This window comes from Leptopilina heterotoma, unplaced genomic scaffold (genome assembly GCF_015476425.1).
Source record: "Leptopilina heterotoma isolate Lh14 unplaced genomic scaffold, ASM1547642v1 Lhet_166, whole genome shotgun sequence".
Taxonomy (NCBI): domain Eukaryota; kingdom Metazoa; phylum Arthropoda; class Insecta; order Hymenoptera; family Figitidae; genus Leptopilina; species Leptopilina heterotoma.
Window position 1 is genome coordinate 1,499,730 of NW_025110882.1, and position 415,664 is coordinate 1,915,393.

The 415,664-nt window shown below is 29.7% G+C and overlaps 48 protein-coding genes, 2 long non-coding RNA genes, 1 other non-coding gene and 1 pseudogene across 99 annotated transcripts; 28 read left to right on the forward strand and 24 right to left on the reverse strand.

The window, feature by feature from the left end:
• The first annotated feature begins 11,162 nt into the window (after positions 1 to 11,162).
• Positions 11,163 to 12,110, forward strand: LOC122499205 (histidine-rich glycoprotein-like). Its single transcript, XM_043607384.1, has 2 exons — positions 11,163 to 11,304; positions 11,679 to 12,110. The coding sequence occupies exons 1-2, from the start codon at positions 11,251 to 11,253 to the stop codon at positions 11,991 to 11,993; spliced, it is 369 nt and encodes a 122-aa protein (XP_043463319.1). The 5' UTR covers positions 11,163 to 11,250; the 3' UTR covers positions 11,994 to 12,110.
• A 5,754-nt stretch (positions 12,111 to 17,864) lies between these two features.
• Positions 17,865 to 21,759, reverse strand: LOC122499206 (fork head domain-containing protein crocodile). Its single transcript, XM_043607385.1, has 2 exons — positions 19,807 to 21,759; positions 17,865 to 18,767 (listed from the first exon to the last, which is right to left on the reverse strand). Exons 1-2 carry the CDS (start codon positions 21,117 to 21,119, stop codon positions 18,641 to 18,643), a joined length of 1,440 nt encoding a protein of 479 aa, XP_043463320.1. The 5' UTR covers positions 21,120 to 21,759; the 3' UTR covers positions 17,865 to 18,640.
• Positions 21,760 to 40,045: 18,286 nt separating this feature from the next.
• Positions 40,046 to 43,368, forward strand: LOC122499174 (paraplegin). Its single transcript, XM_043607333.1, has 9 exons — positions 40,046 to 40,424; positions 40,526 to 40,870; positions 40,963 to 41,194; positions 41,268 to 41,579; positions 41,643 to 41,811; positions 41,884 to 42,239; positions 42,316 to 42,809; positions 42,893 to 43,015; positions 43,082 to 43,368. Exons 1-9 carry the CDS (start codon positions 40,257 to 40,259, stop codon positions 43,265 to 43,267), a joined length of 2,385 nt encoding a protein of 794 aa, XP_043463268.1. The 5' UTR covers positions 40,046 to 40,256; the 3' UTR covers positions 43,268 to 43,368.
• Positions 43,369 to 43,417: 49 nt separating this feature from the next.
• LOC122499173 (exonuclease mut-7 homolog) lies at positions 43,418 to 48,280 on the reverse strand. The gene is made up of 13 exons (XM_043607331.1): positions 47,965 to 48,280; positions 47,652 to 47,808; positions 47,445 to 47,585; positions 47,170 to 47,354; positions 46,870 to 47,108; positions 46,619 to 46,800; positions 46,372 to 46,557; positions 46,101 to 46,292; positions 45,597 to 46,025; positions 45,369 to 45,520; positions 44,992 to 45,300; positions 44,719 to 44,909; positions 43,418 to 44,636 (listed from the first exon to the last, which is right to left on the reverse strand). The coding sequence occupies exons 2-13, from the start codon at positions 47,797 to 47,799 to the stop codon at positions 44,270 to 44,272; spliced, it is 2,721 nt and encodes a 906-aa protein (XP_043463266.1). The 5' UTR covers positions 47,800 to 47,808; positions 47,965 to 48,280; the 3' UTR covers positions 43,418 to 44,269.
• A 294-nt stretch (positions 48,281 to 48,574) lies between these two features.
• Positions 48,575 to 53,278, forward strand: LOC122499229 (transcriptional protein SWT1-like). Its single transcript, XM_043607428.1, has 11 exons — positions 48,575 to 48,952; positions 49,042 to 50,008; positions 50,091 to 50,300; positions 50,372 to 50,610; positions 50,685 to 50,909; positions 50,976 to 51,206; positions 51,279 to 51,720; positions 51,800 to 51,918; positions 52,001 to 52,158; positions 52,324 to 52,464; positions 52,536 to 53,278. Exons 1-11 carry the CDS (start codon positions 48,821 to 48,823, stop codon positions 52,765 to 52,767), a joined length of 3,096 nt encoding a protein of 1,031 aa, XP_043463363.1. The 5' UTR covers positions 48,575 to 48,820; the 3' UTR covers positions 52,768 to 53,278.
• An 89-nt stretch (positions 53,279 to 53,367) lies between these two features.
• On the reverse strand, positions 53,368 to 109,045 carry LOC122499232 (phytanoyl-CoA dioxygenase domain-containing protein 1 homolog). 2 transcript variants are annotated; one of them, XM_043607433.1, is made up of 6 exons: positions 109,014 to 109,045; positions 108,863 to 108,944; positions 54,490 to 54,633; positions 54,272 to 54,385; positions 53,981 to 54,131; positions 53,368 to 53,906 (listed from the first exon to the last, which is right to left on the reverse strand). In XM_043607433.1, the coding sequence occupies exons 3-6, from the start codon at positions 54,607 to 54,609 to the stop codon at positions 53,488 to 53,490; spliced, it is 804 nt and encodes a 267-aa protein (XP_043463368.1). In that variant the 5' UTR covers positions 54,610 to 54,633; positions 108,863 to 108,944; positions 109,014 to 109,045; the 3' UTR covers positions 53,368 to 53,487. The 2 variants fall into 2 exon arrangements, with proteins under 2 accessions (XP_043463368.1, XP_043463367.1); XM_043607432.1 differs by lacking the exons at positions 108,863 to 108,944; positions 109,014 to 109,045 and adding an exon at positions 57,009 to 57,336.
• Positions 58,916 to 71,254, forward strand: LOC122499231. Its single transcript, XM_043607431.1, has 6 exons — positions 58,916 to 59,929; positions 65,806 to 66,082; positions 66,155 to 66,274; positions 66,338 to 66,542; positions 66,667 to 70,442; positions 70,523 to 71,254. Exons 2-5 carry the CDS (start codon positions 65,853 to 65,855, stop codon positions 67,720 to 67,722), a joined length of 1,611 nt encoding a protein of 536 aa, XP_043463366.1. The 5' UTR covers positions 58,916 to 59,929; positions 65,806 to 65,852; the 3' UTR covers positions 67,723 to 70,442; positions 70,523 to 71,254.
• LOC122499230 (myb-like protein X) lies at positions 71,748 to 79,532 on the forward strand. 2 transcript variants are annotated; one of them, XM_043607429.1, is made up of 10 exons: positions 71,748 to 72,215; positions 73,110 to 73,283; positions 75,007 to 75,068; positions 76,069 to 76,181; positions 76,273 to 76,517; positions 76,739 to 77,137; positions 77,228 to 77,320; positions 77,394 to 77,590; positions 77,696 to 77,835; positions 77,948 to 79,532. In XM_043607429.1, exons 2-10 carry the CDS (start codon positions 73,200 to 73,202, stop codon positions 78,898 to 78,900), a joined length of 2,286 nt encoding a protein of 761 aa, XP_043463364.1. In that variant the 5' UTR covers positions 71,748 to 72,215; positions 73,110 to 73,199; the 3' UTR covers positions 78,901 to 79,532. The 2 variants fall into 2 exon arrangements, with proteins under 2 accessions (XP_043463364.1, XP_043463365.1); XM_043607430.1 differs by having other exon boundaries at positions 76,742 to 77,137.
• On the reverse strand, positions 107,718 to 109,364 carry LOC122499233 (ubiquitin-related modifier 1). The gene is made up of 5 exons (XM_043607434.1): positions 109,184 to 109,364; positions 109,014 to 109,075; positions 108,863 to 108,944; positions 108,237 to 108,285; positions 107,718 to 108,123 (listed from the first exon to the last, which is right to left on the reverse strand). Exons 1-5 carry the CDS (start codon positions 109,225 to 109,227, stop codon positions 108,055 to 108,057), a joined length of 306 nt encoding a protein of 101 aa, XP_043463369.1. The 5' UTR covers positions 109,228 to 109,364; the 3' UTR covers positions 107,718 to 108,054.
• A 785-nt stretch (positions 109,365 to 110,149) lies between these two features.
• On the forward strand, positions 110,150 to 116,196 carry LOC122499104 (probable serine/threonine-protein kinase kinX). The gene is made up of 7 exons (XM_043607191.1): positions 110,150 to 110,398; positions 110,475 to 110,890; positions 111,068 to 111,517; positions 111,600 to 113,341; positions 113,414 to 114,208; positions 115,590 to 115,789; positions 115,869 to 116,196. Exons 2-7 carry the CDS (start codon positions 110,515 to 110,517, stop codon positions 116,023 to 116,025), a joined length of 3,720 nt encoding a protein of 1,239 aa, XP_043463126.1. The 5' UTR covers positions 110,150 to 110,398; positions 110,475 to 110,514; the 3' UTR covers positions 116,026 to 116,196.
• A 161-nt stretch (positions 116,197 to 116,357) lies between these two features.
• LOC122499217 (thyroid receptor-interacting protein 11) lies at positions 116,358 to 121,633 on the reverse strand. The gene is made up of 19 exons (XM_043607402.1): positions 121,579 to 121,633; positions 121,020 to 121,385; positions 120,793 to 120,923; positions 120,508 to 120,725; positions 120,243 to 120,403; positions 119,997 to 120,179; positions 119,838 to 119,914; positions 119,587 to 119,766; positions 118,831 to 119,141; positions 118,569 to 118,747; positions 118,218 to 118,496; positions 118,120 to 118,170; positions 117,812 to 118,043; positions 117,584 to 117,732; positions 117,410 to 117,511; positions 117,135 to 117,344; positions 116,879 to 117,061; positions 116,647 to 116,796; positions 116,358 to 116,585 (listed from the first exon to the last, which is right to left on the reverse strand). Exons 1-19 carry the CDS (start codon positions 121,582 to 121,584, stop codon positions 116,364 to 116,366), a joined length of 3,390 nt encoding a protein of 1,129 aa, XP_043463337.1. The 5' UTR covers positions 121,585 to 121,633; the 3' UTR covers positions 116,358 to 116,363.
• Positions 121,634 to 125,499: 3,866 nt separating this feature from the next.
• Positions 125,500 to 157,907, reverse strand: LOC122499105 (Kruppel-like factor 18). The gene is made up of 4 exons (XM_043607192.1): positions 156,118 to 157,907; positions 134,605 to 135,472; positions 134,330 to 134,389; positions 125,500 to 129,461 (listed from the first exon to the last, which is right to left on the reverse strand). Exons 1-4 carry the CDS (start codon positions 156,541 to 156,543, stop codon positions 129,268 to 129,270), a joined length of 1,548 nt encoding a protein of 515 aa, XP_043463127.1. The 5' UTR covers positions 156,544 to 157,907; the 3' UTR covers positions 125,500 to 129,267.
• A 1,821-nt stretch (positions 157,908 to 159,728) lies between these two features.
• LOC122499106 (H(+)/Cl(-) exchange transporter 5) lies at positions 159,729 to 165,115 on the reverse strand. 6 transcript variants are annotated; one of them, XM_043607197.1, is made up of 12 exons: positions 164,985 to 165,115; positions 164,532 to 164,826; positions 163,223 to 163,285; positions 162,672 to 162,858; positions 162,261 to 162,610; positions 162,024 to 162,185; positions 161,659 to 161,946; positions 161,383 to 161,565; positions 161,096 to 161,310; positions 160,461 to 161,021; positions 159,984 to 160,364; positions 159,730 to 159,901 (listed from the first exon to the last, which is right to left on the reverse strand). In XM_043607197.1, exons 2-12 carry the CDS (start codon positions 164,532 to 164,534, stop codon positions 159,811 to 159,813), a joined length of 2,484 nt encoding a protein of 827 aa, XP_043463132.1. In that variant the 5' UTR covers positions 164,535 to 164,826; positions 164,985 to 165,115; the 3' UTR covers positions 159,730 to 159,810. The 6 variants fall into 6 exon arrangements, with proteins under 6 accessions (XP_043463128.1, XP_043463132.1, XP_043463129.1 ...); XM_043607194.1 differs by having other exon boundaries at positions 163,223 to 163,320; XM_043607195.1 differs by having other exon boundaries at positions 163,223 to 163,323.
• Positions 165,116 to 165,407: 292 nt separating this feature from the next.
• LOC122499108 (ATP synthase subunit e, mitochondrial-like) lies at positions 165,408 to 166,384 on the forward strand. The gene is made up of 3 exons (XM_043607199.1): positions 165,408 to 165,568; positions 165,889 to 166,045; positions 166,275 to 166,384. The coding sequence occupies exons 1-3, from the start codon at positions 165,515 to 165,517 to the stop codon at positions 166,319 to 166,321; spliced, it is 258 nt and encodes an 85-aa protein (XP_043463134.1). The 5' UTR covers positions 165,408 to 165,514; the 3' UTR covers positions 166,322 to 166,384.
• A 530-nt stretch (positions 166,385 to 166,914) lies between these two features.
• On the reverse strand, positions 166,915 to 166,987 carry Trnak-uuu. Its single transcript has one exon. It is a non-coding gene; the product is annotated as a tRNA-Lys (tRNA).
• Positions 166,988 to 168,762: 1,775 nt separating this feature from the next.
• On the forward strand, positions 168,763 to 172,526 carry LOC122499109 (actin-interacting protein 1). Of its 2 annotated transcripts, XM_043607200.1 has the most exons (12): positions 168,763 to 169,097; positions 169,614 to 169,735; positions 169,844 to 169,934; positions 170,040 to 170,187; positions 170,321 to 170,488; positions 170,585 to 170,753; positions 170,819 to 170,947; positions 171,032 to 171,457; positions 171,524 to 171,802; positions 171,902 to 171,904; positions 172,000 to 172,150; positions 172,238 to 172,526. In XM_043607200.1, the coding sequence occupies exons 1-12, from the start codon at positions 169,082 to 169,084 to the stop codon at positions 172,345 to 172,347; spliced, it is 1,812 nt and encodes a 603-aa protein (XP_043463135.1). In that variant the 5' UTR covers positions 168,763 to 169,081; the 3' UTR covers positions 172,348 to 172,526. The 2 variants fall into 2 exon arrangements, with proteins under 2 accessions (XP_043463135.1, XP_043463136.1); XM_043607201.1 differs by lacking the exon at positions 171,902 to 171,904 and having other exon boundaries at positions 168,769 to 169,097.
• Positions 172,527 to 172,845: 319 nt separating this feature from the next.
• Positions 172,846 to 176,510, reverse strand: LOC122499110 (modifier of mdg4). 2 transcript variants are annotated; one of them, XM_043607204.1, is made up of 4 exons: positions 176,067 to 176,510; positions 175,611 to 175,807; positions 175,259 to 175,435; positions 172,846 to 173,723 (listed from the first exon to the last, which is right to left on the reverse strand). In XM_043607204.1, exons 2-4 carry the CDS (start codon positions 175,791 to 175,793, stop codon positions 173,076 to 173,078), a joined length of 1,008 nt encoding a protein of 335 aa, XP_043463139.1. In that variant the 5' UTR covers positions 175,794 to 175,807; positions 176,067 to 176,510; the 3' UTR covers positions 172,846 to 173,075. The 2 variants fall into 2 exon arrangements, with proteins under 2 accessions (XP_043463139.1, XP_043463138.1); XM_043607203.1 differs by having other exon boundaries at positions 175,611 to 175,802; positions 176,067 to 176,504.
• Positions 176,511 to 176,913: 403 nt separating this feature from the next.
• Positions 176,914 to 181,503, forward strand: LOC122499112 (eukaryotic translation initiation factor 2-alpha kinase-like). 2 transcript variants are annotated; one of them, XM_043607209.1, is made up of 13 exons: positions 176,914 to 177,323; positions 177,508 to 177,634; positions 177,710 to 177,881; positions 177,958 to 178,114; positions 178,202 to 178,370; positions 178,462 to 178,726; positions 178,812 to 178,913; positions 178,983 to 179,166; positions 179,250 to 179,355; positions 179,436 to 179,641; positions 179,725 to 180,439; positions 180,525 to 180,869; positions 180,962 to 181,503. In XM_043607209.1, the coding sequence occupies exons 1-13, from the start codon at positions 177,184 to 177,186 to the stop codon at positions 181,190 to 181,192; spliced, it is 2,919 nt and encodes a 972-aa protein (XP_043463144.1). In that variant the 5' UTR covers positions 176,914 to 177,183; the 3' UTR covers positions 181,193 to 181,503. The 2 variants fall into 2 exon arrangements, with proteins under 2 accessions (XP_043463144.1, XP_043463143.1); XM_043607208.1 differs by having other exon boundaries at positions 176,915 to 177,323; positions 178,803 to 178,913.
• Positions 181,504 to 182,055: 552 nt separating this feature from the next.
• LOC122499111 (nuclear pore complex protein Nup154) lies at positions 182,056 to 188,931 on the reverse strand. 2 transcript variants are annotated; one of them, XM_043607206.1, is made up of 26 exons: positions 188,776 to 188,931; positions 188,203 to 188,328; positions 187,965 to 188,096; positions 187,764 to 187,860; positions 187,535 to 187,698; positions 187,302 to 187,447; positions 186,964 to 187,229; positions 186,638 to 186,888; positions 186,313 to 186,566; positions 185,996 to 186,169; positions 185,607 to 185,906; positions 185,423 to 185,520; positions 185,135 to 185,324; positions 184,952 to 185,046; positions 184,711 to 184,807; positions 184,563 to 184,640; positions 184,226 to 184,422; positions 184,007 to 184,151; positions 183,692 to 183,927; positions 183,455 to 183,602; positions 183,246 to 183,344; positions 183,014 to 183,134; positions 182,821 to 182,931; positions 182,630 to 182,750; positions 182,419 to 182,541; positions 182,056 to 182,345 (listed from the first exon to the last, which is right to left on the reverse strand). In XM_043607206.1, the coding sequence occupies exons 2-26, from the start codon at positions 188,321 to 188,323 to the stop codon at positions 182,219 to 182,221; spliced, it is 3,891 nt and encodes a 1,296-aa protein (XP_043463141.1). In that variant the 5' UTR covers positions 188,324 to 188,328; positions 188,776 to 188,931; the 3' UTR covers positions 182,056 to 182,218. The 2 variants fall into 2 exon arrangements, with proteins under 2 accessions (XP_043463141.1, XP_043463140.1); XM_043607205.1 differs by lacking the exon at positions 188,776 to 188,931 and having other exon boundaries at positions 188,203 to 188,341.
• Positions 188,932 to 189,524: 593 nt separating this feature from the next.
• LOC122499113 (cold shock domain-containing protein E1) lies at positions 189,525 to 196,831 on the forward strand. Of its 2 annotated transcripts, XM_043607211.1 has the most exons (12): positions 189,525 to 189,653; positions 190,575 to 191,246; positions 191,458 to 191,881; positions 192,892 to 193,071; positions 193,151 to 193,341; positions 193,426 to 193,636; positions 193,719 to 193,948; positions 194,023 to 194,284; positions 194,371 to 194,607; positions 194,708 to 194,916; positions 194,989 to 195,573; positions 195,701 to 196,831. In XM_043607211.1, exons 3-12 carry the CDS (start codon positions 191,498 to 191,500, stop codon positions 195,867 to 195,869), a joined length of 2,658 nt encoding a protein of 885 aa, XP_043463146.1. In that variant the 5' UTR covers positions 189,525 to 189,653; positions 190,575 to 191,246; positions 191,458 to 191,497; the 3' UTR covers positions 195,870 to 196,831. The 2 variants fall into 2 exon arrangements, with proteins under 2 accessions (XP_043463146.1, XP_043463145.1); XM_043607210.1 differs by having other exon boundaries at positions 190,575 to 191,881.
• An 882-nt stretch (positions 196,832 to 197,713) lies between these two features.
• On the reverse strand, positions 197,714 to 200,417 carry LOC122499123 (delta-like protein 4). Its single transcript, XM_043607240.1, has 5 exons — positions 200,154 to 200,417; positions 199,402 to 199,502; positions 198,364 to 198,501; positions 198,089 to 198,214; positions 197,714 to 197,936 (listed from the first exon to the last, which is right to left on the reverse strand). Exons 2-5 carry the CDS (start codon positions 199,439 to 199,441, stop codon positions 197,872 to 197,874), a joined length of 369 nt encoding a protein of 122 aa, XP_043463175.1. The 5' UTR covers positions 199,442 to 199,502; positions 200,154 to 200,417; the 3' UTR covers positions 197,714 to 197,871.
• Positions 200,418 to 200,560: 143 nt separating this feature from the next.
• LOC122499119 (suppressor APC domain-containing protein 2) lies at positions 200,561 to 203,341 on the reverse strand. Of its 3 annotated transcripts, none has more exons than XM_043607233.1 (6): positions 203,030 to 203,341; positions 202,063 to 202,758; positions 201,804 to 201,950; positions 201,529 to 201,726; positions 201,306 to 201,442; positions 200,561 to 201,201 (listed from the first exon to the last, which is right to left on the reverse strand). In XM_043607233.1, exons 1-6 carry the CDS (start codon positions 203,168 to 203,170, stop codon positions 201,195 to 201,197), a joined length of 1,326 nt encoding a protein of 441 aa, XP_043463168.1. In that variant the 5' UTR covers positions 203,171 to 203,341; the 3' UTR covers positions 200,561 to 201,194. The 3 variants fall into 3 exon arrangements, with proteins under 3 accessions (XP_043463168.1, XP_043463167.1, XP_043463169.1); XM_043607232.1 differs by having other exon boundaries at positions 200,561 to 201,233; positions 203,030 to 203,339; XM_043607234.1 differs by lacking the exon at positions 200,561 to 201,201 and having other exon boundaries at positions 201,302 to 201,442.
• A 253-nt stretch (positions 203,342 to 203,594) lies between these two features.
• Positions 203,595 to 208,717, forward strand: LOC122499115 (serine/threonine-protein kinase PRP4 homolog). Of its 2 annotated transcripts, none has more exons than XM_043607216.1 (12): positions 203,595 to 203,752; positions 204,177 to 204,347; positions 204,411 to 204,654; positions 204,738 to 205,180; positions 205,254 to 205,854; positions 205,928 to 206,251; positions 206,323 to 206,408; positions 206,667 to 206,813; positions 206,893 to 207,046; positions 207,131 to 207,383; positions 207,463 to 207,701; positions 207,849 to 208,717. In XM_043607216.1, the coding sequence occupies exons 1-12, from the start codon at positions 203,748 to 203,750 to the stop codon at positions 208,047 to 208,049; spliced, it is 2,868 nt and encodes a 955-aa protein (XP_043463151.1). In that variant the 5' UTR covers positions 203,595 to 203,747; the 3' UTR covers positions 208,050 to 208,717. The 2 variants fall into 2 exon arrangements, with proteins under 2 accessions (XP_043463151.1, XP_043463152.1); XM_043607217.1 differs by having other exon boundaries at positions 203,610 to 203,985.
• A 1,471-nt stretch (positions 208,718 to 210,188) lies between these two features.
• On the reverse strand, positions 210,189 to 212,312 carry LOC122499120 (inositol monophosphatase 1-like). Its single transcript, XM_043607235.1, has 6 exons — positions 212,111 to 212,312; positions 211,642 to 211,775; positions 211,173 to 211,435; positions 210,846 to 210,951; positions 210,621 to 210,772; positions 210,189 to 210,530 (listed from the first exon to the last, which is right to left on the reverse strand). The coding sequence occupies exons 1-6, from the start codon at positions 212,168 to 212,170 to the stop codon at positions 210,424 to 210,426; spliced, it is 822 nt and encodes a 273-aa protein (XP_043463170.1). The 5' UTR covers positions 212,171 to 212,312; the 3' UTR covers positions 210,189 to 210,423.
• A 103-nt stretch (positions 212,313 to 212,415) lies between these two features.
• On the forward strand, positions 212,416 to 255,804 carry LOC122499122 (endothelial differentiation-related factor 1 homolog). 2 transcript variants are annotated; one of them, XM_043607239.1, is made up of 4 exons: positions 212,416 to 212,596; positions 254,882 to 254,933; positions 255,125 to 255,285; positions 255,368 to 255,804. In XM_043607239.1, the coding sequence occupies exons 1-4, from the start codon at positions 212,588 to 212,590 to the stop codon at positions 255,521 to 255,523; spliced, it is 378 nt and encodes a 125-aa protein (XP_043463174.1). In that variant the 5' UTR covers positions 212,416 to 212,587; the 3' UTR covers positions 255,524 to 255,804. The 2 variants fall into 2 exon arrangements, with proteins under 2 accessions (XP_043463174.1, XP_043463173.1); XM_043607238.1 differs by lacking the exon at positions 212,416 to 212,596 and adding an exon at positions 254,549 to 254,794.
• Positions 212,669 to 223,601, reverse strand: LOC122499117 (acetyl-coenzyme A synthetase). 6 transcript variants are annotated; one of them, XM_043607227.1, is made up of 12 exons: positions 223,170 to 223,601; positions 222,617 to 222,776; positions 221,424 to 221,639; positions 220,088 to 220,283; positions 219,598 to 219,826; positions 219,340 to 219,511; positions 218,939 to 219,131; positions 218,705 to 218,860; positions 218,399 to 218,566; positions 218,136 to 218,325; positions 217,812 to 218,057; positions 212,669 to 217,398 (listed from the first exon to the last, which is right to left on the reverse strand). In XM_043607227.1, the coding sequence occupies exons 2-12, from the start codon at positions 222,703 to 222,705 to the stop codon at positions 217,208 to 217,210; spliced, it is 2,046 nt and encodes a 681-aa protein (XP_043463162.1). In that variant the 5' UTR covers positions 222,706 to 222,776; positions 223,170 to 223,601; the 3' UTR covers positions 212,669 to 217,207. The 6 variants fall into 6 exon arrangements, with proteins under 6 accessions (XP_043463162.1, XP_043463165.1, XP_043463163.1 ...); XM_043607230.1 differs by having other exon boundaries at positions 222,613 to 222,776; positions 223,170 to 223,593; XM_043607228.1 differs by lacking the exon at positions 223,170 to 223,601 and adding an exon at positions 222,963 to 223,139 and having other exon boundaries at positions 222,617 to 222,730.
• LOC122499116 (SCY1-like protein 2) lies at positions 235,073 to 252,180 on the reverse strand. Of its 8 annotated transcripts, none has more exons than XR_006301305.1 (18): positions 250,862 to 252,151; positions 248,080 to 248,279; positions 247,356 to 247,490; positions 246,803 to 247,030; positions 246,525 to 246,645; positions 246,274 to 246,372; positions 245,930 to 246,075; positions 245,707 to 245,837; positions 245,503 to 245,617; positions 245,256 to 245,401; positions 244,711 to 244,864; positions 244,110 to 244,350; positions 243,838 to 244,006; positions 243,242 to 243,405; positions 243,037 to 243,093; positions 242,509 to 242,756; positions 241,640 to 241,918; positions 235,073 to 236,719 (listed from the first exon to the last, which is right to left on the reverse strand). XR_006301305.1 is itself a non-coding variant. In XM_043607225.1 (18 exons), exons 2-18 carry the CDS (start codon positions 248,245 to 248,247, stop codon positions 236,693 to 236,695), a joined length of 2,487 nt encoding a protein of 828 aa, XP_043463160.1. In that variant the 5' UTR covers positions 248,248 to 248,279; positions 250,862 to 252,152; the 3' UTR covers positions 235,073 to 236,692. The 8 variants fall into 8 exon arrangements, 7 of the variants coding, with proteins under 7 accessions (XP_043463160.1, XP_043463159.1, XP_043463158.1 ...); XM_043607225.1 differs by having other exon boundaries at positions 241,781 to 241,918; positions 250,862 to 252,152; XM_043607224.1 differs by having other exon boundaries at positions 241,692 to 241,918.
• LOC122499124 lies at positions 241,746 to 242,650 on the forward strand. The gene is made up of 3 exons (XR_006301306.1): positions 241,746 to 241,882; positions 242,326 to 242,435; positions 242,514 to 242,650. It is a non-coding gene; the product is annotated as an uncharacterized LOC122499124 (long non-coding RNA).
• Positions 255,805 to 256,286: 482 nt separating the features above from the next.
• Positions 256,287 to 257,397, reverse strand: LOC122499121 (proteasome subunit beta type-1). The gene is made up of 4 exons (XM_043607237.1): positions 257,220 to 257,397; positions 256,888 to 257,077; positions 256,593 to 256,829; positions 256,287 to 256,529 (listed from the first exon to the last, which is right to left on the reverse strand). The coding sequence occupies exons 1-4, from the start codon at positions 257,312 to 257,314 to the stop codon at positions 256,344 to 256,346; spliced, it is 708 nt and encodes a 235-aa protein (XP_043463172.1). The 5' UTR covers positions 257,315 to 257,397; the 3' UTR covers positions 256,287 to 256,343.
• Positions 257,398 to 257,846: 449 nt separating this feature from the next.
• Positions 257,847 to 277,064, forward strand: LOC122499114 (F-actin-monooxygenase Mical). Of its 3 annotated transcripts, none has more exons than XM_043607213.1 (26): positions 257,847 to 258,102; positions 259,795 to 260,113; positions 260,316 to 260,640; positions 260,880 to 261,496; positions 261,627 to 261,829; positions 261,905 to 262,038; positions 262,120 to 262,343; positions 262,624 to 262,746; positions 262,831 to 263,037; positions 263,343 to 263,582; positions 263,941 to 264,082; positions 264,921 to 265,045; positions 265,088 to 265,312; positions 265,814 to 265,973; positions 266,049 to 266,206; positions 266,289 to 266,494; positions 266,641 to 266,822; positions 267,330 to 267,454; positions 269,548 to 272,817; positions 272,992 to 273,021; positions 273,711 to 273,864; positions 273,940 to 274,087; positions 274,303 to 274,412; positions 274,531 to 274,704; positions 274,778 to 274,892; positions 276,397 to 277,064. In XM_043607213.1, exons 2-26 carry the CDS (start codon positions 259,832 to 259,834, stop codon positions 276,467 to 276,469), a joined length of 7,752 nt encoding a protein of 2,583 aa, XP_043463148.1. In that variant the 5' UTR covers positions 257,847 to 258,102; positions 259,795 to 259,831; the 3' UTR covers positions 276,470 to 277,064. The 3 variants fall into 3 exon arrangements, with proteins under 3 accessions (XP_043463148.1, XP_043463150.1, XP_043463149.1); XM_043607215.1 differs by having other exon boundaries at positions 265,109 to 265,312; XM_043607214.1 differs by lacking the exon at positions 272,992 to 273,021 and having other exon boundaries at positions 257,848 to 258,102.
• Positions 277,065 to 279,367: 2,303 nt separating this feature from the next.
• Positions 279,368 to 282,420, forward strand: LOC122499125 (rho GTPase-activating protein 1). The gene is made up of 10 exons (XM_043607241.1): positions 279,368 to 279,619; positions 279,967 to 280,074; positions 280,428 to 280,571; positions 280,699 to 280,879; positions 280,959 to 281,177; positions 281,250 to 281,348; positions 281,413 to 281,600; positions 281,690 to 281,890; positions 281,963 to 282,069; positions 282,146 to 282,420. The coding sequence occupies exons 1-10, from the start codon at positions 279,574 to 279,576 to the stop codon at positions 282,317 to 282,319; spliced, it is 1,467 nt and encodes a 488-aa protein (XP_043463176.1). The 5' UTR covers positions 279,368 to 279,573; the 3' UTR covers positions 282,320 to 282,420.
• Positions 282,421 to 283,072: 652 nt separating this feature from the next.
• LOC122499134 (ras-related protein Rab-21-like) lies at positions 283,073 to 285,321 on the reverse strand. 2 transcript variants are annotated; one of them, XM_043607256.1, is made up of 5 exons: positions 285,038 to 285,321; positions 284,773 to 284,940; positions 284,513 to 284,631; positions 284,212 to 284,437; positions 283,073 to 283,143 (listed from the first exon to the last, which is right to left on the reverse strand). In XM_043607256.1, the coding sequence occupies exons 1-4, from the start codon at positions 285,179 to 285,181 to the stop codon at positions 284,218 to 284,220; spliced, it is 651 nt and encodes a 216-aa protein (XP_043463191.1). In that variant the 5' UTR covers positions 285,182 to 285,321; the 3' UTR covers positions 283,073 to 283,143; positions 284,212 to 284,217. The 2 variants fall into 2 exon arrangements, with proteins under 2 accessions (XP_043463191.1, XP_043463189.1); XM_043607254.1 differs by lacking the exon at positions 283,073 to 283,143 and having other exon boundaries at positions 283,964 to 284,437.
• Positions 285,322 to 285,625: 304 nt separating this feature from the next.
• On the forward strand, positions 285,626 to 290,444 carry LOC122499129 (SIN3-HDAC complex-associated factor-like). 3 transcript variants are annotated; one of them, XM_043607248.1, is made up of 6 exons: positions 285,626 to 285,765; positions 288,539 to 288,628; positions 288,696 to 288,849; positions 288,925 to 289,093; positions 289,190 to 289,286; positions 289,359 to 290,444. In XM_043607248.1, exons 2-6 carry the CDS (start codon positions 288,555 to 288,557, stop codon positions 289,960 to 289,962), a joined length of 1,098 nt encoding a protein of 365 aa, XP_043463183.1. In that variant the 5' UTR covers positions 285,626 to 285,765; positions 288,539 to 288,554; the 3' UTR covers positions 289,963 to 290,444. The 3 variants fall into 3 exon arrangements, with proteins under 3 accessions (XP_043463183.1, XP_043463181.1, XP_043463182.1); XM_043607246.1 differs by having other exon boundaries at positions 285,627 to 285,765; positions 289,187 to 289,286; XM_043607247.1 differs by lacking the exon at positions 285,626 to 285,765 and adding an exon at positions 285,900 to 286,052 and having other exon boundaries at positions 289,187 to 289,286.
• Positions 290,445 to 293,514: 3,070 nt separating this feature from the next.
• Positions 293,515 to 294,730, forward strand: LOC122499133 (rhythmically expressed gene 2 protein-like). Its single transcript, XM_043607253.1, has 2 exons — positions 293,515 to 293,941; positions 294,017 to 294,730. Exons 1-2 carry the CDS (start codon positions 293,651 to 293,653, stop codon positions 294,488 to 294,490), a joined length of 765 nt encoding a protein of 254 aa, XP_043463188.1. The 5' UTR covers positions 293,515 to 293,650; the 3' UTR covers positions 294,491 to 294,730.
• A 170-nt stretch (positions 294,731 to 294,900) lies between these two features.
• LOC122499126 (laminin subunit gamma-1) lies at positions 294,901 to 303,867 on the forward strand. Its single transcript, XM_043607242.1, has 26 exons — positions 294,901 to 295,056; positions 295,348 to 295,537; positions 296,201 to 296,471; positions 297,146 to 297,447; positions 297,523 to 297,728; positions 297,852 to 297,955; positions 298,108 to 298,296; positions 298,376 to 298,601; positions 298,693 to 298,952; positions 299,035 to 299,207; positions 299,300 to 299,432; positions 299,501 to 299,725; positions 299,806 to 299,994; positions 300,089 to 300,274; positions 300,451 to 300,653; positions 300,734 to 300,949; positions 301,127 to 301,397; positions 301,488 to 301,666; positions 301,742 to 301,872; positions 301,956 to 302,066; positions 302,144 to 302,342; positions 302,435 to 302,672; positions 302,760 to 302,935; positions 303,004 to 303,186; positions 303,260 to 303,377; positions 303,460 to 303,867. Exons 2-26 carry the CDS (start codon positions 295,397 to 295,399, stop codon positions 303,693 to 303,695), a joined length of 4,866 nt encoding a protein of 1,621 aa, XP_043463177.1. The 5' UTR covers positions 294,901 to 295,056; positions 295,348 to 295,396; the 3' UTR covers positions 303,696 to 303,867.
• Positions 303,868 to 303,936: 69 nt separating this feature from the next.
• On the reverse strand, positions 303,937 to 307,835 carry LOC122499131 (syntaxin-6). 3 transcript variants are annotated; one of them, XM_043607252.1, is made up of 7 exons: positions 307,379 to 307,834; positions 307,062 to 307,258; positions 305,918 to 306,012; positions 305,773 to 305,832; positions 305,386 to 305,618; positions 305,209 to 305,303; positions 303,937 to 304,137 (listed from the first exon to the last, which is right to left on the reverse strand). In XM_043607252.1, the coding sequence occupies exons 1-7, from the start codon at positions 307,411 to 307,413 to the stop codon at positions 304,061 to 304,063; spliced, it is 792 nt and encodes a 263-aa protein (XP_043463187.1). In that variant the 5' UTR covers positions 307,414 to 307,834; the 3' UTR covers positions 303,937 to 304,060. The 3 variants fall into 3 exon arrangements, with proteins under 3 accessions (XP_043463187.1, XP_043463186.1, XP_043463185.1); XM_043607251.1 differs by lacking the exon at positions 303,937 to 304,137 and having other exon boundaries at positions 304,482 to 305,303; positions 307,379 to 307,437; positions 307,530 to 307,835; XM_043607250.1 differs by lacking the exon at positions 303,937 to 304,137 and having other exon boundaries at positions 304,893 to 305,303; positions 307,379 to 307,835.
• A 368-nt stretch (positions 307,836 to 308,203) lies between these two features.
• LOC122499127 lies at positions 308,204 to 311,584 on the forward strand (annotated as a pseudogene).
• A 289-nt stretch (positions 311,585 to 311,873) lies between these two features.
• On the reverse strand, positions 311,874 to 314,189 carry LOC122499130 (S-methyl-5'-thioadenosine phosphorylase). The gene is made up of 5 exons (XM_043607249.1): positions 314,014 to 314,189; positions 313,515 to 313,675; positions 312,926 to 313,349; positions 312,619 to 312,828; positions 311,874 to 312,191 (listed from the first exon to the last, which is right to left on the reverse strand). Exons 1-5 carry the CDS (start codon positions 314,035 to 314,037, stop codon positions 312,162 to 312,164), a joined length of 849 nt encoding a protein of 282 aa, XP_043463184.1. The 5' UTR covers positions 314,038 to 314,189; the 3' UTR covers positions 311,874 to 312,161.
• LOC122499135 lies at positions 314,003 to 314,405 on the forward strand. Its single transcript, XR_006301307.1, has 2 exons — positions 314,003 to 314,144; positions 314,218 to 314,405. It is a non-coding gene; the product is annotated as an uncharacterized LOC122499135 (long non-coding RNA).
• A 947-nt stretch (positions 314,406 to 315,352) lies between these two features.
• Positions 315,353 to 317,910, forward strand: LOC122499128 (zinc carboxypeptidase-like). Of its 2 annotated transcripts, none has more exons than XM_043607245.1 (7): positions 315,353 to 315,470; positions 315,787 to 315,952; positions 316,041 to 316,556; positions 316,620 to 316,707; positions 317,007 to 317,209; positions 317,347 to 317,431; positions 317,684 to 317,910. In XM_043607245.1, the coding sequence occupies exons 2-7, from the start codon at positions 315,803 to 315,805 to the stop codon at positions 317,884 to 317,886; spliced, it is 1,245 nt and encodes a 414-aa protein (XP_043463180.1). In that variant the 5' UTR covers positions 315,353 to 315,470; positions 315,787 to 315,802; the 3' UTR covers positions 317,887 to 317,910. The 2 variants fall into 2 exon arrangements, with proteins under 2 accessions (XP_043463180.1, XP_043463179.1); XM_043607244.1 differs by having other exon boundaries at positions 315,373 to 315,410.
• Positions 317,911 to 319,931: 2,021 nt separating this feature from the next.
• On the forward strand, positions 319,932 to 322,428 carry LOC122499137 (aquaporin AQPAe.a-like). The gene is made up of 4 exons (XM_043607261.1): positions 319,932 to 320,148; positions 321,055 to 321,233; positions 321,338 to 321,481; positions 321,558 to 322,428. The coding sequence occupies exons 1-4, from the start codon at positions 320,124 to 320,126 to the stop codon at positions 321,999 to 322,001; spliced, it is 792 nt and encodes a 263-aa protein (XP_043463196.1). The 5' UTR covers positions 319,932 to 320,123; the 3' UTR covers positions 322,002 to 322,428.
• Positions 322,429 to 322,510: 82 nt separating this feature from the next.
• LOC122499136 (alpha-mannosidase 2) lies at positions 322,511 to 330,556 on the forward strand. Of its 4 annotated transcripts, XM_043607260.1 has the most exons (8): positions 322,512 to 322,820; positions 325,241 to 325,383; positions 325,522 to 325,640; positions 326,059 to 326,151; positions 326,777 to 326,949; positions 327,028 to 327,179; positions 327,255 to 327,723; positions 327,841 to 330,556. In XM_043607260.1, exons 2-8 carry the CDS (start codon positions 325,365 to 325,367, stop codon positions 329,978 to 329,980), a joined length of 3,165 nt encoding a protein of 1,054 aa, XP_043463195.1. In that variant the 5' UTR covers positions 322,512 to 322,820; positions 325,241 to 325,364; the 3' UTR covers positions 329,981 to 330,556. The 4 variants fall into 4 exon arrangements, with proteins under 4 accessions (XP_043463192.1, XP_043463195.1, XP_043463194.1 ...); XM_043607257.1 differs by having other exon boundaries at positions 322,511 to 322,820; positions 325,241 to 325,640; XM_043607259.1 differs by having other exon boundaries at positions 322,515 to 322,820; positions 325,241 to 325,640; positions 327,046 to 327,179.
• A 685-nt stretch (positions 330,557 to 331,241) lies between these two features.
• Positions 331,242 to 334,053, forward strand: LOC122499139 (integrin-linked protein kinase homolog pat-4). Of its 2 annotated transcripts, none has more exons than XM_043607266.1 (8): positions 331,242 to 331,343; positions 332,074 to 332,179; positions 332,283 to 332,448; positions 332,582 to 332,774; positions 332,842 to 332,922; positions 333,023 to 333,465; positions 333,559 to 333,789; positions 333,852 to 334,053. In XM_043607266.1, the coding sequence occupies exons 2-8, from the start codon at positions 332,091 to 332,093 to the stop codon at positions 333,996 to 333,998; spliced, it is 1,350 nt and encodes a 449-aa protein (XP_043463201.1). In that variant the 5' UTR covers positions 331,242 to 331,343; positions 332,074 to 332,090; the 3' UTR covers positions 333,999 to 334,053. The 2 variants fall into 2 exon arrangements, with proteins under 2 accessions (XP_043463201.1, XP_043463200.1); XM_043607265.1 differs by having other exon boundaries at positions 331,249 to 331,399.
• Positions 334,054 to 334,702: 649 nt separating this feature from the next.
• Positions 334,703 to 337,449, reverse strand: LOC122499138 (locomotion-related protein Hikaru genki-like). Of its 2 annotated transcripts, none has more exons than XM_043607264.1 (9): positions 337,116 to 337,449; positions 336,710 to 336,798; positions 336,410 to 336,572; positions 336,118 to 336,291; positions 335,906 to 336,040; positions 335,673 to 335,816; positions 335,396 to 335,605; positions 335,134 to 335,313; positions 334,703 to 335,057 (listed from the first exon to the last, which is right to left on the reverse strand). In XM_043607264.1, the coding sequence occupies exons 1-9, from the start codon at positions 337,195 to 337,197 to the stop codon at positions 334,852 to 334,854; spliced, it is 1,383 nt and encodes a 460-aa protein (XP_043463199.1). In that variant the 5' UTR covers positions 337,198 to 337,449; the 3' UTR covers positions 334,703 to 334,851. The 2 variants fall into 2 exon arrangements, with proteins under 2 accessions (XP_043463199.1, XP_043463197.1); XM_043607262.1 differs by having other exon boundaries at positions 336,710 to 336,804.
• Positions 337,450 to 337,736: 287 nt separating this feature from the next.
• On the forward strand, positions 337,737 to 340,304 carry LOC122499141. Of its 4 annotated transcripts, none has more exons than XR_006301309.1 (4): positions 338,089 to 338,275; positions 338,348 to 338,500; positions 338,574 to 339,004; positions 339,085 to 339,487. XR_006301309.1 is itself a non-coding variant. In XM_043607269.1 (3 exons), the coding sequence occupies exons 1-3, from the start codon at positions 337,833 to 337,835 to the stop codon at positions 338,871 to 338,873; spliced, it is 456 nt and encodes a 151-aa protein (XP_043463204.1). In that variant the 5' UTR covers positions 337,737 to 337,832; the 3' UTR covers positions 338,874 to 339,487. The 4 variants fall into 4 exon arrangements, 2 of the variants coding, with proteins under 2 accessions (XP_043463204.1, XP_043463203.1); XR_006301308.1 differs by adding an exon at positions 339,494 to 340,304 and having other exon boundaries at positions 338,090 to 338,275; positions 338,574 to 339,231; XM_043607269.1 differs by lacking the exon at positions 338,089 to 338,275 and adding an exon at positions 337,737 to 337,835 and having other exon boundaries at positions 338,574 to 339,487.
• Positions 340,042 to 342,214, reverse strand: LOC122499140 (39S ribosomal protein L38, mitochondrial). The gene is made up of 6 exons (XM_043607267.1): positions 341,977 to 342,214; positions 341,533 to 341,661; positions 341,129 to 341,447; positions 340,875 to 341,045; positions 340,672 to 340,802; positions 340,042 to 340,598 (listed from the first exon to the last, which is right to left on the reverse strand). Exons 1-6 carry the CDS (start codon positions 342,092 to 342,094, stop codon positions 340,297 to 340,299), a joined length of 1,170 nt encoding a protein of 389 aa, XP_043463202.1. The 5' UTR covers positions 342,095 to 342,214; the 3' UTR covers positions 340,042 to 340,296.
• A 590-nt stretch (positions 342,215 to 342,804) lies between these two features.
• LOC122499142 (DDB1- and CUL4-associated factor 11) lies at positions 342,805 to 349,107 on the forward strand. The gene is made up of 10 exons (XM_043607270.1): positions 342,805 to 343,167; positions 344,774 to 344,876; positions 344,957 to 345,215; positions 345,295 to 345,441; positions 345,684 to 345,865; positions 345,937 to 346,029; positions 346,585 to 346,831; positions 346,899 to 347,051; positions 347,153 to 347,259; positions 348,277 to 349,107. Exons 1-10 carry the CDS (start codon positions 343,088 to 343,090, stop codon positions 348,439 to 348,441), a joined length of 1,536 nt encoding a protein of 511 aa, XP_043463205.1. The 5' UTR covers positions 342,805 to 343,087; the 3' UTR covers positions 348,442 to 349,107.
• Positions 349,108 to 352,156: 3,049 nt separating this feature from the next.
• On the forward strand, positions 352,157 to 357,774 carry LOC122499143. Of its 5 annotated transcripts, none has more exons than XM_043607275.1 (8): positions 352,157 to 352,175; positions 352,664 to 352,812; positions 355,454 to 355,651; positions 355,810 to 355,917; positions 356,280 to 356,496; positions 356,572 to 356,818; positions 357,039 to 357,235; positions 357,327 to 357,774. In XM_043607275.1, exons 2-8 carry the CDS (start codon positions 352,699 to 352,701, stop codon positions 357,446 to 357,448), a joined length of 1,203 nt encoding a protein of 400 aa, XP_043463210.1. In that variant the 5' UTR covers positions 352,157 to 352,175; positions 352,664 to 352,698; the 3' UTR covers positions 357,449 to 357,774. The 5 variants fall into 5 exon arrangements, with proteins under 5 accessions (XP_043463210.1, XP_043463209.1, XP_043463207.1 ...); XM_043607274.1 differs by having other exon boundaries at positions 352,161 to 352,249; XM_043607272.1 differs by having other exon boundaries at positions 352,165 to 352,175; positions 352,629 to 352,812.
• Positions 357,775 to 357,862: 88 nt separating this feature from the next.
• LOC122499144 (putative E3 ubiquitin-protein ligase UBR7) lies at positions 357,863 to 360,101 on the reverse strand. Its single transcript, XM_043607277.1, has 7 exons — positions 359,784 to 360,101; positions 359,238 to 359,429; positions 358,996 to 359,145; positions 358,796 to 358,901; positions 358,528 to 358,718; positions 358,286 to 358,445; positions 357,863 to 358,198 (listed from the first exon to the last, which is right to left on the reverse strand). The coding sequence occupies exons 1-7, from the start codon at positions 359,946 to 359,948 to the stop codon at positions 358,044 to 358,046; spliced, it is 1,119 nt and encodes a 372-aa protein (XP_043463212.1). The 5' UTR covers positions 359,949 to 360,101; the 3' UTR covers positions 357,863 to 358,043.
• A 4,547-nt stretch (positions 360,102 to 364,648) lies between these two features.
• Positions 364,649 to 367,099, reverse strand: LOC122499209. The gene is made up of 3 exons (XM_043607393.1): positions 366,436 to 367,099; positions 365,398 to 365,836; positions 364,649 to 365,209 (listed from the first exon to the last, which is right to left on the reverse strand). The coding sequence occupies exons 1-3, from the start codon at positions 367,060 to 367,062 to the stop codon at positions 364,872 to 364,874; spliced, it is 1,404 nt and encodes a 467-aa protein (XP_043463328.1). The 5' UTR covers positions 367,063 to 367,099; the 3' UTR covers positions 364,649 to 364,871.
• Positions 367,100 to 368,773: 1,674 nt separating this feature from the next.
• On the forward strand, positions 368,774 to 374,390 carry LOC122499187 (putative nuclease HARBI1). Its single transcript, XM_043607366.1, has 3 exons — positions 368,774 to 369,444; positions 370,322 to 370,481; positions 372,959 to 374,390. The coding sequence occupies exons 1-3, from the start codon at positions 369,273 to 369,275 to the stop codon at positions 373,767 to 373,769; spliced, it is 1,143 nt and encodes a 380-aa protein (XP_043463301.1). The 5' UTR covers positions 368,774 to 369,272; the 3' UTR covers positions 373,770 to 374,390.
• Positions 374,391 to 381,286: 6,896 nt separating this feature from the next.
• LOC122499188 lies at positions 381,287 to 391,668 on the reverse strand. Its single transcript, XM_043607367.1, has 4 exons — positions 391,449 to 391,668; positions 390,196 to 390,441; positions 383,891 to 383,929; positions 381,287 to 382,813 (listed from the first exon to the last, which is right to left on the reverse strand). The coding sequence occupies exons 1-4, from the start codon at positions 391,558 to 391,560 to the stop codon at positions 382,260 to 382,262; spliced, it is 951 nt and encodes a 316-aa protein (XP_043463302.1). The 5' UTR covers positions 391,561 to 391,668; the 3' UTR covers positions 381,287 to 382,259.
• Between the last annotated feature and the right edge of the window lie 23,996 nt (positions 391,669 to 415,664).

The following is a 415,664-nucleotide window of genomic DNA, read 5'->3' on the forward strand; positions in this document are numbered from 1 at the left end:
GAAGTCGAGAGAGAAAAAGGCAAGAAACAAGGAAGAGTCGAGGTAGAAAAAGAAAGATAAAACAGCAGAGCGGAATCGAAGAGGGGGAAAAAACGTCAAAGTTAGGGATTGACACAGAAAAATGTGTTGGCTTCGAAAATTCTCTCTCTGGTTCTCCCCATACGTGCTGTGGCCCGAGTAACCCGGATATTCCCAAAAATTCACTGAAAGGTTAAAAACTCACTGCTCTCAAAGTTAGGAAAAATTTTCAGTTTCTGGTACAAAAGTGAAAACTGAAAAGGTGCTGAAGACTAGATTAACGTCAGATTATTATTCTGTTCAAATGGCGCCACCAGTTAATCCGATAGGAAGGCAAGAAATCGCTGTTGGAGTCCATCGGAACTTGCTTCAAATTGTTCTTATTGGTTCTTATGCAGTTATGTCGAGAGCAAATCTTGTTTTTTCTCTTCCGCTCTACTCTTTCTGACGCATGACGGTCCTTTTCACTAATTTTCCCTCAATTCCAATAAATGGCAGATTTTCAATTTCCTAAACGAATAAAATTTTAAATAAATTATTATTATCCAAACAACGCGGAATATTTCATTTTAAGACTTAATGTATTTAAGAATATAATTATTATGTACTAAAAACAATTTTTGTTCTACTTAAATAACCAATTAGAATAGACAAGTGTCTATTCTCAAATATTTCTTTGAATCAAAAATATTATACCTATTTGGACAAAAATTTCAGTTTTTGAAGTAAAAACTTATTTTAATTGAATTAACTAAAAACTATAATAAATATTTGAGCAGGGTGTCTATACTATTTTCGTTCAACAAAATTCCCGGTTTTTTTTCTCATCAAATTTAAATTTATCTGATTTCGAACATAAATAAATCTACAAATGGCTTCCAAATTTTTTATTAGAGTTTTTATGAATTATTAAATTCTTTTGACAAGTTTCTTTAAATTTTTTGAAAATAATGTTTTTTTTTAATAATTTTAATTTAAAATTTGGAAAATAATCTTGTCTTTTTATAATCATAATTGAAAATTTGATTAATTCAATTTTATTAAAATGTATTGATACTAATAATTATTATTGAATTTCTGTAAAGAATTTTATTACTTTTGAAAATAATTGAATTGTTTTTTTGGAATTGTATGGAAATTTATGAAAATAATTGAATTCTTGTAAAGAATATTTTTTAAAAATAATGTTCAAAAGAATTTAGTAAATCTGAAGAATGTTGCTATTTATGGAAATAATTGAATTCTTGAGAAGATTTTTTTTCACTTTCTAGAAATAATTAAAGTCTTTCGATGAATTTTAATAAAATAAAATAAAATCATTTATGAAAATAATTGAATACATTGCGAAGAAATTTTTAAAAAGAAAATTATAATTACGGTGACTAACTTCCCTTGATTATTTTCGAAAAATTTAAATAAAATTCTTTAATAAATTTTATTATTTAAAGTTGAATTTCACAAAATTTCTATGAATTCGATAATTTTTAAAAATATATTTACTTACTATATTTGAATCAGTGACTGATTTTTTACTATCAAATTAATTATTGTTAACTAATTCAAATTTAGAGAACAATATATATAATAAGAAATAAACATTTATGTTTATCTCGATTTTTTGAAATAATGAATTTATCAGCTTTTGAAAACTTGCTCCTCATTTATTTAATAATATAGACACACAGTTTTTCTAAGGATGTCAAATTGAGGCAAAAAACGTTTTGATTAGTTTTTCGTCTCAATTTGACATCCTTAGAAAAACTGTCCCAGTAATTGACCGTTTATTTCAATCAAATGAATTTCTTTCTTCGTGAAATGAAAAAGGAACATTTTTCATAAAATTCAATTTTGACAATAATAATCAAATTCATATATACAAAGTATAAAAGTTTAAACAAATTTGTAGCAATGAATTTTAAATAATGAAGATATGTATACGTTAGAATGACATCATACCCGCACGTACATTTAAATTTTGTAACTTTTATCAAAAATACAAGCGCACTGACGTTAAATGCATATTACATTTGAAAATAAATGTATAATCTGGTCTTGTATATAAAGAAAATCGAGGAACGAAGATTTGTAATCTCATTCGTGGAAGAGGAAGAGGAACTCTCGAGGCTTTTTGCGCGATGTTTTCGCTAGAATGAAAACGGATATGAGGAACAGGATGGTGCGTGTTCGGAAGCTAGGGCGGAGAAGAAATCACATATAGAAAACTCGAGGACGAAGGGGAATGAGAAATCGCGAGCAGAATATATGCCGTCGATAGTGAGTGGAAGATCAAAGCTACGCGACAACGGATATGCGTAAACGTCAGGGCCCAATGCTAAACTCAAGTTCTCGCGAAAATTCATCAAAGACCTGCGGATGGATAAATGTAAGCGACCGTTTAGCGCGAAGTCGTCGCTAATTTTAATTACCGCTTGATTTACATTTCAATGCCTCAACATATTTATTATGTCCCACGTCATTCAAATTCGGAATGAAAACTAGATTTTTCTCATATTTTTCACTATAATTTATATAAAATAATTGAATGGTTTCTCTCTCTACTTAATTGACAAATTGAGCGTCGAACGTATGTCTCTTATCTCGTGAAATTGATGTACATAATTAGTAACTGAACAAGGAACTAAGTTTAACATATATTTACATTAGTTCAACATGTCATTAAAGTATAAATATATGTAACTTCTTATGCGCTCTGGAATATATTTAAAGTGCACGCTTATTAAGCTTCGAGATTTTTCTTTGAAAATGTTTGCTTTCGTTTTACTGGTGTGAAAACTTAATTTATTGAGTAGACATGTAAGCGAGGGTTTGTTTCTAGTGAAAACGGGAATATATGGAAATAGTTATAGGACACCAAAATATAGTCTCGGCAGACAGCGTGGCACCAAGGATATACTGTCCGGACACGGCAATAAGGAAGTGGGTCCACAGCTTAAAAAAACACCGACCCGCTAATATCCGACAGAACGAGCCTGAGAAAACACTGTCGTTTTAAGACCGCCCTGTTAAGATATTTATGCCTCTATGCAGCGCAACAAAAAATAGAGAAAATATATCTATATTACAAAAAATCTTACCAATCATGAAAAACGAATGTATCTTTAGTTGATACTTCCAAATAATGTAAGTATAAGCCATATGTTATAATAATTTTAGCCTTATGTAAGAAACTATTCCTATTGGATAGGACATAGGAATAGTTTAAAAATCATAGTTTACATAAGGAAAATTACAATTAGTTACATAATAACTGAAATTTGATTACGAGTTTGCGTATAATTACAGTTGAAACCGCGCTTGTTGGTAGGTATAAGGACGGACAGACAGCGTGGCACTTCTCGAGCATTCTCGAGTCTTTAGGGGGCGGTGTCCAAGACTAATTAACTGCTCGACGATAGCAAGGGCAATTTATAGTTGCCCTATGATGACTTTTACTTTAGTTTCTTCATCTTCCCTGCGAAGACTCAAAAGCGTTCATTTCGGGGGAAAAATCACGTTCCATCTGAATTATTTCGAAACTCCTACTTTCATCGCTTTCACGTTTCTAAAACTTTTTCTTCTTTACAAAAATAGAAGAGAATTCTTTATTTAACAAAAGTACTCGAAAATATCTCCAACTCATGTATTTAATTAACAATAATTTAATAAACAATCGAAATTTGACATTGTATATAACATTTTTTAAGGTTTTCGGTAAATATTGTAATATTGTAAAATAATAAATCAGTAGAATTTTTTTTTAAGGAAAGTTGTGGACAATGAAAGGCGCTTAATTATTAAGCTCTCAAGCGCGCAACCTCCTGTCAGTTAGTACCTGTCTCTTTGAAGGCTTTTCGCTTTACTCGGTAGCCATGTTGCTGTCAGCTGCTGACATGACGTGCGAGTTGACAGTGTGTATACAATGTCCATTAATGAATACTAACGCAATGAGTGTATATAGAAAAAGTAAGGTTCCTCCATTTTCCGTGCGATATTTGCGGTAAAACAGTTGTAAATGTGACAATGCTGAAAAGGTGATTTTCCCACCACAGGATCCATTCTATTCTGCCCGCGTGTAAAAGGGCATTAAGGTATTAGCAAAGTATAATACAATGTTGAAAGTGACTGGTATGGTGTGGTTTTCCCTATTAATCGAAAATTGGCACTGTGGGTCGATTCACGGTCAGTAGGTTTCGAAGTCAAGCCATTTTGTAAGGTTGGTGTTTTGACACGAGGGCACCTTTGAGGATAATCCTTTAAACGAGCCCAACGGGCGGTCGTCGCGAGTCATAGATTCATTGAACTGACCTAGTGCAAGCACCCAACGTTTCTTCCTGTAATCCTTTCATGCAGCCAATTCGCCATGCGACTGATGCGACCACTTCCTGTCCTCTATATAAAAGTCCACCAATAATCTTGTAAAAGGACCAACTTCTCTCATAAGTTCTCCTCCCCATAATCTAGATTATAAACTCGAATAATATTGATTTTTAAATTTATAACAAACTGCTTTCACCGCACTTTTTACTTGAGATTGAGACATGTGGAAGAAAACCCACAATAAATATGAATAGCTAAAAAAGCGGTCTGATTTTTTCATGACTTATGAATTTATAAACACAATGAAATCATTATAAGCCACACGTGCACGAATGTAAACGTGGACACGATGCCAAGTGTAACTTTAACTCGATAGGATAGAGATCTGTCTGTCAGACTAAAGAATTACTCCGACCGAGAAAGAGATGTCTCGCTCGGTGCCGATGGACCGTACGCGGCCGCCGATGGGAATAGAGTCAATACTTATCCGATGATGGTCGTGCGATCTTCAGATCTCAAGATCTTCTGGAGATGTCGAATGACAGAAGCTGCCATTACCAAGGAACGAGGCATATTTATTCAGAGGTCCTTTCACTCATAGCGTCGAGTGCATCGTGAGCAATCCAGAATAAATTTCATTTTACATAATTAAATCTCTATACAAGTGCGGAAAAATTTTAATTATTTAATGAAAATAAATATAGATCGTTGCATTGGGTATGCATAGACATTCCCAAGAAAAACTCGCCTCTACACATTGGGCCCAAGCGTCCATTTCCGGTTTCCATTCTCCTCAACATGTGGATTCTCGAAATGTGCCACATTTGGGGTCTGTGTTTATTGCCCACCCTAGACTATACACACACAAGTATTGAGTTTGGAAACACGATATCGTGTGCGTAACATAAACAGAAAATTAAATTTCTCAAATCTGTTAATATTATGAAAAATATTATAAATAAAATGTGGAAAAAAGATAAACTCGGGTAATTGAGAGACGATTAAACTAATTATTTTTTATGCCGTCACAGCTACCGTGGAGCACGACTTTTAATAAATGAGTAAATAATTTCGGTCACGTTCCTTCGCGGAACACAATAGCATCACCTTCTTAAACAGGATTATATTAAGCTGTTTCACTGACGATGAATAGAGTTAAATGGAGAACGTCCAAGATGTTTTGGTAGGCTTGACGAGTCGTGAAGATGACTATGACTATGACTATGACTATAGTCATACGAAGAGGATGCCGGGGAAAAAGAGTCAGTTGAACTTGAAGAAAAAGAGAAGAGAAAAAAGTCCAAGGTGACAGGTGAATATTGTATTGTATCTCCCTTCTCGCGCAAGCACAATTTCCCACGTTTCATCACACTACTTCTACACATATACCTTTGTCACATTTTCTTCTTGTGTGATCCATCTTCACTTTAATTTTGAGTCAGCCAAATTTTATTGACCGCATCCGTGAAAAGTGACTCATCTATAGGGAATGAATTTCTGTTCAATTATGACTATTAATCAGTAATTATTTTCCCCTTTATCAGTACAACCCTATATTCAAGGTTTGAATCCTTTAGAAAAATTAACAAAAAGTTGTGATTTTTTCAAGCACGATGGACATAAGATAATAAACTGTAGTCTATAGATAATATTCCAAAAATTATTATTAGAGAAAGGATTAATAATAACCTTTTAGCATAAACTAAATTAAGAAGGATATTTTTAAAAACTATTCATATAATTATATTGAATAGTTTTGGGGTTTCGGAAATTTAGGTTCACCCCTTATACACATGCCACGTGAACGTCGACGAGATGCATACGGTTCCTGCTTAAAATACACATCACCTATAGCTGACTCTCAAAGTCTCAACTCATATTAGTTGTACCATTTTGTTAAGTCCGTTGTGTACGGTACGTACAATAGTTTATTATTAACTTTGAAACAACTTGCAACTTCGATACAGAATTCTTCAGAATTCCTCTTCAATATGTTTAACAGAAAATTTACTCTTTTTAAAATTATAGATTCAACAGCAATTTTTTATAAAATTTATAATAAAACTTTCTATATCGTTGGAGAATAAATCATATTCCAACAAGGCGGACACTAAATCTGTCGTCAGTATTGTAAATTTGAAATATTTTCATCAACGATATTATTCAGAGGGATATCAAAGCTTCGTTTAAAATGTACACCAATCGTGGCATCTTGTGGTTGCAATCTTAAATTATTTTAGCAGCCGATATTTCCATCCGTTCTGCCACCTAAACGTCAACCTGAAGCCAAAATCAACAGAGGCACGAGTAGGCTCTTCCTTTCTTTATTTTCGTCTCTCTTATTTCCCCTCGACTTATCTCTTTATACATTTTATTAAGGAACTTTTAAATTATCTACAGTGTCAGTACATTAAAAAATGGCAATAATTTTATTATTTTCAATAATGTTGACAATAGTTGTTGAAATAATTTCATCAATTTCTCTCATCGAACAGTTTTTTTCATTGTGGTGCCATGCTGTCTAGCCCTATGCGAGAAGATAAATAAATTTTATATTCAGGTTAGACCTTTTCGTGTGATGGTTGAATGTAGGAATTTTCAAGTGTTAGGGGAGAGAAAAGACAAATATTTATTGAAGGTGCACAAATCTTAAATAAATTCCATCGTCAGGTGGAATCAAAAGAATCTATGGAATTTCGACCCAGTGTATATGCTAATAAGAAACAGTTTCTAAAAATGTGTCATCTAAGCTTGCAGAAACATTGAATTGATTTAATAATTTTTCATAAACAATATAAAATTACTCTGCAAAAATTTAAAAGTATATAAACATGTTTCATGAATTTATAGTATATTGGACACACAGAAAGAGATATTTCAATTTGAAATTTAGTATATATTTTTTATTCTTTGTACTTCCGTTATATCACTCTGATGGCAGAAGAATATTTTGCGTTTCAATGGTTAACTAAAAGAAGCAGTGACGTGTGTCAAAAATGAAATTCCATCCGATCCACTTCGTTCAGAGGATCCCACTCAAGACGAGGCGAGAAACTTACGTATGTAAGAATGAATGAACGACCGACCCAAGAAATGAAGCATAGATGAAGAGACTCCAGCCTACTTCTTCTTCTTCTTCTTCTTCTTCTCCTCTCAATGGAATCGAAAGAGATATCTGTGTGGTCATTTTTCAACAAGAGTCCTAATGCCTTCAACACACGTGGCATCTTGCAACGTCATTTTCAAGAGACATTCTACCCTACACTAGAATGTTTTTTTATTTTTTCAAGCATATGATGCATACATTTATATCGGTAAACAAAAAAGATATGGCTTCTTAAATTTTCAATGACCACCAAGTACCTATCATCATATCATTTTAATACGAAACTATTTTTTTACATCTCTCTGCATACTAAAGCCCACGATAATATTCATTTCGAAATCCACACATTCAACAAATATATACCAGGCTCAATACACTCAAAAATGAAAAAATCAAGTTTTTATTATAAATTATTATGAATAAAGTATGCATTTTATTAGCAACATGTAGGTGTTACAATGAAATGTAGATATTCTACATACTGGAAATAAAAAAACACAAGATTAGATATGAAAATAAGCGATCGGGAAGTGTATATTTTTTCTGTTAAAAGAGCGTTAAAAATATGGGCGGGTAGTGGATGACAAGAAATTTCTCAGCTAATCGTTAACATATACTACAATGAGTAAAACAGGCGTAGGAAACATCAATATCCATTCTATGGCTTGACGATCCGTCGGGACCGTCGGGACACGACCTTTCGGGTGTTTGTGGTCGACCGTCGACGTGAAAAGAGGATCCGGCGAGGGAACTGCTAAACTGCGCCTGTCGTCAGAATAATTGGAAGAAATGTATATGCGTAAAGCAGGTTCGGAAGACGAAATGTTTTTTTACGTGACACATATTTCTTAAATTGGATACAATTAAATGTGTCATCGTCTCCAGATGTAATGGAAACGTAAAAGACAAATTTCTTAGACGGATCACGATCTCTGTTATGATCGATCGGAAATGTTCGTGTCTTTTAAAATATGTCAAGTTCCCATAAAGAGAAAGCAATGCACTAGGTGTGAATATTAAGTTTTTTATCTACTTTATAGATGAGGTTGGCATTATTTTTGGAATCGTGGGCTTATAAAAATAGCACGAAGCTTCACGCAGGCAGGCATTGTCAGTGTGTAAATGTCAACTGAGCGTTTTTGAAATGTGTAGATAAAAAAGTTGGCTAATTGTATAATTTACAATAGTTGATAAAAAAAAAAAGAAAAAATGTACTGCCCTCTCTCTCTCTCTCTCTGTGCGACAAGTTGTTTTTAATCATATAGATAATTCTAGGTATGAAGCTGTAAAAGGTCGAAATTCAAGCCTGTACATTACACTTGGTTTCGGCCAATTTGCTGCTTCCTCCCTCGTCTCCTATGGAGTCAGGACGATGGGGTGTGACATTGCCAAGCAACAGTCGGTCTCCCATTTGCGATCAAACGGTTGAACGCCTCTGCGACAAATGACTCGCGTGCTCTCTCGCTTCTCTTGATTTCCTTCTCACATCTGTGATACTTGGCTTTGTTTTTAGCTTCTTTTTTCCGTCTTTCCATTCGGATATGCATCATTACATTTATATACCGCAAAGGATTCTCACAATTTCTAAACCTTATCTTTTTTCCTCTTCATCTTCTCAGAATTCTGCCTTCAAAGATCTCTTCTTGAATCTTTTGAATAATATTTCCTTCATTCTTAACAATAGAATAATTTTACTCATATAACATTATTATTCAAGTAATTTAATATTGTGCTGATAAAAAAATTAACAAGTGGATCCAATTGATTTGGTTCGAATGTTTCACATCTGTTTTCAAAATTTGTAGGTTTGTTGTCTTAAATTTTCTGTTTGATTATTTACGCTGTGTTTTCAATTGGTCTACCAAAAAAAAACAGTTTGGTAGGCTGATATACATATAATGACTATGGTTTTTAAATATATGTAGGTAAGTATAAACGGCAGTCATGACAACTCGACACAATCCTTTACGTACTTATCTCTATTGTTCAGGATAAAACCGCCTATAGGGCATATTCAGTGGAGGATTTTATTGAATCGAAATAATCAAATATTGTGTAATCTTTAAAAATTTGTATATGGAATTCTTAACAAGTAAATTCACCTGGCATGAAACATTTCAAATTTATTTAAAATTTTTCTATTTTTTTGTTAATTTGTATACCCGAACAAAAGATAACAATTGTCATTTTTAAATTAAAATGATCGCCGGTTCTTGGGAAAGATTAATGTGTAATGACAGGTCAACTTAACTGAAAGAATCTGATTGATTGAATTTGCCTTAGATCAGTAACCAATCAAGTTAGTGACTACTATAAGTGTGAGTTTAATAGTCAAAGCAACGGCCAACATGATGGGAGTTTAAATCAACAAAGAACATTGCCAGTATCAACAGGATATACCGTTACATCTTATATAGGTGCATATCAATAAGATCCAACATTTTTCTCTCAAATTAAGTTTTTTATAATTATACATATTTACAAATGTATTAGATATACTATTTTACAAAAATGTAAATGATGTGTTTTACTTTATGTGCTTTTTATATTTAATATCAAAGCAGTGCTTTTGAATAAATTCACGTAGTACTTTAAATAGAAACCTTTTTTTTAATAATAATAATAATAATAATAAAAAAAGAATTAGTAATTGTAATCAAACATTTAGTTATGAGTATCGCATATTGAAGAATAATTTTTTCTAGTATAAGGTATGTATTTTTAATGTTATATATATATGTACTAATTTAATGTCACGTACTGAGAATATTTTGTCAATCGTCAAGTGCGCTCGTTAACGGCATCCGTCAAAAAACGTGAACGCGTCGCGACGCCTTGACGTCTCGAAATAATCATATGCATTTAGTCATCTATAGAATGCAATGACTTTGTTACGTGAATCATGTGCATATTTTCATGACATTTCAATTAGACAAAAAATTCCCATTTTATCTCAGAAATAATTACATTTACAAAAAGAAATCTGATTTAATGATCTCCTCACGTTTCAATTTAACTTTTCGTCTATTAACTTATAAATTTGGCCAGATGAATAGTTATTGAACACCACTGTGGTCACCTATTCGATTGCTAACTACACTCAACAATGCTTAACCTCCGTGATTGCAATAAATTTTTTACAAATTGTATAGTTTACATAAAATTTCATGGTCGAAATTTAAAATAAACATTATGTATATATATACATAGAACAAGTATAAGGAGTAATGTAAAAACATTTTTTTTTAATAATGAAACTATTAGAGCATATAAGTTCTATATACAATATACTTTTAATTATTAATGTAAATACAGCTTAATTAATGAACAACAAAGAGTAAAAAGTGAGTAATATTCCTACTATAGTTCTCTCCTAAATATGCTATGTAAAATAAACACACATGTGCTTAAAAATTGGAAAAAACAATTGAAATTAGAGAAGAAAATTAAACCAACATTTTCTCTTTACAAGTTCCTCATTATTATACTCATAATAATAGAGAAGTCTCATACATAGCATATTCACTTTGTTAAAAACGTGAACGCTAATTAAGACAATAAATGGTACAAGGAAATGTGCACTAAATATTTCGCAAGAAAATGAACTAAATATCATTAATAACAAATGCATTATTAATTCAATAAATACAATGAAATTTCTACCGCGTATAATACATGCACATATTTATACACATCACTTATATTATTCTTATTTCTTTACTTTTGTTATATTGTATTTGGAATCTTTCGTATAAAAGCAGAGTTTGCGGTCTCAGTAGAAACAGTTGAGAAGCAACTTTTAAAGAAACATGAAGTTTTTATTAGTTACTTATTGCCTCGGTTTGACCATTTTGGGCGCTACTGTAAGTTTGTAATTTGTATTCTATATTCTTATTTATACTTAAAAAATTGAGGTGTAATCGATATTACACTAGGCGCAAAATGTTTTAATGTTTTAAGCTTATTTTATTATTTATACCTAGCAATACTTTTTAATTTGTTGACCTAACGATCAGAACGTACAATGATACAATGTACAATATTTGCAATAGGAAAATACATGTAAACTTATATGCATAAGCATATAGAGAAAAAGCTTTGACAAACAAATTGACAAAGAAACAAAGAAACAATATAACTTTTATTCGACAAAGCGATCAATATCCTCATAAATCACCTATTTTTCTATGTCGTTATAATTTGACGAATATTCATGTTTAAAATTATTTATGCTTAGTACACTTGTGTAAGTGGACAATCTGAATTACCCGGAAATACAACGTTACAACCTTCGGAGGATAACAGCACTTCTGCCACTCCTGCGAACTCTACGGAAATTACGCCAACATTGCTACCTTCGCCAACGCCAACGCCAACTCACAGACCATCGCACAGACCTCCTCATCATTGTCATCCTCATCATGGACACCATCATCATGGGCATCATAGACGCGAGCATGAACACCACCACCATCATCACGGACACCACCATCATGGGTTTCCAGGAGGAATCCCAATTCCCATTCCTGGAGGAATTGACATTCAATTCTAAACTATCCATTCAAATCTAAAATAATACTTGCACCTAAACTCAGAAAATGTTTCAAATCTTATGTATTTCTTATTTTCTTAATTTACTAACTTATTAAATCTCTTCAATTTGCAAAAACAAAACAGATTTTTTAAAATATTGCACAAAGTCAACATATAAATTTAAAAACATCATAAATATTTGTTAGAAATTACAAGTTGACTTGAATTTTCATTGAAATCTCAGTGTTTCTTTGATATTTTGGTTCATGTTGTTGTATGTTTAAGCCACAATTTCTATAATAATAATAATTATTAGTTTTCTCCAAGGATGGAGAGATATATATCACTTGTGAACTTTAGAATAATGAGATCGGATAAGTCAGTAGAAGAAATTGAATCTCAAGACTGTACAGCAAAGTACAAGCAAGATTCAGAATATCGAGTATAATAGGTCGGGTCGTACTCTTGCAGGTGGTTGTGAGAGCCAGGATATGAACTCTGCTCATCCGTCGCTGTTTTCAGAACAAACTAGAGAGCTTACACTCATAACAAGAAAAATATTAAATCACCGACACTGTCGTCGCCTATACTTCTCGCGCTTTCAAAAACTCTCAACACTTTTATTTTGTCGTTGAAATTAGCCGTTTTATTGATTCTCTTCTTATGGGTAAAATAAATTTTAAAAATGGAAAAGAATCTTTTCGCTAATTATGTATATGTATTACTCACAGATAGAAAATACATAAGAAGGTTATGCGAATCTAGGTATAATAATGCTTTTTTCTGTTGTTGTTGTTGTTGTATCGTTTTAAAAGAAGGCATTTGTTAGTCTGCTTTCTTTATTCTCTTTTTACATGCACTGTTCCGCTTTTTTACTTAGTCCGCATACGAGGGTTAAGCCGCATCAGACTCGGACCAATTGAGCTATTATTTGGAAATAAAGGGAAAAAGTATATCGGACAACCTACACTAGCCATTCTACCGTGACACCGCAGGAGGCATTTAAGCAACAATAGTTTTGCGTAAGTTTCACAAGACAAGCCAATAGACTCGGTTTATAGTAAACTGTCTTTTTATGCCCATATTCTATACTCATTGAGATCCATTGACCCCTTCATTTTATCCAATAAGGTACAATACAATCTTCTACAATACAATTTCATTGGTTTCACCAAAAATACACTATTTGTATAGCCAATAAAACTCTAAATAATATGTTTAAAACAAAAAACTCATATAATGTGTTAAATAGAAACTTGTTTTTTTGCATGTAAGAAAAAAAGGGTTTGAAAAGCGACAGACAGTCCGTCGCCTGCTTAGTAGAGTGTAATAGGTACGTGGCTTTAGAGAGCATTGGAAAGTGAAACAATGATGCATTGTGTGTATTTGATCCCAAAGAGTACCCCCCAGCAATGAGGCCCTAATTTTGAGAATGGCCTGCGGCCAACCTATTATTCTGTACCGAACCAATAACACCGTTTTATATTGATGCACAATGACCCGTGCGACGGGAGAATAAGTATCACGTGCACGACTGGGCACGAGCAATCACTTAATGTATTTCGTATATCTTTTTGGGACCAAGTAGCAATTTTTTCTCTTTTTTATGCAAAAACTCGTTTAGACTTTTTTATGTTTTTTTATAAAAATAAAATATGTTTAAATGTATCTCCTGTTTTTCTTTAAAAAATTTCTAAATGAAAGCTGAAATAGTATATGTGTACATATATATGAATGTTTCAACGTTCGTTTTTGAAGTATAGTATGTTTTTTTCTTTTCCACAGCGATAATCGAGTTTACTTTGAAAGTATATAAGATAAAAAATATATTCTAAATAGCCGCGAATGATTTGGTGTGCGCACTGTAACAGCTTAAATTTGGTGTCAAGATCATGGGAAGTAAAGTTTGCGTGTAAACGGTGTCGGTCAACATTTGTATGGGGGGTGAACAGTGTGAACACCCTAAAATTAGCCCCGCAGCGACCCTGGTATAGGGCTCGATGATGGTATTCCGCATTCCCACACGCGGCGGGAGCGTGAAAAAATGCTTACATTATCATTCGTAATTTTATAAACACAATGTACTCTACATCATTGGATTCCCCTTTTTTTCATACACGCTTCATGTAAACGTTGCGGGTGGCCCTGAATTAGAAGAACCACACAAATCTTTCTAAAGCTTCCTGTAAACATTGCGCGCACGTTATAATAACTGCTAAATGAGTGGTACCATTTTAAGCCATAAAATACAAATATGAAGAGACCTCTCGAGAAACTTGGTGAGTCTAATAAGCTTTTCATTATCAAAAATAAAGTTGTCAATAATTCGCATTTATATAATTGCAGTGCACGCATCAACCACCACACATACATACATCGCATATGAATGCGATACCTTCCAATTAAACTGAAAATTGTGGTAAAATGCCAATCGAATCGTACATACTCTATTTCCAAGCGCGACATTACTGCATGTTTGCATAACCAATTTAGCATTTAATGTCATAATGACGCTCGCACTTTCTGTTTACTTTATTTTGGATTAAACGCATATCAGTCTCGCAGTTGTGTTGCGTTTTCTGAAGGTCATCGCGATTACGGGGAAGAATAAATATATTTTTTTTGTCTCTGCTACGCCGTATTTTGCAATGCGCTGAAAAACACCTGTCTTCGATTCAAGTGCAAGGTTTCTTCCTTCAATTTTCAAGATGAATTCAAAAATCTCTTTTGTACGCGAATATATTAATAACAACGTCCCTATAAAGTACGTTTCTCCTAACTAAGAAGGAGGAGGATCGAGCATAAGGAGAAATTAGGTTCTTCTCTTTCTTTCTTATCCCCACCTCTTTGATTCACGTACAAGTCCCTCTTGTTCGTTTCTATATTAAATTATGCCGAAAATACAAATTACATATTTATTCCAATAGAGGAAAGACGCAACTTTCGAGAAAATGAACAGATCTTTATTGTAATTTGAAATGAGATATGATGAGCCGAAGTGAATCTTCTTTAATTATATATGTACATATTTCTCTGGGTTAATTCATAACGAAAGTTAGTATCGATTTCTCAGCATGGCGACTGAATTTCGTCGTTCTTGCCACCCCATTGGTAGACAACCCTATTCCGTGGATATTTCCCTCCCTCATTTCAGAAACGGGAGGAGGAGTAAAAGGACGGACAGACGGACGGATGGTTGGAGCAATTCTAGTTTCGCGTTTTGCCAGGGGGTGTCCCTGGGAAAATATGCACCTGCTGCCTTTCTCTGGACGAGTAGACGACGACGAGGAACCGTTAGCAGAGCACAATGTAACGACGGAAAGCGGAAACTGTCGGAAATTAGCGACCGAGTAAGTTCTACTATACTCCATGTCAAAATATTTTTTAAAAAACTATGGCAAATTAGTTTATACATATTATGAGGGTAAAAAGGAAAAGTGTTTCTTTAAGGGGTACACAAAAGTCAAGTATATCAGTCATCCCTTTTTCAATATATTAAAAATCTACTGAAAAAAAATTGGCTCTTGCTCTTTCAATATAAACTTTCTTGTACAATTATGATTAACAAGTACGAATGCAAATATTGTTCGAAAAAGGCATTAGCTCCTTGTGCGAATACAAACGAAACTTGATGATGCGTGCGACCCTATTTATTTGCTGCTCGCATTAGATGCGGGATAAGCTCGAGTGTTTGAAGAATTTTAGGAAGAAATATTTAACTTTCAGGTACATAATATGTTGATCAATATTTATTTTCAATATTAAATAAGAGAAACATTTATATAACTATATTTTATTTAAACAGAATGTTAATTTTGTTCAGTTACTAATTTACATCATATGAAAGTAGAAAAATTGTCTTTCGCAAATTTTATATATAGATGAGTAACGAAATGCTTATCGTTAAAAGTGTTAATTGTAGCACAAGATTTTAAAATTTCTTCTAGAGCAATATGCAAACTAAAATTAAAAATAATATCGAGATAAAAACTGTATAAAGTAACATGTCTTCACGGAATTTGTAAACTATTATTTTATATACCTATATATAGACCTTAAAGGAATGTTTTCTTTACTTTTTACAATTTATATAGAAGAAAGATTAATCCTGGAACACAAATGTTAAAATCCCGCTGCTTTTTAAAAAACAAATGAATGGGCCAGCAAAGAGGACTTATAAGGATACTATTCGGAGCACGTGTTATAGATATAGCAGATGCGGTTAAATCTCTCCCTCAGGTCAAAACAACTATACTGATAGAACTGGTTAAATGAAGAAGTGCGTGTGAAACTTTATTTGGGTTTACCTATTAGGCATTGTAGAAAGTTATTATTCATGCGTATAGAAGGAAGATTATCTTGATGTTTTATTTTTCTACATTGTATGAGTATGTCAATTTAAAAAACTCATATTACTCTATTGAATTTTAGTTTTAATTTATCAAAATAATTTTTGAGTGCAAATCTTGAAGTCGTTCTGCAGAGTTTGCCAAAAACTTTGACAATAATAAACTCTCTAATTCGCTTTAAAACTGAAAATCTCCAGAAGTATATAATCAATGTATCTTTCGTTGTTTGGCCATAAATTCCTAACAGAAAGCGATGCTGTTTAAAACCGCTAACCAACTAATCACTCTGACTTTCAAATATCTAAGCACTTGCAAATACGTGTTTAACTGTCTTCAAATGTTAAAACATTTACCAGGGATGCAAATTCTGTGCATTAAAAAAATATATTTTTAATATAATATGCATTATTCACTCTAAAAACCACATTGCCCAATTTTCTTATTATAATAAATATATATGTAATTTTAACCGTCAAATTTTCTATATGTATAAATTAAAAGAAGAAAGTTTTATTTCATAAGAAAAAATATTAATACATATAAAAAATAAAAATCATAGAAAAATGAGATGGGAAAATTGTTAAAGGTTTTAATAATGCAGAAAAAGAGTTGTTTTAATTGTGTAATATATTTATATTTCGGAACAGTTTATCAAGTTTTGCGACTACTATGTATTACATAATATTAAATAATTATTTAATACATAGTGTCTCACAAGTTCCATATATATTTAAGTTTCTATTTATATATAATATATCTTTCATATTCTATACAATCTACACTTATCTATATATATATATATATATACTTATATAATTCTTTTCAATATACACGCAGAGATCTACTCTGAAAAAGTGGAAAAATCGGAGAAAAATCTTTGCTAGGCAAATAAAAAATGATTTTTCCCTGATTCCTATAACCTTTTGGAGTCTAAAACAATTTCGCTACTCAAAGTTTTATTTAATTTTAATGTGCCTAACTAATGTCTTATCTATTCACATTATTTTTTATAATTTATTATAGCATATCAATAAATATATCTCAGCTCTCATTCGAAAATGACATCACAATTCATTGAAATAACGTGAATTTGCCATTTCGATAAATGCACATAACCGACTGGATTGTTAGACTATCCTAAATCTTCCTTACGGTATTTATTTTTAAACAAATTTCTACCGTGCGTAAAAATGAATTTTAATAACTCATCTACTTTTAACAATAAAATTTAACTTTTTACAAAGGACATGGCTTTCGTATATAAACATTAAAATTTTTATCATTCTTTGAGAAAAATGATTTATACTATACAATTTGACTATATATAAAAACAAAGAAGAAATATAATTAAAGAAAGGAACTAAAAAATAAAAAAAACAAAGTTATACCTATACCTATATATATATATATATATAAAAAAAATTGTTTGAAATTTTTAAATATTTTCTAAATTTCTATTCGTATAATTTCATTGTAATCGAAATTTAAATTATTTTTTTAAAATTAAAGTTATCTTTTTCCTTTATACTTATTGTTATAATTTTAAGGATTGAAACTAAAAATATTTGCAGAAAGCCAGACCATTAAATTTTTACGAATTCAATATATAATATAATTTTACTGCTAAATTTGAATACCGATTGGGTAAGGTCAGGAAAGACATTTGCTCAGGTGATGAATATTTTTACACATGAGTAATATGTTATACTTGCAAGAGAATTCTCATCACTTTTTAAAAGTTTTCATAAAGAATGTATAGTATATGTATAAAAGTATGCTTCAGTGTCAACATAGTAATTCATTATTGTAAGCCATAGAAAATTTATGCGATTTTTAAAGGATTTCAAATAACTTTTTTCTTTTATAAGCTTTTGGAAAGAAGTATTAATTTCATTGTTTTCCATATAAGCAAGAATAGGTAAAAATAAGTTTTACCCGTGTAGAAATTGCCATATTTAGGCCACAACATGGCATGAATCACCTTCCCAGATCGGGCCCAAGTCTGGCCAGACTTGGGCCCGATCTGGGAAGGTGATTCATGCCATGTTATGGCCTACACAATGATCAAAAGATCTGGCCCCTATTTGGGCCATGGTTAAATTTCTACACGGGTATTTGCGATAAATAAATTTTCTAGTTTGAAACTTTGATAAATTGAGGGGAAAATATTTTTAACTAATAAATTTTAGTTCCATTCTTTTGATAGTTCTTCGGACGTATGAACTGGGATCCATTCTTGTTTCACGTATACAAGGTTGGGATCATAGTGATTGATAGGGCCTTCAAGGTCTCGATGAGACCTTGAATTTCGGTATTCTCAGTATTTATGCAACGTGATTGGTAAGTTTCCACTTGCATTAACGGCGTTACAGTCTTGATAATATCTATGATACAATGGTGGTGATGGTGCTGCGCCTGATGAAAGAGATGTTGGAGGGCTAGATCTGAAATAAATAATTAATAACTGTTTATTATCTGGTCAAAATAGAACAATTTGTTTATAAAATTCTCCGCGAAAAATACATATGTGGGACTTATTATTAACTAACTTTCTCAAAATGAAAATTATATAAAAAGATTCAAGATAAATGACATTTGTACTGCTTAAGGAAAATGGTGTAAATAAAAACCAGAAGGAAATTAAGCAAGTAGATGTATAAAAACATTTGTAACATAAATACATAAGGAAATTTTTAAGTTAGATTAAGGGAGACAATGCTCAGATAAATTTTATTTTTCTCCAAGAAAACTTGGTTTGACTTTAATAATTTAATAGAAAATAGCTGATTTCTTATGAGTTTGGAATTTTTGCATTTTAAATTTCAACAACTTTCCTTAACAGCTACTTTCAAAAGCAAGATTCAAATTGTTGATCAATATTTCAAAATTTATTGTAATGTCGGCTTATTAATTTAGAATGTGATTCTGTTAATTACGATCAATTATATAATTTTTAATTTAATTTTAGATTTCTAAATGAACTTGTAATTTTCAGTACACTTTAAATTAAGTAGAAAAAGTAGACGCACATGCGGATTCGATAAGTTCATTTCAGCAAGAAATATCGTCAGATATCAAAACAATTTCTGCCACGTTTGCATTAAAATAATTACATATTTTTTACAGCTGTCATATAAAAATATCTATATTTTTCATAAAAATATTATTAAAAATGTCTCATAACTGGTGAATATATATTGAACTCTATATATAAATTACGTAACATGTAGGATGTTTTGTCATTAAAAACAATTGAAATCACATAAATTTAATAAGCAGTACACTCGCAATTGTGAATATGTTTTCAAGTATAAATGTGAATTTAAATAAAGTGATACTTGTTAAGAGAACTGTTAATTATTTGTCTCTACACATATTTCTTGTGCAGTTTGAATGTTTAATAAGATTCTGCAATTTATCTGATAAAAAACTCGTGATCAAGGGGCTGGAATTGATTGATGACTAAGTAGTATAGGTCAATACCTGTATAGTTGGCAGCTGGGAGACTGAGTCTCTTGGTAGATGGTGGCAGCATCAGGACTCGCAGCCTCTTGGTACCACTGGGTGTGCCCCGTGTTGTTGGGATTCCTGGACGAGGAGTTGTACTCGGTGTGGTCCATGATGTACCCAGAGGGACAGTAGGGAGCGTACATGGAAGTGGGTGGCGAGGGGTTTCCCCTGGTGGTCGTGACGTGCCCGTATCCCGAGGAGGCCATCATCGCGGCAACGGCCGCCGTCGTGGTGGTGGTCGTCGTGGCTGCTATGGAAAGGTCCCTGGTGCCGAGGCTTCCCATGGAGTCCCTCGATGCGGCCATTAAGGAATGTGGGTGTCCGTGCGAATGCTGAAGTCCATGCGAATGATGATGAGCGTGATGCTGATGGTCTCTCGTCGAATTGTTCATCATGGTTCCATTTTCCCGGTTCGTCATCAAGGCATCGACACTGAAACTCGTTGGATCCAATCCCATCGCGACATCTTGAATGGGCTCCTGGTGCACTTGGTGCACCGAATGGGGTCCGAGAGCGCTTTGAATGACACTTTGAGTTGTACTGGAATTTTTGTTCTCCTGAATTGGAGCATGAGCGTACTTACTGATCATACAGTGAGATCCGCTGGGATCGTTAATTGGCTCTCTTTTCGGCTTACAAAGTCCGGATTCTAAGATTTTCTTCGTGGAATTGTCGGAGGTGGATAAGACACCTATACTCGCAGGCTTGTTATCTTCGGATCGCTTCTCCTGGACCAACCCTTGCCGCTTCATTGCCTCCTCCTTCTCTTTGAGAGCGTCCTTTTTCTTGAAACGTCTTCGCCTTCGGAGATAAGAGCCGTTATCAAACATGTTGTAGCTGTCTGGGTCCAGAGACCAGTAGCTGCCCTTCCCGGGTTTCTTGTCGTCCCTGGGAACTTTGACGAAGCACTCATTAAGACTGAGATTGTGCCTGATCGAGTTTTGCCAGCCTTGTTTGTTCTCTCTGTAGTAGGGAAATCTCTCCATTATGTACTGATAGATACCGTTGAGGGTAATTTTCTTGTCTGGGGCGTGTTGAATTGCCATGGCAATTAAGGCGATGTAGGAGAAAGGTGGCTTCACCATGTCCTTCCCCGGATGGTGAAACTGTTGCTGGGAAATCCCCGTAACTGGGTAGCCAGCGGCCGTCGCATAACTCCCGTAGCGGTATTGTTCGTAATATCCGGGAGTGGCGCCGACGCTCGGGTACGAAGGTGTCCCCATACCTACAGGCACGGCTGTCGCGTGCCGGTAGTAGGCATTCTGCTCTCCGAAGAGGGTGTGCATTTTGGATTTAAAAGGACAGAAAGCTCTTTATATCTCTCTCAGGGAATTCCAATAAATTTAGACCTTAGGCCTCAACCATTTTTCGAGCGGTCGATATTTACTGATCAGATTATGATATCGCACGTCCTATTGTCGCGCACACTTTCCGGGGGTTGGCTCACGCTAACCTGACCAAGGACAACAATCCGGTGACGAAATGAGCTCCAAAACTCATTATCATGGCAATGATAGCGGCTCGATGAAATTTCCTAACTCACAATTTTCCTTATCACAAGAAAGCACTTGATTAGTCAAACTATAAAACAGCACATCACTCACTCACTTTTGAAAGTCATTACTTTAATATCTTGGATATTAGGAAAATATAAAAAAACACATGAGAGAAATTTCAATAGTTGAATAGTTGATTGTAAAAAATGATCTCTCTTTTACTTTGTCGATTCTATTTAAATTTTATAGGTCAAGTGAGTAAAATGTGAATGATGCATTCAGCATCAGTTCATCCATAAGCCGCATGCACACGATATTATGATACACAACAGAACCGCGTTTACTCAATCCCGAGTGAAAACACACTGGGACCCACGTTCTGAGTCTCTTGCTGAGAGCGGAGTGCGTTCTAGGGATGCGCAGGGGCCACGCATTCAGCTCCGAAAAATCAGAGAAAAAGTTCTAACGAGTTAACGAACGGTGGGAGAATGTGACTGAAAATGATTGGTTCTGGTGGATGAAACCACTCCTCCATTCTGCAGGAAACCAATGGAGGGTGTTCTATCCTAGGGGATTAATGAGAAGGTTGCACGCCCCTCGGGAACTGTTGCCTTAGTGAAATATATGCATTGCACTTTGTCACGCCTTCTATTCAATGTAAAAGCCACTGGAAAGCATGCATGTACGAGAGAGTGAGATAAAGAAAATTTTGCTACCAGTGCTCCATAAGTATATGTACAGATCCAGAGTGTGAGTACAAAGGAATTATTTGGCTTTTCATTTCTTTTCGGATTCATTGGAGTCTTCTTTGGAATCTCTAAAATAATATTCTTTAAAAAGAAGGATTTTCTTTCAATTTTTTATTCCAATTTTCAAAAAAATTTTCTTTCATGCATATCCATGAACTGTAGTCAAAAAATTCAATTCTTTAATTCAATTCTAGGAATTGAATGCAAAAAATTGCTACTATATCTCTAGGATTGTAAATTAATATCTACTACAAAAATATGGTAACAAAAAATTTGTAAACCCAACTCTCGTTAATGGGTTTTTAAAACATTCTTGACATGTCACATGTCAAACAGTTACAGAATTATAATGCCACGCAAGATTCAATTTGAAAAAAAATATTAAACTAAGTAAAACTGTAAAAGTAACTTCATTTTGATTTTGGCTCTATTATAACTCTTAAATTTTCTGTCAAACGGCAGAAATCATATTTGTTCTTAAACGAGATTAGTAAAAGATGGTCTGTGGCTCGTTAAGATTTTTTAACTCGAATATAAGCATTGGGTTTTTCCCGCACCAAAAAAACAGGCTTATTATATCTGAAATGGGGAGAGTTGATCCAAATTTTAGTTTTGTAAATTCAGCATTAAGTATATAAAATTTGTCAGGTAATAGGTTTATTAATTTATTTATTATTTATTATTAACATTTTTACACATCGCTCGTGAGCTTTTTTTAGAAAATGTTGCAATTTAAAGTAAAAATTAAAAGAAAAAATCCGTTTTTTTTGAGTTTTTTTTAAAACAAATATTCACATTTGAGAAATGTTAATAAATTTCCCATCGAAATAAAAGAATACTTTTTGAAAACAAAGCTTATTATTCAGAGGAGATGATGAAGCACTAAATAATAAGAGATTTTTAACACTAAATAACAGAGATTATAAATAATAAATACATATTTATTATACGTAAAACATATTTTAATAATTACATCAATTTACGGATCTAGGAGCCACGCTACAAACATTAGGAATTTTAAAAAATTATCAAAATAAGAATTTGTTTACAACAAAGCTAAAATCCTTTATTTGTTTTAAGAAAATTTACTAACACACACTATTATATAAAATAGTCTCGAGAGTTTAGAATGTAGGATATAGATTGAGGAGCGCGTTCTTATACCGCAAAGGGAGATTCAATTTGGTGTCTGTTTTTCCAAGAGTTCGACTCTCGCCTTGCAAAAACACTCAAAACACCTCTACTATCTCAGGAAGTTGGCGGATCTTTGGTAAACGCACATTAAAAGCCCAAGTTTGAATACATACTTACTTTAATTCATTGAACTGCTTTTTATACGTATATATACTCAACATGACATTGCACTTTAAATAAAAAAATATATAATATAGGACATTTCACTTTACTATTAATGTTTAATATAAATAATAAAATCATTAGAAGCTTCTAAAAATGGATGGCTCATGAATTAAGTAACAACAATTGTGTTTTATACCAAACACCTAAAACTACAATGCATATATATATATGTATGTAAAATAAATTTATTAGAGTTATATAGTTGCTATAATATACTGTATACATTGCACGGTCCAAAAAAAATTATTCTCTTGTTCAAAATTATCGATCAGCATAAATATTTACAACTGGTGCGCAGACTTTTTTGCAGCTGTAGAATAAAAAAATATATGTTTTAAATTTACGTTGACAATATAATTTTCATTTTTCTTTAATTTTAAAATTGAAAATAATATGCACATATCCAGAGGGTAATAAAATGAGTTTGGTTTAGATTCAATAGTCTGTGCATTATCAATGCAAAATAATAACTGACTTTTTTTAGATATACTATATAAACCAGGCGAGAATGTGTATATTTCAATTGACAATACACAATTATTTATTTATAATATTAAGTTAGGGAAATTCATAGAAAAGTTTTTAGACTGTTCTATGAAATATTGAATCTAAAATAATAGGTATATACGTGTTTATGAAAGAGTATGATAAGGGAATGGAGAAAAGTATGAGAAACTTATAAAGACCAAAATGAATATAATATTTCGTTGCTATAACATATAGAATTCAGAGGTAAAGCGCAGCAGACCTGCAATCGTGTTTGTTATCTTTATGTTGAGATTTAGCGTGCATGCTCGTCATATCCTCGTCCTGGTACCACAGGGGAAAATACGTAAACCAACGAATTACATTGCCATGAGACATGATGCAGATTGCCGACTGCTGCGCCGCACTGGAAAAAAGCAAGAGTCTACCCTCTTTCTCTACTTTTACACATTGCAAAATCAATTAAAATCTTGATTACTTTCATCCAAACTGAGAGGTTGTTTATTAAAGTCATATAATTATTAGTTTATATTATGATTATCAACTATAAATAAGCCGAATCATTTAAACTTTTTATATTAAAAGGCTGCGAGGTAACGATAGGATTGAACGGGGAAGAGAAAGAGCTAAAAAGGGCCAGCAGAATCGAATCGAATAATGTATACCGGGTGGCAATTTCACGCGACAAGTCCTTCCATCAGCATATCAATGGGCCAGGAGGATTATCTGGATATGCTGTCTGATATTCTGTGGTTGGCTCGAGTAGATAGGGTTGTGCACATTCGCCTCGTGTACCGACAGGAAATATTCAATTCAAGTGATAGTGTTCGTGCACATATACACATACGTATTATAACTATTGGACAAATGTATATCTCTATTTCATGACATATATTCTTTATATCTTTTTCTATCCTAATACATCCACACGTATCGCAAAATAATTAAAAAAAATTATTCTCAATTTTTTTTAAAACTATACAATATAATAAGCTCTTATCGATATAAAGATCAATAAGTTTGAAATTGACAAGTATTTTGAAAATATTTTCGAAATAAAATATATTTTTACAAATCCTAAATTAATATATTATTGAGTCTTTAACTCTGGCTTTTCGTGTATAAATGATCAGGGTTGGGGATAAAAAATAATGAACGGAAAGAAGAAATATGAGAGATACTTGCTGTCAAGGAATCATCCAACCTTGCAGTTGTAGACACACTTTTTTCAATTTGCTTTCTCGGCGCCTCGTTTGTCATGACAAATGCAGTGACACAATTTTACTTTTTGATATTTCTGACAGTTCCTAAAATACCACATTCAATCTAATTCTGATCGAGAAAGGTTTGATTTCAATGAAATGCATATAATATATATACATTATGTGCATCTATACTAAAATTAATTTTGGAAGCCTATTTATATAACCTCATTTTGTCACCAGAAATAAAAATCTGAAGCATATAATACTTTAAATTTAAATCGAAATTACTTATATGAAAGAATCAATGGAAGAATATATTAAATTTATTTGACGAAAGCAAAAAAAATATTGACATTGAACTTGTGATATTCAAAGTTTAAGTCAATATGTAATATCTTATAATTTGCGTGCAAAATAACAAAAAGCTACAAAGAAAAGTTTTTTATTTTGCAAATTAATCTTGATTTTTAGAAAAAATATACACAAATATACAGCGTGTTGCTTGTTTACATTAGGCACCTTAAGTTTTTGAACAAATTTCTCTATCAAAATACACAATGTATATATAAATGTAAAATAAATTTCTCCTAGTTTTTAATTAATTGATGAAATACAAGTATATATATGAAAAAAGAAAAAATTGCCTTCTGGAGAAAAAGAGAATACTACACGTATAAGTAAATAGCTCATCAATTAATGGAAACAGATATGGGAATATATGTATACAAGCTGTAGTGAAAGTTTTGAATCTCTTGGGAGAGTAAGACACAGCTAATTCCCGCTGTTTAGTCAGCAAGCATTTAAGGTTTGTCTTGGCCGTTACTTTGTGTCTTTTAGACAGTCGATCTGTGTTTCAACCAAATGAAATTGTGGCTAAATGATTCTGACGAGTTGATGAGCTATAGCTATATAATGAAACTCGTGAATGTGAAGAGTTTGTCAGGTGTCCAGAGAAGTATTTGAGACTTTGTGGTGAGTATATGGACATTATATTGTTTTTAAGATTTTCCTTCTAACTGTGTATATATCTATATAAGTTATTTAACATGATTTTATTTAAAATGTCTCGTTTTTTTAAGTTGATTAGCACAATACGAATGCGAATGCGCTATATCTCATACGCGATTAGATACTTGGCCACATATGTAACCGCGTACGAGACTATAACCCTCCTCGGCACAAAAGATTTAGAGAAGTTGCGGCTGAACAAACATCGCTGCTGTATATGTACGCGGGCACGTTCCTTTTCCCTTCAAGCAAGAATCCCTTGGAACACATATATCCAGAAGATATGTGTATAATATACGTACGGCATATGACTGCCAGGTAATAAAGCCATTATTATTTAATTTTCGTTAGATACATGCACTTACAGAATGTTCCTCTTAATTTGTATTTATTATAAATAACATCTCGGTTTCAGGGATGTGTATTTATACCGCATTTTAATTTCTTATAGTTATGTTTACATATATGTTAAAAACTATCACAAGATAATTATTATTTAAAATTTTATACTTGTGGGATGGAACGTATGTTGTACACATTGAAAGAAAGTGACCTATTTCCAAGAAACTACGCGGCGGTAGGTTTTATGACATATGATGTTCATGTCATGAAACTAAATATTTTTTTCATGTTGTTAAAGGGAAGCCACTGACAATTTTACTTCAAGTGAGTAACTTAATAGCATTCGACAGATATTTTTTCAGAGCTTTTTAAAAATGTACACTTTTTTCAAATTCTATGCATAAATTACGATAACTGATGACCAAAACAGGAAAGAGGAAAGTTCTTCGTATGTCATTTGTTCAAGTAAAGTTTAAAATAAAAAATATGCAAGTCCCGCAAACGTTCTCATTTTTTGATTTTCGTTTTTAAAAACGACATTTGATGTAGAAAAAAGAAGTCATACATGTCAGCAAATTCTACATTTATAGAATTATTATAGTTTAACACCTGCATGCATAGCCACGAACATATACTACACAGGTCTATTGATATAGAAAAAGAAAAAGGATAAAGGGAGTTATAAATGTTGCTTTAGGCCCGCAATGTCAACAATATTTTAAATTTAGGAAGACATAGAAACCTTCACCTTTATACCTATATATATTTGTATTGTTGATCACTATTTAACAAAATTGTCACATTTTTACTAAGAAGGTGTCAGAACTACGGATATCGAAAATTTCCGTTCACATTATTCTTTGAGCATTTTATACAATATTAATTGCTTCAAGATCCGAACGTTCAATGCACGGAAAAGCTCGCATAAAAAGTAAAAATAAAAAATAGTCTGATAAAAATTGTGTATTAACGAATTGTTTATTTAGTAATGCAGATGAAGAGTAATAAAATAATTAAAATCTTCATACCACCCTCAAAATTTTTATCTTTTACGAGAAACAGGCAAAAAATATAAAATATTTTTGGCAGAATTCAAAGCCAAAAAACTTCACAAAGACTCTAAAATATAAAAAAATGTATAAATGAATCGCTTATTTACTGATACAGACCAGGAAAAAAATGTTCGGTTCGTCGGAAACGCCTACAATTTACATCTTTTTCCAAAAAACTGTCAAAAATTCAAAATTGTGAAAAAATCTATATATTTTTCTCAGACTTCAAAGTCTTTTGACTTAATGAAGACAACGCTAAATTTCAAAATAATGTATCAATGAATAATTGTATATTTAAGGATACGTACATAATAGGAAAATAATAGTTTGATTCGTCGGAAATCTCCACAATTTTCTTCCTTTCAAAAAAAAGGAGCCAAAACTATATATGACGCACGCTAAATTTCAAACTAAGAATGTTTTAATAAATTCGGGCATATACATAATAACTAATTTACTTCGAAAACTGTTGATAAATAAAAAATATCGAAAGTGGATAATAATATTATATTGTATTATATATTATACATATATTTTTTTGAACTGTTTCTGGTCGTTTTTCCTTTGGCGTTGAAAAGTAATATTTTACATATCGCGCAAGCACTCTAACGATTTTAATAAATTTGGCGCAAACTAAGCTGGAACAACAGAGCTGTATGAATTAATGGGGACTGACGCAGTGCTTGGGTAAACATCTTGAATTAGGCTCCAAATTCTTTCCATCTATCTCTTTCTCGATACGACATCTTTACGATGTCTGTTGCTCGCAGCCTGGCACCAAACTCAAATTAGTACCAAACTTATACTTTCTTTATCCTGCACGTACGATATAAAACTTACTTCCTTTCAAATAGATATTTATATACATACATAACAAACTTTATTAAACAATTAACCATAGGATTTATTTATGGAAATTGTTAGTTGATGTGCACTGGAGAATCAATAAAATTTCACTGATTTAAATCAAGTATATTACATTTTGATGAGATATTTTTATCATAAATATTTTCTCATGGTGTAGACATATAGTTAATCCCTTTAAATCACACGTTTACAGTTCGAAAATAAATCTTATTAAAAAACCTGTCACTAAAAAATAAATGTACCATTTTCTTGTTCGATTAAGAAGACTGCTCTTCTGATACACTTTCTATTCGAATGAATCACAAAATAATGTGATAGAATTCTTGCTCTATAATACGATGTTTTCATCGACCGTGATGAACGCCTACGCGTAGGTAGACCAATTCGAATGAACTTAATGTAATCCTCGATTATCCCTGAGTCGAGCTTCGTATTCAGGTGCATCCGATTTTTATAAACGACAAGAAAACACAAGAGGGACTGATAGAGACAGGTAGAATTTTTTAGAATGTCGCAAATCTTTTCTCTTGTAAAAAAACTGACAAGTGCGCATCGCGTCTTTATTCATCTCTTTTCTTTTGTATTTGTATATTCATATAACCCATTGTTAAAAGTAGATATCAAAATATACATTATTGTTGTTAAAAGTCTGATTGGTCGCTGATACGAAACCGTGAACATTATTTTTATCTTTGAGTATGTGGTTTGCAGAAAAAAACAATTTTTTATACTTTTAGATAGTTTTTTTAGCTGATACATAAAATCAACTAAAGTTAACTAATGTCTTAACTAATGTTACGATATTAAACATTAATTTTTTTGATAATAGGTGTTTGATCTTTCAACCTGCAGACTGTTATGATTGTCAACCTATATATCTTTCCATCTTTTGAAACCGAATAGTGTTAGTTTTAATTACCACAGTCAACAGAAAGCAATCTCTGTTACATAAAACAACAGTAGGAAAAAAATTGTATATTAATATATATAAAAGTAGTTAATAATTAATTTTTCTAATTCATAATAGGACGCCCATCATTCTTTAAATATATATTTTATATCACTTGGACAATTCAGTTTGCTTTATGTCGATTGACTGTTGTATATATTTAAAAGAATAATTAAAGTTCTTAATATAATATTAAATTATGAAACACTTAATCAAATTGTGAAATTCTAAAAGTATCACAGAAAATTGTGCGGGGTATTATTCTAACACCGAAATGGATTAAAATGATCTCTAACGCTTTAATTCATCCGGGATTAAAATAATCTATCGAAGGATTATTTTTTCAAAATGTTTGAAAAATGATTTGGTTTCGATTTAGACAAATTGTTTCATGGAGAAAATTAATTCAAAAATTGATTATAATTTAATCTTGTTTGGTGTTAATTTAAGCTGTAATTATTTTTAATATACCTCTCAGTTTATCGTGGTAAAGATGATTTTCAAGAAGGAAAAAATATATAATTATTTAAAATCTAACTTTATATCTCATGTCTAAGTAGTATATATCACTACAACGTGAGACAGTGCGCACGTCCCACTTGACTATTCCACTACTACTTGCAAGTACATGTAGCGCAAAGCAAGCACTACTAAAACCGCGTGTTTTTATACGACGAGAAATTAGATTGAAAATTTCACCAGAATTATCAGAAATATTAATATAAAAATTGGAAATATAACTAAACGTCAAAACAAGAGATTCCATATACCAGAACTTAAAAGACATTTGCTTACATATTCAGAGCTTACTTAACCGAGAACTTAATCCTTAATGAGTTATGTAGATGTGATTTTTTTATGAAGCTACGGATTGGTGGCAGAAGAGCCGGGAAAGCATTAACTTAGGGAAAAGGATGCGGGAGTGTGAAAAATAATTTCCTGCTGTCGATATATGTGGGACGAGGGGATTCAGTGTTGGGCTATCAAAATATTATTCGAAGGATTCAGGGGGTGGATCCGTATTCTCACATCATTCTCAAGAATCTCTATATACCACTGAGTCTGTTAGATTCGAGTCGGAATATTTCAATTATACGCAGTAACTTTCCTCCTTCCATGTGAATTAATATATAGTAATTTTATTGGGAAATTTCAATTGCTCATTACACCTTGAAAATATTATTTCTGCCAAAAGTTATGGGTTTGATAATACCTCTATTTCTAACGAACAATATATCTAAACCATTAGATGGAAAATAATCCATTTAAAAAATATATTCATACTGTTGGGAAGCTGCTGTGATGGTAAAACGTAAAACCGCCAAGTGCGCTTAGAATTATGAATGAATATTAAAACATTAATAAGGAAATGTACACTTTTCGATTTTGACACCTACGTAAAAAAGTATTAACACTTCAAGTCTACGAATGGGAAGCATAGCCTTAAGCTGTATGACTCGGTCGATATGGTCACAATGGAGGGTGTGGCATTCGAGGACCAGAACCTCTCACTCTCGTTCCCTCTTGCCTACCATTGGCTGCTACCAGGTGTCTAGCATGGCGGATTCTCTCTCCTTTCTCTCTTACCTCCCCTCTTACCGACTCACTCTTCCTCTCTCTCTTTCTCTCTCTCACTCTCTCTCTCCCTAACTCGTTCACCCTCAAAATTACTAAGTGGATTTGACCATAAACAAAACTGAAAACGACAGACAAAACACTTCAACCCTTAATAAGAAATTATCCTCAAGGCATTTATCAAAAATCAATAATTATTTCAAAGCTATCAATATCATTTTATTTCAATACCGACTGCGTTTACGTTAATAATGTGCTGAATTTAAAGCAATGTTTATATTTTGTAAGTTATACAAAAGGGGTTTGTATTTTAATTATATTTATACCTGGCGTGTAAAAATTTTGACCATAATTCAATCAGAATTGTGGCCTCTTTAATAATATCTGAACTTATGTTATGTATTATGTAGTATTTTTTGTAAGAAAACATAATTCAGTGATTAAAATTACTAATTTGCGGTCATCAAGCAATATACCTGTTTATATTTATATAGTAATATACAGAGTATAATATATATTTTTTTCTATATAAGATTAATGGGCTTTAACATTAGGGATTATCACGATGACGTTATATGAAGATTGATCTTATATAAGTGACATTTTTTTATTTAATTTTAACATTAGTTGCCTTCTAATTAATATACCTAACAATAATAAGTAAATCATTTTTATTATCGCACTTTTTAAACTTTTCCATGTTTTTTATTCAAAAGTATTAAAAATCTCAATTTCATTTCAAAATTTATGGCAACTGTAAATTAAATGCAAGAATTATTAATAACTAAGTTCGAATAACCTTTAAGTTTATATATTATAGTTAAATTCACTCATAGAAAAATTTGTTTGAAACAATCTATATATATATATATATATAGGTACAAAGTTGTATTTTATATTTTTAAAGCATCTGAGCATTAATGATTTACATTTTTTCACATTGTACTATTTGATAAAGCACAGATATCTTTAAATTATCAAATTGACACTGAAATGTATATCAAATTGATACCAAAATTTGGATCAATTTTTTATTTGATCTATATTTTTTGCATCAATCCGTTGAAATTTGATACTTTTAAGTTAACAGTGAAAAAATATGTAAATTTAAATGTTTTGCATCATCACTTTCATAAAATTAGTGTTTTTTTGTTTGCACGGAGAGACCCACATTCGTAAAAATTACTAAAAATGGTTGCAATGACCGGAAATAAGGGGACTTTTAGCATAATGTGCTACAGAATTAGATAAATTTACAAAAGAAATAGATAAATTTGCTACATTGAAATAGCAAGTTTTAATATTTTGTGTAAGAGTTGTAAATGTAGCAAAAATTGATTATAGTTTTCTCTAATTTAATTAGACAAAATCTGACAAATGAAAACATTTTCCACTAAAACCTACGATCCACTGTAGTAATTTTTGGTGAGCAAGTGTGGCTAGCGAGTGCAGTCATATGGCGCCTGCATTTCTATTGGTTGCTAACTTCGTCAATCTCCGTAAATCAGCCGATGCCATCCGATCATTGACAGTGACTATGTTTCGCGTATGTAAAATAAATTTGGATATTATCTACAATAATTAAATATAAAGTGAAACGTAGGTCGTTCGGTATCTCAGAAATTGACCATTATAAATTAATAAACTTTGCATTTATTCCTGTCCCAAGAACTATGTCTTATAATAAGTTGTTAAAAGTAAATTGCTTTCTCGTAAGTGCTGTAAATTTTCATCATTCAATATATAAGGAAACAAAGATGTATACTTTCAGTGAAATTCGTTGTCGTGCGTGCAGTTGTGTATTTGTGTATTAATTAACCGCGTCTATACATATAAGTGAAATAAACATGTGTGTGTCTTCAAATATTTATACAACAAATATATAAGTGTGTGTGTGTCTGTGTATGTAAAAATCCTTCCAGTTTGTCTCCATTAGTCAAGAATTGACGGGAAACCGGCGACAAAAATCCGTATTTTTTCTTTCACTCTTTCTTTCTGCATTTACAAACGACTGTAGTAATTTTACGTACACAATGCTTCTGAGTTTACTACAGTTATTTGGAACTATTGGACGAAATAGTAAGAAACTTTGCTAATTTGGTGAACATTTGTCGGGATTAGTGACTTAGTGTAGAAAATAGTAAAAAATACAAAAAGTCCCCTTATTTCCGGTGGTTGCAATGTGAAAATAGTAAATTCTAGTGTGATTTTATACAAAAATTAGTAATCTCGGTCTCTCCGTGTGGGTCAATTTGTTGCTCTCAAAATTTTCCCTGATGGACATTGATTGACGAGCTTTTAAAATATCTTATATTGTATATATATATATACTATATAGCTCTCTAAATCTGAATAAGTGCATATATATATATACACATTATTTATATTTCAAAAGTCTTTCATGTAAAAAATATGTGCACATACACTTAAAATAAGTAAAATTTCACTTATAAATTAGTTAAATTTCAATTATTTTAAGTGTACATGCACTTTTTTTTAGAAAAACTTTCTATATAAAATATCAATTTTGGTCAAAACACAAAAAAACTAACATCGAAAAAAATAAAGTACAATATCATATACTCTGTAAATAATCTGTATAAGTGACAAATGTATATTGCGTATATACAAGGTTACCCATCAGCACAATAATTATGCAATCGCTCTTCAAAGCAAAATCGCTATCTGTTTCAAATTGTTTCAAACATGCGTTTAGCGCAATAGAATAAGTTGTCCATGTAAAAGAATTTTGTAAATTTCTGAATTTCTGCTATTGTACATCAATTAAATATAGTTTCAATCGGACCCTATAATAATATATGACTTATATAATAATGAAAAAATTGAATATATAAAGGTGGCAATAGAAACATATAATATTTTATTGTAAAAATGAGGGAATAATATATACGAAGCATCGATTGAAGCGTGGAGTTTGCGTCAAGCCGCAAAACCATCCTCCTCGAGCTTGGTCCGATGAAGAAACGAAGGTTATTCCTGGTTGAACAAACACTGGAATGAGTCGCGTGCGCCACCCACATATTTATAGATTTTATCTCTCTTTAACTTGGTCTTCCAAGAGCTTTGAAAAGTTCTCGCTCTGGTTTTAAACGAATTGCGTGTGTCAGACGAATATTGGAGAAAAAGAGTAAGAAAAAAGAAAAGGATTCAAGAATGAATCAAGTGTGAAAGAAGCAGGGTGAGAGAAATGATATAGATTCAAACCACAAAAGTCTAAATTTTTCCTTCTATTTCAATAAATCATATTGTTTCGCACCTGTATACCGACTTTTAATATTTTGCGCATATTTTAATAAAAAAGAAAAAATTTCGAAACTAAGACATATCCTATATCTCTTTATATGCATTTGGATTCTTTAAAACTTTTGTCCTCTCATCAACCGCTATATAGAGAGAGATTTAAGGCATCAGGAGGAAAAAACTGCGATTGGATATGTTGCGGTTGAAGCAAATTTCTGTTGGCGCGACAATCGACAATGACTCCTCCATCAGAAGGGCTAGACAGGAATTGAATCGGCCAATTGTTCGATCGGTTCGGTCTGTTATTTTTTTAATTCTTCCTCAAGGTTTTTCTCTATCTGGCCTCTCTGTCACTCACTCATTCATCTGCCATTCTGCCATTCTGCCACAGTACATATATACATATATACTATACTCGTAGAAGTGTTGTTTTTATTGGCCGTGTTTAGGGAGCGAGTCAGTGGGAACGGGGTGTTGTTTCACCCCTCCCTCGATCCAACCACCCCGCGTCTTCATGGTCCAGAACTAAGCCGCAATTCTAGGATAGGTTATAGCCTAGATGAGGAGAGACTCAAACGAGGGGTTGACAATACTACTATAGAGTCACCCAATGTTATTCCAGCACGAGTTCGCTCTCTCGATTCCCCTCTTTTATCTCCTCTCCTTCTCTGTCACATACCTTTCGTTCATTTGCTCTCATCGTCATCGCTGAAATGTCCCATTTCCCATTTCACATTTCAGTCTCCGTTCTCCGTGTTTGAGAGGATTCGTGAGTTTTGTCGCCCGCAAAAGAAAACATCCCATTCTCTTTCATTTCATTCTTACCTTATTCTCTTCTGCGAAATCATTATTGCTTTTCCGGATTTCGCTTTGCACGCTACGTATTGTTATCGACATTATCTCGCTTTCCAAATTCGAACATTGTTGCGAGAAGGTGTGAATTCAATTTCCTTCATTTTAAGCAGGAAATGACTCAAATGACAATTGCCGCGCCGGCACAATAATATATATATATACACATCTCAATCAAGAATATACGAATCATATAATAAATTTAAGAGATTCATTTGTCATGCAACACTCGAACAAATTATTTCACTCAAATAAGGTTTTATTGAAATCAATTAAATATGATATTTGCTTCAAATACTATTGGTACAAATACAATTTATTTCATTTAAATAAAATATTTATTTGATAATATAAGTAATGGGTTATTTGAATCAAATAGATTTTTCTTCAGTAAAAATGGTAAAAATACTCGATTGGTGCGAACAATGACAATTTTTATTTGACAAATTCTCTTTTGGGGTTAAACATATTGGAGAATTAAAACATTTACTGGTACTATATATAAATGTCAGTTGTCAAATGTGACTATGGATAAATGTCTTTCACTATGGAATTGCTCCTCGTGCATCAACTTCCGGATTCTGAGCCATTGGCTTCCCTTCTTGTGCCTGAAATACAACCTCGAATACCGAACGAAAAGCATCTGTAATAACAAATTTGTTCTTGCATCGTTCCCCTCCCTTCCCTCGCGCCATTCACTAAGATTTTAGTTTAAGATGTGTTGGAATTTGTTTATGTGACGACGATTACCTGCAAAGAAGTTGTAGCTCACATAAAAAAGTATATATATAACAGAGCAAGTCTCGGAAATTAATCCAAGACCTTCCTCTCTCGTCCCTCTCATTTCGCATCAGGTTTACTAAATTTAAAAAATTAAGATTTTGTTTCTACCCCTAGGCATTTCCTTGCTATCGATGAGATTATCGTCTTTTAATTTCATCGATAACATCGTAATTGAATACAAAATTCCTTATCATTTACTTAAATTCCTATTATGTTAAATATAAGTGTTTTAATTTTCTCAAATGTTTGGATAAAATTATTCCTTATTTTCTTTGGAAAATATATAAATTTAATTATTTGCTTAATTGCGCATTTGCGCGGAATAATTAAAGGATCGACGCTTGGAACTATAATTATTCGCCAGTTGTAAAGTTGTAAAATTGTGAATGAAATGAAAATGTCCTCTCGCGTATGAATGAGAGGTGCACACATATAAACGCATCGTTGACGATACGACTCAGTATTGTATTGTTTTGGTATTTTGGCAAACCTAACACAACATGGCTTGTTGTTTAACAAAATAAATGTTTTTGTCGCTCTGTCTTACGCAACGTCTCGTGCGCGTCTTTTTGTGTATTCGTGTATTCATATGTGCAAGCATATAATACATGTTTGTAAGACTGTTTAAATCGTGATGTGTTAGTTGGCTACTTAGACGGCGTACAAAAACAAATTATTCGAATTGGTTTGTTTGTTCCCGTTGAACACTTCACTTCACTTAAAAGAAGATATCTCAATACACTGACTTTGATGTCAATTTTTTCAACTTCATTTTTCACGTTACTTCAAGATTATATACTTATATAAATATACATTTCAAAAATTGCAGGTGAAAACTTTAATTCTAATTTCCAACATGGGTTGGAAATCTGCTTTTAAACAAAAATAAATAAATACTGTATAATTGGTATTAATAAAAATTTTACATAAATAGTTGATGCATCACTCTCTAAATTTAAATAAGTGAAGTCTTCTATAAAAAAAAATTAGATTAGCAATAGGAAAATTTCACTTATTTTTTATGCGAAAGACTTTTGAAACCTAAATAAGTATACATATGCACTTATGAAAATTTAGAGAGCAATTTCAAAGTTACTTTTTATTTTTTCAGTGTATATATATAGTTTTCAAATGAAATTATTTGAAGATACTCGAGTCTAATTGAGTATTTACAGAGAAAGTATATAATAATGAAATGAGATGAAGATGTCTTTGATAAACGTATATAATGTTGACAACGGACAACTATACGTCTATAAACATGACCCCTGTGCGTTGAGATGAACAGTGAGAAAGTGAGCCCGCTTTTTAATGCCAGCATAAATATTGTTCTTTGTAAATGTACCTCTGAGAATGATCTTCTTTTTAATAGGATAACCGAATAGAGATCATAGATGAAGAAATCGACACCACAAGCGGTTTTCGAGGCAAATATAATTTAGTAATAAATTAATTAATAAATTTTTATGAGATAAGCACAAATAGAAATAGCGAATGGAAAATGTTTGTGAAATATGCCAATGTTTGCGTATGATATACAGACAAACATTTTCAGCCATAGTTGGAACCACAGAAAAGGCAGAAAGCAATGATTAGTGCTTATTGAAAACGCGATCTTGAAGGTATCATGCTATCATAACTCGTGCACTTCACAAAGTGCGGACCGACGAACGAAGAAGCGATCCATTAGATAGGAAGCCCCTGGCTGACACGCCCTGACGCTATGTAAACACGCCTTAAAACTTATATTCCAAAGAACTGTAACTGTATTAGTGGAAAAGCCGCGTTCGTGAGATAAAACAACAGAGTGTAGTTAACAGCGCTTGGGTAAAAATATTCACGCTGGCTTCCATATCTTTTCTCTCTCGTTCCCCTTCTATATCCTGGTTCTGTTTTGTAAGAGAAATGTGCATTTTTCACTATTTCTGTATAGTGTAAAATTCATTTTCAAGGTTTTTCCTCTAATTAAAAATACTTTGATATAAAACTTAAGTTTTATATCAAAGTCCCAACACTGTCGATGTTCCGAATATAAAAGCAGGTTGACTGACGATGATATTACAAACTGTGCGAAAAATATCGCTACTGGAAAAATGTATAAAACCTTTCCTTTACACTCTAATCAAAATTGCAGAATATTTCCATTTTCCTAGTTTCCTACATATAATCAGAAATTAAACATTTTTTAAAAAACTGCGATATATATTTGTTTGCAGAGAAATACTTGACGCAATTAATTAAGAACACTAAAATATAATATATTTTTTGCAAGGAAGACATTCGAAACAAATAAGTAAATACCTTATTTACATACTCCATCCTGTCCACAATCAATCTGAAACATTTCAAGAAAAATAATTACCTTTATTATTATAATTTTAGTCAAGTTAATTGAAACATTTATTAAGGAAGAATCCGACAAACAATCGGAACAAAAGTTAGTCCAATGTCATAATTTGGTAGAATTTAAAGTTATATTCGAATACAAATTATTCTTTTCTTGTCAATAATAAATGATTTAAGTAACATAACCTAAAATATAACAAATGTTTTTTATTGACAGAAAATTGTAATTTTTATTCAAATGCAACTTTCAATCGTTTTAAATGTTCAAAATTAAATTCTTCTCCTTTCCACCAAAACGAATTTAAAATCTAATTTGTCTTTTTCTTTTAAATTATACGAAATTATATGACATATTGGACTAAAACTTTTGTTTTGATTCTACATCAGATTCTTCCTTAATTTAAAAATATTTGATCTTTAATTTCAAATTTGAACACGAATTAAATTTCCAAGAAATGATAAATTCTTTGTGATATTCCTCTAATATAAAGCGATAATTAATCTGAATTTGGAAACTTACAACAATAATTAATCTCAGCCGATACCGGATTTCAAATCTGGAGTTGATGCGGTGCAATAAATTGTCATCTTTTTGAGGCACAGAAAAAATCTCACTCGCGTTTTAATAATTTCGAGCACTCCCGAACCGCACGTGTTATAAACTTATAACTTGGCTAGAAAATAACAACTTTTTTTAATACAGACGATCGCGTATATAATTATAAGAGCAATTCTGAATTTATTTTTAATATTGATTCAATTAACAAAAAACTGATAAAAAATTAATAACTTAGTATTGGTATTTTGATCACGGTTTAATGAAATAGCACTCTCGAAGTAACCGCACTCAGAAAAGAAATTAAAATTTATGATTAAAAAGCGATTTTTAAAACACATGATTTAAAGAGACACGGAAATAGTTTCCTAAATTAGCACCGATATTTTTTATTCACACTAGTTATAAGCAATGAAATTAATAGTTAACGGAATAACAATTTTTAACTGTAAACGTAAACTTTTGATTGTTCTGAAATTTAGGTTATGTTCACCTTTTCTTTTGTTGATTCTGACATGCGCATTACTAAAGTACCATCCGTGTGGCTTGAACAACCGAATAATTCGGCTCTAACATACCTTACAGTAATATATATTAGTCACAATTATGGCAGTAATGAAAATAATTACTTTTGAGATCAAAACAATGTAATTGTGATACACTATTCACTAACCTGACGGCGAGCGCGCGACAAACTGATGCCAGTCAAGTAGCAATGGGTACAATCACTGCCAGCCGACTGGTATAAATGTGGGCGTTCACACCGTTCACACGCTCGTCGAGTTGTTGCATGATTAAGCTCTTTCTGCAATAGCATCTAAATGCATATTTCACAATCGCAATGCGATTGCGTTGTTTGTTCTGTTATATTCCATCTATTCCTATAAATTACATAGAAAGACAAGACAAATGTACTTTAAATTTAATTTTTCTTTAATTTTTAGTAAACTCAAATTTTTTACCAAAGAGATTTTAGAAACACGTGGTCATTTGAAATTAGGCGCGCAAAAATAATTTTTTTAATTTTTGCATCAATAGTTTTTATTTTTTTATTATTCAAATGTTATTGGTATATTTATTTAATAAAAATATACTTATACTTTTATATTAAATATAAGAAAATAAATTATAATAGTCATACAAAATTCTTTTACAATTAAAAACTTCAGTACAATGGTTTTGCTAAATTTATGTTATGAATTTAAAAATTCATAAGATTTAAAAATACGGAAATTATTTATTTTGCGCATGCGTGTTGTGAGATTGATACCAGAACCTTTTACCAGATAGCAGCACCTGTCGAGCAGTCCTAACCTTACCTATGAACATAAACGGAAAAACATATTTTTATATGTGTAAAAAATGCATTTATATATAAAGAAATGTTATTTCATAAAAACCACGACAGAAAAATAATTGAAATAGTTTGAAATATAATTCATTAATAAAGAGTGTTTTATTTTTAATCTACGAAATTGTTAAAACTAACTAAATGGAATCATTACATTGAAGTATATAGCATATAGGTTATAACAATATGCAAACTTTAGCAAAATTCTCAAGCCGGCTCTTTGTACAACAAAAAAATGTTGTTGGCAATTCCTTTAAACACTCTGTACAAGAAAATACCTTCAATAAAGATCGAATTTTTATTAAATCATGGAACAATTTGCAAATATGTCGATGTTTACATGTTACAAAGCAAGTAAGTTTAATAGCGTTAATTGTTACAAATTTTATTAACATGTTTATGATTATGTTGTAAAAAAGAAATTTTGTAATTTTAATAATTATTTAATTTTTCAGTCATTGAAACATTTGAAAAAAGAATACCAGGCGGTATGTTGTTTATTACGACGAAGTGGAATAGATGAAATATTTTTACAGAAAGTAATTAAAGTGTCAAGAAATTTTAGTGTAGTAACTGTAAAATGTAATAGACAACAATCTTCGAAAGGTGAACCATCTGAAAGTACTTCATCTGATTCTAGCAAAGAAAACACTGGAAGTTCCAATAACGAAAAGTCGGATAAAGAGCCTGATAAAGATAAATTAATACAGCTGATATTGAAATTTTCATTTGTAATATTTGTTCAGTTGTTAGTGGTGTCCGTTTTTTTAAATTCTAAGTCAGGAGCTGATGAAACTACAGTAGGTTTAATTAATATTTTTATTAACACGTATCTCACTTTTAATGTTTTCTTTTTTTTCTTTCTTTCTTTCTTTCTTTCTTTCTTTTCTAGGTTCAAACGCAAGTCTCCTGGAACGATTTTGTTTATCATATGCTTGCAAAAGGAGAAGTACAACGAATTATTGTCGATCCAGAATTAGAGTTGGCTATTATAATTCTTCATCCTCAAGCTATATATAAAGGCACAGTATCACCAATTCAAGCTTACCAAATGATTATTGTAAATCCAGATCGATTTGAAGAGAAAGTAAGAGCTGTGGAAGATTCTCTTGGAATAAAAGCAGGTACGTTTTTCAGAACTTGAAAAATCAATTTTAAATCTTAATTTTGTATTTGATAGTAAATAATTGTTTGCAGGTGATGGAGTACCAATTTCCTACCATCGCAGATTTGGTATTGCTTATCAATTAATCAGCGTAGCTATACTGACCGGTATTATGTACATGTTGTTCAGAGGACGGAAAGGTCGATCCCCCTTTTCTTTTGATGTATTCGATCAATTAAAGCGAGCTAAATTCACATTAGTTGATCCTCTTACTGGAAGTGGAAAAGGCGTGCGTTTCGCAGATGTTGCTGGTTTGAAAGAGGCGAAAATTGAAATTATGGAACTTGTTGATTATTTAAAAAATCCAGATCATTACAAGTCACTTGGTGCTAAAGTGCCAAAAGGTAATATTTTTAATTGATTAAATAAATATTTTATGGTTTTTAAAAAATTTATTTTAATTTTAGGTGCCTTACTTTTGGGTCCACCAGGTTGTGGTAAAACAATGTTGGCAAAAGCTGTAGCGACAGAAGCTAATGTTCCCTTTTTATCTATAAATGGAACTGAATTTATTGAAATGGTTGGTGGAGTTGGTGCTGCTCGAGTTCGAAGTTTATTTCTTGATGGCAAAAAACGGTACGTTTAAACATTATTAGAAATTAAATTTTACCTAATGTATTATAATGTACATTTGTATAATTGCATTAGAGCACCTTGCATCATTTATATCGATGAAATTGATTCAATTGGCGGAAGACGTCTGGAAGGAGCAGCTGCAGGACAAGGGAATAGAGAAAGTGAACAAACTTTAAATCAGCTTTTAGTAGAAATGGACGGAATTGGTTCAAGAAGTGACGTAATTGTCATAGCTTCCACTAACAGAGCAGAAGTTCTTGATAAAGCTTTGATGCGCCCGGGCAGGTTTGACCGACATATTTTAATTGATCTTCCAACTCTCTCAGAGAGGCGGGAGATTTTCGAGCAACATCTTAAAGGCATCAAGTTAGTCAAGGAGCCGAGTGCTTATTCTTTGCAACTGGCTCACATGACTCCTGGATTCAGTGGTACTTGAATCTTTTGAAAATATATTTTTTCTTTTTTCACAGCATCACTTTACAATATTGTTTGAATTAATTTCAGGCGCTGATATAGCAAACATTTGCAATGAAGGTGCCATATTCGCAGCTAGGAATAAAAAGAAGAAAGTAGATTCAAATGATTTATTACGTGCTATTGATAGAGTACTCGGAGGTGCTGAATTAAAAAGCAATTCGATGGTTAAGGCAGAAAAACGAATGATAGCATACCGTGAAACGGGTCGTGCTCTTACGGCGTGGCTTTTAGAACACACGGACGCTCTACTAAAAGTATCAATTATCCCAAGATCCAAGTCAATTGGATTCACTCAACAGGCTCGTGGGGAGCAATATCTCCACTCTAAAGAAAAACTCTTGGATCGAATGTGTGTAATGCTTGGAGGGTCCGTTGCTGAGAATCTAATTTTTGAAAAATGCACAACTGGAAACAAAGATGACTTTAAGGCAATAACTAAACTTGCATATTCCCTTGTTCGTGAGTACGGAATGAGCTCTAACATTGGACTAGTTTCTTTTCACCCTGACAGTCTAAGTGGTGTACGCATTTTATCTTTTTATTTCTTTTTAAATTCTTATCCTACATGTTTAAAAAACTGTGTATAAAATTTTGTATTTTACAGCCAAAGAAGCCCTACAGTAAATCTCTGGGAAATCTAATAGATGTCGAAGTATCGCGCTTAATTGCCGATTCTTCCAAACGTACTAACGAACTGCTATCGGAAAATAAGGAAAAATTGCAAAAAGTAATACGCACAAGTTTTACCTCTATTTTTATGACTGAATGTTTACTCATGTATATTCTGTTCTAGGTTGCCGAAGAACTCTTAAAACGGGAGGTGCTAACCTACAAAGATATTGAAAAGTTAATTGGACCTCCTCCTTTTGGAAAGAAGCAGTTGGTTGATGCTGCGGATCTAGACACTCCAATTGATTTAGAAAACTCTGAAGACCCACAAGAACCAGAAGCTCCATCTCCACAACCATCGCCTGTTTAGTTTGTAAAAATTTATTTATTTTTTAAAGCAGTAAATAATTATTGTATTGATATACATTTGTTGTTGAGCTTTTTTTTAAAAATAAAAAAATTACATAAATATATATGTATATAAATATATTATGTATGTACAAAGTTAATATGAATGAAATTTTTTAAATGCAAAGTAATTGTTTTATTTAGAGTAGAGTGTACATTTGATATTTTTTTTCGCAAATTGTTCTTTGTCTTGACATAAATTCATATAATTATATCACTTAGCTTTTTGTAGCTTTCAATTATCACTTTATCATTTAAAAGCAACATTGTATACGCATTTTATGTACATTATGTGTATAGGTGTTACATTTTTTTATATGACGTGTAATTAAAATATATCTTATGTAAATTAAAATAATTTTACATCTTACTATAGAGACAGATCTTTACTTCCCAAAATAATATTGGAAAAAAAGCTTGTATAAAAAAATGATCAAGTATTGACAAGCAACCCTGTTACCAATCTTATGCTCAACTCTTTAGCGCTGAATACACGAGTTATATAGAAGAAGTAATATTTTGAGCACTTTACATACTATAAAAGATAAATTCAAATTCTATAACTTGAGTGAATAAAAATCTGTCTACTCATTTCAAAATACTTTATCCTTAAGTGTATTAAAGCTTCTAATTGAAAATTTTTTATATTTCATTACACTGATATTTAATTTTTGACTACGATAAATTGAAAAAGAAGAATTCAATTAATCTTACAAATAGGAATGGACTTTTTTGTATTTTTCAAATAGAAACGAATTTACTAATAGAATAAGTATTTAATAGTTTTTATGAAGTAAGTATAACAAAAGAAAAATAAAATTTATATCACCTTTCTTCATTGATGAAAAAATAAACAAAACTTAGTTACGCATTAAGTTTATACATACCTAGAAATCACCATTTCATTGAACACAATTTTGTATTTTATATCTTTTAACAAAATACTATAGACATAAAACTATGATCACTTATGAACAATGACATCTTTCAATACTCCATTGAGAGCTCGTTCCATATGCGATCCGTCCCAGTAAACTTTGCCACAACTTTCGCAAATGTAAAAGCTTTTCACATTTTTGACAACTTTCGATGGAACCTTGTCGATTTTAATTAAAACTCCATACTTAGTTCGACACTGTGCAAGATCCAAAGTATTTTCGCTGAGTCGCCAAGTACGATCGTGCTTACTTTGACGTAATCTTCCTCTACTCGGATCAAGTTCGCAATTTTCCGGGATAGAAACTTCCTCACATTCTGCTTCGAACTGGTCACTGGCAATGGAAGGACCTGGCAGCACTCGGTAATTACGACCTCGCATCATCTTCATATAACTAGAAGGAAATGGAGATAAATAAAAGAAGGATGCGAATAAATTAAAAACGAAATTGAAATTGAGCTTTGAGCAAAATTTACCTGTCAAAAAGAATATTCATTGTGGCTTCAGTCACACGGACAAACTCATCTTGATTGCAAACTTGACAACGGCTAAATATGTCCCTCTCTGTTACTGTAATGTTAAAATGATTTAATACTTCTTTGAGCTGTTCTTCGACTTTGTTAGTTACAACTCTGTAGCAAGAACCAGCTGGTACATTTTGAGCAAACTGTAATTGAAAAAAGGTTTGGGGTTTTATTAAAATAGTTTGCAATTCGAGTAGAATGGAATTAAATAAGAATTGCTCTTACTTTTTCATAACAACTGTTTCGTGTAAGTAGAACTCGATTTTCGCTTAAAGCCACTTTGATCGATTGATCGCCACCGCGATCGTGTTCTATGTAAACGCAATTGCAGCCACACATTCGAAGCTGTCTGGCTAGTGCTCCCAGCATTGAATCACAAACAGCACGCCACTGATGAGCAACTGTCGGCAGAGTCCTAGATTCAGGGTGAATGTCATTGACTCCTTCAACCTTAACCAAGGCGCTTTTCATTTGCTGCATTCGAGACGCTTGCACCGGAAGACTTACGGCTTCAGTTTGATCACTAACTTCATTCTAAAAATAATTGATAATATCAAGGTATCTGCAACACAATATAAAAAATAAATCATTAAATGACATACTCGGCTCGGTGTGGCTTTTTTAAAAGCTTTTTTTGGAGACTTGTGCGGAATGTGTTGAACTTGTGCCGATATTTCATGAAAGTCAATCTCCATTTGCGCACATTGCTTTGCAAGTGCATCATAAACTTCTAATAAGCAATATGCATCCAAAGCTATAAAATGAAAAAGTGTATTCTTTAATAAACAACATTGTAACTACATTCGAAATTTTCTTCACTTTTTACTAACCTGCATAAATAATTTGACTCTCTCGCAGAGGTCTTCTCTCCCAGTTGGAGAATTGGTCCGATTTATTCAATCGATGACCTAAAGAAAGCTCCACCAATTTGCTTAAACTTTCGTTTGAAAAATTCGGATCGCCCGCGTAGGGAAATTCAAAGTCGTACTCATTGACAAGTTTTCTCCAAACATGGAGTAGATCCATGTAACCTTGCCCACAAGCTCTCACATTTGAAAGCGCTGGTAAACTCTCACGCATCATTGCAATGTCATTCGCCAATCCGAAACCTAATTTTAGTATATGTTTATTTTCAAACAAAACTAATCCTAATTCAGACCAAAGGTCTTTGAAGTCATTTCCCAAATTTATTGTGTCTATTATGTAGACATTTGTCTCCGTTGCAATTTGAATTAACGCTAATTCCGACTTTTTAGTTCCTGTAAATAATTGTAAACATTATGGACTTTTATATATTATTTCAATTGGAAATTATTAGAAATGAAAATATCTACCGAAACTTGGCTTCCATTCGGAATCAATGCCAACAAGATTTGTCCCTTTCATTATTCTGTCAAGAAACTCTTCAAAAGTTCTTCTGTCACTAACTAGTTTAATATTATCTCTTGGCAACTTTAAATTGTAATAAGTGGTACAGGCATCTACGTCCCAGTTTTCTTGCGCACCACTGCTTGCACCCTGATCAACTTTAAACGAAAATAATTATATTCGTATTCGTAATATCTGAAATCACTTATAAATAAGCAAAATTATTAAATAAGTTACCATTTGGATTTTCCTTTTCCATTTGTTGAACGGACCAGGGCCACTCACTTTCAGGAACGTTCAGCAATTTAGCAAAGTAAAGAGCTTCTTTAACATTCGTGAATGATAACGTCTTGACTACTTCTATGTGCAATCGCTCATCATTGCCGACAGCTTCTTTAACCATTTCTCTCCAACTCTCTGCACCTGCACAAGTAAAATTGCAGTTAATTTAATTAATAAGTGTTTATTAAAAATAATTACTTACTGAGACTGCCTTCAACAAATCGTTTGTAAATTAAAAATTGAAGAGCTCCTTCGCCCCGCTTTTGATTCAAGTATGGACAAATTTCAGGAGGAAGTTTATAAAGTTTAGCAAGTCGAGCAACTAACTTCGACATTGGTCTCAATTGTGCAGTTGACATTTTTACGTCTGGAATATTATTCTTCCTGAAATATTAATAATTATTGTATGGATAATACTTGGATTTCTATTCTACGTATTAATTATACACTTACGTTATGAAGCGATCTAATGTAACTTGTATGTTTTTCCCCGGAGCCAAAAGACTGTCCAAATATTGAACCAAGTTTCTTTGAATTTCGGTTTGGTTCGCTAGAAAATCTTCCACAACTGTAACTTTATTTTGCAAAATAAGTGGAAGCAACAAGACTTCCGGGTCTGCGAAGAGAGACTGTAAATTTAACATTTCGGCATATTGCGCAGCCTCCTTGTATTTTTTATCACATATCATGGCCTGTAAATTATATAAAATTTAAAATCGTTGAATTTCAATCTTCGAAATAGCATATTCATACCTCTATTATTTCGTAAAATAATCCATTGCAAGAAGTAAATTCATAAGTTTCAGCAACTATTTTTACAAGCTGCAAATTCTTTTGTTTAGAAACTAATTTAAAAGCAGCTATTTTTAAATCCACTTCCAAACATTCTTTAAAATTATCCTTCTGAGGAGCAATCCACTTTGAAAAATCCTCCATAACTGTAATAAACAAATGAGAGTAAATACCAATAATATAATTTTAAAAAAAAGTATGTATATTTATATTGTAAAGTATTGATTTAATTTTACTTGTAAAAGAAAGTGAAGATTTCGTTTTTGAGTGTGAGAAATCATTAGTATTGACTAATATTCGTAAAGTACTGAGGTAGGGATTCGGTGCAGTTTCAAAGTAATCGGTTAATGTTTTCGTGACTCCTTGACTTTTTTTCCCTGAAAAATGAATAAGAATATAACTTTAGTTTACTAAAACTAAAAATATTTTACAAATTAACTTACATAAATTCCATATATAGTGTAAGGAATTTAGCCAGGATCTTGTTGCCTCATCAATTGAGGTAAAGATGATGAGTTCATCATCTTCTCGACGAATAATGGAGATACCATTACTTCCAGCAAGAAATTCATTTGTCAAAGTTTGATCCATTTTGAAAATCTAGTAAAAATAACTACTTTATTAAATATAATAATAAGAAATATTGAATTTGAGTTACATTTCTGCCTAACCTTAAAAAAAATCTCTCTTTGAGGGTCTTGTGATTCTTATAAAAATTGTTTATATTATCAATAATTGAAAAGGACTAAAACTTACTGTCTTAAAATAAAACTTGTTAATTAATCCAATGTGCAATGTATACACTAATTTTTTATTTGAAAATAAATTGAAGATGTGTTATATTATCATGGAAGCGGACATATTTCCACTGAAATGTAATTTATCAAAGCACTTGAAAACTTTTCATTTTCTTCTGCTTGAATTGAAAAGTTTCGATTTCTTAATTGTTCTTAATAATATCCAATATTTTGCAAAACTAAAACACTATGTGAAAATTGTGAAAATAGATTAGATGAAAGTAAAAACATGTAATATTATATTTATACCAAGAAAATCTTGACATGCAAAAAGCGAAAAGAATGTGCAAGTATTTAGTTTAGGTAATTCACTCGTGGTGCGCTGCAGTCAATTTGTTATATTTTGAAATAAAATTTTCGTTTTAACAAAAATATTTGATTTTTATTAAAAAATTAAACGTTTTGGATTTCGAATTCTCTCAAATAAAACAAATAGGTATGTGATTTATTAGTAAAGAATTGTTAAATTTATAATTATAAAAAGAACTATATAGCTAGCATTTTACGTTCCCAACCCTGTTTGACTCCATTGCATTTTTTAGGTATGAACAGACCTTTACATTCAACTACGTTCAACTTTATTCTGATCTTTTCACGTTCTTTCAAGTTGTTCGTAAATCTCTAAATAATTATATTGTTACGTCAATTGACGACAATAATAAAATAATATTTCAATAAAAATGTGGTTTTAAGTGATCTTTTGGCATGTGAAGAATTGTTTTTTGTATTATTTTGGTTAGAATTTTCGTATTGACAAATTTTTGTTTTCTGTGCACGAAAATTAAAATTTATGAAATTTATTAATCAGAGAAATCATGAATAAGTCTAATTTGCCAAAAAATTGGATCGTTTGCTCCTCTAAAAGTTATCCTGATAAAGTCTATTATTTTAATACGGTGACAAATAAGACATCGTGGGAATTACCATTTGCTGAAAATCAAAATGAGGTTAGTATAAATCATATTCATTTACAAATCTTTTTTACTGTGTTTCTAATATTCAATGAAATTTTTAATTTTATATCTCTTTAATAAAGGCGACGTCGAAAGAAAATACCAAAAAAAGAAAATTTGAAAAGGATCCCGTACAGTCAAGGCCAGTAACTCCAGATATGATGCAAGAAAAAGAGAGACCTGTAATTCAAGCAAAACGCAGAATATCGTTAATTTCACAGAAAACAACAAACGAAACTCCACAAATGCGAGAAATTCGAGCGAGAATGCTCCAGAAACAAGCAACTTTAAACAAGGGATTGAAGTCTGTTTTAACTAAAGAAGATAGTTCGAATAAGAAATTACCTGATAAAAAAACATTAAGAAAAGAAAATGTTGGTGAAATCAAAGATTCTAAAGGTTGTGAAATGACAGAAAAAACGTCATCGCCAGTAAAGCAAAAAAGGAGATTTTCTGAAATGCCAAAAATTATTCCTAAAAAGCCAGAACGAAGACTGTCGACAGTTAATTCAAACACTGAAACAAAGGAAAAAAGTGTTTCCCTTAATGCTTCTCTACCCGCAGAGGAAACTTTAACTCCACAAATGCGTTTAATGTATGAAAAATTGAAAGAAAGAAAAGCAACAAAAAAAAGTGTATCTTCCAAGAAATCTGCAACAAGTACAACTCAATCATCAAGTTCAAATTCATCGTCTTCAAGTTCAAGCTCAAATTCAGAGTCCTCTTCTACTTCTTCGTCATCAACTTCTGATTCAACTGTTTCTTCAACTAAGAGTTCACTTAAAAAAACTGAAACAGAAAAACCTTTGAATTCACCTAAAAAATTAGAATCAAGTAAAGTTATTACAAGACGTAAATCTAGACTTTCAAGTTCAAGTCAAACTAATTCTGTATCAGAAGCCAATGTTTCAAATCTTCCAACGTTGGGTGAAGAAGTGGAACTCGATGAACCAAAATCTGGAGGAAAAGTTTCTAAAAAGGAACTAAATGAAACTCTAAGCACTGCTCGTAAATCCGGTCGAACAATATTTATCCCGTCGAAAGAGCCAGGTATTGTATACTTACTTAAAAAATCAATCAAATTGTGTTAACAGTTTAATAATTCTTAATTTTTATAACTTTTTAATCATAGATCTAAAATTTAAAATTGCAAGTCAAAGTCCCAATGCTACGTATCCAAAAAATATTGCTAAACAGAGACTGGACGATATTCGAGAAAGTTTAAATTTGAAAAATAAGTTGAATGAATCGTTGACACCTGAAAGAAATGTTTGTTTAGAAGTGAGCCAAAATTACCACCCGAATGTCTCTTCAGTCAAAAACTTGCAAACATTTTTAAAAGGTATTATACACTTTGTTTGATCTATTTTTAATAAAAATATATAATTATTATTTCTCTTTTGAAAATTTCAGAACCAGGACCAGAAATAACACTTTATACGAATGCTACACGTAGAGCTAAAAATGTAAGAGATAAAGTTTCAAATTATCAAAGTTCGAATGCTAATGTAAGTAAGAATCAAATGGACGATCTGAATGTCGAAGAAATTGAGCGTCAGTCTATTTTCGAAAAGCTTAAGAATCACAATAATGATCCATATTATGAAGAAATGGAATGGGAACCTATTGAAGATGAAAAGATTATGAATGAGGTATGTAATTATTTTTGACTTGTTTCTCTTTATAGCATTTGATGTATTGTAATTTAAAAAGAATTCAATTTCAGGTACAAGAAGTTCGATCTCAATTGTTCACTAAATCAATAAATAATGATAATTTAATGCAAGAAAATGTGCTTGAATTATCTAATAAAAAAAGTGATAAAGTATTATACATCGTCGTTGATACTAATGTATTTCTCTCAAATTTACCCGTCATTGAGGAAGCCAGAGATGCGATATTTAAAACATTTGGCAGGCCATTTATAGTCGTTCCTTGGACAGTTATACAAGTAAGTCTTTATAATATTATTCAATTTCTTTTCATGTTAAGGTTTTGCTAAAATTGTCATTTACAGGAATTAGATTATATCAAGGATGATAAATCGGCAACGAGATCTGAAAATTTGAGAATAAAAGCGAGGAGAGCAGTACGATTTTTACATCAACATTTCTCTGCCAAACATCCTCGTATTTTGGGCCAGACGCCACAAGATGTTATGAAAAATAAAGAAATATTTCAAACAGTTTCCCCGGATGATGAAATTTTACAGAGTTGTTTGCAAATACGCAATTCAGGACGTGCAGTGGTATTTTTACTTTTCTTCCGTAAAATTTGTCACTACAAGAGGGAGAATATTATATGAAATTTATATTTTCAGGTGCTACTTTCTTATGACAAAAATCTTTGTACTAAAGCCATGATTAATGATATCGTGTCTCTTGGGCGGGATGACCACTTTGAAAAAATCGAATTTATGAGAATTGATAATCCGTGTAACAGTTCTTTTTCGGCATCATTTCATACAGACGACAATGATAATACCACGACAGCTCTTGAGGAGGAATTATTGATCGCGGAGGATATTTTCGAGAAAGTAAAGGATCAACTGCGAATATTTCTTTCTCCAATAGTTGTTTCAGAGATGCGGAATTTATTTGGAGATGGCTGGGAACGGTACACAATTATAAGACCTCCCTGGTCAACGGTAGACGTTCTTAAATGTGCGATTAAACATTGGATGGCAGCTGTCAGTGAATCATTCATGAGAATAGCCGATTTAATTCTTAAAGAGTTACTTGAGAATATTAACAATCCACCTGGTTAGTTGAGCAAAGAATTTATTTCTAAAACAATTAGTTATTTAATAATAATATAATAATTTAATATGTGAAATTTCAGCAGGGGGTAGAAAACTAAAAAACGTGAATTATTTCATGGGAAGATGTAGTGATTTGATGCAAACACTCAATCAGCATAAATATCCAAATCTTCTCAACAAAACAACAGCGGAAATGGATGTAAATAGACAATTTTCCAACTTTTTTAATATTAAAATTTAAGGTAATATAGTAAACTTAATTTTAAACCATTTTTTATCAGGTTTTAAGAAAAAGATGCTTGGAAGAAACTAAAAGAATTTCCGAGAAGAGAATAAGAGATGAAATTGGTTGTGAAGGCAATGTTGCGAGACAAAATGACAGAGCTCAACTTGCGTTGGATTATTTCAATAATGTGTATGCATTCACTCGCGATTTTTGGTAAGAAATATAATATTAAGAGTATGTAGATAAATGTTCAAGTTTAAAAAAATTCTATTCTCTACAAAAGTTAGTATGGATTTTGTCCATGTAAAAATTCCAATTTTTGAACAACTCTGAAATAAATATGCATGAATGAGTGTACTTATAATTTTTTCTTTTCAGTGGCGTAGCTGCAGAAGCCGTTGATATGCCTTGTTCATTTATTTTCGAGAAGACTGAGAAACTTACTGATCCAAATTTTGTGAAGCACTATCAACCAATACTGGCGGCAAATTTAAATCAATTGCTGCAACTTTTAAGCTTGTATGTAGCTTCACTATTTTATCTACATTATGTTAAATCAAAATTTTAAAATACTTTTGTCTTACTTTTAGAGCGATGGAAGATTTAAATGGACTAAGACCCGATGAGAAGGCTATAAATGCTTTGACGGAAGCTTTAATAACATTTTTACCTGACAAATTCAACAAATCAAACACGGAAATAACATCTCTTGATGTTTATTACTTGATAAAAACTAAACAAGATATAATGAAAAGAGGCTTAATGCAGTTACAAGACCTGAGTCAGCAATTTTGCCGAATGGCGAGTTTCAGGTGTAAATAATAAGTTTAGTGAGTTTTGTTAGTATTTTATTAAAACCGAAAACCTTGCAGTCTCAAAGAGTCAAGAAAGTCAGGTATTCTTGGACTGGATACGATTATCTATCATTTTGCTTTTTAAAGCAGTATTATCATTACATACGTTCAAATTTAAGTTACTAAAAAGTTTTATTTTTCCATTAAATTTCTAACATTCAAAGCATAATACAAAATTAAAAGTAAGTCAAAGAAAAGGAAAAAATTGGCCTAAAATTTACTCTCAGTTGTGTATTTTCTTCAATATTATAAACATTTTTGAAAATTAATATTTTATTTAATTATTTCATCTCCATGCATTTAATGCAATTACATGTTACAAGTTAGATGCCATTAAAAAGATAAAAAAAAGTAGTTGGTATGTTATTGAAACAGTATGTTTATTTAAACTTGTAAAAAATGTAAATTTTATTTCTAATAATGCAAAATGCATTAGTTTTGTACGAAATTGTTATAAAATAAAAAATTTATCATTGAAAGTGTCTTGAAAATTTTTCGTAAGCCTAAAAACTTGAAATGTAATTAATAATTAGAAATTATAAGTATTAAAAAAACGAGAATAGTAATGTAGTGATTGCAAGTAGATTTATTATTACTGGAGATTATAAAAGTATAACACAGCCGTACCTTTAACAGTCGATTTTCGTTTTAATCAACATCGAGACTGAAATTTACTCTCGATGCAATTCTAATTTTTGTATAAAAAGGGGAATCCTTCTTTAGGCGGTGATAGCCAGTTGTCTTTGATATAATGCACATGTTTAGTTTCAATGACATGAAAAGTGTACGCATGTCTGGAAGTTTCACTTCGATTTTGATTTGATAAATGGACCGCAAGACCGTGAATTAAAATGCAAGTTCCTTTGCGGACTGGCACTGGTCGAAAAGTACTCAGAGAATAACATGGAGACGGGGAGTCGTATATCAACAATTCCTCTGACTTTGGATCCTTATTTCGGACATAACGTCTGTGTACTCCGCTGAGATGAGAGCCTGGAGCAATCCAGAGACATCCGTTTTCCTGGGTTGCGTCATCCAGGGCAATCCAGAAGCCGACGACTTTTACAGGATCAGTGAGAAGATAGGACGCATCCTGATGCGCAATTACTAAACCAAATAAATAAATATTTACATTATAAAATTTTAATTTTATATTATTTATACTTTGAACTGATGCGAACCTTTGGAGCCCACTCCAGGATTTTTGTAAATGTACATGGACTGACAAACTGCAGGCTCCTGCAGATCCAATTGAAATGCTACTTCTTTCACTCTTTCGTCAAAAGTGTATTTTCTGAATTTTGGATGCAGCCAATGAAGAGCATGACCAACCTGCAAAAATAAACTTTTCTTAGAAATGTAAATTAAAATTTAATTTCTCTTTTTAAGAGAAAGTGAAAAACTTTTATTTTTTGTTTAGATTTCCCAAAGTTGAACTTTGGGAAATACATATAAATACGAAACATAAATACCTTGTTAAGAGACACTCGCGGATGAACTTTCAGTTTTCCATCGCTCTCTAGAGCTTCATTTTCAAAAAAGTAGCTGATTTTATTGGCGCTATCCAAAAAATATCGATCCTTGTTCTGTAAATTATTAAGTTTGTATATTCTTTTTATTATAAATGAACATTCGCAATTTTCATCATTTATCAAATAAAAGTTTTTAAAGTCGATGAATAGGTAGGTACCTGTTGCATTTCTTCGGTATTAAAGATTTTTCGTTCATTTTCCGAAGGAAGGTTGGTTGTAAACTCTTCACCACACGACTTCAATTCTTCTACTTCCTCAGGTTTCAAAAAATCTTCCATAACTACGAAGCCATTTTTTTCAAACTGCAATTTAAATATTTTTTTCTTATAAATATGGAGAATTTAATATTAAAATTAGCATAAAAAGGAGTAAATTAGATTTGCTCTCCATTTCGTGTTAACTTAAGGAGCAAGCACAAATAAACGAATTGAAGTCATAGGTCGCTCTATTTCAACACATCAAGATCAGAACAGATCTTTTCCGTGTGGCAAAATAGTGGAACGAATTCAAGTAGAACGAACGGCATGCAGTCATACAAATAAAATGCAACCAAAGACTACTTTTGCATTTCAATAATTAGTATTCCCGTGACAATAAAAAGTTTATATTTTTTGCACTATTTCTACTTAGATTAGAATTCTGCAAGAAATGAATAAGTGGCTCAGCAAAATATGCAAAAAATGACTGAGGAATGAGTGATGATAACAGTGATATATGTAGGTATAATGGATCAATGACTTGTGATCTCATTATAATTCAACATCTAGATTTACAGCATAAATTATAATTAACATCCGGGATGTCATGAATAGTTTGTTTTCAGTTGCACTCGTAGGTTAATAATAGAGCGACTCCGATAAGGGTAACTAAAAATAGCGTTGCGAATGCTTGGCGAAAAGGTCTTCATATTTTTTTCGTTTGCACTATGCAGTAGGTCCGGAAACTGATTTCATACTTTTAGCAATAAAGTAAAACACAAGTGCCTTATTGTAAACAAATTAAAGATTATTATAAATATACCAAATCTTTATTTATTGAACTCTGTTTATTTCAACAGGTGAAATTGGTTTCGTGTCAGTGTCCATTGATATTTTCGCTATTGCCTTACATTTTAAAAAGACGATATCAAATGAAAATTTATAAACATATCTCTACACCTTTGCTTCACTTTCAAGTTCTCGAGTACCTATTTCGGGACATGGAATGAAGATGTGTATATACCTTGGAATTCGCAAGTAATGAAAGAGACAAAAATAACATGAAAAAAGGAAGAAATGTAATTTACGTGTACAAGATATTTTTATCATATTCTTTTAAAATCCGGTTCGCATTCTCGAATCATATATATATATATATATATATACAACAACACAAGTCGACATACATATATTGTATGCACCTACATACAGTGTACATCTTCATTGATTCGGAACAATATATTGTGTTTATAAATTTACCCCCATCTGCCGAACTCGAGCTCGAGAGAATTTTAAAGAAATTTATTTTCCTCTTCTATGTTTAAATAAAATCAGGCAATTAATCTAGTTGATGAATAAATAAATATCTGCGAGCTATTTATATCTGAAACAAGTTTTAAAGCTGAAAATAAAACAGAATACTCTTGATAATCAGGAATTTGAGGCCTTGCTCTTGAGAAGGTTGAAGATTTCTTCTCTTTGTACCAATCAAAGCAGGAGTACGCCAACGCAGTCACACTCGGAGATGACGCAGATGTCGCTGACTCTCCACCTCAAATTCCTTTATAGAAACGAAATTGTCGGAATGCTTTCTCGATCACGCAAGCTGATTAAAAATAATCTTTTATTATGACGACAACTTTCCAGGGGAGATTTTCCTCGACTAAAGTGACAAATTTTCTATTACATATAATATACCATTTTGCATAATGGTACATGAATGCGTACATGAATATAATAAAGTAATTCTTATGTGCACGCATGCATGAGATTCAAGTTTAAATAACGAGTGAATCACATGAGGGCGAAAATAGTTCTCTCGTATATAGCGTGCGGCTCTTTTCTGAATGGACTAAACAGTTTCCTCATTCCATGTGGGTCGTGAGTCACGAGGTTGACAATTCTCATAGATTTCCACCAGTTCTTATGGTCACTGCCAATTCTTTACTCCAAAATCATATCTTGTTCATTCACTTCATTTTTTCATCCTTTTAATACTCTATCGTCTATCCGTTAGAAGATTCAGAAAAATTTATACTATTTTTATACCTATATTAATTTCTGCTTAAAAGTAAATAACATTCTTTATTACATTTTTAATTTTTTTACTGACACAAAAAGAGAAAATAAACAGTTGCTTAAAAAGTATAAAAATTTATACACATTCGTTAAAAAAATCTTGCTTTTGTAAACTGCGCAAATGCATAAAGTGTGAGAATAAAAATACACGAGCGATAACCACATTTTGTATGTAAATAAGTATAAGTGAAATGATTTATTAAAATAACTAATTAGAAAATGTCATGTTCAGAATATCACAGTGCTATATCAAGATAATTACCAAAATTACATGTTTAAATTACTCTGTAGGTATTTTTTTTGTTGCTAATAAAATAAACAAAATAAAGAAAATAAACAAAATGTAATAGTAATATTATTTATTGACAGTTGTTAAAATGAAGTGATAAATAAAATAGTACCTGTTCGTAGATGTCCTTCATGTCAGGAATATAGTGGAGGATTTTCGAAGAAAAACAAGTGCACGATAATGTTGTTTGAAATAAATGAAGACAATATTTGTTAAGAATTAATGACTGTGTGAGTTGATGATGAAGATGAAGACTAGTGGTCTAGACTACAAGAACACTTGGTCTAACGAAGCAAGCCAGCCAGAGCGATCAAAAGAGGAAAGTGCTCCACAGTAACTTGGCAGTCAATCGGTTCCCTTATCTGCTTGGACAAAACTTAATTTATCTCGTCATTATCTGCTTAAGTGAATGTTTGTTACAAGATTTAATAATAAAGCCCCTCTTTTACAATAACTCTGCACATCATAGAATTACAATTTTGTAAAATTGAATAATTGGATGACGATTCATTGTTTTTTTTATATAGACTATTGTAGATTTCGCAGTTTACTCTCAACCAGTAATGATCAATATTTACAAAACAAATTGTAAAATTCTCTTGTTATGATTCTGAATAGAATTTTATTGTTATAATATGCCATCTTTATGTGAAAAATTAATTTTTCACTTAAACAATTTTTGATTTTTAGTTTGGAGTACAATAGTTTTGTATTCCACATGCATCTATATACTTCATTCAATAAAATCCTGACTAAAAAAATGATAAAATGTTTGGTTTAATGAGAGGAAACCGATAGATCGCATGCCATATGTACTGAAAAATGTATCAAAGTTATCCATTTATTAATTATTATAATGCTATATGAAATTTGAATTCTCAAAATCAAAAAGTCATTATTTTAAAATAATTTTAAGAAAAAATTGCATGTTTAAGAATTTATGTGAGTATTCGATTTTTAATCCACATTAAATTTATTTAAACAATTTTATACATTTATTTATTGCCGATCATGATGCACCTAATATGGGACTTTTCTTATTTCAATTTTTTTCCTTTCTCGTCGTTGTTTGCAATTTGCAATTGCGAAACAACTTTTTCATTGATTTTAAATTGACGACGATCCCGGTTTGACTTCTCTCTCTTTTCCAAATCCATTTATTTTTCCGAAATCTTTGAGTTCTCCCATCTAATGAACATTATATAGGCAACTTTATGCGACACCTCAATCGCACTGCCAGCCCCGAGTTCGGCTTGAGGCACGGCCCACGGGTGTGAAGCCATTCCTGGTGGTGGAGGGGAAGGTCACTTCCCCTCGCGGGAGGGAATCGATGATCGCCCGATCACAATAATAGGTCTCTGGGTTAATCAATCTGTTTGTGTTATTTTCCGCTCTTCTCGGTCTCTTTTACTCTCTTCTTCCTGCGTTCATTAAGCTATCTTTTTATATTTACAATTCTCGCATCTATTTCAAATTTTTATAAAATGTCATTCTTTTTTTATTCACTTACGTTTAAATCGCTAATGGGTAATAATGTAGATTCTCAAACTTGTCAATTTTTCAAAGTATCGCGAAAACTGCTCTACTTAATGAAGAGTATTTATAAAAAATTCTAAACAAATGAGTGTTCTTTTTTAAATTAATTTTATAACCAGAAGCGAATAGTGCGCTAGAAATATCATTTTAAAGCTAGTGGCAACGAGATGTTAATGACCCTCTTCAAAAATAAATTACACACGCAAACGATATAGAGAGATAATAATCATCGTGATATGAGTTGAAAAAAATTCTATTAATTTTTTTTCTGTATTAATGTGCTATGTGTAAATTTAAACTTCCTCATTCTTCATCTTCATACTAATGCTATAAATAAATCATTATTATTTCCTTTTTCACACTATAAATTTTCTGATTAAAAATTACTCAAATTATAGATGAAAAAAGTAGTTTGTTATCATATTTTTTCTAAATTGAAATATTTTTGATAATTGCAATAAATTCAGAAAGTGGTTACTCGGATAAATATTGTTAAAGTGAATGATTTTAGTTGCACCGGGTTGTCCTTTGTATTTAAGTACACCGGACTGGACCGACTGGGCGAGAAGTCGTGGTAGGGAAGACTGACAATCGACAGCCGTTAGTAGTTGTCTGCTCGGTGTCACGGTGGACACTTCTCCCTTTTACACTATATACTATCCCAACAACCCTTTATTTTCTTTTCCCTCCAGTGTTCTTTGATACTTTTTTTATTTTCACGTAAATAATAAGTAAGTAAGCAAGCAATATAGTTAGGAAGAAGTACTCGCCAACAAAGTTAATATTCCTTTAATCAATAAACTAATAACTATCGCTCAAAAGGGAAATAAAAGCGAGGATATTTCAGAGAGAAATTTGAAAAAAAGAAAAAATCATCTTCAATCATGAAAAAAAGATTTGAGACAATAACTAACTGCAAGTAGAAAGTAATAATAAAGAGAACGAGAGAGAGAGAGAGAGAGAGAGAAAGAGTGTGTAAATGCAAAAGAGAGAGGAAGATAGAGAAACAAGATAAGAATTGTTCTCCGAGACACCTGGCGCCAAGGCACCCTCTTATCGGCCCCACTGCCGTTCACCCTCGACTCGCTGGTCAGAGGGTCAATCATCCCTTCTACCTGTCCACAACTCGCACTCTCTTGCAGTTTTGCCGGCGATCGATTTCGCAGACTACAAGCAAAACAGCCTTTGAACGCTTTCGAGAGTATAGGCTCAGAAGAAAGCCAAGAAAAATTAAAGAAATTTTTAAAAAAGTTGCACTTTCTGCGCCAAGTTTTCTTTTCAATTCATTTTGGAAAACAAGTTCAAAACAGTTCTTTTTGGAATTCATCGTGCCGATGAGGAACACTTGGCGAAAAAGGTACTATTATCTGGAAAAATTAAACGGTAGAAAAATCTGCCGTAAAGGAAAACAATTAGTCAGGTGGCCAAGGATCGATTAAAGATCATTCATTGCAACCTTCTGGAGACAAGACAGGAACCACACGCACTTTTCCAAAGGTAAAATTATCTCTTGTGTTTCTTTAGTTTTATTTGAAATTTTACTTGAAACTACTTCTCTACTACTTTCTCTACAATCATTTTTTCATTTACAATTCAGAGAAATTCAACATTTTCACAATTGCATTTAATAATTTCCAATAATATTTCGAAAGCAAATTAAAGTCCATTTTATGACAATCTACGTTCAGTGACCTTTGTTTTGATAATAATTTTTACTTGTTTTGAAGTTGTTTCCTAGCAGTTTTTTAATAGATAATGATGGTTTTTCTTGAATTTATTATTGAGATTTTGAACGTGGACGATACGTATACCCATCACAGGCGATTAGATATATTTTAATCAAAGTCCTGTAAACAAACAAAATTTCAATTGTAAAAAAACCAGTAAATTGTGTGAATTTAAAGAAACTTAAAGAAATTCAAAGAAATTCTGTTGGTTACAATAATAATAAATTTTCATATAACAAAGTGCTGAGAATGAAGATATTTTCTTATTTTTTTATTAAAAGTTCTATGCCAATAACTCTGAAACGTATAGTATATCAACATTAAGAATATAAAGTCAAAGATTTCAGTTCTTATATTACTTTTTTTTAAAAATACCATTATTTTTTATAAGACATTTTAGATCTATAGTTCCCCTTCTTTTTTGTAAATATCTTTCGAAATCATTAAAGATAACATAATATTTAATATGTAGATGTACAACCATTTGACCTCTTCTATCTTTTAGAGAATTACTCTATATTATCTATTTATTTGGTCCATGTATGTAACGTGTTTCACAGTGGAAGATATCAGTCTTAATACAAAATTTTATAAAAACTCCATAAAATCTCCACACTTGAAATTAATTCAAATCACTATATCGATTAACATTTTAGTACTGATTTATTGTTATAAAAGGTCATACACTTGTCAACATCTTGACATTGAATTTTAGATAAATATTACAATCTCTAAAATATATATACTCAATAATCGAATCCTTTGAGTATAAATATTTATTAGACTCCTAATGAATCGTAATCATGCAGAAATAATAATTGAGGGAATGATTGAGGGAATAAACAATACTCAAACTAAAATTTTTCATTTGCTTTGATATTTTCTTCTTTGACTTTAGAAACATTTGCGCGATGGAAGCAAAACAAGTAAATGAGAACATATATAAGAGCGAGCGACTAGAAAACACCTACTTGTTGATTCGAAATATTTTCTAACCCAATTTGTTTTTAACTTTCGTCATGTTTTGAACGAGATAAAAGATGTGGAAGGAGTGAAATAAAATTTTTAATGAAAATATACTCTTCTATCCACGTGGTCATTTGCCCCTAAAAACTGCGTTCATGCAGTATGCAGGTATCAGGACGATCGAAAGATATAATTTCCCGCTGCATCGCATATTTAAGTTGCACGGCTAAAAATAACACATGTTAAAAAACTTTTTACCTAATTCCGATGTCTCATAAACATCAGAGAAATTGAATCAAACTTGTTTTCGGCAAACTTATGTTCGATATTTGTAATTGAGAAAGGTAGGAGGAGAACATGGAAAATTAAGAGGGAGAACGGTAGAGAAGGAAACAGCATATATAAAACTGAACAACACTTTTGTATGTGTTTTAAAAGTAGCCAGACTCGTTTATGGTTATTTTTAGACGTCCTTATCAGGAATGCACTATTATTAACCTCCGAGTGTATCTCAAAACAAACTGCTATACATATAGTGAAAAGTTAATATATACATACGTGTATTACTATACATTTTTTCTTCCTTAAATTACTATTTATTTGAAAAATTGTCTTTTATGACTCAGAATAACTATAAGACAACTATAAGATATTCTGCGCCTAGACACCTATGTGCGATAATTATTTTGGGAAACGTCTTCAATATTTAGAGTAAAGCATTAATTCACGGACGCAACATATTATTATTTATGTGAAAATTTCAGAAAGTAATAAACACTTTCGGACTTCAGTCTCAATTAACTTAAAACTGATAAAATGGCTCTTTTCTATATCAAATTTACATGGCTCTTGACTCTTTAATGAGATAACTAATTGAAAATTATGTTTCATCATGATGTGGATACTAGTATTTTTTGCGTTTAGTGTATTTTATTATACTTATTTCTATGAAATTCACAATATATATGTATAGTTGATGTATATATGCAACTCTATGGACTGACATTACTGACATTACATTCAAAATTCAACAATCCCTGACACAGTTTTGTAATCTTAATATTTTCTATTGCCAATAAAGTATATTATTAAAAGTTGTGGAACAAGTAGAAATAAGATTAAAAATCTGCAAAGTTTCAAAGAAACTAGCTTATTAAAATTAAACTTTCTCCCTCTGAGGACTCAGCATTCTTAAAAATAATGTGCATATTTATAGCTTTTTTACTTTCTTAGAAAAAAATGTGATTTTTTAGTCCTAATAATAATAAGAAGCCTTAAAAAACGTGGAGATAAAAGAAATTTATTTGGATATTTTTGGTGTAGCAATAACTAATTCATAAACTGATTATATGTGTAAAAAATATATTGTATCATTGGACGTTTCGGTCTTATTCCATAAATTCCTGATCTATAAATAAAAATTTATCGACAAGTTAGATAGTAGACATTCTCAGTATAGTAGTCAACAGAATCAAGTATTTCAAGGATATGCTTCCATCCATCTATATAGTATGTTATTAACAATAATACACATTATTTTTGAAAGGTAAATCAAACATTTTCTATAAAAAGTCACAAAGTTATTATTTCAAAATTAAATATTATCTATATATTATACATTGTAATAAATGATTTAGAGAAAATAGGTAAAACGTTGAAATTTCTCAATTTGAATCGGTGAGTAATGTGTCACTAATATTTGCAATTAATGAAACACTCTATACTACTCCGAATCAGTGAATACACTTGACACCTCAATGAATCATTGATGAATTTGAACTATAGTCAACTTTTTATTGACTAGTAAATCAGTGACACCTTTGCGTTGCCAAGAAAATTTGTTTCCTTTGAAATTATTAAAATGAAAGTTATTTCTCCATAGTAATGTTGTTACACAAGAAGTAGACTATACGACCTTATTTCAGGATATAAATATATTATATACATATATGTATATGCATGTATTGCGTTCCAGACGTTGTCTGGTTTATTGTTGTACGCTAATAATACAAGTCATCTTATAAGTAGCACGTTCAAAAATATCGATCTTGCGGTTTTTCCTCAAAAATAGCAATAAAGAATATTAAATAACATTTTCATTATGCTCTTCAAACTACTGAAAATTATCTTATATTCCTATGCAATTTTCCCCTCATATAATCTGAATCAGTAGGTATACTTAATATTTAAAGTGAAAATTTCATTGATTAAGATTAATATAATAAGAGGGTATAACTATAAGAGCAATAGTTACTTACTTTTTATCTGATAAAGCTGATTTTACATTAGAGGCATATGTTGCTAAATTGGAAATTCTGTTATAATATATTTTTCTCAAAATTAATATAAAATATATTGTAATTCTACATAGAAATATGAAAATTCTAAGCAGAAATCTTTCTCCTTTTCTATTCATGGAGATATGAAAAAAGTAAAACGATAGAAACGTCGATGGCAATGCACTCGAGGATTTGCTCCATCATCGTTTATGAACGATAAATATACATATATACAATATGTTCGAATGCTCAGATGAATGCAAACAGCTTGTTCTTATATTCAAGCTACCGACATGCTTGTTTGTATATTAAGAAAAGCACAAAAGAAAAGAAGACAACAAAATAATATTGTAATTTGCACGAGATGACTACATTGTTGTCATCGTCGTCTAAAACCACGCTTTGTGCTTTATTGATACTCTTACTCGGGCGATCATCAATTCCGTCCTGTGAGGGGAAGTGACCTTCCCCTCCCCAACCAGGAAAAGAATCAACGCCCGTACTTCAAGCCCAATGATCCAGTTGTCGCATAAAACTGCCTACAATTTTCGTTTCAAGAAAAGAAAACATAATTAAATTTTCCTTGCAATTGAGACTGTATTCCTCAGACGCATGATACTCGCTTTGCAGTATTCAAACAATCAAACATTGTTAGAAATCGCACTCCAACTTTACATAGGAATTAAACAAATTATATAGACGTTCATTAATCTACGCACCAAAAGAAGGAGAGAAAGTAAATTATATAAAATCCCTCCAACTGAAAAATATGTCATTAATAATTGCAGACATGCCTCTGAAGCCCTTGAGTGATAATGTGTGTTTAGACGCATCTCAAAAGAAAACGCATGATTAACAATATACTCATCTTTATTTAATCAGTAGCTTTTTATTAATTCAAATCCTGTGTAGTAGTCACTGTAAATCATTAGTTCAGTGATTACTTTAAAACTTGTTCTAAAAATTTAACAAGCGAGGTAATTAGTAAATAAAAAAGTATTTAAATTTAATAACTTAGAAGCTAAAAAATATAGTTAAAGTACTTTAAGTAATTACTGCGGACTAATTATTTGCAGTAACTTTCTAAATTAGAATCAGTGAAAACATTTTTAAAAGAAGCAATACATATGCCTGAAATCGTAGGAAAATAAGAAATTCGAATTTAATAAAAAAAAGGTAAAAATATTGCCAGTGGGCAAAAATCCACTCTCTAAATCTGAATTAGCGAAATTCCACTAATTTCCCAGCGATAAGTATATCACTGATTCAATCAGTGAAATTAATCAGTGAAATTTCACTAATTCACAGCGTATATACGCTAATTGAATCAGTGATATACTTATCGCTGGGGAATTAGTGAAATTTCGCTAATTCAGATTTAGAGAGCATCATTGTTTTAAAAACGTTTTAGAAACATATAACGTTTTTGGGACGTTATTTGGCAGTCATGAAACGTTCTAAAAACGTTTTTGGAACGTTTTTCAAACAATGATGGTTTTTTGCCCACTAGGTTAATATTTAAAAAATTTGTATTTTGATGAAAAAAGTGATTTAGCAAAAGGAGCAAACGAGTCCCGAACTCTGGACAGTTGTGGTGGGGGGAAAGCCACTTCCCCTCACGGGACGCAATCGATGACTGCCCTCTTACTCGACATGACACCGGGAATATCCAATCTCATAGTAAACACGATTGTTATTCGAGGAATATCCCCAACGCACATACATGCATACACACTTGTAGCAACATACTTTGCATATACTTTTTGGCGAAACTCACTGTTTGTCAAACAATGCGTAACAACAAAAGATATGCCATGTCTTTAGAAGAATTTCGTTAATTAAATTTTTCTCCTCAAGTTTTAAATTGTCGCAGAATTAACTGAGAAATTATAAATTAACTTGAAACGATATATATATATATATGTATAATTTAGAGATATCGTAGTTACTATTTCATTGCTCTGGCTTATTATGTTACACCAGAGACTACTAGATCAGTAGATGACATAATCATTCTGTTTACGAGTCATAACTGTGTGGAGAAGGCCTTGTTTCCGATTGCAACAACTAAAAGCAAGGGTGATTTGTTTTAGTATACCTAATGGGTCGGACCGATAGTCCAACTCAAGACCATAATCGCACCACGTGTAATAGAATGTAGATAGACAGTAGACCCGGCAATTGCAATTACAATATAAATGTACAAATCAAACATATTAGAAACAACAAATATAATAATAAATAATCTTCTTTCGTTTTGACATGTATATAAATAGTACTATATTAAAGTCATCAAGAAGTTTGAGGTCAAGAATTCCAGCCTTGCTTTCGAGATAAATGATTTCATTAAGCGGATTTTTATAATTATCACAAATTAATAAAAACATTTGTCTTGTTGCAGAGTTCAGTGGAAGCTCAAGTTTCAGTTAATCAAGGGCAACGAGAGCCATGAACGAGTCTGTTGTGGCTTTTTTGATGATGTTGTTATTAGGGTCAGGTCAAACGTTCCTGACCCTTAGATCCATAAGACAAGTTGAGTTCAATTTATCCAAAAATCAAACTTCCTCCAATCTCGCACCAAAATCAGCAATGTCACCTTCGAGTCCTGCAAAGACAACCAGCACCGAATACATTTGTATAGAGGTCTCTCCAAATCTCCCGCCTTGCAATTTTAACAAGTAATTAGAAATCAAATCAAATTTATTATTTTCCCGAGTTAGTCAATAGTAAAGCTTCAATTCTTTTTATAGATTCGTCAATTCAATGGGCGAGGAAGAATCTCTGACACAAATCCACGCGAAGAGAAAAAGAGAAGTTGACATTCCGAAATCATTAATCGTTTACAAAATTGAAGGATGTATTCCATCAAGGTATGTATTCATTGATAACAACATAAATTTTCTTTGAATTTCATTTTTACTTTGATATTTCAGATTGCCCTTTCGGTTACCATTTTGCAAGCCCGAGGAATCTAGAAGTCCGTTAGCAAAAATACAAAATCTACGTCCATTCAAGACAAAAGAAATCTTTAAAACTGCTCCTGAGGTTTTTCCAAAAGTCAACCATACCCATTGGTTAGAACAAATGAAGCACATACAATTAGAACATCAAATTAAATCTCAATTAGAAGTCAAGCATGTAAATATGTGATTTATATATAAGTTTTAATTTTCACTCAAAGAACCATATAGAATAATAATTTTACATATAGATTTATTTTTATATATTTCCAAATAGCAATTAATAAACAACTTGTTTTTAGAATCTTTCTCACCCATTAGAAAATGCTGGTGAGAACAGGATTAAGCAAAGGCAAATATCCAACAAGATTCTTCTTGAGAAAAATTGGTTCAAGACTAAAGATGAAGAGTCTTACAAGGAAAAAAAGAGAATTTTCAATATGAAAAAAACCATACACAAAACACAGAAGAGGATCGAACAAGATATTCAAGAGGCCAGGGGTCTTGATCAGGAGCTGGATAAACTTGTCGCCAAGTTGGAGTTTCCGTATTCGAGAGCGATTCCCTTCGATCCTGAAAAGCTACAAGTTGCTCGAATAGGAAGCGAATTCCCCTATTCGAAAGCAATTCCTTTCGACGCCGAGAAATTACAAGTTGCCAGGGAAAGAAGTGTCTATCCATTTTGGAAGCAAGTTCTCTACAGACCTGAAAATAATCATCAGCTTCGAGATATTGACTATTCCGATGATGAATCGTCACATGAAAATAATTTCCTCTATCCGAAAAAAAGTCACCATTCAAGAAAACTTCTAAGTGCACCATCAACATCGCGAGGAGATAAACTCGTTAGTGACAATTGGGAGAGAGAAGAGAAGACTAGCGTTCTTCAAAAAGAATTCAACTATCATAAACCATCAAAACTTGGAAGGAAAAGAGAAAATTCCAAACATCATATTCGATCTTCAAAGGATATTAAAAAATTTAAAGAATTTCGTTCTACAAACACGATTCCCAGCAAGAAGAACCAAGAAATTGATTCTTCAAGTTTTGGCGAAGAGAAACATCCCAAACCTCATTATTTGTCTCGAAAATTGAAATTCATCAAGGAAGGTAGTGAGTTCCCGTACACCAAGGCCATTCCATTCGATGCTGAAAAACTCGCCGTTGCTGCCGCAAGGAAAAGTGATTTATCAAAACAAGCGTTTCATTCGAAATTATCGACAAATTCGAAAGAATACATCTCTAGAAAGCCTCTGGCTTTTAACGCAGGAAACAATTTGTCTTCATTACTTTTTGTCCCATACAACAGAAGAGCTTCAATTCATCATTCGAAAAATCAGAGAGGAAAATCTTGTTGAAAATAATGTATAATTATTGATGAATACAAAGAGTCGGAAAAATTACATTACATTCGAAATTAAACAATTAGAGTCCTCTTTTTATTATATTATAAATAATATTATAATCCAATGTTGAATATATCAACTCTCTTCTCAACTTTTGGACTCTGCAATTTTTAAAACTAATTAATGTTTTGAATTTTTGAGAATTATTGTCTTCAGCATCCGACTCTAAGTTTCTCAAGTTTATTAGATTATATCAAGATTTTGCTATTTATCTCCAGTAACATTTCACAAACATTCCTTTTTGTATTTTGACTCAACGTATTCCATCCGAAAGACTACCGCACATGTGCAAGAAAAACCCGGGAAAATTCATGAGAGAAGAATAAAAGAGATTCTTATACTTTAGGTGTAAGATGTAATTTATTTTAAATAGGTCTGCTTTGTTTTTAATCCGATCTCGCAAATGAAATGTGCTGTGGCCTTTGACATTAAAGCTCGTTCTAATTTTCATGTACCTTTTCATCAACATTAATTTATTGTTTGTCTCGATTATAAAAAGGGGCTGTGCAAGTGACTCATGTTTATGTTTGTAAAAGGGCTGATTTTCTGAAAGCGTTTCGTCGTCCTTTCGTTCTTTCGTTCTCTCGTCGTTTTTATCTATTTCGATGCAATTTATGCCGATCTCAATGAGTTTGCACGGAAAAAAATATCGGCTGAAGTATAATTATAAAAAATATAAAATGCAAGTTGCAACACACAAAAATCTCTATTTAACAGAAGAGAAAAATGTTTTTCTTATTTCGAAATTGAGAAACTTGATAAATGAAATAAAATGTCTTCTGTTAAATGACAAGTTGAAACTTGCTTTAAAATTCAAGTCAAGTTATATAATTAGTTGTAATGAATATTATTTACAGTAGAATAGTAATCGCTTATCGAACGCATAAAAAGTTTGACTCAACCCTGTATTTTATAACTTATTTATAGCTTATTACTATAATAGACTAGTGGTCAATATCTCAAAAATGCTAATATTTTTTTCTGTGTGCGATCCGCATGGAATATGTGATATTATGTGAACTACTATTATAGTCAATTTGTGATCGACCTGTAAGTCTTAAAATTAAATTGTGTCTGCAGGTGATGACTCAATATTCGCCAGCAAAAATCTATAGTGAATTCTAGAGTAGATTGTTATTTACGTGCCTGGGAACATTATTGTTCCTGGAACTTTTTTTTTATTTCTAAGTACATATTTGTATAGGATTCACTCGTCAAATTTCATCTCTCTTATTCTCCATTTCAATGTCATGTTTATACATATGCATATAGTTAAGCATTTAACAAACGTAACATTTCTATGTAATTTCTTTTTAATTTATTGTCAAGTGCGCATATATAATCATTTCTCTCGATATATTAGCCCTTTCATTTTGTTTATATTGCGATTTTAATATAATATGATATGTTACAAAAATTTATGAGTGAGGGTATTAGATAATTTTTTGTAATAATGAAATACGAATAAATAAATAAATAAATAAATAAATAAATTATATATATAAATTACGAGATTTTCATTTTTAACTACATAATATGAATTGATTTTGAAGGATTGTAAATATTCATTTCATTCATTTAGATAGTCATAATAAAAGGCTCTATGCGGGGAACATGTTATAAAGGGGCTTGAAAGGAATGCCATTGAAGAAGAAGGCAAAGGCAATGGTCCAGGTCATTTCATTCTCTGCAGCTCCAACAGTTACACCTTCCAGGTCAAAAAGAAAATGGAAATGGAAATGGAAATGACCTGAACCCTGTACCTTCAAAATATTCCCAGACACAAATACAATTTTAGTCTTCATTCAGAACTGGTAAGGAAAAGTTGTTGACTTTTCAGCCCGCGAATTAATATTTTCCTCACTATGTTAAAGTTAATATTACTATCATTCGTCCTTTACGAATTAAAAAGTGCTCAGTGCGATTATGAGACTTTACCGGAAATTGAAATTATACCAACGGGAGTAGTTCCTCATATTTGCGTAAAGGTGGATCGAGATCTTCCGCCTTGCATTGGTAAATTTAAGGAACATCAGCGCAAATATAAACATCAAATTAATAAAATTTTACAAAGTTACGCCGACATGATCATCGACTACAAGGATCCTAAAAATGCAAGTTTTGAAAATTACGGACCTGGCAAAATTTATTTAAAAAGTTTTGAGTCATTAAATCGTGAACTGGAGGAGGAAGAGGCGAGGAAAAAGTTATCCAAGAATGGTGGTAATTCATCAAATATTCAAGACGATACAGTTGTTAATATGCCGGAAGAATTTGAAAATCAGACGGAAGAAGAAACAATCAAGGATTTAAATGCTGATGAACCATCGATTATACAAGTTACTAGAGTTGTTAGATCACTGGAAATGACTGTCTTGGTTGCTGATCAATGTATTCCGCTTGGAATCGAATTCTGTGATTTTACCAGACCCATTGTTCAGGACAAAAAGACAGAAGAGAGAATACAAAAAAGGAGCATTCAGTCGTTTACCCTTTTTAAAACTCTCGCTCCTCATCGAATCAACTATTTTTCGAAAAATTATTCCAAACTTCGGAAAAATGTTAAGAGGAAACAACTGGATAAGACAAGTTTTTCTAATAATAATGATGATAAATATAGGAAACAAAAAATAACGGAATTATTTAATAAATTGAAGAAAAGGAAATGAGAGGTAAATATTACAATATTAAAAAAAGACATTAGAAGCTAAAATAGACAATACTGACGTATTTTTAAATTTTCTTTTTTCAGTTGGATTCATCTCTCTATTATACATGATATCGAAGAAAAATTTTAATTTGTGCAATTTTCTGTTCAAAGAGATTTTTTCAAGTAAATCAAGTTTCTTGTAATTGAAACAATGACTAGTTCAACTATTGTGAAAATTTTTGTGAAGTTGTTACAAAACATTCTCTATGCTGAGAGAGGACGAACGTGTAAAACTTTTTTGTGACAATTTCTCCTGTGACCACAATCAAAATTCAAATTAACTAAAATTTACATGTTAACATTTTTCAATTTATTATTAAAAAAAAAAAAAAAATAATCATATATATGTTTTGTGTTTCTTAATGTTATATTGTTATGTGAGGGTGAAAAAGGGACGTAATTTTAAAGGCGGGAAGTCGTTTTAAAAACAGGTGACAATGGGAAGAGTGATGTTGAAAAAAGCGAACAATCTCTGACGCAATTCATGGAAGACCCCATAAACATATTTCCAAGTATGCAACAAAGGCCGACGGGACCATTGTTATACACGTCACACACGGCACAAGAAATTTCCTGAATATTTTCTTAAAGTTGGTAGCAGCAATCTTAGAGAAATTTATTTGGAACCACATAACATATTGTATGTTTATTGCAAGAGTGCCATGCGATATTCGCATGTAGTTTATGTTCTCACAAGAGGATTTATTTTATAAATTACATACTTTTAGTTTCCAATGGGGTCTTTAAATGTGAAAAACATTTCATTATATTAAATAAATACAACATTTTTTTACCTCAATTAAAGCATTTTATTTACCTTTCAATTAAAGAAAAAATTTAATATCTTGTAAATATTTTTTTAATTTTTGAAAAATTTAAACTTTTTATTAATACAATGTTATTAAAAAACAGTCAAATGTAATAATATTCAAATTAAATAAACTTTATTTAAAGGAAAATTAAACTTTTAGTCAACTGTCATAGTATTGAAACACATGACTACTAAATAAACAATTAAAAAACAATTAATGCAATTAATAAATTTATAACATTTATTTTGTTAATTAATAAAAATTAATCTTCTTTATCAACTGAGCCTCCTGACAAGTTTCTTTTATTCATAACAGATGGCAGCACAATATTTAATTTTCTAATAATTGTTGATTTTAAAATTGAATTTGAAATGAAGTTTAAAAAAGTAATTTTTAAATAAATAAATTTATTTTAATTAATAACAAACCTTTTTATTATCTTGCTTCAACATTGCAAAAACTTTTTTCCTGCATTAGCATGTCATACATATGTACCATATATACGAACGTATACTTACTATAGGTAAAATATTTATTAAATCAAAACTAAAAAGTACTTTCGTTGCTATAATACGATTGTCACGATTTTTTGTGTGCTTAAATAAGCAAATAAATATTTGCGCAGTTTTCGTAATATTTTGTTTTTAACTTTGGACTGAACAAATAGTGTTTTGAGAGTACAAAGTTGTGCTGTTTAAAGATTCTCTGAGGGTCAGAATCAGAAGAATTGTTGCACCTTCTGACTCACCTGGTCGACTACTATAGCGTTACATTATTACATGGAGGCTGTGGATAGAAAGCCTGCGCCTTTTAGTTTAGTGTGATCGTCGCTTGTGATAATCGATCTTCGTGTCGGATGTGTCTTGGATCCAGGTCATTTGACCCGATGGATCGTTATAAACATCATGGATCATTATAAACAGGTGCAAACTAACTAAACTTCAAAAATCCAACTAATCCATAACGCAAATAATGCTTGCATTGATAAATGCATATTAACATTTGAAACAATAAGTTTTTTTAACACTTCAAAACAAACAGTTCATTTGACACAGTAACACATTTTAAATGAAAAATACAATCTGCTGTTTCTGCATTATACAATTTTTAATAACGAAAGAAACTGTATATGTAAATAAATGTGTGCTTTAACACCACGTGTGCAATATAGCAATATATCTGCATTGTATAAATAACGAGGCAAATTAAAAAAATAAATAAATAAATTCACTTATGAAGACACTTATGTGCACTTTATTCAAAATTTATACGATGGGACTGAAGATCGTTTCTTTTTATGTTCATTATATTTACCTGAATTTTTTGTACACACTAGTTTAATCACAGCTTGAATGCACCAGTGAACCCACATAATGAAAGGACATTATGACGTAAACGTAAAACACAAGTTTTAGTAACAGTAGTTAGGTATTCTCTTATATGGTCTTAACACTCAATACTTTTAAAACCTACATTTTTTCACTGCAGTCTGCAATAAGTGCATTTTATTCCAACTGAAATTAAAAGTTATTAAAAGTTATTTTCAAGTTGTTCATTGTCTCTGCAAACATTATATTTAATCAAGAGCAAATAAAAACGATAATATTGTTTTGGTTCTATATGCAACTATAGATTTAATAATTTATTCTCATGATATTAACATAGTGAAGGCAAAGTGAGAACATGAGTTATGTTTAATAATTCTATTCATTCTTGAGATATTGTGATTATGTTAATCAGACTTTAATAAAAGGCACTTTAGAAGTTAATTAAATTATAAAATAATAATGTTAATGATATCCTTTTTCTGTCATCAGACGTTTGTTTAGTTGTAAGAATATTGGACTTGAAAAGAGTGAAGAAAAATAAGAATTGCGAAAAATAAGAAACTGATATTCACATAAACAATGGGACAAGCATGGTGTAAAGCAAAAGCTGCGCAAGATTCCAAATCACCTTTCGACCGGGTGTTGGTTCGATGTGCTCACCGGGTAAGTAATTATAATTTTATTAAAAAATGCTTTTCATATTTTAACATATTTCTTCAAAGTCTCTTGATCTGCATCAAGTAACATAATACCGATCACATAAAAATAATATAAATTATTTCATATTATTTATTTGTATATGAAGTGCATTTATTAATAATTTTAATCATATTTAAATTTAAACATAAAATTTTTCCTCCCAAGATTTTAATCTTTATTCACATTATGAGTTGGAATAAAAAGAGGATGCATTTTCAAAAATTTTGTGCACATAGTGTAAGTTTTAATTACATAATATGAAAAAGAGAATTATCCTCTAAGCAGTCAATCACTATATTGTTTTTCTTACAACTGTAATACTTTGCGAGACGATTTCGTAACATTTTTCATGACGCGAATATAGTAAGTGCAAAACATGACAGGAAATACACACGTCAACATTTTGCAAATCAGTTGCAAAAAATAAAAATATATTCATTATAGATTGTCGATGATCCCTATTTAGAATCTTGAACCATTTTTCAAATATATATATTTTTCGGGTTTAAAAATTGTTACCTCAATTTCTTTCGAAATAATGGGGGCAGAGACAACCTTTGTTATCTTAATTATTCGTCCTAAATAAAGCGGATTCTTTCGGTGCCAAAAGAGGCTTAGTCCAAAAAACTTTTTCCATACTGTTTTGCACTTTATTTTACTGAGATAAAGGGGTGATATTTTAAAAGACCAGCAATTACATATTACAATGATAGTATTTTTACAATATAGTATTTTTTATACTATATTTATTCAGGCATATATACAACGAAAGTATATTCATACATGCAAACACATATTAAAGTGACCTTATTGAAATATTAGCGCAACTTTGCTAATTTTCAAATGTATATATTATACAACTTTTTATGTACACTTTTTTAAGCACTCACAAATCTTAGGAAATGAAATTTATTCACCAACTCTTCAAGTTGTGCTTTTTATACTCAAGTGTTTTCCTCACTTGCGAACTTACAGAAAATAATAAAAACTTTTTTATCCTTAATAATAAAACTGAATTTCATACTCTATAGGTATTGACAGAAAATAATTGTCAGTTATATAAACAAGATAAATTTTCATTTGTTGAAACTTGATTAGTTTCTCTCTTAAAATCTGCTGTATACATCATATATTATGCCTCAACATATAATCCTTAATTTTTGAATCCCGGGAGCACGGGCTGATATATTCTCTAATTTAACCGACAAATAACTTCTGAGGCTCTTGTAGAGCAACATGTCAACGAAGTAGAATTTCGAGTTGAATTTGCAATGTAAACCACCTCGAATTACACTTGTGCTTAATTTAGTTTTAACCTAGTTAAAATTTGACAAGCTATTTATACTCGGACATTATAATATTTTCAAAATACTGTGAACTGCATGATTAATGACTGATTGCTAACTAAATTGATTGAATTTTTCTCTACAATGACTATCAAAATAAAATTATATGAATAGCATTATTCTATTCTATTAGTAAATATGCAGATACACTTTTTTATATACGTATATTTAAACTTAAAGCATAAAGCAAAAAGTGTACATAATTTATCGTTATATATATTTTCTCAGCTTATATAGGTTTGACATTAAAGAAAAACAAAATAATATAATCGAATATAAGAAAGACTTTATTCGCACGACTAACTTGACATCCGATTTATTCTTTGATTTATTCTTTTCAGATATATCCAGGCCTGAAGGAAGAGTGTTCAGTATTGGGTGGTGCTACCCAAAGGGTCACAAGGTATATATTCGATACATATTCGTATTTTTCTCACATTCAGATATTAAATTTAGTCAATTATCTCACACGTAACATTTTTTTGTTTACACATATATGTACAGAAATTTGTGTAGCCAAATAGCAGTCATTGCAATACAACTATATATATTTAAAAAAAAGAGTTTCGTAACATAAAAACATATTTAATAAACGGGGTCAAGAATAATAATGAATATAACAATAGAAATATACCTCTTATTTGTGCTCCTAATTATTACTTGACAATTATATAGCTGAGCATTTATCACTTTATTCAAATTGTTTCTAATTGTTAAATTTTAAACTTTAAATATTTCAATAAATGAATTTTTTTTATTCCAAGATGCTATTTTAAAAATATTATTTTTATTAGTTTTCTTTTTCGTTTAGTTTTATGCGTGAAATCTGTGGGAGATAAATTAAACCGACAATAAGTTGCAAAGCGGCAACAGACTCGACCTTAAATGGACACATTCTCATGACCGCGATCCGTGACTTGATCTGCGTCACGCAAATCATGTAATTCCTATTCTTTTTTTTTTGTTAAATTTCTATAAAAAGAATAACTTTTTTTCAATTTTTTTCACATATGTAATAGCAATGTTTTAATTATATTTCGGATTTATTTTACCTATTGATTTATATAGTTTTGTTTTGCAACATATATATATTGCTCAGTGATGTAACTATATAGAAACTAATAACTAAATTATGCTTCTCAACGCTTGAATTCAGAAAATTCAGATAAAAACATAAACTATTTATTTAATTATATTTTAATTGTTTATCCCGATTTATTTTTACTCCCTTGCCATGGAGGCGAAAGGGTCTATATAATATTAGTCACAACTCACATTTTAATAAAATAAAAGAAGGATGATTCTTAGTATTTTGAATAATAATTTCATGATTCTTGATACTTTTTAAATTGGGATTTAATTTATTCAATGTATTAAAAACATTGCATTTGGTTTACTTGCAGTTCAGAAATAGGTTATGCAAGAGGGTGCAGTATAGATTCAACGGATAAACCGTTTCACCCAAGCGAGTGGGTGGATGTTAATCTTGAAGTATCCAACGCTATTCTCTACCCCTGTAAGTTACAATGAACATAAAGCTTCTCGCACTTGCAAGCTTGACAATATTTCAATTCAAATGCTTTTACTTTCTCATTGCTTGACGATAGATCCAAAATTGACGAAAAATGTAACACCGATTCCTCCACCAAGGAAAAGGAAAAAAATTACAAGCCGACCCCTGCCTCCTAAACCAGATGACGTTATTGAGAATCATAATCATTGTCCGTTAAAATCTCTCTCGAAAAATGCAGAACCTTTATACTCTTCAGTGAAAACGTCAAACTTGACAAGTTCCTGTTTATATCCCGAACACTCGGAAATCGATATAAAGTCCTTTCAAAATTCTGATAAGGTTAGTGAAAAATACAATCTACTTTTAGGATATTTTCGCTTTATTTTATTTAAACAAATATTGCCTCTAATTGATAAGTTTTACTTATCATCTTGAGCATTATAGAAGAAAAATATTTTTTTAATAATATAGTGTAAACAGTATTGATAGGAAAGTTGGAAATTTTGAATTTTTAAGTAGTTTCATAGGAGAAAAGTTAAGAAATCTTCTTGTTTGAAAAGCAGGTGAATGGGACAAAGGAGATAATTCCAATTCCAAGCGACGTAGTGTCAGAAGAAAGAAGCTTTATCGATAATCAAAATGTCAGAAGGAGAAGCAAACTTGAGATGGAGGAGGAGGAGGAATATGAGAGACGATTCTCAAGTAGTCAATCGATTCAGAACTTTTCAACTATAAATCATTTCAACAAGGATGTAGTACATAATCTGGACGTATACAAAAGATCAAAGAATGAGAGTACAATCAGTTTACCGAATTATAACCAACTCCAAGTCGCCGGGGACAGAAATGATAAAAACTCGGAAAATGAGAAAGTTAAAGTATCATCTGAAAGACTTTTGAGAAAAGCGATTGCAGGCTCATTACCACTTGAAACATTCACTTCTACTCCCCACTCTAAGGTTCTATTTCTCTTTTTTTATTTTAAACATTTTTTTTTAGTGAGTCAGAGTTTGGAAAAACTCTAAAAATTTTTATGTTAATAATTGTAGGTTTCTAACGAAAGATTTGAAGACATTGTGTGGCAAGCAGACTTTCAAGATATCCAAGTGAATAAACTTGAAAACAACCAAGATAAATCAATGGTATTTTTTATTATCGTGAAAGTTTCTATTTTTACCAACTAAACTATTAATTTGGAAAAAATATGTTTTTCAGAATAGAACTCAGTCTGAAGACAGGGACTTTGATGAAAATAATGAACAAGTAGTAGACACGAATATTTCTTCTAATTCTGATAGCTTAGATTTCTCAGATACTTTGAAAGATTCTTTGATATCTCAAGATATAAAAGCCTCAACTCCGATTAAAACCGTGGATGATGCGAAGATGTGTTTGTCAAAAGAATTGAAAAGGTGAGTTTCTATAAATAGATGTTTGATATACCTAAAATTATTAAGTGGAACAATATTAAATTAAGCACAAAAATTTAACTTTAAATACCTGATGTAATACTGTAGTTCCAGTTTGCTCGATTCAACGGCAGGTAGTCACGAAGAGAAAAACGAGAAAATGGGAGATGACACGAGAAACTGTTTCTCCTCTGACACATCTAATTTGTTCAGTCAAGTTTTTTACGAGGTCAAAGCAATTTTACCAGGTGATAACATAAAATGTGTATGAATATTTTCCAGCTTCCTACTTCTTTTAATAACATGCAGGTGTATTCGTGAAAACAACTTGTACCTAACTATAAAATGTTTATTTTACAGATAAATGTTCTCAAGAAAAAGAATCGAATTCTGACATTGAAAGTTGTGAGAAGAAAGAGTCACGGATTCACAGAACCATTTCCCAGGAATCCTTGCCCAGAGAAATGCTGGAAGCTGTGGACAGTGATTTAGACAAAGCAGATGACGATCAAGAAGATGACTTTGAAAAAAAATTAGCCAAGGATGTTCAAAACCGAATAACAAAAAATGTTGTTGGTACTAAAGAAAGTGACCGGGAAATTTTAAGTACACCTCCATCAACTCCAGAGCCAAAAATTAAGGCTGACGTTCTTGAGAATGATCATTCTACTTTATTAAAAGTTCTCCAGGAAGAAGCTGCTTCTAGTCCACCTAGTCTTTTAGAACTTGAAATTGCTCTTTCAGATATGCTGGAAAAAGAAGAAGATCACGACGATTCTCTAGAAATAAGGGAAGATGATTCAACATACATGGAGACGAAACCGATTGAAAACTTAATAGAACCTTGCATTGTTCCTCTAGAGAAAGAGAGAACATTTACAGATAAAAAAAGTGACATTGCTATCCAAGAAGATGAGAAAAAATGTCAAAACCCAGAATCAAATAATAGTGCTAAAGATAAAGTCAAAATTGTTGCAGTGGAGTTAAAAAATACCGACAACGGCAGACCGTTTGAAAAAAAGAAGCAAGTTCTACACGACTTGTCAGAAAACAGTGGCAACAGTTACAATATTTTGAGTTATTCCAAAGAGTTTCAAACCGAAAAGATTCGTGGGGAGGAAGCACCTGAGAAACCGAGTAGAATGCATCGCATCAACTTTGCGAATTTCGTTGAGAATGTTGATAATGTGCCTACACCTCCTCGAAGAAGACATCGAAGTGGATCTAGCATTCTTAAGGAAAATGTTTGTCGAGCAAAAAATAACAGGTACAGTCAGAACGAAGAATCTTATGTAAATGACCGACTTATATAACATCTTAATCATTCAATTCTGCATATTATGCTTTTTCAAGTTTCACCTTTTCAATTACAAATGTGTGTAAACATTTTTTAAAAGTCAAAATCTTTTTTGTTTTCTAATTTATAAGGAATATTTAAAGCTATATATTTCATTGAAAAAGTCTTCTTTATTAAAGAAGTATATAATAATCAAGATTTATAATGTTTACAGTAAACACCTTTTTTTATAAAAAAAGGACCCATACGTATGTAGTAAAGGTTGTTTTGTGTATTTTAAAGTTTATCGAACGTTTTAAAAGATTATTGAAAATTTTTTCAGTCGGTGTTTCAGTCACTGATGTCAAATTAATATCTGAATTCCAATAGTTTGAATAAGTAAATTTTTACTTGTTTTTAACTGATTCGACATTAGTGACTTGTTTACAGATTTCGAGAGAATATAATAAAGTGTAATATACAACTGATGAAATTGTTATTTAATTAATATTCAACGCGCGATGAAAGAAATAATTAAATTTTTTTTCATAACGCGGTGCAAAAAGGGGCACTTTTTTGCACCTTGTTATGAAAAATATCGTTCGTAACTAGTGCGAGCAGTTGCCAATGTTTGAACGAGCGAAGCGAAGCTTCGCCTACAGTTTGTTCCAAAAAAAGTGCTCATTCAAAAATTGACAACTGCTCGCACTCGTTACGAAATATACTATTTTGCAAATAAAAGTGTTCGTTTAAATTATATTAATTTCAACTATTATTTCGGAAAACATGTTACTAAAAAATAACTAAAATATCTTAATAAGAAATTAAAAGTAAATTGTGACTAATTTATGAATTTGGATGTTGGATCAAAGCTGATACTTGGCTTACATGTCGGGCAATAAAATTAATCTCTCCTCTCGAGTCAAAAAAAGAAAAAAAAGGAGAAGGAGAAGGAGAAAAAAGCTCCAACTTCGGAGTTGAGGCAGAAAGGGACTGTAATGGCGCAGTGGCGGAGGCTAAGCAACAACAATAATAATAACAGCAAGCAGCAAATGACGCCAGACACGAGTGTCTCGTTTAAATATCACAGTTAATCTCAAAACCCTATTTAAGAGCCAACTCAGCCGCAAGAAAATCCGAAACTTAGCTACAAGCATCGGTAGGGATTAACTAGTGACGAAAAACTAATTAGGTATTTGGCCAAATAATTATCTGCATTGAGCTTAAGTAGATACGGTCCTATCTAAATTGTTACTTGTCTCTATAAATTCGAAAACTAAATGCCCTACCCTCTTTGAGCTTTCTAAAATATTATCCAACTTTGCACACCCAGAGAAAAATTTTCTTTAAATCGAATAATTTGATTTAAATAAAAATTCTTCTCAAAGCCTACTAAATTATTTGTTTTAATTAAAGATTTATATAATTTACCTCAATGTATATAATTATAAATAAAACAGGGGATTTTTAAGATTTATTTATTAAAAATAATAATTTCGGAGGGTGCTTATAATTGAATTCAATGCCTATGTAAGCAGACATTTGTTGTTGTTGTTGTTCAATTTATTTTGCTATTTACAGGTATCATAAAGAAAATGTAACAGTTTCTTCTCAGTGCAAGCGTTCTGCTAAACGTACCAAAACGTATAAGATAATTCTTAAATTCGAGGGTGCAATTTGGCTCTTATGGCTGGCAAGGGTTCTGATAAGGCTGTTTATTAAGGTCGTTTCGCATTTAATAAGCTGAAACAAGCACTTTTTCGTCCTCTTTTACATCATCCCGCACGTAAAAAGAGAGATGGATTTTCGTCAATTATATTCATTATGTGTCGAATTTAATTTAAATTTACATGAAAAATTAATAATTAATACACAATCAGATATAGTATTCAAGTTTTCGAGTGATTTTCTAAAGTTATTTTACATTGATTATAGAAATAAATTCTTTTATCAAACAAGATGAAAAGCTATAGCTTTTTGTATTATTAATGTGATGTGAATGTTTCGGTCCACAGTTGTGATTGGGGAGAGGGATTTTTTCTTTTCATGTTTTATATTTTGAAATTTTGTAATTTTCATTTCTTTCCTTTTTTTTAAAGTTTTGAAAAAGCTAGGCTTTACTTGGAAAATACCTTGTTTTTTATAGTAATCGAATTGCTCGTGATATAATTTATTTTAGATTTTCAAATATACGATTTGGCAAGAGTCTGGAAATGGAATAAAGAGACTATTTGATAATATTCAAAAGGAGAATGTATGGGATATTAGCTGAAATTTATTGAACATTTTAACAGAACCTCTTAGGGCAATCTGCCGTTAAGTAGCGCTGCCTAGCAAATCAATAAAGTAGGCATAATTTCACTAGCTCCCGCATGTGAAAATGCAATATATGTACATGCACGGTCGGCCTGAGTTAACAGGGTTGAACGTATTATTTGTAAATGAAGTTACGAGGATGTATTTTAACAGCTTACCAACTCGCATAACGACAATGGCTTTTGCACAGACTTTGTCGAATTATAAACACTTCTCACATGTTGCATCTTACTCTTCTTTAAACTCGTCGTGCTTTTAAATACTTTTATCTTGTTCAAAATCTTTTTCAAAATTCAATTCATTTTTAAAGAGCAAACTATTGCAAAATGAAGAAATTTTGAAATAATGGTCGAGCTTGAAACTATCGCATAAACCTGATCGTTCCGGAACGATATTTTTTCTGGCCATGTTCCACAGAAGAGAGTGGAAGAGAGTGGAAGAGAGTCTCACGTGATAGTTGGCTCAGAAATGTTAAGAGGAACGAAAGTCGAAAAGCACTGAAAGTTGGTAGGTAAGCAGGCCTTACGAGGCCCATTACATCAGGCGGACAATGAAACTTTACCTTATGCTACATTCGTGTTAATATGCCAGGCCTAAAGACCAATTCACGAAACCTCGGTTTGGCTTCATAATATGAGAAAGGGCTGAAAAGCACGACAGAAGAAACTGCTATCCACTGCTATCGCAGTTACCGTTTGGCAGGAGTGCCAACGACGTGTATGACACTCACGCTCACTGTCGAGTTTTAATGCCTGTCGCGTAAACGACACGTTTTGCAATTCCCCCTCCAAGCGTTGCTCTTATTATATTTCTCTTCATTAATGTCCTATCTCCTAACCACCGCAACCCTTTTCAACCTTTTCAGCCTTTTCAAGATTCTCGTCTTTGCCTCCGTAACTCTCATTGCAAACTGCATTTGCATAATTTGCAATTTCAAGAAATCGCATCATGATTGATGACATGCGTGCAAATTAAACGACATCATTTTTATATGGCAATTCAACTATATATATATGTATATAAATATGCGAGTTCCTTTTCTATAAATTAATATTATACAATTTCAAGAAATGCCGAGAGATCAATTCTTTTTGTGATTTCGAGAGCAGAAAAGCCTCGAGCATGCCATTTTTGATAAGGCAAAGGGCACTCCTATAAATTGCAGAAAACGTTGAGAAGAAGAGAAAGTAGAATGAAAAGAGGAGGATTTAGTTCTAAGAGTCATGTGATAAGAATGAGCAGAGAAAAAAGCTTTATACCTAAAAAGTCCTTTGTACTAAACTTGCTAACTATTTTCAGTATATACCCAAAGTAAATACCTTAAATTTCATTTCTTTTTATTGAGCCCATCATCAGAAATGAAGTTGCGTAAAACGAGATATTTTAAATTTCAAGATTCTAAACTGACAGTGCAGTGAAATCTTTTAACGACTGAAGAAAAGGGAATTGTTCTGTTGGCTCAACAATTGAGGTTGTTGTCACAGGAAACACCTTAAGTGGTTTTGTTACCACAATTTAAATGCACAGGTAACATTTAAACAAAAAATGAAAATTGTTAACAATTTCTCTGTTTTCGTGTATTTTAATGAACTTTTTGCGTTTATTCCTATTTTGAAAGTTTGCAAATTGCAAATTTTTAATTGTTGGTGAGAAGAGCTCTTTTCGTGTATACAAATCTGCAAAGAAAAATGAGAGCCTCTGAGGGGTAGCAAGAAGAGAGAGAAAGAGAGAGAGAGAGAATGAAAGGAGGTAGGATAGAGTGAGAAAGTTTGGGATGAGTAGATTTTCAAGAGCATGCGCGAAAGAATGAAGAGAAAGAGTGAATGAAATGCAGAGTGTTCGAGTGAGAAAAAGATAGAAGAGTGGTCGAGGTGGAAATCGGTCCAAGGGTTGAAGCGAGGGTGACACCCTGCCTGCAGTCTGACGGTTGAATCCTCCGTGCGCGTTTCCATGAGTACTGAAAGCTCGATCGTTTCTTCCTAAGGGCACTGCACCCGCTACTTCATTGCTACTCGAGTCGGTCAGAGAGTTTAACACGCTCAAAATTCTATCTTCTCTTTCACAATGAGACTTTGTATCTTCATTCATTCTAAGCGTACCAAAGCAATTTACAAATCTCCGATCATTAAATCCCCGAATTCTGCCAGTGGGCTTTTTCATATTAATTGTCAATTTAGAAGAATACTAAAAATTTACAAAAAAATCCATCTATTATCAAAAATAGTATCTTGAATCCTACAAAAGTGCATTTTTACCAACTAATCGAATTTTCTCGAGTCTAATTTAAAAATTGTATTTAAAAATAATTTTTTTTAGTCCTAACTTCACTGGTTTTTGTTATAAACTTGAAAATAAACTAAAAATAAACTAACTTTTGTTTATTATAGTAAAGAAATCATTTCCAAGAAACAAACTAAAATAAATTCAGTAATCAGTACCAATTTAATTATTCGTGTTTGTTTTCACAATGTAAATTGGATCAGTAAGAATAAGAAATCGGGCTGTGATGGAAACTGGAATTGAACAGCAAGTGATTGAAAATGTCAGAAAGAGAAGAAAATTGTACAAAAGCCAAGATAGAAAGTGCAGATCAATCGGTGAGAATATTTATTATCATTTATATCAATAGTAATCCAATTTATTTATTTTTGCAATATGTAATTTAAATTTAAGACAATAATTTAAATATACAAAGGGAATGGCCAATGTAAAGATTGCGGCATGAAATGCGTATCATCCAGTAATTAATGACTATTCTTCTATTTTGTGTTTTTGTAAAGCAATTAAAATAAGCAAGAGAGGGCGTGAGAGTAAAAAAGAATAAGTCTACGTTGATTGTAGAAACAGCAGGAGTTTGTTTTGTTAAATCTTGTTAAAATGTAGGGTAAAAAGGGAAGGTGAATAGATTTCTAATATTAATGATCCTTCTGTTTAGAAGAACTGTAAATAATTTGCAAGTGAAAACATTCATATCTGATAGATTGATATAACAAATTTGGAATTTTAATTTTTTAAGAAATTGGAAAGAAAAACGATTTAAACTTGTAAATGGAATCTTTTAAACTATTTATATAAATACAGTCTATAAAATACGTTGAATAAAAAAAAGTTAATGTTATTTTTATCTGACATAATATTTATTTTTTTAGTTTTATACTTAATATTCAATACGCTTCGCAGTTCTCTGCAATAATTTGCTTTTGCATAAATGTAGAACTAAAGTAAACAGGAAAAGAGAAAGTTGTTTAACCAAACAATTTAATACATTTCCATGAAGTAGAGGAAGGGAAAGTTTGCAGATTAATTTTAAGAAATTCATATTATATTTGTTTATATAGGTCTACTGGAAATTTATGCACTATACCATCAAGTTTTGAAACTTGATTTAATTTTTTAATTCAAACTTTAAAAATGAGAAATGATAGTTGCTGCATATGAAAAGTTTTCCCGAATTGTATATACAATATTGCCGTTCGTGTTCGCAGACAAACTGAGTTAGACCCCGAGCGTATACATATGAGCGCATATACGTTAAAAGAGGGAAAATATGTAGAATGGAAAAGTGTATACCTATTATGTTCCGCACAGTAGTATGATTCAGGGTTGGAATTAAAATGTAATTCTCCTCACCTCGTACCGGGTGTCCGAAAATGAATGGACCTGCTGAATAATCGGTTTAATATGCGGATGCGCGAATGAGAATCATATGTCATGAGGAAGCGGCACAGTTTGAGAATATCTTGGAAAATTCAAGTTGTGCGATACGAAGTTGGCACTTGCTTTTCTTCGTCTCGGGGAAATTAATTGTAATGGGTTTATGAAGGGTGCAACGCAATTAGGGGTTAAAAGTGGTGCATAATTCACAACAACTTTCGAACACCCTGTATGCATGTATACATACGCACATGGAAGGGCTGCTCCAAAGATACGCTGGCTGGTGTGCGGCTCTGCGCGGCATATTTGCATATTTTAATCTTCTGGCAAAAAGTCGCTCGACGCTAGTTTTCCCATTAGCTACCACTTGCTTCGCACACGTAAACACTTGGCAGTCGAATGAGACTTTTTAAGCTTCATGCAGCAAAAGTTGAGTAACACCGATTCTACATTTTTCTTGCAGAGTCCTCGAAACAGATACAATTAAACTGCATTCGACCGCAAAATTTTTGGCCAGATACTTTTGTGGTAATTCAATCCGTTCCGGTTGTATTATTCCACCAAAAATGATTAATAATTCACTGTGACACATATCGGTGCAAGTTATTGGGACTGCAATTCTTCTTAGAGAGAAAGAGAGCAGGGCAAGCGGTGAGCGTTTTCAATATAAGAGGTAAAGTTTAATTGAATTATTCAATCGGGTCAGAACCAACATTTTACTGTTAAGTTTTAACCCTCGGGGATGTGGGGGTGGAGAGGCTGAAAATCCTGTCACCCTCGAATTTCACTCGTGTTGCAGTCTCGAGGGTAGTCGAATCAACGGGCGAACAGAACGCTCTCTGGTCATTCGTATTTTCTGTCTCGCTCGCTCATTTCCCGGTTGGCTGCCACTACCGGGTTTCCACCCCTTCACTCATTAAATCATTTGTTCTCCTCAACCAACTTCCCTTCCCCCTCCAATGTTACGATCAGCGGAACCGCTCGCTGCAACCACTACAGCCCAAAATATCTCGCGAATTTCGCGCCAGATCAGTACCGGAAGTCCGCTTCTGTCCCCCTCTTCACACCTCCTTTTTAGCTGCACAAATTTTTCAGATTTCACTTTTTTACTTCCCAACCGACAATTTTCGTCAATTTTCGTCAATTTTCTCACTCTCTAGAAGCAAGCTGTCATAGTGATTATGATCATTGTATATTCTTTCGTATAACTGATGAAACGTACAAATTGTCAAATATTTGCATAAAACAGTTGATTATGGTTTAGATATTTTCTAATAATGTAGACTTGAGAAGCATTCAGCACAGGAAATCTATTAAGATAATGGGAGATTTGGCAATCGCAAAATCGAGGGGAGACGGGTCAAAGTCGTAAATAGTAGATGATCCCCTTCGACGTTAGTGCGACTGTAGAAGCACAGTGCTAGATAATGAAAGGAATATATCATGCTGCTGCTAGTTTATACATGTCTGATGTAACGGAGAATGTAATTTGACAATTTTCGAGGCTTGTTACAATAATTATTATAAAACAGCTTTGACATCGCGGAGGGTTTGAAGAAAAACGGAAGTCAAATAATGCGAAGTAAGACACAGAAAAAAAATGTAAAAGTGAGACGGTGTAACATTAGGGAAATTGAAATGGCTTTCTTTATCTGCGAGCTTGAGACTTTTCTCCAACTGGGCACCAAGCTTCCGCTGAGGATTTCCACACGTAAATCTTCCCCCATCTATATATTTTAACAAGAGTCTTAAATAAAAAATACCTTCTTCTGATTAATATTGCATTCTGTCGAATAATAATTATTGGCAATGACATTGTCAGACGTATATCACATTATGAGTGTCAATAATAAACCAATAAGGTTATTCAACTTAATTAAAATGCCACTGGTAAGTAAAGCTAATTTTCATAAAATTAAAACCAAAAGAAATGTTAAATGTTAATTTCAAAACTTAATCTTTAAATTGGAAGCAATTCAATAATTTTTTTGAAACTAATTTTTTTGCGTGTCTAAAAAGTATTGATGTAAAAATTCTTGAAGAAATCTCTGCGGAAATGAAAAAGATTTTCGTTGTCAGCTAAAGTGGAGTTCTCGTGCAAAACTGTCTCAGCGAATGGAAAGGCGATAAAAATGGGATTGCCGAGAAATCTTCACAAGGAATTCCTCTTGTATGTGAAAAACCGTCATCTTATTGTAAGCATTTTCACAAATGGAAAGTTGACAAAAAAAGTCGCTTTACCCATGTATTCATTATCACAACCTTCAATGATTGCAGTGACAAATCGTCTCCCAGTTTGCGAAAGTGAAATTTATCATCAATTATCATTTATCATACAGTCAAAGTATAAATACATAAAGCGAAAAACACATGTTTATAGGAGGATCATTGTACAGTTAACATTCGAGTGTTTAATTAAAGACAAAGACGGTCTGTACTCTAATAACTTATTCAGAGACACATTGAGTCGCCAAAGGCTGAAACAAGAGATGAGGAAACGTTTCAGAGGGAAAATGTAGGAAGTGAGAAAGTGAGAATTTCCCTTAGGGCATTGGACCTTTCTAACCTATGAAGAGGTATATGTCACTTTATGGTTTCCTAAAGCCTTTGATGTTTCTTCAAAGTTTCATTAAGTCTTAAATCTCTCTAGATTAGCTCATCTCTTTTTTAAAAACAATTTTTCTTTTGCCCTGATTAAACTCTTAATTCAAGTTTTGTGCCAAATAAGAAAGCAACTCGTTTATTTATAATATGCCATACTACTTTTACAATTCCCATCGAATCTTTTGTCATAAAAATACACTTCCAGAAAGTCATAATAAATATTGCTCAATAAAAGATAGCCTTATTGTTTCTTCTTTCAACTTTATTCTTCCTTGCTAAAACATTTTTCTTTATAGTCAAGATAAATGGAGTAGGAAAATGGTAAAAATGCTAGACTCCTAATGGAAAGCCACTACTAGAACGTGACGTTGTCATGGCATTAAGTACTCGAATAGAATCAAGAAAATAAACAGACAACACACTCTTTGAATGGAAAAAAGAAAAAAGAAAAAAGAAAAAAGAAGGAACGAAGAATGTATGTTTCTTACACGCGCCTTTCAATTAAACTACCACAACACTCACCACACTCAACTTTCACTATATTTTCACTATATTTTCATGCACCTTAACTCTGCTCATTTCTCATCCTTTTGCACCCTCACCTTCAACTTGACTGCTTCATCCCTTCAATGACGTTTAATCTCATCCCTCTCTCTAAATTCAAGCCCTTCCTTAGCCACACGCCACAAACAAACCCCTAATGGTGGTAACTCATCTCTTCTATAAGCACCTTCTTTTAACTCTACATCTTGTTCTTTTTTCTCTTCATTCATAGGGGTCAAAATTGCAAACATTTTTTAAGCTTTCGATGGGAAATGTATTATTCAACTTTGTATGTTTCTCAATGCCTTTATTGGCATTGCTGGCAAATGTTGCATAAAATTACACTTGTACTTTATAGTAAGCATTAATATTTCTATCAATGTTGAGCAATTATACAAGTTTCTTATTCTTTTACAAAGAAACCAGAAATACTTTAAAGTTAACTGAAAGAGAAGAGAGCTTAAAACGAAAACATAATCAAATCACTGCGCCTGTGGTTCAAAGTTACTAATTGCTTAATTTTCCTCGACCCCATCCACATACCCAGTTCTACCTCCTTCAATTTTCCTGCAGTGTTTCTTGTTTTCTCCCCCCCCCCTTATACTGGAAACCCGATGAGTTAAGCGTAATATTATTTGTTCGTTTTAAAAATGCAAAATTACCTTGTCAAGTTGGAAAACGTATCCGCAGATACGTATCGATACATTTGGAAAAATAGTAAAAAATAGAAATCCGATTGAAACGAAGAGAATATTTATGGGCTTTTTATTTTTCACTTTAACTCGCTAATGATAAGTAGATAGGAAAATTGCATCGCTTTACTTAATTTTTGTGACCAACCAATCGGAAAACGATGGTAATAAACGTCGCCCTAGTTCACTTAAATACTCATCTTCAGAGTGAGAGCAGTGCTCTCATAGAAATTACAAAATGGCTTTATTCACACCCCTGTTTCAACAACTCACCTTATTTTTTCGCTCCAATCAAATGAGGTACAAGCTGAAAGTTAATTAGTGTGAATGGTATTAGAGGCATTTTCATTTATCACAATATTTTGATGCCAAATTAGCCACACGAAAACAATAAGCTTCTCTTGTTGGAAAATATCAATGAAATGTGTAATATTGCATTTAAAAATAAAATTGAATTGCACTTTATTTTTATACACAAGAGTGTTATTTTAGTTAAGAGAAAAGAAAAATGAGCATATATAGCGATACGTTTATGGTTGTAGGGTGATTGCTGGAGCAAAAAGCGAGGAAGCGAGGGTTGTAGGAAAGGAAGTGTAGAATATTTGAGGCAGACGGCGCGCGTAATGTTAATGCCTTTTTCTTACTCTTCACAATTCAAGTGTAATTTGTTTTGAATAGGATTCTTGTAAAATATTGTTAATTGGATTTGTTTTCTAGAAAAATAAATGTTTCTTGTTTCGTCTTATTTCAAAGATATTACTCTAGTTGGAATATTTAAAGCAATAAGATGATGGTGAATATAGAGATTTTTTCAAATAAAATATTTAGAGTTGGAATTCTTTTAGATTGTTGTTTGGTACATTGGAATTTCGAGATGGAGAGATCCCATTAATTGTGACAGCAGACTGATGAAACTCTTCGCTTCCGCAAGTAGACTAGATGCGACTATACTTTTCAAGTCTGCGGTTCCTTTCTTTCAAACATATATCCTCCCGATATCCTTTTTCTCAGAATGAAGTCCATCCTTTTCCGAACAATCGTCCCATTCCCCTTTCATCGATTCCATCTGACAACATACGTTTTCTTCTACACTTTCGATGAAGATTTCAAATTTCGATGTCTGATAGCATGCTTGCTTCCGTTGTTTTCACGACTCATCTTACGGCTTTTGCTCCCTACTGACATGATATTACTATTTCATTTCTCGAGAGACCCAAATATTTTCCTTTTAAAAACCTTTTAATAAAAAGCTGGCGGTTTATATTTTGGTACAATAATTTCATTCACTGACTTAAATGATTTTCATAAATTTGAATTAATTAAACAAAAGTACGAAAATCAATATTTTTATAAGAAATTAATTTAGACTTGGAATAAAAGCAACTTATTTCTGAAAACAAAAACAAGATATAGATACCTTTGACGAAATGCTCAAGTTGAAAAGATTATATTCAATTATTTTAATTCTTCTTTTAACGAGATTCTCGACTTTGACAAGACTTTTGTTAATCAGTAATCGCTCAAAAGAGGATCGCACTACTTGCCAGGCACTGTATAATACCTATACATATACATATTTTTGCTTGCAGCTCATTTATTATATTTAGAGATAAATAAAATAAATATACCTACATGCCTATGCAATGCACGTAGTGCAATGTCCCAAACTCGTTTCAAGCGTTAACGAAAGTCGATTCACGGGTAACGAGCGGGCGATCCAATTATAGAGTTTTCATCTGAATTCGTTTTAATGTGAAGCGTCGAGTTCGATTCGCTTTGTAACGTCCTTTCAAGTTAGAAATTAGCTAATCGTCATGATCACCAGATATTCTTTTATTTTACTTTTGCACTTTGTTTCTCTAAATTCAAGTTAATTGAACAAATTTTTAAATCGCATAAATTTAAAATGTTGGTCATAGTTTTAAATGTTACCTAGTAAACAATGAATTCGGTTCAGATGTAAAGTGAAAATAAAATGCCAGCGTAATTTAAATAAATTGAATTTTCATTTATCAAAACTAAACAATGAATACACGTCCAAAGTGCTTTTGAAAGTGACCCATCTATTTTATTCATTAATAATATATTTATCAGATAAATTTCAATACTACCATTATTGAATAATTACACAGTTGAAACAACATAAACATAATCTCCAATTGTAATACATATTAGGTACTCGTTAAAATGATATTGATGATATTCTGTTAACATACGAAAATAGAATTCTAATATAAATTAATATATGCATATCAGCTATAAGGTTCTGATGAATACTTTTAAAAAATTACGTATACATAATTATAATTAATGTACAGAACATAAATAAATATTTAAAAACCTATTTCAGAATACAATGGACGTTTTGTCGATAAGAGAATGTTAGTGTATCGTACATAATTCTCAACTTTTATGGAGCTCTTTATGTGCACCTTCAATTTGCATTTAAATATCGGGCAGCTTAGATTTTATTCACAATCCAATATACATGCGCAATTGCAGATTTAAACGGGATGAAACTTGGTAGAAAGTTTTTGGAGGGTATTCGATTTCGACTGGTGAGCCTCAAAATTGAATGCCTTTAATTCCCAATGCGGAACGAAACAGACGATTCGCCTCGACTTTCTGCCAAGTCTATTCTAACTCAGGAAACTTCCCATGGGAGCCGGCTGAACAATGTTGAAGAAATCCGGGTACCTACATGAGATGCCAGAAATAAGATAAATCAAGTTGAACATTCGCGTAAATATTGCAACTGAAAGATGGAAAAAATGAAAAGTGTTTAAAGTCGGTAATTTGGTCGCAAAAGAAGAGAATCAGTTTGTTTTTAGCTACAACTGTGAACGAATTTGCAATTTTATTGCTAAAGCAGCAGCAGTAGCAGCAGCAGCAGCAGCAGCGGCGGTGGCGGTGGCGGCACCCTTATCGGACATAATCGCGACACCAACTACCATATACATATAAAACCATGGGTAACAGGATTCAGGATCGGACGGTAATTTCACGGTTCGACGCTCACACATATGCGTATGTCCATGCTGTATGTGAAAATATATATATTCGCCAATATGAACCAACACCACGGCACCTTGAGTGGTGTGCGGCTGCAACGATACCACATAGAATCGCGAAGCCGTAAAGCCATAAAGCTGTGACGTAAATCGAGCGAACCTGCCTGAGCGAGAGGATAACGCAAAACTGGTCCCGTGAGAATTCATTTTTCCAAATAAAAATACGATCTTAATAAGAGATAACTGCGAAATTACACAGTAATCCACTGTAATGGCTGTCAGAAATGAAGCCGCTATATTAAGAAAATTAACCCCATTAAACGGCAACATTTCTTACAAACCTTTTTAATCTCTCCACCATGTTACGAGTTTCATTTTGCCTTCAATTAAACAGTAATTACTTTTTAAAACAATTCAATCAATGACACTTTGCAATGCTAGTAAAGGCACAATTCAAATTTCCATCCTAATAATTATTTTCATGTTAGATCCTTTTGGAAAGTGTTTGCACTGTTCGAACTTGCATTTATTCTTCTACTTTGCCATCATAAGTTATTCAATTGATTACTTTCAACCTGCTTTCAACACACGAATCTTAAAATTATTGTCGAAAAAAACAACAAATTTGAAATAAATCGATATTGGGACGTATTGGGATTTTATTCTACAGAAAGTCGTGAATAGAAGAATACGACATGGATAGTTCTAGAGTGTGATTTGCTTTGTGTAGCAAAGCAATTAATTTTCATTAATATTGCATTTGAAATGAAGGGCTATCTGAATGTAAATTATGGTTGTGTAATTAATGTTACCGTACAGGAAGAGTGTTTTCCGATATAAGCGGAAAGAGATCCTTTCCCGATACACAGCACTGGTCTAGGAAACCTAAAGTATGCATTGATTGATAATTTTAGCCAAATTTGTACGCATGAATCGATCCTTATAATCAAGTTTCGAAACGCGTCGAACATCATTCAATGATCCTAGCCACCAGACCGCTATTTCCAATTGGCTATTAATTGTGTTTATCTACTCGATACGGACAACCGCACAAAACACATGCTTTGCAAAAACTTTTTCCCTCTTTTTAAATACTCCTGAATATAATCGGATAATATATTGGAACCGTTATTTTCGAAAGGGACACAATAACTTTCAACAGAAAGTGCGAAAGGTCCAAAGAATAAAAACAGTAACACAAGCTCAGAAAGGGAATGTCAATTATGAAGTGAACTTATGGTTTCACATTCCCTAAGGGAAGATATTTCGATTTCATTTTACGAGGCCTTTGAGAAGGGTTGAATCGATAGAATTCTGCTTGGTATTGATAAGTATTTACTGCCTCTTCACCTTTTACCCTTATACATGCACTCGATATATCTTTCTTCCTTCAATTTTGAGAAAATGGATGTACACCTTCTCTTTCTCTCCGAACTTTAAACCTCCTATAACTTTCCAAGACTTTCATCGTATCTTGAAAAACATTCGAGTTATTTTCTTCAGAGAGTTTGTTTGTAAATTTCGATTAGATTTAATAATACAAAAAGGGAACTTGGATTTCTCTCGGAAAAGACTTTTAATAAATTTACACATAATAATTGGGAAACTTTTAAGGTAATTCTAAATTTTGCTGAAACGTTTCAGTAACTTGAAACTTTTTCGAAATATTTTTTTGAAACAACTTTTTAATTTTTTAGGGTAAAATTAAATTTTCAAAATGATTTCGACTTGAAATGATATAAGGGATCTTTTAGAAGAATCTATTCCATACAAGATAGAGATTTGGTCGTATGTGATGTAGATGCAATTTAAAAAGAATGATCTACTGAGAGTGATTCGGAAACATTCTGGGTAATTTGCTTCTGGCACCTCTCTTTAGTTTCTTTTATATCATATATACACATCCCTTCGTAGAGTCGGATTTCCGGTCTCTCTCACTCACTTTTCAAGCATCGGAGAGAGTTGCTTATCGATCCAGTGAATGTCCAAGGGTGTGGTGTGTTGCTCTGCGTGGTGCGACGCCGTGCGTCGCGACGCCATTTCTCTATCTTTCTCAGTCTCCAACACATTCTCCAACTCTCTCTCTCTCTCTCTCTCACTCTTTCATTCTCTTTTCATCGCAACACGTTCAGCACGTGGCCTGAACTCGTGTGTTAGACTAGTCCTCTTCATCTCACCCCTCTACCCATTCCAATCATTTTCTAGCGTTTTTACTGATTCTGACGCACATGACATTAACCTCAATATTGCAAAATGCATGACTCAAACACGTGACATTGTCATTTACTTGTGTTTACTTGCATTTGCTAAACCGTCAACCTCTAAATTTCTTTAATTTACTTTCAATTGTTTGATAAAAATTCGATTTCCACTATTGTGTACTGTGAATTATTTCAGTAGGCACTCATAAAACAATCGCTCGACTGAAAATGAAATCCTTGCTTCAATTGCAAATAGACTTTTCTTTCTATGTTTCCAAGGGGCATTCTTTATCGTTTTTAAAAATAAGTTATCCGAGGGTTTCACTCTATGCAGAACCCGTGGCGAAAATATAGGGTATACATGTAATTATAGTCTCTCCTGCTCTCACACAAGAAATTTTAAGAGAACATTTTATTAATGGATGGCCGAAACGAAGGCTTCTCAAAATCCTAGTTTGATGGATTCACTACAAAGATTAAGAAATTTAATAAAATAAGAATACTTTACTGAAATTTTTCTCCACTTTTTAGATTATACTAAAACGTTGTCTGTTAAAAATATGTCATTTTTGCACGTTTTTTTTTTTTTGTCAACTTAAAAAACAAATCAAGTTTTCTGGAAAGATTAATGTCACCTGCCTGAAAATCGATTTGACAAAGGACATTTGATTTTTCTTACTCGGACACACAGAAGATGAAGCCCAAGGGAATGATTGAAGGAGCGGAGTCTTTAGCTGTCCACTGGGGATAATATTGTTGTGAGCATTTAATGATGAAGAAAGAATTTCGTTTTGTCAGTTGCTTATAGTTGTAAATGAGAAATCGAAATCGGTATAAAAGGACAGTTTGAAATGATGTCTAGTTTAAATAAATCGTTAATTGAAGTAATTAAAAAGCCATCAGGTTGAAGGATAACCTTCTAAACGTGGTGATAGTTTAATAAGTAAATTTTCATCGAGTTTACACCACAAGGTCTTTTGTAAATGGATTGTACAAGCTGGAGACTCTTGATAGATTGAGACAGCGGACTCTAGGGGTAAATACAAGTATCCCAGTGCAATCAGAGTTCCTCTAGAGTTACACTGCAGTAGCGCAGCGACGAGGATCTCGTTTCCCGTGGCGGAGCACTAACGTGGAGTTTGTCGAGTGACGAGTTTATAGGATGCCCCAACCCACAACCCCCGATCTCGTCCTCCTCTTCTTCTCTCTCATATCTTCGGTTCTCAATACGGAGCATCCTCTTCATCCCATAGGATGTTGTTCGTCTCTGAATTTGCGACGTTATTCGTGTACCAAAGTACTTGGATGCTGTGTATAAGCCGCCAACTTCTCGTCTAATGTCGTCGTTTGAAGGCGACAAGACGACAAGACAAGACAAGACTCGCTATTGTTGCGCGCTTGTTTTAAAACGTTCGCTTGTTTTATGTGCAGTAGCACATCGAACTTATTATTCCTATTATTCTCTTGTTCTTTAAACTCTTGTCACCAGCCTAAGTCTGCAATTTTTACGGACATTTTTATTCCCTTATCTCTCCTTCTGTCTCGCTATCCTCCAATCTCCACTCCATCCCTGTCCTTTCGAGCCGCACTCCGAAATACTGCAATTTCAGCCGTCGCTGCTACGGCACTCGAAGCTACGAAATGATAAATTCCTGGCCCTGGCCCGTCTACTTGACTATCTACTCCCCCTTACTTTCATACTTTTGCGGTACTTGAATGTCAAGATAGAACTTTAGTTCAGGAATATTATATTGACGCCCAAGTCAGGAATTTCAAGATTTCGAGTCAAGTTTAAATTTAATAAATGAGACGTCCAAGAACTGAATTCGCATGTCAACTATTTATTGTTATTTTCAATTAATAAAGGTACTAAAAAAAGGCCACTAAATTTTAATTAGCTACATATTTAAAAACAGCTACTATCATTTTTTGCATTCAAATAAATTAATTAACTAAGCTCAATAACAATTGGTAGTTTTTAAACTAATAATTTAGGTTTAGAGAATTTTGCAATGTGTTGAGAATAGACAGGAGAGACGCAGCCAACGGCCTCCTTGTGTTACTGAGACTGTCTGACTAAAGCTCTGCCTATACTACTGCACTGCGACAATTTGATATCTATCTCTTTCATTCTTATAGATCTACCATGTGTATATTGTGAATTCAATTAAAATTTATTGCGGTCATCTAATCTCAGAATACTATTGGCAACACTTTAAACAATATTTTTTTAAAACATTTTTATTTATTAATTCTTCTATTGCAATTCATATCCAAACCTAAAAAGCACTTTTTTACTGTGGCGTACGTGTTCAAAAAAATCACAACCAACATTTAATTGTTGGTTGTGATTGAAATTTCAAGATATCCAATTCTGGTTTCACATGATTGAACCAACTGTGTAAATTTATTTTAAACGCTGTTTCTGGCGATGGTCATAAGTTGGTGGGTTTTTTACTTTTTTGTACCAAAAGAGAGAGGGAGCTATTTCAGAATGATGAAATGGGATGTTCCATCAATCTTCGGCAACAAATGACGTTCTCAGTCCCTTATTTGTGAAATGAGCCATGTCGTATACATTAGGCAACCATCTCTTATAAAATAGACGAATTTATGTATAAAATTTCTTTTTAACTCTCTCGTGTATTGAATGAAAATAGATTCTATTTGCAGATTAATAATGCATGATCAATCAATTCTGAGTCGTAAATCATGGAAAAATAATTCAAAATTTAACACAGCGGCTTGTAATATACATAGGAAAGAATCAATTTTGATAAAATTTAAAAAGATCGAAATTTAAATTGCACGGAAATTAAACTGTTGCGACAGTGGTTGTTGGAGCTCGCGCTGCCACAATATCCTTGTTAAAACAAGTTTTTGATAAGCTATCAAGAGAGGAAAAATTATGCAATGTTTTAGAACAAATTATGTGATCGCAAGGGTTGCAATTAGTCATTTTATTCTGCTAGAAAGTTAAAGAAGGACCATTGTCCAGAAACGCGAAAATGGATTTTTTATACATTCATATACTGGATTGATGGAGTAAAAATGGTCCCAATTATTTCAATCTTTTTATAAGGCTCGAGGAAAAAGTGAATACAACTGTCAATTATTCAAAAGGAAGCGTGAAAAATAAATCAGAATTTTAAAACTAATTTCTTGTCTCACTTCGAAAAAAGACTTTTCAAATTTTTATTGTCAAAAGATAATGGCGCTTGTCAAACTATGAGGACGGTGAGAAACTTGAAACTAATAGTGATAAAAACATGGAAAGAGGGGAAAATGTGAAAAATATAGATTGCAATGTTGACAAGAAAGAAAAGAATTTAGTTTTCAGTTATGAAAAGTCATTAAGGAATCCAGGACTCTAACCAGTGAAAGTATTTAAAAATACGGACTTTACGGACCAAAAATTAAAAATTACAGACCATTTACGGACCAATTACTGACAGAAATATAACTAGTCCGAGTCAAATATGAGAATTTTAAAATTCAATTATAATTAAAAATTTTAAATCCATTTTTAAATCAATGTTTATGAGAAAATTCTATTCAATTATTTAAACACAAAAATAACGAATTTTGATCTAATTACGGACCTTATGAACCTTTTTTTTAAAAAAAATGGACTTTTACGGACTTTAAGCAAAGTTACGGACTTTTACGGGATTTACGGACCTAGTACGAGCCCTGGAAACTTTTTTTCATTTACAATTTACTTGAAATGTGTGTAATTTGTAAGTAATGTGTAGTTTTTAAATCTTTTTTTACGAAATTCGTAGCCTGATTCGTTGAAACCAGCAGTATTTTTTCATTCACACACAGACGAAAGACGAAACAAACACTACTCTTGAGTTGGCAATATGGTCACAGTCAAACCAGTTGACAAAGTCGTGCGGAAATATTACGATTGCTGGCGTCAAGTCATGGAAAAATTGTTTTTTGATTAGAACGAAATAATGCGCGTGAAAGAATTGGAAAGAATTGCATTGGAAAGAATAACGTTTAATGTGTGAATTAATAAATGCTTGAAATTCGCTCGCACTGGCACGGCGCTGATGTTGGACAACTTTTGAAAAATGTGCCGTCACATTTCGGATATGCTCGCCATATCCATTCATGATTGTATGTACGTCATGAGAAAAAGTGCTTCGCGCGATTTATCAATTTCAAGGGAGAGAGACTGGAACTTTTTAAATTACATCAACTTGGTGATCAAGTTTGCCCCTTTTTTTCTTAGCCACGTCAGAGAAAAGCTCTATCTTCATCATGTTTAATAAAAAAAATTTCGAAATGAATTTATAAGCTGTGAATAAAGTCTCATTTAATTTTGCAGGGGCAAATTAAAGAGAATATTAAATATTTCGTTTTGTAACCTGCATTTACTGCACTTGAAAAGATTTGACATTTCAATTTTCTCAGATAAATCATAATCAAGAAAATATTACGCATATTAACTCTGTAGTTTCTTCTGCCAGAGTCATCACAACGGACATAGGGAACATTAATTTGGCGTCAAAGCCTGCAACGAACCGCAAACTTACAGGGTCGATAACTAATCCAGTTTAGTTGCACAGACTGCGTGGTAGTGTAAGTGTCTATAATAACTTTTACAAACTTGCCCGCGCGCTTCAGCATTACCTTTCACGTTAAATCCACTTAAATACATATAGCTAGTAGTTTTGCCATCTATAAGGAAACTTGCACAATAATATAGCAGAAACCCGAATGTGTTGACAGCGAGGTTTGGATTAAATAATTCCCCAATTAAGAACTCTATTAAAAGTAAATTTTCTTCATTTTCTTGTCATTTGTCACACTCGCGTCAATATACGTACTCAGAGATGTGCGAATCTGTTATTTGTTTCGCGGATAGTCCATTGTGTGTTCTGAATGCAAAACGTGACTAGTCCATGTTTCATAGGATCACTCTTGATTACTTTGCCAAATTCATGAACCACGACTACCAATCTTTGTTCGTTCGACTTGAAACACTATCTGCTGTTCAATCACCATTAATCTTTGTGAGGAGAATACAAGAAAACTTTGCCAAGGAAAATTGTTCTGTCTTTGGAGATGTCTATTGTTATTAATTATGTTATACATTAAAAATGTGTAGAATGGGTGTAACTAAGACAATCGTTCGCGGAATAGGATGCATCAAGAGGAGGGGTAAAGTGATAGAGTTTATGTGACCCAGCTTCGATACTCGAGAAAAGGGATCTGTCGGGAAAAGAGGAAAAGAAGGAGCAAGAAACCTTCAACGGCTAGAGAGGATAAAGAGGGCAAGATGAGAAAAATTGGCTGCAGGTATAACAGGATTAAGCTCTGCAACGCCCGTTACCAGGATGATCCCAGAAGAAACTTTGCACTTGCTAACTTTTGCCTTGCCACAAAATCCCAGCTCCCTTTGCTCTGCATAGATAAAGAACTTGAACATTTTTTATCGCATTTTCTAGCATCAAAATGGGAAGCTTAAAACATAACATTACAATAAGGGGAAATTGTTTAATACTTTCCTCTACATTTTTTATACTCACTTTCATCTCTTTTCATCATTAGGATTTTAGGATTTTCTAAATACGATGGGAATAAAGTTGGTTGTTGGCAACTTTTATGAATAAACGAAAAAACAATGGAACAATGCCTCTTTAAAAACATTGCAGACTTTAGCCTCATTGAATAATAATAATCGATAGAATCGAGTATATAAATTAAAAATGAATTATTTATACATCAAATGTTTGCCCTTTTAAATACAGATACAATCTGTGAAATAAGGATTCTGCAGCAAGTGTTGATTACAAATTGTCTAGCATTTCTTAAAATTACTTTGGCAAATTGGTAAATACTCCCTATTGCCTTATGCACGTTTTTCAATCCTCTTGTTTTTCCTTCTTTTCCCTCTTTTTCTCACGTTTACCCGTTTACCCGTTTACCCGTTTACCCAACTTGAAGAGGACTCTTTTCAGAGACCTATTTCAAGTCTTACTTGCTCTCAGTGGTCTCTATAAAGTGTTTTGTTTTCTTTTATTTTATTATAATTTTTCTACTTCCTCATCTCGCTACAAAAGATCCAGAGAAATGGAGCGCGCGCGGGCCATTGGGGAATACTAAATAGAAATGCAGAGAAAAACGGTTAAAAACTGAAATGGTTAAGAGACTTTGAACCCCTAGGCGGCTTTTCATTCATATTCTTTACAGAGAATGTTGCTGCCAACCTCAAGATTGTAGACAATTATTAAAAATTTCATTTTCCTTGTCGACTTTCTTTTCTCCGCATTACTCTTAGTATTAAAAACATGCATTTTATTTTGGGTGCATGAATGCGTATGTAATAACGCATTGGTCAATACTTTTGTACTTGTAACGCGATTGAATTTAACATTTGAGCAAAATATTTTGGATAAAACTATTCCGTTATTTGATGAAAACAATGAGGCAGGGGGAGGCTAGCGTTTATGGGGCAGTAAAACGTGCGATTTGATGGGAACCAATACATTTGAGCTTATCACCTTATCGCGAATGGGTACCCAACTAGATGTCTCCCACCTCGGCCTTAAACTGCCATAAAATACAGTATGAACCCCCAACCTCCTCTACCTCACCAATCGACCAATTCACCAGCAAAACCCACTCCATATTCATCCCCATTCTAACCACTCTGCGTGACATACATAATTCTCACTCCAATATTTATTTTAAAATTCAAATTTCACCTTTCTTCTCGCGCATTTAAGTTCTTTACAAAAACTTTTATTGATTGGTTGCGCACAACTGCGATATCTTAAAATGACTGTTAAAGTGATAATAAAGCAATTCAATTGCATGGCTGATTGCCATTCTAGATTCTACTTAAATTGTAAGTGACTTCATGACTTGATCTTAAATTTTATTGGTGCACTGATTAAAATTACTGTAGTAACTGCTTTAATTGAAAAAAATTAAAAAACTTTTCCGTGTTGGCACATAAATATTTGACGAATAAACATTCTGTATGTATACATGCATATGTATAAATTTAGTATGCATTTGCATATGTATACGCAAATGCAATGTACACTCTTGAAAAAGAAAAAAACATGAGTAGCTTATTAAAAAAAACCATCATGACATGTACGCATATGAATATCAAATGTTGCCAGCAATTAAAATCAATCGTAAATGTGGAATAGAGAACTGATCATTTTTTTTCTATTAATTAATTAGTAGAGAATGAAACTTTTTGAGAATTAAAAAGTTAAAAACACACATATATTAAAGAGTTGATGAAGGTAAATAGAAAACTTTTCAAGATTTACAATTTATATAGCTGTACATATAAATGACGCAAGAGTTGAAAAACTAGTGCAACGGTCTTGACCAAAATGGAAACGGCTTGGGTTTCTCAAGAGTATTGTTAGCGATATCCCCGTTGAATTTGAATTAGAGCATGGTGCATTTTACTGGTGTGGCTTTTCCTAGAAATGGCGACCTCTCTAGCGTCTTTCGCCTTATCGACGACCACGGTCCTCTATGTACACGCGCGCTTACAGTATTTTTGAAAACCTAAGGGAAATCTCTCTCGCGTCGCAGGACACGAGAGTGCCATTTATCCTTCCGCTTCGCAACTCTCGACTCTCAACTATTCTCAGGCCAATCGACCCTTTTCGCGACGCGGAAAATAGCATAAAGAGCTTGATTGTGGTTCACGTTTCTGAAAAGTGTCCATCTCACTGTATGTGACGTGCCATATTATTTATTTGCAAAAGCCGTTATTTGTTGAATTGCGGTGCTCGGGGGGAAATTTTAAGCGCATAAGAGGAAACTAAAAGCAGATGCATAAAAAAGGATAAACAGAGATAAAACACGGACTGAAAAATGTAGAGAGAAGAAAGAAGGCAGTTGTTTTGTGAGCTTTTTTAATGGCCGCGCGCACCGAAAAGTCTCGTTGAAAGTCGTGACTCTGCATCTTCACTTTATCCTCCGTCTTCATCATCATCCTCCTTCCACTTCCGTTTTTCTCAGCTTCCTCACCATGATACGACGAGTTCACATTATTTTCCATTTTCTTGCGCGCATCTCCTTGCCGCCAAGAAGAAAATTCCGGACATGATCCTCCCTCATTAACGTGTAAAACCACGGAATTTTCTTGTCTTATAAGAATATTGCTTTTACTTTTCCAAGTACAGACTCATGACATTACTCAAGTTATAATAGTTTTATCGACTCACAACTCTAATGATAAACATAGGTATATATATATACAAGATGGAAAATGCGGAAAATGCGGAAAACACTATTTCCAGTTGCGATAAGAAACAAAATGCGTAAATCAAGCAGTTTCATATTACAACTCTCTTTAAGCTTTTTGCAATCGAACGGAACTAATATTTTTTCTCGAGTATATCCTTTTTTAAGGGTCATTAGAGCGGTGAGTAACTCGCCAGAGTAAATCGTGAGAAAAGGTATGTAGACATTTTTCGGTTCGTTTCGCTTCTTTCAGATTCACTCGAAACTCTCCTGCAAACTCTTGCAAGTTTCTCAACTCAAACTCACTCAGCTCCAGTCGGACGTCGTCGTCAGAAGTCATCACGAGTTTTATACTATACATATGTATGAGCTTTCATACGTTTTCATATGTGTGCAACCTACATTTTGTCCCCATAAAACTCAGAGTGAGCGTAATTTATTGTTTCATACATTGTCGAGTGTCACCTTTCTTGAGCACTGTTTTTAAATCTCACAAATTCAAAAGCACATTATTTTATTTTCACACATAGCAGTTGAATTTCTCCAACATATTCAGTTTTTCTAATTTTTTTCCTTTTTTTCCTTTTTTAATTATGCATTCTGCACTGCAACTATTGAAGTTAATTTGTTATTTCTTTGGAATGCCACACATACTTTAAGAGCATATTTATTATCTTCCTTTTTAAACCAAGATATTTCAATACACAAAAGCCGTTGTTTTATTTAAATCACCACCGGCAGTGCTATTTCTCTCGCTCGACTTGATTTGCTTCACCGCGACAAGGGTTGTTCTAACATTTAAATACCAAAGTGTACGAAGCGGTGCCTTGTCACCAAACTGCGAGTTCTCGAGTAGTAAATTTATGTACTTGACATTAGTCGTTTCCATTCTAATTGTCTTTCTCACTCTTGTACACTTGCTCATTGGCTCTCCCTCTCTTTCGATCTGTTCTTTGCCATACCTATATTTCGCTGCTATTTCGCTGCAAGTTTTGAATTTAAGGATAGATATCACTGCATGCAGAGGACAGAAAATGCCCCATTACTTTGCAATAGACGACCGTTCATCAGCGCATTTCCCTCTATTCCCTCTATTTCATATCTGATTAGAATCTAAGACATTTTATTGAGAAGAGGACGATTTACATTGCATGTAAATCATTTGACACAATCATTCAATAAAATAAAAACTTAAATCCTCAACTTTTTATTGAAAATCTTGGGAGAGGAAAAAGTTTCTTTTCATTTCTTTATCGTTCAGTTCAGCTGACGTAGTTGACCATTTGCAAGAATTTTTTTAAGACTTTTCGCATCCAATAATTCATAGCAGTATGACACTGTACTAACTGAAGCAGACGGTGGAAACGTAAATCGATGTGATTCCAGAAGAGGGCTGCTTTATGACCAACCGAGATGAGTATACGTGATCAGACTCGATTTGGCCCCTGGCGATGCCTGGCGAGGCGGTTTCTCTTAAAACTTTTTCATTCTCCTATTTCTCTTTGTAAAGCAGTCACATTTTAGTGTTTGCCTCCACAGTGTGTGCGCTGAGAAAAATAGTTGCAAGTTTTGATTCTTCAATCACACTTCTGTGCGAGAAACTGAACCGCGAATTGTGGCGCGTACGGCGATCGATCTACCAGAGATAACCTGTCTCTGCCGCTCTGCGTATTTTCAGGCATTGTCGGCAAACAATGAAACGGTTACGGGACGCGTTAACAGCGACCATTGTCTCGTTGTACGTTGTAGTGACGCGGAGCAAAACTTACTACCGGTTCTGCTCAGTTGCAACTATTAAGCGGACTGCACCTGCTTCATCTTCAATATCTTGAATATCTTCGCGAGTCGAAATTTGAACAAAAGGGTTATTCATCAATATTGCGTGCGATAGTAATGAACGAGATTGATTGCAGGGCCTGAGCGGATGGTGGATGGCGGGAAAAGTGGGATAAACTGTTCAAGATTTGTAGACCGATTTTGAAACGGTTTGAAACTGTGCACCACTAACGCTATAGGTATGTATATGAATGGATAGCCGTTATTGGGAAACAGTTGGCAACTGGATGGGGTAGGAAGCGAAATATATTGGCGTCGCTGTAATGTGAGTCTCCTGGCCCCGATCTGTCACACAAATCACTCGCTCCAGGTCTCCGCCATGACACCCGCTCCCTTCGGTGTTCGGTACAACCACGGCGTTGTCGTGCATCACAACTGCCTGTATATACTGGCTTTTAAATGCCCGTAACATATTGTCGTTGCAATGAACGACATGTTGTCACTTACAAAATTGCTCGCATAAACTTTCAAAACTCAGTGTCTGCTCTTTAATTAAAACCATGTCTTCATACATAATACAGCTACCTACTTTTGTCTCTGTCGGCTATTTTTTTTAAATGTTGCTTAGCGATCACGATCACATGCATAGAGTCGCGTTCATCTTAAAGAAGGAGAAACTACAGATATCTGATTCAGTTTTGCAGCAGCTCAAAATGTACCAATTCCGAACGACACCTGCTACTCTTTTTGCTATGCTGTCATTTAGCTCGTTCGAGTTGGTCTTAGCAAGAAAAAAAATTATGAAATAAACTATTCTGTTTAAAATTTGTCCTTATTTTTATAACACATAATTATTACATACCAACTTACTAAGAGAAACTCTTATTTTGTTTCAGATACTCAGAGAGAATAGCTGAGTTCTTAAGCCAAGAATTCGATATCTCGTTGTCCTAGGCTATGATTGTCCAAACGCAATTCTTGTCTAAAATGTAAAATATCAAGAATTGTGTGGGGACATCAGCGCTCAAGGCATAAATCTCCAAAATTACTGACAACAACATTCCGCCAACTACTTTTGAAATGAAGAAACAAAAGAAATTTATTTGCATTGTTCCTCGTGTATCACTAAATTTAATAAAGTTATTAGTACCTTCTACAATTAGTCCCCTAAAATATAATTCTTCTTCACTGATGGGTTAAAGATTTATCGAAATTTATTTTCTTGTCAAGCTTACACGATTCTATGAGAGGATAAAAGGTAAGAATATCCACAGAGATACGGAAACGGATATGATACGAGGAGAACTGGTATGGCATAGTTTACACAACGATAAAAATTCACATAAAAGAGCTATAAACTTGAGACTCGTCGCACTGAGAGGTTATATATGACTTTATAGTTAACGGAAAAGAGAATAAGATAGAAAGATCAGTTAACTTATAAAAATTTTAGGTGAAAAGTCACAACTTTTAGTTTGCTTTTAAATTAAATGAGATAAAACTTGAGTATTTATTTAGAACAAAACTGTGCATCATTTACCTTGTCATCATATAGTGATCTAAATTGATGATCGAAATCACTCATTTGTATACCTAAACTATTAAATCTAGTAATAGTAATAGATATTCCTCAGATTTACAATGAAAGCAATTAAAACTGGTAGGCGATAATTACTTTTTTGTTTTTATTATTTTTTATTTCTAAGAGTTTTATTTTAAACTTTTTATTGCAACACTATAAAAGTCTCAGAATCTATAATAAGACTATATAGGTTTTCATTTCATTTTCATCGAATATACTCAAAATAAGCATTAAGCACAAGAGAAATTTTGTTTGACAAATTCATTTTTTTGCTCCATATTTATTAAGGTAATTATTTTTACATCATCAGTAGAAAAACAACCAAAATCTAATAAAGGAACTTGAAGATAACTTTTGGTGTCATTTTTCTCTCGTTTTCAATACTCTGAGAAATTGTAAAAAAGGTTAAACAATTTGTGACATGGAAACAGCTCGGCATCTTATGTAGGGAAAATGAAAAAAGTTTTTCCTATTCCAGAAAAATAAGCGTGAAACGCTAAAATGATCGATACTGCATCAGAAGGGAGTATAAAGGTTTTTCCTACGACTCGAAATCAATTAGATAAATTTTACAGAAACTAAAAAAGTTTAAACAAATAATTTTTAAAGACTATTTTCTTGTCACTTTATGTAAAGAATAAGTTTAAATTTTGTCAGTAAAAATTAAAAACAGTTCGCATTTTTAATACAAAGTAAATTTTCATTCAAGAAACTGTTAAATATTATTCTATATAGAGATAAAATCCTTGTAGCATCTCTTAACTGACATTATTTAATCAATAAATTTGAAATAATTGAAAAAACAAAAAAGCGAAATAATTGATAATTGTAAAATGCAGAAGCTAAAGATATTTTTAGTCGTGCCAAATAGGTTATTTTAAATAAAAAGTTATACATTTTATTTATATGTAAATACAAGAGATTCTTGTAAAGTAAACCTACAATGGACCAAAAAACATGATGTTGCCTAACTCAACTATATGCTATGGCTCATAAAACTTGACGTTTTATGCTGATGGCCAGCGTCTTCAATTATTGTGAAAAACTAATAAAAAAAGATAAAAAAAGAATGAAAATAAGGTTGTAATCTTAAAGACAAAAATGAAGAAGGAAACAAAGTAAAATTAATAATAGGTTTGCCGTTAAAAGTTGAAAAGACGCATTAGCGTAAAACAGTTTTTGCATAATAGGTAAAACTTTTGGCCAATGCACCTAGCCCCATGATTTCCTGGTCTTTATTATTTTATATTTCGTGTCTCGCGGGCCGCGAGATAACAAAAATTATACCCACGTTTCAAAGTGAAACAACCGTTAGTGCGACGGAAAACTTTAATTCGGTGGGAAAGGAAGAGGCGATTTCATCTCAATGTAAAATTTTGTCTTTCCTCTACTTTAGTAGAGAATATTATGAATATTACGCAAGAAAAAAAGTTAATTGTTATTATTTTCAATTCTTTACGTTATTTTATAGTATGCAATAGATTTTAAAGATATAATATTATAATATTTTATAATAATTTATTCCAACAACTAACATTTTAAACCTTTAAAGTATCAATTGTGTGTACATGTATAATACACACTAAAAAAAAAGTTTTACTTTCAGCCTCTTTTTGAGGCTGAATTTATGATGTAAACGGAGTCAGCCCCGTTAAACAAGGACAGACTTATGTGAAATACATGGGCTGAATTTAAGGTGTAAACGGAGTCAGACTTTTTTTTCCTGTGTAGTTATAAAATTATATATGAATTTAAACGAAATAAAAATTTTGTCAATAAAAAATTGTTAAATGTCAAAAATATGATCTTTGTGAAATTTATATCCTCTTTTCAAGGAGGGCTGTAGTTCAAATATCCGATAGGATTATATTTGTTGAGCTTAATATATAAAAATATTTCAATCGATTGTAGAGAAAACTATATATATATGTACAACATTATCAAAACATTGACAAAAATAACTTTTATAAATTTTCCAAAATTAAGCAACAGTTTGAATTCTCTTTTTCGCTAATATTTTATATATGTCGTAAAGAAAATTTATAGATATTTTATACTATCAAAATTTTTAAATTGCGTCAAGTTTTGAATACGCCATTAATTGACTTTCTTATACGAAATAGTTGCATCAATTGCAAAAAAAAAAACAGTAGACACTTATGAGAGTAAGGTTTTTTGTAATTAATTATTTTTAACTCTTAAGAGTTCAATTCTCATTCAAGTGCTTTTATTATTTTATAAAAATATTAAAATATTAGATTCAACTTGATCAGTGGAAAATAATAAATCTTAAACCAATAAACTTTTACATACATAAAATAATATATCATCGAAAATTTAGTTGTACTATTTCTTGAAAAAATAATAATTGTTCATTTTCTATTTTACCTAAACTAAACTATATTAATATTTTGACTTCTATATTTCACTAAACGATAAAATTTGAAATGTCGATAAATGAAAGTTTTTGAAAATGATGGAAACCTATATACTATGGATCAGTTTATCCTGATACAAGTTTTGTTTTTAAGCGTAGAAGATTCATTTGCCAAGATTTATTTAATTATAAAATAAGTGTTAACCTCCATGCAGCGTCGATATGAAAAGAATAGTGTCATTCTGTTGAAGCTTATATTCAGCTTGGCCCTGAAAAATAATATAACATCTCAACTACATCTAGGGTGTGCCTAACAACCACTTTAAAATTAATAGATAGATTGATAATGTTTTACATTTTAACAATTGATAATTTATCTTACCAATAATTCCCAATCAGCATCATTTACTAGAACTAAAATTCCTGGCCTTCTGTAAGTTAATTATTTACATAGACTATTAATCTGATGCTGTTAAATGTGAGCATTTCAACTATGTAAATTTCTTTATTATACTGATATTCACTTATTATTTAAAAAAAAAACCCTACATTTTTAAAGGAATTGAGATTAAGTATTTATTGTCACTATTGGTGAATCGTTAATTAATCGACGAAAAATGCGTGAAATTTGTGGTAACTGGCTGTAAGAATAAGCCGCGCTTTTTATCACAAAATCTGTGACACGCGCACTACATCTAACAATAATAAAGCAGCCATCAAAGCAACACCCTCTTTTCCAATCGACAAACTCGACTCTTTTATGCATACATATAGCAAGATTGTAATATCTGCTCAAATTTCTTTAAATCCATGATTTTGTGTCAGTACTAAATTAAAAATAATTTTTCATTTGGTTCCAATTATATGCTATTTTTTTAAACTTTAAATTCAAATATTTTCATCTATAATGTTTGTCGGTAAATATCGGTAATGTTTCTTTTACTCCAACTTATTGTATTATATGTATAATATAAATAGATTAAATAATAAACTTTTTGTCAAACTTACACTGTATCGTCTTGCATAAATAATTCTGTTCTTTCCTTCAAGAGGTTATCTCTGATCCATGTTAGCAAAAGTTTTAAAGTCCCTTTACATGTCAAACAATTAGAATGTCATACAATTTTTAATTAAAATGTAGAAGAATAATGATACTTACATTCAGAACCAGGTAAGTCTATTACATATTTCTTTTTATCAAATAAGAATTCAGCACCGCCTCTGAAATATTTTCAACAAATCAATTTTTTATTATCAACAAGGAATTTCATTTATAAATGAATAAATGAATATAATTGTTCGATGAATTATTATTACTAATGTTTTTACCCAAACTCAAGATTCAGTCGAAGATTTTCATTATTTGAACACATATCTTTTAAATATTTTATTTTATTGAATAAATGTGAATCCAGTGACTGACAAAATCAGAAAAACATGTCATTCGTTATTTATTTCTACACACCACCTGCACACTTACTTGTTGTAGTTGACATTGTTGATATTGTTGTACAGGTTAAACCATGGTTAAACAATTAATGAAGATTTAACCATAAAGGTTCCTTCGTTTCGTGCTACGTGTTGCGCCTGAACTAATGGTGCGATCACAGCTCGACTGCTTGCGCAGGCAGCCGCGTTGTGAACGCTCCATAAGGGCTAATGCAAAATGAAATAATGAATACGAATACGTGAATGAGCACAAGAAAGAATAGGACATAGACAGTTTCTGTCTATATTACTATATTATGTAAAGAACCGCTTCAGACACCATGTGAGTGAGAAAGATGAAAACATATCTCTATCTTTATCAGTTTCATGATTCCTGCTTCCACCAACGCTTTCAGGCTGTGTTTATATGCTTGCGTTTTAACGGTTTTAACGAACGTTTTTGCGTTTTCATATACTTCTGTCCTTGTTGTTATACTTATTGCTCAAGCGTAAAGGTGCAGTCACATGGCATCGTGAAACGGAAAATATTTAGCCAATTAGAATGATTTCCATTGAATCGGAAGTTCCTAGTGGCATGAAACGTCACCTTTAAGGTGATTCCAGAATAATACACCCAAAACATGAAACTTTCAAGTGAAATTATTGTTTTATAATACATATGACAAAACTATCATTAAAACATGATTTAAATAAAGATTGTTTCCACTACCGTTTTATTCTAGAATGTATGCAGACCACAGCTTCAAAAAATCGATGAAACTACACGTCGCGTCCATTGTAGAAACAACCTAATGCCGGCCGCTATACGTATACTTATAACTTATGCACATGTAATAAAAGTTGACAAAAAATAAATTATTTCTATGATAATATTGAAAGTAATTAATTGAAATTATTTTAAAATTATATAATTTAATACCAAAAATGCTTCTTGCTTAAAGTTTAAGCAATAAAATATGTAGAATTTCTAAAACGGCAAATGAAATTGATTGTGCTCATCGTGCTCATAATTCCGCTTAAGCGGAACACCGGAATTGGAATTGCACAATGGCTGAAATGGTTTATATGTCGAGTGCGGAGAATAGCGCGCGATCGGTATTTTCAGTAATTTAATATTTTTATTCATTGTGTTTTTTTTCACGAATTTATATGTTTTTCATCATTCTCGTAGATTCTTTAATAAGTGATCTAAAATAATTAAGGAAATCATTATGTCTGAAACAAATGAAATAGTGGAGAAGCCTCCATCAGAGATACCACTGCCAAAGCCATTAGGTGAGGAAAATGATGTTACTGATGTCTCTGTAAATGAAGCAAAAAGAGACTCTGACATTTCAATGTTGGAAGATGAGGAAATGCCAACTTACAGTACCATTTCTAATTCCACAAAGCCTAATAATTCAACTACAAATTACAATCAAAGAATGAATGATGTTCCTATGGAAAAAAGTCGCTCTCAAAGTCCAGAACCAAGTGAAGACCAGGACAACGACGATAACGAAAGTATATACGTCGTTTCATCTACAGCAGATACCGAGCGCAATTTCGATGATATTGATGAAGAAGAAGGAGATTATGATTCAGAAGGTATAGAAACTTTAAGTAAATTATAATTTATATTTAAACATAATAATTTTATTGTAAAAGTGTGCTCAATAGTCTCTTTCATTTTTATAACCTTTATTCAGCAGTTTCTTTAAACAAACTTTTTTTCTTTTTTTAATTAGTAAAGTTAAATTTTATGTAATAACGAATGATTTACAGAAATTAATGACGACGATGATGATGATGAGGAAGATGAGGATGATGATGAAGACGATGAGGACGAGGATGACCGTGGAGGGTATAATAGAGAGTGTTTCGATAGAGATTCAGATGATTTTGAACAAGACCGATTCGAAAGAGCTTCTGATGATTTTGTACTTCGCCATAAAAACAATTTGAAACAATATTACAAAGAGAGGAGTTTATCTTTGCAAGATTTAACAGCAACAGATGCTCGTTATAGTCGAAGGCAAAATTTTTCCCGTCATCCTTACTATGAAGATCAGCCTATATTCAAACCAAATGTCTACAGTTCTTATGCATTAAATTCTAAACCGTACCAAGTAATTGATAAGTACGAAAACAGTGAGAGCAAAGTCAAGCGCTACATTCAAAATATGAAAGAGCAGGGAAGAGTTTATAATGTTCAAAGTCAAGCTAAAGTTAAAGGTAAATATAATTAATTACTTTTACTAATTTTTAATATTTTTTAAACATTATTACTTTAATGTTGAGTTTTTAATTTTTTTAGATTTCAAGGAAGATAATTGCAAACAAGCTGCAGGTGGAAAACAAATTAAAGAATATGCTAAAAACGTTATACAAAAATTAGAACAGGATGAACTGGACGAAAACAAAGTTCCAAAGTATGCTACATTAAAGGCTGTGGAAAATGTTGAGAAACGTGAATCTCTAAAATTACCCTCAAAGGGAATCTCCACTGATATGCATATTCCTATGGAAGTAGAACATTCTCACATCAAGAAGCAAAGTAATAATTATAAGAAAATTAATGGAATTATTGATTTCGATGAAGAATCGGAAATTACTTGTACTCCAATCATAAAAGAAGATGAAGTATCCGCACGTCAAACAAATGAGCAACTTAATGGCAATGAACTTTCGAAAAATGTTATAAATCTCAGAACATTGAGTTATGAAGAGTACATGCGAGGAACTTCTCAAGTAGACGAAGAAAATGATGTTTACGTTGAAGATTGTGGCAGAGGTCGTGAGGAACGTGATGATGAAGAAGATAGTGGTAACAATGATGAAGAAGAGGATGATGATGACGCAGAAGTAAAATCAAATGAAATTTGTCTGATATCACCCGAGAAAACTTCATGTGATACAATTGTTTCAAAGCAGAGTTGTGTTAATACCTCCGATTCAATAAAAATAAAAAGTATTAAATCTAATTTCCACGATGAAATTAGCGTGTACAAAGATAAAAATCACATTAAAATGATTAATCAAGCAACTGAAACAATTAAAGTAGATAATTCTGAGTTTAAAAAATTACAAGTAACCCTCACTGAAAGAAACACACAATTTGAGAGTTTAAAAGTTGCGTATCAGAAAACATTACAGGAAAATCTTGCTATGAGACAAGAACTCGATAGTTTAAAGAAAATGTTAAAAAAGTACGAAGAATACCAGAATCGCGAAACAAAATCTGCATCCATTCAAACAGAAAGATTTGAAAATTTAGATTCACAAAATCTTAATGAGATGGAAAAAAAGGATAAAAATCTTTCGTCAACTGCTACCTCTGCAGCCAGTTCGATTCAACAGTGGACAGAAAGTGGATTCAGTCCTTCAATTTCTATTGCACCGCCCGATGTAAGAAAAGCTGTGAATTCTGATGACAGCACTGTTTTTGAAAAAACCTCCAAGCAACCACCACACACTCTTTCGCAAGCTTTTATTACTTCGTCTCGAATTCTTCGAACGCTTTCAAATATAACTCAGAAGAAATGGAATGCCGATAGTTCATTCACACAAGATCAAGCAGCAGCAGCATTTTCCGAAGGTCCATCGTCTTCTGGCACTCCACTAAATTCCAAGAAACGTAAAGCTGCTGAAATGCTTGGAGCTCCCACTATTGAACAGCCGTTTAAAATACCTCACACTTCCATATCCGCACGAAAGAAAATAAACCAAGATTCCAGTAACGAAACGTCTCAAATGAACGGATTATCTTCTCAAAATGAAAATTATTCAGAGAATAGAAAGAACGGCGACGGAGCAGAGAAGGAGGAGGAAGTTGAAGGGGAAGAAGATCCGGCGAAAAAAGATTTAGGAGATAATTTAAAGTACTACGTTTATCAGGACGAGGAAAACAGTAAGGAGCGTAGTTTTCTCATTCAAGCAGAAGAGACTGGAAAAATTCCGAGCAAAGGAATTGTACGAGAATGCGGACCGTACCTTTTAGGGAATTTAGAAGTTAGAATGACTGAAGTAAATGGAACGATCAACATCTGGGGCAAAGAGGTACACATTCAATTTATAATTAACACTACTTGAAAGTAATTCAATTTCTTAAATATATTTTACTGTTTTCAGATTAATGTAGATTCTACGGAAGAGGAATTCAATTCGTCTGGAAAATCAGCAGATCTAAAGTCAAGCTTTTGCTGGCAAAAGACTCCGCAAACAAATTCATTAAATAACAGTTACATCACATCTACTTCTTTTAACAAGAAGTTAAAACCGCAATCGCATTTCAATGATTCAAACGTTTCCAAGTATTCTTATTTCTCTGATAATAGCACTCCAAAGTACTCTGCAGAAATGAACAATCAATCATATTGTAGAAGAAGTTCGCTGATCGCCGATGACAACTGTGGTTCTCGCCCTCATCGATTATCCTGGTCAGGATGTAAGCATTTAATGGAGGAACAAAAACATGCCTACCATTCTGGCCACTCTGATCTGGATTGTGGACGATGTAATTGCATCAACAGTGTAAAGAGATGCGACTGCCATTCCTACAACAGAGTGCAAGGGTGCTCTGAGAATTATCGGAGACATTCCTTCTCTGGTGACTCGAATAAGTTTCCAATGGAGAATCAGTGCTTAAATCATTCAAGTCACTGTTCGAAAACTGAAAGCGAAGATGCTTTCAAACATAAAACGGGTCACTGTCAATCCTCTTATGACAAAGGGGAGGATTTCCATCATCTTTCAAGACAGTGTCATTCATCTAAAGAATTGTCACATTCCTGTAATGCTAAAAATATTGCCTTGCATTCCGAATGCAGAGATCATCCCTCAAGTGGCTGCTGTCAGGATCGAAATTTCACCAATCAAAATGAAGATCATTTTAATTCTACGCGACAGTCGCTTGAACAAATGGAGGTAATTGCTTTTTTTTTGTAATTACATTTTACTTAAAACTATAAATTAAATTTTTCATAACTATAAAACGTGAAGATAACGATAACGATAATGATCGATTTCTTCATGTTTTATAATAATTAAAGATGACCGAGTGATAAAATCATTTATAATTCAATTATTATTTACAAAAATAATTAACTAAAATTCTTCTTTAAATTGATTATTTTTAATAATTTTCGAAAAAGTTCTTTGACAGTTTTCAAATCCATTTGTTTACAATATTCCATTTTACGAAATTTCAATTATTCGTAAATTCTTCAATTAACTAAATATTAGAAAATAAAAACTTAAAATAATATTTAAAAAATTCAATTATACTTTTTCAAAAACATTAACTTCAAAATTCAATTGTGCCTAAAAATTCATATTGCTTTTAATATTCAATTATTATTATCTGAAATTTTAACTGAAATTAATTTTTAAATCAATTCTTATTAGAAAATTCAATTCCCATAAAGAATCGTTATCAACAAATTTTCAAATAATTGAATTCTATCAACGAATTTTAATAAAATTTTTAAGAATAATTACATTTTTCGAGAAATTTGATTAAAATTGTATTAATAATTGAAATTTTGCGATCAGTTTTATTATTTGTGAAAATAATTGTTGAATTATTAAGAAGAATTTTATTACATACTTTTAAAGAATATTTAATTTACTCTTGAAAATAATTAAATTTTTGCAATAATTTGTAACTTTTACAAAATTAAATTTTTTTTCGACTTTTTAACTAAACATCTTCTATAAATGCATTATTATTAATAATTTTTGAAAAAGTTCTTTAAGAATTTTCAAATTCATTTGTTTACAATTCAATTTTACAAAATTTCAATTATTCGTAATTCTTCAATTAAATTTATATTAGAAATTAAAAACTTTAAATAATTTCAAAAAAAGGTTCTCAAAAAAAAAATTAATTCGACAGAATTGTTAGTTAAAAATATGAAAAATAAATTTTCAAAGATTTTAATCCGAAATCTTTTCAGAATTCAATTATTTCCAAAAATTTACGCTCTAATGCTTTTAAAATTCCATTATAATCTAAAATTTTAACTGAATAAATAACTGAATTCTTTTGACGAATTTGAATAAAATTTTTAAGAATTTTTTCGAGAATTTTATTAAATTTGATGATGAAAATAGTAGATATTGAAAATTATTGAATTGTGGAAAATTTTTGAAAATAATTAAATTTCTGCGATTATTTGTAATTTCTCTAAAATTATCCAAACTATATCGTACAATTTACGACCTTTTCATCCAGACATTGTAGAAATTGGAATTTGAATCCAATAAACTGTTATTTACCTTTATTTAATGTTGAATTATTTTTTAGGCTCAAAAAAGAAGACTCAGTGGTAAAAAAGTGCGAACTCTTTTAATGGATTTATTGAAGGGATGTGGAGACTGTCGAACTCCAAATCCTGCGAATATCAGTAAACCAAACATTGCTGGTCGAGATTGTAAACCAGAGATTATCGTGACTCCCTGTTCACCACGAGCTTCCTACTCAAGCCAGAATCAGTCGATGGAAAAGTAAGTTCCTAAATATTCAAGACTGCCTAAAAGACATTTCCGTTAATTTCGAGTAATTTCGGGGTCTATCTTTTTTAAGAAACAGGTGTTGCGACACTTGCTCTCGACGAACTGAAGTGACTGCCGAAATTGAAGCCCAATTAGAATTTTTTCGTATTGAAATGGAAAGAGTTCGCTCGCGTTCCGATGCCCTACTGGATAAGCTCAACATGCTGAAGTCCGCAGATAATAATTAAATTCAATTTTTTGTTGCGCGCATTTTTTTATGTATATAAAAGGCTTTCATTTTTTTATGCAAATTATTATAAAAGTAAATTTAATTTCTTTTAGTTCTATTCGTTTATCGCAATTATATGTAGTAAGTAATGGTGAATTTATTAATAAAGCGTACACATGTATGTATTCTACTTTGAAGAGTACTTTGTTATGTGTGTATTTAAAAAAATAATTCGTACAAATTTGCTAAAGACACTGGAATTTGAAAATTTCATAGTGAACTAAAATTTTATAACTCTTTGTTATAATGTGCAACTAGAGTGACTTTTTCTTTGAAAATAAATTAATTTTGAAAATATTAATAATTGCAATCGCAGGAATCGAACCCTTGACCAGTAGTTTGTGGTTCGCCAGGCGAGAATGTGACTGGAGCCGCCTCTCCTTGGCCTTGTGCACTAAAGATATTACTATAAGAAGTTTTCAAGTAATTTACGTGGCCCTGCAACGACGTAATGCGTCCCTGAGCATGTTTAAAGGCTTCATTCAAGTTATTGATTTGACCCTGCATCTTCTGTCTGATCTGTTTACAGGAGAATATTAGAAAACTAATTAATATAATTACAGAATCAACAACTGTGTACCTCGTCTCTGTCCTTCTGTGCAGCTCTTGCTGTTGCTCGACATTGGGCAAGTTGTCTTTCCATTTCCGATATTTGGTTTTGCATCGTTTTTCTCATCATTTCACTTCTTTCTTTAGTTCTCGACACTTGCCTTGCTGAATCTTCTCTTACCTAATTGAATATTAAATAAAAACATACAATTTTGTTAGTTTTTGCAAGTAAAACTATTATGTATTTTAGAAAAATTAATTACCTGTTCCAGTAAAGATGTTAATTGAGCGACTTCGTGTAATTTTTCATCAATACACTTTTTAAGTTGAGTTTCCTGTTCTTCAAATCTAACTAAAGAATTTTTGAGACGATCATTTTCTGTTCTTAATTCGCTATTTTTCTTTTCCAATTCGTCACATTTTCCTGACCCTTCACCACAATCTCCCTAGAAAAAAAAAATAGTTGACAAATATTAATTTAAAGAATTTTTATTTTAATCTTGTATTTTTTATTCTTACTTGTAGAGTAATATTTTCACTGCGAAGTATGTCCATCTCCTTCTGAATGCTTTCTATTTTATCTTTGTAATCAAAAATTTCTCTAGACAAATCATCACAATGTCTCTCGGATATTTGACGCAATTGCTGAGATTCTTGCAGTTTCAATTGAGTTTGCTTTAGAATGTCAGGCAAGGGCGCTAATTCAGCAAGTTTGTCTTGAAACTGATTCTAGAAATATATTATTTCATGGCATATGTATTTTTTTAAAATATTTGATTTTTTAATGTCAATACCTTAACGCGTCCGATTTCTAAAGTTACATTTTCATTCATTCTAACGTTATCCAATTCCATAAGGTCAAGTTGATGTCTCTGCTCTTCAACTTTTTGCTGAGCCTAAAGATTATTTAATATGTAATCGCATACTGCAATCGCATTGACTCAAAAGTATGAAATTGTCAAACAAACCATTAGATATTTATTTCGATAATCTTCAAGTTGAGCAGATTGATCTTGCGTTAAAGATCGTAATTCGTCAAGTTCATCTTGAGCATCTCTGAATCTCTGTTTCGCCACTATGAGCGCCTGTTCTTGTTCAATCATTTGCTCTTTATTACCTGCATTCAAAAACTTGTATTATTTTTAATAATGCAAAAATTTACGAGAAAATTAACGCTATTTTCATGTCGTGCATACCGCTCAGTTTGTTTTTTTCAATTTCTAGAACCTTTAACCTTTCTTGCAAGTCAATCAATTTATTTTCTGTTTTAGCTTTTTCTTCTTTTATGTCTCGGGTCTCTTGTTTCATTTTTTCTGCATCCGAACGAAGACAAGAGACTTCACAAAGTTTACTTTTGTAATCGTCTTGGAGACGAGCGTATTGTTCCTTTAAGTCGCGTAACTGCTGTTGATTGCATTGACTCACACTCTTTGTCGACAATAAATAATCTCATTATTAATTATTATAAACATGTGCTCTAACTTTGAAAATGGAAAAAACTTACTGGGACACTATTAAGACTGCAACCTTGGTTTACATCTTGTGAAAGATTCATCTACAGGGAAAAAGTGATCGATAGCAAAGTAGAAAAAAATATAATTATGTCTTGTTGAATTTAATAGTTACTTTAGTAGGCAAAAGTGTATTTGCACCATTTTGAAGGCTCGGCGCACAGGGCGCACAGGGAGCACAAGTATTTAGTGATTGGAAAGCTTTAGAAATTGGTTCGGCAGCAGTTGGATTGCAAGAACATGGGACACAAGGACCTGCACATTTGAAGAGTTTTCGTTGCTGATCCAATTGATTTCTTTCACGCTGGACATTTATTAGCTCCATTTGCATTGTACGAACTTCACTTTCTATATTGCCCAGTTGCTCTTCCTGAAACAAAAGTTTCATCCGATTTCAAGTTTTATTTTTTCATTAAACATTTTAAAAAGCAGCAAAACCTACTAAATTCTTTGTGTTTTGTCCATAAATGTTACTCAATTCAGCAGGACACGTTCCTCTGGACAAAGGCCTTGGTGAGGCAGAAGCCTTTGTATCGCAGGGAGAGAGACAAGACATGTTTCCTCTTAATATGTTGTTTTCCAAATGTTCATCTACACCGCCTCCAGAAAGTCTTGATGCACCTTTGACACAAAGCATAGTATTCTTTACGAATAGCACTTCAAGTGATAGTGATAAATATTAATAAAAAAAAGATTTTTCTCACCAGTCAAGCAGTCTCCAACATGATCTTCGAGACAAAATCTGCAGTAACAGGCTCTGTCATTCAGTTGGGTTATACTATTGTAAGGGTTTTCTGGTAAACCTGCTGTCAACAAGGGCGACGACACACTACCTCCAGGACAAGAGTAGCAGCAGGATGGTGTAGCAATTTTGTCATTCAGACAGATCAGTTGACGACTCAGTTCACTATTCTCTTTGACGATTATTCGCATTTCAGCTTGCAGACCACATACTTTGCGTTGCAGAATGTCTACAGCATTGTCTTTCTCCAAAATAGCCTCCTCCAATTTATACCTTCAAACAAATTTTCCACTATCTTCTAATTATTCTTTAAAATTTCATTTACAAATTACACATTAATTTCATTTAACCAAATTTTTTAAAAATGAATATTTCAATTTCAATATTTTAATATTTTCGAAAATACTATTTGAGATTTGCACACTTGAGAAATTACGTGATAAAGTACAAGAAATTATTTTTTCCTCTTAATTATATTGATATTTTAAAAAAACAAAGTACCTAAATAAATACAAAAAAATGTCAAAAGTCTTATCATAACAACATATTTGAGTGATTTACAATCTTCAAATGTTTTTTACGATACTCGATTGTCATATTTTAGTACTTATTAAATTATATTGGAATAATAAAAAAAAGTACTGGTAACAAAGTATTTTCAAGTTAAAAATTTATGATTGATAATAAATACTTTCTCTAATGTGAAAAAGCAACATACTTTCCACCTTCGAGCTTGGCATTTTCTTTGACCAATTTTTCTTGCATAATTAAGGATTCGCTTAACTTCCCAGTGAGATTCTCCAAATGTGTTGTCCCCGGTCTTTTGCACTGACTATCTGCGACTACTATCTTTGGAATACAGTCCTCGGTATTGCCACAAATAATAACCCTCGGTAATCTAATTAAAATCATATCGTTTAATTATTTTTTTACAGGCAAAACTATTTATCACTCTGAATTAAAATATACTTGTCTTCCGGATACTCTGTTTTCGGTACATCGAATTCATTAACTTCTAACATATCTACGAATTTCTCTTCTTCAGGCTAAATAATTTCATAATTTATGTTCATTATGTATCATTTTTTATTTTCTGGTTAAAAATTAATGAAATTTGATTGAATTTACTTCTTTGTTATGGGGATAAGGTAGCATTTCGAACATTTTTGCAAATGTGTAACTGGATGGATCACTGAGGCCTATTATTCTTTGGACTTTCCTTGTCATTTCGTCAAGTTGAGCTAATTTCGTATTAATATTGTCCTGCTTCTCCGATAACAAGAGTGTATCTTCTTGAGACAAGTCAGATTTCTGTCGAAAACAATGTAGCAATGTAATATGTTTCTTTAAATGTTCGATGAATTTGAAACTTACATTGATAAGCTCAAGCATTTCTTTTTTTAATTGTTCTATTTCTTCTTCGATAGTAACGCAATTCTCGTATGCACCATTCATCTCGTTCAGGACTGCTGAGTCAGTAAATGGAATAGCACTCATAATTGAATCTCGATTCTGCCCGGGTTTTATAGGAATCCCTTTTACAATAATAGAAAAGAATATTTTTTATTTCTAAAAGTGGAGTAATAGTTTTTAATACTTGAAAATAGCCAATTTTCAAACTAGAATATTTTAACAGTACCTTCACCCAAGTTTTGAGGCATAGCATGTTCTGGTGCTAGTATCTTGAGCTCTATTAAATCTTCATTCTCATTTTTTTCCAACTCCATTGCCTCTGACAATTTCTCCACAGAGTTTTCATTCATTGTTTTCGGAGCTTCTTCTATTCCTTCAAAATTTTCAACATTTTCTGTCAATTCTTCAGGTATGTCAACAGATTGTTCTTTACTTTCCATTTTTCTGAAAATTCTCAATTTTTATATTCATTCTTAGTTCTTACACAAAAACATAACATTTTTTTACTTACTTCAACGAGTTTGAGGTGAATACGAAAGAATTTTCACTGGATTTTAAAGAGTAACTTGCATCATTCTCTAGTACTTCTGCATAGACTTTTATTTTTCTCACACTCTCATTTAAAGCATCCAAGTGATTCGACTGTTTAATTCAAATGATTGATAATTTAAATTTTAGATTACGTTTGTCCTAAAAATTCAGAGCATGTTTATTATAATTTTTGAATGATAGTTATACCTCAGGAATAATATTTGGTTCGAATTCAGAAGTTATGCAATTATTCAAAAATAAAGGACGTAAACTTGAACAGTCAAATGACAAGTTAATAAATTTCTCTGTCGTTGGATAATTGTTTAATAGAGATGATTGTATTTCTGGTAAAGTTAATGGCTTTCTCAAGTCGAAGAGAGATTCTAAAGAATCAAAATCATCATTTTTTAAAGTAATATTTTTTTTCTGCTTTGAAATTTTTCCTTCTCCCTGTAAACGATGCCGCTTCAATTCACATTGACTTTTACTTTTTGTAAATAAAGATTGATTGCGTAGAGATCTCTGGGAATTCTCTAATAAATAAGAGTGAATCTTAGCAAAAGGTCTTCGTTTCTGCAATCCAAATTTTATTATTACTAAATTATTAAACGTAAAATCTTTATTTATTTGTTTTTAATATTAATCATAATTTTAAATAAGAAATAAAACAAAAATTTTAATAAAACGTCACTATTTCTTTGAATTAAGACGAATAAATATTAGGGATCTTTATTAAAATTGTCATTACTTCCATAAAGAATTTTACCTTCATATTTTACCTTCTAAAGAAGTCTGTGTTTAATATTATTTTTACAAATTTTATTCAAATTTGTTCCTTAGCCAGAATTCCAAGTTATAAATTATGTTGAAAATTTGTGTATAATTGTTATTTTTTATTATATTTTTATATAAATTGTCGAAAGCATATATTCAAACTTAAAAATATGGTAAAAATTATTTGGATTTACGGAAGATTAAATACAAACATGAATTGAGAGTGACATTAACAAGTGACTGTGTGAGAAAAACGAAAATTTACCATTTTTTAAAATAGGTATTTATTAATTATTTACCTAATTTGAAAATATATTTTTGCATAGTAAGTTATAGTTAGAATTTGTATAATAATATAAGAAACAGCAATTTTATAATTTATACTTATTTATTATTTATATGTTCATAATTATTATATTTATTAACGTAATTTATTATAGTTTTCATAAATATTCTCATAAAGGTATAATCACACCTTTGCATCTGTACACTTGTGTGTAAAAGGTGTAAAAGCACCTTTAAGAAGAATAGTTGACAAATGCAAAAGAAAATGACAGAAATTATGTCCTTTTCTTTCCCGTATCCGTATTCATTCTGCTTTGGCCTTTAGGTTGAGTCAGGATATATTTGTCTATTGTGTACTCAACTTTAGCATCAATCAGATGTTACATTTACTTGCTCATTGTGGACACAACCTTAGCCCTGTGTTTACGTTGAGCAATGAGCGTAACAAGGATAGAAATACGTCTGTATTTCTCTATCTCATTATTCAACACAAACGCAACTATCGAAGAATATAAACACCGCCTGAAGGTAAAAAATAAATTCGCCAACTTTTTAAACCTCAAAAGAAAGAAAGAACGATACATTTATTATTTATAAAATAATAAAAATAAATACAAATTTTAATATTATATAGTTTAGCATTATGTGTATGTACATAGAGCAGGAAGTTCTAACAAACTTTATTATTCTTCAATCTGGAGATATTATATCCGCAGCAACTCATTCACATGTTCCGTTTGGACAATACAAAACTTTTCAGCAACAACAAATTGGTAAGTTTACTTAATTTCAAATAGTTAAGAATAATTGTCAGCTGAAAAATTAATGTTAACAACTGCATAAGTTATCTTTAAAAGTACTTTATTTTTATTTAATGGCCCAGAACTGAATTTCGTTTGCATAATATTTACTTTAATTAAATATTGTCGACACTTATAATTATTTAAATTAAATATTTGTTGATTTTCATTTTAGACGCAACTATTTTATTTTACATTTAATAATCACTAAAACTTGTCTTCGTCTCTATCAAATTTTTTTCAAGAAAATGATAACTGTTATAATATAGTTTAATACAAAATTTTTAGGATTTTCATTAAAAGAAAAGTAATTGTATATTTTTTTAATGAATGTTTTATTATTTTCTTGTATAACTTCTAAGTAAATTATAATTTTTGATCATTTTCTTTGGACCAACATTAACGAGTGTCACCTTTTTGGAAAACATTATCGCAGTTATGTAATAAATACCTTTAAACATACCTAAAAATATTTAGATATATTCATTATTTCAGAAATAATGTTAATTCGATTATTTTCTTTTTTTTAAGGCTTATTTTATTAAACTTTAGAGCCTTAAAGAGAAAAATTTTAATGAATATATTTTTGAAAAAATAAACAATTTTTTGTTGTTACAAAAAAATATTGTTCACGCAACTTGTATTAGTAGTGTATAAATTTACACATAAATGAAAAGAAATTAAATGGGCAGAGTACTTGTACAACCTGTTAAATAAGAGATAACTTGAATAGTCAAGTTTTAAAACATAATTCAATAAAATTATATTTACACATTTTTCTGAATCCCAAAAATAAAGCAATAAAAATAATAAAATATATTATGGGAAAATAATTAGTTTTGTAAATTGCACTGACGCATATCCGAGAATAGAATAAAATTTCATGACACTGGCCCTGAATGGTTCAACGTTCTTATAGTTTTACCTGAAAAATAACTTAATTCCTAAATTAACCTCTTGCTCATAAGAGTTGATTTCTCTGCCATTTCGGAATCCCTCATTAAAAATGAAAAATGTTTAATAGAGTCTCAGCATGTATTGGCGAATATAGTTATAGTAAGTATGTGTATGTAAACTTTTTTACTAAATATTTTTCTTTAAAACTTACTTGAAAAAATATTGTTTTAACTTTGGAATGCAAAAACATTACTGCAATTTTATTCTTTTTTAAAATTTTTTCCCTAATTCAATTCAAATCAAGTTTTTTTTATTTAAAAAGAAAATATAATTTTAGAGGGTGATTTTTATTAAATAAAATAAGATTCATATGACGTATTTAAATTGGTATTTTTATTTCAACTTTTTTCAAGTATATACATAAATAGACTAGTTTTACGATTTCCGACAAATAACATTTTCGATTCGCTGAAAGTGCTAATTGATAAATTATATAATATTACAACACAATAATTAAACTAGTTGAAATTAATTCCAATACTTAATTATTATTTATTTATTTATTTATTATAAGTGTGTGCGCAATTTTTTTTTGACAATTAATAATGAAGAAATGAGTCGATAATAGATTTTTGTCTATACGAATATTTCCTAATTTCATTTATTTAATATATTATTTATATTTAAATATAGTAGTAAAATATAAAGTCTTGAAGAAGAACGAAAAATGATATGTGTACATTGAACGCATTTTGAATTGACACTTTCACCGATTTTACATATAAACCTAGTCAGTTCTAATTCAGAATAATATAATAAGGTTATTATACATATAAGCTTAATTTAATTTAACTTACATTCATATCGTTTTAGTATCGCTTGTTTTTTTAATTTAGCTTCTTATTTATAAATAAGAAAAAATAGATACAACAGATTTCAATAAAACCATATACGCATACTTGTATTTTGAAATTTAAGTTTAATATTTTTTTTAAACGAAGTTCTCATTATAAAGAGATAAATTGTAATCAATTAAATAGGTATATGACTTTGATTTAAAAGAACAATATCGTAATAAAAAAGCGATTGTTTTAGAGACATTCATTTCTATTGCTTATACATCCCATTGATGAACATTTACATTTATGTTCAAAATAGTTATTTTCGTAACAAGGGCGCAAAATAGGTGATTGCGACGATGGCGAAATGAAGGGACCGAGGGGACACAATTTCGCGCCCGAGGCGAAGCCGAGGGAGCGAAAGTGTCCCCGAGGTCCCGAAATTTCGCCAAAGTCGTAATCACCTTTGCGCCCATGATGCGAACATAATTTTTTGTCCTAACTGCATGGAAAGTATGGCATTGAGGGCACGCACGATTAAACTCTCATATTAGTTAAAAATTAAGCTCTATATAAATATTATATCGAATGAAGTCTCTAATGATAGAAGTTTTAAAATAGAAATAAAAAACAATGTATTCTGGAAACATAGTATTTATTTAGAACGTAGTAATTAATAATTGAACAAAACTGAAACAGGAACTTTTAAAATTGACAATATTTTGATAAACGAAATGGAAACAAAACCAAATATCTCATTATTTTTTTTAGAGAAAAAAAAAATTGCAAATTTTTATAGACAAAATAAAACAAGTTGAAAATGTTTGCAGTTTTATAGTCAACATAAAAAGAAAGTCGAAAATGTCGCATTTTAATGAAGAAAATCAAATAATTAACAAGCGGGCGGTAAAGTATTTTCCGCCCGCTCGGAGGTAGGGGAAGCGGGCGGAAAATACTTTACCGCCCGCTGACGTCATACAAGCGGGCGCAAAATACTTTTCCGCCCGCTTCCTCCACTCCCGGGCGTAATGTGTTATTTTGCGCCCGCCTTAAGTGCCCGAAATGACATACTTTTCGTGCAGGTAGGACAAAAATTACTTTTAATTTGTTTTATTCTATTGTACATTTAATATTTCTTTTCAATTTAACTAAAGTAAACAATGTCAACATTGACGATTAAAAATTTTACCTAGTAATTAATTGCCAATCAAGTACTTGTTACACAAAGTATTTTCTTAGATAAAAAAATGATTAAAATACATTTTTTTAATAGTAATTTTCCTATTATTATTACCTATAGATATTATTTTCATGTAATGTATAAATTGAAATTAAATTGACACACTCAGTTGATTAGAATTAAATTTTCTCAATTGCATCGTAGATAGCAATTGTACAGTCGAACCTGACGTTAAGCAAATTCAATAGGTAACAAGGCCGTTTTCTCGCTTTTATGATCTTATTTATAAGTAGTAACTAAAAGTTGCTTCGCTTACTGAATTTAATTGTTTCATTTATTAAAAACAACTGTGTATGAAGCAGAATCTCATTTAGAAGTTATAGAGCTAAATATTTTTATGTATGTAAAAATGACGAGATTACACTTTTCCTTATATATTAGTTGTCATGCAGCTTATACAGATTCGACTGCGATTAATCAAATCTTATTATCACCCTATGCAAATAAACTTTTTAATAATTACATTATTTTATGTCCTTCCTCGTTTTAAAACCCTAAAAAGTAAATTAGCGAACACTACGCACTCTATACTACACACAGTAAAACCACAAGTCTTGTGCATTTCTATAATGAAAATTTTTCTATTTCACATATTCACATATTCTGATGTGTAGAGTTCAATATCAAAATCAACCAATTTGCCTGATTTTCATTAACAAGCAACTCATTTATATTGTATACTTATATGTATAATATGCAGTCGGGGTCCATACTTTAATAATAAAATATTCAAACATGAATTTGTATTTCTATAAATTTGTTTCTTATTGATAATCAGAAAATATATGTGAATGAATTTATAAATCAATGTTTTCATTTCGGAATAATTTAATAGAAAATAAAATGTTCTTTCATTGAAAACACGTTTAGCGACTTGAATAAAAAATTGATAAATTTCAGTTGAAATATACATATTATATGCGATCATGGAAATTTACAGCAGTTAATACCGGTGAAAGTGCAAAGCAAATATTACATCGATGTGCCATTTATCCATAGGCATACGTATAGTCTTTGGGATAAAACTAATTCACAATGTGACGTTCTCTACTTGCTATAATATAGTAACAATAATCATTATGTATATCGCTACTCGAGAATGCAAGTGTTTCATCTCCAAAAATGGACACTAAAAAAATGCAATGTGCAGGTCATTTTTAAAAAGATACAACTCATACAATACGCATATATTTGCTGTGTATGTAAGCATATATAAGATTTTGTTTTACCCGCTAAAATTTATCAATAATATAATACTTTAAAAAGTCGAATAATTGCATTATTGCATAATTTTTGTACAAGATGATTTTAAAAAACACATTTCTTACTTTAAATGGGAAGCATTTAAGAATTATTGGTACTTGCAAATTCGTAAAACGATACCTACAGCAACATCTACGTATTTTTAAAGTTATCTTTATCAATAGATATGTATAAGGGTAACCTCTGCAATACGTGACACAACTCGTATGTATAACATTATTTGGACGTTTTCATGTAAGGCTTATAAAAAACAATTTTCTTTTAAGTGACGAATCATTAATATTTTAATTCAATCGAATTACATACAACTTAATCTAGAAGAATTTAGAGTTTTCATTTCAAACATGCTATAAATAATAATATTTGCTTTTAAATTTTTTTAAAACAATTCAAAATTCCAGCTAAACATATTTAAAATGTTCAATGACATCGCTCAGGAAAATCTTATTTCATTAAATAAAAAGTTATCTATATTAGTCAAATCAAAGAATATTTTCCACATCAAATTTTAAAACAACTAAATAAATCTTTCAAGTTTTTTCTGAAGAAATTATCTTTTGAAATATAACTTTGCCCTGAGTAATGATACACACTTTACTTAACAACTTTTTTAAGCATAAAAAAAAATTGAGGAAATTTTACTAAAGAAGACTATACGTAATTAATAGTTAAACTATAGACAAAAATTTATATATATTGCACACACAGAACAACTAATAAGTACAATAAACAAAAGTTAATAAAATTAATCCAAGTAAAAAATTCATCATCTTCATGCTAATATCACAGTTGGAAGACAGATCAGGTGCGTACAATCAATAAAATAATATTATTGATATGTAATGAAATTTCAAATTCAATTCATGAAAAAGCAAGCCTAAACAACAATTTCTTGATTTTTACTTTCACTTGACAAATTTTTCAACAAAAAGTTGAAGTTTTTAAGGATATGGGAAGCTAGAAATATCTACATTTTTTCAAAAACTAAATTACTGTCTGGTTTACCCTAGCTATTTACTTTTCAAAATAAAAGTATGAATTTCAAGTTTTCCTTTTTCATTGAAATTACTCCCACACATATTTTTTTTAAGAGAAAGTAACTTGAAAAAATTAAGTAAAATTTGAATTAGTATAATTTTTACTAATTCAATCAGTACAACTAATGATTTAGTTATTTATTGCAACTTATTGGTCCAAACAGTGAAGAAAAACCGCAACATTGCCCCTCAAAATTAATTGATAAATTAATAGATTTAACTATGAATGTCATATTCTTATACAACTGATTGAATTAGTAATCTTTATTTTACTAACTATCAATTACTATCCAATTCTGCTTATAGTAATTAATTAGTAAAATTTTACTAATTAAAATTTAGAGAGCATGAATTGATTTTTACTTTCAATATAAACATAATAACGTGTTTGTGTTTTACTGATGGTTTGCTTGAAATATTAAGACGGCTTAACAGCTCTAAAATATCACGTATAGCATTCGGTTTTTAGAGTACTCTGCAAAGTTCACCCTTCTTGTAAGTATAATGTGCAATGTATATATCCAGAAAAATACTCCTACATGAAAATTAATGTATACTAAGTTTTGTATATGTATACAATAATATATAATTGTATTGTACATGCGCTAAATTATAGTTGTGTTTCTATTATGTAGTGGACCAGCCACCATGGATGTGAACAATGTATAGTACAACAGTTTTTGTCAACTTGAAATCATCTTTCATGTTCATTATTGCGAATAATGATAACTAAATCATCAAAACTATAAGTAGTTAAATTGCATGAGTATTGTTTGCATATAATATTAAAATAGAAGAATAGCAAAAATAACTAATCTTTCAAGAGTTTGAATAAAGAGCTTGAGTGATTTTTAAAAGATTCTTGATATAGATGTGTGTATTGCCAATGTATGTAGAAGTAAAACTAATTTAAGAAATCTATTGGACAAATACAAGTACCTATATCATGATGAGTTATGCTGTAAATTATTTTTGAATAATTGACTAAAAAAGAGAATAGCAATTTTGAGTGAAACATGACGCGCAATAAGTTAATTCAATGTTGTAAAGACATTTCGTTGAACTGCAGTACCTATAACATCACACATCTACACTAGCAATAACGTTTCATACAAATCATACTTTATTCTAACGACAAGAACAATGGGCAGCACATAGCGATTGACACCAACGCGATTCGACCGCGATCTCCTTAAGATCACTGATTGTGAGTCAGTCGAAAATGCTGCGTTGGTGTGTAAGTACAGCATATACACACTTACATGTTACCTATAAAAATATGCGAATCAAATTTAGGCAATTTTTAAATATTTCACTTAATTACTTCGCATGTTGTTTGGGTAAGTGTCGTTTCATGTGGAGCGCGAGGTGATCACTTCGTGCAAACGATCGTTCGCACACAGCACATTTAAAAGGTTTTGCTCCGGTATGTTTTCGATAATGGCGCGTTAATTCGTCACTTCGTGCAAAACGCCACTCGCACTCGGGCCACTGACACTGGTATGGCTTCTCTCCTGAAAGTAGAAAATTATTTATTTATTACATTTTCAGACTTGATTCTAATGTACCTAAGAATGGAGTGATTTTTATGCCTATCGTTATTTTATTTGAGAGAAAAGAAAAAAGTTACCACTATTAAGATATAGTTTTAAACTAAAAAATGTATAGAATTAGTAATTCAAATAGAAGATATTTCAATTCATGGTTCACATGGTTTCCAACTCCAACACGTATATGTATTTTGAATAGACGCCACAGTGGATACGAATAGAACTTGCGCGATTATGTAATGCCCCTTAAAAGCCAATAAAAAAAGAATCGTGATCCTTTCCAGTCGCTAACCTTCTAGTAGCGAATGCATAGTGATCTTTCACGAATATAAGTATACGCGGAGCACAGGCGTGCGACTCTAACCGAACGTTGCACTTTAAGGTCAAGACATATTAGAGAAGAGAGGAAAAGCGAAAAATAATTTTACCATATGTATTATATCTGTTGTATAAAAGAAAAGCCAACAATTTCTTTTACATCGCCATCGCTGCAATGAAAAGGAAATTTATACTTGACGGTGGAAGCAATACATTGTTTTAGTTATATAACAATTTTGTTTATAAACAAGAGTTTAGGATTGATACTTGGAAAAAATATAGTTAAGGTCTCGTTTATGAATCGATTTTTAACAAATGCAAAAAAATTGTAATATTCGAAACTTATTTGTGTTGGGTGCTTTCGGTAAAGATGTCCTTTATTCAATAGTATATTTTTCTCAGTAATCCAGTTTGTAAATGTTACTCCCTTTCAGTGAACGTTCTTACTTTCATCTTCTGATTTACACCGCGCTATACATTCATATCGGATTTTCTGGCATACGTTAACCCGCGGCGCGAAATGTCACTTGCGACCTGGGGATATAGAAACTCAACTCAACTCAACATCTATTATGGGTAAGCGAGAGAAAAACCAAACGCTCTATGATTTTTGAAGTAGCTATCGCGATATCGACTTCAAAAGGAAGTCATTAGAGAACAAAGCATTGCTCTTTGCAATCCCACTTCAAGATGCCGCGGTAACCTTTAACTGTAACCGCATATGCCGCAACATTCACCTGTAGAATAGGGAATGTCTACATGATTTTCAACGTCTTTGTACTAAATGATAATCAAATGAAAAATATCATTTCTTTCGCGATAAGACATTTTTCCGCATCGATAACGCGCAGTAGGAAGCGATGTATTTATCGCCGAGAGCTTCATGAGAAAACCCTGTTTAGAAAAATGGAGAAATAGATGCATTTTTCTGCGATTACTTCCAACGGTTAATTGGATTACATAATTGGAAATAAGCCATCGCGACCTTTTCAAAACAAAAATGTGTATACATATAAAGAAAACTATGAATGGAATCATGTTGTTTCTATACAGGTCGTAGAGTCAAACCGCAAATAAATGCTTTTTTAATATGGACAAAACATGAAGATATTATTAGACAGAAATATAGTTTAGTCTTAAATAAACGTAGTTACTAGGTTTTAATTAATTTCAATAAGTGTATTAAGAAAATAACGATCAGACATTGCAACTTGCAGAGACTAAATTGAAATGATGCAGCGTTTAAATCTCTCAACCTCTCTCAAATAGAGTTGAATGCTTAGAAAGAAGGGTGGTAAATTCTTTGCCTCGAATACGACACACACACACACATACACACATAAATATATACTACGCATTCTTGTGAGAGTTGTAGATGATAATTCAGTTTAACTGGATATTAATTAATACAAACGAAAATGAGACAGCAATTTCTATTCTTGCTCTCTCATATTATATGCTTTCAATTAAATTTCATGCGTGTTTTTTATTTTCACAATATCAATATTTTATATATTGAAATCACTTCCAAAGAGTATCTAGACCTGATTAGACAATTAATGCAATTTGCTTGTAGTACACAATGAAGGTTACGGATTCATAATTAGAACATGCATGTGTTTGTCCCAGGTAAAATAATTTCTTTGAAATAGTAACATATTTACTTGTATATGGAATTCCTATATTTCCCCTGAGTACTAACAATAGTTACTTTGGAGAAGAAAATAAATTTCTTTCAATAAAAAAAAGATATGGTTTTGTTTCAAGAAAGGTATTCCAAGTAAGAGCATTTATTTGATTTAATGAACCCTTTTTTCAATGTATATGATGAAGATCGATCAAGTTAGAAAACAAAGGCTAGAAAGAAGAAGAAGAAGAAGAAGAAGAAGAAGTTACCAAAGTTGGAAGTGCGGATCGGATTGGAATGTTGCTTGCCTCATGCCCGCCCTCGCTATACCTAGCACACTTATGCCGCGCATTCACATTTTGTGCAGACGATTTGCGCTCGCATGTGTGCGTGGAAATGAATGCTATACGTCGATCGCAAAGAGGTGAGAGGGACGAAGTATTCATTCAAGACGACCGCCGCGCCACGCCAGACCGCCACGTGCCCGAGGCTCTCAACCCGTTAACTACCAGTATTTTCATTTCATGACCAAGTCCCAATCTATCCCTTATTACTGTGTGTCATTCAACAACATTCCTCAAATTACCATCAATAATAATTGATAATCATTGTTGCTTGGCAGCAGTCAAAACTGCGCGGCAAAAACAGTATTTATTGGAGTTTTAATTATTCCCAATGTCACTTCAACATGATGGTGAATTAAATATTTATTTCTACATTTAAAAATATTTCATGAGACGGAATCGTTATTATTCATCCTTATGGAAGGAAAGTTGAGATACTTTTCTCTACACATTAATAACAAAAGCCAAAAGTAGTTATAATTAGGCATATTAAAAAACTTATCTCCTAAATCTTTAGGCACCCGCAATTCTATCGAGTGTACGATACATCAACTATAATTATCTGCTGCATAAAAGCAGAGGGGAGGTGATAATATCTTCTAATATATTGTGATGACTCTAGGAAATGAAATTTTAGATTGAACTGAAAACAAACTGATACCTTAATGAATACAATCCCTCTTCCACATTTGTTTTCATTTTCTATATCTCTATCAAGATTACATCAAACTAAGTATTTATCTAATAAAAAGATACTTTTTTATTAGTTATTCAATTTCACGTTCAAATGATATATACTAAAACTTTCTTTTGTTATCTCAAGTTATTACCTAAATTAAAAAGATGAGAGCAGTTAAATATCTTTAAATGACACTATACTATTTAACAATTCTTGCTCAACCTTTTTCTAATATACTGAGCACACAAATTTTTATTACACATATTATACTTGAGTGTGAAAAAGAGTGTTTTTTGTAATATAGGTCTTTTGATGTAAAGAAGAAATGCGATGCAAAAACGCCTATTGACAAAATTGTGTATATACATTCACTGATAAGTAATCGAGTACAAGCCATTTTAACACATCCTGTTTAATTTATAAAACATATATCTATATGTATCTTTACATTTTTAAGATAAGAGAAAACGTTTTTTAAAATATAGTATTTTCAAAGAAATGTCTGTTTTTTGAAAAGACGAAATCTGTTATTTTCTAAGAATTGTGAGTAAAAATCAATAATTATTTATTTATTTTCAATATAATGACTTTCTTCTACGATAAATAACAAAAATTTCCGTAAATTTCAAAGCAAAAACTTTCTACAAACTGCTGCGTTCTCTCCGAATTGATTTGCGAAAATATTCCAACACAGCTTTTAATTTCAATTGGCTATTTATACAAATGAAAATTATACTTGTATCTAGGTTTTTGTGAATTTAACTTTATCTTCTGTTTACATCCTCTTTCAAGGAGGATATGTGCGCGAATGTACTCAACTAAATGATCTCTACATATATGTTATACCTCTTTTATTTGAAAAGAAATTTACCTTGTTCAAATGGAATGGTACATTCGTATGTGTGTATGTATAGGTATATAATCCACTGAACCGCTAGAATTTGCATTTATCTCAACTGAAAGCGCAGATTGTTTCTTCTCGATTTATTCTTTAAAATAATGTGTGCCCTAGCAAAAATCAATTTGTAGAGTATAATATATTTTTGTCTTACTATTGTGTTTCAAATAAATTTTCTTTTCCGCGTTAGATCTTTGAAATTTTTTAAATTCAGAAAAAAGTCCCATTAAAATTTAAAAACACATATACCTTTGACTTTCAATATTTTATTGATTTTATGTATACGTTTAGAGTTAGTAAACATATAGTTATTAATTACAGTGAGTTTATTTTAAATTTATTGAATTAAAAGTTTTAAAGGTATTTTTGAGAAAACTATTATTATTATTATTTTCTCATACATCAGAATAGGAGAGTGTTAAGAATGTTCGTTTCTATACTTGGCATTTACACAGCGTTCCGAGTAAATGTATATTCCGCTCTCACAGCAGAGGTAACCACGCCCAACTTACACTTTGAAAGAACGAGAAGTTCTGATATATTCTTCGCGATTCGATGACTTTACTTTTTTTCTTTTCATCAACATATCTGGACTAAATACACCTGATTATTATAGAGCTTTGCAAATTTTGGTTTTTTTTTAAATCTCTTGGTTTAAAAACTTATATAACGGATTACAAATAAACTTTTCATCATGTTAAAAGACTTTTTAAAATATAAAATTGATATATGATAAGATGGCACACACTATCGATTCAAACTCAAGTTATATTTCGACTTCTTCTTTAACCTATAGATGAAAGTGGGCTTTATTTATCGCTAACAATTTTGTGCATATGATTCTTATTACTCCGCGGAATTTATCGACAATTATTATTATTATTATTATTATTATTACCTCATAATATTTAACGTCTTTAGAGAAATTGAGCAGAATAATATAATTGATTTGTTATTAAAACTTACCAGTATGTATTCTCTGGTGGGCCTTGAGATGCGAGCTTTTTGTGTAGACTTTTGTACAACCTGGAAGAAAGCAATGTTTTTCAAATTTTAGTTTGCTTTCATCCGTGTCATCAATCACGCATATTGAAAATCTCAGTTATATTTTAATTGGCCAATCAGTAAAAAATGAAATTTCAATAATTTTCAACTGATGTTCAGTGGAATTTCACTGATTCAGTTTTAGAGAGTAATGAGGAGACTTGATGAGTCTTGATGAGAAATGAAGTTACACTTACCAATAAAGTCGCAGTGATGTACTCGTCTCTTCTCCAATTCAGGATTATTTCTTCTGTTAAATTTAGTGATAGATTGCGACTGGATTCTGTGAGGTGCGTTAATGATGGGAGGCTGAGGGTACGGGGGAGGAGGTGTTCGCCTAGGTGGCCCCCCAAGAGGTGATCCTGGGTCGGAAATTGGCGGCGTCAGAGGAGACACGTACATTAACCTTGTCATTGAGCCATACAACGCCGACGACGTAGTGTTTGTGTTGGCTTGATGATTTGGTTGTTGTTGTTGTTGTTGTTGATGTTGCTGATGATGATTTGTTGATGAGTCATTATTGTTATTATTATTGTTGTTGTTATTATTATTGTTATTATTACTATTATTATTATTTGTGCTATTACTCGTTGGAAATATTTTAAATGCCGTCGTTCTATGATTTAAAACTACCGATTGACCACTTGCTGAATGCCTGTTGATAAAAGTGGAATTACTCGCAGGACCTTCGAGCAAATGTAATGTGGGTTCAGTTTTTATTTCCACCGGTGACAAGACGGGAGAAGTTACGTCTTCCGTTTCCAACTTGACATGCGATTGAGAAGCTAGCATGTCAGCGTTTTCAGGATCCAATTTTTGGATACTAGAGGTAATATCCTCCCAAAGAGGTGGCCTGAGGAAAACGTCGTCATCTCCGCCACCATTCGCCGTTGATTGACTACTTCTGGGAGATACGAAACTTGCTTGTGGTCGACATGCAGAGTTGCCGACTTGAAAAAAATCATCCATGTGGACAGAAGGCTCTCTCGTGTCCTTTTCCTCATCTTCAAGCTTTTGCAACCTATCGAGATCCTGTCGACACAATAGCGTATCCAAGTCCGATGTCTGAAACAAAAAGAAAACAAACAAATTAGTGTTAGTAGGTATAACTCACTCTTAACAGTTATTTCATTAATTTAATTCAAATTTACTACATATAGTTCTCCATCTGAACTAAATATGGACCTTAAATTTCTGTCTTACATTATAAATAAAACCCCAGGTACATAATCGTGATAATCTGCAGTGAGTTTTGCATAAGACATAAATTTTCTCAATACCATTGAATAATACATCAGTCAAGAACAAGTTCTACACTGAATTACTGAATTGTGGGTTCTGTTTTAAAAGTCGACATCACGCACAATTTTCAGGTCCAGGAAACTTGAGTATTTAGGGTTTTCAACTAAACAAAAGCAACTGCGCGCGAGTACTTTGAAATTTGTCAGAAAATATGCTATGAAACAATTATTTTCTTTAAATTTTGAAAAATGGAAAATTATAAATTTACGACTGTCTTTTTTCTTCTATTTATAAATTATCTTTCTATTGAAAAGAATTTGTAGGACAACAAAAGCCAACAAGTAACGCTGCATCATTTCATCTCATTTGATTTGTATATATGCGTACAACTCCGCCCTCATATTCTTTCTCTTCTTTATTTCCTTTTCTTCGTCATCCTGTTCCATTCTGGACCACAAACGACGTATACACATAACTTTTTGAATATTTTAATACACACTTGCAAACATCAAATAAAACGCCCCTTCAACATTTGACTACATGCATAGGTAAACGATGCTTATTTGCTGGAACATCCCTCGCGAATAAGGCATTATTCATGTAACCCGTAATGCATTTATTAAGCTGTCAAATATCATTTATTTATATCTAGCACGCACCAAAAACACCAAGTTTTTAAACTCGAGTTGTACCTACATACACTTTAAGTTCAATTTCTATTTTTAACATCCGAGTTGGTCCGAATTTCGAACCAACTTGATCTACGCGATATATAGCAAACTTTCATATCTTCAAATCAGATGCTGGATATTAGAGGATTTATTCTTTTTTTTAATGTAACTATAATGTTATATACATTGCAAAGTTTGAAACTTTTTATAGTAGAATAATTGTTTAAGTTCATTTCATTTTTTTACAATTTAACTTTATAAAACAGAAATTTACAAATATATTCCTATATATAGTCGTTTTTTTATTTTTGACTACAGAATTGTTTAAGTCGATTATTGCTTCATGACAATTGTCTTATTTTCGTTGCATCAATATAATAATATAGTAGAGTGCGAAACCTGATCTGTCCGACCATTATTGCAGGTAATCATAGATGCTGCTGGGTCAATCGGGTTAATAACGCGTTCTCAAATCCGTCGGGACACCCACGCCGACGCGATAGCGTGTGATGTGCCGTATATGTGAATAAAATACACCAACTTTGAAATAATATTATTTTGAGTAATATAGATAAATCACTCGGTCCGTCATTAATTTTTTTAATAATAAAAATATCAAGTTAACCTGATTCGGAGTGATCGCTAACGTCAAAGTTTTATTATTAATTTTGAGAAACGTTCTCTCTAAATTTGAATCAGCGATAAGTATACTGATTTTAATTAGCGTATTATTAACTAATAAATTATTTAAAAGTTAAAAGTAATAACTGCTTTTGACGCAAAAAATCAGTCAAGATTTTAATTATTTGTAACTGTTTCAAATTTAGATTATATTATTATTGTCAACATTTCATTTTCTGGATTTAAATAAACTTACTCAGGTAATTTATTAGTTTGAAATAAGTGTAGAGAAATATACTAGTAGTATCAAAATATCATAGTCAGACTCTGAATGATTGTGAGACTAAAACTGACTGGTATCCCTTCCGTCTGACAAAGCATAGCTACTACTACTACTATTGCTAATAAAGTAGATTTCAGAAATTTTAACCCCTGACAATACTTTTGACTCTTAAAATAAAAAATGAACAAATACAAGTTTTTCAAAGGGTGACATATTTTTTAATTCAACGATATTATAAATGTATAATTGACATGTCAAAAATATTTCTGTACACTTTTTACTCTAATTAATTGTTTCAAAAGAAATTTATATTCCACAATACATCCTATATTGTAGCTAGAGCATAATGCTTTTTCTATTGAATAGAGATGGACGTTACCGCAACCAGCGTTGAGCGTTAATGTAACTTCTATTTAATGAAAAATGTTATATTTGTAAAATTATTAAAAATGATTATAAAACTCAACCCCAGATGGTTATAATGGTGGAAATAAGAAAACTCACTTAAAACTGATTAAAATAATGATGTTAAAGTAATAATAATATTGAATAATTCAATGAGATTCTTGATGGCTAGAAACTAAGGGAATGAATCAGGCGTAAATGTTTCTATAGAGTAGAGTATTTTCCTTACTTTATGGGATCTAAGACAATATGATAAATGCAAATGTACGTCATTTGTAGCAAATAAAAGAAAGAAAAGAATTATAATGGAGACGGAAGCAGCCATTTTGTAGTCGGTAACGAAGCGTGGCGCGCAGAAGCAAGCACACTGAATCAATCTAGAGAAGCCACACCCTTTGACCTAAAGCCGCATTATCCTGATAAATATGGAGGAAATGTCGAGTGAACAATAAGCTACCGTTATCATCATTATTATATCGTTTCGATCGTTAACCAGCTTGAATCTTTATGCTTTACCGATACACGTTGGTTGAGCACAATTATAAAGCGAACCTGCCGTCCCAATACATATACTTTTATGCGAATGTAGATCTATACTTATTAAAAACGATAAATTTAACGATTAAATTTCTTTAATACTTTCCATTGATGCCCTGCCAAATGGAGAAGGAGGAAGAAAACCCGCTGTATTCATTTTCCTGAAAGTTCCAAACCAACTTGACTGTAACCTTCGGAATTTTTAGTTGCATAACAGTTTCTAATTTTTTAAACGTTAATGCAATATTCAGTCAACTTTAGCGTAAAACATTGAAAAACATTGGATGCTTAAAGAATTTCTTCAAGCTTTCATGAGCTTATTAACTTTTGATGTTGTACAGGATTCAAACTAGGTCCGTAAATCCTGTAAAAGTCCGTAAAAGTCAGTTTTTTAAAAAAAAAAAAAAAAGGCCCGTAAAGTCCGCAATTTCATTGAAAAAGCAAATTAAGATAATGAAAAATTTTAATAAAATTCTTCCCCAATTCAATTATTTTCACAAATAATAAAATTCTTCGAAGAAATTTAATTATTATCAAATTTTTTGATAAAATTCTTTGCAAGAATTCAATGATTTGCAAATTTTTTATCAATTTTTTCGCAATAATTCAATTATTTTTTTTATAAATAATATAAATTTTTTACAGAAATTCAATTATTTTCGTAAATAATAAAATTCTTTTTATGAATTCAATTAGGTTTTTTTATAAATAATAAAATTTTCGCAGAAATTTAATTATTTGCAAACACAATTTTCATAACATTTTTCGAAAAAAATCAATTATTTAAAATGATTTTTCGAAAATTCTTCGCTAAAATTCAATTATTTAACAAAATTAATAATGTTTTTCGTAAGAATTGAATTATTTTTGAAAATTTTAATAAAATTCGTTGCAAGAATACAATTTTTAAAAAAAAAAATTTATAAAATTCTTCGAATTAATTCAATTGTTTAAAAAAATTTTGATTTCAAATGGAAATTTTTGAAAATTGAAATTTTAATGAACAATTCTGCGAAATTAATTTTTTTCAAAAGGTTCAATTGAATTTTTTAAAAAGTTTTTGAAGTTGTTTATATATTTAATTGAAGAATTTTCGAATAATTGAAATTTCGTAAAATTGAATTGTAAACAAATGGATTTGAAAATTGACAAAGAACTTTTTCGAAAATCATTAAAAATAATTGTTTAAAGAAGAATTTTTGTCAAAAATTCTAGAAAATAATAATTAAATTGAAATGTTGAAAATAATTTTGAAGAAGTTGCAGTAACAAAGTTCTTATAATGTGAAATAATGATTTTTTCAATTTGCCATCTTTAATTATTATAAAACACATGATATGAAGAAAGCGAGTCGAATACTTGGAGTGATCGATATCTTTATGTTTTGTAGTTATGAAAAATTGAATTTATAGTTTTAAGTAAAATATTCTCTTATTTGACTCGGTCCGTAATTTTTTATTTTTGGTCCTTAAAGTCCGTATTTTTAAATAATTTCACGGGTTCTAGCCTTGTGTTGTATGGGTTTGTGATAAATAAAAATGAAATCTAAATTATTCATTTTCAATCACTCAATTATAATTTGACTGCAACCTACAAAATATTTATAGTTAAATGAAACTTAACAGTAAAAACAAAGTCTGAAGCCATATTTACATCAAAGCTGTAATTCAATCAAAAATGGATTTAATGTAAACGGTTTTAGTCAAAAGTGCGGACTGAAAGTAAGATTTATTTTTTACAGTATTGAAATAATTTTTTCAATGTTTCATGCAAAAGTTGACTATTCAACCAGATATGAACAAGATCTTTGAGATATATAATATATAGAAAAATTTATAAATTCTTCACATTCTAATGTATAATATAATAATTTTTGATGGGGAAAACATTCAAAATTCAATTCATATGCCTTGAAAGAGATAATCTAAAGAATGAACACTTGATCATAGTTTAGTGTTAGGATGAAACCGAAAGTTATTTTTGGCTTCCCGCTTTTAAAGGACGAATTGTTATACTAAGCATAAAATGACTTAATGAATATAAACATGCAACGCAACATGCAAATAATATAGCATTACATTGATAAACATATTAGCGTTGTATGGCACACAACGAAGACGAAGGGGTGATAGCGCTCGTGTTACCGTATAAAACACGTGCCTGCCACACGACCGCACTTACGATCTGCCGGTTGACGGACTTGTTCTGAACATCACCCTCATCCTTCCTTGTGTCTTAGTCTCAAAGCACGTGCTGTGGTTAACCCAGTGCCTTTTTCACAAGGTTTATTAAGTCACCGGGGCAAGTTCTCCCTTATTTATTATATTCCATAATGCATTCTTGTGTCCACAAAACATCATCCAACCTCGCATTTTCATTTTATAGTTTTGTCCTATATTTATAAATAGGTAGGATATCATATTTGTGGACAAAATTAATTACTTCATCCACTTAGGTCCAATGAATAAATAACTTGTCCCGAAGTAATTGATTACAGTTATTGCATTTATTTATGTCGAATAATCATTGTGTTGTAAATGAGTCACTGCAAGAAAAGCCAGGAAACAATCCCATCCCATGTATGTTTCTAGAAAAGGTGAGGTAAGCTAATAAAGCACACGGTGAATTGAGTAAAAATGCATTATCAAGATTGTGGAGTTTCTAAATTTCCAAAGAGAAAATCAGATAGTCATCAGTTGGTCGAAAATTTAACTCACGCATCTCATAATTGACACCTGGTGCTTTGATTAGATTATGCAATTATAGGTATCACTCAGCAACACTTAAATCATTCTTCACTGAAGGCACATCTGTTCTTTGCATGATTCACACATTATTAAAGGTGAATGGAGAGAAAAAGTTAACTTTAGCACCTAATTCTGAACGCCAAGCTAACCTTAATTACATATTTGCATATTTATAGGTATACTCTAAACCATTTCACATTAACTATTGTTGATAAATTGAATGATAAAAAAATTCAATTAGATGCTTTTATATTTAATTAATTTGCTTTTCAAATAATAGATTTTCGTCTTATATTAATTAATTTTATTTAGATTCCATCTAAAACAACATAATTAATTTATATTCAAGAATAGATAAGAGAAACATGTATGACAACAATACGGACACACTCTTTTTGAATTAAAAATTTAAACATCAATAATATATTTGAACACATGGATAAAGTATGGATGGTAATATTCGATCGGCGATCGGTTTGTGAATAATCCTTGAATATATATTCACTACTCCTACAATATGATATTGCAATTAAAATCAAGTCATGTTTATTTTTATTCAATGACACTTGAGCAACATTCTACGTAGCTTAAATTTTAATGAGCACATGATTTATTTCTAATCTATTGACGTATACATAAACACACGTATTTGACGACTGAGGTACGTTTGTCCTTTGCTTTTGTTCATAAATTGACACCTTTCACTTCCGACAAGTTTATTTCTTGTTGAGAGAATATATAACGCCACGCTGCGCAGCAGTCTTGAAATTGATACACAAAAATTGAAGAATATACTTTTACGATCAGGGCCACTGGAATAATCTCAATCAGTCGAATCTAAAGTTTCCCGACTCAATAAATGCATAAACTGTAGGTTATTGTCAGTTAATCAGTTTTTTCGAAAAAGTAATTTAACATCTTGAATTATTTTTGAACAGAGTTATAATATGTATTGTGATTTATAACCTAGATCTCGTAATATAGGTTAAATTCTTATAAATTGGCTACAAGCGAATGTAGAGTCCATAAAAATGTTTTTTCTCCTTTTTTAATCATTTTCGACAGCCGAGAAATTATTACGGTTGCGTGCTAAATAACGGCTCGCGTGTGGTTTAAAAGCTGTGGAAAGGTCGAGCTTTACGAGTTACTTCGTGTTCTAAAAGGTTTATACATACATATGTATAAAAATAATTGCGCGGTATACACGTAACCACTGTTGTCGCTTCGGTCAGAGGGATGTTACATGTCTAATATCTCAAACTTCCATAAACTGCGGACCCCAACTAATGCACTTTTAATTAATTAAATGGGTTGATAGCTACCTTTCACCCTAACCTCTGTCATCCTATTTCGTCCTGCTTTAACCTCGCGTGCCAGCTGTCTGCTTCGTACACACTGCAGACTCATTCTAACTGCTTGGGTGTTATATTCTATCCTTGTTTTTACCTTTTCCCCTCATTGACTCCTCATTGACCCCTCATTGACCCCTCATTGACTTCTTATCATTAAAATAATAATAAAAAATACTTACAAGACGTTTTTATGAAACCCAAGCTTGCTCGTCCTTCTTTGTATTCTTTTAAATTCTGAATCTGCGTGAGCAATTTGTCGTGATGAACAAATCTGACTAACACACAACAATAAGGTGCAGCAACGAGCAGAATGAAAAAAGCGAGACCACCCGAAGAAAAGGCCCAGCAGGCCACCATCTCAAGCTATTTCACCGTAATTAAACTCTCTGATGACATTGATTTAGTTACTCCTCCATTCTACATGTTTGTGCGACTGGCTACTCCTTAGCCATACACATATATTTCGCTTAGATAGATGTAACGACCTTAGCGAGTAGACATGTGTATTTTACTGCTAATGTGCTCATTTGAAATGATATTTTTATTTCAAATGCTCACGGCAGTAATGCTATCAAAAGTTTATTTCAGCTATTCTAATAAGATAAGACTATGCCTGATTGGCGATTTAATAACTTACAATTGAATGCAACAATCTTCCTTTCTGGACTAAAATAAAAATTTCCCTTTGACGAAAACAAACAGTAGTTTCTTCATTGTTATGTATCAACTAAAAAATAAATTTTGTACTGAAGAGTGTTGATTCGCAGACGTTCTGTGTTTTTACACCGTACGCGGGTCCAGAGACTTAAATTCCAGAGAGTGCATCTGTATACGAACTCCTTTCACTCTTACGATCTATACTGTTCATTATGCTTCAGACTCAAATATATGACACGGTATCTGTGCGATATCCTTTAATCGTTGTTGCATCAAAGCTTGCGAAATCAAGTTTAAATTAATTATTTCTTTTCCCAACTCTAAATCAGATGCACCCACCTGCAGTACTGTGTGCATCGTTTGAAACATTTCATGAGGATATCTTCAATTTCATCCCGAATTGTTTACTTTTTGTATTCTCATCACTAATGAGAAGATATTGTAAATCAATTTTATGTAATTTGACTTTTGAGAATATTTCATATGCGACGTCGACCCAGCAAATTTCATATAAAAAGTACAATGAAATGTTGCCAGTTTTTAAATTGAATTAGTTAAAGTCTTAGTTTACCTTTGCCATGCTAAAAAGTGTGCAGTCGCAGTATGGGTGTAGGTAGCGTGGAAAAGGTGCAGGACGATTAGAATGAATGACCGTTATAAATCAGGTCCCTCATTGCTTGCATACAGGGTGTCTCTCACTACACGCTTTTTCGTGAAGCATATCTCTTCGCTCGTTAGAAATAGAGAAGAATTTATTGAGAAGCAAAAGAAGGATGTTTTTTTCATGCCAGTGAAAAGATATATCCTTTAGACAACATTTTGCTGAATACAGGAACAAGCGTACGACTTCTACCAAATAACTAATGAAAATTATAAATTTTAATCTTGTAACCTTTTCGTCAGGAAGAATTTTCTTCACGCCACTTTTATGTGTTAATAACAATGACATTATTTTTCATTACTTAAAAAACTCTGATGATTCAATTTATCAGAAAAATTTTTAAATAATATGTAACAAATTTCTTTCAATTATTCATATTTTTGAATTAGTTAAATCCAATTGAGTTAAATAAAAATTTTACACTTTCTTTATGTAAAACAGACAAATCATCTACAAGCTCAGCATTAACAGAGTTTTTCTAAGTTTCTCAAATTGAGAATTGAGACAATTGTAGCATCGCAACAATTTTAATACGTTTTTTGGTTCAATCTGATAACCTTAGAAAAAGTGTGAAATAAATAATATGTAGCAAAAGCGAGTTAGTTGCGAGGTCAATATAATTATACGTCTTGGAACTAATAAGACTTACATATATTGCGGTCAGTGCAAAGTATTGATACACATACACATGTGAATGAAAAAAAAAATTTATACATTTTCACCCAAATTCAAGGATTTCGTGTCTAGTTTAATAGTTTTCATCATATTTCAAGACTTTTCAATAATACTGTCTTCATAACGAATATAATTAAAGAGGCAAATAAAGAATTTTTCTTTTTGTAAATTGTAAATTACCAAGTGTAGTGTAAAAGAGAAGGAGAAAAAAGTAAAACTAAATGAAATTATAGAATGGAATAAGGGGTTTAGTGAAAATGTAGAGAAAGAAATAGAATGTTATTGTATCTCGGGAGACGCAAAAGAAGGAATGATGTTATGGAAGGGGAAAGGACCGGTACCGGTTGGAACAAGTAACCTTCGTTGAAAGTAATGGTGACATTCCGCAAACCCTTTTGCACGATTCCTATACTCTCGTCTTCATCTTGCTCATTCTTCGCTCCTTTGGATTTGATTAAATAAAGCTTGATATGCTTATGCAAGGTTCGGTTGCAATACAAATGCGGTTACAATTATGTAGCTATAAACTCTCATCGCTTCGTTTCAAAGAAGCCTAGTTTTTTCTATGCAGAAACCTTAAGTTAAGTTTTATGAACTTTATATGTATAACGAATATAGAAAATCAAATAGTGACGTGAAGAATATTACGTACACTATAATATGCCATGCGCGCATAGGAGAAACATGAAGAACACCAATACTGTATGTTTAGTTAAAGTCCTAACCAAATTCGCATCTCAGAATTATAACATCAATATCATTTTTTTCAGTCAGTGAATAGTGCAAGCCTAATCTTTACGACTGAAAGATTCTGCAATATGAATAATTGTGTCTCGCTACGAGTAGAGAGAATCCTCTGATTGATTCCCTGTTGCGATCGGTTTCAAAAAAAGGACTTGTTGCTCCGGATGTGGCATAGATCAAGAGTGATATCTGCAGTGTCAGCTCGGATAAGATTAAACTCACAAAGAGACTTTAATAGCAGTGGCATAACTAAAAACCTTTATATCGAACCATCAACTGTGAAAGTCATCTCAAGGGAATGACGAATATGAATATGATTATTGAATATTTAAGAGAAATTTGTTTTTTCACATCTAATATTATTTTTGTTGAAAACATTATTCTAGGAAATCTAGAAGCAACTGTAGAACTCGGGAAATGTAAACATTACTACTTTATTGAAAAAATGTTAAATGTATCCCAGCTCACTTCTTTTCTATATGATAAGCAATTTTTAGGTAAAGTTCTCGATTTTGGTTTTTGCTGTACTTATAGTGCAAATGTACAAAGTGTAGATGGTAGTCAGTCGCGTCAAAATAAAGCTTCAAGGAGATCAGCTTAAAATATACAGAGAGACAATCATGAAAGCGGATAAACGTAAGAATATAGATGAAGAGATTAATTTGTAGGTGTAGCCAAAGGTATCATAATAGTTATCCATCGTGCCACGACAATACATTAATCACGGGTCAACTTCATCTATGAGTCCAAATGCCAAATAGTGTCCTCCGTTATTTCTCTATTTACTTATACATTCATAAGTATCTTAAAGTCAGATAATATTACCTCTTCTTCCGAATCCCCTCGCCTAATAGTGATTCAACCAGATATATTTTTGTGTATGGTTTAGTCACCGCGGGATACTAATAATCTTATAAGTTCTTGCCTCGAACGCATCTAGTTAAGATTGTAGATAATGAATGTTGAGTGGTTTTTAAAATATAAATCTTGTACTGTATTACAAATATATACATATAATTTTTACTGTATGTCTTGTACGGAGAAAAAAATCATGTTTATTTTTTTCTATCTCAAGACAAGTTTCAAAACTTGTATTTAATTTTGAAATTGTTTCGATGCAGCACGTGATTCTTGACAGAAATTTCTTTTTTTTGTTCATTCAAAATTGTTCATTCTTGAATAAAATTATTTTGACAATCAATGTTATTTTGTCCAGACAGTGCTATATATAATCTAACACACGTGTGAAAAAAATGAAAAAGACCTTCCTCTGGACTATTGTAACTGATGCTCGAACTGATGCGCAATCGCAAGCACAAATATAACAAAGGGCTAAAAAACGGAGACCAAAATGTTGCTGATTTGTGGCCACTAATTTTGTGGCATGACAGGACCTTCCCTCCTCGTCATTAGCCGCCCATTCTTAACCACAAATGTTTCTTATATAGGTGTATGTATACTGTCTGAATTCATCGAAATCACCGACTTACCCTTATCATAGTAAGTATTATTCAGGCTGATGCAAAACCAAAAACCTACTCCAATTCGAGTTTGATGAATTAACTAAACAATGCTAATATACCGAATTAGCTTTGAATTATGTTTAAAAAAATGTTACTTGTAAACAGTATAGTTTACTTTCTGATAATTAATTGAATAAAATGAAATCTACCTTGAGCATCGTCCGTGTATGTTGTTTGAATAAATAACAGTGCAAAGTCTCTGTTGTCTAGTGTACATAGTGTATACTATTATCAACAAATTATTTCTATTGGTAATAAGAACCTACTATATACTGCAAGTTGTGGGTATGTGTATATAAAATGTGCGATTCAAATATGGTTTGCAGGTCTAAAGATTAATATAATATGGATAACGATTTATACTAGAAATAGTGAATTGCTAAAGACTACTTACTAATTTTAACAACGAATAATGTTCAAGCCGATGCCATATAACCGTGAGAAAGTCCATTCACTGTAGGTGGATACAACTTCAAGACTTAGATACGCCTACCCGTGAAAGTGTACATATAGTATAAAACTAAACACTACGCCGATAGCACAAACAATTACATAAACAGAACTTATTCATTTTTCCAACATTGCTTGTCATACCCATGAGTTTTAATGTGCACAGTAAAACTTTGATTATCCCAATCCGATCATCCTATTATTCTACCTTTTCTCGAATCTCAAAACATTTATTCCATATTTAGTTATAGAATAATTGTAATCCTATTGGTGAAGAGGAATCTTTTTACCCTAAACATTTCAATTTTGTCATTTATAGGTGAAATGTTTACTTCCATTTTAAGTATAAATTAACGTGAAAAATTCAACACTTTGAAGCACTTTGAAGCCAACATAGCGCAATGAAACTGAATGGGCTGTTTGGTTCTTGCATCATAAGGCGCTCAATTAATACAATTCAGGTACGTATAAAAAAAAGAGTTTACCCCATCTTACTCAAAACAATAATACTTGGATTTTTTAATGTCAAACTTAATTCAAACATTTTTTAATAAATAAATCTTTAATTAATATTAGTATAGTTACTTTTTGTTTAAAGAAAATTTTTTGTCAAAATAAAATAAGAAGATAAGAATAAATATTAAAAATGAAATATGAAAGTAATTTCAAAAAGAAATATTTCCATACATGTATGTATAATTTTGACTCATTTTATTTCAGTAATACATTTACTGTTATATATATATATAAGAAGACAGTCAAACTGTTTGGATGTTTCAGCCGCATGGATAAAACAGCAAATTTCTATTTATCATATATTGACATTTCTATTTTAGAAGAGAAGCAGCTCCTCTGTATAGTATTTAGTATTCAAAGTGCAAACTGACTCACTATAGTTGACGGGAAACAATGTTTACCTGGAACAGCTACAAATTTCACTAAATCAACTAAATTTTTGATTATTTTAATTAAGATTTTATCTATTATAGAACAGCTTTTTGTCGTGTTTATTTAATTATTACTTTATAAGACTTTCATAACCACAAAAATAAACTTTATCAATATTTAATTAAAATTTGGTATTTTGAAGATAATTACTATACAATAGTATATAGTATAATATTATATTTATCATACGTCCGCTAAAACTAAAATTTATTCCATCTGAGACAGCCAATATATTGTATTGGGAAGAGGCAATGAAGATGACAGGACCATGGGACATAAAGAGACCGATTTGATAGCACACGTATAAATGTGTTGGATCCTATAAAAACCTACGTGTGGAGAACACTCACATCACATTCTAGGCTATTCCGCATTCTGTTCCCCCTCCTTTATCTCATTTCTCTATGACCACTGGCTTACCTATACGCGAGAGGAAAGGCTGCTATAGAAGTCTTACAGACGTTTTAGAGTTTTAGACTTTACTTTAAGTGTAGGCTCTTAAAACTGTAGCGCACAAACGAGCGCCTTCACGTTTGTACGATTGATCAAGTGTACCCGTGTGTACCATACATACTTACTAGGCACATCGGCTGTGCATTCTGCAAAAAATTCCATCCACACCGATAATCTATTCATTTTAAGCTCGTTTCAAAGAAGAATTCAAATTTATTCCTCACATTTTCGCACAGAAATATCAATATTTTTCTTCTTGCCACCACAGACTATATATATTTGGTGGATCAATTCCATTATTTCGATGGTACTAATCGAAATAATGTTTAGCTCAAAAGAGTAGGCGACTTTTTGCTCAAACCCCTACAAAAACTCAAAGTCCTTACTCTTACTTCTCCGCATGTGTAAGTAGCAGTACCGTTATATATGCGTGTGTACCTATAAGAGAAAATTCAAAGGCTGTAGAATGAAAAGATATAAGTTCACATCGCAGTTCTATTCTTTTTTTTAAACGCAATTACTGATTTTGACTTTATATTATTCCTAAAGATAAAAATTTCTCTTATATTTTTTCTCCAGTAAAATTCTTCTCTTTGTCTTCACATGCTTCATATATACCATGTCAAAACTAATGAAACTATTTTTAAATTTCAAAACAAATTGGAAGAATCTTCTTCACAAAAAATGTTTTCTAAACTGTATCAATACCGCAGCTTATGGCAAAACATCAACCCAAGCAAAAATTTCTGTCAAATGCCAGTATTCACAACTGGCGCAGTATTGCACCAGTACTGGCATGCCAGCAGTTGGCTTGCCAGTACTGGTTCAGTACTGGTTTCATTAAAATTTCTGTACTACGCCAGTACTGCCCTTTAAGACTGGTATGCAGTACTGCGCCAGTTGTCAATTTTTGCTTGGGAACTAGTGAAACTTTTTGCACTGAAAGTTTTATTAAATACGTCAGTGCTCAATGTCACATTGGAGATTAGATTATTTACGTTGGGTACATATCACACATATTACATGCCAAGTTTTCGGTGTTTACTCGGATTATCCTCGAGAAGCTATGAGACACGTCATCAATTCTTATCATAAACTGCCGCGACGCGCTTCAATTTCGAAAACTCTTTTTTCAAACAAAAATTCAATAACTATTAAAACAACTTGCAGATTTCAATAAATTTAATTTTCTGATTCTGAGGTTCTAAAGTAAATCAAGTTGTGAACGGCTGTACAAATTCAAACGCTTCACTAATAATAATGAAATAATGAAATGATAAATCAAATCACTATGGAGATTGGAGCGCCCAAATTCACCGTTTCCAGTTATAAGTAAACCATCTCGCTGATTTCTCAGTGAATTTCAACTGACAATAAGTTAATAGTCAGTCAGTCAGTCAGTCAGTCAGTCAGATTTTATACATAACTGAAAAGTTGGTGAACTTGACTGATTCAAATTAAGAGAATACATGAGTTTATACATGAATTGTCACACTTTGTTTCATAAGTTAGTATATAGTAGAAAATCTATAAGTGATTGTTGGATCGAGTCTATTAGCAATATATGCCAAAATTAAGCAGAATGTCAATGAAGCAGCTACCTTTTTTGTAAGAGTAATCTTTGCTGAACAGACTCGATTGGTACTTCGCATCTCGTTCACTTCTCAACTTAACTCTAGTACTTTCTGGGTTCGGTTGCACGAAGCACAGATACCAATCTTGTTTCTTGACCCATATCCGTGTTTGCATCCTTGCGCAACGCTTCGAAAGGCGTCTTCGAAAATTCTCTGGGTATACCTTCATTTAGTCTGTGTACATATATGTTGATGCACAAATTGAAATGAATAATTAGCATCCACTAAAAGATATTAAACAATGCTTATGCAGAGGCGTTTTCAATTATACCCACACACAATCATTGTTTCCTTCTCTTCAAACAATACTATATATATATTTATTTATTTACTTAGTTTTAGCGGAAAATTATTTACTTCATTATTTTTATTTATCAAAAATCCACATATATTCATATTGCATTTATTTATTAGAGTTGAACTCATCAACTTACAGAGAAAAAGACCTTTGGAAATTATTTGTAAACTGGTAGTTTTGATGTTTTATGAAAATATTTGCTATCCATATATATTTTTGCTTTTTGTATTTTGCAATGGTAATCAATTCACAAGATATATTATAATTTTAATATATATATTTTAATATGTAATATATGAATAGAATATATTGAGACAGTATAAAAAGTGAATTACTTCAACTGATCAACAAATACTAATTTAATACCATATATACAAATAAATTGGAATACAATCTACTTATAGACGAATTATTTTCGTATGATGGCACTAATCTATAACTCAAATGTTATTTTTGCAAACAGCGATATCGTTCTTGTTTTTCTGATTTCTACTGAAATTTTCTGTTTTCTATATCCATATAAATAAACTTGGCAGTGAGTAAAACTTTCAAGCATTTCAGTTAAAACCACTCGACTCTTTTTTATCTACAGAAACATTTTAAGCACGACATTGAAAAATTTACAATTTCGTCAAAGGTTTTACAAGATAAATACGTAACTTACGCACGCGTCTAACGATTTTGCACATTTCTTTTCTCTTTATTACCGAGGATTTTACCGTTACGATGACCTAATCGTAGGTTATCGAATCCAGACGAAGAATTCCTTGCCCGACTCACTTGGGTCTCGCTTTTTTTTCACCTGAAGAAATAAATAACGTACTTTCATAGTTGGTGCAAGGTTTGTATATTAGTAGCATATAGTTACTGCTATTCGTATATCATAATGAGAGAAACGACGTATACTGTACGGTTCGGACAAGAGGTCTTCAGAAACATCTATGCAGTCAATAATAGATGTTAATTAAAAGTGTCAATTAAATATTCGTAATATTCGTAATGCAAGATACTTTTCAAATTCTGCAATTTCATGTGGAATTCCAGGGTCTGTCTGTTTCAAGTTATACTTGGATGACCTGCAGTTCACTTATATGAAAAATATTAATTTTTATAACATCAGTTTCCGAAAATTAAATAATTTTAATACTTTTATCAAATAAGTATTTACTTGAATCAAATGACTTTTATTTGATTCAATTGTATTTGAACCAATAATTTCAATGTTTGAAGCAAATGTCATTTATTTACAGTTAGGTTGAGTCCACAATCAAATAAATCGTCTCGATTTCGATGCGCAGTAAGCAAAAATGTATGTACGCGCATCGAATCGTCTTGAAAGTCGAGACGATTTTTAGCTATTCTGGACTCAGCCTTAAAGTGTTTGCTAATACAAGTTTTGGTGTGACGGTTAATGAGCAATTATAGCAAAATCGATGTAACTATCGCGGCTTTTGCTGTACTGCACAGTAAGGGGTCGTCCATAAACTACGTTACCAATTTTTCAGACTTTTTAGACCCCCTCCACCCTCGTTACCATTGCGTTTAATGCAATTTTGCATATTCTTTGACCCCCCCCCCCTCCCCCTAAATTGGTAACGTAGTTTATGGATGGCCCCTAAAAAGAAAGTCTTATTTTTTGAGACAAATCCTAAATTCACTATTGATAATCATCACTTTTTCAAATTTAATAGAGAACATAATCTGTACTATCCAATTCTGTAATTGGTAAATTCATGCGCTTAGTTGACAGAAGCGTTTTATAGGGGAAAAGAGGAATGAATGACACAACTTGAAAACATATCTTGGTGGTATATTTTTGAACGGTGTGGCGTGATTAAACCGCATAGACTCGATTGACACATCAATATGTAAATTTTTCCACCAAGTATAAATATAAAATAATACAATTATAATAATGTTAATTTCAAAGATTGAAATAAAAAAGAAAAATAGCCAATAAAAGAGAAGAGGATAAGGAGAAATAGAGATAAAGGCGTTTATTGCTATAGCTGGGCGGAGGCTGGTTAAGTTACTTGGTTATTCCGCTGCCGCGCAGCGACCTCGCTGTACTTTCTTGCGTTTTGTACCGTTATCCTGCGCTTGCATTATGCTCAATCTGGTCAGCGATAACCTTATATTTCGTACCTACGTATCATACTACCATTTAGTGATGTGTAAAGGACAATTAGGTTTTACTTTTCGTCTTCCTTGTAAAAGTTTAGTATTATATCAAGCTCTTCTATACATTTCTATCTATGCACATCTTTTGAAGATCAAATTATGGGGAATTTAGCTAATTTTTGAGAACCAAAATATTTGACTACATAAATTGCAATATATAATTGCAATATATAATGCAATGTTGAATGATTAAAATGAAGGCGATTATAATAAAATAGGTTGATGCTTTACAAACAAACACATGGAGGTCGTGGATGCAATAACACACAATTAGAGTGCCAAGTAATTTCCTGTCAAACCGATAGCCTCATTATCCTGAACAATTGTGCGTCCTTTATGTTTTTAATACACTATTTACACCAATACAGTTGTAAAAGATTGTATGGTATACATGTTGTAGAAATAAAAACTATACTTTGTTCAATGAATGGTATTAATCCTGTGTCATTGGCTATTCACAAACTTCTGCGAACTGAAATTAGAAAAAACGTTTTCTCTAAAGTGCGATTATAAGGGTGACAAGCAGTGACAAGGGTGACAGTTGGAGCAAATGGAATGCTTAATGTACAATCATAGAAATTTGTACGCGAGCTTTATCATTTTTTCATTTAAATAGGAAGCGTAAAAGAAAAATCAAGTAAACTGATTTTTTTTCTTGACATTTACTCGTCACACTAAATATATATTCGTTTTTTAAATTATGTTCATTTAAATAAATGCAGGTAATGTGAACATGTGTAAGTAATAATTACTGGGTATTCGTTAGGACTTTCATGCTTGGCGGTGCACATCACGCATATTTCCTGGCCGCTCACAAAATCTTAATCAAATCAGCCTATGGTGTTTACATCAGATTATTATTCGTGCATGTTTAAACTTTGATTTTCATAAACAGACAGATTTTTACATTTAATTAGTCAGTTAAAACTTGAGCAAAGCCTCAAAATAATATAAAACCCTAAATTTTGCCTGTACTAGTACTTTGCTCAAGATGACAAGCACTAATCGTCTTTATCTTTATGTGAAATAGACAAGAGGGCACATTGCGTATTAAGTTCTGACGCATCTCATCATCTTTATAAACGATTATTGTGACTTGTGTGAAGGACCAATCAGAGGCTAAATGAGTACAAATCCATTATGGTAGTCTGTGAACAATAACTCTTCTCCACTCTCGGTATTTAATGGTCATCCGTCTATTTAACGTAGAGGAAGAGGAAGTGCCTGATGGGTAGATAGTTTGAGAGCGTTTTGTAACTAATTTTTAGAGTAAATTGTCCGTAACATTGGTTTGGCTGGCTTACATTCTTGTATATGTATATATTAAACCGTTGCAGTGATGGTTTCACAAGACAGCTCGGCCGATGCGACCGACGTGCCAACAAGAGTGTAGGTGCAGGACAATGCTTGTTCATATGTAGACGAATTATTTATTATTGCGCTGATATATAAGTTCTGCCAATCAAATTCTCAATCACAAACTCATTTTTATTTTAATCTGATGGAATATACATTATTGATACGTACGTACTATTATGCGTGTGTACATACATACAGTCTTTTATAGACTATCAATTAAGATCTCTATTAATTATGCGATTTTCAAATTCTACTAATCTAATTGAAATAATCAAGTATGTTCATGGTCATGGATCCGGTTCGACCGCCTTATTACAGATTATTACTTCGTTTTCCTGCAGCAATCTACGTATAAGTAAACAATCTGTTTACAATAAAAACAATAAAAATTGTAGTCCTTTTAAAACGGTCCACTTAATGTTTCAAATAATTCTCATAATTCTAAGATATATTGCCCTAGTTTCTTTCATAAAAGGTATAATTTTCAATGTTAAATAATAATAAGATAATAATAATTTTCCCACTCCCTATTAAATATGAATTAATACCTATTACCAATAAATAAATAGTGACATTTTACTAATTCATTAGTGAAATATGACTTATTGTTAGTGACCTAATTTTACAGTAAATATAATTTATTTAATTACATATTGTAATAATAAAAATGAGAAACATCTACTTTCTTAATTTGAATCAGGTAAACGAATGTATAATTCTAATCTGTGGTGATTGTTATACTAAGTGAAAGATGCTATATAGGAAACAGAATATGATGTAGGAAAGAGTGAGATTTTGAGAAGAAACACGTTTTCTGATGAGCTACAATAAGATTTGCCAAAAACACGCATATAAGAGGTTAGCTGTAAATTTCTTTATTAAAATAGGGACAGACAATTTTAAATTTTCAACTTTAAACTGATTTTTGTTATCACAGCAAAATCAGTTTTAAATTGACAGTTCTTTTTTGTCAAGTAGAATTGTGCACAAAGAGTGAAGAGAAGTTTTTCTCAGACTTTTGCATCATAAAATTAAAGTGATTCAGTGGGATATAAAATTATACTAATAAAAAAATTTTTCTATAAACCTTTTTATAGTGAATTTATATTCAGAGCAAATAAACAATGTGTTATAATTCAGTGTAAACTATAAAAGTGAAATGGTTTATATTTTGGAGAAGATTTGTTATAAATTAAAACTTGTTGTTGTGTTTAATGGAATTCCTTTATAAAATAATATCAATAAATATGTGTGTATGAGAAAATAAAGAAAAGCAAAGGGCTGTAACCCTCGAAAATAGCTGAACCATGGAAACGATTCATCCGGTCACCATAGGTCGCCTTTAATTTTTACCGGATACAATAATCGTCAACTTCCTTTCCCTTATTTTAATGTGTTACTTTTTATGTATAAGATAAATATGTAATTACATCAAAATGCTCGTTTAATGCGATTTTCTTGTCGATTAATTATACTAAACTGCTTGCTTATACTTATCATTTAAAAATTTAGGATAAGTAGTGAAAATTATAACTATATTGTTTGGATTAATATTTGGCAAGCTTTTTTAAAATTCCAGTTAATTTTCACAAACCTCATAATTATAATATAGCTCATATAAGTATTTTGACAGAAAATGTTCTTTTCAAAGGTTTTTTCTTCTGAAATTCTATAGATTGAATAAAACCGACCGAAGCATGCCATTGTGATTTTAAAATGGAATGATTCGTTTGTTAACCTGTATATTTAAATAAATAATATAATTATACCCACAAAAAGCAGTAAAAGCTTCCTGAAAGTTGAAATTAACTGGACTGTAACCCGCCTTCGAAATCTTTAGTTATAATAGCGAAGCTCATGAAATTCATGAAAAGTAATTTTTCAAAAGCCTGTCTCAACAACCCCGATTAAAAGTTAATCTAAAGTCAATTTAACCGCTCACGATTGGACGGTTAAGGATTTAATCAATGTTGGTGGAACCAATAACTTTTTTTAAACGTTAACATGCAAGTATAGGTACAAATTTCACTATTGTTTCAGTTAAGATGACTTTCGCCATTCTAGAGAAACTTATCGTTGCGTTCCACGTAAAACCTTGAAAGCAGTGTATATTTAAGGGATTTCTTCAAGTTTCAAGAGTCTAGTTAATTATTTTCAACTTTGAGGAAACTGTGGATACTATTAATAGGTATAGGTATCGTTTCCACATTTTCTTTAGAGCAAAAGGTTTATGCTTTATGCTTAAAACATGAGGTTTGAGAAATGTTACCTGCATCTGCAGCCATGAATAGTCAATGTAAGCAGTGGTGTTGGTGGTTGTGGTTGTTGTTGTTGACGTAGCATTAGGAACTGTTGACGTTGAGGATACGTGCTGCCAGTTATCCTGACCGGTACTGGTAGTAAGGATAGTGAGATCGTCAGCATGGCCCCTTTCAGGAACTATTTGATCGGTATATTGATAAGATGTTTGTATGGTAGGTTGACCTGCGGAGGACAAAGTGACTGGATGTTGAGGGTGTTGGGCCCCCGAGCCGGCAATGGGCAAACAGCACACGCTTACGTCCATCCGGCGGGGGCAGGGAGGCGGTGGCGAATCGTACAATTTTCCTGTCTCTTCGGGATAATTCAATTGCTCAAATCCCTCTTTGCACTCCCAAAATGATTCTCTTTCGGTTCTAAAGCTTTCTCGAATCATTCAAGTACCTTCGAAAATCAACCTTTCTCTCTTCTCCTTCGATTTCTTGCCTTCTTTTACATACTTGACACTTCTCGTTAATGGACAACTCTCATCTTTAAATCTCTTTGGCTTTTCTGATGCTCCTTATTTATGGGAATAAATAAACAAATTGACATTGACTTATTCATTTTAAGTCAGTTCCTTATATGAAAATATTATCCAAATCTTGTAAACACTGTCATTGATATTCAATAACAACCGTAGCAAGCACTGATCACCAAGAATCACAAAACTGTTCAATATTCTGCACAAAAATAAGTCTTTATTATTTAAAACACCAGACTTGAAAGCCCTGAAAAGCCTTCTTTTTGCATTCATTTAATCCTGAGAAAACACGTTTGTCGGTCAAATTAATATAGACTGTATTTTGATATCAACAAGTATAACTTGTATTTATAATAAGCTAGCACTCGAATAAAATTTTCAAAACTTGTTCTTTAAAACTCACGCAGTTGTTTTCAACATTACACGAAAAATAACTCCACTCGTATCCGAAAACTCCATTATCAGGACAGTCAGTAATATTTACAATTGGCAAAAACTACGTTTTTTGTAATAATCACCACGTGCCGAGTTAATTAATCATTTCTAACATATTTGACTGACGACATATTTGACAGGCATGTATCAACTAATACGAAATTTGTTCTCCATTTAAATCGAAAGGGTTTTCTCACCAACATGAACAATAACTGCGGTTAATATGTGGCGGGTGGCGCGCGACACTACGAGCCGAAGGATATTTGAAGGAGGACTTGGTGGTGGGGAGGAATTTTAGGATCTGAAGACGGTGATAGTTTAATTTGCAGAGAGAATTTAAGGTGGTTTAGTGATTTCAATATCGAGGGAAGAATGTCAGGGCAGGAGATGCGAAAAAGTAACTCAGTTGCAATAGAGGAAGAAGAGGTGTGTGACAGCACATAAAAGGAAAAAGTGAGTCCTTAGATGCCGATCAAGTATATGAAATATAATAAACAAAAAAGAGGTGTTTGATTAAATAACTGAGGAAGGGTGGCGAACAGATTTAAATGGCGCGCGTGCGCGTAATTTGTGGAAGAGAAGAACTAAAAAATCGTGAACAACACGTGCGCATGCGTACATGCATGTCGTCAAGGCAACGGTTCCTCGGTAACTGCCTGTCTCGGGCACGAGTCCAGGCGGCCATTGAGATGCCTTCCTCCACCTTTACCAACCTATCCTGACCCTCTCTACTGGGGAATCCCCTTCTCCTTTAAATTTCAAACACACAACGACAACACGATGCCGATAATCCGCCAATTTCGCTAATTAGTCATTTTTTAAAATCAAATTAAGCCTTTAAGCTTCATAACTGTTTGACTCAGTATTCAGTAAAAGATGGAAAATTTACCCAATTTTTTCATATGTTTATATAATTATTTTAAAACTCTCATGTAATAGCGCATTTTAATTTAAAAAAGATTCAATTCTTACACTATTAATTATAATAATTTATTATACTAATTTTATTGCAACAAATTTTAAAATAAATAAAATTTGGTTCGCATTCTACGGAAGATGTTTAGCATGTTAAACATGCAGATAGAAGAGTATGACAACGACAACGACAACGATTTAAAAATTCCATTTTTTCCTTTTTTAAATAGGGGAGTCGATAATTTTTCCTTAACATATGTTAAGTATAGAGTAGATTCGATGGGCTGGTGGAACATTATAACAGAGCGGCAAAGTCTTGCAGAATACATTAAGGTACAAATGAGGTAAGAGTATTTCATATTTTGTCAGCCTCTGACTGAGTGACTAGTGTGACAGCAAGCATTCTACATTACATATAATCAGAGGAATGACAATTTGCTTCAGCACAACATTTTCAAGATTCAAAAATAGGTGCATTGAGGGAGAAAATAAAGAAGACAATTTACAAAGTGTGACTGCAATCTTCATATTTGACACACTTAGAAGACATGTAAATTATTATGCCATATGATATTTACAAATTTGTATCATATAATTATGCAATAGTTTTTAAAATTATACCAGTAGACGCAATATCAACGGAGAGAGAAGTAGATATTCAAAATTAATATCTAAATAAAATGTATATATTTGCAACCATAATTAATAATATTTATTGTATGTATATTATCTAGAAATTTGAAATTAAATATCCACATTTCTCACTGTATAATACACAATTGTTTGTTTACAACAACAAGAATAAATTACTTTTTGAAAAAGTAAACTTATAAACTATATATCTGTTCAAGAGATTATTATACCTAATACCTGTCCTTTCTTTCAGCATTACTCTTTTACACTTTTGAAAAAAGCTTCGGTGCGAGTATTTATAACAATTTTATTCCACTTTTCAAATATTGTGTTTTAAATACATACTTTTACATCAAGTAGGTATATATGCTTTTCTTACAAAATAAACATAATTAGCTAATTTGTCTTTTAAAACAGTTTCGATCTAAAAAAATAATATTTCATGCTAAAAATAATTCTTCATTTTATACTAAAAATTAAATGATTATTTTGATAAAAAAATTCTCTTTAAATTAGGCACAAGGTAAAAATTAGTTGTGTACCAAAGTTTTATTGGCATATTACTTTCTGAGACATGTAGATGGACCTAGAATATTTTTATGTCGAAATCTGTTATTTTTTTTTAAACATTAAAGGGGTCTTTATTAACACGCGACGATATTATCAATAAATAAATTTGTTTAAATAATTTTACAGTTTATCTAGATTAAAAATTAAGTTTTAAAAAAATCATTCACCTTATTTTATATAGATTTAAATTCAGTGAATTAAGAAAAGTCATATTCGAATTTTTCATTTGATTTACACATACATATTTCAGATTAATCAATATCGACGATAAACATTTCATCTTTAAATTATTAGTTCTTCGGTATGACATGGTTCAAGTCAAAATCTTAAAAATTGAACAGTTTTTAACGAATTATTTTTTACCATTTTAATAAAACTGAATTAAAATTAAATAACGTAAATAATAATAATAATAATAATAATAATAATAATAATAATAATAATAATAATAATAATTAATAATAATATTATTATTATTATTATTATTATTATTATTATTATTATTATTATTATTATTATTATTATTATTATTATTATTATTATTATTATTATTATTATTATTATTATTACTAATTTTACTATTGTTTAATGATGTTCCTTTCGAATTTAAAATGAAATATGATGTAATTAATTAAATAATACAGAATTGGGATCTTCATTATCCAATTGCTTTACATGCCTTAAGACATCTTTTTTAGTAATAACTCCTAGTAATCGGCTGAAAAAAATAAAATTGATAACTAATTATTTACGAGGAAGGATAGGAAATAAATGATTTAAAAATATTGTATAATTCTTACCCATTATGAGTAACAAGTGTTTGTCGCAGTCCCAATTTTCTAAACATATCCACGACAGCCTCCATTGGAGTTTGATCCGTAATAGTTATGGGAGCCATGTCGAGAATCTTTTTTAGTTTCAAAGGCGGTGGCATACCATGAGATTGAATGTTGCTTCCACTCGTAAAAAGAATGAGAGACTGTCGTGTTATACCTTCCATCATTCGCTTTGCATTTGCGATAGCCAAGTTCAGATCTCTTCTTAAAACAAACCCGACTAAATATTGTGACTCTTTAGAAACAATAACTGGGAATCCATTATGTTCTGTTTCTTTCAGCAAAGTTTCCACATCTTCAACTGTCATTGAATCCTGTGTAAGTACGTGTAATGCTTCGTTGCGCCTGAAAGAAAAGTGACATTTTTTTAGTTATAAATAACATATAGTAAAAAAATTAAGAAACTTGTTTACTAAGAGTTGACTAAAAATTGTCACTAACTTGGGTTGCATGACATCAGCAGCTAAAGTAGTGTGTTGAAATTCATCTTTGCTGTCTAAAAATGGATAACCATTGAGTCCAATATGAGCGTCGTAGATTCCCTGTTTGCCAAGCGCATCTCCGACCCACTTACTTGCCATGGCAGCTGCCATCAGGGGAACAATGTACCTGACACCGCCAGTCAATTCAAACATGACCACAACCAGCGAAACGGTCATTCTTGTCACACCTCCTAGAACCGCAGCAGCTCCGACCATGGCATACAATCCTGGCGTGATGCAGTTCACACCAGTAGAGCATTCCTCGCTGAACATCCAAATGTGAGGATAGTTGTGCGCGAGTTGTTCCATGCCAATGCCCACAATGCGTCCAATTATTGCTCCGAAACACAGCGATGGAATGAATAGACCACAAGGAACTTTCATACCGAAGGTGAATATCGTCAGGATGAACTTGAGAATTAGCGCTATTACCAAAAGCCATACAGCATCAAATACTCCCGCGTCGGCCGTTGCTACGTCAAGGCCCGAATCGACACTCGTAAAATTTCGATTGTAATCGCTATTGCACAAAGGAAAAAGGTATTTCTTCAATGTCTCTACTGTAAGCTTGTGTAACCTTGGGAAAAGACTTACCATATTAAATCGGCATTTGACACACCACACTGCCTAAAGAGTAAGTAAATCAGCTGACTGGTACTCATCCTTGTGTATCGGTTCGGATAAGCAATGATTGCCGTTATAACAGTAACAGCCAGTACTTCAGTGACTGGATATTGACCAAGCTTTGAGGTTTTGCGATAGCGACACCAATAAAGGTTTGCTCTAATAAATAGCGAACCAATGACTCCCTGCAAAATATTAAATAAAAAACATAAACAAACATCCACATAATATATAAGCTTACTCCAATAATTACTTACTCCAATAATTCCAAGCATCACAAAGGGAATTAATTCAAAGAATATCCAAGGTTTATTGTACTCGACATAAAATAAAACAGAGTGCTCGTTTCCAAAAGGATTAATTGATCGTAACACGAAAGCAGCAATTAACGCACAAAAAAATGAGCGCCACAGTGTTTTTAAAGGAAAATAATAACTGACCTAAAATGTATATTTCATTAATTTCAATAACAATAATTTAAAAACTTTTGTGAAAATAAATGAAAATAAATGAAAATAAATGAAAATAAATACCTCCTCCAAGCTAAACAATACACCTCCAATCGGAGCTCCAAAAGCTACAGAAACACCAGCAGCTGCAGCAGCCGATAAAATTTCCCTCTTCTTCGCTTCATTTCTTCCGTACTTGGGGAATAAATATGAAAAAATATTGCCTATGCAACAGGCTATGTGAACCATCGGACCTTCTTTTCCCAAGTTTAAACCTGCTGACACGGACAGAATAAGACCAACAGATTTTATAATAAGAGTCCATTTCCCTAAATATCCTCGTATTATGAAACCACTTAAAATAGTTTTTATCTGGAAAAAATTAAACTTTTAATGACAGATTTCTGAAATTTGGACCACTATTTTTAGAATGTAAAATCTATAATCACCTCCGGTATACCAGAACCACAAGCATACGGGGCGAACATTCTCACTAACGAGGCAGATAATGACGCAAACAAAAGAGCCCATGCTACATAAAACAAATATGAAATAAAGTCTGAACCAGTTCCTTCTTTAGATTGCTTGAAAACTTCAGGCCATGTTAACCACTGAAAAAGACATGTTTCTTTAAAGCTCATAATGGATTTTTAAAAGAATTTAACTTCATTTTTACAAGTCGGTACCTGTGAGCAATTTTCTCCATCGAAATTTGTTTCATTGTAACTCCAACAACATTGCTCCTTATTGAGCCAAAAGGCTTCGGGACATATTCCAAATTTTAAATCTGTCATCCATGAAGCGCCAATGTCTATAACACCAGCTGCCACTCCGGTGAAAAGACCGACAAACAAGACACACAGCCATCCAGACCAGGCATCATGGGCCCCCTTAATTAAATCCCAAATAGAGTCATGTTTCTTCTTCAAGATGTACCGATGTCGCATCCGATCTCTCGCAATATCTCTTTGCCAATCAATTGTATGAAAATCGTCATACTGACCGATCCCAGGAATGTCATCCGAATCGGCTGAAACTATTTTTAAACAATGAGCTGTCAATGTAAACACAAAATAAATTATTATTACTATACTTACAATGCGACGAAGCATCGTCAAGACGAAGACTTCGCTCTAGATAAGCATTATTTCCTGATTTGTGAGAAACTGATTGTTGATTTGCCACGAGCATATCTTCATCGCTACTTTGACTTCCGACTCGACTTGTTGCTCCACTTCTCAAACGTGCATTATCCGAGTTACCATTTTTCACTCCATTACCATTCTGAAACAAACTTCTGTTACTCAATTTTAATATTTATACTTAAAAAAAATTATGTTTTCTTATGAACAGGATCTCATCTGTAATGTCAAATTAGTTTACAGTTAATTGTAGTTATGCAATATCATGGACTGAGCCGATCGGGAGATATTAAACGTCAGTTGTTTTAAGTAATTTTAAGTAACTAATAGTAACTTATAACCAATTTAAAAGAAAATTCAATAATACTTGTCAGTTAGCCTATTGATATAAATAAAGAAATAATTGATGATGAATAAACAAAATAAAAAGTGAATCAAACAACTTTTTAAATACAAGAAAAGCATAAAAATTAAATTAAGAATGAATGAGGGAGTATGATGCCTACCTGGGCATCGACCGAGTGATAGGTGGCTAGTGCGTTATTGCTGAATGATGTTGATGATGTACCCTTCAGTGGAAATTTCTCCATTACATCGAGCTGATCTGCTTTGAAAATTATACTCAAATATGTACCTATATTGTTAGGTTCATAGCTCTACTTCGGTGGTGCAGTAATATAGGACTGGGAGAAATGATTTATATATGTATTCCCAATGAAAAATTAATAATTTAATGAAACAACAATAAATAGTCAGAAATAACTCTTAAAACTAATTCGTGTTTGACGATGTCAAATATCTGCCGAGCGGCTTAAAAAAAACTTTATAACTGCAAACTGTATAATTAGCAATTAATAAATAATAAAAACATAAAAAAGTACTTAGTTTGAAAAATTGTTTGAATAGTCAACTAATCTGTATATACGCATCTTTTTCTCTACCATCTGAAATATGCTAACAAAAGAGAAGCTTGTGAGTTTTATATTACATATTTAAATATTATATTATATTACTCTTAATTGTTGCAAAAAAATTAAAATTTTAATAAATAAGTATATGATTAAATAAGAATTGTACATGATTGTACAAAACGTAAGACGAAGGCAAAATTTTCATTTACACTTATTATATAACAAAATGCATTTATCAAAAGTTTTCAAAATTTTGTCACTATATTTTACTTTGAAACAGAAAACTATTCATAATTTTATGTAAAAATGTCAGTACAAGGCATTTAAAATATCAATTTCATTTCATATTGACAATTTTTTTAATTAAATTGAAAAACCAACCTGAAAAATTAACTCTTTTTATCCACATTTCTGCAAATTGATAATATTATATTGTTTACTTATCTGGATGACTCGGTATATTTAGCTCATTATCTCTTATTTGCTTTTGGTTAAATTTAAATTACTCATTAAAAAAAATACGTTTTTTTGCAAGTGAATTAATTAAAACATTTAATAAAAATATATAATATCTTACATTTTTTTTACTAAAAAGTAAATTACGGCTGTATATAATACCTTATGTGATCAAGTAATATTATACTATATTTTTATAAAAAAAATTTTTTAAATTCAGCAAGAAATAAAACTTGTTTTGAATAAAGGAAAAATGATACGTTCCTTCAACTGACTTTACAGATGCACTACTCTACAGCATTAACATATGTAAAATTAATAACTTGTTATAATTAACTGGATATTTAAATTAACAGATGTTTATTCATCAATAAAAGAAGACTTAAATATTTTAGAGTGAAAAACAATTGTCCTTATAACATCATATATGTAGACGATGTAGACTTACCATTTTTTATGATTCGTCACTGCCAAACTATTCACTGTAGATATTTTTCATTTGTAGTGTCAATACGGATGTTAAAACATAGTGACAATCTACATTGATCACTGGAACAATAATTCTCTTAACAAATACAATGCATGTATTTTCTTTTAAGATTACTTCTTAACTTTCAGTTTATAAATCCACTGCTTGCATAGTTCGCACAACATAATTATCATATATTTCTCATTACGTTCACTAATAATTGTTGCATCAGTTTGTTATTAGAAATATAGAATTTATCATCTTTTTAGCTGACCTGAAAAAATGTATACCTTTAGAGACAACTAAAAGTAAACTAAAATTAAATTTTTTTTAATATTCAATTAGTTTAAAATGCATATAACATTTATCTGCGATACACAAAATATTAATTAAATTATTGTTTTATAATAAAATAAGAAAAACAAAGCAAACCATTCGACTGGGTCTGCAACACAAAATGTATATTGTTTAGTAGAAACGACTGCTGGTGCAGTAGAAAAACGTAATTAAAAATACGTCACGCTTGTCATTGTCTCATATACGAGTTGTGAACAATGCTTAACCTCTGTAGAGGTTTAAGGTACACTCTCACCTCTACTGCCTGCCTGCCTGCGCAGGCAGGCGCCATAAGAGTGAGAGAGAAAAAACATTTAATTTGAATTTTCTGACTCTCTTACTCTTATGTGTTACCATGTCAACCTGCAGGCAGGCAGGCAGGCAGTAGGAGCTGTGCTAGCGCCTTAATGGAGCTGCCACAACTCGGCTGCCTGTGCAGACAGCAATTGGAGTGAATGAGAAAGCAAATATATTTCATTGTTGCCTAGTTGTGAGCGCACCATTACTATTGTAAACTCAACCTGAATACACAACCCTAATGTGACTGCACCTGCAACCTTCTTTTTTCAACAATTGCTCTACTGTACAGTGATCACTGTGATCAAAATCAGCTAAAGTCAGCAAATATGTCGTCTGTAGAATTGAATCCTAGACCTGTACGAGTTTCTCCTTTAATAAAGGTAACTAAACTTTGTTCTTATTGTTTTAATTATTATTTCTAATAATTAAGTGCTGCAGATACTTTTCCAATGAATAAGTAAATATTTCAATCCTTAAACTGTAAAGTAAATAATAATGGTTCTAACTATTAAATATATTAATTATGTAAGTTTTTGATAATTTAAAAAAAAGCAAAGTTTTATTTAATCAACATTATTTTCCTAATGGCTTGAGTTGTAGATTTTCTATTAAAAAATTGTGTAAAATAAAAAATAGTCTAAGCTTTCAGAATGTATAATATTGATCAACATAATAAATTTTTATTGGTTTATTTCTTAAGGCTTGTCGATGGACCTTTCTTGTAACCGGGATAGTCTACGGGATTTATAATCATAACAAATTCAGTAAGAGGGAAGCAATGCTTCGAGAAATAGAGGAACGAGAGAGGCCTGCAAGAGAAGCAAAACTTGCTGCTGAGAAGAAAATCCAGCTTGCAGGTAATTGATTAGTAGAAAAGTTTAATATCGTCAAAGCGACTGCAATACCGCGTATCTCGCAAGTTCCTTTTAAGGATACTTTTTGTGCAACTTGATTTTGATTTAAACAATTGATTGATTGTCCCTAAAGAACTTGCAGCTATGTTGTACTACAGTAGCTCCGACAATGTAAAGTTTTAATATAATGATATATTATTAATGTTCTTTTATGTATTTTTCAAAATTTCAGAGGAAATGAAGATGTTTGATGAATTGTTACAACCTGCAAAAAAGTAAAGTAATCATATTATTAAGACTAGTGTAAAAATACAGTTAATAAAGTAATTCTAATGTTCTCGACATTTTTTAAAATCTTTATTTGCATAGTTTTTAATTCCCGGAATGGTAAAAATAATTTAATTTTAATAATCTCATTAGGAGTCGTCCATAAAGCATGTGATACATATTTTTGGTAATATAGACCCCCTCCCCCCTCATGATGCTTTTTCCATTAACAGTTAACATGGAGTGTGATATTTTGCTGACCTCCCCCCACCCCCTAAAGTATCACATGCTTTATGGATGACCCCTTATTTAAAACGTTTCTGAACCAAAAGGTTTCAGTTGCAATTGAGCCTGGGAGGTGGAAAGAAGAACTCGCCGAGCGCGCGGTTGTCCGCTCTGATACCAGGCGAGGAGCAGTGATTTTTCAGTTCTACCCGAGTGGTATTAATGCGTGCGTCCACGCGCTTAGCGAGTTCTTCTTTCCGGCTCTTTTATTAGATATTAAAAATTGAGGAAGATATTTTACGGTAAATATATTTAATTCCAAAAAAGACAAATTTAAAAATTTGATTTTAATGACGCAATTTAATAAGAGTAAAAAAGAGCGCCCGAACAGGGACTCGAACCCTGGACCCTCAGATTAAAAGTCTGATGCTCTACCGACTGAGCTATCCGGGCGACTGAGTTATCCGGGCTCCAATATAATTATTATTAAGTGTCCGATTTTTTTTATCAAAACTAACAAAAAACTGTTATTTATTTCTAACAATTAATAAGATACTCTTGTATTTATAGAAAATTTATATTTTCAACTATACTATGAAGAATATTTGTTGTTTTGAGTAGTGAATAGTGCGAGGTTAAAAAAAATAGATGGCGTTAGTTATCCTTTGTTGTGACGTATGTGCATGATACGATACGCTCCTCTCTCGATAGAGGCAGCAATAAATTCGCGGTTTAATTCAAATAATCTTAAGTGGAAAAAATAGTAAACTCAAATACAAAAGCCTCCGCCAAAATGAGTTCTTCGAAGATGAGGAAGGATTGCTGTATGGACCAGGAATAGCTGATTAACATTTAATTAATGTAAGTATCCAAAAACTTATATTTTTTGGACCGAAAACTTTAAAGCGCGTTTTCTCGAATTTTCATTTTCACACGTCATAGAAAACGGTGCCGGCAATAGCAAAAACAATATTTGTCCGATCGACAAAAATCAAAGTGATCTAGCTTCAGTATTAAATTACCTTCTATTTGAACTAAAATAGTTGGACAAAAGTATTATTAAAACTACTTCTTTTGCAACTTAAAGTGGATTTTTTTTTAAACTTGGAAAAAATTTGGAATTTTATAACTTCTTCGGTATTTTTTTAGTTCAAATAGAAAAGAAACTTATAAAAATTAAATAAAAATTTGGTTTGACTGTTTCAGATGAATTGCACGACATCCATCACCGGCACCGATTTGCAAGTGCAGACTGAAGGCGCTCCACAAAAATTATTATAACTTAGAAGAATTTCAATATTTTTTAATAATAAAAATTGTTTTTTTTAGCTAAAATATAATAGAATATCACCGAAAAATTTCGTTTACCGCAATCATTTCCTTCCCTTTCAAAAAAATTGCTGAAAAAACGCTTTTTTCGGCTTCTAAAGGAGACTACTGCCTTAATCCTTCCTGCAATAAATATTTCGGGATTATTTTTGAGTATTACACTAAAAATAAGCACATGTTTTACTTATTTGTCACGTTTTAGAAATTCACATTTATGGTTATATTGCTTCTTAAAGAAACTTGAGAAATCGCTCATCTGGTTACCATAAAACCCCAAGACCCTTTTTTTGTCTGTGTAATAAAAAAAGGGATGCTTTTGTTTCGTCATCCCTACTACATGGACTAGTTAGAAAAAATCTGAAACACCTTCTTTTTCCGCCTTTTTGGGTTTTTCCTCTTTTTAACGAATTAGAGTAAAAGAGGCGTACTTTCGCCTTACTTTCTGGCACTCGGGGGTGGGGGCGGAGGCCCCCAGGATGGGACCGTAGGGTCTTGGAGGAAAACGAGAAGTCAGAAATTGTTCTACTTCCGAAGTATTAACTCTTGTTCGAGGAATAAAAAATAAAGTTAAAATAAAACGAATTCAGAAGTCTTTAATTTAATCGAAATTTATCAATAATAATCCAACAATTATAAATCAAGAAATGAACAGTTCTTTCACCACCGCGGGAGTTGAGCTTCTAAGCTCTTTGTTGCGGAAACGAGCCATCATCGTCGAGGATTCCGCTTCGAAAATAAATCCTAAATTTAAATTAAAAAGACAATATAAAAATTCTTAAAAAGTTTGAATTTTGAGAGCTTTACCGCGCAAATCTGACTCGGCGCGTTACATTGCAATATAGTAAAAAAAATAAAAATTTAATTAATGTTGACAATAAAAAAAATTGAGAGACAGTTTAAATAAATTTTAATTAAAAAATGTTTATAATGAAAGTAACTTAAATAATGATCGAGTATTGTAAATTTGACTAAAATCACTAAAATCAATGAAAAGTTTGATGTATGTACAGTACAGTCAATCACACTGCAACCAAATAAGGAGTTGGCGTTGGGTGGGACAAAAGTAGACAGACTTTATGTTCATTGAGAGTACAGTGTGCATGTGCATCAGACGTAGATAACAGCGAGTTAGTGAAAGTGGTTGATTGTGTTATTTTAGAAGAAATTTTGAGAATTATTTTATTAAAAGTTCATTGAACGAATAGACTGCAATTAAACATGTCTTATGAAACCAGTAAGTTTTTTCATCCAATTTTATTTTTTAAATTTCACAAACATATTAATACCGTATAAGAAAACAGTCATGTATCATATCAGTCACAGCATACAAGTGTGAAAGAGAGAAACTTATATGAAACGCCTGTTTTGCCTGTCGTCCTATGACTGATAGGAAAGTTTCTTTATCTTGATCGCCACGTAAACTCATTATATTAACTATATTAAATTATATTGATATTAATAATTACTATTTAAAAATATAATAATAAATTGTACAACTTGCAAATTTTTTATAACAATTAAAATTTACTTGTAAATGATTTTTATGTCTATAAAAAAATGTTTAAATTATGTATATGTATCTGAAGGGGATGTCAAAGTAGATGCTTCAATGAAAAGATGACATCTACTTTGATATCCTCTTAATAATTGGCATTTTTTATAACTACTGTTGAAAACAATATAGTTCATTCTACTTTTAATTTTTTCTAAAATTAATTAAAAGCAATAATGTGACTTAAAACTATTGCAGAATTCATTTTTGCTACCTTACCTCGCACGCAAAGAGGTCAACCCTTAGTTTTGGGTAGTGATCCAAAGGGTAAAAATATTTTATACACCAATGGGAATAGTGTTATTATTAGAAATATTGATGTGAGTATGTTTAAAAATATTTTTGAAAACAATATTTTAAGATTTGTAGTGTTCAAGAACTAAAATTAATATTTAAGTTATTATATTTGATAAGTAACATTTTCGTAGAATCCAGCTGTTGCTGATATTTATACAGAACATTCTTGCCCTGTAAACGTTGCCAAATATTCTCCCAGTGGATTTTATATAGCTTCTGGAGGTAGGTACAATATTATAATGTGTTTCTTACAAGTTTAAACATTCATGTATATTAATAAAATTGATAAATAATAATAATAATTGAAATTGTTTTTAATAAAATTAGATCAGTCAGGAAAAATTCGCATCTGGGATACTGTTAACAAAGAGCACATTTTAAAAAATGAATTTCAACCCATTAGTGGACCTATAAAAGATATTGCTTGGTCACCAGACAGCCAACGTTTAATTGTTGTTGGTGAGGGTAGAGAAAGGTGATTAATTTACTTTTTAAATATTTAGAAAAATCAGAACAACAAGAGAGATTGCATTATGAATAATTCATCTTGTCTTAACACATTTTTATATTAATACTGTGTTTGAAAAATATTATTCTACATATTTTAGATTTGGTCATGTATTTATGGCAGAAACTGGAACATCTGTGGGTGAAATTTCAGGACAAAGCAAATCGATTAATTCTTGTGATTTTCGACCCACGAGACCTTTTAGACTTATAACTGGAAGCGAAGATAATACAATTGCCATTTTCGAGGGTCCACCGTTTAAATTCAAGTAAGATTAATTTTGGTTTCAGAAACATTTGTAATTATTTACATTGTAATTAATTGACACAACAGTTTTATAATCATAATTCTTTTTTAAATTCAGGATGACAAAACAAGATCACACTCGCTTCGTACAAGCAGTACGTTATTCACCATCTGGGAACCTTTTTGCTTCCGCGGGATTTGATGGAAAAGTGTTTATTTATGATGGAGTATCTTCAGAAATTGTTGGTGAAATAGGTTCTCCAGCCCACCAAGGCGGAGTTTATGGGGTAAGAAAAAAATGCAATTTCCCATTTTATATTTCATAGACTTGCAATAAAGAATTATTTAACAGGTTGCGTGGAAACCAGATGGTACACAGTTATTGACAGCTTCAGGTGATAAAACTTGTAAATTATGGGATGTTGAAACACGATCAATGATTTGTGAATTTAACATGGGATCAGCGGTTGATGATCAACAAGTAAGTTTGAAAGCACAATAATTGGAAGAGAGCATACATAAATATAAGATTTGATAAAAACTAAAGAGTCACTGTTTTTCGTAGGTCAGTTGTTTATGGCAAGGAACAAATTTGATAACGGTATCACTCAGTGGATTCATAAACTACCTTAACGTCGACGATCCCACTAAACCTTTGAAAATAGTAAAAGGACACAACAAACCAATTACGGTGTTGGCTCTAAGTCCTGAAAGGGATTCAATCTTTACTGGATCTCACGATGGCTACATTACAAAATGGAACGCCATTAGTGGAGAAAATGATCGAATTGACGGTCAAGGACATGGAAATCAAATCAATGGAATGAAGGCAGTTGATAATTATTTATACACTGCTGGAATAGACGACACCTTGCGAATCGTCGATATTCAGACCAATTCCTACATTGAATCTGCAGCTTTAAAACTTGATTCCCAACCTCGAGGTCTTGATATTCGTGGCAATATTGTTGTCGTTGCATCTGTTAAACAGGTACTTTTCACATCAACAATAATATCAAACATTTATTTTGTTAATATTTCAAGTATTTTCTTACAGTTGACTGTTATTCAAGATAAAAAGAAAGTAGCAACTTGTTCTGTAAATTATGAGCCGTCATGTATTTCAATTAATCAAGAAAACGGAGAAGTGGCCGTTGGGTCGGCTTCTGATAATAAGGTTTATATTTACACCTTGGAAGATTCAAAACTTTCTCCTAAACAAGAATTGGAGCATTTAGGTGCAGTAACAGATGTTGCGTATAGTCCTGATAATAAATACTTGGTAGCTTGCGATGCAAACAGGAAGGTGATTTTGTATTCGCTTCCGGACTATAAGGTAATTTCAGATTATTATTTATTTTTACTTATGTACTTTGTTTACTTTTTCATACTAACTATTTTATATATTTTTAACTTTTACCTTGTGGATTATTAGAAGGTAAGTGTCAAACATGCTGATAAGTCTATTAGTGAAACTAAAACTGATTTTCCCAGAGAAAAAACAAAGTTTAAATAATAATTTTATCTGTTTAGTTTGCACATAATCGGGAGTGGGGTTTCCATAACGCGAGAGTCAATTCTGTCGCTTGGTCACCGGATTCAATCATGGTAGCAAGTGGTAGTCTCGATACAACTATCATAATTTGGAGCTTAACCAATCCAGCAAAACACACAATTATTAAAAGTATGTTATTGCTTTATTTTTATTAAAGTAAAATTTAAACTTGGAAAAATTAATATTCTAAACAAAATAATATTTAATAATTTTCAGATGCACATCCACAGAGTCAAATTACTCGTCTTGTTTGGTTAGATGAAGAAACATTGATTTCTGTTGGTCAAGACTGCAATACAAAAATATGGCGCATAGAGAAGATATAAATCTTCTGTAAAACCAAAAAGGTTTTTCTTATTATTATTGTGGCATAACTAACTACAAATGCATTTTATTTATTTATAATATAACATACATTTAGATTTATTAAGTATATTTTTTGTAACGCAAGTGAGATAATTATTGTTTAACTTTAACAATAATAAACAACTTTTTAAATTTTGTATTCCTTTTCTTTAATTTCAAATTAAGAAAACTGAAAAAATATTCAACTTTTAAATTACTGAATTTTTATCATTTTTTATTACACATAATGTCTAGGTATTTTATTGTTTTTTTGACTTTAGTCAAAAAGAAAACTTTTTCAATTTAATTAATAAAATTAAGGAATAGGTACAATTTAAGAAATTATTTAAATATAATAAGAAAGTTATTTTGTGCAATAAAGAAAAATCTACAAACGCTCAATGCGGTCTTTTTTTCGTTTCTAATAATTTAAAAAAAATTCAATAACAGTACTGAAAATAATAAATTAAAATTTAAAGTTTAAATTCTAAAATGTCTTTATTAAAACAATTTAACGATAACAAGAAAACAGTAATCATTTAAACATTGAAAGTTTTGACACATTCGCATACTCTCTCTCTCTCTTTTTCTCTTTCTCTCTTCTTATTTAATTCTATTCTTCAAAACTAAATTATTTCTGTGTATAATGTTTAATATACAGCTTATTATTGTACATAAATAATAATTAAAATTTTCAGTGAAATTCAACTCATGATTTTGAAGAATATCTTGAACGTTTCTGCGGTGATGTTACTGGATGTCTGTATGAAACATGTTTTCTAAGAGCATCGCGAGAGCGTGATACATGAGAGCAAGCTGCACAACTGTAAGAACTATTACTATGCGTTTCCATGTGGACTCTTAGATTATACTGATTGCTCAATTGTTTTCCACAAACTAGGCAAGTTACACTAGTTTTGTTGCAAGTTTGTGAGGTTCTGTTAGATAGTGATCCAGAGATGAATTTTAAATTTGTATCTAAAGTTGGAAGCAGCTTTGAATTATCTTCAATTGCATTTGAATCATCAACAAGTAGAGACGATTCTTCAATTACATTTGTCTTATAATTAGTCTCAATAGATTTAATAGGAGTAATACTTCCAATCACAGGCTTCTTTTCCCTTTGGTTCAGTTTTGCATTTATAGAATAATAAGGCTTCGTTTTTACACTATATGACATACTATCCAAATCGTTTGACAACTCTCCTTCTATGCTGTCCACAGCATAATTGCTAGATACAGATTCCATTTCTGAATTTAGATTACTGTCTTTTACTTCTGTTTTTATTGTCGTATTAGTCGCATCTTTATCTTGAGATGGATCGACGATCATTCCATTGTCGTAAGTTGAATTTATCTAAAGTAAAATATTGTTTTGAATTAGGTTGATAGGAAAAAAAAAAAAAAATTAATATTTATTAACAATAAAATATTAGGTAAAAGTAGCATGAACATGTAAATTTCTTTTTTACAATTGGCATTCTCATTTTTAATTGACAATCATTTACTAATCTCTCAAGCTGGTAAAAATAATCAACATTACATTATAAAATAAAGATATTACAAAAATCAGTTTATGTGAGGCACAACCAATCCACCATGAGGAGAAAGAAGGATCAGTACATTGTCAAACCAGCTTGAGGGATTTGAGTGGAAAAATTAATATCATTGGTTATGTTAGAGCTGGCATGAATGAATACGAGATAATAATACTTATATTTGAAAGAAATCTCCATGGGTACATTTAATTGAAATTTTAATTTAAATTTTCAAGTCTTATTTCTAGTCCCTAAGTGCTTGCTATCCATTAAAAATGTAAAATAAAAATCATGAATAATCTATTTTAAATATACCTGTAAATTCATTCTATGGGATAAAGTTCCATGGGATGCATCCACTTGCATTTAGTTGCAACACACACAACGATTCTTGATCTCATGGATATCGTTTTTATTCATTATCGTTCCCTTGATGCACATATGAATATAAAATGTACTGGCTAAATCCTGTGTGAAGTACTTCTTGAGGAACGACAGTGAATGTATTTAAGTGACCTGAACAAAACAACACGATCATAGGGTGATATAGAGATTAGAAAGGGAACAAGCAATGTTTATTTGCAATTTGTTTTTTGTTAAGGACAACTGGATTGACTATGTAAATACATGGGACCCATTAATTCTGCTAATGAGGTGGTGGTGCTACTACATTCTATATATACTTATTATTATTATTATTATTATTCAGGTCCTAAATAAATTAGGGTTTAGAAAAAAGAAATTCATTTTACACGCTTTGTGCGTTAGCGAAATTTATAATTACAAATTCATCAAATTTTAGCGTCTTTATAATCATATAATATTAAATATTCATTTTACATAATGATTTTTTTTAATATCAATGTAAATTATTATTATTAGTGCACTAAACACCTCAATAAAAGAAAACTACTTTGTTAGCATACTTTTAGTTTAAGGATATAGAAAATACTCTGAACAAACAAAGCAAAAATAAAATTTATTCTTTCAGAGAATTTGCTTTAATTAAAAATGTTCCAATGTAGAATCTTATTTCTGTTCCTCCATGCATTATTGTTTTTCTTAGTTAATAATAAAAAAAATCGTTTACAGTAACAACAGTTTTTCATTTATTAAAAAGAATTAATAAAGAATTATTCATATAAAAGAAAAAAGTTAAAACTAAATTGTTATAATTGGATTTTATTAATGATCTGTAATAGCTTCTAATAAAATTTAAAAAATTTAACTGAAAGAAGTATGTGAATTTATATTTGCTATTATAAACGCAATGGTGTGATGACAAAAGTGATATTGGAAATTTCATTAAAGTTAGAATTTGAAATAATTAAATTTTCATGCTAAAAGGACGTACCCCTGTAATATCTGCCAATCCACGAATGTGCAAAGTGTCTGCCATTGCCAAAAGTGCAGGTAACTGTTCCTGATATATGTTTACTTCTCCATTATACATAAATGTGACTAATGCACATAAATTTGAATATTCCATGCCTGGTAAAACAATAACGGGATGCTGAGAAGCATTCAAGTCCTGAAATTTATGCAAAAAACATTAAAACAAAATCATTTTCATATAAATATAATTATCCATTTTCGCTTCTTATCAATTTATGAAAAATTCTAGCTCGCTCTATTTATAATAGAGAATACAAATTTAAAAAAGTTTAAATTTCTTAAAATGTTGATAGTTTAAATAAATACATTACTTTAAACAATTCTTTGAAGTAAAAACTACAAGCTGAAAGAATTATCCTGTGAGCATGAATGTGTCTGCCACCAGCACTTAAGGTGACGTCAGTAAGAAGACCTCCGTCCAATAACTTTGGTAAAGAACTCAATAGTGTGTTTTGGAAGTTATGCCAGCGTAAGCAATACTTTTGACCTTCCATACTTCCTGACTTTTCTCGAAGAAAACAAAATTTACAAATTAAAGATATTATTTAAAAATTATACAATTACATGTGCATTGCATGAATTGTATCTCATAATCTAACATTTTTTAATTATAAAAATCTAATCGTCAAATATAAAATTTCACAGAGAGAAATAAAATTATAAGAATTATTAAATACTTGATTCGTAAACTTTATGAAACAATATTTCTCAATGTGATAAATTTAAAAGAAAATTATAAATTTCAAGGTTTAATGAAAACAACTTACTTTTAACGAAAAAGATCACTTATTAAGAACCAATGGGTCAACTGTTTGCGATCCAGCCAAATCTATAATTGTCCTGAGCCACGGCTGGAGGAACTTGGCATGCTATGTTTATCCCTTTCAAATTAGTTGATGAATTTCAAATCAAGTACTAATTCATAAATATTTCTTCTAAAATATAAAAACAACTTTTTCTCTACTTTGGTAGCACGTAAAACTAATAAATTGTTGCACTTAAAAAGTGGACATTTAAATTTTGACCTTGTGGAACACAAAACTATAGCTCTTTTTCAATTTAAATGTCATTGTCACAGTCAACACTACAATATCATTAGGCCCAAGCAGAATGGAACTTCTAATCATCAAGCCTCAAGAATAGATTCTCGAACGTGATGCATGAAATAGGAAAGGACACAAATATACTTATATCTATCTTTTTCTATCCCATGTATTATGTTTGCGATTCTTTATAAAGCTTAAACGCTTAAACCGTAAACTTCATATGATCAGAGACTATGAGAGAGAAAAGGATAGAAATATATTTTGTTTCTTTCTAAAAAAAGGAAAAAGTTTAAACGTGCAGTCTCATGTTGGCAGAAAGAATTTCATGAGAGTGAAAAGGATATATATCTGATTGTTTTTTCCACTCAAGGTCAATGTAAAATAGATTCCTGACGGGAACGGGAACGTTAACACAATCGCATTATCGCAATCGTAATAATGAGTAAGAAAAGACCAAACATATATTGTTGTCCTTCTCTTACTCATTCTTACGATTGTGCATTCCCTTTTAAGAATGTTGGTCTTCACACATGGGACCCTTAAAGTCACGTGACGTAATTTTTTAAGATGGCGGAAAATGTATTACAGTTTATATGAAAGTTATTAAAACTTACTTTATTTTCGAACTGTATATATTTTTATGTACATACATTGTTTGAGTATTTATACTTATTATATATTTATAAAAATTTATAAGCAGTGATAATATTCAGTTATTGCTTTTTATGTTTTATTAAAGACAAATTTGTCAAAATCTCATTATGTGACTATAAAAAATTAAAATATTTATTAAACAACTTTTAAAAAAATGATATTTTAATTTTAATAAGCGTAAAAAATGTACAATTTGATTAAATGGACAAAAGCATTCAACTGTCTATTAATTATTTTGGGTTGTTACGTTTTCGTCAACACTGCTGAAATTCGTCAACTACCATTCTGTGATCATGCCACATCAGATGATATTTCACTACACAGGTAGTTTATTTTAAAAACTTGTAAATATTTTCAAAATGTACATAATTTATAAATAACTTTTTTTTAACAATAAAATAAACAAAATATTTAAGAAAATCAATTATTATTACGTATATTGTACATTTTGCAGATTGTTTTACCTAGATTGATGTATTGAAATTTATATTTAAAAAAATTTTTTCAGTTTCTTGTTCGTTAGTACTTTGGATGGGAAAGTATCTGCTCTGAATGCTGCAGATCAAGGAAGAAAAGCATGGACTTTAGATTTAGGAAAAGATCCAATGTTATCATCGAATATTCATCAAAGAGAAGTAAATTAAGAAAATGATATAAATATTTTATTTTCTTTCTAATTATTTAAATTGTATTGAATTTTTTTTATCTAGTTGAACAATCATGGGCAATGGGTTCGACTAATACCATCATTGAATGGAGGACTATATAAGTTTGATGGCGAAAATTTGGAAGCAGTTCCTTTATCTGCAGATCAGTTATTAAAATCTTCATTTCGATATTCTGATTTGGTATTTTCTGGAGGAAAAGAAACTCGTTCATATGGTTAGTAATGAAGAAGAATAATTTGAAATAATGTTAATTAATTTTTCGTATTAAATCATTAAAAATGTTCTAATAGGTGTTGCTTTTTCAACTGGTGAAATATTATATACATGTGATGTTCACGGTTGTAAAAATACGACAGACGGTGAATCTTATATGAATAAACAAGTACTTATTATTCAAAGGCATCAACAAACTATTCGAGCTGTTGAATCTCAATCTGGTCATGAAAGGTTATTAGTTTTCAAGTTATAACCGTTATTAGTTTTCATAGCCATATTTGAAGAATAAAATTTATAATATTCATTTTATTTCAACAGATGGAATTTTAGTGTTGGACAACACGGATTTTCACTACCGCCAAAGACACATTCCAATTGTCATAAAAGAAAAATTCCTCTTGATATTGAAATAAAAGTAATTATTCCTGAAGGACTTGTATGGGCCGTTGACAAAAATAATCCTACATTAAAACTATGGGAACATAAGGTTAATATAATTTAATCATATTTATAGTAAATACTATTTATTAAAAATTTTTAAAAATATAGACTCTTTTAAAATAAAAATATTTCCATAGTTCAGTTCTCCAATTGTTACAATATGGCAAGAAGATGACAATAATGAGAGTGAAGATAATTCTGGTTTAAAGGAAATTAATTTATTTGAGAATAATAAAAAATTATCTGATCCTGAATTTTCAATGAATCCTGGACTTTATTTAGGCATGCATAACATGCAGTTATATGTTCAAGAAAATCCAAAACTGAAATCAATACTGGATCCCCCTGTTACAGTTAAAGAAATAGCTCCAATGTTCCCATGGAAACCTTATCCTGCAATTGGTATTAATTTATATTTTATTTTTCGAATGTATTGTTGATAATTAAAATTGCTAAAAATTTATTAAATTTATTTTAGCTTTTTCAGAAGAAGATAAGGAGAGGATAGAAAATAATATTTTAATTGAGTCAAATGATGATGTTCAGTCTACTGCTTTGTCTGTTTTGTACAGTTCAAATTATATAAATGGTATGTATGTATATATATGAAGAAATTGTATAATTAAATATAGAAATTGTTTTTTTTTTTCATATTTAGGTAATGGATTTTTTTTGTATTCCAAGCAACAGTTATTCATTAATAGTAAAAATCAATGTAATAATACAACTATAGTAAACAAAATGAACCCTACCGAAACACAAAAGTCTTCACTAGATGAGTTTGAAGAAAATGAAGAGGACACCTCTGTACCTGTAATTATAATTTCCCTTTGGTATTGGTGGTAAGTGTGCAATTTTTAATTTATTTCAATAGGTATTGTTTGTCAAAATTAATATTTTATTGATAAAATTTATTTACATTTAGGAAAGAGGTACTACTGATTTCAATCACAACAGCGATTATTTTAAATTTTATGCTTACACAAAGTCTTTTTAATGCCACTGCAGTTATTAAAGACGCTCTCCTTCCAGTAAGATTGATTAATTAATTTAATTGGTTTTTAATAATTGTAAAATTTGTTTCCAATTGAAAATTTGTTTCTAATTGCAGCCTTGTATTATTGAGACTCATATAGAAAAAAATGAAGAGAGTCAAAAAGCAGTTGTTGATAATGGTGGCGAATTCATTTCTCGTTTTCTCTCAGACTATGAACCTGTAGATTGCCTAGGCAAAGGTGGATATGGAATTGTTTTTGAAGCAAAAAATAAAGTAGATGAATGCAATTACGCAATTAAAAGAATAACTCTACCCAATAGGTAAACATATTAATTCCTTGCATAATTGACTTACATATTATTTACTCATCAATCTCTAATAAGTATGATTTTTATTTATGTAGTCGCACCTCTAGAGAACGAGTTATGAGAGAAGTTCGAGCTCTTGCGAAACTGGATCATCAAAATGTCGTACGCTATTTTAATGCATGGATAGAGTGCCCTCCTGTTGGTTGGCAAGAAGAGCTTGATCAATTTTGGATAAATAAGAACAAATTTCCTGGCAGTGATTTTATTTCAAGTTCATATCTTGATGATGTAAAATCTTCAACTTCTATTCACATTAATGTTGCACCTAGTGACCAATCTTCTGTGGATAGTGCTTTTGAAGCCTTGAAATTAAACGATAAGGATAATGATTCATTTATAGTTTTTCAAGCTCATGAAAGTGACCAACTACAAGAAAGTGAAATATCTCGAGAATTCACTAATAATTACGCGAGTGAATTACAACAAGAAGAATCAGAATTATCCAAAAATGTTGAAGAATTAATTGTCAGTAAAGTTCACTACGATAGTACAGAATCTATCGTATTTCAAACGAGCGAAAAAAGAAAAGCTTCGGAAAGCTTAAATATTCAGGATAAAAAATTTGATAAAAAATCTGCCAAAATGTTTCTATATATACAAATGCAATTATGTAAAAAAATGAGTTTGAGAGAATGGTTGAAGGAACAAAATAAATCCAGAGATACTACTCGAGTATTAAATATTTTTCAACAGATTGTCAATGCAGTGGAATATGTTCATTTGCAAGGTCTTATTCATCGTGACTTAAAGGTAACTTTAATTAACTTTAACTTTTATCAACTACAAAACGATTTTCACAAATAACAAAAGGCAATTAAAACTTAATAAATTTTAGCCATCAAATATTTTTCTGTCGTTTGATAAAAAAGTGAAAATTGGAGACTTTGGATTAGTTGCAATGACAGAAAGTTCAGATGAAATTCATACGCCGTGTGATTCTCCAGAAGTAACATCACAAGAGGGAGTTCAGCATACAGCAATGGTCGGGACTCGCTTATATATGTCTCCAGAACAAATGGATGGAAAAAGATATAATTATAAAGTAGATATCTATTCATTAGGTATTATTCTTTTTGAGCTATTAACTCCATTTTCAACTGAAATGGAAAGAGTTGTAGCTTTGACCAATTTGAGAAACTTGATCTTTCCAGAAACTTTTCAAATTCAATGTCCAACAGAAGTAAGCAATTATTACATGTCTTTCTTTTTTTTTATTAATGTTTATTTATTAATTTTGAAAAGAATCAAATATTGAACTTATTTCATTTACAGTTTTCTTTGTTGAAAATGATGCTGGATTGTGATCCATCAAAAAGGCCAACTACTTTAGGAATTAGATCTAGGCTAACTACTTCTAATAAAGAAACGAAAACGAATAATGAATTAAATGCAGATAACAATGAAAAATTTCATTTCGATTGGCCACAAATGAGTAGAAATTCTTCGGGAGCGGCAAGCAGTAATACTAGTAGTAATACTGTTTCATGGGAATTTATATCGTAGACATGCTGATGTTATTATTTTTAATATTATTTTTAAGAGTACCTAATTTATTGAATAGATTATACTTGGTCAAAAGATACTTTTTCTTTACGTCTATATCTCGCATTGACTATTTCTTCATATCTTAATAGAAATGAATATTGCCTTTCTTCTACGCGTACACTATTCTTGTACTGCAAACTCAACATTTGTGGAAATTTTTCTATTCTCATTGATGAAAATTGTTCTGCACATATTAATTTTTATTCTAAAATTCAAGTTTTTATTTCAAGTATATATAAAAGACATCAATTTTAAAAATATGTAAATAATAATTTCTTCAATTATTTTGACTAAGTATGACCCTTCAATAAATATAATAAAATAAGACTGTAGGCAATTGATAAAAGTGATAAAAATAATGTATATTTACAATTTTAAAGAATGAATGAATGATTAAATTTTAAGTATATATGAATGAGTATGAATACGAGTAATGTTAAATAATATTTTTTAGTAAACTATTGTATGAATGTTAAGTATGAGTGAAAAATATGGATTTTATAATTAAAAATAAAATTTAATTTATTTACCGTATTAGAGACCTGTATCAATTTTTTGAATAATTTATTGACACTCTTGTTACTTTCATATTACCCAATTATATATTACAGTATTGTAGATTTTATCTTTTAATTTCACCTACTTTTTCTCAATTAATTAGATTTCTGATGAATTTAAGTTTTGATTAATACTTGACAGAGCAAGATTAATAGGTATTGTAAATGAATGAATATATTTAAAAGAAGATGGGGTGATTCCGATCACGTTATATTGTTATATTCATGTCGGAATAACCCCAGTTTCTCCAAATTTGTAAATAATTTCTATCGGAATGTGTTTATTAAAAATAACAATTGCAAAATATCAGAGTATTTAAAAAAAGTACCTACTGTATATTATATAATAAAAATATCGAATGATTTTTTACATAAGAGTGTATTGGTTTTCTTTCTTTATCTTTTACTTCAAGTTCAATACGAATGTTTACAAACGATTAAGCACACTTTGTATCGATCGCAGTTTTTCAATTAATTGTCCTCCATTTGGTTTACTAAACAGTGTAGTCAGACATTTCGAAATAACGTCTTGGCACTTTGTAATTATTTTGATCCTAAAAAATTGCATTGGTTATTAAACATTAAGAAAGTGAAAAACTTATTTTACAAGTTTATAATGATTTTTACCTGTTAAAGTTATTAGTTATAGTTGAATTGGATATGAAGTAATTAACTAGATTCATAGTTGATTCAATTAGATGGAATTCATTGCCTTCGTTTAGCCACGTGCGGTTATTTCCTCCAATCATTCTAATAAAATAAATTGTAACATTGTATTGAATTATAACGTAAAAAGTATTTAAATACTATAGGTTTTTTTTTTAAAATATTTTCTTACTTATCATAGTAATCTAGGAGATCTTCGATTGGGATTCCTAATTGCAAAAGTCCTTTAATTATATGATCATTCGAGATTTTCAATCGACAAGCTCGAATTTCCAATTGTTTTAATAAAAAGTCTAGAAAAAGATAAATAAAACTTTAATAATAATTAACTATGTTGTTTATTATCAAAATAACAACTCATACCTATGGGAAAGCAATGTGGACTTCCAAAGTAATCTTGTCCAAGTTGTTTAACTTTAGTCAAGAGAATTACTAACTTATCTTCAGATGATGGAGACGTGGCGTTTCTTAATTCTGTACCGAAAGAATAATAAATAACACTAAATCATGTATAAACAATAATAATAATATGAATACATATGAAAAAAAATATTACCATTATCAATTATGTTGGTCCAAATTCCTTGAATTAACATTGAATCCTGATGTCCTGAGCAATGTATGATTGCCAATTTACACTCCCAAAGTTGAAGTGGTTCCGCATAATCTTCATATAACTGAAAAACATATTTTTCATTTTAATTTTCCACTACAAAATTTTATTAACAATACATTTTTGTATGTAATTCTATTAAAAATTAATATGTAGTTAGATTAAATTAAAATACCTGTGTAATATCTAATAAGGAAGAATTCAATCTTATCTTTGCATCTCGAACAGTGGCAGGATCAAGAATATTCTCTTCATTTGCAATGGTTTCCAGTATCTGAAATTGAATTAAAATAAATTGAATTCTTTTACAAGAAAGAAAAATATACTAAAAATATTTACACTCGAATAGCGGTAGCAAAAGATTTTATTTATAGAAATAAATACCTGTTGCTGAATTCTTGCTATTTCAACTTTGTCTTCCAGTTCTCGCAGAAAAACTCCAAGATAAGGAGCATACCCTGCTCTGTCACTTCGCATACAAATTACTGCACGAGCTAAATATTCGACACGTTGAGTCAAAGGAACGCCAGTTCTTTAAACAAAAACCACACGGTAATAGATAGTAATCCCCTTGAAAGGTGCAGCTAATAATAATAATTGTTGATGTTGATAAATGCATACCCAGGTTTTGTAGCCAGTGAATCCAAGATTTTGGCAGCTCCCGCGTGATTTTTGTTTCGTTCATAATACTGCCATAATAATTCTGGTGCTCCAACTCGTATAAGATATGCTTCCAAGGAAGGAGCAGCGAGTGCGATTAGTTCTCCATGAAGACCTTTTTCAATCATCCACAAATAAATTGAAGCATGTAAAGTTTCACACGAGGAATGCAATGCCTCGTCGATAATCTCGTGTAACTGTAATTAAACATTATTTCAATAAAAAATAATTGATTACCTACTTTATTTCGATAGTAATCTATAATATGACTGTTACCACATCCTTTGCTGGTGCATTAATCCCTGTAATACTTCGAATAGGAGGACCTGGTTTGCTTGGAATTGTTGGATTCAAAGGATTAGAAATACTTTGATTGTACAGATGATCCAACATTGCAGTGAATTCTTTATAAATCTCTAACCTGTTGGAAAATCTGAGTTTAATCATCCAACTCCACAGAATATTATTTCTTCTAAAATCAAATAAAAATCATACCGTTTCGAATAAGCAGCATTGCCTTCATAATCTTCAATTGGCTCGTTATTTTTATAATAATGCAATGCAGCATTGTTTGGATCAATTCTTTCTGAGCAACAAAGACAAAGTTCCAAAACACCGGAATAAAATTGACAAGCTACAAACTGTTGACAAACAGCTGCCAAATTTAATCTTGGAGCAACTTCTTTACACAACTAAAACATATTTTTAGAAATAATCATTTTTTAATGCTTTCTTGTTAAATATTTTTTTTATCATTGACACCTTGACACTAATTTCATATTCATAAGCAAAGAATTGATATTTTATTTATTAAAAAGTTAGTAATACGCACCTTAAGAGCAGACTGCAAATACGTTTCTTTTTCCTCGGAATTTGTACAACTTTTTGCTTTTAGAATAATTTCATTAGCCTGTTAAATACATGACTAAAATTATTACAAAAATAAAACAAAATAGAGTGTCTAATTTAAAACTCCATACCTTTGAACAAATAGCATCCTCGCTTCTATACAAGTTGGGACAGATTTCGCGTAATTTTGTACTTACTGCATCAACTGAAGCATTATCACCTAAGTAACTAAAAAATAATTGTTTCTTCATAATATAAAATTAAGTTTGCAGTACAATAAATAAATCTTAATAAATCTATATATCTTAATCTTAATAAATTTAAAAAATTTCAAAACTACATTGCTACAAAAAGAAAATAATAATTTCTCACCTATCAATCAAGTGAATAATAAGCAAAGATGATATTTCATGGCCGATTAAAATTAAATCTCTAAATGTCGCAGTCGAGAACTGATTAATTTGTTCCTAAAATATTTTTTAAAAAAACCATATAAATAATCTACTTAATTTTAAAAAAATAACAGTAGAAATTATTGAGATAAGCGTTAGTTACCTTTGAAAGGCAATTAACTATATTCTGAAGTTGATTTTCACAAAGAATTTTCCAAAGACCAAGAATCTCACAAGCATGAGTAATAAAAATTTTCAAAGCGTCTAAAGAATTTCTTTCCTCAACAATTGGTTCATTGAATTGACTTATTTCAAAGCCGTTCGTCATATTTCGAGTTGAATTATCTCTAAAACTAAATTACTTCAAATTAACATCTACAATTTAATATACAATTTTTTAAAATTAATTGAAAAATAAATGTTCGGTCTTTAATTATTATTAAAAACATACTGTTTAGAAATGTAAGTGTTTTTGTTCAAGAATGATCTTAAAGCCTGCAAATGTCCCAAAATCCATCCAACTTGGTTAGATGACACTGTACTAAGAATCTAAAAGCATTTCATAGTAAATGACAATAATAATAACAATAATATTTTTTGTTGTATAACAAATTTAAAAAAAAAAATTTTTTCACCTGGCATTTGTTATTAACAGTTTCTTGTTTAATGCATCTTAAATTCCAAAATGGTCTGAGCAATCTGCCAACATAAAGATATAGGCCTCCGTGTTTTCCAGAAAATTGCTGCAATGTCAAATCTGTGGAAATACCCATTTGTTGAGATCTAAATATAGAACGAGATTCTAAGCCTTGCATTCTGGGTGTTGATGTCCGAAGATCTGCATTTGGAAATCCACTGTGAATCTCCATGTTTGATACATTGGAAATCCTTTGTCCTCCATATAAGAAAAATGCTCTTGTTGCCCATTCGGATAACTAGAAAGATTTAACAAAATTCAAAAACAAATCAAATTGGATAAAAAATGTAAGAATAAAATATTATAAATATATGAATAAAAACACACTTGAACATTTTGAGAACTTTCAAGAGTAGCTAAAATCAAACACGTAGCACATGCTTGTTCTGGTGATTGTGATTGGAAATAAGCTCTGACTGGTTCTGAATCAGGTCCACGCTGTTTTAAAAGAAGCTGCCGAAGAATATCCACTGGCCGTTCTTGAATCAATATTATTGCTCCCTAAAATATTAAAAACTAATTATACTAATCATAATAAAAATAATATTCTTAAAAGCACTTATTTTTTCCACATTTATTTGCTTACAATTTGAATTATCTAGATATAAATTTCATGACGGTGAATAAAATTAATGTCCACTTACTTGTGCAGTTAAAAAAATAAATTTCCTAGGTGGTTCCATATGTTGCCTCACTAAAAGAGGAGGATCTCCTTGTAACCCATTAAACGTCTCTATTTGTATTGCAGGTTCGCCAAGAATTTCTGCCATTGACCAAACTGGGCTGTCGAGTGGAAGAATGCTTTGTGTTTCAGCAAGATAAGTGGTGAAGGGAAAAACATCATTTGTTAAGCACCATACAGTTTCAGAATCTCCGCCACAGGTCAATATTAATGTTCCTAATAAATTATAAAAATATTAAATTACATTTGCTCAAATTAAAATATTTCTTGAATAAAATAAATTTAACCTTTTCTATAATGGGCCATTTGAACTTTCCTCGGTCGGAGAACTGGAGCATTTGCTGCATAGCCAGGCGGTAATCTAACATGAATTAATTGAAGACCCTGTGGTCTACTGCAAGGATTTGAAACTGAACTACAGCTAAAATAAAATCTAGTTCCTGTTGCTGCTACTGCAACTAAATTCAAATGTTGCGATTCTGATTCTGTAATAACTGATATACTGACCAAGGGCCGAAAATTATTACTATCAAGGGTTCTATAACAAAAAAAGTGAAAAAGTGAAAGTTGTTAAATTATTAAAATAATTAAGAAATAAAAACAAAATACCCACTTAACAGCATGAACTGAATTTTGTACAAGAGTACTTTGTGTCATAGTTGTAATTTTGGATGCTCCTCCATTGTCAATGTCCCAAACAGTTATACTTCCTTTATCTCCAAGAGTAAACAAAATATGCCTCGTGTCATCTACCGATATTTGAATAATTGATTCTTCTTCACTTAATGCAATTGAAACGAATGAAGGAACTAGAAACGATAGTGGACCTTCCGAGTGATTTAATTTTTTACAACGTTTTCCAAACCAACTGCTTTCCGCCTAAAAATAGTAATATAAAATATTTTTTTTTATTTTATGACAAATATTATTATAAAATTAATTTTTTTTTACTTGATAGTATATTTCATAAAGAGATCCATTTCTGCCGCCAAGAAAAATTCTTCCACTATTTGTATTAGCAATTGTCGTAATAGCGACTCCATCAGTGGCAACTGTAAAAATTGGCTCTGGAACTAACTGTATTTCTCCTTGAGAACCTTGAATGACAAGATATATTTTTTTTAAAAAACTGTACATAATATTTAAACAATTAACTTTAATATTAGAATTTACTGAAATTTTACCATTCTTCGTTTCAGTTAAAGTAACACCAAGGACAGTTATTTCGACAGTAGTTGTTAAAATGAGTAAATATTTCACGTAACTTTGAAATATTCCAGGTTTTGGTTTCACCAAACCAACACTAATAATTGTTTCGTTCAATCCGTCAAAGTACGCCACATCAGATCTGTAGATAATTAAATATTCAGTTATTATAGTTTCAATTCTATTTATTTTTAATGTAAAACATACTCATTTTCATAAGACCAAACGTAAATGTCACTGTCAATAGTAAGCCACGCTTTCGAAATATCCGTAAAAATCCCCATCATGCAGTGGCATTGCATATCTAAATATATATTATGGAAAATTCATTCAAATTTTAAAATAACTGTTATTATTTCATAATTATATTTTTTATATTAATAAATAAACATAATTTTCAAAGGATACGTCCAAAATGTTCCATAACTTCCGACGGTAAAGGAATTTTACTGTGAATTTTCATGTGATTTACATTTAATAAATTAGATCCATTTAAATTTGGATAATCATATACATCTAGACCGCTTACTGTTGAACCACCTGCAAATATATATTAAATAAAATAATCACATTTAAACAATTTTATGTTTGCTTAATTGTATAAAAATAAAGTTATATTAATGTAACATTTTTTTGTCTACTGTACCTTGTGCAGTATATCTCATAAGATTAATTAAAGACGGAAAATTACTGTCTGCATTAATATGTTTGTCTACCATTTTTCCTGCCATTTCCAAGGAATCCAGGTGAATTTTCAGTGGCTCCATTTTTTCTGTAAGAAACATAATTTAATTTTTATATTTTTTTTCAATTATAGATTGATTTTTCCTAACATTTGAAATAATGATTTAAGAAACCAATTATTGCATCAACTGTATTTCTAAAAGATAAACTTTCTAATGAATCAAAACTTGTTCTACCTAAAATGAAAAATTACAAATAGAATTTGTAAATAATTAAGAAACTAAGTAGAAACACATGAGAAAAATTATTGTTTTTAAACCGAGTGCATTTAATTGTCCAATTAAAAAAAATAAATATAATATCATTTGAAAATATCTACAAAACTTTTTTTAAAAGTTTATCATCAGTATATTATCAAAGAAATGCAAAAATTCAAAATGTGAGGTTATGTGAAAAATAACAAGTATATCAGTTTCAACAAATACTTTTCTAGAAAATTGTATATAAATTAAAATATTTGAAAATAATTACTTACTCGGAAAAATTAAGCATAAACTTAATTTTTAATATTAATAATCAGGTAATAAAAATCTACCGGGCGGTAAGCGCCGATTTCGATTGATTCTAACTGTTGGGTTTTCGTTTTTTTCATAGAAAGGTTTTTTTAAATGCTTGAGGCTGTGTTTACATGCTTGCGTTTAAAGGAACATTCAGACCTCTGTTGTAACTTGTCTGCCTGCAGGTTGCCATGGAAACGTACAAGTGTAAGAGAGTTAGTGAATTTAAATTTAGTCTGAATGCTTCTTTAAGGGTCAACGCAGAATGAATACGGATACGGGAACAGGACTTGCGAAAGATAATGACAGAAGCTGTCTGCGTCCTTTTCTTTCCAATGCCCTGTTTCCGTATGCGTATCCGTATTCATTCTGCGTTGGCCTTAACGCACATTTTAGCGTTTTCAGGCCAAGTCCACAATTGACAAACTTGATCAATGCATAGCCTTTGCAATCTTGATTTTGCATCTTTTCATTGATCACACAAGGTTGAGTCTATTGTGAACTCAACCTTACGTTTTCTGCTGCGACTACATCTTAAAGGTTAATACACATATTGCGATTGAGGAACAAAAAAATAATTATTAAAAAATAAAAATTATTTTCAATTGCATAAAGTAATTTCAAAATTTATAATTATTCAAATATGTATATATAAGCTTTTTCATTAATTAACATAAGTATTATTGTCTTAAAAAATCATTATAAAATTATAGATAGAATTGTTAAAATTTTTGAAATATTAGACAAAATTCGTCGGTAAAGAAGGATGAACAATTGAAATTGCTCTTGTTTTGTATGCGAGTGTGAATGTTGACATTCAACATGGCGGCTGTCGTCAGTGCTGTGCTGTTTCGTGGTGAGTTTTCTAATAATTTCTATCTTATACAATTTTTGTACACTGATAAATGATAACAATTAATTTGTTATCTTAATTACTGATGACTATAAAATTACGACATTTTGGCGGTTATTGTGAGTTTTAAATATCTTAAAGCCTTCCGTAAAAAAGTTAGAATTTTAACCGACGACAATGTATTGGACATCTCCATTCTGCGAGCATTATTTTACCATTATAATTAATTATTTTCTACTGTTTACCATATTTTAAACATTTTTATTGCCCTTTTCAAATTATTCAAAAATTCATGTTTATTTTTGTTTTATTTAGTCTTATATTTACAATTTCTGACCCCAAAAGGCTCATTCTTAATGGAGTGTGTTACTCCATTCGATATTATGATTCAACTCACTGTATGCACATCAAAATTAATGATTTAATTAATATTACTTTTATTCACTTTAATATTTTAGATGCTCATTTTTTAAAATATTTTATAAATATGTCTAATTCATAAATTTTACTTTTATGAAAAACTTATTTTTATCCAATTGCATTATTATTGAATGACATTCTTTAATTTTATTCGCTTTTCATTTTATTTTCAAATAGGTATTTAATTTATTAATAGATGAAATTAATGAAGTAGTGATTATACATTTTTTTAAGAGAGTTATCAATTTATTTGAAATGTTTCGTTATATGTCAAAAATGTTTATATGTTCTTAAATTTGAAAATTGTCAGTTGCGAAAATAGAACTTTCGTAATAGATTTTTGTGTTTTTTTTGAAAAAGGAGAAAATTATATAGTTTGATATTAGAAAAATTGAATTATTTAGAAATAAGATTGAAATTGAAATTGAAATTGAATTTTGTAATATTATTTGTATTTCATTTAAAGCAATGAATTGTGACGTGCATATTTATTTCTGTTTTCAGTTTGTGTAACTGTTAGTTTAGGACATTTTTGAAACAAACGCTCAGTATAAATTCAAGATAAAAAAGCTGAAGAAAAACGAAAAACAATTTTTGAAACGACACAACCACATTCAGCACGCATTGAAGACATCTGAGGATTTTTAAGCCAACCATTTATTCTTTAAATTACCAATGTTTTTAATCGTCTTCTTTTATAAAGGATGACTGATCTTTAAGAAGAAAAATTTTGGTTATTCTTGAATATACTAAATTTAAAAATTATCAAATACAGTTGTTATAAATAGAAAGTATCAACGGTATAAGATGTGCTGAGAATTTTGTACACATGATAACACTGGTATTAATTGTATCGTTCGTTTATATATTTGTGTCGCGATACGCTTTATGAGAAGGACCTATATACACAGTACAGTGACCGTGATTTGCGTTCGAAGAATTGCTACTCTCCTGTCAATGCTACTTATACAACACCCAAATTGAGAGTAACAATTTCGCTCATTCTGGTGCTTTTTGATCGGCTATCGATGATACGTATTGAAATACAACAAATACCTTCCTTCCCACTTCCTGGTCACAAAAGAGCATTTGCAGCAATTTCTGCAGCATTTCAAAGAGCCTTTCTTCCTCATTATTAAGTTCTCGTAAAGTCGTAATAGCAAACGAAGATATAAGGTACCAAGAACCATTCTGTGATATCTATGTTAACACTTAAATAATTGAAAAGACTAAAATTTCTAAATATAAGTAAATAAATAAATAAATAAATAAATATATATATATATACCTATCTATCTATATATATATATATGTAGATATATATATATTGAGTGAGAAACAGACGCAAACTTATAAAAGAAATTACCTAATTGTTTCGACAAACAAGTAATTAGCAAATCTAAAGAGACCAGCATCGACTTTAAACAATGTCAAGTAATCCTCAATGGAAAACGTTCCAGCCGCCGATCATGAATTCAGATCCAGCAATCCTTGAATACAAGTCTATGGCCATAACGAGTCCCAAAGCTTTACCTCTGCCTCATCAATCCACCAATACTTATCGAAATGGAACTAACTTTAGCGGTGATCATTATATGAATTCACCCCCCGATTGTGGAAAAAACTCTTCAGTTTATGGAACTTTCCCTAATTCACAGTCACCACGAAATGGGTCCGCTAGGTTTCCCATAAGCACATTCACAGGTATGGAAAGTAACTTCACTGCTGAACCAGCTACTAATAATTCTTCTTATCAAGATCAATCTGGAAATCAAGGAACACGCGAAACGGGAATTATTGAAAAATTATTGGTAAGCATTATTATTCATTTTTTTCATCAGGGTTGCCACAGGTCAGGAAAAATTCAATTTTTAAAATTCATAAGAAAACTCTCAATTTTTAAGGAATTTAATTAGAAATTTTAAAAACTTTAATAATTCGAATTTTCTTCTGAAATTAGTTACATTTTTAATACATATTTCATTAATTATTAAAAATTATGCATTTATAGAAGAATTTTAGTTAAAAAACCTTTTAAAAGAATTGAATTTTGAACAAGTTACAAATATACCTAATTGCAGAAATTTAATTATTTTCAAAAGTAATAAAATTCTTCACAAAAATTCAATTATGTTCAAAAATTATTAAAAATTCTCGTCAAAATTTCAAGTATCTTTATAAATAATAGAATTCTTCTCCGAAATTTAATTATTTTCAAAAATTTTCATTAAATTCTCGTTATGATTTCAATTATCTTTATAAATAACAAAAATCTTCGCTGAAATTCAATTATTTTAAAAAAATTTAATAAAATTTTACGCAAACAAATTTTTTTTATAAATAATAAAAACTTCCCATGATTTCAATCATTTACAAATTTTTTATACATTTTTTCGCAATAATTCAATTATTTTTATAAATAATAAAACTGTTCTCAGTAATTTAATTATTTTCATAAATAATAAAACTCATTGCAGGATTTTAATTATTTTTGATACAATTTTAGTCGAATTCCTTAAAAAAAATGTGATTATTCTTAAAAATTTTATTAAAATTGGTCAAAAGAATTCAATTATTTAAAATATTGTTGATAAAATTCTTTATTTTGAAAAATTTTATGATAATCTAAATTATTATAAGTTGTTTAATTATTTCAAAAAGGTTTGAATTTAAAATTTTTGGAAATCTTCGTTTCATATTTTTTTAGAGTCAAAATCAGTCAGGAAAAAGTCTGGAAATCAGGGAAAAACAAAATTAAATATTTGTTGCAATCCTGTTTATTCTCTTAAAAATGAACGTTTTTTTTTCTTTTTTATCGCAGCATTCTTATGGATTTATTCAATGCTGTGAAAGACAAGCGAGATTATTCTTTCACTTTAGCCAATTTAGTGGTAATATTGAACATTTAAAAATTGGAGATCCAGTTGAATTTGAAATGACATACGACCGTCGAACTGGTAAACCGATTGCTAGTTTTGTCAGTAAAATTGCTCCGGAAGTGGTGAGTTTGTATATGTATATGTGGAAAATTTGCAAAATTTCCAATTTTTTACACTCTTTTCATCGACTAATTTTTACAGGTCTTAAGTGAAGAACGAGTTACAGGAAACGTTACAACAGAACTTCAAGCAAGTGGTGACTCACAAGGGCGAATTAGTTATGAGAATAGAGGAGAGTGTTTTTTTTTACCTTATACCAAAGATGATGTCGAAGGAAACGTCACTTTGCGTGCAGGTGATAAGGTTTCATTTCAAATTGCCACAAACCAACGGTGCGTAAATAATAAAATAAATGTCAAAATGTTAAACATTGAAATTTGTTTGAAATTTTACTAAAAAGGTAATTTTGCTTACAGAGGGAATTTAGGAGCCTGTCATGTTCGACTTGAGAATCCTGTTCATCCAGTACGTTATCGTGGAGTGGTGTGCTCGATGAAGGAAAGTTTTGGTTTTATCGAACGCGCTGATGTTGTAAAGGAAATATTTTTCCACTTTAGCGAAGCTAAATCTATGAAAGATGAATTAAGATTGGGAGATGACGTAGAATTTATTATTCAGAGTCGTAATGTAAGATCAAAGCAAATACTAGAAATTACTAGAAATTACCAGAATTTATTTTCCTTATCTTTCATTTGAAATTTAATTTTAGGGGAAAGAAGTGGCTTGTAATATAACAAAATTGCCACCTGGATCTATTGTTTTTGAAGAAATAAGCACCGATGTAGTTAAGGGACAAGTTATCAAGCCTTTGGAACGAGGTAACTCAGCTAGACATCAAAGTGATCCGTTGCCGGGTAGGATACGTTATCGAGCGCCAGATCATTCGGAGGTAGAAGTACCATTTGGTGATAAAGACCAGAAGGGAGATTTCACTCTCAGGTTTGTTAAAATTTACCAGGCAATTAAAAAAGTTGCTTAATTTTTGAAACGAAATAACATTTTTTGATTTGCAGACATGGTGATTGGGTTCAATTTAGAATTGCAACGGATACTAGAGATCAGTTGAAAAGAGCAACGGAAATATCACTTTTGCCTGAATCTTTTACTGTCTCTGGTGAAAGAAGGGAACAGGGTATGATTGCTGCTCTTAAAGACGGATTTGGTTTTATTCGTTGTGTAGAACGGGATCCCAGACTCTTCTTTCATTTCAATGAAGTGCTAGATGTTGATAGGGAAATCAGTGTTGGTGATGAAGTGGAATTTACTGTTATTCAAGTAAAAACTTTATTACATTATAACTATTTTCAGTACTAGTGGAAATAATAATTTTTATTAAAACTTTTTTCTCTTTTTCTTTGCAGGACCCTTCTTCTTCATTTTCTAATAGCAGACAAAGTGCGATTAGGTTGAAACATCTGCCACCAGGTAGTGTTCAATTTGAAACAGTCATTGAAGCAGATGTGTTAGGTAATGTTATTCAGGATACCAATGGCAACGAACCAGGATTAATTGGGTACCTGAAGGATGGTCAACAAAAGAGCATTATTTTCTTTATCAAGGACTGCGACCCAAAAAGTATTCCAAACCTTGGAGATAAAGTAATTGAAATATTTACTGAGTATATTAAAAAAATGTTGTCCACTATAATTTTACACTTGTTTTTACACTTTATTATTCAATTTATTTCTTCTCTGGCAGGTTAAATTTAGCATCTGTCAAGTGAAACGAAATAAGGAACTTGTTGCCGTAGACATATCGCAACTGAATTCCACATCTAATGAAAAAACTACAAATGGAACCAAAAAACCAAGTGGACAAACTTACCAAGGATTTATAGCTGCTCTGAAGGACGGATTTGGCTTCATTGAAACAGTCAATCACGAAAAAGAAATATTTTTTCACTTCAGGTGCGGCATTCTTGAGATTCAGGTGCTCTTTTGAGATTCAACAATTTTAATAACAAGTTAATTTTCTTTTAGTAATTTTGAAGGCGATGCTGCTACACTGGAATTAGGTGCTGACATCGAATGTACAATTAATTCAGCTAATGGAAGATCAACAGGTGGATGCGTTGCTGCTGATCATGTGAAAATTTTATCCAAAGGAAGCATTCCGAGACCGTCAATAGTCAGCGAAGTATTGGACGGAACAGTTCTCAGACCATTGAGAAGTGCTAATCCTGAACAGCATGAGTATGCAGGTTTAATCAAAATAAATCCATCAACAGAAGATGAGGAAACACCGGAATATGAATTTGGTATAATGGGCTTGGTAAATAAGCGGGAACTTTTACAAGCTGGTGATCCAGTGCAGCTGCAGGTCGACTCAGAGGGTCACGCTTGTAATATTGTTGCTGTGCGCAAAAAACGAAGAGCAACAGTGGATGCTGTTAAAGGACCCTTTGGATTTCTAACGTATGAAGTAGATGAGGGTAGAAAACTGTTCTTCCATATGAGTGAGGTTCGAGATCACGCAACTCTTCAACCAGGAGATCAGGTGGAATTCGTTTTGGTAACAAATCAACGAACTGGAAAATCTTCAGCCTGCAATGTTACGCGTTTAAGGTAATGTTTTTCACCATGTTTCTCACCATGTTTCTCACCAAATAATAAATTAAGTACTAGACTATTTTTTATAGAAATACTTGTCAATCAAGAGTATAAAGTGTTGACGAAAGTGCAATTTTTTCAGTGATGCGATTCAACAAAGACCTGAACGTCTAATAAGTCGGTTGAGAACAATATCATTGGATGATGCTGGTCCTAAATTAACTGTAGTTAGACAACCACGAGGTCCTGATGGAACTCGTGGATTTGTGCAAGAAAGAACGCTGCATATTCCTGGTGCCATTGAAGAATAAAATTGATCATACCTCCAAACGGTCACTTTACCAGCTTGTATGTATATTATTTACTTTTAGTCCGCGCATATTGGCGTCGAGATTATTACGATTATATAATTATTATTATTATTATTATTATTATTATTATTTTTAAAAAATACAAACGTAAGAATGTTTGCCAAATTGAGACTAATGTGACAACAATAATAATGGTGGTAGTCTGAAAAGCAGATGATACATTTTCCAACAGTTAGATATATCTCATTTTTAAAAAAGTACCTACTTCGAAGAAGGAAATGTTTATTAATTTCAATTTAGTGTGTTAAATCATTATATGAATATTGAAACACTGAGAGATGAATTTAAGTTGCACAAACATTATCAAAATATTTTTTTTTTAATGGAAAAATTTTAAAGCAGTTTCGATAGAAAGTGAAAAACGCATTAGTTTTGTTCCAGTATTAATTCATCAGAGAGACATTACAAAATCGATTAGAATTGATGGAAAAAGCATTACTAAAAAAAAAAGATTAATAAGTGTCACGACAGTCTTTATAAAAAATATACTTAAATGTTAAAACAATATTTATTTATATGAATTTTCTTTTACATTGTAGAAACTAATAATAAAATGTCAGTTGTATCTCATTGACAGTTGCTTCACGCACTAATTTGAGAAAAAATTTTTTATACAGCTTCATCTATATGCATTTTTACTGGTCTACATTTGTTTCACGCACGTGTTACCAAATTAAAACTTGTACATAACGTACAAATGTGGACAAGTGAAATAACATATGATCAAACCTGTATCAATGAAATTTGTCAACTTTATACAAAAAAAAAACAAAAAAAAAAAAAATGTTATTGACATACCTAGTTGCTGCTTGATTTATTACAAGTTCTTCAATTCATAAAACATAATATGTATAGAAAAAAAATGAAAGACTAGACTTTTTAAATACATTTTTAAAACATTTCTTCTGTTAAAATTTCTTACAAAAATGTATTTATTATTTCAATAGTAATTTTTTTTCCTAAACATGAATCACATTAAGATATTAAAAAAATATTTTTCATTAATTTTACAAGAAATTTTCATTAAAATCAATTTCTTAGAAAAAGATTGTAATTCAATTATTTGAACTTATTGGATTTGTCAGTTGTTGAAATTTATATTTTTTATAATTAAAAACATATTTTCCCAGTCTCTTGTTTGTCAACAATGTCAAATTAATAATCAAAATTTTTATTTACAAAAAAGAATATTTTTTGTATATTAAAAATATTGTTATACATTTAATTGTATAATAATCTTAAAATTGAAACCAGCGAAAAGTCGTTGATTTGATTTGCTACTTATTTATAAATGCAACTGATCCGAACAGCGTATACTTATATGCTAGTAATAAATCCATTATATGATATTTCATCAGCGTGTATAAGCCGTTTGATTCAGCTATACAATAATAATTGCAAATTGGCGATTTTTCACTGGTTCAAAGTTTCACGATAAAAACGGCTATTGGCAAAATAACCTTTACTTGGAAAAAACTTGCCATTAGGGAATGTGTCATTATTTAAAAGTATAATGAAAAAAAAGGAGTAACATAATCACAAATAATAAATAAAAAAAAACAAGCACGTACAAACTAAACGCTTGTCTTGTGACCCATAGATACAATCATCGTATGACGACATACTGTAAAAAAATTGTTGGTAAATAAACAATGAAAGCATCAGATATTTCAAAAACTTTACTAATTTTTTACCATTCTTTTTTATATTCTCATTTTTCTAAAGGAACCTATTTTTTTTTTTTATCTGTTTTGAAAAACATAAAAGTAAGGAGGATTAAATCATAATTTTTAATTAAACTTTTAATTAAATGACAAAAATATAAAGTGGTGAATATTACAAAGTGAAATTTGTAAATATTTTGAATACTTATTTGTTATGTACAAAAAACGAAAATCGACTAAAATAATTATATTATTTTAAAACATTTGTATTATTGAACCTAAATTACAATGCACTCGAGTGGCGGAAAGACTCTTTGACGATGATCGAATGGAACATGGCAATCTAAAAAAAAACTTTTTGTTAGCTTACTAGTAGAAAATTCAAAAAATTTATAAAATAAAAATTCTCTTCTAGTTATTTAAACTTTGAGGAATTTCAAATGAATAGAAATTTCCGTGCATTTGAATTTATAGAAATTTATAGTAAATATTTACCTTTTTCACAATGCAAGCCATAAAATCCAGTACCCTGACAGCTACATTTATATTTAGGTGGTACAGAGATTTGTAAACATACACCATTTTTGCATGGGTTTTTACCAGAGCAGTAGTTTACTTCACCTATCAAATAAAATGGTCATTTCATTAAATACTATTCATGTAAAATCCACAACGTGCAATTTTTTAAAAGTATTTTATAATTCTTATATTTTAGAAATAAAAAAAATACATTAAACATAGCATTGAAAACTTGAAAAATTTCTAATTACCCCTTAAAGCTATTTTACAATCTTCTTTGGTTAAATATCTGTACTCCGATTTGCATCCATAACCGCAATTACACTGGTTTTTGATAATCCGACATGCATTATGCATTTGATCATCTTCACACCCTTCAGAAAAAGTTACTGAAAATTTAAAAAAAACATTATAGAATCAATGAGAACTATCTTTTATTATTACTTGCATATAATGTTTTTATTCTATTCCTCTTACATTAGATAAACGGAATATTTTTTCGTTGATAATATACAGGAACTGCATTTCCTGTATCTACAGCATTTTCAACACTATGTTCTAATTATTTAAATAGAAATAAAAAGAATCAAATCTAAAATTGTTCTTGGAAAATTTATTACTTAAAGTATTATCTACTGAACAGAGTAAAGAATAGAATAATGACATTATTATTATTCTTGCAATAGAATATGTATATTTTTTATAACAATAATATAGATCTATGAGTTGATCTTGATCTTGATCTTGATAACGTCCTTATTTATTAAATATTTAGAATGTTGGAAAACGATCTCCAAAAGAGCATGTTAATTAAAAATTTCTCAATTTTGACGTTTCGGAACTGGATCCAGTTCCCTCTTCAGAATTTATTATATTTTACTATGTACATACTGAAAAAAAGATATACATGGGTTTTTTGTTCACAAAGAAAAACAATAAATTATAATATTAATCGAAATTAATTCAAATTACAGTTTAGCTTAAAAGAAAAAATGTTAAAGTTATATATACTCACTAGTTTTATAACATAAAAATTTTTGTTTTTGTTTTAAACTAAACTGTAATTTGAATTAATTTCGATTAGTATTATAATTTATTGTTTTTCTTTGTGAACAAAAAACCCATGTATATCTTTTTTTCAGTATGTACAAAGTAAAATATAATAAATTCTGAAGAGGGAACTGGATCCAGTTCCGAAACGTCAAATTGAGAAATTTTTAATTGACATGCTCTTTTGGAGATCGTTTTCCAACATTCTGTATATTTTTTAATTTTATAAATGTACTTACCAAATAATAAAATGAGCAAAGTAGGTAATTTTAAAAACATTTTTATAATCCAAACAATATATCAAGCATTTATATGATATATCTCCAATATTAATTAATTTCTGAAATACATATAATTTAAATTTAGACAATATATTTTTTAATAAGAATATTTAATAAAAAAAAAATAGGTTACATTCTATAAAATGTACATTTATTTCAATTGAAATTTTAGTTGAAAAGATTAATTAGGCATTAGTTATAAATAGAAAAAATAAAGAACAAATTTCAGAAACTTTGAAAGTATATGTCAAACTATAGAAATATTTTTATTCACAGTTTAAAAAAATATTATATATGTAAATGTTTATCAGGATGGCCACATGTCAGTAAAGTCAGGGAAATGCCAGAAAAAGAAATTTTTTGTTAGGAAAATTAAGGAAATTGAGACGTATTTATGAAGAAGCACTCAAGTCCAAGTAAGATACTCTTGATATTATCAACTTTATCCTCTTCTATTTATAAATGTAAAAAGAATTTTGTCAGGGACAATCATTTTAATGTCAGTAAATTGTCAGGGAAATTGATGAACTGAATCTTGTGACCACCCTGGTTTATAATACTTGATTTAAATTTAATTTCAGTATATTCTTTGATTTATAATATATTTTAGTAATACACATTTCTTATATAAATAAAAATTATATCAATAAACAGAAAATTATTGAATTTCACTAAATAAATAAATAAATAAATAAATAAATACAACTTACAAATCACGGTTAATGAAATAGATCGAAGCTGAAGGATATATAAAAGAGAACACGACAAGTCTCCCGAGACATCTGAACTGTTAGTAAACCACGCGTGGGGTGACGGCTGTGTGAATTGCTGATAAAAATGACCTACAGGCATACATATCCATAGGAAGGCATTGCACTTTCTTCTCCTCTTTCACGTTCTTTCTATATTTTTATTTTTTCTTACAATTTTTTCTTCACTCTTCTTTGAACACATGTGATAAAAATTATTTTTTTTTAATTCAATTTTTAACCATTATTATCCTTATAAAGACCCAAAAAATATTCTACAATAAATTAATTAAACTTATTATTAAACAAATTTTCATAATTATATTTTTTTCATTATAAAGAACAATGTTTCTTTAAAAAGTTGGATATTTATTTTGAAAATATTTATTTGACTAAAAATAAAATATATTACATTCTAGATAAAATAATTAATTTTGATTCGTTATCGAAATCCCGTTATCAATGACGAATAGATGATAACATTTGACTTTACATTGAATGGAATGTTGAAAGAAAAATACTTTTTCGAAGCACCCTCACCAATTTAAATGAAACTTGGTAGTAATATATATTTATTTGTATATTTTAGAAAATTAACTTGTTGATTCAAAACAATTGTTTAATCACAAGATATACCAAGTTTAAAATTGTTTGTTTTAAACAAGTTTTGTTTTTTTATGCCAAACCTTCATTTAAATATTGAGAGATTATATTTGCTGGAAAAGTATTTTTTTTTTTTTTCGTTAAAAAACAAATAAATGGTAATGGACGGAATTTGCAATCAATGAGTGCATAAAGATTTCCCCTCTTTTAAAGAAGGTGACAATATGTAGAAACAGTTTATAATAATTTGATAACATGATTATAAAATATGCACCTAATTGTTTACAATAAAGTCGTAATAAACTTTATATATATTTTTTTAGCACTAATTATTAGTTTCAGTTTCGAGTAATAGTTGGGAATTTTCCAAGATGCTTTTGGTTGGGAAATTTTTCTGCATCAATTGCTGCAAAATTAATTCTGCAATGTAGTCATATTCTAAAAAAAAATTTTTCATGTGGAAACTGACATCAAGTGTATGAATAAAAAAAATGTCAATAAGTATCTTACATGAACGTTTGATTATGTTGCTCATGTATTACCGTTGATCTTCGAGATTGAACAAGACCGGATTGTCTAATTTCTCGTAAAAGACTGTCTTTCTCTTGTTCCAAAAGTGCAATTCGCTGGGCTTTCTTGTTTACTTCCTGGAAAAAAATAATATAAACATCACTCAGTCATCAAACAATAAAATTGTTTATTGTTTTACTAGAATATTTAATTTGAGGCTTACCTCAGTTAATTTTTGATTTTGTTGCTTTAATCTAGAAACAATATTTTGATTCATCTGAGAATTGCTACTCAAAAAAATATGAAATGATAGACCACCACGTTCCCAACTGCTTATCAGAGCTGCCAAATGTCGGTTAACTTCAAGGACTCTTGCCCTTTGCAATTCCAAGCGCTCTTGTTGAGCTTCCGTCCACTGCTCCTGTATATTTTATTGATTTAAATTGATTTAAAAAACCATATACAGTACCTATATATTTAATGATAAATGAAGCATACCACATGAGAACCCATCTGACCAAGATGTTTAATTTTCTCCTGGCTCACAGATATCTGTTTCAAATACCATTCCCTAGTTTTTTCAACTGCAGCAAGACCTTGGAGCAAAACATCTTTCTCTTGTTCAATTTGTTTCATTCTCTTCATCTAAGATATTTTTAAAAAATTGCAAATAACAAACATTAGGTTATTGAAGGTTAATTTATTTCAAGATAATGAGAATATTTGATGTATTAAAAATCTAAAGAATAAACTCTACCATATTATAGTCGATTCCATTTTGCAATGTATGCCGCCTTGGTTCCCTACGTCGACTTAATGCCTTTTTGGCATTGATATCAATATTGACATGATTATTTTGTAATTCCACTACTTTTTCATCTCCCAGATTTGAAACTTGCCTTAAAAGAGATCTGGATTCTGCGGGATATCTATCAGGCAACGGACGTTTATCTAAACATTTGTCATCATTCATTAAAAGATTCATTTGCCAATTTTGAAGAGCTGTACGAATTTCAGATTTGTCGAAATTCCTATCAGCATTTAGAATTCTTCCATCAAGAATAGGATTTGGACGGGATTTTGATAAACCATAAGTTTTTGGTGGTTTTTGATCGTGACAATTTCTAGAGTCTACAACATTCTCGAATTGTAAGTTTCTTTCTTTCTGTCCAGATAATAATTGAGGCATGCTTAGAGTACGCTGCTGTGAGATAACGTTATTAGGTCTAATTGTTGCTGTATTTGGAGAAGACCAAGTTGATTTTGTGTCTGCCTCAACAAGTGTCGGTGCAGAAGGAGGCCTATTAGGTTGGGAATCGTGCTTCTTGACATCACTTTCAACTTTTACATGCAAAAGAGATATTTTTAAACCTGCACAAAACCTCTCAAAAGATAACATTCCATTCGATGGGGCAACTTTTTTCAAACTTTCTAGTACACCTTTAGGAAGACCCTAAGTACCATTTTCAAGTTAACAAATCAAAACAAAAATTACTCTATTGAGTCTGTATTATAATATTATAAATAATAACAAATTGAAAAAGAACTTAAATATACAATTAGACTATAATATAAACAGATAGTCTCATTTTCAAATTTTAAACTGCAAGGAAATTGAAATAATAAAATAATATATTATGTATTTTTATTCAGATTTGAAATATTTAATTTTTCTAATGTAATACTTGTCAATTTAGAAATTTTAGGAATTTGAAATTCATTACCTGAGCACCATCATCCTGCCAACGTTCTTTAATATCAGAAAATTTTATAAAACCAGTATTTTGATCATCCATAATATCAAATAAAGTTTTCATTGCAGAAATAAAACTTTTTGGTAAACCATCAGAATTAGACGTTGCCATCGTTTCGTTTTATTTTTTATTTTAATTTAAAAAATATATATTTTATTGTTTACGTGTGTATTTAATAAACTAATGTACTACAGTACACAAATATTTACAATAAGTTTCAAGTTTTTTCAACTTTAATTCTGCTGCACTGACTGGACTATAAAGGCCTTTCTCCAATAATTGGATTTAAAAGAACATGCGTTGCTTTTCGGGAGATCGGTTGGTTGAGCAATGCGTCGTGTAACAATGAAAACGCAAAAACGACGTTGTGGAAGCTTACGCATTCCGTTCCGTTCCGACTCAGTTGTGTTGTGTTTAGACCTTTAAAGGCGATGCATTGCACAAGATATACTCATCTATTGTGGATTATACCTAAAGAAGGGAAACTTGGAAATAAAAGAGGTTTTACATTTCGAATGTTTTAAATTAATTTTTTTTCTGTATATGGTTGTTTTTTTTGTTGTTGATCGTTGCTTATACAAAATGGCGTCCCGTTAACGAGTGAGGTTTTCTTACTCACACAAAGTGTATTATATTTAATTTGTGGAATTTATGACATTATAAATATATCTGCAGCATTTTACTCAATATGGGGTAAATAAAAATAACAGAGTACTAATTATATCAATTACTTTGTTTTATAGATGTTGAGTTGAAAGTCGTAAAAAATATCGTACAATTCGTTTTATTAGTATGCATTTTATCAAAGTCAAAAAATTTTAATTACAAGGGAATTCATTTGAAAAAGAGATATATTTTATAAACAAATTTTTGCAAATTATTTTGCGTTACATTCTTTACATTAAGGAACTGAAAAATTAAACTAGGTATATTTCATATATATATTATGGTCGTTAAATTGTAAGGATTTTGTTTACGAATTAAATTATACTTTTTAAGATTATCATTTCAATGTAAACAATATGTTTCTTAATATACATAAATCTTTATGTTTTAATTTTTATGCCTAATTTATAAACAATATTTATTAATTTTCAATATATAATTTATTTTATAGTTCCTCGGATATGGAAAATACAGAAATAAAGAAGGAAGTCATGGATGTCAATTCTGATTTGGAGATATTTAATGACCAAAAGAAAAAAAAGAAAAGAAAACATAAACATCACAAGCATAAAAGGGACAAGGTTTTAGAAAAAGAAGATGTAAAGATTGATAAACAAGATAGGTAAGATTTACATTTAAATAATGGGACGACTTGTGGAATTTAAATTGACTTTTCCCTTATCAGGAAGAAACACAGAAAACACAGGCGTTCTAGAAAGATAAAAGAAGTGGAAAATGGCATTACTGAGGTGAAAATATCACAAGTAGGAACCACATTTTCAGATGTCAATGGAAAAGAAGAGACTTATTTGGAAGTATTAACCACAGAAGAAAGTGATGAGGAAAAACTCGTTGATTTAGATTCAGATGAAGTTGATTGCACCATCATTGAAGATGATATTGATTTAGAAGAATTAATGAAGCAAAAGGTTAAAGATATTTCATATAACTAATAATGTTAGTTTACTTGTTTATTTATATAATTGGAATTAAATTCTATTGATTTTTTAAGGAGCGGCTTCAGGCTTGTTTAGTGCAGTATCTTTCCGATGAATCAGACAAAGGGAAAATTGTAGACACACCGGATGTAATACTCGTAGAGGATGATAGCGGCGATGAAAGTATATCTAAAAGACGTCGTAGAAGCAGATCAGACAGCAGAGAACGTAAGAAAATGTTGAAGAATGAAAGGCGAGTTATAGTTGATATGACGAGGAGAAATAGAGAGGATTTCAAGGATAAAAGGCGAGACATTGACAGAAAAAGAGATGAGAAACCTCGAATAAAAGAAGACGTTAAAAAAGAAATTTTACGTAAAGATGATAAAATAACGCGTAAAGTAGGTAATAAATCTAAAGAAGATAGAAAAGATGATTTAAGGAAGCGCATTGACGATGATAGGCGTAAAGAAACCTTGAAGAAGGAGGAACTACGTAAAAGAGAATTTGAGAGGAGGTATTTATTTAACTTGGTTGTTGAAATTAATAATTGGTTGTTGAAGAAGAATTAATCGCAACTTTTTTTACAGGGAAGATGACAAAAAAAGAGAAAGCGATCATCATAATTTTAAGTCTAGACTCGATTTGAAATCTAGAGATTCCAGAGCAGACTCCAGGCATCGGAATCGAGATGATCGTCCAAGTCGGGATCGACCTACAAATAAAGATTGTGATAAAAGAGACAGTAGGGATAAATTTGTTGGTCGAGATCGACATATTAGTAGAGACTGCGAACGATACGTTGGACGAGATCGGGGAGGTAGTCGTGACAGAACCGAAAATCGAGATCGAAGAGAAGACTTCAGAAGTCACGATCGAATTAGAGATCGCTCTAGAAGTACGAGGAGATCTCGTAGTCCAATAAGAGGTCGATCGGACCGAGATCGATACAGAAGATCAAGATCTACATCCAGAGGACGTAAAGATCGCTACGGCAAAGACCATGACAGAGACAGGAATGGAAAAAAGGAACGCAGCGACAAGTATAAAGATTCCTTGTCAGAGGGGCTTAAAATCGAGCGATCAGAGAGTTCAAGTGAAGAGGAAATTAAAGATATTGACATTGAGGAAGAAGAAGATGAGGAGGTTATTATTGAGCGAAGGAGAAAGCAAAGGGAAGAATTGTTAAAGGTGAATACAAAATTTAAGATACTAAATAACTTGTCAAAGATTTTGTCATTTAAAAGCTGTTTCTTTTTTGTAGAGACTAGGCGGACCAAATGAAGATTCTAACCTTTCCACTGATATGAACACAACGACAGTGACACCCAGATCAGAAGTTCAGTCTAATATATCACCAAAATCGGTAGACGTTACTTCCAATAATAACGGCTCTACCTCAGAAAGCCATACACCACCACTACCCCAGAAAGTGAAGTCTCCTGAAAATATAAAGAAACGGAAGTCTAAATTTGATAACGTAGAATCTAGACAAGAGGAAAGTGCAAAGATTGACGATAAACAAAATTCAAAAAAATCTAACGAATGGGATATGTTTGCCGAAGTGGATAATATTGGTGACTTTAATGTAGGTTTTTTGCTTTTTCCGATTTTAAGTTTTCAAAGTCTTACCAATTTCGTGTATTTCGTATGTTATAGAGTCCGACGGTTGAAGGGAAGCGCCATGGAGGTCCAGACAATCCGAGTCTTACCGATAACTGGGATGATGCTGAAGGCTATTATCGGTCAGTAAACAAAATTAAAGTAAACGCTTAAGTTTGCAGTTTCTGTTATAACGATAACAGCATCTTTGTTCCATTTATCGACAAAATTGAGCACTTTTCTGTCGACAATTTGCAGTTGTCCTATACGCCTATACCCGAATCAAGGCACATGCGGATATGTACTTTCAATTATTCAATTATCGTGGGAAGATCGAAAGAACATATTAGTGGGAAATAAATGGTCATTTTAATTAATGAAATTATTATTTTCCTTTTTAGAGTTCGTGTCGGTGAATCTTTAGACTCTCGTTACGTTGTTTACGGATACACTGGTCAAGGCGTATTCAGTAATGTTGTAAGGGCAAGAGACAACGCTAGAGGAGGTCTCGACGTTGCAGTTAAAATAATTAGAAACAATGAAATAATGTAAGGTTTTACTGACATTATTTTCTTTCATTTTCATTACTGAAAAAGAAATAATTATTTCTATTTTTAATTACTACAGGCATAGAACAGGCTTGAAAGAATTAGAAATTCTGAGGAAACTTAATGACGCTGATCCAGAAGATCGATTCCATTGTTTACGCTTATTCAGACATTTCTTCCACAAAAACCACTTGTGTATGGTTTTTGAACCATTAGCTATGAATTTAAGAGAGGTATATTATTTGTTATTAATATTGTGAGTTTTGAATTGAATTGAATTTTACTAAATTATTAAAAACGGAATTAACTTTGTTTAGGTGTTAAAGAAATATGGTAAGGATGTGGGTCTACATGTTAAAGCGGTAAGGTCTTACACTCAGCAGTTGTTTTTAGCACTGAAATTGTTAAAACGAGCAAATATATTGCATGCGGATATCAAACCAGATAATATTCTAGTCAGTGAAAGCAAATTAGTGTTGAAACTATGTGACTTTGGCTCAGCGTCGCACGCACACGAAAACGAAATAACTCCATACCTTGTGTCAAGATTTTATCGTGCTCCTGAAATTAGTGAGTATTTCTCTTTGTCTCTAACAGAAAATTTTCCTTCTTCTTTTCCATTTGTAAAAGTGAATTTTCTCATTCTTAGTTCTCGGCATACCATACGATTTTGGTATTGACATGTGGTCCGTAGGATGTACTATTTACGAATTGTACACTGGAAAAATCATGTTTTCGGGAAAAACGAATAACCAGATGTTGAAATTTTTTATGGACCTCAAAGGAAAAATGCCGAATAAAGTAATTAGGAAAGGTTCTTTCAAGGATCAGCATTTTGACACCAACTGCAATTTCCTCTATCATGAAGTTGATAAAGTTACTGAGCGGGTAAGTTATTTTCTCTAATATTATCATCTCTGCTCTCAATTATTGGTAAGTGGCATTTTATTTTAAAAAGTTAAATCCAATAAAGCATTGAAAATGAATTATCAAATAAATAATTTGAGATTTATGTTAATGCTGTACTTTTTATAGGAGAAGATTGTAATAATGTCTACATTACCAGCGTCGCGTGATCTCAATACAGAATTAGGCGGAAATTCACTGCCATCAGAACAGAGTCGGAAGGTGTCTCAGCTTAAAGATCTACTGGAACGAACTCTGATGCTAGATGCTGGGAAAAGAATTACTGTGAATCATGCTTTGGCTCATCCTTTTATACAAGAAAAGATCTAGGTAACCAGACCCAGGCACCTTCCGCGATGGAGTTTTATTAATTTAAATAATTTGCATAATTTTAACAAGTGCTGTTGTTAACGTCACCGAATGAGCACAATATTTATGCAATTCACGAGAATATCTGCATAATTTGGCGAAAATAAGCGAAAATAAGCGAAATAAGTGCAGTGGGCTTAAGAGACATATAAAAAAGGATCAAATTTTTAACAGTCCATTGAATTACATTGAATTACATTGAATTACTCTTTCCCTCACAGCCAGTGCTACATATTGGTTACTAGAAAAACCAATCACAAGTATTTTTGCCTCATTATCGCAGTTTCTAATGGAGTAAATAATGTTTTCAAACGCCTGGTATGGCGTTTCATGAATGTTTTTTTGTAAATCTCTGTACTACGATAAAATATTAGCGATTATACATTTGGTATTTTATTAATTGAGAGTATCTCTTGGAAATTGTAAATTATTACGTTTTAATTGGAAATTAAAAGACTTATTAGTCTTGCATTTGTTTTTGTTTGTTTTTTTCGTTCTACAGTGAGTCAATTAAGTATATTACATATGAATTTATCTTGAAATTTAGCGACAATTTATTTGGTGTATTAAGGAGTCAAATTTGTATAGATAATAGGACTGCAGTTGAAATAAAATAACACATACTTGAATGATTATGAAGTATTCTCGTCGAATTTTAACAAGACAAACACCTTCGATCATATTTATTTGACAGCGGTTCAAAACATTTACTTTTCAGGGCTTACACGATATTGATATTAATAGATTTTATTTTTTTATTTTTTTGTCGCAATTAACACCAAGCTCTCATTAAAATTAAAATTAAAATTAAATTTAAATTTATATAAATTTCTTGGTGATATTTGCGTTATTGATGTTTAGCGATAGCGAGGGAAAGAATAATTTTGAGAAAAGATTATACGAGGTTGCTTATGTTTCAGGTGTGTCATCATTTCGAATCAGTGAGGGTGGACTGAACAAGGGCCTTTAGAGCACTGTTCCGGTTGCAAGGTATTCATGATGACTGCCGTATGGGATGTTTAGTATACCTATTTTAACGAATCGTTAGTTCTTGTTCTTTTACACTCTCGTCGCTATGCTTTTTTTATTTTTACCAATGTTCCCTTACCAATATTCATTTTCTACTTAGTATTTTACAATAACTTAATAGGATAATGAAATCAAATTTTTTGCATCAACTACAACAATGTTTTTTGAACGTTGAGAAAAAATAATTTAGTACAAAAACACCAAATTTCAAATTGAAAATAAATGAAAATTTCAAGTCATAATTTCAATTATATATGTACAGAAATAAACAACAAATACCGTTAAAAATTAATGTCATTGTTCTAATTGCCAATTTGGTAATGTTTCACTTATAGTCCTCTTTGAGAGGAGGTGAGGCCGTGGAATTATTCTCAAGTCTACAACATGAAGGCATCCTCTAATTCATCTGCAAAATAATCTACAATGATGATGGATCTAAGATTCATGATGAAAGTTTGATGACATTTTAAATAGTAAGTAAGTTTATCACCATGCAAAGATGGTATAATTCTTTTTTTAATAACACAATAATTTAATACAGACTTTTATTACATTATTTAAAATTCGTTAAAATTTAATGAAAAGCAAATCAATATTTTCTTGTTTAGATATTATACATATTTAAAAAGAATAAATTGCATTAATTTCAGATGTGGAAGAACTAGAAAATGGAGAAGAAGACAGGTGTTTTATATAATATATATATACATATATTTAGAATACAGTAGTAATATTTTTTCAATAAACATTTCAACAATTGAATGCTCAGATACATGAGAAATAATTTCTCTGATGATCCTGTCCTTAATTTCTATCAAAACACAAACTGCTTCAAATAAATAAACGATTCAATGTTTTGTAAAATTTTCAATTTTAAACCAATTAATTTGAAAGTAACTATTAAATATGCGAAAACTAAATTATCTCGCAAAACTTTTTACACCCATCGGTGTTGAAACAAATTTATTTTTTTTATAATTGTAAATATAATTAAGTTATTGAAAATAAAATTAAAACAAAAGACTAGTTTAAATTTACATTATAGAGAAAGCAATAAATTGTTCACAAAAGTTATTATAAACTTTATTTTATTTATTATCATTTATTACCTTTAATTCTGGTTGGATTATGAAATCCTATATTTAAATACATGTTTTAATTTTGCAACAGATTTTTCTTTATGATAAAATTTAAGGTAGAATATATAGGTATATTAATATATAAATTAATCAAATCCATTTTCACATTTCTAAAGTCTCTCTAACATATCCTGAATAAATTATACCTTTTTGAAAATATTAATTAACTAGTCCCGTTCAGGATAATACTGAATTAAGATCTTGGCAATTTTCTGTGCAAGTGACATAGTTGATGCGCAGAGTACTCTTCTGCTCATAATATCAAATGTTCCACCTGAAAATAGTAAATAGTAAATAGTAAATTGTACATTGTATTGTAATTATTAAATTATCTAATATATTATAATTCTCTTGAATAAAATACCAGCAGGATCAATGCAGACTCCGCCAGCTTCTCTAACTATGAGGTCGCCAGCAGCAATATCCCAAGCATGAATTCCAAACTCGTAATTAATATCAGCACCTCCCATTGCAACCATGCACATATTTAGTGCTGCCGAACCTAAAGCCCGAGTTCTTCAAAGCATTCATAGAATCAGTCATTGTTTATATAATGATACTTGAATTAATAAAATAAATTTCAAATTACCCATGAATGAGAGGTGTTAATGTAGTAATATTTTCTACAAGAACTTTCGTCTTTTCAGGATCTCTGCTAGTTCCCATTTCCATCATTATTAGTGCACTTTGTAGTTCTAAAAAATCCAGACACACTTTTACAAAATTTGCTTCTGTATAATTTTTCCTATGGTTCCATTAGCTATTCCGTGTAATTTTAGCAAATGAACATAAAATAATTTCTACACAGTACACACACATCTTCATTTTTATGGTTTCATAAAATAATAAGCTCTCAAAGGAAAATGGATTTAGATATTTATTATATATAATAATAATAATAATAATAATTAGGTACCTGTTTCTTGAGAAACATTAATAGTTTTTCCATTCAAAAAAGCTCCTCTTCCCTTTCTGGCTGTGAACATTTGATCCAAAATGGGATTGTAAATGATTCCTATCTCTGTTGTTTTCTCAATCAAAAGTGCAATTGAAATACAAACGTGAGGAAACTTGTGTACAAAATTCATAGTACCATCCACAGGGTCTATAATCCAAGTGGGGTCGACTGTCAGTTCTATTTTTTGGTTTGTTTCTGCCATAGTTTCCTCTCCAATAAATCTATGTTACAAAATTCATTAAATTAACTTACAGAAAGAAAAATGTGCATATACAGTAATTGTAAGGTAAAACAAGTTATTACAAATAAATGCTACGCATACCTATTTTTTAAAAATTCATATTTTATATTTTCTTTACTTAAAAAAATGTTTAAAAAAATAAAAAAGTTATAGAGATGTAAACAATAATACTATTTATTCGCATACTTATGATCCGGAAATTTTGCACTTATACCGTCCATTAGAAGTCTTTCAACTTGACGATCAGTTTCTGTTACTAAGTCAACATCGCAAGATTTAGTTAAAACATTTTTCTGTCTATTGATATTATTTTTGATAAGCTGAAAATAATATAGCAACACAAATAAAATCGATTTAGCTTTCAAAAGTCTCACATGTCGAGGCATATTATACTAATCCGAAAATAATTTTAAACTCATTAATATACATTGAATTATCGTACATATTATTATATGAAATAATCGTCATATAATAATAATGTACCTACATCTGCATTTTAAAAACGATATGTATATTCTTCAAATAATTTAATTATAAATAATAATTGTATAAAATATCAACATCATTTTTATTGGGCCTTCCATCAAAATAAGTTTACCTTAGAGAGAGAGAATTTGTATTATATTATTGTGTGAAATAAAAAGCAGAAACTTACCATTCCAGCTTCATTTACAAGTTGAATAACTGTTTCGTAATATTCATCTGTATTTGACATTTTTTCTTATATTATAATTCACTTCTTTTCGATAAAAAACAATAAGAAACCTTCACCCATATATTATCTTCTATTCTGTGGCTTCAAATTATTAATACCGTACTTCAGACCAGTGGTTTAGGGTGTATCGATCGACCCTGTGGATAAATGCTTTAGTGCAGCATCTGTCCAACAGACGCGCAGAAGCGACCACGTGAAACCAATGTTGTTCTTTATTCAAAAGGTTATGTACTATCCGTACTGTGCGTGGCTTGTTTTGGTCGCCTACACTCATATACTTTCGGTGCTTTCGATCTAATATAAATTAGATTTTTATCATCCTTGCATTTTCAAGAAGTGACCTGAAATAATTTCGAAGCCACAAATTAAAGAAGAAGAAGGAGAAGAAGAAGAAGAATCATCATCTTTGCATTTAAAATGAATAAGGTAAATCGGGTAAATCTTTTCACTTGAAATCTTTCTTACAGTAGTGTGTGTCAATATAGATGAGAACTCAAATTTTTTACAACAATAAAATGTATTTATTTCTCAACGTATATAATATACATACATTTTAATTATATTCGCGTGATTCAAATTAAATTCGCATTATTTCTTGTATATATTATATCACACCTACTTAATATTAATGATATGTATGGTTTCTTATCACACTTTTCATGGCAATTACATGCATATATATATATTTTATAAAATATACACTGATTTATTCCACATCTTTCATTCAAGTATTGCAAAATTGCAGATTGAATAATAATGTGCAGCTATACTTGCGCTAAAAGTTGTGGAATATAAATGTCTACGTGAAAAGGAATTTTCCTTGTTGCGTTCACGCAATAAATAAGTAAATAATAACTAACCGATATAAAGGATAGTGCGTTCAGATTTTGTTTTGAGATTTTGCTTCCTTTTCACGTGGGCATATAATAATTATCATCTATGTAAAATTATTATTCTTAAATAATCAAACAACCTAGAATAAAATACTCATGAGTACACGGAGAAAAACTCTTTCACATATTTACTATTATGTGGATATTTAATTTATGGCAACTAATAGTTTGCTGTCACATTAAATAGGTTAATTGTGGTAACTAATTATATTGATATAGGAAAAATTTTTATTAATTAAGAATTTAAGGAGTATTATATATTCTAACTAGCAACAAAATACATTGAAAATATTCTCAAATAATAGCAATACTAGACTATATTATTCTTAAATTTAGAATTTCGTTGTTTTCTCTGCGTAAATAATCACTATATCCACATACAAGCAAAATATTGAGTTTAATTATAGGTTAGCTGAATATTAGCTAAATTTTTCTCTGTGCATTGAAGATTCAGAAATTTTTCTCGTTTCATGTGTTTAACAAAATTTTTAATTAAATTCAATATGTTCTTGAATTATTTCATCACAGTAAAAAGAAATAAGTTTTATTTTGAGGAAAAACAAAAGTCTTGTTTGAAGATGCAACATTTTCAAGACAGCAGTGCTGAATTTAAGACTAATTTTAAAATTAGAATTTCTTTTTACTGAGATGTTTGAATATTATATAAGAATATAGTTTTTACATAGAATATTATTTTCTCAGTATATACAGTGGTAATGTACATCTATACATAAATATGCCATTTACAACTGTAAGCATAATGTATAATATTATGCATGTACCTATATATGTCTGCGCAGTCAATCTAGGAAAATGCGCGTATATAATATATATGTATAAGTGCGTAACAATTAACTCTTTTTCAGCGTTGATTCTTTTTTGCGCATAGACGCGCATACGGAAAAGTTTTCAAACAATAATTTTCGATATGAAAAGTAAATGATTTTTTCATCTATTTCCAGAAACCATAAAAAATTCAACTGTTATAGTTGTTATATTGCGTTTTGATTTGCGACAAATAATTTAGTTTAAAATTAAAAGTATTAAAACATAATTTTAGATCCTCAAAAAAGTGTGACATTTAACGAAGAAGTTTGATCCAAACTTTCTATTGGGGCATGAAAAATATATTTTCACTTCCGTTTATTTTTAAAAGAAGCTCGTCCGAAAACTTTTCCGTGAAGAGTAGCGAAATTCGCTCGTTATCATCACATGACATCTTTGTGATGTTGAGTCGTTGTGCTTTTTTAAATTATTTAATTTATTCACTTCAGTATACAGCTCAGTAACTTTCATTTGTATTATTATGTGTTATAGCCAGGCCTGGTTATAGCACACATTACAATTATATATTTATGTCTGGTAAGCGAAAATGTATCAAAAAAATATTTTATCTATATATAAAAAGTCAGTTATTTTTCAAATTGTTTGAATTTATAAAGTTCACCCTCTCGAAATCTGAATTGATGAAAACAAAATGTCTCTTTAGCTAGATGAAGAAAAAAGTTGGCCATGTTAGCTAATTATTAGCTGTGTTGTTAGCTAACTGGTATATAGATAGTAATTATTTTTAGTTAATAATTATCCCACAGCTAATTATCAACTGCTACAGCTAAAATTTAGATGCATGCAGCAGCAAACTTATTTTTCTCCGTACATATATTTTTGCAATAAAAGTGTCTGCGCAATTCTTAACTCTTAAAGCGTTTGTCTTCATGCAAGATTCAGGTGTCTGCACAGCTTGCAATAAATTGTTTCGATTAAAATTAAAGCCTCTTTGCACAACTTTTCTAACTTAATATAAATAATTTTATCTATCCATAATAACTATATATTTATATATTTCGGTACTAATAAATTGGTGTAATATATATATATATATATATATAAATAAAATTTATTATATTTTGGCTCTAAATTAATTAATGGCTCAACATTTAACTAATTCAGACTTAGGGAGTCGTGTTCACAATAATCAATTTTACACGTCAAATCTTTACGATTTTTATAGCCCTCAATTTTAATATAGGTATTTGTATGTTGTGCGGATGTATTATATATTTTAGAAATTGTGCTTTACATGGGAAACATACAACTTTGGGCAGTAGGACGACTCTTTATTCCAATATATCTTCTCTAAATCTTACTTGCAAATTATTTTAAAAACAAATATTTCATTTACAATTATAAATAATTAGAATAAACAACACATTGAAAAGAATGTCTCGTTTTAAGATGCAATATTTTTAATACATCCTATGCTGAATTAGGCAATGGATTTAACATTACACAAAACGAAAAATTAAGTAATTTTTACTACAATTTACAAAGTAAAACCTTAACTGACTGGAGTTATTTTTTTTATATCGATCTAGCAATTTCCACTAATTTCAGAGTAAACTTTATTCTTTCATTTCAGCAAAAACTAGTAAAATGTGTTTAAACCATACACAATAAAAAAAAGTTGTAAACTGTTTATACTTTACATTCAGCCAATGACATTATTTATTTTGTGATGTAATGGAACACATAATACAAGTATAAGCTATTATAATTTAGTAAAACCTAAACTGATTGGGATTTTCGACAATTTTTACTATTTCTATAGTAAATTTGATTTCTTTTTGCTAAAATTGATACCCAAAAAAGTAAAAGTTGATTGAAATGTGTAGAAATTCCAGAAAATTTAGATTTCATTTATGAAAGTATAGTAAAAATTATAGTTTATTCATTTTTTTCCGTGTAAAAATAACTTAAATTTAAAAACTGCAAATCTTATCAAAATGAAATTTTCTATATTTTTGGTAATACATCACAGTGTTCAAAGTGTCTATATATAATAGCGATACACTAAGGGACAACATTTTTTGCTTTTCAACAACAAAATTACTCTGCCATGGAAGACGGAGTATAAAAATAAAAAATTTTTGTTTCTTAGTGTAATAGCAAAATAAACATTTTTTACAACTACTTAGCCCCAAGCTTTTATAAAATAATAAGCGCTTATAACATTGTTCCAGAGTGATAGATCAAGTAATTTTATTCTTTTTCAAAATTCGTTTTCATTGTCTACACTATTTACACTTTCATATACTAAAATCTAAACTACGCTTTACTCGTTGGTGTATATTGATATATGTACAGGGTGTGGTAAAAGTATGGAACCCCTTCAACTTTTCCTAAAATATGCATTAAAAAAATTACCTTTTTATTCATAGACACCATACGAGTCTCTGGGCCCGTTCAATCATTTCCCCAATTATAATACATTTTCTTGAGTCCAACAACTTTTTTTCGTTTCAAACATTTTGCACCAAAAAGCATATTTTAAGAAATATTTAAGGGGTTCCATACTTTTGCCACATCCTGTATGCATATTGATGTAGGCAACGAAAATAAACTTGTAATTAGGTAAATTAAGTTGGCTGAAGGAAGTTTAAGATCGATGCAAACTGTTGGTCAACTCCCACATATAGCACACAATTTCTTTTTTTAGCAAGTTTGCAGCAAGTTAATCTTGCAAATTTACAATGTAAACTTGTTGCTAATTGAAATTACAGTTGCATCAAGTTTGCTACAAACTTCCAACGTATGCCACAAACATATTCCAATATATGTAGCAGTCATCACAAAATCAATAAGACCAGATGTCTTGAATTGTCCAAAGATTCATTTTCGTACAAGTTGTATAAAATGTATATTCCTTCATATTTAGAAAGATAACAGTACGATTAAAGAAACGTCTAATATGTATAAGCATTTTAGTTTACGTAAATACAAAAGTTTCGTATTCGAAAAGTACGGCGGTACTTGTGAATAAACTTGAATTTCTTGTGTGCAAATTAAATTGCAAAGAAACAAAACTTTAAGACACTCTGGAACCCCGTTTAATATAAAATAATCTTTCAAACAAATTAATATTATTCATATTGAATAATATTCATAATATATACCTACTTACAAATGACCAGAATTAAACGCTATTTTTGGACTTATGCTGGTCTGTAATATCTAAATTAATTAATTAATAATTAATCTAAATTAATAAAAAATAATATAATTAAAATATATGTGCATCACTAAAAGTAGGCATAACTGAAAATAACTAAATAATTTTGGAGGACTAGAAGAAGACATTTTAAGCTTAAGGTCTTAACTGGAATAAAAGATCTACGATACTCTCATCTGCTAGTGTTGAAATATCTCCAACATTCCGGTCGCCAATAGCGATTTTTCTTAAGACTCGACGCATAATTTTTCCAGACCTTGTCTTTGGAAGACCCGGTGCGTGTTGAATGACGTCCGGCTGAGCGAAAGGACCAATTCTTTCACGAACTAAAAAAAAATATTATTAATTATGGTATATTTCAATAAAAATAGTAGCATCTAGATGAATAATGATTGTGTATCAATTTTTTCGGCGAGATTTCAAAATAGTTATCATCCGGTAATGCTCTGTTACTTTCTGTTTCTGTGTTAGTGTTGATCAAATAGCAGTTACATAAGATAGTAATTAGTCAAAGGTCATAAAGGAGGAAATGTTTTAATATAATCTGATATAGTCAGCAATTAAGTTAAATTTAGAACAATGCATGCAACCAACAGAAATGTCGCCAAAAATAATTGTTAGGCTATAACAAGTTGAAAGAATTTGCAGTATGTTATATTATGGTATTTCTTATTCTTATTAAAATGTGAAAGAATATCTCTATGAAGTCTATTAGGAAGAATATATATGGTTAAATTACCTTTCTTTTTTAATTCATCTTGCAGTTTTTGATCAAAAGTGACATTCTCATTTGGAGTAATGAAACAATAAAGGCATTGCCCTTTAACTGTATGCGGTTTGCTGACAACAGCTGCTTCAGCTACTGAAGTATGTTCCGCTAAAACATTTTCTACTTCTGCGGTTGACATCAAGTGCCCCGAAACATTTAACATGTCATCGATTCGACCCGTCACCCATAAATAACCATCAGAATCGCGTCTTGCACCTAATTATTTATTATTAATTATAAATTATATTATAAATTTAAGAAACAAAGTGCATAAAGTTGGTGATTATATTTTACCATCTCCTGTACAGTAAAATCCATGAAATTTATCAAAATAGGTACTCTGAAAGCGTTCATGATTTCCGTAGAGTGTTCTCATCATTCCCGGCCAAGGCATTCTGAACACAAGGTAACCCTCACCCTCGCCTTCTATTATATGACCATCCTCATCCAATAGTTCTGGCAAAACTCCAAAGAAGGGAAACGTCTAATGTTTAAATTAATTATTCAAACAATAAGCTTTTCTTTGCTTGTTTAAAAGTAAATAATAAACTACTCACAGCCGAACCGGGTTTCATTGGAGTCGCACCTGGAAGAGGTGTTATTACATGACCGCCTGTTTCGGTTTGCCAGAAAGTATCTGCTATACTGCATTTTCCATGACCAACCAAGTTATAGAACCAGAGCCATGCTTCTGAGTTAATTGGTTCTCCCACAGATCCAAGTACCTATTTATGTAAAATAAATTTGTAGCTGCAAGAGTTTTAAAATACTTGACACGTTTCTACGTCAAGTGATAAAATTAACGAATTTTTAACACAGTTTTTTTTTTAACATATTATAAATGAATCTAAATAAAATCTTACTCTCAGAGAGCGCAGATTGTGTTTTCTGACAAGATCATCACCAAACTTCATAAGAGATCTAATCGCTGTTGGAGCTGTATAAAATTGCGTAACCTTGTACTTGTCGATTATGGACCAGTATCTGTCGTTCATCGGATAGAAAGGGGTGCCTTCAAACTGTTGAGAAATGAAATGCTCATTTAAGTAATTTCAGCACTGAACCTTAATGAAGGCTTATAATAGTGAAACACTTACTAAGATTGAAGTCGCTCCGTTAGCTAAAGGACCATAAACGACGTATGTATGACCTGTGATCCAACCAATATCAGCTGTACACCAATAGACATCACCAGGATGATAGTCAAAGACATATTTGAATGTTGTTGCTGCATAAATTAAATAACCGGCAGTTGTGTGTAGTACACCTTTAGGCTTTCCTGTTGAACCACTGAAATTATTGCATATTATGTGGCAAGTACGAAAAGTACAAAAAGTTTGCATATGTGAGAATCAAACATTAAAGCTATCAACAATGCAAGCGCTTCAAAAACATTTGGCATATTGAATGGCAAAGATATACATATTGATATACCAACATCTCGTTACTTACAAGGTGAATAAGCTTGCTATGTATGAATAAAGAAAAAAATAGAAACCTTGTATACAAAATGAAGAGTGGATCTTCCGCACCCATCCAAACTGGATAACAACTTGGTTCAACATCCTCCATTTCTTCGTGCCACCAAACGTCCTTATCTTCATTCCAAGGAATGTCATTTTCATTAAGATTACTGCCATTGTTTTCTTTTCCAACACCATTTTTTTTACCTAAAAATAATTATTTTCAATAATTTTATTTTAAGTTACATATAATAAATCTAGTAATGATATACTAGGTTTTTTTTTAATCTTACCACTGTTTTCAATCTTATTATGAGAGCTAGTTATCCTTCTTAAATGTGAAACAACTATACATTTTTCAACTTCATGACCATTCATCTTCACTTTACAAAGAGCTTCATCACATATACTTTTTAATGATAAAAGTTTTTCTCCCCTCCATACACCGTCTGCGGTAATTACAACTTTGGCCTTTGAGTCTAAAATTCGTTCTGCTAATGAATCAGACGAATATCCTGCAAACTAACAATTGTAAACATTTCATTAATCACTGTAAAGAGATAAAAAGTATCAATTTAAGAACGATTTTGGGTATCAAATCGTCATTTGGTTCCATTGTAATTCCTGAAATCAGCTCTAATTTAACATTTTCTTTTTGTCACTGTACCAATTTCTGAAGGTTACACCCGAAGGACTATTCACTCAAGAGTAGTAGAGTACCTTAAGATTGATCATGTTGTAATAGCAAATATGTAATGAAAATAAAATAAAAATATATCTCACCACTATGCTGTGAACAGCACCAATTCTAGTGCAAGCTAACATTGCAATAGGAAGTTCCATAATCATAGGCATATAAATGGCTACACGATCACCTTTAGTTACGTCATTCGATTTAAGGACATTAGCAAATTTACAGACTTCCTGTAAAAGTTTTTTATATGTCAGACGAGTATAATCTTCCAGATTGTTTCCTTCCCTAAAAAGCAATAAAGTAACATTATTCTTACTAATAATTTCATCATGAAAATATTCTTTATTATTTAAAAATGCTTCATCACTGTTTTCTCAAACTGAGAAAAAGAATAAAGAAACACGACTGAGTGTAGTGTGTCAAAAATAATATTTCATTTACTCTCTGTTTTTTGGCCATGAAGACTTCCTGTTTATATTAGAATAGAATCAGCAAACATAAAATGGACACTACATACTTTTTCTTTCATTAAATGACTTCAAGCAATACGAGCAATACCTCTAATTATACTTATGTGATGCTCTTTAATTGAAATACACATAATGAGTAAAATGTGTAGTAAATCTATAGGAATACAATTAGTAACTTATCCGTTTTTGTCAAAATGTTTATCATTTTTCAGTTTCATGTTTCAATTATTTCTTATACCTATATGTGGTATACAAATTATGCGGTTTTACTATTCAGCAATTCGAATGACTTGCGTCTACGTGTGAACATCTTAATTTACATTGTAATGAATGATCTCAGTGGTTCTTCACTTACTTTTACTTGAAAAAGATTTCTCTCTAAATCTGAATTAGTTAAAAATAGTAACTAATTATTAGTAAAATCGAAACTGCCTTCTTTTGGCTGAAGCCAAAAAAAGCAAATTAGTCAAAATAGCTAATTATTAATATATACATAATTTCAAAAATAATCAAATTGCACTAATTGAATTAGTTACCAAACATTTCAGTTATTTTCACCTAATCTATAAAAGTAAATTTAACTATAATAAATAATTAGTTATTATATACGCTATTTCACCCAATTTATTTATTAAAGTTTTAAAGATTTCAGCGCCAACATGCCTCAGATCAAAATAAAAAGTGCACCCTTTTACAATGAGTCAACTATAGTAAATTTATTATATTAGTGAAGGTGCCAGCTAGGGACAGTCAGTTAAAATGACTGATTTAGTTACGTAGTCAGCTTGATTATTTTTAACCTAATTCACCTAGCCTGATTTTTTTCATTCAATTTCTATTTCAAGTCTTCAGGTAACTTTGATTAAAGTTATATATTCGGCGGTGTTTGTTGAAATTCATTCTTACACAATTAAAAGTAATATGGTAAATATACATATATATATATATATATTACCAATAAAAAGACACTTTGTCTCCATTGCCATTTTTAACGTTCTTATCCAACAGATTGAAACTCAGATTTGTTGAAGCACCTTCCATCCATTTGATAGAAATATCACCTTCATTTAAGTCAAAATTATAATTAAAAAACTTTCCATCTGTTGTTGGCGTTTCCCAGTAAAATTCTTTTGCAATTTCTCCCCAAAACTTTTCAGGATCTTTGATTGACCTACAAAAATATATGCCACGCTTTCTATTAAATAAGTAAATTTAAATCTTAAAAACAATTTTTCTCGGAAAATTTAATTTAAATTAAGGCCTATCTTAAATATGATATTCTTTTGACTATGAAATTTTGAATATTACTGGAACCCTTCGTACTGAAAATTATTTATAAACGGCGATTTAAAAAGAAGATCTATAATATTGAATGAATAAATTAAGTTCATTTACATATTTTTCATTCTTAAACAACTAATACAAGTTTCAGTACATGACATAATATAACTTAAACTAATTTTCTCAATATTAATAATAATGTATAAATTTCATTAAGCTGATCACCAAAGATTGAATTTTATGTCAAATATGGATTTTATTTGTGAATTTTATTAAGCAAGCGAATAAGATTTCTAAATTTAACTCTGAGTATTTTCTATTTATATTAATTAAAAAATAGGTATATTTTTGATATTTATTTATATACCTACGCATTGATATTGCTATATTAAGAGACAACAATGTAGGTTACAAAAAGAATATAAATATTGATTTTTAAATGAAAATTGAAACAAGATTTCTTCGGCAGTTCATTTTTTACTCTCTAAATTTAAATAAAGAAAAACTAGCTGTTTTGCAGTTGATTCCCAAAGCGTATACACAAATTTCTGTTTTATTCATTTGCTAATAATAATTAACTATGAAACAAAGTAGCACAGTATGTGCATGCATACCCAACAGTTTAGTGTCACACGGTCAAGGGTTGTCAGAAGATCAATATTCATATACATGTACGTTTTCAATTTCTACCGATTTTTATGTATGTATACTAATAATAAATAAGAAAATCACTAATAATCAATATTTTTTCTACATTTTAAATTAGATTCCCTTCAGAATAAGAGAATTTATCAAAATATCTAAAGCAATAACTGTTAAAAAAGTAGAAAATACATTTTACATTCACATTATTAAAAACTTACTTACTTTTCGTGCATTTCTTTATAATGTTCCATGCTCTTACAATGAGCTTTCCTTGCACATTCTGCATTGGGATAATATACCTTATCTGCCATGTTGTGGGGTAACTCCAATTGTTTGCTGTTTATTAATACGCAATTTTACTTGGAAAGCGATTAATAAGAAGCTGTAGTGGTTAGTGAAATACAAATGAATTAATATTAAAAAAGGAAGAATGTGAAGAAAATTATATTTAAATATAATTCCCTGTTGTAGATAGATAAATATAAAAGAGGTTATGAGTCAATTGTAAAGTTACACAGATAACAATTGTGCGCTGTCTTGTTAATTATATATATATTATTCTACTCACGAAGTATTTAATGAACAACGACAAAGTTGGATAAAATGTAAAAACACGGACAATAACGAACGCGAACTGCGAGTCGCGGATGACTGGGACGACGAGGTCGATTACGCACGAATTCTTCTACTACTGTGACCTGCGACCTGCAAGCTGTAACCTAACCTGCACGCTTTACAATTGACGATACTGCAAGTGTACTTAAGTTGCACTTACAACACAATTCAGATGCTTATGCTGCTGATGCAATTGATGCTGGCATCCAAAAATGTACTTCATTCATAAACTGTCATGTGCATTACTGTACGAGTAATATTCTACTGCCCTACATCAATCTTTGCTTGAACAATTAAGGTGAAATCTTTACAAAATACTGCAATCTAAATCAAAAATTTCAAAAAATCAACACGTTCCTCTTGTTGTAGCTTCTACGCAAGTACGCGATCGATAAGCGCGGGCGCAGCTACCAAGCACTCGATTTTATTTACAAAATCAGACATTTATAAACCGAAAAGTAATGTCCAAGAACATTTAAAATTTAAAATGATTATTGTTAAAATATTTAAAATTTTCATTAAAAATTGCTTATTGCGATTACACACTAAATGGAAAGAAATTATGACAAATAGAGTAGAACCCTTATTAAATAAACAAAGTCAGACAAGTTAAAAATAATTTATTCAATAAGATTTTTCAATAAGATTTTTTTATTGTTTTATATTAAAAAATTAATTTAAAGAACATAAAAGATAAAGTAAATACTCTCTATAACTCGCTCTATAATATATATGAATCAGGGTGGCCACATGTCAGTAAAGTCAGTAAAGTCAGGGAAATGTCAGGAAAAAATCTTTTAGTAGGGAAATTAAGAAAATTGAGACTTTTTTATATAAAAAGAATTTTGTCAGGGAAAGTAATTTTTATGTCAGTAAATTGTCAGGGAAATTGATAAACTGAAACTTGTGACCACCCTGATGAATGAATAATTTCAAAATATAAACCTCACAAATTTTTTGAATACATTTTATAAATGATAAGAAATTATTATTTGTTTCACAAAAGCACAAAAGTTTCCGACTCATTTACTCTAAATAATATTAAAATTCTCATATGCACTAGTCCAATGACTTCAAGTAACGCGTTTAACTTGGATGAAACTGAAAAAAGAACTTTATTGAAATTCAGATTGTCTCTAATTGGAATAGAGTTTCTTTTTTTGGATTGAACTTTGTGATAGAATTTTGTTAAACCAACAAAAGTAAAAAGCCGTATAAAAAAAGATTAAAAAACCTGAAATTTCTCTGGGGTGAGACCACGTGTTGCCCTTGTTCTTTTAATACGTGACTCGTCAATAGAATGTTTTGTTCGAAATTTCTAAAACCGCGCGAGTGTGCCCAAAAGATGACATTATTGTATATATATATGAGTGTTGCTCCGAGATAGAACTACTGTGAGCTTAAACTTTTGTTTAAAATAAAATTGTACTCAATTATTACAAATTATAATTTTTTTAATAAAAATTTTATCAATCCAAAATTCACGTCGTTAGTCGTTTGACAAGATATGTATTACAATACATACATATCATTTTTAATAGAAGATAAGCTTTTACTTCTTTGAAATTCAAGTCAAAAACTATAAACAAATATATTTAACTTAAAATAATGTTGACTTTTTTAAGTCGATATGTATTTCTGTAAAAATTTCTCTTGTGAAAAACAATTTATTTGCATTTAAAAAAAAATATACATATTGTTGCGAAATAACTTTTTTCCTGCAAGTAAATCTTTTAATATTTTATTTGTTTGATGTTTGATATAGTTCTAATTATACAAATATTATAAAATTAATTTGAAAACTTGCAAGGAAGCTTGCAGGTGACCGCACTCAACTACTTAAAAAAATTTAATAATATTGCACTACCAAAAATTATGAGAAAAAAATATTTATAATATGTTTATTATATTTATTATAATATACATATATATTACAATAATGTTATAACTTTCAGTTATAAAACATATTGTTTAAACAATTTTAGGAAAATGCATACTTGAGAGTGAAACATATTACTCACAATTTAACATTATTGGTGCAGAACACATTTATTAATAAACAATACCATACATTCACTGCATTATCTACAATGTTTTTTCAAGATCATTATTAACGTAATCGGCATTTTATATTTTTTCATCTTTGGTTCATTTGCAGAAGTTTCAGTTTTCTAGTGTTTATAAAATGTTTACGCAAATCTATCTGTCTAAATATCGTGTATACACACATGTGTACAGCAGATATCTATATTTTTATGTATATATATAAGTGTGTATGTGTGTTTTTGTAGATAGATATACATGATTTATTTACCATTTATCATTCTAAATTTTTAAGGCTTTAGGTTCTTGGAGCAATTATCCTGATTGTAAACTGCATTATATATAATTTTCCGAAAGTTAAACATTATACATATATGACGTTTGTTTTTTAGTGCTTTTTTCTTTATTGTTTCAAGTAGCAATAATTAGAATAATAATAATAATAATAATGTTATAATAACATGGTCAAATTTTGTTATCGCATAAATAAATAGAATAATTATATTTTTTAATTAAACTTTAGAACTTCGATGACATCAGAAATAGATCTCAGTACTTTTTCATTAGTTTTAAAGCGATTATTTAAAATTTAAATTAAACGCGTTACTTTAATTAAGTGTACACTTTATATTATAATAGAAAATACACTGATCACTCTACCTCGCCAACATAGTCAACAATATTTAATTACAGATTCTTATAAATATTGGAATGTTATATGTATATAATATATAATAGGCAAAATGAATTTTACAAATTTTTTGTAAAATGATAATCTTGTTCCACCGCACCGCACCTCCCATTTCTTATATATACGCGTAAAAAGCATACAATTAAATTTCATATTTTACCGCATGAAATTATATATAATATAATAATAATAATTAAAATATTATAATCTTATAGATTCTGTTTTTCAAAAGTATATACTTTAAAATTAATGTTAAAACCAATGTACATATTTATCTCTTCTGCTTAAAAGAATAAGTAAATTTGCACACACACGGAAACAATTTAGGGATTGACCCATTGCAAGACCGATTTCAATTGATATTCAGCAATCCCAATAATGAATTATATAAAATATATACTACAACGAATAGGTTTAAAAATATGCTTAAAACTTAGGTTTATAATTTTGATAATTTGATAGAAAGTTTTTTATTCAACAAACTAGAAAATATAAAAAAATTGAATTTTTTTCAAATTGGTTTAATAAAAATTCAATTTGAATGATACAAAACAGAATTAAAACACCTCTAATTTCAAAGTTGTATGTATGAGCAATTAAACATCAATTTTACCCTACTTTAATGACATAGGAAAAATAAAAAAGATTTAGCTCCAATTCCAAAGTTTACGGTCATCGATAATAAAATAGTATATTTCGTAACGAGTGCGAGCAGTTGCTAATTTTTGAATGAGTGCTTTTTTTGGAACAAACTGTAGGCGAAGCGAAGCTTCGCCTACAGTTTGTTACAAAAAAAGTGCTCGTTCAAACATTGGCAACCGCTCGCACAAGTTACGAACGATATTTTTCATAACAAGGTGCAAAAAAGTGCCTTTTTTAGAACCGCGTTATGAAAATAATATTTTTTAATCGACTGTTAATAAATTGAAGAAAAATAGAAACGAATTTAAAGGATTAATGCTTATAATATGTAATTCAATCAGAAGCGTGAGAAATAATTTTTAATTTATTTAAAAACATATATATGTTTATTCAAAGTTAATTTTTAATGTACTGCTGCATGCTTCAAGTCTTTCAAGAAATTTGAAATTAGAAGTGTTCTATACGGTATATGTAATTATATGGATACCAACGTCACAGAAAAAAGTTCACTTTGAAAATTGGATTTGCAAAATGAAAACTTTGTAAATGTATCTATGCATAATTGTTTAATGATATGAATGATTTTTTTACTAATTCATTTTAAAAAATAAAGAACTTAAAAACCTTTTCTTATGAAGAAAATACTGGAATAAGTATTTATTTATTACTTTTTAAGACTAAGAATTGCATTAAATGTGTATAATAATTATCATCTAATAAAAATGAGGTTTATATATTATATCACTCAAATATAATTAATGAATAATAATTATATAGTCTTTAATTCAAATTTTAAAAACCTTACTAACAATATACTTTTAGTTTCATTAAATTAATTTTTATAAATGTAATTAAATACTGCTAAATTTCTACTTTAAATATTATGACAAAATAACGAAAGAAGAGATTTTTTTAGATTCATCTTTAATAAATAAGCTACATTAATAAAAGTTGGATTGTCCGATTATTTGGATTTACTGTAAAACATTTGTTTTAAATTTGTATTTTTATTTTATTCATTTGCAATATATTTTTATTACGATTGTCATGATGGATAAAAGCCTTTCAGACGATTTTCCAAACGCATCAGTCGTTCTTAATATTAAGGACACTTAACTTTTTAATTGCCTTTTTAAAAAATATAATCACATTTACCACATATAGGATAATAGTCGTAAGAGTACAATCGATAAAAGATGAAAATATATTGTATATGTTATGATATATATATATATATATACTCGCATTTAAGGAAATGTATATAGATATGTTGATAAGTATAAATACGGGTATACGTATAGAATTATTATTGATAATGGATACACCTTTAGTTTATGCGTATATAACTTATATTATGTTTTATACCATTTCAATTCTTAAAGATTTAGTTCGAAAAACTAAAAATAAATAAATCCTTACTGACTCCATTTCTTTTTTCGGTGATCAATTTTTGGTATTAATTTAATACCTTTAAGTTAACTGTGTATAACTAATTGAGCCCCTGGATTCTATAACTGCCGCTGCGCGCGATTTGGAAGGGATAGTATCAGTCAGGTAGCAGTGAGTGTCTCTGGGCCGTTCATTGCTATCTGACAGGTATTATCCCTTCCAGACCGCGCGCAGCGGCTGTTGTAGAATCCAGGGGCTCAATTATAGACAGGGGAGACCAAGAAAGAAAGTCTGACAGAGAATAAAATAATGACGCTAATAAGATTCTCAAGCGAAAAACCAAAAAAGCCGCATAAATTTGCGAAAATAGTATAAGCTGTTAGATTATTATTATTATTATTATTATTATTATTATTATTATTTACTAATTTCACTATAAAAAAAGGTTCTAAATTAGAGCTGATTTCGGTACTAAAATAGAACTAAATTACGATTTAGTACCAATTTTGGTACTAAATTAGTACCTTTCTTTTTACAGTGTTAACTTGAACATTTTGTTAAAAATTGAAAGTTCAAACTTTCGAGAAGTGTATGTAGGTAATATTAGAAACAATGATAAAATTTAAAGACTATCTTTGACTTTTACTATAATTTTTCTCTTAGGTTTCCCCTAATATTATATACTCGCGATCATATGAAACATGACCGATGCTATGTCGGCTCAATGTTTCTGAATTTCAATCTTTGATTTCGCTTTCCTTCAAATGAGCACAGTTTTCTTAAAAAAAGTATCAAATTGATACCAAATTGGATCAAATTGATAGCAAAAATTTGAATCAAATTAGGATTTGATCTATAGTTTTAGTATCAATTCGTAGCAATTATTGATACTTTCTAGTTAACAGTGAGTTTTTCTGCATTCTTAATTTCGAAATTTTGCAACACAGCTTCAAGTATGTAAATCCTTAAAAAGACGTTAAGCATCCCAAAATGTTACATATTTATTAAAAGGGATACTACCATATAGTTAAGTCAAATATAAATTAATACTAAAATGATTCCATTTTGATGTCGACGTCCACATACCTATACATATAATATATTGCTCAAGAATAATATATGGTAGAACCTATACTGCATCATATTAGTATAATATAAGAATTTGGAATTGTTGATTTAAATAAAAATTTTATTTGTCTTTTATACTTACACTCAAATTAAATTATCGAAATTTTATTATCATCAATGAATAAGTATACATTAGAAAATTTGCATGGTGAATGCTTTGCGCGCAACTATTCATTTTACTTTTGAAAATTTATATACATTTCTTACAAAATTAAAAATTAATTACTTTTGAGTTTTTAGTAGGTACAACACAGATTCTCTCAATTTTAAAAAAATTTTCTCAGTATACTACTCATATGTACATACACATATATATATATATATATATATATATTATATAAACAAGTTGAATATTTATGCAAAGTTTAAAATAAGAAAACTTATAGTATTGTATATTCCCTTTTTGTAATAATAAATATAAAATAACGAGAAATAAACTTAAAATTTAGAAATATTATTTTAATTATTATACTGCACTGTTATTGCAATATTTTTTTCACTTTTTGCTTATTAGAAAAAATAAAATAAAAAAATAAATATGTATACGTATATATTATCAGCTGATATATTGCTCATAAAAGTAGTGTTTAACTATTCTGTTTGATATGATTTAATTGACGTATATTTTATTCATTGCATCGACAGAAATTGTTCTAATCTGTCTTAAATGTTTATTTAAATTTAAATTTTTTCCAACAATAATGATAACATTTGCTGAATTATTTCTTTATCTCTTTCGTAACAATGTAATTTGTTAGTTTTTTAGCTACATTATATATTTATAATGTTTCTGGAATATTTTTACAACTTATTATGAAATAATAATGAGCATAATGATTCTGGGAACAGAAAATTGTGAGGTATTATTGTAACACCAAAATGGATTAAAATAACCTCCAACACCTTAATCCATTAAGAATGATGATTTTTTTCAAAATGGTTTAGAAACAATTTGGTTTTGATTTTAACACACATTTTTTTCACAGAAAAAATTAATCCAAAAATAGATTATTTTAATCTTTCTTGGAGTTTACATACGATTTTTTATGCAACAAAGGCGTTTTGTGGTCACTTTACTCTATCTGTATCAGCGTGTGATAATTTCCTCCACCAGGCCAAAAAAGAGATTGTTGTTACCTTATATAGGGTAAGAATAAGGTACTTTTATTGACCTGCAATAACTTTCTTTATATCATTCTCCAAAACTTGTATTGCATGTTTGAAAATAATAAACTGTCAAAATTTCTCCAAAAAAATGTATGTTTATTATGTTTATGGTCAACATGTACCTATATTGACTGATGCAGTAGAAACACTCCAGCCAAAAGTTAATACGGTATATCATAAAAATGCTGGACTTGAAGGTGAAAAATGTTTAGTAATCATTGTTAGAATTCTTGGGATATCAATTAGTTCTGGGAAAATGCAGCATTAGAAAAATACTTTGACTTTAACAAAGTGATAAATTGACTTATCGAATAAAAAAATGTTAGGTTAATGACAGTTAATTATTTTCAGATTGTAACTCAAGTTTCAGTCTATTTAAAAATATATATGTATACTGTGTAACTTTAACATTTTTTTATGTAAATATATTTCACCATAATTTATTGGTTCATTATTTCTTTGGAAATAGTAGGTACTTTCTAAATCTGAATATGTGCAAATTCACTTTTATTCATCAGATTTAAAAAGTAACTAATTACTTTTATATATTTATTGATTGTCAAAATATCTTTTCCCTTGTATCAGGAAACTATTATTTGGCAGGGAATTTATTGGGTCTTGTTGCATTGTTACAGTAAAGTCGAATGAATTATACCCATTTTTTTAGTACAATAAATATGTCATTTAAAAATATATAGATATTTTCGTATATTATCATTATACCTAATAAAGTCAAAAACTAATCTATATTTTTTGGGGAATTTTATGTGGGTAACACTTTTACTAATTCACCAAAATATATTTATTGTATTGCAAAGAATTCACCATGTCAATATTAAATTCGTGAGAACTCGTCATATATGTAATAAAATTCATATGTAAAAATGAGAATTCTGCCTATACTCGCTATTTTGATAGACGACGCGGTTTCGTGCCCTTTGCTAAACATGATAAATACACTGACAAAACAGTCTAATTCAGTTTAAGATGAATCCATTAACTTTAATTATAATTTAAATAATGATTTTCCTATTATCTATAGTCTAATACCTATAGATTTACTTCTTGATGTTAAAGGAATAATTTCTCTATTAAGAATAACAAAAACTTTCAAAACAAATGATATACTACTATAAACAGAGTTTACTTGAAACACACATCTTTTAACAATATTGTAAGATAAATGTTCAGAACTTGATAATTAAAAATACTTATAACTTAATAAATCAACAGATATGTGATTCAAAAATTACTTACGTACTTCCTGATGAAAGAAGCAGAACAAAAAATAAATGTGATCACAACTGAAGACTGCACATTCTAAATTTTAACAAAAGTGTTTTAGAATCGTTTCACAATTTTTCTTATTTTAAATAATGATGTAATAAGTTATGTGGTTAAACTGGGTACTCTCAAAATTAAAGCATCGAAAATTCGTTAATTAATCAGCTCGTCTGAGACAAACAGCAATACAGCATGTACCTACCGCTGGCAAATAAATAATGCTATATATCAACGGTGTGGTAGTAACTTTTCGCTGCTTAAAATTTAGAGAGCATTTACATGCACATTAATGCGTGTATGTATGCAAAATCTGCATACACTACTCGATAACTTTAAATATATCTCTGGTAGATAAATAAATCTCTATTTTGCAGGTACAAAAGCTGTTTGAACTCGTGATAATACTCGTAAGGTTTTCGAGGCCAGACTTTGTGTTTGCGCGCGTGTATATGTGCGTGTGCACGAAGAATAATTTTAGAGAGAGTTTCCTTGAAAAGTGTAGACTTTTGCTTAATTTCTATTCAATTCTACATGAAATTGGCGCAACTCTCCCAATAATAATTTCTTGATCTGCCGTTGCACCAAAATCAAGTGAGCTACTATTCTGATTCTCTCTAAAATTTCTGTCCGCACATATGATGTGAGTCTGTTTTTTAAGTTTGGAATACTTTTATTGTATAATATGTGTATACAACACACCATATATATAATATTAGAGCCGAGAGAACAATAAAACAGTCATTGACAGAATACTTGATAGAATATCACAGAAGAGGAGTAGATTGGATATACTATGATTAAGACAACGTCAGAATATATTCTGACACATGCATGCATACTTACATACTCTCTCTCTCTCTCTCTCTCTCTCTCTCTTTTTCTCTACTTATTTATTCTATTTTTTTTAAACCGAATTCAGTGTCCGGCACTGGTTTTATTTGACATAAATCGCTTTGTGTATACACAAGTATATAGATATTTCCTCTTGGAGACTTATCATCCATATATGTATATATAAGATTTTATACAATTATTATTTTCTTACTTTAAACTGTTATATTTCTTTTAAATATATATCTTCTGAAATTAATAAGACTTTCTAAAATTTAAAGTCAAAAAGAAAATTAAGAGGCCCAGCATAAACTATTATTAGGTGACTTTTTCAATTATCAAAGTTAGGGTTAAACGGGACAACTTTCTTACGAAAGTAAGAAATTAATTTAAATATTGAATAACACGACATTTGGAAGGGCACTTTACACACAATGTTATGCTTTTTCGGTATTAGACTCTTATTGCATCTGACTGTTAGGGCACACTCAGAACCTGCATTAATAACATTCCTGTTTTTTCTCTCCGTGTGTATATACACTAAAAATAACACTAACTTAGAAGCGATAAGCCTATCAGTGTAACGAAGACACTATTTTGCGCTATTCCATTACCATCCCACTCGCATTCACGTTTTTTTGCATTTTTTACTGTATATTTATACTGCCGTACAGCGGAAAAAGATAATAAATGCGAATCAGTAATCAAATTACTCTAGTTTTATAAATTATAAATTTCTAGTTAGTTTAACTAGACATTTTTTAACCAGATGCATCTGAGCTGTAACTTGAACTATAGACTGTTTGTTTGAACTTTTAAAGTTCTTAGATTAGGCAAAGTGCCTCTTTTTATTTTCCATTTTAAACTATTTATGTCAGTTTTTCCGTTATAAGGCATTATTATATTCATACTTTCTCAATGGGAAATCATCAGAGACTCATAATTTATATCATATTGAAACAATATTAGTCCGATATGTGAAGCATTATCAGCTCCAAATACATATCAGACTAATATTGTTCGCATAGAAAATTACTCTTCGGTCCATCTTGTTCTCTTATTCTTACTTTATGAATATGAATCTGTTAATTCCAATTAAACACATTAGGTACGAAAACTATTTAAAGAAATAATGACTGTGATATAAGTACAAGTACAAACCACAAGTATTATTATCAACTTTCTTTACACCTTAGCTTTACACTGGACGAGTGGACGATAAGAAATTTTATATTTAAACTCACTTTAAGGGGCCATTACGTCATACATTTTACACAATTTTTTACTCTCCAAATGTCACATTATTACATAATTTTACGCCGTTTTTTCTACATGTTGTATCCCATTTTGGGGGCGGTATCGATTGCCCAAAATTCAACTGTATACAGGAAAACTGCACTCGTTCAAGTATACAAGCAAAAAAACTGTATACAAGCAAATTTAAAAAATAAAATCATTAAATTAAATTTAAAAACTGTACAAATTTAAACTGCATACCGGTCAACTGACCTCAGGAAAACTGCACAAAAGCTTATTTTCTAATAAATTTATTAAAAATAAGCTTTTGTGCAGTTTTCCTGAGGTCAGTTTAACTGTATACAGTTTAAATTAATTTCATTTTTTTATTAAAATTTGCAATTTTTAATATTGTGCAGTTTTCCTGTGGTCAGTTGACCGGTATGCAGTTTAAATTTGTACAGTTTTTAAATTTAATTTAATGATTTTATTTTTTAAATTTGCTTGTATATACAGTTTTCCCGTGTGCAATCGATACCGTCCCCCATTTTGAATAATTACCACATGTGGTGATTATAGTAAAGATTTGGGTTATGCATTTTTTTAAAAATAAATTTTGAATAAAAACATTTTTTTAATTAAGCTTTTTAGATCGGAACTCGTAATGAAAACTTGTTATTCGTGAGAGCAAATAGGAATTTTATTACTCTTCATAGTTACTTATAAAAGTGGATTAAAAATGTTGTAAGAACCAGCAGAAATTCAACTTATTCGAGTTGTCAATTTAAGCTTTTTCATTTTTTCTCAGCGTTAATTTGTATTCTAAAAACACAAATGTGTTTGTTTCAGTTATTTTTTGAGGCAGTGAGAACCATTCGTTTCTACAACCGTATTAAACTTTTTTTCCTATCCCGTGTAAAAATTGTCATAAAAATTTTTAATCTCTATAACGTAATCCTAGATAATTTAATCTATATACTTATTTCTAATCAACTAGTTACTAGATAACCAAATTATACATTTTTTATATGTATAAGAGAATTAAAAGAGTAACAGTAGAACCAGGGCCGGATTTAGGGTGTCAGAGGCCCTAGGGCACTAGGGCCCTGGGGCCCTCTTACCCGGGAGCAAAATCAATCAAATTTAACACAATATATATTTGAAAACGTAAAAACAAAAATAGATATATTTATTTTGAGACTATTACAAATTATTCAATTAAATAATTTGTTATGGTTATCAACAATGTTGTGCAAACATTTTTCACATATTAACGACACTTTCTTGATTTTTTAGAAAGAAACTCTTCAATTATTTTGTTGGTATCCACTGTTTTTAATAATTCGCTTTCAATTGATAAAATAGCCAACGATAGCTGCGCAAACCGTCATTATTCGCATGCAGCTTGAATTGTAATTGTTTGAAATCGGACAATTTTCAAAAATTGTCGAACTGCAAATCAATTACAATTTATATTACATATAGAAACTGATTTACTATTATAGACAGGGTGTCTAACAAGGATTGAGAAAAAAATTCCCTGACTTTTCCCTGACTTTTTCCCTGACCTTTTACTAATTTTATTTTTGCTTTCTTGAGAAAAAATATAGTAACTGACATATTTAACAATAAATTAATATCTAATGATAGAAAAAAACGGTGATAAAAATCTTCTAAGTTTTGTTAGGTTAAAAAAATTTTTTATTCACAAAATTTTTTTAGAAATTTCCCTGACTTTCAATGAAATTCTCTGACATTCCCTGACTTTTCCATGACTTTTCTCTGACCGTTAGACACCCTGATAGAGCATTTACACATATACACTTCTTGTGACAAGAAGACCTCTTAAAAATTGGGGGCCCCTGACGACCGGGGGCCCCAGGGCACTTGCCCTTTTTGCCCTACAGCAAATCCGGCCCTGAGTAGAACCAAAATATTACCCAAATTTAGACCCGGGATGAAAGAAAAATTATTATTTAGAAATATAGGGTTCCCGTATGGACTTTTTATACATCCATGTCAATTGACATTTCTTTTCATACCAAGAAAATGTTATCTAGAATTAATAATAATAGAATGATTAAAGTTTCTTGGTACCAATATGTGTGTATGTATACGTCCGCATCGACCACTTTGTCCATTTTATTTTAGGAGACAATCGCAATTTTCTAAAAGTGGTTCAGAATTTTTATTTTTCTTTATTGTTGAAACCCAAACTTCAAAGTGTCCCACGTTAAATTATGCATTTTCGCTGACTTTATCTCAATTAAAACAACTAATAATCTTATTTTTAATTTCCAATTAACATGGAAACTATAATAATGGTTCGAAATTGAGTCAAGAATGTGCTCAGGTATTTAATTCCAATAGTGCCAAAGTGTGGTCCCTTTTCATGCGGACGTACACATGTAGCTTTGTTAGCTTTTGACCATGTTTAGTTTTCTATGACAAATTTCCACACGGAAGAAATAAATGAAGACAATGAGCCACCTTAAAGACATTCTTGGAATAAACATGGAATATAAAAAAGGTCTTTAAACCAACCCATGTCTTCGAGCTCACTGAGCTATATGATCGAACAAAATAAGTGACATTAGACCTGCTTATTATTAACAGAAATCTAAAAAAAGTTAATCGTTTTCGTGAGTGTAATGTGTTCTCTATTTGCTTCCACAAAAGTTTCCATTCAGTTTGTATTGATCCAAAAGTAAAATTAAGTTACCATACATTCACATAATCTTAATATTATTAACAAACATTGCTAATTAGACATTTATCACTTAAACTTCTTGATTTAGTTTGGCCAGAAATTTTTCTTTAATTTTAAACTTTTAATTTAATAATCCTCTTACTATTCTAAGAATCTGTTTATGTTTACAAAAAATTTAAGAAAAATGCAAGTTTTTATATTAGAGAATAGACGTGATTTTAAATGTTTAATTAAAATAATTCCTTTGTTTTACGAGAAACTTATTTTAAAATACTTTCACTTATAATAACTCTTTCTGCATTAAATGAATTTCTGCTTGTTTATAGTTGATTCTTCTTTCTTGAACATTTTATCATTAGTTCAAGGAGCCTAGTCTTCAGTTTATATTATTACGTAACTTGCGTATTTTGCAATTGCAAAAGCAAAAACACGTGTCAAACATTCCTCAAAAACACTTCTTGAGTAGTTGACAAAAGTGTAAGGATAGTTTCACTTACAGTTCTTAGCAAATCCTCATGTCATTAACGAAGGACTGACTCGACTTCTTTCTAAGTCCGAAGGCTTAAGACCGTCCAGAGAACAATTGGTACTGTAACAAAAAGTTGAAAATATTAATAAGTCAAAAAATGTATACATGCAGGTATACTATTTTTTAGAAACCAATATTTAATAAATTTTTATGAATGCTTTCCTTTTAAGGGTATGTGATTGTTATAGATGACGTGATTCCACATGTAGCTCTACAGTTAAAGATTTGATAAATTACACAAATTGAAAGCAAGAATACCTTCCTCTGATGAATGTGTCTCGCTCATATCATATATGTATATGAATGCAACAGATGTATTCATGGATGGCGTTACATATGACATTCTTGAAAAGAAAGCTGACAAAAAAATTTTTTTTAAACTAATAAAGACAAATTTCTTTAATTACAATTATATTTTTTCTAATAGTTATTTCTACGTAATTTATATTTGTTTCCTCATAATTATCATGTATAACTTTTTTCCAATTAATTTCACCTCAGATGTCCACTCTCTAAAGTCTGAATATGTGAAATTTCACTTACTATAAGTTATAAGTCGTCTTCTCGATCATATAAATAAGTGAATTTTCCACATATTCTGAGTGAAATGTCACTTACTTCAAGTGCATATATGCACTTATTGAACGAAAGAGCGACTTACAACTTACAAATATGCGAAGAGTCACATATTCAGATTTACAGAGCAAAAATCGTGTTTTTAAAAAATATTCGTGTGATGACTGATTTCCATTCAAAATTAACAGAAGTTACAAAGTTATAGACTTGAAGTATTCTCGTTTTATGCTAATGTATAATGTAATCAAAAACACGAACATTCTTTAAAAACATGTTTTCTGGACTACTGAGTTTAAATTATTATACGATCGAAAGTATTCACCAAAACAATAATATTTCCTCTATGAGGAAGCAATATAAATTATTCTTCCAAATTTTGTATGTCACCAATTAAACAATATCTAAGTACTAATTTAGATTCATTACTGAACAGGCAAATGCAAGTACCTTAAATCAGCTACAACTGCAATACTTGTATTCAGAGGATTATGTAGAGTTCAATTTAAAGATAACTAACAATTTTCCGTGCGGAGATTTTCAAACCGAGTCCAAGCTCTGAATTGAAAGACCGTTTTGATTTATGCCAGGATTTTGGTTCGATCCAAACTAAATCTTTTCAGATTCTTCATTTAGAGTTTGGAGTGCCCCAGCTTGGGCCTGCCTGGCGCCAGGACAAAATCCCCACACGGGTAAAGGTTATAAAATAAACATTTATCATTTGCATGGAATGAAAAAGATTGTGACATTCAGCATCAAAAATGTGAGTTGATGAATCAGCTAGTAAAATTTTCCTTACTTGGGAAAACTGTTATGTGTTAATTAATGTTGTCACGCATATATTGTAATCTTTCTCCCCCTCTTGTTTTTCTCTCGTAATAAACAACATTTTTGTGTATAAATATGCGAATTTCGAAAATGAAACTTTTTTAATAAAATGTCAAAACATCCGCAAGTCACAGAAAATCCTTCTATGGCTTCAGACATTTCTACAAAAGTTCAACTCAATTCAACAATAGTCCCTTATGAGAAAACTTGTGAAATATATTACATGTGGAATCATGCGACTTAAAAGTCACATGCCCTTAATTACATTTATTAAAGTCAGCTAAGCAAAAGCGTAGCTGTTGCACCGCCACAAGCTTACATGCATATAGATTAATTCAATAATTAAACTCGAGGATTATATATATATTTATGTATATTCTAACAAAAGCGTGCATATTAAAATTCCATTATTTCAAAATTACGGAGAAAAGACATCATTTGGATTTTTTGAAAACTTCATATTCCTTTCATTTTTCCAAAAATAACGTTTTAATAAGCACACTTTCACCAGAAATCCCCTTGAATACACTAAATGAATATGATTCATATTAAAACAAAGAATAAAGCTGCAATTGATTTTGAATTTAGCCCATAGAAATGGAAAACTATAAACCATACATAGTGAGATGAATTCAATAATTCAATAATTCAATATTAAGGACGGCGAAAGCGTGCATATATATTAAATTGTCAAAAATGGATATTAAGTCAGCATTTATCTGCATAAATTGGAAGAGACTTCTCATCGTACGAAAGTAAGCGCTGGCCTACGCAAAATAGACTCAATGCTTTTTTACACTTTCTATACTTGCTCTTGGAGTGATGAAAATAGTGGTAAATACAGAAATCTAATCACAATTGAAAAGATGGAAAAAATTTATGTAATCTAAATTATTGAAAGTTTTATTTAATACCGTAATTGGAATTCCACTATGATTTATTGCACTGAAAATGATTGCAAATTAGTGAAATTTGAATGATGATCCTTCGAGCCTATACATACCATATTATTAAAAATTGAATAACTTGTTAATGATCGATGTACTGTTTTTAAAATTTTCAGTAAATTTCTATAATTCTTTCAATTACTTGTTTTGATGATCCATTATATTATAGTCAAATCCATAAGATTTATAATTATTTACTACCATTGCTTATATGCCAATGGTCATACAAAAAGACGAATAATCAAGTAGTCCACATAAAATGTGATATTGCAGGAACCGTTCCCTAACGTAGTTACTTCTTATCAAAAAGTATCTTTAAATTTATTCCATAATTACATATTTATACCCTTTCGATTAAAAAGTCGAAATCTTTTAACAACTAACTAGAGAATATTTAATCAATAATGTATATGGGCAATTCCACGTGAGATTTTAGTCGACCTCTTAAAATCGACCAAAAATATTTTTTTTCTATTCTGTATAAAAAAAACATATACGTATTTTTTTATTTTTGTTTAATTGTCCAAATTTTCGAGTTATGAATTTTCGAAATTTTGGACTTTTAATTGTAGACCTATATTCAGTAGCTTATAAGTCCGAAAATATTAAGTTTAGGAAAAAGTTGTCAAAGAATGAAAGTTTTAGTTTTCTTTCGACTTTTAAGAAATGTAAACAAAAAAAAAATTTTTTTAATTTTTTTTTGTAAACAAATTTTTTTTTTTTAACTTTGGGCCGGATTTTTAAAAATTTTTTTTATACCTTATAATGTAGAGAAGATTTTACAAAATGTCCCGAAATGGGCCTGATGTGTTAAATGAGTTTTAAAACATTTTCAAAAATCACTTGCAAGCATCACAGTGGGATTTTTTAACAATTAACTTTTTAAAACTGTCTACAGCGTAGACCCTTTAATTTAAAATAAAGAACACTCAAATAGACTAAAAATTATACGCTGTAGACAGTTTTTAAAAGTAATTTGTAAAAAAAAATCCCACTGTGATGCTTGCAAGTGATTTTTGAAAATGTTTTAAAACTCATTTAACACATCAGGCCCATTTCGGGACATTTTGGAAAATCTTCTCTATATTATACGGTATAAATAAATTTAAAAAAATAAAAAAAAATCCGGCCCAAAGTTAAAAAAAATTAATTTGTTTATAAAAATTTTTTTTTTTGTTTACATTATTTCTTAAAAGTCGAAAGAAAACTAAAACTTTTATTCTTTGACAACTTTTTCCTAAACTCAATATTTTCGGACTTATAAGCTACTGAATATAGATCTATAACTAAAAGTCCAAAATTTCGAAAATTCATAACTCGAAAATTTGGAAAATTAAACAAAAAATAAAAAATACGTATATGTTTTTTTTATACAGAATAGAAAAAAATATTTTTGGCCGGTTTTAAGAGGTCGACTAAAATCTCACGTGGAATTGCCCATATCGATAATAGCAAGTTCCCATAAAACGGATATTTGAATATTATTTTTGAGGAAACTTTCCACAATATCTTATTATATGTTATGTGAGAGGAGCAGCCAATTATATATAGCATAAACTTTTTAAAGTTCAAGTCGAATATAGCGAATTGAAAGTTGCGACAACTTTTAACATATACGCGTGTTTGGGATGATTAAAAATAACGAATTTTTATTGTTAATTAATAAATGAAAACATTTGAACTACAATTGACACGTTTCAATATGCACGCTCTCACCAGGGCAGTCTATGAATATTATTTGAATAATTGAAAATTTCATAAATGAATAAAAATACCAGTTCAGACTAAAGAGATTATGTCTCTTTTAAATAAAAAACAAAACAACTTATCTAATTTGGATTCATAAAGGTTACAAGACATATAAAGGCTGCTGCGATAGTCTCTTTTTAGTCTTTTAAATGATTTTATCTTTCTTTGAATTATATAATATTTGAAATAACTCCAGTTATACTTTCAGTAAATTAAAAAATAAAGTCAGATTAATTTTCTTGACAGTGCGACTAATATTTTCAATTTACTAAATTTTACTGAAATCAGTAAAATCAAGTTATTTATGTTGAATTATGTTGACTTTTCTTTAACTCGAGGAGGAAAGTTCTTTTTCTGCTTTTTGTTAACAATAATTTTTTTTATCTCCAACAGTTATGTCTTTTACTTTTGCAGTAGATTGACCGCACGAAGCCGACATTCATCTAAATGAACAGTACATTGTTGTGAATGTAGTCAAAGTCTGAATAAATTGACCAAGTTAAAAATTTTAAGGAATTTGCAAAAAAAAATTTGATAGACAACTTTCGCTTTATACGTATATATAACTGCAATTTATGTAAAAGTATTTTTTGTATGCGTGTTGATGAATTTACTCAATTTTAATTATACAAATATTTTGTTGGATTATCTTTGGGACAATTTAAGATTTAGTGCACCTATTTGAAAAATATTTAGCCTCCTCGTGCATCCGTCTTTCCGGTCATTACTGAGCATAATTTTATAATTATAGTGGCGTGCTAAACCATGAGCAGATGCAAACTGCGAGAAGGTTAGAAAGCTATACAGAATACGTAGGCAAAGATAGAGCAGTTTTTATCGCAGAGTACGAAACAGACATAGAGGGTCAAGGAACTCATCGTACTCATATAAAGTCTCGAGAGAATTGGTTGGCAAAGGAACAGAGAGATCCTTACACTGTAACCAAGGGTCAGTGGGAAGGCTGTCCCGGTGATGGAGAGAGTGTTGGTGGTCCATTGAGGCAGATGGGGGGTAGTTGTCTTACCATGCCGCTAATAGATTGCTGAAGTATTCCCTGTTGCGATGTATTTGATGAGACGGAGGGTCGCCTTGAACCTCGAATACTGTTCATACTTGAGCTTAGAAGGTATGGAACACTGCTACTTGTAATAGGCATTCCCCCCTGAAACAAAGCGTTCATTTCTTGGAAAACATTTTCAAATCCTTTCTCATTTTTTTTTAACTCGGTTAAATAAACAAAGTTTAACATCATCTTCAATGTGGACCGGGATTACGAATAGCAAAGTTACCAAGTTAGGAGGCTGCTTACTTAGCATTGTTAGCTATATGCTCACGCATTGCACTGGAAACTTTTCCCGAACGATCCCGGTCCTGACAATTCTTACAAAGAAACTTACTATTATAACAAATTGTTGTTTATTTCAAAATTAAAAGTAACCTTTAATCAACATTTCTACTTATGCATTAAAAAAACTTGCATCCATATAAAACATTAAGGAAAATAAGGAATCTCAAATTTAGCACAGTTAAAAATATCGTCTAACTTTATAAAATTATAAATTTCAACAGTTTCTGTCAGCAGTTTCCTGTAAAATAAAAGACAGTTTTAAAGCTTCCTGTCCTTGAAGGAAAGTTGAGGAAATCTCTCCTAAAACTTGCAGTGGAAAATTCTTGTTGAAGTAGGTACATTTTTTGAATATTTAGTGTCTTGAAAACTTGGTTAAATATAATTTTAATGGAATAGTTTTTTACCGTAGGCGGAGAGAGATTTATGTTTGAACCTCTTCGTTCTTGGGGACCGGTGCTAGAATGTCGTCGTATTGGTAAACCACCTCCTGGTGTACCACCTGGAGAACTCGCGCAAGATGGAGCTATACGAATCTTTGGAGTCATTAATGTGTTGTCAGAAAGACGTCGGCATGTAAAAGTATTGGCTACTCTGAGAAAATTGTTGTCATTTGTAGACGATGATGAACCGAACCACCAACTTCCAAACATTCCTAGAACATTATTATTATGGAAATTATCCACATTCATTACAGAACTCTCGTAGAAAGATTCTACTGAATCATTGTAAAGAAATATCATGCAATTGTTTCATAGAAAATTTTTAAATTTTTTAAATTTTTTTTCTTTTTACCAACTATGCGACACCAGTTATGAGGCAATGTAAGATTATGGACAAAGGGGGGTTTAGAGAGTCAAAAAAAAAAAAAAATTGGTAACGTAATTTGTAGACGACTTCTTACAGAAAATATTAATTTCAACGTTTTATCTTACCAGCCATTGAATTTTTTCTCGTCATATTTTCAGCTGATGCAGTCATTGACATTGAACCTACAAACATTTTAAAGAATTACTTTTTGTCAACGATGCTTTTAGATGGTAAAATGTACAAATAAGTTTATTACATTCCTCATCACAAGAAAATGGGGACGAAAACTTTTGCCACAACATCTTTTTTGAATTTCTGTTTCAAACATACCAATGGAATTTTTTCTCGCCATGTCTTCGGCTGAAGATGTTTTTCTTTGCTCTATACGAAGGTTAGGAATGTTGAAAGGTGGAACATGCATGTTATCTGTACTGCATTGATGCCTAAGTGGTCGGCGCATATCTGCATCCAATTGTAATTTATTCCTTTGGTTCCTGTTATTAAAATGATGGGTATATTAACAAATTGGCTGTCCTTAGTATACACTGTAAAAAATTTAGGGAGTTAACGGACTCGGGAGTTGGGAGTTAAATTTTTCGAGTTAAAAATCAACTCCAAAAGAGAGTTAATTTCTAACTCCCTTCATTCAACAGCCGCGCGAGTTATTTTTTCCATGGGGAGTTAGCATTTGGGTGTTAAATTTTAACTCTCTTTATTTAACTCCCCTGGCATTAACTCTCCAGTGGGTGCGACTTTTATAGAATCCCCTGGGGAGTTAAAATTTACCTCCCTTTTTTTACAGTGTATGAATAGCAGGAGCTGTTCGTGTTAAAATTTTGTAGCTTTTTAAAATTTTAATTTTCTAAAAACTTGACAATGTTCTCTCGAAATGCGGAACAACTTTGAGCAATATTTACTTTCTTTACCTTTCTATTTGATTGAGCATTTCTTGTAAAACATCCAACAGTAGATTGAAATTTTCTAATTTGAGTGCCGGGTTTACTGTTTGAGGCAGCAATGATGGCATTACCCGTGTTGCCATGAGGTTAACTGATAGGCCGTATTTTTTGTCACTTAACATTAATCTGTAGATGCCTAAGTATATTATTATAGAATTATTTAATAAAATATATTTTTACAGCTTTTTTGTAGTTTTAAATATTAAAAATTTTCATAAATTCCTGAAAAAAGCACTTACTTACTACTCGTACAACTATTTCCGGTTCTTGAAGCTTCACATTCCACAAAAGTGGCATCACATCATCAATAATTTGTTGTTTTTCTAGGCGGTCGAGAATACTTGCCAGAGCTTTCATTAATATTCTCATATCAGTTGAATTTTTTTCAAAAGCCATTTTTATTTTGGGTAAAACAGTTCTCCTTATCACCATATCATCCAGAAAATGTGTCACATTTGCGATTGCGACGAAAGCTGCGCTCTAAAAATTAAACATTCACAATAAAATATCATCTGGTCACAATATAGCTTTTACTTATGTTCCCCATTTTCAATATTGCCTGACAATATTCAGGTGAACTTGTAATATTGTTATAGAGTAAATTTTGCAATATTGTGGCTAAATGTTGTAAGCTATTAAGAGGAAGAATTTGAAAAAAAAATTTAAACTCTTTTTTAATTTAAAAATATTCAGAATTCTTGTTACTGTAAACCAAAAAAAAATGAGAAAAAAATGCTAATAATACATTTGCTTTCGAACAATAGCATTTTTTCAGTATACTTTCTTAAAAAACAAGACACTTTTTAAATAGATATATTGTAAAATATAAACAATACAAACCTCAACTTGGATTGTTGGACTGTCAAAGGAAGCGAAAAGCATGGGCAATACTTCGTCTCTTATTACATCTAATGGTGTTTTTTCTAAAATAATATGTAAATTCTCCAAAAGTACAACAGAACCTTGAGTTGATTTTGGTATGGAGAACAGTGATCTATAATGTAAATTTAAATTATTTATTATGTCTTACATACTTAATTTACAATCATAATAGATAAACTATAAAATATACGACACAAGAAACAATTAATTTCTATTAAAGCTTTAAAAAAATTTTGTTTCTGTACAAGTTTATACGAATAAAAATCAAACTTGAGTCATAATTTCTAAGCTAATAATAATTACATTAAATAACTTGAACTGGAGTTCCATGTGGGTAGATTATAGTGGAGCAGATTTGACCAATCTAATGATTATAGTTATTTAAAACTTTTTCTGATTGGTTAATTAATTCTATTACACTATTTCACTATTCTACCCAACTGGCACTGCACTCTCACTCACAATACTTTCTTGATAATTAAAATAAAATAAAGTTGTTTTACCTGAAAGTGGGCAAGATAATTTTCTCATACTCTTCTGAAGTACTATTTTGAATAATATAAAGCATAGGTTGCAAAACAGCCGCAAAGACTTCCTGTGATCTAGACTCTTCTTGCAAATAAGGCCAAATATGTTGGTACCAAAGTTTCTGTCATAATTCAAATATACGTATATGAAGAAGTGACTTGACTTGTAAATAGTCGTGCGATTTATTGCCGTTTTTTCTTCTATACTTAATATTTTACTTACTCGAGGTATATAAGGAAGCGCTTCTTTAAGAGTTGTTCTGTAGAAATGAGCTTTTTGTGTTGGGTCTTTCATATTAATTACATCCAAAAATTGCAAGGCATATACAGATGGGTCACTGAATAGAGATATTAAACATTTTAGAATTGAAAAAGTCTTGTTGAATACAATTTTCATTTCTTTTTTAAACCACTTAATTATAATTACCTAAAATATTTAATAAGGGTGAGAAGTTGAGCCGTAGGTCGTTGCCTAGATTCTTTTTGCAAAAGCCTGGAAACAGCTTCTTGTAACGGCACAGGTACTCGAGGCAAAATATTATGCACTTGCTCTTCTAACTAAAATATCGATATAAAAATTTACTTTATTGATCTAACAGCATACAGGTCAGTGTTATAAAATTTTACAAAAAAAATTCAATTATGCTTACTGTATCCAGTTGTCTACTATATTCCGAACAATTATGATTCGCTTGTATTAAAGGACGACCGTAATTAAATATCGCGCAAATGACCATTCCAAAACTATACATATCACTGAGAATACTTCCTCTTTTAGACAGCTGCACTTCTGGCGCTAAATGAATAATTATAAAAATGATTACTAATAATGAAAGTTGTGGAAAGAAATTTCATTCAATTTTTAAATAAAATTTAAACAAAGTCTTATTCAACATGTAAATATCCCTGAGAAGATCCTGCTTTAGGAAATATATATATATAGTAGAAAATATTTAATAAATGCATTTCAATTCTAATTTACAGAATAATGTACCCAAGTAATCCAAGTTTGGTTGAGCCATTTTTGAAATTCTGTTGGTCCATTGTGGAAGTGGGATAGGCTCTGCAGCATCTTTATCGTTTAATCCACTCTCTGATAGTAGCATGTAAAAATTAAACAAACACTGATAAAATCTGTCTCAAAATTTGCAGTCAAGTTAACTGCCAATAACATCTTTTTGTCATGTATGTTCGTTAAGACACAATACTGTGCGAGTCTATGAAGCAATTAATTAACTTGATTACCTATAAATTCAAATCCAAACAATTTCCAAGTTCCTTTTTTTGTAATCATTATACTACTTGGACAAACGTTTCTATGAAGTATTTGGCGACTATAATGAAGAAACGATAATGCTTCTGTTATCTGAAATGAATTTTAACAAAATTTTCCAAGTTTTATTAGTACATATTGTAGAACAACTTTTGCAAATGCGTCTTTTACTATTAAAACTATAATTGATTCAATTGAACCAATTTTTCAGTTCATTCAACAAGTTATGCTCTTGGCATAACTCTCTTACCTGTAGGAGGCCGTATTTTATTTCCATGTCCAACAATTCATATTCCTTCATGTACATTTGACGATTGTGTTGTTGTTGTTGCTGAGTTTGCTGCCCTACAGTCGTGGACGATTGTGCTATAGATAATGCTTTTTGTTCCTCGTAAGCTAAAACATTGGCTAAACTTGCGAGAACAGGTTCAGAAGCAAATGCTAATGTTTCTTGGCACTGTTCCGCTGAGTGTATAACCTGGAAAATTTTTTAAAATTACTTTCTTAATCCATATTTAATACTGCGCTATAATAGAGAAAGGAACGAAATTCATAAGCTTACAGGCTGATTGGGGTAGTTTTAAAAACTGTTTAAGTAGGCATTGGATAAAACTGGAGTGTTAATCTTAGATTTGAAGCTTTTTAATTTTTTATTGCTTCGAATTGCTTATAATCTTAATTAATTAATATAAATTTAATAATGAAGATGTTTTGACATCTTTTTTTCAACACTCCATTTTTCTCTGTGCACAATTATTCATATACAAAAAAAAACTATAAATTCATTTGTGTCATACACCTACTTGCAAAATTTTTGGATGTCTAAATCGTTCCAAGTTTTGAACTCCCGCTCGTAAAGTTTCCGTAATAGTCTCTTTTCGTTTTGGTTTTGTTATTTTTTCAACTGAACGCTTTTCAAATAGAAATATTGAAACTTCCTACAATAAAATGAATATTTTATTTATTGCACTTATAAAATTAATAATTTAGGTATGTAACTTCAAAATTGACTAAAACAATTCAGCAATTCTCACATTACCAAGAATTTTCTCAATATTTTCTGAAACTACAAACTTGGAGTTATTGACTTGATAAACTCTAAAACTTTGTCTTACAAAATTCGCTTATATTGCAAACTAACAATGAAAGCTCACTATGAATTTAGTGCAAGCTTACCATAAGCACATGAGAAAAAGTTAATTATATTTGACATTAAATATTAGTGAAAGCTGTCCATAAAATTCAAGAGGAAGCTTGGAAATTCCTCTTTCAGAAATTTCATAAAAATTGAAAGCGGTTTAATGATAACATATGATTTAATAATGTAAACTCTCCCCTATATTATTAAGTGTTTCTCAATATAAATTCACAAAATCTCAGAATTTGTTAGTTTAAATTAGCACAGAAAATATTTTTAAAATTTCTGCACTAGCACTGTTGGCAACATTTCCTCAACATATTGCCCTGCCAGAACCCTGTCAAACTTTCTACACGGGTTATTGTAGTTGTATATTTTCTATTATTCACCTTGCCATCACTTTTTCGATATCCTTCAAGGATTTTCCAAACATTTTCTGGTCCAGCAGTTGCAGATTGTTTTCCTATTTCAAAATGGTTCAATATTGGATTTGATTCCAAAATATTTGGTGCAGCGCCACTACTTTTAAATTTGGAAAACATCGTTCGAGCGCCCATTCACGTTATTTCTTGATTACGACAATTGTTTTCTGTTATCGACAAACAAATATAAAATTATTTATATTTTTCAAAAATTATTATTATATCATAGTTTTAAATAAAATAATATTAATTAATTATTAACGGAATCAAGATGGCAATTTTTGCATTCATTTCGCACCAACACTTGCTTCCTCGTATTAAGTTTCATTTTATAATTTATGAATATAAAAATTTACATTTTTGTCTCACATATTATTAAAATTCAATTATTAAAATTCAATACCAAAAAACCATAAAAAGTCACTTAAAAAATGTTTTCATTTTTCACTAATTTTTAAAATATTAATAACTTAATTCTGTCCTTTTATAAAGTTCAAAAATAGACCATTTAATGCGCGTTATTGAAGCATGTATCAATGCACACTAAAAAAAGTCTTATTTTTAGCCTATTTTTGAGGCTCAATTTAAGGTGTAAACGGAGTCAGCCCCGTTAAACAAGGACAGACTTATGTGAAATACATGGGCTGAATTTAAGGTGTAAACGGAGTCAGACTTTTTTTTCCTGTGTGGAAATAAAATATTTAAAATTAAATGTCAATTTAATTCCAAAAACCAGTAAAAATTAAGTTTCTTAAAATTTTAATTTTTTCGACTCTTTATAATTTTGGCTAACATGGCTAACATGAAAAATGTTCAATAAGGAATCAAAAGATGCGTCTCAGAAACATTTTTTAAATAAAATATTTACAAAATATGTTCTTTGAAGAAATTTTAAAACGCGAAAAGATATAATTAAACTTGTTGAGTGAGGTTTAAAGATTATAGATTTTGTGTTCACCCTCCCCTTTGAGATCTACAATTTAAAAAGACATTTATCCCTTTAGCTGTTACAGAATTTCGGTAAAATGCTTTCATGAGGAAGCAAAAGTATTTTCGAAAGAATACAAATCATGCACAGATGTTGAGAATAATGTTTCATCTATACATAATAAAATTAAAGTTTTGTATTATTGATTAAATTATTGGTCTCTCCAACTTTGTCAGAGTTAATAAGATATCGATGTTGCGAAAATATGAGGGTTCGAATAAAATAACTTGATGGACATTCAAACGAACTTGCTAATTCCAGTCAAGTAGCATATAATGAGCGTCTCTGCCTTTCACGAATTTATTGCACTTTTAGGGCTTATCCGACTGGTATTAGAGCGTGAGACCAAGCGTCGCGTCGGTCAAGTTATGTGATTCGGACCCTGATGGAGATGTAAAAATATGTTTCAACTACTGGTTAAGCAAGCAGTAATAAGCATAACATTTTTACAAAAGAAAAATTTTTTTTATAAACGTTATTTTCGTCTCTTGGTATATTTCAATCGTTATCATTTGTACAATGCATGAAATAATGAATAAACCATCAGATAACACTGTTTTTCAACACTTGAAACAAAGTTGGCCAAAGTTTCAATCTGCTCACCACATAATTTTGTAAATATAATGCGACTGCAAACTTTCAAAAAAAAAATTTGTTGTCTACTATATAAATCACAGCATTTACATGAATATTGCTTGAGATGTAGTATATAATATATTTAAACGGAAAGTTCATGCAAGAATGCACTTAAATAAACTATATAAGTGTATTTAAATAAAAATGTCTTTTTTTGTCTCATATTACACGCATAGTGTATTTTGGAAAATTATTTGCAATCATTTCTTAAATTCTTCCCACATACACACGAATATCAAAACTTAAATTTAATTGGAATACCTAGAATTTTGTAAAGATAAGCTCAAATTTTAAGACATTAACGAAAAGCTCCGGAAATGTTTGTTGAAAATGACTATGTGAGAAAATATTCATTAAGTAGGTATTGGTGAATATTACAAAGTTAAAGTATGCCTTTGTCAGGTTCATAATATGTTTCCATGGAGACGTACGTGTATTTAACAAATTCGAATTAGAAAAGTACTAGATTTTGAAAAGAATTTTTACTTCAGTAGACTATTTTAATTTTAATAATCATTTTATTACTGTATATATGTAACTTTGAACAAATATTGTTCAGAAATATTGAAGTAATATATGCGCTTGCATTGATTTTTCATCTAGATAAGTTTATAATGTCAAATATTTCTAATGAACAAATAATTCCCTTTTTCATTGAAAACTTCTACAGACTGCCATTATACTCATGCAAGAAGTTGTGTTAAAAAACATTCAACATTTTTATTTTAAACTAAAACAAAATGAAATAAACCCACTTTTGGTACTTTAAATATGATGATTGTTATTTTATTGAAAATTTATTATTTCACATTATCTAGGTTTGCAGTCTTTCTAGTCCAAGAAAATGAATTTAAAATAAATAACGAGCAGTTGAATAAAAAGATTACCCAACAGTTATTTTTCTAATAGAGTATTTTAGCGAATTATATAACAGTGTAAGGTTTGCCAATAAACATCCAAACCATGTAACGAATTCGGTAATTCGGTAATTCGGTAATTTGAGTTGGTGATTATTGAAAAGAATAATTATTCTACTGGAAAAACGTTATAAATTTCATAGCTAAGTGGTTATATAAAATAAATGATCATCATGCCACAGTTAGTATAATGCAAATCATCTCTCACGTTTTTATAAATACCATACGTTTTTAATTACAGCAATTTCTGATCTTTTGAAACGTGCCTAGTTCGCCGGTCACACACACGCACACTCACACACATACACACACAACTAGAAACGCATATTACACGAAAAAAAGGAACGCGGTGCAAAAATGAAACGCGACTGGCAGGGTCCTTTATCCTGTAAACAGGACTATGCTTCCATCCCTGTGACGCATGCGTCAATTTTGGCCAGGGTAATACGCCTAGCCTGCAGCCTGGTTGCCTGGGAAGAGACCGTCAACTAGCGTAGCTCCCCGATTTCCCTAATTCCCTGTTTAGGTCAAGGTCGAGATTCCTGTCATAATACTCTTCTTGTTATCATCAATGCTTTCACCATAGCTCTCAATATACATATGAATACTTCTAGCAATTCAATTCTTCTTAATTAATCCAAATTATGTATATATTCTCACAATAACTACAAGGAAAAATAGTCACTTCAAAATAGTAAAACATAATTAATAATTAATATGTTCAAAATCATTTTCAAAAATAATAATTGAGATGAGTTGAAAAATTATATCTTGGCCTATGTAGATCATCAATTTAGTTTGGAGTCTATAACTGCTTGTCTAATATATTTTATTGGTAATTCAATATAATTATTAATTGAGCAAAATTTTGTCTAACAAAAAAATAATGCTCTGAGAACTAAATTTTATTAGCTGCGATAGAAAATAATTGGCTATCACAACAAAACACACATTATATAATCTTTCAGCATCGAATATCTATAATTTCCTGCAAAAATGTTTTAATTCCTTGAAATACTTAATAATACATAGGAACATAAATTTTGCAATTATATTTTAAGCCTATAGTAAATACCCCCTCGCGAAAGTTAGACACTCTTTCAACCCTCTTTTTATCCTCACAACCATACGGATTTTTCCAAATTTAAATTTTTCATGAATATTCAAAACAAATTTCAATTCCTATTTATCGCAATGGATTTAAAATTAAAATCAATCAAAAAATAATGTTTCTAGTTTTCAAAACATAACGCCTCTTAGCAAAACCTATTATATTTGCACTAAGGGAAAAAAGTGTGTCTTTTTCAAACGAGTACGAATTAAATTACTTATAATCAAATTACTCCAAGTTAATTTGAAATATATTGTCACACTCTAGCCACACTACGTGTATTATTATTATTATTACCTCTCTCTGAGTGTAGAAACCACTGAAGGATAGACGGAGAGGGGATGAAGTAGTGCAAAAGCTATAGGATCTCTCTCCTTCTCTTATTATTAACAAAATGTAAAGTTTTTAGTTTGTACCCTTCAGCGTATCTTGGTTGAGTATAAAAGGAAAAAAAGTCTAATATAAAAAATCGTCTCTTTCTTTCTCCTCTAATTGAAACAATCATTGGAAATTGTATCAATCTTTATACTTACACCTCGTTAAGTTTTAAAGGAACTGAGAGAAGTATCTCTTTCTCTCTCATTCGAAGATAAGACAATAATTTTCAGCAAGTTTGCAATGCAAAGCTCGAATGCTTGCACGGCAAATTCACAGCAAATTTGTGTCAAATTTAACAAAGAATGTCGTCCGGTAAAAATTTTGATTAAGAACTTGATATAAAATAGTTTCATAAATTCATTTTATTAGTGAATTAGATGACTAGCAATTAGTAAAATTCTACTACTCTCTAAATCTTTCTATACTAATGAAAGAGTGAGGATTCGATTATCCAATTGAATAATAATTAACAGTTTTAACTAATTTTTAGTAAAAAAAAAAAAAAATACTATCTGCTAATAGAAAAATCATGTAGTAAGCCGGATTACTAATGTGAAATAGTAAAAAATATACGACTTACTCGTGAATTTGTAGTTTTCTACTATATCAAATAGTAGAAAACTACTAAAAATTAGTAAAAACTGTTTCCAATTTAGAGAGTAAAAATTAGTAAAATTTTACTAACAATTTGTAATATTCTACTAATTGAAAAGGGGAGATAAGTAATAGTCCATAAAAACTACTAATAATAATTAGTAAAACGAATAAAAAAACACGCACACTACATATTTTATTTTATTTATTTTCAGTGACTCTATATATTCTAACGACTTCAATGAGTCACGTTTCACTAAAAATCAGTTAAAAATGATTAAAATAGCAGTCATTTTTCTCCCAAGTAGCACGTGACATTACAATAATTACTGTCTGACATTACTTGTTGTAATAAAAAATTACATTACTTACTTTGGGGCGAAAATTTTAATATTACTAACATATTACGTGCTCCTTGGGCTCTGATTGGACAATTAAAAAGCAACTCAACTTTTCAGTCATTTTTTAATTGGCCAATCAGGGAAAATTGAATGATATTTCTGTCATATTTAACTGATTGTCAGTGAAATTTCACTTATTGAAATGACGAGAATAAAGTCATTTACTAAAAATTATTGAAATCTCTTTAAATTGAGAATTGACTGAACCAAAATTTTAGACGATGATTATTTTTTATTTAAATATTTGTGGACAGGAAAGAGGATGCAGAAAAACCATGACCTCTAAGCAATCACTTGCTAATATCCCCGCATAGAAGAGGGTCCCACTGAGGGGTGGTATGGATACCTCTATCACTCCCGTCATGGGACATAGGGACGAAACTTTTGAATTATGTTTTTTTTTTTGTCTTAGGTATTTATAGTTTCAAATTAAAAGGTTTCTTTAAGTTTTGTGTTAGAAATATTTTTTTTGTTTCAGTTTAGTCCTTTTTGTTTATTACGTATTGTTGTTGTTGGTTTGAATTATGTGCTGGATTTGTCACCAATAACCCCAATAACGGAATGTTTGTAGGCGGCTTCCACGTTGAGCTTTTTCGGAAAGTTTTGACCCCCTTTACCATGGCTTAAAAAATAGATTTGTCTGTTGCAATAAGACAAATGCATCGTAAACGAAATCGTAATAGCCAATTGAAGAATTATAGTTAAAAAAGGATAAATATACATATATGCATATCCATCTTTAACTTATGCTTCCGTTTACAAGTCGTTCGCGAACGAGACGCATGAGATAGACAAGGACACAAATATATCTCTGTCCTTTTCTAACTCATGCTTTGCGTTCGCAAACGACTTTCGCGATCCTATTGTGTGCTTAGGCCTTTACTCTTGTACGTTACCATGACAACCTGCAGGCAGACAGGCTGCCTGCAGAGCAGGGATGGGTACGTAACATACTTCATGTATGTTACATGGGTTTGTTACTGTATGTTACCTAGTACGTTACGTCCTTACATTGTTACATCCATGTATTTTTCGAGAGTGGGGGGTAACATACGTATGTTACTTCATGTAACATACATGTAACATACGTAGAAAACCTCGAGTTACGCGTAACTGCGCAACCCTGCTGCAGAGGTGTAACCGCAGCCTTAGGCCGCAGTCCCATGGCAGCGTTTTGCGTTGCGTTGTAATAAGAGAGAATGCAGCAAACGTATATTTGCGTCTTTTTCTCTCCCATTACGACGCAACGCAAAACGCTGTCATGGGACTCCACCCTTAGGCCATAATTTTCTAATGTCGGAACGTGAAACGCATGAAACCCGTGAAACGGATCGGGAATGGGCCACCTAACCTCAAAATAAATGACTCAGTTGTGCATAGGCCTTAATGCATTAATACCATTATAATACATATTCAACCCTGCGCACAATATTTACCAACCAACCAATTGGTGTGATTGCAACCGCAATTTGTAATAAAAATTCTTTGATTCCTCTATTATTAATTAAAAAATATTTAAAATTAGTACATGTGAATTTTTTTTTAATACAATATCTTTCATTCGTATAATAAAATATATAAAATGTCAGACTGGGATACTGTTCCGATTACTCTTAGAAAACGTGTCCCAAAAGGTTCTGCAATGAAATCAGAACAGGTAAAAATATTTGGTAAAAGCTTTAAAATTACTTGAACAGGTACTATAATTCGATAAAATTAATTAATTTAAATATTTTTATTTCAGGCTGTAAATGCAGCTCGCAGACAAGGCGTTGCTGTCGAGACACAGGTTAAATGTGAGTCGTTTAATCGCATTTTAAAATTTGAAGGATAAAATGTTTCTGTGATTTAAATTTATAATTGTAATAATTGTAACTCATTTTTATAAAATATTTCTTTCATTAAAAGTTAAACTGTGAGAGTAATTATGTAGCAGTCACAGATCTGATAAAGAAATTTATACAATAAACCGAAAATATATTAATAGGGGGCGGGGGAGCAAATAAACAACACGTCACTACAAAAAATACAGCAAAATTGGATCGCGAGACGGAGGAATTGAAGCACGATAAAGTCTCTCTGGATCTTGGGAAACTTATACAGCAAGGTCGTCAAAACAAAGGATTATCCCAGAAAGACTTGGCAACGGTAAACGAATATTAATGAATATTAATATATTATAAAATGAAAATTACAAATCATATCATTGAAATAATATTTATTGTTGTAGAAAGTAAATGAAAAAGCACAAGTGATAAATGATTACGAAGCAGGTCGTGGAATTCCAAATCAATTGGTTATCGGAAAAATAGAGAAAGTTCTCGGAATCAAATTACGAGGAAAGGATCGAGGATCTGCTTTGGTTTCCCCCGGGACAAAGAAGTGAATCTCGGGGGAACAATACTTAATTTTTTTGTCATTTCAGAAACCCGTATGGACATGACAACGTGTCTTTGGTCTCGATTTGTTATTTTTTGATATTCTGCATAATAAAGTACTGCGATATTGTGTTTATATATAGTAAAAATAAATAAAACGATAAAAATAATTACTTAAGAAGAATGTAATCATTGCGAAACTGGGCTTTTACGCACCCTGCTCAAACTCAATGATAGGTATATAATTTATATTAAATTTTTATAATAAAAACTATTAATTTATATCAAATTTAGAGGATATGCTTGTATTTTATGTTTGATTATAGGATTTTCTTGATACACTTATTTTACATTGGAATTGGTGTTTGCAAAAATCTTGTTTTATTTCAAGTTTAGTTAATATAAATATTTTGTTACTTCTATGTCAAAAAAGTTTATACCAGAAATTGTGTTGTAGGCAATAAATAATTTATTCAGAAAAACAATATTTAGAAACTTTTCATAAAGAAAATCTCCGACTTATTTTGCGAATTCAATTAATATGTTTAATACTGCTTTTTAATATATAGGAGTTTGATATTTTTATTATAATATACGATTGTCAGTAATTATTTAAATATTAAGCAGAAATTTTTTAATCTAATAAATATTCTTAATTGTCATTTTTTTATTCATTTAACTTGCGATTGTGGTGTAGAATATTATAATATTTTTAAATAAAATAAAATAAAAAAGTCTACAAGTAGAAACTATACTGTGAACAAATAGTAAAAACTTTTTTTATAAAGTTATTTATTAAAGGCTGCTTTTGTACAGTGTAAAACGTAATTAATCTTTTCTTAATTCAAATGTTTCAGATTTGACTCCCTGCTTTGTAATGATTTTAATAAGAATGCTATCACCAGTGTAAATATCTCTCTCTGCTGCAGCTGTAAAAACATCCTTTAGTATTTTTAAAGCCTTTTCAACAGTTAGAGGGATTTTCTCAACATTTTCTTGATTTTCATACCCGACCTAGAATTATAATATACAAATTTATTTTTAATACTTGATAAGAAAGAAAGTACAAACATTTACCTGATTATCCAAAAGTGGTTGTAATAATGCTCCTGAAGAACCGGCAGCCGAGAAATTAACTCTCTCTACATTGCCAACTACATCATATTTATAGACACAACCTTTTCCTTCTTCATCTAAACCGGCTAGCAAATTGCTGATGTAATAAGGGAAAAATCTTTTATAATATAACATAATAGAAAGCATTTGGGCTGCTGCTGGCGTAGAGATTTCTTTTTGGTGTTCATGCTTGTACATCTGAAAAGAATGGAATATTACTTTCCAAAAGTTAAAACATTAATCTTTTGTCCATTACCTGCATACGTGCAGCTAAAATTCGCGTAAGACTCAAGGTATCACACCAACATCCAGCACAACCCAAAATTGTATTGTTTGACAGTTGAAAAAGTTTTTCCTGATTCCGTGTATTAATCTGATATCCAGTACTTAAACGTGTGTCAGCTCCGATTATACAAAAATCATTACCTCCAATTGCTAAGATACTCCTAAATAAACAACACATACAATGTTTCAACAATTCACTACATATATTAAAATGTAAATAAATATTGCATCCCATACAACAACATCAATGTAATAGGTATTCTCATTTCTACTATAAAGATAAAATAAACTACGAATATTTACCCTCCATTGTCAGAATATGGGTTGAAACTTGCTTGTTTTCCACCCTGTAGGTAATCAGGAAGATTTCTAACTTTACTTGAATCAAAAAGCGTCATTTTGAAAGAGTTTTAAAAAATCTGAAGAGTAAACTGCAATGTTAATGTAGATGACGGTTCAATTTAAAGCTCGGGTGAGTCTTCAATGCAGACGATACAGACTAAAGGCGTTTCTTCAATAACTTTCGGTTTCAAGTCCAATGCACAATGGTTCGCGAACGAGGTGTTTGTGTTTCAGATAGAAAAAGACACAAATATATCTTTGTCCTTTTCTAACTCATGCTTTACGTCAGATGTCACTATCGTTAGGTGCGTTCACACCTTACTGTAAAGGTGTTTCTACAATAGCTTGCAAATGGATTTTTTTCCAGACAAATCAAATACATCTGAAAGTTGTTGTAAAAACACCTTTACAGTTGAGTGTAAATACCGTTTTCACATTTTTTTTTTTTTTTTTTTTTTATAAATAGTGGAACAAATTTAACCAATCAAATGATTATAATTTTTAAAAACTTTTTCTTATTGGTCAATTCTATAACACTATTCCAACATGGGGCTTCGGCCTAACAACCCACCATACCATCTCAGCTCTATGCATGACCCATCACTGCGCAGCATTGAACAAAAGGACTAATTTTATAGTCGACATTTTTTTAATATATATATATATAATAATAATAAAATTGTGGAAGAGCATTGTTAATAATTAGATGTTTGTAGAATTATTTTTGCTTTCTACCTTTAAATCAAATAATTAAAACAATGAGTTTTATGGTAAATCGAGTGATGAACATAATAAATCATAATTGCCTAATGAGATAGGTGCTTTTGGTAACTACCGTCTAAATGTAAGTTAATGAAATTTAACATTATACTCATTTTCAATTGTGATGAAGGTTGCTCTTTAAATGAATTATTTACAACTTTTAAGAAACATTGTTACTTGTTCTAATTACACTTTGATATGCTTTTGTTACATAGTACATAATACTATATTTTTCATTATTTTTTTTTAATTGTATTCTTTCATGAGGTATTAAAAAGTTGATTTTACTTAGTACAACAAACTCAGCTTAGTAAAATAAAACTATTAGACAACTTATCGCTTTGAAAATAATTATTATATTTATTATTTTTGTAGATAGTAGTGGGAAAATTTAAAGATTGAAATTATTCAATTATTTTTCTCTTTGATGAGATAGATTAAATTTTAAGTTTTAGTATCTATTAAAATTTACAGTTGTAATAGAAATGTATATTTCAAAGTTCAGTACAATTGCCCGAAATTTCCAATCATTTTATTAAAAGTTATATTTAATAACTTTACTTATATTAAAAATATAATGTCCAATATAAATTGAATTTCTTCTGTATTAAATATATTGTGAATTAGAAATAATTTTTAAAGTCATTAATATTAAAAAAACCAGAGAAATTTTATATTTGAGTATTTCAAAAATGTTGTTTAATAGTATAAATTTTTTTTCAAAAACAACATATTGCAAACATATAAACATTTAAATTCAAAACAGTATTAATTCCATTTGAGCTGCGCAACGCAATGCATAATATGTTAATTATTTGTATATTATTCTATTGTAATAATTGTCTTAATACTTTTTTTAAGAATTATTCCTTTAAAAAAAAACTTGAATTTTTCAAGTATAAACCTGAAATATTAGTATACGAAAAGATTGTCAATTACATTATTTTTAAAAATTTTGTTTCTTTTCTGTATTCAAAAATAAAATGTTAGTTTTTAAATGCATCTAATTCTTTTATGATACAATGTGATGAAATCGTATTTAAAAATCAACGCCTACGCTTAGTAAAATTGGTGCAGGGCGTTCTAGTTTTGCAGGATCTTTGCTTTGTATTTATAGAGTCTATACTCATTCCTTGTTTCTATATGTTGAAAACACCACACACCAGTGCTACTATTAATTGACTGACACAAATGAAGATTATTCACATAGTATTCTATTTGTAATTTTTATATACGTATATATATATATGTATAAATATTCATAATTAGTTGTACTCTCAGTACAAATAAGTAAAAGTAACTATATATAGAAAAGAGTGAGTGTGTGAGTGAGATGTACAGCGCTTAAGAGCGCATTCAAAGACTGATTAGAAGTTACTTATTATTTTACTTGGTTCGACGTATTTATTTCAAAATGGCGAATTCAATATGGTGAACGGAATTTTTAAGAATTGATTGTTTTTTCTGAAAGTATCTAGTTTTCTAAAAGTTTTACAATTATGACATCGGATATTGTAACAATAAAACAATTAAAAAGCTTATACTGACGAATAAATATTTTCGCTTAATGCTTCTTTTCAGTGTCCCTTTTATTTATTTTAATTATTAATACATTGAAAAAGATAAAAAAAAAAAAAATTGTATTGAGTTGTTTTTCTTTTATTGGGAAAAAGGTTGAAGATGCAACTGTTTAATTACATTTCACAAGTAATTACCTATATATTGAGAATATCATTTTACTATTTATTTCATATATATGTTTTTATGATTTCAGATAACAATGAATTTGTAAAACTGAAAATTACGGCCAAATGGAACACCTGCAAGGAAGGAAGCAAGTTGCTTCTCCTGAAGTGGCAATTGCCAATGAAGTTTTCGATCAATTTTGCAATGCCTCAACTCTTAAATCCATTCTTAGTTGTTATCGACATCTATTGGACCTTTTAAAGTTACGGCCTACTAGTATTAATCAGTTTTATCCAAAACTGAAATCTAAATTAAGATCTTGGAAGGCACAGGCATTATGGAAAAAATTCGATCAAAGGGCAAATCACAAATGCTACAATAGAGGAAAAGCATGCCCTTATACGAGGGTATTTTTCTCTTTCTTACTGTTATAGTATTAATCCTGAATTAATTAATTTATTTATTCATTCATTCGTTATAAATGGCGTTATTGTTTGTTTTGATTAAAAATTGAAAGAATTCTGGTTTGGTGCTAAGAAAGGTTAATTCTTTTTTTTGAAAGTAGAGTATTTTAAAATCTTTAATGATTTTATGTATTTAAAATTTTAGGTATTAATAATTGGAGGTGGTCCTTGTGGATTACGATCAGCAATTGAGGCTCAATTACTTGGGGCGAAGGTGGTTGTAATTGAGAAGCGCGATAGAATGTCTAGAAATAACGTTCTTCATTTATGGCCTTTTGTAATTCAAGATCTTCGAAGTTTAGGAGCAAAAAAATTTTTTGGAAAATTTTGCGCTGGTGCAATCGATCATATCAGTATTCGCCAACTGCAATGCATTCTCTTAAAAGTCGCTTTAATTCTTGGTGTAGAGTTTCATGAAAACGTTAGTTTCGATGTTCTATTGTCACCTCCAGAAAACCAGGAAAATGAAAGTAAGTAAAACTTTTGTGTACCTACCTACATAGAATTGAGCTCCCGCGGGCAATAACTCGATCTGCGCTCGGACGCACTCTCTAATACCAGTCGGGTGGCAGTGAGTGGCGCAGAGGCGCTCACTGCTCCCCGACTGGTACTAGCGCTTGCGTCCGAGCGCAGATCGAGTTATTGCCCGCGGGAGCTCAATTGTACCTATTGTTATTATTATTATTATTATTATTATTGTTCATTTTAGAAATTGGCTGGAGAGCAAAATTCACGCCGGCTGATCATCCAGTTTCTCAATATGAATTTGATGTGCTAATTGGTGCTGATGGGAAAAGAAATACTTTAGATGGTTTTAGGCGTAAGGAATTCAGAGGAAAATTAGCTATTGCCATTACAGCTAATTTCATTAATAAAAGAACTGAAGCTGAAGCGCGTGTTGAAGAAATAAGCGGAGTAGCATTTATTTTTAATCAAAAATTTTTTAAGGAATTGTATCAAGAAACGGGAATTGATTTAGAGAATATTGTTTATTACAAGGACGACACTCATTACTTTGTGATGACTGCAAAAAAACATAGTTTAATCGATAAAGGCGTTATTCTTCAGGATCATGCAGATACTGCAAAATTACTTGATAAAGAAAATGTCGATCGAGAGGCGTTAATGCTTTATGCTAGAGAGGCAGCCGAATTCTCTACAGAATATCAAATGATGGATTTAGAATTCGCAGTTAATCATTACGGACAACCGGATGTTGCAATGTTTGATTTTACATCAATGTACGCTGCAGAAAATGCTAGTCGAATTATTGAACGACGAGGACATAAACTTTTTATGACCTTGGTTGGTGATAGTCTTTTAGAGGTTTGTAATAATAATAATAATAATAATAATGGATTATGTTCTTTCACTTTTCTTCTTTTTTATCAAGAAGGAAAATTAAAAATATGTTGTTTAATTTTAATTATAAAAGAATATTTTATTGTTCTCTTAGCCTTTCTGGCCAACTGGTTCTGGTTGCGCAAGGGGCTTTCTAAGTTCTCTTGATGCTTGTTGGGCTATAAAAGGATGGGGCGCCTCTTTTAATCCATTGGAAGTTCTTGCTGAGCGAGAATCCATTTACAGATTATTAGGTCAAACAACACCAGAAAATTTAAATAGAGATTATGCTGCTTACACTTTGGACCCCCACACTAGGTATATATTGTCTTTTTAAATACATTTATTATTCACATTAATTATTCCATTATTTATAAAATCTTTTTTTTAAAGGTACCCAAATTTAAACATTCACTCAGTTACTCCAATTCAAGTGCGAAATCTTTTGGATACTGATGATCCTGAAAATATTAAACAATCTCCATTTCTTTCAACAATTGATGTTCCCAAAAAGCGACGAAGAAGAGGTTATTATCAACTTTTTTATTATATCTTTTCGTCTTAATCAATAATCAATAATCAATCTATTTCAATCTTTTTTTTAACAGACATACATCCAGATTCACTGCTCCGTTGGTTACAAAAGCAAGTGGACGATTCACTTAAGATTAACGATATGGGTACTTGTTTCAAAAATGGTTTAGCACTTTGTGCAATTATCCATAGATACAGACCAGATTTAATAGACTTTCAGTCTTTAAGTTCGTCAGAATCAGCAAAAAATAATCAACTTGCTTTCGATATATTGCAAAAGGAATTCAACATATCTCCTGTAATTTGTCCTATTTCCAACATAAGAACAATGATTTAAAGGGTTATGTACCTGGTTTAAAAAAATCAAATTTATTATCATAATATGTTTCTATTAATTACTACTTGCAAATTTTTTTCAACAATTTTATTGAAAAAATTTCATAAAATTATTATGTTTTCTCCTTAAAAAAGGCTATATAACTCGTTAAATCTAAATGCCTCAAAGTTTCTTTATTTTAAAATCCTTTTAACAACGAAGAAGCTGCAATTGTTTAACAATTAATTTTTATTAAATTTAGATAATGACGGGAGAGGAAATGGCAGTCTGTGAAGTTCCTGACAAGTTGTCCATGTTTTCATATTTGTCTCATTTATATGAAGCTTTTAGAGGAGAAATCCCTCACATCAAACATCTGAAATTGGTAAATTCAATTATCAATTTTACAATACTAATTAATTATTTTCTAAACAATAATATTAAACAAAATTTTTCTTTTTTTTTTAAGGAATTTGAAGAAAGAAATGAAGAAAAGCCAACTTTCTCAAAGCATTTGAGCCGAGAAGCAGGTAAAGAAGAAACAATTAATCTTAAGAAGGAAACAACTCGGTTGAGGCACTCTCGTGTTTTTTGTGAAAATTTTATTACGGAAAAGGATGCTGTAAATCGGAGGTCAAGAAAGCGCCGTAGCACAGAAAAAATGGGTGCCACTGTGGTAAGAATATTCTAAATTTTTAAAACTAATAATAGGTAATCATTAAATTTTACAATTTTCATTAAATATCTTCTGAAGATTGCATTAAAAGTTACGGAAGACAAGATTGATGTTATACATAAAAATGTCCGCTCATCTCATTCTAGATTAATACAATATACAAATTAAATTTCTTTTTGACCTTTTCTTCATTGATATACCTAATTAAAATTACTTAATAACAAAATACATTTCTTGAAAATAACGTAAAATTGGTAAACAACGCGCAATTGGTATATTTTAATAATTAACGTTCTAAATAAAAGGCGGAAAGACAGAAGAGACTCGAAGACATAGAAATGAATCGAATAGAGCGTATGAGGAAGCGTCAATATCTACGAAAAATGGCAACACAACAATTTTACAAAAGTATACAAATGCTATCAGCTAATGCTAAACGCGAAAAGGAAGAACCTTTTGAAGATTATTCTATATTTTTGTATCGACAAACTGCTCCCGATTTCAAGGACAGGGTGAAAGATCTCGAACAGAAAATACTTTATCCAGTAAGCCAAGTGTTTGGCGATAAATTCCCAATTTTTAACATGCTTTGATTGGTTTTTTAAATAAGTGTGTTTTCGGCATGCAAAATTATTTACACAATTTTACACAATTTTACACAAGTGGAACACCAAGAAATAAGATTATTTCAAAAATAACATCATTCCTAACATAATATCTTACAGATTTTAATATGCTCGACATTATCCGCGTTTACCGCGTATATGCATAACCTTTAAAGAACAATTATTTTTCAGTTACTAATGATACTAATTCTCTTTACAAAAAGAAAATGAGTGATGATGATAATAATAATTCATAATGTTTAGAATGTGCACATATTAATTATTTTTTTTTCTAAAGGATCGAGAACCTAAAATGCATATGGGTCATTACAAAAAGAATGCAGATAACGAATTTTCTGGTAGGATAAAAAATATCGAGGACAAATTGAAAGGAACAATTTCTTTAGAAAAGAAACCTAAAGACCTTTTAAGAGCAATAGGTATGTAATATTCAATTCTATTTATAATAATATTAGATAATGATAAATGTAGGGGAGAGTCTCCAGTTGTGAGACGGGTTTTATTTTTGACCCGTAAATTGTAAACGGCCAAACGAAATTGTAAATAAAATACACCGTTCGAAAGGTAACAGAAATACGCAACTTTTATTAAAAGAAAGCATAGTGTTTCGATGAACTCATTAAAAATTGCTAAAATTTAATAAGTTTGACATAAAACGTTATGTTTAGTAGAAATAATTAAATATATTAATAATATATATTATTATATACTAAATAATAATATTTATTCGCCAAAATATGACTATCAAATAAACACAATTTAATAGCTTCAACAAGAGCATTAAAATTGATTTCTTCTGAATCAATTGACTTTTTTCCACTTGACATGCTTGCAAAGTCGTATTTTTTATGCTGCCCAGATGGGTGTTGACACCGTCTCACAACTGGTGATATGCTGTGTCTCACACCCAGAAATTGGCGCTATTTTGAAAAAGGAAAATTAAATTATTTTCAACCGTAGATGAATGCATTACATTTACCTTTTCCAATTAATTAACTTGGAAAAAAAGTACTTTGCATTTATTGAAAAAACGCTTTTTAGTCGATTATCACACACAGTGTTGGTATTTAACAAAAACAGTTTATATATCCGCTTCGGCGTACACGAAAAAGTTGGCTCATATAAAAAGAAATTTTTTTATATAAACCAATCGGCTTTTTAATAAATTGCATGTTAAAAAAAATTGACTGTCTCACAACTGGAGACTCTCCCCTACTTAATATAAATGTATTTAATTTATTATTAATAAAATACAAGGTAAAATTGAGAAAACCGATTGGAATGTAAAGGAGATTGAAAAAAAAATTCAAGAGAATAAAATGGGCCGAGGTGTCCGAAGTCATGACAAAGTGGAGCGGGTACCAAAATGGAGTCGTGAACAGGTAAATATTTACGAATTCAAGATAGATGCACGTATTTTTCAGACGTCTATATTTTTCATTCAGTTTTTAGCACGTCAAATTAAAATGGAAAAGAAAGGTCATAATCCATATGAAATAGAAAGTAAGTACGCCGATATTGACAATACACTTAAGACAATTGACCGGAAAATTAAAGAAGGCAATGTTCTTGGACACAACAAAGTTTCAGCAATGGCTGAGCAATTTGCTACAAAAAATAAAGATTCTGAACCCAAGATGCAGAGATTGGTAAATATTAAAACAGTAATAAAAAATTCAGAAGTCAGCAAACAAACCCATATGAACGATATTATAAATTATTTATTTTTATCAAGCGTTTCAAAATTACTTTATCAGTTACCTATAATAATAGTAAATTCAATGGATTTTCAGTCGGTGGAGAAAAAAATTATTTACTTAAATACCTATCTACTTTTTTTTTAATTTAGAAATAAAATAATAGGATATGAGTGTAAAGTCAAATGCTTGTAAAACTGTTAAACATAAGAATGGCTTTTGTCTTTTATTTATTCCAACACACAAACCGAATGCAATTTACTAAATTTTATCAAAAAGCAAAATAAAGAAAACAGAGAAGCCTTGCAAAATCTTTTGTCATCATCATTTCCAAATATGAAGAATAAATTTTTTATTATTATTGCAAAGAATTAAAGTGATACATTCCCTACGCTGACTTTATTCATTTATAATACACATTTGTAGATATTGTATTGAATTTGAATTATTTAGAATTCAAAAGTGACCGTTGCACTACCAACTCAGGGTGGTTCTGAAATGTGCCACTTTTGCAATAAGAGAGTTTATCTTATGGAGAGACTCAGTGCTGAAGGAAAATTTTTCCATCGCGGATGTTTTCGCTGTGAATATTGCTCAACCTCACTTCGAATAGGTAAATTAATTAACATTATTTTAGTCCTTCGAAAAGTTGAAATTATTACTCACTTTTGATTTTGATTTATTTTAGGAAATCATACATTTGACAGGGGAAAGAATGGTGGACGCTTTTATTGTACGCAACATTTAGGTCTGTCAGGAACAATGAGAACAAAAATGGAGAAAAAAACCCCGCCAATGATGAACAAAGAAAATATACCAAATGTATCAATTAATACGCCCGATAAAGTATGGACATAATTATAGTTGTGACACTTTTCTGAGTAATCAATAAAAAGTATTTAAAAAACTAATTTGCGCTTGATTGCAGCCTAAAGTGTCTTTAGAAGGAGTTACCGGCCTTGACTTGCTCGATCGAGGTCAAACACCAGAGAGAATAGAATTTGAAAATTTAGCCAGAGTATCTGACGCTGAAGATGCTCACAGTCAAATGGATGAAGATGAGTGGACGGATAGAAATTTTGGCGCTTCTGCTGCGGAAATGGGTTCGAGTGATGATGATATTTCTGATTTGAGGTAATTTAATAACATTCATTCTAAAATTTATTGTCTTGTCAAATTGAATTTTTATTTAAATTTAAACTTTTTAAACTTTATTCAATCCAAGATCCTGAGGATTTTACGCAATTTCAAAACAATAATTTAATTTATCACTTTTACAGTGATTCAGAGGAGGACAATGAAGTGTTTGAAGAGGCGATTGATCAACCTTTGACAACAGAAGGAACTCTTGAACTGGCAAAAAATTGGACTCTTCGTTATTCTCAGTATCATCCTTCAGAAGAACATTCGGATACTGGAAGTAATGAATATGAAGATTCCACTGATGAATGTACAAGTGAAGGTAAATAAATCAACTAATTATGCATTTTAAGTATTCACAGAAATTCCTTCCTTCAGTAATCACACACACACACACACACACACACTGAATGGCAAAAGAATTCTTTGAAAAATGATAAATAATGTAAAAATGTAGGTATTGAATTAAAACCGGTTTGAAATGGAAGCTGGATTGTCTTGGATCGAAAGGATCTTGCCCCCTTTAAAACTGATATTGGATTCAAGAATTCCAGATATTGGTACTTGATTATTATTTACAAAATAAATAAAATGTTACTAACTTTTTATTCTTTATATTTATGTGGAATATTGTTTCCTCTTTATACAAATTTTATACTAATTCAAAGTTTTCTTTTAAACACCCAATTTCAATACCTAAGGTTTTTTACTAAATGTTATTTTTCTTATAAAAAAAAATTTTAGAATGAATTTGTTTAAAATTTTTTTTTTTTTAATTCCATCTTATCTATTTTTTGATTGATACATAGATAATTTTTTTTTCCTATAGACGATGATAGTGCTACGGCAACTGAGAATGAAGATGAAGTTCGTGCAAGAGAATTGAGAAAACAAGAAGTATGGCTAAAAGTACCTCCTCAAAGTTCTGACACGGAAACTGGCTCGGAAACTGAGGTGAAAAATAATATAATTCATGAACCGTTTATCAATCCCATGACAGAAACAAAGTTAATTTTATCCCCGATTGAACCTTATCAGTTGTTATCAAATAATGCTTTGAAACCAATTATTGAAGTAAATTCATCAGACATATTAGATACCGCTGAAATAAATGTTGACGAAAGAAATTTAGCATTTAGTAAACAACTTGAAACAGAGGATAAGAATATTTTTTTAAAATTGAAAACAGTAGCAAGTGATGAAGAACAGAATGTACTTCCAAATATTAATAATCGAATAGAAGAGTTTAAAAATGTTAATTTGCCTGATTTGCTTAATACTTCTCAAACAAGTCCAAAAAATGTTGAATCACTTTCAAGTATAAATCAAAAATTAAAAACTGATTCCGTTACATCATCAGATGAAACTCACGATAGCACTTGTCTTTTTGACTCCCAAACACTACTCAAGAGCAAAAAACATACTCCAATTGTAACATCCCCTTCTCCGATTTTTCAAACTTTAATTGAAGGTCATGTTTGTCAGTCGATAACTTCTCCGCATAAATTTGAAATTATAAATAATGAGGAAGTTGGAAAACTTTGTCCTCTTTCGAAAGAAATTGCTCGAGAGCAAATTAATAATTCTGAAAATGAAACACTTCGAGTTGATGCGAGAGAGCTGTTACAGATGAAATCAAAATTTTCAGATAATCAAAAGGATTTATCAAAATATTTTAATAATTCTCCACCAACTAGTTGTTGTAATAAACTTGAGAAATGTAGAAAAAAAGCGAAAGTTAATTTTGATTTTAAGACTTTGATTGTTGAAGATTTTAGTCTTATTGACGAAATTGATTCTGACACTCTTAATATGCAACTTGATAAAATAGAACAGGAAAAGGAGGCGGAGGAGGAGGAGGACAACAGTGGTGGTGGTGGTGGTGGTTGTCTTAAAGAGTTAACAATAAAAGAAAATGTTGAATCAGCGAGTAATTTGTTCGATGTAAATAAACAAATGTTTAAACCTTCAAATGTTGCGGAAGTTGAAATTCATAAAGTCAAAGTAGTCGAGAGGGAAATTCCTTTCGAGAGATTAACTGTTTTACAAAATAATTCAAACGATCGGTTAAATGAACTGAGAGTACCTAATATTCAAGATTTGGAAAATACAAAAAACATTAAGAAATCAAATTCATTAAATACGTTAGATTCGAAAATGGATTCTCGTTTGTCATTAAAGTATGAAAAGAAAAAGTGCACGGTATCTTAATTTATTTTTTTCTTCAAACATGTATAATAATTATTTTAATATAGATTGTGTGAGATATATTTAATAAAGTAAATAAGCAAGTAAACAATGGCTGATGATGATATAAAATATTTCTCAAACACCCACAAAGAGAATATAAAACACTATAAGGTAACAAAAATTTTTCTATGTAAATCGAGTGTCATTTCACTAATAACGAATTAACAACAATTGAAAACGTTTATTTGTGTTTGTTTCGTGCTTTCACTCACACCAGCAATTGAGTTTACTATATTATATTTGCTAATCGAAACTTTATTAATATCTCACAGTTTTTTTAAATTTTTAGTTGCTGTATTTTTTAAATATAAATATACTTTTTGTTTCTCTACGGATGAATTGCGTTACAACTTTAAAGCAGTTTAATTGTCCCAAGCACTCTCTTGACAACAATCCATTACAAGAGATGTCTATTTATCTCTTTTTTTTTATTTCTTCTTCTCTGTAAAAAAAGGAAATTCTTGTAAAGAGTATTTTTGCAATTTGCATTATATAATAAACACCCATAAAAATTGGTTGGTGAAAATAAAAGTGTGATTTAAATCAACGCTTTTATTATAATGTATAAGAAAATAGAGATGAAAATCTTTGTATCAGTCCAATAATCCAGCTCATTACCTCAAAGACGTCTTCCTACTATTGAATTTCCTTCCATTTCTATATAATTCAAAGTTCTGTTCTTCATTAAAATTTTTTTTGCTCATGCTGTAAAAAAATTAATTGGTTTTCTACTATTTTGCAATGCTGTCAACTAATAAAATACCAAGAAAATAATACTAGTATAATTTCGTTTTCAGGTTGCGTCAGATGAATCAACTGAAGATAGTGAAGAAAATTCCGCAACAGAAATATCGACTGACTCTGAATTCGAGCACGATGGGACAACGCCAACACAACACGAAATACCGAAAATAACAATAAATGATGCTTTTGTACGAAAAACCAGAGGCGATTATGTCGAACCAAAAATTGTACAAGTCAAAAGTCACATGCTGCTAAATTCCACGAACGGAAATCAAAAAAGTAATCTCTCAAAAGCAACAGTTGACAAATCATCACCACAAATTAATGCAAGCAATTTAAAACAAAAGTCCACTGCACTCCCGTCTAGTCCTCTCATTAATCCTCGGACAGGTGATTATTCTTTGAATCGTACGCACTCCACGGAGGGGATAGCGTCGAAATTGTCACTGGAACTTAAGAAGCGCTATTTATTAGGGGGCATAAGCATTGTTGGTGGATCCATCATCAAGTCTGGCTCGGCCTCAAATGTCAATACAAAATTGACTAGTTTCACGGATTCGATTTCACAACACCAAAAACTTTTGAATCCTGCTCCTGAACCAAGTCCGACGATGCAAGCTTTCTTGCAAAGAAGCGCAAATAAAATTGCCGAAAATAAACCTCTTTCTTCAGCAAATAATATCCTCAAATCTTCGTCTAAAACATTTTTCATCAAATCGTCCAATGCTGACGAAACAACAACAAGTCTCACGTGTTTTCAATCGACCCCAGAAACTCTACTTCCAGATTTGATTCAAGATTCAAGTACTAATCAACAACAACAACAACAACAATTCAAATCTGACTCAAACATTACTTTTAATATGAATTTTAATGAAGAAAGTGATAAAATTAAAAGCAAGGCCATAGAAAATCATATTAATAAAGTAGAAAAAGGGATACATGAAGAAACAACTTGCGAAAAGGACAACAACAAGAAACTTGTTGATCATGATGATCAACAACAAATCCACTCTAGACCAAGAAGTCCTTTGCACGAAACATGTATTATTGTTCCACAAGTGAATTGGAATAAGAAAACTAATAGGAAAAAGAACAGAAAAAATCAAAGTTCCGAGGATTCAGAAGAAATGGACAGCGACTCATTACATCAAGATGCTAAGATCAAGAAGAAGAAGAAGAAGGAAACAAAAGAAAAGCCATTATCAAAGCTGATTAATTTATCCGGACCTCATAGCACAAATTTGTTGCTAGATGAGATGAAAAATATGGACGACATTGACAAATTTGAACCTGATTCAATAGAATGTATTACTTTAGAGGATAAAGAACATAGGAGGACACCTAATGATAATAATTTAATGAAAAATATCGAAATTGTTATTAATGATATAAAACAACTTGAGTTACAACAACAACAACAACAACAAGAGGAAGAAGAAGAGGAAGAAGAAAAGAGCATTTGCAATAGTGCCTCAAACAGTAATCACAACCAGAACAAACTGGACGATTCTGATGAAAATGACGTTACTACTGCTGCTTACACTGAAACAGAGTATTCGGAATGGGCAAGAGATGGTTTCATTGAAGCTATCGGTTCTGAAGATATCAGAGATGTGGATCTAGATCATCCGGAATTGAAACGAAAAAGTAAAAATATACTGACAAATACTAAATTTGATAATAATAAAGTTGATGATGATGATGATGATGATGATGATGATGATGATGATATTTGTAATAAACAATTTCCTAGTAACGATGCATTAAAATTTCTTGCAAATGGAGAGGATTTAGATTTTATGGATACCGATAATGAGGAGCAGGAGTCCTTGTTGGATGACAGTTTGCAAGAAGCATCAAATAATGCTCTATTAAAAAATCGTGGATACATCGAATTTGTTAATTTTAAAACACCTACTAAATTTCATAGATTAAATGCTCCAATTGCCAAAATTGAAGTGGAGAATGATGACGAGATGGACGCTTGTGATAATGTGATTAAAATTAATCCTATTACGATAGACGATGTTATAGATAAACTAAATGGTGCTGTTAACAAATTTGTCAAAGTGCCGCCGTCGCAGTCGCCGTCGCCGTCGCCGAGAGATGAAAGAACAATAACTGTCAGCAATAAAGAAACGTTGCAGTCCATGGATGAAGACAGTCTGTTGATAATCGAACCTGCCGAAGACACAACAACCACTAGTGAACTGATAACTGTTGTTGCAACTCAACTGCCTCCACAGAAAATAATGCTTAAAGACGAATTAGTTCAAGACGATTCAAGCAATGCTGATTATTTGGAATATGTCAAACGACTTCAATCCAGAATAGCTGAATTTAGTAACGCTAAAGATTCTATAGACGTAAGAAAGTCGAAGAGAAAAAGTTCGAAATCATTAATTCACATGAATGATGCAATATCGGAAGAGGTGAAGAAGGATTCTTTGAATTCCATGGATACTTTTCGAAAATTGGAGGAAATTACAAAAGAGCGTTCGAAGCAAAAAAGTGTCATTCAAAATTTGTTGATGGATAAACTAGAAGCTCATAAACAAAAATCTGCTGAGAAAAAAGCAAAAAGAGCCGCAAGAGCATCTTCATTCTCAAATAAAAATCCAATAAAACTTGGCATTTCTCCTCCTCCCCCTCCACTAGAAGTTCCTCCTTTGTCCTCGTCTTCTTCTTCACTCTTTTCAGAAAATAGCGTCGAACAAACATCATCAAGAGAGAACAAAACATTATCAGTTTTTAAACCACTGGAATTCTCCACTCCTCAAAAATCTTCCATTAATGAATATCCCATCGCTCCTCCTAGAACAAAGCATGAAGAAATGACGAGAAAAACCACCGAAAAAGCAAAACAGGACGCAAGAGAACGAGCAAGACTGAAAACTGATGAAGATCTCGGATTGAGCCCTGAAGATAAAATTAAAGAGTTACGAATGAAAGTGATTGCTCGTAGGCAACTTTGTTTAGAAGAAAGGAATGAATCAAAGAATAAAGTGAGACAACGTTTCTTAATGAATTCTCCACACGGGTTAAAATCAAGTAAAAGTACTGATAATTTTAAGACAGTAACAACAAAAAACATGAGTGCTGAATTGAAATCTCCAACAAATACAAAATCAATGGATGAATTGTTACAAACAATTAGAAAAGATGAAATCTCTGATGTCAAACGAGATAAAAGAAGGTTAAAAGATTCTGAACGAAGGAAAAGTATTATTCAAGCTGTATCTGATTTCTTCAAAAAAAAAGACTCTCCAACAAAAGAAAAATTATTTACATTTAGACTGAAATCCAAGGAAAAAGCAAAGGTAATCCCATCTATTTTTTATTATTAACATTATTATCATTATTATTATTATTATTATTATTATTATTATTATTATTATTATTATTATTATTATTATTATTATTATTATTTAGTTGGTAATTTTTCTTATAATATTAAATATATTTTTACAACTTGATTGTTTAACGTGTTTCAGTTGTTTAAATCGTATTCTGATGCGTCGAATGTAAGCAATTCACTATGTGTATTTTTTGATTTTTTGTTTTCTTTATTCTTCAAACAATTATTGATACTTTCCAAGTACTATTTTATTATTTAGACAAGACCTATTTTTTCATTTATTTTCCTCAATTACAATAGAGAATAAAATTGTTGAAACTTTTTACTAGAAACTTTTAGTTTATTAGTTTTTTTGATTGTTATTTAAGTATATTTAAAAATTTTTTACAATTTCATGTACATGCTTTTTTACGAAAGTAAAGGCTTAAAAATAGTCTTTGAATGATTTACAATATAAATAAAATACAATACGTTTTAATTAAAAACTTTTACATAACTTAATTAATCATGTTCCAGATTATAAAAGACAATAAAAAATACTTGATTAATTAGCTTTTAGCAGTAAGCTTATAGCGCTATTGTTTTTTATAGCATGAAATTTTTCACCTCAAAAACTGACTCTTATTTTTCTTTATTACAATAATTATTTATTACACTTTATGGAAGAATATTTTATTTTGCTTTTAATTATTTTAATAAAATATAAACTTGATTATCCCTGTTTTGTTTGCTGTTTTATGTATTTTTCTTATTTTTAACAAATAAGAAAATGACCAAATATTTTTGGTAGTTGTGTGTGCTTTGGTTGGAAATGACCTTGTTTCCTGCTTTTTAACAAAATTTCTTTCTTTTTAGATGGACAAAACAACAATGTTTCCAAAATTCGATGCCAGACCAAAAAGTGTAACAGAGGGAATGTTGTTGGTAGATCATTTTCTTTCCGAAGTTCCACCACCACCTCTTCCACCTCTGCCTGTGAATTATACTGCATTAACTACTCACATATTAGGTATTAAAGATATTATTTAATAAATTTTCCTTTTCTTTAAATTCATTTCTTCTTTTAAACTTGTATATTTTGAAGATGGAAGTTTGTCTGATGAAGATTCAAAAACAGCTGCCTTATCGACTTCACAAGCAAATAAAACAGCCAGCGTTGATGATTTTTGCAACAGCATTTCACGGAAAACTAAAGCCACTAAAAGAATAGCGAGACAGGCACAATTAAAAAGGTATCAAACGCAAATTCCAAATTTTTTGAAAAATCAAAATATCAAACTCGAAAAATTTTCTTAAACATCCATTCAGTAGAAATTTTGTTTGAAATTTCTGGTATAGAGATGGACATTTTTTATGAAGAAAATGAAATAATGAATTTGATAGGTACCTATATAATTATGTACTTTTTCGTTTCAACTATTGTACACATTTTTTTTTAAATTGACAGATTACGGATTGCACAAGAAATCCAGAGAAAATTGGAAGAAACAGAAGTTAAACAGAGAGAATTAGAGTGCAGAGGAGTAAGTGTAGAGAAAGCTTTAAGAGGAGAAGGGGGTAAGTATTCATTTTCTTTAATAAATTCAACTGTTAAATTTTCTTTAGAGATTTTCATAGCTCAAAATGAATGCTTTATTGCTTTTTACATTAACAAACATTCATGTTGAAAATTTAGATTGTTCGAATCGTGAAGAAGCTGATTTATTGAGAGAGTGGTTCGACCTGATGAGAGAACGTACAGATTTAAGAAGATATGAAAAAGAACTTTTGGTAAGAGCTCAGGAAGTACAGCTTGAGGATAGACATGAGAGATTACAGCAGGAACTTCGAGAGAGATTGGCTGATGATGGTTCGTAAATGTGAACATTTAGAATTTCATATTTTCTAAATAAGAATTTATTATTTTTTTTATTATTTTACAGATCAAAACAAGACTAGCGCAGACGTAAAAAAAGAAGGAGAAATTTTAACGGAAATGTTGGAAATAGTAGCAAAGCGCGATTCCCTGATTGCTCTTCTAGAAGAGGAGCGACAAAGGTGGCGTAGACCCTCATGCCCAATGCAAACAATGTTTACTAATTTTTCTACTTATTCTTCCTCTACTTCTTCTATCTCTTATACATACGCTTTCATCATAATTTTACTTACATACGGCATATATTTTCTCCTAATAGAATTTTTCATTAGTTATCTCAACGAATCGCCGCTTCACTAATATACTAATGTCTTCATTCTGAACCACCACCACCACTTTTCTCTTCGTTTGGCATTTTCATTTTCTAATGCTGCATGACTTGATTTATTGATTAAAAAAATTAATATTCATAGATTTTTAAACAAAAAAAATTTTTAATTAATTTCTCTAACACACGAACCTAAAGTACACCCACATAGTACAATGTGAATATTGCAGGAACCTTCCCCTGGGCTTTTCAAAATTCCACTTGTAAATTTAAGGGAATTATTTAAATCTCTAAATAGTTAGAAAAATGGGTTTCCTCGATTTTCAAATCATTTACAATGAAAGGTTTAGGTCCGCTTTCCCATAAAGCGGACATTTAAATATTTCTAGAAGCTTAGGGCAAGATAAGTTTATGCATGATATTGTGATATTATTTAAATTAAGAGATGCATTAAGCGTTACTTCTTATCTGTCTACAAAAAATGTTATCAGTGTGGGCTTATTTGCCCTCAATCAGTCTTTTTCAATAATTTCCACCTTATTCTGATAATAAAATATAATCACAAAAGATAGACATCCGAATAGCTCTCCGAGTAGCAACTTTTAGCACAAACAAACCACTCAGAGCTTCATGCTATTCTGTATAATTAATTAAATATTTGTACTGTTAGTATATGCGTGTGTTAGAAAAAACGACAGTATGTGCTATTATTTATTTATTTTTCTACTTAAATTATTTCGAGGGAAAAAATGTCATTTGCATTTCAAGGTGCAATGCGTCTATTAATGACATTTTCAGTGGGCAACTAATAATAATTAACAATACGCTTAATTTTGAAAATATTATTTATTATAATTAAAATATTTTTAAATTTCTGTAAGAAAGAGATAGGTTCATTACCTTTCGCAGACATTAATTCATTATCAAAATATTCCATATATTTATATATATATATCTAAGAATTGGGCAGAGGGTAAATAGGAAAGAGCTTCACATTTTTTTGCCTTGGTAAGCCTGTGCCTTAATTTTAAACTATAAAATAATCAAGTAAATGTAAGCATTTAACATTAAAAATTATAAATACAAAATATAATTACATAGTCAACAATTATAGTTTATTATCAGAATCTGTTGAAAAATATCACATTTGCACAAATTATTTACTAATAATTTCTATTCAAGATACAGACAGATAAGGATATTTAAGATAGAAATATTATCCTCTATAAATTTTTTGTAAACAGATAAAAATAATGGTTTTAAATGAAATAGAATTTGCATGTTACATTCATTTACTACAAAACAAATTTAATCATCACCATATAAGTATCTATATTAACAATTTCATTTCATTTTAGATATCAAGATGAAGATCGTGACCTTGAAGTTCAGATGTTAGCAAAAGGATTAACTCCAGTTAAAAGTCTATAATTCTCAAATAAATGGTATAATTTTGTAAATAATTCAAGTTTAAATGTTTACTGCGATGGAATTTTTAAAAACATACAATACATACATACAGCTCAAATAGTTTGTAAATGCAACTGTATTTCCAAATAATTTATGTATATCCAAGAAGCCTCAGTCGCGTGTTATATATTTCCATGCATTATAGAAAATATTTGTTATATGAACTATTTATTATTTATATACGTATATTGTAACCATATAAAAAATATTCACATTCATAAGGACGTCGATATGCATACACATATAGCGTTGCCTGGTTAAAACAAGAGATATATTTTTTATGAATTGTAAACGTATATTATATTCTATCGTCGAACACATACCTATATAGTATAAAAGTTTTAAAAAAATTAGAAACTTTTGTAAATAATCAAAGTTTATTTTGCTTTTATCTATATATATAATTCCAATGGAAGAAAACAAAGATTTCAAAAAAAGGTCCGTTTTATAAGCGGGTTACAATTTAAAATCAAATAGACCACACTGCTTCATTTTTCTAAAAAAATCATTTCGACTCCATTATACTGAAAATTAAGTAAATTATCAAATACTTGAACCGAATGATTTTTATTTTTCTAAAATTAACCCTAGATAAAGTGCTCCACTATTTAAGTTTTCCCAAATGACATTTAACAACATATTGTTATAAGTTAGAACGACATTTCATGGAATGAATATGAAAAGTGAATAAATAATCAAACTATTATGTTGAATATCATTTGGAAAAATGATGATTCTCCAAAAAATATGAATTTCATGAGATTTCTGAGATTTGAAATAATAGTGCTATTTGAGTATCTCTCGAGACGCATGATTTTCCCCTAAACGCCAAGTGGTCGAATGTTCAAATGGTCGAATACCAAGTAGTCGAATCGTTAACTGGTCGAATGCTAGAAACATCGAATAGTCAAAACGTCGAATGTTCAAAACATCGACTCATCAATTGATCGAATGTTCAAAACGTCGAATCGTCATTTGGTCGAATGCTAAAAACGTCGAATCGTCAAATGGTCGAATGCTCAATACGTCGAATGCTCAAATGGTCGAATGCTCAAAAGGTCGAATGCTCAAATGGTCGAATGCTAAAAACATCGAATTCTCAAATAGTCGAATGTTCAAAACGTCGAATCGTCAAATGGTCGAATGCTAAAAACATCGAATTCTCAAATGGTCGAATGTTCAAAACGTCGAATCGTCATTTGGTCGAATGCTAAAAACGTCGAATCTTCAAATGGTCGAATGCTAAAAACATCGAATCGTCAAATGGTCGAATGCTCAAAAGGTCGAATGCTCAAATGGTCGAATGCTAAAAACGTCGAATCGTCAAATGGTCGAATGCTCAAAACGTCGAATCGTCAAAAATTCGAAAAATTTGCTTGGTTTAAGTTAATGTTGACTTAAACCAAGCAAATTTTTCGAATTTTTGATGATTCGACGTTTTGAGCATTCGACCATTTGAGAATTCGACGTTTTGAGCATTCGACCATTTGAGGATTCGACGTTTTGAGCATTCGACCATTTGAGAATTCGACGTTTTGAACATTCGACCATTTGAGAATTCGACGCTTTTAGCATTCGACTATTTGACGATTCGACCTTTTGAGTATTCGACCATTTGACGATTCGACCTTTTGAACATTCGACTATTTGACGATTCGACGTTTTTAGCATTCGACTAAATGACGATTCGACGTTTTGAACATTCGACCATTTGAGAATTCGATGTTTTTAGCATTCGACCATTTGACGATTCGACCTTTTGAGCATTCGACCATTTGACGATTCGATGTTTTTAGCATTCGACCATTTGAGAATTCGACGTTTTGATCATTCGACAAATTGACGATTCGATATTTTGAACATTCGACGTTTTTAGCATTCGATGTTTTTAGCATTCGACCAGTTAACGATTCGACTACTTGGTATTCGACCATTTGAACATTCGACCATTTGTCGTTTAGGGGAAAATCATGCGTCTCTATCTCTCTTGCACTCCCAATTTTCTGCTTTAGGTTTTACGCTGTGACTGCACCCTTAGCATGCATGCTGTAAACATAGAAGAAGTGCCACAGATAGAATATACCTATCATTCTCTAACTCATTCTTCCGTTGTGGTAATTACGATTCCGGTTACGTTTCTATTCTGCTGTTTTTTTGGCCTTCAGTCAACATTATTTATTGTGAACTCGACCTTATATATAGGTTTGCGAACGAAATGCGTGAGAGAGATAGAAAAGGACACAACTCTATACTCTGTCATTTTCTAAAGGCCTTTCTCCAATGGGTTTCCAAAACTCTGCGTATGTCTGCGAATGACTGCGTTGCGTTGATTTTAGCATATGTTGCCATATAGCAACCGACGCGGAGTAAACAAAAATGTATGTACGCGCATCGAATCGTCTTGAAAGTCGAGACGATTTTTAGCTATTCTGGAATCAGCCTGAAATTTGAATTGACTGACTCTCTTACTCTTGTATGTTACCATGGCAACCTGCAGGCAGACAGACAGGCTACAGAGGTCTGAACGCTCCATAAAGGCCTTTCTCCAATAGGTTCCCAAAACTTTGTGTTGCGTCGGTTGCTATGGCAACATATGCTAAAATCAACGCAACGCAGTCATTCGCAGGCAAACGCAGAGTTTTGGGATCCTATTGGAGAAAGACCTTAATTCATGCTTTGCGTTCGCGAACAAGTTGTGCGTTGACATTTATAAATTCCCAACTCTGAATTAATGTAAGGCTGCGGTTACACCTCTGCAGGCAGCCTGCCTGCCTGCAGGTTGTCATGGTAACGTACAAGAGTAAGAGAGTCAGTGCCTTCAAACTTCTCCCTTACTCTCGTTGCTCCTGCCTGCGCAGGCAGGCAGCCTGCAGAGGTGTAACCGCAGCCTTACAATGTGTATTTTACTTAATCCTGGTTGCTAGTGGAACGAAGAAAAATTTCGTCTATGAATTTGATCCAAATAAATCTCGTAGTCTGAATGGTTTTTCAATTTTGATTTTAAAATGTCAATTGACGAAATGATTTTGTAGTTGGATGAATTTTTCACTGTTTTCATATAAGAAATGGAAGCCGACTATCAACCGACGCAAAGTCGCCAAGTTTTGACAGGTATATATTGACGCTGTATTAAATATGATAAAAAGCTTTTTTTTATACATTGTTATCTATAAAAAAAAAGCTAGACAATTAAGATAGTAATCTGTAGAGAATTTGGTTAAATAAATTATAATAACTTTTTATTTTTAAAATAAGATGTAAATTAGAAATTAATAATAACATTGTTAATTATTAATTGACAATGATGGAATCCCATTGAAAAATATTTAGTTAAAAATTAAGTCTTCCATAAGTTGATATTTTCTTTGTTAAGGGTAATCGGGAGTGACTCCCGAACTCTAATAAATTGACATATAACGAGAAATTAAAACTATTTTTGTTTGACACTTTAACAACAGCAGCAGCAGTTGATACAGAAGATCCATATCCTAGCTTATCCGATTATCATGATTATGAACCAAATTTGGAGTTTGATGACACTGAATTACAAGCTTCGACGACAAATGGTAAGAAAATTGTAGTGGGTAGTATTTTTTATTTTCTAAATTCAAAAAGAATTCTTCATTTTTAGACACATAATATAATTAATAAAGTGAGGTAAAGAAAATGAATAAATTTTGTTTAAAAAAATTCAAGATGTTCATGACCCATTAAAATATTTTCAAAATTAATATTTTTTTGTGCGTGCAAATTTGAATTTAATTCTCTCAATAATAGAATAAGTATGGGTGTGTTTCGAAAAAATATTTACTTTTGAATCGTCTTTAATATTAATCTTTCTTATTTAATAATTACTGTTTTCAAGTTTCTAATAATGTACTACAGAAAATCTCATTTTATAATCAACTTTTTGTTACAGCAACAAAGCTTTTGGAACAAAGTTTAGATTTAAATGCAAGTGGGGTTGGCACAAGCATAGACTATTTAGAGAGTCCAGTTAGTGATGGAACTATTGAAGAGAATTTTGAAGAAGCTCTAGTAGATGCACCCGTTATTGAAACTGGTATATATTTTGATTTCGAATAGATTACTTTTCAATAATATTTTATTTTGTAAACCATTCTATACTAATAATTGTTATTTGACTGAAAAATATTCTTTTGACAATTAATTTTGTGTAATTTTGGTAGCCGCTGATCTTGCAGCTCTTGATAGAGAGCTCGCAGATGAGGAAGATTATTTAGATATCTCTAAACATGGGATAGTTGAAGTTGTTGGCGATGACAGTGCCGGAAGAAAAATTATTGTCGTATCGGCTTGTAAATTGCCACCAGTAAACAGAGAAGCTTTTAATCATGCTAAATTTCTAAGGTATGAAACTGCGTATGTAAAGGATAAAAAAAAGTATTAATTAGTGATTATTAAAGAAATGTATACATTTTTTTTTTAGATATCTTACTCACACTCTGGACACATTTGTTGAACAAGATTATAGTTTAGTTTATTTTCACTATGGTCTTACGTCAAAGAATAAACCACCATTGTCTTGGCTATGGCAAGCTTATAAGGCATTCGATAGAAAGTACAAAAAAAATTTAAAGGCACTCTACTTAGTACATCCAACGAATTTTATTAGAATTGTTTGGCAAATATTTAAACCAGCAATTAGGTAAGTTTTCAATAATGTTTCTGTGGGGAACTCTTGCTTAATCACAAAATTAATTTCAAATTTTGTTTATAGTGCAAAGTTTGGTCGAAAGATGATGTACGTCAACTATTTAGAGGAATTAGCACAATACATTAATCTAGATCAATTAATCATTCCATCTCAAGTAATAGAGTAAGTAGTCTTAATTTTTTTGCCCACAAATTACTAGATTATAAAAAAGTTGTCATTTTTTCAGGCACGATGAGCAACTCATGAATAAGCATAAAAAGAATTTGTCTAAAATACCAACACCTAGTGGAATAGTGTCTCCAATTTGTACAACACAATTTGGTGCGAGTCTTCAATTTATCAAAGAAAATAATGGCGGGGATCCTATACCTCCAATTGTTCGTCAATGCATCGATTTTCTTAAAACACCAGAAGGTAATTTTCTCAATCAAGTTGTACCCCCATTTGTGACTCCCGTTTAAAATGACAATATACTAAAACTGTTGTTACTCTATCACGCACAGTTTTAGAGACAGAAGGAATATTTAGAAGGTCCGCTAATGTTGTGGTAATAAAGGAGCTTCAAAATCGTTGCAATCAAGGTTTGCCTGTTGATTTTCAATGTGACCCTCATATAGCAGCAGTTCTACTCAAAACTTTCTTACGAGAGTTGGATGAACCCCTCATGACATATGATCTCTACGATGAAATTACCCAGTTTCAAAGTAAATATTTATAATTATTTATTTTCTCAAGTTATAAAAAAAAAAACAAGTTATAATTATATATATTCATAGCTTTAGCGAAAGATGAAAGACCACGGAGAGTGAAGATTTTAATCCTCGAAAAACTTCCTCTTGACAATTACCAACTTTTAAAATATATTGTGCAGTTTTTATCAAAGGTAAATTCTATTAATAATTTCCTTATTTTATTCATTTACAAAGTATTCAATTACTTATTAATCATGTTCTTTTTAGGTGATGGATAGATGTGACCTAAACAAGATGACTTCGAGTAATCTTGCTGTTGTTTTCGGTCCAAATTTAGTTCGGGCGCCTCCCTCAAAAGGAATGTCTCTGTCTGCAATAGGTCCTATAAATCAATTCATTGATTTTGTATTTACTTATCAAGATAAAATATTCATAATTTAAAAATAATTAGCGTCCAAACAATTATGTTGAAAAATTTAATTAAGTTTGACTTTTATACTATTTAAAGTGTATATAATCTTCCTCATTATTATTATTATTATTATTATTATTATTATTATTATTTATATTTTTTAATGAAATAACCAAACTTAAATGAAAAAAAATTTTTATAGTTTAAATTTTATTTTTTCACAATTTGTTAAGGTATTATTTATTTTAATATTATAATATTTTTTACTCTTACATTTTTGTATTGTGCACAAAGTGTGTCACAATTAATACATTTTTTTACTGTAAAGACAGTACAACGATACTTGTTAATTAAGATCGTATATTTAAATATTTATAAAATTTGTTACTGTATACCAAAGATATATGGAATGTCAAACAGTTTTTATGTATAACTATATAAAATTAGTACAATTATTCGATTTTTAAAAGAATTTTATCATTACACAAACTACTCTTTAAAATAATTTTTTAATTTTACATTAATTATGTTGTCCACATACATATCTGTATTTAATTTAATATAAGTTTTATTTTTATATATATACACTATATGTGGGAAGCAAGTTGACGAACCCTGATAAATTTCTTATTAAAAATGTTTTTAAACATGATTTTTATAATCAATTTAATTTATAATGTGCAAAAATAATGTTTAGAATACATTTTTTGAAAATGGATTTAACAGGTTTTGCAAAATTCCTCCTCATATATAGAGTTCACATTCCATTTAACCAAAGTCAATCACACACTGCTTGTAGAAGAACATGTTCGCGAAAGTCCACATTTTTTTTTCTTTTTTTTCACTGTATACCCTGTAACATAAACATTTTATGTACATATACATATATAATGTGTATAAATTATAGTTAAGGTTCACGAAATTTTAGAAAAAAGTCATAATACATCAATGTTATCAACATATAAAGAATAATACACTGCGAATCATAAAACAAATATTTTCTCATAAATATATATGTTAATTATTATTCAAATAAAGTGACTAAAATATAGGTTCAACTTCTTTTAAGAACAATAATATTGATATCATTACGTAATCATATTTTCTTTAATGCTTAGTATTTCATTTTGACAAAAAGTGAAAAACATTATTTTATAATTGATTGATTTTTTTCTCATATAATCAAGTATTGATAGGTAATATCCAATAAAAAAAACCGACTTTAATCTAAAGTTTATTGTATTATACAAACTTAATTTCCCCATTGTTATTATTTATCATCAATAAAACATGTAATAAATAGAGATGGTTCAACAACGTTTTAATTCACATTATTATAGCGCACTTGAATTTTGAGTAGAAGAGTATAATTTTTTCACGAATATGCAAAATTTTTTCCATAAAAATTGAATTCTCAACAAACTTTAGAATCAAGTATTTTATTGATATCATGCGATGTTAAATAATTTTACTAAATTTTTCAAAATCCTTTTTATTTAATTCAATAATAATTATTGAAAAATAGGTACAGTAGTAATAAAATTAATATTTTCTTTCAATTTAATTGATAAAATTATAAATTATTAATCTGAATATTTTAAAAATAATTAGGATTTTAGTGTTACTATTACGTGTCGTGATTGTTTATGAAGAAAACTATGTTGCTATTTCAATTTAAAATAAATATTTATAAACAAACTAATTGATTTGCGATTTTCATTATTTACATATTTGATACAATGAAAGTGGTTGTGAAATTACCATTTAAAATGTCGATTTGTGACCACGCTCAAATGGCGGTGAAAGAAAGAACGAGTGGAAAAAAAATTATGCTCATGAATATATGTCTTTAAAGATTGAAAATTTCAACTTTTCCACCATGAAACGTTCTATGTATATATGTACAAAAAATAATACACACTGGTAATTAAGATCCTGAACAACACGAGTTTTTCGTTAATAAAGTTTCTTCTATTTCGTCTTCAACGACCACAACGTTACGTCGAGAACTACTACTAGTTTTTGTCAATTGCAATTGATCAGCATGAGTCATCATACAACGTGTTAAATCAAAAAATACTTCCTCTATATTTTGATTTAATTTAGCTGACGTATTAAAATGTGAAGCACCGACTTGTCCCGCGTATCTAAAAATTGAATTAAATTAATTTTTATCAAATTTTTTATGATTTACAACATTTAAATTAATGTAAATAATTTACTCTTCAGCTTCATCTGAGGAAACATTTCTTTCTTTTTCAAGATCAATTTTATTTCCGGCTATAACCAAGCAGATATCACTTCCAAGCATTTTCCTTAATTCCTTAACCCAATCTTTAACCTGAAAGAAAATTTTTAAATCAATTGATTGATATTTAGAGTGAACAATAATTTTGTGGTTTCACTAAAATATGTACCATTATTATTATTATTATACGTAATAAATAAATGAATAATTATTGTATAAAAATTCATAGCTAACTTTTTGAAATGATGCTTTATCCGTTATGTCATAAACTAATATTGCACCATTAGACATTCGATAATAAATTGGACCTAACGAATGAAACTTTTCCTGACCGGCTGTATCCCAAATTGCAAGATTTATCCTTTTTCCATTAATATTCAATTTCTTTTTAAGATATGAGGCCTAGAATAATTGATAAATAAACTATAATAATTGACTATTTATTAATAATAAAGCCATCAAGTAATTAAAGAATTTCAAGTATTAAAATTTTGTTTACCTGTATTGTTGGTTCAGTACTAATATGTTTATCATTAAATTTATCTTCAACATATCTAAGGGCAACTGATGTTTTTCCCACACATCCTTCACCAAGAAGTACTACTTTAAAATCGTATACATTAGCATTAGTTAAACTGGCCATAATTTTATTTTAATATTAACACGATTTAATATTACACTTTTTTTTACAACTCGAAAATATATTCATCTTTCCATGCATTTTCCCATGATGATCATGATGATCAGAAACGTCAAATCAGCTGATGAAAACATGGTAAAAATTAATCTGTCGACAGATGGCGCGGTAATAATAATTTTAATATTACTTTTTATTCTTTCAATAAAATTAAGAAAATCATTTGAAGAGTTAATACTAATTGTGAAAAATTTTTTTATTTTTAAAGATAATGAAATATATTAATTGCATTTGAGAAAATATAAGCATATGAAACTTTAATTTTTAACCGGAAGTTATAATCGCATTATTTATTTTTAATCTATTTTAACGAAATGTACTATTAATAGTTTCTCACTATTTACTATCATAATTATTTATTTATTTTTTGATTTAAAAGAAATTAAATTTCAGGAAGGATTAATAAATTAGTTTTTAAATTAAAATAGGAAATAAAATATTTTTGACACAAGAGCGCCAAACACACAGTCGCGTTGAGCTGCGTAATGAAGTTGCGCAAAGAAACTTGTGTCCGTCACCTGTATTGAAAGGTAAGCACAGTATATTATTCTATATTTAATTTAATTTTAAATCGAATATTGTGGGAAAAATTTCGTCAAATTAATAAGCAAAACATAGTTTAGTGATTTATTTCTAGTCAAACGTATTGTCATCAGAGTTTATTCATATTTCTTGAAAGTATTACACATTACCTTAGTGTAGCGTCGTCTCTATATGACCGGAGTAGTCAAAATCTGGCTTCCAGCTTGACACACGATTTAATGAAAAATTATAAATTCTGTGTGGAAAGACAAGCTATGGTTGAATTTTAGGACAAGTACGTATAGCACTCTAAATTTCTGAACGTGAAAAGTTTTTCTTCTGACAATTTGTCAACTGTCGGCATATATCATACATACATAGAGATAAACAATAGACGTCAAATGATTCAATTACATATTATTATTCTTCAATAATACATCTATTTATGCATATAGAAATGAAATTTTAAAATACCAGAAAATATTTCATTAATTAATTGATTATTCAGAGTTTTACTTCAACACAACAATTAAGTATTCAAGTAATTTTAGGTTCAAGTATAAAAAGCGGTTATGGCGGCGTTATGTTGAACACACGTCATTCACCAACCGCACGAGAAACATATACAAAACATGTACATATATGTGTATATACACTTTATTTATTTTCTTTTACTCTTTCATTTATAAAAAATTTAAACGAAAAATATTCTTTATTATACCGTATATTATGTATACTTGTTTATTTTAAAATCTAAAAAATTATTAATTTTTTTTATTGATAAATTTCTAATCATATTAATATGTACGTTGTCTCTAAAATATTGTCCCTTTAACACATGAGAAATATTTTTACTAATTTTTTTTAATTTTGTACAATTTTATTTGCTCTTTATGAAATTTATATTTTAAAGATTTCAAGTCAATTGCATTTTAATGTAAAAATATGTGATTCGATTATAAAGTTCTGTGTTTGGTGAAAGTAGTAGTGGTGTGGCCACTGCAACAAACAGAGTGACTGAAAATAACTTTTTAAAAAAGTATTTGAGTATAAAGAGACACGCTGCCTGCTTCTCATATGCATCCTTGAAATTTTATTTTGGAAATATTTTTCTTAACAGAAAAAAAAGTTGAAAAATTTAAATAACTTTTGAATTGAAATACATATCAATTACACGTGCAATACCTCTTTTTTACTTTAAAGAAAAAAACAATAATATAGTAGAGGAAATATCCAACAAAAAATAATTATTTTTCGATAGCTGATTTTTTTAAAATTAAAAAATTCTACTAATCTAATTATGTAAAAGAAAATGTTGATTTAACGATTTCATTTTTATCTTATTATTTTAAAAGTCTTTGTAACAATATTCTTAAAACAAACTTTCTTGATTTTCTGAAACAAAGTTCTGCACGCCCCGTATTTAAAAAAGAAAAAGTTTTTAGCTTTTACTACAATGAAAGCTTTTGAAAATTTTTAATTACACAATGTCCCTTAATTTCTTTGACAAAAGTATAATAATTATTATTTAACTGTTGGAAAAGTTACAATTTAGTTAACATTTGAATATCCATTAACTTGTAAATTTTAAGATGCTGGCTGTTTGAAACATCTTAAAAGGGGCTTGATTTTCCTTTTTGTAATGTAATAAGTTATTGGGATTTTACCGTTAGGACCATTTATCTTCCAAAAGCGAGACTGAAAGTTTGGATTACCAGGTAATGGTGTCAGGGCTGAATGACATCGCCTAGTTACAGAACGTTTCCTCGATAATTGAGGCTAAACAGTTACGCAAGAGAGAAAATTGTCGATCAGAGCATTTAATTCAGATTTTTACTTAATTACATTTGACAAAATTTTTAATCATTGTTTATATACAGCAAGCGATAAAGGGATATGATTTAATTTTTTTAATTAACAATGTCTGAAACTGCAAAGAAATTTAAAGTTAGTTTTTGTCATCATAGTGACATATAAAAATTTGGAGCGTACATAAATGAAGAGAATTGCTTTCTCCCAATTCTGTTATTAGCCCTGAGACTTGATTAAAATTCACTTTTAAGTTTAGACAAGAGAATAAGAGAGAGAGAGAGAGAGAGAGAAAGAAAGACTTTGGCGGTATGCATTGGCTGAATTTTAAGATGTAAACGGTTTTTCAGGCTTTGTTTTTACTGTGTACGCACGATTTTATATATAGATAAGCTAAGTTTATCACATCTGCTCTTATCAATAATTGACAACATTTTCTGATATAAAAAATTGCTTCTTCTTCTTCTTCTTCTTCTTGTTTTCTATAATTGATAAATAAAAATACATGTTTCTCTTAAAAAAAAAAAATTTTGCGGAATATAAAATATTTTCAATATTTTAGTGTTGTTTCAAGTTTAATGACTGTCTTTTATTCGCGGAAAGGCAAATCAAACGTCTCTATATTAGCAAGCACACATTATACTTGTTGCTTACTATTTTTAGACATGTGTTTTGTCGCACGGCAACTTTCGCTCATATGGCAATATACATATATATGTATGTACAACAATGTTTTGTATGCGAATTTGTATAAAATTGAACAAATGTAAAAGCTTAATGCAAACACAGTAATGCTTTTCTCTCTAAATTCCAATAATATCATTCAAACTTGTGTAATTTTCCTTCTCAAAAAAACCCCAAATTTAATGAGTAGGGTATATTTTTTCAACGAGGCAACTGTTCTCTAATATAATAGTACATTTTTCAAGTTGAACACAATTTAAATTTATAATTTTTTCATTCATGTTTTAGAAAACCAAGAAGAAAAATGTTTAGCTTTCATAAACCCAAGGTATACCGTTCAAGCAAAGGCTGCTGCATTTGCAAAGCTAAATCAAGCAGGCAAGTTTCCAAAATAAATATAAATTTTTCCAATTAATGAATAAATGTACTAATTTATTATGTTTAGTTCAAGGTTCACGGACAGCAAAAAATATGAAGAGGATTTTATAAAATGTTTTGTACTAGAGGAACGACGAACAGGAGAGATATGTAACGCTTGCGTACTTTTGGTTAAAAGATGGAAAAAGTTACCAGTTGGAACCGATCGCAATTGGAATCATGTAAAAGAGTGCATTACATAATAATATATAATTATAAACATTTTTGATCGTATATAAATAAACATTTATTTGTAGGTTGTAGATGCACGTGCTGGGCCGGGAATAAAATCTTTAACAAAATTTAAATCTAAAAAGAAAAAATTAAAAGATGTTCATGAGAAGCTGGAAAAAATTGTAAAAAAGAAACATGTTTACCAAAAGCGAGACAGAGAAGATAGTCCTGCTATGAGTGATGATTTTACTGGTTTGTAATACTTTGATAAACACGTTTTAATTACTTCTAATACTTTTTATTTCTTGTGAGTAATTTCTTTAATTTTTTTTTTATTTGTTTTAGAAGAGGATTGTTCTGGAAGCAATAGCAGAGCAGGAAGTCCTGAAGAAAATTGTGATACAGAAGCAAAACTACTTACTTTGGCTTTAACTTATTTTAAACAGTAAGTTTTTGTTATATAAAACAAAATAAATTATAAAATTATTTGAATTTGAATTTGAATTTTTTTCCTCAGAGAGATGATTTGTTGTGGAATGGTATTCAAGGGTCGTAATGGTGAAGTAATGATGGATGGAACTTTGGTGAAACCTTGTTCAGGGAGTGTTTCAAAAAGACAACAGCAGCAGCAGCAACAACAACAACAACAACAACAACAACAGCAACAACAACAACAGATCACTATTATTAATCCATCTTCAGCATCAACAAGTCCCTCACATAGTTCAGCGTCAACCAGTCCTGCTTACAGCGTGGAATCTGCCGTTGAATCAGCTATTTCAAAATTAACGAAACCAATGATAAATAATCGATTTTACGAATCTTCTTCGGATTCAGGATATGATGAGTCTTCCAACCAAGGTGAGAGTAAATTAGCTAAAATAATTCAAAATTCCTCTTCAGGATCTCCAAAAAGTGTGACGCTTAAAACAATATCTGATGCTGTTCGAATAACAACAAAAGAAGTGCCAATAAAAATAATTCCAATGAAGCCAATATCTCTTAGTACTAATCTTACTTTGAGTAATCTCTCATTAAACGATGGTACTTTGATTTCATCTAATCCACTCGTAGATTTCGCTATTCATGCCTCTTCCAGGCAACCTGTCACTAATAATTAATGTCAGTCACTCGTAGAATTTTAATTTATTGTTTCTCATATAGATAGGTTAGGTATTCTTAAACTCAAATTTCGAGAGCTACGAATGGGTTGAAATGTTTTTTTTATTTTCTCTTTTTTGCTCACACAACATCCTCTACTACTTGACTCATTCTGATAATAAATTCCATATACTTGATTTTTTAAAGAAATTCGTTATTAATTTGTCTAATTTTTTCAAGAAATAGTTACAACATCCCATTCACAGCTTTTGTTTTCTGGGTATTAGTAACAATATAAAAGAACACTTAGCATACTAGATAATTCTTGTATAGTTATTCCAAGATGCCAATTAACTTTTTAATATTGGGTCCAAAAGATTAAGGAAACACATACATTTAAAAATATTCTTCAAAGCTTCATTTATAATTATATTACATCACAAAGCAATAATTTCGTTTTAGAATCGAAAAAACACTTTCATATCAAAATTTCATTTCAAATTAAATTTTTCAATTATTGCACATATACTTTTAATACAAAATTTTTATTTGTTCGTGTCAATTAATATTTTTTAATATTTTTTGTTGGTAAAAGAATTTTTTTGATATTGTGCCATTTGTCCAATTCTATATACGTACACCTCCATGAATTTTATATAAATCTATAAAATTTCGTTTCCATTGTATCATTTGTATCTACAATTACTAACAAGTTTATTAGGATTTTTTTTCTGATTTTTGTCTTTATTCCAGTTTTTGCTTATTTTTTTTCACATAAATATATTTTTAACTGTATTATTGTTTCCATATAGTAAATTAATTCCTTGATTCAAGCAAAGAAAAAAAAATTTGTAAAAATTGGACGAAAATTATGTTTTATGTTTATAATCATGCGCAGATTGAAAAAGTTGCCTAATAGAGCAAAAATATTTATTAATAATAATAAATTTCAATACAAATAGGTTTTTAGCAATTTGTTTTTATATTCATTTTTTGTATTGTCAAATGTACATCATTAATATTTTAAAACGAATATTATGTTATTATAAAAATGTTTTTTCTTCATAAACAAAAATTTTATTATTTTTAATTTGATTAAAACAGAATTATACACCAGAGACAGTATATCTATTATACGTGTCCTATCTCTTTCTTTTTCTTTGAAAAGTACTTGAGTCATACCTATACAATAATTGAGGCCTCCAATAATTGATTCGGGAATCAGTCGGACGCACACACTTATGCCAGTCAAGTATAGCAAAGAGCAGTTTCGAGAGAGAGAGAGAGAGAGAGAGAGAGAGAGACAGACACATACACGACTGGTATTAGCGCGTGCGTCTCAGTAGTAATCTTTCTGTTGAATGAAAGCAAAACTACAATTTATTTTTATATGATGTAATCTTTTCTTTTTACTTTTTAAGTAATATTTTTTTATCGTGTGATTTTACCTGTGACAGTTGGAATCACAGTTTTTATAATCAATTCAGTATTTATTATTGACTAATAATGAAGAAAAACATGTGTTATCGCGTTGGTATACTTTTTATATTGCAAGAATTAGTGTATAGTTTGCGAATAAAGAAATTTGAAATGACAGTTTTGATAAAATGATAAAATATCCAGAAAACAGCAGTCTTTTATTGAAAAGCACAATAATTGAATAAAAAAAATAAAATGTATGAAACACGTTTTTTGAAATTAACTTTTTATATAATTAGATAAAATGTACGAGAGGAGTGGACTGACACTTTTTTTAATTTTAAATAACAAAGATATGATATTTGAAATATATATGAAAATTCACAAAAGAATAGTCGAAAGGTTTGAATAAAAGTTGAGCGAAAAGCTCATTAATTAATGTTAAGTATAATTTTTTATATTTATATATACCAATTTGTATAAGAAGTTTGTTTTGGGGCTTGCGAATATCTATCGACTGCAAGGACTGCAAGTGAAGTGGGCACACAATTACATATAGTTTCTCGGGAAAGAGATGACAAGGATGGATGTAAATATTGTATTGAGTGGATCTCGCCCAATTATCTATTACACAATATCATAGAATTTCCGAAGAACAACTTTAATAATGATTGTGAGACTGATCTGTATATTAAGGAAATAATTTTTATTTACCTACAACTTTTAGAAATAGGAAGATTTGTAAGTGAAATTTTTAATAATCGACTGCCATACTCGTTAACTCAATGTTTATTATCTAATATAAACATATATATTTGTACATATTGTGTAAGCATTATTGCGAATCGAAGTGTGAGATGCATAATTTTCAACATTTTTTTTTAATTGCAAAGTATCAGTCACACAATATTGTGTACGATTTCATTCATCCCCCGGGCCCTGTTCACTAATTGTCTTTTGTATATTACAAGTTTTAATCCTTTCGATCAAAAATGATCGTCATCTAATGAAGAATAATAATTAAGGATTAAAAATTAAGTTTATTGTATTAACGGATTAATAGAAAGGAACAAGAATGTTTTCTTTAAAATTTGAATGAAAGTTTTGTGCCAGTTTCGATGATGATGATGATGATGATGATGATGTTTTAGTAGTCAAAAAGGTTTGATGTGAAGCAATTAAGGGTATGTGTGTATGATAAAAAGGAATGAAAAGAGAACGATTTTGTATCATTTTTCTATTGTGCTTTGTGTATAAACAACTTTGACTGACATCGTTAAATATTCTTAATGCAATTTTATTAAGATGGACAGTCTCGTGATATTTAAACATCAAAACTACAAACCACCATCGTTGCTAGATATTTAAATATTACAAAAAGGAAAAAATTACTCTTTGAGTAATTTATAAAAGCACAAAATCAAGCAATCGGTTGATCTCATGTTTTCCAATGAATTGGAAAAAAAGTGTTTTTAAATCTTTTTCAATGAAATACATAATTATTGCACAAACGATAAATTATTTTCTTGGACAATCTTTTTACAACGAATGTATTTCTTATATTATATTATATTATATTATATTATAATTCTCTCTCAATAGATTATTATATTGTTTTAGTGATCTGATATTTTAAGTTAATTATATTTTATAGTTGTCTTATAATAATAATAATAATACGAATGCTTTTTGTAAATTGACATTTTTTCATCTATCGCAGTAACTATATGTAAATATAGTAATATTCCATTATATTTTGTTAATCATTAAAGTATTGTGTAAAAAATAACAAAATTTGTGTTTACATTAATTATAATCACCGGTAAATTATTGGCAACAACATTTGATTAATAAACAATATTTCAGTTTATACCTACATTTTTATTACATTTTTCATAATACACTATAGAATAAATAGAGTAGGTACTCGATAATTATTATGTAATTTATTATTAGAATTTATTGTGAAATGGAAATCGTAACATTATTTTCATTAGGTATAAATATCAAGTATAATTATGTTTAGAAATAAATGGAAAATTTTTGTTGCAAATGTGAAATGGGAGATGGAATAATGTCTTATTCTCTCAACTCATGCTTCGCTTTTTGTAACGAGTTTTCTAAACTTGATGTTTGAGATTTATGGCTAATCCACACATACACCAATTGAGATTTCGGAAATTTAAATAAGAGAAACAAAACTCAATTTACATATTATCAATATTGAAAATTCGTTTGGTATTTATTTCCGCATACGAAACAACAACAATAATTATATACATAAAAAACATGAGATTCATTAGACCCGTGAAACTCGTCACATTTGATATAACGGGCACATTATTGAAGACAGATGTGGGAAAGCATTATGCTCAAGTTGCACTAGAACACGGAATCACTAATGTTGATACTGTTAAATTGTCGAAAAGTTTTAAACTTAATTTCAAAAAATTTTCAATTAAACACCCAATCTTTGGGAAACATACAGGTTTAGGATCTGAAAATTGGTGGCGCGCACTTGTTTACGCTACATTTAAAGACCAACATTCTTCTAATATTTCAGAGGAAACACTATCAAAGGTAATTATTTATCATATTCTTCCAGTACAATATTGGTGATTTTTTTACAATAAATATATATTTTTTAATTCTTAGATTGCAACATCATTGATAGAACGTTACCGTACAAGAGTTTGTTGGGAAATTGTTCCTGGAACTATAGAACTACTAGAGTTTCTTAAAAAGCACGATATTTTGCTTGGAGTAATATCAAATTTTGATGATGGACTGAATTCAATTCTTGATTCATTAAATATCAAACAATATTTTCCATTCATTTTATGTAGTTATAAATTTGGAATTGAAAAACCAAATCCTCTAATCTTCAATGAGGCTCTTAAAAATTTTAAAGAATTAAGAAAAACAAGCATTTTTCCTGAAGAAGCTTTACACATTGGTAACAGCATTGAGGAAGATTATAAAGGTGCAAAAAATGCAAATTGGAACGCTGTTTTAATGATAGAAAACGACGAATCAGTAAATCCTCTAATAAAAAGAGATGAAATTTTTAGTAGTTTAGAAGAACTTGGGAGGTGCATTATAGAAAATATACAATATACAATAAAATAATGTGTACATTTTAATTTATTACAAAAATAAATATTTACGGCAAAAATTAATTACATAATTTATATGGAAACCTAAACAGAAGATATATTGAGGCATATAGGTTAATTTATGCACATCATTTTAACTTAGTTGTACCTACGTAAAATATTAAAAATGTGATGCTATTATATCCTTAATTATTCAAAATAAGAATCAAGTTTTATTCTCAAGAAAATGTACATTTTTAATTATTACAGTTGATAAAAGCAAAAGTATAGCTTTCTGAGATCAACATAATAAGGAAATATATAGATATATCAAATATATAAAAGCCATTCCTACATTTAAAGCGCAAGCGCGTTACTGTAACTAAATCCAGACGCATGCTTATAGTGATCTTAACATGATCCAACAAGAAAAAGAGATGCCAGTTCCCTCAATAGAAGCTGTTTGAAGCAGTTTGAAACTTGATGCACTTTAGTGAGATATTCAATATTTTTTTTTCTTTTCTTTTGTTAAATTTAAAATACTTTAGTGTGTTAAAGTTGTTGTGCATTTGATTCAAATTTAATTAAGTGAACTATAAGGTAAAAATAATTAAATTCTCTTTTTTTATTTTATGATGATAAATTTTAAATGTCTGTGCAATTCATTCCACGCAGAGTTTATATTACTACTACTACTACTCATTTCATTTTAATCCTTAAAAAAACAATTGTCAGAACTTTAAGTAATGTAAAAGTACTTGTATACAAGATATTGTGATACTCTGGTAAAGACTGTGGAAAAAATTCATGTAGCATAAAATATTGCAATTGATACTTGTTTTTTTTTTTTTTTGTAAACAAACGTGTGATTTGGAATTGTCACTTTTATAGGACTCATGGATCAACAGCAGCAGAAGCACTGAGTTGTGATAAGAAGAAAATGCCTGGAATCTTCTTTTTTTTCTATCTGGGTCTCCTAATTGGAGTTTCTGCTGATCCAGACCCAACAGATGAACAATTTCATAAGATACCGAAAAACAGAGAGGAAGATAAATGTTACGATAACTCAGGAAGAGCTCAGGTCAGTAGTGAAATGAAATCATTTTCTACCAAATTTTCTTTTTTAACACTTCAATAAAAGAATTGAATTTAAAAATTAAAAATACAACATTGATATGATATGCATAATAATTGTAACGGAAGTATAGTAAAAATAATATTGGAAATTTACTTTATATAAACCTGCAATTTTTATATTATTTGTATATAGAAAATTTAGTGTAATATTGTCTAAAGCTGGCAGGATATGCCATAATAATGATTTGTAGCATAAGATGGAATGTTGTATAGTATATTTAACTCTTATAGAAATCTTTCTTTTATATATATGGGGTTTACATTTTGGATAAAATGCTGGGTTATCATAGAGTTCACTTGAACTTGATGAGATAAGGTTCGTGAACGAGTGTGGGTCCCAAATTATCTCAAGGGAAAATATTTGATAATATTTCCAATTCATAAAAAGTTGATTTCTTTATATTAGGAATTCTCGTAATAAATAACAAATGATTATAAAATGATTTTTAGATTAAAATAATAGTTTAATTGAATTGAACTTTTCGATATTGGAAAAATCTAAAGAAATGTACAATGTTTATTTGATTGCAAATTTATGTAGGCCAAAAAAGCCTATTGCGTTGTATGCTATTAATTTAATAATACCTAATAATAATACTTTTTTTAGAGGTGTATACCGCCGTTTGAAAATGCTGCTTTCAGTGTTGTAATGGAAGCTACAAACACTTGCGGAGAAGAAGGACCTACTGAGTACTGTATGCAAACGCACAACGATAACCAAAATAATGAAAAATCTTGTGAAATTTGTAAACAAGAAGATCATTCTGCAATATTTCTCACTGATCATGACAATAATGATAATGCTACTTGGTGGCAATCTACAACCATGTTGGATGGAATCCAATTTCCAAATCAAGTCAATCTTACACTTCGCCTTGGTAATAACTTACTTATTTAATTATTCTTATTTGAAAAAAAAAATTAACGAGTATTTAAATTTTGTAATCGTTATTTGAAAACTCTTCATTATGGCGTTCCTAGTAGGCGGATGATGAACCTTTGACTTCCCCTATTTTTCTCTATCGGAACGTGATAAATTCCATCCTGTTTATTAGTTTAAACACTGTGATTCTCGGTAGTAATTTTATATCAGTACACCCACGGGGTTTTGAGTATATAATATCAGAACAGAGGTCTAATATTTTATAAAACTTGTAGAATTTTTGTCTAATGAATAAACTCACCTTAAAAATATTAATTTATTTGCAAACCTTTTTTTTTTTTTTTTAATTAATGCTTTGTAAGTAAACATTTTTTTAAAATAAATTTTCAAGTAAATATTTTCTTCCATTTGAAATGAATTTCTCTACAGAAATAAAGAAATACAATATTCTTCCCGGAAGTGAACCACATCTGTTCAGAAATCGTTGTAGAAGCGCTTAGCCATGTGTTTAAAACTCACACATAAGATTTTCACAGAGCTGTAAAATAGATGCGCGAGCGCGCATCTAAAGAATTTAAAAGAAAATGTTTTTTTTATTAAATTATGCATGATGAAATTTTAAACATGTCCTTTTTAAAATTTAAAGCCTTATTTAATTAATTCTTTTAGGGAAAACATTTGACATTACATATGTGAGAGTGTTATTTGAGTCTCCACGGCCAGAAAGTTGGGGAATTTACAAAAGGAGAAATGACAAATCTTTCTGGGAACCATATCAATTTTACTCAGCCACGTGTCGAGATACTTACGGACTGCCAGAGTCTAAAGACACTACACGTGGGGATGACACTCGAGTACTTTGCACATCTGAATATTCCGACATTTCTCCTTTATCTAAAGGAACTGTGGCATTTTCTACTCTAGAAGGACGACCATCTGCTTACTACTTTGAGACCAACACCGAATTGCAGGTTAATTATTTATTTCAATTTAACAAATTGTCTAATAAAATTCAAGATTAATTACAAAGTTATTCTACTTTTAAGGAATGGGTCCAAGCTACAGATTTGAGAATTACTTTAGACAGATTAAATACATTCGGAGATGAAGTGTTTGGAGATGATCAAGTATTAAAATCTTATTACTATGCAATTGCTGATGTAGCTGTGGGAGCTCGTTGCGCTTGTAATGGACATGCCGGTGAATGTGTCAACAGCACCAGCGTTGACGGAAGGACGAGGAGAGTTTGTCGGTTAGATATATGCAATAAAAATATAATAATACATCATAATTGCTAATGATAATAATAATAATGATAATTTATCATCATATCATTTAATTTCGATTTTAATTAAATTTAAATTTTATTTAAAAGCTGCGAACATTTTACAACTGGTCCAGACTGTAATGAGTGCCTACCATTTTATAATGATGCTCCCTGGGGTCGTGCTACGACCATAGATGCGCATGAATGCAAACGTGAGTATAGAACATTTCTGAAATGTGTATCACACGTTTTAAGATAAAATTTGCTTTCCAAGCTTTTGTTTTTCTATTGTATATCTAATTATTATGGAAATAACTTTAAACAATAAATTAATTTTGCGTAATATATACAACTATTTTAATAGCTTGTAACTGCAATGGCTATTCGGATCGCTGTTACTTTGATAAAGAATTATACAAATTAACTGGACATGGAGGTCACTGCTTGGACTGTCAATCCAATCGGGCTGGAGCAAATTGCGAAAGATGTCGAGAAAATTTTTACCAACGAACTGAAGATAATTACTGTGTTGCTTGTAATTGTGATGAAACAGGTAATAAATTTGATTTATTCCTAAATAGTAAATCAGAAGGCAGAAGTGAATTTATTCTTTTAACTTCAATTCCTATTAGGTTCAAGAAGTTTACAATGCAATAGTGAAGGCAAATGTCAATGCAAGCCTGGTGTCACAGGCGATAAATGTGATAGATGTTTGGCAAATTTCTATAATTTTGGTTCTTATGGATGCGCTTCTTGTGAATGCTTTGAAGCAGGATCTTTTAAAAATAAACCCAATTGTGATCCTGTGAGTGGTACATGCCGATGCAAAGATAATGTTGAAGGGAAAAGATGTCGAACGTTAGTATTACAAAAAAAAATACATTTATCAAATCAAAAAATTCATAATTATTCTTATTCTTATTATTATTATTATTATTATTTTGAATAGCTGTCGGCCTGGATTTTTCAATCTTGCATTAGAAAATGAATTTGGTTGTACTCCCTGTTTTTGTTATGGCCATTCAGTGCTTTGCAATGCAGCAACAGGTTATTCAAAGACAGCAATTGAAAGTAATTTTGTTAGAGGAAACGAACGCTGGACAGCTGGAGTTGCCACTGGAACTCCAATTCCCCTAAATTACGATGCGCTTACACAAACAATAGCTGTCACTGCTCCTGATAGAGATAATGTTTACTTCCTTGCACCAGGTTAATAATTTTTCAAGGTTTTTTGAAATTATTTTTTTTTTTAAATATAATTTACATGAAAACATTTTTCAACATTTCCTAGAAAGATTTCTTGGCGATCAAAGGGCATCATATAATCAAGATTTTAGCTTCACCTTAAGAATCGGTGAAACCGGACCAGCTCCAACAGCTCGAGATATTGTTATTGAAAGTGGAAATGGTGAACAGATCACGCAACCTATTTTCGGACAAGATAATCGCCTACCAACTATAACTGTAATTTATGGATTTATTTTAATTTTTTACTAAATTTTAATTTAATTTTATTCAAAAGTATTCATTTAATATTTATTAATTTTTTGTTACAGGCACAAGAATACAAATTCAAATTGCATGAACATCCTGACTATGGATGGCAGCCAAGACTTAGTTCCAGAAATTTCATTTCCATTCTTTCAAATTTAACAATTATTAAAATTCGTGGCACATACACTCATCAAGGTATAGCATTATATTATTTAATTTCTTTCCCCCGAAACATTATTATTATTAATAAATGAATATTACAGGTAGAGGATTTTTGGACGACGTCAAGATAGAAACAGCACACCGTGGAGCAGCTGGAGAGCCTGCAGATTGGATTGAACATTGTCAATGTCCAACAGGATATGTTGGCCAATTTTGTGAATCCTGTGCTCCAGGTTATCATCATGATCCACCAAATGGAGGACCATTCGCTCTTTGTGTTCCTTGTAATTGTAACGGGCATGCTGACATTTGTGAAACGGAAACAGGTAAAATATCTCTGTGTTTACTTGACCAATTTTTACTGCGAATGTTCAAGTAATTTTTGGCTTAAAAATTATTTTTACAGGTCAATGTATTTGCCAAGATAATACAGCTGGAAGTAATTGTGAATTATGTGCTCGTGGATATTATGGACATCCTTTGAAAGGAACATCTAATGACTGCAAACCATGTCCATGTCCTGATAATGGACCTTGTATTCTTCTAGGAACTAATCCGGAACCAATTTGCTCTGAATGTCCACTGGGAAGAACAGGTATTGCTGCTTGTTTTCAGAAGATACATAATTTTGCAAACAAGTTTTTTTTGTTTTTCTTTAATTTTAAATTGTTTATTAAATTTTCTCTTAGGTCCACGTTGCGAAACTTGTTCAGATGGATACTTTGGAAATCCGGAAAAGGGACAAGCATGTCGTCCATGTGAATGCAATAATAATATTGATTTAAATGCTGTCCGTAATTGTAATCATGAAAGTGGCGAGTGTCTTAAATGTGTAAATAACACTGCCGGTTTTCACTGTGACGAATGCCTTCGAGGTAAATTTTTTATTAAATTTCTAGTATGTATAGGTATATTTTTTCAAAATTAGGTATATTTTAAATTTTTTATATTTTGTAAAAACATAATTCATTTGTTTCTTTTATATAGTAAAAAAGACTTGATAACACATTACACACTGTTTGAATTAATTTTAATGTTTAATTATTACTAGGATATTATGGAGATGCTTTGTCTAATAAGAAAGAGGATAGTTGTAAATTATGTCAATGTTTTGCTCCCGGATCATTGGAACTTGATGATGGAAGTGTAGCTCCTTGTGATCAACTTAGTGGTCATTGTTCGTGTAAGGCTCATGTAATTGGTCGAAATTGTGACAAATGTGAAGATGGGTATTACCACATTATTAGTGGCGAGGTAATTTTCAAATAAATAACTGAAACTATCCACGTTGTTACATTATAAATTATTGTTAAAGGGGAATTTAAAACTTTAAGGGTTGCACAGCTTGTAATTGTGACGCAGAAGGATCTTACAATCGTACATGTGATGCACTGACTGGTCAGTGTCACTGTCGACCTGGAATTACTGGCTTAAGGTGTGATGCATGTATTTCTTATCAATATGGATTTAGTCGAGAAGGTTGCAAGACTTGCGATTGTGATGTTATTGGTTCACAAGATCTTCAGTGCGACGCTGTTGGACAATGTCCTGTAAGTATAAATACCGTGTAAAATGTTTTTTTTTTTTTTTTTTTACTTTCTTAAGGTTATGTTATTCAGGGGTCACGTGACTCATAGTAAAGTATATGGGGCACGTGACCACTGAATAACATGCCCTTAAACTACTCTAAATCTTTTCTTTCTCAATAATAATCCTCTTTCTTCAAGTGTCTTCCAAATGTTGAGGGACGTCGCTGCGATCGCTGTAAAGAGAATAAATATAATCGTCAATATGGTTGCATCGACTGCCCTCCTTGTTACAATCTAGTTGAGAGTGCGGTCAATTCCCACAGGAAACGTCTTGGTGATTTAGAAGACACATTAAAAAAAATCAATAGCAGTCCAACTGTTATAAAAGATTCTGATTTTGAGAAGGAACTAAAAAATGTTCAAGAAAGAATAAAGAAGCTTGTTTCACTTGCGAAACAAGGGTCTGGAAGTGAGTGTGCTAATTTTTTCTGATAATTTTTGGAAAAGCAATATTCATTCTATAAACTATTGTTTTTTTCATCATCTTTCTTCTTTGTAGATGAGAAGAAAACATTGGTTGAACAACTGGACGACATCAGAGATGAATTGAATGAAATTGAAGAAATTTCCCAAAATGTTGATCAAACTGCAATGAATGCACAGAAAATTACCATGCAGGGTCAAATGAGCATTGATGAAGCCGAAAAAGTACTTGATAAAATTCACGAACAGTTGAATGTGAGTCATCAGTTTATAATTGTATTGTATTTGTTGTTAATTATCAAGATTTTATATGAATTTGTTTCATAATAGGAAGAAGAGGATTATTTGAATGTTGATGGACAAACGGCCTTAAAGGATGCTAGAATACGAGCAGAACAAGTTGGCCAACAAAATCAAGAAATGACAAATATAGCAAAAGAAGCGCGAAGTTTGGCAGATTTGTAAATAGTTTTTTTTTTTAAATAATTTATTTAAATAATGAAATTATATTGAAATCCATTGTATTTTTTCTTGTTATTTTTAGACATGTAAATGAAGCGAAGAAAATACATGAACTCGCAGAACTTGCTCGAAATAATTCAATGGAAGCTTACAATTTAGCCAAAAAAGCAATAACAATGAACTCAAATATTAGGTAAATGTACATTAATAATATTATATTCTTCATAATATTTATTAAAAGAGACTTTAATTTATTGTTATGTAATTCAGTGATGAGATAAAAAATCTTGATCATCAACTCGGTGTTTTGGGAGACGGTTTTAATGAAGTGTTAAACCTGACTGCAACAACACTCTTGAAATCAATTAACGTTTCTGACGAGGCACTCGGTTTATTTATTCAAGATATTACTATTCCAATTGTAAATGTTATTGATTTACAAAATCATGTTGATTCTATTAATAATGAGGTAAATATAAAAAAAAACTGTCACAATAAGAAGCCTATAATTCTAATTGAGTAAGTACTTGACGGAAATTTTTGTCATTCATATATATATAGGGTCAAAGACTTAAGGAAACGGCACAGTTACTATTAGAAGACAATGAATATATTCTTAGAGAGAAGGCAGAGAAAATAAAAGATGGTGAAAAGTTGCTGGAAAGAGCTCAAGAACAGCAAATCGTAACAGCAGAATTATTATCTGATGTCGATGGGGCTAATGCTAAAGCAGAAGAAGCTGTTAATCGTGGCGCTCTAACTTTAAAAGAAGCTCAAGAAACTTTTCAAAAACTGAGTGGTAATATTAATAATAATAATAATAATAATAATTTTTAAAACATGTCTATTTATTAAAATTTTATTTAATTACTGTTCATAATAAAAGAATTTGACGCTGAAGTGCAACGAGTTCGTGTTAAAGCTGATGAGGCTCTTAAAAATATTGATAATACTAAACAATTGGTACACAATGCAATAAATAAAGCAAATGAGGCTCAAAATGCACTAAAAGATTCGGAGAAAAATGCCATGGGTGCTCGAAATTTTGCAAAAAATGCCCAAGTAAGTCAATTATAAAAATAGTTTTACTAATTGTACACAAATGGTAAATAACTTTTTTATTTTCACAGACAGACGCAGAAAAGGCCAGCGGAAATGCAAATAACATTAGAATCGAGGCCAATAAAACAAAAATGGAAGCCATCAGATTGGGAAGTGAAGCAGAAAAATTACATACTAGAGTTGATATTACTGAGTCACTGATTAAACAATATGAAAATCAAGTGGAAAGAGATGTCAATGCTACAAATGAAGTAATTGCATAAGTAATTACATTTACGTTATTTTAGACTACAGATATTATAATTTTCTCTTCTTTTTTTTAAGGCAAACTATAAAGTTGGTCAGGCTAAAACTAATACCTCTCTTGCTTCTCATCAAGTACAAAAAGCCCTTGATGATGTGACTGCAATTGTTAAAGAATTAGAAGCTTTGCCTGAAATTAGTAAGAAACTTTTAAATTCATATTTTTTTTTTTTTTTTTATTAATTCATGTAAATTGAAAATATGTCATTATGTCCCCGCAGATGATGAGGATTTGAATCTCTTGGAGAAACGGTTACTTGCAGCTCAGGAAGAAATAAAAGCTGCAAATTTAGATAAAAGAATTCGAACTTTAACGGACGCAAAGAATCTTCAGACTCAATGGGTAAAAAATTATGAAGATGAAGTAAATCGTCTCAAATTAGAAGTCGAAAATATAGACGACATTAAAAAAGCTCTGCCTACAGATTGCCACAAGCGTGTACGTTTAGAGCCTTGAGGGTTTCATGCCAAAGACTTGATTACATAAAAAAAAAATTTTAATTTTTTTTTCTTATAATTTTCTAATAATCAAGTGATTCGATTCCACTTGATTAAACAATCAAAGTTATTTTATAATTTTGTATAACTTAATTTTATAAAAAATAATAAATCTGTATTAATTACAAAAATATATATCTTAATTTATACTTGACTAAAATTTAACTAAAATGTCGCGAGTGCAAAGATATAACAAAGAGTTTTTGTATATTTTTTTTTATTAAATATCAACGTTTAACGACATAAAGAGAAAAAATTGAATAAACTTAACGTATTTAACATTTACAATTAGAAAACGATGAAAAACAACTGACAAAAAATCATTTACTTAATTATAAATAAAATAATTAAAACTATTAATATGGCAGTCAAGACTCCAATTGCTACCCATTGTCTGCGATCTAAAACAAACATAAAGTAATTTGCTACTTGATTAAAATCATCTAGTACAATAAAAGTTTATATTATTTCAATTTTTTGTATGGGTTTTTAACAAACTGTTCAATACTTTAAAAACATTTGGAACTTTATTTAGATTCCCAAAGACATTATACATGTTTGATAAAAATAAAACAAATTTAAAGACAACATTGTCGATAACAATAATAATAATAATAATTGTACAAGTAAACTTTTTCTTAAAATTTCACAAATAACAAATTGAAAGAAAATAATTCCTATTCAAGATAAATTTAAATTCTTATGAAAAAAAACAAAAAAAAAAACAAAAAAAGTTTGGCATATTTTGATAAACTATTATTTACAAATATACTTTATTCAATACTTGTGTATTCTACTATAATTAAACCAGTAATTATTGTGTTCTATTAACACAATTTTTTTTATTACTCAATGGTTCAATGGAAAACCATATTGTTTTAAATAAGGGCTATAAACCGTAATGTTTCGTATATAATGTTTGCTTTATAAACTTTTCATACGAAATAGTATGGTTTACAAAAGTTATCCAGATTCGGCAAAATTATGGTTATACATAATAGTTTATTCTATTGCTCAACAATAATAATATAGTACATTAAATCTAAAAAGAAAGAGTATGATTCTAATTTAATCCAGATATTCTTCGTGAAAAGCTTTCATATTTTTTGAAGCGTAATATTCGGAATTTTTGAAAATTAATTTTTAATATTTTTTATTGCTGTATAAGAAAGATTGCCATGTTTATTTTAAAAAATAAAAAGATTATTAAATAAAATCTATTCAATTTACTCTATTAAAATTTGCTTTTCTATTGAGACATTACCATTAGTCGCCATGTAAAGACTTTTATTTATTTAAAATAATTAAAAAAGAATAATTTTTTTTAATATGATTTTGAATGGTAAGTTATTCTTTAGAACAAAGAAAACAGTTGGTAATAGTGGTTGATAAAGAATATAAAGATTTGGTTCTATAATAAGTATCATGAAATGATGAAGTAGAAGGAGCAGGAATGTAATTATTATAGTTACCATTACTCATATGAAGGACTTTTGACATTTTTTTCATAGTTGCATCTAATTTTGAGTCCGTCACCTCTAAATCATTTCCAAAGTCGTCCAACATTCTGAAAATTTAATAAAATTATTTATTAAATTAATTGAAAGATGTATAAATTTAAATTAATCTAAAATCAAGTTTAAGCTTACACTGTTTGTTCGTCTAATTCTGTATTAATTTGCCTCGAAACAGTCTTGAGAGTATCAATGCTTTCTCCTATCATGTCGAGTTGTTCATCTTGTTGGCGCAACATGGTATGTTGTTGGTGCATCGTTGTGTCTAAAAATTGTCGATTAGGGCTGTCGATTTCATTTTCTAATTTGCTATATTTTGTTGAATTGTGGGAAACTGGTAGTGCTCTAGCAGGACTGTCTAAAAGTGGCTGCAAAACAAAATATTAATTATTATTGTAGTTTATTTTAAATCGAAACCAAAAAAATAAAAATTACATTTTGATTTCAATTTGTAAAAATTTCTTCCTCTCCTTTTTTGCATATCACACAAAAGCAATTAAGAAAACATTAATTTCAAAATACCTGTCTAGCAGTACGATCCCGATCTCGACCTCTACTTAAATTCATCTTGTCTTTCATAATCTGAAAATTATCAACAATATATTCCTTGTTTTTTTCTTATACATATTTATAAACCATCAAATTTTTATATTTATAAAGAATTTACTTTCACTTCGTCACGAGTTTCTTCAATGAAACGCCTTCGAAATACTAATTCTTTATTATCAATTTTAAATTTTGAAGGATTCTTTTCGACGATACGTGTTTGTGATTATTAAGGAAATTAATACACGGTAATTTCAATAAAAACATGCAAGTTATTTATTTCGTCTAATTTCTCTAAATCTTGCATGCCAGTATTTACTTTTAATTATTATATACAAAATAAATTCTCATTTGTAATAAGAACAAGATTGGAGGCTTTTTTAAAATTAAATCTTAATTTTTAAAAATTTTTTATTATCAATCTACATGTTTTGACAAGTCGAATCATGCGGTTTTCATTAATTTATCGATAATTTAACTGTTTGATTTCATTGGCTCTTTAGAAAAATAAAAAGGGCCCATTCTGTCGGTCATTTGCAAAAGTAATCCGTATTTTAAAAAAAGGAGGTGTGGAAAAATTTAAAACCTCTTGATTTTTCATCTTTAAGATGTCCTGGACTGTAAACAATTCTTATCTGAATAACTTTCCAGAAGAACCAGAGATATTAATGTTAGAGTCTTTGTTTTTGTAGTCATAGAAATGAAAAATTCGATATTTTTTTAGTAAAATTTTTCGCAATAGAGACAGTTAAAAAATTTTAAATAAGTTTAATTTCTATTCTTTTTCTTCAAATGACACAATAAAATTGCACTCAATCATTAACCTTGTAAAAAATGGTTTATTAATAAAAAAAAAACCTCCTTTTTAGAAAAGGGTCCATTTTGTCGAATTTTCATATTTTTCAAAATTGAGGGAGGGGGTTGGTTTTAAAAATTTTAAACCTATTGGTTTTTTCATCTTAAAGGTGCCCTGGACTGGAAATAATTCTTATCTGAATAACTTCCCAGAAGAACCAGAGATATCACCATCAATTGGTATCACAATTTTTAATTCCGTTTTTCTCGAAATGAGGTTTGGCGTTCTAAACTTTGAAATTCTGTAACTCATCGAATTTTTCACCAAAAAAGTTTTATGACCACTAAAAATTTTCCAAATTTTGCAAGGAATTCGCTCATGTAGATAAGTCCAATAGTGCCAAAATGGGCCCTTTTCATGTGGACGTCCACATATGTTATTATATATTTATTAAATAAGAAAAGGATATAAATAGTATCTTCAAGATCTTCCAAATCCCATTCAATAGACCGTAAAGCGTTTCGTAATTCAGTTGTAGTCCACTCCAATTCCTCCTGCGAAACTGGATGTCGCGAATTTAACGTAGGAGTGATACTGACAACATTTTGCAGTTCTACCCAACGACTATATAGATTTCTTGTCTTATTTAAAGCTTTATTTACCTCGCTAAATTTTAAACGACATATTAAATACAGTACATAAATATAAAAATTATTATTATACATTCATGTAATGAATAATATAATAAAATTAATAGTTTTAAATCGTTAAAGAAACAATACTTACTCTTTGACGACAAAAAAAGGATCTTCAAGCGTCATTCCCTCCTAGAATGCACCTTACGGCTGCATTGATATTTTTAGGTTGACGATCATTGGTAAAAAATAAAGTTTTCACGAATATTAAGAATTCGTTATTAATATTTCTTCTTACTTACTTTCTTTCTTTCTTTCTTTATGCCTACTACCAATTAAAGTTCTTTGTTGACGTTTGCGCGGAAACACGGATAATATTGATTTTTATTCGTATTAAACAATAAATTTTTTTATTCAAATCAAATAAATGCTTCTTTCCAGAATTTTCGTAGCATCTTTACATTTAATAAAAAGTTTGCTTTGACTCGAGTTAATTTTAAGTTTTAAATGAAATAACAAAAGAAATATTTTTATTTACTTGTGTAAAGATGCAATCATGTGCAGAGTGCAGTATAACTATACTTTAAATATCAGTTTAAGATCAGTGCACAATAGTTTCTTCAACCAGAGTGCACTGGCCTTTAAAGGTGCACTCACATCTAGGTGTGACTGGTAAGCAACGAGAGTAAGGGAGAGAAAATAATTTGAATTTTCTGACTCTCTTACTCCTTACGGTACGCGCACCTTAATATATTGTGGACGCAACTTAAGAGTAATTGTACACAAAGAATACGGACAGTACATGCAAAAGACAATGACAGAAGCTATTCGTGGCCTTTTCTTTCCAATGCCCGGTATGTACCTTTATAGAAGAACCCTAAAATAGTGAAAGTCGGAAACTTTTAATGAGATGGTGGGAATAATTGGGAAAGTTAATATACACAAGGGGGAAGTGGTGCATTTTTCTGTACTCAGGTACCCTCTATTAGATTTTTTCGAAGTAAATGAAAAGTTGATTTATGTATGAGTGGTATGAGCAAGAAGACTTTGTATTGCCTTAAAAATATTGAATCCGTTTCAGTATATATAATTATAAATATTCTAATGTTGCAAAAACTGCAACCTACAAATTTTTATAATTTTAAAAAGTGAAATACATTTAAACATCAGAAAATATTTATTTTTCTAAATATTGTTTGCAAAAAAAAAAAGTTGTTCAATTATATTAAAGGCAAAAGATTGTGATTAATATGAATTTTCTACTCTCTTCTTGTGATGTGAAATAATGACAGATGTATTAATATTAGTTTCTAACGGGCTTTATAAAGCAGTGAATAAAGATGTGTTTAAAACCAACAACAACAACAATAACAGTACGTGCAAAATGAGGCATTCTAAAAGTGAGGATTTTTTTAAACCAATGTCCAGGACACCTACTCCAGTGTCTGCAATTTCCGAAGATCTTATTTCTTGCACGCCTTCTGCAAGAATCGATCCTGTTGATTCTATTCGTGATATTGTGTCTGAAAATGACTTTTATAGGTAAAAGAAACATTAATTCTTAATCATTCAAATTATTAACACTTTTAAAATACATTTAAAAATTTTACAATATTATAGCTTTACATATATATTAATTTTAATATAATGCCACAACAATTGTGTTGAAACATAACCTAAATTTTTAAGTTGTTGTATAATATACGAGCCAAGTGAAAGAAAAAGCTCTTTTTAGCCTTTTACATATGCATACAAGTATATGTAAAGGACTTGAAAGTTACTAGCACACATTGTTTAATTAAAAATTTACATTGTTTAAATAAATTTAGTGTACTTGAAAATGCTCCCTCAATTTACTTTTAACACTGAAATTATGTTTAGAACAGATTAAAAAATATTTCAACTAATAGTTGTGTCTAAACATTCTGTACTAAATTTCTGAGATTAAAAAAGTACATTTTCATGAATTGGGACAATTTACTCATACATAAAAGTAAAAATAATTTCATTTTTTTTCAGATTCGTCCTATTTAAAAGGCATTATGATAAATACATTGCACTATCAACTAAATACGAAGAAGCAAAAGGACTAGTATATTACTTAGAAGAACGTTATATAGAATTAAAGGTGGATTAAATGCATTTGATAATGTAAAATGAAATGAAATGAAATTATATTCTAATTACTATTGGTTTTTTATAGACTGAGCGTGATAAATTAGAACAGACAAGATGGATATTAGAAAAGAAATTGGAAGGCTGCGAATCAGAACTTCGAGATAAGGAAGAGGAACTCTTTTTACAGTTGGAAAGAAGCCTACGTCTTGAAGATGAAATTGAGCGAGTCAGAATAGATCGAGACACTTGTAGGTCAGAATATGATCGATTGGAACGTGATCAAGCTGGTGTATTGAGGCAGCTTCACCTGCACACTGCCCAGAATGAAGTAACAAGACGCTCTTTAGAACGAGCGAGACAAGAAGTCATCAAACAAGCAACAATTATTCGCACAGAACGCGATGCATTAGAACAAGAGGTATTTATTTACATTATATTAATAAATAATACTTATACTTGAAATATTCATTACTTAATAATCTAATAATTTTAGAATGAAGTACTAAAAGAAAAACTGAGATTGGAACAAAATGAATTGGGTGCAGAACGTCTTCGGCGTGAAGAAGGAATAGCTGCTTTGACTCAAGAAGCTGTGACGTTACGTCATACTGCAAGGCATATGAGGGCTGCAGCACTACATGCAACAGCTTGTCGAAGCAGAAGAAGGTGTTCTGTCTGCATTTATGCTAAACGCACCTTCACCGATCAAGTTGACGACTTTCGGAATGAGTATGTGGTTGTTTTTCGTGTGAATCTTTCGATTCTTAATATATTTTTCAACAAAAATTTGATTTTAGTGGGAAGCTGTTCAAATGTTTTCAAGCTCCATTTCAAGACTTACGAAGTTGGTTATTACCAAGTGTACCATCAGTATTACCAACACTGGATTGTGAAATAGGTTACATCGACGAATCCAGTTCAGAAGATGAATATTCTGGTGTTCCTGTTGTCGAAGTTTCAAATACGCCTCCGACTTGTAGAGCCTTTTCCTCGGATTCAGGGTAAGACTAAATATGGCAGACAAATAATATTACTACTTGAGGCAGTTGTAATTTAAAATTACATTTTAGATTTTCTTCGGAAATAGGAGACCGCAGATCACGTTCCTATGAGTGCAGCAGTAGCCATAAAAGTGAATCTTGCAACAGCGAAAATACTCAACGTCAATCAAGTCTTCATCGCTCAAAGTGGACTTTGTCCATTCGTAAACTCCTTATTCGCAAAACTAAATCCACTGTAAGTCAGTCTTAATAGTTGCATTATGTCCTTTTTTTTATCAACTTGGTAAAAATTTATTTTTAATACAACACATTCATTTTCACCATGTATCGTATTAATGAAATATTCCATTAAGAAGGAATTTTCTTCCTTATAATATAATTGGACATGACCTTAAAGTAATCTGTTGTTTTCTTATTATGCTTAGAAGTATGTGCTCAAAATTCTTAATTTGGTCAAACGATGAACAGGGTTGTGTTTGGCATAAGTATTGGTTTTTGAGGCAGTATAAACTGCCTTTCTCTAATGTTATATTATATATATATATATATATATATATATATATATATATATATATATATATATATATATATATATATATAGTGCCCTGTAACAACAAGTATTGGCCTAAACTTTGGGTTCGAACATCATGTCTGTACTTTTCCAACTCATATTCATATATTATTGTACTTGAGCTTTAAATACTAAAATATTTAAACTACAAAGGTTCTGCAGAATTAGATTTCTTTCTATTATTTATATTTATATTTAAAATTGAAATCAACAATCAACCTAAAACATACTACGGTTTGCTTAATGGAAAAAGTTACAATAGTGTGCAGTTTTTACATGCAGTATTTACATGAGTACAGTAAAATGTCTCTAATTTCAAGATCCTATAAATGTGTAACTTTTAATATTTTCAACTTTAAAATGTATTTTAATTCATCAACATTATCGCGTCTCCGGTCTACAAATTTATGTCTCCTTAAAATGTTGAAATTAGAAACATGTTACTCAATACACACATGAATAGAATTCTATTTATTAAAGGGAATTGAATGTACAGATATGTCTGCGTAATAATTTATTTGTTTCTTCCTTACTGCGCAAATTAATCTAAGAAAAAAAAGTTCAATATCAATAAACTTGTAATATTTAGAAACTTTTTGCGCAAATTGCGTCATTGTATATTTTTTTCGTAAGACTGTAAATATATACACATCACAATTACCTTGTACTTGAAGAAAAGTCCAGTATAACTAGTACGTTAAGGTTTTTGACTTTATATTTAAGAGTTTATCCTCAAAGCTACTTTTCTTCTTTATTTATTATGAAACAAAAAAGAATTTTTAAAATAAATAAATTATGCATTTAGTGTAAAATTGATATTCTGTTATAAATTACTTTTGCAAATTGTACACTCATAGAACTTGCGATTTGTGGTTACAATTGAATAAATTTTAATATAATTTTATTTAAAAGGATTTATTTTCTTATATAAATTAAATAATATTGAGAAATGCATACAAGTTTTATTATTTGTTTATTAAATAAAAGTGAGAAATATAATTATTTCTTAAGCTATAGGCCAAATATAAACATAACGGAAATAATAATCGCAAACGGGAAATCAAGCAGGTTCTACAATGGTCACTACAGCACGACACGTTCCCATACAGATATAATCGGACTCTGTGCCTTGGGCAGTGTTTACACGCTTGCGTTTTTCGGTGAGTGTAACAAGGATAAAAGTCCTACTAATTTTGGTCAGCAATCTTTTTATCGTAAAATATTCGTTTCATGTTTTCTTGCAGCTAAATAAGGGTGTTGCTTTTTATAATTTCCTGAAAATTAAATATAAATGTGTTGTTTAAATGCTTATTGCCATATTCAAAGAAAAATTATACAATGTCTGAAATGTTTTAATTTAACCAATTATTTAAAACGTACATACTTGTTGCATTGTCTAACGTGAAGAATTTTACTTCTATTGTGTACAAGTATACTAGTTTATAAAATCGGAACGATTAAAAACCGGATATATATTCTATAATCTTGGCTTTTCTATTATCCTACTTTTATTATCCACCTTTTAAAAGGTGGAATATAGGTAATATTAAAATGGGAAATATTTCAGAGTTTAAGTTTGTTATCTAAGAAATATTTTATTCTATAACTTTATGAGAATAAAATATTTGGATTAAAATATACTTAAATATATGAACCAAGATTATATTCTTAAATTTAGAATACGTCTTTTTCGATGCATACCTTGAGATTATCGATCTGCTGATCCCAATTTTGTTTTCCAATTAGTTCCACTGATTTCACAATCACCTCAATTAATCTGCCAACATTTTGTTTAAATACGTCTAATACGTCAGAGGTACATACAACTTGTTCAGATTCATGCCAGCAATCATAATCAGTTGCTAAAGCAATTGCACTATAAAGAATTCCTGCTTCTTTTGCTAAATATACCTGAAAAAACAAAGTTGAAGAATTATTATTATTATTATTATTATTATTCAATTATTATTGACACTTGTCTACATTATTAATTTAAAATGAGAGTTACCTCAGGGCATATAGTCATATTGACCAAGTGCCCACCCCAAGACTGAAAAACTTTACTTTCGGCCTTTGATGAATACCTGGGACCTTCTATTGTCACAATAGTTCCTCCTTTCCTGATAGTTATTCCAACTTGTTCAGATGCTCTCTGAATAATATTAGAGACTTGAGGATCGAATGATGGTTCCATTGGAATGTGACAAATTCCTTGATAACTTTGTGACGTACCATCATAAAATGTTCCCTTTCTATGAATAGTTCTGTCAATAAAACTATCTGGAATAACGAAATGACCTCTGTCAATAGACTCCGCGAGAGAACCACAGGCTGTTGATGCTATAATGTGTGTACATCCGACAGAACGCAAGGCTTCAATATTTGCACGATAATTAACACCAGTTGGATTTATTGTATGCCCTACACCATGTCTACAAGATACAGTTATATAATTAGATTGTATTTTTTTCCTATAGTATGGAAAAAAAGTTGAGAGATGTATTAAATTTTTTTTTTCAATATAGAAAAGAGAAAAACAACTATATAGATGTGCATGTGTATGTATGTTACACCCTATAATCTGCTGTTATTATTACCTTGAGAGTAATACACAATCAACTCCAGCTATTGTTCCCTGGAAAAGATTACTAGACGGCAATCCAAAATCTGTTTCGACACTTTCACGCTTAATAATACAGCAAGATTTTAGGATTTGATTTCCAGGATCATTTAGTCCAGATCCACCAATAATACCCACCTGATGAATAATGTTTCAGAGGATATGTTTAGAATAATTTTTTATTGTTCATGCTTTAAATTTTTACATTATCGAACAAACTGTGATTCCATATTATAATTTGACATGATTTTGTTTTCATCACTCTTTTAGTCAATTTTATAAAATTGTAGAATTTATATTCTGTTTCGAAATATAATAATTATGTCAATGATAAATTATTGTGTGCAGTACCGTACTCATTATTATATACGACGACTGCGAAAGATTCTTTATTTAGAGGCACATAAATAAATAAATAAATAATCAAGTATCAAAATCATCATTGAGGCTAAAATTTTTGCATTATTTAGACTTACCTTAATTTTATATTTACTGCTCATTTTGTAATAAAAGACTAAAAAAAATACTGATTAGATTCTCTGCGTCAACAGGTTGTACAAACATGTGCGGGAAGCGACTGGTTATATCTACGCTTCAATTCACACTTGTACGTATATATATTAATGTATGTGTTTCATGTATCAAGTTGAATAAATTCTTTCTCTTTATTGTGGCTATAGGGTTTAAGAATTCCAACATGTGATAACCCACACAGTCCCGAAAACTTGATGCAGCAGAGTAAATTAATAAAACTTTTTCAATATGTTTCCAAATATTGAGGAAATGTCAATATTGTTGCAATTTTCTATCAAGTTGTATGTAAAAGAGAAATAATAAAAATAAATATGATACCTGGCTTCCGACTTTACTCAATTTGATTAAGATTTATTATTCCAAGCAATATATATATATATATATATATATATATATTATAAATGGACACTTTTTAATATATAATGTTATTATTTATAATTATTTCATTTCAAAAAATTTGTTTTAAAAGAAGAGAATTAAAAAAATTATTTTTAGTTTATTTTCCCAACTGTAGGTTTAACTTAACTTTTTTCAAGTTTTACAATTTTTCTCAAAACATTGAAAAAATGCTGTGTTTTTAGGTCAATTTACATCCGTAGAAAATAACAGGAAGTAAAAACATCAAGTTTTACAGGTTTGTTGTCTATTTTTTTAAGATAAAATGTCTAATGTTATTCCGGTCATAAAAATTGCTATATACATTTTTTCTTTTGCATATTTCTTCAAAAAAATGTCTTGGATGACAATAATTATTTTATAATTGTATAAGTAAAAAATTTTTAAGGAAATGAAGAAAAATCAATTTTTTTAAAACTCTACATAGGGGCCGTCCATAAATTACGAACAATAGGAAAAATGGCGCTAATGTATGTAAAATATCTTACGAGGGGGGAGGGGTGTCAAATTTTCCAAAAAAATGTCTTACGTAATTTATGGGCATCTTGAAATTTTAAAGAAAATGATCGATCCATTTTCACAAATGTCCTTTTTTAAATCCGGTTTGTTTTTTTTGCGCACTATAACATAAAGCTCTCATTAACATTTTCGCAAGGCTGATATTTGCAAATATATTCTTACCAGCATTTTCAAAGTAGGTCATTTTAAATTTAATATTATTAAATTTAAATTTTGAATTTTATTGTAGACATTTTTATCAGAAATATATATTTTATCGTATGATTATATATCGTTGTTATCAATTAGGAATGTTTTTTTAATATGTATTATATCTTGATTTAGATTTCAATTTCTTGATTGATTTTTATGTACCATCTCTCCTTTTTTCTATTTAGAGGAATTGAATTCTTTGTCATTTTATGTTGGAGCGGGGTATTTCAAGGTAAGTATATATAAACTCGTGATTTTATTTTCTTGCACCTTTAATGGGGGTGTGACTGCGGTGAGTACAGAATATTTTCTCGTTCAATTCTTCTCTATAATATTGAAATACTTTTGTAATACCTATATATTTCAATAAAAATTTAATTTCATAAAAATAAATCATGTTATCAAGTATATAAACATAAGTTGTTGGCATGTTTTAATATTAATTAATTTATTCAAGTATTCATATAAACAATAATAATGCGTTCCGAGTCATATAATACACAAAAGAAACTTTTCTCTGGAATTTTTTAATTTTGATTAATATATATATATATATATATATAGTATATACAATCATAAATGCAATAATTTCCTTTTATTATTTGCAGGATTTATAAATGCAAAATGCGTCTGTTTTTAAATATTTTATTCACCATTGCGGTAGTTTTAGCTACAGATGAAAAAGTCACATTTGAAAACTTTAAAGTTTATAGAATTTTACCTCAAACTGAACAACATGTTGATTTGTTAAATCAAATAAAGCAGGATGATAATGTAAGAATTAATGAAACAATATTTATTTATTGTCTTCATTTGCGTATGCTACTTGTTTATACTTGGAATATAATATTTTTTTGTCTAGTTTCTCTTTTGGAATGGACCTGCTTTTGTAAACAATTCTGTTGATTTAATGGTGGCCCCTGAACAAACTATTGAATTTGAAAATAGAATGAATTTTATTGGGATTAATTACAATACATTCATTGAAAATGTTCAGGGTCTAATCGACACCGAAAATCCAAGAAAAAAGACAAATTCAGAGTTTGCTTTTAATGAATATCATACATTGGATGAAATTTATGACCACTTGGAGTCTCTGTCTAAAAATCATAATGTTGTTCAAGTTGTTGATGCTGGAAAAACCACAGAAGGTCGTTCTATAAAAGGTGTGAAAATTTCTTACAAAAAAGAAAATCCTGGTATCTTTATAGAAGCAGGAATTCATGCTCGAGAATGGATAACTCCTGCCACAGCCTTGTATCTTATTAATCAATTGCTGAACAGTAAAGAAAATAGTATTCGACAACTTGCTGAGAATTACAATTGGTACATATTTCCAAGCTTTAATCCCGATGGTTATGTTTATACTCATAATAAGGTAATAATTCAATAATGAAAGTCCTCTCAATATCTTGAATAAACCTAAACCTTTTATTTACAGAATCGTTTATGGAGAAAGACGAGATCAAAGAAAAACAAATTTTGTCCTGGAGTTGATGCCAACAGAAACTGGGGTTTCAAATGGATGTGTAAGTGAATAAATTGTTATGAATGGCATAAAACTAATACAAATTTATTACAAGGTTATTTATAGTTATTATACTTTAAAATCTTATTGCCCGCATATGTATATATGTAAATTGTTTAATGCGATTGTTTTTGTGTGTAAAGAAAATTTTTTTATCAAAGGTAGTACAACTTTCTTTTTTTATGTTTAATACATACTTGAACATTTTACTTTGCTTTATAATAAAAAATGTATATGATTTACTCAATTTTTGTGATTATTAACCGATTATTATAAATAATGTATTCTCACATGTTTCAGCCGGTGGTGCAAGCAGTTTTCCTTGTGCTGAAACTTATGCTGGATCAGAGGAGTTTAGTGAACCCGAAACAAAATCAATGGCTAATTATATTAAATCAATTTCTAATGAAATATTTGCGTATATTTCATTCCATAGTTATTCTCAACTGTTGATGTTCCCTTATGGTCACACTAAATCACATTTAGACAACTACGATGAAGAGGTGTGAAAACGCAAATATTTTCATCTATTTACATATAGACTAAATAAATTTGTTGCTGTTTCATTATTCTTTCAACTGCAATTAAATCTAAAATTCTAAATACAACTAACTCATAATTGAATATACATTTTTTTTAGTTGTCAATGGGAAAGAAGGCAATAGCCGCTCTTCAGCAAAGATATGGTACAAAATATGTTACAGGAAATATTGCCGAAACCATTTGTAAGTATATAGGACTTTTTTTGTCATCAGCAGTATTGCGGAAATTTGTCAAATCTTTTAGGATAAATTTTTTTTCAAGTCAATATTCTTGCGTATAAATAACATCCAATTGAATTGAACATTTTATCATTGGAATATTTTAATTTATTGTACTGTTGAAAAGCAGAAACAAAAATATTTGAGAAACAATATTTTTATTAGGACATTGGAATATTCATAAATTTAAATTCCCATATTTGTATTTTATTATAGACATTGCGAGTGGAAGTTCCAGTGATTGGGTAAAGGGTACATTAAAATTACCAGTTGTCTTCACATATGAATTTCGTGACAAAGGCAGATATGGCTTTTTACTTCCTGCAAGTCAAATTACTCCAAATGGTGAAGAAATAGTTGATTCGTTAATTGCAATGTTTGAAGAAGCTGCACGCTTCGGTTATCCAAAAAGGACTTGAATAAATATCAGTTTATAATATTTATTTATTTTGCCTTATTATTTACTTGTGTAATCTTTTTATTATTTTCATTCCGACAAATTATTAAAGAAAAAATATTTTATAAATTTACTTATGAAATACAGCTAAAAACAATAAAGTTAGTTTACATATATTCTTATCTTGAGTACAGTTATTATTATATAGATTATTGGAAAAAAATTTCGATTATATATGCGTAACATATCACCGCGCGCACTCTTTTGCAATAATAACGATAAAAATTGTTATGCCTCCAAACTCTTCATAAATATATGTATACATATGTATATGCTTGTACATGTTTTACACGTGTTTAACACTGGTTTAATTTAATTATCCATTATATTAATTTGCTCATGAGATTTTAAAAAAATTTTTTCAATTCACCTATCTTATAAAATTAAGGGGGGAACCCCAATTGGAACGTTAAAAAAAGTGCCTTTTTCAAGAATTTTTTCCTAATAAACCATAAAACTTTTTTAAAAATACTATTTATTACCTAAAAGTACAAATACATAAGGCTTTAATTTAAGAAAAAAAAATTTTTTATTCAAAACTTTCTGAGATATGAGCTATTGATAGAAGCGGCGCCTTAGGAAAAAAACATGAATTACGGTGACCAGCATTCCACAAGTATAGTTCGTCTGAAATGCAAAAATGAAATTGATTTACATTTATTATATAAGATTATCTAGTTCCCGATCAAAAGGATTTTTTTTTATGCAAAACTTTTTTTTCTACAATTGAAAATCGACTTTTATTATTTAACCAAAATCATGCTCATGACTTTGACAGGATGCCATTTTGTCAAATATTTTTTTTAAATCCTTCGATCGGGAACTAGATAATCTTATAATAAATGTAAATCATAATTTCATTTTTGCATTTCAGACAAAAACTGTACTTGCGGAATGCTGGTCACCGCAATTCAAGTTTTTTTCTGAAAGCGTCACTTCAATGACTCATATCTCAGAAAGTTTTGGATAAAAAATTTTTTTTTCTTCTTAAATTAAGGTCTTATGTATGTACTTATAGGTAATAAATAATATTTTTAAAAGAGTTTTATGATTTATTAGGAAAAAATTCTTGAAAAAAGGCACTTTTTTTAACGTTACAACTGGGGTTCCCCCCTTAATTAACATTATATCCCTAAATTAATTAATTCATATATTTTAATCATCTTAAAATTATTCAATCATCCTACTCTCCATTTTTTAAATCATTTTAAAATTGCAATTCGTAATATTTTACATTTTTTCACATTAATTTATTAATTCGGAAACTCAAAAAATACTTTTGTATTCTTTTTAACAAACGTTTTTAAACTTTGTTATACAAAATTTTAATTATATCATTAATAATAAATTGTGTAGGTATATTAAAATATTATTATTGTTATTATTATTTTAAAGAAAAATTTGTCTCGAAAATTTATTCTATACTAATGATGTACATTTGGAGTAAAATATATCCATAGAAACTCTCAAAACTATACTACTGTTGGACTTTTTTTGAAATTAAAGCCGACCCGCACCATTACATAATAATAGAGGAGAAAAATTAGTGCAATGCTATTTTCGCTTTCTGAAATATTTAAATATTTTATTTCGTTACTTTGTGAATCATTAGATTAAATATAGGAATTTAAATTTAAAAAACATGGGCTCACAACTTTGCACCAGCCATAGTATATAGGAGACGCATGGAATTTTACCACAAAATTTCTAGATAACAATATTAGGACAAAAATTTCTTCACATTCTATTGTGTATGTCTTTTATCTAAATACAATTGAATGCGCATGTAATTTAAGGTTTTTGGAAAAATACTTTTGTGACGTGTCTTTATATGATCAATCGCACAGTATATGGAAACATTTCTTTTATTCTTTTATTTTTTTTATCTTACATATATGTTTTATGTAGGTTTTTAAGATACTGAGATGAGTATGTGCCATATTGTGAACTTTATTGAATGATATTATTTGAATTCAAAAAAATTTCTTATTTATAATTTATTTTCAGCAGTAGCGAGTCTTTGCTTTGCGCAATAAGGTGACGAGGCTGTTGATATGATCATAAGTATGTGAGCGCTGTTCATAGTTGTCTCTACAGAAATTTATTTAAGCGCATCAATTTTTAAATTTCCTATTTCTTCTATCTTGTCATAAGCTATTGATATTATTTAAATTTATTTTCATTAAATATATTACAACTATGTCTTCATCCAACATTCGTTCAAGTAAGTTACTACTACAAGTTTCCCATTATTTACAATTTCCTACTAGTCAAAAAATTGGTTTTAATTTTAAAAATATGTGCTTTTTTTAAATGATAGTTATTATTATTATTATTATTATTATTATTATTATTATTGCTGCATAAATTATTAATTGTGTACACCCAACTTTTGTTATACGGAAATAAATAATTTTTTTCTTTTAATTCAAATTCTTTTATTTCATGTTTTAAATACATTTTACTTTTTCAAAAATTTATACTTTTATTAACTTTTACAGTGTTTTATGGAAAAATTAAAAATAATATCTTTTTTCTGTTTTTATACATTATGTGAAATATATAATATTATTTTACTTTTTTGTACATACCATTTGAGAGAATTTCATTTTAAATGAAAAATATTGTTTGTAAAAATTTATTAAACGTCTTTACAAGTATATAAACTTTAAAAACTATAAATAATAAATAGAAACTAAATGTTTAATGTTAACCATGCGCGCGTTAATGACGTTATTGAAAATTCCGCTACGATCATGATTTTCTACACCTTTTGACCTTTTTCGCATATATATATACAGAGTGACCCAATAATTTGAGACCTAAAATCTGTCGATTTTAAAAAGTGGTCAAAAACGCAATTTTTATATATACGAGCAATATTCAATTTGCACACATAAGAAATTTTTTGCAGCTATACTAATAAAGAAAGTTTCTTACGGCGAGATTTCACTATACTACTTATACATTTTGCAATTATTTCAAGAATAATAAGAAATATATATTTGTTTGTGTGATCATTCCATATAATGTTTATTTATTTGAATAATCATTAGATAGAAATAATTCCTTAAAGCAAATTGTCATTTAACTAAATTTGCAAATTAATCCAAAATTTTTCATAAACTAGGAGTAAGGGAAATAACTCATCATGAAGAAGCTACGCTGAAACAGACAGTTGTATTAGGATTATCAGAATTTCTTGGGACTTCAATATTAGTGTTCTTAGGATGTATGGGATGTGTAGGAACTCCATCACATTTACAAATCACATTGAATTTTGGATTATCAGTAATGATAGTAATCCAGGTAAACTACTATACATTTCCTATAGATTATATATATATTATATTATTATATTAAAATACATTAATAACCCTAGAATTTTTAAATTATGTAATTTCTTTTTGCAGATTTTTGGTCATATAAGTCATGCACATGTTAATCCATCCATCACTGTTGGTGCAATGGTTTTGGGCAAAAAGTCTCTAACTGAGGGATTAATTTACATTCTCTGCCAAACAGGAGGCTCCATACTGGGGTATGGAATGTTAAAGGTATAATATTTTTAAAAAATACAAAACTCTATCATAAATTGTCCAATTTATTTTTTTAATAAAAAATATTTTGCAGATAGTAATACCATACTCTCGACTTGGCGACCCAAAAGGTGATTTTTGTGTTACAAGCTTATCGGAGGATGTTGGTACTTTTCAAGGATTGATTGTTGAATTAATTTCAACAGCAGTTTTAATGATGATTGCTTGTGCTGTTTGGGACAAAAGAAATGAAAGGAATACTGATAGTGTAGCCATAAAATTTGGATTAGCTGTTACAGCTTTAGCAACTGCCGCAGGTCCTTTTACAGGTTGCAGTATGAATCCTGCCCGATCTTTTGGACCCGCAATTTGGAATAACAGTTGGTCACAACAGTGGATTTATTGGATTGGACCGATTAGTGGGTCAATTGTTGCTGCTTTCATTTATAAAACAATTTTTGAAACAAAAGACATTAAAACATTAAAAGAACCCGAAGAATCTATAACATTAAATAGTATAGAAACAGACAAGAATTAATTATTATAACAGTTGATGTCATTGAAGACCGCGTATGTGTTCTTTTATATATATACAGTAAGAAAAGCTATCCGTCAGTCATAGGAAAGTATGGGAATCGCATAAGTCTCTCTCACTCCCACTCATGGGACATGACTGACGTGGGGTAGGTTTTCGTACTGTATATATATATTTAATATATATAATTATCAATTTTTATGTTCAATACTCATTGATACTAAATAATATAGTATGCCAATTTTGATATATATATATATATATAAATTGTTTCAACTTCGATTACATTGATTTAATGTGTGAAGACACATATTATATATGTGACTATTTTCATTCAAAATATTTAAATTTTTGAGAGACATATATTGAAATAATATATTTAATTCATCTACTGTTAAAAATTTTGATAAATAAAAATATTTTTTCTTAATTTATAGTATGTTTATTATTTAATTATTTGAAAGCATTTTGTTTTATATAAACAATGCAGTGCTATGCATTGTTGGGATAAACTTGTCATACTCGTACGTTTCCATAGAAACAATGAGTGCGGCCCTTTTTTTTAAATATATACCGCGCACATGCACCAACTTTTTCAACATGAAAATATCACAGGGCGCGCTCACTCATGTGGTTCGATACTGAGAGCTTCCTTTTTGTACATCCTCTCTGTGCTTATCCTTATACTTTTCTCATCATTTATAATCCTGAAAGCAAAGTATTTTTCTCAAATATTTTTGGCAAATTATTAACAACAATTTAAAACATTACACAATGTGTCATTTTTTTGTCTCAATGAGAGCTGCGGTGAACGGTATTCACGTAAGTAAAAATCATAACCTTAACCTTCCTTATGGCTATGTATATATATATATATATATAGTATACATAGTATACATAATATCTAATGCTATACTATGTATAAATAAACATATATATTAATAATTTTTATTTGAAATAAAAATGTATTATAATTAAAATTTATTAAACTTTAAGGTATACATATTTTACACATTTTAAAATATTTTATTTTTCATTTCTGCCATAATAATTGTTTTTATTTATTAAAATTAATTTCAAAATATTTATAAAATTCAGAATTTAATCTATATAAAATTAATGTATATCCAGTATATAGGGAATAGTGAAATAACAATTTTTTTTAAATTATTTTGTACGTATAGATAGTTAAAGTTGAAATAATATCTTTTAAGAATTAAATTTTTTAAAGACATATTTTTTATGTTAAAACTTTGTTAAATTATCTAAATTTATAGCATAATTACTTACATTTCTCAATAGTTGAAATTGAATTAATTACACAAATGAAAAATAAAAATGAAATTATGTTGTATTCATTTTATAATAAAAATATTCATTCAAAAAAGCTTTTACGTCCGAGTTGTTTTTTCAATTAATAGGTAAAACAAACCTTTTTACACGAATACATTCGGACAAGTCATTTATCTATTAACAAACTATTTTATTTATTAATTAACTTAAATTTCCACTTTTCTTAAAATTAACATTTTATTCAAAAAGACTTTTTATAAATTTCAGTTACTAACTCCAAAATGACACATTCCATTTTTTGGACTAAAATTTCTTTTAATTTCTTCGACATGTAATGTAAAAACATTTTTTATTGGTAAGATATTTTTATTTTGTTTTTTTCGCTTTATTTATTTTATTCATTCTAATATTGTATTAATGCCAATTCTGTTCTTATAATTTATATTATTTTTATTGTTTGTATTTTATTTTTAGTGTAATTTTTGTATTAAAAAACCACTTGTCCGAATGTATTCGTTTAAAAAGTTTATTTTACCTATTAATTGAAAAATATTCATAAATTAAAAAAAATTTCTAAATTTACAAGAGTATATAATATTATTGTTTTTATAGATCAAGTATAGTTTTCAATTTGTACAATTTTTAAATCATTGAAATTGAATATTTTAACTTGTACACACATATATATACCCAATTTTTACGAAGGTATATCAAATTGATAACATAAACAAAATAAAACAAAATTATATACACGAGTTTTATTATGGTCATGAATACTTTCATCTTATTTATTGTCAAAGTTAGTAATGGCATAATAAGTATAAGATTACTTCCGCAACAATAAGATACTACTTGAAAACTATTGTAAAAATGAATTTTTACTATAATATTATACATAGAGAGAGAGAGAGAGAGAGAGAGAGAGAGAGCTATACAGTTTCTTACAAGAATTTCTTTTCAAGTTTTTAATGAAAAAATATTTTGTTATTGAAAAATTTGATTTTTTAAATTGATATACATTATTTCTTTCAGATTTAATTGAACTCTATTAATATTTTAAAGATTTATAACATTTATTAAACAGAATTTAAAAAAACCAATTTAAAATATTAATAATAAACATATTGAAGAACACTGCTTCCCAAACACAAAACGGAAGATTAAAAAATGAATGTTTTTATATTTAGTTTTGCTTCTATTATATGACACACACACACATGCGCTCTTTGTTGCTAAAATATTCCAAGTTTCCAATATTTCTACAATCATCTAACAATGGCGCATCCGAGTCAATCGACCTATGTGCGCGCGACCTCTCGACCTGTATTTCTCGACTAATCTTATGTAATGCGTCTAGATATTAGATTTTTTATTTATATAAAAAATAAAGAAAATAATAAAATAAATATATCATATAAAGTTGTTTAAAATCACAATTCTTTTAAACTCGATAATTTTATATAAATTTTAATAAACATATCTAGATACTTTTTGTACAAAGAGCGTATGAAGGGTTGATGTATATAATGAAAATTGAAATATCTGAGGTGATTAGTTTCATCACTTACAGTATTATTTTAAAAATGGTAATTGTTTTTATTTTTTATGCATGAATGAAATTAGTAAAAGTTTATTTCTGACATTTAATTAAACGTGTAAAAATTTCAAAAAATTATTTGTGTATAAATATCAAAATGTAGATGCTTATTTTTTTTATCAAGTATAAATAATGAGTGAGTAGTTTCTATAGTTATTTGCAAGATTTCTCTATTAAATAGTCACAAAAACTATAACCACTAATCACATAGAAATTAATGAATCAATGGATTCCTGTATATCTGAGAGAAGTGAATTTTAAAATTGTAAAATATGTATAATGTTTGGCTTTTCTTTTTATTAGTATAATATTTTCCTTGTATGTTACAATTTCTTTTTTAATATCTTTTAAGGTATCTGCAGAAGACTATCCAGAAATAAAAGCTTCCGATAAATGCGAGAAATATGACGAGAAATAATGGATTGTCATGATTTGAAAATTTTCTTACATGATATTGTTGGACAGTTGGTGCAGACATGTATAAATTATTAAGACGTAATAAAGCCCGTTTATTTATATTTTCTATAATATTTGTGTCTTTGCTGTTATGTCTATATTATGTCAGTCAAATTCAAGTGCCGACTTCTTCTTCTTCTTCTTCTTCTTCTTCTTCAAGTCATCCAAATACTTTAGACTTTCAGGTTTCACAAGAAAACATAACGTCTGAATTAAATCATAATTTATGTCCTAATATTGAACCTAGAAAAGCAGATATTGATACACAGGAAGAATTTAAAAATTTTGATTTTCAGGTAAATATAATATACATTTAATACAATATGCATTTTTAGAATACAATTTTGTGTTTATAATGTGATGATGTCGTAAGTTGAAAAAAAAAAAATGGAAAGAAAACTTTGCAGAAAAATGTCTTAAAAATTCCCTGCAGTAGGTGTGTAGTAAGCTGCTTGCACTTGAAACTTGATGCGGGCAAAATTCTGGCCAGCTTGCTGCAAATTTTGAGGACATGTTGCTTGCTAATTGTAGAAAGCTTGCCCATTGAAAGCTTTCTACAATAATGATTATTTTTTGTGTAATATGCTGAATTATTTGTCGACTACTTGATAAGAAAATTATTAAATTTTTAAGAAAAATCAAGACATCAACTTTATGTATCATGTTGCAATCAAAAGTTTATGCCACTAAATATTCTTCTACATATTTTTCTAGCCTTCATGGATGAGAAGTCGTGAATATTGGGATGATAGTTTTGAAGCTCGATATGCTGAATTAAAGAAAAGCCCTACTCGACCACCCTTAAAGGTAAAAAAAATCTGTTTTCCATATTTACATTTTGTATATTAGGCAGATAAATTGATAATTTATGAGAAATTAAAATTTTTTGATGAAAATACATTCAATTATTACAATTCTATAAATGAATTAATCATCCAATTGAATATGATACCTACGCTGAAATTTCAATATCAATTTGCGCGAATTGTGAAAAATCCAATACACGATGAAAAAAGAAAATGGCACACTAATATTACCTACATAATTTTATATATGAAGTAGAATTTATCACTCGGTCGAAAATTATTATTATATATATGTGAGAAAAAATCATTCTTTCCGAGTAAAATAAAAAGAGACGATAACAATCGTCCTCATTATCAGAAAAACACGTTTTATCGTTTCTGATAATGAGGACGATTGTTATCGTCGAAACGTAAAAAAGAAGTTATTTCTCTTTTTATTTGACTCGGAAAGAATGATTTTTTCTCACATATATTACATAATTTTATTAAAATATACAAACTTTTATATTTTTATGCTTCATCTATTAAAATTACACAAGAAATTTTTACAGAGTATAGGTAAACTCATTCTTTCAATGTCATCTTAAATACATGCATATAAAGGGTTGGTGTATCATTTTGAGCAGGTCATTCTTGTCCCGCACAGTCATACTGATCCTGGATGGTTGAAAACTTTTGATCAGTATTTTCATGGCACTACCAGGGGAATTCTAAATAATATGGTATCAAAACTTCAGCAATGGCCAAATATGACTTTTATCTGGAGCGAAGTATCATTTTTATCACTTTGGTGGGAAAGGTGAGATTATCATATATACATATATATATATTCTACTAAGATTGTCTCTCTCCTAAAATAGCATCCAATTAAGAAAAGTTTTGTTTATATGCAAAGTGCCCATCCAACAAAAAAAGCTATAGTTAAGCGTCTTATAAAGGAGGGCCGTTTGGAGGTTACAACTGGAGGTTGGGTTATGTCTGATGAAGCAACCTCACACATTTATGCTATGCTAGATCAATTAATTGAAGGTATATAATATATATTCCATTTTGATAGAGTTGTAGACAAATTATATAATTTTTAAAAATATTTTTATAATGTAGGTCATCAATGGTTAAAAACTAATTTAGACATAATGCCAGAATCAGGATGGGCAGTTGATCCATTTGGACATGGTGGCACTATTCCTTATTTTTTAAAAGCATCTGGGTTAACTGGAACAGTCATTCAAAGGATTCATTATGCTTGGAAGCAATGGTTTGCTAAGAAACAATTTGGTGATTTTATTTGGCGACAGCCATGGGATCAGGATGGAATGGCTGATATTTTGACACATAATCAACCTTTTGATATATACAATATTAAACATTCTTGTGGACCTCATCCTCATGTTTGTTTAAACTTTGATTTTCGCAAAATTCGTGGTGAATATACAGAATATTCTGTTAGAGCAGTTGACATCACATCAAATAATGTCAAGGCAATGGCAGAAATGTTGATAGAACAATACTCAAAAACGGGTTCTCTATTTCCTCACAATGTTGTTTTGATGCCTTTAGGTGACGATTTTAGGTTAGTAGTGTGATGATAAGTTATTTATTTATTTATTTTTTTTTTTTAATTAAATTGATTTTTATTGTATTTTCCATAAAAGATGAGATTGAAAAGACGTGATATTTTTTATTGCAGGTATGATTATGCAATCGAGTGGGACCAACAATATACCAATTACAAGATTCTTATAGATTATATAAACAACAACAATGAATATAATGCACAAGTGGTATTTGGTACTCCAAAAGATTATTTTCAAGAGATAAAGAAACGAATGAAACATTTTCCAAGTTTAAAAGGAGACTTTTTCGTTTATTCAGATATTTTTAGTGAAGGCAGGCCTGCTTACTGGAGTGGTTATTTTACTACGAGACCCTACATGAAAATTTTAGATAGAGAACTTGAAAGTAATTTAAGATCTGCAGAGATTCTTTACACTATAGCACTTAATACTGCAAAACAAAAAGAAAAAGATGGAAGAGAGCTTAAACTCTATGAAGCTTGGTTTGAAAAATTAGTGAAGGCGAGAAGAAATTTAGGACTTTTTCAACATCACGATGCAATTACCGGCACTTCAAAATCCTTTGTTATGAAGGATTATGCTCTCAAATTATTTGAATCCATCACCGACATGACAAATTTACAAAGTTTCGCAATCCAATCATTAGCAGCATCAGAGTCGACAAAAACTAATTATGTATTATCTGAATCTGATAGAGATAGTTATGAAAAACTTGCTAGGAAAATTCCAATTGAAGGCAATAAGAGAATTATTTTATTTAATTCACTTGCTCAAAGTAGACAAGAAGTAATTAGTTTAAAAGTGACTTCGTGTAAAATAAAAGTCTTGGATCCATATAAAAATTCAATTCCTTATCAAATAGCTCCAGTTATGAATGCAACGGGCATTGCACATGACATATTTATACTTTTATTCATAGCTAATTTAAAACCACTCTCTATTGCTACATACTATATCTATCAAATTGACGAAATTCCGACTGACGCGATCTCTACTGTTTATTGCAATAAATGTAATAAAGATGCTGCTGCTGGTCTATTTCCAGTAAAACCAATTCCACCTAGTGACATACAATTAGAAAATCAAAAGATTAAACTCGTATTTGATCGACAAAGTGGATTTTTGAAACAGGTAACAAAGCATTCGAAAATTATGCAATGCTCTATTCAATTTGCTGCTTATTCTTCTGCTCAATTTCATAGTGGAGCATATCTTTTTATGCCTGACCCAAATCTCAGGGACACGGATAAAGATATACTTGAATCAACACATCAAAAAATATATATTGTGTCTGGTAACATAAGCTCACGTTTAACAGTTGAGTATGGAAAATTGTTGACGCATCAGGTTGCAATTTATCATGACAACAGCAATTACCTTTCTGAGGCTATCCATCTTCGAAATGTAGTGGATTTTGAAGCGCCTCCAAAAAATCGAGAAACAGAAATGTTCATGAGGTTACAAACAGATATTCTCAATGGAGATCCTCCAGAATTTTACACTGACTTGAATGGTCATCAAATGATAAAAAGAACGAAAATTGAAAGAATTGGTATAGAAGGTAATTATTTCCCAATAACAACAATGGCATACATACAAGATACCGCGCACAGATTAACTTTACTTGTTAATCATGCTCAGGGAGCAGCAAGTTACCAGCCAGGCTGGCTGGAAGTTATGTTGGACAGAAGAACACTACACGATGATTCACGGGGAATGGGTGAAGGCTTGCTGGACAATAAAAAAACTATAATTAAACATTGGTTACTTTTTGAAGATATTAAAACCAACAACAACAACAACGGTGATAAATATTCAAAACCATCTTTAATAGCAAATCATTTCAGCAATTCACTTAATTATCCTGTCAACATTTTTGTTGTGGATGATGGGAATTATCAAATGGCACCCGAAACACCATTAGTCAGTCAAAGTTTTCCATGTGATGTTCACTTGGTCAATTTAAGAACTGATCACGATTTTAAGCTTCCTTATTTTCCTGTCAATAGTGCTCTTTTGGTGCTCCACAGGCAAGGATATAGCTGCTTAATCGATACCAGCACACACTGCTCTCCCTTTCGTAACTTTGGGAAAGAATTTTTTTTTACAAAAGCAGTAGCCAAATTTAATATTACAAAAACCTCATTAACTGGTACTAAAACAGAAAGATATCTGAGAAATGGTTTTCAGGAAATCTTTTCTTTTCTTAAGCCTATGGAAATTCAAACCTACAAAATTAAATTTTTAAGGTAAAATTGGGTATTTTTCATAACGCAACGTTGTACTATATTCATGTTGTTTGTATGGATATCTTGATAAATATAATTATGTAATTAAATATGTTTGTTTTCTCATCAAAAATTACTAAAAATCAAGTTGTTTCATTTTTTCATTTTTATTTATTGCAATCTACATAATATGTACAATGATGTATACATGAAAGAGAAAACTATGTGAATGCGTGTCTGTTGGGATGATTCATTATTTTTTAAAAAACTTGATTCAATCAGCATATGTAAAAAAAAAATCATAAATAAGAGCAATATGTATACAAAAATACTGCTGGTTTTAAGTTTATTTTATTAAAAACCAAAACGCTAAAGAATTAACTCTTGCTTTTATATAAATAATAATAATTCATTTTATATTCTTTCCCGAGAATGCGTGAATGATAATGTATAATATAACAAGTGCAATAAACTTGGAAAAAATGATTAAATATTCATGAAAAATTTTAAAACAAAATAATTATATATGCTGAAAATACACTGTATATATACTATAAACGTATATTATAATATTATTGCCATTAAAGTAAAGAATGTATAATATTCATGTACAGTTAATATTATTGTATAAATAATTCTTAAACTTGCATTTTTATATATAGTTGCGATATATATCATTGAAATAATTTTTATCCAATACTCAATTTCTTTAATCGAAAAAATTTGTTTAATTTATTCCAATATTATTTTTAATTTAATATTTAATTTAATATTTAATTGTATAACAATTATTATCAGATTATAAACATCAGTCTATTTTTTCTAAATATTTTTGTGACAATATTCTTCTATTATCTTTAACTAATTTACTATTAAGAGAACAATTTTTTTCGTTGATAAACGAATACAATTTAGTGTCTTGACACATTCTCTCCCCCGATTTTGTTTCTTTAATACTATTCTTTCTAATAATAATTGAAGAGAGAGTTGTTTGGGATATATACATTTATAAATGCAAATTGAGTTAGAGCTTTTTGTATTAAAAAAAAGTGTAATTTTTAATATATGAATTAATTAAAAAAATTATACAGAATATAATATTAACGTTAAAAAATAATATTTGATGAAATAATAAGAAATTTATTTTATTTTTCCTATTTTTTTTTGTTCTTTTATAGTAGGAAGAAGAAGAAAAAGAAGAAGAAGAAGAAATAGTTAACATTGCATACTGGTTAAATATTCTGTGACATTACCGGCCGAATGTGACGTCACACGTTAGACATTTCTCAACATATAACTATATTGGTGCTTCCTTCTGCTTCAGCACACAGTATAGTAACGTATAGTTGCAGTTGCAGACAGTCATATATAGAAGATTTTGTGTTTTGGTTAATATGCTCAACTACTAATTATACTTAAAACATCAACAAAGAAGTGGAAGGGTGTACGTGAAAAAATAATTTTCTAATTGTTTCTTAATGAAAATTCACATTACAATTTAGAGAAAATGAAAAATAATTATTTTCGGTGTAATTAAAATAAATCTTTCTTGAGAAGGCAATGTTAAAATTTTATTAATGTTTTTTTTCCAAGTGCAAACAAATATTGAAAATTAAATTGATGCTAATATATTTATAATACCTAATAAAATTATTATTAAAAAAAATTATATTTATTGATAAAGATAAACAAAAGAAAATGGGACAAATTTAAAGGTTTCTTTTAAATAATAAAATTTATCAATATTAATAAATTTTCAGTGATCGGCGTTGTTTATTTTTTAAAATTATTAATAAAAGTCATTTTAAATGTATAAAATGAAAGTGTAATTTGGTTTATACTTGCTGTGAGCACACATTTTTTAATTTAAAATATTGGTGAAGGTATGTCGCATACATTATGTCGATGGCGCAATGTGCTGAAGCTCCCACACACACACATATATATATTACACAATCATACATTTTTTAGTCTGTTTTTACTACACAATTTAAAAATATATAAAACAAAAAAATTTACATGCATCTAAAAATAAGACATAAATTTACCCATATTTTTTTAATTGAATATTGTTCAAACATCATGTAATGTTGATATTTATAAATTTATTATTAATAGGTTTTTACCTCATCAACATGGAAGATATATTTCAGTGGTGTCGAGAGGGAAATGCAATGCAAATTCGTGTTTGGTTAGATGATACTGAGCATGATATGAATCAAGGGTAAAGATTTATTTTAATTTATTGGTAAATGATTTATTCTTTTTTCATTAACTTTTCAAATATAAAGTTTAATTTAAAATATCATTGAAATAATTAAATTTAGAGATGATCATGGATTCAGTCCTCTTCATTGGTGTAGCAAAGAAGGTCATGCAAAGCTAGCAGAATTACTTGTTTGCCGAGGAGCGCGTATTAATGCTACAAACCGTGGAGATGATACACCACTGCATCTTGCATCAGCACACGGACACAGAGATATTGTTCAATTGGTAAGTCACGGTGGGTGATGATTTCAAAAAAATTTATATTTAATGTTTATATAATTTCTATAAAAACTAAAGTTTCAATAATAGAGCAGCACCAGCAGCAGTTTTATGAATTTTTTTTTATTATTCATTTCAGCTATTGAAACACCGTGCAGATGTTAATGTGACAAATGAGCACGGCAATACTGCATTGCACTATGCTTGTTTTTGGGGAGATCAAGGAATCGCAGAAGAATTGGTAGCTGCTGGAGCTTTAGTTTCCATTGCTAATAAAGATGGTGATACTCCTTTAGATAAGGCAAGAGGTCCCATGGCCAAAAGATTGCACGGTTGGTAATTTCATTTTTATTACTGTCATCTTTTGCTTGATTAAAATATTTAATTATTTTGCTTTAGATTTAGCAGTTGAGTTTGGACAGGATTTGAAAAAAATTCAATTTAAGGATCAAAGTTGGTTGGGTCTGAAAACCAGAAGTCGTAAGTTGTTGTTGTTGTTGTTGTTGTTGTTGATATACGTGTACAATAATTGAACCTTTTTTCTTAAAATAAATGTATGTGTTGCGTGTGTGTATTATAGGAGATGCTACTTTATCTCGGCACAAGGGTATCAGTATGTCTGATTTGTCACTCCACACTGAATTGTCAAACACACCAAGTGGTGAAACCTGGCGTGGTCGTTGGCAAAATAACGATATTGTCGTAAAATTTTTAAATTTACGTGAATGTTCGGCTCGAATCTCAAGAGATTTTAATGATGAATTTCCGAAACTGAGAATTTTTTCTCATCCTAATGTACTACCAGTTTTAGCTTGTGTGAATCATCCTCCTAGATTGGCGACAGTATCGCAATATATGCCACGCGGTAGTTTACATCGTCTTTTACATGGTGGAACAGGAGTTGTAGTCGACACAGCAAGAGCACTAAGATTGGCACTTGATGTTGCTCGCGCAATGGCATTTCTTCATGGTTTAGAAAGACAGAATCGATGTAGATTTTATCTCAACAGTAAACATATTATGGTAAATTGTTAATTATTTTATTGTTATTCTTTAATAGAAATATAATATGTATATATTTTGAAAAAATCTTTTCTTTCTTTTTTTTTTTTTTAGATTGACGAAGACTTGACAGCTCGTGTAAATATGGCAGATTTCAAATTTTCTTTTCAAGAAATTGGTCGGATTTATGAACCTGCTTGGATGTCTCCCGAATCATTATGTAAAAATCCAAATGATATAAATCTCGAAGCAAGTGACATGTGGAGTTTCGCAGTATTATTATGGGAATTGGCAACTAGGGAGGTTCCATTTGCAGATCTTTCTCCAATGGAATGTGGAATGAAGGTGAAAAAAAATTAATGATTATCTATTTAAAATGAGTATCTAATAATTCATAAATTTTTTAGATTGCATTGGAAGATTTGCGAGTTAGTATTCCACCTGGAATCTCTCCTCATCTAGCAAAGTTGATTAGAATTTGTATGAATGAAGATCCTGGAAAACGACCATCATTTGATATGGTTGTACCAATTCTTGATAAAATGAAACGCTAAAATCATCTTTTCTAATAGTGGTGCTTTGAAAAAAAAAAAAAATGATGCCTTACTATATAATATTGTGTGTGCACAATAACCGAAATTCCTTTTTAATATTTATATATACATATATATAAATTTTATATAAACTATATTTTAGTATGATTCTAAAAAAACAATTTTAACAAATATAACATTTTGAATTATTTATAATAATATTTAAAAAAGTATTACTAAAACCCAATTGTGTATTCTTTTTAATAATATTTATTATGTTGTGATTTTTAATTTTTTTAAAAATAGTATAGACTTTCCATTTTTTAATCTAACGAATGATTCATGACATTTAAAATAATAAATTTATATATGTATTTATACTTTGAAGGAAAAGAAATGTTATTCTTTCTATAATTTTTGTTTATTTTAAAACTCAATTGTATACTGTAATATATTTTTTACTAATAAATCTTTATTAAATAGAAATATAATTGTTATTTTATGTAGTCAAGAGTATATATATATAATCTAAAAAGAAATTGTCAGTGGTATATTGTTGTAGGTAAATTATGAAATTTGGTGTTGCATTGAGACAAAGAACACACTCTGACACACAGCAATGGAATTTAAATAATATTTGCTGGATTATTAAAAAGTCTAAATATTTTTCAATGATAAAAATGATGTTGCATATAATATGAAATCGTTATATAATATGGTAAAAATTGTTTTTATTTATTTATTTATTTATTTTTGTTAAAGAGATTGTATTTTTAGAAATTGAAAATATAAAAAATGAATTGTATATTAAATAATTGCGTGTCACATGCTGAAAATCAGCGTCTATGGCTATATAAAAAAACATATAGAGAAATTAAACATCCTTGTATGATCTGCAAGGAGGTGGTGGACTACTCCACATACCATTTTCCCGACAAGTAGGTTTCTTTACAGGTTCAAGAGGTGTAACATATCCAGGAGAGCACGTTACTTGAATATTGTCACCTGGTTTGTACCAAAACTTGAGTGGGGCTATTTGCCCATAAAGTGGATCACCTGGATAGGGGCATCTGGTGTCACCTATACATATATTTTGATTATAACGCTCATTGAGAAGAATGAACTTTTGATTGTGAAATAATAATTATTGACTTACAAATTGGTGGTGGATGAGACCATTTGCCATTCTCAAGACAAATTATAGATGCTTCTCCTAGTAACTGATGACCAGGTAAACAAGCAAATCTCACTAAAGCACCAACTTTATGTACTTTTGCTATTGCATGTTCAATTATTCGACCACTTCTCGGTATGACTGGTGCTGGGCATATTATTTCTGACACAAAGAATGTATATTTATTTTTAATTTTTAATAAATTATTAATTATTATTAAAACAACAACTGCGCGCGCACTTACCTATACATGTTGGTATCGAATCACTCCAAACACCATCACCCTCACATTTTATACTCGAGGAACCTGAAATTTGGCTTCCCCACATACAGGAAAATACAACTTTACCTCCATAACTATTATTATGTTCCAAAAGTTGTAATTTGGGATTTGATATTTCAATGGGTGGACAGACAATAGCTTCACAATGGGGTACTTCAGCTGACCATTTGCCTAAAAAACAATTATATATACATATACATGTTTTAAAACATAGCGGATTCCAATAAATTGTAAATACCATTATATTGGCAAGTCATGCTGGGTAGTCCTTCTAATCTATATCCGAGAGGACATTTAAATTTTATTGTTTGCCCCATTCTGGTTCCCTCCATTTTTCCAATTAAAGGTGGTTTTAAGGTCGCTATTGATGTACAATGAATATCTAGAAAGAATGTATGCAACATATAAATTTGATTGAAGGTAGTTTTTCGCAGGAAATACACACGTTAATGTTGTTGTTCAAGTGCTTACTTGAAATGCGAACTTGAATAGAATTTGTAAGACCTTTAGGCGTTGTACAAATGTACAGACCGCTATCTTGTGTTTTTGCATAATATATGGAGAGTCGATATTTTACATCTCTTTCGGTAGCAGCAATTGCCCAACCTACAATTTGATATATTTACAATTTAAGAAATTTGATAATAAAACACTTGTGTGTGCGTGCGTGCGTTAATTCTAACCAGTTAAATGTTGTCGAAAGGCGGATGTCCAAGTCCATTCTGGATTACCAAGTTTTCTGGAAAAAAGGCATTCCAAGTGTAGAATACTTCCAGGAAAAACTGCCAATACGCCTGACGGTTCTATCGCAGCTGATCCTGCTGGTAGTCCAAACATGATTGTCGGAGGAACATTGTCTGTAAATTGAATGCAAATGAAATGAATAAATTTTTAATAATCGAGTGCGCGCGTAGTCATTATATCAAAAAAAAAAAAAAAAAAAGTAGTAGATATTTTTTATTCTGTGTGTGATACCTGTGTAATTAGAAATGGCAGTAGTTGGAATGCATGTTGGAATAATACCATTAAAATTGCCATTACGACAATGAAGAAGATAATCTCCAATCAGTTTATATCTGCCAAGCTCTCGACAACGAAGTTGCACTTTTTCATCGTGAAGAACTGTAATCTTATCCACCTAAAACATTTTTGTTTAAATCTTGTCTCGAATATAATTAAAACATCTTTTTTTAAAATGAATATTAGGTACATTGAAAAAACTAAAACGAATCGAGACCTATTATTAGGTTAGTATTTTATTTTAAAAATAATCACCGATATTGTAATGTTCTTGTACGTTACAATGAGAAGTGGATGTAGTCCCTCCAGTTTACATGCTTGCCCTTGCTGCTGCTGTTCTTTTCCTACAACTTGAAAGCCAAAATTATAATAATTTATGTCTAAGCAAATTAACAGACGTTTAAAACTATTTATTCCAATAAAATAAACAAAAACATATAATAACATTAAATTTATTCGTTGATAATAAAATTAAATATGAATAAATCTCAATGCATTGAAACTCTCGCGGCGTATCAAATTAATTTTTGTTTTTAAAATTGCAATATAATTTTTTGTATTTCTGAACTCTGCGCGCGGTTTTATCCATTTGCGAAAGAGTTAATAATTTTCGTGCAAGTAATTTTTATGCTACTTTTATAGTTATAAGAGTTGAAAAAACCTTGCTTTCCATAACATTTGTTATATGATGAGGTGATGATGAGGTGCAACAGAAACACAAACCAAACTCGATTAAAGATCATATTGCCAATATAGCTCTAGGTATGTAACTGGGAGGAGTTGAAATAGAATTTTGAAACTTGTTGATTAAACAATAATTTAAATGTAATCATTGTCCGCATCGAGTCGCGAAACTTTTTGTCGTCTACATTTTTTTGTCGACTCTTCAAATTTCCTCCAACCTCATGGTTGTTGGACGATAAACACCCGTGCAATTCCACCACCGTTGTCGCGCGGTAAACAGCTTTGATATAATCATCCCTCGCTATGTCAAGTGAGCAAAGCGCAAGCGCTTCAAACCTTAATTATTATAATAATGTATTAAAAAATATCAAGTTGACAAACTTTTTGATTTTTATTCATAAATATATATTTATATGTATAGTGACAGTGTGTGAAAATTGAAAAAATTTATACAACCTAAAATTCCTAATTTTTTCAGATTTCAATTGTTTTATTCTATTTAATACATAATTATAAAAAATTCTCTTTCAAATACTTTTTTAAAATTTTGACATTCATTTTTTTTTTCTTTTTTTGATAACAAAAAAATATCTTTTTACAAAATTTATTAGAATTAATAACAAAATGACAGCAGCTGCTGCAGAATGGACTACAAATGATAAATTACAACATTATCGCCGAATTCTTAGATTAAATGGTATGCAAGTATTATAATATTCAAGAAAAATGTTTAATTTGTAAATAAAAATAAATTATAAATTTTTCTTAATCATCTACAACTAGATCGAGATAAAAAATCGTCAATAATATTGAAGCAGAGTAAACAAATTTCAAAATTATTATTCAAAGATATTAATGAATATCGTATTATTATTAATGGAAATAAAAAACACTTGATAACATTATTTCAAGGGCACAAGGATTTATTGTTAACTTTAACAGATTCATCTCCTTCAGTATAACAAAACATTTTCTTTTTTTTCTCAACTATTACATTATTACATTGCATTTAAAAATTTTCTTTTATTTAAGGAAATTTTGGTGCATATTTTCCAAGATAACTGTTTGAAACAAAAGCAATTAAATAAACTTTGTTATCGAAAAAAACTGAAAATGAAAAAAATTTTTGAATTAAAGGTATTGTTGATTTAAATAATTGTAACAACTGTTGTTGTTGATAATAATTTATCTTTTAATTATAAATTGTAGATGGCTATTGCATCCAACAATAACAATATTAATCGAGAAAAAAACCAAGTATCTGACAAAATACTCACTCGTTGTCAACGCTCGATGGCAAGACACAATGCAGCTCAATCGATTCGTACTACTTATGAATCAATGTTGAAAATATTGGAAAAGGTTTGCAACAACAACATTTTATAAAGTAATTATTAACATATATTAATAATAACATGTTGCCTAATTTTTCTAGGATGCCATTTATTACGATACCATTTCTAGGCAGATGTTGACAAATCAGAAAGAACAGAGCAAATTAATATTAAATACAACGTTGATGGGACAGTTGGCTGCTGAGAACTTGGATACTAATCGTCAAAAATATAATTATTTAGCCAAGGGAATTTTAATGAATACGATAGAAAGAGAACGCACTTTGAAAATTGCCCGTGTACAAGTTGAATTTGCTCAATCGCTAATTCAGGTCATATTAATTATTTATAATTGTTTACCTATTGGTGATTTGTTGTCAATTATTAATTACACATTGTAGAATGATACAGTCGAAAAATTAAAGGAATCACACAATGAAGAACTTGAAAAACAAATACAAACTTTAGAAAAAGTATTTCTTCAAGTGAAAAAATCATTTCACGAACAATCCATTGAGTTATTACTTCCTAGGTGAGTTTTGGAAAATTTTAAAAACTAATTATAGCACATTAATTCATTCTGTTGAATGTATGTACCAAATTATTTTTAAGACCCGAAGAGCAGTTGACAAAAAATACAAATCTTTTCCATCACCTTCGATATATTGAAGAACAAAATGATTTACTAATAAAGAAAAAACAACACGCTCAATTGATTCTTCATGCTTTTCAACAGACAATGACTTTAAGCGTAAAACAGTAAGTTGAAAATGAAAATTTTTTATCAAGTAGTAGCAGTTTTTCATTTTATTATAGAGAAAAAATTATAATTTTCTTATGTGTAGAATATTCCATTGTAGGATTTGTGTAGAATGGGTATAATTCACTTTCCATATAATTATGATTATTTCATTTATAAAATTTTGTTTACTAAATCTAAATCATTTTACTATAGAAATACCATTTTATTTTTAAAGAGTGTTTTTTAATGTTTTTATATTCTTTTTTTTTATTTTTAAAGATATAAATTAAGAAGACTAGATATGCTTGGAAAAATAAAAATGAAGAAAGAGTCTCAAGAAAATTTAAAAATATTAAGAAAAGTTCAAGAATTACTATTATTAAAAGTAAAAGGAGCATTAACAAGTATAATTGATTTTATAATGGATGTAAAAAAATTTAAGACAAATGAAAAAGAAGAAACTGCGGATACGAATGATGGTTATAGAGATTATTAATTTTATAAAATACTATTTTTAAACCATGTAGAAAAATTAATTTCTTTTTTAGTGATGATTGATCGAGTAATTCAAAATGTTTCTTTGATGCTAAGTAATATAAATTTCGATGAAAAGATGGATTTTTTAAAAAAATATAAATTAAAATCTAGTAAAGAAGAATCAACTGGTAATATATATATATGTATATCTAAAATATCAAATTATTATTTTCACTAGTAAGTTGAAAGAAATGTATTTCTTTTTGTAGATATTTTTGAAAATGATGAATACGAAATCATAGATGCAAATGTTTTAACTCGAAAATATATAAAAAAGCAAAGTAAACAACTTGTTGAAACTCGTTTAATATGAAAAATCCATAAAAATATGATATAAAATTATTTATCACTAGTTTTACCAATTTCAAAGATTTGTAATAAAGTTCTATTTTGTATATTGTGTGATTTGTATTCTCTATTTGTTTTATTCTCAAAGGCAGTGTGTGTGTGTGTGTGTGTGTGTGTGTGAAAGAGTACCGTGAGCATAAACTCTCTCTCTCTCTCTCTCTCTCTTTACAAAATAATAAATATTGTTAAAAAAAAATTTACGAAAATACCTCTCTGTAACGTCCTTGTGATAAACGTTCTTTTTTCATTTCAAGTTTTAACCATGATGGGATGTATTCATCTCGTTTATAAGGAATAGCATTTGGATATTTAGGGCGTCCTTTGTCTTCCTTAAATGGATGAATTGTTTTCAATTTCTTCATAAAATATTGTTTTTGAATGTCTTTTGTATCCCTGTATTTATCCATATAAATATTAAATGGTTGTTTAACAGGAAACCAAACTTGTGGTTTAATGTATGGTTTCGGAAAGTCATACTCAAAACTTGGTGACCTCATTTCTATAAACGATAATGATGATGATGATGATAATAATAATAAAAATAAAAACTATTTGAAAATAAAAATACTTGCCTAAAACATTATGATAAAAATCTATTAAACTTGCATCCCATTCTGTTTGGAAGAACGAAAGACCTACAGGAGTTATGTAATCTTGATGTTTACGATAGAAATCCAATGTATTCCAATTCCGATCAACCAAACTATAAATCAAAATATTCTTTTAAATGAATCAACTGCAAAAGAGATGAAGTTGATCAAAAGTTTTCTCTTACCAAAAATGCTGCTCATGTGGTGATTTCCTATATTCTGAAAAGTCAATTCTTTTGTCTTGCTTATACAATATAAAAATGTATCGACAATATCCAATACCACGAGGTGGAATGGGTCTCATATAATTTAACATCAAGTCACCTTTTTCGATTGAATCTCCAGGAATGTTTCCTCTAATGAAAATAGAAAAATATTAGATTATTAAATAATAGTGTTTTGAAATGTGAAACTTGTGTGTGTGTATGTATGTACGTACATGAACCAATGACAAATTTCGAGATTTGACTTTGACAAATTGCCATCCGGAGTAGTCAAAAGAAGAGACCACAAAGTATTTGGTTCTGCTCTGTATTTAATTGTTGGTTCATTCAAAGTGTCTCTTGCCGTAATAAAATTACCTCGAGAAACTTTTGCTACCATATCTTTAACATTATAATCAATAGTTAGAGGAATTGTAGGATGAAAATATGCATCCCCAAAAAGGTCATTGAAAATTCCATAATGCTCTGCAATTTTACGAATTTCTAAAGGAGCTGTCGTTTTTAACCAATCATTTTTGGCAACTCTCAAATCAACTGAAAAACAAATTTAATTTCTATTGACAAATGAAAAAAAGGAAATTATTATTGGAATAAAAATGTGAAACAGTATAAAACTTACGTTTTGCGTGTAGCGCAGAATTTTTTTTCTTAACTTCATTAACCTTCTCACCCCTCAATTCTTTATTGTAGACAATAGGTAAGCCTATATCAACTTTAAAGTGTATTTCTGGATCGCGATAATTTAATTCTAAAACAGAAAATAAATATTTGTCATTTATATCATATGGAGAATACAAAAAGTATTCTAGAAAGAACTGTTCAAAATATTATAATTCTTTGTGATCAATGTATTGAATAGTAACAATTATAAAAACAAATTTATTAAATGGTAAACTTGTGTATTTCTATAATTGAAAAGTTAAATTCAATTATTAATAATAAAAGCAAATGTATGCGTATAGGTAATGCATTTTAATATTATAATAATAAGAGATGTATTATAATTATACATTTTTGTTCACGCAAATAAACGCGCACGCAGTAAACTTTAAATTTATTTAACCTCTTAGCCGGTCATTTAAACTTCTAGCAATGGTTGGTGCATTTCCGCAAATTCGATGCATATATCGAATTTGTTGATTAAAACAACTATGCAAATTATGAAACAGTCGTTTTGACATAATTGTGTATAATTTTAATATTAATATTTATAATAAACAAATACACACTATATATTATATTTTTAACAGATTTAATAAAAGTGTTGACATGCCAGGGATTGGGAACAATACGGAGAAATTTTATCTGTCTCTGATATGTTTATGGCACGGTCACAGGTCACACACAGTTGCAAAAGGGAGAGAAAACATATATATATAATTTGAATTGTCTGACTCTCTTACTCTTATGTGTGTTACCATGGCAATTTGCAGATTAAGTTGTGTCCACAATAGCACAACTTGGCATGTTTCGTTACAATTAAGGCTGTGTTTACATGCTTGCGTTCAAACGCTGCGTTTTGCGTTGAGCAGTGAGTGTAAGAAGAACAGAAGTATATGTCTTTCTTTCTCTATCTCATTATTCAACGCAAAACGCAGCGTTCGAACGCAAGCATGTAAACACCGCCTAAGGCCAACGCAGAATAGATCTGTAACCGGAACCGCAATCGTCAGCGTAACCGTAGGAATGAGTTAGAGAAGGATAAACAATATACCTATCCTTCTTTAACTCATTCTTACGGTAACGCTTACGATTGCGGTTCCGGTTACAGATCTATTCTGCGTTGGCCTTTATACGTTCCGTTCAACAAGAAGAACCAAGAAGAAGAGTGCTATTGTGAACAGGACCTCAAAATGAATGCGATTGTTTCACATCCGTCACATCCCTGAATCAGTTGTGCTTAGGCCTTAAAATATACACATAACCAAAAATTTCAGATAGGAATTAAATTTTTCTTCCTTTATTTAAAAAAATATTTGTGTTTAATTTGAGATTAATTAAAGTTTATCACAATTAATATTAAAAAATTTACTTTTAAAAAGTACCTTTTAAAAATTCATCTTTTCCTTTAATTATTAAATCGTGATTGACATATGACAATATATTATAAAGTTTAAGAAACTTTTCTTTAAAAACAAAATATACATATATATATATATATTAGTTGAAATCATATGGGTGCCAGCAATTCCCATGAAATGGATTATTATCAAGAACCAGCGTGGGCTGCAATATTGCAGTATTTAATACAAAGGTTTGTTCGCAGGAGGAGAAATGATGATCTGTTGACAAAATGAGCCAACTGAGTTTTATAAATATATTTGATTTTTATAAACTTGTGTGTAATAATTATCTTATAGTTTTAAAAAACAAACAACTTTTTTATTTGGTATTTAACGTTTATTCATTAGAGTAAGATTTTAGAAAATTGCATTTATCTAAATAAACGCCGTGTCCATTTGGCCCGTCGACGGGCCATATAGAATGCTCCTTTTTTTATTTGGGCCGCTAGCTTTTTTTAATATTTCAGAGCGGCACAAATAATAAAAAGTAGCATTTTATTTGGCCCGCCAAATGAGAAAAAAATAAAAGCGAACCAAATAAAGAAAGGTATATTATTTGGCCCGTCACAGGTCAAAATTATTTTTATTTACCTGAAATATATTATATTTTTTGAAACTAATATTCACTTCATTTTGTTCAAACTCTTTTTTTTTTTTTTTTTTTTTTTTTTTTTTTTTTTTTTTTTTTTTTTTTTTTTTTCGTAAGTTTGATTAACCAAATTGGAGAAAATAATTTTTTTTTAAATATAACATACAATCCCAATCCTTTAAGAAAAAATGAAGACTTCTGGTCATTAAAAATAAGACTCAAACTCCTCCTATACTTAAAAAAAAGAAGCGATCTTCAATTAATTGCGGTCTAAAATATTCATTTTCTCTTTCGGGGTTGGAACTATATGTTTTTTTTTCAATTTAACATATTCTCCATTTTGTTCAAGTGAACCAATAAATAAAAAAATACTTTTTGAAAATTGGTGGAGCTTAGGGGTTTGAGATTAAATTTTATATTTTTTAAAAAATTAATTATTTCATCCATATTTTGTTCAATCGAACTAACACTTCCAAAATTGGTTTTTTAAGTAGAAGGAGTTTGAACAAAATGAAAGCAAAATATTTGATTTTTAAAAATATAACATTTAGTCTCAACCCCCAAAGAAAAAATGAAGACTTTTTTCCAATAAAAAGAAGATGTAAACTCGTCCTATTTCAGTTAGTCTAAAGCCGGATTATTAGAATTTGCTAATAAAAAAACAAAAAAGTGATAGTTTTTCAAAAAACACAAGTATTTTGATGTTATGTAATTAAATTCTAAATAACAAAACAAAATGTTGATAATTACATTTTGAAAGTGAAAAAAAATTAATTCATTATATCAAAATAATGAAAAATATGTTGGCCCGTCACATGTGACGGGACAAATAATATACCTTTCTTTATTTGGCCCGCTTTTATTTTCTCATCTGGCGGGCCAAATAAAATGCTACTTTTTATTACTTGTGCCGCTCTGAAATATTAAAAAATAGCTGGCAGGCCAAATAAAAAAAAGGAGCATTTTATATGGCCCGTCGACGAGGCAAATAGTGACTGCGTTTATCTAATCTAATTAAAAAATAATAATTATTAAATCTTAAAAACATTGTATGTATATATTTTTACAAAATGGAAAATAATTTTTTATAATCATTTTACTTTTAAAAATAATAATTGATAGCTTCTTCATCTTTAATATATAACTGCCGAATGATAAATTCACTTTCTATAATTTAAAAATAATAGTTGTGTGTTTTATTTTTACAGTGGTCAAGTTCATATTATTTCAGAGGAACATGATGACTCTGATGAATATTCTACTGCGAGACCTCCTCGCGTTGCTAGTCGACCAAATACTTCTAGACTCGATGTAAGTACATATAGTTTTTTTCTTTTATAATACTCTCTTTAATAAATCAATTAACTGATTATTTAATCTCGATAATATAGAAAAGTGAAATTAGTCTGACGACAAAAGAGGCTTGTGGAGTTGGAGATAAAGTTTCTGGTGGTAGTGGTGGTGGTGGTGGTGGTCTACCAATGATGTTACAGAGAAGAGAATTAGGCTCAACTTTTAGTTGTGGACAAAGATGTAAAATTTCAAGCAATTATTTGCCGAATAGAATGGACCAAGTCGCAAAATATAGTAGTAAAGCATTTTGTGGTTCTTATTCAACGGATGGAAAGTTCTTTCTTACAGCTTGTCAAGGTAATTTATATAATAGAATTATTGTCATACTCGCTGATTGGTGACAAAAATTAACCAATTAATTTTTTCTATTTCAAAGATAAATACCTTAGGTTATATAAAACTGATAATGGAGAGTTCACAGAAATTAAAAAAATATCAGCTCGAGATGTGGGATGGAGCATTTTAGACACAGCATTCAGTCCTGATGGAAATTACATTGTATATTCTAGTTGGTCGGAAAATCGTATGTGATCATTATATACACAAATAATAAATTGGGTTAATGGTCTAATAAATTTTAACAATTTTTTTTCTATAAAAATATATTCAAATGTGAAAAATTGCGCATCTAATTATCAAAATCATAAAAAAAGAAAATATTTGTTGCTTTCCATGTATCACAACAACAACAACAACAACAACAAATAGTGGATATGCCACTAATTAAAAATTTTACTTTACACATTGTATTTTTTTTTCTTTCAGTTTACATGTGTCCAATTTTTGGAGACTCAAATACACAAGAAACTCTTTATCTATCACCATTGGAGCGCAGATTTTGTATATTTTCCTTAGTATTTTCAAGTGATGGTCGTGAGATACTGTGTGGTGGAAATGATGGCTTTCTCTACGTCTACGACAGGGAATGCCAACAGCGTGTTCTTAGGGTTTGTATTTAAAAAAAAAAAAAAAATGTTTAAATTAATCATTGTTATATTATATTGGTTTTTATTTTTAGATTGAAGGACATGAAGACGATGTAAATAGTGTCTCCTTTGCAGATAATACTTCACAAATTCTTTACAGTGCAGGAGATGATGGATTGTGTAAGGTAATGAGAAAATAAGAAATGAATAATTGTGTTTTTATGCGCATTGCGCAACGCGAGCCAAATTGCAAGAAAAAAGTAATATGTAAAAATTTTGTACAAGTTTTAAAATTACTGATTTAGGAACAACAACCGCGCGATGGTATAGCTCGGTTGGCGGAATCCCGTGGCTTGCGATCACGGAGGTTATAAGCACATTTGAGCGCGCGGTTAGTACTTGGATGGATTGAATCGCGCGCTCTCCGTGAATCGCTACAGTCTCGGTTTTTTCGCTGATTGAGATAATATATCAAAAACGGGAGGTTTAACACGCCGAGGCTATGTTTGTGCATTTGCGTGATGACTATCCAAATGTACATTCATGACTCGACGTCAAAACAAAACCAACGGTTGTACTCGGGAAGTAGGTTTTCTGCAGCCGCAAAATTGTAGGGACCTTAAAGAGTTATTTAAGTTTGTGAGTTGGAAAAGTTTAGTAGTAATGATGTTGAGGAGGAGAGTGTAAAGGCCCGAAAAAAGTATAGGCAATGAAATCATACTTTACTTTTACTGATTTAGGTGTGGGACAGAAGGATGTTGAGTGAAAATGATCCACATTCTGTAGGAATCCTCGCAGGTCATATGGATGGAATAACATTTATAGATCCACGAGGAGATGGTAGACATTTACTAACGAATAGTAAAGATCAAACCATTAAATTGTGGGACGTTCGTGCCTTCTCGGATCATAATGGTGAAATGAATACAAAGAAAGCAGTGGCTAATCAAAATTGGGACTACAGATGGCAAAGAGTTCCCAAAAGATGTAATTTATCTTTCTGTTTCGCGAATATGAATAAGAAACAATTTTATAAAACAAGTGCTTTTTTCAGTGTACAAAACAAAAAATATGTTGGACGGGGACACAAGCATTATGACATATCGAGGACACACAGTTCTTCAAACTTTAATTCGTTGTCATTTTTCTCCAGCACATACAGGACAAAGATACATTTACACTGGTTGCGGCTCAGGTCGTGTCATCAGTAAGTACACACACACACACAACGAGAAATTATCAATTGAGTTGTTTTGAAGAGAGAGAGAGAGAGAGCGATGTTTTTAAAAATATAATTGTCTTGTTTAGTTTATGATGTTTTAACTGGAGGTATTGTTAAATCTCTAAATGGACACAAAAGTTGTGTACGTGACGTAAGTTGGCACCCGAATTATCAAGAAATCATTTCTACATCGGTAAGTTGTGTATGTGCACAGAGAAAAAAATGCTGTTGAATTAATGACATAATTATGGGTTTGATTCATTGAATAGTATCATAACGGGCTGCCTTACGTATATGCTGTTGTTTTGAAAGCATCGATTCTAATGATTCGATAGTATCACTTTCATTGAAACAAAAGCATATTTCTCAAATTGATAGATTCGGTTTAATAACACCATACTGTTAATTCTTTTATAAGGTTAAAGATATATACCACAACGATAAATTGAAAAAAGGAAATTTTGGTTCACATATTTTTTATGTACTATAATTAATTCTCACACCTTTATAAGACAACATTGAGCGCTTACTTTGTAGTTAAATACCGTGCTCGAGATTTTTCTCATAATTATAAGTATGTAAAGCAATTTACATTTAATTAGTAGTTAATTAATTAAAAGAATTACCTATGCTTTTTTATATTGACATCTCAAGAGCGTAAGTATTTCAATAAGTTTAGTACCTGTCAATGTCTCAAATACATAGTGTTCTTATTTTTATAGCATATGCTATAGGCAGCCCGCAATAGCATCACTCATTGAAACGAAAGCATATATGCTTTCGTTTTCCAGAGCACGCTTCTTTAGAGCAAAAAATTTTTCATTTGATTTAAATTTACATGCATTTTCTTCAAATTTATCTATTGGATGCTTCAAATGAAAAATGTCAAAGAAGCAATAAATTATTATGTTGCTGTATATAGATAAACTACAGAAACAATTTGCCTAATATCATTAATTCTACAGTAGCATACTTTTAATTTAAATAGTTTCATTTTTTCGTTTTAAGCAATATACTTTTCGACTAATAAACGTGTTGATGAATTAATGACGGGAAATTCAATAGCATAGAGCTATTTGATTCAACAGCACTTTTTTCAGTGTGTGTGAATCTCAATTGGATAAATTTGAAACAGTTTAAATTAAATTCAAATTAAATTGTAGAAAAGTGTATATTCTCATTATATACATATTTTATTTTCTCAAATTAGTGGGATGGAGGAATAGGAAGATGGCGATACAGTGGTAAATCAGTTTCCCTAGATTTTCCAGATTGTGAGGAAGATAGTAGTGATATAGAATCATCTCAACCGCGAACTTTGCGTCGTAGTCAACGCATTGCAGCTCAAAAAGCGAAAAATACAACTACTTGTTAGGAAAAATCAACTAAGAATCTCTACAGAGTTTTGAGATCCTTTTAAAAAATCAACTTGGGATGTAAAAGAAGAAGAACTACAAAAGACTGTTTTTGTTTCAGTTAAATTATTTAAAGACATTTCATGTTGTTAAGAAAGTATATACAAAGATAATTAGTTTTCATTTTTTAATATAAAAAATGTTTGAAACGATTTTAAATAACTTTAATTATATAAGCGTATAAACAAAATATTTATAATTAGTCATTTTCATCTACAGTTTCCTACTTAAATTATCAAATACTATTTTATAATTGATGCTTTATTAATTTTCAATACAATACATAATAAAAATTGAAGGTTGTAAACTTTAGTCTACTTGAATAATTTTTTTTCAAATTTCATTAAGGTGATTATAATTTTGTAAATAGAATCTCGAATTTTTTTGGAGAAAAAATATTCATTGTAGTGAAAATTTTCAGTTTCTTCATTTATTAAAAAAAAATGTTGAAACCAATAATGATGATTCGACGAAATTAGTATTATATAGTAACATTTTATCCTCCAAGCGGACATAAAAATTTAATTTTAGTTAATGAAACAGGTACATATAAAATGGACATTTGTGATAATTATAATGGTATTATAATAACTCTATTAAAAATACGACACATATATTTATAAAAATATTATTCTTTTTGTTCCTACTTGAACATTTTTTACAATATTGTAGTAAAAAATTAATTCAATTCGATTGCACAAATGGGATATTTAAAGAAATGTTAAAAATAAATTTGTTTAAATTATAAAAAACATTTTTTTGAAAATTTTTATCTTTACATTCTCTTCTTGTATATATAAATGATGCATAAATTTAGTAATGTATATACGTATAAAACTAAAAAAAAAAAAATAAAAAGCAAAATTTAATAACTTGCGTCAATATGGTTGATTTTTTCCTTTCTGATTGTTTTCAAGTTGCAAAAATAAATATATATATAACATTCTTTTATAGCATAGAAGCCGGCGCAACGACAAGGCCATACTTGCAGGGTTTCATGCAGAAGAAACCTTTCTTCTTTATACTCTTTGATTATCGAGATTTAGATTGATAATTATTAATCTTTTGAAAGTGTTTTACGCATCAATAGATATAAACTTGTCTTCATCACATTTCAACAGTTAAATTGCAAATTAATATGACTGGCATCTTATCACTATATAGTATCAAGATATAGTGTAAAAACATGATATTTTTAGAACAACAAGATTTGTAACTTTATATGTACACTCTAATCTTTGCGTGTTACATTTTATGGAAATAAATTCTTTCTTTTGGTCAATTACATTATTATGAATATGTACATTTTAATATTTTGCGTCCTTTCTAACAAAAATAATATTGGTGAACATTTTTTATTTTGATTTTTTGTAATTACAAAAGTTGTATGAAAATATTGCTCTACTTTTTAAAAAGTAAATTTAAAATTTTTCAACTGTATAACAATGTCGGATAAATAATTAACAAAACTATCTATAGGCCTTTTGCTGAAACAACTTGAGTTTGCATGCAGTGATGATGGTTCGAAAAGAGAAAATTTCTGCACATTCCCAAATAGCGCACACGCACATATCATTTGAGTTCAATAATGTGACAATGTTCCATATATGGCAATATGGTGACGCAACATTGCCCATGTCCGCCATGTGAGAACATAATAATTATAAAATTATTACTCTCTAAATCTGAATTATCGAAATTTCACCAAATCCCAGCGATAAGTACATATACAACTATACGATTCCAAAAACCGTATATACGCAAAATAATCAGTGAAATTTCACTAATTCATAGAGTATATATTATATACGCTAATTGGAATTGTATAGATGTTGCTATTTCAGATTTAGAGAGCATAGTTTATAATTATTATTATATTTTTATATATTATAACATTTCTAGGCAATGTTGCCTTATAACAAAATAATAATTAATTTCAATGAGGTATATCAATAATTAGTTTTATTTTTATTTACAAAAAATAACCTTAATTTGAGGATCTGTTTGCTCCTTTTTCCAATTCTAAAATTATAATATTATGCAAACCAAAACCTATATCAATAATTCGAAATATAATTAATAATATATTCAATTGAATTATAAATATTTTAATTAAAACAACTCTGATAAAATAAAATAAAAAATACGATAAATATAGCTTTTTGATTTACATCACCATCATTTAATATAAGAATGTAAAGTGCACTTTGAATTATATACCTATCACACACGCGATGATAATCAAATTTATTAAAATCATTGCATTCTTATGTACATAGTATATATAATTAAATTTTCAAATTTTACAAAAACTATACAAACAGCATAACTTTCAAATTCTTTTATTCCTAAATTTTACTATAATATGAAAATAATTCTATGAAAAATTATTTCAGCAAATTAAATGTAAAATAAAATCTGGTTTTAATTAAATAAAAGAAAAAAAAAAGTAATGAGACTTGTTACATTTCAACCGCGCGCTATAAAAGTTGCGTAATAAAGCAGATCCACAAAGCTCCGCTATTGTGACCGCAGAACTCTTCTTATTAAAATGCGAAAAACAAGTTATCTGATGATTGGAAAATTAAATAACTAGAAAGAATTAAAGTCGTATAAATTAAAAGTAATGAAAATGCTATCGATAGCATTTTCATCACTTTTTGCAAGCAGTTGATTCTAATATATAGATATAATATATAGCATGTGTTCTTATTGAATAAAAGGAGATGAGGACGCGATCTGTATCCCGATCTGAGTATAGATTATTTCAAGGGGCCAAAAAAAAGTATATATATCTGATCCAAGCGGGAATCAAAAATTAATGCAAGACAGACATACACATAACTATAATAACTATATATCTATATATCTATTGTTTATAAATCTTTGATTATAAACCGCATCGAGTTTTCAATGTTTCTTTTCACTTTTCATAATTCTAAAAAAAAAAAATTTTAATCTTTTATAGTATATTTAAGAAATTTATTGACATAAGTATGTTGTATGTTTGATTAATTTTGCCGAGATTTTAAGGATGCATTTTCTGATCTATATGTTATTGAACATTTATGCTCTTTAGAGCTTAAAATTAAAAAAGAAAAATTTTTACATGATAATGTTTATGGAAATTTTATTGTACAATTATTTATAATACTTGTAAAAAAAAATCTCCATGAAAGTATTGAAGAATTAATGGACACGAAAATTTCCATTTTAACTTTACAGGATTTTTCATTTCTTATTATATTTATTTATTTAAAAAATAAGAACAAATATATCAATAATAACCTTCATATTACAATACCTATATATATATAAAATCACATATAGTTACAATTATGGAAATGCAATTATAATCGTCATTATTATAAATATTGTGCCTCTGCGTATACCTCTTATAATAATTGATTATAATCTGTAGTGACATAATTCAGAATGAGATGATTGTTCCAAGTTGATGATTTTTTTATATTATGGTATTACAAGTCTATGAGAATATGTATATATATATATAGTATAATCATATAAAACAGTAAATATTTCACTAAAATGCATACATACATATAATATTTCCAAGTAGACTAATATAGTTAAACAATGTACATATGATACATATGCGTAAATGAGAGGCTATATCACAACCTATGTAAGTCGATAAGTAGCTGATCTAGTCACCTATTCAACCTCCAACCAGGTATATACTTTTAGTCTAGGTTTAGTCTTGCATTGTTGTTGTTAGTCTTCCTCTTCGAAATTCTTTTGCTTCATGTAAAAAAAATTTTTGTTAATTATACTTTTTCTAATCTTCTGTCACTTCATTAATTACTTGATAACAATTTTGAATTTTTTTTATAAAATAAAATTATATAATAATTGCATTTTGGACAGTACGCGCGCAGTAAGTCAATGGCTTATAATAAAATTTGTATAATCATTTTTTAAAGTTATTATATAAAAAATTCAAGTTAAAAATGAAAAACAATTTCTTTTGTTTGAAATTATTTCTAATGATACTTATTGTCATCTTTTAAAAAGTTTTTAAAAGAAAACGCACAAAAATATATTATTAATCAATAAAGTATAACTTTTCTTTTTTAATAATAATAATAATAAAGTACATAATTCAATTAATTTTTTTACATTGGAGCACAATCATCAAAGATAATTTAATGTATAATTTAGCGCAAATAGATAAAGATTTTCGTTTAAATAAAATTATGAATACAATTCAATCTTCAAATGATATGGACAAATTCAAAGAAATTGGCAGAAGGAATGCAGTTCCAATTATTTACGTGAGAGGAACGCATTATGAAATCGGTTTTGACATAGTAAGTAGATGTCTATTTTTTGAAGATTAATTGGTAAATAAATTTGAAATTTTTCTGTTTATATTAAAGCAGCAGCAGGTGAATATGATTTAAGAAAAGTGTGCATGTGATGAATGATAAAAAAATTGATTTTCCTTTTCTTTACATTATAAAATGTTTCTTAATACCATATCATAAAATTACTGTCCCAAAAGATTTTTATAAAGGCGTATGCAAAAGAAAAAAAATGTTGTAACATTTTTTTCAAAATATGCACCATTCGATTCGATTTAATTGACCCACAAACACAGCATTTTTGCGATTTTTTGTGAAAAACGTATGTATATAAAATTTTTTCCATTCTCTTCTTGTAATATATATATATATATATATATATATATATATGTATAGCATAATGTTTAAAAGAAACTTTTGCAATAACTATAATACATATTTTTAAAAATAGACTTTTTTTTTTTTTTACTAATTCTGTACCAAAAAGAAAAGCCCCCTTAAACTGCAACAATTTAGTAATATTCATGTTTAAAAAAAAAAGAAGCGTATATATTTCACCTATAAAGGCGAATATATAAAACGCGAGAATATTTTTCGAGTCTGATTTTTATTTCTAAACACTGACAATAACATATGTTTTAAGAAATTGTAATAATTTAAGTTACGTAATTTATGCATTCAAATTTTTAATCAACTGCGAGGTTGATTTAATTTTTCCTTCTTCTCAAACAGGAAAATTTATCTTTCAATATGCGCATATTACATAATAACAGTATTATTTGTTTTCAGAACTTTTAATACTTGAATTAAAGTGCAGGATGAAAAAAAGATAATTTTTTACTTTTTACGCTATAAAATTGAAATGTTTCAAGTCTTTTTTCAAATAAATATATTGTTATTAAGCTTAAAAATCCTTGTCGCATGTGTTGCGCAAAAGTGCGGCTTTTCTATGCGTATACCGCAACTGTTATACTATATGTTATAAATTTTTGTGTTTTTATATTTTTCTTTTATTTAAATAAACATAATTTTCAAGAGTTTGCATCAAAATTGTAGAATAATGTATACATCGCTGTGTATAAAAATGTTATCCCCCTTTACAATATTTATACGCAAAATGAGTAAAATTTATAAGTTTTAATAATTTCTAAAAATTACAATTATAACCCTTCTTGAATTCAATTATATTTTCTACAATTTTCAACTAACCTTCATCTTTGAATCAATCATCAATTTATTAAATAATTTTTCAAAAATTGTTCTAGAATTCAATTATTATTTATTAAATACAAAAACTCAATTTTTTTATAAAAACTGTGTATCTCTCCGCATAGAATTTTTTTAAGTTAATAAGGTATAATATTTTCAAAAAAATTGGACAAGTGCGAGTTGAACTCGCACTGCAATGGCAGAAAAAAAAAAATTTCAAAATTTTTTTTAGTTTTTCCTTGACAACGCTATGGACATTAATACATAGCAAGTTCTCTATATTTTTCCTGTAATATTCACGATAAAATACACCAGTATGCCAAATTTTAGCCCTCCATGTTGAATAGTTTAGAAGTTAAGGGGGGGGGGATGGTCACTTTTTATGCATTTTTGGCCAAAAATCTTGTTATTTCCTTGACAACGCTATGACCATCATCTCCAAACACATTCTCTATATTTTTCCTGTAATCTACGTGTGAAAATACATATCTGTACCAAATTTGAGCTCTCTAGGTCAAATAGTTTAGCCGCTAGGGGGGGGGGACACGATTTGGCTACGGACAACAGAGTCTCACCAATAGGGTTCCGCCGATACACCGTAGGTGTACGGAACCCTAAAAATTATAAAGAAATTCTTACAATTAATTTTTTAAAAATATTTTTAAATAATTTTAGAAAGTAGATAATAGTTTTACAATTTTGAAAAATTTTCAAACAATTAAAATTTGATAAAATCTTTTTAAAATAATTTAATTTTTGAAGAATTATTTTAATTATAAACAGGACCATTTTGCATAATTTAAAAAAACTAGATAATTTTTGATGAATTTTAATTAAAAATTTTGAACATGATTGCGTTTTCTCCAAAATGTTAAAAATCATTCTAAATTGTTATTAGTTTTGTATGTATTTGAATTTTTGGAAATATGTACCTAATTTTAAAAATATACTGAAAATATTGAATTTTAAAAAATTAAAAGTTAATTTTCATTAATTTTCGTTTTTAAATTAAAGATATTTCATTAAAATTTTTTATAATTCAATTATTTTCCAAATTTCGAATTAAAATTCTTCAAAAAAGTTGATTTTCAAAAATTGTTCTAACAAAATACATATGAAATAAATTAATTATTTTCAATTAAATTTTATAAAATTATTCAAAAAAAAAAAATTTTTTTATTATATTTGAAACATTTAATTATGTTATTAATACATGAGTATAGCGGCGACCCTGATAATGTATAATATATATATATATATATATATATGTTACACTAAAAGAAATTTATAAAGCCATACATATATTACGTTTATAAAGATCTGATTGTTTGGCCTATAATAGAATATATAATTATTATGTTACTTTCTACTTGTGTATAATATTTTTCCACGTAATTTTAAAAATTATTTAATATATGTTTTTCGCATTATTTTATAGGGGCGCACATTTGCCAAGCTTATTCATGATTACGTGGAAAACTATTGTCCTTTAAACGACACATATTTACCTTTATATGAAAGTATAGATGGGAAAAAAGTTTATGATGAAACTTTGGCATGTGTTGAAGAACAATTTCCTCATTATATCAAGGAAATAGAAGGAACTGCAAATGGCGCTCAAGTGCCATTTTATAAGGTAACCATATAGTGCCTAATTTAATTTGTATAAAAGTCACGTAGTGAGAACTTGAAAGTTGCATAACAATAAGAATGTGTATTTAGTTAGAAAAATTAAAACATAAATTAAAACAATTGAGATTTGATGAAAAAGAGAGATGTTAATATTAATTTCAGCTATTTTTAATGCATCTGGATGATATTCTGCCAAATGTGGTGGAAGGCAAACAGGGAGTTAAAGAACCTGTAGGCTGTTCTTCAATAATTTGCAATCAACCTGGACAGGTTTTTATATAAAACTGCAGCTTATAGTTTTAATAATAAATTGTCTTTCGCGCACCGCGAGCGCGCGAGATTATTTCAATTTAAAACTATATGTGACGCTCCACGAGAAAAGGGACCTTATTTACTCTTGTCATAAGGTCCCTTTTCTCGTGGAGCGTCACATATAGTGTAAAATATTGTTTTTTGCGACTCTAATCAAACATTTTCATGTTTAATTTTTAGGCATGGCATTTTAATTTTTTTTTTTTTTTTTTGTCAAATTGTGTGAAAAAAATTGCGAAAAGAAGAATAAAAGAAAAAAAAAATTGCAATATAATAAATATGGTTTAAAGAATTATAATAATAATAATAATATTTTACAGGAGATTTTAGGCCACAATGAGGATGCTTTGAGTGAAACACTAAATCATTGGTATTTAGTGGATGCTCACATTATTGAATCTGGTTTCAAGGAAGAGAAATTTACTTCTCTTAGTTATGCTGGATTTTTACCAGGCTACACAATGGGTTACAATCATCATGGTCTCGTATATAGTATCAATACTCTTAGTGCAAAAACCCTTAGATCAGGCAAAACTCGTAAGTTATTGCGTAATTTTTATAATGTAAATTAAAGAATTTTTTTTTAAATTATCAAATACTTGGTCGTTTTAGCTCGTTATTTTATATCTCGATCTCTTCTTGGAGTTGAAAATTTCGTTCAAGCGCAACAAACTTTAAGAAATTATGGTTACGGTGCAGCCGAAGGGTTTTCAGTGAATATGACCTTTCTTCTTCAAGAAGGGGATAGGATGTTTCATAATGCCGAAGTTGGACCTGTCGAAAGTGGTGCTGATTCAGTACAATCACAACTTTCCATATTAACAGCTAGTCCTGGGGAAACTATTTATCATTGCAACAAGTAATTGGCTGCTCCATTCGATAAAATAATATATCACTCTCATTAAAATTATATACAAACTTGATCGTTTTTAATATATAGAGAGAGCGTGTGCGCAATATAATAGAAAAAAAGCTATTTTACGAATAGTAAAAGTTTTCATCAAAAAAAAAAAAAAAATTAATTCATTGTTGTTAAAGATATCATAATGATTTTCCTTCTTCTTTTTTTTTTTTTTTAGGTATATGCGACTAAAAGTACCCGAAGTTGAAGGCGTGATAATAGACAGCAGTATACATAGAATGGCAGCAATACAAAAACACTCTCCACCAAAAAATTATCAAGACGTCATTAATATCTTGAGTGATCAAACAGATAATGAATATAGAGTATTTCAAGAATTTGGACCACAAGATTATGTTAAAACTATTGCCGTTGGTGAGTATTTCATCTCTTGAATTGATTTTTTATTTTAGACAATATTCCATTATACATATACTTGATTCAAAAAAAAAACATTGTCGCGCAGGAATCTTCAACTGTATTGAGAAGACATGGTCCATTTACACAGATAAACCAAGTTGCAATGAGCCTATATTAGTTATGCAGCTTCAGCTGAATAAGAAAAAAAGTATAATAAGCGACGACTAGCACACAATAATAATATAAAGGAGACATTATTTTTAATATTCATATAGTGCGAAAAGTCCTTTAACGTATATATTATTGCAATTTAATTTAATAATAAATACATTTCAAATACATTATGTGTGTGTGTATATGTAGAAAAAAAGTTGTATGGCTATTAGAAAAAATAAAAATTACACTAAAGTATTATAATTAAGAAAATTGTTCTCTCTTTTATTATTGCTACCACTGCGTGCAATTGAGATTGAGATTGTCATTTTTTTTTTTTTTTTAAATATTTCGATCAAAAAAAGATTTAAGAAATATATTGCAAGGAGAAAATTTAAAAAGTTTACCCAAATCACAACAATAAAGAGGAGGCAGTATATTATTTTGACGTAATGAAAAATTTCAATTTTATTTTTTAAAAAAATACTATAGATTATACATGAATATTTTATTTCTAAAATCTTTTAAAAAGCGTAAACAGTTTGTGTCATTTTATAATTTACGGTTAATTTGAAATTTTTAAATAATTGAATATTTGTTTAAATTTGTCGTATTTCGCAAACAAAAAATTGTGTATAAAATTTTTTTTGTTTTAAATGTCCTTATTTTTTCATCGGCAGAATTTTTGTACTACAATTTTTTGACGTTTATTTGGTGGTTCCATTTCAGAAAAAAACTCTTGAATATCCTCTGCTCGAACAACCTTCTTATTGTCTGCAAACTTTTGTAGATATTCTTTTAATCTTTCTTTCATGTTGTTGTATTCTATAATAATTTTTAAAAAGTTGATTAAATATATATGTGTTGAATGGAAAATTTCCTTTGTTTCATTATTATCATCATTATATCTACCTTCAATTACAGTGACCTGTTGTACATGATCCAGAGAAGCCAAGGCTTTCATTCCCATCTCATAATGTGACTCTCTATTCTTTATTTTACCCGATTCTTCGTACACTTGTACACTGTCTTCTTTATCTATTAAAAACTCGACTTTGTTTTCCACATAGACCTAAAAAATGGAATAATTTTAATAAAAACAAAGTCAATCGCGCGCGCGCGCGCGCAAGTAATTTACTATACAATTCAATTACCATTTTGCATTCTTCGCAAGTGCATAAAGAAGATCTCCAACCCTCTTTCCAGAAACAACATCCTTCTTCTTTTTTAGATGTGATTGTTGATGATGATGATGATGGTTTCATACATTTATTTAAAGTTACCTCCTCCACTTCAACTTTTTCTTCATTTGTTATTGTTTCATCAATATCATTATTTTTGGTTACTGAAAAAATTCAACTTTTTTATAGATTTAAAAAAACTTTTTTAAAAATAATTACAAAATTATTGATAGAGTACTACCTGACAATTTTGGCGCATAATTCCATAAAAAGGGAGTTTTTGTCATACAAATGTCGCAAACCATTTCATCATATGAATTTTCTTCGGGCTTACAGCGTCCAAGATGCTGAATATAAAAAGGAAAAAAAAAAACAATCATTAATATGGACTGAATTTAAATAGTTGATTGCAAGTAATTTCTCTTCTTTATATTCTCTTACTTTGGAATGATACCAATCTTCGCAAATTGTACATTGTAACATCTCATCATTATCTAATCCTTCAGGATCTGGATAAGGTCTCATACAAGTACAATAAACACCATCAAAATTTTGATTATACTTATTTTCTTCATTCAAATTCGACTTTACCTACACACACACACACAATTACCAAATTAATTTAGATACATTCAAATTTTCTTTACAATAAATAATGTTTTTTCTTTTATGAATTAACTTACCGGATATAAACTGCATTTATTATTGGCAAATTTTGAATTTCCACAATCACATTTAAAATGTCTTTTAGTATACAATTCAATCAATTCATGACCTTCATGACAATGTAAACTACAAGCCAAACAAACTCCAGCTCGTGTTCCGCCAGTAGAACAACAAGTTTTGCAAGCATAAAGTGCTTGCCTTATGTAACCCTAAATAAAATTATTTTTGTTAATTCCAATTCGAAGTGTAAAAAAAAAAAGCAATCTCTCTCTCTGTATATCCTAATAGTTGAAATAGTGGTGCATAATTTTAATAAATAAATATAATAAATGGCACATGTTTTTCAAGTTTTATACCTAAAGAAATATGCAAATGAATGAAATCTTTCTTTTCAATATAGGTATTATTCTTTTTAAATACTTGAGAGAAATAATTTGAAAAAGAAAATTTTATTACACACACACAATTTGTTGTACTACTTTCTCATATTTATTACTTTTGAAACATCTCAATTTATAATTTGTATTGATTATAGTAAAATTAAATTAATAAAAACTTAATACTTGACTATAAGTGCAGTTTTTGTCATCAGCTGGTCCTAAAACAGCATTCGCGTCTTCTTCCAGTTGATTCTCCTCTTGTAGAACATCAATCATAGTTACAGAATTATCATCATCATATTGTTCCATCGATTTTTCCGCTAAACTATTCTCTTCTTGACAATTCATTATAGAAAACAACAACAAATTTGCTTCAATGAAACTACTAATAAAATACGTCCTTACTTCTTCTTCTCGAGTTGTAAGCAAATAAAATTAATTTTCCGAAACTAAACTGTTGTTGTTTACACACCACCAACATTCAAGAAAGTTGAAAATTATTGGGGTGCTACCTTCTGTACCAAAAACATAAGTTCGAATGCTCATTATGCCGAATTTACAATTTAGAAATGACCAGATACGCGAATCCTCAATAACCTAAATTGTATATTGAATGAAATTCAAAAGTAGGGAATAATCATTTGATATATTCTGCATATGGAGAATATTATTTTAAACTAATTCTTTTTTTCCACAATTTGAAATTATTGCAATTTTTATTTTTGGAATTTCCACTTTACCTACATTTTAATAGATCGAAACGTAAAATATCAGAATTGACATTTAATTGAAATATGATGGAGAATAAATATATATTCACTGAATAAAAAGATTAAATAATTATTAAATGTTTGAATTTAATAAAAACATATTGTTCAAAAGTTACAGTGCGAATTGTACAGAATATATATTAATAAGAAATATAATTTGGCAGAATGTCGATTCGATCGATTTTATATTTGCAAGAAATTCAATTTGACAGAATATCAATTTATAAGAAACACGTTTTCGTAGAACTTTAACTTGTCAGAATTGTAATTTTGTAGAATATTAATATTGGCAAATCTAATTTTGGTAGAAATCTGCTTTATCAGAATGATCACATGTTCGAATCCTCAAAAGTTAGAATTCCATTTTTACCGAAAATGGATTCCACATAAATATTTGGCGCAAATTTTAAAATCGACCAATCAGAAATCAGAATTTTAAAATTTGCGCCAAATATTTATGTGGAATCCATTTTCGGTAAAAATGGAATTCTAACTTTTGAGGATTCGAACATGTGATCATTCTGATAAAGCAGATTTCTACCAAAATTAGATTTGCCAATATTAATATTCTACAAAATTACAATTCTGACAAGTTAAAGTTCTACGAAAACGTGTTTCTTATAAATTGATATTCTGTCAAATTGAATTTCTTGCAAATATAAAATCGATCGAATCGACATTCTGCCAAATTATATTTCTTATTAATATATATTCTGTACAATTCGCACTGTAACTTTTGAACAATATGTTTTTATTAAATTCAAACATTTAATAATTATTTAATCTTTTTATTCAGTGAATATATATTTATTCTCCATCATATTTCAATTAAATGTCAATTCTGATATTTTACGTTTCGATCTATTAAAATGTAGGTAAAGTGGAAATTCCAAAAATAAAAATTGCAATAATTTCAAATTGTGGAAAAAAAGAATTAGTTTAAAATAATATTCTCCATATGCAGAATATATCAAATGATTATTCCCTACTTTTGAATTTCATTCAATATACAATTTAGGTTATTGAGGATTCGCGTATCTGGTCATTTCTAAATTGTAAATTCGGCATAATGAGCATTCGAACTTATGTTTTTGGTACAGAGAGTAGCACCCCAAATTATTAAAGTGACATTAAATATTTAAATAGAGTATAGAGGAGAAAAGAAGCAACTTGATTGCTTTATGGTAGAGTCCACACTTTGATCTAATATGCATTTAAGGCTGCGGTTACACCTCTGCAGGCTGCCTGCCTGCGCAGGCAGGAGCAACGAGAGTAAGGGAGAAGTTTGAAGTCCAGTGACTCTCTTATTCTTGTACGTTACCATGACAACCTGCAGGCAGGCGTACGGAAGCGCCTACGCGCCACGAGGCAAAGAGAGGAAACCTGTTTCTGCTAAAAGGCCAACGCAGAATAGATGATCTGTAACCGCGGAACCGCAATCGTTAACGTAACCGTAAGAATGAGTTAAAGAAGGATAGGTATATTGTTTATCCTTCTCTAACTCATTCTTACGCTTACGGTTACGATTGCGGTTCCGGTTAGGGAGCATTTACACCTTTGGTAAAAATTTCCCGTTCTGTGGTTACCGAAGGTGTAAGCGCTCCCTTAAAGATTCTATTCTGCGTAGGCCTTGAGGTTGAGTCCACAATAGCACCTTGAACGGAACGTGATCGTCACGTAACAAAATACGGATCGGAAACTTTTTCCAGACCAAAGCTGCGCAACGAGAGTAAACGAGAAAAAACATTTAATTTGAATTTTCCGCCTCTCTTACTCTTATGGGTTGTTTATTACATACCATGACAACCTGCAGGCAGTAGAGTTGTGTAAGCGTCTTAACACGTGACGAAACCTTAAGGGTACGTTCACACGACTTTTGGAAAAACAGCTCTTGTCTTTCTCTCTTCTACGATGACAGAAGCATAAGTTTGTCTCATGGAGCGTTTACACCTTTTGTAAAAATTGTCCAGAAAGGAAAATTTGCATTGGAGTAAGAGAGTCAGATACACAGTCTGTCTTTCTTACTTTAATGAAAAATTTTCCGTTCTGGTAATTTTTACCAAAGGTGTAAATGCTCCCTCACTCCATATTTTCTGTATTTGGAAAAAGTAAGAAAATGTAGAGTGAGACAAACTTTATGCCTCTATTATAGGAGAGAGAGAGAGAGAGAGAGAAAGACAAGAATGGTTTTTCCAAAAGTCGTGTGAACGTACCCTCAGGCCGCAGTCCCATGTGAGCAGAATACGTCGACCGAAAGCAAAAAATTATGAGTGCAAAAGAGATAGGTAGATATTGTTGTTCTTTTCACTCTTGTGATATTCTGCTTTCGGTCGGCGTATTCTGCTCACATGGGATCGCACCCTCAGTTATCGGAGCAGAGTAAGGGTGCAGTCACAAATGTGAACCAAAAGCGTTATAATCGTATACTGAAGAATGAGTTGGAGAAGGATAGGTATATTATGTTTATCCTTGTTCAACTCATTCTCCTTGTTGGCGTAAAAAGGTCACTGTCTCGCTCACTCACATCATTATACTTGAACGACAACGCTTGAACGCTTTGACGTTTTTACACGCTTATTACATGGGACGGAGAAGCTTTAAGCTTTATTTTATTATTATTTATTTATTATCTAGACCTTCTCATTTCTCAACAAATTAATTAATACGGTCAAACAAAAATTACAAACTTTAAGCTTTATATTTACTTCCTTGAAACAGTTTTTACTTTTTAATTTATTCATTAAAATGTTTTCGGTAATCCGAAATGAAAAATAATTGTCAACTTTTTCCAATTTCTTAAAAATTTGACTTTTTTTTAAAAATTGCAAATTCTATCCAATTTTTTTTTTTTTTTGGGAATTGTGCAAGCAAATTTTGGCTTTACGAGTATTTGAAGGGCTACATAAAATAAGGGGACGAACGCGTGGTTGAAAGGGATAATATCAGTTAGGTAGCAGCGAGCGGCTCAAGGCTTGTCACTGCTACCCGACTGGTACTATCCCTTCCAAGTCTCGCGTTCGTCCCCTTATTTTATGTAGCCCTTCATTTAAACAAATGTGTTTTTTTTAAACTGTTCTCCGCCGTGTTGAATTTTAGTATTTGAAACTGTGACGAAAAATTAACAACATTTTTCTATATAATTTCTTGAAAAATCTACTTTTCATTTCTTAATTACAAATTTTAACCGATTTAAAAGCAATTTTGCAAGCAAGTTTTAATTTACGGTGCTAATACGCAGCTGCGTATTTATAATTCAGTTATTTTTAATTTACAAACGAAATAATGCAGAATGTGAGAAATTTCTCGTACAAGAATAATAAAAACATATAACATGAATAAGTTGAAAAAATTGAAAATGGTTAAAACTTTAAAAAATGAGTAATTTTGCTTCGCAAAGAAATTTGATGTAAATGAATAATTTTTGTTAAAAAAGTAGTCACTTGCAAGATTTTCTATACTTGATGTTTAAACTTTTATCAAGTATGTTTAAAAAATTTTAATTAAATAAATATTTTATACTTGATAAAAGTTTAAACAAGTAGAAATTCTTTCAAGTGACTATATTTCTTTTTAACAAAAATTCATTTACATATTCTTTTAAGCAAAATTACTTATTTTCTAAAGATTCAACCATTTTAAATTTTTTCAACATTATGTTTTTACTATATTCTTTTACGAGAAAATTCTCACATTCTGCAATTCGGTAACAAATTAAAAATAACTGTGACTTTAGGATTAATTTCAATTTAATAATAATTTATTCAAATTGAAATTAAAATAATTGCTGTTCAGACATATTAATAATCTCCCGCAGTTCATGCTTTGGTTGAAAATAATACACTGAGAAATAGTTATTTTCGTATCAAGGGCGCAAAACAGGTGATTGCGACGATGGCGAAATGAAGGGACCGAGGGGACACAATTTCGCGCCCGAGGCGAAGCCGAGGGAGCGAAATTGTGTCCCGAGGTCCCGAAATTTCGCCAGAGTCGTAATCACCTTTGCGCCCATGATGCTAACATAATTTTTTGTCCTAACTGCATGGAAAGTATGTCATTGAGGGCACGAGCAGTGAATTCTTTTTAATGATTTTTTCGATTTACCTAATCTTGCCCTCGCTTCAATTATTTTTTGCGTCCGAGGTGTGAACAAACTTTCTTGTCCTACCTGGACAAAAAGCATTTCATTTTAGACACAAACTGTATATAAAAAGTTAAAAAAGAGATTTAAAGGAAACAAGCATGGGGCTATATGTTTTTTAAGAATATTTTAAATACATCTTAAATTGAACCAAAATTTTTATTTTGAAAATATTTTAAACAATACTTAAATGTCACACATTGAATGGTATGTTTTGTAGTTTAACAAAATTCATAAACTTTCGTTAAGAAAAAATTAAATTTTATACATATTTGTTGTTTTTTGAAACAAAAACTTAACGAGGCGAGATAAAAAATAATGAAAATATGAGCAAAAGATACAGATGTGTGAATGTCAAATTATTTATTTGTAGATGTTGAATGTGCAGTGCGATATGTTATATGTAATTGATTGATTGTTTGATTCTTGAGAATTATTAATTTGTGATGAATAATGAATGTCATTGGTTTTCCGAACTTTGTTTGATGTGTTTTGCCCTGATGAGCTAGCTGCAGTTGAAATAGAGTCAATATCTGATGCAATTTCGTGGATAATTTTTCGTTTATTTGATTTTTTATTATTTGACTCATTCGATGGAATTTCCTTGATCTGCTTTGAACCACTTGATGAGGCTAAATTCACTGAGGCTTCAATTTGATTTCCAATTTTTCTCTTGTATGTTGTTGATTCTTCAATGTAACCTAGAAATATATTTATTTTTTAGAATATTAGTTCATTTTTATTTATTTATTATTATATAAATTAGTTATTTTTAAACAATTTTTAAATATAGGAAAACAAAGTTTCGTTAAAAGTTATAGGGAGGATTTTAATAAAATGTCAAATACTAGAAAAACAAATTTTAATTTAAATAAAAATGAAATTTTACCTTCCGCTACGGCTGAAGTTTTCCAACCTCCGAGACGTTTAAGAGCGATTATGTCCGCACCAGAATCGGCTAGTAATGTAGCAGATGTCCTTCGAAAGCTATGTCCGGTATATAATTCAGGATTTTCGAGATCTAAATATTTGGCAATTTCACTCGGCATTTTACCGAATTTATTTTTCCCAATAACTTGGGTGGTGCACTTTCCTTTTTGAAAGTTAAGGAAAAATTTATTCGAATTAGCATTTTTTGGTCTTAGAGATTCGTACTTTGACACAATTTCTCGAAATTCTCCTTCCACAGTAAATGATCGTGGTGTTTTGGTTTTTGTATTTGGTATTTTTATTAAAAGCAGATTGCCTTCATGAAGAACATCTTCCATTTTTATTTTTGATAATTCTTCCCTTCTGCAAGCACCACTTATGCCGAAAATTAAAGCAACCTAAAAAATATTTCAATTTTTAATTAGCTTTTATTATATAATTGGTAGTTTTTGTTTTATTTGTTTATTATTAAAGCATTTCTTAATATATTTTATTTATTTATAGAAGGTTATTTATTTTATTTTATATATTTTACAATCATATGCATGCATTTTTAGCAATCATTATTTTTAATTAATATTTTTTTAATGTATTATTGATTTTTAACTTTATAAAATTTAATTAATTAATTTATAATTTTTTTGTTATTGTTATACTTTTTAATATATATTGTACTTATTTATAAATAAATATTTGCATTTTATTTTATAGATTTTAACAATGATATGCATGATTTTTTTGAAATGATTATTTTTAAGTATTTATTTTTATATTATTATATTTATCAATTATTTATTTAACGTGTAACTTTATTTATTAAATTAATAAATTTGTTGATTTGTTGTGCAGTTATGAAATTATTTTTGCACGCATTATTAATTATTATACATATTTTTATTAAACTTTTTTTTATATATAATTATTGATTATATAAATTTTTGTTTTATTTTGTTTCTATCTTATTTTCTTTTTTATAGATATATATATTTTTACTTACTTTTGTAGCCAAAAATATGTCATCCGGAGCTTCGGACAGAAACATGTTAACATTTTCGGGAGATAACGTCTTCGATTTTTTTGATTTGTAACCATCTGAGTTTCTTTTCAGAAAACTTGTAACTTTCATAAAGCTTGCAATGTTAACATTGTCATTGTTTTTTAGAGTAGATTTTAACATGGAGTATGTTGACCATACCGTTGGTGGTTTATACTTTTCAGATAATTCTATCAAATATGCTAACATAACATTTTCTGTAATAGTCGTCACCTTTTTTGATTTGGCCCAGGTCTTGAATGTTGTGTAGACACTGTTATATTTATTCTTTGAAGTTGACGGCAGGAAATCTTTTTGAGCCTCTTTCACAAGTTCGCGAATTTCCGGTGGTGTGTGGAAATTAGTATCTTCATTTTCATCCGAATCATTTGAATTATCCATCATCTTTTTCGAATTTTGACAATTTTCAGCAATGACAAAAAGAAACGTGCTTGATATCGTTAACACTAAGTCGTCTGCTACGCTACGGCGTTGTTTTTCGGAGGGAATAGAACCAGATATTAAGGTCGTTCTCCAATAGAATCCTAAACTCATACGCTGCGATGCGTAACTAACGTATGGTTTTAGCATGGGTAACCATAGCAACCCGACGTTACTGCGTCTGCAAATCAACGCAACGCCGCTTTTTGAATCCTATTGGAGAAAGACCTTTATGAGACAGGGAATCGGAATCATCGTTTGTTGAGCAGGGTTGGACACATAAAATACTTTAGTTAAATTACGTGGCCTTTTACAGTAAAATATCTCGCATTTTTTACTTAAAATGTTTAATACACAATGTATCTTTGAGTAGAGGGGGGTAAAATACGTACTTTACATATTATGTATACGAAACTAGCTATTTTACGTGAAAAAAATAAAGTAACGCAAAATTTTCTTTACTTTATGACCGTTAAAACGAAAGAAGCGGGCGGAAAATAATTTGCGCCCGCTCGGAGGTAGAAGAAGCGGGCGCAAAATATTTTGCGCCCGCTTGGAGGATGGTAAGCGGGCGCAAAATATTTTCCGCCCGCTTCCCCTACCCCTGCGTTGGAATGAGTCACTTTGCGCCCGCTCTAAGTGCCCGAAATGACATACTTTCCGTGCAGGTAGGACAAAAAATGAGTTTGCTATTATAGCTTATAATTAGCTGTTTTAGCAAAAAAAGTTGGCTAATTATTAGCAGCGTTAGCTAACAATAATTGCTATCCATATAATAGCATTTAAGGTTAGCTAAGGTAGCTAAAAATTAGCTGAAATAGCTAACCATTTTTCTCCATAATATTGTTATTATTATTAATTAGAACGCCTCATTTAATTGCTTTCAAATGTGTTTTCCATGCATTCTAAAAACAAACACCTGTTGAATATTTTTTAAACAGGTTAAAAATAATTCTCAACATTTAATAATTTACTATACATTTCAAAGGGGGCCGTCCATATATTACGTAACGCTAATTTTTGAAAATTTTGACCCCCCCCCCATGTAACACGCTGTTACATACATTAGCGCCATTTTTTTGGCTTATCGTAACAAATAGCTTGACCCCCCCTCCCCCAAAAAGTGTTACGTAATATATGGACGATCCCAAGGCGATTTATCGTTTTATGTTCCAGTGACATGCCCTTATGCGTGTTTCCATTTTTCGAATCGCGCAAAAGAGAGAGAGAGAGAGAGAGAGATACGCTTGGGAATGTTATTGGCCCGCCTTGGGTCCGCCTATCCTTACAACGCCGCCATTACATGAATTCATCCCCACTCCTTCCATACCACTTGCACTCGGCAATAGACCCGCGCGGTGAGAGAGAAAGAGAGTTTGCAGCATGATCCAAGTAACAAGGTCTCGCCAAAGTCGGGCTCAATTTTAACTCGGTTCGCGCACCATAAAAAAGCCGACCAATCATAGCGATTACCTGAAGCGACGACCATATTGAAGCGCTAAATTTTGAATCAAATACAGAAACAAATTTAAAGAACATAAAGAATAATAAATTAAAAGTAAAATAATTCTTTATTAAATATTAATATTTTTTATTAAATACTTATTATTAACTTGATACATAACATTCACATATATTGGTTGCTTGGAATCTTGAAAATCAAATTACTATTTATTGCAATATTTATTATTATTATTAATAACTTTATATTTATTAATATTAACAATAATTAAAAATAATAATTATTATTAAAAATAAAATAACATTCATAATAATTTATTAATATTAATTACTATTTATTGTAATATTTATTATTATTATTATTATCAATAATTTTATACGTATTAATATTAATAATAACAATTAATAATATTTATTATTAAAAATAAAAATATATTAATAACAATAACAATCTTATTTTCTGGATTTGAAACACATTTAAAAATACGCGGCTAGACTTTCAATATGGTCGTCACTTCGTCCGCATTCTGATTGGTGCTTGGTTCCACGTTTTTTTTGCCTGCGCGTGGCGAGACCTTGGGTGTTTTCGATCCTGTCACTCTGAGTGCTCTGAAATGAGCAAGGGGTTCTCAAACAATGTCAAATATAGATTAATTAAATGGTAAATTCTGATTGGCTAAAACACACTGAGCCTGACGTGATTGTGATACAGGCTGCAGTTTATGGTGAAATGTAACCAAAAAGTAGTTGTAACTTTTTATTTTCCCCTAAATAGACTATGTTCAGGCAGTTCTCGTGCTCTGGCTCGACGCTCGGTCTCTAACCTACCGAGCGTGAATCCGTTGGATCAGAGCGTTGTAAACATCCAACGAATTTTTTTAAAATTTGCTTTTTGAAGCATGGCCGAAATTTTTGGTTTGGGTTTAATCGACCCAATTGTCCTGAGTGCAATCCCAAATATAATTTTTGCCGATGACGACGCTGAAGAAATTTTAATCGCAATGACGAAAGAGGTGCATGAAAAAATTAGAGGTTATTTTGAGGAAATAATTCCACGATATTCAATATCAGGTAAGTATTTTAATTAATTATATTGTTTAATAGATTAGTGTACATGGAATAATTAAATTTATATTTTAGTAACATTTCTACTAAAAGAATTTTCAATTGATTGGAATCTTTAAATAATTCAGTTTTTAATTGATTGGAAGATGTAATAATTGCATTTATGATAGACGTTGGTATGAAATAATTGAATTTTTTTATTAAACTACAATTTAGAATAATTGAGTTTTAAATTGGTTAAAATTTGGAATAATGTAATTTTTAATCGATTGAAATGTCGAATAATTGAATTTTAAAGTGTTTGAAATTCGAAATAATTTTTGAAAATTTATTTTATTGTTAGATTCGTTCTTAAAAAATTTTTCAGTTTTAATATTGACGATTTTTTTTTATTAAAAAATTATTATAATTATTTTTTAAAGAAATTCTTTAAAAAACACATTTAAAGCCTTTGACAGCGTATTGAAGTGTTTTGAGTAAATTTGTTGTCACCTTTTGGTTACCTATTTTTAAAAAATTATTCACTTTTTCCCCTATTTTAATAAAAAAAAGGTACTGCGATCCCTGCGCTATAGTTTTTATAAAGATCTTCATAAATTTTTTTTAATTTTATATCTTAAATAGAATAAAAATTAAAATTTTCGTATTTCCTTCAATAGTGTCTGGGTATACAAAAATTAAAAAACAATTTTACAGAAAAAAAAATTTTTTTTCGCCCTGTTATGTTGTTTACAAGTTTCAATAATTTTCGATTCTCAAGTCAATATATTTATGTAATGATAAGTTTTTTTTAAACAAATTTGAATTTTTATCTGTTGCTTCTACTCAATAAAAGTTTCTTAATATTATGGATAGAAGTGAAATTCTTTTGTTAATTTTGCAGACTTCAAATCACATTTTCGAATGACTCGGCGAACGTTTCAAAATTTGTTGGAAACTCTTGCTCCATCGCTGATTGATTGGAGGAATGCAGAACAAACCACAGATCCGGAGAAGCAATTATGCATAGCTGTATGGTTGTTATGCAATCAAGAAGTATACAGGTATGATTTGTTAATATATTAAATTCAATAACCCGCAGTCAGTCACAAGGTGAGGATTTTCCTCACAAGGATCGTGCCTATAGTAAATTTGATTAGTATTTAATTTTTTAATTTTTATTATAAACAAGATCTACCTTTTGTAATCCAACATGTAAAAATAATATCGCTTCTTAAAATAAATTCCTCAATTAGTGCTAATTTCTAGATTTCATCCTTCAAACAACTTTTATTGAAAACTTGACATTCAAATTTAGAGTTTTCGTCAATTTAAAAATGAAAAATCGCTATTTGAGGAAGATTTTTGCTCAACTTGACATAAACATTCATTTCTTTATTCCATATATTGACAAAAAGTTAAAAAAGTATATAACAAATTCTTAGTTTTTTTTCCAAAAATATTACATTTTAATCTAGAGATTTTGTTGACTCCAAAGTAAATAATCGCAATTTAAGAAATATTTCTGCTCGACTTGATCCAAAACATTTATTTCTTCATTTCCCATATTAAAACAGGGTTCAGAAACTAGAGAAGAAAAAACCGAATTTTTTTCCAAAAATTTGACATTTTAATTTCGAGATTTACCGAATTTAAAATTAATTTGAAATTCACTATTCGCAATTTAGAGAAAACTTTTGCTCGACTTGATTTCAAACCTTTTTTCTAAGTTCAAAATATCGAGAGAGTTTCTAAAAAATTAAAACCAAAAAACCGAAATTTTTTTCCCAAAATTTGACATTTTATTGTGAACATTTCGCCGATTTAAAATCAAAAATTCGCTATTTAAAGAATATTTTTGCTCGTCTTGATCCCAAACCTTTTTTTGTAGGTTTCCCATATCGAGAGAGTTTCTAAAAAAGTAAAACCAAAAAACTGAAATTTTTTTCCAAAATTTGACATTTTATTTTGGACATTTCGCCGATTTAACATCGAAAAATCGCTATTTAGAGAATACTACTGCTCGACTTGATCCCAAACATTTTTTTCTAGGTTACCCATACCAAAGAATTGTTTAAAAATTTAAATCTGGAAAACTAAAATTTTTTCCCAAAATTTGACATTTTATTTTGGACATTTTGCCGATTTAAAATCGAAAAAATACTATTTAGAGAATATCATTGCTCGACTTGATCCCAAACCTTTTCTTCTAGGTTCCTTATATCGAGAAAGTATCTAAAAAATTAAATCTAGAAAACCGAAATTTTTTTTCCAAAATTTGACATTTTATTGTGGACATTTCGCCGATTTAAAATCAAAAATTCGCTATTTAAAGAATATTATTGCTCAACTTGATCCCAAACCATTTTTTCTAGGTTCCCCATATCGAGAGAGTTTCTAAAAAATTGAAAACAAAAAACCGAAATTTTTTTCTCGAAATTTGATATATTATTGTGGACATTACGCCGATTTAAAATCGAAAAAAACGCTATTTAGAGAATACTACTGGTCGACTTGATCCCAATCCTTTTTTTCTAGGTTCCCCTTATCGAGAGAGTTTCTTAAAAATTAAAAACAAAAAACCGAAATTTTTTTCCCGAAATTTGACTTTTTATTTTGGACATTTCGCCGATTTACCATCGAAAAATCGCTATTTAGTGAATATTACTGCTCGACTTGATCCCAAACCTTTTTTTCTAGGTTCCGCATATCGAAGGAGTATCTAAAAAATTAAATCTAGAAAACCGAAATTTTTTTTCAAAAATTTGACATTTTATTGTGGACATTTCGCCGATTTAAAATCAAAAATTCGCTATTTAAAGAATATTTTTGCTCGTCTTGATCCCAAACCTTTTTTCTAGGTTTCCCATATCGAGAGAGTTTCTAAAAAAGTAAAACCAAAAAACTGAAATTTTTTTCCAAAATTTGACATTTTATTTTGGACATTTCGCCGATTTAACATCGAAAAATCGCTATTTAGAGAATACTACTGCTCGACTTGATCCTAAACCTTTTTTTCTAGGATTCCCATACCGAGAGAGTTTCTAAAAAATTGAAAACAAAAAACCGAAATTTTTTTTCCAAAATTTAAAATTTTATTTTGGACATTTCGCCGATTTAAAATCGAAAAAAACGCTATTTAGAGAATATTACTGCTCGACTTGATCCTAAACCTTTTTTTTAGTTTGCTCACATCAAGATTGTGTCAAAAAAGTTAAATTTTAAAAATCGAAATTTTTTTTCAAAAATTTGACATTTTATTTTTGAGATTTTCTCGATTTTAAATTGAATATTTGCAAATTGAGGAATATTTTTGTTTAACTTGATCTTTAACCTTTTTTTCTAGGTTCCTAATATCGAGGTAGTGTCTGAAATGTTAAATCTCGAGTTGAACAAAATAACAATCGCTCGAAAAAATTTGTGTGAAAATTATATGGACTTCAATTTAAAGAATTTAGATTTGCAAATATTTTTGCAATTTCTGTTTCTAAAAAAAATAATTATTTACAGCTGATTATTTATTATTATTTATTTCTTTTAGATCTGTCGCTGATCGCTTTGGGGTTTCCATCAACACGGCGTGGCGTTGCACCATGAAAGTGTGCCGCGCGCTGTGCGAAAGGTCGGGAGATTATATAAGATGGCCACAAGGACGTGAGCTGCGAAGAGTTCAAGAGGAATTTGAGGAAATCAGTGGGTTTCCTAATGTCATTGGGGCCATTGATGGATGCCACATTCAAATTAGTGCTCCCTCAGAAAATCCTGACAGCTATTTTTGTCGAAAGAACTTTCATTCTTTGTTGCTGCAAGGGATTTGCGATGCCAATTTACGTTTTATAAACATTTATGCTGGCATTTGCGGAAGTGTTCATGATGCCCGTGTCTGGAACTTGAGCGACATTAAAGAAGCCATTGAAGTTGACAAGGAGCGTTACTTTCCTGGTGACAGTCACATGCTCGGCGACTCGGCCTATGGTGTCCAGTCTTTTTTAATGGTCCCCTATAAAGATTACGGCAACATGACGGCTGTACAAAGACATTATAATACGGTTCTGTCGAAACATCGAGTTGTCGTCGAAAGGGGATATGGTTTGCTGAAAGGTCGTTGTCGCAGATTACAATATTTATATTTGCAAAAGATCAAAAATGGATCTTTGATCATTGCTGCGTGTTGTGTGCTGCACAACATTTGTCTCGACCTAGATGACGAAGTAAACGAGGAGATTTTGAACGAACTCGACCCTATTGAAGAAGATGATCTTGATCCCCTTGAAAATGAGAGAATCAATCTTCCTGCCCAAATTAAGAGGGACGCTATTGCCGAAATGTTATTCGAGACAAGAAGACGTTGAAATTCTTTCCGGTATCTTTCAATATGGGATTGAGGGGTAAAGTGCGAAGTGGGGTAAAGTGATAAACAAACAATGCCTTACTTTAATTAAAAATATTGAAACTGTTGTATAACTTTTGTTGTGTGCTAAAACTATTTTTTACAGTGAAAAACGTGTCTGCACATTTACCTTTTTAATTTAAGAATGTAAATAGAAAATAAGTGGTTTTTAAATGTTTTTGCAGAATTTACTTTATGTTGTAAGTTTAAAGTGTGTTTTATTTTTATTCTAAGTAATTAGTTATTAATATTTATTATTTAACGTTTGTTTATCGGAATGTAACAGGGTGTCTACTGGTTATGGAAGTCCTGGAAATATCCTTGAATTTTAAAAATTGTCCTGAAGTTTAGTGAAAAGTTCTGGAATTTTAATTTTTGTTCCTGAAAATTTTAAGTTTTAAATAATTTGGTTTGAATTTTACATTATATCAGGGATCACAGGCTGACATTTTATCACCTTTTTTTTCTTTTTCAAATTTGGTCACCTATTTCACCTGTTTCATTAAATTGTCCCCTATTTCACCTATTTTGAGAATTTTTTTATCTGCTTTATATTTCTTCAATTTTGAGTTTTAATTTATTACAAATAAAATTAATTACTCCAAATATTAATTTAAAATTTCAATCAATTAGAACTTCAGTTTTTTCAAAATTCAATTAATTAAAAACTCGATGACTCAAATTTTAGTAAATTAAGAAATCAATTACTCCAAATTTTAATCAATTATAAATTCAATTCTTCCACACTCCAATCATTGAAAAACTTAAATATTCTATGTTTTAATCAATTAAAAATTCAATTATTTCACATTTTTTTCAGTTAAAAATTCAATTCTTGTACATTCAATTGTTTGACACTCCAATCACTTAAAAATTCAATTATTCCAAATTTAAAGAAATGGTGAATGCAATTGTTAAAAATTTCTGTCAATTGAAATTTTAATTATTGCAAATTTTAAAAAATAAAAAATTAAATTGTTATTGATTTTAATCGGATAAAAGTTCAATTATTCCAAACTGTGATCAATTATAAATTCAATTAATCTGCTTTGCCATCAATTAACAATCTAATTATTCTAAATTTTGATAATTTATGTACTCAGTTATTTAACACGCCAATTAGTCAAAATTTAATAATTTAAAAATTTTTAAAAAATACAAAAAATTAACTGTTACTGTTTGGAATCGAAAGAAATTGAAAAAAGTTCATTTTTTAATTGATTGCAGGGTGGAACAATTGTGTCTTTATTTGAAAATGATTGGAAATAATTTAATTTTAATTTGATTGGAAAGTGGAGTAATTAAATTTATGTTTGAGTAACATTTGGAATATTTGAATTCTGAATTGGTTACATTGTACAATAATTAAGTTTTGAATTGTTTAGAATTTGGAGTAATTGAATTAACGAAATGTTTGGTACACTATATGATAATTAACGTCAATTGATAATGAGATGTTCTTCGTTAATCATAATCATCTGTAATCAAATATTAATAAAATGTAAATATTTATATAATTGAATTTATATTTGAATTTATATTGTGGGAAAGTCCCACGTGATGAAGTATGGAAAAATAGGGTTTCGTACATCCAATTATTTGGCGAACCAAATTAATATTTCGGGTTGAAAATGGTGGAAAATGATAGAGCAGAATATACCTGACCGCGCTGTTCTCTGATTCAAGTAAAATTAATTGTAAAAATAGTAAAAAAAAATTCCCGAAAAGTGCACTGTTTCCTATTGAAAGTGACAGGCAACACAAGGCAACATGGCGGCAAAGCATTGACGGCCGGCCGGTCGGGCTCACGTAGGCTGATTGATTGATTGATTGATTGATTGACTGATTGATTGATTGATTGATTGACATATTATAATAATAATAATAATATTAATAATAATAATTATTATTATTGTTATTATAATTAATTTTAATAATTAATTTTAATTTTGATTACATTGGATCACTCAAATGTTCTAAAAAATATTCCAAAATTTTCTAAAAAAGCATAAAAAATTGTGTTTCAATATTTCAATTGTTTATAATAATAATTGTACATATTTGACAATTATTAATAAATTCTGGACAGGTAAGTCTCCATCCGTTCAAAAATTAATTTTTATTTTGATCACATTGGATCAATCAAATGTTCAAAAAAATATTCTAAAATTTTCTAAAAAAGCATAAAAAATTGTTTTTCAATATTTCAATTGTTTATTACAATAATTGTAAATATTTGACAATTACTAATAAATTCTGAACAGGTAAGTCTGCATGCGTTCAAAAATTAATTTTAATATTGATCACATTGGATCACTCAAATGTTCAAAAAAAATCCTAAAATTTTCTAAAAAAGCATAAAAAATTGTTTTTCAATATTTCAATTGTTTATTATAGTAATTGTAAGTAGTTGACAATTATTAATAAATTCTGAACAAGTAAATCTCCAAGCGTTCGAAAATTAATTTTAATTTTGATCACATTGGATCACTCAAATGTTCAAAAAAAATTCTAAAATTTTCTAAAAAAGCATAAAAAATTGTTTTTCAATATTTCAATTGTTTATTACAATAATTGTAAGTAGTTGACAATTATTAATAAATTCTGAACAGGTAAGTCTCCATATGTTCAAAAATTAATTTTAATTTTGATCACATTGGATCACTCTAAAGTTAAAAAAAAATTCAAAAACTTTCTGAAAACCTCATAAAAAGTTGTTTTTCACTATTTAAATTGTTTATTATAATAATTGTAAATAGTTGACAATTATTAATAAATTCTGAACAGGTAAGTCTGCATGCGTTTGAAAATTAATATTAATATTGATCACATTGGATCACTCAAATGTTCAAAAAAATATTCCAAAATTTTCTAAAAAAGCATAAAAAATTGTGTTTCAATATTTCAATTGTTTATAATAATAATTGTACATATTTGACAATTATTAATAAATTCTGGACAGGTAAGTCTCCATGCGTTCAAAAATTAATTTTAATCACATTGGATCAATCAAATGTTCCAAAAAATATTCTAAAATTTTCTGAAAAAGCATAAAAATTTGTTTTTCAATATTTCAATTGTTTATTACAATAATTGTAAATATTTGACAATTACTAATAAATTCTGAACAGGTAAGTCTGCATGCGTTCAAAAATTAATTTTAATATTGATCACATTGGATCACTCAAATGTTCAAAAAAAATTCTAAAATTTTCTAAAATTAAAATTAATTTTCGAACGCATGGAGACTTACCTGTTCAGAATTTATTTATAATTGTCAACTATTTAAAATTATTATAATAAACAATTGAAATAGTGAAGAACAATTTTTTACGAAGTTTTCAGAAAGTTTTTGAATTTTTTTTTTAACTTTATAGTGATCCAATGTGATAAAAATTAAAATTAATTTTTGAACGCATGCTGACTTACCTGTTCAGAATTTATTAATAATTTTCAACTATTTACAATTATTGTAATAAACAATTGAAATATTAAAAAAACAATTTTTATGTTTTTTAGAAAATTTTAGAATATTTTTTTGAACATTTCAGTGATCCAATGTGATCGATATTAAAATTAATTTTTGAACGCATGGAGACTTACCTGTTCAGAATTTATTAATAATTGTCAACTACTTACAATTATTATAATAAACAATTGAAATAGTAAAAATCAATTTTTTATGATGTTTTCAGAAAGTTTTTGAATTTTTTTTAAACATTTGAGTGATCCAATGTGATGAAAATTAAAATTAATTTTCGAAAGCTTGCGACTTACCTGTTCATAATTTATTATTAATTGTCAAATATTTACAATTATTATAATAAACAATTGAAATACTCAAAATAAAATTTTTACAACTTTTTTAGAAAATTTTTGATCTTTTTTAACATTTGAGTTATCCAATGTGATCAAAATTAAAATTAATTTTCGAACGCTTGGAGATTTACTTGTTCAGAATTTATTAATATTTGGTAAATATTTACAATTATTATAACAAACAATTGAAATATTGAAAAACATATTTTTACAATTTTTTTAGAAAATTTTTGATTTTTTTTAACATTTGAGTGATCCAATGTGATGAAAATTAAAATTAATGTTCGAAGGCATGCGACTTACCTGTTCATAATTTATTAATAATTGTCAAATATTTACAATTATTATAATAAACAATTGAAATATTAAAAAACAAATTTTTATGATGTTTTAATAAAATTATTGAAATTTTTTTAAACATTTGAGTGATCCAATGTGATGAAAATTAAAATTAATTTTCGAAGGCATGCGACTTACCTGTTCAGAATTTATTAATAATTGTCAAATATTTACAATTATTATAATAAACAATTGAAATATTGAAAAATAAATTTTTTTGATGATTTCAGAAAGTTTTTGAATTTTTCTTTAAACATTTGAGTGATCCAATGTGATCAAAATGAAAATTAATTTTCGAACGCTTGGAAATTTACTTGGTCAGAAATTATTAGTAATTGTTTAATATTTACAATTATTATAATAAACAATTGAAATACTTAAAATAAAATTTTTACAACTTTTTTAGAAAATTTTTGATTTTTTTTAACATTTGAGTGATCCAATGTGATCAAAATTAAAATAAATTTTCGAACGCTTGGAGATTTACTTGTTCAGAATTTATTAGTAATTGTTTAATATTTACAATTATTATAATAAACAATTGAAATACTCAAAATTAAATTTTTACAATTTTTTTTAGAAAAGTTTTGATTTTTTCTAAACATTTGAGTGATCCAATGTGATCAAAATTAAAATTAATTTTCGAAAACATGGAGACATGCCTGTTCAGAATTCATTAACAATTGTTTAATATTTACAATTATTATAATAAACAATTGAAATACTCAAAATTAAATTTTTACAATTTTTTTTAGAAAAGTTTTGATTTTTTCTAAACATTTGAGTGATCCAATGTGATCAAAATTAAAATTAATTTTCGAAAACATGGAGACTTGCCTGTTCAGAATTCATTAACAATTGTTTAATATTTACAATTATTATAATAAACAATTAAAATACTCAAAATTAAATTTTTACAACTTTTTTAGAAAATTTTTGATTTTTTTTAACATTTGAGTGATCTAATGTGATCAAAATTAAAATTAATTTTCGAACGCTTGGAGATTTACTTGTTCAGTATTTATTAATTATTGTTTAATATTTACAATTATTATAACAAACAATTGAAATATTGAAAATCATATTTTTAGGATTTTTTTAGAAAAGTTTTGATTTTTTCTAAACATTTGAGTGATCCAATGTGATCAAAATTAAAATTAATTTTCGAAAACATGGAGACTTGCCTGTTCAGAATTCATTAACAATTGTTTAATATTTACAATTATTATAATAAACAATTGAAATACTCAAAATTAAATTTTTACAACTTTTTTAGAAAATTTTTAATTTTTTTTAATATTTGAGTGATCCAATGTGATCAAAATTAAAATTAATTTTCGAAAACATGGAGACTAGCCTGTTCAGAATTCATTAACAATTGTTTAATATTTACAATTATTATAATAATTAATTGAAATATTGAAAAACAAATTTTTATGCTTTTTTAGAAAATTTTAGAATATTTTTTTGAACATTTGAGTGATCCAATGTGATCAAAATTAAAATTAATTTTCGAACGCATGCAGACTTACCTGTTCAGAATTTATTAATAATTGTCAACTATTTACAATTATTGTAATAAACAATTGAAATATTGAAAAACAATTTTTTATGCTTCTTTAGAAAATTTTAGAATTTTTTTTGAACATTTGAGTGATCCAATGTGATCAATATTAAAATTAATTTTTGAACGCATGCAGACTTACCTGTTCAGAATTTATTAATAATTGTCAACTACTTACAATTATTATAATAAACAATTGAAATAGTAAAAATCAATTTTTTATGATGTTTTCAGAAAGTTTTTGAAATTTTTGAACATTTGAGTGATCCAATGTGATCAATATTAAAATTAATTTTTGAACGCATGCAGACTTACCTGTTCAGAATTTATTAGTAATTGTCAAATATGTACAATTATTATTATAAACAATTGAAATATTGAAACACAATTTTTTATGCTTTTTTAGAAAATTTTGGAATATTTTTTAGAACATTTGAGTGATCCAATGTAATCAAAATTAAAATTAATTATTAAAATTAATTATAATAACAATAATAATAATTATTATTATTAATATTATTATTATTATAATATGTCAATCAATCAATCAATCAATCAGTCAATCAATCAATCAATCAATCAATCAGCCTACGTGAGCCCGACCGGCCGGCCGTCAATGCTTTGCCGCCATGTTGCCTTGTGTTGCCTGTCACTTTCAATAGGAAACAGTGCACTTTTCGGGAATTTTTTTTTACTATTTTTACAATTAATTTTACTTGAATCAGAGAACAGCGCGGTCAGGTATATTCTGCTCTATCATTTTCCACCATTTTCAACCCGAAATATTAATTTGGTTCGCCAAATAATTGGAAGTACGAAACCCTATTTTTCCATACTTCATCACGTGGGACTTTCCCACATGGCCTTAAAAATAATTAAATTTTAAATTGGTTAAAATTTGGAATAACGTTATTTTTAATCGATTGCAATGTGGAATAATTGAATTTTGAATAGTTTAAAATTTGGAATAAATTTTGATAATTAATTTTCCTGTTACATTAGTTGAAAAAAAACATTTTTAAAATTTAAAATTGACAATTTTCCTAATTAGCGAATTATTGTACTCAAATTTTATTGATAAATAATTTTTTACGAATTGAGCTTAGGATTTTTTACAAATCAGACATTGAACGTTTTTGAAGATGTTACACTTATTGCATTCGGTTAAATTTATTTCATTATTCTTTAATGAGCATCAAAATTAAACTTATTTTGATTTAAATTCTGTTTTAAAGTATATGTGTGTTGGAAAGCCCTGGAATTTCAAATTAGGTTTTCAGTAGATACCCTGACTAAAAATTGATTTTGTATTAAATTAACTTTATTTAAAAAATACATTAACATTTTGAAAAGTTGTTAGTGGGGTAAAGCGAGAAATAACTTGTGGGGTAAAGTTGGAACTATGAAACCAATGTTGCAACGAAACTCGCAACGATAAAAATTTATGTTTTGATTACGACAACGATTTGAAAGAAAATTGTTACTACTTTAAGCAGGTTAGAAATAATTTTATTTTAATTAATTCATACAGTATACACGAGAAAAAACTGTAATTAATTTTTTTGTTTAGTTCAATGCTTAAAAAATTATAAGACAACAGTATACTTCTTTGTACAACAAAAAATAACAATTATTATTAACTTTAATGTGGTTTGTCATATTTTTTTATAATCCTGAAGATGCAAGTGCACCTTCTGAATCACGTTTTTTAAAGTTATGCTAAATGTTGATACATAATAAAAAATTTTAGACCTCAATTTCAATAAAACTCTTTTTTATTCTTTCATTACAAAAATGTTTTTAACATTATAAAAGTAAATTTAACTTTTATAGAATTTCTCTCTTAAAATTAGTTTCACAATAAGAAATGGTCCGCAGGACATATCATTACAACACGCTATATTTACATACCTTTTACAATGAAACTAAAATATTAAGTCTTTTTTCTCTGACTATTGCAGAAGGCAGTATAATCTATAAAAAGGGTCAGTTCAATGAATTTAATATATCGCTTTACTAAATACTATTAAGTCCTTAAATGAAAACAATCAATTTAAAGTTTTTTATGCTAATTGAGACATTTATAGTTGCTTCCTTATCAGCTTCTTGTTATTAATTCAATGCTTGGATAGAATAAGGAGACGTAGCGCTCGGCTGCACGGCCTCACACCAGTCAAACTGTCAAAATATTGTTAAAAATCATAAAGGAAAAAAGTTGCGCTTTTTAATTTCTTATAAGGCAGTACATTTTAAAATTCAAATTTTTCAATTTTAATTTTTAACAATATTTTGACAGCTTGACTGGTGTGAGGCCGTGCGGCCGAGCGCTACGTCCCCTTATTCTATGCAAGCATTTAATTGTAAGTATTACAGTTAAATTATTTTTAATATTTACACTAAATCTAAATATAATTTTTTATAAATTAAAATAAACGCATTTTATAAAATATAATTAGCCCACAAATTCTGAAGTGAACGATTCTATTATTATATTCTAAAATTACGTTTTCTAACCTTAAATGAAATTTAATGGACTGGCCCTTTAAAATCACAGTATTATCACATACATATTTAGATATAACACAGCATGGAACGTTTTGTTAAGAATAATAAGACGACAAAAAAATACGAAGTTAACGAATGAAATATAAAAATAGATTAAATTTATGGCCAAATTTATAGGCAACGAAATATGAATGAAAATAGATGTCGGAAGACAAAGACGAAGATTTATTTCTTCATTCCGTCGAGAATATTAACATACCTCTCAAAAGTATTATTAAACTTTTCTAACGATTTTTCTTGCTTCTCGTGGTGTCCTCCGATTAAATTCACCATTTTCTGCTGAAAAGTTGGAGAGCTTTGTCTTTTTCGCCGCTTCCCTTTGGTTTTTTTCGATTTCTGTTTTCCTTCGATGGAGCTATCACTGTCGGACTGTGAAGATTCTTTGGGTTTGAAACCATTCAAATTTGATGTTGTTGACACTGGTGTAATTTGCGGCTTTTTGTACATGAATTCGTTCATGACTTCAAAATGCTGCCAGTCATTTCGTCCCCCACCAGTTTGTTTCTTCATCAACAATTGGTTTTTGTAAGTGTTTTGAAGGCCTTTCAATTTTGATTCTAATTGTTGAGCCGTTAAATTCATGTTCAATTCTTCCTTAAACCTCTTCGCGATACTGTTAAAAGCCCTTATTCTGATGAATTTCCCAGCTTTTTTTTCTTCCAATTCTTTATATGCATCGATAAAAAATTGAACCATTTGAGGCGTCCATTGTAGTTCACCTGTTAAAAAAATTAATACATAAATTCATGCGACAAACTATTGAATATCCATAAGTGCCATTTTACGTAAAATGTCCCGAATTTATTGTCTTGCTTGTTTGTAATATATTGTCAACAATTTTTTTTACTTCTTTGAGAATCAAAGATATTTGTTTTTAAAAGTTTTGAAATTTGTATATTGATTTTACAAAATTTAAGTTAAAATTGCACATTTTTTTTATTACATTCGATCTATTTATCTGTAAAATATATTATTGCAAACAAAATTTGAGAATTTTTCCTAGACTTATATAAATTTTCAGAATGACGTATTTTTCGTTTTTGAGATACTGTCAACCGGGGCTATTTTGTCTAACTTTTTATTTTTATTTTTGAAGAGAAAATTGTGAAAATCTGAAACTCCAGGATTCGCGGGGCTATTTTATCCATTATTTACAATCAACAATTTTTCAAAATTTTTCTCTCTTATAAGCAAATAAGTGTATGTTACATGTTTTTGTATACATTCTTTGGCATGAGTTGTGTCAAAAAAGTAGAAATAAGTAAATTATATATAAGATTCCATGACCAAGTGACCTCAAAAAATGTGATATCAATATTTAGACATTTTTTAAACAACTCCATCAAAAGAATAGTTTTTGGATAATTTTCTTTTATTCAACTCTAAACTATCTACAAAACATACCATAAATAGAAAAGACTGCGAAAAAAATTTTTTAGACTATTTTATAAATAAACTTTAATAAGTAAAATAGCCCCAACTACGATGCTATTTATACCCACGATTTAACTGTCTGCAACTCTAAAAAAATTTTTCCATGTCTAACTTATATGACAACCTTCATAAGGATGCCCACAACAAAAACCATTTTTGAAAAAAATTTATTTCTTAATTTTGATTTTTAATGGAGCTTTCATTAAAAAATTATCGTTTTCAAGGGTAAAATCGCCCCTGCTGACAGCGGATAATTATCAAGGCTATTCGGAACACGCAACAAACCAGTCACTGAAGCCCATTATCTCTGAAACGAAAAAAGAACGCCATTCTGATTGTTTAAAATAAGATTTTGTATTCACCTTTGGTTAAAGAAGCAACACTTTGTCCATCCGATTCATCTGTAAAATATTAAAAAGAATCTATTGTTAAGTAACAATAACATTAGACCAAAATATGGTTAAAATCAAATAAAAATTCAGTTAAATTAATATCTTGTAAAACAATAATTTCAGGAAAAATATTAACAGTACTTTGTAGGGCTTCATAGCCCACCGCCGAAATCTTCACGTTTTCGCCTTAACATTTGTCGCGTACAATACAAAAATCGCATTTATAAATATTGTGGAGACGCTGGGACAAGGTCCCCTAGGCCCCAAAGCCTCCATCATGCAGAAAAAATTCAGGGACCTACACCTAGCTCGAAATCTAAGTACCGTAATCTGGGGCTATAAGGAACAGATTTCAGCTTTAAAGTCTTGCAACTTTTTTTTTTATTGAAATATTGCCTTAATTTTTTTTTCTTTTCTTGATCTTGGCGAGCACTTTGAAGGGTTAAAGAATTGTTTTGATCAAAGCTGGAATTTTAAGCAAAAAATACGAAAAAGACGCATTTTTTCGAAATTACAAAATGGGGCCATAAGGAACAAGGCGGTAAAACTATTGGAAAACGTATTTAAAGTTAAAGAAATTATTTTTTATTGATCGAAAGTAAACACAGAATATAAAACAAATGTAAAAACAAAACTAAACGTTGCTGGTATCATCAGTTGAGGTCGATGATGATAACTGGTCGTTTTTTGGGACTTGTCGGTACCAACACTCTTTTACAATTTCGAACCAGCTTTGAACACTAAAAACCAAATTAGGTGATAAAAAACAAACGAAATTACGAAAAAGTTACGTTTTGACAACACACTTTAACAATTCGGAAGAAATAATTGTGTTCCTTATATACCCGCCGTTTGTGAATTTTGGTTTTTTTCTCGTAAATCTTACTGTAAATACAAAATAAACGTATTTATTACTTAGTGAACTCAATAAAACTTCCCATAATAAATCCCTTTAATAAAAAAAAATTACTTTGAGAAGTTAAAATAGGAACAACTTACCTCGGCAATCAAATGTTTCCCAAGTTTGAAATTTCACTAAAACACAATTACTCACTTACAAGCTACTACTGTTCACAAAATTATTAATAGTCGCAATTATTGCATTGAATAGTATTGGCAGTTACCCCAGCAACAATTTTTCAAAAGCAAGTAACACAATTTATTCATACACGGCCCCCATAACTTCAACTCCACCCGAACACAGAGTTTTGTTCCTTATAGCCCCAGTGTTCCTTGTAGCCCCGGTTTACGGTAACCCTAAATTCGGCACTTTGACTATCGTCCGCCTGAAATTTTTTTAACAATTAAAAAAAAGATATAATATAAAATTAAATATAAGTTTAATAACTATAACAAGGTCAAAACACTGAAAATCATCAGGAAGTGATTGCTGACATATTTTTAAAAAGTATAGTTTTAATGTAATGTGAAACTAGACTAATTTTTTAGTTTAATGACCATAATAATATAAAGTGAATTTTATTTCGTTTAATATTTAAAAAATATAAGTCAAGTTTTTGGAAAAAAATTTCGGTTTTTCGGTTTTCATTTTTTAGACACTACCTCGATATGGGAAACCTTGAAAAACAGGTTTAGGGTCAAGTTGAGCAAAAATATTCTCAAAATTCCGAGTATTCAATTTAAAATCGTCAAAATCTCAAAAAAATATGTCAAGTTTTTGGAAAAAAAATTCGGTTTTACGGTTTTGATTTTTTAGACACTACCTCGATATAGGAAACCCAGAAAAAAAGGTTTAGGGTCAAGTTGAGCAAAAATATTCTCAAAATTCCGAGTATTCAATTTAAAATCGTGAAAATTTCAAAAAAAAAAATGTCAAGTTTTTGGAAAAAAAATTCGGTTTTTCGGTTTTGATTTTTTAGATACCACCTCGATATAGAAAACCTAGAAAAAAAGGTTTGAAGTCAAGACGAGCAAAAATATTCCCAAAATTCCGAGTATTCAATTTAAAATCGTTAAAATCTCAAAAAAATATGTCAAGTTTTTGGGAAAAAATTTCGGTTTTTCGGTTTTGATTTTTTAGACACTACCTCGATATGGGAAACCTAGAAAAACAGGTTTAGGGTCAAGTTGAGCAAAAATATTCTCAAAATTCCGAATATTCAATTTAAAATCATGAAAATCTCAAAAAAATATGTCAAGTTTTTGGAAAAAAATTTCGGTTTTTCGGTTTTGATTTTTTAGACACTACCTCGATATAGGAAACCCAGAAAAAAAGGTTTAGGGTCAAGTTGACAAAAATATTCTCAAAATTCCGAATATTCAATTTAAAATCGTGAAAATTTCAAAAAAAAATGTCAAGTTTTTGGGAAAAAATTTCGGTTTTTCGGTTTTGATTTTTTAGACACTACTTCGATATAGGAAACCCAGAAAAAAAGGTTTAGGGTCAAGTTGAGCAAAAATATTCTCAAAATTCCGAATATTCAATTTAAAATCGTGAAAATTTCAAAAAAAAATGTCAAGTTTTTGGGAAAAAATTTCGGTTTTTCGGTTTTGATTTTTTAGACACTACCTCGATATAGGAAACCCAGAAAAAAAGGTTTAGGGTCAAGTTGAGCAAAAATATTCTCAAAATTCCGAATATTCAATTTAAAATCATGAAAATCTCAAAAAAATATGTCAAGTTTTTGGAAAAAAATTTCGGTTTTTCGGTTTTGATTTTTTAGACACTACCTCGATATAGGAAACCCAGAAAAAAAGGTTTAGGGTCAAGTTGACAAAAATATTCTCAAAATTCCGAATATTCAATTTAAAATCGTTAAAATTTAAAAAAAAATGTCAAGTTTTTGGAAAAAAATTTCGGTTTTTTGGTTTTGATTTTTTAGACACTACCTCGATATAGGAAACCCAGAAAAAAAGGTTTAGGGTCAAGTTGAGCAAAAATATTCTCAAAATTCCGAATATTCAATTTAAAATCGTGAAAATTTCAAAAAAAAATGTCAAGTTTTTGGGAAAAAATTTCGGTTTTGATTTTTTAGACACTACCTCGATATGGGAAACCTAGAAAAACAGGTTTAGGGTTAAGTTGAGCAAAAATATTCTCAAAATTCCGAATATTCAATTTAAAATCGTGAAAATTTCAAAAAAAAAAATGTCAAGTTTTTGGAAAAAAAATTCGGTTTTTCGGTTTTGATTTTTTAGATACCACCTCGATATAGAAAACCTAGAAAAAAAGGTTTGAAGTCAAAACGAGCAAAAATATTCCCAAAATTCCGAATATTCAATTTAAAATCGTTAAAATCTCAAAAAAATATGTCAAGTTTTTGGGAAAAAATTTCGGTTTTTCGGTTTTGATTTTTTAGACACTACCTCGATATGGGAAACCTAGAAAAACAGGTTTAGGGTCAAGTTGAGCAAAAATATTCTCAAAATTCCGAATATTCAATTTAAAATCATGAAAATCTCAAAAAAATATGTCAAGTTTTTGGAAAAAAATTTCGGTTTTTCGGTTTTGATTTTTTAGACACTACCTCGATATAGGAAACCTTGAAAAACAGGTTTAGGGTCAAGTTGAGCAAAAATATTCTCAAAATTCCGAGTATTCAATTTAAAATCGTGAAAATTTCAAAAAAAAAAATGTCAAGTTTTTGGAAAAAAAATTCGGTTTTTCGGTTTTGATTTTTTAGATACCACCTCGATATAGAAAACCTAGAAAAAAAGGTTTGAAGTCAAGACGAGCAAAAATATTCCCAAAATTCCGAGTATTCAATTTAAAATCGTTAAAATCTCAAAAAAATATGTCAAGTTTTTGGGAAAAAATTTCGGTTTTTCGGTTTTGATTTTTTAGACACTACCTCGATATGGGAAACCTAGAAAAACAGGTTTAGGGTCAAGTTGAGCAAAAATATTCTCAAAATTCCGAATATTCAATTTAAAATCATGAAAATCTCAAAAAAATATGTCAAGTTTTTGGAAAAAAATTTCGGTTTTTTGGTTTTGATTTTTTAGACACTACCTCGATATAGGAAACCCAGAAAAAAAGGTTTAGGGTCAAGTTGAGCAAAAATATTCTCAAAATTCCGAATATTCAATTTAAAATCGTGAAAATTTCAAAAAAAAATGTCAAGTTTTTGGGAAAAAATTTCGGTTTTTCGGTTTTGATTTTTTAGACACTACTTCGATATAGGAAACCCAGAAAAAAAGGTTTAGGGTCAAGTTGAGCAAAAATATTCTCAAAATTCCGAATATTCAATTTAAAATCGTGAAAATTTCAAAAAAAAATGTCAAGTTTTTGGGAAAAAATTTCGGTTTTTCGGTTTTGATTTTTTAGACACTACCTCGATATAGGAAACCCAGAAAAAAAGGTTTAGGGTCAAGTTGAGCAAAAATATTCTCAAAATTCCGAATATTCAATTTAAAATCATGAAAATCTCAAAAAAATATGTCAAGTTTTTGGAAAAAAATTTCGGTTTTTCGGTTTTGATTTTTTAGACACTACCTCGATATAGGAAACCCAGAAAAAAAGGTTTAGGGTCAAGTTGACAAAAATATTCTCAAAATTCCGAATATTCAATTTAAAATCGTGAAAATTTAAAAAAAAATGTCAAGTTTTTGGAAAAAAATTTCGGTTTTTTGGTTTTAATTTTTTAGACACTACCTCGATATAGGAAACCCAGAAAAAAAGGTTTAGGGTCAAGTTGAGCAAAAATATTCTCAAAATTCCGAATATTCAATTTAAAATCGTGAAAATTTCAAAAAAAAATGTCAAGTTTTTGGGAAAAAATTTCGGTTTTGATTTTTTAGACACTACCTCGATATGGGAAACCTTGAAAAACAGGTTTAGGGTCAAGTTGAGCAAAAATATTCTCAAAATTCCGAATATTCAATTTAAAATCATGAAAATCTCAAAAAAATATGTCAAGTTTTTGGAAAAAAAATTCGGTTTTTCGGTTTTGATTTTTTAGATACCACCTCGATATAGGAAACCTAGAAAAAAAGGTTTAGGGGCAAGTTAAGCAAAAATATTCTCAAAATTCCGAATATTCAATTTAAAATCGTAAAAATTTCAAAAAAAAATGTCAAGTTTTTGGAAAAAAATTTCGGTTTTTTGGTTTTGATTTTTTAGACACTACCTCGATATGGGAAACCTAGAAAAAAAGGTTTAGGGTCAAGTTGAGCAAAAATATTCTCAAAATTTCGAATATTAAATTTAAAATCAGGAAAATTTCAAAAAAAGAATTTTAAGTTTTCGAAAAAAAATTCCGGTTTTTTGGTTTTTATTTTTTAGACACTACCGCGATATGGGAAACCTAGAAAACAAAGTTTCAGATCAAATCGAAGAAACATATTATTGAAATTGCGATTATGTTTCACATAACATTAAAAGTAGACTTTTGAAAAATATGTCAGCAACCACCTCCAGATAATTTTCTGTGGATTGACTCAATTATAATTACAATCGGAATTTTAGTTTTATGTGTAGAGTATAGTGGAGTGAAGAAGCCACGTTGAAATAAGACCATTAGAAGTATATACCAAAACTATTAAACTTTTTTATTTAGATTTCTATTTAAAAATTTTTAAATTTAGTAAATAAAACAAAAACAAAGACATTCGGACCAAATTTTATTATACTTTTATGATTTTTATAATTTCACAAAAATGATCTTATAAATTTTATTTTCTTGAGTACCTAAAGAGGAAATCGTTTAGATTTCGAAACTTTGGAGAAATATATAATAAAATTTGGTCCGAATGTCTTCGTTATTATTTTATTTATTAATTAATTTACACCTGCTCAGACGTAAAAGACTGATTTATAATTTAAAATTTTGAATAATTTAATTTTGAATAAATTTCATGTACATTATGGATTAAAAAATCTGTCAGTGAATTTTTCATCTACGAAAATTAAAAATTTTAATTTTGGTTTAATGGAATATCTAATTTATTGAAATTTGTGCTTATTGAATTTTAGTTTGATTAAAGTGTGGAATAATTGATTTCTTAGTTAATTATAATTTAGAATAATTGAATTTTAAATAGAATAAAATTAAAAACAATTGAATTTTTATTGACTTTGATTGGAAAATAGATTTCAGAAATATAAAATTAGAAAACATTTAACTAAGAACCGAAATAGGGGACAATTAAATAAAACAGTTGAAATAAATGGCAATTTTATAAAAATGTAAAAAATGGTGTAAGATGAGTTTGTGATTATTGTAATTTGTTGAATCAATACTTCCTTCAGAAACTAAAAAAGCATTAAAAACCTGCGGTATTTTTAATAAAATAAAACAAAATGTTTAATTTACCACAATCATGAGGCCTTTTTTTACTACGGGATCTCGAGATCTCAAAGTCTGCAATTCCTGAAGGACCTGCTTCTTCCCCTTTCATGTTAGAATCGACATTACTCTTGATCCTTGACATTTTTGCAACAGTTTCACAAGGTCCTGAATCTCCCTTCGCCAAATTGTCTTCACTTTTATCCGCATGCAGAATTTTATTCTGCCATTCCATCACCGATTTTTCATTCAAGTACGCTTGATATATGTAATCTGAAAGAAAGTTAATCAATTTATTAAATTACTTGTTAAATAATAATTGTTTACCATTTTGTGTTTTTTTTGCAACATTTGTGATTTTTATCTAATTTTTATAAACAACAGCTCACTTTGCTCTTTTAAAAAATCTCTACAATTCTGTTGTCAAATTTTCTAAACAATATTTAACGAATGGAACTTTATAGATTTTTTAAAAGAATAAAATGAGCCGCTGTTTGTAATAATCAAACAGAAATTAATTTTATTAATTAACAAATTTTAATAAAAAACACAAATTGTTCATTATTAATACAAATTCTTAGCTTAAAGTAATTTTCCATAAAAAATGTACAAGTAAATCCTACAAAATTAGTTATAATCAATTTTCCACGTATTAAATTATTTTTTTCTTAAAATAGGTAAATAATTTCCTAATATCTATAAGGTAACAAAAATTATTAATTAAAATAAAAACTGTCTATTTCGCCAGACGTCTGTCAAATGAAATTATAGATTGAAAGACTGGTGAAATAAATAAAATGAACTATTTCGCCAGTGAAAAAAGGGTCAAGCGCGAATTCATGTTTTTACAGGAATAAAAAAAACATTTTTACAAATTCTGTTGTACATTTAAAAAAAAACTGAGAAAACCGTTTAGAGATATTATTTTTTAATAAATGAACAACAATTTGTTCAAATAAACCTACACATCAGCGAGAAAAGTAAGAAAAACTGTGGTGCTTTGAGGTTACACAGCATGCGCACATTTTCGCAAATAGTAATAATTTTCAGAATTTCTTGTATGCAAATAAAAAAATTGTTTTGAAGGCTGACTCTTCCAATTTTATCATATTCGTCTAAATTGCAAAAAAATCCTTTTGAAATAAGTTTTTCATAATTTATTATAGACTTCCTACTTTCTTTTGTTTTCCAATCAGGTTGTAATAAATTAAATTAAAAATTTTTTATGATTTTAATTTTTATTAAAAACTAATTTAAAATTATTATTAAACTATACTTACTGTCGTCCAGGTCTTTGACTTCGCACAAAATTTTATCCCCTTCTCGCACCAGCTCGTTATTTTCCGATATCACCACTCCGTTGATAAATATTCGCCTTTTCGTTCCCGACATTATTGTTAATTATGATAAAAACTATAAATAAATATTAAAATAAAACTAAAACACGCTTTCAGCGTGTACGAGCGGTGGCCAAAAAGAAAGAAGCAGCAGCAACAGGGGTTAGGTTGGGTTAAACCTTAAGCTGACTTCACATGTGCAATACACAAAAATCATAAACTGAAGTTGAGAACCTTTTTGCTCTTTCAGAGTGCTCAGAGCGCCAGGATCGAAAACACCCCTTGTTACTTGGATCATGGTTTGCAGGTTCAGTCTTGTTTTAGCCGCGCTCGTAAATGGTCTCGTAAACGTGTTTTAAATATTCTCTTGAAAAGAATTATATACAAAAGTATCGTTTTTTAAAAGTGTGTTTTTTTATACGAGTGTTGATTGTGGTTATGTGTATTGTGGTTGCAGTATAATTTTAGTTAATGTTTTTAGCAATTTTAAACATTTTTGCTTCAAGTGAACAGTAGTGTTTTCAAAATTGGAGGGGAGTGTTTTTGATCGGAAAGTGCCAGTTTTTTTTTTAAATTCGAAACGCATTTTAGGGAAACAATTTCCGTCAGTATAGTTATTTTCTTTACCATGTATATATGTGAATAATTAATTTATTTTACGGGTGTTTTTGTGAAACGGAATTTGGGATTTGAGATTGCAGTTAAAGAGTGAGACTATAAGCAACTGTAAGTATTCTTCTTTCCCGAGAAATTTATAATTCTGTTTTAGTAATTACAAATTTTTACCTATATTTTCTCAACTTTTTTGCAAGCAACTTGAAAAATTCACTGTTAAAATGCAACTACATTTTAATTTTTTTAAATTGATGTTCTTTCCGAATTTTGTTTTTCTTTTTCAGTAGTTATCAAACAATTTTTTCAAATTCTAGTAATTTTTTACATCATTTTTTTCTTTTAGTAATTATATTTTTGAACCATTTTTTCAAAATTTTGCAAAATTGTTTGCATCCACTGTGTGAACAAAAATGTATATTCAATTTTTAGAAACAGTTTTTTTGTTTTTGAATCAAGAGTTTTTCACACGTGTATGCGGTGACGAAAAATTGTCGAAATCTTCTCCTTACTCGAAAAGTGTTGTGTTTTTCTCTTCTGGTAATTTTATTTTTTGACAGTAACTTTGCGATTACAAGGGGCGAATAAATAAGCTTTATATTCAATTTATTTTAAACAGTTTTTCTCTTTTAAAAATGGTTTTTTCAACAATGTAAACGAAAAAATGTCGTTTATCATAAAATTTTATTTTTTCACTATAATAATTACCGAATTTGTAGCCGATTCTATAGCAGCATTGCAGGCAAGTTTGATTAATTACTATACTAACAAAGTTGCATTTTTTTATTTGGATAATGCAATTTCTTTTAAATATTAAACTATTAGAGATTGCAACAAAAAAATTTGTATATTTTTTCATTTCTCTGAAATTTTATTCTTCTTTTATAGTTTTTCCGCAATTTCTTTTCTGATTCCTTGGCAATTTTTCAAGCAAAAGTTTGAGATTTATTGGTGCGAATAAAGCTCTGAATATTCCATTTTCAAAACAGTTTTCCATTTTTAATTTCAGTTTTAGATGTAGAAAAATAACGGTAACGAAAAGTTGTTATTTTTTTTCAATTCTCGAAAATATTATTTCTTTTCCAGTTGAATATATTTTATAACTTTTGACTGATTTCTCTTAAACTTTGTCTCAGCAAGTTTGATATTTTTGTGTTAATAATAATATGCTGAGAATACTTGATTTATAAAATGTATTTTCCTTTTTAATTCCAGTTTCTGAAATAACAACGAAAAATTGACAAATTTTCTCAGGTTATGAAAATTTTCCTTTTCTTTTAATAATTATATAATAATTTTTGAGGAATTTTATTGTAATTTTCCAAGCAAATTTGATTTCTTCTAGCGAATAAAATTGTATTCTTTTTTTTAACAGAATAATTTGCTTTTGAAAACTTTGCTTATATGTATGCAGGGTGTCTAGCGTCCGGGAAAAACGGGAATTTGCCGGGAATTTAGTTCGACCGGGAAATTGCCGGGAATTGAAAAAAATATTCGGGAATTTTTGGAAATTTTCTCTAATTCATTAAAATCTATAAAAAAAAATTTCAATTTAAGGTAGTTCTCCGGCTGCTACTCTTTTAAAAATTGATTTTCGATAGATTTTCTTCGAATTTTGAGGAAATATTTCTTCGGATGCCTTTTAAATGTGATAGAAACTTCAAAACCTTTTGCCATGTCAAAAAACGAGATATTGTGGTTGACATTTTTTATTTTTAACATAGGTAAACGCAAGGTCTGTGAAGCTGGCCGAACCACTTTCATAAAAATGAATTTAAATTATACCATTAATTAGTGCTCAATTAGTGCTATTTTTGTACCATATTGCCGAATTTAGTGCTCAATGTTTATTTAAAAAAAACAATGGTTCTGCTGAGTGAACGTTCCGCTGGCCGGACCATAACGAAAAACGCTTTAAAAACGCCAACAGAATATTTATAAATAGCCTGTTATTTAGTGCTCAATTAGTGCTCAAAGATTAACAAAATAAAAATTTTTTTATTAATTATTTATTTAAAAAAAAAATTTTTCGAATGAGTGAGTAATCCGCTAGCCAGACCATAACGAAAAACGAACTAAAAACACCAACAAAATATTTATCGATAGCCTATTATTTAGTGCTCAATTAGTGCTCAAAGATTAACAAAATAAAAAAATTTTTTAATTAATTATTTATTTAAAAAAAAAATTTTTTTCGATTGAGTGAGTAATCCGCCAACCGCACCATTACGACAGACACGTCAAAAACAACAACAAAATATTTATCAATAGCCTAAAATTCAGTGCTCAATTAGTGCTTAAATATTAACACAATAAAAAATTGTTTATTAATTATTTATTTATAAAAAACATTTCTTCGAAAGAGTGAACACCTTAAAAATGTTTTAAATTCGTTTTATAATTCGTTTTCTTAGCCTATAATTTAGTGCTTAAATAGTGTTCGCAGATTAACAAAATAAAAAATTTTTTTTATTAATTATTTATTTAAAAGAAAAACTTATTCAAATGAGTGAGCGAACCGCTATCCGCACCATTACGAAAAACACATTAAAAACGCCAACAAAATAGTTATGAATAGCCTATTATTTAGTGCTCAATTAGTGCTCAAAAATTAACACAATTAAAAATTTGTTTATTAATTATTTATTTAAAAAACTAACTTATTTGTCTGACTGAGCGATCCGCTGGCCGGACATAACGAAAAACACGCTAAAAACGCCAACAGAATATTTACAATTAGCCTATTATTTAGTGCTCAATTAGTGCTCAAAGATTAACAAAATAAAAAATTGTTTATTAATTATTCATTAAAAAAAAACATTTCTTCAATAGTTCTAGAGTTCCTGATAGTTTTTAGAAATAGTTAATGTAGGAAATTATTTGCTGATGAAGAATTTTAATTAAGGAAGATTTCGACTATATCAGCAATTAGTGACATCTATTAGAAGTCAATTGAACTCTTTGGTTTAGAGTCAGGTGTTATTCTTAAGATAATTATTCCGATATGGTTGTCGGTAAATAATTATATTTTTTGAATTTAATTTTTGATCTGAAAAAATAAGCTGCGTGAACGACTGCACTGTGCATCTGTGAGGACTCGAACCCCAGTTAATAGCTGCCTTTCGCGGGACTAACGCCTACCAATGCACCATGCCAACACAGCCTGGACGTTCACGTTTCTTATAATCTCAGATCAAGCCCATACACTAGTCGAAGAGCTGTATAGTTAATGTAGGAAATTGTTTGCTGATGAAGAATTTTCAGATCAAAAATTAAATTCAAAAAATATAATTATTTACCGACAACCATATCGGAATAATTATCTTAAGAATAACACCTGACTCTAAACCAAAGAGTTCAATTGACTTCTAATAGATGTCACTAATTGCTGATATAGTCGAAATCTTCCTTAATTAGTTTTTAGAAATAGTTCCGGCGATTAAATAGTAAAAAATAAGTTTTTCCATAATCTATTAAACTACAAGACTTTTATGTTTCTAAAGAAATTTGTTTTTTTTTAAATTGAAAGTTCTATGAGTTCTAATCAGAGTTTTGTTAACCCCCAATAGTGTTTGATAAAAAACCCTAATAAGAATTTTTTCAAAACCTAAAAACTACTGAACTACAAGACATTGAAGATTCAAAAAAATTTGTTTTTTTTAAATTAAGATTTCTTGTAGTTCTGATCAGAGTTCTGTGAGACACCCATGGAGTTCGAGAAAAAACCCTAATAACAATTTTCTCAAAACCCAAAAACTACTGAATTACAAGACTTTAAGGTTTGAAATGAATTTGTTTTTGAATAATTGAATAAGTTCAAACACTCAGTCATGTAAAGTTGGCACTACTTTTTAAAAAAATCAAAATTTTAAGAAGAGTTCTGGGCACTTTAGCAATAGTTCTCGAGTTCTATAACTATTATTATTTAAATAGTTCTGATGATTGACAAAAAAAGCGACAATGAAAAAACTTGGTGTTAACTTTGCATAGAACTATTATTTATGCAAAGAAGAGTTTTGTCCTCATATTCTGAAAGATAATAAAGAGTTCTACAGTTCTCTACCAAAAGAACAAGAGTTCTTCAAAATTTCGAAAGTTACTAACAAATTAACCCCTTGGCTGTCAACGAGATTTCCACTGTTCGGGACAAAAGTGTGTTGAAAAAATTTTTAATGGATTTTTATGAAACTTGGTACCTTAAGGTTTCTAGGGTCGCTGATTACGAATCTGAGATCAGTTTTTCGAAATTCAAAATGACGGATCCAAGATGGCGGAATTTTTTCAAAATTCATCGAATTTGCTTGAAACTGGTTACTCGGGGGTTTTAAGGGTCACTGATTACGATTCTGAAATTAGTTTTTTAAAATTCAAAATGGCGGATCCAATATGTCGGAAAATTTTTTTAATTGGTCAAATTCGTTTGAAAATGGTTACTTGAGGGTTTTCAGGATCGCTATTAACGAATCTGACATTAGTTTTCTAAAATTCAAAATGGCGGATCCAATATGGCGGACAACTAAATAAAAAATTGATCAGATTGACTTGAAACTGAATACTTGGGGATTTTCAGAGTCGCTGATTACACTGAGAAAACTGGAGTATTGGACTAAACATCTGGAGGGACAAATCGTTCATATTTGAGAGTTAGCTATTGGATAACAATCCAAATGTTCAAATACACCATTGACAGATATTCGTGCCATTTCTCTTGGAGGGAAAATGAGTTTATAACAGAGGGACAAATTAACCATCTTGAGAAATCCCTTCCTTATCCGGCGCGAAATGAATAAATATGGCAACCTAACCCCTAAATTAAATACATAAAATGTCAGAAAAATAATTTCGCGCGCATCAGATCGTACACATTTTCTGCGCAACTTTTGACCCTCAGATATAATGGGAGAGAATACACAAGTAGATTCCCATTATCAATTCAAAATTTATTTTACAAGGACTATTCAACTCTCTTCATAAGCAAAGGAAACATACACTTTTTGAACCTCTGAATTTGACTCTCCAGTTTTCTCAGTGTACGAATCTGAAATCAGTTTTTCAAAATTCAAAATATCTGATTCAATATGGCGGAAAATATTTTAAAATTTATTGAATTTGTTTGAAACTGGTTAATCTGACATCAGTATGATAATTTTTGGTAAAATCAAATGTCGTTAAATACCCTGACATTAGCTGGTGAATTTAATTTTTATAGTTTATTAAAACTTTTATATATTTTTTTACTTTTATATTTTTATACAGGGGAGGATGGGGCAAGAATAGTAAGTTTTTGCTTGCTCAAAAATCGAGTAATTCATGGTATATTCGCATTTTAACACCAAAAGATGATAGTAAAAATTGGAAGTCTGTCACCATTTGCGAAGTTAGGAGTTTATTTTTGAGAAAAGTCTATTTTGCTAAAATGTCAACGTTATGTTTATCATATTGTTTTCTATATTAGAATTTTAGAATATTTATTTACGTAAGTGTTTTCCGGAGTGGAATTTCGTTCCTTAAAATTTAGAAAAAACTGAAATATTGGCTCAAGGGGCAAGGATAGTTAGAGATAATACGGCACGGTAAAATCCTGTTAATGCCATTGCAAATTTTAAAAAAGTGTATAATTGTTCTTTTTAGGTTGATATACATAATGGTGCGTAATTATATATGGAAAACAAAGCTTATTGACCAAGCAATTGGTAGTTGTCTGAAAATTTGGGGTTCACAAAACTCTGATCAGAACTCATAGAACTTTCAATTTAAAAAAACTAATTTCTTTTGAAACATAAAAGTCTTGTAGTTTAATAGTTTTTACATGGAGAAAAAGGAATTGTTAAATCTACTAATTAATTGTTAATATAGAACTAGCAAATCATCAAAACTCTTAGAACTGTAAATTTAACAAAAAAATGAATTTTTTTTAAACTTTAAAGTCTTGTAATTCAGTAGTTTTTGGGTCTTAAGAAAATTGTTATCATAGTTATTTTATCGAACAGTATTGGGGGCTCACAGAAATCTGATTAGAACTCATAGAACTTTCAATTGAAAAGAAAAATTTCTTTTAAAACATGAAAGTCTTGTAGTTTTGTAGTTTTTAGGTTTTGAAAAAATTGTTATAAGAGTTTTTTATCGATCTAGATGGGGGGCTAACGGAACTCTAATCAGAACTCTTGTAACGACGTAACATTTTAGATTTTTTGAAAAATTCTCGTGTTTTCAATTATTTTTTTATGACTTCGGATTATCAGAACTTTTCGAATAAAATGTAGGGAACTCTAGAACCCTATTAAATCCACTCAAAACTCTAATTATAAATCCACTTTTTCAATAGTGGGGGACTGCGTGAAGTTGGCCCCCTATTATGGAAAAACTTATTTTTTACTATTTAATCGCCGGAACTATTTCTAAAAACTATCAGGAACTCTAGAACTATTGAAGAAATGTTTTTTTTAAATGAATAATTAATAAACAATTTTTTATTTTGTTAATCTTTGAGCACTAATTGAGCACTAAATAATAGGATAATTGTAAATATTCTGTTGGCGTTTTTAGCGTGTTTTTCGTTATGTCCGGCCAGCGGATCGCTCAGTCAGACGAATAAGTTAGTTTTTTAAATAAATAATTAATAAATAAATTTTGTATTGTGTTGATCTTTCAGCACTAATTGAGCACTAAATAATATGCTATTCATAACTATTTTGTTGGCGTTTTTAATGTGTTTTTCGTAATGGTGCGGATAGCGGTTCGCTCACTCATTTGAATAAGTTTTTCTTTTAAATAAATAATTAATAAAAAAAATTTTTTATTTTGTTAATCTGCGAACACTATTTGAGCACTAAATTATAGGCTAAGAAAACGAATTATAAAACGAATTTAAAACATTTTTAAGGTGTTCACTCTTTCGAAGAAATGTTTTTTATAAATAAATAATTAATAAACAATTTTTTATTGTGTTAATATTTAAGCACTAATTGAGCACTAAATTTTAGGCTATTGATAAATATTTTGTTGTTGGTTTTGACGTGTCTGTCGTAATGGTGCGGTTGGCGGATTACTCACTCAATCGAAAAAAAAAAATTTTTTAAATAAATAATTAATTAAAAAATTTTTTATTTTGTTAATCTTTGAGCACTAATTGAGCACTAAATAATAGGCTATCGATAAATATTTTGTTGGTGTTTTTAGTGCGTTTTTCGTTATGGTCTGGCTAGCGGATTACTCACTCATTCGAAAAAATTTTTTTTTTAAATAAATAATTAATAAAAAAATTTTTTATTTTGTTAATTTTTGAGCACTAATTGAGCACTAAATAATAGGCTATTTATAAATATTCTGTTGGCGTTTTTAAAGCGTTTTTCGTTATGGTCCGGCCAGCGGAACGTTCACTCAGCAGAACCATTGTTTTTTTTAAATAAACATTGAGCACTAAATTCGGCAATATGGTACAAAAATAGCACTAATTGAGCACTAATTAATGGTATAATTTAAATTCATTTTTATGAAAGTGGTTCGGCCAGCTTCGCAGACCTGTAAACGCATGGAAAAGTGAAAATTTGAACTTGAATAAGTCAAAATTTAGCATCGCAAAGGGTTTTGAAATTTTTACCACATTTAAAGTGCACCAAAAGAAACATTTCCTCAAAATTTGAAGAAAATAAATTTTTACAAGAGTAGAAGCCAATGAACTACCTTCAGTCTTATATTTTTCAAAAATGAAAAAAAGATATATTATAAGTATATAGGCAATTTCACGTTAAATTTCAGTCCACATTTTCAATTAGGATGAAAATATATTTTGCTAAAGCGTGGTAACTATTAATTAAGTAAACTATTTTTTTAAAGCACAAAAATAATAAAGCTAAATCCCATAAAAGAGAGAAAATAAAGATTAATTTTAAGAAATTCGCATCTTTGAATTTTTGATAATTTAAGATTTTTTATCAAAGAGACAAGACTATTTAATAAGTAAAGTAAGACCCGAGAGCCCAAAAATTATGGAGCTAAACCCCGTATAAGAGAGGAAAAAATGTTGAATTTTAAGAAATTCGCATTTTTAAATTTTTAATAATTTTCGATAATTTTAGAATTTTTGCCAAAGAATGGTAACTACTAATTAAGTAAAGTATTTTCCAAGAGCCCAAAAATAGTTAAGCTAAATCCCATAAAAGAGAGGAAAAAATGTTCAATTTTAAGAAATTCGGATTTTTGAATTTTTGATAATTTTCGATAATTTTAGATTTTTTTACCAAAGAGTCGAGGCTATTTAATAAGTAAAGTATTTTCCAAGAGCACAAAAATAATGAAGCTAAATCCCATAAATGAGAGGAAAAAATGTTTAATTTGAAGAAATTCGGATATTCGAATGTTTGTTAATTTTCGATAATTTTAGATTTTTCACCAAAGAGTCGAGGCTATTTAATAAGTATAGTATTTTCCAAGAGCACAAAAATAATGAAGCTAAATCCCATAAAAGAGAGGAAAAAATGTTGAATTTTAAGAAATACGGATTTTTGAATTTTTGAAAATTTCATTTAATTTTAGATTTTTTGCCAAAGAATGGTAACTATTAATTAAGTAAAGTATTTTCCAAAAGCACAAAAATAATGAAGCTAAATCCCATAAAAGAGAGGAAAAAATGTTGAATTTTAAGAAATTCGTATTTTTGAATTTTTGATAATTTTCGATAATTTTAGATTTTTTACCAAAGAGTCCAGGCTTTTTAATAAGTAAAGTATTTTCCAAGAGCACAAAAATAATGAAGCAAAATCCCATAAATGAGAGGAAAAAATGTTTAATTTGAAGAAATTCGGATTTTTGAATGTTTGATAATTTTCGATAATTTTAGATTTTTCACCAAAGAGTCGAGGCTATTTAATAAGTAAAGTATTTTCCAAGAGCACAAAAATAATGAAGCTAAATCCCATAAAAGAGAGGAAAAAATGTTGAATTTTAAGAAATTAGTATTTTTGAATTTTTGATAATTTTAGATAATTTTAGATTTTTTACCAAAGAGTCGAGGCTTTTTAATAAGTAAAGTATTTTCCAAGAGCACAAAAATAATGAAGCAAAATCCCATAAATGAGAGGAAAAAATGTTTAATTTGAAGAAATTCGGATTTTTGAATGTTTGATAATTTTCGATAATTTTAGATTTTTCACCAAAGAGTCGAGGCTATTTAATAAGTAAAGTATTTTCCAAGAGCACAAAAATAATGAAGCTAAATCCCATAAAAGAGAGGAAAAAATGTTGAATTTTAAGAAATTCGGATTTTTGAATTTTTGATAATTTTCGATAATTTTAGATTTTTTACCAAAGAGTCGAGGCTTTTTAATAAGTAAAGTATTTTCCAAGAGCACAAAAATAATGAAACAAAATCCCATAAATGAGAGAAAAAAATGTTGAATTTTAAGAAATTCAGATTTTTGAATTTTTGATAATTTTCGATAATTTCAGATTTTTTGCCAAAGAATGGTAACTATTAATTAAGTAAAGTATTTTCCAGGAGCTTAAAAATAGTGATGCTAAATCCCATAAAAGAGAAGAAAAAATGTTGAATTTTAAGAAATTCTGATTTTTGAATTTTTGATAATTTTCGATAATTTTAGATTTTTTGCCAAAGAGTCGAGGCTATTTAATAAGTAAAGTATTTTTGAAGAGCACAAAAATAATGAAGCTAAATCCCATAAATGAGAGGAAAAAATGTTTAATTTGAAGAAATTCGGATTTTTGAATGTTTGATAATTTTCGATAATTTTAGATTTTTCACCAAAGAGTCGAGGCTATTTAATAAGTAAAGTATTTTCCAAGAGCACAAAAATAATGAAGCTAAATCCCATAAAAGAGAGGAAAAAATGTTGAATTTTAAGAAATTCGTATTTTTGAATTTTTGATAATTTTCGATAATTTTAGATTTTTTACCAAAGAGTCGAGGCTTTTTAATAAGTAAAGTATTTTCCAAGAGCACAAAAATAATGAAGCAAAATCCCATAAATGAGAGGAAAAAATGTTTAATTTGAAGAAATTCGGATTTTTGAATGTTTGATAATTTTCGATAATTTTAGATTTTTCACCAAAGAGTCGAGGCTATTTAATAAGTAAAGTATTTTCCAAGAGCACAAAAATAATGAAGCTAAATCCTATAAAAGAGAGGAAAAAATGTTGAATTTTAAGAAATTAGTATTTTTGAATTTTTGATAATTTTAGATAATTTTAGATTTTTTACCAAAGAGTCGAGGCTTTTTAATAAGTAAAGTATTTCCCAAGAGCACAAAAATAATGAAGCAAAATCCCATAAATGAGAGGAAAAAATGTTTAATTTTAAGAAATTCGGATTTTTGAATTTTTGATAATTTTCGATAATTTCAGATTTTTTGCCAAAGAATGGTAACTATTAATTAAGTAAAGTATTTTCCAGGAGCTCAAAAATAGTGATGCTAAATCCCATAAAAGAGAAGAAAAAATGTTGAATTTTAAGAAATTCTGATTTTTGAATTTTTGATAATTTTCGATAATTTTAGATTTTTTGCCAAAGAGTCCAGGCTTTTTAATAAGTAAAGTATTTTCCAAGAGCACAAAAATAATGAAGCTAAATCCCATATAAGAGAGGAAAAAATGTTGAATTTTAAGAAATTCGGATTTTTGAATTTTTGATAATTTTCGATAATTTTAGATTTTTTGCCAAAGATTCCAGGCTTTTTAATAAGTAAAGTATTTTCCAAGAGCACAAAAATAATGAAGCTAAATCCTATAAAAGAGAGGAAAAAATGTTGAATTTTAAGAAATTCGGATTTTTGAATTTTTGAAAATTTTCGATAATTTTAGATTTTTTACCAAAGATTCGAGGCTATTTAATAAGTAAAGTATTTTCCAAGAGCACAAAAATAATGAAGCTAAATCCCATAAAAGAAAGGAAAAAATGTTGAATTTTAAGAAATTCGGAGTTTTGAATTTTTGATAATTTTCGATAATTTTAGAATTTTTACCAAAGAGTCGAGACTATTTAATAAGCAAAGTATTTTCCAAGAGCACAAAAATAATGAAGCTAAATCCCATAAATGAGAGGAAAAAATGGTTAATTTTAAGAAATTCGGATTTTTGAATTTTTGATAATTTTCGATAATTTTAGGTTTTTTATCAAAGAGTCGAGGCTTTTTAATAAGTAAAGTATTTTTCAAGAGCACAAAAATAATGAAGCTAAATCCCATAAAAGAGAGGAAAAAATGTTGAATTTTAAGAAATTCGGATTTTTGAATTTTTGATAATTTTTGATAATTTTAGATTTTTTACCAAAGAGTCGAGGCTATTTAATAAGTAAAGTATTTTCCAAGAGCACAAAAATAATGAAGCAAAATCTCATAAATGAGAGGAAAAAATGTTTAATTTGAAGAAATTCGGATTTTTGAATGTTTGATAATTTTCGATAATTTTAGATTTTTTACCATAGAGTCGAGGCTATTTAATAAGTAAAGTATTTTCCAAGAGCACAAAAATAATGAAGCTAAATCCCATAAAAGAGAGGAAAAAATGTTGAATTTTAAGAAATTCGGATTTTTGAATTTTTCATAATTTTCGATAATTTTAGATTTTTTACCAAAGAGTCGAGGCTTTTTAATAAGTAAAGTATTTTTCAAGAGCACAAAAATAATGAAGCTAAATCCCATAAAAGAGAGGAAAAAATGTTGAATTTTAAGAAATTCGGATTTTTGAATTTTTGAAAATTTTCGATAATTTTAGATTTTTTACCAAAGATTCGAGGCTATTTAATAAGTAAAGTATTTTCCAAGAGCACAAAAATAATGAAGCTAAATCCCATAAAAGAAAGGAAAAAATGTTGAATTTTAAGAAATTCGGAGTTTTGAATTTTTGATAATTTTCGATAATTTTAGAATTTTTACCAAAGAGTCGAGACTATTTAATAAGCAGAGTATTTTCCAAGAGCACAAAAATAATGAAGCTAAATCCCATAAATGAGAGGAAAAAATGGTTAATTTTAAGAAATTCGGATTTTTGAATTTTTGATAATTTTCGATAATTTTAGGTTTTTTATCAAAGAGTCGAGGCTTTTTAATAAGTAAAGTATTTTTCAAGAGCACAAAAATAATGAAGCTAAATCCCATAAAAGAGAGGAAAAAATGTTGAATTTTAAGAAATTCGGATTTTAGAATTTTTGATAATTTTCGATAATTTTAGATTTTTTACCAAAGAGTCGAGGCTATTTAATAAGTAAAGTATTTTCCAAGAGCACACAAATAATGAAGCTAAATCCCATAAAAGAGAGGAAAAAATTTTGAATTTTAAGAAATTCGGATTTTTGAATTTTTGATAATTTTCGATAATTTTAGATTTTTCACCAAAGAGTCGAGGCTATTTAATAAGTAAAGTATTTTTCAAGAGCACAAAAATAATGAAGCTAAATCCCATAAATGAGAGGAAAAAATGTTTAATTTGAAGAAATTCGGATATTCGAATGTTTGTTAATTTTCGATAATTTTAGATTTTTCACCAAAGATTCGAGGCTATTTAATAAGTAAAGTATTTTCCAAGAGCACAAAAATAATGAAGCTAAATCCCATAAAAGAGAGGAAAAAATGTTGAATTTTAAGAAATTAGTATTTTTGAATTTTTGATAATTTTAGATAATTTTAGATTTTTTACCAAAGAGTCGAGGCTTTTTAATAAGTAAAGTATTTTCCAAGAGCACAAAAATAATGAAGCAAAATCCCATAAATGAGAGGAAAAAATGTTTAATTTGAAGAAATTCGGATTTTTGAATGTTTGATAATTTTCGATAATTTTAGATTTTTCACCAAAGAGTCGAGGCTTTTTAATAAGTAAAGTATTTCCCAAGAGCACAAAAATAATGAAGCAAAATCCCATAAATGAGAGGAAAAAATGTTTAATTTTAAGAAATTCGGATTTTTGAATTTTTGATAATTTTTGATAATTTTCGATAATTTCAGATTTTTTGCCAAAGAATGGTAACTATTAATTAAGTAAAGTATTTTCCAGGAGCTCAAAAATAGTGATGCTAAATCCCATAAAAGAGAAGAAAAAATGTTGAATTTTAAGAAATTCTGATTTTTGAATTTTTGATAATTTTCGATAATTTTAGATTTTTTGCCAAAGAGTCCAGGCTTTTTAATAAGTAAAGTATTTTCCAAGAGCACAAAAATAATGAAGCTAAATCCCATATAAGAGAGGAAAAAATGTTGAATTTTAAGAAATTCGGATTTTTGAATTTTTGATAATTTTCGATAATTTTAGATTTTTTGCCAAAGATTCCAGGCTTTTTAATAAGTAAAGTATTTTCCAAGAGCACAAAAATAATGAAGCTAAATCCCATAAAAGAGAGGAAAAAATGTTGAATTTTAAGAAATTCGGATTTTTGAATTTTTGATAATTTTCGATAATTTTAGATTTTTTACCAAAGAGTCGAGGCTTTTTAATAAGTAAAGTATTTTCCAAGAGCACAAAAATAATGAAGCAAAATCCCATAAATGAAAGGAAAAAATGTTTAATTTGAAGAAATTCGGATTTTTGAATGTTTGATAATTTTCGATAATTTTAGATTTTTCACCAAAGAGTCGAGGCTTTTTAATAAGTAAAGTATTTTCCAAGAGCACAAAAATAATGAAGCTAAATCCCATAAAAGAGAGGAAAAAATGTTGAATTTTAAGAAATTCGGATTTTTGAATTTTTGATAATTTTAGATAATTTTAGATTTTTTGCCAAAGATTCCAGGCTTTTTAATAAGTAAAGTATTTTCCAAGAGCACAAAAATAATGAAGCAAAATCTCATAAATGAGAGGAAAAAATGTTTAATTTGAAGAAATTCGGATTTTTGAATGTTTGATAATTTTCGATAATTTTAGATTTTTTACCAAAGAGTCGAGGCTATTTAAAAAGTAAAGTATTTTTTTTCAAAAGCACAAAAATAATGAAGCTAAATCCCATAAAAGAGAGGAAAAAATGTTGAATTTTAAGAAATTCGGATTTTTGAATTTTTGATAATTTTCGATAATTTTAGATTTTTTACCAAAGAGTCCAGGCTTTTTAATAAGTAAAGTATTTTTTTTCAAAAGCACAAAAATAATGAAGCTAAATCCCATAAAAGAGAGGAAAAAATGTTGAATTTTAAGAAATTCGGATTTTTGAATTTTTGATAATTTTCGATAATTTTAGATTTTTTACCAAAGAGTCCAGGCTTTTTAATAAGTAAAGTATTTTCCAAGAGCACAAAAATAATGAAGCTAAATCCCATAAAAGAAAGGAAAAAATGTTGAATTTTAAGAAATTCGGATTTTTGAATTTTTGAAAATTTTCCATAATTTTAGATTTTTTACCAAAGATTCGAGGCTATTTAATAAGTAAAGTATTTTCCAAGAGCACAAAAATAATGAAGCTAAATCCCATAAATGAGAGGAAAAAATGGTTAATTTTAAGAAATTCGGAGTTTTGAATTTTTGATAATTTTCGATAATTTTAGAATTTTTACCAAAGAGTCGAGACTATTTAATAAGCAAAGTATTTTCCAAGAGCACAAAAATAATGAAGCTAAATCCCATAAAAGAGAGGAAAAAATGGTTAATTTTAAGAAATTCGGATTTTTGAATTTTTGATAATTTTCGATAATTTTAGGTTTTTTATCAAAGAGTCGAGGCTTTTTAATAAGTAAAGTATTTTTCAAGAGCACAAAAATAATGAAGCTAAATCCCATAAAAGAGAGGAAAAAATGTTGAATTTTAAGAAATTCGGATTTTAGAATTTTTGATAATTTTCGATAATTTTAGATTTTTTACCAAAGAGTCGAGGCTATTTAATAAGTAAAGTATTTTCCAAGAGCACACAAATAATGAAGCTAAATCCCATAAAAGAGAGGAAAAAATTTTGAATTTTAAGAAATTCGGATTTTTGAATTTTTGATAATTTTCGATAATTTTAGATTTTTCACCAAAGAGTCGAGGCTATTTAATAAGTAAAGTATTTTTCAAGAGCACAAAAATAATGAAGCTAAATCCCATAAATGAGAGGAAAAAATGTTTAATTTGAAGAAATTCGGATATTCGAATGTTTGTTAATTTTCGATAATTTTAGATTTTTCACCAAAGATTCGAGGCTATTTAATAAGTAAAGTATTTTCCAAGAGCACAAAAATAATGAAGCTAAATCCCATAAAAGAGAGGAAAAAATGTTGAATTTTAAGAAATTAGTATTTTTGAATTTTTGATAATTTTAGATAATTTTAGATTTTTTACCAAAGAGTCGAGGCTTTTTAATAAGTAAAGTATTTCCCAAGAGCACAAAAATAATGAAGCAAAATCCCATAAATGAGAGGAAAAAATGTTTAATTTGAAGAAATTCGGATTTTTGAATGTTTGATAATTTTCGATAATTTTAGATTTTTCACCAAAGAGTCGAGGCTATTTAATAAGTAAAGTATTTTCCAAGAGCACAAAAATAATGAAGCTAAATCCCATAAAAGAGAGGAAAAAATGTTGAATTTTAAGAAATACGGATTTTTGAATTTTTGAAAATTTCATTTAATTTTAGATTTTTTGCCAAAGAATGGTAACTATTAATTAAGTAAAGTATTTTCCAAGAGCACAAAAATAATGAAGCTAAATCCCATAAAAGAGAGGAAAAAATGTTGAATTTTAAGAAATTCGTATTTTTGAATTTTTGATAATTTTCGATAATTTTAGATTTTTTACCAAAGAGTCGAGGCTTTTTAATAAGTAAAGTATTTTCCAAGAGCACAAAAATAATGAAGCAAAATCCCATAAATGAGAGGAAAAAATGTTTAATTTGAAGAAATTCGGATTTTTGAATGTTTGATAATTTTCGATAATTTTAGATTTTTCACCAAAGAGTCGAGGCTTTTTAATAAGTAAAGTATTTCCCAAGAGCACAAAAATAATGAAGCAAAATCCCATAAATGAGAGGAAAAAATGTTTAATTTTAAGAAATTCGGATTTTTGAATTTTTGATAATTTTGATAATTTTCGATAATTTCAGATTTTTTGCCAAAGAATGGTAACTATTAATTAAGTAAAGTATTTTCCAGGAGCTCAAAAATAGTGATGCTAAATCCCATAAAAGAGAAGAAAAAATGTTGAATTTTAAGAAATTCTGATTTTTGAATTTTTGATAATTTTCGATAATTTTAGATTTTTTGCCAAAGAGTCCAGGCTTTTTAATAAGTAAAGTATTTTCCAAGAGCACAAAAATAATGAAGCTAAATCCCATATAAGAGAGGAAAAAATGTTGAATTTTAAGAAATTCGGATTTTTGAATTTTTGATAATTTTCGATAATTTTAGATTTTTTGCCAAAGATTCCAGGCTTTTTAATAAGTAAAGTATTTTCCAAGAGCACAAAATAATGAAGCTAAATCCCATAAAAGAGAGGAAAAAATGTTGAATTTTAAGAAATTCGGATTTTTGAATTTTTGATAATTTTCGATAATTTTAGATTTTTTACCAAAGAGTCGAGGCTTTTTAATAAGTAAAGTATTTTCCAAGAGCACAAAAATAATGAAGCAAAATCCCATAAATGAAAGGAAAAAATGTTTAATTTGAAGAAATTCGGATTTTTGAATGTTTGATAATTTTCGATAATTTTAGATTTTTCACCAAAGAGTCGAGGCTTTTTAATAAGTAAAGTATTTTCCAAGAGCACAAAAATAATGAAGCTAAATCCCATAAAAGAGAGGAAAAAATGTTGAATTTTAAGAAATTCGGATTTTTGAATTTTTGATAATTTTAGATAATTTTAGATTTTTTGCCAAAGATTCCAGGCTTTTTAATAAGTAAAGTATTTTCCAAGAGCACAAAAATAATGAAGCAAAATCTCATAAATGAGAGGAAAAAATGTTTAATTTGAAGAAATTCGGATTTTTGAATGTTTGATAATTTTCGATAATTTTAGATTTTTTACCAAAGAGTCGAGGCTATTTAAAAAGTAAAGTATTTTTTTTCAAAAGCACAAAAATAATGAAGCTAAATCCCATAAAAGAGAGGAAAAAATGTTGAATTTTAAGAAATTCGGATTTTTGAATTTTTGATAATTTTCGATAATTTTAGATTTTTTACCAAAGAGTCCAGGCTTTTTAATAAGTAAAGTATTTTTTTTCAAAAGCACAAAAATAATGAAGCTAAATCCCATAAAAGAGAGGAAAAAATGTTGAATTTTAAGAAATTCGGATTTTTGAATTTTTGATAATTTTCGATAATTTTAGATTTTTTACCAAAGAGTCCAGGCTTTTTAATAAGTAAAGTATTTTCCAAGAGCACAAAAATAATGAAGCTAAATCCCATAAAAGAAAGGAAAAAATGTTGAATTTTAAGAAATTCGGATTTTTGAATTTTTGAAAATTTTCCATAATTTTAGATTTTTTACCAAAGATTCGAGGCTATTTAATAAGTAAAGTATTTTCCAAGAGCACAAAAATAATGAAGCTAAATCCCATAAATGAGAGGAAAAAATGGTTAATTTTAAGAAATTCGGAGTTTTGAATTTTTGATAATTTTCGATAATTTTAGAATTTTTACCAAAGAGTCGAGACTATTTAATAAGCAAAGTATTTTCCAAGAGCACAAAAATAATGAAGCTAAATCCCATAAAAGAGAGGAAAAAATGTTGAATTTTAAGAAATTCGGATTTTTGAATTTTTGATAATTTTTGATAATTTTAGATTTTTTACCAAAGAGTCGAGGCTATTTAATAAGTAAAGTATTTTTCAAGAGCACAAAAATAATGAAGCTAAATCCCATAAAAGAGAGGAAAAAATGTTGAATTTTAAGAAATTCGGATTTTTGAATTTTTGATAATTTTTGATAATTTTAGATTTTTTACCATAGAGTCGAGGCTATTTAATAAGTAAAGTATTTTCCAAGAGCACAAAAATAATAAAGCTAAATCCCATAAAAGAGAGGAAAAAATGTTGAATTTTAAGAAATTCGGATTTTTGAATTTTTGATAATTTTCGATAATTTTAGATTTTTTACCAAAGAGTCGAGGCTTTTTAATAAGTAAAGTATTTTCCAAGAGCACAAAAATAATGAAGCTAAATCCTATAAAAGAGAGGAAAAAATGTTGAATTTTAAGAAATTCGGATTTTTGAATTTTTGAAAATTTTCCATAATTTTAGATTTTTTACCAAAGATTCGAGGCTATTTAATAAGTAAAGTATTTTCCAAGAGCACAAAAATAATGAAGCTAAATCCCATAAAAGAAAGGAAAAAATGTTGAATTTTAAGAAATTCGGATTTTTGAATTTTTGAAAATTTTCCATAATTTTAGATTTTTTACCAAAGATTCGAGGCTATTTAATAAGTAAAGTATTTTCCAAGAGCACAAAAATAATGAAGCTAAATCCCATAAAAGAAAGGAAAAAATGTTGAATTTTAAGAAATTCGGAGTTTTGAATTTTTGAAAATTTTCCATAATTTTAGATTTTTTACCAAAGATTCGAGGCTATTTAATAAGTAAAGTATTTTCCAAGAGCACAAAAATAATGAAGCTAAATCTCATAAATGAGAGGAAAAAATGTTTAATTTGAAGAAATTCGGATTTTTGAATGTTTGATAATTTTCGATAATTTTAGATTTTTTACCATAGAGTCGAGGCTATTTAATAAGTAAAGTATTTTCCAAGAGCACAAAAATAATGAAGCAAAATCCCATAAATGAGAGGAAAAAATGTTGAATTTTAAGAAATTCGGATTTTTGAATTTTTGATAATTTTCGATAATTTTAGATTTTTTGCCAAAGATTCCAGGCTTTTTAATAAGTAAAGTATTTTCCAAGAGCACAAAAATAATGAAGCTAAATCCCATAAAAGAGAGGAAAAAATGTTGAATTTTAAGAAATTCGGATTTTTGAATTTTTGATAATTTTCGATAATTTTAGATTTTTTACCAAAGAGTCCAGGCTTTTTAATAAGTAAAGTATTTTCCAAGAGCACAAAAATAATGAAGCTAAATCCTATAAAAGAGAGGAAAAATGTTGAATTTTAAGAAATTCGGATTTTGAATTTTTGAAAATTTTCGATAATTTTAGATTTTTTACCAAAGATTCGAGGCTATTTAATAAGTAAAGTATTTTCCAAGAGCACAAAAATAATGAAGCTAAATCCCATAAAAGAAAGGAAAAAATGTTGAATTTTAAGAAATTCGGAGTTTTGAATTTTTGATAATTTTCGATAATTTTAGAATTTTTACCAAAGAGTCGAGACTATTAATAAGCAAAGTATTTTCCAAGAGCACAAAAATAATGAAGCTAAATCCCATAATGAGAGGAAAAAATGTTGAATTTTAAGAAATTCGGAGTTTGAATTTTTGATAATTTTCGATAATTTTAGAATTTTTACCAAAGAGTCGAGACTATTTAATAAGCAAAGTATTTTTCAAGAGCACAAAAATAATGAAGCTAAATCCCATAAATGAGAGGAAAAAATGGTTAATTTTAAGAAATTCGGATTTTTGAATTTTTGATAATTTTCGATAATTTTAGGTTTTTATCAAAGAGTCGAGGGCTTTTTAATAAGTAAAGTATTTTTCAAGAGCACAAAAATAATGAAGCTAAATCCCATAAAAGAGAGGAAAAAATGTTGAATTTTAAGAAATTCGGATTTTTGAATTTTTGATAATTTTTGATAATTTTAGATTTTTTACCAAAGAGTCGAGGCTATTTAATAAGTAAAGTATTTTCCAAGAGCACACAAATAATGAAGCTAAATCCCATAAAAGAGAGGAAAAAATTTTGAATTTTAAGAAATTCGGATTTTTGAATTTTTGATAATTTTCGATAATTTTAGGTTTTTTATCAAAGAGTCGAGGCTATTTAATAAGTAAAGTATTTTTCAAGAGCACAAAAATAATGAAGCTAAATCCCATAAAAGAGAGGAAAAAATGTTGAATTTTAAGAAATTCGGATTTTTGAATTTTTGATAATTTTTGATAATTTTAGATTTTTTACCAAAGAATCGAGGCTTTTTAATAAGTAAAGTATTTTTCAAGAGCACAAAAATAATGAAGCTAAATCCCATAAAAGAGAGGAAAAAATGTTGAATTTTAAGAAATTCGGATTTTTAAATTTTTGAAAATTTTCGATAATTTTAGATTTTTTACCAAAGATTCGAGGCTATTTAATAAGTAAAGTATTTTCCAAGAGTACAAAAATAATGAAGCTAAATCCCATAAAAGAGAGGAAAAAATGTTGAATTTTAAGAAATTCGGATTTTTGAATTTTTGATAATTTTCGATAATTTTAGGTTTTTTATCAAAGAGTCGAGGCTTTTTAATAAGTAAAGTATTTTTCAAGAGCACAAAAATAATGAAGCTAAATCCCATAAAAGAGAGGAAAAAATGTTGAATTTTAAGAAATTCGGATTTTAGAATTTTTGATAATTTTCGATAATTTTAGATTTTTTACCAAAGAGTCGAGGCTATTTAATAAGTAAAGTATTTTCCAAGAGCACAAAAATAACGAAGCTAAATCCCATAAAAGAGAGGAAAAAATTTTGAATTTTAAGAAATTCGGATTTTTGAATTTTTGATAATTTTCGATAATTTTAGGTTTTTTATCAAAGATTCGAGGCTATTTAATAAGTAAAGTATTTTTCAAGAGCACAAAAATAATGAAGCTAAATCCCATAAAAGAGAGGAAAAAATGTTGAATTCTAAGAAATTCGGATTTTTGAATTTTTGATAATTTTTGATAATTTTAGATTTTTTACCAAAGAGTCGAGGCTATTTAATAAGTAAAGTATTTTCCAAGAGCACAAAAATAATGAAGCAAAATCTCATAAATGAGAGGAAAAAATGTTTAATTTGAAGAAATTCGGATTTTTGAATGTTTGATAATTTTCGATAATTTTAGATTTTTTACCATAGAGTCGAGGCTATTTAATAAGTAAAATATTTTCCAAGAGCACAAAAATAATGAAGCTAAATCCCATAAAAGAGAGGAAAAAATGTTGAATTTTAAGAAATTCGGATTTTTGAATTTTTGATAATTTTTGATAATTTTAGATTTTTTACCAAAGAATCGAGGCTTTTTAATAAGTAAAGTATTTTTCAAGAGCACAAAAATAATGAAGCTAAATCCCATAAAAGAGAGGAAAAAATGTTGAATTTTAAGAAATTCGGATTTTTGAATTTTTGAAAATTTTCGATAATTTTAGATTTTTTACCAAAGATTCGAGGCTATTTAATAAGTAAAGTATTTTCTAAGAGTACAAAAATAATGAAGCTAAATCCCATAAAAGAGAGGAAAAAATGTTGAATTTTAAGAAATTCGGAGTTTTGAATTTTTGATAATTTTCGATAATTTTAGATTTTTTACCAAAGAGTCGAGGCTATTTAATAAGTAAAGTATTTTTCAAGAGCACAAAAATAATGAAGCTAAATCCCATAAAAGAGAGGAAAAAATGTTTAATTTTAAGAAATTCGGATTTTTGAATGTTTGATAATTTTCGATAATTTTAGATTTTTTACCAAAGAGTCGAAGCTTTTTAATAAGTAAAGTATTTTTCAAGAGCACAAAAATAATGAAGCTAAATCCCATAAAAGAGAGGAAAAAATGTTGAATTTTAAGAAATTCGGATTTTTGAATTTTTGATAATTTTCGATAATTTTAGATTTTTTGCCAAAGATTCCAGGCTTTTTAATAAGTAAAGTATTTTCCAAGAGCACAAAAATAATGAAGCTAAATTCCATAAAAGAGAGGAAAAAATGTTTAATTTTAAGAAATTCGGATTTTTGAATGTTTGATAATTTTCGATAATTTTAGATTTTTTACCAAAGAGTCGAAGCTTTTTAATAAGTAAAGTATTTTCCAAGAGCACAAAAATAATGAAGCAAAATCTCATAAATGAGAGGAAAAAATGTTTAATTTGAAGAAATTCGTATTTTTGAATTTTTGATAATTTTAGATTTTTTACCAAAGAGTCGAGGCTATTTAATAAGTAAAGTATTTTCCAAGAGCACAAAAATAATGAAGCTAAATCTCATAAAAGAGAGGAAAAAATGTTGAATTTTAAGAAATTAGTATTTTTGAATTTTTGATAATTTTAGATAATTTTAGATTTTTTACCAAAGAGTCGAGGCTTTTTAATAAGTAAAGTATTTTCCAAGAGCACAAAAATAATGAAGCTAAATCCCATAAAAGAGAGGAAAAAATGTTGAATTTAAAGAAATTAGTATTTTTGAATTTTTGAAAATTTTCGATAATTTTAGATTTTTTACCAAAGAATCCAGGCTTTTTAATAAGTAAAGTATTTTCCAAGAGCACAAAAATAATGAAGCTAAATCCCATAAAGAGAGGAAAAAAATGTTGAATTTTAAAAATTCGGATTTTTTGAATTTTTGAAAATTTTCGATAATTTTAGATTTTTTACCAAAGATTCGAGGCTATTTAATAAGTAAAGTATTTTTCAAGAGCACAAAATAATAAAGCTAAATCCCATAAATGAGAGGAAAAATGGTTAATTTTAAGAAATTCGGATTTTTGAACGTTTGATAATTTTCGATAATTTTAGATTTTCACCAAAGAGTCGAGGCTATTAATAAGTTAAAGTATTTTCCAAGAGCACAAAAATAATGAAGCTAAATCCCATAAAAGAGAGGAAAAAATGTTGAATTTTAAGAAATCGGATTTTTGAATTTTTGATAATTTTTGATAATTTTAGATTTTTTACCAAGAGTCGAGGCTATTTAATAAGTAGAGTATTTTCCAAGAGCACAAAAATAAGAAGCTAAATCCCATAAAAAGAGAGGAAAAAAGTTTGAATTTTAGAAATTCGGAGTTTTGAATTTTTGATAATTTCTCGATAATTTTAGATTTTTTACCAAAGAGTCGAGACTATTTAATTAAGCAAAGTATTTTTTCAAGAGCACAAAAATAATAAGCTAAATCCCATAAATGAGAGGAAAAAAATGGTTAATTTTAAGAAATTCGGATTTTTGAATTTTTGATAATTGTTTGATATTTTAGATTTTTTACGCAAAAGTCGAGGCTATTTAATAAGTAAAGTATTTTCCAAAAGCACAAAATAATAAAGGCTAAATCCCATAAAAGACAGGAAAAAAATTGTTGATTTTAAGAAATTCCGTATTTTTGAATTTTGATAATTATCGATAATTTTAATTTGTTCACCAAAGAGTCGAGGCTATTTAATAAGTAAAGTATTTTCCCAAGAGCACAAAAATAATGAAGCTAAATCCCACAAATGAGAGGAAAAAATGTTTGAATTTAAGAAATTCGGATTTTTGAATTTTTGATAATTTTCGTAATTTAGATTTTTTACTAAAGAGTCGAGCTATTTAATAAGTAAAGTATTTCCAAGAGCACAAAAATAATGAAGCTAAATCCCATAAAAGAGAGGAAAAATGTTGAAATTTAAGAAATCGGATTTTGAATTTTTGATAATTTTGATAATTTTAGATTTTTTACCAAAGAGTCGAGGCTATTTAATAAGTAAAGTATTTTCCAAGGCACAAAAATAATGAGGCTAAATCCCTAAAAGAGAGGAAAAAATTTTGAATTTTAAGAAA

Excerpts from the sequence above, each read along its gene's own strand:
- LOC122499116 (XM_043607224.1), bottom strand. The coding sequence starts at position 248,247 with ATGGGCGCTCGAACGATGTTTTCCAAATTTAAAAGTAGTGGCGCTGCA. Across the intron at positions 246,076-246,273 it reads ACCAAACTTGGATTACTTGG|CGCCAGAAGTGCAGCTGTCT; the intron begins GTACATTATTCT and ends TTATTCATTTAG. Across the intron at positions 242,757-243,036 it reads GAGAAAAAATTCAATGGCTG|GAATGTTTGGAAGTTGGTGG; the intron begins GTAAGATAAAAC and ends ATAATGTTCTAG.
- LOC122499120 (XM_043607235.1), bottom strand. The coding sequence starts at position 212,170 with ATGTCAAATACAGATGAATATTACGAAACAGTTATTCAACTTGTAAAT. Across the intron at positions 211,776-212,110 it reads TTGTAAATGAAGCTGGAATG|CTTATCAAAAATAATATCAA; the intron begins GTAAGTTTCTGC and ends TATTATTTTCAG. Across the intron at positions 210,773-210,845 it reads TTAACACCTCTCATTCATGG|AACTCGGGCTTTAGGTTCGG; the intron begins GTAATTTGAAAT and ends AATGCTTTGAAG.
- LOC122499142 (XM_043607270.1), top strand. The coding sequence starts at position 343,088 with ATGGGTGCCAGCAATTCCCATGAAATGGATTATTATCAAGAACCAGCG. Across the intron at positions 345,216-345,294 it reads CTTTCTTACAGCTTGTCAAG|ATAAATACCTTAGGTTATAT; the intron begins GTAATTTATATA and ends TCTATTTCAAAG. Across the intron at positions 345,866-345,936 it reads GCCAACAGCGTGTTCTTAGG|ATTGAAGGACATGAAGACGA; the intron begins GTTTGTATTTAA and ends TTTTATTTTTAG.
- LOC122499174 (XM_043607333.1), top strand. The coding sequence starts at position 40,257 with ATGCAAACTTTAGCAAAATTCTCAAGCCGGCTCTTTGTACAACAAAAA. Across the intron at positions 42,240-42,315 it reads CATGACTCCTGGATTCAGTG|GCGCTGATATAGCAAACATT; the intron begins GTACTTGAATCT and ends AATTAATTTCAG. Across the intron at positions 43,016-43,081 it reads ATAAGGAAAAATTGCAAAAA|GTTGCCGAAGAACTCTTAAA; the intron begins GTAATACGCACA and ends ATTCTGTTCTAG.
- LOC122499187 (XM_043607366.1), top strand. The coding sequence starts at position 369,273 with ATGGCCGAAATTTTTGGTTTGGGTTTAATCGACCCAATTGTCCTGAGT. Across the intron at positions 369,445-370,321 it reads TCCACGATATTCAATATCAG|ACTTCAAATCACATTTTCGA; the intron begins GTAAGTATTTTA and ends TTAATTTTGCAG. Across the intron at positions 370,482-372,958 it reads TGCAATCAAGAAGTATACAG|ATCTGTCGCTGATCGCTTTG; the intron begins GTATGATTTGTT and ends TATTTCTTTTAG.
- LOC122499115 (XM_043607216.1), top strand. Across the intron at positions 205,855-205,927 it reads AAAGGGAAGAATTGTTAAAG|AGACTAGGCGGACCAAATGA; the intron begins GTGAATACAAAA and ends TCTTTTTTGTAG. Across the intron at positions 206,409-206,666 it reads GATGCTGAAGGCTATTATCG|AGTTCGTGTCGGTGAATCTT; the intron begins GTCAGTAAACAA and ends TTTCCTTTTTAG.
- LOC122499139 (XM_043607266.1), top strand. The coding sequence starts at position 332,091 with ATGGAAGATATATTTCAGTGGTGTCGAGAGGGAAATGCAATGCAAATT. Across the intron at positions 332,180-332,282 it reads GAGCATGATATGAATCAAGG|AGATGATCATGGATTCAGTC; the intron begins GTAAAGATTTAT and ends AATTAAATTTAG. Across the intron at positions 333,790-333,851 it reads CAATGGAATGTGGAATGAAG|ATTGCATTGGAAGATTTGCG; the intron begins GTGAAAAAAAAT and ends TAAATTTTTTAG.
- LOC122499112 (XM_043607208.1), top strand. The coding sequence starts at position 177,184 with ATGTACAATTTGATTAAATGGACAAAAGCATTCAACTGTCTATTAATT. Across the intron at positions 177,882-177,957 it reads AAAAGAAACTCGTTCATATG|GTGTTGCTTTTTCAACTGGT; the intron begins GTTAGTAATGAA and ends ATGTTCTAATAG. Across the intron at positions 179,356-179,435 it reads TTAAAGACGCTCTCCTTCCA|CCTTGTATTATTGAGACTCA; the intron begins GTAAGATTGATT and ends TTCTAATTGCAG.
- LOC122499233 (XM_043607434.1), bottom strand. The coding sequence starts at position 109,227 with ATGTGTTCAAATAATGAAAATCTTCGACTGAATCTTGAGTTTGG. Across the intron at positions 108,286-108,862 it reads TTTATGCAAGACGATACAGT|AAGGCCAGGAATTTTAGTTC; the intron begins GTAAGTTTGACA and ends ATTAACTTACAG. Across the intron at positions 108,124-108,236 it reads ATGCTGATTGGGAATTATTG|GGCCAAGCTGAATATAAGCT; the intron begins GTAAGATAAATT and ends ATTATTTTTCAG.
- LOC122499131 (XM_043607251.1), bottom strand. The coding sequence starts at position 307,413 with ATGACGCTTGAAGATCCTTTTTTTGTCGTCAAAGA. Across the intron at positions 307,259-307,378 it reads CCTTTTTTTGTCGTCAAAGA|CGAGGTAAATAAAGCTTTAA; the intron begins GTAAGTATTGTT and ends TTTAAAATTTAG. Across the intron at positions 305,619-305,772 it reads GGGATCGTACTGCTAGACAG|CCACTTTTAGACAGTCCTGC; the intron begins GTATTTTGAAAT and ends TTTGTTTTGCAG.
- LOC122499104 (XM_043607191.1), top strand. The coding sequence starts at position 110,515 with ATGTCTGAAACAAATGAAATAGTGGAGAAGCCTCCATCAGAGATACCA. Across the intron at positions 114,209-115,589 it reads AGTCGCTTGAACAAATGGAG|GCTCAAAAAAGAAGACTCAG; the intron begins GTAATTGCTTTT and ends ATTATTTTTTAG. Across the intron at positions 115,790-115,868 it reads CAGAATCAGTCGATGGAAAA|AAACAGGTGTTGCGACACTT; the intron begins GTAAGTTCCTAA and ends ATCTTTTTTAAG.
- LOC122499111 (XM_043607205.1), bottom strand. The coding sequence starts at position 188,341 with ATGTTTCTTACAGAAAAAATGGAGCCACTGAAAATTCACCTGGATTCC. Across the intron at positions 185,907-185,995 it reads AAAGTTCTCAAAATGTTCAA|TTATCCGAATGGGCAACAAG; the intron begins GTGTGTTTTTAT and ends AAATCTTTCTAG. Across the intron at positions 183,345-183,454 it reads TAGCAAGAATTCAGCAACAG|ATACTGGAAACCATTGCAAA; the intron begins GTATTTATTTCT and ends ATTCAATTTCAG.
- LOC122499110 (XM_043607204.1), bottom strand. The coding sequence starts at position 175,793 with ATGGAAGGTCAAAAGTATTGCTTACGCTGGCATAACTTCCAAAACACA. Across the intron at positions 175,436-175,610 it reads ACTTCAAAGAATTGTTTAAA|GACTTGAATGCTTCTCAGCA; the intron begins GTAATGTATTTA and ends CATAAATTTCAG. Across the intron at positions 173,724-175,258 it reads GATTGGCAGATATTACAGGG|ATAAATTCAACTTACGACAA; the intron begins GTACGTCCTTTT and ends ATTTTACTTTAG.
- LOC122499205 (XM_043607384.1), top strand. The coding sequence starts at position 11,251 with ATGAAGTTTTTATTAGTTACTTATTGCCTCGGTTTGACCATTTTGGGC. Across the intron at positions 11,305-11,678 it reads TGACCATTTTGGGCGCTACT|TACACTTGTGTAAGTGGACA; the intron begins GTAAGTTTGTAA and ends ATTTATGCTTAG.
- LOC122499217 (XM_043607402.1), bottom strand. Across the intron at positions 119,767-119,837 it reads ACAGAGTATCCGGAAGACAA|ATTACCGAGGGTTATTATTT; the intron begins GTATATTTTAAT and ends GATTTTAATTAG. Across the intron at positions 118,171-118,217 it reads CTATTAAATTCAACAAGACA|ATGAATCTTTCACAAGATGT; the intron begins TAATTATATTTT and ends TTTTCCCTGTAG.
- LOC122499106 (XM_043607193.1), bottom strand. The coding sequence starts at position 164,036 with ATGTGGATAAAAAGAGTTAATTTTTCAG. Across the intron at positions 163,321-164,008 it reads AAAAAGAGTTAATTTTTCAG|ATCAGCTCGATGTAATGGAG; the intron begins GTTGGTTTTTCA and ends TTTTCAAAGCAG. Across the intron at positions 162,859-163,222 it reads ATCACTCGGTCGATGCCCAG|AATGGTAATGGAGTGAAAAA; the intron begins GTAGGCATCATA and ends AGTTTGTTTCAG.
- LOC122499119 (XM_043607233.1), bottom strand. The coding sequence starts at position 203,170 with ATGGCAACGTCTAATTCTGATGGTTTACCAAAAAGTTTTATTTCTGCA. Across the intron at positions 201,951-202,062 it reads ATGGAATCGACTATAATATG|ATGAAGAGAATGAAACAAAT; the intron begins GTAGAGTTTATT and ends AAAATATCTTAG. Across the intron at positions 201,727-201,803 it reads GTCAGATGGGTTCTCATGTG|GAGCAGTGGACGGAAGCTCA; the intron begins GTATGCTTCATT and ends TAAAATATACAG.
- LOC122499122 (XM_043607238.1), top strand. The coding sequence starts at position 254,720 with ATGTCAGACTGGGATACTGTTCCGATTACTCTTAGAAAACGTGTCCCA. Across the intron at positions 254,795-254,881 it reads CTGCAATGAAATCAGAACAG|GCTGTAAATGCAGCTCGCAG; the intron begins GTAAAAATATTT and ends TTTTTATTTCAG. Across the intron at positions 255,286-255,367 it reads CCCAGAAAGACTTGGCAACG|AAAGTAAATGAAAAAGCACA; the intron begins GTAAACGAATAT and ends TTATTGTTGTAG.
- LOC122499113 (XM_043607210.1), top strand. The coding sequence starts at position 191,498 with ATGTCAAGTAATCCTCAATGGAAAACGTTCCAGCCGCCGATCATGAAT. Across the intron at positions 191,882-192,891 it reads GAATTATTGAAAAATTATTG|CATTCTTATGGATTTATTCA; the intron begins GTAAGCATTATT and ends TTTTTATCGCAG. Across the intron at positions 193,949-194,022 it reads AAGGGAGATTTCACTCTCAG|ACATGGTGATTGGGTTCAAT; the intron begins GTTTGTTAAAAT and ends TTTGATTTGCAG.
- LOC122499230 (XM_043607429.1), top strand. The coding sequence starts at position 73,200 with ATGGGACAAGCATGGTGTAAAGCAAAAGCTGCGCAAGATTCCAAATCA. Across the intron at positions 77,321-77,393 it reads ACAACCAAGATAAATCAATG|AATAGAACTCAGTCTGAAGA; the intron begins GTATTTTTTATT and ends TATGTTTTTCAG. Across the intron at positions 77,836-77,947 it reads GGTCAAAGCAATTTTACCAG|ATAAATGTTCTCAAGAAAAA; the intron begins GTGATAACATAA and ends TTTATTTTACAG.
- LOC122499136 (XM_043607257.1), top strand. The coding sequence starts at position 325,365 with ATGTATAAATTATTAAGACGTAATAAAGCCCGTTTATTTATATTTTCT. Across the intron at positions 325,641-326,058 it reads TTAAAAATTTTGATTTTCAG|CCTTCATGGATGAGAAGTCG; the intron begins GTAAATATAATA and ends ATATTTTTCTAG. Across the intron at positions 326,950-327,027 it reads TTATCACTTTGGTGGGAAAG|TTTTGTTTATATGCAAAGTG; the intron begins GTGAGATTATCA and ends AATTAAGAAAAG.
- LOC122499138 (XM_043607262.1), bottom strand. The coding sequence starts at position 337,197 with ATGATCTTTAATCGAGTTTGGTTTGTGTTTCTGTTGCACCTCATCATC. Across the intron at positions 336,805-337,115 it reads CAAATGTTATGGAAAGCAAG|TTGTAGGAAAAGAACAGCAG; the intron begins GTTTTTTCAACT and ends TTGGCTTTCAAG. Across the intron at positions 335,314-335,395 it reads TTCGATACCAACATGTATAG|AAATAATATGCCCAGCACCA; the intron begins GTAAGTGCGCGC and ends TCTTTGTGTCAG.
- LOC122499125 (XM_043607241.1), top strand. The coding sequence starts at position 279,574 with ATGGAAGCCGACTATCAACCGACGCAAAGTCGCCAAGTTTTGACAG. Across the intron at positions 280,572-280,698 it reads TGCACCCGTTATTGAAACTG|CCGCTGATCTTGCAGCTCTT; the intron begins GTATATATTTTG and ends TAATTTTGGTAG. Across the intron at positions 281,891-281,962 it reads TGAAATTACCCAGTTTCAAA|CTTTAGCGAAAGATGAAAGA; the intron begins GTAAATATTTAT and ends ATATATTCATAG.
- LOC122499129 (XM_043607246.1), top strand. The coding sequence starts at position 288,555 with ATGTTTAGCTTTCATAAACCCAAGGTATACCGTTCAAGCAAAGGCTGC. Across the intron at positions 288,629-288,695 it reads TGCAAAGCTAAATCAAGCAG|TTCAAGGTTCACGGACAGCA; the intron begins GCAAGTTTCCAA and ends TATTATGTTTAG. Across the intron at positions 288,850-288,924 it reads CCGATCGCAATTGGAATCAT|GTTGTAGATGCACGTGCTGG; the intron begins GTAAAAGAGTGC and ends ATTTATTTGTAG.
- LOC122499188 (XM_043607367.1), bottom strand. The coding sequence starts at position 391,560 with ATGTCGGGAACGAAAAGGCGAATATTTATCAACGGAGTGGTGATATCG. Across the intron at positions 390,442-391,448 it reads AGTCAAAGACCTGGACGACA|ATTACATATATCAAGCGTAC; the intron begins GTAAGTATAGTT and ends ACTTTCTTTCAG. Across the intron at positions 382,814-383,890 it reads TGTTGCTTCTTTAACCAAAG|GTGAACTACAATGGACGCCT; the intron begins GTGAATACAAAA and ends TTTTTTTAACAG.
- LOC122499105 (XM_043607192.1), bottom strand. The coding sequence starts at position 156,543 with ATGATTCGAGAAAGCTTTAGAACCGAAAGAGAATCATTTTGGGAGTGC. Across the intron at positions 134,390-134,604 it reads ACATCACTGCGACTTTATTG|GTTGTACAAAAGTCTACACA; the intron begins GTAAGTGTAACT and ends GCTTTCTTCCAG. Across the intron at positions 129,462-134,329 it reads CCACCAGAGAATACATACTG|GAGAGAAGCCATACCAGTGT; the intron begins GTAAGTTTTAAT and ends TTCTACTTTCAG.
- LOC122499140 (XM_043607267.1), bottom strand. The coding sequence starts at position 342,094 with ATGTCAAAACGACTGTTTCATAATTTGCATAGTTGTTTTAATCAACAA. Across the intron at positions 341,046-341,128 it reads GAAATTTGTCATTGGTTCAT|AGGAAACATTCCTGGAGATT; the intron begins GTACGTACATAC and ends TATTTTCATTAG. Across the intron at positions 340,803-340,874 it reads CCACATGAGCAGCATTTTTG|TTTGGTTGATCGGAATTGGA; the intron begins GTAAGAGAAAAC and ends TTTGATTTATAG.
- LOC122499108 (XM_043607199.1), top strand. The coding sequence starts at position 165,515 with ATGTCGTCTGTAGAATTGAATCCTAGACCTGTACGAGTTTCTCCTTTA. Across the intron at positions 165,569-165,888 it reads GAGTTTCTCCTTTAATAAAG|GCTTGTCGATGGACCTTTCT; the intron begins GTAACTAAACTT and ends TTATTTCTTAAG. Across the intron at positions 166,046-166,274 it reads GAAGAAAATCCAGCTTGCAG|AGGAAATGAAGATGTTTGAT; the intron begins GTAATTGATTAG and ends TCAAAATTTCAG.
- LOC122499144 (XM_043607277.1), bottom strand. The coding sequence starts at position 359,948 with ATGAATTGTCAAGAAGAGAATAGTTTAGCGGAAAAATCGATGGAACAA. Across the intron at positions 358,902-358,995 it reads AAGATTGGTATCATTCCAAA|CATCTTGGACGCTGTAAGCC; the intron begins GTAAGAGAATAT and ends TTTTATATTCAG. Across the intron at positions 358,446-358,527 it reads CTTGCGAAGAATGCAAAATG|GTCTATGTGGAAAACAAAGT; the intron begins GTAATTGAATTG and ends TCCATTTTTTAG.
- LOC122499229 (XM_043607428.1), top strand. The coding sequence starts at position 48,821 with ATGAATAAGTCTAATTTGCCAAAAAATTGGATCGTTTGCTCCTCTAAA. Across the intron at positions 48,953-49,041 it reads TTGCTGAAAATCAAAATGAG|GCGACGTCGAAAGAAAATAC; the intron begins GTTAGTATAAAT and ends TCTTTAATAAAG. Across the intron at positions 50,611-50,684 it reads ATGAAAAGATTATGAATGAG|GTACAAGAAGTTCGATCTCA; the intron begins GTATGTAATTAT and ends ATTCAATTTCAG.
- LOC122499121 (XM_043607237.1), bottom strand. The coding sequence starts at position 257,314 with ATGACGCTTTTTGATTCAAGTAAAGTTAGAAATCTTCCTGATTACCTA. Across the intron at positions 256,830-256,887 it reads TTTTAGCTGCACGTATGCAG|ATGTACAAGCATGAACACCA; the intron begins GTAATGGACAAA and ends CATTCTTTTCAG. Across the intron at positions 256,530-256,592 it reads AACCACTTTTGGATAATCAG|GTCGGGTATGAAAATCAAGA; the intron begins GTAAATGTTTGT and ends TTATAATTCTAG.
- LOC122499128 (XM_043607244.1), top strand. The coding sequence starts at position 315,388 with ATGTTGGAGCGGGGTATTTCAAG. Across the intron at positions 315,953-316,040 it reads AAATAAAGCAGGATGATAAT|TTTCTCTTTTGGAATGGACC; the intron begins GTAAGAATTAAT and ends TTTTTTGTCTAG. Across the intron at positions 316,557-316,619 it reads ATGTTTATACTCATAATAAG|AATCGTTTATGGAGAAAGAC; the intron begins GTAATAATTCAA and ends TTTTATTTACAG.
- LOC122499231 (XM_043607431.1), top strand. The coding sequence starts at position 65,853 with ATGAACGAGTCTGTTGTGGCTTTTTTGATGATGTTGTTATTAGGGTCA. Across the intron at positions 66,275-66,337 it reads GAAGGATGTATTCCATCAAG|ATTGCCCTTTCGGTTACCAT; the intron begins GTATGTATTCAT and ends TTGATATTTCAG. Across the intron at positions 66,543-66,666 it reads CTCAATTAGAAGTCAAGCAT|AATCTTTCTCACCCATTAGA; the intron begins GTAAATATGTGA and ends ACTTGTTTTTAG.
- LOC122499143 (XM_043607272.1), top strand. The coding sequence starts at position 352,651 with ATGTATAATTTAGCGCAAATAGATAAAGATTTTCGTTTAAATAAAATT. Across the intron at positions 355,918-356,279 it reads TTTGCAATCAACCTGGACAG|GAGATTTTAGGCCACAATGA; the intron begins GTTTTTATATAA and ends AATATTTTACAG. Across the intron at positions 357,236-357,326 it reads TGTTAAAACTATTGCCGTTG|GAATCTTCAACTGTATTGAG; the intron begins GTGAGTATTTCA and ends ATTGTCGCGCAG.
- LOC122499114 (XM_043607213.1), top strand. The coding sequence starts at position 259,832 with ATGGAACACCTGCAAGGAAGGAAGCAAGTTGCTTCTCCTGAAGTGGCA. Across the intron at positions 262,039-262,119 it reads CAAAAAGCGACGAAGAAGAG|ACATACATCCAGATTCACTG; the intron begins GTTATTATCAAC and ends TTTTTTTAACAG. Across the intron at positions 265,313-265,813 it reads AACCCAAGATGCAGAGATTG|AATTCAAAAGTGACCGTTGC; the intron begins GTAAATATTAAA and ends TGAATTATTTAG.
- LOC122499141 (XM_043607268.1), top strand. The coding sequence starts at position 338,252 with ATGAAAAAAATTTTTGAATTAAAG. Across the intron at positions 338,276-338,347 it reads AAAAAATTTTTGAATTAAAG|ATGGCTATTGCATCCAACAA; the intron begins GTATTGTTGATT and ends TATAAATTGTAG. Across the intron at positions 338,501-338,573 it reads TGTTGAAAATATTGGAAAAG|GATGCCATTTATTACGATAC; the intron begins GTTTGCAACAAC and ends TAATTTTTCTAG.
- LOC122499126 (XM_043607242.1), top strand. The coding sequence starts at position 295,397 with ATGCCTGGAATCTTCTTTTTTTTCTATCTGGGTCTCCTAATTGGAGTT. Across the intron at positions 297,729-297,851 it reads AGGACGAGGAGAGTTTGTCG|CTGCGAACATTTTACAACTG; the intron begins GTTAGATATATG and ends TTTATTTAAAAG. Across the intron at positions 303,378-303,459 it reads AGAAGCTTTGCCTGAAATTA|ATGATGAGGATTTGAATCTC; the intron begins GTAAGAAACTTT and ends ATGTCCCCGCAG.
- LOC122499130 (XM_043607249.1), bottom strand. The coding sequence starts at position 314,037 with ATGAGCAGTAAATATAAAATTAAG. Across the intron at positions 313,350-313,514 it reads GATTGTGTATTACTCTCAAG|ACATGGTGTAGGGCATACAA; the intron begins GTAATAATAACA and ends TGTATCTTGTAG. Across the intron at positions 312,192-312,618 it reads AGCAGATCGATAATCTCAAG|GAAATTATAAAAAGCAACAC; the intron begins GTATGCATCGAA and ends TTTAATTTTCAG.
- LOC122499173 (XM_043607331.1), bottom strand. The coding sequence starts at position 47,799 with ATGGATCAAACTTTGACAAATGAATTTCTTGCTGGAAGTAATGGTATC. Across the intron at positions 47,109-47,169 it reads TATTTTACGAAATAATAGAG|GCCATGATATGTGATAAAAA; the intron begins GTATGAATATGC and ends TATAATTTACAG. Across the intron at positions 44,910-44,991 it reads GAAACAGTTGTTATGAAAAA|TTTGCTCAAAATGTACCAGC; the intron begins GTAAGAGCAATT and ends TTTCAATTACAG.
- LOC122499134 (XM_043607256.1), bottom strand. The coding sequence starts at position 285,181 with ATGGCCAGTTTAACTAATGCTAATGTATACGATTTTAAAGTAGTACTT. Across the intron at positions 284,632-284,772 it reads ATAAAGCATCATTTCAAAAA|GTTAAAGATTGGGTTAAGGA; the intron begins GTTAGCTATGAA and ends ATTTTCTTTCAG. Across the intron at positions 284,438-284,512 it reads TCCTCAGATGAAGCTGAAGA|ATACGCGGGACAAGTCGGTG; the intron begins GTAAATTATTTA and ends TTCAATTTTTAG.
- LOC122499209 (XM_043607393.1), bottom strand. The coding sequence starts at position 367,062 with ATGCTAAAACCATACGTTAGTTACGCATCGCAGCGTATGAGTTTAGGA. Across the intron at positions 365,837-366,435 it reads ACATATTTTTGGCTACAAAA|GTTGCTTTAATTTTCGGCAT; the intron begins GTAAGTAAAAAT and ends AATATTTTTTAG. Across the intron at positions 365,210-365,397 it reads AACTTCAGCCGTAGCGGAAG|GTTACATTGAAGAATCAACA; the intron begins GTAAAATTTCAT and ends ATATATTTCTAG.
- LOC122499232 (XM_043607432.1), bottom strand. The coding sequence starts at position 57,029 with ATGAAGGACATCTACGAACAG. Across the intron at positions 54,634-57,008 it reads TGAAGGACATCTACGAACAG|TTTGAAAAAAATGGCTTCGT; the intron begins GTACTATTTTAT and ends TTTAAATTGCAG. Across the intron at positions 53,907-53,980 it reads TCCTGGAGTGGGCTCCAAAG|TAATTGCGCATCAGGATGCG; the intron begins GTTCGCATCAGT and ends TATTTGGTTTAG.
- LOC122499133 (XM_043607253.1), top strand. The coding sequence starts at position 293,651 with ATGAGATTCATTAGACCCGTGAAACTCGTCACATTTGATATAACGGGC. Across the intron at positions 293,942-294,016 it reads CAGAGGAAACACTATCAAAG|ATTGCAACATCATTGATAGA; the intron begins GTAATTATTTAT and ends TTTAATTCTTAG.
- LOC122499123 (XM_043607240.1), bottom strand. The coding sequence starts at position 199,441 with ATGTTTTTAAAATTACCTACTTTGCTCATTTTATTATTTG. Across the intron at positions 198,502-199,401 it reads TTTGCTCATTTTATTATTTG|TAACTTTTTCTGAAGGGTGT; the intron begins GTAAGTACATTT and ends TTAAATTTTCAG. Across the intron at positions 197,937-198,088 it reads TGGCTTGCATTGTGAAAAAG|ATTGCCATGTTCCATTCGAT; the intron begins GTAAATATTTAC and ends GTTTTTTTTTAG.
- LOC122499206 (XM_043607385.1), bottom strand. The coding sequence starts at position 21,119 with ATGCACACCCTCTTCGGAGAGCAGAATGCCTACTACCGGCACGCGACA. Across the intron at positions 18,768-19,806 it reads CCCAGCTGCCAACTATACAG|ATCTAGCCCTCCAACATCTC; the intron begins GTATTGACCTAT and ends TATTTATTTCAG.
- LOC122499117 (XM_043607227.1), bottom strand. The coding sequence starts at position 222,705 with ATGGCAGATAAGGTATATTATCCCAATGCAGAATGTGCAAGGAAAGCT. Across the intron at positions 219,827-220,087 it reads GTGCTGTTCACAGCATAGTG|TTTGCAGGATATTCGTCTGA; the intron begins GTGAGATATATT and ends TACAATTGTTAG. Across the intron at positions 218,861-218,938 it reads ACGGAGCGACTTCAATCTTA|TTTGAAGGCACCCCTTTCTA; the intron begins GTAAGTGTTTCA and ends ATTTCTCAACAG.
- LOC122499137 (XM_043607261.1), top strand. The coding sequence starts at position 320,124 with ATGTCTTCATCCAACATTCGTTCAA. Across the intron at positions 321,234-321,337 it reads CAGTAATGATAGTAATCCAG|ATTTTTGGTCATATAAGTCA; the intron begins GTAAACTACTAT and ends TTCTTTTTGCAG. Across the intron at positions 321,482-321,557 it reads TGGGGTATGGAATGTTAAAG|ATAGTAATACCATACTCTCG; the intron begins GTATAATATTTT and ends AATATTTTGCAG.
- LOC122499109 (XM_043607200.1), top strand. Across the intron at positions 171,458-171,523 it reads TCGTTGCATCTGTTAAACAG|TTGACTGTTATTCAAGATAA; the intron begins GTACTTTTCACA and ends ATTTTCTTACAG. Across the intron at positions 172,151-172,237 it reads AAAACACACAATTATTAAAA|ATGCACATCCACAGAGTCAA; the intron begins GTATGTTATTGC and ends AATAATTTTCAG.